This window comes from Cupressus sempervirens, chromosome 10 (assembly GCF_028749045.1).
Source record: "Cupressus sempervirens isolate cs-2001-9-10 chromosome 10, ASM2874904v1, whole genome shotgun sequence".
NCBI classification, from domain to species: Eukaryota; Viridiplantae; Streptophyta; class Pinopsida; order Cupressales; family Cupressaceae; genus Cupressus; species Cupressus sempervirens.
This window is the reverse complement of record NC_143127.1, coordinates 564282247-564814551: the sequence shown is the minus strand read 5'-3', so window position 1 is coordinate 564814551 and position 532305 is coordinate 564282247. Positions and strand designations below refer to the sequence as shown.

General features: G+C 35.8%; 2 protein-coding genes across 6 annotated transcripts; one reads left to right on the top strand and one right to left on the bottom strand.

Moving 5' to 3' along the window:
* The first annotated feature begins 47850 nt into the window (after positions 1–47850).
* LOC149535137 (P-loop containing nucleoside triphosphate hydrolases superfamily protein) lies at positions 47851–328216 on the top strand. 5 transcript variants are annotated; one of them, XM_089807309.1, is made up of 27 exons: positions 47995–48439; positions 48626–48696; positions 71456–71568; positions 71683–71809; positions 71914–72012; positions 72133–72201; positions 72288–72422; positions 72525–72593; positions 86745–86800; positions 86969–87128; positions 87907–88071; positions 109084–109168; positions 109297–109554; positions 109723–109817; positions 109962–110004; positions 126869–127026; positions 127266–127376; positions 151339–151407; positions 151525–151668; positions 151952–152026; positions 206648–206824; positions 207014–207099; positions 243026–243080; positions 294082–294207; positions 294320–294433; positions 327050–327169; positions 327713–328216. In XM_089807309.1, the coding sequence occupies exons 4-27, from the start codon at positions 71705–71707 to the stop codon at positions 327782–327784; spliced, it is 2646 nt and encodes an 881-aa protein (XP_089663435.1). In that variant the 5' UTR covers positions 47995–48439; positions 48626–48696; positions 71456–71568; positions 71683–71704; the 3' UTR covers positions 327785–328216. The 5 variants fall into 5 exon arrangements, 3 of the variants coding, with proteins under 3 accessions (XP_089663433.1, XP_089663434.1, XP_089663435.1); XR_016358029.1 differs by lacking the exon at positions 48626–48696 and having other exon boundaries at positions 47851–48439; positions 294292–294433; XR_016358030.1 differs by lacking the exons at positions 48626–48696; positions 327713–328216 and adding an exon at positions 327416–327669 and having other exon boundaries at positions 47851–48439; positions 294292–294433.
* A 1197-nt stretch (positions 328217–329413) lies between these two features.
* Positions 329414–332630, bottom strand: LOC149535136 (uncharacterized). The gene is made up of 6 exons (XM_089806114.1): positions 332397–332630; positions 332136–332288; positions 331650–332050; positions 331179–331545; positions 329752–329819; positions 329414–329488 (listed from the first exon to the last, which is right to left on the bottom strand). The coding sequence occupies exons 1-6, from the start codon at positions 332608–332610 to the stop codon at positions 329414–329416; spliced, it is 1278 nt and encodes a 425-aa protein (XP_089662240.1). The 5' UTR covers positions 332611–332630.
* Between the last annotated feature and the right edge of the window lie 199675 nt (positions 332631–532305).

Genomic DNA, 532305 nt, shown 5'->3' with positions numbered 1-532305 from the left:
TAAAATATATCTTTATGAATATTAGTATTTATTATATTAGATTAGTATTTTATTCATTTCATGCTTTCATATTGCTATAATAATGTGAAATATATAATATGATATTATTATATGATTATAACATAATATTACCTATAAAATATTATCATTTTAATATTATTATTAATATTACTTTATATATAATACTATTATTTAAATTATATGTCAAAACAGGGACATCATAGAATGGGTCAGACAATTACATAGCAAAACTAGTAAGGAATATAGCAAAGATCTGTGACTCCCAGGTAAGTATCATCACCAATTATGATAAGCATTCCTTGTATATTCAATGTCTAAATTTCAAAATCGGGAATGAATTACTAGGAATAACTAATTGTTTTTATAAAGGATACCCAGTTAAATTCGTAGCATAGGTACCAAATTTTAATGAAAACAACAAATTGCTAAATGGATAGAATGTGAAAATTTTCCTCCAAAATTAAATGATATTGTCATCCTAAAAAAGATAGGGAAATCTTTAGGAAATCTAATAGGAGTTGAAGCAAACTTTAAAACTTCAGGCAAGATTAAATTCTTAGTCAACTCTAAGTTAGGTCAAACATAAATAAAATCTTTAAAAAAATAGCTAATAGATCAATCTAGAGATTAACTTTTACTTATTATGAAGGAGAAATGTATGGAATAGTAGGAGCAAGTTTCAGTGTGGATAATGCTGAGAATAATCTAAAAGAATCCTTGAGGAACATCAACAATTGGAAGAAAAAGGTAGATGACAGATAGAAGGAAGGAAGGGAAAACCTAGAGATACACACAAAGGGGAGAGAAAAGAGGCAAGAAAGATATACAAAAGTAGTAGAACAAGAGGATCAAAGGGTAAACATAAAGAAAAAAGAGGAACCATTAAGAGAATTGAAGAATATTCAAGAAAATCAGCATAAACTATTAAAAATCAAAAAAATTGAAGAATGCAGAGAAGAGAAGAGAAGAAAAGTCTAGAAGAGATGGAACTCTATATGGAAAAATCGAACAAACTGACTCACGAGCTCCTGCTCCTAGACAATGACTTAGAGGATCAAATAATAATAGAAGAGAAAAAAGACATGGAACACAAAGGAAAAAAATCTAAGGACCAAGAAATAAAAAAGACATTAGAAGAAGCAAGAGTAGAAGTAGAAAAACTAGCAGAAGAAACAATTACTAAGGAAGGAGGTATACTAGAAAGAAACCAAGATCTAGAAGTAGACAAGAACAACAATCAAGAATTAGAAAGACATAAGTTAGAGGGGAAGAGTCAAACAAATTTAGAAAAAGAAAACACAGATAGACAAACACAACTCACAACCATTTTGACTGCAACCTCAAAACATTGGAGCAATGTGACTATAAGAAAAAAGTCAAAGAGAAAGAGCTACAAATTCTGGCAGATACCAACTAATGGAAAGGATCTATTTGATTTTAAAAAGGAAGAGGAAAACTAGAAGGAAATAGAATTTACCAAGGAACCTCTCATACCAATGGAGATAGAAACATTAATTAAAGAATCAGATGCTAAAAATAATCAAATGAGTATCTAGAAAGAAGATAAGCAAAATCAGCAAGGGAACCAAATATAGGAAGAATTTGGAATTATGGAGGAGACAATCCAAACTCGTGAAGAAGAAGAGAACTTAGGCTATAGTGAAGAAGGTAAGAATTCCAAGAAAGATGAAACCACATTAGAAGACTAGTTGATTAGAGAATTACTAATAGAGGAAGAACATAAGGCAGAGGAGGAAGATGCATTAGTTATAACCAAAGAGTAGATATATTTGGATAATCTAGGAATATCCATCAATCAGGAAGGATTCAAAACTCTGAACCGTGGAAAACAAAAACTTAAAAGAGGAAGGAAATCACTAAAAGAAATAAGGGAGGTTGCAGGACAAATAAAGGAGCAAACACAAATAAGTGAAATCCTATATGCAGGGAAGGGGAAGATCCTTCCCAAGGACTAATGAGAATCACAACCTGGAATGCTAGGGGCCTAAACACCCCTAGCAAGAAATGCTTGATAGAGCGTAACCTTACAATATTTGAATTAGAAGTCATACTAATTCAAGAAACCAAATTAAATATAGAAGAAGGGAACAAGTTAGGACTAAATTTAGGTCTATGGAAAATAATACTGAAAGAGTCAAATGGGGCTTCAAGAGGATTAGGAATAATCTGGAATCCCTGAAAGACATATTTAAATATAATATCTATTAACACTAATTAGATGGGGTACAGAGTCCCAAGTCTAAGAAACAACCTCCAGATTATACTAATAAATATCTATGGTCCCACCCAAATAGTAGACAAAGTAGTAGTTTGGAATGAGATCGGCTCCTTCCTAGAGAGTTATCAAAATGAAAACATTATCATTGGAGGGGATTTTAACACAATACTAAAAAGAGAAGAAAAATATGGGAGACTACAGACAACTTCACAAGTGATAATAGACTTCAAAAATTGGGCAAAAAAAACACATTAATAGATATTCCAACTAAAAATGGAATACTCGCATGGAATAACAAGAGGAAAGATTTTAGCTACATAGCAGAGAAACTAGACAAATTCTTCTTTAGAGGAGATCTAAGAAATATAGATATGGAGATCAAAGCAGATATTTTGCCACTTGCAGGCTTAGATCATTTTTCGGTAAAATTAGACTTAGTTAAAGCCACAAAACCTATGAGAAACCCATTTAAATGCGAAAAAATGTGGTTCCTAGATAAGAATTTCATGGAAAACATTAAAAATTGGGGGCAATAAGGACAAGTCCAAGGGTCAAAAATGTTTTTCTTTGTTTCCAAATTAAAAATGGTCAAAGAAAAAATCCTAAATTGGAACAAATCATAATTCAACAACATATTTAAAGAAAAACTTAATATAGAAGAAGAACTAAATAAGCTAAATCAAGAAGTAATTAAAAAAGGAAAGGACACTGAGAGATATACTCAAGAAAAAGAACTACTATCAAAACATGATGATATTTTAGTAAAGGGGAAAATGTTCTGGAAACAAAAATCAAGGGAGAAATGGCTAGCAGAAGGAGATCAAAATACAAAATACTTTTATAGTAGTACTCTTCATCATAGAGAAATTAACAAAATCACAAAAATTAAAAATGAAGAGGGCAATATGGAAGATAATGCGGCCAAAACCTCAGAGGTATTTGTAGATTATTTTGAGAATATCCTAAATAACTTTGAATCCTCAAACCAAGTAGCTCAAGATGAGATGTTGAAAGCAATCCCGAAAATTATCTCACAAGATAATAGGTCTCTCAACAAACATTTCTCAACAACAAAAATTAAAAAAACTCTATTTAATATAAATCCTGATAAATCACTAGGACTAGATGGATTCCAAGCATTCTTTTTCCAAAAATACTAGGAAATTATAGGGGAAGATCTATGGAAAGCAATTGAAGCTACAAGAAACATAGGATCACCATTAACATAAATTAATCACGCATTCCTAACCCTATTACCTTAAAAAAGTGATGTTGAGGATCCAGGAGACTTTAGACTGATAGCTCTCTATAATACTATAAGATTTTATGTAAAACTTTAGCAAGCTAACTTGAATTTTTCTTCCCAAACTTATCTCAGAAGAACAAACAAGGTTTGTGCCAGCTAGATCCATTTTAGATGATATATCAGTTATCCAAGAAACTCTTCATATAATAGCAAAGAATAAGGAGGCAAGTACATTGATGAAACTAGATATACATAAAGCATATGATAAGGTCAATTGGAGATTCTTATGCAAATCCCTAGAGGTATTTGGATTCTCACATCAATAGATCAATATCATTTTTCAATTTATCTCAACTCTAAATATTTCACTTCTGATGTCATGTCCCCTTTTCAAATAATTAATAATCTTTTCTAAGGCAGGCAGGCCCAAAAAGGTGAAGTTTCGGAAAAAGGGGATAATCTTTGGAAGCTAATGGGATAATAAATGAAAATTATTATTAAAATATGTTTTATTAACCCCTCTTGGATGTGAGTTAGGGTTATGTCCTCTTTTAAGGAGTTTGGAGGCATTTTGGGCTGATCCCAGAACTTGATTTTTGCTCATTTCTTTGTTATTCTTCACAGGTTGCCAAACCTGTGGAGGAGACCCAAAAACGGGAGTTTGCAGGTTTCCAGGGAGACCCAAGAATGGGATTTTTTAGGTTTCTAGGAAGGCTAAGGATGGGAGTTTGAAGCCATTCCATGTGCATGCTCATGCAGAGTTTGCCTTTGTGCTGAACAGTGCAGATTTATGGGTTTTCGGGTGTATATTTTGTAAGAGTTTGGTGTTTCCAGTTGAGTATTTCATATCAGTTTGGGTTGCTGCTATATATCAGACTTTTAAATATTAAAATATAGCTAAATATATGTATTTGGATATGATTAGACTTCTGTCATAGATTATTAAGTTTTTGTGGTGATTTTGGGCTATATTGTGCTATTTTCGGGAGCCCGATGAGCATTATTTTTGTCCTCCGTTTGGGAGCTATTGTGTGCATGTTATACAGATCTGGAAATGTCATTTTATAGGCTGTTATGCTACTCAAATTTCTGTAAAAATTTCTACGTTCAGATTTATTAATAATAGGTGAAGTTGTGAAGCTTTTGGCACTATTTTTGGCATACCCGATTTGGGGTTTCTTGAGAAATTTGGTGGATCTTTGTGATATTGGTTGTTTGATCTTGAAAATCTGATTAGAGGCGTGAAATAACATATAAAATCATAGAAAGGGACATTTTAGTGGTATCAGAGCCATGATCTTGCTAGCCTGAGGGTTAGTAGAAGTTTGCATGTCAGTTTTAACAACTACCCAGATCTTGCATGTCAGTTTTGACAACTACCCAGATCTTGCATGTTAGTTTTGACAACTACTAAGATCATGCATGTCAGTTTTGATAACTACCCAAATCTTGCATGTCATAATTTATGGTTGCATGTTGCTTCCAATCAACTGGATGTCAAAATTTATGGTTGCATTCTACTTCTAATCATTTGCATGTTAGTTCTTGGTGAATTTGGTGGTTGCATGTTGCTTCTAATCAGCTGCATGTCAAAATTTATGGTTGCATGCAACTAAGTGAAAGAGAAAAGAGATATTTACAATGAGAAAAGAATAAAGAAATTTTGATCAAACCTCCAGTTGAAAGTAAGAGTATAAAATCCAAGGAAGGAAAAAGTATGGCTAATCTAGATGAGATGGCAAAGAAATTCTTCCAAGACATCCAAAATACTCAGAAGCAAATAGTGGATAGTTTGGTAGAAACTAGAGAGGCTTTGCGAATATTGATATAAAAAATGCAAGGAGTTGCATCTATTAATGAGAAAGGGAGCACTTCAGAGGAGTCAAGAAATCTGAAACACACACCCTCTCAATCAACAAAAACTATTTTTCTGCATGCAGATGAGCCACCAATGCCAAATCCAGCCCTTAATCCCATGGAAGAGGTTACAGGTAACTTGATTGCATTAAGAGCTACTTACAATGGTTTAGATGATGACTTTTGCAGTTTAGTTCCTTTTAGAGAATATGTGGATATGATGAACACTTTGATGCCCAAGAAAGAGTACAGAAGGGAGCATGACATAAGTGGAAGAGAGCTCAAAAATAAAATAAGCAAGTTTATAGCACCTACTTTTGATGGAACAAATAAAATTTCAGCTAGAGCATGGCTACAAAAATTACAGACCTTCTTCACACTTAACCCCATGAAGGAGAGTGATGTTGTTCAAATTGCAAGTCTACACTTGGAAGATGCAACCTATGATTGGTGGTATCATGGAATGACTACTCAAGGTCATGATCAGGTAACTACATTTCATGATTTTAGTCAAAGAGTGATAGATAGATTTGACCTCAAGGATGATGATTATGAGGATGTTGTTGTGCATGATGGTGAGATACCTGGTAGAGATGAGCAGACATTGAGCATTCATGACTTTTCTGAGAGAGAGTACCAGGCACAGTTAGATGCTTCATCACATGAGGTTGAGGCTAGTAGTACTTCACATGAGTTATCTCGCCAACTGAAGGTGAGTGAAGACGGTACTGTGACTTCATTATATCATCATGACAGGTATATGGAGTTAGTTGGTATTGGTCATATTACTCAAGTGAGGATTTTTCTTGAGTTACCAACTGATTCTAGTTTACAGATATGGACTCGAGATTGTTATATTGGCATTTGGGATTCAGTTGACAGGAGATCTTTAACACTTTTTGGTAGCAGTGTTTGTTTGGGTGCTATCATGGATTTGATTAGCAGATTGCATGGTGTTGTCTTTTCTTGTGCTAGTAGCTTGTCTGATGTTGGTATTAGTTTTTTATACACCAGTATTGGGCTTTGTTCATATATCTAGTCGACCATACTTGTTGGAATGTGTTGATGATCTTTCATATTTGGTAGTGTGTACAGATGAGTCCCAGGATCATATTGGCATTGATGACATCCAGGAGGATGCAGTGGGCACTTTTGAAGACTTAGTTTCTTTGGGTACAAAGGAGTTGGACAGCAGTGCTACAGTTTTTGATACTCCTTTTGTTGATATGAGCTTTAGAGTTGATTCACAGGATATGGATGGTAATAATCTAGAGACTAGTAAGTTTGAGGATACTCCTTTAGACAATGCATCAGAGGAGGTTTGTAGGAGACAGTCAAGCCAGTGCCATCATGTGTCTAATCAGTTGAGAGTTAGTGAGCGAGACATTGCTATCACTTGCCAACATTTTGATGTTGCTCGTCAATTGTTATCAGTTTATGGATGGGGTTCTCCTACTAGTGATGAGAAGGGAGGCAGTTATCTTTCCTTGACAAAGTTCCACTCTTTATGGGAGGCTATCCAGATTTTGAGACAGGATTATATGCAGTTGGTAGCCAACGGAGATTATCTTATGGAGTGGGGCAGTACAACATATGATGCATTGTTGGCCAAGGAAGATGAGGTGAGTGAGCTTATTGAGCAGCTTGAGGTGACTTCTGAGATTCTTGAGAGTACACAGTTGGCTTTCAAGGAGTCACAGTTTCATTTGGCTAAGGTGACCATGGAGTTAGAGCAACTACAGTCTTTACTAGATTTTGTACAGTCACAAGCTGTGGTGTCTGATGATCCGAGGATGTCCATGGTCGAGATTGTCAAAGATAGTGGAGATGGGGATGCATCCATCCTTGATACTAACATTGGCATATTGGGTTCATCCCCACTAGAGTCAGGTTTAGTTGAGTTGGGTGCTGCAGTATATTGTTGTGGTATGCCTAACATGGTGGTGACCTCTAGCACTAATGGCACAAAGACTAGAGATGCTGTATCAAAGACCATGTGTGATGTTGGTGAGCTGATAGTTGGTATGGTTCCTGCTAGTAATACTACTCCCTTGGCGATGTCTTTAGAGGTAGTAGTCAGTTCCAACTTGGTTAGTGATTTATTGTAGTTAGTTACATCTGGATTGCAGTCTGAGCCACTGACTGAGATTGGCGCATTCTATCAACATTACATTGTGAGGTATGCTCATCAATTTACCTTTGATGATCATGTTGATGAGATGATGATACAGAGATGTACTTTGGTTCCTAGTGCTTATCATCAGTTATGGGATAGTTTAACGCCTCGGGATGAGAGTTGTGATGGGCATGACGTGGCGATAGGTTTTGCAGTTGACAGCTTGATAATACATGACTTAGAGCAGGAGTTTCGGAGTGATGCTTCAGTTGGTGTTGTTATTGATTCTACTCCTTTGGCTATGACATCTCCTGACTTAGCTAGTGATCAGTCACAGTGGGTTGTATCACTTGTTCATGGTGAGTTGTTGACTGAGGTTGGTTTTTTTTATCAATATTATATTGCAAGGTATGTACATCAGTTAGCATTTGATCCTTGTGTTGAGGAGTTGATGGCAGAAAAAATTGGTTTGGGTTCCAATTCTTGCTGTTTATCTTGTGATGGCTTTTCACCATCAGGGGTGCATGGGAGTTATGGTTATGAGATAGTGGTTAGTGATCTACAAAGTTGTGTTGACTGCAAGAGTTGTATAGTGTGTGGATTCTCCATACTTGGTACAGTTTCATTCGGGAGCATTCACCATTGTTGCAGAGTTGGATTGTACATTCTGTATAGGCCAGTGGAATGCGTTGATGGTATTTACTGTGTTGGTATTTTGATTTGTCCACTTTACTTGGGTTTTGATGTTCTAAGAGTTTGTGTCTCATGGGTTTCTGACTGTGGAAGTTGTGACTTTGGAGTTTGGTTGAGCAGTAATTGTCAGTTTGATTATGGATTCCTCTTGGTTATATTGCAGAGGATATTGTAGGAGCCTGTGTTAATTGACAATAGTATAGTTCATGACTACATTTGGGATCCAGGTGGATTGATTGTTTTATTATTCAGCCATTGCTTGAGGACAAGCAATATTTCAAAGGGGAGGACTTGTCATGTCCCCTTTTCAAATAATTAATAATCTTTTCTAAGGCAGGCAGGCCCAAAAAGGTGAAGTTTTAGAAAAAGGGGATAATCTTTGGAAGCTAATGGGCTAATAAATGAAAATTATTATTAAAATATGTTTTATTAACCCCTCTTGGATGTGATTTAGGTTTATGCCCTCTTTTAAGGAGTTTGGAGGCATTTTGGGTTGATCCCAGAACTTGATTTTTGCTCATTTCTTTGTTATTCTTCAGAGGCTGCTAAACCTGTGGAGAAGGAGACCCAAGAACGGGAGTTTGCAGGTTTTCAGGGAGACCCAAGAATGGGATTTTGCAAGTTTCTAGGAAGGGTAAGGATGGGCGTTTGAAGCCATTCCATGTGCATGCTCATGCAGATTTTGCCTTTGTGCTGAACAGTGCAGATTTGTGGGTTTTTGGGTGTATATTTTGTAAGAGTTTGGTGTTTCCAGTTGAGTATTTCATATCAGTTTGGGTTGCTACTGTATATCAGACTTTTAAATATTAAAATATAGCTAAATATATGTATTTGGATATGATTATACTTTTGTCATAGATTATTAAGTTTTTGTGGTGATTTTGGGCTATATTGTGCTATTTTGGGGAGCCCGATGAGCATTATTTTTGTCCTCCATTTGGGAGCTATTGTGTGAATGTTATATAGATCTGGAAATGTCATTTTATAGGCTGTTATGCTGCTCAAATTTCTGTAAAAATGTCTACTTTCAGATTTATTAATAATAGGTGAAGCTGTGAAGCTTTTGGCACTATTTCTGGCATACCCGATTTGGGGTTTCTTGAGAAATTTGGTGGATCTTTGTGATATTAGTTGTTTGATCTTGAAAATCTGATTAGAGGTGTGAAATAACATATAAAATCAGAGAAAGGGACATTTCATCTTATCAATGGAACCCCAAAATTTTTCTTTAGTATTTCTAGGGGAATATGACAAGGTGACCCTATCTCACCCTTCCTCTTCATTATTATACTGAAAACCTTCAGGAGAACCATCAAAATAGCTCAAACTAACAAAAATATGAAAGGCATAATGGTCATAAAGAACATCACAAACATTACCCATCAATAGTTTTCATATGACGCAATCCTAACAAGAATTAGCTCTAAGGAAGAGGCAAAAAACTTTTAAAATATTATAGAAAACTCCATTAAAGCTTCAGGACAAAAAATTAATGCTGAAAAATCAAAAATCTTCTTCCCCAATACTCCACTAGAAATGGAAGACTATATCTACAATGAATTAGGATATAAGAAAGGAACTTTCCCGTGTAAGTATTTAGGAATCTATTTGGAAAAAGGAGAAAAGAAGAACTAAGGTTGGGGAAAAATAATAGAAAGAATAGACAATCATATGGAAGCATGGAAAGGAAAATGGCTAACCAAAGTTGGTAGAACAACTAAAATCAAAGTATTTCTTTCAACGATACCCACTTATCAATTGTCATGTCTTCAAATACCAAAGAACATCAATAAAAAAAAAATAGAAGCAAAACTCAAGGACTTCTTCCAGAAAGGAACAAAAGATAAGAAGAAAGCAACTTTAATCTGATCAGACAAGATCTGCAAGCCAAAATAAGTAGGGGTATTAGGAGTTAAAAACCTTGATTGGCAAAATGAATCACTAGGAGCCAAACAAGTATGGCGGATGTACCAAGAAAGAGATAGAAAATGGGCTAGAATATTGTATAGCAAATACCTGAATGTAGCTGATAGCTTATTTATCCTTTATACTAAGAACCCTCCCAAAGTATCAGAGGCTTGGAATTTTATGCAAAAAAAATTCCCATTGATCTCTGATTGTGTAACTTCCAATCTAGGAAGAGGAGATAAAGCCTTATTTTGGGAAGATTCTTGGAATGGTTACCCCCCCACCCCCACCCCCGATAAATTGAATGTATCAATCATCACTAAAAATCTACTAACTTCTATAATGGGGGTCAAGGTAGTAGATTATATCCAAAATTCTTCATCCAATGGAGAAGTGACTTGGAAATGGAAATCCCTAGACAATTTAGGACCTCTACCAAAATAGTAGGAGAAACTAGAGGCTATTCTAGGAGACTGCTCGATCAATCACTATGATAGGGAAGATTAACTAATTTGGGCAGCTTCTAAAGATAGAATATACAAGGTAAAGGAAGGATATAATCTAATAATCAATTCACAAGGATGGGAAACCATAAATTTTCCCCTTAATTTCTATTGGGACCTAATAGCACTACCAAAGGCAAGCATATTCCTTTGGGCAGCTATACAAAAATCAAATCCTAATAGAAAATAGATTTAGGAAAATGGGATTTGAAGGGCCCTCAAGATGTAATTTATGTAAAGAGAACTCTAAAATAGTAGAACATTTTTTTTATCAATGCAACTATGCTAAAGAATGTTGGGATTCACTTAGGCAAAAACTTAACTGGACCGCTCCCCTTTCGGGGGCCTTGCAAGATCACTTATCTAGTTGGCCCAAAGATTCCAACAAGAAATTATATGGTAAACTATGGAATATCACCCCCACTATTCTAATATGGGGGATCTGGAAAGAAAGGAATAGAAAAAATTTCAATGACGCTAAACTTAGCGCTTCCTCTATCCTCAAAAAAATTGAAGCAAGTATAACATAAGTAAGGAATAGTGAGCTAAGCAAGACAATAAAATAAGAAGGCTCGTTCTCAAAATGGGATGTAGAAATAAAAAATAATTGGCAACACTTAATCAACCCACCTTTAACATACAAAAAAAGAACAATAAAGCTAGAAGCGAATGCAGGTGGGAACCTCCACCTATATGATGGATGAAACTTAATTTTGATGGAGCCTCAAGAGCAAACCTGAGGAAAGTAGGGATTGGTTGTATAATCAAGGTCGATTCTAGAAACTAGATCATGAAAAGAGCTAAACCCCTGGGAATAGCAACTAACAACACCGCAGAACTAGAAGCTCTCCGTGAAGGGTTAAAACAAAGTCTCAGGTTAAAAATCAATAGAATCATAATAGAATGAGATTCTTAAATTATTTTAAATGCACTTAGAAAATAGAGGATGCCTAATTAGGTCTTAAATTCTAAACTTGAGAAAATCCTCAACCTTATGGATAAGTTTGAAGAAGCAAGACTTAATCACATTTACAGGGATGGAAACTTAGAAGCAGACCTACTAGCTAATAGAGGAATAGATGGAGAGAATATATTACAATTTTCTACTAAAACAACTGATTGGAAACATCTTAATTTAAATTGACTTGTTAACATGACCCCCCTTTTCATCAACTTTCATCAATTATAGCTATGTCATGGTTTCATATAAAATTAATAACACTTTAAACACTCAACACATATAGTATTAATAAAAATTTGAAAGGTAAAAAGGAAATATCTTGTAATCAGATAACATGTGCCTAGTTTTGCTCACATGTAGTAATGATCAGGAGATGACATTATTTATCCTACCTTTCTAGATCTTTCTTAAGCCGTGAAAAGAGTATTTATTACTTAGCTCTTAGTCTTTTTAAGTCCCTTTTGCTTTTGGTTGATTAGGCATTATCTAGCTTGGGTTTTAGGATGGATTCGAACATCAGTCTATATCATGCTTTAGAGGTCCATACTATGGCATTTAGAGGTAATGTTAAGCTAGAGATATGGAACAGGTTACTCAATCCTAAAGATGATATGTCCAAGGTAGCCATTAGTCGGGTGCTAGGTGAAGGGGTATTTAGCTACAATTATACTTAGAGAACCAATAGCAACATTTTATGAGTGTTTGTTGGGTGCTTGGAAAGGGCTAAAATTGGGAAATGGGAGATCACCTAGCTTTTTTATCATTTATTTGACCCTATATGGTTGGAGGGCTTAGAATAGGTGGTCTACTGCATAGATGATAAGCTTAGGGTCCCCCTGCCAAAATTGTAAATGTCTCATCCTCTTAGGAGTTTAGAGTTAGCGAGTGTGCCTAGGCATCGCTCCCTGGTCATTCAGGAAAACATTTAATTTTTCCAAGAATGATCGAAGATGGAGGCCAGCATTCACTTCCTTCTTCGCTAGAGAGGAATCTTTGAGGACCCAAACAAGGGTTGGCTCCTGCATTACCTTCAAATTTTTAACACATACATCCAACCTAGGGTTGTATTCGAAAACCTCAATGCTCTAGATTTATGATTACCAAACTTATATGAATCTAGCAAGGGAAGGACTGCCTAGATTTTCCCTCAAGGCTCCAAGGCCAAATATTTGGATGAAGTTGCTAAAATTATCATGGTGTCTTGGAATATGGAAGGGGGAACCTAACTCAAGAGCTCTCTCAGTTTGATTTTTTGGGGTTATCTTGTCTTGGCTTCTAGTTTTGCACTTCAAGGATACTAAATTAGAGGTTTTGGCCATTTTCTTTAGGGTTTGTTCGAAGGAAGTATGGATTATTAATACAAATCCTTTGGTTTTTTGCTTCTTTGGTCTCCCTTATTAAATGTTTAGTGTGTTTTATTTTAGGCTTGATATCACTTTGGTTAGTATCCGTCAAATGGGGATATATCCTAGTGTTGATATCTTAAATATGGGCATATGTATTTTTAGTTTTCTATGAAGGAAAAGAGGATGTTTCAGTTCTTAGGTATTATACATTATTAGTCTTTACTTGCTTGTAGATTTCTAGAGCTAGTTTTTTATCCAAGGGTTTGGTTGATATAGTCGAGCGTTGTTGTAATTTTGATTTTAATTAATTAATATGCCTCAAAATTCTAGTGTTATTTAATATGATTGTCTATTTTATATGTCTTTTAGTACTAATCATTAACCATGTTCCCTATTTTTAGAAGCATTCCTCCAAACTAGGCAACATATCTGGGAAATCTTTATAGTGATATTCCTTTTATAACAAATAAGTGCAAACAAACAAATTTATACAGATGATAATAATCGTTAAAAAATTAAAAAGGAACAACATATGAGAAAATTTTAAAAAGGTAATCTCATGTGTGTAATTTTAAAAACCTAGTATGCTAAAGAAATATTTAGGAATTAACTAAACATTTATAGACTAAATGAAATTAAACATTACTTCATGATAAGTTGAAGGAAACACATTTGAGGTGAGCAAACCAAGAATGGTAGGCTCCCCAAGTGTGACCTCGATGGTGTCAATGTGTCCAACAATTGAGGGACGTGTGCTCACGTATGCTCAAGCTCCAAGTGGTAAGTGATCACGTGTGAAGGTGGATGAAGGATTCAAAAATGGAGGTGTGGATGGATTTTGACATGGTGAGGATGTAAATGGCTATGCTGTGGTGGCTGATGGGGCATTATAAGTTTGCATGGAAGTTGATTCTAAATTGTGAAGGGAAAGGGTTTTATTTATAGGCCAAGGGGTAGTGAGATGGAGGGTCAGGATGCAACGAACGGGAATTTGTTAAGGAGGACTAGGATGCAAGGAGAAGAGAGCACATGGATTGTGCTTCTTCAAAGTTCTAGCCTTGTAACAAGTTTCACAAGGGGATTGGATAGGGAAGAGGGTCAAGATGGGTGTTCAAAGGGAGTTATGAGGGAGAATAAGGAAGGATGAGAGAACATGAGTGTGAAAAATGGGTGTAAAATGAATTTAAGGAGCCTTCAAGTCATGTAAGAGCCTTTAAGGCTCTTGGATAGGAATGTAAGAGGGATAGGATAAAACTTTGACTTTGATTTGGTTTAGGACTCTCTTAACCCTTGGTTAAAGTTGTGCACATGCTTAGGGAAGGGATCAAGCTTAGCTTAGGGGGGAATTAGGGTGCAAGTGACATGTTAGAGGGATGACAGTGAGCTAGCACTTATGAGGTAGGTTAATTAGTTAGTTAAGACGGGTTAGCATGGGTTAATGAGTTGGATTTAGCTAATGGTGGGGATTTGGGTATAGTTAGGGGATGGGAATTGATTTGAAATTATTTATTAAACCAACGGGGATTATTTGGATTAAAATAAATGGTTTTATGCATTTATTTAATTTAATAGAAGAATAGGGATTTAATTGATAATTAGACTTTGGATTGTCATTTAATTTTATCAATTGAGCTATAATTGATTAATTGAATTAATTAACTAGGGGATGACAATGGATTAATTAAATATTAAATACTCAATTAATGGTGCCTTAGGAGATGACTAAATAGGATTACTTAAGTGATATAATTAGATTTAGGTGTCTACATTTTGTCCCTCTTTGAGATAGTGTTGAAACAATACTATTCTCAAAGAAGTTTGAAGATAGACGACACGAAGAAATGTTTTTAAGGCAATATGATTCCCCTAGTCTTGAGTAGAAGAGGAGAGAATGGAATGTGTGATGCCCCCTCAAGAAGGCAGTGGGGAAAGAAAAAGAGGTACGATGACTTCTTGATAAGGTACAATAAGTCGGGGTGCAAGAGGGAGAACTTAGATTGGCTAAGAGAGGATTAATAGGGACACATACTCCCACTTTAGGACAAGACAACAAAGGACTGGTTAAGGAATTGGGGTGGGGATTGGAGGGTGAGTGATGTAGGAGGTGGAAAGGATATGGAGGACTTGGGATACTATGGAATTGATGGATATGTTGGATCATGATTGTAGGAATAATTGGATGAGAGGCTTGGATAGGATGTGGAAAAAAGACTTGTGCAATCGTGGATAGATATGTGAAGGAATCCATTGAAGCTTGAGTGTAGGGGTGTTCCAAAGGAGAGTTCCACTATGTAGTTGGGTACTTATTTTGATATAGGAATATTGGGTGTATGCCAAGGTTACCAAGAACATCAAGGCCTTTTCATCAATATTACATAGGATTGACTCGAATGAACACACAAGGATTGCCCTAGTATCACACATGAATCCTGAAGGAAGCTGAGTGGAAATGATACTAGGTAACCCACAAGCAAATGATATTTTCCAAATGCACCATGTAACCACAAGAGATCACATGTTTGTAATATGAAAGGGTCATATCTGACTGACTCGTGAGCAAAAAAGAAGACGAAAAAGACCTGATCAAAACCTTGCTCTCAAATTGCCCCATTCGTAGCACACCATGATATAGAAGATCGTGGCAACCTTGACTAGGGAACAATCTAGTTTCTTGAAAGAGATACATTAAGAACCAAATTTGGAAATCTTGAAAAGAAAATAAATTGAAAGAAAATATAAATCCATGAAAGAAAGTAACATTCTTCCAAAGAGATCGGTAGAATTTATACTGATGGACCAAGATCAGACAAGAGGAAAGATGCATCCTACAAGGATCTATTGGTAGTATCAGGAACTAGGATGAGACAGGCAATTAGAACCTTTGAGGACAATACTTTGATGGCAAGGGATCTCGTACGAGGATTCACTAAAGCATCTAACCAAGAGAAGTGCAATTTGAGATCAAAAAATGAACCGATATGAGAGAAACAAGGTGTGTACAATGGGCCTAGGAAAGTGAATTACTCTAGAGGATATACAACAGACTAAACATGATATTTACAAAGGGGATAGCGAATAAAAAGTCAAGATAGAAGATAGCAAGAAAAAATCCCAATGTGAGAAGATAGTGGATGAAAAGCTTAGGATGAGGAGAAAGCAAATGAAAAACTCAGGATGAGAAGATAGCAAATGAAAAGCTTGAGGGGAGGAGACAGTGGGAAAAGATTAGGATGAGGAGATAGTGTAAACATCTCAAGATAAGGAGATAGCAAATGAAAATATGAAGATGATGAGATAATGAGAAAAGCTCAGGATGAGGAGATAGCAGAAAAAGCTCAAGATGAGGAGATAGTGGATGAAGATAGGATATAGCATACTATTACTATAGGGGAGGTGATGTGTGGGCAGGATAGAGATGGCTGTTGAATTAACTATTACGATGGCGGGTATTGGAGCTTGTTGATGAAGATATTGATAGTGTGTAATGGAAGCTATGGAGAATGTTTTTGGTTCTATAAAAAGGTGAGAAATCCTGATGAAATCCTAGTGCCTTGAAGTGTTTGCTAAAGCATAAGAAAAGTGTGAGTGAAGAATTAAGTTGTAAGTGAAATATCAATGGTAGATTCACAAGAGCAAAGGCATCAAATGCTAGAGGTGGTAGAAAGAAGAATGAGGGGATGGAGTGAAGAGGAAAATAAAGCCAAGTGGAAAGGAAGTGGCTGAGGGGGCAGAAGTAGGGCATAAAGTGGAGCCAACAAAAATGGAGGGAAACATTACCATGTCGAAGCACATAGTGTTGTGATCAGATAATGTCAAAGGCTAGAAAAATTAATCTAGCTCAGGATTAGGCAGAAGAGGAAGAAGAAGATATGACCCTATTGTAGCTATTAGCAGAAGGTGTGATGCAACAAAAAGAGTTGAGGGAGAAAGAGAAGTAGACAAACTCACTAAGTGTGGGAATGTTGTCAGAGGGAGCGGGTGCAAAAGATCAGTCATTTGTAGAAGAGACTCTACCAAAAGGGGAACAAAGATCTATGATGTAGCCAATAGCAACCTTATGGAGGAAGGGAAAAAGCATTATGGGGGACATGATGCAGTGCTTTGAGGAACAAAAGGGTGACCTAGTGTTGTATGCATTTTTGCCATTTTGAGCATTGTAATCTGATGATGCAGTAAATGTGGCACAATGATGTAGCGGTGGTGATGGAGAAAGCACTTGTGATGGAAAAAGAATGGTCTAACTAGGTGGAGAAAGATGCAAAGTTCTTTCAAGGCCTAATTGAAAGAGCGCAAGAGGATGGCACACACACACATAAGCCAAACGCCTAGAAATAGTATTTTTTTTGAACGAGCATGAGCAAAGATTGTAGAAGTATCCTTAACTAGTGAGAGAACTATTGTGGAAAGGATCTAGAATGAACTGGTTCTATTGTGTTCACAAGTGGAAGCATTCAGGGAGACAGTCGTGCAGACCAATAGTTTAGCATGAAGAGCACAAGAACAAATGAATTCGGTGAAGCGTGAGAGGGAGTTAATGAAAATGCTAGCAAATAGATATGAAAGAGAATACAATATTGCACAAAGAATAACAACTATTCCATGGGCATAAAGACTATAGGCATAAATAAAAGATTTCATATTGCAGTCTATGAAAGTGGCACGAGAGGCAGTATACTACATAGAATTATATCACCAGGTGATCCCTTTGGAGCAAAGGAGAGGAGTGGTATACTCTGAGAAATAGTTTATGGAGCAGATAAACACTCTCTTGAGGCATGGTAACATCCCAATCCCAATGGATACAGTCTAGGTAGGTGTGAGGATGACTCCAGGGGCGTCATCATGTGGGACTTCACAAGAGGAAATGCCTACTACAGGAAACCCAAATGCCTCACCTCAATGAGGTGGTGCTTAATGAGCATGTGTTTATTTGTTTTGCAATGTGTTTTTCCTTGTTTACAATGTTTGTGTGAAGGTGTTTGTAAACACGTGTTTGTGTGTTTATTGTTTGGATAGTTTGTAAGCAGTGGGTATTTTAATAAATAAAAGATAGCACTGGATTCTTTAGATTCACTTATTCCTTGTCTCAAATGGCTTTTTTTTTTTTAAATATGTTGTTTCAAAAAGCACTTTGGAAAGCATTAGCTTGGGACCTCACCAACATTTTCATATAAACTTGGTCGAGGTACGCAAAATTTGTCCTAAAGGAGCAACAATTATATGCAGACACCAAATAAATATGAAAACATTGGATCATCAGGAAGATAAATATTCGTAAATATTGGAATGAAGATAACATGAAGCGTTTGCTTTTGTTGGAAGGAACTATTTTTTGGGTTTTGAAATTTTATAAATATTTTTTGGATTGTTTTTGCAAATATTTTCTGATGTTTTGGATTTTTTTTTGGATTTTTGGAATAGTTAAACTTTTGGGAATTATAACCAGATAGATAGTATAATCAAATTGTTGGGGAACTCATTAAACCATAGCCAAGATAAACCAAGACTGAAAATTTATCTAGATGGATTTTGAAGAAAAGAAAGAGCCAATCGTCCCAAAATTGGCAATTCCTTGTAAAGACTAGAAGGGTCAGGGATCAGGATAGTGACAATGTGAGTATAGTGATATGATTTTAGAGCACCTTGAAAAAATGGGGAGATGAGTGACTAAGGTAGGGAGAGATGTCATGGGAGGTGAGTTGGTGGTTCACTGATAGATAATGAAAAGGCCAAGTACACATGATGCCTACTTGCTAGGTTTTCACCAAAGTACATATCCAAGGTGCTTGAATTGCCAAGTTTTCACCATTGGATGCTTATTTTTCTCTACTATTTTCTTTTTTTTGCTTTTTTTTGATATTTTTCTTTTTTTGTTCTTTTTGCAAGACTAGTAGGATACACCAAGGGTTTTAGGCATAAAACTTCTTGAGGTGAATGATGTTGGTGGAACCATTCAATATTTCACCCTCAAGGGTTGATAACTGATAAGCTCTAGAGCTGAAGGATGTTGTGACAACATATGGAACAAGCCATGTGGGCTCAAACTTGCCCTTCTCTTCTCGGTCTTCTTGGACTTTCATATTTTCCTTAAGGATCATATCACATACTTTAAATTGGCGCGGATGGACTTTCCTATTGAAGTTGCAATTTAGGTAGTTTTGATAACCATGAGATGGTTATAGGCATGTCGCCTTTTTGCATCAAGTAGATCAAGTTGGGTGAGTCTAGCTACTCTATAATCCTCATTTGATATCTTCCCTTGCAAAGAAATGTGCAAGGCTAGGAGTTCAACCTCAATAGGCAATATTGCTTTGATACCATAGACCAAGGAGTATGCAGTTGTGCCTATGGATGTACAGAATGAGGTACGGTATGCCTAAAGGGCATGGTTGATTTGCAAATGCTAATCGTGCCTGAAATCATTGACAACTTTCTTTAGGATCTTTAGTAGGGTTTTATTAGTTACCTCAGCCTGACCGTTACCTTATGGAAAGTAGGGGTTGGAAAAATGGTGGTGAATGTGGAGGGATGTGCACAACTCTTCCATATTGAGGCCTCCATGTTCAATAAAAATGGTAGCCGAGATGGTGAAACAATATATGATATGATAGAGGATAAACTTGGAAACTTGAACTCCCATGTTGGTGATAAGTGGGATTGCTTCTACCCATTTAGTGAAATAATCAGTCACAATGATTGTCCACTTGTGTCCTTCTAAAGAAAGAGGTGTTATAACACCAACAAGGTCAAATCCCCAACATGCAAACGGTCATGGTAGTGCAATAGGTTGAAGATCTTGAGTTCGGGCTCGAAACAAATTGGCATGTTGCTAACAAGGTAGACACCTTTTGACAAAGTCACACGCATCATGCTCTAGAGTAGGCCAATAATATCCAGCTCAAAGTATCTACTTAGCTAGGACTATACTGCTTGTGTGAGCACTACAAAGTCCATTCTGTAACTCTTTTAGAGCCATTGCAACCTCATTTTGGTCTAAACATCGAGAGAGAGTTTCATGATAACCATGAAGATATAGGGTGTTAGTTACAATAGTGTAGTGAGATGCTTTGTGAATGAGGTTCTAACATTGGGTTTTTGTGAGATGGGAAGATATGATACCATTCAGTAGGTAAGCATGAATTTTGTGGTACCATGGGGATTGGGGACCAACCAAGATGCATACCCATGTCAATTCATCATTCTTGTATGCGAGCTCGTGTAGCTGCTCAACTAAGAATTCATATTGCATAGCCTCTTGAGGGATCTCCAAAAGTGAACCAATAGTAGTTATGGCATTTGCAACCTTGTTTTACAATCTAGGAACTTGTGTGAATTGGATCTGAGTGAATTGTTGCATGAGATGATCTACCAATTTTTTGTAAGGTTGGATTTTATCATCTTTCATTTGATACTCATCAAGGACTTACTTGATGATCAACCATGGATCTCCAAAGACATGTAGCTTTGTGATGTTCCATTCAACTACTATTTTGAGCCTTGTAATAAGAGCTTCATACTCTGAGATGTTGTTGGTGCACTAGAATAGGAGTTTGAAAGACTTAGGAATATATTCACCTTGAGGGGTGACCAAAAGTATATTGACGCCAAAACCATGGGATGTGTAAGATCCATCAAAGTATAATTTCTAGGATGGTGATTCGTCTATCAGGCAGAGATGTTCATTCACGAATTCCATAATGAGAGGTTCATCTACAACCAAGGGTGTATTGGCCAAGTGGTCTATTATAGCTTGACCTTTGATAGATTTTTTGTTGACATATTGGATGTTGAATTCACTAAGAAGCATGACCTACTTGGCTAGGAGTCTTGTGAGTAATGTATGGGATATCATATATTTCAAAGGGTCAATCTTGGAGATTAGTTGCACAGTGTGACTCAACATGTAATGACAAAGCTTCTAAGTGGTGAAAACCACAGCTAAGCAAGCCTTTTCCATGGGGTGCATAATTGAGCTCATACCTGACTAGAGTGCAACTGATGTAGTAAATAACTCACTCTTTTCCTGAATTATCAAGCTGTGCTAGAAGAGCACCTAGTGTTGTTGGGGTAGCTGTGATGTATAATATGAGTGGTCTTCCTACAACTCGCAGAACCAAGATAGGTGGAATTGCTTGATCAGTTCAAAGATGTGTTGGCAAATAAGATCCCATCTAAAATTTTGGTCCTTTTTTGAGTAAGTGTATAAATGCTTGACACTTATCTGCTAGTTGTGAGATAAATCTTCTGATTGATTGCAACTTCCCTTGGATAGAGTGAAGTTGTTTGAGTGTCTTGGGAGGAGATATATCCATGATGGCCTTGACTTTTTTTAGTGTTGATCTTACTTCCACTTCATGACACAATGAACCCTAAGAGCTTTCCAGATGTGACATTGAAGACACATTTCTTAGGGTTGAGCATGAGATGATACTTAGCTAGTCGATCAAACACTTCCTCAAGGTGAAATAGGTGATCAAGGGCATTAAGAGACTTGACTAAAATGTCATCCACATAATCCTCAAGATTTTTATGGATGAGATCATGGAAAATGATTGTCATGGCTCATTGATAGGTTGCCCCAGCATTATTTAGCCCAAATGGCATCATATTATAACAAAAGGTTCCACAAGGGGTGGTAAATGTTGTCTTATGCAAGTATGCCTCTGCTATTAGGATTTGATTGTACCTAGAGAAACCATCCATAAGAGATAAAAACTCATGGCCTGTGGTGAGATTGACAATCATGTTTATATTTGGTAATGGGAAATCATCCTCCGGACAAGCTTTGTTGAGGTCTCTAAAGTCTGTGCAAATATTGATATCACTAGAAGGCTTTGTGATAGGTACCATGTTATAAATCCAATCTAAATAGTCAATGGGGCAAATGCTTTTCACATCTAGCAGTTTTTCTAATTTTGCTTTAAACAATAAAGCAACTTTGGGATGCATCTTATGAATTTTTTGCTTAACTAGTTCAGCTTATGGATGGCCAAGTGGTGTACCATTAACTTGGGGCCCAACCCCAACATTCTGTGGTAGGACCATGCAAATTGACCAACATTTTCTTGAAGGACCTCTATGAGAAGTTCTACCTACTAGGTGGTAAAGATGTTGCAATGTGTACGATCCTCGATGTCTCTATTAGACTGATATTGATTGGTCTTGTTTCCTCTATTAGGATTGATGACACTATAGGTTTGTGATCTTGTGGGGGAAGGATGAAATCTCCATCCTTAGGTGGCTTAGAAAGGTTTCCACCTGTAGGACCAAAAAAATGGGTTAAAATGCATAACATACTATGAGAAAATCACAAAACTCAATAATCATACGTTAGCACCCACTAGTCTACCATGAAAGCCAAACTAATTAAGAAAGCAATAGAAACTCCCTTTTTCGTTTGTAGCTCCCATGTTCTTCTTTCTTCTCCAAATGATTGTAGCTCCAATTCGCCTATAGTGCACACAAGGTTGAAGCCAAAGCCTATGATGTGGATAATGCCATGAGAATACTTGAAGTGTGATTTTATGTGAGAGAGAGAATGCAACATGCAAAGAAGTAGAGACTCAAAGATTCAAAGATTTGGACTTTCAAAACTTAGGCATTCTGATCCGAAATGAGAGGAAGGGTGTCCATTTTATAATTTTCATGTAGGGTGAGAGCATTGGATTTGTCACCCATAGACATGCGATGTGGCAAGAGATTCCTATGACGCATATGACAGAATATGCCAAAAGTAAGATTCTATGACACATGAGAGTCAAATTTGGAAGAGAATCTATGACGCGTCATAAGATTCTTCAACCCACTTAAAGCCAAGAATCTATGACGAATAAGCCAAATAGGGACATGCGTAAGAGTTAATAATATTTGATTATGACAAATCTCAGCCAAGTGTCAAAGGAGGATCCATGAGGTGTCACATCCAAGTGTCATGATGATGCAATATTTTATGGAATATTTGAATTAAAAATCCTCTTATTCCACAAAATAAGAATTAGTAGAAAATGGATTTAATGATGGAAAATGGAACTTAGAAAATTGTAAATTTCCATGGTTTGCAGATAATGAATCAATTAATTAATAAAATTAATTAATTGAGGATGATAATCAGGAAGAATAATTAGTGAGAATAATAGAATTAAATTATGGGTTATTTAATTCTATAGAGAAAATTAGTAGATGATTGGCCAAATTGATTAAATGAATGCGACCGTATCCTTTCATGAAAATGTGACGATGATGGATATCGAATAAGATGATGAAAAGGTAGACCAAAGCCATGGTCAAATTAATTGATAGATCGAAATTGATAACATGCCAAGGACACATGACATGAATTAATTGATATGTAACATTTAACCGACATTGTAAATGCTACAGGATTGAAATTGATTGATAAGGTTTGATCATAATAATACCGACGAACATTGTCAATATTATTAAAATGATTGATGATGCCATGATTTGACATTGAAAGCCTCAATTATGTCAAAGATTGAATGACATGAATGATAGTTTGACCTAGCACTGAGAGCCATGACAATACTAAGGTCAGATTGATAAGATTGATAAGTTGATAGGTTTCCAAGACACTGAAAGCCAAAACAATGCCTAGGAGCGAATAAATGATGATTGATTTGGGATGTTTGATATGTTTCAATTTTATTAGGACTGATTTCGAGTGATTTCGGGTGATTTCGAGTTGATTTGATATGATTCTGAGTTGATTTGATATGATTCTGAGTTGATATGAAATTGATGTGAAAGGGGATACAAATGACGAAATATGGTCAATCTGGCCAAAAGATCAAAGTTAGTAGAATGAGAAAATGGGACAAATTAGTATGAAGAAGTGATGAAGTCATAGATGCAAATCATTTTTGAGCGTCTACATTTTGCCCCTCTTTGATACAATGTGATTTAGAGCGTTGTATCAAAGAATAACTGATGAGAAAGCTACAACATGCCCCAGTAGGGATGATATATATGGGTGCCCCCTTGAGAAATTGACTAAGATAAGCATCTGATGAGTCAATTTATTGACAAAAAGAAGACAAAACCATAGCAATTGATGAATCGCAAATCAGAGCTAAGATGTGAAAGTTATGAGGCCTAGAGTGTAGACCCGAAATTGTGCGTGCATGCCCAAAATGATGGAAAGATGTCATAACGTGAGGGAAATCATCAAAAATGGTTGTATTTGGTCAAATATAATGAGACAAATGTTAGACTGAGGTTGAACCAGGTGGAAATCCATAGAAAGTTGATTGACAGCGTAGGATGATGCAAGAATGCATGAATGCAAGATGAAGATGATTTGGTGAATTAGAAGACATGATCATGGTGATGGAGAATGAGATGACAGAGAAAGATGAGATGACGAGATGTTAGTATGATGGAAAGACTTTTTCTTCTAGAAAGTGCACTATATGTCAAATGGAGCTTTATTTTGATATGGCAAAGGGAATGCAATGCATCATGGCATAAAGGGCCAGAGCGCAAATGCAAGCCTTTTGCGTATACAAGCACGATGCAAACAGAGAATGACCTTGTCCTTCCTAAGGCATATGTACATGCCCCAGACTCTCAAAGATACATTGTAATAGACAAAAATGGAAAAAGATGACCATGAACCATCCCAGCCAGTCTCATAGATTAGTTTTATATCATCAAGTGGCATAGGAACATGATCAAAGAAAAATAAAGCAAAAAATAAATCACTCACTAAACAGCGTGAGCCAACAACTATCCTTGTCCATTATTACTTGCTTTTTAGTGTTTTAGGTGTTTAGATGGTGTTTGATAGGTTGATAATGTGATAGTGTTGTTTGGGGATTCAGTTGATAGGTTCGTAGTGACATGTTGGATTGATTGTTGGTTCATGTTGCTCAGATATTGTGATTGGCATTGAAATGTAGTGCTTTGATTTTTAGTCTGCAAAGTGCAAGGCTAAATGCAAAAGGGATGGTTATCCGTAGTGAATATGTACAAGGTTTATTGCAAATTTTTGACGGGTTTTGTGATTTTTAGGGTTTTTGGGGATAATTAAATGTTTTTGCGTGACTAGTTTCTTCAGGACATTTTATGATTTTTAGGGTTTTTTTAGGACATTTTATGATTTTTAGTGATTTTTTTAGGATCGTATTGGAATGTTTAGGATTTTCAGGACATTATGTGATTTTTAGTGATTTTCTGAGGACATTTTATGATTTTTAGGGATTTTTTCAGGATCGTATAAGCATAAACAAGTGTTAGCCCCAATCCATTATGCAATAGTTCTAATGGATAAAAAAGAACTTAGGGATATGCCCCAGTTCAAATTCAAACTCATGCACCATGTAGGTAATATGCCCCCAAACAAGACGCAAACTATGTACAAAGGCCAATGACAGAGTGTGTGTGTAGACTAGTGATGCTTAGGCAAGGTAACAAAGGACATTAACCAGTTTGTGAGCCATGATAAGGGACCAAGGATGTCTTGCAATATGAAGGGTATGATCAAGGAATGATGGAGGGGGAAAAGACTAGATGGAATCCTGATAGATGGAGGAGTGACACTGATTACACATGGCGCTTGTTTGCCAAGTTTTCACCATGGTACTTGCCCAAAGCGCCTGTTTGCCAGGTTTTCACTTTTGGACAAAATTTTTCTCTTGACTCAAATTTTTGTGCCAAGATGCCTATTTGCCAGGTTTTCATCAAGGCATCCATTTTTTCATGACTTTTTTCACTTTTTTTTTCTTTGCTTTTTTCATGACTTTTTACCATTTTTTTTTTAATTTTTTTTTCAGGACTTTTAGATGGAATCAAGAATGTCATTGACAAATGCTGAGAAGATATATATTGTTGGTGCTACTAGCTGATGAGCTCTGGATCCATGACTGACCATAACTACGTCAGAGTTTTTTTGAGTCTGTAGCTAAAATCAAACCACTAGAAAGGCCTCGAGAGATACCATCATGTACCGTATGTAAGACAATGTCTATCTCTTGCGAATCAAGGCATCTAAGGATAATTGGGTCAATAGAAATGTCATGTGGGATGTCACTGATGATGACATATGCAAAGGCTTGTTGGATAAAGGACTGATTTTGGTTATAGGACAAATTAGGTAGCTGGATTGGGGGATAAACAAAGGGATATAAGGGAGGGTTGGGAGGTTTGAGACCAATGACCTTCCATATGAATGATAATTGAGAGAGCTCCAAAAGACTTTGTGGCATGTTGAACACTGGAACATTGATATTCATAGCATCATATTTTTCATTTTGTATCCTTGGGAGCTTCTTAGCTTTTGATTTTTTATGGTCTACTGGTGCCTTTCGGTTTTCACCAAGAGACCTATGCTTGCTAACTTTTTCTCTTTTTGCTTTGTAACTAGAAAGTGTAGTTGGCTCCCCAAAATATGCCAATGTGTTCTCTTTAGGAGAAATTGCTTCTTTATGATCTTCAATCATAATGCCTTCAAATTCTATTATAAGAGTGTCATCATTGTCAAATCGATCAAAAATTGGTGGTCCACGTTGGTCCCAATCCAAAGGTTCAAGATAACTTGAGGAGATGTCATCATCAGTGTTGAATGGGCTTTGGTTGAAGGTAGATATATGGGTAACTGATTCAACTGGGTCATTGGGGTTATGCTTAGAGGCTAGGGGATTGTTGGTTTCAAGTGGGATATCCTCAAATGCCTTTTCATCGTTTGAAACATCCATAGTCTTACATGTAGGTACCGTGGTACTAGGAGGACCTATTCGTAATGGTTTAAAACCAAGCCCCAAACTAGGAGGTTGTCCTTTTGTAGTGATAGGTTCAATGATTCCTTGTTTCTGAGATCCAAGACCACTATAGCCATCATAGCCTTGTTTCTACAGGATGGTAAACCCAAGTCCATACTTGCTAGGAGATATCAAAGTGGGTTCTCGTTCTGCTTTTGCTTTCTCAATACATATGGATGTATTCTCATTAACAGAAGTATCATTCTTTGTGCTGATGGGAGAAAGTGGTGACTCCCTAATGTGAGAGACTTGAGACATAAAGTACTCTCCACACCCATTGTCTTCAATCTTCATCTTTTCCTTGGCTTTACTGAGCAGTATATCAACATCCACATACTTAGAGGAATTTGTGGGTTGTGCTTCATTGTTTGTTGGGATTTGGAATGCAGTAGCATCTCTTAGATTAGCACAAAACTGGAAAGGATCTAGATCACCGGGGATGGTAATCTCCACGTTGTCATAGGAAAACTTCAGACATTGATGATATGTAGAACGGACTGCTTTCATAGCATGAAGCCAAGGGCGTCCTAGTATCATGTTGCAATTCATTTCAATGTCTAGGACATGGAATAATGTGTCTTCAGTAGCTGGACCAACTCTGATAGGTAATGTGATGATGCCCCTAGAGAAGCATTCACCATCATCATAAGCTTTTATTGTGATTCTTCGAGAGGGATCCACATCATCTTCAGAATAACCCAAATTGTTGACAACCTTAAGAGTACAAATGTTCTGTCCTGCTCCTCCATCTATTAAGACACGTCTGACTTTGGCATTATGGATGAAGACTTTGAGATAAAGGGGATCATTATGGTTAGGTTTGTCCTTAGGAATATCTCGATGGGAAAAGGTGATATGCTGTGATGCAGATAGGTTCCCAACCATGGCTTGGAACTGGGCAACATCCATGTTATCTAGGACTATTGACTCTTTAAGGGCTTGCTCTAAGATCTTATGGTATTGGGGAGATGCACATAGTAGGTCCAAAATGGATATTTATGCAGGGGTTTTTTTGAGTTGTTCAACAAGGCTATAATCAGATGAAGTAGGAGCAATAGGTCTACTTGGAGGTGGAGGTCTAGTAGAAGCAGTAGGTCTAGATGGGGCTCTAGGTAGGGTGATCTTGCTACGACGTGTAGTGACAGCACAATGAGGGTCTTCAGCCTTCAATGTGAATGTGGATATGCGAAAGTCAGACTCATTAAAGAAATTGATGTTGTAGTCATAGCCGATGTGTGTGTAATTTACATTACCTTGCGAGTTTGAGTTTGAACTTGAGGGTTTCTCTTTGTCATGATTACCCAAAGGATCTTTGAAAATAGTGTGATCGGAGTTGGATGCTAATAGTGATGGATCAACTGTGATGACACCATCATCAATAAGGTCTTGTATTGCACGTTTTAGTTGGAAGCATGATGAAGTCTTGTGTCCTTTGGTGCGATGGTAATCACAATACTTTTTGTCATCCCACCAATCAGCTTTAGTCAATGGTTCATCTTTGATTGGAGGTAATTGCAGGAAGTTATTACTCAGTAATTGTTGTAATGTAGTCTCAAGTGGTATTCCCAATGGTGTGAATTTCATGTCTTTGGTTCTAGGATGTCTTCGAGCTTTTTCTTGTGTGGGAGTCTCAGTTTTCTATTGTGGAGCTGATGTTTGATTAGAGGTTTGTGAATTTTTAGGGTTTACACCTTTCAAAGTCAATTGAGGTTGTGTTGTGCTAATCGTGCAAGCATCCACAATGCCATCATTAGTCACATTCTTATTTTTGGAGAAAATTTTTGCCTTGTCATTAGACAAGTTGGTGTTTGTGTTTTCTTTGTTTATCTTGAGGATTCCCTTACGGATAAGAGCATCTTCAATACTAGCCCCTTTTTTCATTAGTTTAGAAATGGTGCTTGGACTCTTGATTTTGAGTTCATACATTAAGTCTGGGACTAAGTTTTCAATGCACAAATTTACTTGTTGTTCTTCAGGAATGTCTAGTGAACATTGACTAACTAAGCTTCTCCAACGCAATAAGAATGTGATGAATGATTCTCCTGTCTTCTGTTTAGTTGAGCACAAATCAGAAAGTGTTACCTCATTTGTAATGTTAAAGGCAAAGTGGGAGATAAACTTGTCTGCTAGCTCTGACCAAGATTTGATATTACCAGGAAGTTTGGAGTACCATTCAAGTGCAGGCCCACCTAGAGAACGAGGGAACAATCTCATAAGGTAAGTGGGCTCATTAATGAGTTCGGTACATGAAGCACAAAATTCTCGGATGTGATCAATAGGGTTTCCTTTTCCTTGATATTTTTCAAACCTTGGAGCTTCAAAGTGTTTTGGGAATGGAGGCATATATAGATTTTTATCGAATGGATTAGGACGTAGGTCCCTTTTTGTATATAGAGCCTATTTCTTTTGGACTCCCAATACCTTGACTTGTTTGGAAAGTTGTTTGAATTGTTGTAATAGTTCTTCATTGGGATTTTGCATGATGGTATTTCCTTCAAGTCTTTTGTGTCTATGAGTAGATCGTTTGCCGTGGCAAGAACTATGTCTACTTGGTTCTAACATTTCTATGTCTGATGAATCTGATGAAGTGTCACTAGGTGGTGGAGGTATGTTGGCACCTCGAAGACAGAAAGGTCCTTGTTGTTGGGGAACTTGTTGTGGTATTTGATGTGGTACTTGCTGTGGGATTGACTACGATTGTTGTACCATGTGTTGTTGTTGTTGTTGGGATACCTCTATTGGTTGTATGTGAGACCATGTGCGTACTTGTTGTTGTAGAGGTATTTGTTGAGGTTGTTGTGGCACATTTTGTTGTTGTAACAAATGTTGCTGATATGCGATTTGTTGCTCAAGGTGTCTTTGGTATTCCAACTGTTGCTTGAGTTGCTCTTGTTGTTTAGCAAACATTGCTTGTTGTTGTTGGGATTGCTGCTGAAATTTTTGTTGATAAATTGTGTGTAAATCAGGTGGGTTCATAGGGGACTATGTATTAGGAATGTTGGATGTTTGCCCCACTTGAGGTTGTTTTCATTGTGGTTGATGTTGTTGTTGATATGTGGGATGTGTGTTAGGTGGATGTAGACTTAGTTGCGTCTTGGAAGTGTGGAGTCCTTGTACCATTGTAGGTTGTTGTTGTTGTGGGGGTTGACTAAGTCCTTGAGAATTGAACGTCATGTTTGTATTGTGGTTTTGGTACCTTTGTGTGTTAGATGTTCCTATTTGTGACATCATATTGACTTGACTATGAGATGTGTCCCTATTGGGAATGGGCGTAATGTCAATAAGACTTTTCCTTTGTGTGTCCATAGGGATGGTTGCACATGATGTTTCACATGTTGTATTTATGAGAGGCTCCATAGTGTTTGATGTCGTAGCACCGGGTAAAGTTAGGAGCAAAGGTGTACTTTGTTGGTTTACCTCCAAAGAAGGTATGTCTGGCATCCCTAGAGCATGGGTTCCTTTAGGTGCATCTTGTTGTTGCATCATGTGACTAAAATCAAGTCTTAATGTCCTTTTGGGGTGTTTAGGGATTGGTGGTATTTCATCAAACAAGGGGTTGACATTGATGTGTTCAAATGTACTTTGGAGGATTTCAATTGTTGGTTCTTGATGGGATCTTATAGGTGCCATTATTGTGTTTGAAAACTCCAAAGGTTGTTTTCCCTTGTCTAAGTCCAAATTTATCATGGGTTGGATGTTTTCAATTGTTTTGTTGGTTTGATTTTTGGACCTAGGACCTTCCAAGTTTGGGTTAAATTTGACAATTTCTTGTGCTGCCAAACGTTTGAAGTTCTTGTGAAAACTTTTGTCTTGACATACCCTAGCCATTTCTTCATCAGTGATGCCATAATCAGTGTCAGAGTCATCACTTAGGTGTACAATACATTGTTGTATGTTTGATGTGTTAGGTTGGCTGAATTCGAATGCATGTGATTGTTCATCTTCAGGTGAGGTTAGTACACTTCCTCCTCCTAGTGGCATTGGCATGAATATAGGTTCAAAGTCAAGACTCCATTGAACCATCCCATGTGTGGGGGAAGTGTTTGGAGGAAATCTCATGGTAGGTGCATTGTTCAAGGTTTGTTGTGCCATAGCTTGATTATGAGGATCTTGCGGATACATATTCAAAGGGTCTGATAGTAATGGTTGTGATGCCTCGATTTGGTCTTCATCAAAGGTTTGTTGGTTTTTCTTGCTCTTTCTTTGTCTTGGATGAGGTTTTGGTTGTGCTTGTGCCTCATAAAACAAAGGTTGACAGAGTTCCTCTCGTCTCTGAGCTGCTTGTCTCCTAGTAAGTGATGACATGATACCTAAGAGTGCAAGGAGTGGTGGGTATGCAAGATATGAGTGTTTTTGGGATTTTTTAACTGTTTAGGAATGTTATGGAATGTGAGGAAATGCTAGATGAATTATGGTTTTGATGTGCAAAGTGAAAATGTCCTAGGGATATTATGCAAATGCAAAATGCAAGGTGATGTTTTGAAGTTTGACTAGAGGGGATGAAAATGACTCTAAGGTATGCAAAATGACAATTAGGGTTATGTTTTGGACTTTCTAGGGATGCTAAAGGTTGATGTATACAAGGTATATCATGCAAAGGATGATGTTATAGGGTTTGTAATGACGTTTGGGACATGCAAAATGAGGGTAAATGCTCAAGAAGGTAATTTGGTTGATGGACAATTTGATAGGGTTTGGTAGTGAAAATGATGCTAAGGATTTTGATCAATGCAATATAAAGGGGATATACCACTAGGGTAAGTCAAAATGACATTTGGGGATGCTAGGGATATGATTATGTTATGACAAGGGTATATGGAAAGTTTTGAACTTAGATAAAACCTTTTGAAAGTATTCTGCCTAAGAGTTTAACCTTGTGATAAAGGACTTTGGATCTTGACCAAAAACTGATAAAAGACAAAAAGATTAAATTGATAAAAGATGAAAAGGTCAAATATATCAAGACATAGATAGATTTTGACCAAAGAAAATGATAAGTAAAGAGGTAAAAAGACTAGTCAAGATCCATTATCCGTCAACACTAGGAGATACTCTAAGACTTATACTTTGTCTAAATTTTTGACTAAATTCAAAGGTTTTGGGGGTTCAAAATGACTTTTTGAGGACTTGAAATGATGGTGATGCCGAGAAAATATGTGATATGGACGAAAATGCCTATGATGAAAAAGGGGATTTTGGGTGTAGGATACGGTTTTGGGTCAAGTGCAGAATGGGTAGGTCTAGAGGCTCCTAGATGCAATTTTGGGGTCCTAAAGTGCAGTTCGGAGGCTAGAAATTGTCATGCAAGTACCCAAGTGTGCCCTAACAGTGCCAAGTGCACCCTAATAGTACCAAATACCTCATTGATGCACTTGGATCCAGTTTGGGCGCAGTTGGTAAGCTAGGAAGAATGTTTGCTGATTCTGAGGGGTATGGTTACCAAACTGACATGCCAGGAAGCTAGGATGTTGGGGTTGATGTTAGGATGGGTTGGGAAATTCAAAATGAAGGTTATGATGTATAGAATGATGTCTTAAGTGAAGGTGATGAAGATTAGGTGCTGTAGAATGCAGATCTGGGCAAGCTAGTGTAAGGGGAGCTAACCAGGTACCTAAGGACACTGTTGAAGCCCCAAAATATTATCTGGAACCCAAAATTGGATCTCAGGACCACCTAGTGTGCCCAAACAGTGTAGAATACATCAATGATGTAGTTGGGGCCTAGTTGGGCATAGTTGGTAGTTTCTGGGCGCAGTTGGTAAGCTGGGCTGAAACTGAGGCAATTCTGGAAGCTATGGTTTCAGGATTGATGTCACAGAGAGGTAAATGGTAGAGGACAGTGTTAGGGCCAGTTTGGATGCTCAAAATGATGAATAGGACACCCGAAATGATGGATAAAGTGGTCAAGATTATGAATAGGTATGCAAAGATGCAAGGCGGTGAATGCAAAGTGTTGATTTTGAGATGAGAATGCAAAAACTAAGGAAAGTAAACTAAACCTAAATGGATGAAATATGAAAGGCAATAGATACTAAATGAGAACTAAAAGGTGCAATATGAAGTCTATATGATGCATGAATAAGGACTATACTAGGGTGAATGCAAGTGAAATCTATGCAAGTGTGAGATCTACGTTTTGCCAAGCACGTTTAGGAGCACAAGTCACCATGTTTTCCAAGGTTTGAGTGTGTTGAATCAATGTTTGCAAAGTTTGATAAAGGTTGAAATATTTTGGCAATGTGTGGTGTTTTGACAAGTTCAAATGATGTCTAAGGTGTAAATTTAAAAGTTTGGCTTTTATCTTGATTATGTTTTACACACACGCAAGACACATTAAGACAAGAATAGTTATTGTAAAAAGTTAACAAACACACCACAACCTAGGCTTTTAGGACTGTATCCACTGAATTTGTACTTTAACCGAAGTTCAGTCGTGCTTATCCAGAGTGGACAACCTAGGATCTTGGCACCACAGGCTCCCCCTTACAACGCACTCACTTCTCGGGGCTACCAAGATCCACTTCCCAAGGGGCATGACTTCCCAAGGGACTGTTGCCTCTACTAAGGACCATGAGAATGTAGGATGTCTTCACGGGCATGGGTGACCCCTTGAGCCAGTGGATAGAAAGGATTTTGGCCACTGAAACATGATTTTTAGTAAGGGCATTTCGTTCGACAAGTGAATGATAAACTTTCGCAGAAGGTCTCCCATCCCCGAGAATCAAGGTTTGACGCACCACAAGGGTACTGGAGGAGAGCTATCACACAGCAATACCACCGACACAGCTTTCATCGTAATCAAATTTTATATAGCGACTGGAACGTTGACCTGGCTTTGGCCCATTACCACTCTGAGGTTATCCCCTGGCATACCCAATATCGAGTATCTTCATCCAAGGCAGACCTCCTATAGAAGTTACATGGATTTCTCTTACACCCAAGATCCACGAATGGCGAGGGGAGAGGATACATCCAATGCAACTCCTAGGGATCTAACACCGTAGACACGCCAGGCAGAAAAGAAAAAGGTTCTTTTAAAGCACCAAACAAAATGTTATCTAATCTAGGAAATCCACACACATAGTTTTGAAAGACACACAAAGTCTTCAACAACATCCTATAAAGCACACACATCAGTAGTTTGTTATGATCATATCTTCATCCAACGATTGCCATATGCTGCAAATAGATCATCAGTAACACAAAATCACCTAATCTATGTCCTAGAGAGTGATAAGAACTTGAAATGCAGATTTTGATTGGTGCATATGCTTACTATGAACCTAGGTGTGCTTCGACAGTGCAAATTGCTCCCGAGAAGGCCAAAATGGCTCTGAACATCCCCAAGTGCACCTAGACAGTGTAGACTATGTCAATGATGCAGTTGGGGCCTAGTTGGGCTCAATTGGTAGTTTTAGGGTGCAGTTGGGAAGTCAGGTGCAGGGTGTGGGGAAATGAGTGCCTAATCAAGACCCAGAAACTGAAATTTTCAAAGCTACACTTCCAAGTGAGCCCAAACAGTGCAGACTACATCAATGAAATAGTTGGGGCTTAGATGGGTGCAGTTGGTAATTTGGAAACAACAGAAAGAGGTTTTGGTGGTTTATGGGCTCCTAAAACTACTCCTAGGGGTCCCAAGTGCGCCTTGACAGAGCAGAGTGCGCCTTAGGATAGTAAGCTAACAGAATGCATGAAACAACAACATATGAGCATTTTACTGGACCCCCTAATTAATCTAGGTGTAAAAAGGAAGAGTAGATAGTCGTTATACTCTTCCAAGTGAGCTCCTTCCTTGCACCTACAAGCACAAAACAAGAGAACACAAGTTAGATATGCATGTTCACGTCAGGTTCACCAAATGTAGGACCAAAAAAATGGGTTAAAATGCATAACATACTATGAGAAAATCACAAAACTCAATAATCATACGTTAGCACCCACTAGTCTACCATGAAAGCCAAACTAATTAAGAAAGCAATAGAAACCCCCTTTTTCGTTTGTAGCTCCCATGTTCTTCTTTCTTCTCCAAATGATTGTAGCTCCAATTCGCCTATAGTGCACACAAGGTTGAAGCCAAAGCCTATGATGTGGATAATGCCATGAGAATACTTGAAGTGTGATTTTATGTGAGAGAGAGAATGCAACATGCAAAGAAGTAGAGACTCAAAGATTCAAATATTTGGACTTTCAAAACTTAGGCATTTCGATCCAAAATAAGAGGAAGGGTGTCCATTTTATAATTTTCATGTAGGGTGAGAGCATTGGATTTGTCACCCACAGACATGCGATGTGGCAAGAGATTTCTATGACGCATATGACAGAATATGCCAAAAGTAAGATTCTATGACATATGAGAGTCAAATTTGGAAGAGAATCTATGACGCGTCATAAGATTCTTCAACACACTTAAAGCCAATAATCTATGATGAATAAGCCAAATAGGGACATGCATAAGAGGTAATAATATTTGATTATGACAAATCTTAGCCAAGTGTCAAAGGAGGATCCACGAGGTGTCACATCCAAGTGTCATGATGACGCAATATTTTATGGAATATTTGAATTAAAAATCCTCTTAATCCACAAAATAAGAATTAGTAGAAAATGGATTTAATGATGGAAAATGGAACTTAGGAAATTGTAAATTTCCATGGTTTGCAGATAATGAATCAATTAATTAATAAAATTAATTAATTGAGGATGATAATCAGGAAGAATAATTAGTGAGAATAATAGAATTAAATTATGGGTTATTTAATCCTATAGAAAAATTAGTAGATGATTGGCCAAATTGATTAAATGAATGCAACCGTATCCTTTGATGAAAATGTGACGATGATGGATATTGAATAAGATGATGAAAAGGTAGACCAAAGCCATGGTCAAATTAATTGATAGATCGAAATTGATAACATGCCAAGGACACATGACATGAATTAATTGATATGTAACATTTAACTGACATTGTAAATGCTATAGGATTGAAATTGATTGATAAGGTTTGATCATAATAACACCGACAAACATTGTCAATATTATTAAAATGATTGATGATGCCATGATTTGACATTGAAAGCCTCAAAAATGTCAAAGATTGAGTAACATGAATGATAGTTTGACCTAGCACTAAGAGCCATGACAGTACTAAGGTCAGATTGATAAGATTGATAAGTTGATAGGTTTCCAAGACACTGAAAGCCACAACAATGCCTAGGAGCAGATAAATGATGATTGGTTTGGGATGTTTGATATGTTTCAAGTTGATTAGGACTGATTTTGAGTGATTCTGGGTTGATTTGGGGTGATTCCGAGTTGATTTGATATGATTATGAGTTGATATGAAATTGATGTGAAAGGGGATACAAATGACGAAATATGGTCAATCTGGCCAAAAGATCAAAGTTAGTAGAATGAGAAAATGGGACAGATTAGTATGAAGAAGTGATGAAGTCATAGATGCGAACCATTTTGAGCATCTACACCACCATTGGATACATCCTTTATTTGCTTTTCATTTTTTGGATGATCTGATGGTGCTCTAGAAGAGTTTTCACTAAGGGAAACTTTTGTTTTGCTTTTTTGCTTTTTATTTTCTTTTCTCAGTTTATTTTTCTGACCAGAAATTTCCTCTTCCCTGATGTAACCCTTTGGATCCAACTTGTAGGCATATACTAATTGTGGTGGCAGTTATTTATTTGGTGTTTCTGCTCCCATGAATCTAAGGAGCGCATGCTACATGGAGAATTCATCGACAGGGATAACACTTGGTTGGCCCTAATCAATGAGTTCAGGGTGAGAGAGTGGTAGATCTATAAGATTAAGGGATAGTTGGCAGAGCACAGAGGCTCCTAAGATAAGCTCATCAAGGAAGATATTGTCACAGGCTTTCTTTTCTACTTCCTTAGGAATGTCTTCAACCTCAACGAGATTGTTTTGGATTTTTGAGAAGGCATGACCATCCTTATTGGTGTCCCTAGTTGTAGGGAGTCCATTGTTAGAAATAATAGTCCACCAAGATAACTAAGAGGGGTGGGATGAATCAATTATCCAATAATTTAAATATTTATCAACCTTAAACAATCTTATCCATTCAACCAAAGTAAACAACAACCATAAAAAGATGCACATAGACAATCACACCACATGTGTTAACTAGAGAAACCCTTTATCAGAGGGAAAACCTCAATGGGAATGATGCCCACAAGATGATGTACCAATATAAATATTCCTTGTTAGAGGGTGGACCTTATTAGGAGTCTATTACAACATTTAGTACATATGAGTCCCTGTTAGGAGTTGTAGAAGATAGAAGGACCCACTATCCAAACAACTTCTGCGGCAAGATCATTGAGCTCACTCTCCAACTAATCTCTCAACTATTCCTTGCAGAATAATTGTATGTACTATATTTTAACTTCTTTCCTTTGTCCTGTCAACTAGACCAATCATTGTTAGACCTTATAGACCATGTCACGAACCTTAGATCTAAGTATCTAACTTTAGATCACACAATAAAACCTCGGCAATGAAGTTTCCTTCACCTTTGCTCTACTTTTCTTATCTTCGCATTCCACTCTTTGTGTTGCTTACAACCAATCATATTCATCCATACATACATTTTATAATAAAGGAAAATGTCCTTCCTTTATACCAAATCCATAAAACAATTTCTCGAGTCAGTTGTTACACCTTCTCAATTAATTATTATACAACCACATTAAGAACACGTTACACTTAGCAATAACATTAATCATTCACCTTGCAACTTAAATAACTTCCCATACATGTAACATTATGACAAGCCATCTTAGCTACGTCATCATCAAAATGTCTTCTTCACATCTTTAAATTTGGCTTCTCAGAATAACAACTCTGCTAAGAGATATAACAAGTTTACAAGAACATGACTTTGTGAACTCTATCTGAGAACAATCTTCACCAAAACTTGCATATCTTCTTCCATACTTAATATCTTATGCTTCTGAGGTTAGTTGCATATACTAGACACATATTATAATATCCCTTTAACCTCACTACTGAAAGTACTCAATGATCTATCCGTACCAACATGATCTTTACCATTGTTCTTCTGTTAGATACCACAGAAAACTACTATATTGACATCAATGACAAACATAGTCATGAATGTAACATATCATCATGATAATGATCTAATCATGTTTCTACAATACTCCCCCATAGGAATATCATCAGCATTCATGCTTCCAACATTTGTATCCTAAGCCTTTCTTTTTTTTCCTTTTCGTAGGCTTCAACAAGATTTCTAATGCCCGACTCTTCATGACCTAAACCACCTCCTTAATAATCTCATTTCTTGGTAGCAATGTGATGTGACCATGGGTATTATATTTTGAAGTGATCAAGACGCTCTTCACTTTTTGGAGGTGGATCCTTATATAGCCATGTGCTAATTTCAAGAGTTGTTTCCTCTCCATTGAGGATCCCATTTGCAACAAATGTGGTGTTCCCAAGTGTTGTGAGTTGGGGAATGGTGTCTGGTTTTGACCTAATAGATCGGGCACCCTCTAGTATGTGCGTCTAGCAATAAAGCACCAATTACAAAAGCATCTAAAATACTGTATTCCCCACAACCTTGGTAGTTGATCTTAATTGTGGAAAGAGTGGAGGCTAAGATGGTATTTGGATCATGGCAAGTGTCAGAGGAGCTAGCCAAGGTATTGTCAATCTCAATTCCAAGACAATGATTAGCATATGAGGCATCTATTGCATTGCAATAAGCAAAGGGTTTAGGATCAGCGTGTATGGTTATCTTAGTACCATTATGCAAAAATTTGACGCACTAATGATATGTAGAGGGAACAACCTTCCTAGAATGAATCTATGGTCGATCGAGGAGGATGTTATATGGAAGGTTAAGATCAACTACATGACATACTATTTCTTCAGTGGTTGGGTCAACTCTAATGGGTAGCAAGATAGTCCCTTCGGTGGTTCGTTCCAAGTTGTCATAGGCTTTTATAGTGATGACCTAATTTATAATATCTACCTTAGTGTACCCTACTTGTTTGATGAATTTTAAAGTACAAAGATTTAAGGTCGATCCATTATCTATCATGACCCTTTTGATGGCTATGCGAAGTGGAAGTCTATGATTTGGCTCAACATTAGGGATGTCAAAAGTTTTAAAAGATAAGGTACATGAGGTGGATAGATGGCCTATTAGATTATGAAATTTAAGGGCATTGATATCATTAGGGACGCGTGACTCAAGAAGAGCACTGTCAAGGATCTCTTCATAAAGTGGGCTTGTGTGAAGGAGATCTAAAATGGATATTTGGGTTGGTATATTTCCAAGGTGTTCCAAGATGTTATATTGTGGTCCTGATGGAGATGGTCAGGATGGGGTAGTTACAAATGATCTAGCTATGTTGAGTCAAGCTCTTCTAATTGTGACCATGCATTAGGTATTTGGGCCTTTGATATTGATGACATGAATAGAAGGCTCTTCCTGAGATATGCAGCCAATCAAATTTCCATAATCTAGATGGGCTGAAGTATAGTCTTGTGATTTTTGTGGTTATCACCTTGTTATGTTAGAATATTGTGTGGTTTGATGGTGACGAGATTGTTTACAGGGGCTTTGCCTTTGTTATGTGGAGGAAATACATTTTGATATATCAAAAAACTTGCATTTGATGAGGCTTGTGCCCCCACTATGATCTCCTTTTGATCAATAAGATCTTGCACGTAGTCTTTGAGATGCATACATTTAAGGGTGGCATGTCCCTTAACATGATGGAATTTGTAGAACTTATTCTCCTTATACTGGGGTGCCCTAAACTGATTGTGCTCTAATGGTTGCATCTATGGGTGTCAAATAAGGTTATCTTTGGCCAATTTCTCAAAAATAACATCAAGTGGTTCACCCAAAGGGGTGTATACTCAAGTTTGCCTCTAGATACATGGCCTTGACCCAGCTGTGAGAGTAATGGCATTAGTCTGATTGGGAGGATTTGATGATTATGCATTGAGCTGATTATGTTGAGATGAAGATTGTTGGTGTGGTCGTCGGAACACATTCTGTTGATAAGAAGATTGTTGGGGTTGTGGCATTTGGTGATAAGGAGCACTAGGTGCATTCGGCACAACTCCCACCACATGAAGATACACCATCGGTGACTGTGTTCTTGTTTTTATTCCAATAGTAGGGTTTGTCATTATATTGCCCTTAGTCTTGGGTGTTTTCTTTGTAAATTTTTAGGACAGCATCCTTAACGAGACCTTGCTCAAGGCTCATTCCTTTTTCCTTGATGTCTTTATATGTTTGCAAGTAGTTCATAACCATGTGGTGGGAAAGACTAGGATGTGCATTGTTAATGAACATCTTGACAAGATGACATTCAAGTATGGTGCAAGAAATTTGAGTGGTAAGAGTTTGCCACCGATGTAGATAATCTACGAGGCTTTCCCCTCCTTTTTGTTTAGTATGAACTAGAGCCACTACAAATAACTCAGTCTTGACTAAATGACCATACTGGGCCACAAAGGCTTTTGAGAGATAAACAAAAGTTTTAATTGTGCCCTAGGGTATGCGACAGAACCATTCAACAGTAGGGCCTCCTATACTTTTTGGGAAAAGACACATGAGGAATATGTCATTGTAAGCTACCTCCTAGTAGTGCATATAACTCTTTGACATGCGTGATCGGATCACGTTTCCCCCTAAATTTATCAAATTTTAGGATTTCATAGTGTTTAGGGAAGGGTGTCATTGTTATAGTCTTGTCAAATGATATGGACAATCATTTTCAAATTTGAAGGTTTTGGACTTGGTTATGTCCTTGAGTGTTTTTAGGGCACTTTTCATTTCTTCCCACTCAGAATTGATTGGTTTTGACATTGGTGCCCCCAATGTGAGGTATACAATGGATACTATAGGTTGATATGGAAAACCTTGGCTTCCATATGGTGATGGTTGGAATATGGGTTGTGGGACTGTTGGGGTGGATGTTATGGGTTGTTGGAATGGAAGCTGGGCATATTGCTACATCTGCTAGGTAGACTGTTGGTATGGAAGTTGTGGCTGTGATACATAGGTATGAGATTGATATCCGAATAAATAACTCTACATAAGTGCTTAGACATATCGTTGGTGCGATGATTGTGGCTATAAGGGCGGTAGTATAGGTAGTACATGGGCCATGATCTAAGAGTGTATACCTTCCCCAACACATGTTGGTTGTGCTCTTGCTTGTGACAACAAATGGGTGTTAATAGTTGCTGAATAGTTGGTGTAGGGAATGATTCTTACAACTGGTTGTTGTGACTGTGGGATGGTTTGGCTACTTCCTAAGGGTGGCATAGAAAAGTAGTTGGTGATGGGTGGTAATGAATAGACTTGAGGTAGAAGGGATGAATATGGTTGGAACATAGGTATGGATGTAGTACTAAAGGGAATACTTGTGGTAGACCCCTGTGCTTGCCCAAAGCTCAAGGTCCAAGTGGAAATGAAGTAGGGCTGCTTTGACTAGTGATAAATGGGTTGATCATGATGTTGGGCAGGATAGAAGATGAAGTTCTCGACTCGAATGAAGGTGTTCCTATAGTGTATTGGGATGTGGATTGGATGTTTGTAGCACTAGTGAATGGATTGGATGTGGCTTTTGAAGGAAGAGAAGATGCAGTGTTGCTAGGTGGGAAGGGAATGTATTGTGAAACTAGGATAGGGGTGGTAGAAGCAGGTGCAAATGGTATAATTGTGGTCGTTTGGGATGTGGTGTGGATTAAGGGTTGAGTGATGATGGGTTGATTATTTTGTGGGATATTTGGATCCCCAGGCTCTATTTGTGTTGATTGGTATCCGTTGCTTGATAAAAGGAGGGGATCATGAGGGGCAGATGGCCCTATGGGTGATAGTTGCCATCCAAACAAAGAATGTGTAGGATCTGCAATGTTAATAGGTGGTGATCTCTTGAAATCAAAGGCACCGACATTATCCCTTGAGAAATTTGCCATAATGGTCTCTCTATTTCAATCTATGATGGCATTAACAATGGTTGCATGACCAAGTTGATTCATGAAAGCATCTATGTCTAGTGCAGGACTTGATTCTTCCAGGATTTGTGGTGGTGGATCATGTGGTGTTGAGGAGACCGTGGGATATGACTATGCACTAGCTAAACTATTGCTAAGAGTAGGATCCATGTCCTTCTTCTTTCATTTATTCTTACCGAGATGTGTGGTAGGTGGCATGAAATGATAGTTTGCCTAAGGAGGAAGTGCAAGGTATAACAGATGAATGGATGGATGGTTTTATGAAAATGTTCTAAAGGATATAACAACTATGATGTGAGGATACTCTAAGATGCTCAAAGATGTATGATAGATGTGCAAGGAGGATCTTATGTCTAATGATATGATACTCTATTGATATGATACCTAAAGACAAGTGATGTGATGCCAAAGTGATAAAGATGATGTTTTTCCCTATGAGTAAGCTTGAAATATGATGGTGATGTCAACTCTAAGGTAGGCTAATGACCTTTGAGAAGAAAAAATGATGAAGTGTAGAGCCCTACCTTTTGCTTAAGGTGATGAGGGACACACGTGATAGAGATAGATTACCCCAAAAAATGCTTAGTTAGGAGGTAACCAAGATAGTGTGATGGATGTAGGATACATGGTATATAATTCTCAACAACGGGACACAAAGTGCTTAAGTATGATAGGGGCGATGTAGGACTTTGATATATGATGTGTGATTGTGGATTTCTAAAACATGATCGAAAGATGATGGATATAAAATGCCTAAGTAGGATAGAGACCTATATGAAGACCTAAGTCTATGATGAACACCTAAACTATGATGTGGTAAGTGTAAAAGTATGTGTGGAAGAAGGAGATCCTAGTCAAAGTGGGTATAACTAGTGTAATGGATAAGGCTATGATTGAATCCATGTATTAAGTTTAAGTTTTGAATTTTATGGTCCACTTAGTTTGTAAAGCAACTTCAACACCTTCCTTCTCAATTTGATCTAGTTTGGCGAGTTGTGGATTAGGTATATGCTTTTTGTGTTTTGCTTCTATCTCTCTATAAATTGCTATTCGAGGAAGCTTGACCTTTTTGCACTTGGGTTTTGGGTGGTTTGACATGAGATATTCTCAATAGGTTGATTGGAATCATGGTTTAAGGTAGTGACTATGGTAAGTATACCTTTGACTTTATGTTGGACAACATAGATCTCTTGGATGACAAAATAGATCTAAGAAAATGGTGTTTATCAAAGAAGACAAATGGGTTTGGTTTAGCTATAAGGAACAACAATAGAAAAAACTAGGATAAGGATTGTTGTGAATAGACTTGCTAACAACTACTTTAAGATGGTGAAGATAAATTTGATCTAACAAAGGAATGACCTTAAATGTATATGTGGCAACTTCTATCAACAGATGGCATAACAAGATTTTCTTTAGAATAGGTAAAGCATGACCAACAAGACTAAAGTTGTTGTGAAATAGACTTGCTCACAACTACTTTGAGACAACAAGAATAAAACTCTTTTGGATATGACATATTATGAACATATAGTCTCTCAAAGGACAAAGCAACTTTGAGAGAGCAGACGAATGATCTCTTTAGCAAAGAGGGATTTTGATAGTAACTAGATAAATATGTATGTTCTACAAATGTTTTTCACATTGTTTTTAGACAAGTAAGACAACCCAAGCACATTTTTAGCCCTAATAAGAAGTGGATGTAGTAATCAAAATCCTTGACCACACTAAGTATCACACAAGAATTGACATGTGGGGAATGAGTGAACCTCAAGTTCAAAGAAACCCCATGCATATTTGCATTTTGTAGAGTACAGATGGTGAGTGTAAAAAATCTTCGAGTGATTTGGGTAATTTACTTGGATCGATCCCTGCACAAGGATTATGATACTTTTAGAGGTGAATTGAGTTGGATACTAATTTGGTTCGTATTTAGATCTGTGGAATTAGCCACTTGGTTGTTACATATGTGAACCACTTACGAACCTATTTCAAACATGCTAAAATCATGGGAAAGTTTTCCCACCTCGGGCTACCCCCGTAAACACACCGCCTGAACTCGCTTGATGGAGCAAGAAAGTTTACCCTTCCTCTCATTTATATACTGACCAGATTATTTACCAGTTTGAGCTTCTCACTAAACGAAATGCACTTCCCAGAGGTGGATGAACTTGCTAGAAGCACTCCTAGGTTGTTGCAAATGATCTCGCTAACAACTTTTGGTACATGCGTTATGTATTTAATGGTCCTAATTTGCAAAAAAAAGAGAAGTCGAAGATGTGCTAAAGGGCACAATCTCAAGACACAAAAGGCACTTGATTCATTATAGTTTGGAAGCTTTTAGTGTACCCTAGTAACTACTTTGAAGAAACTTGTGATTTTAACATGCAAGATTCATTTCCAACTTACAACAATGGTCAACATAAGAAATTGCATCAACAAAAAAATAATTTAATCGAGTGAAAGCATTGAAAGAGATAGGAATAAGAGAAAATTCACTTTAATGCATTTGAGATTGAGTTTTGTTCATTTTAAGCCCAAAAGTTGAGGTGTTTACACATAATGTTCATTTGTACACGAAACTAAATGTTTATCACATTCGTTCTTTTAACCTTTTACTATTCAAGAGCATGTTGGATTTATCCAATTAAGTGCAGCATACATTCAAAGAAAAATGTTTAAGAATTTGAGTTCATTCCTTCCTAATTTAAAGTCCTTCCATGACTAATTCCTTGTTTAAAGTCTTTGGCTATACGTCTTGCAAGCACGAGTTAGCAAATATCCCTACAAAACCATAAGTTAGGGCATCAAAATTGTATAACAAACATGAAATAACCTTGCAATGAAAATGTCAAAAATAGATTTCAACCTTTGATAGCAAAAAAAAAGAATCTAAACAACCTCAAAATATGATGAAACCAACACCATCATGACGGGCTCAGACGTAACTTTTCGACAATATCTCATTTTTAAAAAATGGAGTCCAGATGCTCTAGTTACGAGCAAAACACTGAACACTGCTCCTTATGGCCTAAAAGAGCATGTAGACGGCTTTTGCAGTGATGACATCAACAAATTGTGAGTTTAAATTTGATGGTTGGAAATGCAAGTTGGTGGTTTGAAGATGTGCCTTGAGCGTTGGTCGATGATGGAGATGACCGCTAGGCTAACCGTGTGGTGGCCGCAGGGGTGGTTCGATGGTGGCAGGAGGGTTTGGAGGCTGCAGCAGAGGTTGCTAGTGGTGACAATGGCGAAGGTGAAGGGTTTGATAGCCGTAGGGTCGTGAGTGGAGGTCATAAGCGAAAAGCGCGATGGAGGAGAGAGGTCGGGGCACAGAGGGCATGGGCAACGATAGAGGGTTGCATGGTGCAGAGGTGTTAGGGTCGCACAGTGGCCATGTAGGTACAAGCGTAGGTGATGGGTAGAGTAAGGGAGCTAAGGAGGAGGTGGGTAGGGAGATCTACGGAGGCGGTGGCCGCTGTAAGAGATTGGGCAGTGCTTACGAAAAAACTAAAAAAAATTGGGGGGCAAAATCTATTCCACACCAAAAAATAAGTAGGTAATTTTACAATTTTTTTGGTTAAAAACATATATATATATTGCAAGATTTTCACAAAAAAAAAAAACAAAACAAAAAAAAATGTGTAACCAAAATGATTTTTTTTTGTTTAGGTTTTTTTAAGATATTAAAGAAAACTTGCACAACAAAAATGTAATAAAAAATGAAAGGTGAAATTAAAAAAAAATATATACAATTTAAAAGTTTCACCTTGTGCTTATGTGCTGCTCCCACTGGGTGTGCCAAAATGTAACGGTAAATATCCAGTATGCTAAAGAAACATTTAGAATATTAACTAAACATTTACAGATTGAATGAAATTAAACATTACTTCATGATAAGTTGAAGGAAACACGTTTGAGGCAAGCAAACCAAGAATGGTAGGCTCCTCGAGTGTGACCATGATGGTGTCAATGTGTCCAGCAATTGAGGGATGTGTGCTCACATATGCTCAAGTTCCAAGTGGTAAGTGATCACGTGTGGAGTTGGATGAAGGATTCAACAATGGAGGTGTGTATGGATTTTGACATAGTGAGTATGTAAATGGTTATGCTGTGGTAGCTGATGGTGCATTATAAGTTTGCATGGAAGTTGATTCTAAATTGTGAAGGGAAGGGTTTTATTTATAGGCCAAGGGTAGCAGGGAATTGGTTAAGGAGGGCTAGGATGTAAGGAGAAGAGAGCACATGGATTGTGCTTCTTCAAAGTTCTAGTTTTGTGACAAGTGTCACAAGGGGATTGGATAAAGAAGAGGGCCAAGATGGGTGTTCAAAGGGAGTTATGAGGGAGGATAAGGGAGGATGCGGGAAGATAAGTGTGGAAAATGGGTGTAAAAGACATCTAAGGAGCCTTCAAGTCAATGTAAGGGCCTTTAAGGCTCTTGAATAGGAATGTAAGAGGGATATGATAGAACTTTAACTTTGGTTTGGTTTAAGACTTTCTTAACCCTTGGTTAAAATTGTGCACATGATTAGGAAAGGGATCAGGCTTAGCTTAGGAGGGAATTAGGGTGCAAGTGACATGCTAGAGGGATGCAAGTAGGCTAACACTTATGAGGTAGGTTAATTAGTTGGTTAAGAGGGGTTAGCATGGGTCAATGGGTTGGATTTAGCTAATGGTGGGGATTTGGGTATAGTTAGGGGTTGGAAATTGATTTAAAATTATTTATTAAATCAAAAGGGATTATTGGGATTAAAATAAATAGTTTTATGCATTTATTTAATTTAATAGGAGAATAGGGATTTAATTGATAATTAGACTTTGGATTTGTCATTTGATTTTATCAATTGGGCTATAATTGAGTAATTGAATTAATTAACTAGGGGACGACAATAGATTAATTCAATATTAAATACTTAATTAATGACGCCTTAGGAGATAACTAAATATGATTACTTAAGTGATGTAATCAGATTTAAGTGTCTACAATGTGCATCAAATTAAAATCTAATATATTTTAAATTGAAAATAGTGCTGATCAAGAATATGTACTCTCATTAAGATGTCCAAATATGACCAGATCTAGATAAAATGATATTTGGCAAATAAAGTGAATACATAATGTGAGTACTAACATTTAACGTGGAGTGTGAAGTGTGATAAATGCATAATAGCAGAATATGAAGACAACCAAATGTGATACTGTCATTACAAGTTTCTTCCAAATCTTATCCTGAGAAACTAGGAGTGCTCCATCACTTGACGTCATGGATATCCATTCCCTCCGTATCAGTAAGAGAATATTGCATATCTAATCCTCAATTATATTTAGATGTATGCTCTTACAATGTATATAAATGACAAGACTTTGGTCAAAGTTTTAGAAACTAGGGTATGCCCCTTTTACAATTGTATTCTAAAAAGGACTTCGGTCCCAGGTACAACTGGAGGTTTTCTTCTTCATTCTTTCCTACTAGTGCCTGTTTGAACGAAGATTCTTGTAAAGCTAAATTCAATAATATATATCATAAGGCTTCGACCAGTTTATCAATTAAAAAAAAAATTATTAAAAAAAAATAAAACAAGAAATATGCTATGTTTACTTTAATTTTATAATTAAAAATTTCATAATCTAAAAGATTAAAGTTCTTTTGTTTGTAACTTTATAACACAAAATCAATTCATCCAATGATATAATTTGTATAATATTTAAAAGACAAAAATAAATTACAAAATTTTAACTATATTTCAATCATTTAAAAATAATTATTTGTCATTGGTGGAAATTAATTAGTACTCCACTCAAAGTTGAATGCAATAGTACATTTCCTAAGGCAAGTACAATAAGAGTGTTAATATGCATACATATCAAATAACAAGACTATTTTACAACTATTTGTAAAAACTTCATGATAATACAACTTTGTTTATTTTTAATTTTTAAAAAATAAAAAAAATAATTAAAATGATGGACAACATATTATTTACTTATTATAATTACAAGATTTGAAAGACAAACAATCTTTTATGAAAGAAAATGATACCTTACCAAATGATGAACTTAGTGGGATGTTGACCGCGAGTTTGTGGAGTTGAGAAAATAACAAGACTATTTGTTCTCCATATTAAGGAAAGGTAGAGATAAATAATATGAAGCCAAAATAATGTTAGGCAGGTCCAAAATTATATTTATTTTAAATTATTTTTATATGAATATTTGTTGTTTGAGAGAGAATGCAAACAACACAGATTAATTTGTTAGCTTAATCCCTGCAACGGATCAAAGCGAAGAAAATATGGCTGTTTGAAGTGGGACATGGAATCCTATAGCAAATTTGGTCTGCTGCGCAGCAAGCAATTGAGGTCGTCCGGGAGTTGGCGTGAGATGTCGCATTTTTAGTGGCGCAAAATGACTCTTCAACGGAGGAGGAAAGCAAAACTTTAGGATTTCCGCTTTCGAAGAAGCCGGCTGTCTGTTTCCAATTCATTTATCTGAACAAAACACCTTTTTGACATTCTTGAACGACAAGTTATTGTCGAAGGAACCCTCATTGTTCAGCTCTCATTCGTTGATAATAGGAAGGTTTTCCGACCGTTTTTGGTAAAGTAAGAAAGGAAGGAATCCTTGAAGCTGGTTTAATGGACGATGCTGTGCTGCAACGCGTAGTGCAGCAGCACGGTGTGGAAGTGTTATCTCAGCATAATGACCGCTCTCTTCTTCAGTCCCTGCCTCTGCACGCCGTACGATTTTTACTCACGCTTCAACTTTGCTTTAATTCTCTATAATCATATACAAAAACAAGCATTTTACTTTATTCCTTACGTCTGGATGATTTTATTGAATTTTAAGAAAATTGGACTAGCAAAACCATAGCAAATATTTTTACTTTTTCACTTTTTTCTCACATATTCTCTTCTTATTTCTAGGGTAAAGCTAAATTTCCACCAAAAGAATAGGGAAAATAGAGCGTTGAATAAAAATTATTTCCGCATTTTTGGTATGCTTTCCCAACGTTTCTTCATTTCAAGAGTATCTCGATTAATCTGCTTTGAAGTTCAATTAAAGCAGGGATTATAAAGACTGGAAGTTTTTTTTACGTGCTCAATCTTTTATTATTTGGAGTAATTTTGGACCCTGGCAGCCTGAGCTATATAGCAGTGCTCCATTTTCAATCTATTAGCTACTCTTTGGCTCTGATACATTGCTTCGAGGCGTTTGGATAAGATATTGTGCGTTCATGATCGTAACTTAAAACATACTACATTAATTCTGAATGCTTCCAACAAAAAGACAAGGAAAGGAAAGTGTCGAAAAATGAATTTCTGTTTGGTGTCTCGTTCTTAAGCGGTGCATGCCACCTAAAGACGGCCTTGCAAATTCCTCAGAAACAGATATAAATAGCAGAACTACCATTACTATTAAAACTTCAATACTGAATAGTAGCATGAGTAGACATCACCTCGATACCAAATATATCCACCCTGGTTAACAGTGTTACGCTTTATTGTCTACATTTGTTGGGTTGCCTACGCTTCTATTGCCAGTATGCGTATGATGAAAATGAACAGAAATTGTGGATATTGTCAGAAGCAGCAAGAATCTAGCATTAAAGGAAAAATCAGTGCTCAAAACCATCTTTACGAGCTGGGAGTTGATTTTGGGGGACCTGCTACCTATCTGTATGAACTTGGAGCAGATTTTTTAGGGGCCTGTGAATGTCTCTCTGAAATCAGGCCAACTTTTTCGCTCCTGGATCCGTTCCTCTGCATTGAGTCCATCAGCGACTCATTTGTGTTTGGTGAGTTGAGATGGGTGTTGAAGCTATCAGATGCTTTGAAGGTGGAGGGCATGGGAAGCCATTGGGGTTTTTTGTGTTACTGCTAAGAGCCTTTTTATGAGGGGGTTGTTGCAGAGGCAAGGAAGTGTGCTTCATAGGCTTTGAGATCATTTTCAAATGATGCCAATTGGCCTGCTAAATCTTAGGAGGTGGTTGAACTAGGGCATTTACCTTTATACTCCACAAATGGATGCCAATCTAGAATTACAGTTTATAAAACAATAGGCTTAAGGACGCTCAACACTTTGCTTTTAAATTTAGAACCAGAGCAGCATTGAATCAATTTGCAGAAACTTTAAAATGCAAAACAAAAACAACACAAGAATTTTATCTTTGGGAAACCCTCAATCTGAGGTGAAAAATCTAGCCACACCCATAATGATTCTTTATTGAATAATCACCAAGTCTGAATACAAAGCTCATGAGCTTAACTAAGGAATGAATCCTTCTCTGAAATTGTTTGCACTTAACAATCACACATAGAATGTCTTATTACAATCCTGATGCTAAACACATCACAATTCTCATATGATAAATACAGAGAATAATATTAACAAGGAATTTCTGTAGAAACTTGAGCAATTGCTCTTGACCACAATCTAGAGTGCAAAACATGCTCAACCGGAGTGTTAGGCCAAACACGAGAATACCAAAAGATAATTGACACTGATGTCATTTTACACTCCAAATACCATGAGCATGGATGGTGACGGTTACACATATGTGTCGTTTCATTGTCAAAACTTCTGAGGCATAAATTTTGGTGACCTCTGCATAAATGATGGTGACCTCCGCAATGAAGAGAATGGACATGGTGGCGCATGAGTTGGCAGCGGTAATGAGAATGAACCGAACAGAGACTTCTTTGTGGATTGTTGACAGTAATGAAAGAAGAATACGGTTGAACATGAATTGACGACAGATGAATACGATCCGTTTTATAAATAGAACACAAAAACACAATGAATTATGATAGTTATGAAAGGAGTTGAGGTTTGGAAGCAAACACTCTACAGTGCCTTCAAAGAACAATACAGAACTTGACATACAGAGATGAAAGAACTGACCGACATAGAAACCTTCCGCAGTCACAAACTTATGAACAAATGCAACATCAACACGAGAAATAACAATTTCAGATAAGCACAACCAAAGCAGGAAAGGATGATAGCTCTTGTAGCTACCGAAACTCTGAACACTCCCTCTTCGCAAAGGAGATATCATTTACAAATTCTCATGTCATAGAGTCTCTGAACATGACAGACACTATGGCTGCACCCATTTGTGTTAAAAGCAAAAGTTGATCACGAATTCTCTTTGCATGATAGCATCATGGAGTCACTCAACATGATGTTCACTGTGGCTACTCCCATGTGTGAAATAAACACAAGATTACATCACTGAATCACTCAACGTGATATTGTTACAGAGTCTCTCAACATTACATCCACTATGGATACTCCCATGAGTGGAAAGAGCAACAAGGGGTTTTACCTAAAATTTCTTCATCTCAGAGAAAAATGCATTTCAGGGGCTTTCACCTCAAGTTTTTCTATCTCAGAGAAAAGTGCATTATAAGGGCTTTCATCTCAAATTTCTTCGTTTTAGAGAAAAATACATATTACAAGGGCGTTCACTTCAAATTTCTACATGCCAGAGAAGAATCACTAAAGTTAAGACTTTGTCTCAATAAGAGTATTATTCTCCACATTACCATATCCCACTGTACAATGAAAGTATCTCAATATGTGCTTTGCTGCTACAAAATGAATATATCTAGGCTCACACATAAACTAACCGAGAGTGTTAACAACATAACAAATACTAAGCGTAGTGTTGATACATCAATGATCAAATCAATCGCCTGTACATAGTGGGATCTCCTATATTTAAACTGGCTGCAGACTCATGTAACTTTTTAAGATTTGCTTCCATAGCAGTTGATGTAGACTTGCAATCTAGCATATCAAATCTCTTCAAAATGTCAATAGAGTATTTCCCTTGCCTTAGAACAATCTCATTAGGCCTTTGCCACACTTCCAATCCTAGAAAGTAATGCATAAAACTGAGATCTTTCATCTCAAATTCATAAGCTAAATCTTTCTTACATTTGGCAATGAGATTATCTTCTCTAGTAAGAAATATATCATCAACATAAAGAACTAAAATTAATGCCTTATTCTAGAGGGTAATTTTGTAAGAAATGAATTAAGTATTTATTAAGAAAGTTTTGTACCAAACTTCATGTCGGTTGGTATTAGTAACCAATCTGAGCGCTATACATAGCACTCAGTGCGAATAGAAATGTTATGGTAAGATTGATGAGCATCGGTATTGGTATATAACTCAATTGGTACAATCAATAAAGATATATTTTGCCATTTGTGTCTTGTTCCATTTATTAGAATGAATGTGATGATAATATTGTAAATTATATATTAGTATATAGAATTGTGTTTGGCAATTTTCTCTACCATATTGGCATCAATATTTCTGGTGTCGTTGCCTAAGTACAGATCCAAGGTCTGGAAGGCAGGAGAAAGACAGAAACATAATGGGCTGACCCTTCGACCAGCAAACAATTTTAACTGATAGTGACATTGAGGAGGAGGAAGTCACGAGGGAAGATCAATTGATACAGGACCTTGTATAGGTGTGGGACATAGTGGTTGATGAGTACGTCTGGCGGGAGGCAAAGCAAAGGGCTCTCCCCATCAGTATGGTACGTGCTGAACTCACAATGAACGAGGCTGTGTATATCTCCTCGGGAGTCTTCCAAGGCTGCTCGCATGGAGGTTGGTAGCAGTAGAGGAACATAAAGAAGCCGCATTGAGGGAATAAAGAAGGCAACATTTATTGCAATGATTCCATCAAAAGACTCACAGAGAAGAGGAACCTAGAGATACGAGCAACCATAGAACAAACCCTAGGCGGAGGAACCGGGAAACGCAAGAATCACAAAACAAACTATTAATGAATGCCCCTCCTTCCCAATAAGGATAGGAGACGCTAGAAAGAAACTCAATTGGAAGACACAAAGGAGGAAGTGAGGCAAGTATTATTAGCACAACAACAAGCAGAAAGGAGGTGAAGAGTACACGATCTTGCCCAACAAGTACACAAAGGATTAGAATGTAGTGAGCAAGCCCTCAGTGGAGATGAGGAAAGAAGCCTTGACAGGGAAGTAGCAGACTTGCTGGAAAGTACGATAAGGGGAATAGAAAGATTAGCCATCTTGGACGAACCAACCATAGGGTAGGCAGAACTAGAAACTCCAAGGAGGTGGGAATCCCATTACCACCAATGTGACAGAGGCGTAAGCGCGAGAGAAGGGAAGCGTTATAACCCAATAGAAGTATACCGGGACAAGGAGGAGAGAATTCGCAACAAAATAATCGAAGAAAGATACCAAATTTACTAGATAAACAAAAACTTCCCAAATTTAAAGGCAGGGGATCAAGGACCCCATAAGGCATTGCAAGACATGCGTGACTATATGGGAGACGGGAGGACAAGACAATAAGGATTACTAGTTAATAACCTTCCCTACTACTCTCTAAGGAATAGCAATCGACTGGTACACAAACCTGGTAGATGAGAAGGCAACATGGTTTTCCTTGAAGAAAGCCTTTAAGGTAGAATTCAAGCTATTGAGAGATGATGACGAGGTGGTAGTAGAAATATATAATACTCGACAAGGAAAGAATAAAAGTGTTCAGGTTTACCACCGGAGGTTGAAGGAACTAATAGGCAAACTTGAAAATAAACCAGCAGATGAATTGCAAAAAAGATGATTCATAGAAGAGTTGAACCCCTCCATCCAAAGGAAGATGAAGGTAGTACTTCCATCCACCTATAAAAAGGCCTATGATAGAGCTATGGCCATAGAGAGTGAGGACAAAACTACTAGGAGTAAGAGGAGAACCAACAATGCCAACAACGAGGAAGAGAGTGAAGAGGAATAAAAAACGGTCCAAGCACTCCGCAAAGACATGATGCAGATGATGAAAGAGATGAAAGCAAAAAAAGAAACTAAAGGAGGTAAAGAAGTATGGTGTATAGAGTGTCGTAGTGAGGGACACACAAAGAGTAATTGTCCAAAAAATTTGTTTTGCAACATCTGTCAAGTAGCAGGACATTCCCTTAAAGAATGTCTGTACAACTTGAAAACAAGAAGTGCTCAAGTACTCTTGATTGGAGAACATTCTAAACCTCCTACGACTCCACCAAGAAACATGAATTCTACTGCCTCTCCAGGGGGATATCGGAACAAAAGAAGAGGCGGCAATAGTAACAACACATCGTGCAGTTGTATTTAGTATGATGAAAAAGGTTGTCCAATGATCTAGTGTCGAAGATGTAACAAATGGGGGCACTTCATGCGGGATCACCAAAATGGTGGAAGCAAGCTATGTAGGTGGTGTGGACCAGGAAACCATAAAGATGTGGATTGTCCCAAAAGGAAGGTTGTGAATATGTTGGAAGTTACAAACTTAGAAGAACAAGTAATGGCAGTCACTCGCTTGCAAGCAAAGAAAGCCTCGTACCCAAATCCACAAATAGAAAAGGAACGATTGAACGAGGCACAGGTGGTAGAAGAACAACGCCATTACTAGGAGGTAATAAATCCTTCCGTATGGTCCACATATGAATCTAACATAATAAGACAAATGTTGCAAACTACAGTACCAATAAGGGTGGTTGACTTTCTAGGTACTTTGCCACAATTGAGGGTAGCAATCTCCAAAATCGAGGGAGATAACACCAAACACGAGGAAAGTGGAAAGGAGGACAACAACAAAAGGGAGGAAGTACCACACTATTTGTGGTAGGAATTTGAAGGACTACTGCGGTGGTGGAAATCAAAATCATGGGACACAAGTTGAGAAACACCATAGTGGATAGAGGATTGGGAGTGAATGTGCTTTCTGAGGAGATCTAGGGAGCGTTGGGTAAACCCACACTCTGGCCACCCACCTTCCACCTAGTAGGAGCGGATCAACATGGCATAAAACCTCTGGGAACACTAATGGGCCAAAAGGTAATTGTAGGCACACAACAATTTTTTCTAGACTTTGTAGTTATTACGTTGGAGAAGAAGGGCTATGACGCTTTACTAGGAAGGGAATGACTAAGGCTAGCCAAAGCCAACCATAATTGGAAACGTAATACATTGCCCATCCAACATGAAGAGAAGAAATACACAATTGAGTTCCAAACCTAGATAGTAAGTCAAGAATTGGCATCTGACTTGGAATCGAAAGGTAGGGAGTGTGATGGAAACAAAGAAACATAACCAGATGAGGAAGGCATCGTAAGACTTGGGAATTGCTCAGAGGATGCAATAAACTCCCTTAGTGGATCGTTCCACTGGCAGATGGAGGAATATGAGGTATTCTAGCCAAGCTGCAATATGCTCAAGATTGCCAAAATAGTGGAAGAGGAGGACATGTACCCAGATGAATATATGGAGTACAAGGAAGGGACGATGCCGTTAGATGACTCACCCACACACTAGTTCCTAGGAACATAAGGAAATAAGATACGAGGAACCAAAGGTGGCAAAACTCAACTTGGGAGATCAAAAGGAACTCAACCCAATAATAGTAGGGGATGATTGGGACTCAACCCTAAAGGGGGCAACACTTAGAATATTCTTAGAATATAAAGATATGTTTGCATGGACGTACAAGGACCTCAAGGGAGTTTCGTTAGAATTATGCGTACATAGGATATCATTGATGCTTGATGCCTGATCGGTATGAAATTGGCCATATTGTATGAACAAGAATTATGCAACCAAATTACAGGAAGAGATTGCAAAAATGCTAGAAGTCGGAATCATTTTCAAGGTACAAACCAGCGAATGGGTGTCTCTAATAGTCATTTCTCTGAAAAAGGAAGCAAATAAGATTAGAATGTGTGGATTTTTGGTGCTTAAATGTAGTGACAATAAAAGACCCCTTTCCATACCTGTCATAGATACGGCGTTGGAGGAGGTGGTAGGACACGAGATGTACTCATTCATGGATGGGTTCTTCGGATACAACCAAATCAACATCGTAGAGGAAGATAGATTGAAAACTACTTTTGTAGTAGAAGATGGAGTGTATGCTTATAATAGAATGCCATTCGGGTTATGTAACGCTCTTGCCACATTCCAAAGAATTATACTTCATATATTCAACAGAATAGCAACGAGCGATTTCAGAGCATTCCTAGATGATTGGTCGGTGTTTAGTGGCAAAGAAACCCATCTTCCTATATTACAGGAATGCATGGATCATTGTAGGAGGCCACGACTGGCTCTAAATCCAAAAAAGTCGTGGCTCTAAATCCAAAAAAATGCCAATTCATGGTACCGCAAGGGAAGATGTTGGGGCACATTATATGCAAGGAAGGACTAAAACCTGACCTGGATAAAATCAAAGTAATCATGGAAATGGAGAATCCTTAACATGTAATAGGAGTGAAGTCATTCTTGGGCCATGTTGTTTACTTCTGATGATTTATCAAAGGATTTGCTGAGATATCACTACCACTAGAAAAGATCACAACGAAGGGGAAACCATTTACATGGGAAGGGAGCAGACAAATGCATTGGAAGAACTCAAAGCAAGTCTGGTAGGAACACCGATACTAGTCTATCCGAATTGGAGCAAGGAGTTCCACATATCCGTGGATGCATCTAACTTTTTTATTAGGGCAACCTTGGCCCAAGCGGGAACGGAAGGACTAGACCACCCAATCTTCTTTGCTGGTAGGCTTGCTTTTGAAAATAAACGGAATTATAGTACGACTGAGAGGGAGGTGTTAGGCATGGTGTACTTAGTTCAAAAATTCCAGCACTACCTTCTTGCCACCCCGTTCACCTTCTCCGTAGACCATTAAGCACTATTGTATCTCGTCAACAAATTGATAAAACAAGGGTGAGTAGGTGGCTTCTCTTACTCCAAGAATTTACATTCAAAATTATAGTAAGACCAAGCAAAAGTCACGTTAGGGCAGCTCATCTATCAAGAATAAAATTGTGGGAACCAGCAAGAGGGGTGAAGGAAGATTTCCCAGACACCCACCTTTTTTTGGATTGCAGTACTTCCAAGTTGGTACAAGCAAGTGGAGAGGTACCTGCCCATCGCATCATTCCTCCTAGATATGGTAGTCAGGGAGAGGAGGAAGATAGCTTTAAAGAGTAAAACATTCCAGTTCATAGAGGGATCACTTTACAAATAGGGTCTACTACGTAAATGTGTAATGAAAGAAGAAACCCAACGTATTGCGAGAGTCCCATGAAGGTCTAGCAAGAGGGTCTATGGGGCCAGATGCCATAGCCAGGAAGGTACTCCTAGTCGGGCTATGATGGCCAACACTTTATACATATGCCAAGGAGTGGGTGGATAGGATGTGGCACATGTCAAAGGATAGGAAAGTCAATGAAAAGAGATTGCATGCCCTTATTCCCCTCATAGTTGCAAGAACTATTTGAGAGATGGGGATTAGACTTCATAGGACCTCTAAAGGCGAGTACCACTAGACACCATTGGTATATTGTGGTTGCTACAAAATAATTTACAAAGTGGGCAGAGGCAAGGCTCTTGTAGACAAATGGCAACGAGTATGACCAATTCCTGTATGAGAAAATTGGCACAAGATTTGGGATATCAATCCCCATTACAAGTGACAAAGGTGTGCACTTTGTAAATCAGGTAATACGGAATGTGACTCAGGAATTTTGCATCTTCCATAACTTGACTAGCCTATACTACCCACGTGTGAATGGACAAGCATAATCCATAAATAAGATTTTGGTATCAATATCATACAAGACTTGTGGAGTAAGAGATGGTGACTAGTAGGAGAGGTTGCCAACATTACTATGGGCCTATTGAACTTCATACAAGGTAACGATTGGAAGCACAACTTTTCAAATAATGTACAAACAGGAAGTAGTGGTACCAATAGAATTCATAATACCAAGCCTTAGGGTGGCAGTAGAAAATAAATGGGGAGAAGAAGACAACTTGAAGGAAAGACCCAATAGTCTTATCAAACTAGAAGAAAGGTGACTATAAACACAATGGGCAACGAAGGTGGCACAACACAGGAAATTTTGACACGAAAAACATCTCCGAAAAATGAATTTCTGGCTGGGCAGTTGGTTTCAAAATATAACGATCGTAACGAAACTAGGGAAGTTTAAAGTGCGGTGGCTGAGACCATATAAAATAAGAGAAATCAGTAACAACAGGGCAATAAAGTTGGCAACCCTCGATGACAGATCAATCAAAGAACCAGTAAATGATTCCAAATTAAAAATTTATCAAGAGAGGCATATAGAAGAAGTCAATATGTTAGGATATGCTACTAAAGGAGGATGGACACTTGGACAAGATGAAGAAATTGAAGAAGACTCAATCATCACACTAGAACCTTACAGACCAGACACAGATTGGAATAAGCCCTTATGAATCTAGAAGAACGGATGGTCAAGAAAAAAGTAGAAGGGGTGACAATTCCAAGAATCCATGAGTACCTAACAAATGCATTGTTCGACCCTCCAACATTATGGATAAGGATCAATGGTGACTAGAAAATGAAAGCACCAAAGAAGGAGCAACGAAAGGGTTTGTAGCCTATGACATTGACGAGGAAGCCAAAGCAAAACAAGAACCCTTAAACGAAGAAAAGTTGAATCTAGAGGACATAGAGGAAATCAACTTGGAAGAATATGATGCCACTATAGGACCCCCGCTGAAGATGATAATCAAACCAAATGTTGTGTTTGTGTGTGAGGGCGATGGCTACATCAATGAGATAGTTGAGAAGAGTGAGAAAGTTGGGGAGAAGATATTATTATAAAAGAGGAGCAAATGCATTATGGTGAGTAATATCCAATCCAGTAGAGCCACCGATACTTGAAGGGGAAAAATTTCTTGGTATCAGAAATATGGTGGCAGATACATGGATGACAGCTCCAAGGGCATAGGACCCACCCCTTTGGTGGATAAGTTTTTTGACTTGGAATATTTGGGGACTTGTTTTGAAAATAAATGTTATGAGACCTTGCCATGATCGTGTGTATGGCAATATGCTTCAAAGTTAAGCGTTCGGAACGAAGAGGAAAGAGGGAAGAAGAGGAAACTCAAACATGAGGAGGGATTTCCAAGGAAATTGAGAAAGGAAGCACAAGCAAAAATACCGAGACACAAAAAGGTCCGATGTTGGTGTAAGAGGATAGACTTTTTTTGAAAAAGGGAAAAATAAGAATAAGGAAGATAATAAGCACCAAAGGCAACATCATATTTAATGAAAGTGGCGACCCCAATACTCCACACAAAGAAACACAAAGTATAACTCTAGGAGATGTGCCACAAGAATTACACTCGCACGAAGAAAAGAAAGTAAAGTTTGTATGGACACGTACGATAGAGAAGTAACAAAAGTTGCACGGGTACAATTAGGTAGAGAAATGATATGAGCAAGAGCGTGTAGGGGGGTCATATGCAAAGGCAGTAATGCCGTATGCATTAAGCCATCCGTGTGCCAAGAAAGGTCGCTTGTATGCAAGGAGAAGAGGGACCTGTATGCGGCAGGGGAAGGAAAGGCACGTGCACAACGAGGAGGGATAAAATCTGTACCTCTTGTATGCAAGAAGAGGGATGTGTATGCAGAAAGGAGAGGAGAGGCACAGACATTGAGAGGACGGCCAAAACTTGTACATTGGGCAAGTAGACGCACGTGGATATCCATAGCATCTATTGCATTAAATACATTAAAAAGGTGGCACAAAAGAATCACAAACAACTTATAACCCTAAGGAGAACTCCTTGTAGGAGAAGGATAAAGGCACAAGAGGGGGAAGAAAGGAGACTAAGTCAAGAGACAAAATGGCCACTGCAAGCAAAAGCCACAAGAACATGGGAAAGACAAAAGAAGTCTCTGCTGTAAGTATTAGTTTTGAAGGGGTTACAGGAACCGAATGTAGGCATTGGTGGAAAGGTGCAGATGATCAACATCCCTTGAAGGTTGCTTTGAGAAAAGCAGAAGTAGACAAGATCGTGTTCATGCCCATCTTTGATCTCAAGGAATTTGAACTGGTGCTAAGAACTGTTGTACATGGCTCTAACAAGAAGGGTCACAAGTCCGTTATTAAATACACGCAACAAACATGATAGTTTCATATGCACCTAAGGAATTCACGAAAGTATTTTGAGTACCCAATCAAGGACAGCAAGTGGCCGAACCCCCAAAGATGATTGTAGAGGAAAATAAATTGTTAGTGTAATTGACATGCAAGGAGAACTTGTTGCAGAAACAGTGGGAAAGTACCTGGAGCAACAGTAGAGGAATCAAGAAAATCTTCATTAAATTAATGAATGGAGACGTGTGATAGACTTGATAAAAAGTAAGTTAACAGGGAGGAGAGAACTTCAAATATTGCTATTTTAATTCTTTTACAGGTGAATGGGGTATACGAGGGTAAGATCTATAACTGGGCACAATTACTTTCAGACAGGATTTTAGGAATTTTTCCTGTTAAAACATAAGACATTTGACATGCCCCATCACGCTATAGTTGTGTTTTTGGAAGCCCTGTGCACACAAATTGCTTCGGAGTACTGAGAAAGTTTGTTCTAGCGAATTGAATAGAGCCACAAAAACCCACTATATTGTATTGGCTGCATTTAGATGCCATGACAGAAGGAAGCATGGAGCCACCTAGAAAAAGGAAAAGATAGGATATGGTGGAGGAAACACAAGATAGTGATGAAGAGGAATCATCACTAGAGGAGTAGGAAGAGTCTAGTTGGGATGAGGAGTATGAGTGTCGTACTTCGAGAACAAGCAAAGATGATACTTCTGAAGATGTAGAAACGGTTCCATAACTCGAAGGACCACCACTAGGAAGTGACAATCGAACAAAGTCTAGCGTGGTGAGCACACAATGAGAAAAACCGCATACTAGGAATCTAGTGATTTGTACGTGCACTAGAGGGTAGGGCAATTGCAAGGAGGGAGACCATATGTGCCCTATGGGAGAACACCGTACGAGTGGAAGAGGATGTACAAAACCTCGTATGGAGGAACGCACATCAGGAGATCGTACAAGGGAGGCTTGTATGGAGAGTAGGCATTAGGAAGGCCGTATGATAGGCCGTACAAATGTCCATACACATTCGGAGGAAGGTCGTACGCATGAAGGGGCAGGCCACACATAGGTGGAGAAAATGAGCATGAAAGAAACAAAGGATACATGAGTGGAGGAAGCAACTAATGAACCAACCTTTGCGGATTGGGGTGTCAAGCGGGTAAACTTTATGCCCTCTCAGCTTTGACACATTTGGAGGAAGGCCATATGCATAAAGAAGGAGCCACATGCAAGTGGAGAAACAAGCACTAAAGAAACAAAGGATGCATGAGTGGAGGAAGTAGCCAATGGACTGACCTTTGCAAATTGGGGCGCTAAGTGGGTAAACTTTACAACCTCTTAATTTTCACTCATGGTTCATTTGGTTTCGATGGAGAAGATATGTGGCACCAAGTTATTGGAGTTAAGGTGCACCAAAGCTGCAAGTCATACAATACGGATTCCGACTTCTCAAGGGATCAAAACAGGGCAGCCAATTGCACAATTGGTATCACCTAGAGCAAGGTTAACAAGGAAAGGAATTGCAGCTCTTGCACCAGCTCCTCTCACTACTTTGGCCACCCTACAACCGATAAATAGGCTACAAAATCAAGAACACGAACAACAAGATACTAGGACCATGGAATAACAGTTGAAAGAGGTAGATTCTGCATTGGCATAATTTCAAAATGGAATTGAATATATACTTCCTCGTTCCCCAAACTTGCTAGGAGAAACAACACCACTTATGCAAAGATTTGCCGCCCTTGCAACCGTTCAAGGAAGAAGACATTGAGATAGAGTTTGTAGCCATAGAAAGCCACCCAGTTTCAGAAGAAAGCATCCCTCTACCTTTTGACACATGCACTCAAAGGATCTTGGTAGAATTGGAAATCATAACTAAGGAAACATAGGAAATCAAGTAGAAAGCCAAGGAGGCAGATATGACTACCATAACCTCTCAAGCTAGAGTCTTGCTTGCACTTCATGAGGATGGGTTGCCATGAGGACTTTAAGAGGACATTTACAGAGCAAGGCTGGTCTATTGAGGAGATGGGAGTACAGTCTCAACAATGACAAGCATCACGAATAATGCATCATACGGGCCATTGGCACCTATTTTATTTGATTTGAAGGAACTTTTTGGGCCATTTTTTTTTTGAATTGTAGAAAGTTAGTTGGGAATTGGCAAAAATTGAGGGTGATCGGGTAATCCTGATAGAGCAAGTAGAGAAGTAGGAAGCAGAGCTTAGAGAAGAATAGACTACACATGCGGAGCAGCTGGCAACAACATACAAGAATAGATGTTACATCCCAAAGGTTTGATCTTTTAAAAATAATATTATAGCCGTTGTAATGGTTAGTTAGAAACTCTTGGATACCATGATCTTGTGTAATGGAAGTTATGATTAATTGATTTGATTCATGTATAAATAACTTGTTAGTTGATAACTGTTATTTCAACTAAAAATGAATGCCTATATTTTAAGATAAAGGTTAGTGGTGGTTAGCTGTTGTGACAGTTCTCAGTTATTTTGTTTTCTTGATATCTTAATTTAAATGGAAAAACATGTTATTATTGTGGAATATGCACTTTTGGTTGTAGGAGCAGACAAAAGGGGGAAAGCATTGCTAAACGGGATTGAAGGAATGGGGCACCAAATTTAGTCCATTGTCAGATCCTCAGGTGTGGACTCTAGCTATCTTGATGGAGGATTTATCGACTAGGCAACGGAGTATACCTTGGACAAGTCATGAGCTATTTGGTCAACTTTTGAAAAAAAAGGCAAAGAGAACATTAAACATTTAATGTCATGAAAAGAACCAATACCTCTCTCTTATTTTGAGACTATGGAAGTGATAGACATTATGAATTTTACACACACACACACACACACACATATATGATTATGATGCCACCATGATACTCTGATAATATCTGAGAATTGCACCTATATATGTGTGTGTGCGTATCCAGAGAGAATATAGTGATAGTTATGCATACTCGCAAAAAGTACACACACATATAGATATATGTATATATGTAGGTACAAAATATAGATGGGATTCAATAGCATGATGACATTATATTTATATATGTACTTATATGAATATATGTAAATACATTTGATTTATACCATGGTAAAATATAATCTTTATGTTTTAATATGACTCCAAACAGTGAGTGTTGCCACCTTTCCTATCAGGACTTTCTTTTTAAATTTGATATTGGAGTTCTTGTAACCGATATCGAGCTCCTTCTTGTAACCGAGCGGGAGACTATATCTCCCTTACCCGCGGTTGAAGGATCATTCGATCGCATGATCTTGTCTCATTCTGTTCTGCCATTTTTCCCCCAAATCAAGTATTTTTCTCGCCTGAGACTTGGAGCGTAGTACCACATCACTTTGTAGTGTTGAGCCGATTAGGCATAAGTCATAAGCATGCACAGTAGGATCGCTTCAGCGATTGCATTTGTTAACCATTCTCAGGTCATGAACATTTTGTATGCTACTCTCATTTTATGCTATGCCTTTTTACATTCCAAAAACTCACTTCTCATTTCATGTCACTTACAAATGACACACTATCATGTTCACATGGTCGATTTCATATTTGAGAAGCATCGGTTCTACTCTCTTTTATATGTTTGACATAATATCTTGTTCATATGCTCGATTTCATATCTGAGAAGCATCAGTTCTACTCTTTTCTATATGTTTGATATTGTATCATGTTCATATCTTCGAATTTATATCTGAGAAGCATCGATCCTGCTCTTTCTTTATAAATGACAAGTTCACATCTATGCTTTTCGGGTATCTGCCCGTAGGAATGGAACTGCGATAATCCCTTGAGGAAGAAATTCTCAATAATTGATAATGCATAATATTCTTTCACTATATGAGGCCAGCTATAACAGCTTGAAGTATTCATTCTGATTTCTATGAAACTTAATACATACCAGCAGTCTCCTAGGATGCACTCAAGGCCGATAGAGCCAAGTGCAAATGGCTTGAGAGGAAAGATGTAGTGCAAAACTATTAATTGGTATCTTTTATTATATCAACACAACAAGAAAGAAATTGCTTAAGACTAAGTAAGCTCATGGTTGTCCAAGATATAATTGGTTGTCAAGTCGAGCGGTGGTGATTGGGCTGATTAATGCCCATCTAAATCCTTGGTAAAGGTAGGCTAGAGGCATGCTTGCTACAAATGATCACTAGAGGTCAGGAGTGCTAGCTGACAAAGGGGAGGTTGACGAAGGAATTCCTCACCCTTGTCTACTGCTTAGCTGACACTCTAACACTAGTATGCTCAGCATGGCAGGACTATGGTGCCCCAAGCCTAACTTGGGGTAGGGAGGGCCTTTCTTGTAAGAGATTGTGTGGGGATATGTTAAGGTCCGTGGTTGGGAGTTTAAGACTATGTCAATGCTTCTCCTCTTCACTAGATGCCGAGGCTTGCGCAACTTGTCGACAATTATTTCAGTTCATGTATGAATTGTAAATCTCTTACTTACATGTACCTTTATTTTGACTTTGAAATCTAAAGATATAATTATAGTTAAATCAATTGCAACCATAGAATTCAGTTATGGAAGTTAATTCAGTTGTTTTTCATATGAAATGGATGTAGTCGTTATTTAATGTAGTTTCCATATTTTTTTTCTAAATTACTTATGTCATTCCATTATGATATTTGGTTATATTTTTAGAATATGTTCTTTATTTTCAGCATAGTAAAAATGCTATGTTACAATAGAAGGAATGCACTAAGGCTCCTATAAGGCGTGTGTACTAAACAACTTGTAGCAAAATGAGATGTGCAGTTCCTCAAGCAACAATTGGCTCGTCTCATAGCCTCGACCACTCCAATTGCAACTTCAACTTCAGCTTCAGCTCCAGGGACATGCTCTCATCCCTCTTCTTGAGCTTTTTAGTTGTGTGGAAATGACTTCCTTTTTTGGGGGGAATAATGTAGAGGGTAATTTTGTAATAAATTAATTAAGTAGTTATTAGGAAAGTTTTGTACCAAACGTCATGTCGGTTGGTATTAGTAACCAATCCGAGTGCTATATTTAGCACATAGTGGGAATAGAAATTAATGAGCATCGGTACGAGTTTGTAACTCAATTGGTACAATCAATAAAGATATATCTTGCCATTTGTGTCTTGTTCCATTTATTGGAATGAATGTGATGATTATACTGTAAATTATATATTAGTATAGAATATCTTGCTTGGCAATATTGTCTACCATATCGACATCAACACTTACCATCAATTACCTTGAAGTAGAGATTTGAATCTGCATCATTTTTGAAGAATACCAATCTCAATAAATAATGATCAATCTTTTCATACCATGCATGCGGAGCTTGTTTAAGGCTATACAAGGCCTTTTTCAATTTGCATACATGTGATTCCTTCTCATGAATCACAAAACCATTTGGTTGCTCAATAAATACCTCTTCTTTAGTCACACCATATAGAAATGCAATCTTTACATCTATTTGATGTAATTTCCAACTATTAATTGTTGTGTATATCCCCTTTTTTGGGCCTTTATTCTTTGTTGTGTTGTTTGCCCTTTCTGCCATGGTTCTGTGGGCAAACCTGGTCTTTATAGATGATTTGTGCGATTTTTTTCTTAGGCACCTTCAATGACCGGCCAATCGGAGTTGTTTTGATAGGGTTTCCAGATGCTTACCATTTTTAGTAAGTCAGCAAGGTTCTATCTTTTGACTATTTCAGTATTGGACTAGGAGCGTTTGCCAAGAGCATTTCGACAAGCTATTACACATGACTTTCTGAGCTTAGTAGGATATTTTAATGCCAAAAGATTTAATAGTCTATTTCTGATGAAACTATATAATTAAATGGAGACGTTAAATAAGAGTGGAATAAGACACAAAAGAAATATGAAGATTCAAGCAGAGGAAAATGAAGAGACACATGGATGGCTACAAAAGTTAGAGGCTCATTCTCAACATGCTTGGATATTGAGATTGATTTCAGATTTCTCATTGAGAAACGTTGAAGCTTGTAGCTCCAATTTTCAAAACTTGCAGACAGAGCCCTTCAGGCTTCTTGGGTGGTGGATTAGATGTAGCCCCAATTCATCTTATGTGGTGAATTCGTGATGGAGTTGACATCTAGAGTTACGGGTGCGTGATGGTTTCTTTCCAATCTGACTGTTAGCACTGTTTTTAAGATTGGATATTTTATCATGTTATTGTATTGCCAAAATTATAATGTAATAACAATTTCTGAGTATTTTATATGAACATTTGCTGGGTTATTTTGCCGGTTTTAATTTGCATAAAGTTATCTGTTATCATCTGAAAATTGTTTGTGAGAAAATTGGGTAAATATCCAGTGGGATATTGCATGCTGCAATAGCAATGATAGTTCTGATAGAAGTTTACAGAGCTAGAAGAGCAAATGTCTTTTCATAATCTATACCTTCCTTCTGAGAGAACCCTCTTGCCACAAATCTGGTTTTATACTTTTCAACACTTCCATCAATTGCATGCTTAATTTTGAACAACCACTTAAAAGATACAACTGATTTTTCTTTAGGCCTACAAACAATATCCCAAACATCATTCTTGATGATAAATTGATATTCTTCCGTCATAGCATCTCTGCATACCCAACGATTTAAAGCCTCCTCAAAACTTGAAGGTTTGGGTTCAATAATATGACTCATTAAAGGAACATAACCTGAAAGCTTATGTGGTCTCTTACTTCCTCTAAAAGTGCCACAATGGGCTGCATATTTTTCAACTTCTTGCATGGTATGTTTTGCTCAGAAAGGTCTCTTCCTATCTAATGAAACATTACTTGGTCCGTTGGTGGGTTCTATGGGATCAAATGGATCAATAGATTCTTCTAAATCTGGAGTCTCCCTCGGAATATCAGAAGGGGAATCACGGGCAGCAATATTCATTTTTTGAGAAGTTTCCATCTTCTCGATCAATGCCCGCAGGATTCCCTTTAGATCTTTTAAAAGCTACATCTTCTTCAAATGAAACACCTCTGCTGATTTCATTCTGTTTTTGTCTGGCTTTACAAGACTCACTATAACCAACAAAAAATTCCTTCTTGTGTGAAGGTTCTAACTTGACTTTTAATCTGTAGACACATGAATGTGTACAGGGCATCCAAAAATTCTGAAATGACTAACTTCTGGTTTGATACCTATGAATGCTTTTCCAGGAGTCATATTGCTCAAAATTTGATGTGGACTACAATTTTGAACATAGACAACTGTACATCAAAACCTATACGTTCTGTAGTCTAAGAATGCGCCATCCTACTTGTCTCATCACCTAAATCATCTTTTGAGATTAATTGGAAGACTTCAACCCTCATTTCTCCTATACTTTCAAAAAATAACGCCCAATCAGATAGCTTATCTGCTTCCTTATTTCCTAATCTCCTTACATGAGTTAATTAAAATCGTCCAACGAAGTTAAATCCTCAGTGATTAAATCAATATATTTTAAAGGTTCCATTCACCTGTCTTTCCTTTTATGATGACCTGAATAATAATCAGTATATCCCCCTCACCATTTAATTTTGTAGCTCCCATCAGCTTTGCCACTTTTATAGCCATTAGAGATGCCAAGGCTTCTACTACACTGTTAGTACCTTCTTCTAATTCCTTCCTCCCATTGCTGTGATGTTGCCATTCCAGTCTTGGATTGACCTTGTTTACCTTCTAACACCCATCAAAGTTAACTTTCCACCATCCCTCCTTTGGTTTTTCCCATTCAATCACCTCAAGATCCATAGACACTGGACTAACCCAACTAAGCCCACTAACAAGCAAATATAATTGTATTATTTACACACACACACACACACACATATACATATACATACATATACACACACGTATCTCTCTCTCTCTCTCTCTCTCTATATATATATATATATATATGTATGTATGTATGTATGTATGTATGTATGTATGTATGTATACATATATAGGTACAAACATACAGATACATACATACATATGCATGTACATACATTCACACATAAGTGCATACATACGAATACATGTGCACATTCATACATACATACATAGATGAATTTTATTAATTTACAATGATATTACATGTTAAGCTCCATTGCAATCGGCTGTCCATCCAAAAGTATTGGTCACGCATGACCAGACAAATCATTTCTTCAAACCGATTACTCCCATCCCATATTAAATGGGTACAAGGGATTGCTAACATTGTCTTTGAAAATGCTAAAGTTACATCACATCTTGTTTTAAAGGCTACCTTCTCTGACAAGAACCACGAGCACATAGAAGCTGCAAACTTGTAGACTTACTAGCCAAAACACCATCCCGAACAAGACATCTTTGTCTACCAAATTAATCTTAACTTGACTCAATATCTATTATTGTCTAGTTGCCCCAACATTGACACCCTTGCAAGAGTTAGCATACGTAGTGCACTACATCCTCTCCATTACACCAAAGAGGTTAAGAGACTTTTACCTCCGTGTGGGCCGAGCTTACATACTTTCAATCTGCATATATTTCATAGAAATGCATCCCATCAGCCTTGTGATTGGCCAACTATAATGTCACCTTTTGGGAGGACCTTGGAGCTTTCCCTAGAACGACAAATGCAATTAGAATAAGGGACATAATGACTTTAGGATTGTGCCTTTACCAATAAACATCTCTATCGAGATAAATTTGGTTGAGATCTTGCAACCATGTTATATAATATTTGAAATATAACTCGTAAGACCCATTATTTCTATTAGGGTTAGTATTTGAAGGAGGGAACATGATAGGTTGGCCCAAAGCACTCCTTACACTAAGCCCAAGTGTGAGCACTTGCCCTTGTGGCCCTAAGTGGCAGACACATTGAACTTTCAACATGGGTGATCTACCTAGTGGAGTGCTTCTATCTACCCTCCCTCTTGATGTTACAACTACATTCATTAATTAGCTTTATACTACCATAGGCTTTGAATGAGGGAGCATGATAAGCTGCCTCAGATACCAATTATAATGCCCGCTTTTGGGAGGACCTTGGATCTTGCCCTAAAATCACAATCTTGCCCTACAACCACAACTGCAATTACAATAAGGAAGGTATATCATTAATATTATAACTTTACCATTAAAACATCTTTATTAAGATAAATCTGGTTGAGATCTTGCAACCATGTTAGATAATATTTGAAATATAATTCGCAAGATCCATTATTTCTATTAGTCTTGTATTTGAATGAGGGAGCATGATAGGTTGGCCCAAAGCAGTTCTCATCTAAAGCCCAAAAGTGGATACTTACCCTCTTGGCCCCAAGTGGCAGACACATTAGACATCTAACATGGGGTTGTCTACGTAGTGGGGTGCTTGTATCTACTCTTCCTATTAATGTCACATCTACATTCCTTAATTAACATTCAATCACCATAGGGTTTGAATGATGGAGCATGATAGGTTGGAGTAAAGCTATCCTCACACTAAGCCTGAGAGTGGGCTCTCACCCCTTTGACCCCTAGTTGCAAGCATATTAGACGTCCAACATGGGGTAGTCCACCTAGTGAGGTGCTTGTATCTGTCCTGCCTATTTATGTCTCCTTATTCATCCTTTTATGATTGTGATTTCTCCAATAATCAACCATCGTAAAGGCTGGAAAGGAAATCACAATAGGGTGCCTCAAACTCTTCTTATCTAGGCCCAAGAGTGAAGACTCACCCTCTTGGCCCCAAGTGGCAGGCACATGGGTTGTTCTTCTTAGATGGGGATCTCGTATCTGCTCCCCTTTTTTGCATTTCCTCCTCGCCTCGAAACTCTTGTTGGGTTATAGGTAGATTAATGATTTAGAATATGCATTTCACATAATCACACCTTAATTATTGATTTCACTATTTTATGCTAGTATACTTGCAGAATATAAATCGTTGCATGTTGTATACTTTCAGTCTGCTATTGGAATCTAGAATGATCTGATTGGATATTGTTTCTCTTCTTGGATGCTGATTGCTAGTGCTATTGCTCAATAATTCAATCTATATACTTGATTTGCAATGATTTCTTGATCTGCTTGATGTATCCTCCATTGCAGTCTTCTTGCCTCTCACTCATGTCTCTTGAAGAGAGATAACACTTGGAGGTTGCTGTCCTTAAGGGATGGACACAACTTTCTTTACATTGCTTTTTCATAACTCAACCCAATTGTTTATTAAGCACCTAACTGCTGTTAGTTTGATTTCTGTTAGCATAACTTAATCACTGTTCATAATAAGAGTGGTGTTTAATTATATTAATCATTTCTCTCTTTTAAAAAGGAACCGCTGTCCAATGGTTGCTTTAGATGCTTTTTGAATATTCTAACAGCTTACTTAGAACATAATACGAGCATTAGCCTTTATACTAATAATCCTTGCTGTTGGTTTTTATTGCTTTCTAAAATAACAGGATCTTTTTAATATATTATTGTTGCTGCTCATTGCTCATTGCTATTAGGATCTATCTCTGCTTATCTGCTATTGTAACCTAGAATATTTCATCTCCATATTCTCCATGCATATATCTTCTACATGATCTGCAACTTATTTAATCAACTTGTCAATGATTTCCATTATATTTTCTGCCTTTCCAAACTCTCATTGTATACTTCTTATATATGTTCTCTCATGCCTTTTCACCCAAAGAAGGTGACTTATTGCAAGGAGTCGGCAATTTTATTCTTTAATTAACACATTATAGCACTACACCTTATACTGAGTCTGCCTTCATAATATCTTAGACAACAGCTCACTAATGAGCTGGCTTTATTTCTATGAATTCAGCGCTGCATATTGCAGCTTATAAAAGTCACCTTTGTTATAGCTGTTTAACATCTCTAATTGCTTCTTATGATCATTACCATCCTTTCTTTCTGGTGACCTGGTTGGTCATACCTAGTATAGAAAATCGTGAAGTCTTAAGAGTTTAGGTGATTTTCTAGGGGCATTGATTTCCTCCTTATGGCAGGGGCATGACACCAACCTATCCACCTCCGCACTTGCTTCGCTGTATGTATGATTTGCCTCTCTTAAGTTGGCCCCTTTTTAAGAGTGCCCCAGATCATAGAACCCTTTTCCAGAAGGATAGTTTGAGGAACATCAATACTCTGTACCCCTTTCAAATACGTAGTAGTAAGGATTCTTCATTCTAGCCAAGTCTTGATCATAATTCGTACACCATCTCTAATAAAGTATCAAGGCCAAAACTTGACCACTCAGATTTGCTTGCCGAAGACCAAGATCACCATCTTATTTAGCCTACAAACAGAATTCCACTCAATCAAATTCCTTGACATCAGATTAGCCGCCCATAAGAATTATCGAGAGAGCATCAAACTCTTTAATGAAGCTTGAAGGAACTGTTTGCACAGGGAAGTTCCTGAATCATCAACTCTAGAAGAGTCTCTCTTACAACAGTTGAGAGCCACCTATAGGTCCCATGGCCAACTTTCCTACTAAACTTATCTAAAACATCCTGATAGGATCTTCTAGGGAGAGAACCCACAGCAAGGGGAATACCAATTGCGTGCTAAGCAGTGCCTTAATAAATGCCTTTAAGCCAATTGCTTAATTATTCATATTGTGACTACTCTGTTTTTGAGTGTTCCCTTCTTGATTGTTTTGGTAAAGTAGGAGTATGGAATATCAGATGCACACTTCTTCCTTTTATACTTTTGTGCTTTGGAGAAATATAATAAATATTCTAATTTTTATTTGTTTATGTGGCTATACAGTCATTTGATCATGGTTATTTTCTCTTGGTGAAAGCCATTCAAGAGCTCCGGGACAAGAAGGGAAGTATAGTCACTGTGGGCATAGGCGGCCCCAGTGGCTCTGGAAAATCAAGGTATTGTACAGTCAGGATATACATATGGATGACACACTTAAATTAATTTTTTAGTTCTGTTCTGCATGTATCTGTATTTGTAGTGTTATTTTACACAATTTATTTGGTCTGAAGCCTTGCAGCAAAGGTGGCTTCTATGTTTGGGGGTATTGTGATTCCAATGGAGAATTATCGTGATGGAGTCGATGATGCTAATGATTTCGAATCAATGGATTTCAATTTTTTAGTTCAAAATCTTGAGGTTTTCTCTGAAGTTCATCTCTAAGGAGCTTTGTATTTCTCTCTCACATTTCATTCCTATGAAAAATTTCTCATCTTATGGATCCATGTATTATTATTTAACAGGAGCTGTTGAAGGGTCATGACATTATGATGCCAGAATTTGATTTTCAACAAAAGAAACGAGTTGGCTTCAAGGCAGTGAAGACGTCAGAGACCAATTTGGTAGTATTAGTTTACAACTTTACAATATGAATATACACAAATGGAGTTTAGTTTGTAGAATAATTGTGCACACTCAACTTTGTATATACAACATGAATGACAGAACTTGCTTGTTTTCAGGTTATTGTTGATGGGCCATATGCTTTACATTCAAAATTGCGATCTTTTCTAGACATTCGTGTAGCAGTGGTAATATTTATTGTTCCTTTGGTTCTAGACGTATTTCTTTGGCAGTAGTCATTTCAATCAAATGATTGGAGATTGTATTTTCTCAGGTTGGTGGTCTTCACTTCAGCTTGCTTTCAAAGGTTCGTCATGATATTGGAGAATCTTGTTCTTTGGACTATCTTATTGATAGCATATTTCCATTGTTTCGAAAGCACATTGAACCTGATCTGCATCATGCCCAGGTTAGTTTTTGGCATTTATGTATTTCTTTTGATTTTATGAGTTTTCAGTTTCCTCGTTTTTTATTTGATTTGTATATACTTATCATACTTATAATTTTGCAGATAAGAATTAACAACAGTTTTGTTTCATCCTTTCGAGAACCATACTACAAATTGAAATGTGAAAGACAGGTAAATAATATGATGCTGCTTGAGTCAGTGTGCAGAAGTCTATTGGATTATCAACTTATGGTTGTGGGCTTTTTGAACTTACTTTATTGACACATTCTCTCTCGATGCAAGCTTTAGTGATGGCAGGGAAGTTTACTTCAATACTTGTTCTCCACTAGGCATTGTGCTTGAAAGATGTACACAAATCAGCTAATTTGGAAGCTTACATTGTAATGCCTCTTTATTCATGTCATTAAGACGTTAAAGATTATCTATTATCATTAGTGCTATTATCAACAAGAGCTTCCATCCCAAAACTAGCTAAGGGCTTGTTGTAATGTCTTCATTCCTAAATATAATTTAATAATAAATAATCCTTAATTAATAAGTTTTTTCTAATCAATAATAAATAAATAATAAACAATGGTAAGTAGAATATTTATCAATGTATTGAATATCATCATTAATCTAATACAATATAATATAATATTATAAATGGATATATTAAAATAATAACATTATTTAAGTACTATATATATATATCAACATAATATCAATATAATATAATATATTAACATTTAAAATGTATAAAATATTTGATAATCAAAATAACAAATAACACACAACTCAACGAAAAGTTGTGAGCTTTCCCCTCAGCACCTATATATTTTGACCAGTCAGGGGAGCATGGATAATGAATCCTAGTAGTCAACCCTATGCGTCTGACAGATCAGACATAGCTGGTTGCATTGATCAGTCAAGTCTTTCTATATTCTATTGGAGATTATCAAGAGAATTTATAGTGCAAAATGGAGAGTAAGCGAAAGTAAGATAGAATAGGAGAAAATTTAGAGGGAAAATCATCAGTCAGGAGGGCAACCCCTATATCCAGTGACAGATTCAGAAGGCAGAATTAATAAGTTTTTTCCTATCTTCCAAATCACCTGACAGTTATCTGGAAGACAAGGAAACATCAGCAGGAAGATAGAAAAAGTTAAAGGAAGAAAGAATCGGGCTCAGCTTGCAATATATTAATGGCGGATGTGGATTGGAAACCTTCATCAAATATGGGGAGAGCCAAGTCAGTGTAATACAAATTTTATAGAAGCAGTACGAACGATACGACCACTTCATAAGTCAGAAAATACATTCTCCATTCATTCCAGATGGTACCGATTTTAATATATGTTGAATGTTGGAATTGACTGGCTAAACATTAAGAATATTAAAAATTAGTAGTTATATTTGAGAAAATAATTTCTCTTAGGGAATTCAGGAATATTGTGTCTATGGTAGCAGATTGATGTCAAAGTATTACTCATTTAGACCACGTTGGAGAAGTATCCATCAAACAGTGATTATCACCAGCACACCAAAGAGAGAAACAAAAATATATGGGGGGAGAAAATGTATAGATTGCTTGGAAGCACCAATCAGACAGCAAGATATATATATATATATATATATATTTGGCCCACACAAATTGCAAAACTAATCAATGAACATGGGAGTTCTCAACAGCGAAGACAGTAGGAGAAAATAATCCACACATGGGACATTTCTTTTCTTATGAACATGTTCACTATTGTATTGGCTCTTTGAGCAGTCACCTTATTGACATATAAATAGGAGCATACAATAATAGTTAGCAATCAGAAGCCACACCATTTCATTTGCATACTTATATAGTGTATCTGAAACAGCAATTACATTGTCGCCTTAAATGATATTGAGAAGACTTCCAGCACATTTCATACGACTTCCAGCACATTTCATACTGCCATATTATGAATACCTATAAGCAATTAAAAGGAAACTACAGAAAAATCTACATTGCCATATCAAGATAGACAGACAACATATCAGAGAACAAATAGGAAGTTGAGCTATAGTTCTAGCAATCTGCAATAAGTAGAAAACAGAAGAAGATATGTTATAAGAATAATAAATGTGAAAGCTAACAGTCAGGGGAGTGTAGTCAGTAAGACAGACAGAACAAAATATTGGAAAATTTAGATTGCAAACTGCCGGCACATCAGTAGTATATATATAAGCTAATTTTAGAATTGATTATTGATCAGAGAATCATATCACAATTACTTGCATTGATTATCCTTTCTCTTGTCTAATTCATTGAATTGGGAAATTCATATTATATGTTTATGAATTACATTCAATACTTGTATTCATGGAAGAATAAGAGAACTGTGTACAGTTTATAGATAGGAAGAAGTCTCGTAAAATTGGAATTACAAGAATTTAGCTTCAAAACTTTCAAGTTTGTCCAAGGGGACATCACACTTGTACAAATTAAGAGCTGCTTTCCAATGAGTCCATCCATCTATTCCAAACCAAAATTTTAATTTCGAAAATTATTGTTAGTGAGATGTTAGTAGGCCATGGAGCCTTCTTTGAAAATGGAGTTGTCTTAATTTCTAAGCTCGAATTCACCTAAACAATGTTCATATATAAGAGTCCACACCTGTATTCACAATAATTTCCATTCCTAAACAAACGAAAGATGACTAGTTGACCATTAAAGAAACATTCTATTATCCTACTAATTGTGCCAACATGAATCAGAAGCTGCATGAGAAGCAAGATGAAGAAGCATGATCATCCAAGGGTTCTCAAATGTACTCTAGAAAAATGTTTGATGGGTAAAATATTTTCCACTCAACCATGTAGAACCTTGAGTTCTACTCCTTCGAGGAGATAACACAAGGCTTCACACTACACAAGCAACACATGCAAGGTAACAAACAATGAACATTTAAACCTAGAAATAACATAGGTAATACACTCACAAAGCTAAATCGAGGGAATTCTAAGTCATGCCAGAGAGTGTCATCACATAACTCCCAGTTACCTTGGTAGTCTATCCCCCTTTCCAAACCTCGTCCCCTAGGTGAAACTCGTGTGGAACCAACAACCTTTCAGAAGGACAAGGAAGCTGATTTGCAAGATCAACACTGGCCAAGCCTTCTCCAACCCATCCTTGATCTATACAAACACTCAAGGCCATGGGCGAGACAACTTAAAATCTCGTTAATATATATCCCAACCCACATATTTTATTATGCTTCCACTTGATTAAAGCTCCACAATGGGTTATTCTGGACCGACCACTTTGGGCCCTGACCCCCATTGAAAGCCGCTCTCCCAACAATGTTTCTAGAAAACCACTCCTACGGTCCAAACTAAAAACTCAAAAGAAAGCACCATAAGGTAAATAAACATGAAAAGATCCATTTTAAAACATTATTTTAAGGAAATCTTAAAAAGTAGAGTTTGGAGCATGAATACATGAAATCATCAACATGATCCATGAATGCCATCATAATCAAGAGGGACATTAGAACCCAAGTCATAAACACCTCATGCTGAGAATCTCATAAGAACCTCTCTAGGTTCTAACCATAAACTTTAGCTCAATTATAACATAATCCAAGTATATTTCCACTTTTGAATCCAATCATCAAATAACATGTTACACTTAATAGCAAAATGAAATTATAAAGCCCAATAACAAAATGTATAGAAACAGAGTTAGAACCTCATGTGACCTCATTACACTCTAGGTCTCCAAATCAACAAGTTTCAAAGACACATAATAAACCAAATCATACAAGATCTAGAAACCACAAACATTCAACCAAAAGGTGAAATGAAGATCAAGACAAATCCTAGCCTTTGGTAATTCCTAAGGAAAAAATCAACACCAACAAAAATAACCTAACTTCCTGAAGACAACAATAAGTCCACTCGCATATCCTCAATATTCAAGTAATCTTGCTACACTATTTATAGACATATAAGGTGCATCACTTTATGAGGTTAATGTCCACGAAATATTAACCTAAGGCATAGAGATCAAGAGACTAACATCCAAGACAGTCCAAGGTACATCGACCATCACAAAATGAAAATCACGTGGTTACAATATAAGTTACACATATCAAGTAGGAGTAATCATCAAGTCAAGGAGCTAAGATATATATTTTGGCACATTATAGCGCTAAGTGAAATTTAAATTAAATAGGGATACTAAATCCTACAACGTAAAATAGGTTATATAATTTGTAATTCTACCCATCAATAAATATTTAACCACGTATTGACAACTTACTAAATAAATTTAAACATTTCCCTATCTCAATTGATTACAAAAGCTATCCAAAAAAAAAAGCTTGCTAACTAACAAAAGAAAGGTAATGGATAGCGGCAATGTAAAATTCTATCAAATCGATACACATCACCACTATTAATTACATAAATTAACTAAGTTCTCATAGAACAACTTAACTACGTGAAATGTAACTTTATCCAATTAAACACAATTTTCTAAGCAAACATCGTGACTTTTAACCCTACATTTACATTACATTTCAGTTCCATTTATCAATCTTCTACAACCGTCTACATTCCCAAACACAATATACCTTATATTTCCCACCACTAACTCAGCGATTGACCTAATAATTATGTGACTATAATGTGATGCCCCCAATATTTAATCTTTTAGATTTGGGACTATCTCAAATTACAAGAAACTTCTTATAAAAACCCTTGTAAATACAACTTTGTTATGCCTTTTATTATCTGTAATGATGATTTGTTCCCATTCCACAATCTAATGATTAAGATGCATTCTCATCAGGTCTCATCTTTTCTATAAGAACCTTAGTTTATGCAACATTATGTTCATAACAAGAATATTGTTTCTATCCTCAAGATAATATGGTATACTAGATGTCTTTCTCTGCGTGCTTGCTTGCTATGTGTGAGGACTATAGCAATTCAAAGTTCCATTAATACCGATCCCATCCTTTCACTAAGTGCTTCCTTCATAGTTAGTGTCTAATAATCATCATCCAAATATTGTGCCACAATTATATATATATATATATATCTCTTTTTCAAGTCATATCTTCCAATTATGTTGGCAGTATGAACAATAATATTGATTGTCTGTATTGCATTCATCTCAACCAGGAACCTGATATATGTAAGTTGTTGCTAACAACCAATATTAGTGCCAACCCCAAGTCCATGGATATATCCAACTTCAGATGTAGCGGTTCTTTATTATATTTTCATTGTTCTCAGATTACTAATGAAGTCGACTGGTATTGACTTCTTAGATGTCTTATAATGGTTCCTTTTGAGATTCATTGTTGAACAAATTTGAATATATTTGTTGTTGTTTTCAAATGCTGACATGAGTCTTTGACCCCGACTCTAACCAGGGCTAATTATATGGTTATTATATTTTCTCCTTTGTTGCTGACTGGATATGGTTCAGATTCAATGTTTACCCTGTGCCTTTACTGTACTATCACTGGCTCAGAGTCCATGCCTAACCTCAAACAATATTGGATGCTTTATTAATTACAATCAATGTTGCTTCCTTATCCCATATTCCCTGTTCTATTTCTAAGGATTTGTAATATATATATATATATATATGTATATGTTATCTTATATATCTCCATGCTATTCTTTCTATCTGATCCATTTCTCCCTTCTTTGAGTTCTTCGTTCTATTCCCTTACTGTTATAACTGCTGACCGTAGTAAATAGAACTGTGGTTGCTTTTGTGTTGATTGTTCTCTGTACGCTCCACTGCTAACTGCTATTATTACTTTTCTGTACTGCATATCCATGGTTTTTGTCCTTTCTCCCATCTAAAGGTAGATGTCTATCATGTTGCTAAATCATATGCAAAAATAACATAAGTAATCCATCAAATACTGATCAGCCTCTCCACACTGACTGTATCATGTGTAACCTTCCATGCCTTTTTCTGAGGTGAATTCTACTGTATTGGCTCATTGTCTTCCTTGTCTTGGTTTAATGTCTTCCTCCAATTCCCCGTGATAAGGCAAGTGCTTCCTACTGGTATGAATGTTTGGCGTCTAATTCATACTATCCTTGCGCACTTTTATCTATGGTGTGACTACCTTTTAATGCTGGGTTATTTCTGACTTGCCTTCTTATTTTGTTTTCCCACTAGGATGTATTCCTCCTTTTCTTCTCTAGTTTTGTTGTGCTCCTTCTCTTCTCCCTGGTATGTTGCTTTTATATCTAATAGCCTTTCCCTCTATCAGTTACCAATTTTTAAGATATATTTTAATTTTAAACTTATGAATTTGTCATTATACAATTATATTTATTATCTTAATCATATAATTATATATCTATTTAATATAATCATATTCATTATTAACGTATTAATATATATGTAATTTTTTTTTTTGATCGGTAAGATGCTGAAGCCAAGATTAATTATTATGTATGTTTTTGATTAATCATTATTATTTATTTATTTAAGTCAAGTGGATTTGAAACCAAGACCTCCCAAATAAGAGGCTCACAATTTACCATTGTGTTGTAGGTTCTTGCCTATATATATGTAATTATTATTAATAATTATATTTTTATTTAATTATCTATTTCAGTATTATTATTTATTAAAATTTTTTTGGTTCAATTATTATTTATTATTAAATTTCATTCGAAAAAGGGGACATCACATATAAACTACACTTAGATTATATTTTAACAAACATCTTAATTATTATTTTATAAGTTTTCATATCTATTTCTATGCGTAATTGTAATGTCCCCTCTATATTATCTCAGGGAATTGGGGACAGTTCCCTCGAATTCTTAACTTTACTATGAGATTCAATAAATAATGCTACTTATGTCATATTTATTAGGATATTAGAACTGGCAATTTATTTCAAGAACATGTATAACTATTAGATCACTCGTATAAGAGTTGTTCTCACTGTATGACTTATACTGCTGCTATCTCTGATTAGCTACTTAGATATATGCTCGGTGAATTTATATTTGCACTTAGTGCGAAAAGGAAAATTCTTTTCTATATCTGATATGATTGATTGAGCATGTCAAATGATTTTTCTAGCTTTCTCTGTTTTGACAATTAGTGAGGTGTTATAATATTGTTAATAGCAATTGAATTGCTACCTTTAATGCTAACCTTACAATCGTGCAAACAACTTCCACTTAATTCTTTTATCAATACTTTATGTGTCTGATGAGTCGATATACTTCTGGAATTCTAAGTAAGTTGTTGTTTGTCTCTGATCTTCTTTGTATATGCACACTCAGATTAATCCAATAAATCTCATAACCACTCTATATGATGCCCCAAAAGTTCCTTTTAATCTCTATTTGTTTTATATTCTTTTCTGTCCCTATGCTTCCTATTCCAGCTCTTTCATATAGCTTTTACCCTTTAAAGGTATGTCTCTTCAATCAACGAAGAGTGGGTGTCTCTATGACCTTACTTTATGTTTGTTATTTATTATTAGTAATTTGTAACATTTCAATTTATTTATTTATTAATAGCTATTTTATATAATAATATATTTTTCCATTATTATAATAATATTTAGATTATTATTAGTGTTATTTAGTATTTAAAATAACATATATTCTTGTTATTAAATCATTTAATTATAATTTACTTCTTTTTATCATTAAATTTTGTTCTCCAAAGGGGACATCACAGTAATCTATCACAATCATAATCTTTAACTAAACAATTATAATTTTTATCAACATAATTTGTTAAGTTATTTGTATATCAAATGAATATAACTTCTATCAAAATCAAATTCTAATTGATTTTGAATTATATATAGTTATACATAACCTAATATGATTAACTAAAGTCCACTTTGACAAATGAAGTTGTACTTAAATTTAAACTACATTTAGATTTCGCTTTAATTCTAATCATAAACAAATAGTACTGACTCAGTGAAAGATACAATCTCCAGTACTCTATAGGCCCTTGAAGTGTCTATGAACTCGCTGCTCAGTAGGAAAATTTTCTTGAAAAAGAATAGTCACATGACCATCATTATTGAGTTTATAAATTCTATTTAGAAAACTCAACTATTATTTATAATCAGCAAACTTACGACACATCAAATCAAATCAAATCATAACAAGGGTAGAATAAGCTTCCAACTAAACCTAATGGGACTTTTCTAATAGTACTTTCTTAATATGTAAGAAAGTAAGAAAAGACTATAAAGTACTTTTCTAACAGTATACTGCTTCCGTTTTCCCCTCTTTGTAGAAATCATAAGAGAGTAAATTTCACTTAAAAACCCATAAATAGATCGATGAACCCGGAGAAAAATGGACAAGAGAAATAACAAGCGTTCAAGTACAGAGTGTCCTTTCAACAAAATAGTACATGACTAACTAATATGTCTGAGAAGGTGTCCTACTAGTACAGACTACCAAAATACAATAGTGAGCCTTAAAATCTGGCTTGTTACTTTCTTCATTTCAGTCCAAAACAATTACTTTAAGAGGTCTAAAAAGATGCATCAACAAAAGAACAATTACATCAACCGTAGTAGGATATCCAATGATCCCAAAGGCAGGGATGACCACCATTCATGGTTGGAAACTAGCAAAATTAAGAGGCATTATCTATTTGACCAAAACTCGAAGATGGCATTAACAATCAGTGGTTTTAACACTAGTCTTGGCAAGCATGTATGTGAAATATGGGTGCATCAACAAGGCAAAAAGCAGTTGCAATAGGTGGCTTCTAGCAAATTTCCTGAACATACACATGTGCAACGTAAGGATATTTCCTAATGGCAAGAAATTGTGGTAAGAAACATATAATATGCAGGTGTATGGTTGTAGCTATAACCTCAAATCAGAATATAATATGAGTCAAATTTTTGCCCACATAGGAAACTACATATTAAGCTTGCTGTTGAGGCTCCAATTGTTTTAATTCAACTAAGGTTTCAATATCTCTTAAATAAAATAGAGGATACCTACACAGAATAGGTGGATGATAAGAGTGATATACAACTTTGTCGTTGAGCTCATGGAGTGAGAAAAACCAATGGTAGACCAGGAGTATGGACATCCATCAAATCATAATGAAGGTGTATCTATTGTATAAGATGGTTAGAAATGCAATGGTAAATGCTCATGGAAAAATCTGGAAGCACAAACAAGGCATGGGAACTGTTTGACAGAATGCTTCAAGGATAAATCGCCTCATGGAATGCATGAGAAGACAAACAAGCTATGAACAAATGCATTGTACTGATATAAAGGAATGAGCAATGGTAATACTAGAAGAGGTATGAAAGAAAATGTTTTACAAGTCTGGTACATCAACAGACATACGGGCTTAACCAAATCATGCATACAGTTTTAACAAAAATGCTCAACAATAAACACATAGATGCCAACCATTCATAGACAAGTCCAAGGCACTGATGCAGCTGAAACATTCCAGAAATGGTTGTACAACATACATATCAAGTCATGGGTGAATACATTAAGTGATTCATATTTTCCCAAATTCATAAAACAACTGAAACTGGTGCATGCACACTGTATACATGGATATAAATATTATAAACTGTAGATCACAGAAAAGATTAAGTACAGCGTATAAACCCTGCTGAAATAGAATCCATACCTTTACTTTTCATCAAAATTAATAGAGGATACAGTGTTTAGAAATCAAATGATTTGATCTCCTGACTCTTAGTCCACAATTGATATCTGTCTCCCATTCTTGCTGCCCCCTTTATGTAGGAAAACACGTACTAATTTCTTATTCTTCTACTCTTCTTTGCTTGCTTCCAAATCAGTTATCCACTAGATAATCAGAGGCAGTTTTGCGTTCGATATTATGGAGAGATGAAAGTGAATCTGGAAATCTGCAGTATGGGTTTTGCACCAAACGGGACAATTTAGCTGTCACGCGGGATGTTTTCCAAAATTCACCCTGGTTTAAGAGAAACACACGGCTCTTTAAAGAAATTCGCCATTGCAAAACCAAATAACATTTTTCCAGATTGGGGAACGCCAACAGAGAGGGATACCCTTGAGTAACTCGCGAATTGAAATCATATAATTGAATTAATTCCCTCTTCATGGAAGATTCCTAAACTTCTTTCTTCACTGCATGCAAGGCCATGCACAGGGATAACTTCCCAAAAAGAATCACATACAATTTAGCTTTACAAAGCATTAATTGTCGCTTGACATTATTCTAAGCCATTGTTAAATGTGGAGTCTAAAGATTCATAATTTAATACTTGAGGACAAATAACATATTTGTCTCGTTGACCAGAAAATTCTACTATGATCTTTCTTTAATAATTGGTTACCATTACAATATTTCATTATATTATCTTATTTATTTATTTTAAACCAAGCATAATAACAATTAATAAATATCATAATCTACACCGTCAATAAACTATATTACTGGCAATAGTACAATATTTATCTTTTCTTGAAAATGCATATTTACATTATTAAATTACAACTAAATAATAATTTTGATGCTCTATAATATAACACACTCCGGCTATGCACCAATATCAGAAGCCATTATGTACTTATCCATTGATAATGTTCCCAAATTTATTAACTCAAAATAAGACATTTACACACCAACATATTTGTAAAGTAATTATATATCAATATGTATATATTTATATCAGTTAATCTTATGATTAAATTAATAATTATTAATCATACAATTCTAATAAAATCCCAATCATGAGCAACCAACAAGATACATGAGCTAAATACAATCAAGGTACGGGTATTACACTAACTCAAAATAAAATAATGATGTTTAGGGCTGGAATTCAACTAAGTCGAGTGAGGTTTAATTTTGAATCACTCCAATACTACCATGAGAACCATGTTCTTACACCTCTGTTATGCATAAAAAATATACATTTCATGATAACAAAATAGAAACCCATTCACATATAAGTGACCAAATTCAACCTAAGGATCCATCTCCTCTCATATTGTAATGTGCTACAGAATAAATGTTATTACTTCAAAGGCCTAAATCACATGCAGCGTATGCACTAGCAGGAAACCTTAGTTCTTCAAGCTATAATGTCATGTGACAGTCTGTTTACTCTGTATAAACAAAAAACTAATCATTCAATTTTCTCTTAGCATTCCAATAGTCAACATGTTGCCATGATTAATCCTCTCAATCAAGTTCTGTGCAAATGAACAAAGGCTTATACAAATCTAAATAGTCAATACAAACTGGCATTTATACTGTAAGTGTGGTCTCATACATGCAAGGAGAGTTTTTAGAAATTCAGTATTGTGCAATAAGTATTGTTCCAAACATATTTAAACCAAACCTCGTTATTGTATTTATTGAAATCACATCCTATTTCGCTGGTAGCTCTACCATATGTGTACCATTCTCATTATTTTTCAAAAGGTTGCATCGTATATGGCCATTTAAGCATATCCTTTTAAGCATATCCATAAAAAAGGATGATATTATAGAGTTTGAATAATGATTTAATGAGTTTCTCAGCCTTCTATAATAGTAATAAACATTGAGAGTAATTCTCTTTTTGAGTACAAATAATTTTGGAAAGATGATAATTTGAATAAAACCAAGATTATAATTGTCAAATTCGCTATGACAAGTATCCCAACTCCAGCTATAACAAGCCACTTTCATTGTTGTTCACAGTTGATGGCCATGGCTGAACTGGGGGCTTTACGTCCAAGCTTGGATTTTGCATAGTCCATAATACTTAATGAGAAAGGTCCAACATGGAAGAGATTGTAGACAGTAATGTAGCACATAATATGATAAGCATCATGCTATCTCCATAAACATCTGATGGACAAATGGTAAGGGTTTAACCATTCCAAAGTTGCTTTGAAGAGCTCCTTGAGTTGGGGCAGGGTGTGGATGTGCACCTTGGGTGCATCTTGTGCTCATCCAGGTATGCAGCGCCCCAAAAAGTGACTTTTAATCACTTTAAAAAACATTTTTATATACTTTTGAAATATTTTGTTTTTGCCTCAAAACCCTACAATGGCTCAATATGAGACCATTCATTGTTCAAACATTTCTTTTTGTTTTCTATTTTGCACTCATTGCATTTGGTCTCCATTTTTGCTTTTCAAAGGGTAGGTGATGAATGATGAAGCATCATACTATCAAATGATTTATTTCTGTGTATTTTTAAATTATTTTTGTATACACACACACACACACACCCAAATGTTTCCAGAACCCCCAAATTTTTTTTCATGCATCCCCATGGTGGGTTCTTGTACCTGCATCCACATCCGGAATCGAACTGGTAACTTAGATTTTGATTCAATTATATTATGGTAAAAAACACATGGGTTTTTCAAGAGGCTTAGAATATCAAAAGGACCTTTAAAAAATAAAAATTTAAACCTTAAAATGGTGCCTGCTATATGATATTTTCTTGGGGTAGCAACCTCCATTTTACAAGAATTCTAAAGAACTAGGCTACAAACAAATGTGGAGTAGTCTTCACACATAGTCCAATACACATTTGGACCATCATAATAAAATTTGCAAATACATCAAATCAAGATTCAAATGAGTTGGAAAGTTCCAACCTGTAAGCCACATTTGAAAGAAATAAAGAAATTATATTACTATCTACCAATGACCAAGGATAGGTCAATGGAACTGGATTGTACATCAGGTACAATAGAAAAGAAGAAAACTATTGTTTTTCCGAGCTCCAACTAATTGAGGGATGCAGTGCAACTAACCAAATGAAACTAACTTTTGTATCTATTGAAAAAATCCCCAATTCAAGGGGGATAGTTTCTCTCTATTCAAACTCATGGCCATGCAAGCATGATACCTCTCTAATTTTGTGAAGTTTATTATCTGTTTGGCTTATTAAACAAGTAAACCTAATCTAGTTCATCCTTAATTGAAAGTTGAGCTCCTCAGTTCATCCTTAATTGAAAGGTAAGCTCCTTAAGTTTAGATAATCAAATTTCCTAGGCACATGCAACCTGACACATAAATACCAAATCAAGGAGACAAACACCTCCAGGCAAGGAAATGAAACTCAAGTTAAAAACTCAATCCTTTAAAATAACACACAAAATTCAATTTAAATGTCATAAAATTCAAAATGAAAAGATTTAGAAAAGGAATGTGTTATTTTTTAAACACTAATAAGTCATGTCATACATCACCAAACACATCAAATCCATGTCCAGTGCATGTGTGTGTGTGTGAGAGAGAGAGAGAGAGAGAGAGAGAGAGAGAGAGAGAGAGAGTCTCCAGTGGTGCACCTAATCCCTCCTATCTAGTTGCTTGAATGTGATTTCTATCTGCTCAATTCAACATGACTTATAACAACATTAGTAACATAATCAATTTCATATAGAGAAAGCATTTATTATAACTTATTTATTATATTTCATCCTTAGTTATGTTTATTAAACAAAATAAAACAACACAATATGGTAAAAAATGGATGTTCAGGTGACAATAGCCATAAGCAATGACTTGATGGTTCTAACTCAGAACACACATCTTATTGCTCCTAAGATATCAACCAATAACGAGTACCGTTATGCTTGATGATGAGGGAGGATTATGGGTGCCTACACATTAAAAGCCTGACTAAAAGATTGCAGAGAATGGTTTCTCTCATTCTTATGTTGGATATATGTTTTACGAAACTTCTAGATAATCAAGACAAACAATTTTAAGAAAGAGGCATGCAGGAGCAAGTACAACACACGAGGGCCATTGTTGAGATTTTGGTACAAAAGGATGTATAAGACAATTCATGGTTAATGAGGGTGGGCTTAGGAGAACAAAGACTTGATGTAGTTATGCTGCCACCTGGAAATGCTGCTCTAAAATTTCCTTAAGTCCTTTTCTTGAAACACAAAACATTTGGTGACAATGTTATTTTACCATATCCTTTCATTATCAATTTATCAGTGACAACTATTGTCATGAAATGAATTTAGATAGATTAAATACTTGAAACAGTCTGTTTAGTCTTTATATCTTATGTGGCAGATGGATGTCTGTAAGTTTTATCTTTGATGTCTTGACAATCAGCTGGCAGACATGTAGATGCATTTCATAGGCCAAATTATGCATAATACGTCAAGTTTTGCAGAATGATTTCACTTTTTCCTCTTTGATTATCTCACCTTTATGTTTCTCAGGAGCTAGAACCTGGGTTTTGTAATTTTATGATATCCTACCAGATATGTTTCTCAATTTTTAATCATTTTTTTCCGAAGTAAAAGAAAAAACTGACTTATTTTTACTTTCTGTTGTAGTATCCACAAACGCTTGATGGATCTCTTTTTGAATCAAATGATGCTCAAGTTGAATAGTAAGTGCTTCAAACTGTAGCTCCTCCAGAATGTAATGTTGTTAATATTTAATTATCTTTCCAACTAGTATAAACAACCTTTTGATTGATAACTGTATTTCGTAATTATCACTCTATGTTTGATTATACATATTTTGTTTTCAACAAATGATTTTAGCTTTTCTTCAGTTCTATTGAAATGTACCTCCGGCCGCCTTTTGCTGATGAGACGGCTAAGATAAGTGATTGGATTAAAGTACGGCAGTGTGGAATCAAATATTACCTCTCTTTGGGTGATCAAAGGATTGTTGACAAGAACTTCATTATAAGACCAAAAGTTGAGTTTGAGGTGAGAATCAATATCGAGAAGACAATTTGGAACCTATTGCTGCCCTTCTTGTCAAAATGCATATTCATTTCCTTAAGAAAACAGTTCTTATTTTTATGATTCTCAATAATTTGTTATCTTCCATATCAGAAGGTCCTTTTACATTTGTCATAGTTTTTTGTATTTTATAATGCATATTCTTTACTGATTCAGTTCTTGGAAAAATGTGTCCAAAGACTATTTGGATGGGTGGAGGTTTATTATCCAATTTTTTTTCTTGGTTGCATTTCAATTTCAAGGCTTTCTCATCTCTTGTTTTATGTTGCCATACATGTGAAAATTGAGTCTTAGACAAAATATTTCCTTTTTCCTTTTTGCATATGGTTTCACTTTTGTAGACTTTCTTTTACTGGCAGTTGCATTAGTATACTCTTGTTCATCTATCATTCTTGTTATCCAAATTGGTTGCAAAAGATAGCAACATATTTAAAAAGCTACTGACTTCTTTGTATTTGTGTTTTTTTCTCTTATTTGGGACAATAGTTAAAAAAGCTGTCTTAGTTTACTCAGTTGATTTCACAATTCCCGACTGCATTTGATAGTATGATGCAAAAGATGTTCCAATATGGTTGCACACCTTATTTGGCGCTATGGAGTAATGATAGTTTTGAATTCTTTTATGGTTTATATATTCATATATCTTTTGTTTCTTGGACTTTTATGTTGTGTTCTCGTATATTATGCAATTAAGAAAACCCTTATGATAAATATTGGCTATTGTGTTTTAATTTTATGTCAGGTTGGCAAGACAACCCTTGGAGGACTGTTGGCATTAGGTTACCAAGTTGTTGCGAGCTTCAAACGTGAATCAACAATAATTGATAATGGGAAAGTGCTAGTCTCTTTAGAAAGTATTGATAATCTTGGTCAGACATTTATTGTGGTAAAGGGTACCAATCGAAAGGTAATTGACACTGTTGGCTGGCAGAATATTATTTTGTGAGAGGTTCTTGTAATGCAGTCATGCTGTAATGTGGATTACAGAATTATGTTATATGGTGTTTGTTTGAAATGCAAACTTTTCTTTTTCTTTTTTAAAAATGTCTGAATATTTGTTTGGTTCTTCTTATAAGCAAATGCTGTAGAGCTTACATTGTGCGGTTTACAAAGTTCTAGGAGAGAGTCTGAATATGCTGACAAATTGTATCTTAATACTACCAGAGACAATGGTCCTCACTATATACACTTTTTAAATAAATAGAGCTTACTATTTGTCTTCAGCTTTCATTATCAGTATAGTTCACAAACTTGGACCTGACTCAGATTATGTGGATAAAAAATTTCTGATAAGACAAAAGCTTGGCAAAACTCAATACCAAGAAAAATGATCAAACTAGGCTTTGGAAAACCACGGGGTAATGTTTTCTATTAGATCTGATTATATATAGAGTACAAAATCACATCATCATGCAGAATCACAGATACATCGCTAGTTGATAACAATTATGGATTTATGATCATTGTCTTTGAAAATTATCATCACAAATTGCATATTTAGGCAAGTATCAGGTTACAAGATTTTACGATTTTCTTTTCCACATGGGCCTAGCCCTCACACTTGGCTATGGCTCCTCACTTGGCCTTGAAGGCTGTGCTTGTGAATGCACCCTGCCACTAATGGCAATGACTCCTATGTCACATCAATGTCATCCAATGACTCCAATCTCTCTTACTTTTGTCGTTTCTATATCCTACATACCTACTTCTCAAAATCCACAATCTTTTAATTTGCTCATTTTTTATGATCCAATCACAATAAGGACCAATCTTATTCTAATAAATAAGCTGCTTTGATTTTTCTCCACCATTGTTGTGTGAAGTTGGAGATTGCATTGCACAAAAGATAAGGCAATGAAGTATTAGTCAACTGATTATGCTTCTTTGTGTGAATGGCATCAAACATACTCCAATTGTGCTCACAGCCAAAAGTGCTTCAAGGCAGAGAAAAAAATTAAAGGGTTAGCTTTTGGAGATTTGGGTTATTTCCACCTCCATCTTTCCATTGAAAACCTACAAATATGTTATTTGAGAGTTTGCAACGAAAAAATATTTTATTAATAATTGTAATTTGTTACTTGTAAGATATAAGACTAAATTTTCTTACTTGGTGTTTGGGTGGATCTTCCTTGGATTATAGAAGCCAAGAGGAGCTCCTTCCTAGCTATTGCTGTGCAACTTTGAAATTACAAGCTCTCTTGCCTCAACCGTAAATGTCATCTTCCCAATGTATGTTGGGAGGTCCTCCATAACCCCTCCATTAGCATATGTGGAGCTATTAAACTTGGCTTGAGATAGTACTTTTCTGGGCATATGGGTTGGTGTAGTTGATTATTCCACCTCTACCAATCAATGATGTCCCAAATGGGGGCAAATACATGTGCACCCATTGTGTAATAGTTTTGGATGGTCTCTTTGGTTCTATGCATGGCCTCATATATGTATCTCATTGGGTTTGATTCCTCATCGACCAAGCACAAAAGCATCATGAATGGTTTCAAAACCTGCATAGTACAAACAAGTTGAAGTTACAATGGAACTAAATACTTTTAAGTTCAAAAGTACAAGACCCAGTTTAAAATTTAAATCAAATTTTGACATTACTTTAACAATCTCTATTGCTCTCTTGGCAAAGACACCATCAAGAATCATCTTTGCAGTCTTCTCTTTTTTAGCCTTATTTTACCATGCTGAGTTTAGTCATGCTTGAATCTTGAGCATTTGCTTCGAGGATGTCAATGAACTATAAATGTTTTGCAACATTAGAGAATTAGTTGTAAAACTTGTGACAGTCAGTCACAAGCTCTTTTCCCTTGGTGTGATCTGTCATTAAGTTCAGAAAGCAAGAGTGATTTAAATATATTTTGTTACGTTCTGTGCATTTTCTAGAATTGGTCTCATGCAATTATTTTTGCTTATGCCCTTTAAAAAAGGTCAAAGCAGTGGGCTGCATAAGGGCCAAATAAAGTTGTAAGATGCCTCTCTTAAAACTTTTTTTTATAACTGCTACATGTGCTGTTATATTGTTACTAACAACTTCACTACATTTTCTATGCCCACCTCTAAAACAAGCTCCTCCAACATCAAGTTGAAAGTTCATGCATTCATTATTTTCTTGGAGCATTGGTTGACTTTAAGGAAATTAGTTCATCGTTTGAAGACTCCGAAACATTGAATAGGGTATGGCTTTTCCATCTGTCCACCTATCTGAAAGAATTGTGCATGTGAGCTTTCACTATTGCTTTGATCTTCCACAATTGTTCTTGCATTTGTAATAGCATCTTAGATAAATCTCTCAATTGACTCTCTTATAGAGGGTGCCTTTTGCCCTTTCCCTCCAATTTTTAATACTACCACCAAATACCCCCAATATGAACTCTTTGCCACATTGAAGGGAAGGTGATTGTTATACCAAAAATTTGCACATGCTTTATTTGCTTCTTTGGGCACCTCGTTGTTGCATTGTGTACCTTGTAGTGAAGGTTGCACTCTTGGTAAATTCTTAGCTTCTTGAATAAAAGTTAATATTTTTCTATAAAGGTCTGATTTTAAATGCAATGCATGAAAATACTTGTTATGGTTATACTTATAATTGTTGTTTGTTTGTGAATTGTTGAGTTTCGTGCCAATTACATGGGCTGATAACATTTTGTTTACTTATTACGCATTTTTATACTTATTATATAGTTTCAAAGTATTGACAAAAGTAACTAAATTGGTGTTTAGATCTACAACTTTCTTTGATGAATTAGTTAGGGGGTTCGATTTGGTCCCCACCCTTGGAATCAATAAATGTCACTTATTTCAGGTTTGGAGGTTGGTGGTTACACAGTTTTAAGGCTGTTCATTTTGGGTTGTGCATATAAAAAAAATGTACATACAAACATATATACATATTGGTATGTATAAAGATTTAATATCTCTTGGTTGTATATCTATGTACTGACAATAATATCAACTATATTGTATATTTAATAGTACTATATAAAATTATAAATGATTTATTAAATATTATATAATACTATAAAATTCAAATATATTTCACTTAAATCTTTTAGGCTTATATACAGCCGATAGGGTTATTAGTATGAGAGTTGCTGTCGGATTGATATGACAATCCGGCAGTCTCGAACGTCGTAAAACAAGAAAATGGTGTCAGAAAAAGTTTTGTGATCGTTGCCCTCTCGGAAAGAAGGAAGCGCAGGATGGGCCAATCTTTGATTATGGTTACCAATCAATGCGCAACAGATTTCTCATCAGATTTAAAGCCCTAACACATTTTAAATATTGTGAACTAGAATGAAGTGAGGAAATTTATGCAGGTTCATTTTATTTGACCTTTGTTTGATGAAGCTCAAGTTATTTATAATTTAATTGAATCTTGTGCTCATGTTTTGTCTCCCAAAGACACTCCAGGAAAATGGCATTGGCTGGTCACATGGGCCGATGGAGTACACAAAGTTAGGATGCTAGTTATCTTTACGTGGCATTCAAAGTTGCCAAGAAATCAAGTTCTTTTGGCAGATAATAGGTTTGCCAAATAAGAAAATTCATTAAAAGTGTTTGGAGAAGGCAAGCATACACAACAAGAAGCTCGGTGAGAAATTCTAAGGAATTAACCCTTTGTTAGGTTACCTTTTATCTCTCTTCAAGTTCGAGAGTTCATTAATACAGACTGTATAAATTCCTTAGTTGATTTGTTTTTATTGGAACAAATTAATTTAATTTCATATCTTTAGATTAAAACAGTGAGAACATATAAATTAGATGTAAGAAAATGAAAATTTTGTAAGAAAAAATATTATATTTGTCATGTAAATTTTGTAATGAAAAATAATATTTTTGTCATGTTTTGTAATAAATTACACAGATAATTTTAATAAATTATACTTCACCAATACTATTCTAAGTCAAAAATTGGAACAAAGTTTTCTAGGAAAATCTTATTATTAATTTATTCTATCTATATAACTATATATTAATAATTTTAATAAAAATATAGATTGTTTTTATTTTAAAAAAGAAATCATGTTCATTTGTACATTAGTATTATAAAATTTCAATTATCTTTAGAATATTTTTAGAAATAAAATATTTTCATTAAGATTTCAAGAGCTAGGTCTCAAAGGTTTGATAAGCCTCCACTAAAACACAATATTGATATAAATACTTCTAAGAAGTTAATTTATTAATTTTAAAATAGTTAATTTACTATCTTCAAAAATTATTTTATTTATACATAACCTATTTTTTAAAATTATTTTATTTTTATTTGAAAAATTCTTATATTTTTGTTCATAAATTTTATTTTTATTTAAAACATTTTCCCCTTTAATACTTCAAAATTATTTCATTTCTTATTTTTAATTTTAAGTATAGTTAAACTATAATTGTTCAAGAGTGTAATTAATTAATGTGTGACGATGACATCAAATGATAAAGTGGGAAGATAATTTTATGCTTGAGTGGAGAGAGGGGGGGAGAAGAAGAGAAAAAATAGCATGATAGACTAGTTCTAATGTTTAAAAATAAATAAATATAAAGAATATGTAAATTTAATGGCTCTCCATTTATTAGTAAATTTACAAGTTAGTTCTTTTAAAAACTATATATATAAATTTAAGTGGGATTCCATTATCATTTATATCTTATTTCTTTTGCTTATTAAATGTTTAATTTAATTAGAGTTTAACAAGGATTTGAGGAATATTGTCGTACTCTAATCGAATTCGCAACCATTACCAAATTTGTTGTCAACCAAGTGGGAGTAAAACTAACCAAAGCTCCCTTAAAGTTAAATAGTGTGATAGACACACATAGGATGCATTTCTTATAGGAAAGAAATCATTTTGATCAAAACAAACTAAATGTGAAAATATTTAATTTCTGTCAAAATAATCTTAAAATCCTTCATTTTAACCAAATATCAATATGATTGGAATATTATTATGGGATAGAAAAATCCACAGAATAAATACCTATGCTAAAGGTGTATTTCTTATAGGAAAGAAGTCATTTTGATAAAAATAAACTAAAATCTGAAAACCTTAAATTTTAGCTGATAGAAGAGAAATGAGTTGTAAGAAGATATTAAAAAAAAATTCCTTTGAACAAACAACCACTAGAGTCCTCAAGAGGTTTAAGAAAGTATGCAAATAATTAAACAAAAAATTATATATATATATATAAAATTCATAAAGCTATATCTGATGTAAATAAAATAAGTGTGAACTAAAAAATAATAATTTGCTAAACAAATAATGGCCAAACCATTTCTCAACTAAAATTAAGGGAGCAATCTAAAGTTTAGGTAATGATAGGAGATAAATTTCACCTATTCAAATTTCAATATTCTTATATAAATAATGGTTTAGAGGTACCAAGAAGGGAATTTGTAGTACTCATTTACATTTGAGTGATGCTCACATAGGTTATGCCTGAGTTGGAGAATGAAGGGAATGCAAGCTATTTCAATGCAGAAGTGTAGAGATTTTGCATCTAAGTGTTACTTTGATTAAGCACGAGAATGAGAATGAAGTGAATGTGTGTTAAGAACAATAATGAGAAAGGGAAGTTGTACTACTTATTTTATTTAAGTAATTCTTACATATGTGAAACACAAAAATGTAGGGAATGGATATTCATTTTATTGAATGTGGGTTGAGCACAAGAATGAAAATGAATGGAATTTATAGTAACATTTTTTCTAAGTAATGCTTGCATAGGTGAAATATGAGAATGCAGGGAATGTTTAGTATTCGTTGCATCTAAGAGAAATCTCATAGACAAGAATGAATGGAATGTGCAATAACCATAATATAGTATCTATCGTATACATCAAAAAATATATATTTGTATTTAGTACTTTGAAATGTCGTTCGGTATAAAGATATATAATAATGAGATCCATAAATTGTATATATTTTTTTTGTAATTTTTGGTTGAGTATTTTATTTTTTATGATTTTTAAGAAGCGGGCACATCTTACAAATTAGGTACATCCACTTGTAAAAAAAAAAAATTGTTTCTGAATTTGATTGTGTGTATTTTTAAGCATCAACATTTCGGGTCACACTACATGATCCATCCTTAGGATGAGGGAGTGCATGATTAGAAATAGAAAAAAGATCATCATTATATAAATAGTTAAACACAAAAAATATGAGATTTGAGATTTTAATTGCAATGGGTTAGCAATTAGAGCCTAAATAATACATTTGTCAAATAAGCAGTTGTAAAATTTCAAAATGGTTTGAAGTGTCTCATAAGAGAGTGAAGTATCTAACCAACTAAAATTGTCAATAACATTTTGAAGGATGAAGTTGAGAAGTTGACAGGAGGATATTGGCATAATTGTGGGACAAGAACTAACATCTATACATATATCTAGACTGAAATGATTAGACATGCCTCCATATTCGACCTGCTTTCACTTTTGATAGATACTCTAAAATGCAAAATAATCAAGAACATCATCAAAAGTATAAAATACTCAAGAACACCATCAAAAGAATACAAGACTATCGGCTTAACCCCTTGCACCCTTCAAAGGTGCAAGCGCTAGTATATACAGTTCTGCATGATGATTGTGGTGGAAGAAAGATGCAGACAAACTAAATATAAAGTGCGAATAAGAAGAAACAAAAAGTAAAAAGTCAGTCATAGTTATCTAGAGAATTTAGCAAAAAGGAATAATTAATGCAAGCTTTACTTAGTCATACATGCACGAGCTTTGCTCGAGTTAAAATGACTTATACAATTTGGGTGAGTTGGCAGAGCTTAGGGCAAATATTTAGGCACAGTTTGTGAACATTGAAGTATGTGTCATAGCTTCCTTACGTTAATGGAGAAACCATTAGCCACCAATCCATCAGCTCACAAAGCTTCCAAATCTGCTGTCTACATGCAAGTCATTAATAGATTTTAAAGTCACAAATAGATTTAAGTCAAAGTCTAAATTAATCAAAACTAAAAAAATAATTTAAAAAAATGGTTTCTTTTGGGGTGGATCTAGTATTAGTTTTTCTTCTTCGGTTATGCTGGATACATTTTTCTTGGATGAACCTATGGTCTTTGACCACATTATGGCTGAATCCCTTTGTGTATTGACCTCAGGTCTAGATCTACACCAAGTAAAAACTGGGCCCACATGTGAACTAGACTCAAATTTGGCCACCTATCTTGACAAATTGCTAATGTTGGCAAAAAACATAACATAATAAAATATTAAAAGAGATAGAATAGAAATGACCGTAAGAGCCTTGAAGGTTATTGCTTGAAACCTTGTACAAAACATCCACAATGTGAACAAGCAAAACTAGCTAAATGGATATCCTCATTAGATGCATATCCTCATTGCATTTTGCAAAAAAATCTTTTCTAATTAAATTTAAGAATTTTTTTTTTAGTTTTTGAGATTTTTTCTGAGTTGTCTCTGAATTGTTGTCGTTCGGGCCTTGGCAAGTTTTTCCCGAGTCTCAGTTTTTTTAGCTATGGTTGTTGCTATTGAAGGGGTTAGCTGTACTAGTGATGGGACAACCTTCTTCAGTTTACCTCTGTTATCAGGATTGCCACCAACAACTTGTTGGAAGCTTAGGCTATTATTTTTTTATCTTATGACACTTGAGAAAGCTTTTGAGTTGGGTTCAAAGAAGGTTATTTCTAAAAGAAATTCCATGATCTTGATTTATCTTTTCAACAAGGCAAATATATAGGAGCCATTTTGGAGGTTGTTTAGGTTATCTTTTGTTTTCATATCCCTAGGGAGTGGAATGCTATTGTGGGTTGCCTTATGAAATGGGCTTTAGAGGACAATCATAACTGGCATGTTTTTAAGTCACGGTCTTTGCCTTCTAAAATAAGTTTACCTTTCTAGTAGTGGGTATGAAGGTTCACTGTACTGTAGAGTATGGTTGTTAGATGATCTATTCTAGTTCAAATGGAATAGGAAAGTGGCAAACCTCTTTCTATTTTCCCTCTTGTTGACTTAAAATGGCTCTTCCCATTTGGATGTATTAATGCTATAAAATGTTTCTATTCTTTGATAAATTTCTCCTTTTTGTCAAATAATAGATAAAATAAAATAGGTGCAACTGTAAATGCATAAGCAAATTTACATTGAATTCGATATGATAAAATTTGTATTTTTATATGCTTTAAAAATCAGAATGATTTACAAACTTATATGCTCTGAGAAAAGGAAAAAATATACATGAACTAAACTCCTACAAATCCGAAATCTCAAAAAGTTGTTCAAATCGCTTAAAAAATCCTTTCAGTTTGCTCTGGAATGCTTTGGCGCTGCTGTATGTTTCAACATGGCTTATAAAGTCAGAGTTCCTTATTTTTATTTGTGTTTTCTGTCATTTTGGCACGTTTCAGTTGGTATGCAAGTCAAAGGCTCAGACTTGCTTTGTACTTGGTGAATACTGAGCAAAAAATTCGCTGAATTATGTCCAAAACTTGGTGGAAAACCATGTAAGTTAAACTCACAAAAAATCGGGATTGGTAATTTTTCATGTGTACATAGTGATTTGCTGAGTGCTTGTTGAACCTGCAAACTATGGTAATGCTTATGCAACTGCACCCACAAATCTGCTTAACCAAATTTTTAAGTGCGTTATATCCTACCTTGAATGCTGTTGCATTTACCAAATCATTCTTTTGAGTTGAGCTGCTTCTACACACACAAAATATGTGCCTAGATAATTTTGTTTGACAAACATCTGCATTGCCCATACAAGGAATCATTTTGGTTTTATATGAAAGAATATTATCAAAATGAAATGAAATAGAATAATCTAAGAGAGCTTGTTATGAAAATAGTTACCATAAACTCAAAGCCAAAGAGAGCTTTCCAAAGATCAACAGAAGAGGAGACAAAGGATTTTTGAAGGGTAAAAAACAAGAAAAAACCCCATTTGAATTATATGAATGAGGCAAATGCTTAAAGAATGAGAGAGAAATGGAGCCATAAGCTCATTACAAGCACTACATAGTGAGTGTGTGGTGTAAAGAATAAGAGAGGAGCATCTCTTATATAGAGATGAGAAGAGGAGTCATTTAGTAACTCCCATGTGAATGATTGCCACATTCATAAGTGTGTGCATAACAAGTGTCATAATCCTCTTAAGGAGGAATCAACTATATTTTCTAATAAAGGAATTACAAAAATGACTTGTCCACACACATGTGCAAGAGAACAAATTAAAGTGTCATATTCCTCTTGCATAACTTTTCGCTAATGATGTTGACTCTTAGTTTGTTCAAAAGTTTGAGGATTATTAGAATTCATAAGAGAAGATATCAAACCATAATTACAATAATTAATTCTCCTAGGATTAAGTCCACCGTTTCTAGTAAAATAATAATCTCTTTCATTCAGTAAACTTTGAAAGCATTTAGGTTTTCTCTTAGTAGCAATAGATTTATCACTAGAAGAAGATTCATTAGGTGTAGAAGTATTATTAACATTATCATCATTACTATCACTAGAAGAAATAGGAGGGATTAAAAAAGATGCTTGAGGAGTGGAGTTTAGAGGAGTAGGGATTAGAGAAGGAGGTTGGTCCTCCACTAGAACATTGTTTACTTCCACTAAATTCATCATCTTGATCCTTGGAACAATCATGTACTTCATTTTCTGCAATACAAATATCTTTTGCAATTTGCACTTTGTTAGTAAGAGGATTATAAACTCTATAACCTTTAGAACTTTCATCATACCCAACAAAGATATGGAGAAGATTTAACATCTAATTTATGCCTTTATTTGTTTTGGTGTGTGAACATAAACAATAGATCCAAATATCCTTGAGTGTTGTAAATTGGGCTTCCTCTGACCAAGCCTCTTCGGGAGTTATATCTCTCAAAGCCTTTGTAGGAGGTCTATTAAGAATATAAGTGACACAAGCCATTTCTTCATGTAATATTCTTGGCCATTCTACTCTATATTTTAAATAATTTTGAGTTATGAATTGGTGTTAATTGGTATTCTGTCAAACAGTGGGTGCAACTCATTTTTTTCTTCTTTTGCCGATTATTGCCAATGATTCGACCACATTCAAACCTCCAATGTTTTTAACAATAGACACATGCAATGGTATATAATATGTTCGGAAATGTAATTTAATGTAAAATCCCTAACTGTTTTCTAACTGCAATATAGTTATCTGAACTATGCTTTTACTTACCACCTTTTTAATTTTGGATGCAAAGAACTAGCTAGAGAGAATAACCAACATTTAGCTAGAGCCACAGTAAGATTAATTGAAATATCATTGATTTTATTTAATAGCTTGTTCAATTCACAATGAACAAATTAAAGTGAACTTGGTTCCTTTGCAACATTGAAACTAATCTCTTGGCATAGACCCAGACTTGAATGAATGAAAGTATGCTGGAGCTATCCTGTGGATGCGACTCAGCTCCTCCTTGCTCCATGTGAATGCCAAGAAGCCGGATATCAAATCACAGCTTGTCTAGACTGGAACCCGATTTATTTGATACAGAGCATTCTATAAATCAACCAATAAATGGGATACATTTTGATCCCTTCAACATCCATTAAATAATTTATATTGTTAGTGGCATCTTACAAGGTAAAACACAAAATGTTTTAATAGAAAATCGTCGACCCTTCTCCATTGACATATCTTGATCTCTATATTTGATTCCATTATTCATAACTTTTAATCCTAAACTTTTCTTGCCAAACCCTTTGACAATTTTTTTCCGAATTAGGAATAATAAAACATATCCAAAGATGAGTGGAAAAAAAATCCATAACAAGTTATAGTCTCTGCACTTAGACCCATTTTCTCTATCATAAATTAGATGTAAAACCAGAAACCCTGCCTAGGAAATCCAATAACTTTCTCAAAACGACTCCAGTTGAAACCAGACCAATCCACTTAACCTTGTATGAGTCTAGTTTCTGAATCTATAAGCCATTAATTCTTACAATGCATAAATCATCCTACAAGCACAATTCATTGTTTGCAACTTCAATCAAGATCCTTAAAAACCAATCTTCACTCAAATATCCATAACTTACACAAATCTAAATGAAAACGACTCAAACCAATTGAAAATGAAAGCTAGTTCACATATCTTTCCAATTAATATAAATAGCATTTCCGTTTCATCCAAATGTGTCTGTACGAAATATTAAAATCCAACTGTAGTTGGGCATCCTCAAATCTGGAAATAAATATTTTTACCAAAATGATCATAACTTCTTCAAAACTTAATGAAATTGCTCCAAACCAAAAAGAGAAAAAAGATTATTCATCCTACTATTCAAATGTACAGAATATACATGGGTTCCAGGCTGTAAATGGCCATACAATACCTGGAACCAACACAAAAAAAATTAACACCAATCAAAATGGCAAGTTCTTAAGAAACCAATTGATTCAAAATTATCTTATTCTTCTCATTGCTTTTATAGTGTTTTTTGTGGTTTACAACTTCCCAACCACCTTTTAAACCAACCTATTACATTCTTTTAACCCTTTTGCATTACATTTTTAATATAAACCTAACCTACACCAAAATTATGACTCGAATAAATTTAGATGGATACAAATAGATCCATTCATCTATTAAATAAACATTTTGACATTATTGATCATATTAAGACCTCCTTTTACAATTTTGACAACTTATTACAAATGGCTTCTCTAGCCTTTACATCTTGACTCAAAAGACTCAAATATATCATAAATGGAACACATTAATTCAACATATAACTTAAGGAATCTAAACCTCGTTATTCTCTTGAAATTTAGGTGCCTCTGCACAATTGTTCTAGCCAATTGTTCTCACCAAACAGCCGTAGGTCTTTCCTTCTTGTTGGACGTTGTGTTGGAACTGCACACGTGGGTGATTGCTAGCTTCCCACATGGCTTGGTAGTAAATGCAGACCTTGTTATGTATGCCGCCCAGCTCTTGGGAGAGTGTATGTTAGTTTCAAAACTCACTAAAGCCACTAGTTGAACCAAAACGCTGCATACAAATGTCAATCAGCAACCTCTTATGACCTATCATGAATTTCAGATTGCAATCACACCAATGTGATTAAACAGCTTGAACCCTTCTAGGCAGCAATATCAACAGAGATAAATATGTCAACAATCACCCTCACAAATGCAGATCGAGCAAGTAGAATTGCAATTAAAATTCCAAACAAAGGTGTCTCCCGTCAACAGGTGTAGATAGAATTAAATCTCAGAAAAATTATCTTCAAGGAACAATGATAACAGTAATCGAAGACACCAAATTAATTCACTAGTCTCCAATTCCACTTCTACTATACCTCAACAGTAGACTGGAAACAATGCGATCTTCAAGAAACCTCAGAAACTACTCAAACCCTCAGCCAGATCAGAGAGAATATAATAATAAAGATTGTTCTCCTTAGCTACAAAAAATACAATAGGAGAATGTTGGCCAATTGTTACATACTTCAGCACAATCGCCTAGAAACTTCTCAGACTTTACCCTTATATATCAGCAAGGGCATACGATTCAGAAATCAGGAAAAAGCCACAAAGGCACAAAAGCAAATATATATTCAAGCGTGCTTTTCCCAATGCAATGAGCTCTCATTTATAATCTTTCGTTGGCCAAAGTTTCGTAAATAACTCTACCTCAGAAATTGTGGAAGTTTCCCAAAAGAACTCAACACTAGAAACTTTCCAACACTCTTTTTAGAAATATCTCTTAATGTCATTATTATAATAATATAAATATTATTATAATAATGCAATTTAATGATTAATAAATAAATAAGAGCTCATGCAATTATTAACTTTATTAATTACAGGTGACGATCAACTACTAAAGCCACCCACTGCACTGCCAAAATAACATCTGCCAAAAATAGACTTACTAAAAATAGTAAATCTATAGCTAGGACCCCCAAAACACCCTCTTAGCTCACTAGGGTCGCTATGATGAGCTAACTCCATGAAGTACATAGATCTGCCAAAAACAGGGACATTACAGTCCTCCTTCCCCGAGATTGCTTGCCCTCAAACAATCTGACACATACAAAAACTTCCACTAGGATACCATAAGAAGAAAGTGATGTCCCTGTCCTCACTGAATGAACTGGATGCTATTACCAACATCAGAACCAATAACATGTCTTGCAATATAGCACTGAACACTTGTGCTGGTGATATTGATGTCAAAGTGTCAATTGTGGTTAGATCCATAGAAGGTCCTAGTATGTCCTCTATACTAACCCAATCATTTCGCCAATCATCGAACGCAAGTACAAACAATCTCTGCACAACATACAAATTCTGTACAAATCTAAAGTAGTATGGACTCCCCATAAAATATACCTCACTACAAACCTCACTAGAATCCTAATCATCTCTAGTAACCTCTGTAAAAGATGAAGCCATAGGAGAACTAGGTGCAATATGTGGTTCTTTGCTGCTCTCAACAAATGCACTCACCTCCATTGTACCCACATCCTCATTAGAATCGACAAATATAGAAACACCACCAATTGCCACTATAGGAAACTGAATTGTATCTGCAGATGGTGTAAATTGAGCCTAGCTCCACTTAGGTGAGTGATCATCAACCTCAAAATCAATAACATGCATACTATCAACAATACACACTTGAACATCAAGTTACTATTGCTAAGTGCCTCACTAGATGGCTCATTTATCACAGAAGTAGTTGTAGATATACCATTGCACACACTTACCCCCATTACCTCAAATTCTGCATCCCTAGGCGAAGAAGTATGCCTTTTGCGAGTATAATATCTACCTAGAATGAATCTTCTATCACCATCCATAATGCTGGTAACCATATCACAAAATCAATCTGAGAATTTTCAAAGCCAACACTGACCAAAATAATAACAGAGCCCAATTCCGGCAGGCTGGCAGCAAGCCTCTTTGATACCACTGTAAAATACCTAACTGTTCTCTAACTGCAATACTGTTATGTGAACTATACCTTTACTTACCACCTTTTTAATTTTGGATGCAAAGAACTAGCTAGAGAGAATAACCAACATTTAACTAAAGCCACACTAAGATTAATTGAAATATCATTGATTTTATTTAATAGCTTGCTTAATCCGTAATGACCAAATTAAAGTGAACTTGGTTCCTTTACAACATTGAAACTAATCTCTTGGCATAGACTTGGATTTGAATGAATTAAAGTATGCTGGAGCTATCTTGTGGATGCGACTCAGCTCCTCCTTGCTCCACGTGAATGCCAAGAAGCCGAATATCAAATTGCAGCTTGTCTAGACTGGAACCCGATATGTTCTAGCAAATCGTTCTGACCAAACAGCCACAAGTCTTTCCTTCTTGTTGGACATTGTGCTGGAACTGCACACATGGGTGATTGCTAGCTTCCCATACGGCTTGGCAGTAAATGCAGACCTTGTTATGTATGCCGCCCAGCTCTATGGAGAGTGTATGTTGATTTCGAAGCTCACTAAAGCCACCAGCTGAACCAAAACGCTGCATACAAATGTCAATCAGCAACCTCTTATGCCCTATCATGAATTTTAGATGGCAGTCACACCAATGCAATTAAACAACTTGTACCCTTCCAAGGAGCAATATCAATAGAGATAAATCTGTCAACAACCACCCTCACAAATGCAGATCGAGCAGGTAGAATTGCAATTAAAATTCCAAACAATGGTGTCTCACGTCAACAGGTGTAGATAGAATTAAATCTCAGAACAATTATCTTCAAGGAACAATAATAAAAATAATCAAAGACACCAAATTAATTCACCAGTCTCCAGTTCCACTTCTACTATACCTCAGCAGTAGACTGGAAACAATACGATCTTCAGGAAGCCTTAGAAACTACTCAAATCCTCAGCCAAATTAGAGAGAATATAATAATTAAGATTGTTCTCCTTAGCTATAGAAAATACAATAGGAGAATGTTGGCCAATTGTATACTTCAGCTCAATTGCCGAGAAACTTCTCAAAATTAACCCTTATATATTAGCAAGGGCATATAATTCAGAAATTAGGAAAAAGCCACAAACGCACAAAAACAAATATATATTTAAGCGTGCTTTTCCCAATGCAATGAACTCTCATTTATAATCTTCTATATGAGCACAGATAGGACATGTATTACCTCGTCTATGGGTTGGAGTTGTTCTGGAGTTATAGCATGTGATTCATTAGATTCCTCCAACTTAAGTGTGACAATGCGCCAACAAACCACTCTTGGACGTAGCTAGGTCTAGCCTGAATGGCTCTGTCGGGAGAGCAGTTTGTCAACCGGACTCGTTTGTTTCTTTCCCTTGCTCAAGCTACCGACTACTTTGGCCCCATCCAGAGGGATGGTGAACCTTTGTACATACTCCTCGAACAAGGTTGACTGCTTGTTCACACTTACCATGATCTACTCTAGAGGTGTGATATACCTGGGACACTGCTCCATGCAATAACTATTTCAACAACACATTCATTCCCTTGAAGTTCGATTTCAGGCTAAGCCTCGTAAACCATGGGTTTCTTGGCTTTGAACATGCTATCCACTCTCATGTTCAGCCTTACACCGTTTACAACTAGTTCCTCACTTTCACATCTTGTCAACTCGTGGACCTGATATGATGCCAACTCCCCAATGCCTGCCAAGGGAACTCCCTCTTCAAGTGCCGTGTCTCCTTTCTCAATCTGCTTGCGGTGGTCTGATGAAGTAAACCTCCCAATATCTCTCTCCATATTTGAATGTTCAACCTATTTGGAATGTTGTATTTGTACAGTATAAATTGCATTTGTCAGATAACTAAACGCAAAACTTACCACGATCTTAAGAGTGATTCTTGTCGACTTCCATACGCTACCTCTAGTTTCAGGCCTGAATGGAGTAAAATGAGGTGCTGGGGCTACGTCCAACCTCTCAACTCTTCTTAAGGGGTTTCATCCTTAAGAAAACCAGAGAAAATTAAGCAACCAATTTCATCTTTCAATATGTTGATATATTTCATGGTGACAATCCCAAGGAAGCTCATTGCTTTTATAACCTTGATATGAGGGGAAGTACAAACAACTAGGCAATGTGAGATAAAAACCATTTTTGTCTTTTAGTCACTTAAGTTACTTTTGTTATAAAAATGACTTTAAGTCATAAAGTAACTTATAAAATAAAGTGACTTAACTATAGAAAAGCTTCTCAACTTTAATATTCCCCAAACGAAACCAAATAAATTCCTGTGACTGGATGACATCCTCTAGATTAATGCCGTCAGCCTATCTGGATGGAAAGATAGACCAACAAGGCTCCAGAAAGGCTTAGCGCAGAGAAGGGGACATTACACTTCAACCCAAAACTTGTAATCCATATTTTTAGCATGTAACATACATCTAGCCATTTCCACAATAGTTCTATGCTTCCTTTCCGCTAGAGCATTTTGTTGTGGTGTATAAGGAACAGTAAGATGATGTTTAATATCAAAAGATCTTAAGTAAGAAGGAAAAACATTGTTCACATATTCAATACCATTATCAGTTCGAAGAATCATAATTTTACAAATTAGATTGCTTTTTTAGAAACATATGAAATTCAACAATTGTATCGAAGAATCTTAATCTTAGAATCAGATTGCTTTTCCAGAAACATATTGAATTCAACAATTGTATCAAGTACTTGATCTTTACTCTGTAATAAATAGATCCAAATTTTTGTAGTAAATTATCATTAAGAGTAAGAACATACTTTGATCCTAGAGATGTTTTCGATAGGTACTAAAATATAACTATATATAAGTTGTAACTAATGAGACACCCTCCATGATGAACCATGGGGAAAGGGCTCCCTATGCATTTTGCTACTCATGCATCAGTGCATACAATCTTAGATGGAACAATATGACGCAATACAATATGACGCAATCTTTCAACCATATTAGATTTTTGCATCAATGATATATAATCAGAATTCAAATGACCAAGCCTTTGATGCCACTCATTAAAATCAATATTTGCTTGCAAAGAGTACCTTGAAGAGGTAAATTCATAAAACTTAAACAAGTTATCACGATCCAACATAGCATTAGTAATAACTTGATTAGTATTAGGTGTGTGCATATATTAATACAAATTCAATAAATATTAAATCCTTGTAGAATGTTTGAACCAGCACATCTGTTAAAATAAAATGAATGAATTTGCCAACTTTTATAGATTTGCATTCCAAAAAAAATAAAAAAACACATACCATTCTGAAAAACAAGTTCTCAGCACCATGATTTCGAAACATGAACCTAGGGATGATTTTAGAAATAAGGTTATTAAAATGTACAATTATAGAAAAAGAATTAGTATAAAATAGAAAACAAATGGATTGGTTTTCAATCTGCAAATATACAAGACATATTAGATTTTAAAATTGTAAATAATCTTACAAGAAAAGAAAAGGAAATCAGGTTTTGAAATCTGCAAGTAATAGATTAGTATTTTCTTTAATAAAACTTGCAAGTAGATGCAACAAATATTTGTTAGGGTCAAGTTATAGATGCTTTAACCTAGAAATGAAATAAATAAGAGAGTGAAATAAACAATCTGTAAAGAAAAATGTTAGCACAATAATTTTCTTAGTTTCGGCGGCATGCCTTCCAAAACAAGAAAAATATAAAATGGATTTGGTTGCAGACAACCAAATTAATTATAAAAAAAAAAAACAAACAAAATTCTTTGGCGGTAAACCTTCCAAAGAGGGTTAGAACTAAAAAAAACTAAATATAACCACAAAAAAACCTGCAACAGAACAAAGTTAGAAATGGAGCTCAAACTTATCTTCTCCTCTCAACAAAAAGTCTGTAATGTGGTGACCTCCACACAAACTCAAACAAGGATTAGATAGCTCCGATTATGAAAGAATATTATCCAAATCAAATGAAATAGAATAATCCAAGAGAGCTTGTTATGAAAATAGTTTCCATAAACTCAAAGCCAAAGAGAGCTTTCCAAAGATCAACACAAGAGGAGATAGAGGATTTTTGAAGCCAAAAAAGCAAGAAAAAACCCATGTGAATTATATGAATGACACAAATTCCTAGAGAATGAGAGAGAGAGAGAGAGAGAGAGAGAGAGAGAGAGAGAGAGAGAGAGAGAGAGAGAGAGAGAGAGAAAATGAGAGAGAAATGGAGCCATAAACTCATTACAAGCTGTAATGTCCCCACTTTTGGATTAAATTTGTATACTGTAACCTGTAACAATTTGTTAGTACGACATAGAAATATTTATATTAAACATGCTAGAAATAATGAACTAACTAAACATCAGGCTAACTACTTCCATTGCTAACCCCTCCTAATCCTTCGGAGAGACTCTTCTCAAATCACCTAACCCTTTGGTGAGAATTACTTCTCGATTAGGAAATCATCATATGAAGAGTGTCTTAGGCCTCTTTGGGATCTCTAGTAACACTACTTGGTAGAGATCCCACCTCTACCAAGTCTCTTATCTCTGACATATGCATATGTTTGACCACTACAATATATATTGTCTCTAAGAGATTCTCTACAAATCTCTTTCTAGGATTCCAATTTGGAATCCTGACATTCGATTACAAATGCCCTCTAGTCTCTAAGATCTCTCTATAAGAATGTGACATTCATTTTAGAATGCTCTCTATCAAGTTTAACTTGATTTATAGGAGAACTATAGGGTTCTCATCTTAATCCTTGATCTTGATGATTGATTCATGTTTACCTCTAGTTCTCTTTTATTCTTTCTCATTACTTCATTGTTGTTGTCTCTATACTTGATAGCAAGTCTTTGAATGTTACTTATGATTCTTTGGAGACAAGGTTGTTTATGAATTCAATAGTCCACTCTGGTAAATGCACTTATACTCCTATTTGTACTCCCTTCATCAGGTCACAATGATCGCATGTTACTATGTTATAGGGATTTGACTCCAAGCTGGCAGTATTTCTTATAACTTTCTCTTTGTTCGCTTTCTCTTTTATTTTCTTATTGTCTCTCTTCCGTGTCACTCTAGTTGTCTCCCAATGGCCATATTTTGTCTACCCTTATGTTGTGACTAACTTTGTTCTTAGATCAGTGGTAGATGATCATATTTGTTTCCTTTCAGTTTGACTATCCTTCTTGCTTATGCACCAACTTTCTACCTCTCCATATTGGAAGTTTTGTTTTGTTCTTTGATTATTCTCCTATATCCTTGCTATGTCATCTCCTTCAATATTCGGTAGATTGGATTGTTATGCCTTTCGTTGCTTGGTATCCCCGATGTTTTCCTTCCTCTCAATTCCTCTTCATTCCATGTGGGCTTCATTTTTTCATAGTCTTGTCATGCTTATATATTCCTCCCTTTGCTTAGTCTTCTCTTTATTAATTCGTCTTCAAGTGCTGATGTGTTTGTAAGATGCGATGGCTATTGCATTGTCCATATTTACCATACTTGATTGGTTGTTTCTACCTTCTGTCAAGGGTTGTGGAACTGGTTTATCTTTTCTTGTTTGACCTATATCTTCCCTTGTCCCTGTTCTATATCTTCCCTTGTCCCTGTTCTACTTATCCACGTTGGCAAGATATATTTGTTTTATACCATACATTGTCTGCTTCCCTCAACATCTGGTCAATGATAGGATATATGCTTCGATTCTGGTCTTCTTTTGAGATTTTGAACGATGATCCTTAACATTTGCGTTGTCAGACATGAAGATTTTGTTCTCTATGTTCTCTCCATTTGTATTGTCTCTTTCTTATCTATTGGTATCATTGTTATCTTCCTCTTATTATGGTTTGGTTTCTGAATCTTCTGACCATTATTACTCATATCCACGACTTTCCTACTTATTATGCTAGTCTTTAGTGTGAGATGACATTAAAGATTGACATGGCTTCTGCCAGGTATCCCCATTTGTTCGTACTAGCTTAGTAGTTGTATTTGCCTTCTATATTGGGCTGATATTTTCCATGCTAGCAGAATATAAGTTTTTATCTTCCTGATGCGTACTTGTCACTACTGAGTACCTGTGTTCTAGGATTTTGTGTCTTTGATGCCCAGTCTGCAATCAATATTGTCTTCTTTCAACTACGTTTTCTCTTTGTTTTTCCACCAGGTTGCCTTTATGGTCTTCTCCACTCTTACTCTTATATGAGAGGGAAATCTATGATTAGCTAACCAAAAGTCACGACCTTTAGTGACTATCATTAAGCAGGTTTATTTTCATTTTTTTAATATAATTCAATTTGTTATTAATATATATTTAATATCAATATATATTATAATGTTTAGGTTTATATAACTCTTTATATATATATATATAAAATCATATTTTGAATAATATAAGGTATTATCAATAAATAATAATCTTATAATTATCATAATCTCTAATTAAATCTATTTGCCATAAATATTGTTTCTTTTGATTTCAAAGTGTTTATAGGTTTATATTCTAGTTATTAAATTTCATTATCAAGGGATATTACACAAGCAGTACATAGTGAGTGTTTGGTGTAAAGAATGAGAGAGGAGCATCTCTTATATAGAGTTGAGAAGAGGAGTTATTAACTCTCATGTGAATGATCGCCACATTCATAAGTGTGTGCATAACAAGTGTCATAATCCTCTAAAAGAGGAATAAACTATTTTCCTTAATAAAGGGATTACAAAAATGACTTGTCCTGACACATGTGCAAGTGAATGAACAAATGACAGTCCTCACACTTGTACTAGAGGACAAAAATTACATAACGGATATCTTGGTTTATCCAAATTAATAAATAAATACAACTAAGGAAAGATTACTAATTCTAACATTCTATAATTAGAGAATAGTTAGAAACTTGGATGCTATATATGGTCAAAACTTATTGAATGCTTGTTCTGCTCTGTGTCCTTTTACTTCTTAGTTGTTTTCCCTCTCGTTCAGGTTCTTGGGGCAGAAGTATCAGCAATGGGTTTGAGAGGGCCATGGATTACTAAATCTTATCTTGAAATGATTATGGAAAGAAAAGGTAGTGCTAATATCAAACACTTGGATTATGTTCTTAATTAGTAATTAAAATAGTTTTTTCCTCCTTTTTTCTTTCAATTGCTACCTTTGGATTTAATGTCGGAATTGGGAGTTTTTTGTTCATTGTAGGTGTTCCACGTTTAAGTACGCCTCCACTTCCATCATCAATCGCAGGCAGCTCATCTGCAGTTTCTGTGAGTGCTCCAGAAAAGGCCATCATTTCTCCTCAGCCTATCCGATTAAGGCCGTTAGCTTCTCACAAGAACTCAGACATGGCAGAGCCTTGGACCAGGTCTCCAACAAAATATGAGATGGATCCTGTGGTTGCATCATGGCACGTTGCTACTCAATTAGGGGGTGTAGAATACTCAGAAAAAGAGTTTGCAGGTCTGATAATTTTTCAATCACTTTCTGAAGTTAATTCATCATAAAAGAAATGAAGGATAATGTCTAGATGATTCAACTTTGTGAGATGAGATTGTTCTTGAAATTGAAAATTGACATTTTTCTCTAGCCATACCAGCATCTTAGGTTTCTCTCATGAAACACTTGCAGATTCTTCTGCTTTCAGGGATGCTATCCAGCTTGTACCCATGCCTGATTCATATGACTTGGACAGAGGATTACTTCTTGCTGTGCAAGCAGTTCAGGCAAGTGAACAAATTGACTTCCTAAATGTTTAAGTGAAAAGCTTATTAATGTCCTACTTAACTATATTCAATTCTTTTTTCGAAAATTATTTGATAAGTGTTTTGTGCTAATTACTTTCCCTATTCTTTTGATTTGTTCCACAGACCTTACTTGATGCCAAGGGCCTTCCCGTGATTGTAGGCATTGGTAATGTGTTGATTCTTCATTGATACCTTTTTGTATGTTCTGATAACATAGAATTGATATAGCAATTTTAGAACAGTCTGTTGATAATATTAAAATTAATTAGTCGATATACATTCGTGCAATTTCTTCACTCATATTTTTAAGTTTGAAAATATCCTTCATTAGTTGCAAAAATTATCTTAATGATACATTCAAATTATGGAAAAGTAGATATAATGGTGAGAGATCCTTGGGAGTCAATCAAAAGACAAACGTCTTAGGAGAATCATTTAATGCTATAGTATAAGCCCCCCAAGTTATGCTTGGAATTATGAATGTTAACTGCCTTCACAATGGAAAGAAATATATAGTATGAATAGAGTGCAACTGTCCTATTAAAGTTAAGTACATAATCACATTTTGCTAGAAAGACAGTGAATTCTGCACATGTTGATGGCATATGAATCTTATCGTTAGCTTAGTCTTATGGTGAAAACTATCCATTTTCTTTTTAATTTTATAATTATTCATAATAATCTAGGAACTAAGTATATTAGAATATTAAAAAATGTTTTCTGAGGAAGAATTCAAATTACTAAGAGATGATAATGAAATTGTAGTAGAGACTACAATGCAAATTATTTGATAATAATCTACTTGGTATATTAAAGAAAGTTTTTCGAGGAAGAATTCAAATTACTTAGAGATGACAATAAAGTTGTAGAAAAGCTCCATAATATTAAAATAGTACCTCTTAAATTATGCTATTTCTATTTTAATGGTCATCTCCAGCTTTTGTAAATATCTAGCATAATAGATTCTTTCTATTATTTTATGTTTCCTTTTAGAACATCTTAATTGTTATCTCTATAAGAACAATTCGTTCTTTGTTAATATATTATCAATTATTTACCAATCATGTTTTGTAATATGGTGTTAATGCAGGGGATTTTTAAATTTCTTTGGACATTCCTCCGCTTCAAAAATTTTGTAATAGCCCCAATGGGTTGTAACTAAGATAAACATCAATTTTTCTTACTAAACAATGTTCGGCATTTCATCAAACACTTGGCAAGCATAGTCTGATACTATTTCGTGCTACTGAGTATATAGGTAATTTACTCTAGTCTGGACTAATCAACAATAGAAATCATTTACATTTAATTCCAATTTCTTGCAAAAATCTGCTAGCTAAGTTATGATACCAGTTTAGTGATGAACAACAAAACAATTTCTTCTATTTAAGCTTACGATGGAGTCACACCCTCTGCATCTCTCTTGGTTCCTTCTAAGTTGGTTCTCACCTGCTTCGGGTTCAGACAAACCACCACATTGAAAGAGTGGATCAAATTTTCCGTCTTTGCACTTCATCCGAGATGGAAATGGCAACCCACTTCGTTTTCCGTTGTCCCACCTACTATGAGATCAGAGGGAGATTTCATTGTCTTTTTAGAGACTGTAGGTCCCTACCTTCCTTTTTTCAGATACATCGATCAATGTTGCCTAGTGCTTTACCTTCGCGAGACTACTCATCTCCGTGATCACACTTTGTAGCTGCTCTTCCCCTAGAGCTAGGTTTTGGATCAACGTGTCACTGACTTTTACTCACTCGCATCCCCTGCCAGAGGCACGAAGCGACCACTCTATGCTCTCATCCCAAGGCACACCGGATCTATGAGACCTCACAGAGGGTTCACTTGACAACAACACTCTACCTCCAATAGTACTTAGAGATGACCTATGATTGGTTGCCTCATTACATACCCTTCGATTATGGATCTCTTTCAACTGAGTAAGGACTGTTAGAAACAATAGTCCACCAAGATAACTGAGAGAGGGGGAGGGGGGGTGAATTAGTTATCCAACAATTAAAACATTTATCTTCTTTAAACAAACTTAACCATTCAACCAAAGTAAACAGCAACCATAATAAGATGCACATAGATAATTACACCAGATATGTCGACGGGGGAAACCCTTGATTAGAGGGAAAACTCGGTGGGAATGATGCCCACAAGATGATGTACTAATATAAATATTCCTTGTTAGAGGATAGACCCTGTTAGGATTCTGTTACAACATTTAGTACAATGAGTCCCTGTTAGGAGACTTTGAATCCCTATTAGGAGATTCCAACCTTGTTAGGAGTTGTGGTACAATGTATGCAAGAAGAGCCGACTGCCCAAACATGCAATTTCAACTACAAGAAGAGCTCACTGCTCAAATAAGTAATTTACTGGTATCTTCTTCTTTCCTTTGTCTTGTCAATTGGACCAATCACTGTCAGACCTTGTAGACCAGGTCACGAACCTCGGAGCCAAATACCAAACCTCGGATCACTCAACAAAACCTCGGCAATGAAGTTTTCTTCACTTCTGCATTGCTCTACTCAACTTCACATTTTGCACTCTCTGCTACTTATCACCGATCATTCAATCATCACATCATTCATCATGATAAAGGAAAATGTCCTTCCTTTATACTGAGTCCATAAAACAATTCGCTGAGTTGATTGTTAGTCCTCAATTAATTATTATAGGACCTCACTAAGAACACGTTACACTTAGCGATAACCTTAATCTTCCATCTTGCAACTTGAATAACTTTCTGTACACTCAATATTATGACGAGCGAGCTTAGCCACGCCATCCTTAACATGTCTTCTTCATGTCCTCAACCTCGATCCTCAAGATATCAACTTTGCTAAGAGATATAACAAGTTTACCAGAACATGCCTCTGCAAACTCTATCTCAGAACAAACATCATCAAAACTTACATAACTTCTTCTAGACTTATCCTTTGTGCTTCTGACGTTAACTGCATATACCAGATACTCTAAAGTATCTCTAATAACCTCGGGTGGTTATCATGCTTAACTAGTTGTGCGTACCAACTTTATCTTTCTGCTGTTCTTATGTTAGATACCACAGAAGACATCAAACATGCTATGTTGACATCAATGACAAACTCAGTCATGAATGTAACATATCATCAATCTCTCCAATCTTCCAACAAGGACTTATAGTCCTCTCGATGTTCTCATCTACCTCTTGTTTTGCTTTTCCACGATTACCATTTGGTTTTCCTATTTCTAGTAGTTTCCCTAGTTGTAGCATTTAGTCCCTTGGAGCCTTTTAGTTGTGTCTTGTTGGATAGTAATAAATTTATCTTATCTTATCTACCATTCATTGTTTGCTCCAAATGCATTTTCAAATTACATTTCATTTATTAAAAATAGGGAACATGAAACTTGGAAATGATATGCGCAATTCACCAAACAGCTGCTAAAAACTCTAGGTGCTACACTACGGTTATTGATAATCTCCTTTGGCAGTCACGATAGACAAGTTCAATGTATGTACTGCTTTGTAGAATGATTGCAACTTCCATAATAATGTGCGTTTGCAAAGAACAATCAATGCGGCCTTCTAACGTGAAACACAAGTCCTATAATTCTCCACCTAGCCTCTCTATACTTGAATGCAAGCCCTTAAACAAGATCGTAGGCCCTCCAATCTAAATTACAGACCACATTCAAACACAAACGTTGATTCATATGCAGTCGACAACCTCAAGATGCCAGTAGATGGTGTCAAGAACAAAGATTAATTCGCTATTGAGTTCAGATATTATGGCATTTGAAGCAGGTGGTAAAAAATACCAACTTGTTGAGGAATGACAACTCTCAACAATTCAAACTAATGCCGCTCAACATAGAGGTAATGGCAAGGTTCTTCAACACCTTGTTGCAGACAAAAATGACACTCACAAATGGGTAATTTAGGCTCCTAGAAATAATGACGACAACCACTAAGTTTCCCAACGTGATATTGCCTTCTTAGGCACATAAAATCACACTATATCGAAGACAATCAACAATCCCAAAATGCTTCACTTCCCAGCTACAATAGAAGCAGTTTGAGAAGATTCAAAAGGCCAATTCCATTATACCTCATAAATGGAATGGAAAATCACCAAATTCAGACTAACACTCACAAAAGCAAATTAGACAATTGGATGCTTTTTTCACCAAATGGGCTCATATTTAATAACATAATTTGACACTTAGCTTCTTTCTCACGCTTTTCACTTAAGAAGCTTCATCTACACAATTTCATTTTATAACATTAACTATCATAAAGTGACATTACAATAATGAAGCCTTAATAATTAATTAATAAATTCAAACTCATCCATTAAATAGCCCCATCTAATGCAGGTGACCAACTGCCAGCACCACCAATTGTACTGCCAAATATGGCAACTACCCAAAACAGGAAGTCCACACTTGCGATCCTCAAATCTTACTGTCAGCTCATGATGTCATGTCCCCAATTTCTGCCCTTCCTTAGTGACAACATTTCTAGCAGGGTTGGTCTATTATCTGGTTCCCATAGGCCAGCAGAGCGTAGAGGGAACCAACCCAGGGACTTTGAGAGTCATGCATGAGCTTCCCAAGTAGTTTGGAGCAGTAGACAACAGTGTCCTACAATTTAGGAGGGATTCCTAATTTGTAGGGATTGACTAGGAGTGGTCTAGGAGACATTTGGGGACCTCGGCGAACGTTTTGGAGACTTAGAGTGCATCTCCTATTTTTTAGGAGGCATTCCTATTTTTTAGGAAGAACTCCCAGTTCAGTGACAGTTCTCTCAGAGGTGCACACAGCAGGGGAGTCATTGGGACTCAATTTTGGTTGATTGGGGCTGTCTCCTACTTTTTAGGAGCATCCCTAGATTTTAGGGATGGACTACCAATTGACACATCTTGTCCGGCATCAGTCATAGACAGGTGACAAGGTCAGATTCATGTTTGATTAGTCATTTTGGGCCTTTTGGGACCATTTGGGAAATATTTTAATATATTTAAATATTTCCTAAGTTGGTGATTAAATAAATTAAAATAAGGTTAATAATATAACCATTTTGGAGTAATAAGGGGATTTTGGCTTCAGTTGATCAAGTATACCTATGTGTTATAGCTCGTTGGAAAGGTCTCGAATTATTATACATGATTTTTACTATCTGTAGACTTTTTGGTGCCTTCAGCTATGGAATTTTAATAAAGTAATGTTTTTCCTATAGCATGGACGACTTTAATTGGGAAAATGTTATTTTATTATATTTTATTTAAAGGGCAAAGTGTAATTTCCCTTTAGGGTTCGATTTACAGTTGGAAGGGGATATAAGGAGATGGAGACCTAATTTCTTATTATCTTTTGCATATTGAAAAACTTGTTTTTGTGAATTGGCTCTGAGAGAGCAATTCTTCATCTGGGATGCAAACCCCAGGTTCTGGATTGGCTGGGACGTAGCCCTCAGCAGTTATTGGCCTTGGATTCTTCAGACAGTGTGCGTTGCTATCAGGGATAGAGTACACCATTCTTTATTGTGGATTCAAGTTGCAGATTTATGGTTTCAGCGTTACAGATTGATTCTTTCAGCTGGAACGTGATTCCTTGCAGTCTTATGGCTGCCATTTGCAGCAGTTTGGCATCATTGTTGGATGTAAGCTCCTTGGAACTGCATTGGATTTATTATTTGACTATATAAATCAGAAATCTGCTTGGTACGATTTATAGCAATTCTGATTTGGCTCTATGTTCTTATTTATTTTCAATCTCCTCTCATGTTTATTGTTCATTATTCATTACTATTGTGAAAACTATCAAAAAACACAAAACAAAAACAAAACCTTCTGCAACTTCTGTCTATTCTCAAAGACCATCAAAGAAATCACAGGAAAATATAGTTTATTAATTTAAAAACTACAGCAGATCAGCAAGGGCATCTACCAGGGATCTTTCACACGAGGGTTGTGGTGATGAATTGTCCCGGTCAACTACAAAGACTTCAAAAATAGGGACATTACAATTTTTTTCTTTTAGAGTTATTTTTTGTAAAATTTTTGTAAGAGAGTTTGTGGGTCCGTTTTAATAATTTCTTGAAAGAACCTTTTATCCACGTTCATTCTTATTTCTACTCCTATAGGTCCTTTGAACCAATCTCTGTACGTATCATGTTTTTTGAGTGCTTCATTTTTCCTTCCTTGGCTATGATCATTGGTGATTTGGCATCAAACAACTACTAGATTTTAAAGGGAGATCATCATCATTAAACACAAGGTGAGATGAATCCTGATAAAAATTAGGTGGAGTGCTTGAGTAAAATTAGTTGGAGTGCTTGCATGTCTAGGGAAGCCTGTGAGAGAAGGAATTGGAGGAGAGGCAGGAACATGAACATCTAGAACCTTCTCAGCTGAAACCCCCCCATTAGGTTGACCTAAGTACATCATGACTGAAGAAGAGACGACTAGTCTCGATGTGAACTAGGCAGTAGGTTTTGTGATCATCATTGTAGCTAGTTAGCATGAGTTAGTGACTTTTGGCATCTAACTTGGTGTGTTTAGAATCAGGGATCCAAAAAAATGTAGTAGAGCCAATTTTTTTGAGATAACTGATTCTGGGCTTACAACTTGACCAAACCTCTTCGAGAGTCTTCTTCTTGACAACCACTGTAGGAGAGCGGTTAAGAAGATAGATAGTAGTGTCGATAGCTTTAGCCAAAAACCTCTTTGGAAAGAACTTGTTTTGAAGCATAGGTTGGGCCATTTTGGTGATTGTGTGATTTGAACATTCAACACCATTTTGTTAAGGTATGTAGGGTGTTTTGAGTCGACACTTTATGCCATGTTGATCATAGAAATTAGAGAAGGTAGAGGAACAAAACTTTGCCCCATTGTCAGTTCTAAGAGTAATAATATGTTGATTGACTTTTTCAACAGATGATTTGAACTTTTGAATACAAAAAACACCTCTGATTTTTGACAAATAAAATATACCCACATTTTAAGACTGAAATCAGAAAAAAAAAATAGAAAATAGTTCGACCCAGTAACATAGGGAGTACACATAGGTCCAAAATCATCAACATGGACTTGTAATATCTTTCAGGCTCTCCAAGACTCACCATCCAAAAATGGAGTGCAATGTTGCTTCCTAGCCTAACATGCTCTGCAAACTCCAAGATTATGTGTTTGAATTCTTGGCAGACAATGAGAAGATCTTCTTGAACAAGTTGAGAGAGGTAGTGCATATTCAAGTGCCCATACTGTTGATACCAAAGAGCATTGATAGAGGAGCGATGGGCTATTATAGCACGCTCCTAAGAATCCCTAGAGTCAACAAGTCTAAAAAGACCATGATCTTCAACACCAACAACAACTGTGGGTTGAGTTTCCCGATCAATGATACTACACTAATGCAAACGGAAGTTCACATCAAGCCAAGGAGAATGTCTCCAAATTTGACTGAAAAAGAGAAGATTGAGTTCCATACCTGGAACTTAGTACACATCAAGGAATATCAATTTCCTTCCTCTAGATTGAATCTAGGTATTGCCTTTTCCAACAATGGCATAATCCAAAATAACTGACTCTAAGAATGGTTGGAAGCCTATGGACCAATCCGAGCTATGAGTGAAGTGGTAGGAGGCACTTGAATCAATATATCAGGCAAAGGATTTGACATGATTTGTAGGTCTTTTAGCCATAAAAGCGTAAAAGGTAGATTCCCCTGGCTCAGTGTGCTCTACAACATGAGCTTGAGGCTCTAAACTAGATTGCTTGGCTTGACCAGTGAAGCGTTTTCAACACTCCAACTCCATATGACAATACTTATGGTGGTAGTTGCACTGAACTTTTTTCTTCTTTGAGCCTTTTGATGGAAAATAAGCATTCAATTGAAAAGATGAGAGAATAGATAGGTACCTTTGGATTTAGCTGAAAAAACTTGAGTGGTAGAAGAGGAGTGGGTATTACTGTTGAATTGTTGTTTTCAATGATCTTGTTGTAAAATCCTTTTCAAATGCTCCAAATTTTGTAGTTGTTTGACAAAAAGGAACCTAGTGGAACTGATTGTTAAAGGTTGTAGCTTCAGTCAAATTGATTTGACCATGAGATAATTTGTTGGTAAATCATCATTAAGATAAATATCTTATATATATAATATATATTATATTATATTATATAATATATATTATATTATATTATATTATATAATATATATTATATTATATTATATAATATAATAATATATTACATATATGGTTATTTATATTACTAATATATTAATATGTTAACTAGTGATGATTAACCATAGAGACATGTCTCCTCTCTTATTTATAAGCCTTCATTTGCATATGGAATACAATCAATACAATGGCAATTGTTAGTACGTTTGTAGCGATCCTAGAAATCGACCTGGTATCAGAGCCAACTGCAAATATAACAAAGAATAAATACAAGCAATATTATAATGATTTACCATGGACTAGATTAGCCATTAACTGAACCATCCCTACGTTGTGTGTGGAAAAGTCTTTGTACAACTACAACACTGAAGTCATCGTATTACGTTTGAAGGAGAGAGGACTTGTGTCACAACCACACTAGATTAAATGGGACATTAATCCAAGAGTAGAGATACAAGCCTGTACAGAGAGCTCCTTGCTAAGTGGCTCCTTGAGCCAGATCAAACCTGATTCTGTGACAATGACAAGGGGTGGATGAAGTTGAACATTTAAAGGAAAGTCATCGTTCAAGTTAACACGAAAGTTATGATGGGAAAGGCATCTAGTTATTGATTGGTCACAGACAGTGAACATTCAATTTGATAACATGGCTCCGACATATTCCAATTTTTCTCTATGAAAAGTTGTCCATAATAATTCTTTGAAACATATCAGTCGCCTTCTCAAAACATAAAATGTTGGACAAATCATTTGATTTCTAGTTGTTTAGACCTGCAAAAACATTTTGTTTGTCCTTCGAATTCTTATTTGAGTTTTCTTGTGGAGGGTGATTGGATTAATCATCTACAAACTATTTAGCCTTGCAATTTCTGAGATTGAAAGCACTTGTTTATAGAGATGGATGAGGTGAAGGGCAATGTGAAGGGGTTAAATAACCCATTTGCAGTAGGATATTCTTCACTAAAATTCAAAAAGCAAGGTTGAGTTTTGAGTTTGTCTTCTTTAGACGGTATAGCTGCGATTAACGTGCAAAGACATTGGTAATAATAGGTTGAATACGTACTCTCGAGCAAAATGTGGTGGAAGCCATTGAATTGACTATGCATTATATGTAGGTGTTATCCTTGATGGGAATGAACCAGTACTACTACACCTAAGTATATGGGACTTCAACGAATACATATTATATGTGGTGCTTGGCTTTGGAGGGCAGCGTACATTTTTTGCATTTCGTTCACTAGAAACATCTTAGTAGATGCTAATTGTGTATTGCTTATCTAAATTAACAATAAAGTTGGTGATTAAGAAAAGCTAGACTCTGATGTGGCATCTAACGGTCCTATGGTCGACGAGAGATCATCATGTCTACGTTCTTATGAGAAGGGGCGATTCGGTGAGAGATCAATTTTTGTTTCTTTCAATTATCATTAACTAATAAGTTATAATTGTGCAATGTCAATTTTGGACTAGTGGAGATGGTTGACATTAAATGGGTTGTGGCCAGACTTGAAACCGGAATTTTAAGTTGGCAGCCTTATTGGTTCGATCCGTTCAAAGCTCTCACATGGATACCATGATCCACTCAAATAGTGGACCCCAAGAAAGTGTGTGTTCCATTCATTTTATGTATCCATTTCAGCCAGTGAAGGTAGGCATTGATTATTATGAACATAAGTGAATATACATTGGAGTAGATCGATCACAAATTGTTGTGAAGAGGAACGTACCAATAAAGTTAATGTTGATAATAAATGAGATAGATATGTATTTTTGTTATTTTTAATTTATTTTTACAGTCACATTACATTATTATATGTAATATTAATAAAGTAATAATATGTATTATAAAAGTAATTTGCTTTGATTTTTCCTTTCAGTCTATTCTTGCAGGAAAAGAAGAGAGGCACATTAGGAAGGCCACCAAATCTGAGTACCCTTCTATGACAAAAGGGAGTTTGGCACATCTGTCAGAGAGGGAGTAGATAGATGACATGTCTCAGTTGCTTCCAAGAATCTTTCTCATATTGGTTTGGAAGGAGTAGACTATGTTGAGATGGTTTCTCTACTAATCAGAAAATTATCATAGTTAAAGGGACTATGATTCATGGGATCAAGTTCCATGTGAACCAATGATATCTAGACTATAACATTCCTAGATAGATAGATACTTGAACCAAGGAGCATAACAGGTTATCAAAGGCAACCTTGGACAAAGAGAGGGAGAAGATAGAGGATATGTTTTAGATTTAGAGGGAGTTTTGACACCTTATTGGAAATAAGCTCAACAAGGAGGTCAAAAGATTAGTGTTTCTTTGTGAAGAAGAAATTCCAAGTGAAATCCCTCATAATACATTCTTCTCTATGAAAGATAAGTTTGAGGTGAAAACCTTATTCTCTGATATAATCCATGATGGATGTCATGACAACACCACATGAGAATATCCGTAGTGACTTCATGTGTATGGGAACCCTCTTGTGTACATCATGAGGAAGTAGAGGGAGCTTGACATTTCATTAGATGCAACCTTGAAAGACAGGGAGAAAGTAGAGGAAACGTGTATTCTGAAGAGGAAACCATATACAATTTCCTCCCTAGCTAAGAGGGAGTGTTAAGGTTGTAGCTCCAGTCGGATTGACTTTACTATGAGGTACTTTGTTAATAAATCATTAGTAAGATAAATATCTTACATATATAATATATATTATATACGTAATATAATATATGTTATATATTATATATAATATAATATGTTATATATTACATATATAATATATATTATATACGTAATATAATATATGTTATATATTATATATGTAATATAATATATAATACATATTATATTATACTATATTATATATATGGTTATTTATATAACTAATATATTAATATGTTAACTAGTGATGATTAACCATAGAGACATGTCTCCTCCTCTCTTATTTATAAGCCTTCATTTGCATTTGGAACATAATCAATACAATGGCAATTTTTAGTACATTTGCAGCGATCCTAGAAATCAACACTGATCATTAGAGACAGACAATTTAATGAGCTTGACAACTTCTCAATTCTTCTCATCAAATTTATCCTACTCTATTTCTGTTTCCTCGAGATGTTTAGTCGTGCCTAACATAATTGTGTCAAGATACTTGTACTCAAAAGTTGTTATTGTGCGCTGCTTCTTGGTATTTTAGTTCTCATTGAATTTTTGACTGCCTTCCAACAAAATGTTTATCAAAGATGCAATTGCACATTTTTTGGGGTATGAAAAAACGACAAGACTAGATGGCAAAATGCAGAAATTGGAATGTGCTGATTACAAAGATAGATACTAGTGCAACTTTTAATGGGACTCTCTTGGCACAAAATTCAAGACAAAAAAAATGAGATACTTGGAAAAAACTAAAGGTAGCCTATTTGAGATCTTGAAAAAATCTCTTAAGGATATGTAAAAAAAATAGAATTCATACTGACATGAACTCAAGGCACAGGAAATAAGGCATCCAAATAAGTCTGTAAGCAACCTAGTTGGGGTCTTGAAAAACCCATGAAGAATCTATGATCAGATTTTGAATCCAGTAAAAAAATGAGAGTTTTGAACACCGGCTTCAAAAATGTTCAAAAAATGGTAGAAAATATGAGGAATCATTTATTGCAAGCATTGAAATCCTTTGCTATCAGTAGGAGAGAGATTGTGCACAAGACTGACCAAATAATGTTGGAGATTGGATGAAATGGCCGCAAACGAAATAATGAAGGGCCAATAAATGCTAGGCAAGTGGAAAACTTGGAAGAAAATGTCATTTTCAGCAAGAAACAACCATGTAATTGTGAGTAGAGGAAATGGTTGTTGGTTGTAGAGAGCTATGTGCAAGAACATACATCGAGTGATTCACAAAACGTGAACAAACGGTCTATGAAAGGCATTTGAAAAACTCATGTGGGTCTTAAACACTGACACCCAAAAAAGTGCCATCAAATTCAAAAATAACATAGCCAAAAATGAGAGAAAATCTCATGAGTTGCAGGGATCAGGCTGTAGACGCAGATAAATAATGGTGGATGTTTTTTTAAAACTTTATTATTATTATTATTTTTTGATTGGTTAACGACCGAAGCCTAATTCTTTATATTAATAAATAAAAATTACAATTTTCTCCGTTCAAACAGGCACTGATAGGAGAGAACAGAGAAGAAAACCTCCAGTCTTGCCCAAGACCTAGGTCCTATTTAATTTACATAATAATGGTGGATGTTAACACAACTCCCAAAAAGGAAAAAAAGAAGTTTTGAAAGAATAGGAGATGTACATAGATTGGTCCAAGGGACTTACGGGAGTAGAAACAAGCACAAATGTGGGTAAAAATTTCTTTCAAGAAAATTTTAAAATAGACTCATAGACTCCCTTATAAATTTTCTTTCGAAATGTTTTTTAGAAAAAATCAGCGTCATCACTACCATATCTTCTTCCTTCATCTTGTGGTCAATAGCCTCTGTTACATAGATCCTTGATTTTCAGCAAATGTGCTTGGAGAGACATCTTCTCACCCATCATAATAGAAAACAACTAATTCTTCAGAAAGAAAGTACGACTCTTATTGGATGTTTCATTAAGATCATTTAAGAGATTCTAGTTTTCTTTAGATATTTTACCAGAAAGGCGCTTAAAGGGAATTGATCATTTGTAACTGAAAGTTTTGGTTGCATGAAGCTTTTTGATCGCGTTTGTCCCATCTATTTTGATCCGCTTGGACCGTTGTAGGATGGGTTTCTGTACCCAATACAATCTTTAGCATGACAACAATATTCAAATATCGTCATCATGCACTACTCCCAGGTGTTGAAATTGTGGCCATTCTGTTCATGTTGTAGCTTTAGTCAGATTGAATTGACCTAGAGATGATCCTTTTATGGTTGTTGGTTAATCATCAATTAGACAAACTTCTATATATATATATATATATGTTACCCGGGGACGCGTTTTTGGGAAAATTGACCCCGTCCCCACGTCCCCCCATCCCGGAAACTCGGAAACTTTCGGAAACCTTTCCCTTAGCTGTCCTATAAAATTAATGTTTCAGTTTTGATAATTTGTTTGATTTCCACTCTCATGTGAACTCAAAAGTTAAATTATTTAACACAAACATTATATATTAAGGTTCTATAATTTATATAAGCATGCGTTACCCATGTTTTTATATGAATATTTAAAATTTCCCTGTATATTTTAAATTTTTCCTACTTTTTATATAGCTGTTCCCACTGCTGTCCCTTGCTCCGAGAAAAAAAAATCCGTCCTGGAAACCCGTTTCCCCGTCTCCACGTCCCCCCATCCCGGAAACTTGGGGTAACATATATATATATATATATATATATATGTATATTATATTATATTAAATTATATTATATATAGATATGTTTATATTATGGTTAATATTGACTAATTGGTTATTAACTTATAAATTACCGTAGAGACATGTCTTTTCATGATACATGTCTCCTCTACTCATATTTATATACATTCAAATCTGCACTTGGAAGAAACAGAAATGATAGGAAGTGTTATTATATTTGGAGTGATCCTTCCCCTCAACATGGCATCAGAGCAAAGCTGTAAATTGAATTACCTTCATTGGAGAGCGATAATCAGACACACAGTCAGTGAATGGAACAGGGAAAGAAGAATAAAAGACATTGCCAAGTCCTAAGGATAGTGATGGTAAACGAAGTAGGGATTCTAATTAAAAGAAAGAATAAATCAGAATAAGATAAGACAAAAGGTAGGAGATATCATATAGCAGAAACATTTATAAAACATATAAGATTTGATTTCCTTTCACCAAAAACTCGTTGAAGGAAAAGGAAAAAAAACAGATGGACAATAGGATGAACACCACAGATCATTGCCAAGCAAGTAGTGAAGATTGGAATAAGAACATGGAAGAATATTGAACCACCGAATGTCTCACAAAGACGAATGAAGGACAAAAGCAAATAAGACAAGGAGCATCATAGAATCTTAAACGATCGCAATCTCATTGGGGTTGACAGTAGTCATTCCTCAGAAACATAAACTAGAACAGCGAAATGAGAACAATATGACTATGATTGGCAGAGGCGAAAGAATAAGAAAGCAGATGCAAACGTTACCAAAGTCAACAGTGACAGATAGGAAATACCACAAAGGAAGAAATAATAATAATATTAAAACCTTAGATACTGCACAACGTATAGAGTCCAAGGAGGACAGCGTGACTAAGGTTGACACCATCATATATTATGGTGATTAAAGGAAGCTGCGTCCAGCATTAAGAACATCTCTAAACTGCTACAGTATCGATTAAAGGAAAGGTGGCAATATTATTAAAGCAGATAATACTGCAGAAGTTCACTGCATAAACAATGAGACACCAAATTCAGAAATATCCTAATAAAGAAGTAGAAGAAAAGAGACTTGATAATTAACAAAATTCAGAGTGCACGACACGCAAAAGCAAAGTGTGTAGAATCTTGCTTCTTACTTTGAGTGGAATAAAGCCTGACAAAATATAATTATGCACTGTCGAATAATAGCGGGTTGAGTACACAATATTCATTGAAATCGGTTTCCACATGGATCAAGTACGCAACACATAATCGCAGATTTAAATAAATCAGTAATAAAAGAATAGAGCCCTATTAAACATAAACAAGTAAATAAGGAAAGTCAAGGACAATAAAACTAAGGAAAGTCAGCTTGCACATGGTTTCAGTTTTTGACTTACACATGAGTTGGATGGACTCATTGGTTCACTAGCTGAATAGATCTTGGTCTAGGATTGATGGGAGTTATAGTCTGATCATAGGGGATGGATTTTTAGTCCTTTCTTTATTCACGACAGTGATGTACCCAGGTGTATTTCAGACTGATGACAGAATATATGGTCTCTCTGCACCCTTGGTGATGACTTCAGCTATTGAGCAGTTTGATTCCTTTGTTAGTAGTTCAGGATGGGCAGTTATGATGGATGGTATGCATTTCTATGGTAGATCATTCATGGATGGAGACTAGTCTAGTGTTGATACCTTGAGATATTTATATATCACACCAGATATTTGTGACAACATGATATTGTGAGATCCCGGTATTGGTATGATTGGTGCTTCACTTCAGCGGTGTATTGATGAGTGTCTTCACAATTCTGGATGCATCCCTATATTGGAGTAGCACAATAGGTTGATGGAGCATTTTTCCCAAGGTTGATATTGGATCTGGGTATTCTGGTCATAGCACGCAGAGTCGATTGCTTGAGGGCAAGCAATCTATGGGAAGGAGGACTGTAATATGCCCCCTTTTTTAGATCCTTTTTCCATGATACACCATTAACATTTTCTGCCATGGTTCTGCAGGCTAGCATGGTCTTCTGAGTTCTTATGAATATAACTAGTTAAACTAATTATTATATATTTGGCTACTTTATAAACAGTTGAATAATTAATACTATTACTATATACTAATTAATAATAAATAGAAGAATAATTAGTTTAAATAGTAATAGACATTATTAATAATGAATATGATAATAAGATTTTTTATCAGTCAATCCATTTGACTAGAGTTATGAACTGATGAGTTCACATTTGGGGATCCCATCCCCATGGTGGCATGGGCAAGTGTTAACACATTATTGTCAAGATTTGTTTCATGTTTATACTACATTCTCCTCCTTACCGCTTTGGTTAACTGAGTACCTCCTTCTCTCCTCGAATCCTTATCCCTCTATGACCCTTTTCTCTCCATCGCTTAGATCAATGAATCTCCTTATATCTCCCATGCCCATCATCTACAACCCCATATCTCTTCATTATTTCCCTTGTCCACGATGACATGATATCTCCCAACACTTCTTTGTGAATCTATGCATGCATTTTTTTATCATGTCAATATCTCTGCTCAAGCATGCGTTTCAACATTTTGTCAGCAACGCCCAATAGTAATTGCTAGTGAAGTGCTATAAACAACATCTACACCAGTACCAATATCATGCACCTGTGTATGTCATTTGACTTCTAACCATTCTTTCTATTTTCAAGTATGAGCGGGCAAGAATTGAATCCTTGGGTGCCCCTTCAATAGGGCTCGTGGCTTACAAAGCAATATGTTATAGATTTTTGTTACAACGTTGTTTAATTGCGTAATATACTAATTTGTTATAAATATTTCTAATTGAGGGGATTTAGATACAATGCATCTCTTGTTTACTTACCATGAAAAATATTTTATGTTTTAACATTTAGATGTAAACGGTTCAATGTCAAACTTTTCTCATTGCTATTTATTGAAATAATTACAATATTGTTACTACAATTATTATTCAAAGAACTTAAACTTATGCTTTACTTTACGACATCAACATTCTATTAGTATTACTACAATTTACAACTTTCTTCAATATAAAAACATTGTGGCAGGAACATGATGCAACTGCATCCTCTTATTTTGTACATGTGTTTATGTTTTGACATTCTGATTATTTTACGATATTCATATTTTTAGTTTCCTTTTTATAGCTATTCAATATTTTACCAATATTTGCAGTGCAATCTTATCTGTAAACTCAGATTTTATGTTGCATTTAATGCAGACTTAAGTATACTGATTGGTCTCCTTAAAGTACATTCTATCTAATGCCGATTTCCCTGGTTATTCCCATAAAGCAGTTTAACAGTGCCATGAGATGATTGTTATTAACAATATACTTATCGAATCATTTGACTTCGCAGTGATTGCTTTTATAATTTAAAATATTTCAGTTATATCATGACAAGCTAGCATTTTATTGCAATCTAAGCGGATAACGAGTCAATGAGATTTTGCAGGAGGACCAAGTGGATCTGGCAAAACAAGTTTGGCTCATAAGATGGCAAATATTGTCGGTTGTGAGGTGATTTCCCTTGAGAGTTATTATAAAACAGATCAAATTAAGGATTTCAAGTTTGATGACTTTAGCTCCCTCGATTTACCTCTCCTTTTGAAGGTATGATTCATTTACAATTCATCGAGGAATTTCTGCGCTTCCTGACTTAAATCAGCAAGCTTATAGTGTATAGCATCTTATATTTGTAAAATTATTTTAATTTGGAAGGCCATTTTTTTTCCCTTGGTTGTGTTCTGTATAATGGATTTTCAACATTAGATTGGAGATATTCTCCTATATTGCCTACTTATGATTTGCATTTGTTACATTTAAAATCTTCCTGGACTAACCTTCTGCAGAATATACAAGATATAAGAACTCGGCGGACTGCCAGAATTCCTTTGTTTGATTTTGAGAAATGTACACGCAGTGGCTTTAGGAGCCTTGAGGTTTCAGAGGACTGTGGTGTGGTATGTTTAAATATATTTCTGGAATTCATTTAAATATATATTTGCAGTACAGGGAAAGTGTTACTAATAATTTGGGTATGGAAGCCAAGAATTGTGGATAGTTTGTTATTGATAATTGTGAACATAAAATCATTTTGGATCATTATACATTAATAGTTTAACTCTATTGTTCTTTATTTGAACGCTTATGTTTGTTTTGTAAATTCTTGAATTAGTTAATCTCTTTGAGTATTTTCATGACTACACTAATTTCTCTACCAGATAGTCTCTAGACAGGTAGTATATTCTCTGCAAGATATAGATGGCCATGTTCATTCAGAATACCATTTCAAATAAATCATTGATTATTATATTCTTATCTATGCTATCCTGATCTTTTTTATACTGTGGGATTAAATATAGAAAGTTGACATCTTTTGAATTTTAGGAAGCTATGAGATGTGACCCTTATTCCACCATCTTCTGATTTCCAAGCAAAGTCAGAAGCTATGGAAAATGCTTGGTACGAGAATTAGATTGAGATTCATGTGAAAGAATGCATGGATGACTTTGACCTAGACCTAGCAAAGGGTAGATTATATGGAGAGCCATATATAGGATAGCCGACAAATTGTAAATTGATAGATTGGATTGTAGAATTGGATAAGTACCTTGACTACAAATGTGTAGAGTACTTAACAAAGGTTTGACTTGTGCTTGCAAAATTGCAATTGGATGTATTATCATGGTGGGATTATATCCAAACAGATATAAATAGGATGGATAAGGTTCATTCTTGGAACATAATGGTAGCCATGTAAAATGTGAAGTCTTTCCCCATAGAGTATGAGATTTTAGAGAATGAGGTGAAAGAATATGATTGTCAAAGACTAGAATAGTGGTTTGTTTTCCAATTGACCAGTCACATTGGTCATGAGAGGATGGTGCAAAGGAAGTCTCTAGATAGGTGAATAGTTTGTAAATTTCTATTTAGGGTGAGTATCATATGCCAAATCTAGAGTCAATGGAAGAAGCCTATTGCTGTGCACTAGAGGTAGAAAAAAGCTTGTGTATATGGCAACAAATGCAAGATGAGGAAAAGGTAAGCTTGTTCATGGAAGAAAGGGTGCAATTCATAGTGACTAAAAGGAGAAAGCACAGGCTTAGGATGGAGAAGCAAGCATGTGGATAGTCCAAAGTATGCACAAAGAAGAAGGGGACGTACATGAAGTAGATGTTTCGCTAGAGCATGTTATGGATGAGGAGAATCAAACTCAAAGCTTTCAATTGCTGGTATGTGTTAGTTTTAGGATCTCTGCAAATGTAATAACATTGTTGTAATTCTATGTGTTTCAATTGCAGATTTCCAAGATATATAAATATATCTTCAAGAGGCATGTCTTGTGAAGAGACATGTCTCTATGGTTATATATATTAATTAATCATTAATTAAAACATTATTAATTATAACATATCTATATTATATAGAAATATATTATATAATATATAGCATACAATATATATATATGTAGATCTATTAGAGTATGTATAATTAATGATTAACAATAACTATAGAAAGGATTAACTCTAGGATAGTTCAATCCGACAGAAGCTACAATTTAACACTCCCTCTTAGCTCAGGAGGATTGTTATAGAATACATTATCACGATAATCTTAGAATGTCATATTAAAGACCTTAATATATATATCACACTAGATACATTATCCTTAGATAATATAAGTCTCAACAAGAAGTCTATATCACAGGTGAGATCTTTTTATAGTAGACATCGCTTCACGAAATGTGTCAGAACAAACATGCCAACAATATCTAATTCTAACAATGATATGTATATCAATTGTTTTCTACCATAGCTATGACTTAGATACAATCGAAGCTATCTCAACACTCCCTCTTTATTTGGGAAGATTGATATATAACATACTATGTTCTTGAGTATAAGGAGATATCATCTCACTATGATATCCCTAAAATGGCATATCAATATGAATTCATCAACACACATATGTAAATTAACATATGGAATTTACTTCAATACACTAAGAGGCTAGAATTCTCAATACTCCCTCTTAAGCAAAAAAGAAATTGAAATAAGTTTAACTTACACTATAAGGTGTAATCATCATTATGTTTTTAACTAAGAGAGAGAAAGAAGAAAGAAAACATAATGGATTTTCATGGTGTTCGGCTAACGCCCAAAAGACCCATGAAGGTTATCAATGTGTCCGGCAAAATCTGGCTCGAAGAACAAGGATAACCCAAACTTTCAAAACAATGGGTTTTCATGGTGTCCGGCTATCGCCCAAAAGACCCATGAAGGTTATCAATGTGTCTGGAAAAATCTGGCCTGAAAGATAACACCAAATTCAACCATTGTTTGAAAACAGATCAACTAAAATAAAGTCGTCACTTTATAATAGGATTAGAACACACGAAAGGTCGTCACCTTTCACAAGAAAAGTCGTCACTTTTCACAATACAAGCTTGCAAGCAAAAAAATAATAATTTATATTCATGAATATTAGATAATAAATGCATTTACAATAATGTCATACCAAGTTTTCCTCGAAAGTACACAATTTTCAACTTCGCAAGAGGTTTGGTGAAAATATCAGCATTCTGTTCATTTGTACTGATATAACTCATCTTTGTGATAAGTGCACTAGTATCACAGGATCACATGACATTAAGTCATTGAGAATTTTCTACAAGAGTAGATTTATCACTGTATGCATATAATCATCAACCATATGATGTTAGTCAATAAGTGCATAAGAAACAATAATCATTAATCATGTCAAGTTTACCTCTGAAGTGATATGATCTACTCCCTCTGAATAAAGATTTAACAGAAACATGTTCTTATTTTCTCCCTCTTAATCTGAAGCAATGTCAGATTTCCTCTTCATAATCTTAATCATAAAAGACGTTCACTTCCAGAGCCTGCACAATAATCCTAGTAGTGAACGTACCAACTTTCCTTTTCTGCAAGAACATCTGTAGATATAAAGGAAAAAATCAATGCAATTTAACTCTTATAGTACATATAAGTTTATAACTGAGAAAGAGAGAGACTATATGACTGTAATACTCAAGAGTAAGAATTACTTATCTCCATAAATGTCAAATCATTAAATTTCCTCTCTAAAGATGGTTTCAAGTGGGAATTTGAACATTGTTTATTAAATTTACCTCCCATAATGTGAAATTCCAACCTTTATATCATCGAACAATTTTACATACTCGGTACTTAGTGTATGATCATGCAAGTTATTTAAGGATCTTTTCATTTTCTTGTGATGTTCACAAGGTGTGGCCCATTAAAAACATTTTGTTACTCATAAAACTTTTGAACTTCCTTTGAATATCTTAATCTTTTCAACGTTCAGGTGATAAGTCAATACTTCCTCATGATGTACATAGAAGTAGGCCCATCAAAAATCACAAAGTCATACACATGTATTTCTAGACTCCCTTTGATTATAAATAATACAAGCTCCAACATTGCCTAGAAGAAGTGTCAGACTCTCTCTTAATAAAGAAGAATACTCAAAACCTCGATCATTATTGATATTTGCTTCAAGATCCTTACATTATTCAACTTGATCCTCATAAGACTAATGAATTCTAGATCATGACTTCTTTGGTGCTACTTCATAAGATTGAGTCTGCACAATGTCTGGTAGCATGTTTAAAGTACCAACTTTCTTTTTCCTGTATGAAAATCCTCAACCATAAAGGAAAAGATCAAGGCAAATAAACTTTATAGTAAATATAGAAACTAGTAAACTACAAATAAGAGAGATAAATGTCAAAAATAAAAATACTTATCTACACATGAAGATTCACAATTTTCTTCTTAGATTGTCTGAGAATGGAACATCTCCCCTCAGTTTCATATGATGTGCACAAGGGGTAGGCCCATTAAGATCACATAGTTGCATGAATTATAGTCCTCATGACTATTACAATTTATCGATCATTGAAGATTCTGTCACAACATGGTTTACTCCCTCTGAATCAATATGATCGAGATCACTGAAGGTTGACGAAACCATATCCTCTATCTGTTCCCTCTTTTTCAAGGTTGCAACTGATGAGATGTCAAATCTTCGGCTCCCTCTTAATCTCAATCTCCTCCCTTTTGTAATAACATTCTCAGAGGAAAAGATCAAGCCACATAGCTCTTATAGTATGTATTAAAAATAAGAGAGAGACCTAGATTATATTCAATATAAGATCTTTCCAACAAAATGTAGATAAGTAGAAACTAATGTGATACTCTTTTACTTTTAGAATGATCCCTATTATTCCAATATAGTAAATATCTAATTGATTTTATACATGCATACTATAATCTATATTTCCAGCATATTATTTTCTTATATGATCAATATCTCATTTTATATTCACTTATATTTATAAGAAAAATGTATATACCTTATAAATCACCATATATATATATATAAAATCTTTTTAAAATTATGTATGAACCTTTACATCTTTATATATAAATGAACATAAGTTCATAACACTGAAATAGATTCATAAACGTACCTTTTGAATTATTAATAAATTTAAGAAAGGATTACCTTTTAGCTATGTGTGGTGTCCAAAAATCTTCCACCCTTAACACATGTCCCAAAAAAAAGGCTGATCGTACCAAGAGATGACTCAGTCTCATCTTCATGAATTATTCTGGGCCCTACAATAAGAATGGAGCACCTCTCAATGGATGCGATTGGAACATATATTTCTCCCTTCCATAGCTGATTTGTTTTGTGGGCAAGCTTTTGTGGCACCGTTAAGAATTTGTTCTTTATCACAATCCATATATGTTCGAACCATATTTGCAATTAAAGAGAATCGCAGATTTTAAAAATCAGAGTGATGAGTGGATTCATGGGACAGTAATCAGACATATTCGCTCCTCCATGGTTATTCTTCGTACTTTTTCAATGACTCTTTCTCATTACATATTAGGAACACCATGGGTGCAAAGACTTTGACCATCGGGAACACTGATCTCCTCGCACTTATTTGCTGAGTGATGTTCAGAGGACGTTGCCAACGCTTCGGACTGGATTGTCATAACTTCAGTCAAGTCATTTGTTCTAGAATGCATGAGAGTATTTGGAATTCTGTTATACATATTCGCACAATTCCTTGCTTCACACCATGGATATTCTGCATCACTTTCCTCAATCGAAAATTTGACATCTGTTAACCAGATTTGTTTTTTCTTTTAATAGGAACAATAATTGCTTATCACTGCCCTATTTTGACTGAATTTCTCCAATCTGTCTGGGATTGTTCGGAATTGATTTATCGGTCTGTATTACTTGTTGGAGAGGCCTGAACTTTTTTTTTTACACAAGAATCTACACCCACAGTTATACTTGCTATTAATAGTTTGAAAATGTATTGGAAATTTCCTGCAGGTCCGAGTAGAATCTGGGAGTTGAGGTTGCATGTCTGCTCAAACCAATCCCTTAAAATTGTTTGTATTTATATCTGGGCACTTAAAAAAATCCGCTAACAGTCCATAATTTCCTTCTATCCCATCCATATTTGAACTCCGGCGATAATGCTGTAATTTTAGAATAATTTGTTCTCCATTGCAACAAATTAGACCTATATATTTCTCCCCTCATGCTAGTAATACTATGTCTGAAAGCTCAAATCCTCTTAGCAGATTAGGAGCTCATGTAACATCATATGCTCTTGATTACACTTGAACCACTATCTGTATCTGCTGCCAATCATGCTAATTAAAGTACCCTTGAAGAGAAGTAGAAAAGTAGTTAAACTTAAGAAATAATAAATTTAAATTTAAACCATATTCGGCAGAGTCACAACCGTCAATATGAAGAGCCCATGACAATTTCTGTAAATTTCAATTTGCTGAGATTACTGTCATTATAGCACAGACCTCTCGCTTTTAAATTTGTGAGTCCCAACTCAGTAGATTCGATGCTCAAAGCTTGCATCGTTGGAGCTATAATCAAACACTATATTTCACAGACCAACTCAGCCCGACTCTAAGAAGATTTTATTCACGTCAGCAGCAGAGAAGCACAATATAGGCACCTACAGTTCCAGGTTATTTCTTACGGTTCCCTTTAATCATTTACTCTTGTTATGATGTTCCCACTCATATACCGTCTGTCCTCCTGTAACTTCCTTTGGTGGCTATCGGCAACCTCACTGTTAGAATGAATCAATGAAGGTCTGTCAACTTGTTTCAAATTTTCAATCACTTATCTCTGCCGCCCGATAAACTTCCTGAAGGTAATTGTTGATTTCAAAGGATGACAAGATAGTTTATATTGTTTTTTTTCCCTCATGTTCATTATTTTCTTACATCTGCAGCGTAGGCTCTGATACCATGTTAGTTTTAGGATCTCTGCAAATGTAATAACATTGTTGTAATTCTATGTGTTTCAATTGCAGATTTCCAAGATATATAAATATATCTTCAAGAGGCATGTCTCGTGAAGAGACATGTCTCTATGGTTATATATATTAATTAATCATTAATTAAAACATTATTAATTATAACATATCTATATTATATAGAAATATATTATATATAATATATAGCATACAATATATATATATATATATATGTAGATCTATTAGAGTATGTATAATTAATGATTAACAATAACCATAGAAAGGATTAACTCTAGGACAGTTCAATCCGACAGAAGCTACAATTTAACAGTAAGTGCAACAAAGTAAAATTGTACGCTATATAGATCCAAGCAACAATTTACACAAGATGACATGAAAATTATTGCATTGAGGAATTGCATAGAAGAACTAGACACAATATAGCTCTCGTGCTAAAGAGAGTATTGTTGAAGCTAGCAATGGAAAAATTGTGCGAACACAAAGGAAGAACTTGTTTAGAACCATTGCAGATCTAGAGGAAGTGTTGCAAGGTAATCATTGACATTCATAGTACTAACAAACATTTTTCTAATGATATGGTGGAGATATCAGGTCTAGCAAGGATTGAACATCAAAATTCATGTCTTGGTTGTTGAATGGTTACTAACTGCTGATAAATGAACAATATATGGTCGGTAGTTAGATTCACAAAAACAAAGAGAAAGTGCTCTCAAATATCATTTCGCTAGATATTTTCCATTTATTCTTTGGATAATCTTAGTAGTTTGTAGGAAGCTTTGCATGATGAAAAGTAAATCTGTAACTTGTGGAAGGATGCAGAGAAGTATAATTTGAAACCTTTGAAGGATCCAGGTGTAAAGTTTGCAAGTAACTTGATGGTGTTGTTATTGATTGAAGATCAATTTTTGAAATAAGCCAAGAAGTAGCATGTATGTCATTATATTCATGCCCATGCCGATGTATAATATCCTAGTAAGATACATTTTTCAAATTTATCTCAAAATAAATTTCAGAATATGAACATATATCTTTGCAAATAAACCAACAAAAATTACCAGCAATTGACCAATAACTGTTCACTAAAATATCTTAAAATATGTTATTTATACATCAGCAGTGCAATAACCAGCTAAGAAAATATCCAATCTTAAACATAGTATTACTGCCAGATTGGAAACTAGCAAAGAACTTGTAATGCAATTTTGAACTCTGTCTCAAATTCACTACAAAGATGAATCGGGGCTACATCCAATCCACCAAAGACGAACCAGAGGGTTTGTGTTGTTAGATCCTAAATAGAAGCTGAAGCTACCTGAATTTCTCCAAGAGAAATCTCAATCAATCTCAAATCCAAGCATAGCTGAAATGAACTCCTCATCCTTCTTTTATGCCCAAAACAGTGACCCTTCAGTTTCTTTCTCTTGTCCTTCCATTTGTTTCCTCCTTGCACCTTTAACCCATTTCATAATATTAATTTGACCCATTTAATAAATTTACATGAAGCTCCCTTGAGCCAAAATTAATATTTATGAATTTGACTTCAGAATTCTTAATGTCCCAAAAAGGGGACATTACAAGTCCTTTCTCCTCAAGATTGCCTGCCCTCAAGCAATCATCAGTCCACAATCTAATACCAGGGTCCCATATCAATCTCACGGTAGCTGCTCCACCAAGCCATTGCATTACTCTGATACAAAGAATATGTCGAAAACTATGAAGCCACTCATCAATTTCCTGCATTGGCAATGCACCAATCATGCTAATACCAAGATCTTGCATCACTACGTGTGCATAATCTATTCAATCAACCGGCCATGTGCTACTATCATATGTGAGAAAATCCTGAATCCAACTGAGCCTCACTCCAACTGAGATCAAGCACTGCTAGAATCTAATAGAGACGAGAACTCAACATGATGCCAACCAGCTCCTTGAAACAATACTGACCATGTGGCCGATCCCAAAGAAAAAGAGCATTCAACTTCCTAGTTGTCTCGAATATCTTGTTGCTCCATAGTAGAAAAAAGTAGAATGCCCAAAATATCCAACTGTCACAACACTTCTCTAACATGTATGCTGAAACTGTAACTGTATTGAAGAAGCAAGCGGGATATGGCTTCCTACTTCATGAAGGGGAGTGTAACAACCCAAGTACTATCATGATGCACATCATTTGATAGAGTAACTGCAGGTATTAGATAAATGAGGAGAAGAATTAATCAATGCATACCCATCAACACTCTCCTCTCTCCCTATATGCTCCTTGGCCATATTGATAGCCAAGTTACTATCCAAGACTGATTTGTAATCAGCATTATGCCCCTCTACCAAATGTAATAAATCAGTCACTTCCTGGCTGAAATCAATATCAATCTGTGACTCTTGATAAAAAAGTGTTCCATCAAACTCAAATAGTGGATTCTCCATTGTCCAATCAGCATCCATCTCAAAGAGTGAATTACTATGCTTCATCCAATTAACATTATGCTGGCTGAAAATATTATCATCACAAGAATAAATATCCTTGTGCCTACCCTCCATGGCTGCTACACAAGAAGCTGATCCAAAAAATGCTTCATCAATCCTATAGTCATCATCCAATGGACATTAAGTCATAATGCATGAAGACTCCATCAAATTTTCAGGTGGCTGATCCATAATTACGTCTTTGTCAGCCTTATGGCCCCTCATAATACCATGAACTTCATCCCTGTTAAGCTGCTCATATGATTGAGTTTTATCTTTTTTTTCATCCCCCTCTATAAGCTGAAATGATTCTTCTTTCCTTCCTTCTACAATCTTGCCCCTTGGTAAAAATGATTCCATTTTTTGTTCACATTGTTTGATGATATTGTGAACCAAACTACAAGTGTTAAAAGAAATGACGTGTTTGTTATAAATCAGCCAATATGGTAGATAAGAGGTTTTGGGAATCATCATCACTCTCTTCAATGATCAAAGACATAATTGACTGCATGAAAGATAAAACATTTTGCTTGTGGCTCCTTTTAATGGCAATCAAAAACTGATAGAACAGATAAAAAATTAGGTCCTCACAATCAAGATCTATCATAATCACACAAGCTCAAAGTTTTGCATCTGTTTCCAAAATTTTAACGGTCTTACCAAAGGTTGAGTTATTGATATTACACAATCCCTGAAAGCTTTCCACAATCAGCTGGAAAACATCCTTCATAACCTCCCTGCTGTAAGGATCATTTGGTGCTGTTATCCTCATAAGTTGAACAATACACTGCGTGAGTATTAGGATGCCTCAACAATGCTGGCTTAGTCAAAGGAATCACAGCAAGAAGGATGTTCACTCATTTACTCTTAGAACCTAGTTGTTCTTTTGTGGATAAACAATTCTCTATTGCTTCCAACTTGCCAAGTAACTCATCCTTGGGTTGTGGCAAACATGCAAGTTTCTGTTCTATACTGTAGAGGTTTTTTTCAAAAAATTGTTCCTCATCCTTGATGATAAATTTGGGCAGCTGCCTAAACATGTTTGTCTGTTGCCTTGTAAATTTCAGACCTCAAATGAACGGCTGATAGTTGCCTATCACCTCATATATATATTTGTGCTGGTTAAAGTTTCCCAGATTAATGACACATTAAGGTTCCTCTCTGGAATTAATATATCTGTAAGAGCTGTCTCAAGTCTGTCCTTCTGCCAACAAGTAGGCGATTCTGTCAAAACATCCTCAACTAGTATGATGCTCACTATCACTGAAAGAGGTGTGGGGGGGGGGCGGGAGAGGCTTTAGCCAAAGCTTTGTCTGAGATACTTTGAACTTTAATTTTGAGGGATGCTTATAGTGCACTGCTAGAAAGAACTATTACTCAAAATTGCACTGGCAGACAAGTGTATGCATATGCCTTGTAGTTTAGATTCCAATCAGACAAAGACAATAGTATGTCTAGGAATTAACACAAGTAAATATATGGTTGCAACACTTATAATCAATTGTGAATCACTTGTTGTATCAGACAAATCACAATTTTCCTTCACACTCCCAAGTGCATTATCAGATGTCTCACAAGCAGCAAGCAATATATGTAATGCTTCTCAGAATCTTACTCAGGAATTAAATAATACACCAAATAGTGATTTCCAGAATCAAGCACACACTTGAAGAATATCAGTTTGAACCTTCTTACTGAACTAAATCAATATCCAACACCATTCCAGGAAATGGTGATCAGATCTGTTATCCAATAGAATATCACCAACTTGAATTTCTTTGCAACACTCGACCATTTCCTAATCACTCACAGCTTTAATTCCCAACTAGTATGTATTTGCAATGGCAAGTGTCTGCAACCCACAAGACATGATACCTCTTCCAATAATAATGGTTTGGTTTTTACCAAGTGAGATTTACCATGACAATAAAAATTCTCAGCTACGAGTGGCTAAGTTCAATGCTCCTTCAATCCAATAGTCTCCAGAACGACATTTATTCAATGCAGATTTTTCCACCCTCCAATCTACAACTGAAAAAAGAAAAAATCTATGTAGAAGATGGATATCTTTATACAATGATTTTAGAGCTTCTCCAAGTTTGGTTGTATTACTGTTTTAGGTGCACTGACGACAAACAACCATTCACCAACTCAGTCAAATAAATTCCCCGATGAATGTTCATAGCACGAATTGCCAATGCTGAGACTGCTCTCAATAGAACATAGAGCATTGCAAAAATTTGAAAATTTCTTTCATAAATATGGCCCCGTAAAAAACCAAGAAGTTTTGTTCAATTTCTTCCATCTAATTTGAGCTCCTACCGGAATCACCTTTTCTACCCACTCCAACTGAAATTACCCTATCCGAGCTAGGAAAAACTTAACACTTACTCCGTTACTTCTGCAACTCTCGGTACCATCCCTACAGTTTCTTGTATTTGTTGCCAAAGATAAGGCATGACTCGACAAGCCTTGAGTTATTCGATGGCAGGCTTTTTCATTATTTGACAAATCTCTAATTCCTATTATCGCTACGATTGTCTTCTTTTTCCCTTGGGCATATGGTTCCAATGTTGAGGCGGACACTAAGACTAGATACCAAGCCAATGAACTATCATGCAAATTCCCTAATTTCAGTTTAAACTTCTCTTCTTTGTCCAACAACTTATGGCACAATTGAATAGAACCCCTTTTTTAACAAATCTCCACCGGCTAATATAAAGCCTCTGCTGTTGCTTATAACCAAATATTGTAACGGCCAGCTCTGGTAGAGAGTTACGTGCGTCCAATGCTTCATGACACTTGTCAACTATCATGACAAACTTGGGAAAATCAAAGGTGCTTCAGCTATCGATTTGAGGAATTCAAACCGTCACTGTCTTCGAGCCTCCTGGCCAACAAGTCATCCAACAACACAGTGTACGACTTGACTCATCTCCACCTATCGTACAGATGCAACTCCACATACTGTACGACTACCACAAAATCCCCACTATACATAGCTCTTCCCCTCACGTGGCACACTCCATTTTATTGTACAAACATCTCCCCTCCATATAGTACAAACCTTTGATACACTACTCTTTCTATCGTACGACCTCCACAACCACCGTACGGACACAACAATCACCGTATGACTTCCAACTCTACCATATGGCCTCGCCATTGTGCACAATCTGCCTGAATACTTGATAGGTATTTTCACAACAGAACGTGATGGAGGTTTTGACCCAATCAAAAGGGAAACGGAACATTAAACTGGTATCAGAGCTAACCATCCTGCCGGCCTATGGAGAGTGAATTAGAATTTATAGCCGGAAGAGAAGAAGATCACATTCACTTGATAGAATGGTGGAACACGAACCCACTGCTGCCAAACTCATGGCACTACTAGGAGATCTTTCAAGGAATAAGGCGCAGATCAATAATACTCAGCGACTTATGGAAGAAACTCTTAGGAAATTGACAGATAATAAAATATCCAGTAAACAAAATAGTCACATTGCAGACTTGGTGTCGGGTAAGGAAAATCCTCATCCATTACGCTCTCGAACTTCCATGCCATTTTTCCCTCCACGGACGAAGGTATCACACGGAGGAAAGAAAACAACCTTTGAGGAAGTTCAAGGACAGTTGAGAGAAGACTAGAAGAATGCAAATTTGGAGGAAGATATACCCTACAAAGATTATACAGCACCGAGAATGAGATATTCCGGAGGTGGAAACCGAGGATATTTTAATGATGATCTCAGAAGAAAGTTGAGTAAGATAAATCTGTCACCATTTGATGGATTCGGGTCCATATCTGCTCAAACATGGGTAATGAAGGCCAATACTTACTTCCAACTTAATCCAATGCCAGAAGAAGAAGCAATCAAATTTGCAGCCCTACACTTGGAGGGACTGGCGCATGAATGGTGGCATCATGACACCATCACACTGGGGCATGGCCAAATAAATACTTATGCGAAATTCACTGAAAGATTGATAGATCGATTTGATGGTAAAGACCCGAAACCTAATTTCAAAGAATTAGCACAACTGAGGCAAACTGGATCGGTCGACCAGTACATCACAAAGTTTCAAGAACTCTCTGTTATGGTCATGGACATTTTTGAAAGGAGGCGGATAGTGCTCTTCATGGACGGACTGATGAAACCACTGAGGGTTGGGTAAAAGGTTTCAATCCTACCACCCTTTCGAAGGCTATAAAAAAGGCGTGGAGCATGGCATCGTCATCAACATCATCCTCTCGTGGTTACTTACACTCCAAAACACTAGTATTTCCAAAGGACAAGGATAACAAGCCTTTACCAAAAAAGCCTTCATTGGACGAAGCTACCAGACAGAAGTTACGAAGGAAGAAATTATCCTTCAATTGCAAGGGACGATGGGAGCCTGGGCACATATGCCTTGGTAAAGGAAAAATACACTATATTGAAGTTGTATTTGATGATGAGGACAGTTAGGAGGATCTACCCACATAAGACAACCATCCCTATGAGGACACCAAAATGGTTAATCTAAATTGTATGGAGAGAATTGCAACATTGGTACAGCGTGTAGGAATCATCGCCTTAGTCGGGAGCTCAAGATGTATGGTATTTTGTGCATGGGAACCCTTCAAGGACAAAGGGTCATGGTGATGCTCGAGAGTGGAGCCACTCTAAACTTCATAAACTCATCTTTGGTGAAATGAAGAGGCCTACCTACTGAGACACATGTGGGATTCTAGGTCAAGGTTGCCGGAGGGACACTTTTGCCCAGTACACACCTTGTTCCCCAACTGAGTATCACCATATCTAACCACACTGCGACGGAGGATTTCTTTATAGTGGACCTAGATGATTTGGAGGTTATTCTAGGCATACAATGGATGGAGACACTTATGAATACACCCAAAGCTTCAAACGAATGGACTTCACTTTTGTTCTGGATAGGAAGAAAGTTGTTCTTCGTCAAATGGCCAATGAGGGACTGAAGGAAGTTTCAACACAATGGATGGAAGCAATTTTTCGGCATGATGACATTGCATGGGCTGCACATTGTTTTGTTTCGGCAGAACCTTTAAAAGGACAACAAATGCCCCATCGGGATGATGATCTTCAAAATATTTTGAGTACCTATGATAAAGTTTTTATGGACATTCGTCTCGGCATATACCCCCCATTGCGGGTTTGAACATACTATCAAGTTGGAAGCTGGCGCCAAACCAGTTATCACCATGCCATACTCTCATCCCAAGAAATTCAAAGATGAGATCTAGAAGACAATTAAAGAGCTGCTCGAGAAAGAATGGATCCATCCCAGCTCTAGCCCTTTTGCATCATCAGTGGTTTTGGTAAAAAGAAGGATGGGACAATGCGCATGTGTGTGAACTACCATGCGCCGAATAAGAAGACAATAAAAAATAGATACCCTATTCCTAAGATCGATGAATTTTTGGATGAGCTGCATGGTGCGAGTTATTTTTGTAACATGGATCTTCGTTCTGGATACCATCAGATCCGCATGCAAGAAGAAGACGTGGAGAAGACAACTTTCCATTGTCACTATGGGCATTATGAGTTCCTGGCATGCCATTTGGATTAATGAATGCACTAGCTACTTTATAGTCTTGCATGAATGGCATCTTCAACAAACAACTGCATAAGTACTTGCTGTTATTCCTTGATGATATCCTTATTTACAACAAAACTTGCGAAGAACACCTAAAACACTTAAATGAAGTCCTAGGGATCATGAAGGCCTAGTTCTTGTTCGCCAAGCAATCCAAGTGTGAATTCGGAATGACAAAAATATTATACCTAGGGCACGTTGTCAGTAAATATGGAGTACAAGTCCACCAAGAGAAGATTCAAGCTATCTTAGATTGGCCCCCACCAAAATCACTCTTTGAGTTGCGAGGGTTCTTAGGTCTATAAATTTACTATGGGAGGTTTGTAAATGATTTCTCTCAATTGAACGTGCCATTAACAAATCTAACTAAGAAAGTTTCCTTCCATCGGAATGAAATAGCGCAACACATTTTTGATAAGTTAAAGGAAACAATGAGCACTTGTTTGGTTCTCGCCTTACCTGATTTCACACAACCATTCATTTTAGAGTGTGATGCATTTGGAGAGGGAATTGGCACAGTATTAATGCAAGATAAACACCCTATAGCCTATTAGAGTCGAAAGCTTACAAAAGTGGAGCGTCTATATTCCATTTATGACAGAGATGTTGGCCATTGTACATGCACTAACCAAATTCTGACTGTATCTGGTAGATGCCAAGTTTGTCGTTTGTACTAATCATAATAGTTTGAGATATTTTTTGGAGCCATGGGATCTAAACGAAAGGCAACAAAAATGGGTAAGATTCAGGCTTTTTATTTCGACATTGAATATGTGAATGGGAAGAACAATGTGGTTGTAGATGCCTTGTCAAGAAAATGTGCCATTTGTTTACTATGTTAGATCTTAGCTGATTGGAAAACACACTTATTGGTGGAATATTCCAAAAACACATTTGCATGTAAGCTAATGGACGGTGATACTCCGGATGATCGATACAAGGTGGTCGATGACATCATTTACAATAAGGATCAGATATACTTGGTGCTTGAATCCAAATTGAAGCAAAAAATCTTGAAGGAAATGCATGACTCACCCTTGGCCGGACACCCAGGGTTTCATAAAACCTATAGACAACTTAGGGAGAGGTTTTCATGGAAGGGACTTAAAGGAGATGTATTGCAGTATGTATGGGAATGTGCACTCTGTCAAAAAAACAAATCCAAACACACTTTACCTGTCAGGTTACTGCACCCCTTGCTTATACCAGAATGGAAACGGGAAAGCATCTCTATGGACTTTATCATCGGACTCCCTAAAGTAAACGGGAAGGATTGTATCTTTCTGGTGGTGGATAGAGTGACAAAGTATGCACACTTCTTCACCATCCCCTTGGACTTTCAAGCCACGCAGGTGGTAGACTAATTTTTCAGAGAAGTTTTTTCATCTGTACGGCTTGCCCCGAAATATTGTTAGTAACATAGATAGGTGATTTATCAGTATTTTTTGGACATATGTGTTTCGGTTGGCAGGAACCAAATTGTCGCCTAGTACTAGTTGCCACCCTCAGACAGATAGACAGATGGAGATTATGAACAGGTGACTAGAAGGCAACCTCCAAAATTTATTTTCGGCACAACAATGAGCATGGGTCAAATGGATGCATCTGGTAGAACACTGTTACACTACCACTTATCACATGTCCATTGGGATGACCTCCTTCAAAGCACTGTATGGATATGAACCCCTTTCATTTATTGACATGGTGCTGGGTGATAGCTGTGCACCAAGGGTGAGGGACTGGCTTTAGGAAGGACAAGACATTCTGAGATTCTTGAGGGAGAATTTACGAAGGGCACAAAATCAACAAAAGATGTACGCTAACAAACACTGAATCGAGAGAAGTTTCCAAGCACGAGACTTGGTCTATCTTAGACTCCAATCATATAGGCAATCCTCATTGAAGGCAAAAGGAAAAGAAAAATTGAAGCGACACTTTTATGGTCCCTATCGTGTAGCTCGCTGTATCAGTGAAGTTGCCTACAAATTGGAACTTCCAGAAGGGAGCCGCATCCATAATGTCTTCCATGTCTCCTGCCTAGAGAATGCCGTGGGGCAAAACACCACAGTAACTACAGATCTTCCATTGCTCAATGAAGAATGGAAGCTCGTCTTGGAACTAGCCGAAATCATCAATGTATGTGAGAAGACTCTACGAAACCAAACCCTAAGGGAATACTCAGTACGCTGGAAACACTTGCCGTCAGACGACATGACTTGGGAAGGTGAACACACTTTGCAGCATACGGCATTGCATTTGCTTGAGGACAAGCAAATTTTGGGACGAAAGGATTATAATGTTCCTGTCAAAATAATTAATTAATCAAACCTTTGTTCATGGGCCAATTGATTTAGTATATCTCAGACCCATTTTTATTTTATTGTTTCCATAGGTTTGGCCGTCGGCTATATTTGTAAACCCTTTGGAAGTTCCTCTGAAGGGTATTTAAGCACGGGTTGTACGTAGTAGTAGGTATGCGATTTGGTTTATTATTCTTTGTACTATGAATTCCCATTAGGATTCTGTATTGTTCGCCATTTCGAAAGTGAAAAGACCACCACTACTTTGCTTTCCGATTTTGGTGGGATTCAATCCTCACCCTATTCCGTCTTTGTATTACTTGCTTGGATTTGGCAAATCCGTGCACCATCTTTGTTTCCAAATACATAAATATATACCTGGAATTGGATTGCAAAATACTTGTATTGGCATATTGGCGAATATTTTGTTCTGGCATCTAGTTTGTAGCTCAATTCGCACATACCGTATGACTCTCTGCAAATTCTACGACTTAACTGCAAACAACACAGTGTATGACCATACTGTATGACTTGAGTTATCTCCACCTACTGTACGACTGCAACTCCACATACCGTACGGCTACTAGGGAATCCCCATTGTACATTGCTCTTCCCCTCACCTAACCCACACTTTATTTTACCGTACGGACATATCTTTCCCTCCATACCGTACGAACCCTCTATACATTGCTCTTGCTATCAAATGACCTCAACAACCACCGTATGGACACAACAATCACTATACGGCTTTGAACTCTACCGTACGACCTCCCCATTGTGCACAATCTACCTGAATACTTGATAGGTATTTTCACAGTAGAATGTGTTGGAGGTTTTGACCCAACTGGAAGGGAAACAAAACATTAAAGAAAAATTTATTTTAAAGGACTTGTTAGTGATCACCCTAGGTGCTGGTATCTCATTTTGCAAACCAATCCTTGCAAAAATGGGGGAATGATCTAAAAGAGAAGCAAGATTAACTGAAATAGGTGAGTGTCTTGGTTCAGAATGACAACAGAAGAAAGCAGAATCTTCATAAATCTTATCAAGTCTACAATAAACTCTTTGAAAGCCTTTCTGATTATTACACCAAGTGTACCAAATGTCTTGAAATTCAGATTTCTTCTTTCTAAAGGATCTAGGACATTAAACTTCCTCTAAGTTTGTTCCAGAAGAATACTTCATTACCTTTCAGTTGAAGGAGTTGCCTCCTATTTTATCCTCCCTATATTTAACCATATTAAAATCTCCAATAAAGATCCAACGGGTATTGGGCAAATTAGATGTGGCCCAATCCCATAGTGTTGCTCTGTCTCTATAATCATTAGGTGCATAGAAATCACAAATCCCAAAATTCTGGCTGTCTTTACTAAAGACAATCCACAATGCCCTACGCCAAGGAGAGACCCCTCTGTTTACAATATGATCAGCCCAATTAGGCCCCACAAGGATAGCAACTCCCCCTCTCCCTCTTTCATGGTTGGAGTAAAATGTAGTGGCTTGATCCCAAAGCATTTTTAGGATAATGTGGGCTTGTAATCGAACTACTTTAATCTCTTGTAAACATATGAAATCCTTTTGCATAATCTTATTGCACCATCTTCTTACAATGCATTTTCTATCATTCATTTCCAAGCCTCTAAAATTCTAGCTATGGATGTTGATCATGTTCATGAATTTTTGAAGTGTTTTTTTCCATTATTATAAAGTCTATTTAAGCAATCAGAGATATCCTCCTGTTTACTTTTAGAGTTGGTTAAACTCTGATTATCATTTCTTTTTCTTTTCTTACTCCTTTTATTGATGACTTCAACAAAAGGGGGCTCAATTTTTTTTTTGGAGATATTTCCATCCTTGAAGGCTTCGATCCATTCAATTGCATAGCTTACCAATCAGAGATTGATTGGCAATCTTAACCAATTCTGCCCTCTCAGCTAGAGAATTAAGAGCAAGTTGTTGGGCATTAAGTTTGGTGGGGGTTTCAACCAAAGACACTCGATCTACATTTTCTTTTTGACAAATAATGGATTTTATCCGGTTAGGAACAGTTGGGATGACCTTAGAACTAGGGATGGCATCATTAGTAGGAGTTACCTTAGAATCAAATAGGGGGTTGGCAATTGTATCATATTCTTCTTCTATAAAAGAGTGAGAAACCTTATTTTTATCAGTCTCCTTAGGCTTACCCAGCCCAGGATTAATTTCAGAGTTTTGATTAAGTAAAAATAGATTTTAAAGGACCCGAAACCTTTACAATGGAACAAAATAACAAAAGCTAAAAAACCCAGAAGAACTGTGCATCAACACTTGAGAACAGAACTAGCTAAAGCATGTAGCCAAAAAACAACTAGTAGGAAAAGATAGCAAAAAGAAAGCAAAACCAGCTACAGGGTTTTCAGTAGATCCACTGCCTGGTCTGGAAGGATGTTCATGTTATTTGTAGAGGCCTTCAGATCATCAATTTCTTTGGCTTCGACAACCTCAATCTTTTTTGAATTAGCCTTGGTATGCTTGCTAGGTCCATGGTCATCTTTCACATACTTGGAGCCTTGACCTTTCCCTTGTTCAAATTTGTTCAGAAGAGTATTAATGTTGTCTACCACAATCTTCAGAATAGAAAAATTCTGATTAGCTAGTTTCCTAACCGTCTTCTCCATATTATCCACTCTATTATCCAGACATCCAACCTTTTTTGGAAATCTTTATTCTGCTGGTCCAAAGCTCTGTTCTTGGCTTCTAGGGGTGGAACACATTTCATAAGATTCTTGACCCCTTCAGCATTACCGATCACCTTAGAAAGTCTATTAATACTTTGTACCAGAGTTCTCTCTCCTCTAGTAGTTTTGTTGAGTTGGTCAAACTCTCTTAAAAAGTCTTGCATCTACTGCTGCAAACTACTGATGTCCTTCTTCATTAGCCCTTGGTTTTCATTTGTCCTTGTTATGAGTTAGGTAATCCTCATCCCCACCCAAATTGTCTCTTTCATAATCAGTCTCCTCTGGCCCTTTAACATCAGCCTTCCCTTGAGTAAGCACATTCCTCCCTTTTCACTCCATCCTCTTAATTAGAGGTTCATCATTAGAAGGTATGTTTGAAACCCTGTCTATATTCTTCCCCTTGTTTCTAGAAACCCTACCAGTGATGCCACTTTTCCCATTGCCCTATTCTAGCTCCTCTTCAAAATCCATATCCATCTTAGATTCAACCTCCTTAATCTTCTTTTCTTCCTAGACGAGCTCCCATGATCGAGCTTTTTCCTCTTCGTAACCTCTATCTCTGCAACCTCATCCTCCGTATCCTCATCAAAGCCCTCATCCTATTCACTCCCCTCAGTCTCACACTCCAGAGTGTTCTTGCTATAATGGGATCTGTCCACTTTTTTGGACTTGAGGAGGTTCATAACCGAAACAATTAAACCCTCATGACAAGCATGGTCACCCTCAGGATCATTCTGAATAGCTAAAATTGTATTACCCAATGATTGCCTGAGGTAGAAGGGAAGATTAAGCCTAACCCTATGCCTAAAATGTTTTACCAACATAAAATGGTACTCAAATATCTTAGTAAAGCGGCCATCCAAAGTCAAGTATTCAATTACTACGAACATGACAAACCTCCAAGGATTAGATATGGAACCAGGGCTAAAATAAGAATTACCAATTTTAACCAACCTGTTACGCTCTTTAGCCATATTCGCCAATTCTTCCACTGCTCAATCAAAAAGCTTCCTATCCCTTTAAAAAATCATTCCCTTTCTATCAAGGCTCGTAGCTTCTGGAGTTACCAGAAGATGGCTCTTAAGATTTTCCTTTTTCAAAACTGGATGCTTTATTAGCAATATCTTTCGAAATCTCAAAGTTAGTTGTTTGTGCTCGAGATAGATTTGGACAATCTTTTCTTGCATGTCCATTCCTTTTACAATGAAAACAAGCACCTAAGTTACCAAGTCGGGAGACTTTCCATGAAAAAACTTCAGAGTCAATAGCAAGAGAAATATTATGGGGGAATACAATTCCAGGCTTAAGAGAAACCAAAACCCTAGCATTTAAATGTGGAAGAGTAGTCTTAGACTGTTCAATCTGCGAAACTGAGCCAATAGGCTTCAATAGCTGATGAATAAATGGCCAAAGTTCAACATTCAAATTCTTAATTTCCACCCAATTAGGTGAAGCCCTAGCAGAGAGTTATTCTACATTCCCAGTCGGAGACCATGGGAAGGCTCGAAAAAGAGATTTACCCACATTCCAAAATTTCTTATTAAGGATTCTTTCTTGCATATTATGGGTCTTAACAAATAGAACAAAAGGTTTATTTTGAATCATTCTATAGAATGTAACATGAATCCTAAGTTTCTTACCACATACATTAACAATCCATTCATCAAATTTTTTTGGGAAGGTAAGAAATCTTTGTCCAAACAAGCAAAGAAAATTGCAATTTTTTTTCACTGTGTTTGTCATGCCCTAGTAGCTCTTACCGTTTCCTCATTTAGCGAGACAGAAAGGGTCCTTAGTTCATGGGATGAAGGCTTACCTTCCTCCTTTCCTCCACCGACACTAGATGCAGTATTTCCTCCATCCGTGAGTCTATTTCCATTGCTTGGGGGTCCATCGTTTCGGTTCCCATCTGCAGCAATTTTGCAAATCTTTCCAAAAAAAGGCTGACGGTGGGCAGGATGTTGTGAGTTCCTCAACAACTGCGTTGTAAGATGGTTTCTCATGGAAATCCTTTTCTTTATTTTGTGAAATACCTTGGACATGTGTATTGCTTATACCCTCATCTTCTTTCATCATTTCTTCAGATACATCTCCTCCACTATCATTCATGATTGTATCTCTCCATTCTCTCATGAGTGATCTAGGGTGAGGAAATAATGGCGGGGTAAGGTTTGTCTACACACAACAAAGAAGCCCAATCGACACACACAGGCAATCATAAGAAAGATTAGCAATAAACCACACAAGCCACAAAAAAGGAGGAAAAAGCTTCAAAACCAAGGTAAACAAAGGGCATGATGAGAAAAGGAAGAAGAGAAAAAGGTTGCAAGGTACGAGAGCCAAGGCACATAAGTGTCTGGCTTCTATACGCTGTTGCAGAGCTATCCGCATCTCCCACTATTATAACAAATGTTGAAGATCCACAATAATGCACTACAGGTCCATTTATTTAATTAGTTATAAGCCAAGTCGAATATTAAATACAAAAGTGGAAGGAATTGGAAGCTTCTAATTAATGTTGAGTTGGTGAATCTTCTTAAGTGGAGTTTCATTTGGGAAACAAGTGGTTCATGGAGATTATAAATATGGGCTCATTGTGAAGGGAAAAGAATCTGATTATCTAATTATCTTATTTGGTTTTGTTGTATTGGTGACATTGCTGAGGTTCTGATTTTTAATGCCCTTGCTGAGGTATAAGGGTTTGGAGTTATTGAGTCATCCATTTTTGTATACCTGTTTCTTTGGAAGAAATCATTTGTTGTTGAGGTATAGCAAATTGATCGAGCTTCTCTATTGTGGTCACTGTTGATGAGAGGTTCTGTTGTACATAGCAGTGTGATTTGAAATTAGAGGCTGATTCAAATCACATTTAATACCTGCTAGGTGTTGAGTTTGATACTGGAGTTTGGCATTCATATTCAGAGTTCTGCTAATGGAAATGTAACTAACCTGCAATTCTGGACGTTAAAGACTGGGCTGCTTGTAGAAATTCTTGGCTGCCATTTCATTTTCAAGCAGCAAATTGATATTTCCTTGGGCTGTGTTTCACCTGTAGAGGTCTGTGTTTGAAGCTGGAAGTGCTGCGTCCATTCCCTGGAGGTCTGCAATCCCTTGCTTGAGTTCTGCGATCTCTAATTTGAGGCCTGCATTTGTTGGCGCCCCGTCTCTCATGTTTGAGGGCTGTGATTGCATGAAATTGTGCCTACGTCTGAATTAGAGGGCCTGCGATAATCTGTTAGGGCCCTGCGAGCTACTGTGGGGTGTTTATTATTGTTCCCTTTGACTTGCGATCAGCTGGAGGTGTTGAAAGTTAATTCCCAGACTGTTGCACAGACAAGATAGATTCCCATTAACAGGTTCTTTATCAAATAAATGTAATTTCCAGCTTTACAGGGCACAATTTAATTCAGTATATCAGAATTTGTAGTTTGAAGTTAAATTGTGAATGGGCATTTTAGTATGGTTTAACATTTCAGTTCAGATATTTAATGTATTTATCTATCCCAAACTCAAATAAATCAAAAAGGCATTAATGGTTGAGAAAGAAGCTACATTATCTATTTGAGCAGTTGTGAGTCGGGTTGGGTTTCTTACATTGCTATTAGAGTATGCTTTCCAAGTGTTTCATATATTGCCAAACCATTGAATTGTGATAGAAACTTGGTGATAGTGAGAAGTAGCATACATGTTTCAATTTGGTGCATAAATTCCTTTGAAAATTATGTTTTAGAAATTTGAACTGGTAGGGGTTATTACAGATTTCAGCTGGAGTAAGGTTCTCAGCTGGATTGAGGATCTTGTCATACATAGTGGTAGCACATGGAGTGAGGTTCTCAGTAGATTGATTGAAGGGAGCTCAATTGGAGTATAGCTGCTATTTACACTTAATTTGGCTGGCATAACTTTTCTTGTGCTGGCTGTACCTCCTTTGCTGGAAACAGTCTTAATTTCTGGGCAAGGTTTGGAGGCTTTTGGATTTGCTATCAACATTCCTATTCCCTTGTGGCTCTCTTTGATGTATTGTAAGAGTGGTGTCTATATTAGACTTTTCAGTTTGTAAATTTTCTGGTTATGTTGTGAGGACATATGTATTATCATTTAATTATCTGGCTTGCACATCATTTTGAGCATGTTGTTTATTCGAATCAGAAATAGAATCATTAATTTTGAGCTCGGTGAAATTTCTGAATTTTGCTGTAATTGTGAGTTATAAGTTTGCTGCAAGTTTTTATTTTATTTGCACTCTATTTGTCATTCCAAAGCCTTGCAAATTACATTTCAAAAACGTAAAAAGGAAAGGACAAAAGGGGCTGCATATTACAAAGGTTAATAAATTACATTGTTTGAAGCTATGAGTAGTAGGGACAGATTGTCATCTTGATTTCAATGGTTTTACTATTTGGTTGCATAATTTGCCATGCTAAAATTTCTTTTTCTACAGGTTATATTTGAAGGTGTTTATGCTTTACATCCAGACATTCGAACTTACCTTGACATCTGGATAGCTGTTGTAAGAATTCATCTGTTTTCCTTGATCCCATCTTGGTCTCAATATTATGATTTGAGCATGCTCGGACCTGAGGATTTGTGAGAGCTTTTGTAATGTTCTTTCTCGTTTTATTTTCAGATAGGTGGAGTTCATTCACATCTTGTTGCAAGAGTACAAAGAGACATGAACAGGATTTACCGCCCCATTTCACAGAATGAGATTATGACAACTGTTTTTCCAATGTTTCAACAATATATAGAGCCTCATCTTGTGCATGCACATGTCAGTATATAATATTGTTTAAGAAATGCTAATTAAAGATTTTATGCTTTATTGAAATCTCAATATGATTTGTTTGCTGACTAATGAACTTTTAGCCTAGGATATAATTGTTTTGTTTCATAACATAAAATATAGCCTCACATTATAATCTTAGAGCATGCACTACGTATAATTAAATTGTTTGAACTTTTTAATAGTGTTGTTAGTAATAGTATATGAAGCATTATACTCACATTTCACTTAGTTCTCTCACATTTTAACTAACACTTGTCTTCTTTAACAGCTAAAAATTCGCAATGATTTTGATCCAGTACATTCACCAGAGAGCTCACTTTTTGTTTTAAAAAGTAATAAAAAGGTTTGTATGCAATATTCCTTTTTTGTATCTTTACGGGTTTCTCTCTTTATTCATATTTAAACCTTACTTTTCAATATAGTAAAATGTTTTTGTGTTAGTTTTAATGGTCTTTGATTTGTAGATGCTTTCTATTGTGTTCTTTGTGTGATATACACAAAAGCCAAAATGAACATACAGCTGCCTGCACATAATTTTTAGGTGTTATACACTCTCCACAAAATCTCTTTTTTTTTCTAGGAAGTGTGTGGATTGATATGTTTATGCTTATCTTACCTGTTGTTTCTGTGCAAGTACAAACCAGGAAATTTGGACATCTGGATATTCACATAGGTTCTATTTTGTATGGGAATCTTTCGAGAAAGTTGTCCATTTCCTTAATTATCTTTATACGGGAAAAAAAAGTGTCTAGTTTATCTTCTATGCGAACCTATGGTTTATATTCTAAAGGGACCCTGTAAAACCAAATCAAAGAACAGAAGAATCCACAGGAGTAACTTAATACCTCTTAGGCTGAGAAACTTATTGATGTTTTCCAAGGCCTTCAATGTTTTTAAACTCAAATCTAGAAGATCTCTTGTTTAGGTTCTACCTTTTCAATATCCATTATGCTGGTTTTGCTTCAAAATTCCCATTGTGTAAATTTTAAGCAACAATTCGTAAGTTAGTGTAGAACCAAGATGGACTAATTTTAACAATTTACCCTATAAAAAATATACCTTACATTTCCTGAGATGCTAAAGTATTTTAGTCTAAGTTGACATTATGGATACTTTTGTAAGTTGATAAATTCTGGGCATGTTTGCACAACAAACAAAAATTAAGTTCAGATTACCATATAATGTGCATACAATAAACAAAACAACCATAAAATATGACTTTGATTTTGATTTTCAAACTCAAGTGTCATGTCAGTTATTCATTATTTAGTATTAAAACAATGAAGTCAATGCATCATTGTCATGTTGCTCATCATCAAAATTAGATTGCAGAGGTGCATCACAAAAACCATAGAGTGCAATTGGGCTCTACATAAATGATGCTGGCTATCTGGCTACTGAAAAAAATGGAAATTGTTGGAGAGTAACATCATCTGAATCAAGAGGCTTTAGCTCTACATCCTATAACTTAATTGTCCCTTGTATTCTGCTTGTTTGTGTAAAATAAGATGCTAGTTGGAATACATGTAGATAATCTCTTCTACTATTTCTGATGCCAATCATTTGCAGTTTACTGAATAAAAGGAGTATGGAGTCCAATTCAGCGCAAATGAAGATAATCAAGCAACCTATTGTGGCAAAGTTAGTGAAGTTAGAGGGTTGGAGCTATTAAATTATAAAGTAAACTTCAAACTTGATTTTCCTTTTCCAAAAGTGAAGAAATTCAAATTTGGAGATTTTAGTTAATATTTTTTGACGTGATAAGTTATGATGACAAGTGGCTCTTGGTTGTGAGATTTAGCGATGAAGGTATCACAAGTACTTGTCACAAAGTGCAAAAAAAGCTTGAGCATTGGTCTGTACAAAATCAGAAAAATCACTCCAATGCCCTCCACATTAGGATTGAGGATAAATCTAAAGATTATTTGAACATACCCTTTGTTGGATGGCAAATTTGTAAGTCACCATGGCCACAACTTACAAAACTTTGGATAGTTTGCAATGGATGGTTTTTAAGGATCAATTGCAAAATAGTGGTTCCAACCACAACATGTGAGGCAGAGTCTCTCCTACTTCTCAGGGAAGGCTTCCACATCTTATTGCTACTGGTATCAATAAAACACTTAACTGCATATTTTTACTAAGGTAAATCACGAGACATTCATCCTATATTCTTATTTCAGAATAGATGTTACTATTACACTACATCTTAAAGCAATAGTGCAACTCATAAAGTATCTTTTGGAGAAATAATTCCGACAAACAAAAAATTAGATGCAATAATATCCTTGAGCATAGCAGCTTTTTATGTAACCCAGACATTAAATCTTAAGCCCTTAAAGTAATGATGATAAACAACAATAAAGAAATGATAAAAGAGATATAATCAACACTAGAAGATATCCTGGGAAAACACTTCCCAGATGAAGGGAAAAAAGCCTAGTCACACAACAAAAGATCATTTTTATTGATAATAAGAATTCAAGTGTACAATGTCTTTCGCTTGAAGCGATATATAACATAAGGAGAGACTCTTCAGATTCTAACCAAAGGTCTCTTTAATTTCCCAAAACATAATCATTTATTTTCAAATACAACTCTTTGTATTTCCTTGCCTCAACACATGTCAAACGACACGTCTTTATATTTAATATTACAATTTAAATAGAAGTGTCCTTTTTAGTTGAAGGTGACTATAATGGTAATAACGTCCATATTTCTAGAGATAAAAGACTATCACAGCTACAATCTTCAACACCCCCTCTTAGCTAGAGGGAGACCTTTGGCTGATCAATCACAGAACGCTGCAATCAAAATGTCAATGATAAAATCTAATCACATGGATCCTATAAAATTTCATGGAGTCTCTCAATATGAAAACCCCTGTAGGAAACAAATCATGGAATCTCTCAACATGACACTAAGAGAACAATTTACTTATTGTTAATAATCATGGAATCACTCAACATAACAGATTTGTAAGAATCCTAGCTAAGCCTTTTATCACACACTCTTTAAACATGAACTATCATGAAATCTCTTAAAATGAAATCGAACTCCCATCACGAAATCTCTCAATGTGATGACATTATGGGCACTCTCAACATGATATTCACTATTGCATAGTGAAATATCATAGCCGATTCTTATAATCTTATTTTTTTCATACAAGAATAGAAATAGGCATAACAAAACAAGACATAGTTCCATTTAGGGCCCGTTTGGTTGCTGGAATAGGACTAGAATAGGAAGAGAAAATTAGAATAGGTTTTATATTCGCTGTTTGGTACGCTCAATCAGAATAAGGAATAGGAAGACATATTCCAATTTTGCTCCTAAAATGAGCATATGTCTATGCCAAAAAATAGTTGGAACTGGAATAGCCATTCCTATTCCCAATTTGTTTTTTTATTGAAAAAAAAAAAATTTAATTCCATTCCCATTCCATTTTTCTATTCTAATTTTCAATTCCTATGCCAGCAACCAAATGGGCCCTTAAGTCTTGGATTTTACAAATACCACAAGCATCACAAGCATATATGAGAATAAAGGGGATTCCATAAGCACTCTCTCTTAATTATGAAGCCTTCCTCTGAAGCTAAAATATCCCTATAAAGCTAAACATCTCCCTCTCAATTAATGCAACCTATTGCCTTTCTCGTCGCATTCTGTAACGATGAGAGATAAAATATCAATTGCTATTTATAATTAACATTCATAAATATTGAAAAGTAACCACTATTTTTGACTATAACAAAATTTCAAAAATCATAGGATACTTATCTCAACAATTTCATGCAATACTTATCTCTGCAACCTATATCTAGACCAGGTTCAATGCAAAGTTTGATATAGAGAGAGCGATTTCTGAATATGAATCATGTTGCATGCAAAATCATCTTACTATATCTAGAAAACAGATAACTCATAAAGAACATTTGAAAGTAGTTATTATTTATAATTAAAATCACAGACTTTAGCAAAAGATGATGCCAGATCATTACTGGAAATTGAGGTGGGCAAAGATATTACCCATTACTCTGATATTCCAAGAATTTCCATCAAGCCCTTATCATAGTATATAAAATCATATGATATCACTGTATCAACCAACCCTAGTTTTTGAATCAGAGTAGCCACATGATGTAATGTTCCTGACCTTTGTGGGATGCTACAAACAAGTATAAGGTTCATGATTTATGTTGTGTGTGTAACAATGAAGTACGGATACACTAGAATTGGGGCCATACGGTAATGTTGGTTATGGAGGGGAGTACAGATGATGTTGGAGGCCGTACGGTGGAAGATAAAGTGGCCGTATGGTGGACACTTTCAAGCCGTATGGTGGCAACAAGGTGGCCGTATGGTGGAAATAGGGTGGCTGCACGGTACAGATAAGATAGTCGTACGGTGGTCTATGTGTCCGTAGTACGTACAGTTGAAGTTATGTGGTTGTATGGTGGATACAAGGGGTGTGGGAAGCCGTACAAGGAGGCCGTACGGTTGGGCTGAAGAGGGCTGTACGGCTGTACGGTCAATGGATACTGCATAGGAGGGAGAATGTCACACAGGATGTAATATGAAACTTGTAGATAATAGATGGGACAATTAAATGCAAGGAAAAAGCACAAAATGCTTATGAAATACCTTATTCATTCAACACAAGAGAATTTGATAATCATGACTTCATCAATTTGCAAGATAATAGTGCTCCGATTTGTCGGATCTGAGCGAAGTGCTACAGGTGACAGAATAAGGTGAAGGTTGAATCCCACTGAAATTGGAAGAACCAAATAAGGAAAATCTTTCACTTCCGAAATGGCGAACAAGAGAGAATCCCAACTGGAATTCGTAGTACAAGAAATAATCCAAGTTGCATGCCTAAAAACAACCTACACGCCATGCTTGTATACCCGTTGGGAAAAACTTTCCGAGGGTGTACAAAGATAGCCGACGACGACACAAACTATGGAAACAAAATAAAGAATGGGTCCGAGATACATAAAATCAATCGGCCTATTACAATAGTTTGATAAATGATTTATTCAATAACAGGAGCATTACAGTCCTCCAATCCCAAATTTTTCTTGTCCTCAAGCAAATGTAATGGCAGGTGCTGGAGAATGTGCTCGCCTTCCCACGTCGCGTTGTCCAATGGCACGTGTTTCCAACGCACCAGATATTCATTCACCGTGTGGTTTTGCAGAGTCTTCTCACGTACTTTGATGATCTCGACTGGTTCCAATATGAGCTTTCCTTCTTCATTGAGCGGTGGAAGGTTTGTGGCTACCGTGACGTTCTGCTCTATAGCCTTCTTCAAGCATGAGACATGGAAAACGTTATGAATATGGCTTCCCTCCAGAAGTTCTAGTTCATATGTGACTTCACCAATGCGACGAACTACACAATAGGGGCCATAAAATTGTGGCTTCAATTTTTCCTTTCCCTTTTCATTCAATGAAGATTGTTGGTATGGCTGGAGCCGGAGATAAACCAAATTCCCTACTTCAAAACTCCTTCATTCTGTGTGTGTTGGCATACATCTTTTGTTGATTTTGTGCCCGTTGTAGGTTTTTCTTCAAGCATCTTAGTATGTCCTATACCTCTTGAAGCTAGTCCCTTGCCCTTGGTGCGTGACTGTCACCAGAACTATGTCGATGAAGGAGAGGGGTTCGTACCCGTACAAAGCTTTGAATGGTGCCATTCTAATAGACGTGTTATGTGGTATTGTAGCAATATTCCCCTAGATGTAACAATTTGACCCATGCTCGTTGTTGTGCTGAGACGTAGTTTCGAAGGTAACCTTCGAGCCATTTGTTCACAATCTCTACTTGTCTATCTGTCTGCGGGTGGTAACTAGTACTTGGCGATAATTTTGTCCCTGCCATCCAAAACAATTCTGTCCAGAAGATACTAATGAATCGCCCATCCCAATCACTGACGATGTTTTGGGGTAACCCGTGCAGACGAAAGACTTCTCTAAAAAACAGATTGACAACTTGTGCGACTTGAAGTTTGGAGGGGATGGCGAAGAAATGTGCATACTTTGTCAATTTGTCAACCATCACGAAAATACAATCCTTTCCATTCACCTTGGGAAGCCCTATTATGAAATCCATCGATATACTTTCCCACTTATGTTCTGGAATTGGCAGAGGTTGTAGTAGCACGTCAGGTAGAGTATGTTAGGACTTGTTCTGCTGGCAGACTGTACGCTCTCTTACATACTGCAACATGTCCCCTTTAAGTCCTTTCGATGAAAACCTCTCCCGAAGACTTCTGTAAGTAATGAGGAAACTCGGGTGTCTTGCTAGGGGTGAGCCATGTACTTCCTTCAAGAATTTTTGCTGCAATTTAGATTCTGGCACCAAATATATCTGATTTTTATAGTAGATGATGTCATCCACCGCTTTGTACCGATCATTCTGGGTGTGGCCATCCATTAGCTCACAGGTAAATGTGCTTTTGGAGTATTCAACTAACAGATGTGCCTTCTAGTTAGCTGAAATTTGGTCTAGTGAATAGATGGTGGGTTTTTGAGACAAGGCATCTGCAACCACATTGTTCTTCCCTTTCACATATTCAATGTCAAAATCAAAAGCTTGAACCTTGCTTACCCATTTTTGTTGCCTCTCGTTCAAGTCTGGTTGCTCTAGAAAATATCTCAAACTGTTGTGATCTGTACGAACGACAAACTTGGCACCTTCCAGATATTACCAGAACTTGGTTAGTGCATGTACGATGGCCAACATTTCTTTGTTGTAGATGGAATATAGGCGTTCTGTTGGCGTAAGCTTCTTGCTCTCATAAGCTATGGGGTGTCTATCTTGCATTAGTACCGCTCCAAGGCCTTCTTCGGATGCGTCACACTCCAAAATGAATGGTCGAGTGAAATTAGGTAATGCAAGTACAGGACAAGTGCTCATGGCCTCTTTCAGCTTATCAAAGGTGAGTTGTGCCTTTTCGTTCCACTAGAAAGATCCCTCCAAAAAAAATCCTCGTAAATCCTCCAAAAAATCCTCGCAAATCCGTGAGTAATTTTGGGGGAGGCCAATCAAAGATAGCCAGAATCTTCTCTTGATGCACTTGAACTCCGTATTTACTGACAACATGCCCCAGGTACAATATTTCTGTCATATCAAATTCACACTTGGATTGCTTGGTGAACAAAGACTGTTCCCCCATGATACTTAGGACTTCATTCAGATGCTTCAAGTGCTCCTTCCATGTCCTGCTATAAATAAGAAAATTATCAAAAAATACCAATAAGTACTTACGCAATTGTTTGTTGAAGATGCGATTCATGCATGATTGGAATGTAGCAGGTGCATTGGTTAATCCGAACGGCATGACCAGAAACTCATAATGTCTGTAGTGACAGTGGAAGGCCGTCTTCTCTACATCTTCCTCCCTTGTGCAGATCTGAGGGTATCTAGAATGAAGATCTATTTTTGAAAAATAGACCGCGCCATGCAGTTCATCCAACAACTTATCTATCCCTTGAATGGGATATCTATTCTTTATTGTTTTTCTGTTCAACGCGCGGTAGTCCACACATGCGCATCTTCTCGTCCTTTTTGACCAATACCACAGATGACACGAAAGGGCTAGAATTGGGAGGGATCCATTCTCTAGCAATTCCTGAATCGTCTTTTCAATCTCATCTTTGAATTTCTTGGGATGGCAGTACGGTGTGGTTATGACTGGCTTGGCTCCTGCTTCCAACTCGATAGTATGTTCAAATCCTCAATGAGACAGTATGCCAGGAGGAATGTCCATGAAAACTTTATCATGTTTATTTAAAATATCCTGAAGTTCATCATCTTGTGGAGGTGTCTGTTGTCCTTTTACAGGTTTTGCCGAGATAAAATAGTGTGCCACCCGCGCAACGTCATTATGCCAAAAAATTGCCTCTAGCCAATGCACAGAAACTTCCTTTGGACCTTCATTTGCCATTCCGCGGAGGACAACCTTCTTTCCATCGACAACAAATGTGAAGTCCATTCATTTGAAACTCTGAATGTATTCATCAAGTGTCTCCATCCACTGTATGCCTAGAATAACCTCCATGTCATCAAGGTCCACTATGAAGAAATCCTCAGTCACCATGTGATTTGCCATTGTGATACTTAGCTGAGGAACAAGGTGCGTGTAGGGTAGAAGAGTTCCTATGGTAAACTTGACCTGAAAGCCTGTGTGCATCTCTGTAGGTAGACCTCTTTGCTCCACTAGAGATGAGTTAATGAAGTTTAGAGTGGCTCCGTTGTCCAGCATCATCATAACCCTTTGTACTTGAAGGGTTCGCCGTACACGAAGAGCTGTGCATCATGGGCTACTGGCTAAGGCAATAGTTCCTCCGCGTCGTACCAAAGCTACAATTCTCTCCGTACGGTTTAAATCGACCATGTTGGTGTCATTGTGAGGTTGGTTATCTTTGGCCAACATTTCTTCCTGTTCATCCTCATCATCAGACATGACCTCAATGTAATGGATCTTCCCCTTTCCGAGGCATCTGTGGCTAGGCTCTCAAGGTCCCTTGCAATTGAAACACAATTTCTTCCTTCGGAGTTCCTGTCTAGTAGCTTCGCCCAACGACGACTTCCTTGGCGAAGGTTTGTCCCTTGAAAATGCTGGCAGTTTGAAATGTGAGTAACTATAAGGGGATGACGCCGATGACGATGCCATACTCCACACTTTATTGATTGCCTTCGATAGGGTAGCAGGATTGAACCCTGTTACCCAACCTTTTTGAGGTTCTGTCAGTCCGTTTATGAAGAGCACTACCCGTCTTCTTTCGGAAATATCTGTGACCAAAACAGAGAGTTTTTGAAATTCCGCAACGAACTGATCGACTGATCCAGTTTGTCTTAGTTGTGCCAAATCTTTGAAATTGAGTTCCAAATCTTTACCATCAAATTGCTTTATCAATCTCTTCGTGAATTTCGCATAAGTATTTATTTGATCATGCCCTAATGTGATGGTGTCATGATGCCACCATTCATGAGCAACTCCCTCCAAGTGCAACGTCGCAAATTTCATTGCTTCTTCTTTTGGCATAGGATTTAGCTGGAAGTAAGTATTGGACTTCATTACCCACACTTGCGTAGATATGGAACCGGATCTGTCAAATGGAGACAGATTTACTTTACTCAAGTTTCTTCTGAGATCATTGTTAAAATATACTCTGTTTTCGCCTCTCGAATATATCATTTTCGGATTTGCGTAATCTTTGTAGGATATATCTTCCTCAAGATTTGCATTCTTCTAGTCTTCTCTCAGTTGTTCTTGCATCTCTTCAAAGGTTGGTTGTTTCCCTCCGTGTTGTGCCTCAGTCCATGGAGGAAAAGTTGGCATGGAAGGTCGAGAGCATGCTAGATGAGGGTTTGATTTACCCAACACCGAGTCAGTGCTATGACCGTTTTGTTCTCTGGATATTTTATTGTCTGCCAACTTCTTGAGAGTTTCTTCTATGAGTCGCTGAGTATCAGTGATTTGTGCCTGATTCCTAGCAAGTTCCCTCAGTAGTGCCACGAGTTCGGGGAGCGGTCGGTTCCGGTTCGGTAGCCATTCGATCAACGGAATGTGTCCTCTTCCGGCTATAAACTCTCATTCACTGTCCATAGGCTGGCAGGATCAAAGCGCTCTAATAACACTGTAATGTTCTTGACCTCTGTGGGATTCTACAAAGAAGTATAAGGTTCCTGATTTCTATTGTGTGTGTAACAATGAAGTATGGATACACTAGAATTGGGGTCGTACAGTAATGTTGGTTATGGATGGGAGTACGGATGATGCTGGAGGCCATATGGTGGACACTTGCAAGCCGTACAATGGCAACAAGATGGCTGTATGGTGGAAACAGGGTGGCCGTATGGTGCAGACAAGATAGCCATACGGTGGTCTATGTGTCCGTACAGTAGAAGTTATGTGGTTGTATGGTGGATACAAGGGGTGTGGGAAGCCATACAAGGAGGCCGTATGGTTGGGCTGAAGAGGGTTGTACGGTCAATGTATATTGCATAGGAGGAGGGAGAATGGCACATGGAATGTAATACAAAACTTGCAAATAATAGATGGGACATTAAAATGCAAGGAAAAAACACAAAATGCTTATGAAATACTTTATTGATTCACCACAAGAGAATTTGATAATCATGACTTCATCAATTCGCACGACAATAGTGCTCCGATTTGCCAGATCTGAGCGAAGTGCTATAGGCAACGAAATAGGGTGAGGGTTGAAGCCCACCGAAACCGGAAGAGCCAAATAGGGAAGATCTCACTTCCGAAATGGCGAACAATAGAGAATCTAATCCAAGTTGCATGCCTAAAGACAACCTACACGTCGTGCTTAAATACCTATCGGGGAAAACTTTCCGAGGGTGTACAGAGATAGTTGACGACGACATAAACTACAGAAACAAAAATAAGAATGGGTCTGAGATACATAAAATCAATCGGCCCATTACAATAGCTTGATAAATGATTTATTTAATAATGGGAACATTACACATGATAGCAAAGATTACCAAACATAAATCTCGCACAGGCAAGCACATCATGCAGAGTAATGAGCTGAAACTATAGTAATGCTTAAAGGAATGAACTCACCAAGAGAGTTATCCAACTTGTGTTGTGCACATGCCGAGAGAACCCCGACACCTTTTGCTTCAGATTATTTTCGTCTCTTTTCCATTGATCATTCTACAAAATGTTATGGAAAAACATCTACCACATGTCGTTCAAGGTTAATCACATATAAGAAAGGGAGTTGACGAAGATGGCTAACGTTAGAACAAAGAAAATCACCACTAGAGCTCATCGACAACTAGCAATTTAAATGAAGTACATGAGAACCACAAGAATAATCCACATGAAGCGAAGAGTTAAACACACGATGCTAGGAACATGGTACAAAAAGGAAGGAGACTCCGACTAGATTTTCAACAAATATAAGCTGAGCAGAAAGGGAGAACAACGCCATTCTGAACCATTTTGAACACTCATGGTAGTGAATACCTGAGCCTGCATTTTGCGAGGGTTCCATCACCCTGTAGCGATTGCACTCTATATTTCTCAATTGCAGCTACTTGCTAGCTCCTGAAAAAATAAAATTCATGGCAAACACAGGATAATTTAGGAAGAAACATATGAAGAGAACGATATGCATTCACGGTAGAAGAGTGACGTGGACATCAAACTCACGAAAGAATAAGTAACACCTGAAGCCAGAGTGGAAACCAAGAACGATAAAGATATAAAAACCATAGTTTCGAGAATCGCGGCGATTAACGTGATTCGATGATTCGATTCAAGCCAAATGATTTTTTATGAATCGGTGAATCGAATCAGCGATAAAAGGTTTATGAAATAAGTTACTAAATTTAAAGGGTTTTTTAAATTTGCCGATTCATGGCCAATTCGATTCCGATTCATGGCTGATTTACGATTCGATTCGGCCTTGCCGATTCCGATCTGATTCTGATTCTTACTTTGATAAAAACCAACTAGAGTGAAAATAATGCTCAACCTCACGTCTGATGGAAACCACATGATTGAAGGGTTTATAATAATTGAGCAAGACAGAGGGATCATAAATGAATGAGAAGTGACACAACAAATATAAAGATTGACATAAAAAAAAGATGACCGAGCATGTGAAACAATGACGTGAGAGAAGACTGACATTCCTTTTTGGGTCGACTTGCCCACCTTATCAAAGTCACTCAATAGGGCTCAAAATGATAGGAAATTCTATAATCATGACTTCTAAATCCAAAAAGTAAACTTTTGATAAGGATTATTTATCTTTTATGTGAACTACAGTAATCTTAAAATGAAGATTTTACGCTTAAGAAGATAAAACCAATTTTAATCCAACAAAAGATTTGATACCCCTAATATAAGGTGCAAGCGACCCAAGCATCTCCAGAGACAATGCTCAAATATAAGAAAATATTATAATTTCATTCAGGTATGAAGGCTAATAGTAGAACATGGTGAAACAAAGTTGAGTACATGCAAGCATCAAATTGTCTCAGAAATTAACTTCCAAGATTGGCGAGGGGCAATGCCAGAGAGATTACAATCACAACTGAAAATACCAAACAAATGAAACAGACAACTGCTCATGCATAGATCATGCAAAACAAAACTTAGACATTACAGAGGGAAATCATGGCAAACATAAAACTTTATGCATAATAAATACCCATAATAATAAGACTCAAAATAGATATGATCATAACCATAGCTTGAACGACAATCATTAGAGGAAGACTTCCTCATGCTGATATCAAACCATGCTTTGATACCATGTTAAATCTTAAGCCTTGAAACAAAAGATGATAAACAACAATAAAGAAATGATAAAAGAGATATAATTAAAGCTAGAAGATATCTTGGGAAAACCCTTCAAGAATGAAGGGAAAAAAGCCCAGCCACACTACACAAGATCATTTTATTGATAATATGAATTCAAGTGTACAATGTCTTTCACTTGAAGCGATATATAACATTATGAGAGACTCTTCACATTCTAATCGAAGGTGTCTTTAGTTTCCCAAGAACATAATTCTTTATTTTTAAATACAACTCATCGTATTTCCATGCCTCAACGGATGTCAAACGACACATGTTTTTATATTTAATATTACAATTTAAACATGTGTCCTTTCCAGCTTAAGGCGACTATTATGGTAATAACATCCATATTTCCAGAAACAAAAGATCTCTATCACAGCTGCAATCTTCAACACAAGAAACTCATGAAAGCTCAGTGTCTTTCCATGACTTCTTATGAGATTTTAAGAACAAGAAAGAAACAAATGTGCAGCTCAAAGTCTCTAACACATATTCCACGTTGTATGCACAAAGTGAGAAAGTAAAAGCAACACAAAGTCTGCAAGTTACCTCGTTGTCTGTATGCTGTACAATAATTTCAAACTTGATAAACAACTCAAAGTGTGCCGAATTATAATTCCAAACATTATAAGCAACTCAAAGTTTGTGTGATTGTGTTCAAATCCCTTTTGAACAATTGTACAAAACTCACAATCCTTTGGCTGAAAAGAAGAGGTCTCAAGTGCATCGGGATAAAGCCCGAGAAAGACTTTGATCCAATTGGTGCAATTGGGATGAGATCCAAGATAAAGGGAAGAGATTAACATTTTAACCTCTTGTTCAAGGTTTGTCCAAACTATCCATCAAAGGAGGGAAGGACTCGAGAGTACTTGAGGTAAAAGGGATTCAAACTCAAGCAATCCTAATTGACTCGAGCGATGATGATGCTAGGAGGTCAAAGGAGGCTCACCTCTGGTTCCGTGTCCTCCTGGGGTTCTTGAAAAAACCTCTTTTCCAGATTCAACACTTGCATCAGATGAATCACTAGATTCACCCTTGAACACAACCGTTAATGTGTTTTCCAAGGATCCACTTATTGAAGATCCCATGGTGGTAACACAAGCCTTGCCTATGTCATCAGCTGTACCTGAATTAGAAATGGAAGACTATGAGAATGTGTTTGACACATTCTATATCCATACCTTCTATTCCACTGTAGTCTTTGGCTCTAATTGATGTGACTTCAGCTAATTTCTAGCAATTCATGACGGAAGTTACACATAGTAGTCTTGATGTTGTAGCCAATCATACTGAGGTGCCGACAATAGTCACTACAACTATGCAAGAGAATCCAGTACTGACCATGGTGGCTACAACATCTTTTAGCCTTCATCCATGGTTGAGTACCATTACACAGTGAGGAAGAAAGACGAAATGCCACTGGAGGAGTTTGATAGGCAAGTTGCTAGCCCAATGGTTTCAAAGAATAAAAAAGCTAAAACAGTTTCTTAGGTTGTGGTTGATGATAACAACATAAAGTGTGCAGAAGTTGCTGAACTGCTTGTTGAAAAACTAAAAAAAGAAATGCAACCTAATGATTACAAGTTCTCTAGAAGTGAGCTTGGCAAGAAAACTCGTTTGGGTTGTCGACAAGATGCTCGAGATGTACTCGACTAATTAGTGCTGAAAAATGACAAGCTGTGGGAAAAGAAAAATAGGCTAAAGAGAGAGAATGCACATCTATTTAAAATAATTGAAGAGATAAGTAAATCTTCTTTAGGTGTTGAACATGCCTCTTCCGAGTGCATAGAGAGAATTAAAAGAAAGGCACAAATTGTAGATGAATGGGCTGCCAGTATTAAATCACAAGGTGTTCAAATTATTCGAGATATCTATAGGATGTTGAGGAAAGGAAAGGAAGCTACTGCCAAATGAAGTGATATTCAAGTATCACGTAAATGACAATTAGAGTTGTTGGATGGGGACATTGGTGCCTGGAACAGCATGATGGAGTTTGATTTAGATGCCTTGTGCGACTTTGAAGTCATCTTATCTGCAAAGATGTATCATGATTAGAAGTACCTGATGACTAACAAAGAATAAGTTTTGCAACAGCTCATGAAAGATGCAAAGGCAACAATAATAAAGATTAATGATCAAGAACACATGATCAATGAATTTTACAAAAAGCTGTGATGTGTAATTAGCACTAAGAACAATGAACTCAAGAAAGAAGAAGATATCCCTATAGGATTCATTGAAGCAGTTTGGCCTATAGCTTGAAGTGGATGATTTCAATATTAGTGTGATGAATGCATTTGCAAGCTGGAAGTGTTCACTATATGAACTGCAGAGCAAAAAGAAAGTTTCTACCAAAGAAATTTCGGAAGCAACAAGTACATACCGAAAAATCATAATGGTTGTTGAATACACCAGTGAGCCCAATGTTGAAGTTGTGCATAACTCATTGCAGAAATTTGCAAAAATAATTGAGACTGTGAACATTTCAAAATTTCCATATTCTTTAAAGTAAGATGAGAAAGATTACATGTAAGGAGCAATTATGTTGTAAGTACAGGATAATATGTCCGTGTACTCATGTAGTTCCGTTGCAATCACATTAGGCAAGCAACTTTGAATAAGTCAAATTAGTTAGTTAAGAGTTTGTTAGAGAATAAGTCAAGGTGCTTGAAGAGTTCCTTTTTTCCCTCCACTTTTCTCTCTCCTATAATCCTATATAAAGGAGAGAGCTCATTGTAAATAATCATCTTTTTCTTTATAGAAGAAGGCTGGGCTTGTAAGTTGAAGGCACTGTATATCTTGTTGCAAATCTCTGAAGCGAATAAAGAAGCAAGTTTTCCCAAACTTTGTGTTGTGAGGCTTGGAATCAATCTTTGTTTCTTATGTTGCATTGATTAATTCACCTTTGTTACTTCTTTCTTTGTGAAGCATTTGAGCATTTCATGTTGTTCTTGAAGACATCTTGCTTTAGGAAACAAGATTCCTTTAGCTTAAATAGTGGCTGCAAGTGTGAAGAGTTAAAGACTTTGTGTTTAATTCTTAGTACATTTCAAATTGAATAGTTGATAAGAGGCTTTGTGCCTTGTTAGCTTTTCATCCTTTTATTCAAAAGGAATTGATCATAAGAGATTGTGGCCTCTTATTCTCAATCGTATAAGTTAAGTTGTAACTGCTGTCTTAAATTTGTTCTTATGTCAACTTCTAATTCACCGGTATTAGCAGAGCAATAGATACCTTTTGTTAATTCACAAATAGTTGTTTTTTAGAGTAAAACCATTCTTGAAAAAAGAGGAGTTGATTAAGAGAACCACCGATTTATCAATTCTAGTTTGGTTTCTGTTGTAGCCACCTACGGTAAGAAGGGAGCCCCCCCTATTGCTGAGAGGAGAGATTTGTCTTCCTACACCTTCCCTAAAGTTCCCATTTTAAAAGTTGTAGTTCTAGTGACTAACAAAATTTTTAGCCAACTATTCTAAAGACAAAAGGAAAGTGTATTTGAACGTCTTCCCATTTTGTGAAATGAACACAAATATTGCTTTATTTCTCTCTTTGCTACATTTTACATCGAAATACATCTGCCATACTTGATCTTGGCACTTTTGACCATGAGTGCTAATTAACTTGCTCTTCAATTCAGGTTTTGTTAATTGGACCGAGAAGTTTCCCAAATCGGTATCAGGGAAGTAGGTCATCTGATTGGGATCTATATCTTCAATAATGTTAGATGATCTAGGCTTTCTTTTCACCTTGACTTCCTTTCCATTCACTGGAATAGTAGCATATGACGAGTGTGATTGGACATGACCACCCACAAGGATTGACCATTGTCTAGACAGAACATCCCATAATTGTGACAAACATCAACCACAATAATGTATGTCCTCTAAGAAGTTTTAAGACAAGCATCGATTTTAAACTCCACATCCTTCATAATGCCTACAATAGTGACAAGCCTATTGTCCATAGCAAAGCACTTTTTGTAAGTTGTATCAACCCACATTCATACTTTCTTTATCACTCCAAGAGTCATAAGATTCACAGCTGTTGTAGAATCAATCACTTAGTTTTTAGTAGCTTATTGTTATTAATAACATTGTATAAAAAGGATCTACTGGGGAAGGATTTTTAGTTAATGTAGTAGCCAAATATACCATTGGCATTGTTTGTTCCTCTTTACTTGCTATAGATGCTTCATGCTTTTTTTTCTTTGTTTGCTCTGTAAGGACACTAGATAACAACTTTATAGTCTTCTATATTCAGGAAACCTCATCATATCCAATAAAGGTATAAAACTTTCATCTTCGACAAAGCAGTGGTGATGTCAAAGGATGGTGTATTTATGAGTTGTGTGGGCTTCACCATTTCTATCTTTCCAAAAGTCTCATTTCTAGGCGGTTTGAAAAGTTTTGTACTATCAACTTTTTGCATTGGTGTTGTATCATGTTGCTTGCTGGTTGTGGTGATAAACCCCTTTTGTTTTGGAGATTTCCCTTTCACATAAGTGTACAACAGACTTGGCTTGATCTGAAATTACAACCCTATTTCGTAGGTTATAATGACTTCTAGCTTGGGCTATAACTGGAAAAATCAAGGCTTCTGTTTCCTCATCTATAGGCCTCCTCAACCTAGGAATATTTTCGTCTTCCCTATCTAAAAAGACCTATCGCATATAGCATTGCTGATTGTGTCTTTGAGAATTCACAGCTAGCTCATAACCATCTTCTGATGAGTCATAATCATCTGCATCAACAAAAGATTCAACTAATAGAGTGTTAATTGACTTATCTAGGTCATACACATTGTATTGAGACCCTTCCTTTTTCAAGCTTTGGGCCATGACACATTTTGTGGAGAATGGGGCGAATTGCATGCTAAACACCATGGTTTATCCTCTACCATATGGTTTCCTTGTCTTCTTAGAGGAGCAAGTGGATCTTTGTTGGAACTTGGGTTTTATGGTGTTCCATCCTTCCCATTTGTGTTGTATGACATATCATGCAACCTCAGCCTATCATTTTCAATTAAAATTGAGCCTCTCCGCCTTAGCAATCTTTTGAGACAGATCCTTTAAAGCATTCATGATTTTGTCTAACTTGTCCTTTATGTTGTTTTGTTTGAGCATCTCAGGATTGAACAACTTGCCATCATCTCTCTTTTCTACTTTACTCATTGTTTTCCTATTGATTTTACAAGCATCATGCAATGTAGTTTGATTTCTAGATCTGACTTCGTAATTAGTCTTATTTTCAAAGGCATCTACGTAAAATACCAAGAAAACTTCATCAACTGATTTAATATCTCTAAGGACCCTATTTAATAACCTTCCTGAACCTCTTGTTGAATTCTGCTACTGATTCATTATAGCTCTCCTTCACATTTGTCAGCTCATGTAAAGCAAATGAAGGATGTGGTATCCATATTCATTGAAGAAGAGTTTTCTAAACTCTGACCAACCACCAATTGATGTATTTGGTAGTGCTTTATACCATTCTCTTTCATCATCAGTCAAAAATTGAATGAAGAGCTTCATGTACACATCCTTATCCCACACATCCTTATCCCACACATCAATGTTATCCATGGTGTTTTTAATTTTTAAATTATATCACATGATTCTCTCCCATTTCAGCATTGTCTCGACGTAATTTACGGACAACATTCCTCAGTTCATTTCTTACCTCATTAGGATATCCTGCTATCCTAGTGAAATGTAACTGTTAGTATTTGTCAACATTTATTGGCCCCCTTGTAAATGTATTTTGCCTGTTGCTGTCCTTTGGTTATAGGGTCGTATTGATTTTGTCCTGTGGTATTGTTTTGTGGATTATAAAAAGGGTCATGCTGATATTAGAGCTGGAATGTGGTTTACATTGTTGGCCATTCAGATCAAAATGTTGTGTCCCATTATGGTAACCTTGCTGAGAGTTATTATAAGGGTTTAACTGATCTCGAGGGCCTCTAGAATGTATGTTATTTTTGTCATAGATGATTGAAATGATTTGCATCAAAGTATTGGTTATTACTGTTTCCAGGAGAGAAATCAGTTTTCCTCAGTATATATTGGGGATGCATCCACCCCACCCCCCCAATCCCCAATGTGTTTAGAACGAGGAGGCGCCGGGGACGATGTTTTGGTGCCCCTGACAATGCCACCAAATCATCATTGTTCTACCAGAAATGCGTGGATGTCCCAAGGTCCCTTGAGCGCTCAAGGGGATGAAACCACATTGCTTGACCCCTTAGGGAATGCCTAGACATCCCACATCATGACAAATGATAAAGTGCAATAAAAAAAAACGAAAACATTTTTATTTGCTTAATAGGTTTGTACTATTTTTAATATATCATATCTTACTACTCAATGTAATCATCTTTAAGATGAGAAACTCATACTTTTGAGCTCTATTATATAATAGAACTCTTCCATTTGTTGATTCAATTATTTATAATTTTATTGTTCAATGTTCAAGTATTTAGTAATTCTAATTTGCTATTTTACATCTTATATTGTTATACATTGTTTCATAACTAGCATTTTAGGTACCACATGTATAGTTTATAGTAAAGACACTTCACCCACTTCGTTTCCTCATCGTTCCGAAATCGAGGCCTCTCTGTCACTTGTCCCATCTCTTTGACATCCCACATGACGATGTTCCATTAGTCTGCCCCTTTGGTATTTCAACTTGTGCATTTCGATCTTTGCCAAATAGTTGAGAATTATTATTTGGTTCAACAGCGTTTTCATTTTCTATCTTTTAACCATAAGCCTCTTGGTATGAAGAACGTGGCTATGATATTTATCACCTGATCTTCTAATTGAATCCCCTCTCCTATCTTTGATTTATGTACTACAGCATACAAATTTTGTAATTGGTCTTATATTTGTCGCACATATTCCTTTTCTGCGTCTTTCGTTGGTACATTTGTGTGGACTTCTCCTAAACTTCTTCTTGATGGAGTGACGAAACCAGGAGGAGCATTTAGAGTTCTTTTTCTAAAGGGATGAAATTGAGATTACTCTAATTGGTTCCTTCTTCCTGCTTAATTGAACGCTTTATTCACGCAAGTTAAAGTCATTTCTTTCTTTGACATCTTTTGTGAAATTTGTTCAGCAATTATAGGGAGACCATCCTCATCAAATTGATGTTTGGAGTGATCCACTTGTATTCTGAAATGCCCTTGCTGGATTTGATAAGAAATATTACACTTGAACTAATAGGGATTTTGTCGAACAGTTGTCCAGTAATCAAAACTCTTAAGCAAAATCACTACTGTCATGCCACTGTGGTGATAGCTCACATAAATGATATGAAATTGCTATTTTGAACTTATAAAATCATGCCTTCAATAAGTTTCAAGATGGCTGTTCGGAAACAAAATGTTGCAATAATGAATTATAACCAGACTAATAAACCAAAAACATATATACAATGTGCAAGTGACAAATTTCTGAATTCATATAAAAATGAACATACAGTGATTAGACTGCAGACTGGGTATTTATCATACAGACCCGTTAGCAGTGTGAGTACCAATATGGAGGTCCGAGTGTGCTCTGAATGTTCTCCCAATGCCCACGTCCAGATATTTGTCATTAAATGCCATTTGCCAGCCGAAATATGCCAAACCCGACTGCACTTATTCACCTCCCCTCTCACTCCAGGATTCACTGCGGCTTAAGTATCACTGGTAAATGACCAGGTGAAATGGTGATGGTGCCTCTCTATACCAAGTACTGTCCTCGACTCACCGCCAATCTATACTGACATCCATGCGGATTTCTCAGTCTCTGTAAGTTATTACTGCTGTGCCCCGACCCTCTTATTCTGGGTGAGATGATAATGTGTGTAAGTTACTATGAGTAGAATTGATTGCCGTCCAGTTCCTCTTATCTGCTACACATTCAGTCCTCTAATCTGATGCTAGACAATACAGTTACAACTGACTGGAGTGGAGAATGAACTTATGCAGGGAACTATACTTCTACCAAGAAATGACTGTTCTCTCCCTTAGCCGTCCAAACTTAAAATACCAATACTGACTTGTACATATTACTTTCTTGAAGGTCTTCAAACACTTGTATCCTCTCTACCATTGAACTCTTACTTCTTAAAGATCTTCAATGCATCAATCTGGAATCATAGTTCTGAAGTGCAAATGTGAAATGTTAGGTTTGCGTCTAGTCTCACTCTTTTCCTCAAGGGGTTTTATCTTTGGGAAATGTCCAGTCACATTTTAGCAACTTTTAGGATATGTAAAATAACATATATCCGTTGTGTTGATCCCAATGCAAATGCTTTCTTTTATAACCTCAAAGTGTGGAGAGATACAAACATCTTAGCAATGTGGGATAAAAGACTATTTCGTCTTTTAGTCACTTAAGTCATTGTGTCATAAAGTGACTTTAAACAGTAAAGTACTTTATATTTCAACTCAATAGGTTAAAGTGACTTTAACCTTAGAATTTCCCATTTAAACTCCTCAACTGAAACCTAAACTCTTGTGACTGGCTAGCATCCTAAATCACGTGTCGTTAGCCTATCCAGATGGAAAGATAGACTGACTAGGCGCCATTAAAGCTAGTGTGGAGAAGCAGACATTACATATTCTAGGGAATCTTCTTCCTCCTTCAAACCCAATTGAAATGTTATTAGGACTGCAGACTTTTGATTTTTCTTTGTTCTATTTATTTGTTGCCTTCTGATTTGGTTCTATATGGTTAATAGGATGCCCTTGTTTCAATGACCTACCAAACATACACGCCTGAGAATTAGAAAATTTCAAACTAAAGTGTGTTTGATCCTTTCTGTTAGCTTTATAATTTACATTGTTTTCATTCATATGGTATTGTTATTGTTTTATCAGAGTTGCCAAATCTACTTGAAGAATCTGTTTTACTCATAGTTCTATGACTCTCCGTGAGTTGGGCAAGTATCCTAGATCGACGAGTCAAGTTAACCTTGTCGGGTTTGGGTCGGTGAGTTGGGCTAGCCCTGCCAGTTTCAATATATAATAAGGGTGAAGGGAAGGGTAAATCTTCATAAAAATTTCAAGGGTTTTGTCGCTTTGTTGAGTCACTGTCAAGTCCGAGCTGGTTCGCAAGTCGAGCTACCCTTGCCGAGTCAAGGCCGAGTCTGAGCCTAGGAAATTTGGTTTTACTGCTCTTCCAGGTTCTTAGCTCCAACAAAGTACACTTTACTTATGTCACCAAAGATTTTGAATAAGTTTAAGTTCAACTACCTAGTAGAGTTGCCAATTTGTTGGTTCCCAAATCAACACATTGGAAAGTTCTAAGAGTATGCCTAGCTTTATATTCAAACCTTCCAAAGGACTTGGCCAACGAATGAGCTTAACCAAATTATAATTAGACTTCCTCTACACTTTTGGTTCTGCACGGACCTAGGCAGGTGTAATAACTCTATAGGTGTTCCAAATGATATGATGAACTTGATTTTTCTAACTGAAATAAGAATTGCAGCACTCTGGAAATCATCCAGATCTAGACGCAAGCTGGAAATGTAGATTCCTTTCTTACAAACGTAGGCCCCAATGGATTCCAACTGTCGACCAATTTAATTACAGCCTGTGTGTTAACTTGCAGGTCTAGAATTTGCAAGAGAGATCACACCCAAACATAGGATCTTGAATGCTGTTGACAGTACTTAATCAGGCATTCAAACCAGGATATTCTATAGTCCCAATCAGAGAGTGATTGTACACCAATAGCATGAATTAAGGGCGCGAAGAAATGCAGACTGGATAACCACTATACAATTCTCAGAATTCAATTATTTCAATTCCACAAGAATTTCACACACTAAAACTCCCAGCCAAAACTTCTTGCAAGAAACATTAGCAATAGAATGGAAGATGCAATACATTCTATCCACAATACGTTAGCTATAGGATCAATGCAAATTTCAAACTCCAAACCCTTATTCTTCAGCAAGGGCATAAAACTAGAAACTCAGAATTGTCACAAAGACAACAAAGGCAAATAGATAATCAAATAATCGGATGCTCTTCTCATCAAATGTCGTTATATTTATAATCTCCAAATGCCACCATTTTCCCCAAAGAACTCCACTTAAGAAGCTTCTTGTACACAACATTAAAATATAATAAAGTGCCATTAATATAACTCATTAATTGTTTTTGGCTCGAGAAATGACCTTTTCCACCATAACTTAATATTCTGACACGCAAGGTCATTGTTTCTTGTTCCCACGATTTAAAACTTTTCGTTCGGGTTCCAACGAGCTATGATACTGAGGTGACTGACATTAAACACCAACAAAAATAACAACCTCAACATATTTAGATGAATAATAATAATAATTCACCCGTCTTGCAATAACAATTGAAGAAGTGTCGGAATTGAAATTTGACAACACTAGAGTGATCTTGATGATGTAAGACGACGAATGAACCTGACATGGTTGTTTACTGTATGGATTAATTAAGCAACGCACACAGGAAATCAACACGAACACCGAACAACAAACAACAGAACTCTTATTATTATTCGCATATACCAACAATACATTATGTTTTTTTGATAGGATATGATATGATGATTACAATGCTTCTCGAAGGGGTTATAAATACTTTCCAACGAACCTTCCCGAAGGTATCCGTCGGCCAGATACATCATGTCCGCTATAAACTATTTACTTTCGGCTACATAACAATAACTTTCCCGAAGGGACGCGTCCGCTGATACACAATTTCTTCCCGAAGTGACCCGTCGGCTGATACACAATTTCTACCGACGACAATGGTGACTTACTATAAATAGACGCTCCCTCCAAGAGTTTTGGAGCCCAAACTAGAAGCTCGAAATAAGAATCGAGAACATCACTCAACTCCTCTAACTCAATTGAGCTCATTGGAGCCAACATTTTGACTTACTATAAATAGTAAGTCCCTCAAACAGAGCCAAAACACACCATAGGCTGCGGGAAAGCCTATAACCAAACAACTGAGACCCTCACATCCCAGTGCCAGTTGACAAGGGGCACGATGGTGAATTGATCAAGACAATTGCAGGAACTTGCTAAAAATGGGGACATTACAATTCTCCCTCTCTAAGATTGCTTGTCCCTAAGCAATCTCAGAACAAATGAACATCACAGTCTACTTGGATACCGAGGGTAGAACTGCGTACGATCCCTATTGTGCACAAGCAAGTCCTATCGCACCAACACTTAAATAATGGACATCAACATCAGAATCATCTGAAAAATGACCCTAGGCACTGATGAAGGCAACAACTTATTGAAACTTAAACCAGTTGAAATACCAACTTTGTCCACGCTTGAATCCCCATCGAATTGACACTTACACCCAACTGCATTGTGGAGATGGTAACAACCATAGTTACCTGAAACACTGCCACCAACTTTAACCTTTGCCAAACTGTCTTGGGTGTGTAGATACTGCAAGGGTTATAACTTGCAGTTGTCAATCCCATTTGTAAAAGATGGTGCTAATCCATTCCATAATGGATGGTATGAAACTAGAGCCAACCTGCACCAACGTGAAACCAAGTCCTCTACTTGTGGGTCAAAAGAAAAGAGATGAGCACTCCTCACGTCAAGGGCTCATCATCATCAAATTGGGAATCAGAAGATGACTCCAATCTCTTATTTTGAATTATTGGTCGGGCAGGTTCCTGGATAATCCTTTCAGCAAACCCAACCTCAAAATTGCGTTGGGGAAGCATAGTAGACAGAGTCTCTATAGTCCTTCCCACCAACCTCTGAATAGCACGAGAGCCTCAGACACTCTATATGAATCCTCTCGTACATTCGAACTCTCCAAAAGATACTCCATGAAAGACTCTCTGTAGTAGAAATTATATGTGGAAGCATCAACCTTCTCCTTCGTGACCTACAACTGATCCCTCTGAAAATTTGGCATTGCCAACTATGCAGTGGTACCAACTGTATGAAATGAAGAGATAGATTTGCTTCCGGTAGAAGGAAGCAAATCACCATGAGAGATCGCCTCCACTTATGCTCTCACCTCCTCTATACCTACTGCACCCATATGTTGGATGAATGTGTTGGCCACATTATCACATCCACCATTCCAAACCATAAAAGCATACTCACCACCAACCACAATATGTAACTGAACAGGGTCTGGGGTTGGTGTTGACTGTACTCACTCTAACTCTATGATAACCTTATCCAATTGTCACTGTGACTCCTGAAGAGCTAACTGAGTATACTGAAGACAGTCAACAGTCACTTCAAGCTCTTGGGTGAGCTCAACTACCTCCTCTTTCACTAACAATGTCTCATAACAGGGGCTACCCCACTCTAGAAGGTAATCGCTATCAACAAGTATTTGCGAGTAACTATGCTTCAAGATCCTGATAGCCTCTCAAAGCGCATGAATCTTTGCTAGGGAAAAACTACTATTACCATGCTCATCTGACATAGGAGCACCCCAATCGGATATAGCTAGCATCTGATGGATAGCATCATAATGCTCAAGAGCTAAAGAAATGTTACTATCACTCACCTTCAACTAACAAGTCACATGATGCCTCTGTAACCCCTAACTCCTATGCAACCTCCCTGTCTCACTAAGTGCACTGTGATAGGAAATTGAATCAAAACTACCCTCCACAAGATTGCTCATACGTGTGCTATCGTCCTCGCACATCTTTGCATTTGTGATACAAATACTACGTACTTCAATCAATGCCTCATCCGAAGAAGTGGAAGCCCACGCAATATCAATCTCCCTGCATGTCTCAACTTCCACCTCAATAGTAAGATCCTGTAAACATTGATCTTGAGACTCATCCAAAACCTTCTTGGAGTCATCACCTAATATTTGACAAGGGGTATCATACTCGGTGCAACTCAGAGCATCATCCAACAAATCATTAGTAGTGTCCATACTATTTGCGTCCCCACCATTTCACAGAGCCTCAACTGTCGTCACTTGACTTTGTACACATGACCCTATGCCAGGCTATGACTTAATAACGCTAGAGCATGAATCCACATCTACTGACTCGGCTGTAACACCCAAATCACCAACATCACAATTGGGTGACTCCATACATGCATCGGTCCCACTTGAGAAAGCAACTGCCTCTTGTACTAGAGCAACACTATGATAACTCACATACAAATTTCCAATAATAATCCCTTTCTCGAGAGAGCTAGAAGTATTAGTGGTAACAACTACATCGACTGCCTCTGCACTAACTACAACAACAACTCTGGGAGGCTCAACTTGTTGAAGCTTGGTGCCACTATCCTCTGCTGCCACTCACACAACCACATGTCCTTGTGGAATAAGTCCATCATCAACACTACAGATAGGACTAGTAGGTGTCGTACTAAATATAGGTACATTGGCATCATAGACACTCATCAGGGAAAATTCAAGTTTCCTTCCTTGCAATGTCGACGTCGGTTTTTTAAACATGGAAACCATATACCTTGCTGCCCTCTCAATTGTCTTTGGATCCGACAAGGTCTCCACCAAGCTCTATTGATGAAGCTTAAGTTTCTCCATACTCTCTTGCAAAGCATTCATTTTCGTGTTAACTTCCTCATTACTCCACCGACTTCTAGAACTGCTAGTCGTCCTATGTCTTTCCATGGTTAGAAAATGCTATAGTGTTGGTCACTCCAAATGTAATAGAAAATCTGAAAATAAAATAACTTTCCTAACCCATAGGATGGCAGCAAACTGCTTTGATACCACTGTAATAACCTTGGAGCTGTTCCAAATGATATGATGAACTTGAGTGTTATAACTGAAATAAGAATTGCAGCACTTTGGAAATTATCCAGATTTTAAACGCAAGCTGGAAATGTAGAATTCTTTCTTACAAATGTAGCCCCCAATGGATTCCAACTGTCCACCAATTTAATTACAACCTGTGTGTTAACTCGCTGGTCTAGAATTTGCAAGAAAGATCATGCCCATACATAGGATCTTGAATGCTGTTGACAGTCCTTAATCAGGTGTCCAAAACAGGATATTCTATAGTCCCAATCAGAGAGTGATTGTACACCAATAGTATGAATTAAGGGCACCATGAAATGCAGACTGGATAACCACTATACAATTCTCAGAATTTAATTACTTCAATTCCACCAGAATTTCACACACTAAAACTCCCAGCCAAAACTTCTTCCAAGAAATAGTAGCAACAAAATGGAAGATGCAATACATAGGAATTTGATCCACAATGCCTCAGCTGTAAGATGAATGCAAAATTCAAACTCCAAACCTTTATACTCCAGCAAGGGCATAAAACCAGAAACTTAGAATTGTCACAAAGACGACAAAGGCAAATAGATAATCAAAACAAAGGCAAATAGATAATCAAATAATCAGATGCTCTTCTCATCAAACGTCCTCATATTTACAATCTCCAAATGACACCAGTTTCCCAAAAGAACTCCACTTAAGAAGCTTCCTCTACACAACATTAAAATATAATAAAGTGCCATTAATATTATTTATTAATTGCTTTTGGCTCCAAAAATGACCTTTTCCACCATAACTTAATATTCTGACATGCAAGGTCATTGTTTCTTGTTCCCACGATTTAAAACTTATCGTCCTAGTTTGAATGAGCTATGATACTGAGGTGACCAACATCAAACACCAACAAAATACTAACCTCAACTTATTTAGATGAATAATAATAGTAATTCACTCATATTGTGAAAACAACTGAAGAAGTGTTAGAATCGAAATCTGACAACACCAAAGTGATCCTGATGATGAAAGACGATGAATGAACCTAACGGGGTGACTTATTATAAATAGACGCTTCCTCCAAGATTCTTGGAGCCCAAACTAGAAGCCTAGATAAAAACCGAGAGCATCACTCAACTCCTTTAACTCAACTGAGCTCATCAGAACCAACAATCTGATTTATTGTAAATAGTAAGTCTCTCAAAAGGAGCCAAAATACACCATAGGCTACTAGAAAGCCTATAACCACACAATTGAGACCCTCACATCCCAGTGTCATCTCAGAAGGGTCATGATGGTGAACTGACCAAGACAATTGCAGGAACCTACGAAAAGTGGGGACATTACAGCAGGTGCACCTGTTCATTCAACTGATCCTTCAATCTGGTTATTTTTATAGCAGAGTATATCTCCTATTAGTTTCTTACATTGGCTCAGAATGACATATATTCTTGAAATAGATTGATTGTCTTACTCACTAGTTGATATCTTTAACTGCTTCTAGATTATCTTCTTTATACTTCTAGTGCCTTATTTCTTTTCTTGATCTCTAATTAATTATTTGCTTCTGTCTTCTACTTCTCCTACTGTAATTTGATTATGTTTTGAACAAGGATATATAAAATAAATCATTGCGTCCTCTTTTTGGGCTATAGAGTCATTCCTCTTCTAGACCTTCATGTATAACCCTGTGAGACAATTTTTAAACTCACTAATTGGATGAATCTGTCAACTAATCTAGTCATCAATATTATTTGATTATTAACTGGCACCACAATTGGTCCAATTGAATTTTACCTCTACTGGAAAAGTCCAATTAGACAAGAAACATATGAACAACAACTTCTCAAAGGAATCACAATGTTCAAATTGCAATGATAATAATCTAAAGAGGATTTAAAATAGCATTTACTTACTTGACATGAAAATCACAGAGAACTGATAACCATAAATAAATTCCTACAACACAATTGAAAAGGGAAAGTACTGATTTGTATTTCTTGTAAAAGTTTTTTGTTGCTTGTTGGCTTCTGATTCGACAGACTTTAACCAATAAGAAGCTAAAACAAAATATCTCTAAGGATTAGCTGTTGAATGTATAGCATCAGTCAGATACTTAATGTCTGATTAGTGCTCAGAATATTGAACCTACACACACACACACACCCACATATATATACACACATGTTTGCATATCAGTATAAAATGATTATTTAGATGATTCAATCTGATCTCGATAATGATCGATTAAAGATGCCAAGCGATTAAATTGTGTAATCACCACATACGATCTGCACATACTGTAATCATGACTAGGGATCGTGTATGACTTTACAGTCACACACGATCTGTAGATATTATTGTGAATATATTACTATTATCGGCAATGGAAATTGGGCTCCTTCAATATGCAATCAGTGATCATGATTATGGTGAATGGTTTGTTAGTTAAGGTTTGTAAAGGATGCCTCATGTAAAGGCATGGCCCTATGTGTTCCTTGGACATGTAGAATCACGTCTCTACATGAGACTGTCCATTCAAACTAATACATATATTGAGTTATGTTGATTGCTAGAAACATATCAATACACTCATATTATTACTAGCGATCTGCATATACATACACCTCCAATAAACAAGAACGATATCAATATCATTCATTATATAGTTTGAACACAAGAATAATAGATTAGAGTAATCCTGAAGCATTACATACCTCAGCTACTGTACTATTGCAGTATAGAAGATATTGTAAGCATCTACATTTACAGTAAATTATTCGATTGAATTAGAGGTTAAACTCTACTATAAATTTTACTTCCTTAACATGGTATCAGCGCTTGGCTGGTAGAGCGAGCATTAACCAACTGTTACTGATTCAATATCACTGAAAATTTCTCTATATCAACGATGGTTAACGATTTAAGAGTTGAGGATAGACTGGAAGGCGCCTCTAACTTTGTTTCATGGAAAATTCGAATCACAGCAATACTTCAAGAACTTGAGTTGGAGTCATATATAGAGGAAAACAAGGAAATACCTAAAGATGAATCAGAAATAATACGATGGAAAAGACAGAATAACAAAGCTAAGGAAATAATTATTGATGGAGTTAAAGATCATATTCTTCCATTGATAGCAAAACTAACAATTTCTTAAGAAGTGTTCAAAACCGTTCAAGATACATTTGAGATAAACAATGCAAGGAGATTGCTTACCTTAAAACAACTCCTAAACATCAAGATGGACAAAGGAGATACAATCACATCGTACTTCTCCAAAATCTCTGAATTAAGAGATCAACTCTCTACAAATGGAAACAATGTTAATGATGTCAAATTATCCCTAATAGCCCTTAGAGGACTACCAATATCATGGGAATCATTTATTCAATGGATCAGTCATCCATCATCAACTCAAGAATGAATGTACTTAAGAAGAGGCTTGATTAATCTCAAGAGGTATCATCTCTAACAAAGAGGAAGAGATTCAAGCATTAAATATAAAATCAAGCAATAAAAAGGGAAAATTCACAAGGAAGAGAGGAAAGAAAACTTATAAGAAAAGAGATATGTCAAAAGTCCCATGTTATAAATGTGACAAATTTGGACATACACACATGTATTGTCCAAAGGAAGAAAAATACTGTCAACAAGGCTGAAGTCAAGGAAACAGAAGACAAGAATGAAAAATGTTCATTATTCTACCTTGCCTTATCTAGTGAGATAAACACCAATAAAAAAACTTTGATAGTCGATAGTGGAGTCTCTAGACATATAACCAGATTTAGAGATAAATTTGAGACACTTGAAGAATATTCAACCGAAGAAGTGACAATAGGCGACAACTCCACTTACCCTGTGAAAGGAGTTGGGACATGTTTAGTACAACTAAGTACTGGAGTTGACTTGCACCTAAAAGATGTCCTATTTGTTCTTGGAATCAAAAGAAACCCTATCTCTATATTTAGTCTAGCAGATCAAGGATATTGAATTGCTTTTCAAGAATATAAAGTTTTGTGCTGGTTGAAAAATTCAAATATAAAAAATGCTAGTTCTATTGGAGTTAGAGAAGGGAGCTTAGACAAATGTTGTAATTCCACAAATCTAGCCCTAAATCATGAAACTGGGAAGACAAATGAGATTTGGTATAGAAGACTAGGAAATCTAAACTTTAGAGCATTACCCTATATACAGAAAATTGTAAAAGGCTTACCTAACCTTAAACCTGAACATGAAGGAATATGTAAAGGGTGTGCATTAGGAAAGAACCCTAAAACTCCTTTCCATCCTAGTGAACATAAATCTAAGAGCATTCTTGAACTCATTCATACTGATCTATGTGGACCCTGTCAGTACCTTCATTAGGATGATATTCATACTACATCATCTTTGTGGATGATTATTCTAGGCAAACTTGGATATATTTCCTCAAATTAAAAGAATCAAATGAGATTCTATCCGAATTTAAAGAATTCAAAGCTTTAGTTGAAAACCACACGGGGAAGAAGATCAAAATTTCAAGATTTGATAATGGAGGAAAATATATCTCCGAGAACTTCAAAGAATTTTGTATATCTGTTGGGATTAAGAGGGAGTATACTATTAACATATAAGCCTCAATAGAATGGAGTATGAGAAAGAAAAATAGGACTATCCTTGAAGCAACTAAGGCAATGATGCACGATCAATATCTACATACATCATTTTGGGCAGAAGCATCTAATATTGTTGTATATATTCAAAACAAATGTCCTCATGCAATTCTACAAAACATAACCCCTGAAAAAGTTTTCTTAGGAAACAAACTTGATCTAAGTCATTTACAAATCTTTGGTTGTTCCGTATATATCCACATTCCTAAGGAGAAAAGAACTAAACTAGAGCCCTCAGGAAAGAAAGGCATATTCATTGGCTATAGTGATTCTTCCAAAGCCTACCAAGTATATGTGTCAGGATCAAGGACAATTGAAATTAGTAGAGATGTCAAGTTTGATGAAGATGCTACATTCAAAACTTCTAAAGATATAGGAAAACCTAATGATGATTCCATTCGTGAAAATGATGAAAGTTCTATAATTGAGAGGGAGAGTGGCATAGAAGATAATGGACCCACTACACCTAATTCTGAAGATAATTCAAATCCACTCAATAAGAAACGACCCTTATGGGCAAGAAAATTATTTGAAGAAAACAATGTGGCACCTGATGAAATGCTTAGAGAAACCAAGAGGACAAGAAATCCTTCATGTTATGTTACTCACCTAAATGAATCCACTAAGTCAGAACCTAATGTTGAAGAAGTTCTAAAATCTTAAGCATGGAAAGATGCCATGATTGAGGAATATCAATCTATTGTAAAAAAAAATGTTTGGGATATTGTGCCAAGACCCAAAGATAAATCTGTTGTCTCCTCAAGATGGTTACTCAAAATCAAATAGGCACTTGATGATAGTATTGAACAACACAAAGCCAGATTTGTGGCCATAGGATTCTCACAAAAGGAAGGGATCGATTATGATGAAACTTTTTCTCTTGTTGCCCATTACACATTTGTCGAAACTATACTTGCAATAGCTGCATCCAAAGTTTGGAAGGTACATCAGATGGATGTAAAGACAACATTCCTGAATGAAGTCATTAATGAAGAAGATTACTTGGAACAACCAGAAAGGTTTGTTATCCACAAGAAAGAGTCACATGTATACAAATTGAAGAAAGCTCTTTACGGTCTTAAACAAGTCCCCAGGGAATGGTATGAGAGAATAGATAGCTACCTTACCAAATTTGGGTACTCAAGAAATGAAGCAAATCCTAACATATACTTGAAGAAATCAAAGGAAGATATGTTAATACTAGTTCTCTATGTTGATGATTTCTCGATTAGAAGCAAAGACCATCTTATTATTAAATGTAAGCAAGACCTCACATCTGAATTCAAAATGAAAGATTTAAGTCTTCTACACTACTTGTTGGGATTAGAAGTAAGACAAAAGTGAGAATACATTTTCCTAAATCAAGGGAAATATACCACTGACATATTGAATAGATTTGGCATGCTAGACTACAAACCACTATCCATACCCATGGAGACAAATCTCCATAAACTCAAAACTGAGACATGAGTCTGAGGCCATTGGTCCTACATATTATAGACAAATAATTGGATTGTTAATGTACTTAGTGAACACTCGTCTTGATATTTGTTATGCCTAAAATGCACTAAGTCAGTTTATGTGCGAACCTAAGAAGATTCACCTCATGGCAGCAAATCACATTTTGAGGTACTTGTGAGTTACTATTGGACTTGGGCTGAAATATAAAAAGTTGAGTTACAATTTCATAGATATTCAGATTTTGATTGGGCTAGATGTTCGACTGATCGGAAAAGCACTATAGGATGCTGTTTTAGTCTTGGTTCTGCAATGATATCCTAGTATAGCAAGAAGCAATCGTTTATTGCTCTAAGTTCCATTGATGTAGAGTACATAGCCGCATCTATGGCAGCTCGAGAAGCAGTGTGGTTAAGGAAGTTACTGGTTGGGCTATTTGGAAAGCCTATAACCTACAGTCATTCATTGTGATAATCAAAGTTGAATCGAACTCTTAGTGAATCCAGTCTTCCACAACAGATCCAAACATAAAGAGATGCTTGTTCACTAAATTAGAGATATGGTAGATAGAGGTGTCATTAAGTTGGAATATATCAGCACTGAAGAACAATTTGCTGACATATTTGTCAAACCTCTTGCTAAGGTGAGAATGATTTACTTAAGAGGAATACTTGGTATGGTAACATTGTGATTGTTGTTATAAATTCCTGAGACTAACAGCCTCAATTTCCTTTGTGAAATATATGTGTGTGTGTGTGTGTGTGTGTGTTCTCTTAAATTGAAGAGTTACTATTGTGCACATGTGTTTATTTGTGGGAAGATGACGATCTTTTATTTTATGAGATGTTAGGTCTCTATTGTAAGGTGACGACCTCAACAATAGATTGACTTGTTATCATAGACTTCATTAAATTGCTGCCCTAGGATGTTTGATAACAAAGATATAACGATTGACTTAAATTTTTGTCCCGAAATGAGCTGGAGATCATGATATCGCTTGTGTTGATTTTTATTCATTGTCATATTATTGATTCTGGGCTATGCCGGAAACTATGACAATAAAGAAATCATGATTGACTACATTAGTCCTGGAATGAGCTAGAGATAATGATTCAATTGAAGTTGTTGTCTGATAGACTATACTCAGTACTATGCCGGAATGTGTTGGAGATCAGATGACTAGCATCCTTCTTGGATGTATGTGTTGATGAGCATCTTAATGATAAGATTGATAAGAATCTAAGGCCACCATCTTGTGAGATAATCATATCCTCCCTCGCTAAGATGGAGTGTTGAATGTATAGCATCAGTCAGATATTTAATATCTGATTAGTGCACAGAATATTGAATCTACACACACACACACATGTTTGCATATCAGTATAAAATGATTATTCAGATGGTTCAATCTGATCTTGATAGTGATTGATCAAAGATGCCAAGCGATCAAATTGTGTAATCACCACTTACGATCTGCACATACTGTAATTATGACTAAGGATTGTGTATGGCTTTACAGTCGCACACAATATGTAAATATTATTGTGAATATATTAGTATCATCTGCAATGGAAATCAGGCTCCTTCAATATGTCATTAGCAATCATGATTATGGTAAATGGTTTGTTAGTTAAGGGTTGTAAAGAATGCCTCATGTAAAGGCATGGCGCTGCATGTCCAAGGGACACGTAGAGTCATGTCTCTACATGAGACTGTCCATTCAAACTAATACATATATTGAGTTATGTGGATCGCTAGAAACATATCAATACGCTCATATTATTACTAGCAATCTGCATATACATACACGTCCAATAAACAAGAACAATATCAGTATCATTCATTGTATAGTTTGAACACAAGAATAATGGATCAGAGTATTCCTGAAGCATTAGATACCTCAGCTACTATACTATTGCATAATAAAAGATTTGGTAAGCATCTACATTCACAGTAAATCAGACAATTGAATCAGAGGTTAAACTCTACCATAGGTTTTATTTCCTTAACACTAGCTAAATCCCATGACCAATATACGTGTAAAATTCCTGGGCCAACTGACAAGGGAATTCCACCTCCTACTCTTTAAACTCTGCAAAATATAAGCAGGTATGCCTAGGATTAGTCATTTCATTTTACAACATCATTTCAGACCTAATCCAAACAAAGCAAATTGAACCTCATTTCTTTTGTGCTTGTCCAACAAGAATGGAAATGTAACAACTACTCACATGATCTATCAACCCACAAGACAAGTGAAGGTCTACATTCAAGCTCTAAAACACAAAATGAAGATGATTGTAATTGATTTGATCGTAACTATGAAAAACATGAAATTTTGCTTGACCACCACAAATTGATCAGTGCCTTATCCAAATAATGTCAACAGACTCAATATTGTATACTGAAATATTTAGATCTATTCATTCACCTTGCAAATGACATATCTGAAAATTATTTTGAACCATATACTTATATAATCCATTCTTGCACCTCAATGATCCTATCAATTTATATAACCATTTACTCAGTTCATTAAACTGAAAGAAAAATATAAAATGATATACAATTTTAATAAAATTGCAACTAAAAATCCTAAGAAATTTGCTCAAAATATTTAAAAAAAGTGCTCCTATAAACTCTTTGTATTAATTTCCTTGAAAATGATACATTACAATATATAACAACAGTTTATGACCATAACAGAGATAAGTACTAACAAAGTTCCTTATATTAAACTTGGTTCTCAAAGTACAGGCAAAATATCAGATTCAAAACACAGAAAGGATGGAAAACTATGACATGTAGTCATAAAATAAAGTTCAGATGCCTATTCCAACTCTTGAAAATCCTTTTATATGCAAGGATTGCAACAAGCTTCAGACATTGAAATGGAACACATGTCACATCTTAATTTGATACACTTTGAATCATAACAAAAATATACTTGGTTAGAAAGAAACATGCATGCAGTTAGTCAGTCTTGATAAGTTGATGCTGACACTTTGGACCCATGACTTTTATTCTGTTTTGTGTAACTGCATGTTCTCTGAGAAGATCTAATCTTCATTCAGGTTGCTGTTCTGGTAGTGGGACCTTACAAAATGACTCATCCACAGTTGTGTAGCGCTGAACCCATGCTTCATACTCTTTATCTATTGGCCAATCAAAATCCACGATCCGATATGCCATCTTTCTGTATTGGTTATAACTTGTATTTGATTGCATATTGGGTAACCTCTTTCTCAAAGTTTTCATAATATAACCAAGAGCTAATAATTTAGTAGTGTAACACGGGGACGCGTGCCCCCACCAAAACTGGGCCGCACCTAGGATGGGGATGCACCCGAGACGTGGGCATGATGTCTCGGCGTCTTGGGTGGCGCCACTCAAAGCGCCACCTACGCCAAAGATGGTGAGACGTCTTTGAGATGGCGAGATGTCTTTGTGGCCCTTGTGGGTGTGGAGGGACGCAAGGGGGGACGCTGGGATGTCTCCTGTGGCAACAAGATGGGGGACATTAGAAAATTAGATGTGGGGTCCATTCCGTCCTCCTACTTTGTTCAAAAGCCTTCTATTCTTTATTTTTATTCACATTTGCATTTCTATATCTTAAGACTGATAAATATTATAAATTTAAAATTATATAATTTGACACTCTTTCATTTGTTGATGTTCAATGTTCATTGTTTGTCATTTGATCATGAATCATGATGTTCTAGTTGAAAACTTCAATTCAATGTTCAATGTTTAAGTTTTTTCATTTTTATATCTTATATTGTATAATTGTAGTACATCTTTTCATAACTAGCATTTAAGTACAATATGTATAGTATATACACCCCTGCTCCCCTCGCCACCCCCATCGTCCCTCCACCGTTCCCTCGCCGTCCCTAAATCAAGGCCCCTTTGTCCCTCTGTCTCAGAAACTTGTCCCCTCGTCCTGCCGTCCCCTTGTCTTGCAAGGCAATGTAAGTATGTAATTTACCCATACAAATCAAAATATTCCATGTTGAAGTCCAAAAGTATTTAATGCTTGATTTATTATTTCAAGTGCTTCATAATGCCACACTTGATACTGTTTCATTTTCTTGTGTCTATCCAAGATAGGTGGCAACAATGTATCTTCCAGTTTATGAAAACCTTTTTGTAGCTAAATCATCTTGGCCTCAATATGATCTGGCAACATATGAAAGCTCACCAAACATTTAACCAACCTGGCAGTTGGTGGGATCAATATAGAGCTCTTGGTATCGAATTTGGATGTCAACTCAATGGTTTTCATCTTTTCAATCCTCTGAACGTACTTTTCATAGGTTGGCTTGGCAACTTGCTTATCCTTATCAAACTTGCTTATTGTTTAGTGTAACAAAGAATAACATTCATAAGTTGGAGGCAACCTGACATTTACCTTATCATGCGAGTAAAGAAAAGCTTTATGAACAATACCTCTTTTGTCCATCTCATAACTTGTTTAACTTTGTTCAACACTTCTTTCCAACTTAAAAACTTTATGGTGCAATGCTTCTAAAGCCTTGTTAGTATCATCATCAATTATTTGATGTATGGGTGAGGTGTTAGTATCCCATATGGCAAGCATGATTCTCAACTATCTAGGAACAACACCCTCACCAAATAGCTTAGCTGCCTCCAACTTTGCAACTCTCTCTCTCAACAATTTTACTTGGGTATCTAAATTTGCATAGAGTTTGGATTTATTCTGTACCTTAAAGTCAAATCATTATAATCCTTTTTTACGTTATCTGCTACACCATGAACATCTTTAGCATGTTCCACCATTTTACTATTAGCCTCACCAATATTAGAGTCCCTAACCCTTTGCAAAGTAACATTTTCTCTGATGCTAGTATCCTTATCTATAATTTCCCTTTGCTTATTGGAAGTGTTAAAAGACCATATAACCAAAGTGGCATAATCTTTGCTATAGTATATTCTCTTCATTGCCTTACCAACCCGGTGAGACTCAGGGCCATGCAACTTCATGCTCTTTCTTATGGCATCAAAGTCCACAACATCTGCTAGGTCCAGGCTATGTAGAACTAACATCCCTTCCCTTTGCACCAATTTTCTTCCTTCTTTAGTAGGAAGAGCTTGGAACCTCTGATTTAGCTCTTCTATGATCTCATTCACAACAACACTCTCTGGAACATCAGACTTTTGTGCTTTTTTCTCCTTAACCTTTTGTTGGTACTCTTGGATGTGTTGCTGCCATATGAATTGTTGAAAAGGAATAGATTTGACAAAGTTGTCATCATTCAAGAATTCTCTGCATGCCCCCATTCTCAGATCCCTAGGCGACATATTGTTTATCTCCTAAGCAGTTAAATCTGATGTTTGAGCAATAGGCATAGGAGAAATTCCCTTTATCATCAAGTTGTTAGGGACAACAATCACATCCTCTTCTTCATCTTCATCTTCATATTCTGCGTCTAGGTGCATCTCTTTGATACCCTTATCCTTCTCGTCTTGTTATCCATTTTCATCAGCAGGTACTACAATCACCTCTTTTGGAGCAGTTTTTTTTTCTTGAATCATCTCATGGCGCTCTCCTGTGGGTGATGGAACAAGTGGAGCAGATTGAGAAGGGGGAGAAGGAGATCTTCTTCGTGGATTAATCGCCTCCTACCCTTTATATGTCACACTAGCCAAAGGCTTTCGCCTAGAGGCCTTTCTTTGGTACAACATCAATTCTTTTCCTTTTCTTCTTCTCTTGGCTTCCTCAGTCTCCTCAAGCTTATCATCATTTCTTGGTCTTTTATGCCCAATTTCACCATAAAGGGCTGCCCTATCATCAATTTGCTCAGAAGATGAAGACCCTTTGCAGACTCAACAAATACAACTCTGGTACTCTTGGAATTTCCAAGATTCTCTTTTAATGTAAAATATATTTTAACAAAATTCTCAAAAAGTGTTCTCATCTTTGATACCATGGGATCTATAGAACCAATTGAATCATATCTTGGGTCAAAATTGTTTATCTCAGCCATCATATCTCTGTAGGCGAACCATTTTCTCTATTTCTTAGCTTGTATCTTTAGGTTGAATTCATTTTTGATTACATCATTAGGGAAATGGAAATTATGTGATCATCGAGTTGATAACTTCTCCCTTCTCATCAATGCCTAATAGAAACTTTCTGCATTACTTAATCTGGACACACTAACCCCCATCTTATAAGGTTTCGATGCTTCACCAATCCTTTTGTACCCTCCTCTTGTAATATGAAATGATCAAAAGAAGTCACTTCTAGAAACCAATGTCATGTCCCCTTTCTAGCGACATAACTTCTACCAGGGATTTGCCTATCATTGACTCTCGTAGGCAAATAATTTTGGAAGAGAGAGTCATTTTGTTGACAGATGATTACATTCTTGCTCTCAGAAGGTTATTATCCAGTAAGTGGGGCCTACTTGTCTTAATGACGAATTGAGATTGTACTTTAACTTTATAAAGTTATTTATTTAATTTTATAAAGTTAATTAATAATAAAATACATTATAATAAGTTATTATAATAAGTTGTTCTGGAAGCTTCCAGTAACTTCTCAAAAAAGTGAATAAATAGAGGACAAGAGGCACCCATTGGGACAAGCGGGTTTTGTGGATTCTACTTCTTTAGTTGGAGCAATTTGTAGTCATTTGGTCTGCAAATTCTCGAGTTATCTTTGGGAACAAAAACTCCCATCGATAAGCAATTTTGAGGGTGTGAGATATCACTCGAATTATTGCAAAACTGGAGGTGACATTACAGTCATCTCATCAGGGTTGAAATCCGTGGCCTAAGGCCAAGTGAAGGTTTTTTGCATTATCAATTAACTGAGAGGAATAAATCGCCAGCATTCAAGTTAGTGCAGGATTGAAGAAATCTACAATGGAAGCAAGAATATTGGTTGGAATCAGACCAGAGTCTGATTTACATCTCATGACGAAAGGGAGGAAATTCAGTCATTAACGAAAGAATTACAGGCAGCGATTTCCTTCGAAGCAAATAAGAGCGGGGCAGCTGATTTCCGGCGACCTTCCTTGTGATTAATTCGGCACCAAAAAGTAATATCGCTAGGACGAAAATTCGGGCAACAATAAACTCGCAGGCGCCAATTTTCGTGAAGAGATTTGGAAACGGATTTTGGGTCTGAACTTGGGCGATTCATCCGCTCGATCACTTCAGGGGTTGGACGATTTACTTAATAAAAGGGCAACCATCCGCAGGTTTCTTTCACTGAGTCTGCGATTAATTCCAGCAGACATATTCTAAGGAATTGGTGACGACTTATTCACGGGTTGCATCTTTTTCCAAGGGTTCGATACAGTTGGTCTGTCTTCTATGAAAGAAACCGACTAGTCGTTCATGAGATTCGGCAGCAAATAAGGGCTCTGAAGAACTGTTGGCGATTCACACTTATTCAGGTTCCAAATGTTCCCTTATATATTCTGCTAATGTAACTTCAGTATCATATATATTGTTGAATAAAGGGAATATTACAGATTCCCTAGTATAATATCAGTTTGATTAGCAAGGGACATCTCAGTGGTATCAGAGCAGTATTCGTGCCATCTTGTTGGGTAGAACATTTTATGCAACCATATTCCAGATATTATATTTGCAGGAGAACAATACTTAAGGGGAGAGATATGGGCGAAAGACAGTCACAGAGTCCACCTAGATTTCCCAGAGTTGATGACGATGAAACCAGAGAGTTTTACAGAATTATGACTACCGGACAGCAAGAAATAGCTCAGTCACTACAAGCTTTGACTACCATAATGGAGAGAGTTGTTCAGCCTAGGATTCAGGAACAGGGTAGAGGTACACATGATCATGATAATAGAAGTGAGGCAGGCTCACAAGGTGCTCCTAGGCGCAGATCATGGACAACAAATAGGCCTACTCGTCCCACTTTCCTAAGGGAAGAGGCTCAGGAGATAGGAGAAGACGAATTGCCGGATGATTTTCAGGATGATCTCAGAGCTGCTATTGCTGAATGGCAAGCATTACCACTGCATGTGCGTGAACTATTGAACTTTGACCGCTATCTGAACCAAAGGAGAGAGCATATGAGGAGCAGCCATCAGAATAGGAGGTCTAGAGGAGGTCATGATAGTGAGTTGCAGCGAGCTGTTAGCAAACTTACTTTACCATCCTTCGATGGTAGTGGTCAGATGACAGCACAGGCTTGGGTTCACAAGTTGGATACATTCCTGGCATTAAGGCCTATGTCAGAGATAGATGCCATCAGATATGCCACTTTGCATTTGGAGGGAGCAACTCATGATTGGTGGTCACACGGGATGGTTACGTTGCAGCACAACCAGGTGACATCTTACCAGGACTTTGTGGATAGATTGGTTGAACATTTTGATAAAAAGGATCCGGAGATTTATTTTCGCGACCTCGCTCAGTTAAGACAGTCAGGCAATTTGGAGGTTTATATTAGTGAATTTTAGAGGTTGTCAGTCATGGTATAGGATGTGTCTGAGAGACGGTTGGTTATCCTATTCACAGAAGGATTGTCTGAACCCCTCAAGGGGTGGATTAAGGCATTTGATCCACCAACACTTCAGGAGGCCATGAGGAAAGCGTGGAGTATGGAGCTAACAGCACCTTCTAGTAGATGCACTTCCAAGAGTACTACTTCTTTCAGAGACAATAAGAAGTTTGAAAAGAACAAAGGGAAGAGTATGGAAACCAAAGGAAAATCCACTACACCCTTGGATGCAGAAGCATTAAACAATTTGCGCAGAAAGAAACTATGCTTCTATTGCAAAGGCCCATATGACAGGGACCATGATTGTCCTCTGAGACCTAAAGGGAAGGCCAACAGAGTTATGTGGGCATATTACGAAGGGTCAGATTCCGACAGTGCAGCAAATGAGGATGATCCCAGTAGTTCAGAACTTGAAGGAGAAACAGGAAATCCAAAACAAAAGGAAGAAATTGAGTTACATTTACAGCAGGGGCGATTGTCTAGTATTCAGCAAGAGGGATCTTTTAGGTTACGTGGTGTTCTAGCAGGACAGAAGGTGATCACATTGGTTGACACGGGTGCCACACACAACTTCATTGATGCACGCCTGGTTGAGCGTCGTGGAATCAAGACAGAGGAGTTTGAGGGTCGCCGAGTACAGGTGGCCGATGGATACACTCTTAAGTGCAATAGAATGGTTAGAGACATGCCTTTACGTCTGAATAATTATGAGTTTAAAGCAGATTACCATGTGGTCAATATGGGTGACTTGGATATTGTTCTGGGTATGGCATGGTTATGTTTATTGGGGGAAGTCACTTTCCGTCTCAAGGACATGGAGATCAAGTTTGAGGTAAATGAGAGGCAGCATGTGTTGAGAGCTATCAGAAATAGTGACATCCGAACCATTTCTCTCAGGCGGTTGGAAAGATTGGTGAGGCATAATGATATTGAATGGGCAGCCATGTGTACTCTCATGCCCACCAAGGAGGAACAACAAAGGACAGAATATTATCCAGACATCCAGATATTGAGGGAAAAGTATAGTAAGTTATTCAGCGATATTCCACCTGGTACACCACTTGATAGAGGGATTGAGCACATTATTGAATTAGAAGAGGGTGCTAAACTAGTTATGATCACTCCATACAGGCATCCAAAGAGGCTCAAAGATTAAATAGAAAAAACCATCAAGGAGCTTCTCGCAATGGGACACATTAGACCTAGTAAGTCTCCTTTTGCTTCTTCAGTAGTTTTGGTAAAAAAGAAAGATGGTTCTCTTCGGATGTGCATTGATTACAGAATGCTGAATAAGAAGACCATTAAGAATAGATATCCTATTCCACGAATTGATGAGTTGATAGATGAACTACATGGGGCATGCTACTTTAGTAAGATAGACCCGAGATCTGGATACCACCAGATTAGAGTCAGAGAACAGGACATAGAGAAGACTGCCTTCAGATGTCATTGTGGACACTTTGAGTTTGTAGTGATGCCATTCGGGTTGACCAATGCACCAACTACTTTCCAGTCTACCATGAATAAGGTCTTCCATCATCAGCTAAGGAAATCTGTGTTGGTTTTCTTTGATGACATCTTGGTATACAGTCAGACTTGGTGTGAGCATATGGAGCATTTAGAGACAGTATTGAAGAACTTGCAGGCAGAGTCATTATATGCCAAAGAATCCAAATGTGATTTGGGTATGACCGAGTTATTATACTTAGGTCATATTATCAGCAGAGGAGTACGGATGGATCCTGATAAGATTCGTGCTATTGTGGAGTGGCCTATTCCTAAGAACCTGACCCAGCTGAGAGGATTCCTTGGTTTATGTGGCTTCTATCGCAGATTTGTTTGCGGATATTCATGACATGCAGCTCCTATGACAGATTTGCTTAAGAAGGGAGCTTTTGTTTGGACAGCAAAGGCACAGGCTTGTTTTGACAGATTTAAGGGGATCATGACTTCATGCCCGGTACTGGCATTGCTCGATTTCTCGAAGCCATTTGAACTTCAGTGTGATGCCTCAGGAGATGGTATTAGGGCTGTTTTGATGCAGGACAAACACCCTATTGCATATGAGAGCAGGAAACTCTGTGGGCCAGAGAGAACATTCAGCATTTACGACAAGGAGATGTTAGCTATCATGCACGCATTAGCTAAATTCAGGCAGTATCTAATAGGAGGTAAGTTTTGTATAAAAACTGACCACAACAGTTTGAGACATTTCCTTGGGCAGAGAGATCTTAATGATAGACAACAGAAATGGGTGAGTAAGCTATAGGCATACGACTTTGATATATCATACGTTAAGGGCACTCAGAATGTTGTAGCAGATGCCTTGTCATGCAGGCCACAACTTAGTGCGATGATTGCGATCTCTAAGGATTGGAAGCATTTGATTGTTGCAGAGTATGTTAGAGACTCTTGGGCATATGGGATAGTTGATGGGACAATTGTTGACACCAGGTATTCACTTATGGATGACTTGATCATTTACAAGAACAGGATCTTTTTAGTCCCAGGATCGAAGGTGAAATGGTCTATTATGCAGGCTCTTCATGATTCACCCATAGCTGGTCATCCCGGGTACTTCAAAACATATAGACAGGTGTGGGAACGGTTTACATGGAAAGGACTCAAGAAGGATGTTTTGCAATATGTTCGTGAGTGTTCTGTTTGTCAACAGAATAAACAGGAGCACACCTTCCCAGCAGGACTCGTACAACCACTTCCCATCCCGAGACAGAAGTGGGAATGCATATCCATGGATTTCATTACAGGGTTGCCCAAGGCTCAGGGACGTGATTGCATTTATGTGGTGGTAGATAGACTAACGAAATATGCTCACTTCTTTCCCATCACCACGACTTGTACAACAGTACAGGTAGCTGAGGTATTCTTCAGAGAAGTTCTCAGGTTACATGGGATACCCCATAGTATTGTCAGTGACAGGGATAGCAGATTCTTGAGTCATTTCTGGAAGGAGGTGTTTCGATTATGCGGCACTGAGCTCACACCCAGTACTAGTTATCACCCGCAGACTGATGGACAGACGAAGATAGTAAACAAGTGGGTGGAAGGCTACTTGAGGAATTACGTGGCTGATCAGCAGAAGGCATGGGTAAGATGGATTCATTTGTGTGAATATTGTTACAATACCACTTTTCACATGTCAATTCAGATGACACCTTTCCGAGCATTATATGGGTATGATGCACCGAGCTTTACTGACTTGCTGATGGGGGATGTCCGGGTTCCACGTGCCGGGAATTTGATTCAAGAAAGTAAAGATATTATTAGCACTCTTCGAGATAATATCGCTCGGGCACAGAATCAATATAAGCAATATGCAGATCAAAAGAGAACTAAGAGAAGTTTTGAGGTTGGTGACATGGTTTACCTCATGCTTCAGCCCTTTCGGCAATCTACTCTTAAAAGAAGTGGGTCAGAAAAGCTCAAGCCTAGATATTATGGGCCTTTCAGGATCACCAGACGAATAGGCGAATTGGCTTATGAGCTTGAGCTTCCAGCAGATAGCAAAGTGTATAATGTGTTCCATGTGTCATGCCTCAAAAAGGCGCTAGGACAGAATGTGGTACCTTCTACAGTATTACCTCCTTTGGATGATGAAGGGAAATTGATCTTAGTGCCAGAATTCATTTTGGATCAGAGAATATTTGGTTAAATGGAAAGATCTACTAGTTGAAGATGCCACTTGGGAAAATGAAACAATTTTGCAGCATCCAGCTTTAAGATTACTTGAGGACAAGCAATTTCAGGAAGGGCGGATTGTCATGTCCCCTTTCTAGCGACATAACTTCTACCAGAGATTTGCCTATCATTGACTCTCGTAGGCAAATAATTTTGGAAGAGAGTCATTTTGTTGACAGATGATTACATTCTTGCTCTCATAAAGTTATTATCCAGTAAGTGGGGCCTACTTGTCTTAATGACGAATTGAGATTGTACTTTAACTTTATAAAGTTATTTATTTAATTTTATAAAGTTAATTAATAATAAAATACATTATAATAAGTTATTATAATAAGTTGTTCTGGAAGCTTCCAGCAACTTCTCAAAAAAGTGAATAAATAGAGGACAAGAGGCACCCATTGGGACAAGCGGGTTTTGTGGATTCTACTTCTTCAGTTGGAGCAATTTGTAGTCATTTGGTCTGCAAATTCTCGAGTTATCTTTGGGAACGAAAACTCCCATCGATAAGCAATTTTGAGGGTGTGAGATATCACCTGAATTATTGCAAAACTGGAGGTGACATTACAGTCATCTCATTAGGGTTGAAATCCGTGGCCTAAGGCCAAGTGAAGGTTTTTTGCATTATCAATTAACTGAGAGGAATAAATCACCGGCATTCAAGCTAGTGCAGGATTGAAGAAATCTACAGTGGAAGCAAGAATATCGGTTGGAATCAGACCAGAGTCTGATTTACATCTCATGACGAAAGGGAGGAAATTCAGTCAATAACGAAAGAATTACAGGCAACGATTTCCTTCGAAGCAAATAAGAGCGCGGCTAGCTGATTTCCGGCGACCTTCCTTGTGATTAATTCGGCACCAAAAAGTAATATTGCTAGGACGAAAATTCGGGCAACAATAAACTCGCAGGCACCAATTTCCGTGAAGAGATTTGGAAACGGATTTCGGGTCTGAACTTGGGCGATTCATCCGCTCGATCGCTTTAGGGGTTGGACGATTTACTTAATAAAACGGCAACCATCCGCAGGTTTCTTTCACTGAGTCTGCGATTAATTCCGGCGGACATATTGTAAGGAATTGGTGATGACTTATTCACGGGTTGCATCTTTTTCCAAGGGTTCGATACAGTTGGTCTGTCTTCTATGAAAGAAACCGACTGTTCATGAGATTCGGCAGCAAATAAGGGCTCTGAAGAACCGTTGGCGATTCACACTTATTCAGGTTCCAAACGTTCCCTTATATATATTCTGCTAATGTAACTTCAGTATCATATATATTGTTGAATAAAGGGAATATTACAGATTGCTTATTACATGCATTTGTCATGATTATAAGTTTTTTTTAATATGTGTCACAGAGTTAGACTTTAATCCTAATGACATAGATTTGCTTATTTAACCAAAACATTTAACAAAAAAATTCCCTAGTATAATATCAGTTTGATTAGCAAGGGACACCTCAACCAATTTCCTTGCCCCTTCTTACATGGAAGATCTCTATCCTGTAGTTCCCCTATTTGTCTCATTATCTCTAAAAATTCTATTCTTAAAGTGACATGGAAAAGCATGACAAGAGGAACACTTGGGAAACCATAAATTCTAAACACAATACTGTATGGATAAGGGATGATATCTCCCCAATGGTGGGAGGTAGGAGGGAAACATTCCACTCAATAGGTCTCAAGGAATTAACCAAAGGAGATGGGATTCTCTCCAAAGCTATTACTAGTCTTTTCCTTAATGCACTAGCAAATTGGTCATCAAATAGAATAGAGCTTGGCTTTGGCCAGTGAGGGGACATGATAGTAGACAACAATTGAATTGGGAATGCCTTACCTTCCTCCTCAAGATTCAAAGTCATGGATTCTCTGAAATATGGCATGTTTTTGTATAGGATCATATGCATAACAAAGGAATACCACTTAAACTTTGGGGCCTGCCCATCATGCAACAATGTCAATCCCTCATTTATTTTCTCCTCCAAATATGCAACATAGTTATAAATTGCAACATATTTGGGGGTCTGGATTTGAAGACATGCCCACAAAGTTGCTTTGGTGAAATATCCATCATTTGGTAATCGTAGGACTCGACACACAAAAGTGTGTTTATCCCTAATTGATTTTTCAGATTTCTTTACTTCACAGAGCTTCTCTCCGAAGTCTTTCATAGTGAGTTTTGTACCATCTACAATTCAAATGTGCATCAATAATCTTTACCAAAACCTTCGAGGAAGTGTAATCAAAGGAGTTTTCAAATCTCTTGAAATCAATGTCATCCATGTTTGGGGATATGTCGTTCAAACCAAAAGTAGCCTTAATCTTAGTGGCGTTGATCTTTACTGGAGTCTCACCTTCGAAATCTCTGATTTGCTTAGTAATTGGGTCATAGCTGCTTGCTAGCATAAGTAATATGCGGACATCCAAGAACACTGTAGGGACCACCAATTTACCCAAGTCATAGAGCCATGCCTTCCAAAGCAGGTTTCCCATGTTCCATTAACCATACCATTCTCTGAAAATTTCTAACGGTGGAGTTGGCATGAAAGAATCCCTTACACACCTATATTTTTCTGTTAAGCTAGGACATATCTTTGTTTAATTTCTTTCATTTTGTTGGAGACAACTTCTCCATCATTTACCTACAAAATTGATCAAGAAAACCATAAAAAAAGGTGCCTATCCTCGTACTTAAGTTTCCAAAAGTGGGTTTATGGAGGCATGGTTACAATTTCACAGTTTCCACCTATTAGGGTTTCTTTCTTAAGGTAATGACAAGACTAGGGTCCCAAATTACTTATTGCAACAAGGAAAACCCTACATAAAGGAAAACCCTAGCATCCAATTCGTAGAATGAGAAAATATTAGAGAACTCTTCAAATTAGGGCATAAAATTTCTATTTCTTTATGAAATTCCTTCTCAATTCTATGAATGTACCCTAGTTCTGAATTTTTAGAGCTTCAAATAGTTGAGACAAATGCTTTTGATGAATTAAAAATTGCAAAATTATGATTTAAATTACCTCAGAAAACCACTAAAATTCGCAACATGTGCGAAATGAATTCACACATTAAAGGGAACTGTCACTTTTATACTTTTTAATTCAATTTTGAATATTTGCCATTGATCTTCATCTACTTTGACATGTATGACTCACAATCCTTCTTATTGTCGTTGAAAATCCACATCACCAACTTGGACCACCATCTTTGACCAATAAAACATGAGAATAACGCTGAATAAACTCCACATCATTGTTTGACCTTTCAAAGCTCATAGGGCAAGCGATTCCATGTGTCACAATTATGCTATACTACTAAAGATATATGTTTAGCAACTTTGAAGGAGATAACACAAAAGCTATTAGATCTTTCATGTAGTTTAACATATGCCTTTGTTTAGCTTTGTTTATTGCTCAAGTTCCTTTTTAATTCATATTAAAAGGTCCCTGTCCGACAGGACCCTTCATCGTTCAACCTTTAATTGTAGTTGAATCTGCCCTTCCGATAGGTTCTGATAGGAATCCAACTAATCATTGTGTGGACCAATGAGGTAAAAGGAATCTTCCACCGTAGCAGGACCCACCAAGCACTTCACATTGGAGATGAAGTGCACGTGGTGAAATCTCACTATATAGCTACCTTTAAAGACCACTTTTCCAAGCAATATAGCAACCAACATCTGACATGTTCTATCTTTAACTACTTCAGAAGCCCGATTCGATAGACCAAATGACGCAGCGCCGTTGATATCTCCACATGTTAGTATCTGGTCGACCTTGTCAGATCCGTAAACCAATGTAAGGAGGGAAAAGCAAGGCCTAGTTGACCCACTTCTAGACTTGGGGACATGGATAAATCTCATGTTATTGCTAAACTTAAAGATCAAACATTTTTTCAATCAATAACGTAACTGCCATTGTATCTTGATGAAATTTTAACTACAAACAAAGGCAATGGTTGTGACGAGCGGGACAAATGACAACATATCGTGATGTCACTAAAAATGCTTACGTTATAGAAAACATAGCGATATCACTAAAAAGTGAGGCGTGTATAGAAAAGGAAGACTCGACACACATTATAAAATACTAAGGCTTTTTTGATGCAGGAGCATTGACCTTGGATTTTGTGAACCCTATAGTTTGCGAGCTTGTCCTATCTTTTGGGTTATGTTTGAGGCATATTTGTGGACCTTGTCCTATGTTTGTATAATGATTGGAGTGATCTTATTGGAGTTAGAGCTCTTTTAGTGGATGCTGGGAATGTGTTCTTTTTTCCTTGGGCAGACTCTAGAGATTGTTTTCACGAGCTTCGATCCATGGGAGTTATCTGATATGATCTTGGATCTGGATCGTCAGATGGCATGTGGCCTTATGGTTAAGGCCACATAATGTTTTTTTTATCTTATGAGTTATTTACTTTTGTAAAACTTGACACCAGTCGTAAGTGTTAATTTTATTTAATCTCCCAAGACGACTTGTGGCTTGAGTGTTTCTTTAATGTAATCTGTCAGGCCAACTTGTGGCTTGCTTGGTATAAGTAAACAGTCTTGTGATGTCTAGAGTAGGAAGTTGTTAGCATGGAGTAGATAAGAGCATTGTGAGGGAGGATAGCTTGGAGACGGAGCTTCGCATATGAGGATTAAGTTTTATTCTTCTTTGTAATGGCCGTAACTGGGAAGGTCTTACAACCAGACATGTTGGATGTAAACCTTATGTTGCTATTATGAAATAAGTGTTATTTTGGATCTGAATATTCGTGTTAATGTTATATTTCCGTTGTGTGGTTACTTGTTGGGGGCTAGGTCACCTCCAAGGGGGGTACACCCTGCCTTGCACTGCATCAGATGGTATTAGAGCAAAATTCGATCTTGTGCTGGTTGTGTGGTGGATTGATTGTCTGTGGAGCCCTAGATCTCTTTGTTGTGAGGTTGAAGATCATAATTTTGGCTCGCAAGTGCAAAGGACTCATAGATGGATTGTTTTGGTTGTGAAACCTTGATGTGAGAGATGAATTTTTCCTTGGGTGAACAGATCGCCGATGTGATTCACTTGCACTAAGAGAGGAACCTTGTGGATAAGTTGAATCCGTTTTGGGCAAAATTCAATTAGAGGATTGAAAAGGCGATGGTCTTGTTTGAGTTAGCATCTATTGATTAGAACTACAGTTGTCTAGCCTGTTCGAAGGATTGTTCAGAGAAGAAGACACTTTGCTGTTGAGGAAGAGGTAAAGGTTGATTGAGCTGAAGATGAGGCATCTTTTGTTTTTCATGAGAAGATGGATTATTTGACATGGGAATTCATAGCATCTTATTGTGGACAATGAGATCGCTGATGATGAGGGTTGCATTTTTGATGATGAGGGTTGCACTTTTGTTGATGAGGAGCTACTATTGTTGTTGATGTGAATATGGTTTTGGATTCACATGTTGTTGCTTGAATGGTTTGGGATTCTATTGTTGCTTATGTGGACATGGATCTACATATTGATCATATGGATGTTACTACTATTGTGGATTTGGGTTTGCAATTTCATGATGTTGCTGACATGGATTTCATGTTTGAGGATGTTATTAGTGTTGGTTGTGATTAGTTGTAGAAATTGTTAGTGAAATATTGGTTGTTAAGTTTGTACCTATGAGTGAGCATGTTGATTGGGTTTTTGAGATTCATAAGATTTTGATGTTTGAATGGATGAAGTAGAGCTGCTGGACTTTTAGATTTGTTCTGTTGTCTTTGATGAATTGGAAGCCTTTGGGGAAGATGAAGTTGGGTGTAGATATTTCTTTTGGTATCAAAGTGTGGGACACTTTTTTGTTTACCCTCGAGCTTGCATTTTGTGGACCCCATGTTCTACGAGCTTGGGGTTATGTTTGAGGCATATTTGTGGACCTTTTCCTCTATTTACATAATGATTGTATTGGAGTTAGAGCTCTTTTGGTGGCTGCTGGTAACATGTTCTTTATTCCCTTGGTAGACATTGGAGATTGTTTTTGCGAGCTTCGATCCATGCGAGTTGTAATGTTCCATTCCCAACGTCACCTCTAGGAAGATAAATTGGGCGTATGGTAGTGTTCTGTGCACAATAGGGAAGTTGTACGGTATTCTCTTCCATAAACCTCTGAGATATGATCTCTCTCTCTCTCTCTCTCATTAGCAAAATCTATGGATTACGATAACCTTGAAAATCATCTTGATATATGTGGGGGGAGATAAGCGTTGATCCATTTTTGCGTAATCCTTTACTGTAATGTCCCCAATTTTAATGTAATAATTAAATTAAATTAATTAATTAATTGGTTCTAGAATTTAAATAAAAGGACCTTTAATTAGTTACTTTAATTAATTAATATGGGCCCCAAGTTAATATTTGTATGTGTGTTTCCGATTGATTTAGTATATCTCGGATCCATTTTTGTTTTAGTTTCCATTGGTAAGTGTTGCCATTGGCTATCTTTGTACACCCTTGGAAAGGTTTTTCCCAACGAGTATTTAAGCATGGCTTGTAGGTAGTCGTAGGTATGCGATTTGGATTATATTTCTTTGTACTGTGAATTCTCGTTGGGATTCTCTGTTGTTCGCCATTTTGTAAGTGAAAGATCTTCCCTACTTGGCTATTCCGGTTTCGGGGAGAGTCAACCTTCACCCTATTTTGTTGCATGTAATACTTCGCTCGGATCTAGCAAATCGGAGCACCATCTTGTCTACAAATATTTATTGAATATCTCTATGTTCACTTTCCATTATTCGATTTTATCTTGTTCATGGTTGTATTGTTTGAACTCTTCTTCTGCCACCACACGACTTCATCCATACATTTGCACACACCATACGGCCCATTTCCATTCAGTCGTCTTAATAATAGTCTACGTATGGATTTGCCTTCTGTTACCCACAACTTCCACCATATGGACTTCCTCCTGGACCATACGATTGACTTCCCACTCCTCTCTGTACACCCTTCACCATACAAAGTAAGCCCCATGGTTACCCCACATCACCTGATCACCGTACTACATTTTTGACTATCATATGACCTCCCTTGGACTACCGGACGACCTCCCTTGACTACCGTAGCACGAGCAATTGAGGCCACACAACACGAGCAATTGTGGCTGTGCAACACGGGAAATTGAGCACGAGCAACTGAGGCCTTGTAGCATGGACAATCCAATACTGCTAGTAATGGAACATTACAACAACATAGGCAACTACGGCCGCGCAACATAGGCAACTGAGGCCGTACAAGATGGGCAATTGACCATGGGCAATTGAGACCGTGTAGCACGAACAACCCGGTATTGCTAGCAATGGAACATTACTTTTAGTGCATTGAGTTCATTGATTACCTCATTAGTATCACCTCGGCACTCAAGAATGGATTGTTTTTCAAAGAACCCAAGAAGTCCTATGTATCCTCCTTAAGTTTATATTTGATATCCTACTTCTTCCCTCTATGCAGTTTCCTCAAATGTGAGGCATTTTCTGATTAGATCTTCCCTAGCAAACTATTTATACGACAATTATTTAACTGTAGAATTGATGTGGTCCTTAGGGTCACACAATCGTTCTTTATGTGGTGGCAAGTAATAATTTTCTTTTAAGAACTTTTGTATCTCTTTCAACATATTAGACCCAATTCAATATCCTTCAAATTTGGAAACATGGGTCAAGAATTTTCTCTTTCTTGGACATATCACCTATTTTTCTAGGTAGAGCCTTTGCCATATAAACTCTAGAAATGCAAGACCTTCAGACAAAAACAATGGCCTTTTCTTAGGACCCTGAGGGCATCCATATACCCTAACGATGTTATTTGGCTTTTACAAAAGCAATCAATGAAATTGTGTGTATGCCCCTTCTTTGATTCGTAAGAAAGTGGTGTCAATACCTTCCTTATTGACAGTGGTATTCGTTTAACAGAGTGACCTAGGCCTCTAAGAATTGGAGCACATGAAGAATCTCTAAAAACCTTGCAATCACAATCATTGGAACCTCTGTCCTACAAGACACCATTTTTGTATTGGTACTCTACCTTCCCTTCATCTATTGTGGCCAGTTGTAGGCTATGTTTGAACATCTCCCTATTTTAAAAGAGTGCCAAATAACATAAGGAGTACTGTTTAAGTTCCTCATCCTGATTCCATCACATCCTTTGGTTATGGATTAACGTTTTAATCTTTAGAAGCAATATGAAATTCCACGATTATCACAAGGTTTTGTATTCTCATGAACATTAGGAACAGGTCTGCCGGCATCTTCTCCTTCAAATATCATAATTATAGAGTATTTTTCAAATCAAAGGAGAAGTATTTCAACTTTATTGACTGTGTAATTTAATTGAAATACAATTGCATTTATTGACATCAAGAGGTGAAATTTTCAACTTATATAACACTTGGAATGAGACACTACCTTGAATTCTGTTACAAGATTGCTTGCTGCTTGCACCCGATGTAAGGACATCATTAGGTGTTGATAATTGAACCTAAAATGCAACCACAAGATGCCATGCGAACAATCCTATAAACCTGGCATCATGCCTATAATGCTCACGTGGCTGAATATATGGTATGGCTGCCTTCAAACTGCCTCAAACACCGTCAATATGCTGTGTTTCTTTATTTTTAGCACTTAAGAACAATCTCTGCACTAAATACTCCTGAAAACTAATTCAAACCGTTCTGAATAACCCTGCAACTCTCAATTTCCTTTCACCAAATGAAGCATGGATGTACCTCTGAGATAAGCCACCTGCCAAAGAAATTTTTAGTGTTTATATCAACCCCTCAAATGGGGAATCCTCGAAGCAATCCACCTTCTCCGAGCCGTGAAACCCATGAACCAAAACCACCAAATCCCAAGAACCCATGCCAAAATTAAGACAAGAAATCAATTCATCATAATGAATCGATTCTTGAGAAGGCTTTATATATTCCCTCCATTAAGTTCAATCATGAGGCTTCCTTTACAAATCTTTTAAACGACTCAATTTTATGAATTCATTTACTTTCTAAAATACATGACGTTGACTTTAGTGTTGACTTTAGCTTATATCATTTAATGGCCCTCTTTAAACAAATCTTTTTATGCACATTAATAACATCAATTGGCCCCATGTATTTTATTATTTTAAAATTAGCCCTTTTAAAATATATTATTAATAAAGTAATAAAATAATCATGAACTTATGCTATAAAATCTCCTCCAAGGAATCAACAATAAATCTGGATATATATACTGCACAAGCCATATCCGAGTGCCCTTCCAAATATAGTAATAGTGCAAAACTGAATTACTATAAATAGTAAGTCCTTGAATAACTGCACAACATATTCAGGTGCTTTGCTAACAATAGAAATACCAATTTTCCTGAATAGACACTGTAAAGATTAAGTATGTGAACCTGAACCAAATAAAGAGCAACCATGAACACTCTTGTCCTCTAATATGGAAATCGACCTCTAGCTCTGCCGACTGAGACCCTCTAATCAACTGACTTAGCCTATGAGAACCACTGACAGGCTAATCCAAACCACTGATCATGGTGTGGTAAAAGGAGACATTACATCAACTTAAGAATCAAAATTGTTGTTCGGCCAAAGTAAACCCTTATAAAATTCTTCTTCACTAGCATCAAGATAGATAGAAAGAAGGTCCTTGCAACGTGGACGATAAGAGATTGGACAAAAACCATAAGCAATGAAGTTAAGTCCCTCATTTTCTTTCTTAAGAAACAAGGCTTTGACTTCAGCTTATATCATTTAATGGCCCTCTTTAAACAAATAATTTTATGCACATTAAACATTGGTTGGCCCCATGTATCACAGATGTAAGAATATAGTTTATTACATGCCCATTACCAAGATTTGATTTAATCTTTTTCTCAAATTGAAAATTGGCATTTCAAACCATGATTGCTTGTGTGCATCTGTGTGTGGAGGGGGAAAGTTAACTTTTGATGCATTTTGAAAACTATCTACTAGAAGCTACAATTGTGGAAGTAAAGAATTTGTGCGTAATGTTGCTGAAGGAGGTTTTTCCTCTTCTTGCGAGCCTGACAAGCCTAGAAAATTTGGTTTCATTGATTGAGGTTGAACTTTTTCAGACTAATTCTTTAAAAAAAAGATTAATTACAATTATGCTTTCAAAAAGTAAGGAAACTAGATTTTGCATGATTTTTTTGTTGTCCTTTTCTTCAGTGTTTGTTGTCAAATGTCTAGCACAGCCTACACATTCTTCTTTTTAGTGTATAGTTGATTGAATATCTCTGACATTCTGTGGCTACTGTATTGACAAAAGTTTCATGGTAGAGAGGTTTAGAAATTTATGCCATAAAAAGAATAGAAAAATATCGGAATATAACTACCTCAACATAAACTAGTACAGATTTTGGAATATATCATGCTCTGATGAGTGATGGTTTCAGCTTGATATTATAGTGCTTTAAGTTTTCAATATCAGGGAGATGCATCAACAGTCAGTTCTAAGGTTGAGCTAAAACAAACATACATGACTTACATTTTGGTTATTTCCAGGTCCCACCTGTAGAAATAATAAGGGTTCTTGGCAAAGAAAAGATGAGCAGCACAGTCCAGAATTTTACTGATATTTATCTACGATTACCGAATTTACCTTCAAATGGGAAACTTACAGAAAGTGATTGTATACGTGTCAGAATGTGTGAAGGAAGGTTTGCCTTATTGATACGAGAGGTATGCATCTTAAAATCATTTAATTCTTCATTTACGAGTTTCTTCCTTTTTCACTAGTAGAAGTGTTAGTTTTGAATTGCCACAGGATTTGGCTTTGTATGGTGTATTGGTTTGGGTTTATAAAGAGCTTAGAAAGTCATAGGCTAAATAATATAAATGTTATTTTTCTCGTATTTTCTTGTAAAGCAGCCAATCAGAGAAGGGAATTTTATAGTACAACCAAAGGTGGATTTTGACATCAGTGTTAGAACTGTAGCTGGCCTTCTAAATCTTGGGTAAGTTATATTTGTCTTAACTACATATTATACATTTCACTTGTTTCCTGCAAGTTTCCTTTCTTGAAATGTGACCCTTTTATGGAAAACATGTAATCCTTTATGGTACCCTGTCTTGCTTAATGTATATTCTAGCTTTCTGGTGAAGGCATTGACCAATAAATTTTAAATACTTACATACAAAATTTTATTTCTTCCCTTTTCTTGGTGACGGGCATCCCATGCGATGTAACGAGGTTGTGATTGATGAAGTTATGTGCAGATCATCTGTCCAATAGTATGGTAATGCTCCGTCCTTGTAATGTGCCTTGAACTTGGAAAGTACTTGTTTGGGACACTTATATTGTTGCTAGGGTTTCACTTTTCTTCATGGTAGAAGGGGCCTTGGCCTCCTCGTCTGAGTCACTTCTATCAATATCTTCATCATCATCTCCCTCACTGTTTGATCTTACTTAAATGTAATGGATTTGTTCTCTTCCCATACAGCTATGCCCTAGGGCCTAAGGTTCCTTTCAAGTGAAATACACCTTCCTCCTGAGTTCTTGTCTTGCCTCCATATCTAACTTGAATCTTATGGGATTCTCTTTGTTGGGAACTATACTAGCTGGTTCCTTAGGGGTTGTTACCTATTTTGGGGTAGTTTTGCTCTTAACAATTTCCCAGTCCATATCGCTTGCTTTCTTTATTGTTTCTTGTAGAGTACTTTGATTTGATTCCTTGAGGAAACCGTTTAATGGGTCTATGAAATCATCCATGAGAAGAACAACCAAACGTATTTCAGATATTTCTAGAACTAGGACAAAAGCTCTTTGAAACTCCACAATATACTCTCAATTGATCTGCTTTGCTTAAATTTGCTTATTTCTTTATAATACTACTTTTGATCTTTATTATCAAACCGTTATATCAACCTTTCTATGAATTCTATGTTGGACACAATTTTGGAATACCAAATAGTGGTTATACCATGCTAGAACCATTCATGGGTGTAAGATCTCGAGCAAGCTATTTTCCCCAAGATTTTTCTCAAATATATTTCAGAAATATAAACATATAAATTCATGTAATAGACTCTAGATTATCCAACTGAATACTAGAAAATACCCAGATAAAAATAATCTAAGAAATATTATTGCATATCAATCTTCAACAGTATAATAACAAGATCCAATTGTGAACACATAAAACTACAGTCATGGATAATATAAAACAAATATTTAAGCACAACTGAGATACTCATGTGATTCTCCAATAGATAATAGGTTCTCATCCATTGTGTCCAAGCTTGAGGGTATCCAGCCTAAAACTGGCTGAAAGTTGAGCTTCTAAATCATCCAAGAAAGAAATCCATACATAATCCACACATGTTGCAAATGAGCTCTCTTTTTCTTTTAAGCACAACCTGGTGACTCTTCACATTTCTTTCTTTGTTTCTTTATTTTCTTTTAAATATCCCTTTTCCCTCTTTAATGAATAAAGTGCTCTTATAATAATAAAGTGACCTATTATAATATGAACTTAAGTTTAATAGTCACTTTATTAATCAATCAGTAAAAATACAGATCAAATGGACTCGAATAATCTTGTGTGGTAGCTCATTGGATTGATCTCAGCAAGATGCTCCCAGTCCAACACTGAAATGCCAAGAATATGAGCCCTGTTGACTCACTATAAATAGTAAGTATCTGGAAATCCCACTAAAACAACCCTGATTGGTCAGAAATTGTAACTGCTTAGGCCAAAACTCACTTTGATCCTTGAGCAACCCAATTAGTTCACAGGACTAACGCAGAATGGGCTAATGGTACATCAAATTAATGGCCTAGAAAAGTGGACATATCAGTCCTCCCTTCCCAGGTATTGCTTTCCCTGAAGCAGTCTGCACATGCCTGCTGAAATTAAATGCCCAGATCCCATATTCGCCTCAAGATTGATGCTCTTACCATCTTCTATGTTTCATTGGTATTAACATTTCAAACCTCAGAGTTGTGAAGCAACTTAACATGAACCAATGCAGCAAACAACGGAATGTCAGGATCCCAACTCATCTCACGTGCATTATTAGTTAGGTCAACCTGCCATGTGCTGCCATCATAAAATAAGATTTTGTCTACTGCACTGAGAACCTCACTCCAGTTGTAGTCAATAAACCTCTAATGTCAAGTGGTGTTGAGAGCTTAACAAAATGCCAACCTCTATCAAGAAAGAAACAGAACAAATCTTTACACCTAGCTTCCTGATACATAACCACCCATGGGAATGCTCCACTTGGATCCCAAGTGAACATGTGTGATTTCCTTGATATCACCAACCAACTCCTATAATACCCGCACTAATGAAAATGATAGTGTCTGGCAAACTAGCATAATCACCACAACACTATGCTGGAAATGGTGGAGTAATCAAATAGTAGGTGTCATAGGAGTGAACATCTCTAAAGAGAGCAACTTAGAAAGCCAAACCATCTCTCCTCCCACAATTGTGCAAGGACAAACATCATGGCATGTAAAGAACCAGCTAGGACTCTTAACTGACAACACTAAAAAAATGAACAAGTTATGGTGTGGTGCTCCTTTATTACTTCAGTCATTTTTTTTTTGAGATATGTAATTTGGGCTACTCATAATTCCAAAATAACAAGGACCTTTGAATGCAATATTTGTATCAGAGATAGAACTTCAATGCTGAATGAATAACAATTTGTAGTTGATTTACAATTTATTCAGCTAAAGTTTGCAAACACAACTTGACTGAAATGAAAAAATCAGAAAGAGTAACAATGCAAAAATTCCACTACCTTTTATTGACCTTGCACAATAATTATTTGCAGATCACAAACTCAAGTATTTGTAAAACCAAAACATTGCACCTAATACTTCTTGTAGGGGAGACATACTATTGCAGGCTTCAATGATTTCCGATGCCTAGATCCTGAACATGACAGTGGAAAACAGCCTTCAACCGATCTGCTATGCTGGTACTGTTACAACAGTTATTACGCTACCAGCTTGGAGTGTAATGTTGTTGCCCATGATATGGAGAATTTTGCCAATATAGGTGTTGAAGAAAAAACAAGAAAATATCATCCAAACTTGGTGCTCTGGTTGATAGCCCGATAACAGCTATAGGCAGACTAACAAACTGTTAATTCATCAATGCCACCACTGTGTGAATATCATAGAAGAAAAATGCCTCAAGCTGAAATGATTAAATGGCCTTCTATTCACAGTAACAACAGTCAGAAGGCTGCAACAAATTCACAAATCTAATCTCTAGATTGACACCCAAATTCAGACATAATTCCCAAACACAATTCCAATTTCCCCAAGTCCTTCAGCATATAAATTGTTTCCCAGCCACACTTAGAACATTAGGGAAAATATATAATTCAATTCAGACAATACTCCAAAATAATTCACAATACCTCAGTTGTGAATAACCAGACACTTTCAATTCCGAACCCTTATACTTCAGCAAGGGCAAAGAAGAAGATCAATCTTAGAAAATGTCACCTAGACAACAAAAGCAAATAGATAATAAGATAATTGGATGCTCTTCCATCAAAATGAGCTCATATTTATAACCCCCATTGTTACAAAGTTTTCCAAATGCAACTTCACTTAAGCTTCACCAATACAACATTATTTTATAATATTATTTTAATATAGTGCTATTATAATAATGAAACTTTAATACTTAATTAATAAATAGGATCTCATGCAATAAATAGCCCAATTCACTACAGGCGATGACCAATTGCTAGCGTCACCATCTACATTGCGTAATATGGCAACAACCCAAATTAGGCCTACTAAAAATAGCAAGTGCACAATTGAGACCCCCAAATCACCCTATCAACTCACGAGGGTCGATTATAATGAATTGACTACATTATTTGCAAAAGCTCGCCGAAAATGGGGAAATTACAGTCTTCCCTCCTCGAGATCACTTGTCCTCAAGCAATCCGACAACACATTGAAATCTCCACTAGGATCTCATAAGACACAAGTGATATCCCTATCATCATTGAACCAATTGCATGCCAGTAACCATCAAAACCAACAACATGACCTGTAACATAGCACCTAATACCTATGCTGATGAGGTAGGAGTTAGAACATCACTAGAAGACAATTCTATAGGAGATCCCAACAAACTATCCTTCATCGAATCCATCCAACCATCCTGCCAACAGTCCAATTTAGGCACATATCAACTTTGCATCCTATGCAAACCCTGAACATGTGTGTCAAATACAAGACTGTAAACACTCATCACAATATAAACTCTACTACCGATATGATCATCCCCTTCCTCATCCTTAGGCTGCTATGATGACTCTTCCTCAATCACATCAGTATAAACCCACATGCCATGGTTCTCTACTCCTTTTGGCCTCAAAGTACAAGTATGACCTTTAGAGAAAGGTCCTTTGCAACAATAGCAAAGTTGTCTCCTCCTTAGGTCTTTTGTGGACATATCATTAAAATTCCCCACTGGCTTCCCCTTGTCCTCAACAACTAGTTGGGGCTCCTCATCAACAAGCGGAGGAACAAAAGATTTCAAAGAAACCTTGCTTTGAGAAGACGACTCTAAGTCTCGTGGCTTTCTCATCGGCTCTTGTAAAGAAGATGGGTCCAATGACTTCACCTGTCCATAAAGTAGCTCAATCAATCCTTCCATAAACAACATCACACGTTTGTGCTTTGATATATCGTAAACCATAATTGATAGTTTTTGAAACTCATTGATGTATCCCTCTAAACCACTAGATTGCCTCAGCTGAGCCAACTTATGGAACTACACCTTGGGATCCTTCCTATAAAACCTCTCGATTAGACGATCCACAAACTCTTGATAGGAAGTGATCTGATCATGTTGTAAGGAAACTAACTCATGGTACCACCAGTCATGGGCAATTCCATCCAAATGTAGCACTCCAAACCTGATAACGTCCATCTCAAACCCATGGTACCATGATGCACCTTGAATTAACCCTAATGCAATCAAGGGATCCCAAAATCTTAATAAAAGTATGCCATGAAAATCCTCACTCTTGGTGCTCAACTTTGATCTCATCTTCACCATGCCAGAAGTGGTGAAGCCAATCCCTAGAACCCACCCGTGCTATAGTGAAATCCCTGTCATTACTTGGGTTCCAAAGGAAAGTGCTCTCACATTCATTGACTAAGTAGATACAAATCACTTAAAGTATCTATGACCTTGCAACTATAGCCAACCTTGGCTAGACTCCCGTAGATTGGAAAACTTTGTAAGTAATCCAACTTGCAGCAAGTGATGCCAGTATCACCCCGTAACCATGTATCTGTATGAAACCTCTATGATGTAGAATGAACCAATCCTCTTGGATGCATACCAATATGATGGAAAACTGATTGGTGTCCCTGCAAAAAACCTCTTACAATCATCTGAGTGAAACACTTGTAGCCTCTAGTCCCATCTTTTGAAGATGGCAGACCTCCATCCCACAATGGATGATATAATCCTTGAGCCAATCGTCAGATAATCGTCAGTTGAGCATCATCAAATTCTGCACATATGGATCAAAAAGAAAAACAATGAGCACTCTTGAGTCCTCACTGTATAGTTGCGATCAAGAACACCAACTTCAATCAATGGATGATTACTAAGCACCATCTGCCTACTGAATGCAAATGAATCATATTCATCCCGATCAGCTCTCATGCTATCATCAGTGACAACCTCTTCAACTGTTACATATGAATGGAGTTTATTTAGAGCATAACAAATTCAATTTCTAATTAAGCTCGACAATCTAATTTTCGGCTTCCTAGCACTCTTGGGCGCATTGGTACAGGTGTCTATTTCTTCTTCCTTCTTCCTCAAAGCTTCTCAATAAATCTCTGCAAGATCAAGGAGATAATCACGATCTGGAAGATGTTGATGATCTGATTTCATATTTTTCAGCCATTTTTGGATCACTAACATCATCAAAAATTCCTTTTTGAGTCCCCTTTGTTTCACCTCTAACTATTCCTTCCAAAGGTGTTCTTCAAACATGCCATATATGTCATCAAAACGTGATGCAGCTGCAATAATATTTTCTTCAGATACTTTGATTTGACTGTCCAAATTAGGTGAACTAGTAGTTCTATGAGAGCAATCAGTAGGCATGAGGTAGGGGAATACATTTCATCACCCATGTCATTTTCCATGTCTACCTCTGCATAGAAAATAGGAACAACAATATGGTAAAAAACAAATCCAGCACAAGAAGAATTCACACCATATGTAGGGTCCATTAAACCTGGGTCAAAATAAGCATCAACACTCACATGAGATGTGTCATCATCATAGGCTGATTGGAACACTTCTTCATGTGGTCTTTCAACATGCCCATCAAGTGTACTAGTGTAGGCAGTCTCGTAGGATACCTCCACCTCGTAGCTACCTATCAATAAACCCATGCAATCATTAACATATTTGCCATGATGATTTGAAGACTGCAAATTGCTGGTAGTTGGTGGTGGTACCTTTTCATGATAAGCTGTAACCTATGTAATAGATTTCTCTTCATTTTCTGTAGCCTTTTCAGTCTCGCTTTCTATGTTTTGTTTGAAATTTTGACCACCTGTAGGCTGATTATTGACTGCTGAAAACATATAACTTTTTGCAAGCTCCATGTGGAAGTAGATCATGAGCTATCCCACGGTATTGTTTCTTTGCTACAATATTCTTGTGTTGTAGCCTTGGGTGAAAGTCCATGTAATCAATGAAATGTGAATCTTTCTGAATATGTGGAGGAAGTGTGTAATATTCATCATACATGCCGAGCACTTCTTTTCTTTTATCAGATTGTGAATTATGGGCTAACTACTTGTATCTTAACATGTTCTTCCTGACTTTTTCCAGGCCATGTATCTATTTTAACTGAATTTTTTTAATTGATAGAATGAAAAACAAAGAGAACAATCACAGGCAGCCAATTGAGATAACAAACAGAGTTTGTCAAGATTTGGTCTCACTTTTGGGTCTCAAAGATTGTAGACAGTAATAACCCGGACTTGTTCTAAGCCAAAAGTTTCATCCCAGTACACCAATTCGTGGTATAGATAATTCATCCAACACTTATGTTAAGATCATTGGAATATCCCTTTCAAGAGTGTTGCTCAAATTTTCACTTTTCCTTGGAAACTTTTGTCAACCATTTGTTTGCGTGCAGAGTTACAGATTTGCAAAGGATGACAAAAGTTGCACAAAAATAAATATCATGCAGACTCTACAATAAGGAGATTCCAACAACTGCAGTTTATTTGCCATTTGGAGTGCTCAGTTGTAAAATTTAAGATCCCTGTTCTTTGTCTTAATTTATTATTGGAATATGATACAGAGTTGCGGAGTTTATTTTTAAAACAATGTGATGTGGTACTTTGAACAACAAACAGGTTTCTCAGACTGACCTTTATATAGCTGCCACTGGAAATATATTCTTCTAAAATTTGCTCATTTTGAATGAATGTTTGTTCTCAAAGTAAAATGCTTCCTGTGAATACAATGACAAATCATCACCAGCTTTTTGGCAAGGAAAAGCTAAGTTGCCAGTTCGGATTCTGGATGCGGGTTCAACATTCGGGTTCAAAATTCAATCATATTGTTTTTGGGTTGGGTTCGGATTCGTTTTGGGTTCATCTGTTTATATATATGTATATGTTATAGTGAATATGTTCATGCAGCACTATGCTAATTTTGAAGTAATTTAGCAAAATACACCACCTATATATATTAATGATTTAGTTTGAAACACTTATCTCAAGGCTCAAGCTGTGGAAGCTGATAATACTATGAATAACTTGAGATTGCTTCTCTGTTTGATTTATCAACTAATGATCAATATTATAAACAAAACATATTCAAAACAGCTACTTGCAAAAATCATGAACATATTCAAGAAAATGTATAAAAACTCAACCAAGATATTATCCTTTCAAGACAATATAAATGCAAATTGAAAATCTGGAACTCGTTGGTCCAATGACAGCTGATCTCACATGTTGATGCTAAATATGGAATTAAGAATTCAGAAATATCGAGTTGTCCAAAAGACAATAAAATTAATCAACTCCGCCCAAATTCTTCTTACAGTCAGTCAACATCACCAAAAGTCTCCCTGGGTTTGACTGCATAAAAGCAAATTCGTTTAGAATAGACCTGAATTCGACCAGGGTCCCTTTTGCTGAATGTGCAGTGACTTTACCAGTCAAACAGCGAATTTGACACGACTTCAAATCGAATTCGAATTTACAGCGAATTGACTTCTGAATTCGCCTATAGCTGAGGGAATATGGTAACTTAGAGGAAAAGCCATGTGTAAGAGGTGGAATTTCTATACAGCCCATTTAGCAGACCTAGAATCTCCTCCACAATTGTTGTTCAAGAGGTGAGCATCCAACAAAGCAATTCCTAATGTTTGAACTGGGATGGCTTACTGTAGGAGCAGCCCAGACTGTGTGAAAAGATGGAAACCAAGCTTTTGAATGTTACCAATATTACCAGTGCTAAACAAATACACAAGACATCATAATCTAAACGGCAAAACTTTCCCTGTGCCTGGCTGGGTTTAATCTGTTCATGTGAGAGAGCTTCTGTGAGGCTAGACATGGTCTGATTGCATGTACGATAATGATATCTTGCCTCCAAATATTAGCTATGGCAATTGCTGAGAAGATTCATTATTTCTGGAACCCATCATTAGAGACAGTCTATAGTTACCTGTGACTCTATACTGTGAATTACAGCTCAGGCATCTGCCATATGGCTCTCATGACACCATCTTAATTGTTAAAAACAATAATTAAAGTTAAACAATGGTTCTCCCTTATATTCACAACCTGTATTTTAATTTTTAACCCCACGACAATGACAATATTTGCCCCCAATGTAGCCAGGATAACCTTATAATATCCAATGCTCCTGCAGTCCCCCGTTCAGACCTGAACTGAACTTATATACAACTTATCACAGGAAAAATAACAAAGTCTCACCAAAGATAATAGGCTAGTGCAAACAATTTCTCCTGTGCAGCTTCTCAAATATGACTACGACTGGATTTTCAACAGTGAAGTCATAGCGAGAAAATGCTTGAATATACTCAATACTACAATCTGGGATTATATGAAAGAAAACCCGATAGTAAAAGTCATATCTGCAGCTTAAGATATATGCATTTAATAAACTCCATCTTGAATATTTGTTTTAAAATATGATCCCAACACATGACATTCAACAACCTCTTCAATATACTGTCACAACCTTAGCATTGACGATATATATTTTAAATGTAGTCGATGAAATATTCATTCCTGTAGACTTATAGTGATACACATATACTTCTCAATTCCAAGTTAATCTTTGTGCTCCTGAATTATATTTAGTTCTTATTTCGTTGAAATACCATTAGAACCTCAATATATTTCAAGTTAATCTTTGTGCCTCTGAATTATATGTATTTCTTATTTCATTGAAATGCCAGTAGAGCCTCAATATATTCTGAAAATACTAGTCTTTGAATATAAGTAAGCCCAGGCCCGACACATTAAACTTTGGGATATAAGTTCCCAACCTCATATCTTCTAAAGACTGAAATTTAAAGCATGTGATACTAGCCACAAATATTTTTCATTTAAACTTTTGATCTGTAAAGTAGAATTTTAAAGTTGTCCAAACTTAATCCTAGCAATAATGCATGGTTATGTATTTTAACTATTGAAATTACAAATTGAGATATGCTTTAAAGACTTTAAATAAACTATGTGTTTAATTACATAAAAGAGAGAACAATAAATCTGAAAGAATTTCGAGAAGAGAGAGATAGAAGATAAAACACAAACACTTAGATAATGGAGTTTGTCCGGTTAGGACTACATATCTAGGTCCACTTCTCAATCTGGGGACTGCTTTATTAATGTTGCTGTGCAAAACACGCCTTGTTACAACATTGAAGCTTTCAAAACCTGTTTACAGTCTCTTTATCCTTACAATTTTTGGTGTGAATTAACACCTTGTAAATCTTCTCCAAAATCCTCACACTCAAATTATTCCTCCAAGAACATTCAAATTCCTCTAAGAAAATTCCAATTCTCTCCCAAGTCACTCAGCCTCACTTTCAACCATCTATCCCTTTTTATTTTATAAATTTACGCAATTAGGTGGGTAATCAATTGATTTTACGTAATATCCTCATATCTCCTATATTGATCCTTTACCCTAATCAAATCCCTTATGATATTTAAAAATATCCTTGAACTATCTAGCCTTAAAAATAATAGGCTCACAATTTATTGGGGCCATTTATGATTTATATTTTCATAGTAACGAGGATGGGCTCACCCCTATGTACTTGTAATGTCCCTTCTTTTTGGGGACATTAGAAATATTAAGAAGGGGCATATTTACAATATTAAGCTGACTATGTGAGCTGAAAATTTATTATTAAAGGTCAAATTAATATTCCAAGTGGTCGCAAGAGGACGAGGAGAGATAAGACGAAAAACCCAGAAAGGGAGTCAAAGGGTCACTGTTGCGAGAATAAAAGGAGAAGGGACCCCTTCTTTTTGGAATGCTTGATTTATTATTCTGATTTTCAGTTCCCTCTTGTGAGTCATTCAGAAAGCTTCAGCTTTCAACCAATGTGAGGACGTAGCCCTTTGTGTAGGCAGGTAGTGGATGCAAACCCATTGTCTGTGGAGATATCATTTCAGGTGTCTCATTTGTGCTTACAGGTTCTTCTCTCATTTTCCGATTTGACGGTAAAACCTGTGTATAAGATTGGATTGTAGTTAGCTGCTTATTGTATTGCTGTTGTATAATACAATAACATTTTAGAAATTATCTGGAAGTTGCTGGTTGTTATATTGCTGTTGTATAAGGCAATAACTTTGTTTAAGAAATTATAAGAGTTTGCTAATTTTATCTTATCGGTTTGCAACTCTTGGTTGTATGTTCGACATTTTGAATGTTATTGTGAAATAACGGGTTATATACTTGTGGAGTACTTTCTGGCATTATTATAGCATAGTATTCCTTTGCTTAAATTTGAGTTTGAATGTTATATCCAAGAAGAAGTTAGTCAAATATCTTTTGGGGTTTCTGCTGGATTCCATTGTTCTGAAATAAATCTGCAATATTTTAGTTTTGATCATATTTTTAAAGGAGAAATTTAGTAAATATCCAGTTAGGGATATTACAATGGTATCATAGCTTAATACCAAGGTTACATTCCAACTGTTTGACAAAATATCTCAAGTCAAGATTTAATTCATTTTGATCATATTAAGACCAAATCATTACAGTGGTATGAAAGCTAGTTTTCTTGCCAGCCTGTAAGTTATAATAGAGCCAGATTTTTTAAAAAGGTTTACTAGAAACATATTAAATTGGGAGTGAAAATATATGAATGTTGGACTCTATATTTTTTGTAGAAGAACTATTGAAAAGATTTATATTGGGCCTCTATTGTTTATTCAGAAGCAAAGATTTAATAACACTCTTTTGGTTTCTTATGCTATGTGGATGATGTGGAAATAACCTGTGGGAATTTTAAAAGACTCGGTCACTATAGCTTGTGGTGCTCAAAGGAATATGGGTTTTTTTTTTAAACCTTTGGAACTTTCAAATGTTTGTGTATGATTTAAAAATCTTAATGCGGCAAAAAGGGGGAACCTACAGTTTGCAAAGAGTTGTGAGAATTAAGAATTGAGATTTCCAAGCTAGTTGTGGAAGTCGAGAAGCATATAACTCATGCTAAGTAAGTTTGCCGCTGGAGCTGTCCTCATACAATCAAACAATCCAAGTCTCCAAGGAGTTGCGATAAAGAAGATTATAGACACGGAAGTTTCGTGCTATTATGAGATTTTTTTTTTCCTGAGACTTGCTTATTGCTGTGACTCAAGAGTGTGGCATTTTGAAGAGAGCGCAATGCAAAAGAAGTCAGAGTTTTTTCTATGACTTCATACACATCGAAACACCACTAGGTTGCTGGTATAAGAATTATGGAAAAGCCGCACTGGACAGAGCAATACACACATTGAAAATTTCTTCGGTGTAAATTGTTTGAAGAGCCTTGCGGAAATAGTAGCCAACGTTTTGGGTTACTTGGAAGATACGTTGGCAAGCCGAACAAAGGGATGTTGAGTAGTCGGCACAAGAAATTTATCGATGCTTGGAAATTGATTTGGGGCTCAAATTATTGATGCACCTTCAGCGCAGAGTGTAATGAAAACTGAGTAGTAGTCGTCTTAAGTGGTATTAGGAACCCACACAACACTCAAAAAAGTTCAATTAAACCAACTCGAGGACTTTGATAAGTTTGGAATTCCAAACGACACTATTGTAACGGCTTTCTCGTTATAGAGGGCAGTTACTGTAGGGGGTTTACATGGCATCAAAAGTCTGTGTTTTCCAATTGAAGTTATCTCACCGGAAGAGTTGGTGACGGAGTTTTAGGATTGTATTGCTACTGTTGAGTGGATATTTGTCAAAATCCCCACTATTAACAACAAATGTTTGGTGGTGTTCCCAAAACATGGCATGCGTATGATCATGTGCGTTAAACGGCTGGGGAAAAAGATTCTACACTTGACAAGACAATGTCAGGAATCCTAGCGGATTGGATAAATATGTCGATAAAACATTTTTGGTAATAAAACAAAGGACAGGCCCAAAACAATTACATATGCAGTTGTAACTGGAGTTGAACTTACCATCTGATGTGTGAAGGAAGAATGGGTACAACGCAGTATCTTAGCTGCCGTAGAAGGGAATAATACATAGCAGTAATTATAGAGAGTCTGTGGGTTACATATTATCTGAGATCCTACGGTATCAAGGAGAAGATAATTCCACTGCCATAGAGCCGTGTTTGGTGCTCGCGTTGAAACGAAGATTATGTACAGGCGACTCCCTTAGTGGCACTATGAACACTTGAAGTTAGACGTTAGTAATAATGTCCTTAGCAGCAAATAAGCTGTTTAGCAGCCGTGGTCAGTCTTCTTGAAGGGACGTGAGAGCATGTTGGAGATTAGTGTGACTACAATCGTCCTCAACTAGTGCGTGAGTTCCTATAGCAATGTTCGTTGAGATTCAACAAATCCGACCAATTGCATAGTATTAGGTTTTTGATCTGCGATTGCCATAAAGGAGAATAACACGGTGGTGAGTTTAAACTTTCCTGAGGTGCCAGATCAATTTGTTATTGCTAATCTCCAAAATTTGACCACAAATATGTGAAGATTTCAACCATTCAAATTCACCATTGAGCTGCTATATCTAACGATTCCCTTAGCGCTCAATATTCAGATAATTTTCAGAGAACAAGGATTTAAGAAGGAACCTCTTATATCAACAATCTGGAAGTTAATAAAGTTGTTTTATCCATTGTGAAAATGATATGTTCCTCAGGAGGCATAGTTTGTGTCACTATATGATGGTGTTTATGTCACAAACAATGGAGATGGTTCAATGTGTAAATTTGGCATGTTAGGATGGCAAAGTCTGCAGCGATGATTTCATTGACTTGGTGCTCTCATGGAAAGGCTGACATTCATGGTATTGTTTGAGCATCACTAGGAGATTTCTACGTAGTCATTCCTCATGAAAGCACTATACTACTACTGGAAAATTAAAAAGAAAATTTCAGTTGCCTTAATGTGGCCACGGTAATTACAAACTAAGCAAATATGTAATCTGGGCAGCAAATGCCAACAAAGAAAACTAAGGTGCTACAGTCGAGCATTATCTGGAAATAGATGATCAATCCGAAGAAAAAATGTTTCCAAAAATCAGCAGCGGTGAATATCATCAGTGAAGTTTTCTGAGATAACAACATTCGGCAATGGGAAGATATTTGAACCAAACTTTGAAAGGTACTAGGAAACTACAAGAACACTTAGTCCAGAATTCAGAATCTGTTATAAGAGCAGAGGCACTCGACATTTATAGAAAATATTAAACTCTTACTACCCAAATTCAAAATGATCTAGTGATTATATGGATTTTTATCTTGAGCAGAAAAACAAGACCGATATTGCAAAAAGAAAGTATTTGGAGTTGGTCCAAGATCTCTTTGCAAACAAACAACACACAGGGGTGTACAAAGAATGTCCCATAGACTAGAATTATCAATTGGACGGTCTTGAAATAGAAGAGTAGACAACTACCAATGATTTGCAACCTTCTTGCGATCACATAGAAGATGTTACACGAGGTGCAAGTTTCTTCGTTGGTGACTTGGAGGTAAGCTTTGTTAGGCAGAATAATGAAGTAGATTACACACAAGGTAGTAGCAGTTTGGGACCTTGGTATCATAAACCATGTATTCATGATACTTAGAACATGAATTTAGAGGAACAACCTAAGATGATATTGCAAGACATTGAACCGTTTCAGTAGGGAGATAATGAAGTACATGCCGTATAGAATCAATTGAAGGTTAGTGAAGACATGGTTGTAGCATCCTTGGTGTAGTTTGATAGTACCCATGAGTTGGTTGAGGAGCTCTACAGGAAGGTCCGAAAGGAAGGGGAAGGTGACTGGCATGTGGCCAAGTTACGAAAAGTCAAAACAGCCCTAGAGACTATGAAATCAGATTACTTATATCTACTATCCGACAGGGATTATATTATTAAGGTTGCTAAGATTTATGCAGCATAGTCAAATAGGGAAAAGGATGAGATTGAGGATCTCAACAAGATACTTAAGTATGTTCGGGAGGCACTGAGTGAAACTCAATTTTCTCTATAGGGAGAAGGAAATCATATCAAGCTCATGGAACACTCTTGGGAACATGAGAATAGAGTGAGGCAGTAGTTCTTTCAAGAAGTGATTGACGGACTTGAGAATATTTAGCAGATGTATGACTTGGATAGCTGCCCCAAATGGTTAAGTAGCAAAACTCTAGAACACTTTCAGCTTGTTGACAACCCTTTGTTTGAAGTTGTTGTTGATTGGTCGTTCGACAATCCTCTTTTTGTGTTAAATGAGGAATCTTCTCTTGTTTTCCACGAAGAGGAAGAGTTTGACTTCAGACTTTGGGATCTTAGCGCAGATCCTAGCAATGAATCCAGATGTCAGCATGGGAATGATGAATCAACTTCTATTGTTTATCAGTTGATCAGTCCCAACATATCTTCCAATTTCATCCCATTCAGGAGTTGGGTGAATTTTCTCCATCAACTTCTGAACAGTTCTCTGTGGAGTATTTATGTGAGATTTTTGGTCAGATTCTCACCATCTTTCATATTCATAGCACCTACGCATTGGGGAATTCTCCAAGTTTCTACCAATAGCATGAATTTTGATGTCCATGGGATGGTGGTTTCAGCTTTTGAGTAGCTCATTTCTTACATTGTCCATTTAGTTTAGGTCTTCACATTCTACTGGATTATACATGGACCCTAGATATATTTCTATCTCATCATAGCAGCGATGTAGCGTAATAGAGTTTGGGATCTAGGTGTTGGCAAATTGTATCTATGGTTGGATAAGGATTTTATTGTGGTCCTATTTAGTTTGAGGTTGAATATGGTGATGATCAGTGTTGATCAATTTACAGGCACAATGTTTCTTCATAGAGTAATATGTGATCTAGGGATTCGATTGATAGGTGATTTGCAGAGTGGTACTGTGCTTCACAATTTGGCCGGGTTTGTTGTCAGTTTAGGCTACTGGGTTAACTATAGATTTATATGGGATGGCAAGCAATCTCAAGGAGGGGAGATTTGTAATGTCCCTTCTTTTTGGGGACATTAGAAATATTAAGAAGGGGCGTTTTACAATATTAAGTTGACTATGTGAGCTGGAAATTTATTATTAGAGGTCTAATTAATATTCCAAGTGGTCACAAAGAGGACAAGGAGAGATAAGACAAAAAACCCAGAAAAGGAGTCGAAGGGACATTGTTGCGAGGAGAAGAGACCCCTTCTTTTTGGAATGCTTGATTTATTATTTTGATTTTCAGTTCTCTTTTGTGAGAGTCATTTAGAAAGCTTCAGCTTTCAGACAGTGTGAGGACGTAGCCCCTAGTGCAAGCAGATAGTGGATGCAAACCCATTGTTTGTGGAGATATCATTTTAGGTGTCTCGTTTGTGCTTATAGGTTCTTCTCTTCTTTTCCAATCTGATGGTAAAATCTGTGTATAAGATTGGATTGTGGTTAGCTGGTTATTGTATTGTTGTTGTATAATACAATAACGTTTTAGAAATTATCTAGAAGTTGCTGGTTGTTATATTGCTGTTGTATAAGGCAATAACGTTGTTTAAGGAATTATAAGAGTTTGCTGATTTTATCATACTGATTTGCAACTCTTGGTTGTATGTTTGACATTTTGAATGTTATCGTGAAATAATGGGTTATATACTTGTGGAGTACTTTCTGGTTTTATTATAGCATTGCATTCCTTTGCTTAAACCTGAGTTTGAATGTTATTTTCAAGAAGAAGTTAGTTAAATATCTTTTAGGGTTTCTATTAGATTCCATTGTTCCAAAATACATCTGCAATATTTTAGTTCTGATCATATTGTTAAAGGGGAAATTTAGTAAATATCCAGTTAGGGATATTACAGTACTTGGCCCAGTAAAGAGTATTAACAAAACTAACATTTGGTAGAATGAATCCCGAAATAGTCGCTAGAGTAATTGATTAAGAGGGAAAGTGGCATGTGACTAGTCAAGGGCTCAAAACCCACAACTCCCTATTTTGTCCATTTACCATGTTTACTCACAACAAATTATAGAACCTTCAACAATAATACAAGACCTACTGTATGGTTTAGTGGTAGGGAGTAAAAGTAGGAAAGGAGAGGTTCAGTATTCAAACTGCTCTAATTGAATTTTTGTTGACACAAACAATCAGACTGCCACTGCCACCTAGGCTCCACGTGGCAAGAATGATTAGAGCATGAGAGGACAAGTGCTAGCATTTGGTTGGATCAGTCATATACAGTGCCACGTCACCTTGCCTTGCCAAGTTACCTTGCCACATCATCTGCCAAGTCTTTATCAAGTTGTGATGTCTCAATTTTGTCTGGTCAAACTTGCAGTCAATATGCCACATCATCTGTACAAATTGCTGATATCATCCAGTCAACCCTTTTCCTAGGCAACTGTGGCCAACCATATCTTGTGCATATGGATTCTGTTTTCGAAACTGAATATAGTTCTAGAATTTGAGCAACAAGGACTACAACTTGGTGCCATTTTCCCTTGGATCCGAGCTGGTCAAATTTTAACTTTTCTTTCACCTTTTGGTTTACTAGTTTGATCATAACTTTGACCATGCATAACTTGTGTATGAGCTCCTTTTGACCCCATTCAAGTTGTGTTGGGTTAATTTCCGAGCTCTTCACTATAATGCTTATTCTGTGAGATTATGAGACTGAAATTTCCAAGCCTTCTAGATCCACCTCGATCATTCCTCTCGACTGAGAAGCTTTTGGACCTCAAAAAGTGTGCTTCACATATAACACAAGTGATGGCATGTTTTCCTCAATTGTTGAGAATCATGTGTACACCCTGCTGGAATTTTGAACACATAACTCATCATAAACACCATGAAAAATGAGATAGCATTGTTGACACAATCACCTATACATCCACTAGCAGTTATTGTTACATTCATCATCTACATGGTACCAACTAGTAGGAAAAGAAGTAACAACATTGAACAAACTAATGAAATGGAAAAGGTATCAACACTTTGGATGTCTTGCACAGAAACACCATTGGAAAAAATCATCTGTTACCATTAGTGGTTGAAGACATATCTCTTCTTGCAACTCATCCTCACATCCTATTGTTGATGATTCCTAATCATCACTAACTACTATTGACGTGCGAGTCAATTTCCTGCTTGCTTTTTCAATCATTTTCAAATGCCCTGTTTACAATTGATTCATCATTCTTCATGTAGTGAGATTTTACAATGCATTCAATTCCATGCTTAAACAAATGATACTTATTATGCTACCTATAGAAGATAGCTTTCCTATCATATAAGTACAGGCTACCCAACACAATCCTACAAATATCATGTGGAACTTCATCAAACTCAATTACATCTATGAACTTGATGTTATAAGAAATCTTAACTTACATTGCTTAGTTACTCGCAATCTTTTATTATTGCACACCTAACCTAATGGATAAGGTCTCTTATGTTGCTTAATTTCTAATCCCAACTGTTTAACAACTTCTTCTAAAATTAGATTAGCTTTGAACCCACTATCTATGAGAATATTGATTTTAGTGTTCTTTGAAATCACCCTTATATGAAATAATTTACATCTTTCACCATCTTTAGGAACACGATGACTTTTGGAAGTAGAAGCACATGAAACATTAGTGATAGAATCATTACTAATGAAAGCTTTACCTTTCAGTGCTATAACTGATATTTTTGTTTCATCATCATAATCTGATCTGGGATCCTGAATGGCTGCTGTAGTCTTTTGCTTTCCATTACAATCCTTCTTAACTTTGGTAGTAATTTACACGACTCATCCTTGTGCCCTTTCTTTTGATAATGTGCAAGTAGGCTGTTCTCTTTCCTCTTTCTTCAATATGTCTACATTCTTATCCTTCTTGTTGCATTTAGGAGGAACAAATTCCTTCTTTGAACTGAAACTTGTGTTTTCTCCACCTCCTTCAATATGGGTTGCTTGAGCACACGCTTCATCAAAGTTAGATGGACTGAACATCAAGATTGTATGTTCCAAATGTTTATGTTATCCACCTATATATTTTAATAAATTGTCTTGTGTATAAAAAGAGCTACCAAGAGTTAGTGCTTTCTTCCTAAACACGTGTATACTCTTGCACAAATTGTCCTTTACCTTTCTTGAAATTTGGTCAATCAATAATGGTTTGTTGTAGATAACTGTAAGTATAAAACTATTTCTTCAAAGCAGAAGTAAACTCCTGCCAACAAGAAATAATTTGACAACATGTAGTAAGATCATCTTGGATCTTACTCTCACACTAGACTAAGCTAGCTATATAGTTTTTGTGCATTCAATTCATCATTATATCTGGGCAATTGAAATTATACATCAGGTTTTAAAAAGGGTGTCTTCACAGATTGTGTCTTTAAAGAAGTAGACAAAGAAGAAGACAATGAAGAAGATGGAGTTGGAGGTTCAGGTTGGTCAACACCACCTCCCACTCCTTTGCCTTTGTCATCTGTTGACAATGATTTAGCTTCCTTCTTCCTAGCCTTGTTTCCCCTTTTCTTCTATCATTCTTGCCTCTCTTGGAAACGAATATCTATCAATGCCTTCATTTCCAGAAAATCTCTTTGGAAGGATTCTGCATCAAACTTTGGAAGATTTTGTTCATCTGTCCATTCGCAATCTTTGGATTGATTTCTTCAAGAGAACCTTGTCCTTGTTTCAATCTAAACCTGGTTGACATTCACCACCTTCAATTTCCTACAAATGGGCTCTGATACAAAACTTGATCTCTAAAATAGGATGTTAAAGTTTTCCAAACTTAACCAATTACATATTTTAGTTCCCTGATCCTAATAGTCATTTGTGGTTATGTATTTTAACTATTGAAATTGCAATTTGAGTTATTCTTTCAACACTTTAAATCAACTATGTATTTGATTACATAAAAGAGAGAACAATAAATCTAAAAGAATTGCCAAAAGAAGAGTGATAGAAGAGAAAATTCAAACACTTTGATAATGAAAATTGTCTAGTTAGGACTTCATCTATTGGTTTGCTTGTCAATCTAGGGACCATTTTATTAATGTCAATAGACAAATCGCGCCTTGTTATGACGTCCAAGCTTTCAAAACCTGTTTACAGTCTCTTTCTCTTGACGATTTCTAGTGTAAGTTAACATCTCAAATTTTCTCTTGCAAATCCTCACAACTGAATTATTCGTTCAAGCATTCAAATTTGTCCTAGAAAGTTCTGATTCCCTCTCAAGTCACTTCGCCTTACTTTTAGCCATCTACCCTATAATGTCCCCATTTTTGCCAGCATAAGAATTTCAAGGATTAGCCTATTATTGTGATCCTTATAGGCTAATATGGTGGTTAGAGGGTTTTATTGGGGATTGGCACTTTATGATGGGGCATAATTTCATAATATAATGAAGTGAAAATATTATAATTTCATATTATAATATTATAATAAAGTGAAAATGTAAGAATATCTTTTATCCCACATTGGGCAGGAAAGTGAGCGAGCTCCCACAAGGAAAGAATAAAGGGGGCATGAGAGACTCTTTTCTTATCATCTAATTATTGTCATTTACATTTGATGAGTTGTGTGGAGCCAAGGGTTTCAACATTTGCCACAAGAGAACGAAGTTCTTTGTGTGCCTCCATTTGAGATGGTGAAATACCTAGTGAATTTGGTATTGGGAGGGCATCATACAGGTGTTCTATTTGAGCATATTGGTGAAAGATCCTTCAAGGGGCTATAGTTGTTGGAGAAGACAAATCAGTATTTCATTGTGTCAAATTTGTGGCCTAGGGCCAGATTCGTGGAGTGAGATTGAAGGAATAAGTTGGATATTTCTACAGTAACTTGCTACAGGCTACTACAAAATGCGGTTGCAGTAACATTGCCATAGTAACTTCATTACAGTAATGTTGCTATAGTATCACTGCTACAGTGTCGTCGTTACAGTGATTTACTACAATAATTCACTACAGTAATTCGCTACAGTGTCGTTGCTGCTACAGGAACTCACTACAGTAAAAGCTAGATTTCCTTGAACAGTTTGCAGGTTCCTATCCATTTCATATTTGTATTGCATGGAGCATAGATTTGAATATCTTAGGGCATTTAGAAATCATTTGTAATCTGACTTATATCACAATTTTACATCAAAATTTGTTGCCCTAATGTCTTATTAATGTAGATGCATATTTTCTCTTTTATTGTCAATGCTCTATGTTTAAAAAAAAAAATACAAAAACATTTGTTGTTGGTTCTTTTGAGTTTTGCTAGTGTATCAGTTAAAGTTTGGCATTTGTATATATCCCTTGTGTGCAAAATGTTTGACGAAATTCTCAAGTTAATAATCAGGAAAAAAAATCAGAATTGCACGGGTTATTATAATGGTATCAGAACTTGCTTGCAAAGTTTTTGACAAAATGTCAAACAACTGAACTAGAGAAGAAATTTGGTATTTGTTGAAGTTATAACTGGTTGGGGTTATTACATACCACTTTTTATTTTACAAATTTATCCAATTTAGTTGGTAACTAATTGATTTTACATAATATCCTCATATCTTCTATATTGACCCCCTTTCCTAAATAAACCCCTTATAATATTTAAAAATAACCTTAAAATATCCAACATAAAAAATGATAGGCTCACAACTGATTGGGGCCTTTTATGATATCTTCCATGGTAATGAGGATGGGCTCAGGCCCTTATGCACTTGGCATACCAAATAATATTAGGAAAACTAGTATTTGGTAGAACAAATCCTGAAATATTCGTTGGAGCAAATGGTTGAGAGGGAAAGTGGCATGTGACTTGTCAAGGGTTCAAAACCAACAACTCCCTATTTTTCCATTTTGTATTATCCCCTTTCCGGATATTATCTCGTTTTCCCCTTTGTAGTATATATAAAACTTAATATTGCAGATGCATTATGAATACAATAGAAGACAGTAGAAGACCAACCAGCATATATCCAACCTCTTTATGAATATAATATTCAAATGTACTTATAAGAACATGCAATATGAAACAACAATAAAACCAAAGACTTCTCCACAAGATAACAATTTGTTATTTCCAAAATAACATTCAAGATATTGAACATATAACCATGAATTACAAACTAATGAGATGAACCAGCAAGCTGTTAATTCCTTAAACAACGTTATTGTCTTTTACAGCAGCAATATAACAACTAGCAACTAAAATGTTATTGTATTATACAACAACAATACAATAACTAGTACACAGAAACCAATTCTAAGTACAGATTTAATAGTTGGATTGGAATGATAGGATAAAAACTTGTAAGTGCGAATGAAATACTTGAAGTGATGTTTTTCGAGACAATGGGTTTGCATCCATTGCCTACTAGCACGAGGGGCTACATCCTCCAACTAGTTGAAAGCTGAAGCTTTCTGAGACTCTTGCAAGAGAGGAAACTGAATTGAATAATAAATCAAGCATGTCCAACAATGAGCCTCTTTCCTTTTCTAATACACAAATCAAGACTCTTCGGCTCCTCTCTGTTTTTCGTCTTATTCTCCTGTGGCTCTTCAACTTCCCTAAGGCATTTCGTCTTGTTCCTCCTTGCCTCTTTGTCCTTTAAATATCATTAAATCGACTTTTATAATATTTTTGAGCCTAAGTCTTAGAGTCAATTTAATATTGCATAAACTAAGACTTCAATATTTCTAATGTTTCAAAAGGGAACATTACAAATCTCCCCTCCTTAAAATTGCTTGTCATCAAGCAATTAGTATTAGGATCCCATACTAGTCTGTAGGCAGCCCTGAAAACAACTTCAGCTATACTGCGAAGCCAAATGTCTCTTTGCAATCTATCTCTGAACCGGATCCCTGGATCCCATATGCCTCTTTGAAAAAAATCAGTACCTGCACCTGTAAACTGATCAACACTGATCAACGTCATGACCACCATAAAATCCTCATCCAATCATAGATATAGTCTATCAATACCTGGATCCCGAACTCTGTTACCATACCTCACTGCTAGGATGAGATAGAAATATATCCGAGGTCCATGTGTAATCCAATAGAATGTGAAGACCTGACCTAAATGGATGATGTAAGAAATGAGCCGCTTGAAAGCCGAAATCACCATCCCATAGACATCAAAATCCATACTGTCGACATAAACTTGGAGAATTCCCGAGTGCATAGGTGCTATGAATATGAAGGATGCTGAGAATTTAATAGCAAACCTCCTGTAAATACTCCACCAAGAGTTGTTTAGAGGCTGATGAAGAAAATTCACCCAACTCCTAAATGGGTTGAAATCGGAAAATATGTTGGAATTGATCAAATGATAAGCAACAGAAGTTGATTCATCAGTCCCATGCTGAGATCTAGATTCACTGCTAGGATCTGAGCTAGGATCCTAAAGTCTTAAATCAAACTCTTCCTCTTCATGGAAAACAAGAGGAGATCCATCATGTAACACAAAAAGAGGATTGTCGGATGTCCAATCAGCAACAACTTCAAACAAAGGGTTGTCAACAAGCTGAAAATGTTCTGAAGTTTTGCTACTTAATTGTTTGGGGCAGTTATCCAAGTCATACATCTGCTGAATGTTCTCATGTTCGTCAATGACTTCCTAGAAGAACTCCTGCCTCATTCCATTCTCATGTTCTCGAGAGTGTTCCATGAACTTGATTCGATTTTCTGCTCCCTATAGAGAAAATTGAGCTTCACTTAGAGCCTCCTGAACATACTTAAGTGTCCTGCTAAGATACTCACTCTCATCCTTTTCCCTATTTGACTGTGCTGCATAAATCTCAGCAACCTTAAGAATGTAATCCCTATCGGACAACAGATATAAGTAATCGGATTTCATAGACTCGAGGGCTATTTTGACCTTTTGTAAATCGGTCATATGCCAATCGTCTTCCTCTTCCCTTGGGGCCTTCCTTTAGAGCTCTTCAACCAACTTGTGGGTACTGTCATACTGTACCGAGGATGCCACAACCATGTCTTTACTAACCTTTAGTTGATTCTGTAAGGCATGTGTTTCATTGTCTCCTTGCTGAAACTGTTCATCGTCTTGTAGTGTCATTGTAGGTTGTTCCCTTGAATTCATGTTCTGATTATCATGAATATATGGTTCATGATACCAAGGTCCCAAACTGTTATTACCTTGTGTGCAATCTACTTCATTATTCTGCTTGACAAAGCTCACCTCCAAGTCACCCACGAAGAAATCTGTACCTTGTGTAACATTTTCTATGTGATCGTGAGGAGGTTGCCCATCTCTGGTAGTTGTTTGCTCTTCCATTTCAAATTTATCCAATTGATAATTCTGGTTTATTCAAATTTCTTCGTACACCCCTGTGTGTTGTTTGTTTGCATAAAGATCCTGGGCCAACTCTAGATACCTTCGTTTTGCCCTATCAGTCATATTTTGCTGACCTAGATAAAAATCCAAGTATTCACTGAATGAGAAATTATTTTGAATTCGGATAGGAAGTTTTTTATACTCTCCATAAATGTCGAGTATCTCTACTCTTACAACTGATTCTGAATTTTGGGATAAATTTTCTTGTAGTTTCATAGTACCTTTCAGAATTTTGTTCAAATCTCTTCCCATTGTTGAATGTTCTTATCCTGTTATTGTGAGTTTGACAAATAGCTATGTTGTCCCAGAATTGCCTTGATGTTCCTTACCATTGTAACATTCTTACAAATCCTGTCTAAAGGTTTAAGAACTGGATTTAAGGTATTTCGTCAAACATTTATCATGTAGTCTTAGTCCCTTTAGCAGGTATGCATTCAGAAAATATTAAATTTCTACTGATTGAAATAAATGTTATGAAGTGATAAAATCAATCAACAAATTATGAGTTTCCACCAAAAATAATTAGGCAAATTTAAACTTAGTATTCATTACCACAAAGTCTATGACAGTAAAATGATACGTCTCAATCTGTACTTCAGAATGCAAATGATAGTCTAATAGTAACGGCAATGTTAAATAGGATTGAAGGAAATAGGTAACAGACTTGTGAATGTTATTTCTTTTCTTCCGCTAAATCTTGTACTCCTTGACAACACTTTGATCTTATTGATTTACACTGGAAACTCATGATGACTATTCAATGACTTTGGTGTTTTAACTAGTTGTTAGATGATAATTATTTAATATGCATATTGATTTCTCGCACAAGAATTGTTGCTTGTTCATTAGTGGTTACACCCATTTGCCTTTGCAGTTGTTCGCTAGTCTTTATATTTTATCTAGCCTTTGATTATGTCATGGTGTCTTTGCACAATCTTTTTCGTGTACGCAACACAATATCTTTTACTTGTGAAAAGATGTGGACATGTATTGGATTTCACTTCTTCATTGATATGTTCAGACGTAATTTTATTTTGTCTTCCTCTAACTTAATCCCAGAGATTTGTCACTGCCTGACTTCATGGGGCCTTTCAACCAATGCTTGGTATCACTCTTATGAGTAGTTTCTTTCCATTCACCATTGATTTATAACTTATTCCGCAACTCATTGCTTAGATCGTATTTGTATTTCTGTAAATATATCACTGCTTATCATCGTTGGGTTCTTTGGCTCTTTGGCTAGATCTTGTTGTGTACAATGTATATACGGGTGGAAACACGAAACCATGCTATTGCTTTCATGTCTAAGTGCCACATCTGTCTACAAACAAACTTCACATGAACGGCTTCTTTAATCTCGTTCCGCGGTAAGGCTTCCCTCGATTTCATTTGAAATGACTATGCAAAGGTGCTTCTGACAAGTAACGGTTGTTAAGGCATTTAAAATGATGACTCCCTAATATAGAGTCACCCTCAGTCATGAAGGTATCCAGCAGACACAGGAACACCAACGTGATGTATCTCCTAATAGGTCCGCATGAATTAATTCCACGTTATTTTCTTAATGAACCAACACTTCGTATCAGTTGGTATTCGACATTTGATCTCCAGATTTCTTGCGTTAAATTCATGAGCAGACCGATGCTTAGCATGTGTATAAAAGACAAGGCCATGTCATCCAACAAATACACCTCCTCGCAAAAGACAACTTTGTCAAATATTCCCCTTCATGTCGCGTTATAAGGCCAGTAACTTCTATTTTAGAATTCCAGTAGCAAAAATGTAACACTAGGTGTCACTCTATTTCCCACATGTGTCAACCAAAAGGAATCCACTTTCTTTACTCTGCACACTATACTCCAAATGTCGGTAAGGTGTTGGCTATCACAGTTCTGCATCTACTGTTACATCTAGGCAGGACCCGACACCTTTGAAAAAGAATTGACGTTACTGCTTGGTGGAATTAAATGGTCTTCTTTGAACTTGAACCTATTTCGTTACAGAAATTCCTCTCCGACCTTTGCTAATAGAACGAATATTTTCACAATTATTTTGCCCAAACTATTTACCCTCTGAGGTATTTCGAATGAGATAATTGCTTGCATGGAAACTATAGTGGGCACCGTAATTGTGTATTAGGCATATGAAATATTTATTCTCTTGACGCCTATATTAAAAGTTCGATAAAGTCTTCTTTATTACTGAAAAGAAAACATCCACCCATTTTGAGATATTAGTAAAGCTTAAGATGATGGATAAAATCCTCTGCTATGGCCAGACTATAGTTTGCCTCTGTGTTTGATACTCTTTGCATTGTGTTAGCATTCTCCAATGAACTGGTGGTAACTGTATATCAGCGGTAGCAAGTCGTCTGGTCTGTTTATAACTTCAATGAACTACTCCATAGCATAAGCTGCCCTTGTTGCATGTCGTAGGTTCTCCTGTTCTTATTCAAGATCATCTACATTCAATCTAACCTCAGCGGCATCTAATCTTTAGAGTCTTTTGTCAACATTTTGATGTCTTGCATTCCTCGTGACTCTTCCTCCCTTGTTTCTATGGGATCCTCTAATACTGAAATGATGCAGACAAGCCTTTTCTCTTGCAAGTTGATCCTTATGATTCTCTTGATCCTACACTTGGTAATCAAACTAGAATCTAGAAAAGTGATAAAGCTAGCTTTTGTAATTGGGGAATGTTCCAACAGAAAATGGAAGCATATTTGTGCCTTTCTTTCTGAAAATTTAAAAACAATATATGCTATCTATCCTCTCTTCAACAATTTGAACTGAACCGTTCGTAAAGAAATCCGTCACAATGGTAAAGATCCATCACATAAAGCAAATAATAGATGATGCAGGGACTCCTTTTACTTTTGTTCTTCTAGCTGGGTTCTGCAATCTATAAGCTTTTCAACCATAATCTCAGGGTAGGGACTTATCCATTGTTTTCATTTCCTTGACTAGAAAGATTTATAATCTTAGAGTTCCCAAAAAAGAAAAAAAAAAACAAACTCCAGAATAAATCGCATCCTGATATATATCAATCACTCTATCATGATATTTGCAACTAAGCTCTGATTCAAAACTTTGAATATACCCACTAGGATGGCAGGTTCAATAGCTCTGATACCATTGTATTATCCCCTTTCCAGATATTATCTCGTTTTCCGCTTTGTAGTATATTTAAAACTGAATATTGCAGATGTATTATGAATACAATAGAAAACAGTAGAAGTCCAACCAGCATATATCCAACTTCTTTATAAATATAATATTAAGATATAATTATAAGAATATGCATTACAAGACAGCAACAAAATGAAAGACTTCTTCATAAGATAACAATTTGTTATTTCCAAAATAACATTCAAGGTGTCGAACATATAACCATGAATTACAAACTGATGAGATGAACCAAAAAACTATTAATTCTTTAAACAACGTTATTGCCTTATACAGCAGCAATATAACAACCAACAACTAAAACATTATTGTATTATACAACAGCAATACGATAACTAGTACACAGAAACCAATTCTAAATACAGATTTAACAGTTGGATTGGAATGATAAGATAAGAAGTTGTAAGTGCGAATGAAACACCTGAAGTGATGTTTCCCGAGACAATTGGTTTGCGTCCACTGCCTTCTAGCATGAGGGGCTACGTCCTCCAACTAGCTGAAAGCTGAAGCTTTCTGAGACTCTCGCAATAGAGGACACTGAACTGAATAATAAATCAAGCATGTCCAACAATGAGCCTCTTTCTCCTTTTAATACACAAACCAAGACTCTTCGGCTCCTTTCTCTTTTTCGTCTTAATCTCCTGTGGCTCTTCAACTTCCCTAAGGCATTTTGTCTTGTTTCTCCTTGCCCCTTTGTCCTTTAAATAGCATTAAATCGATCTTTTTAATATTTTGAGCCTAAGTCTCAGAGTCAATTTAATATTGCATAAAATAAGACTTCAATATTTCTAATGTTTCAAAATGGAACATTACACATTTGCCATGTTTAGTCACAACATAGAACAAAACCACCAACAATAATACTGGAATTACCGCATGGTGTAATGGCAAGGAGTAAAGGAGAGATTTAGTGTTCGAACCCCTCTGACTAATTTTTTGTTGATGCAAACAATCGGATAACACCACCACCTAGGCACCATGTGGCATGAAATGATTGGGGCATAAGAGGACATGTGTCAACATCTAGTTGGGTCGGTCATGTACAATGCCACATCACCTCGCCCTTCCATGTCACCCTACATCATCTGCCAAGTCATTATCAGGCTGTCACATTTAAATTTTTTATTTGTTGAAGGTTCGGAGAACTTGTTTAGCTAAGAGCCAAGGATTGAGGGGTATCCATTTTGCTAAAATCTGCCCAAGGCATGATCCTGACCTCATCCCTTATAATGTTGAAGCCACGCACTCAATGAGACTTGATCCATGGCGGGCTCATTTAGAACCATTCAATTTCGCCGCTAGACTAAGGGCCCATTGACCACATGTTAATTTTTGATTTGTCAAATTTGCAGAATCAGCATGCCATGTCATCTGTACATACTGTTGACATCATGCTGATGTCATTTGGTCAACCATTTTCCTCAACAACTTTGACCGGCCATATCTTTTGCATACAAACTCTGTTTTGGAAACCAGATGCAGTTCAAGAATTAGTGCGACGAGCTCTACAACTTGGTACCATTTTCTCTTGGATTTGAGACAATCATTTTTTGACTTTTTTTTTACCTTCTGGTTTGCTTTTTTGACCATGCATAACTTTTGTGTATGAGCTGCTTTAGACCGCATTCAAGTTGTGTTGGGTTGAACTTTATGAGTTCTTCATTATGATACTTATTTTGTGAGATTCTGAGACTGAAATTTCCAGTTCTTCTGGATCCTTTTGGATCAACTTTAGTAGAAGTCGCAAATGATAATTGCCAAATAGAATGAAATGATAATATTGTATTTTATGAAAGGTTCCTCAAATAATTAAGAGCCCAATAATATGTAGAAGCCTAGAAAAAGTAAATTATTAATCTCTAATAGAGATTGAGCGGTTAAAATTAAAACTCATCTTGTCCAACACAAAGATAATTCGGACAATGAAACTTTCTATAAATTCGTCTCATAAAATTTCACAGGCTTCCAAGAAATCTAGCCTTGATACCACAATAATGCTCCTTGTAGGAAATTTTCCCTGAATTTTCTCAACTACATTTCAAAAACATTAAGATATAAATTCATGCAATAGATTTCATATTGTCCAGCATAATACCAGAAAATACCTAGATAAAAAGTAATCTCAGAAATGTTATTACATATCAATCTTCAAGAGTATAATAACGAGATTCACTCGTTAACACAAAAAACTATAGTCAGATTGGATAATATGAAACACAAATTTAAACACAAGTAAGATAGCTATGTGATATCTCCAACAAACAATGGGTTTCCGTCCATTGCCTCCAAGATTGAGGGTTTCCATCCTCAAACTAGCTTAATTATGAGTTCCCATTTTTCCAAGAGAAGAAATCAAAACGTAATCCATGCATGCTACAAATGAGCTCTCTTTCTTCTTTTAAGCATAAGTGAGATACTTGTGTGATATCTCCAACACGACAATGGGTTTCTGTCCACTGCCTCGAAGATTGAGGGTTTCCATCTGCAAATTGGGTTAATGTTGAGTTTCCAAATTCTCCAAGAGAAGAAATCAAAACATAATCCAATCTCTCTTTCTTCTTTTAAGGACAACCTAGTGACTTTTCACATTCCTTTCAGTGTTTTTTTATTTCCTTATAAAAATCTTGGTTCACACTTTAATGAATAAAGTGCTCTTATGATAATAAAGTGAGCTATGTAATATGAACTTAAGTTTAATAGTCGCTTTATTAATAAACCGTTTAATCTTCAGACATTAAAATTTACTGATCAGATGGACTTGGGCAATCATGTGTGATAGCTTGTTGGATAGGTCTCTATGAGACACTCATAGTTCAACATTGAAATGCCAAGAATACTGAGCCCTACTAACTTACTACAAATAGAAAGTATTTAGAAGCCCCACTGAAACAACCCCAATTGGCTGGAAATTGGAATTGCTTAGGTCAAAACTCACTCTTATCCCAATGGAATCTTGGTTAGCCCACAAGACTAGGCCAAAATGGGCTAAGGATTCATCAAAGTTTAGTGGCCTAGAAAAGGGAGCAGTACAATGGGCCCATTCTGTCCAAGTAGAGGGAAACATAATTTATAACTTCCTCGTCCATTATTGTGTTTAATTTGAAGTAATTGTCTAGTTTTTGTACCCATGCTCTTGCTACAGTGTTGTTTGTTCCATCAAAATATGGAACAATCAATATGCCTACCTTGTCTCTAAGTTCTTAATGTCCATTCTTGTATCCTTTACAGGGTAGATGCTTCATCCTTAGTTCCATGTACTCTTTCAAGGACACACTGGTCAGAAACCCACTATCAATCCAATCTTGCTTGAATTGATCTTGGAGAGTTGGTTCTGCTTTCTCTGATTGGTCTTTTTGAGAGGTAAAAGTGGGTATTTCTGCTCTAGAGCATGTTGTGGTATTTTCACTTTTTGGACTCCCACTTTCTGATTGGCCATCTTGTCTTCTTTTTCCTCCATTATTGTTGATAGATATATTATCTCTATGTGTGTTAATATGTCCAACAGTTGTGCTATTTTTTTTTTGGCATCTCTTTGTTCTATAAGGAATTGGTCCATTTTCCTGTTAATGGTCTTTTTCACCCATGCTTTGTTTGTCTTTAGAACTTTGTATGGATCTGTTGTGGAAGTATGTCTTAAGTTATTCTTGCTCATCAACTTATCAAACTAAGAGAAGCCTAGGCTCTGATACCAATTGTAATCTCTCCCTTTTTAGTGATGACAGAATTCTCAGACTATTACTCTGATTTCCCCTTCTTACTATGTCAAATGACTATTAATTAGGCAAGTAGTGGAAGATAAATGATTATCCATGTGATCTCTGATATATATTCAATGGAAAATATATGTGCATTGACAGTTATCTGATAATATTTAATGTCTGATATACCGTTATGATGCTTACAATATGTTGTATATGGCAATTATAATGGCTGATTGATCGATTATGCTATCATTTGCAGTTATAGATTGATTATGTTGATTCACTTATTTCTGATCTAGAATGGAAGCATTTAATCGATATTTATTCCTTTTAGCAATTCTGTGATATCTGATAAATCAATAATATTATGTAGTGGAAAGTAATCATTTAGAAGCAATTAGTGCTATGTTTGGTTATTGATGCATACTTACACTTCAATGGATGTTATCTCTGATATACAATCCGAACTGTGCAATCCCTTAGACACTGTCTCTGATATACGTTGTTGACACTTGCACCAGTAAGCCAATTATGCCATCGGCTCTAAAGAAAGCATATTGAAGAGGATAAGAAAAGAGAAGTAATATGTACTTGAAATTGGGGAAGACAATCCAAATGTCGTCATATTCCCACACTTCAGGAATGAATAGATGTGATAATGGGATGCATCCAATCTCCCTAATTATTTCCATTGCTTAAAGATAGTGTTGGGAATAACAATGCACAATCCACAACTAATTGGGGGAGGGGGGGATCAGATCAGTTGTGAGAAAATTAAAACTTTAAACCATTCACTGTGCATCAGATCTGAAAACATAAATTCAATGCAAAGCAAATAACACCATAACACATAACACCAGAGGATTTTGCATGGAATACCTTGAGGGGAAAAAGCATGGTGGGGATCAAACTCATTAGATGACGTATTAGCACATTTAAAACTCTGTTAAAGGTTGATGAGGAATGCACATGCTTTCGGGCACTCGCCTGGAGCCCACTGCTCAATACCGAAAAGGGCAACAACCTTGATTGGACAACAATTTCAATCAATTCAATTACAACAATGGCAACAACCCAATAAGTGAATAACAATCCATTGAGATGAAAAAGCATCAACTATGTCAATACAGTTCCTTTGAAGTACATTATTAGATTCCAGTCATACCTCTGCTCATATAACTCTGATCTCTGTCGCTGATTCAATTTTGCATAATCAGCTTTGCATCATGTCATTCTCTCCATTAGCACACTTACGAATTCACTTCTTTATATAAGTCTAACTCTTATTAGATTGGATCATTTAAGACCTAAACATAAATTAAATTACATCAACCAATGCCATTCCATAAGTGTTAGCTAGAATATATTACAATATCAAATAACACACTACCTAACAACAATTAATCATAATAATCCAATCAACACATTTTCTGACTGAGTCGGGCAGAAAATAATTTCCTTTCATTGTCCAATGAGAAAATTGATTTCCCAGTCTTCAATCCACAAACAAATCCAAGAGTAGACACAAATCCAAGTCATCACGATGTATCCAGAAGCGCAGACCAAGATTCTATTACACCAAAACTCACCAAAGAATTTATGATACCTTTGTCTGAAATAGTTCACAGTGAATACTATTTGAAACCAGTCTTCAACAAAACCTCTGTAACTTCTCCAAATAAACTCAGAAACACATGCAATGACAAACATAGCATGTAGTCTCACTAAACATCATCCCATCAGGTTTGCTACCTCAAGCTCAACAAACTATGTCTTCACCAAAACTCTTTCTGCACTGTTCATTAGCAGGAACACTGTCTGATAGAAATATATGTTGACATCAATGACAAAACATTAATGCCAAACATAAGCATAAACAATTCCTAACAGGATTCTCTTCTAACATCCAACAGATACCTCTTCAGTTACATTTATATTATCTCACAACCACTTGTTTATTACTTAACAAATCATTTGTAAATGATTGTTGGTCTGGACTCAGCCAATTACCATATTATTGATTCCCCATGTAAATGGACATACAACTGTGTTATTGTATCTCTTGTAATGGATCGATACAACTAAGTGGTAATTGCTGGAAATGTCTATCGATATGTTAAATCTCATTTGATCTCTGTGTTGGATACATGATCGGTATCGATGCTATGTTGATTCTCCTTTGTTCACTGGAAAGATTTATTTAAGGAAACTATCTTATTTGTTAGACTTTAGTTTCCTTAACTATCTGGATGGATATACTAACTCCCCTGATCTACTAACTTCTACTAATAACTGGGCAAGGACTGCGACCCATTGCCGGTCTTATGTTATTATATGTTGAATGAAAGTGGTCCAAGGCTGGAGATATTAGAGCCTGCTATGTAAAAGGGATGACATTCTTAGAGGTCATGGGCCTTTATTAGAAGCTCGCTTTACATTCGTTGACCATTTTGAAAGTTGTGTTAGAAACTTGTGAGTGCCACATTGGATATTTAGGAATCTTTAAACTCCTCCATCCCTCGATTTCATCTAATTCAACATTCCTTCTAGTATTGAAAGGGTGTATAGCCTTATGATGGGATTACATATGTAGTCAAGAGTACAATTGTTTTCTATCTCAGTTGATTTAAATCTAAATAAGTAGACGTTCACTAACATTTCTTGCTTCATTTCATCATTTACGTACCAGACTAAGAACTTAATTATTTTCGGGAAAATTTTAATTAATTTGTACCTGGAGAATTGAAGCCTGCAAATCTGTGAATCTGTAAGATACAAACCTGTAAGTCTTGTACAAATTCACCAATGATTGATTAATTGGGTTTACTCTACAAAATCAATATTTGCCTTGGGGTTTTCATCCTAGTCTGAATAGCTGAGCATGGTGCAGACTCTCATAGAGAGGTTTCTCCAAAATGAACAATCCAGAGGATCAAATGAGTTTTCACAATCCTCCTTTTAAAGCCCTTCTAGAAGTTCATGCAATTTTAATTAAAAATTCACTTTCAAAATATTAACTTCTTTGCTCATGAAAGTGACTTCATAATATTTGATACTATTCTTTTGGCCCCAGGTAAGTCACTTCATCAAACTAAAATTTTCAATTTATAATTAATTAAATACAAGTTGCACAAAAACATTAATTTAGACAGCTTCATTGAATTAATTGGATTTTTTTCTCTCCAAATGGCTGGGCCGAAAGTGGAGCATTACAATAGACTTGTCTGAGGTACAAGTGTATGACTCCACATAGAGCTAGTAATGTTGGGTTGAGAGATACATGGTCCTTTCTACCATAGCTCATGACTCTATATCCTGATTTTTGCTTAAGTTGCCATTTATATAATTATCAGTGTTTTTTGCACACCTTAAATTCTGGACAATATTAATATATCTGAAATGTTGTTTCCTCGAGTGGAAATCTTCTCTCATGACTCTATATCCTGATTTTTGCCTAAGTTGCCATTTATATAATAATCAGTGTTTTTTGCACAAATTAAATTCTGGACAAAATTAATATATCTGAAATGTTGTTTCCTTGAGTGGAAATCTTCTTTTTTACTTGTCTGATTGATTTATACTAGTGTATGTGATTAAATTAACTTTAATTTGATTAGTAATGTAGCTTCAAAGTTCAGATATTAAAGGTTGCCAGAAATGATCTTTAATCCTTAAAATTCTCTATATTTGATAGATTCTTCAGTTTTTTTCTTGGCTGAATCTGGGAACCCAATCTGAGTCTCGGTTAAAAATCAGAATGCAAAGTCAAAGGCGAGTCTGATTCTTGTTATAGTGGTTCTGGTATAGGTCTTTGTCTAGTCATCTGTGTTTCTCTCCCTGAATATTCTTAGTACTTTATTTGCCAGAAATGATCTTTAATCCTTAAAATTCTCTATATTTGATAGATTCTTCAGTTTTTTTCTTGGCTGAATCTGGGAACCCAATCTGAGTCTCGGTTAAAAATCAGAATGCAAAGTCAAAGGCGAGTCTGATTCTTGTTATAGTGGTTCTGGTATAGGTCTTTGTCTAGTCATCTGTGTTTCTCTCCCTGAATATTCTTAGTACTAAATAAAGTTCCAGTTTTTGTAATGGCTTAACTTTTTCTAGACAGCCTTCATATGACACTGGCAATCATTATTGTGTTTGCAATACCTCAGCCTATCTGTAACCCGTCCTTTGACTTTGAAGCTTTTCTCCTCTCTCAATTACTTAAAAGAAGAACCACTTATTGCTAGATGCTGCCTTTCTAACAATTCTACAATAAATTTATCATTGATAACAAACTAAAACAAAAGCTATGGAAATTTATTCATGTGCATGCCTTCTATAGTTATCTTCATGTCATTGCTATAGTTAATCTGCATCAAATCTAAATGACAATCAGTGGTGTGAAGATAAGCCTCCTACTTTTAAGTTTAAGTACCTTTAATTTTACCTTGCTATTCCTTTTCTTGGCTGTAATACTGGGAAACTGCCTCATGATGAGAAGATCATATATTTCCATGTTTCATATAGAACACCAAACTTTGAGTGGATTGTATAGAAGTATTGCTTCGAGTTCCATAGATTCTTGTGTTGTATTGTTATAGTTTCAACTCCTCTCTTATTCATGGATAGGAGTTTTTTGTTGCTGGGTTCCTGTGCCTTCAATGGAGCTCTATAATAGTTCATTTTCATCGAAATACTTAGTGCAAAATAACAAGGATGTCTAGGTTTATTCTTCTTGAGATTATGATATTCACTTACATGTTTGTTGAGTTCCCACGGCTTTAAAGCGCCGACTATGATAGACAAAAATATCATGTATGAGTTGAGCCTTCTTCTAACAATACCAAACTGTTTCCACATTTGTCAAAACATTTTATTTATTTTTCATCTGTTATTTATCTACTGATCTATATCCTTATTTTCATGTTTTGTGTTTGATCCGATATTTGATATGCTGCCATGTACACTGTCTTAGGTATCAGGCTGTCGCATATATTGAAGCGACTGCAACTATATACCAAGATGATAAGGTTATTTTCCATTACACTGCAAGTACTCTTCTTTTGATGGTAACATAACTGCAATATCTGTCAATATGATGTTGCTCCAAACATCTCAGATTTATTTTTTATATTGCTTTGCTATGGAAGAGATGAGAAATAAATGAATACAAGAGATCAAGTGGTTTTTGTGGAGTTTTCATGCCTTTGATACTGAATTAGTTGTGATAATCAAGAAAAAATCCATTTAAGATGGATTTCACGGTTAGAATAATTTTTTTCAGTTTTTAATAGTGAAATTATGAATGTGAAAGCCTTGGAAATCTGTGATTATCTTCCTGCCAGAGTTCGAAAATGTATTGCAGTGTATGTTTTTCTCATGCCTTGAAAATCATGTGTTGGAGCAATGATAGTGTGAATGTTTTCCTCCTCTTAAACAGAAATGCTTGAAAAAATAAGAAATGAGTAATGAATCAAGAGTAGCATATATGTCGGTTTTGTGGCAATGAATTACTCAATGTTGGCAAATTTAGCATGGGAAAAAGGCAGCTCAGAAATTAATACACAGACCCAAAATCTTTTATTTATTCTTATATGAATATCCACTGCCTTGAATCTGAAAGTAAATCTGATTTTTTCCTCGAATTCTCTTCCAAATAGACTGAAACAGTGCATCTAATGTGGATCCCCTAAAAATACGCGAGAAAAACATATAAAACAATCCTAAATAAGTCATGTTATATGCAGTTTTTGAATTGGGTGATTAAACTGAAAATAAAACCAAGATCTGGGACATATAAGTACAAATTGTTGCATTAAAAATAGCATAGATTTTTTTTCCTAGACATGGTTGTGGGTGGCTAGACAATAGTGTTTAGAATAGAATCCGCATTTATTAACTTTGGCCAAATTTCCAACAAAATATATTAAAATGTCTTTATTAGCACCTACCCTTTCTTGTTATCTGCAATTATCTAAGTCACTGATTCTCTCTCCCCTACCCTAAATATGGAAGTAAACACGAAGTGCCCAGGAAGCACAGCCCAGGGCTGTGGATGTCCTGTGGATGCGTTCCAGCATATCCACAGGGTATCCACAGTCCCTTGATGCACTTGCTGGGCGCCTCCAGGGGGCATTCCCACACATCCAATTGCATTTTAAATCAAATAATGGTTAATACTGGTTAGCATCGTGTCAATTATCTCTCTCCCAATGGAAGTAAACTGGTTAAGTGTAGGGTTGAGTTGTAGGGTTCTCAACTTTGAATCTGTTCCTCACCAGTAGCATTTCATGTTAAAGCCTAATTCCCAAATATTTCTTTTTTGTCAGGATATTTTCAATTCAAAAGGTCTGGAATTTATCCCTTGTATCATATAATAAGTGTGGTGGAATAGTCTGCAAAAGAGTTGGGGGATACAAAATATCATAGGCTATGATTCAGTTTGTGGACAGCAAATTCTACATCTTCCACTAGTCTAAGTTATTCACCAAGGAGGAGGAATTATACAGCTGTCGCACACATATAAGGCCCTTGAATGACATTAAAACAGATATCAACCGCTGCACTTTATGTGACGAGGTTGAAGTTACTTGAGTCCTTTTTTATTGTGATAATTTATTATTTTATGTATATAATTATTTAAATAAGATATTAATCCAGTTAACTATTTATGACATATGTAATTTTTTTTTCCAGAATATCAAACTATCATAAATTCTGTTAATAATATTAAAGCGTATTATAAAAATTAAAGCATATATTTTGATATAGTTTACATTTTATAAACATATCAATTTTTTAATAGTTATTTCAAATCCATTTAGCAATGTTAGATTGCTTTGATAACTTAAATATTTAGTGAACTATCAATTGGCATGTAATACTTATCTTGATCAATGATTAAGTATCATACTATCAAATGATTTAATTTTGTATTTCTTGCATTTCTTTGTGCTTGGGTCTCTCTCTCTCTCTCTCTCTCTATACACACACACACACACGCGTGTGCACGCATCCAAATGCATCCAATATCCCCCAAAAACGAATTCACACATCCATGCACCTGACTCCTGTACCAGCATTAATTGGCAACTAAAGCAATTGTTCATTTTCATTAGCAACTATTTGTTAACTTCAACAAAAATTGTATATCATTTTCAATACAAACTATTTGTTATACTCAGCGACAACTTAGATATTTCATCAGCAATAGTTTGGCATCGCCAGCATGAATAGTTTTGATAAGTAGGCGATATTTTCCACAGCAAGTCAAATTGTGATATTGCTATCAGGATTTAACTGTGTAGTATTTAGGTCAAACTCATTGACCCATGTATCATGAGTAGTGATTCACACACGAATCGCATCTCTCATGAGAATAAATGGAACACTTAGCACTCATTGGATCTAGGTGATGCCCACAGAGGTGACCCATGTATCATGAGTAGTGATTCACACATGAATCCATCTCTCATGAGAATAAATGGAACACCTAGCACTCATTGGATCTAGGTGATGCTCATAGAGGTATGAGCATCACCTAGATCCAATGAGTGGTAGGTGTTCCATTTATTCTCATGAGAGATGGATTCATGTGTGAATCACTACTCATGATACATGGGTCAATGAGTTTGACCTAAATACTACACAGTTAACTCGTGATAGCAATATCACAAATTAATAGTTTTTCTTTCCCAATTTTTAAGACTTTGTCAACATTCTGCTCTTTGACATCAGATTTTTCTCTTTTATCCCCCTTGATGTCAAATCTGCTCATGTAGCTTTGTGTTCAACTTGAATGTTATTTCTTGCCAGCGATTTAAGCATCTTATCTACCAACTATGCAATTGAGCAGTTTACTTTTTGGCAGCCCTAGATAATTTCTTTGGCCAAGAAAGGCAAGATTCATCATAAGGTGCAATATGGCTCGCTCAAGAAAAGTAAGACAGGGCTACCGAGATTAAAAAGGATGCCTTGACACCACAAGTATCTAGCATGGATGACTTGGTAACTTAGGGAAAACCCTAATAATAACCTTGGAGTTAAGTTCTATTGATAAAGTCTTCTATAATATATGTATAGACTAATGATAATAAAAAAGCTATTAGATTACATGAATAGAATAATAGTGTAGAACTAGTTAAAAACTTTAAGTGTTTTGTTCCATCCTCCAATCTTTGGATTACATTGCCTACAAGAAACCAAAAGGGTTCCATTCTCCAATCTCTATATGAGTGTTGTTGATCTAGTTGCCTACTCCAGGTGTTTGTAACTATCGTTGCCCTCTAGTCTTTTTTGCGTCAAAAGAAAAATGAATCACACCCTTTTATCACTGACTTGGTCTTAATATACAAACTGCTTTATCATTGGCTTAATAAAGGAATGACTATTTATTTTGTTAATCAATGATCAGCTTCCATTGTTGCTGCTTTCATATTGACATCTTGCATATGAAGTTGTCGTTCTTTCTTTAACCATTATAGTATTTTACATGCTATTTCACTCTAATCATTAAGGTGTTGCTGTTTGAATGTTCAAAGTATGACATAAGCCTGATTAATGGACTCTTCCATTGGCAAATGGAAGACTGCGAGCTCTTTCACAGTTTAATGTTAGGGGTGGAGGAAATAGAACAAGTGTCAGAGAAAGATGTGTTCTTGCTAGAGTACATGGAATGCAAAGGAGAGGCCCATGCAAACAAAAGTCCAGCCTACAAATTTGAGATAGAAAAGTTGATCAAATATGAGGAACCATCGTTGCAGATCACCAACCTTAGGGATGAGGAGAATCCACGCAATATACTAGTAGGGGATGATTGGGATCCTATGCTCTGGAATACAAGGATGTATTCCCATGGACCTACGAAGACCTCAAGGGTGTACCACTTGAGTTGTGCGTACATCGCATCCCCTTGGTACCTAGAGCTCTACCTGTACAGAAAAGGCCATATTGGACGAACAAAAGCTACATAGCGAAAGTGAATGAGGAATTTCAGCAAATGCTTAAGGCAAGAATTATCTTTAAGGTGTAGACAAGTGAATAGTTATCCTCGATAGTGATATCATTGAAGAAAGATGCCAACCAAATTAGAATTTGCATCAACTTTCGATGCCTCAATGCCTTGACCATAAAGAATTCCTTCCCCATCCCATTTACAGATATGATGTTCAAGGAGGTTGCAAGATACAAGATGTACTCGTTCATGCATGGATTCACTGGGTATAACGAAATATCTATCGTAGAGGAGGATAGGTTGAAACTGAATTTCGTAGAGGGCAGAGTGTATGCATTCAATCGAATGCCCTTTGGTCTATGCAATGCACTGAAAACATTCAAACAATAATCCTCTACATCTTGGACAAAATGTCGATGTGGAATTTCAAACCTCTTCTTGATGATTGGTCCATCTTCAGTGGTTAGGACACACCTGGCAATAATTTGGGAGTGAATGGAGAGGTGCCGACAAGCAAGATAAAGATGCAATAAACATACTGTACATTGAAGGGGTACAATAATAAAGATGTCGCCGAGTGAGGTAAAGACAACAGTATGGTGATTCCAAGTGACCGTACAATGAACGAAAAAAATACATTGTGATATTTCTATCAGGATTTAATTGTGTAGTTTTTGAGTCAAACTCATTGACTCATGTTTCATGAGTAGTGATTCACATGAATCCATCTCTCATGACAATAAATGAAGCACTTAGCATGAATCCATCTCTCATGACAATAAATGGAACACTTCGCACTCATTGGATCTAGGTGATGCTCACAGAGGTGAAGCACAAGGACTTCCTGGGAGGTCACCCATCCTAGTATTACTTGTCGAAAAAATACATGTTGTTCGTTTCCATATGAAGGTAACAAAGGAAAATCTTGTCAAGCTTTTGAGTGCCTATCCACCCATTAAGATCAAGCGAAGGAATAGAAAAAAGGCAACATCGTGTGGTGCTAGGGATACACCGATGACCAATAATTGCATACGTTGAACAAAAATATTAAAACAGTGGTTCGCTGGGCAAGGAAAATAGAGGCCAAATGCCTAAGGAGGGAAACTGATAAAAGAATCACACCGAGCCTATACCATACATACTTCATTTAAGAGTACCAACAGAGGATTCCAACATTAGCTAGGAAGATTTTTCATTATAAAGTTACACCCTTTAGAGGAGAAACAAAAGGCGACATGGGAAACAAATGCCACAAGGAACGAAGTATAGTGCAAGAACTTAAGGGAAGCCACCATGGATAGGGCAAAGACCATGTAGGAGGCAATAAATAAATTGCAATTAAAATAGATGCAATTAAGGGAGAATCGCTAGGGCACCCTATTGTAGAGGCAGTTCAGGGAGAAGGCACCCTACCGCTATGCAATTAAGGGAGAACTAGTAGGTAACCTATTGCAAATACCTTCCTATTGAGTTTACAATTAAGGGATAATTGTGAGGGCACCTTATCACAATAATAGTTAAGGGAGAACTGCTAAGAAATCACCCAACTACTTTGTGATAAAGGGAGAATGGATAGGGCACCCTATTGTAGTACTATTATTGGGAAAGACAACTTAATGTACCCTGATGCAATAAGCTTTCTTATAGAGTCTACAAAAGGGAGTAGCGCTAGGACACCCTGTTGTTGTACTAGTTAAGGGAAAGATGCTAAGGGAGCCTTTTGGAGAAGATACGAGACAAAAAAAGAGACAAGCATCCCTGTAATGTCCCCATCTTTTTTAGCCTCTCAATGGAGTTCTTAGTCTTTCATTCATTGAAGGCTAAGTGGAGAAATAAGGTGAAATAATTAAATTAATTTCTTATAGTCATTAAATAATTTAAAAGTTAAAAGGTGATTTTATATTTAATTAATTTAACTAAAAAGTGACTAAAATAAATATTAAAACATAAGTCACTAAAATAATATTATATTATATGGAAAAGAGAATCTTCTAGAAGCACAACTAATTATTGTTGGAAAGGAGGAAGCTTCTAGAAAAGTGCAATAAAATAATATTTTATGTTCTTCTAGAAGAGGTGAAGGAATAGAATAAATCAAGAGAGCCTCATTGTAGGGCATTCAGATTTGATATTGACATTTGCTTGTGCACTTGTGGAGCCAAGGGTTTCTGCAAGAGATTTCAGTCATTGAGAACGATAATTCTCTTTGATTGACAACTTTGAGGCTGTGAAACTATAAGCTGATATTGTTGCATTTGCTGGAGGTGATATTTCAGTCATCTCATTGAAGCTTATTAAGTTTTTGCAGCAATTCATGAAGAATATACACTTCAGATTTAAGGGTCATTCAATGCCCTCATTTTATCTGCACTTTAGAAGGAGTTAAGTAGCTAATTCGGAGGCATATTAGGAAGTTTATACCCATCTGCTACAGTGCCATTGCTCTAGGAATCGTGAATGGTGTTATCACTACAGTGGTCGTGGGTAGTATTGCTACATTGTTGTGAACAATACCACTATAGTGCATGATAGATTCTGATCAGTTTTAAAGCTGCCTACCAATCTCAGGTTCCCTTCATTTTATCTTCATTTTTATGCATTATCTGAAAATACATCTACATGGTTCTGTATGGACAGTCTAGTTAGATTGTTGAAGGCATTGTAACCTGATTTTATATCAGCAAAATATCAATTTTGAAGTTTGAATTATAATGTTAGTTGCATGCCAATTGTTTGACATAATGTCACTTGGCTGTAAGTGTTAATTTGCATTGAATAGATGTCATATATTGCATCAAGAAAAAACAAAAGAGTTGCATTTCATGTTAGGAGTAGACTAAGCGGAAGAGAAGTCATTTTCAGTCATCCTATGATATTAGAAGTCTTCTTTCTTATTCTGAAAACAAACTGAAAATAAAATCAGTCATATACCCCTCTACTGTACAAGTGTTTGACAAAATTTCTAAAAGCAAATATAGCAAGTTTTCAATCAGATTTGGACAGGGATATTACAATCCCACTAAGTAGATCGCCTCGTGTGGATGCCTAACACTTGCCACTCAGGTCAATGGGGCCAAAGTTCCACTCTTGGGCTTCGTATGAGATTGGCTTGGACTAACTTATCATGAATCTATTTTTTCTTTAAAGATTATATATATGTGTGTACTAATGTTGACTTTGTGGTTGCATGATTCATAATCAAAAGCATAACAAAGTTTTGTAAATAGGATAAGCCTATTATGTGTCTACTTTGTGTCTTCATGCATTAATGTGTTTGCCTTGTGTCTTTATGCATTCCTGTGTATACTTTGGACATGCTATGTGTATTCATATGTTTACATTTGTATGCTTTGCATTTCCTCATGTCACATTGTATATACTAACCCCACATGAAAAGGTTTGTATAAACTACAATTGCTTGAGGACAAGCAATTTTGGGAAGGTTGGACTACCACAACCCTCTTAAATTGGAATCCCACAATTATACTAACTAAAAAATACTGATGAATTATAATAATGCGTCCAGTATGATTAAAATATACTATTGTCATAACTTACGAGCATTACCCAAACATATCATTACCCCAATGAGACGATGAAATCATCGAACAATAATGAAACAATAAAATCATAAAAGATGGTTAGATGTAATGGACAAACCTTGCTATGAATCATTACATCCTCCAATCATCTAAAGAGAGTCAACATTAAGTGTTCACTATAGCATTATCAACAACTATATAAAAATATTCATATCCATCTTATTTTATTCAATCATAAATTTATATCATACTGTTATCTAAACATTAATAATAAATAATCTCAAGCAAGAACCTACAAAACAACGGTAAATTGTGAGCCTCTTATCTAGGAGGTCTTGGGTTCGAGTCTAATTGAGCTTAATAAATAATAATAATAAAGCTAATCACAAAACATAATAAAAATTAATCTTGGCTTCAGCCTCTTACCGATCAAAAAAATAAATTAAAAATATCATCTCAATATAAAATTCTATTATCTAATATAAATCTTTAGTCTCAATATAGATCAATCACAAAAAATCGATTACATAATAAATAAATAAATTCCCTTTCCCTTGACTTGGGCGGCTCCCGCATGCAACAACATGTCGATCCCACTTTCGGCATTTCAACACATATATATGTGCCCTTGTAATGGGCATCGGGGAGATATGGAGGACAACAATGGGAGATAAAACCATTAATACTCCAAACACCGATAAGAGGGAGGATTCAAGATAAGGACCGTGAAAAATAAGCACGTGACTTAGCAGTTGGTTACAAGAGTGGGTTCCAATAAGTAAGAAATATCGAACAAGTCAAGAAACGCTGCCAAGCATCAAGGGAGGACCGAACAAATAAATGACATAGCTCGCCAAACATTAGAAGGGTCAACAAGAGAATTAGAAGTAAAAGGTGAGTGGCATATGTTGGGTTGAAAGAACGTGCATAGCAATTAATGAAAGGAGACCCGAATAAGGATGCCACTAGGGTAATTCCAAGGAAGTGATTTGTAATAAGGGAAGTTTACAAAAGTGACATTAGAAGAAAGCCAAATAAGACAATTTGAATGCAATGATAAAAGATAAAGGGGAGACCAAAGGAGAACTTAGTAATAGAGTTAAACCAATTTCGAAATTGGCATATAGGTAAAAGACAAATAAAGGGGATTAGAAAGGATGAATCAATTAAAAGGAAAGAGTTACAAATATAAGTGATTTCAGCCCCTAAAATATACGTGAGAATACATTAAATGACCATGATTCACTAATGTATAAAGGAGTTTTAATGGGTTTAATAATTATGAGCAAAGATTAATAAGGAAATATAAAGCATATAAGATGAATTTATTTTAAAAGACATAAGAATGTGTCTATTCATTAAGGAAGACCTTGTATAAGAATTCTCAAACACATTCATGAGTTAATCACCATATTAATTTGGGATTTGAAGTGAATCAAGAGAAAATCCTATTAAGGTTTATCACAATTGGACACAATACAAGTAACAAAAAAAAGGGAAGAAACAGCTGCCAATGTACACAATAATATGGAGTATAGAGAGAGAGCCCCTAATTGTTTTTTATCGTCCACAAAGCGACAAGGCAATAGTTATGGATTCAATAGGCAAACAAAACTGGAAAGCCAAGTTGCAGACACAAGCAAGTAGTTTGAGCAGCAGCATGGATAAAAACACTCATATGTTACCATTTGGAGTAAAAGTTGCAAGGAGATTAGATGCCGGTTGCAACAACGACAAGAAGAAGATAAGGCCCAAAGTTCAGATGTCCTTGACATATTAGAAAGACACAATCATAACACAAATTGTGGCATTTGAGGGTTTGAACGGATTGTACTGGCAGAAGTAGTGGCAAGATACAGATGACAATGATTTGATAAAGAGAAGCTTGAGGATTGCGCAAGTGCATTGGGAAATACAAATGCCCATGTTTTGTATTAAGGACTATGAAGGTGCACTCAAAGTCATGATTGAAACCTTTGATAGGCATTCTAAAACAAGCACAGTTCCATACCACGGTGGGGAGTTGAGAGTTGCATTCAAGGTGGCAGAGTTTACGCATGTGTTCGGTATACCAGGGCGTAACGAGAAGAACATTGATATGAAGGCATGCAAGATAATGAGGGAGGAAAAAGAATGTTGGATTAAGTTGGTATCTCGAGGCCTTACAACTGTAGAGATAGATTCGGTGGTGAAGGCATCAAGGGGTAGAGGAATGAAGAAGTCCTTCATTCAAGAAGGAACGTGGTGCTATATTATGGATGTTGTAAAGAGTAGACCGACAGGGTCAAGCTTTGCTTTTGATATCGCTCTTCCTCATATAGTGTCGATGAATGGCTTGACGAGTGGTATAGTATATGATTGGGCTACATTGTTGGCAAAACGAATGTTTGAAATCATGATCCTGCACCATAAGACATTTTATATGCTACAATATGCCATTGATCTATTCCTAGATGCCACACCACAAAAATTTCAACCGACAGACGAGAGGTGAGACATGGATCGTTGACGCTTGGCGAGCTACCCATCATGTGTTGGAGGCATTTAGACACACCAATAGGGTAGAAGGTCGTTGTAGGAAAAAAAAGACATAGGCAAGTTCTCTTTGTGTTAGAGACAGAGGATGTGGATAGTGGGCACGAGATGTTCGAGTGTTCTAGTGTCTTGGATGAGGAAGATAGCAAAGTGGTGGAGGACAACCCTATTGAGCCTACACTTGTCGTATTCACCTTGACAATTGCACTCACACAGGTCCTATTTGCATGACCCTTATTATCAGACGCACACTTGACTGTAGTGGTGTGTGTAGGATTAATGACTTTTGTGGCTATTCTGGCCTTTGGCCAGACTTGCACACTAGTGAGCATGACATCCATGCCTCTTATAGACTGCAAATGTCTGATTTGCACAAGGATATCATAGAAGGAAAAGAGATTGCAGCTTAAACTTGATTGTCTTTGAAGTAGTCAAATCAAGGATTGTCTTTGAAGTAGTCTCCTCTTTTTTCTCCTTAAAATTCCTTCTTCAAATTATGGATTGTCTTTGTAGTAGACTCCCCTTTTTTCTTCTCATTCTCCATTCCTTCTTCAAATTATTGATTTCCCTTGCAGTAGACTCCTCTTTTTTTTTTCATTCTCCAATTCCTTCTTCAAATTACTGATTGGATTTGCAGTAGAGGAGTACTTTTTCCTTTCATTCTCCAGTTCAATGTTCAAATTATTATTTTCCTTGACAGTAGAGTCCAGGTCATTTTTCAATTTATTGTTTACTTGTGCACTATTCTCTACAGACTTGAACAACTATGCAGTAGAGGCTTTTTCATCCTCAAATTTTTTTTTGCTATCATCCAATTCTTTTGTCAGTTTTTTCAGTTGTTCATTCATCTTTTCTTTCTGCACAATTGCCTCTGTAGAAGAAGAATTCTTTATCCTGTTTTGCAATTATTTGCACTTATTGTCTGCTACTTTCTCCTTGGCCTTCACTTTTTCAAGTCTGCTTGTAACTTTTCTGTTTGCTTCCCAAGCCTTTTGTTCCCCCTCTTCGCTTTCAAAAGTGTAGAGTAGATCATTTCATTGGTCTCTTTTCATATATTGATTATGTCAATATTTTTCACTTTCAAGAAATCCATTTGGAGACTGCTAACTTGTACATCATTAAGATTTATGGGACTTTCTGGTGGATTTTTATTTCTAGCTAGGGGCATAATAGCCTTGAAGTTCATAATTTTTGTGTTTGGGTCATATGGTGGAAATATACTATTAGTATTAGATGCCTGATGTTCAACAGCTACATCTCTTTCTTCACAATTTGCCTATTTCTTTGGTTTGTCTGATCAAATTTTGTTACAAAGTCATTTAAATGAAAATCTGAGTTTGCTGAAACAATTGAGTGTTTGAAAGATGAATTATCACTTGCATTGATGTATGCTCGTCTAACTCTAGTTACTCCACCTACAATTGTATTTTGAGGATTGCCAACAACCCAAAGATGAATTGTTCCAAATCCTGGTGTTTTAGGACTATTTTTAGGGTTTTGTCTAGAAGATACTATTGCATACATTGTTGTAGACATTCCTGTCATTGTAATTGTCATAACTTTTTGCTTTTTTGAACTTGGTTCACCTGTGCCAATGCCACTGCTAGTGGGATCAACTTCAACTGGATATGAAGATTTAACAAATATTGTATTGGGATGACTTTCAAAACTAAACATTGTTTCCCTTTCTAGATGAATCATCTTCAATCTCATTGGGAGAGTCCAATGATTGGTTTACTTCCACTTTGCGGTGGATCTAGTACTGCAATTGGATTCCAAAGCCCTTCACTACTTGGACCAATAGGCCCTATACCTGCAAAACCCATGTTTTGAATCATAGTTGCCCTTTTAGTATATGTTTGTTTAATAGGATCACTCATTTGAAGTTTGACAATATTTCTTCCAGTGTCAGTTGACCCGAGATCCTAAGTATCTTCATCTTAATCAAAGTCGTTTTGTCTTTGACTATCATTGGCATTGCCATTGCCTAATTGGTATACTACAGATGGATGCTCTTTATTCCAATAATTGCTAAAACATTCATCCTCCTCGATTTTCCCAAAAGGTGCTAAGGTCTTTGGCTCACCGAGATTTTTCCCCATTTCCCAAAAATCATTAATTTTGGTTTGACACCAATACTCAGATTTGCATGCCTCTTTAATTGCTTTTGGCATAGATTTCTTAGAAGGTTCAATGATTTTTTTTTTTGTAGAAATTGAAATATGCCATAGGCTTTTGATTTGTGTGACTCTGATATGTGCAATGGTGTAATTTGGGATGACAATTCTTGCATTGAAATATTATTTGCTGCATGTTTCCCCATCTCTTTCTTAACCTCATACCACAAATCCTTGTTTTTAAACCAATGACATCACTTGATGTTGATATTTGCTTGCAAAGTTCCCATTGGCAATAAGTCTTTCTTTTATTATGTTGAGTGGATCATAATTCCAGTGTTTGACAAGATCAAAGCTAAAAAAACTCACCAATTCATTTGCCACTTTGAAAGCCTTTCTCTCAAATGTGAGCCCTCCAATTGCGAAAGACAATGAAGGAAATATCATTTTCTTTTACTGTCCACTGAACAATTGATCTGCACTCTCCATCTAGCATACATATTCCAATGCAAAAGCCATTTCTCTTACATGCATTAAAAGTTTGCACGGTTGAACGACATAACCGTAAAATCTTAACACAGTATAGTTTTTCATGAAGAACTAGTCAGCCAATTGAATTTGACTTCTTTGTTGAATCCAATCTTTACAAAGCACATGCAATCTAGGCATCAAAGTGCCTATAATTTTATGGTAAATAGGTGCCAAAAAGAAGTCTACAAAATGGTTGTAATTATTATTGCTACCACTCATCCTCCACTCATATACTGGACTTGGAGTCTTCGATTTCTTCTGGGTTTTTCTCATCAAACTTAGACTTTAATATCAAGCTTGTTCTCACTCTCAAATATTTGACGATGCTTTGCTAAAAGAAAGTAGCACAAGTAATTTGTGAACCTAAATAACTTGTGTGTACCTTGTTGAATCAATACTAATTGTCCTTACATAGATTCAACAATGTGCTAAACAAAATTATATCCTACTTTTACCTTGTTAGCTGAGTCACCTCGACAATGGATACTATAAATCATTTTAAGAACAATGGCCCCCACGTCCTTGTTACTGTCCAATCCAAGACAAAATGCTAAAAATGAAATAGTATTTTGAACCCATGGTACAAAAATATCATATTTATAAGGAGGCTTATGATCTTTGTCCACTATAACAGTAACACTAGTATTATTAGTAGATGACTTTAAGCTTATTAAACCCTTAATATAGGAATCTTGAAAAACTCTTTCTAGCTTGTCAGCTTGTTCTAGTTTATCCAACTCAATGCACTTGTTAAAGCTATCTTCTTTAAATCCTAGCCCTAGGTCTAATAGAGTGCAAAATTCACTCTCAGTTATGCATAAAATTTTCTCGTGAGTGTTTTGGTTTACAATTGCCTTTCTATTTTCATTATAATTATGAGCACATAGCATTACTTATGGGCAAGGGAATATGTCGAGTACTGCTAGGTTTGCTAATCCACTAACCAATGTAGCTAGTTTATTTGTGTGTACCAATACTGTCAGCCGACTGGATGGTTTCGACAATGTTTTTGTAGTCGACTGGATGGTTCCGACAATGTTTCTGTATTTTGTAGCCGACGTCGTTAGTAAATAGTTTGTAGCAGATAGAATATTTGTGGCCGACGGACTCCTTCGAGAAGGTTCGGCGGTAGTATTTATATCCCGTCTGGGATCATTGTAATGCATCTTGTGATATGATATGCTCTGTATGTAATGTCTGGCATATGGGAATATTATTCTGCTGTTCGTGTTCATTGTCTGTATGCGTCGATTTCTTTACCACTACGGTAAACATTTGGCACCGTTGCCTTATGAATCTAGAAGGTGGGAGGAATGAAGATTAATGCCAAATCAGCTTAACAAAGATCGGAATAAGGTCAAGGGAAAAGATGGAATCCGTATTGCGCAAGAGAATTTAATTTTGGCACAGCAAGCCAAATGCCGACGGAGATTTCAGAAGATTACTGATGGAAATCGGAGCGCCGAAGAATTGTTGGAGGAGAGTCGGCAATGGGTGGAATTGGTGGAAGAAGCATGGGAGGAGTTCTTGAATTTGTGTTCGCCGACGGAGGAAAATTCAGACGGAAGAGCATCAACTCGCACGGCTCGCAGTGCCGAGGGAGCACGAGCGTGGAGTGACTTCTTCGTCTAGGATAGACTTCCGTAGGAAACAACTTCAGAAGATCCTTCTTCTTCACCAAGGTTCACAACTGTCGACACCTCCGATGTGGGAGTGCAGACCTCCGATGTGGGAGTGCAGACCGCCGGTGTGAGAGTGCAGACCTCCGGTGTGGGAGAGCAGTCCGCCGGTGTGGGAGACCAGTCCGCCGGTGTGGGAGTGCAGATCGCTAGTGTGGGAGTGCAGACCTTCGGTGTGGAAGTTCAGACCTCCGGTGTGGGAGTGCAGACCGCCGGTGCGGGAGTGTAGACCTCTGGTGTGACAGTGCAGACCTCCAGTGTTGTGATGGCGGGACCTAAAGAAAAGCTGCCGAAGTTTGAGGGCGATGGTATAGCCGACCCCATCCGACATTGTAAGACATGTGAGACGATCTGGCAGGAAAATGGAATCACAGATGCCAACGAATGGGTCAGGCAATTTTCGGCAACCCTACGGGGTGTGGCGATTGATTGGTTTTCGGATACGGATCCACAAAAGCTGAATACCTGGGATAACATTAAAAAGGAGTTCTTGGCGGAGTTTAAACTCTTGCAGGATGATAATGAAATCATAGCGGAAATTTTCAATACCAAGCAGGGGGAGCACAAAATTGTCCGTGTCTATGCCAGGAGATTAAAAGACCTAATAAACAAAATGGAAAGCAAGCCGGCGGACGGATTGCAAAAAAGATGGTTCGTGGACGGCCTACGATCGAAATTGCGGAGGAAAATGAAAATTGTGCCACCATCGTCATATGTGGACGCGTATAACAGAGCACTGGATCTTGAAAGTGAACAGAAGACAAAGAAGAAGAAAACTAGCTCATCTGATTCTGATGACGACGAACCTGTCGGAGATGATAGCAGCGACGACGAAGGCAGCAGCAAGAAAGTTCGGGCCCTACAGAAGGATATGGTTCGCATGATGAAGGAGTTTAAAAATATGCAGAAGGAGCCAAAAGGAAGTGAACTGTGGTGTACGGAGTGTAAGACCGAGGGCCATACTAAAGGATCGTGTCCAAAAAACCAATTTTGTGACATTTGTCAAATCATGGGCCATTTGACAAAAGACTGCCCCTTTAACATGAAGATGAGGATCTCCGCAGGTGTTTCTCACACAGGAGGCTTCCCCGTCGGGTAGTAGCGGAAACACGAATACCACCGGTGCTACATCCGGAGGGTACAAAAATAATAGCAAAGGGCGAAATAACAACAATACAAATAATAACAATAATAATGGGAGCCGAAGTCAAACTCAGTATGATGCAAATGGACGGTCGATCGTTCAATGCCGAGCATGTAATTTGTGGGGTCATTTTGTGCGGGATTGTACAACGGCAAACACACCGAAATTATTATGCAGATGGTGCGGACTAGGCGATCACGAAGATTCCAAGTGTCCAAAGGTTGGAGTAAACTTGATCACTGTTCGCACGGATGTAGAGGAGGTTCTGGCAATTATACGGAGGCAAGCGGAGGAAAAGAGAAAAGTGGGGGAAGCGCAGGTGGAAATTGCAAAGGCATCGTCAGCGGGGACATCTCAGTTGAAGGACATCACCGGCACCTTGGCAAGGAACTTCGCAAAACAAAACATTGTACGATAGATCTTACAAACGGAGATATCGGTCAAGATAAGTGACCTCCTTCTCACAATGCCCCAGTTACGAACGACCATTTTGAATAATACACCGTTTCCCACAGCAATAGAGGACACAAGAAGGGACAGTATGAAAGTGATGACAACAGATCCGATGTTGCTCGCACTCACCTCTGGATGGCATCCGACGGTCGTCGAGATGGGGATTTTGGGAAATGTTTTGACAGAGACAATTGTTGACGAAGGGTCCGGCGTGAATGTCTTACCGGAGGATACCTGGAAGAAGTTGGGGAAGCCGACGCTGTGGCCACCTACATTCCAGTTGCTCACGGCGGACCAACACGGAATCAAACCATTGGGAATCATGAGGGCGCAACCGGTAACCATTGGTACGCAACCATTTTTATTAGATTTTGTGGTCATTCCATTGAAAAGAAAAAGATATGATGCTATTTTGGGACGGGATTGGTTGGTGTAAGCAAAAGTAAAACATGATTGGAAACGAAATACCCTATCAAGGGAGCGTGGAGGTAGAAGATTCACAATTGACCTACATACAGAAATAGTCGGTGAAGAGGCAACATTGTCAGATTCAGAAAGTGACGGCGAAGGAAAGAGGATAATGAAACTAGATGAAGGAGTATTGAGACTTGACGTAGGATCGAATGACGACGACTTGGACTCGATGAATGGCCTGTTCCACTGGCAGATAGAAGACTACGAACTGTTTCCGAGTTGCAATATGTTAAAGGTTGACGAACGTGACAAAACACAGGAAAATGAATGTGCAGAGGAATGCAGGGAAGTGGAAGAAGGAAAACTTGCCATGGTTGAAGCTGAGGGGAAGAACATACAGTCTGAACACAAGAAAACGAAAGATCCCACTGTCCTATACATGGTGAATGGACCGCGCGAAAAGAAAAGGTTACACCACAGCATAAAATTAGTGGAAGGGCACCGACAGCAAGGAAATAATCTAGTTGTGCGACGACTACAGGCACAATGGGCGACGAAGGTGGCACAGAATAGACGTAAGGCGTATGACGGTCGGAATGAAATCAAAGTGGAAAAGTTTAAGGCCAGATGGCTTGGACCATATCAAATCTGGGAGGTTGGCAACAATTGAGTGGTAAAGTTGGGAACATTGGACGGGCAAGAGGTACCTCACGCAGTCAACAAATCCTACCATGCCAAGAAGATGCCGCCACCGTCACAGAATGATTAGATGATTCCCTTGTCATCATTGTTGCAAAATGGCGACGCCTAGAGGCAAAATTGAGGTGCTGTCTTTTAATTTTATTTTATTTTTGTCAAAAATTGGAAAACAAAAAAAAAAAATTGGAAGGAAAAAAAAAAAAAGGACCCCGTGGACAGAGTTTGTCCGCGGGTGAAAAAAGTCCCGCGAGCAGAGTCTGTCCGCGGGTGGAAAGAGGACCCCGTGGGCAGAGTCTGTTTGCGGGTGGCAAAAGCCCCGCGGGCAGAGTCTGTCCGCGGGTGAAAAAGTCCCGCGGGCAACAACTTGTTTGCGGGCGAAGACAAAGGCCCCGTGGGCGTGAAAGGGAATGGCCCTGCGGACAATTTGTCCGCGGGTTGATAAAAGCCCCGCGGGCATAAAACTTCTAAGTTCCTCCGCCAGAAAGGCTGCAGGTAAAAAACATTTCCGCCAAACTCCATTCCCTCCTCTAGCCGAATTTCTGCGCGGGGAAACAGAGACATAAAGAAGAGTGCTTGTTCTGCTAGAAGGAGAAGCTCAGGGTTTTGTGAGGAGTGGGAAAAATATGGCATATTTAGTTTGGGCGCTTTTGAGTTTAGCGATAGCATAGTAAAATTGCAGGAGCCAAGATGGAATCTGTGTAGGGAAGGAGAAGAATTTCTGTGTGCAGAGGGATTTATGGTGGATTGTAGAGGAAGCAGTAAAAAAAAAAAAACAAAAAACGACGACAGATTCAAGTTGTTCAAAATGAGTTACATATGGTGCCAAAGGGAAGGGGACGCATCAGTGGTCGCCAGAAAGAGTGTAGAGTCGGCAGAAAATGGTAGAAATGGTGTGTTCCGTGCAATTTTGTGTGGGTTTTGAAGTGCTGCCCCAGGACCCCACGGGGGCGCTGCCCCTCGACCCCGCCGAGGGTGTTGCCCCTTGGACCCCTAGTCGTTGCGAATATCAATCGTGGGAGTCTGACCAGTTGAGAAGAGTTGAAGTTGCTGCAGGCATGGACTTTCTGTGTACCAGAGGCAGTGGGAGCAGGTGTTGGCTGTGAGGCTGTCTTGGTGGATGCGTATAGAGCTCGGGAGGAGCTGATCATCCAGTTGGAGGCAGTGCAGCGACACTTGGCTCAAGGTATCGAGGAATTGAAAACAGAGAAAGCAGCACAGGTGGCTATCAAGGTCAGCTTGAGGAGACAGTATTGTGTTAGCAGAGCCTCCAGATGTAACGGGATGAATTTGGAAGTGATGTGACAGAAGCAGATTTTTCTTGTTGTAGTCACTCTGATAATATATTTTGTTTATTAATTTGTCTCAGATATTTTGTAATTGTCGTCCGGAGACGACTTTTCTTTTTGGGGAGGATGGTGTTAGCCGACTGGATGGTTCCGGCGGTGTTTTTGTAGCCGATGCGGTGATGTCCGGCGGTGTTTCTGTATTCTGTAGCCGACGTCGTCGGTAAATAGTTTGTAGCGGATAGAATATTTGTGGCCGATGGACTCCTTCGGGAAGGTTCGGCGGTAGTATTTATATCCCGTTTGGGATCATTGTAATGCATCTTGTGATATGATATGCTCTGTATGTAATGTCTGGCATATGGGAATATTGTTCTGCTGTTTGTGTTCATTGTCTGTATGCGTTGATTTCTTTACCACTACAGTAAACAAATACTTTTGTTAAATTTGAAATATTTGCTCCCCTTATGTGGATCTTTCCACTTATTTAACAATGAATGTCTAATTCCCATGATTCCCATATCTCCATGGATATCAGGATCAAAACTATCATGATATTCATCAGTGAAACAGTGCTTCTGAGTTCTATTATGTCTTTCTTTTGGCTTCCACTCATATTGGAGGTTTTTGACTTTGTTTTGTGATGTAGAGTACACAACTAGGAAGCTTCAAATGGACTTCCCACTCTTTCAACCAACCAATGAACTGCCAAATCTCCAACCTTCTCACAAAGTTTCAACTAGTGTCAATCCTCCACTTGATCCCCAAGACATCTACCTTCACCAAGAATCCAAGGACAAAGAATCAAGTTTACCCAATTTATGGTTTTAGGACCTATTTCCCACAACTAGGTCAATACTAGAAAACCACCATAAAAGTTTGTCCCAAGGGTTCTAAGGTATGGAATGGTCGTAGGGCAGTTAAACAACACAAACTACACCAATGGTTTGATTCCCACACTTGCACAAAGTCTCAAACCCCAATTCCACCTAGTAGTCCTATGAGCCCCTCCTAGCCCTCCATAAGAAGCTTTTTGGATCTAGCTTCTCCAAGTCCCAAACAAGACCCAAAACAAATCAGGGTTTTGGATACCCTTTCCAGAGTTGTATCAAAGCCCAAAGCATCAAGTTCCAATCCCACTCCAACACTCCCTTTTCTTCACTAGGCAACGCAGACCTAATTGATCAAGCTAGTCTTGGTTTACAAAGCAACATAGAGGAAATGGACTCATGGAAATACACCCAACACTCACGAATGACTGACAACCTTAAACCAACTTGTTTCCAAATGCTTAACCCTCCAACAGGTCATTGATTCCTGCCATACACAAAGCAACATGTCCAAAAGGTCAAATCCTCTTAGGTACTTGACCTAGGGCTTGATTGGAAAAATAACAAGACTCCTTTTTCCAGTCTTGAAACCCAAGAATCATTGAAGGGACCCTACTAACTACCATTTCCCTGGAGGCCATGAAAATCCAACCAAAGAGATTGTAGTTAGGGGCCCATTTATGAGATATGCACAAAACTGCTGCCCTACAAACCCTACATCACCAATCGTGAATAAGTTGAGCAAAACAAAACTTAGAAGGATGAAACCAAAAGAAGAAGAAAAGTAAGTCAAATCTCCTTCTCAGACAATCTTTAGATCAGACCTTCCAATCCGTAAAGTACAACCAACTTACAAAAAACAGAGAAAATGGCTCCAAAACTGAAAATTCTTTATTGTAACTTGTCCCAAATCCATACAAGATGCCCTTCAGACCTTGCAAATGAGGTATTTATCCATCTTAGGCCTATTCCAATGGTTACAACCATTATTTGAATAGTTAGAACTTATTTCCAACCAAGTTGCATTTTTGAGCAACTTCTAAAACCTTTCAATTTTGCAATTTTGCACAAAAGTGCAACATTTTGCAATTTCCACTAGATTTCACTTCTAGGACTTGGAAAAGATTCCAACTTGTTCGAAAACAACGAAAGACACCTAATCCTAGGCTATCTTCACCAAAAACACAAAAAGATCCAATTTTTCCTAATTAGCAACTTTTTCTTAGAACTTGTACAAAAGTGGCCTAGGCATACATAATGGTGTCTTGCTTTTACAACCATGGATTTTTCATCCAAGGCTTGTTTATTCTAGCCTAATTAGGTGAAAACCAAATATTAAATTCAAAATCCACACAAATGCCTTGGTGCTCTGCACCATACTCCCCAGGTGAAAAGAAACTCAAGTCTCTTGAGTTGGGATATCTTAAAGTCCGCTTCCAAGCTTGATGATGTCCTTCTCTGATAGCTAGCATGCATCTTCTGGTGGTTTATTTGTCCACTTGACTAAATAGTCACAGTATCCTTTCCTCCTTGTCTTTTGCCCAAAATGGATTCAATGGTAGGTCTATCACACTTGTGGTAGTTCTTGTAACAAATCAGCTTCTTCTTGCTGCTGTACTGCCTCAACTTCTTCAATCTCTCTTGGACCTTTGAAAGCATAAATATCTGCCACATTAAATATAGGAGAAATCCCTAAATCAGTAGGTAGATCAATGTGATAGGCATTGTTGCCACATTTCTTCAAAATTCTGAATGGGCCTCTCTTTTTCATCATAAGTTTAGTGTATTCACCCTTGACATTCTTTCTTTCCTTAGGTCAGTCATTACTAGATCCCCTTCTTGAAAATGTAACTCTCTCCTCTTCTTATCAGCATGTGCTTTATACTTGCTTGCTGTAAGGTCCAACTTGTCTTTAACCTGCTGATGGATTTCTTTCATAACCTCTGCAAAATCTTCAGCTTGGGCACTCCTCTTGTGACTGTCTCCCAAGTCTCTCAACTCCAAGACTCCTCTTGGATGATTATACACAACCTGAAATGGTGTTAAACCTGTACTTCTGTTCACCAAATCATTATATGAGAACTCTGCTTGTGGAAGAACATCTGAAGCAACTCCATGTTCCTTAGTTAGACATCTCAGTAGGTTACCCAATGATCTATTAATGACTTCAGTCTGGCCATCTGATTGGGGATGATATGCTGAAGAAAATGACAACTGTGTACCTAGCCTCTTCCATAAAGTTCTCCAAAATGCCCAAGAAATTTGGAGTCCCTATTAGACACAATGTTTAGTGGCAAACCAGGAGTCTTACTACTTCTTTAAAGAAGATGCCAGCAATATGAGAAGCATCATGAGTTTGTTTACAAGGCAGAAAATGAGCCATTTTAGATAACCTGTCAACAACAATAAATATGCTATCAAATCCACTCTTAGTCGTAGACAACCCCATTACAAAGTCCATGCTGGCGGAATCCCATGGCTTAGTGGGTGTAGGTAAAGGAGTATACAGTCTAGCATTCGATGATCTTCCTTTGGCTTTTTGACAGACCAAGTAGCATTCCGCAAATTTCCTAACATCTGCCTGCATTTTTAGCCAACAGAAGAACCTCCTAACCTGCTTTAAAGTTTTATCAATGCCAAAATGCCCTGCGAGACTCCCACAATGTTTTTCTTTGACAATGTTCTCTCTAGCTGATCCCTTAGAACCACAAAGCTGATTACCTTTAAATAATAGCCCCTCTTGTAAAATACTCTGGAAAATCAGTATGATACCTTTCATTCATGGCTTGACAAACCTCATATGCCTCCTTCAAGTCTTCATCTGCTGCATACATGTTCTTCATGGCTTCTACACCAATGCTAGTCATCTGGATTTCTTTGACAGTCAGATTTCTCATACTAAGGGCATCTGCAACCTTGTTTGCTGTCCCTTTTTTTGGTTTAATTGAGAAGGTGTAAGCTTGGATGAATTCCATCCACTTCATATGTCCGTGGTTCAGCTTTTCCTACCTATTGAGGAAGCTTAGAGCCTGGTTATCAGTAAAAGCAACAAACTCTTTGGGCAATAAATAATGCCTCCATTTTCTCAAAGACTGTACCAAAGCATACATCTCTAAATCATAAGTTGAATATTTTTGCTTAGCTTCATTTAGTTTTTCACCAAGGAAATTAGAATTCAGTCACTCTTTAAAAACCTTACAGTCTCGGAATCTCAAAAGCTTCATAGTCTAAAAGCATTTGAAGCAAAAGTTTAAAAGTTAAAAGTTAAGTAATTAATAATTATTAATGGTTTAAAGTACTGTAATTTGTACAATATACATATTAATTAATTATATAATACATTGGTACGATTCTTTAAAAAATTAAAATAATAAAAAGAGAACTTAAAAATTAATGACCTGATATGAATTATGGGGCGATTTGGGGAATGTTATCGCTGTTGCCTAGAGTCATCTGGAATCATGGCACGTGTCATGATTCTGGATGACTGTAGGCAACAGCAATAACATTCCTCAAATTGACCCGAAATTCATCCCAAGCCGTCGATCTTTTCCTCAATCAACGGTCGGGCATAACGAAGAGTATGAGTACAACTGTCATCACTTGTTACTGAATTTAGGACACGACGACACGTGTCTTGATTTGGGGAAGGAATAAAGTTAAAAGTAATAAACTTTATGTTATTATTTATAACTTTTAAAATTAATTATTAGGCCCGAGATAGAGCCAAATCAATTCCTTTCACGATAAGTTATAACACTATTAACATGCAATTTGCCAAGTTTAAGTGACACTTAATCGAGCAATGAGTGGACCCTTGTCATGATTTCGGATGAATCTAGGCACAAGGGAAAACATTCCTCAAATCAACCCGAAATTATCTGAAGCCGATGATCTTTCTTGTAATCAATGGCCAGACATAAGAAAAACTAAAATTGTCACATTGACTCTTGAGTGAATTTGGGACATGTGTCCTGATTTTGTGAAGAAATAGACTTTATTTTATAACTTTTAAAATTAGGCACAAAATAGAACCATGACCGTTGATCCATCTTACATTGGACAGTCCAAATCAATTCCTTAAGCGTATCGCATAACAAAAATTAAATTGTCAAATTGTTCCATTAAATTATTTCTAAGATTTACTATATTAAATTGTATATAAATCACACATTGCACACATTTAGTTGAAAGTAAAACATACAAATAACTTCTTGATAAATGATGATGTTATTGCCCAAATTAAAATTGAGTTATATTGTGAATTTCACTACTTTAAAACTTTTGTTGAAACGTCACGTCTCAACTTTTTTAAGCAAGATTTTCATTTGAGGGTATAATAGAATTTAAAGTTTAAACAATTTCAATTTGGATTAGAATAAAACTAAACATGAAAAACAATTACAAATGAGAATTGAAAATATACAATTATGATTGGGGGATAATTATAATATTTATGTAATTATAATCAATAATTGCTTGATAATGATAACTTAATTTAATAATCATAGAAGTTTTACTTAACCAAAAATATTATTCAAAATATGATAAATATTTTTATAATGATATTTAAATAAGTTTAGATTCGAAAATAAGAATAAATGAATTAATATTCAATATTTTATATGAACATTTTTATGTAAGTTATAATTTGAATTTTTTATTTTCAAATCAATATAATTTATACAATTCAAATTGCATGATGCATCGTAACTTTATCTTTAGGCCTAAACAAACTAATTTTTTATTTATTAATATTTTGAACTAAATTATTATTAATTAAAATTAATATAACTATTAACTAGAATAATTAATAATAGTTATTATTTAACTAGAACTTCGTGGCACTAGCCTGACCCTATATTCATCTATCATGAATTATCAAAGTTTACTAGAGTTCAGGCCATACATGATACATTTTACAATTCATTTGAATAATCTTTGACTCTAATTCATGAATCAATTATGAAATACTAAAGGGAAAGTTGAAACGCTTTTTTTGTTTTTAATAATCTTATAGTTAATTTTTTATAACAGAGTCACAGACTAACATTTTAATAGTGCATTTGAAAATATCATGAATCAGGAATCATGATTCATCACTCTTAACAATTACCGTTGAAATCAATAAATTTAATTTGTATAAACAAAATTGAACAACAGTAAATATATTTATAGGAACAACAAATTGAGAAGCCAAAAACTAATGTTTTCATTGATTATATTCGAGATTGTGCATATTCATAGCATAAATATTCAAAATAGCTGATTAAATTAGTTTGATTTTACTATTTAGTAATTTACATGCAAGGGCAAGGCCTAATATGAAGTAAATAGTAATAGTTTTTATAAAATATAAAAAGATTTCTTAAAACATTTTTTTGTCCTAAGGGCATGGGTTGATTAAATAGGGAAGTTGGAATAGAAATTCATGGAATAGGGGATAGGGTACAGAGTTTGAAGCTTCCAATCAGAAAGGTCTTCAACGCCCTCCATAAGGAATTTCTTGGAGATGATAATGTCGTTGAACTTGTGCAACCATGTGAAATTACTATCACTGACATCATCCAACAACAAACACTTTCATAAAATATCCCTCCCGTGCCATACACACTTTCTAGGGTGAGTCAATTGTCGTTCATTCATGCCCAACAAGAAGGGCTGCTTTTTTACAATGCTCCCTATGCCTTGCTCCCAACAGTTGTCCACTACGTCTGCAAATGGGATGCTAACGCCTGATAACTACTTGGCCAATACAAGGATTTTGATGTTGTCTTCCAAAAATGTTTCCTTAAAACTGCTACGCAGAAGTATCAAAATGTTTGGTTGATCCCCTCTCGAGTCGAGCAGAGACGTGAGGAAGTGGGAGGTAATGTCTGTGGACACACGGTACCTCTTCTCATTTGTTAAGAATTCATGGCCGAGGACTATGAACAAAGCATAGCACAAAAAAGGTCCATTGGAATCGTCCTTGCAAACCATAGCGAGCACATCCTTAGGTATCATGGCCAAAAAAGGCTTTGCAGATCCATTGTGTTGCATGTCAATCTAATTGGTGTATTTATGATAGAACTAGAAAACAAGTTACAAATCTACGCCTAAGAAATTCTACAAACTACCAAAACCGAGAACCAACTGAACTAGAAAACAAATCTACACCAGTCACCTACGGAATTTTGCAAACTACCAGAACTGAATCCTGAGAACCAAAAATAGAATTGAGAATTTGATAGTAAAAGAGGAATTGAAGAAACTCTTTAACAGCAGTTGCATTAATTGTTTGCGAACTTTTCATATCTTTAGTTTTCATATTGCTATTAATTTACGAGTGTGGGAAATGTACTCGCATTAATGTCAGAGTGCCTGCCAAGGTGTCTTGAAATGGAATGTATTAATTATAATTTTTATTCCCGCATTTATGATTTTAACCTTGATATGATGTTCACTACATTCCAGTTAATGGTTGTCGTGCAAAATTTGCCACATGTTTCCATTCCAGAGAATTCCATGCGGCTCAAGGTCTTTTTGAGTAACTAGCCCCAAAATGCAATGCTTATTGTTGATCTCTAATTAATTAATGGTTGGGAAAGTAATGTACTAACGATACAAAAGTGTCGGTGGATGAGTTGGTTACATTATTAATAATGGACACTAGTCAGTACAGTTGGCAACCATAAAGCCTTAAAGGTCACTAACCACTACAGTTGGCAAATTTGCTTTCAAATGAAACAATTTTTCATTCTACCACCAAAGAATAGTCAAGACCATTATTATTTGTTTTCATACAAAGCAATTAATTCACCTCTCACAATACAAACTCATTTTGGACAAGAAAAAAATTCACCACCATATATTTATGTACCAAAAACAGAGTTTTTAAATTTGCCACATTTAAAATGATTTTTCTTAGGGCAGATAAAAATTTACCAACATAATATTTTATTTCCCTACGTTGAATGAAAAAATTGCCCTCAAGATGAAAATTTTCCTGCCCATATAATGTTGGATTCGCCAACATTTTACTTTTTTTTTTTGGGAGAGGTTTTTTAAAGTTATCCCTAGTTTCAATGGCACCATTGCCTTCAATGAAGTTGACAGTACCTACAATACCGTAGGAGGTTGGCTAGAGTGGATAGATGGGGTTACCAAGCGTTGAGTGACAAAGAGGAGAGCACTGATAGGCAAAGACATAGGAGAGAGTGCCACACAAAGAGGTGGAGACCATAGAGGGTGGTGAGATGCCAAAGGAGGCAACACAGGTAAACTAATGGTTAAGTTAGTATAATACGGCATTGATGAGTTTGATTAAGGGCATTACACTAGCCACCAGCCCCACAAGAGTTAGTTGAGTTGGATTATGAGAGAACTCACCCATGAGATCTATGCCACCTATGCCCATAAAGTTAGAGTAGACCCACTCAAGAGTCCAATGTGCCATTAGAGTTGGCCACAGAGCCCCACTTAGGAGACAATTGTGACATGAGTGTGGAGTAGGGTCTCATACAGGAATCTATTAGGAGAAGGTTGATGTTACATCCCAATTTTCGACCCAATTTAAAATGTTCATATAGCCGTTAAGGTTCACATAAAGTCAGTTGATAGTTAAATTTGTTATAATCCTGCGAAATGGTAAGATGGTTAGTTGTTATGATTTCATATGAAGATAACATGCTAGTTGATTATTTATCATGAATTCATGGAATTGAAAAGGCGGTTAGCCGTTATGATTATTTATGATTAATAACTGGTTATGGTAATATGATTTAACTGTGGAGAATTTCCTTGTAGGGAGCACATCAAAGGAGTGGAAGCATTATCAGAAAGGAATTGGGCATAGAGGGGCACCACAATCACTGAGCAAATACGTACAAGCCCTAAACCACTAGGGCTAAGGATAACGACTAGGCAGGCAAGAGTGTACGTCGGACGACCATGAGCTAACTTGTTAAATTACATATCATTTAATAGTAAAAGAGATTTCTAAGCATGAATTGGAAATTGAGTATGTACCTTTGTAATCGTGTTGTTGATTAGAGCCTTCTAATGTATAATCATGTCTTATCATGTAGACATCATGATACCTACATATCTATACATGTACATACGTAAACCAACTTTATATATATAAGGACGTATACGTATACTTGATATTTGGCATATATGCAAGAAATATCTGGTTGGGGTTTACACGTGTACATGTATATGCATAAATACATATATAGTTATCTATAGATACCATGATGCTATATACTAAGACATTATTACTTCTTTCACCTTGGCGGTGATCTATTACTATTTCATGCGTGGCCACCTTTCTTATTTTATTTTATTCTCCATTGGGCCTTATATTTTTTGAGATGGCTATTTATATATTTGGGGCCGATGACTTCTTGTTGGTATTGTAACTCTTAAATTGCTACCTTTTGTTTCTTCTAACTGAGTATGGATTTGCATGTATACATTTAGACTCCTACTGCTGGGGAGTGAGATATACCTCAACTTGCTCCCTATTGGGAATCATTAAAAAAAGGTCCTTGCGTTTGTTATGCGTGAAACCTGATTGCAGTCCTGTGATTATGTTTTGGTATTTTTCTAACATCCGGTTTTCCCGGGTCTAATTTTTAACATCTATCATAAGCATAGAATACAGTTTTAACTTCGACTTCATAAGAAAGCAGTTACATCATTCATGTTCATGTGAAGAAGATTACCATTAAAGTCAGTTAAACAAAATTGCTTAACGAAAGACTTGAAATACTTTTTAATGAAATTACTTCAGAAATTGAAATCACATACCTCGGAAAAAACTGAGACTGAAATTCATCTAAGTATGCTTCTGCAACCACCCGAGTTAGTCCACAAATATACTATAACAATTTCTCAAATCGACTGCTATCTCAAAAATCATTTGATGAATATCACTAAATACCATCATAACTTAAATTAGGGCATAAAATCATCTTACCAATTAGGGCATCAATTACCATCGGTTTATTTAGGGCTTTTGGTACTGCTTTACCACTTAGGGCTTCCGTGACCACAGATTTATCTAGGGTTTCTGCGACGACGGATTCAATTTAGGGCTTCCACAACCACGGATTCAACTAGGGTTTTCGATACCACGGATTCAGTTAGGGCTTCCAATACCACCATATCAATTAAGGTTCCAGCTGTCACACAATCAATTAGGGCTTCGAATTTCTTTTCCTTCCGATTGCCTATTTGTGACAATTTCTCAAAATTAGATAATTACTTATATTCAATATTCATTTAAATGAAGTAAAATAATGATAATAATGAAATACCTTAATTTAATCTTACCTTCTCATAAACAAAAATGATAATACCTGTTTCCGATAGACAATTGATTTCATGGCTTATCTCTGTTTGATGCATATCTGATATCTTGAGAGAGGTGAAACATTGCCAGGGGCTTTACCACCCAACCTCGGACCACAATATATATCCCCACACGATCTCTTAACGAGAAAGGCCCTCCCTACCCAGAATTGACAGGGAACATTTTACCATTCACTGGGCATCATGATATATATAACACGCCATACGACTTGGCAGCAGGAGATCATCATATCAGGAATATGCATGAGCTATTATTAATGATATGTATTTAAAATGTCATAATTGATATTACTGATTCTTATTGTTGATGAATCTTTCCTCACGCCCCCTCAACCTCATCAGGCCTCCAAGCCCGTGATTTCCAGGTGCTTGTTTAATAATTAACAAAGTGGAATTGCATGAGTTAAACTCATTAGATTAGTTTGTGAATTTTCAATTTACTGATATCATTCTTAATTTTTTTTTTTTATCAGGTTCATCTACACCTCTCACCATCAACAGGTCATCAGACTGGTGTATTCTCGGTGCCTGAACCATTACATCATATATCCATTTATTAAGACTCTACATCCTATGAAATTCCTTGGTATTCAGAATCGATTACTTTTTCTGTATATTATCTGAAACAAAAACATTTCAAGATAAAATCTACAGATTTATGGCATGTATGGTTTGATATTGAAATAATCTATATTCAAAAGAATCTCAAGTGATGGTTTTTGGTATTACTGGACAAAGGAAAACAAGATTATATAAGTACTAATACTTCCACAGTTGGCTTTCATTTTTAAACAGTAAACTGCTTCATAAGCTATCGTGCATACAAACTCTAAGGCGTTCTTGAGTAGTCAGTAAAGGTAAGCAACAAGTCTTAATACTGTATAAAATATTTCTTAAGGTTTGGATCAACCCGACTTAAAAAACAAAACAAATACATGAATGAGAGTTGGAAGATAAAACAGGAAAACAAATCACAACCTTACTTGGCTTACGGCTATACAGAGGAGTTATTGTATCTTAGCGTGTTTGCTTCTTCAGTGTTCCACTAGAACAAAAGACAAGAGATATGCAAAACGTGGAAGTTCAGATGTTAAATGCACAACGATTGAGTAGGGTAATAGACGTATAGCAGGGTGATGAATGTATCGTAGGGTGGTAAACGTGTTGCAAGAAGAGTCTGAGACAGATATCCAATGTCCCCCATAAGCGACAAAGCCAACATATTTAATCAATCAAATCTGACCTTACGGCTGAGAGACTTTCATTTATCACCAACTCGGGTTACAGAAAGACAAATATTTGAGACCATGGCAGAAGCATGAACAGGCGGGAATGTTGTTAACTCCTCTCGAAAACGACAAGGCAGTATATAAAAGATAATGATCGGCTTTTCATCTTCTACCGTTACAAGATTGAAATGCGATTGAAATTCCCATCGATTGGAAAATATGAAACATTGGAACAAGGGGTGAAAAAGTTTTATAAATATAATTATAATTCGAAAATTTATTAAAATCTTATAAGTACTTTTTAAAACATCACTCTATTAATTTATTAACATATAAAGATGCCAAAATATTTTTATATTCAAATACACATGTATAAATTATTATTAAAAATAATACAACGAAAGATTCTTAAAATCTTTTAAGAATACGTTTTATATTTAAACTTAATTAATTAAATTTAATTAATTATTAACAACTCATGCAGTTCCAGAGATGAGTCCTGTTACAAATCGCTTGGTCCTCTACCTGTTTGTCCAATGATGGTGATGCCTTGCCTAATTCTTTTTTGACAATGCTTCCACCCCTCGACAAGCTCCCTGCAAGGAATTTCTCTATAACTAAATTATAAATTAGAAATAATCATATTAGTTAACCTTTCGTCTTAATTCCATGAATTCGCGATTAATGAATAACTAGCATGTCATCTTCACTTGAAATCATAACGACTAACTATCTTACCATTTCGCCAGATTATATCAAATTAAACTACCAACTGACTTCATGTGAACTTCAACGTCTATATTTCAAGCTAGGTCAAAAATTGGGATGTAACGATTTCTCTTTGAACGGAGTTTTAATCCTCTCTCACGATTGGAGAGTATCGATGCATATACATTTTGTACCATGTTTGGACGACTGCCCAAGCACCTATTTCTTAGCCGAGCTTGATCCATGATACTGTTTCAACCCTTGACAACTTCTTTTATGGCTTCCATGGTAAAACCATGTACTTGTTTGTTCATGATTTTATTGAGCCTCAATATCTGCCACTTCTCCATATTTATTGTCATCGATCATGTGCTCGATTGCTATCTATACGATCATTTGTGGACATGAATGGCTGTTCTGAATAGTTTTCGCTTCTATTGGTGGTTATTTTACATACTACATTCATATGCTTTTAGAGGGTATTGACACCATGAGTTATGTATCCTTAGGTATTTGCATATAATCTGTTTGTTGTGTATGATCTACATGATCCCTCTTCAAATGTTTAATATTGGAAAGGATTATAATCTTTCATCTATAATGCCATAGAGTAGATTTGAGCATTAATGAGATATCAGTACCTTATAAACAATAATCAAATTCCTTTATGGAATCACCTAGGAATTCATTTGCAAGGACCAACATGGTTCAGATGAAGGGTGAGAATGAAAATACTCTTGCATGATAAAGCGAACATAAATCAGAAACAAATAATCACATATAAATATTTGAGACAGCTCATGATAATCCATTGTTTAGATCTTGTTGTCTAGTCGAGTGGTGGAAACAAGTACCAGGATGCTCAGTAGCTAGTTAAGGTGCTCCATGTCTATTTTTGGGTAGGGAGGGCCTTTCTCGTTACAGATTGCGTGGGGATAAATTATGGTCCAAGGTTGGGAGGTTAAGCCCCTGACGATATTTCCCCTTACCACAAGATGTCAGGACATGCATCAGATAAAGATAAGTTGAGCATTCAAACATTTATTGGTAATAGGTATTTTTACTTTTATGATATTTATACAAGTACAATATATGATGGATTAATTTATATCGTTGAATTTGGTTATTTCCTCTGATGAAAGCAACCTTTCTCGTCAATGTAATTGGTAACCATTTAGATCAATTAGCCTTCCAACTAAATATGGAATATATCTATAGGATTGTTATTTTACTCTTCCATTTATAAGAATAACGATTATGAGCATATCTTCTAATCTTATGTTAATGCCACAGTTAGCAATAGGAACAAAAGGAAAGGTATCTGACGTCCTAAATGATACATTGGTATCTGATGTCCTAAATGATACAGTGGTATCTGATCCCCTAAATGATACAGTGGTATCTAACGCCCCAAATGATACAGTGGTATTTGATGCCCTATATGATCCAATGGTAATTGATGCCCTAATTGACATAGTGGTATGTGATTCCCTAAATGATCCAATGGTAATTGATGCCCTAATTGATATAGTGGTATTTGATTGTAATCGTCATTTGATCCTAAGTGGTATTTGTGGACTAACTTGGGTGTTTGCAGAAGCATCCCTAGATTGATTTCAGTTTGGAATTCCATGGTATGTAGATTTTAATTTCCATGGTAAATTCATTGATGGTGTTTTCAATTGTTAGTTATGAAATTTCCGTTTAATTGATTGTAACTGTTAATCTCATTCACTTGAACGTAACTGATATAATTGTCTTCCTATGAAAATGAAGTAATAGTTGTATTTCTTTAATATGTTAGTTAAGACTCGAGAAATCAGGTTGTTACAGTTGAGCGAGTGACTTTGAGCAGTAATTACAAGAGATGCTTGCAGGAGCCAGGAGGATGAGAGGTTCTACTCAGTCATAGAGCAAGGAGGAGATCTTAAAGGTGTTGGAGAAGCTCTAAGTGTTCATGACAGGAATTTAGTGAGGCATTCAAAGCATGTTATGAGACTAGAGGGTAGCCTACCAAAGAGTCCCTCACAATGATGGAGGACTAGGCACTCAAGAAGAAAGTGGGAGAGACTCGGATGGGTGAGTTAGTTAGCGAGATCAAGCAGGCCGTTAGGGAGGGTTATTACTGTCTATGACTCTTTGAGTATGTCTCATCTATACGTAGGACAACTCAAATGGAGTTGGCGACAGAGTTGGGGATGGTGAAGATCAAGAGAGGGAGGCATGGGCTGCTGTAATAATCTTGACTTAGTTCAATTAAAATTTGGATCTTGGCTAGAGGTAATCTGGTCAAACACTTGGTACATAATCCTGATATTATGTTCTGATGTTACTTGTAAATAATTTGAATCCAATTTGCATAACACTATGACTACGGAACCCATAAGTAAAAAGATAATCTCAGAGAATGATGTTACTGTATTTTATTAAATTCCAGAGCATAGCAAACTCATACAATTTATAAGTATCATGCCTAATGTGAAACATTTACTAGAAGAGTTCTTCAACCATTAATTACATTCAAACCTCAAACGTATGCAAGAATTATGGTGGAACTTGGTATTGTAGAAGCTCGCGGCAGTATTGCTCAATTGTGATTTGCTCCTCCTTATTTCCTTCAAAGACGTCAACGTCAAGCACAACACTATCAGCGCTGATTTCATTGGAAGATCGTTAACACCAGATGCTCCTCTACCCATCTGATTGATGAATTCTACTTTGTTGTTAATGCTTGGAACGACGTCATCCTGACCTGATGCTATTCCAGATATATGCAACTGCAAATTAGAGGAAGAATGTCGTGTACTGAAATTGTGACCCACTGATTGATGTTTGTTGTATTCTACTATCTCTTGCATGCAGACTTACTATAGTTCCTTGCCATCATTGCTGATATTTGTAACAGTATTGCACTGTGGAAGAAGTTTTAGACACCATCCCACTATTCTCGCTACCCTTATTTTGCTACCTTGTTTTGATGCCAACAAACACTAATATGGTACGTTGATACCAAAGGAACAGTGCTTATATTAAAGAGAGCCTTTTTGTTGCCATTTGAATGAATCCACTGCTTGCCATCCAACTTATATCTCAACTGGTATTTTGGGTGTTCAATCACCATGTACCTGTGCATTCTCTAAAACTCCCGTATCAACCTTCCAGTCCTTTAATTTGAATCCTTAGTTCTGTATTTACAATGTCAGCCACTAGGTTTTTGACTAGTCTCACCACTTTCTTTAGGTGTCTCGTCCTTTGGAAATTATCCAGTCACATTGAAGCAACTTGATTAAGATTTGAATAATAGCATATATTCATGTGTTCTTTCCCAAGATGGAGTCTCATATTTATAACCTCGAAGTGAGGGAAAAGTGTTGGAATAAGAGAGGTGGGATAAACCACCAATTTTGTCATCTAGTCACTTAAGTCACTTTATAAAGTGAATGATTTTTAAAACATAAAGTAACTTTATTAAAGTACTTTAAAACATTAAATGACGAACTTAAGACAAATCTTCCTTTGTGATTGGCAGGTATTCTTATTGGTAATGTCGTTAATCTATCTAGATGTGGAGATAGATTAACCAGGCGCCAAAAGAACTAGCGCCATAGAGGGGACATGATAGTCCTCCCTTCCCAGGATTGCTTGGCCTCAAACAATCTCAATGTTGGATGTTGTAAAATAGACGCACCTTCTCTAGTGGCGTCTTCATATGATAAAACCTTCTGGCGGACTAGATATTCTTTGACAGATTTGTTTCGCAGCTTCCTTTCCCTGGTCTCAATCACCTCTACTGGCTCCAAAACAAGTCTACCCTCATTGTCAAGTGGAGGAAAGCCCTCTGATGGTACAACCTGCTAACCAATTGCCTTCTTGAGACATTAGACGTGAAACACATTGTGGATTCGACTGTCACTAGGTAAATCCAACTCGTAAGCAACCTCACCAACCTTCTTGGTGATGCAATAAGGTCCGTAAAATTTGGGCTTAAGCTTTTCTAACCCACTTTTCTTTAGGGAGCTCTATCTATATGGTTGGATATGAAGATAAACCATGTCACCTATGTTGAAACTCTGCTCAATATGATGTCGATCAGCAAAGAACTTTTGTTGGTTTTGCGCCTGCTGAATATTATCCCTACGAGATCTGAGAATATCTTGTTGATGCAGAATCCAATCTTTGGCTAAGGGAGCCCTATTGTCTTGTAAGGGAAAATCAATGAAAGAGAAGGGTTCGTAGCCATAAAGAGCGCAGAAAGCAGTTATCTGAATGGACATATGATATGTGGAGTTATAGCAATACTCCTTCAAATACAACCATTTAACCCAAGCTCTTTGCTGACCTACAATATAGTTCCTTAAACACCCTTCCACCCATTTATTCACTATTTCAGTCTGTCCATCCGTCTGCGGGTGATAGCTAGTACTGGGTGTTAACTCGGTACTTGCCAATCTAATAACCTCCTGCCAAAAGGTGCTGAGAAACCTGCTGTCTCTATTACTCACGATAGTCCTAGGTAATCCATGAAGACGAAAAACCTCTCAAAAGAACAACTTTGCCACCTGAGAGGCTGACCAGTTCATTGCACTAGCAAAGAAGTGCGCGAACTTAGTCAATCTGTCTGCCACCACAAAAATGCAGTTCCTGCCCTAGACCCTCGACAACCCTGTAATAAAATCCATGGAGATACTTTCCCACCTTTGAGTTGGAGTAGGAAGAGACTAAAATAAACTTGCTAGGAAGCCTTATTCTGACTTGTTCTACTGACAAGTCTGGCACTCTACTAACATGTTGCAATACTCTCTAAAACAATTAAGTAGTTTGATAATATCAGAGATATTAACGGTAAAGGGAAGCCAGATAATTCTCAGGTGATAGACACAGTGGAGGATGGGCTACTGAATAATTACAGCCCCACAAGGACACCTATGACGTGGTATCCAAACATTTTTGTGAACGATTTAGTAGCTATGAAGGAAAGGGTGTGGGCACTTGAAGAGAGGAGCCAAATAGAAAGTATCACAATGAAAAGAGTTACTGAGGATAACTGGAAGCTAGCAGCGGAGGTCAAGTCACTTAGAGAACAAATTCAAAAATTGCAATTTAATATGGAAAAAGGAAAGTATGAATTAATATTGTTAAAGAAAGTAGGGGAGAAGAGGACAGCAGCAAGTACTACGGGAGAAGGAGAGGCTACGGAAGCAGACAAAAACCCGCAAATGAAAAATATACAAGATGCCATGGCCAAAATGGAAATAAAAGAGAATCAACTCAGAGAACAGATCGAAAAAGTTAGATCATGGGCTAACATAGTAAAGGGGCCAGCAAACACTCCTATTGACAACATAGAAAAACAAGTTCGGAGATAGATTAGAGAGGAAAAAGAAAGAAATGAGAAAGCAACAAATATCGTTGTCAAAGGGCTACGAGACTATGGAGAACAGGGGAAAACAACAGATTTAGTTAAAGACTTCTTTAAAGACCAATTAGACTAGCATGGAACAGCCATACAAGCTCAAAGAATCGGAAAATGGATTAGAGGAGGCAAAGATAGACATGTTAGAGTGACAATGAGGAATATAGGAGATAAAAATAACATTTTCAGCAAGAGGAAGTTTCTTAGAGGCACACACATATATCTTGATGATGACCTCACCGTAACTCAGCAAGAAGAAAGGAGGAAGGAATGGGAAAAAGTGAAAACAGCAAGAGGAAAAGGCAAGTGGGCGTGGCTACAAAATGGCAAAGCCCAAATCAGCGACAAAATCACATGCAATAAATAGGAACTCGGGCCCACCCAGGAACATTTAACTATAGTTAGCTGGAACTGTAGAGGTTATCCTTGGAGAAGAGGACCTAGGTTAGGGCCGATAGCTAAAGATAATGACATCATTATGCTTACCAAGACTCATGAACATGATGGATGTAGGGTTCTAGATTTTGAAGGGTATAAGAAGGTATCACTGTGGAATGAGAAGATAGATAATGGTAAGGGGCATGGAGGCATCACCGTTCTAATAAAAGAAACTTGGAGCAGATTTGTAAACTTAGAGAAAGAAGATGTAAACAAGTAGTATATTTGGATAAAAATAATAGAGAATCAGATTTCTACAAGGGTGGCTATATGTTACTTCGCTCCAAAAGGCTCAAAAATATATAAAAAACATAGATTGGATCGAGAAGACCCGTTCGTTGCACTAAAAAAAGACATAGCAGCCTTTAGCTCTTTAGGGGAAATAATGTTAATAGGGGATTTCAATGCTAGAACAACAAACAACCAAACTCTCAATCTTAAGGAGAGTTACAATGAAAGCAGAGATCCAGTTTGACTCGAAGAAGAAGGGACACAAAAATGGGAAAGATCTTCACAGGATAGCATGGGAAAGATTAATCATTTTGGTGTTGAATTACTAGGCTTATGCTGCCTATACAGCATGGTTATATGCAATGGTATGGAAAAGTAGCCTAAATCAGGAGGAATCACATGCAAAAGACACAATGGACAAGGTGTTGTTGATTATGTTATATGCTCGCAAGACTATGTCGCAAAGATAATTAACTTTGAGATAGAAGATTGCCCCATAGAGTTAAAATCTGATCATAACCCCATCTTGATAAGGGTGGCCACTCACTTTAAAGATCAACATATTGTCCCAAAACCTTTATAGAAGAGGAAGATGATTCCGACTGGCAAAGTTTTAATGACACAAGAAAACCATGATACTTTTCAAGACTCTCTTTTGTGGCTGTCTAGGGTTCCGGGAAACCATCTTGAGTCTGAAAAATATCATTTCATGGACAAGGATAATCTTGTTCTTACTATCATTAAAGCATTGGAGGAGTGTAAAAGATCTAGGGCCACAAAAGAAGCCAAGAACACTTTTCCGGCCAATCCTTGGTTTGATGAGGAGTGCAAAATGGCAAAAAGGAATTGGAAAAAGAACATGAACAAAAAAAGTAGAAAAGACTATGATCAACTGATTAAAAAGAAGAAAGAAGAGTATGTGAACAAGAGAAGAATAGAGTTGATTAATCTTGGTAAAAACAACCCAAGAAAATTTTGGAAAGAGCTTCAGCAGAGAAAAACTTAGATAGAGAATAACATAACAGGAACCAAATGGCTGGAATATGCCAAGACTCTCTACGAATGTGATCTAAGAGAGCGTAGTACCACGGAAACAGAGACTACAGGAGAGTTATTCAGCGAAAATGATATTATTCAAGGCATAAGGAGGTTAGCTGCTGGTAAAGCGCAAGATATAGATGGGCTACAAGCGGAATACTTAAAATGGGGTGCTGAAATCCTCACACCACACATCACTAAGATTTTCAACAGTGTCAATAGAGAAGGTTTCCCTGTAAAATGGACTACAAGTGTGGTGATCCCACTCCACAAAAGTGGAGATATAAACAATCCTTCTAATTACCGAACCATCATGATCAATCCACTATTTGGCAAGTTATTTGGTAGTTTGGTAGAACAAAAAATCAGCTACTGGGCTGAAACAGAAGGCAAATGTGCAAAAGGGCAAGCAGGCTTTAGACCGAAACACTCTACTATAGATCACGGCATCACTCTCAGGCATTTGATAGAGAAAGTTTGGGACACTCTGGGGAACGAGGCTTTTTGTTGTTTCGTGGACTTTAAAAAAGCTTTCGACACAGTGCCATGTAATAAACTATGGGATAGAATGGTAGAGCTGGAAGTCCCTAAAGAACTTAGGTCAGCGGTTTACAAATTATATGAGCAGGTCAAAGCTAAAATCAGAACGACAGAAGGGATATCAGAAGATTTTGACAGCAACATCGGGGTTAAGCAAGGGTGTCCGCTTTCTCCAACATTATTCGGGCTCTATATTGACAAGTTAGAAGAGTGGATAAACAAGACCAATGGTGATGGGGTGCAGTTGGCCCACTTCGTGATAAGATTGCTCTTATATGCAGATGATCTCATAATTCTTGCTAGAACAGCTAAAGGTTTGAAAGAGCACTTGAAAGCACTAGAAATTTTTTGTCATGATGTAGGAATGCAAGTTAACACTAGCAAAACCAAAATTATGATCTTCTCACCAAAGAAGAATAGGGGCATACAAGACAAGTTTCTGTTTGAAAATAGCCCCCTTGAGATTGTGGAAGAGTACAAATACTTGGGCATCGATTTTCATAACAAACTCAACTAGGATACTTACAGATCGAAAAGGATCCAAGGGGGCTGGAAGGCGTTATACTCTTTACAAAACAAGTGCAGGAACGTAGAATTATGGGATTGGACGATCATGAAAACTCTGTTTGGTTTGCTGGTCACTCCGGTTATTCTATACGGATGTGAAGTGTGGGGCGGTAGTATGTCCAAACAGAAATGGCGGCAAGTAGAAAGAATTCAAAAACACTTCATAATATGCAATCTTAAAGTCAAGACCACAATTTTGTATGAAATCCTTTTGGCGGAGGTGGGTTCCTTTCCATTAGAAGCCGTCGCATTGATCCGAATGCTAAGCTATTTAAAGAAAACCCAAGGTCTGGAAACACATCGTTGGCCCAAGTTGGTAATGGAGGAAAAACTTGTGAGGCGGAAAAGCACATGGATGAAACAAAATGACAAATGGATGCAAAAATGGGATATCAACATCCAAACTTGCCCGGATAACATTAAAGAAATAAAGAAGTTTGTCAATGAAAAATTTCGCAATATTCTGTGGACAAGACACATAGGGCGAAATTTTTTTTATTACATTAAAGAATTTAATCCCACTTCTAGTCATGATGAAAAGGCCTATATAAGGGCACCTATTAACTGGAAAGCAAAAATGTTGATGGCACAAATTAGAACTAGTTCACATCAGCTGCGTTGTGAAACTGGTAGATGGCAAGTTCCAAAGGAAGAGTGGGCAGACAAAACATGTTTATTCTGCAATATGGGAACAGTTGAGACAGAGCAACACTTCGTCAAGGAATGCCTGGCTTACAACGACATCAGATCTGATTATACAAAAATTCTGCAGAACAAGGACTTCAACTATTTATTCGAGGAAGATCAAGTGAAGAGAACAGCGGATTTGATTATCAAAATTCAGAGAACAAGAGACAAGTTAACCAAAACTTTGCAACTGACTAGTTTGGCTCCTGACTCGGGAGGGTGATTGCATGGGTCCCATAGACTACTTTAGTCTCATGGACGTCATTAAAATCTATCATATCATATCATTAAGCCTCTTTTGTGAGAATCTCTCTCTAATCTGCCTATAGGTTTTGGAAAAACCTGGGTGACTCATTGAAGGTGCATTATGTATAATATGCATAATATTCATTTTAAGTTTTTGATTTTGATACTAGGTAGATTCTATCCTTATAATATATAATATCATTCATTACCTTTTACAGATCATCCTGAAGTAGACCATCCATAATTTGACAAGTGTGAGTATTTTTAGAATACTCAACTAATAGTTGGGACCTCCAATTTGTTGAAATCTCGAAAATGGCGAAACACTCCATCACTGGGGGTCTCCTCGAAAGTGCATCAGCAACTATATTATTTTTACCCTTGACATATTCAATATCAAGATCATATGCTTGAACCTTGCTGACCCATTTTTGTTGTCTTTCATTAAATTCCTGTTTCAGAAAGTAATGCAAGCTGTTATGATCAGTCTTTACTGCGAACTTACTTCCTACCAAGTATTGTCTAAACTTGGTTAAAGCGTGCATTATGGACAGCATTTCCTTATCATAAGTAGAATATAATAGTTCGTTGCCCCTAAGTTTCTTGCTCTCAAAAGCTATGGGATGTCAATCTTGCATCAAAACCGCCCCAATTCCACTCCCTGAAGCATCACACTCCAAAACAAAGGGTCTAGAAAAATCAGAAGTGCCAAAATTGGACATGTGCTCATCACCTGTTTCAGTCTATCAAAGATTGCCTCTGAATCCTTTATCCATCTAAATGCCCCTTTCTATGTCAGATCGATAAGGGGGAATGCTACCTAGGAAAAACCTTTAGCGAATCACCTATAATAAGAGCAAAGGCCAAGGAACCCCTGCAATTCAAATACATCTCTCGATGGTGGCCAATCAAGGATTGCCTATATCTTTTCTTGATGTAAACTCCCTCTGCACCAATCACGTGACCAAGATAAAGAATCTTAGTCCAAATTTGCACCTAGACTCCTTTGCAAATAATGAGTGTTCTTCCATAAGGCTAAGGATCTCATCTAGGTGCTGCAAATGTTCATGATCAAGATGTCATCAAAGAAGACCAACACACTCTTTCATAGCTTTTTTTAAAGATGTGGTTCATGCATGATTGAAAAGTAGCTAGTACATTAGTGAGCCCAAATGGCATCACCAAAAACTCATAGTGTCCGTAGTGGCATCTAAAAGCTATCTTATGTACATGTTCCTCTCGGTCTTGTATCTGATGGTATCCCGATTGAAGATCTATTTTCGAGAAATAAACAGCTCCATGAAGCTCATCTGGTAACTCATCAATGCGTGGAATTGGATACCTTTTATTAATGGTCCTCTTATTAAGGGCATGGTAATCAATACACATTCAAAGAGTGCCATCCTTCTTTTTAACCAACACCACTGAAGAGGCAAAAGGGTTGGAGTTGGGCCTAATATGTCCCATATCTAGCAGTTCCTTGATTGTCTTCTTTATCTCTTCCTTGTAATGCCTGGGGTGACGATAAGGAGTGGTAATGACAGGTTTGGCGCCCTCCTCTACCTCTATCTAGTGGAATACTTGGGGTTAAATCCTCAAATACCCTCCTATGTTTGTCAAGCACTATTTGGATGTCACAATGATACTGCTGTCCTATGACTTGTGTTTCCTTAGAAGAGATGAAACACTGTGTCGCCCATTCGGTATCATTGTGCCTCAAAATGGCTTCCATCCTATGAGCTGATATTAACCTGGGCTCCCCTTCTGGCATAGCCTTGAGGATCACTTGTCGGCCATCCTGTAAGAACTCGAATTGCATCTTCTCATGATCAACCATAAATCGGCCTATGGTCTGTAACCACTGTCTCCCCAACATGGCATCTAGTCCATCTAAATCCAACACATAGAAATCTGCCTCAAGAAGGAAATCATTAAAATGAATCAAGAGTCCTGACACCTGCCCTACGCATTTCAATCTCTCACCTCCTGCCACCCTAACCTCAAACTCAGGTATGTCATCAATCTGTAATCTCCTCTTGGAAACCCATTGTGAGCTTATGAAGTTATGTGAGGCACCTGTATCCAAAAGACATATAATACGCTGCCCTCTAACAATTCCTTTCAAATGAAAAGGGTGTCCCGTGGGATCGCTAGAGAGTGATGCTATGATAGGAGGCTGTCCCTGGGTACCTTCCTTCTTCCCTCTAGGTGGTCAATCCTCATCGTCCTCTTCATTGCTGCCATCATCTCTGCCCTCTTGTTGCTCATCCTCCTCCTCTGAAAGCACCTCTACATAATGTATCTTGCCTTTGCCAAGGCATCTATGATCTGATGTCCATGGCTCTCTGCAAATGAAGCGTAGCGTTTTCCTCCTAAGTTCATTTCTTGTCTCAAAGTCCATCTTGGGAGGTGTAGCCTTATGTTGGTTTTTGTTCTTTTGGAAGGAAGTGGTCCCCTTATATGTCTTCTTGGGAGGCTATAATATTGAAGAGGGTGACTCTAGATCATGTGCAATCTTAATAGCATTATCCAAAGTGTTTGGTTTAAGTACCTTAACCAAACCTCTATATCTATCCTATAAACCCTCGGTGAACAACATGACTTTACGCTATTCTGTCATGTTAGGAACCATCATTGAGATCCGCTGAAACTCGTCAATGAAATCATCTAGAGATTCACCCTGTCGTAACTGTGCCAAATCCTTATAATAGAGCTCTATACCCTGCTTGTCAAAGCAAGTAATTAGCTTAGAGCTGAAAGTCTCATATGATGTAATGAGACCATGATCCTGTGTAACCAACCCGTGGTGCCACCAATCATATGCCTCTCCCTCTAGGTGCATCGTAGCAAATTTGATGGGTTGTCTCTGACATAGGTTTAAGTATTAGGTACATGTCTAGCTTGTGAATCCAAGCTCTCACTGATGTCTTATTGCTGCTATCAAACGTAGGGAGAGATAATTTGTTCATAGCATGCTTTAAGTCTTTGTTTGGTGCTCTAGGCCTCCTATCTTGTTGTTGTCTATCTGACTCCCTTTTTTATTTAGATATTGGACAAAGGACATATTTCATTAAATAGGATCAGGAAACAAATCCCATTCATCATACATTGTCATAATATTATCTAGTAGTAAATTTGGTGTTGCTAGTGGTGCTACCTCTTCCTCTGCATTAAAGGCCAGTCAGTATTTCATGTGGGAGCCCTAACAGCTCAAGGTGATCCAACTACACTATTACCTCCACTGTGATGGCTAGGGGCTCTCCTATTAACAGGGGCTAATTGCTGTATACTATTCGCAAGTTGTTGAAGTGCATTAGCTATTTTATTTTGCTCATCTCTAATAGCCCGCAATGTTTCCCTCACTTCCCTGTCCTGTTTAGTTTCATTATGTACCATTTGAATGTTGTTTACTTGTTTTGCCTGTTCAAGCTGAGCAACCTGTTTAGTCTGTTTCACTTGTTCCTCTGTTCCAAAAATCAATTCCTCATCCGCTAAGTAAGTATCCTCAATATCAATTTGTTCAGAAGATCCTGCTTGTTTCGGTTGGATGTGACTATAATTATAAAGTTTTTTCCTCATACCTCGATGTCAGTTTACTTCTTGTTTAACCCACAAGATGGTAGGACTTATAGCTCTGATACCACTATAATAATTCTGACTTATTTCAATTAAAACCTGGATCTTGGCTAGAGGTAATTTGGTCAAACACTTGGTACATAATCCAGATATTATGTTCTGATGTTGCTTGTAAATATTTTGAATCCAATTTACATAACACTATGACTACGAAACCCGTAAGTAAAAAGATAATCTTAGAGAATGATGTTATCGTATTTTATTAAATTCCAGATCACAACAAACTCATGGAATGTTTAAGTATCATGCCTAATGTGAAACATTTACTAAAAGAGTTCTTCAACCATTAATTACATTCAAATCTCAAATGTATGCAAGAATAATGGTGGATCCTGGTATTGCAGAAGCTCATGGCAGTATTGCTCAACTGTGATTTGCTCCTCCTTATTTGCTTGAGACCTCAACATCAAACACACCACTGTCAGCGCTAATTTCACTAGGAGATCATTAACACCAGATGCTCCTCTAGCCACCCAACTAATGAATTCTGCCTTGTCGTTAATGCTTGGAACGACGTCCCCCTGACATGATGCTACTCCCAATATATGCAACTGTAGATTAGAGGAAGAATGTCGTGTACTAAAATCATGACCCACTGATTGATGTATGTTGTATTCTACTGTCTCCTGCGTGCAGACTTACTATAGTTCCTTGCCATCATTGTAGATATTTGTAACAGTATTGCACTGCGGAAGATGTCTAAGACACCGTCCCACTATTCTCGCTACCCTTATTTTTGCTACCTTTTTTTGACGACAGCAAACACAAATATGGTATATTGATACCAAAGGAACAATGCTTACATTAAAGAGAGCTTTTCTGTTGCCATTTGAATGAACCCACTGCTTGCCGTCCAACTTATAGCTCAACTGGTATTCTTGGCACTCAATCACCATGTACCTGTGCATCGTCTAAAACTCCCGTATCAACCTTCTAGTCCTTTAATTGGAATCCTTAGTTCTGTAATTACAATGTGAGCCACTAGGTTTTCGTCTAGTCTGACCACTTTCCTTAGGGGTCTCGTCCTTTGGAAAATATCTAGTCACATTGAAGCAACATGATTAAGATTTGAATAATAGCTTATATTCATGTGTTCTTTCCCAAGATGGAGTCTCATATTTATAACCTCAAAGTGAGGGAAAAGTGTTGGAATAAGAGATGTGGGATAAAACACCAATTTCGTCTTCCAGTCACTTAAGTCACTTTATAAAGTGAATGACTTAAAAAACATAAAGTAATTTTATTAAAGTACTCTAATACATTAAATGACGAACTTAAGACAAATCTTCCCTTGTGACTGGCAGGCATCCTTACTGGTAATGCCGTTAATCTATCTGGATGTGGAGATAGAGTAACCAGGCACCAAAAGAACTAGTGCGAGAGAGGGGACATGACAGCTGCAGATAGGGCAGCCATGCAGGCAGAGAGGGAGGCCATACAAACTAAGAGAGAGACTTTGTTGGCTCAGTTAGAGGAGGCCCGGGCCAATAAGGTGATTTGGAGTCACGTGTGGAAAGTTCTATGACCAAACTCGATGCCAAGGTGGAGTAGTTGTTAGAGGTGGTGATGATTGTGAACAAGATTATGGAGAGGAAGATGTTTGTAGACAAGAACTTGCAGCTTTGAACACAACAAGTGTACAAGTTGTGGGCTTGCTTATCATTACCTTCATCGACCACTTTGACATCAGTGACGCACTCTGAGCTTCTCCTACATTGAATTTCTTTTCTATTTTGTACAGTGAAGTGTGGGTTGTGGGTTTTCACATGATTCCATTTTCTTTGTACATCGTTAGGAAACGACTTTCTTTTTGGGGTTGGGTGGGGGATGATGTTGTTGGTAAAACATGTGTTATCTAAAATGTTGTTAGAATTAATCATGTTGTTGGTAGTTAGTGTGGTCAAGGGATAGGTAGTCGTGTTGCAACTGTTCACGTCGCACCTCCTCAAAGGTTATATGCACTCTCCCTCGGATGGAAGAGGGCATCATTGTCATTTGCATCAACATTGTCTTTGCTATCATTGTTGTTCACCGTATGTAAACTTTAACCGACATTAATGGAATACATTGTAGTTCTTTGATATTGTCTTGTAGTTTACTATATTTGTTATAACTCTTATATAGTAGCATGCATTAGACTACTTTTACCATAGGCTGTAAACAATTGTTGTAGTAGTCATTTTTTCCAAGTCATCTTGTATATTATTGAGTTAAATTTCTCTAATATTTATTATTGTTATTAATCATGTTGTTGTGCATTTTTCTTAGTCACAGTCTTCAGTGATGCCTCTATTATTTTAAGTATTACCATCTATCTTATATAGGTCAAACATCTCAGAATCCTTGATGGTGGAAGAATGCCATTTGTCGGCAATTAGTGGAAAATCATATTTCAAAGCAGACTTGTATACATTGTAAACACAAGACATTAGTGATAGGACATCCCAGTTTACAGATTCACAGTTGTGTTGATAGATTCATGGCTATTTATCATAAACTTTATGCATCCTGTTGCTCACTTCATATCATTATCTTCCATGAATGTGTCTTGACTTGCATAATGAATCTGCATTATGAAGTTTCTATTCTATTCTTTATCAAATCCGGCAATTTCGTAATGATTACTTTTTGTTTATGATAATCGCTCGCTACCTCAATGATGGTAGTCTTTTTTTTGTCTAATCCACTTGTAATCCAATCAAAGAAAGAATCACACATTTTTTATCAACCGTCTCTTATGAGATATAAACATTTCATCTGTTTGCAAGCTAAATAGTTGTGTTTTCAACGTCAGCCCTTTATTTTATTCATCTTCAATCGCAGTAGTTGTTCTTTAATGGAGTGCGATTTTCATTGCTCCTTTAAGACTTTAATTCTGTCTTTACAATCTGCATCAGGCTGCTTGTAGTTGATCAATTATGATTGCTTATTATTATAAAATCCTACTTCAGAAAGGAGACATCACACATAACGTGTGAAAACACTAATGAATATCAATTTAGTGGATGGCTACAACATGGTAGCACTTGGAAGAACATCGAAGTTAATATTAAAGGAGCAGAGAAATTGAGACAAAGGAGTGGTAAGATAATATAAATTTATTAATGTCCAATAGGAGACCACAACGGATCTAAGGGACTGTAGAGAGTACAATAGGGCCGCAACCAGTAGTGGGAACACAAAACAATGTTTGTGGAAAGAACAAAACAAGAAAGCAAAAAGGAAGGAGATAGAGCGAGAGGTAAGAAGAGCCTCAATACATCCTGCAAGCAAGAAGTGTCCAAAAATTGAAGGATAAGGACTAAGGTGAAGGCGAGTACATCCTACAAGCGAGAAGTAACCAAGAATTGAAGGATAAGGATTGAGGCGAAGGCGAGTACATCCTAGGCTGCCTTGAAGAACCATTAGAGGTAGGGTGGAGTTGCTGAGTGTAGCCACTATGAGGTCTCATGGACCTGGTGTGACTTTGAGAAGTAAAGGGATGACTGAGAGGCCTCTTCGTCCCCTAGTTTGGAGGCACAGGAGTGAAGAATGAGGTGATGAACTTGTGGGAGTCCTGTCTCGGAGGGCACTAAGACTTGAGAATAGGCTCCCACACCCTCTAAACAAGCATTAAAATCTCCCTTGATCTTGTAATAAATGGGACAATGAAAGACAAAATGTGCATCGGATTCCACCTCCCCAAGAGAGCAGAGGTGATAAATCCTATCATCTCTTGCAATTAGATGGTTTGTTTGAATGCGAAGCTAATGGGAGCCCACCCTAAAAGAGCCCAAAGAGATGTGAAGGACATGGGTCCAATGACGAGTGAGGTACCAAGGGCAAACAATGATCCCGTCCTGAATTTCCATGTAGTGCTCATTATAGAAGGCCATCCTTGGCCAGCAAACTCTCATTGGGTAATCTAAGTCATGCTAGTGTACTGTCTATAGATATCTACTTTGAAGATCTCGTTAAGATCTTGTTAGGAAGGAAGGAGGTGAGTTGGGGAATCTAGAGAGAACTGAAAAGGGGGGAGAAGATTAATCGAGATCCCAATTGAACCAAGAAGAGAAGCCTGAGCAAACCAGCAACAATCCCTACTGGCAAGATCGGACCCGGCAACTGCAGCAGAGGAACAGTATGCCAAATAAGAATATTTGTCGCTGCTCTCTGAGGAGTTAGCAAAGCCTTGTACTAGTGAATAAGCCAAACAAGATCAAAGGTGGTCCAAAGCCTAAATGGATGAGCACCAAACTCCGCCAAAATGATATGATGGGGAGTGGATTGATGACATCTAAGGATGCGTCAAAGCCTGAGGGTTTGAACTCTCTCAACCGAGGCCCAATTGAACTCCAAGAGAGAGGGCCCCCAAACAGTAGACCTGTAGAGGATAGTTAGTCTAATCAAGAATTCCGAAAGGGACATCTTTGTCGTGGTGTCTGAAGAACTCTCTCAAGCATAGCAAGTGAACCAAGATAACAACCACCAATTCTTGGGGTCTTGTGTTGAGAAGCCATAAGTAATGAAGTAGCAAAGGAAGGAAAGGATGACAAGAGTTTTCCAATTAAGAAACTTTAGATCCAACAACAATGAATTTAGTAGCCCTCCTTAAAAGAATACAAGGTTAATATATAGCATGATGCTACTTGCAAGAAGCCTTGTAATAATCTAGATCGGCATGTAAATCTGTTGGTCAAATATGAGTGTCTTAAAGTTGTCTCTATCATGTGAATAAATTTTCTTTGGGACAAGATTTTTCTTTAGTTCTTGAAGCCTTGCAAACTTGTTTGTAGTCACTGTTGTTCTTGTTATTCAAGTGCCTCTTTATAGGTTGATCTAAATCTTAAGGTGATGTTTGAAAGAAGTAGGTTGACTTTCCAGTAATGTCCAATGTTCAGAATAGTTTGGTACCATATATATTTTTGGGTTTTAAACAAGAGGATGCAATCACATCATGTTCCTGCCACAATGTTTTTATATCGAAGTTGAAATTATTGTAAATTGTAGTAATGCTATTAGAATTTTGACGTCATAAAGCATAAAGATTAAGTTTAAATTCCTTGAATAATAATTGTAGTAATAATATAGTAATTATTTTGACAAATAGTAATGAGAAGAGTTTAATAGGAATCATTTACGTTTAAATGTTAAAACATAAAATAGTTTTCTTAGTAAGTAAACAAAAGATGCATTGTATCTAAATCTGCTCAATTAGAAATATCTATAAAATATTACATAGTTAAACAACATTGTGACAAAAATCTATAACATATTGCCTTGTAAGTCACGAGCCCTATTAAAGGGGCAGCCAAAGGTTTGATTCCTGCCCATCCATAGTTGAAAATAGCAAGAATGATGGTCAAGAATAATGAGAGGTCAAATGACATACATCGGCACGTGATATTGGCATTGGCAGAGGTTGTTTAAGGCACTTCACTAGCAACTTCTATTGGGCATTGCTGAAAAAAGGTTGACACGCATGCCTTAGCAGAGATATTGACATGATAAAAGATGCATGCATAGGTTGACAAAGAAGTGTGGGGAGATATAAGGGAAATAAATGAAGAGATAAGGAGTTGTAGATGATACACATGGGAAATATAAGGAGATTTATTGATCTAAGCGATGGAGAGAAAAGGGTCATAGAGGGATAAGGTGTCAGGGAGAGATAAAGAGGTACTTAACTAACCAAAGCGATAAGGAGGAGAATATTGTATTACCATGAAACAAATCTAGGTGATAATGTGTTAGCACTTGCCCATACCACCATGCGAACGGGGTCCCCCAATGTAAACTCTGGTTCATAACTCTAATCAAAAGGATTGACTGATATAAAAATTTATTATCATTTTCATTATTAATAATGTCTATTACATTTTTTTGGTCGGTATTATTAATGTCTATTATAATTTTTTATTTTTTTTGATTGGTAAGATGCCGAAGCCAAGGTTAATTATTATTATTTGTTGTGATTAATTATATCAATTATTAGTTAAGCTTGAGTAGATTCGAACCCAAGACCTCTCAATTAAGAGGCTCACAATTTACCATTGTGTTGTAGGCTCTTGCCTATGTCTATTATAATTTATTATTTAAACTAATTATTCTTCTATTTATTATTAAAAAGTATATATTAATAGTTTTAATTATTCAACTGAATATTTGTTAACTAGCGAAATATATAATAACTGTTTTAACTAGTATTGTGTATAATTATACATGTAATCATTGTTTTATATTATAATAATGATAAATACCATTAGTTATTCATAACACCTATTATTATTATTTATAATGATAATTCTACTATTTATTATAAATTATATATGTGTTTTTATTATAAGTGTAAATTATGCAATTATATTTGATTATTTCATTAATACGTATAAAATATATTACATTCTTATTTATTTGTTATAATATTACTATTTAATAATGATAATTATTATATAATATGAAATAAGAAATAATGATCTTAAATGAGTTCATTAAAATTACACATTTAACTTTTTTTTATGTTGGATGAATAAAATTGCAGAAATTTGTAAAATTATTATTATTAAAAAATCAAGTGGTTTTATCATCCATGTATTGTCAAAAGAACTAGGACAAAACTAGTCACTATTATGTAATAGTGAAATCACTGTAGATGCAAATGCAAGCAAAAATACAAATATAAGGAAATTCGACCAATATATTTTAATTCTTGCTTCTTATTGGTAGATGCTTTGACTTTCAAAAAGATGAGTAATATGATTGTGGCACACTATGAGCCAATAGAGTAATAGATAAAAAATAGTGTTACCCGGGGATGCATCCCCAGTATATTTTCAGCCGTCCCTGTCCCGGAAATGTCTCAAATACTTGGGGACACCTAGGGTGCTTTGACTTTGACTTCTAGAAGAAATTAGACTTTGACTCTCAAAGTAACACAAATTTGGCATATGAATTTTGCTGATTCTTATATTTTAAGGTTTTATTGTGTATAATAAGTACATGCTTTATTCATGTTTACATAAAGATATCATAAATTTTTCTATATATTTTAATTATTCCTATTGTTATATAGCCATCCCCATGTGTTGTCCCCCACTGTCCCCAAGATTCGCAAAAAAAATTTGCCGTCTCGGAAACCCGTCCCTCTGTACACTTCCATCCCTGTCCTAGAAACTTGGGGGAACATAGATAAAAACAATTTGTGTAGTTTAAAATAAATTATAAAAGTGTAAACTTTAGAAAATTTGGTGAGCATATTTTAATTGTGGATGCTGATTGGTTGATGCTTTGATATTTAATTGATTTGGGTGATTACATTAGTATTCTGCCTGTAGCAGGAACTGAAAATAGAAAGGAACCTAGCCTAATCCCTTTTGGCTTAAGTTACACTGTCAAAAACCTCCGCGTAACACAATGTAAATAATTTCACTAGGAAGCAATAAGTACTCTCAGCATGTGTATGTACTGTGTTAGAAATAAGAATTGTCAAATTTATCCCAGTCAAATAGTCAACAATATCTATCCTAGCCGTAACTAAAGAAGCCTGTATGTAATATCATTATAAACAGAGGAGAAGGGATTATTAATAATCCATGTGGACGAACTGTTGATATCTTTATCGAATTGTTCCTCGGATAGATTTTATGTTGGAGGTAAAATGAACTTACTCTGCTGTATAATCGTGCCTATAGTATGGCCTTATGCCTTCAACATTAATCAGGTAGTTTTGTATAAGCTGCAATGCTACTTGGAAGTATTAACTTGCTATTCTTCCTGCAGCTTCTCATTGAGCTTGATCATTTACAAGATTCACCAAGTCCATATATGCAGATTAAAGGTTCAAACAAAGAAGCTGTGGCAGCTGCTGGAGTAGCACTAAATCTGGAGGGCACTTATACAACAAAGGTACATTTTATTACATTTTATTACATAAATATCTGATCATATGTATGAAGATTTTATTAATCCTTTGAAATCCTGGCTTGTAAGAGGAACTATCTCTACTCTTGGTTCACAGACTTATCTTCAGATCATCCTAGAAAACATGCCAGTTTTTGGGAGAAGTTTCAGTGGAATGCATGATCAGCAAGCTGCACGATTACAGGAGCTAGTAGATTATGTGCAGTCTCAGGTGAGGCATTAATCTCCAACCTCTACTTTAATTTTTGTAGTTCCATGTGAACATTATAGTGCATTGGAAAGATCAAGTTTAATATCCTCAATCTGTTTAGTTGAAGATATTTCTATGAAAAATGGTGAATCTGATAGGCTGTATTTATATAATGTTAAAATTAAAAAAATTCTATCTCAGAAAAATAAGAAATACCCTGGTGACAAGGTAGTGATTAAATGTCCAATGATTAATTGCAGTAAGTTTTACATAAAAATATAAATATTACAGACGGTTAATTATTTCATGGAATATTGTAGCCTATACTTATTTAATGGTATTACATTTAGAAACAACTTGAATAAAATCTTGATAATGTTATGCTCTTGAACAAAGCTAGCGGACTTTTTCATGGAGTACTTGTGTTAAGGGATAAATATTGTAAGATATTTAAAAAAATATTTGGCTCATAATTAAGGCTTTAGAGCATAGGAGCAAAGATCATTTGGGGAAAAAATTGGCATGTGAAAAGTATAAGCTTTTTGCAAAACTATAGAGGAAAAATCTGATTTTTTTAAATATGTAAAAAATTAACAAAAAAGAGCGTATTTTAAAATATGTTTTTAGGGCATTTCTACAGCATAGATTTATGGAGAGCTACTATATAGAGATAGAAATTGATTGTCTCATTTATATTCATATAGCTGATTGTATAGGACCTTGGTAAATATTCAATCAATTTTTTAAGAGAGCAGTTTTCAAATAGTTGCATTAGTCTAAGATCTAATATTAGCCAAGTCTATGAAGTGACTGAGATTTAAAATGAACTGCAGAAAACAAATTTTGTTGTTAATATTCATACTGCTGATTACAAATGAATATGTTCAGTTAACTTTTGAGAGGTCAGTCACCAAATCATTGTCTAAGTCTGAGATCAAATATTAGCTAAGTTTATGAAGTAGCTGAGATCAAAATTTATTAGATTTTTTAAGAGGGCAGTTACCAAATAGCTAAGTGACCAGTTCGAGTTTGGTACCAAGTTTGGTTATGAAGGACCAGTTTGCTGCTACGGCAAAACTATGAAAATGGGTTTGGGCTCGGTAGTACAAAAATGTAAAAAATATATATCTACACATAATTTTGAAGCCTAGAAGCATTAGTTATGATTTCAATGTTGTGCACATAGTATCATACAAACATTTAAACAACAAAAACACCATAAACTTGTAATGGTAGTGTTGGTTGCCAAAACCTCAGATTGGAAATCCGAGAGCTTTGCCAATTCCCCCAAAGGATTTGTCAATCAGTTCTGACCAATGAACGGGAATAATCCAAATTCTCTTGTACTTCAAGCTTTGCTACACCTAGGCGGGTATACCTTAACCTTAACCCTTGATTGCTTAATTCAAAGATTTTGTATAGCGAATTTAAATTTCTTAGGTTATAAGTTGGCAAAAATCTCTAAAAACTTGTTCAAAATAATGTTATATGAATGCTTTAGTATTTGTTTGTGAATAGAATATTATTTGAATGAAAGGAATAGCGTTCATGAGTTATGGATATGACTGGATATGATGGAATATCAAACTTCAAGACTTTAGACGTTAATCCATTTTTAACAACATAAAATGTAGACCAGTCCCTTATTCTACCTTGGGCAAACAGAGTCAAACTTCTTCAGATCTTTATATACAACCTTGAGATGACAGTATTTAGCAACACAAACCTTAGTCTAGTTGAATTAAATTTCTTCAGGAAAACGAATTAGAGAAAACTTACATAGACAACATTTTGTAGGCAACTTCTGATGATCAAAAACTTGTATTGGAATCAGCTTTACACCAATTAATTTTAAATTAAATATTCAGAGGGGATAAATCTGAAAGAATATTTTGAACTTCAATTTTCAAGATGAATAAACAAAATATGTTTCTTGCATTAAATCTGAAAAAATGAGCACAAATGATCTTTACCTATTTACAATATCCAGTGTTCCATAACTGCATAAGACTATTTTATTTCTCCACAGTACTTTGATTCTGCTGCTTGTAATTTCTCTTATTTATATTTCTTCTTTTTCATTATGTCTTAATGCTTCTCTTCTTACTTATTTATATCTTCTTTATTTGGAAGATGTGACTTTTCAAATTCAAAAGTTATATCTCTTCAGAAATAATTCTAACTTCCTTCAATAATAATTAATATTAATTATATTTATTGACCATTCAATCATTGCATCTTCTTTTTACCGTACTTGTTATCCTTGATCTGTATTTGCAATTTCCAAATGATAGTCATTTGCATTTCGGAAATGGGCTGCGCAATAGACTGGAATCTGTGAACACGTGCGGTTTTGCACTCTCCATTCTAAATACACTATATACCAGGGAAGATGATGTTCTGGTCTTGGTCAACCCTGCGTAAAATTTAGAGCATCATGTAAAACAGCTGATACTAGCCATCTTTGAACACATTATTGCATAGAAAGGGGAATGATTTCCGACTGGGCATGGCTTCATTCATAGACAGATTAATACTAATCGAACCTTTGTTGATTCAGAAAATACTTTGTGATTGCAGAACTGGCTTCCTCAATTCATATCTCCTTAATATTATGACAGTTTCAATTTGCAGTTTGTAATCAGTTTTGAACCCCATACTGTCATTTTTATATATTTCAACATTGCCTTTGTGCTAAATCACTGGGTGTATTTGTTTGTTTTCATAAGTGTTGCCTGTGTGTTCATCGAAAATTTCATACATTGACTTTTTCCATCATGGCATTTATCATGAGGACCTTTATTTTTGTTTTATGGTTTACATATGTTCTGTTTGAATTAGAATATGCTCATATATAATTTCAGATTTCACCATAAATATGTTTGAATGACAGTCTTCCGTTTTGGCACATGCAATGATGATGATTTGGGACCCTTAAGGCAAATCTCTGGAATTGCTTATTGTATTCTTCTAAGCCACTTTGAGAAATCCTCTCAAACACATTATAGGCGGCCTTTCTGCAATTTCACAGTTTGTATGCATGCGTCCTTGAACATTTCTAAATATGATAATATATTAATAACTTCTCCTATTATGCTGTCATGGACATTTATTATCTGTTCCAATGCTTCCATTTAGGCTGAAAGAAATTGGTGTAGGTTGTGTGATTTTGCAATGTACCAGCCAACTGCAAACAAAAATTCAAGCATTTTGAACAAATCCCTTTGCATACACCATAAAGAAGCATTACCCTGTGATCTCCTTGAAATATATTGGGATATGTACTGTAGATTTCCCAATGATGAATTGACTGAGATGCTTGCTCACAAGGCATTCCCTGTGGACAACCGTACTGTTGCTCATATGACAACACATTTTTATGGGACAGTTGTTCAAAACTCAACTCTCTGTCATGTTTAACTTATTTGTAAATTATTTTCCAGCTCTATCCTCCACACTTTAAAGGAAGCCCATAAGGATTTTAGCTTAAATCTTTTTTCCCCTTGGTGTGTTGAAGTTGAGTAGTGGAGTAACCTGCCTAATTGATTCCAAGAAAGAGGCAAATGTGTGAAAATACCATGCAATCAGGGAGTTCGCAACCCCAGGTCTTGCAGGGCCTGAACTGTAGAAGGTTTGTAAGAAACCTTGTTACTTGGTCCACCCATTTTGTTGTCTCCTTGTCATTGAATTTAGCTAATTCGTAGGGCCTTGGCCAGGGTGTGGTGGTTTCTATTTTGTAGTGTAAACCTGGTGTTATTTCAAGAGCTAACTCTATGCTTAGTGGGCCATTCACTAGTCTTATCCGCAGTTATAATGTTGGAGATTCTGCACGGAAACAGGTGGATGTGTCTGTTACATTAGAGGACAGCAGCATTGAGTTCCAACTGTTTGAGTATTCTAGAGTTAGTGCTTCAGAAAATGCAACAGATATGCTAACTGCCTCTGATGGAAATCTTACATCTGTTGGTAGTAGATATGGGCAATACACAGTCCGATTTTCAGGATAGTAGTCCTTTATGTGAGCATGTTGGTGATGTTGGGAGTAGTGCGAGTGCAGAAGATGCAATTGTTACCACTATTAGTCTAGACTCTCTTGATGAGGATGTTTTTGAAGACTGCATAGAGGATATGAGCACTGGCAGTTCTGACTTTTATGGAAGTTGTCATAGTGTTGAGTCAGTGTAGGAGACAACAATCTTCTTAGGTGGGACGGGTGAGGGCATGGAGCTACCCAGTTATGACACTCATGATTTGAGTGTTACAGAGGAGTTGCGTGATGTAGATTTATGCCTCCGTGATGTTGATCCACAGGATGCCATTGAGTCATGTATGCAAGGTCAGGCAACAACAATGGGATCTCAGTTAGACAGTGTTGATACTAGTGATGTGGGGATCTTTGTTTCACGTGATGATGATTCATGCTGGATTGAGTCTGGTATATCATATTGGATGTTGGGTAATGAGAGTATTTATTCGATGGTGGTAGGTCCCAGGATGGTGATTGTCAAGGACAATGATGACAGGGAAGTAGAAACATGCAAGGAGTTTGATACAATAGGGGCTTCCACTTCATCAAAGGAGTTATTGGTGGAATTACCTCGTAGTAGTACCTTTTTTGTTGATGTGTGCGATGATGATAGCACACGCGAAGTTTGTGATCACGCGATGAGCAGTGAGGATACTTCCTTTTAGAGTGCAAAGTTTGGGTCAGAGGATATGTTCAGGAGTCGATGGTTATAGGTTCCATAACATGTGAGTAGGAAACTCAAGGTTAGCAATAGCATGAATGCCATAGCTTTAGAGTACTTTGATTGTGCTCGACAGATGATGGATATCTATGGTTGGAGCACTCATGTGACAGATGAGCACTATGATGGTGGTCTTTCCCTTAAGGAGTTTCATGCTCTCCAAGAGGCTATCAAGATTACAAGACATAATTATTTACAATTGTTAGCATATCATGATTTCTTGCTCGTGAGAGACCGCGCATGTTATGATGCCTTGAGGGGACAGTATGAGGTTGACGAGCTCACCCATGAGCTTGAGGTGACTATGGACCCTTTGCAATGTGCTCAGTTGCCCCTCTAAGATTCATAGTCATGTTTGGATGAGATTACCGTAGAGTTGAAGCATTTATAGTCTACACCAACCCTAGATCCAGTTCAGCTACATATAGTGGTGGTTGGTGGTGAGTTGATTTCACAGATAAGGATGATGGATGTGATGAGGATGCAGTTACATCCACCCTTGAGATGAGTGCAATAGCTATAGATGAGATGAGTGCATCAGTGGAGGATCACAAAGAGCTTCATGTTGCAGAGGTTCTCCAAAGGTTAGTCCCTTGTCAAGTGTTCCAGGGAAGATCTTTGATAGTCATTGTGATGTAGAGGATTTAGCTATGAGTTTTGTTACGATTCATGACACCACTCCCTCAACTTCACTAGACACATGTCAAGTATCATCAAGTTGGGAGGTTGATACTCATGTTAGGGTGTTTCCCTTTAGAAGCAATCCTATTACTTCATCTCATGCAACTGTTAGCGATAGACTGTTGGTAGTACTACAGTTTCAAAGAGATCACTTGTGGATTGTGGGGGAGTAGGTTGATGCTTCTTTATATAATTTCTACTGCATGAAGTCATTTATGGAGTTTTTGCTTGAGAGTCTAGAATTACAAGAGGGACCATACAGAGCTTTTGAGGGTACTCGCATTTGAGGTTCTTGCAGTATTCAACGTTTGGTGGGAAAGATTGTAGTGACTTTGGATACAATGCTTTCCCTCATGGATTTTGTGTTTGTTTTTGCCGAGAGGGTTACCTAGGATCCTACCTAACCATTTTTTTGAAGTCATAGATTGGAGCCATCTCTTGATTCACGTTTTGGTGTTGATGAGCCTTTGACAGAGATTGGAGCATGTTATCACAATTACACAGAGTAGTGCTCATCATTTCTCTTTTGACCCACAGGTAGAGGACTTGGTTTCGTGCAGATGTCAATTGCCACTTGTTCCATGCCATCCTTTATGGGATGGGTTGGCACCATCTTTTGCAAATGGGATCAACAACTACAAGTTAGATCACTTGCAATATCAATACATCCAGGTTAGCACAACAAAGGATAGAGATGGTGATTGTTTCACAACCACCTATATGGTTGTTACTATCTCCACAGTGTAGTTGGATGTGAGTGTTAGTGTTGACAGAGGTGGCACTTTAGTTGGGTTGAGTTCTAGTGAGATGTCTACTCCATAAGTAGCTATAGTTAGTTTCAAAATGATTTTGTTGTTGATGTCAGTTATTTGAGTCTTGATGCTAGAGGAGTCTATTGTGCACCGCAAGGATAATACATTGTTTTACCCTTAAGATCCGACTGGAATGTGATGTTTGTTTTTGATCCAGGATTGCTTGGGGACACGTAATCTCAGGGAGGACGGACTGCAATGTCCCCAATTTTGAGTTGTGATAGATTTGATGGATTTAGCCTAAAATTGGGTCCTTGTAGGTTGACACTAGTGTTTAGAAGACCTAGTTGCGGAGTTATTAGGTTCTCTAGTGGTCAATGGTGAGTTTTGGCTCCATTTGAGGGTCTTACTATTTATCGCAAGGCAATAGTTGGTTCCAATGAGCTTAGATGAGTTAGAGGAGTTGATTGATGCTCTCAATTTTTATTTTTAGCTTCTGGTTTGGGCTCCAACAATCTTGGAGGGAGCATCTATCATTAGTAAGTCACCTTGTCAATTTCATTCATCATCTTTCTTCATCAGGGTTCACTCATGTGTTGTTAGATTTCGATTCTGATTCGTCTTCAGTTATTTTTGCAAGATGGGTGATGTTTACCGTACTAGTAAAGAAATCAACGCATACAAACAATGGAACATGAACAATAGAATTTTTTAGATTATTATTCGCATATGCCAAAACATTACATTATACTTCATAAGATGAATGATAGAAGATTTACAATGATCCCAGACGGGATATAAATACTATCCGCCGAACCTTCCCGAAGGAGTCTGTTGGCCACAAACATTATGTCCGCTACAAACTATTTACCCGTCGGCTACAAAATACAGAAACACCGACGACAATCACCCCGTCGACTACAGAAACACCAATGATAATCATTCCGTCGGCTACAAAAACACCGCCGACAATCATTCCGTCGGCTACAGAAACACCGACAACAATCCAGTCGGCTGACACCATCCCCCCCAAAAAGAAAAGTCGTCTCCTGACAACTAACAAAATATTTGAGACAAATTAACAAACAAAATACATTAACAGAGTGACTACAACAAGAAAAATTTGCTTCTGTCACATCACTTCCACATTCATCCCGTTACATCTGTAGCCTCTGCTAACACAATACTGTTTCTTCAATGAAGCTGACCTTGATAGCCACCTGTGCTGCTTTTTCTGTTTCCAATTCCTCGGTACCCTGAGTCAAGTGTCGCTGCACTGCCTCCAACTGGATGATTAGCTCCTCTCGAGCTCTCGAGCTCCTGACGCATCCACCAAGACAGCCTTCCGGCCAACACCTACTCCCAGTGCCTCTGGTACACAGAAAGTCCATGCCTATAGCAACTTCAACTCTTCTCAACTGGTCAGACTCCCATGATTGATATCCGCAACTACTCGGGGTCTAGGGGGCAACACCCCCGACGGGGTCAAGGGACAGCGCCCCCGCAGGGTCCTAGGGCAGCGCCCCTCACTACCAAGACCAAATTAGCACTCCGGAACCCACAAAAAATTGCATGGAACACACTGTTTCTGTCATTTTCTGCTGATTCTACACTTTTTCTGGCACCCACTGATGCTTCCTCTTCCCTTTGGCATCATCTGCTACTCATTTCGAACAACTTGAATCTGTCGTCGTCTTTTTTTTCTTTTTTTTTTTGTTATTGTTTGGTTTATAAGAAAACCCCACACCCATCTTCTACACAAATTTGAATAATCTCTCCTCCACAAATGATGTAGGAGCATCCAGAGGTATAAGGGCAATCCTGTGTCACCCAATAAAATGTACTTAGACTTAGTTTCTGTTTCATGTCTTTTCATTTTTGGATACCCATTTGGGTCAAATAAAGGTTCCAACTCTACAGTTCAACTATCAGTGTGCTAGAAAATCCCGAAAAAATAGGAGCATGCAATTTGGCCATCATTTTGGTGACCTAGTAGGTGTGAATTGGCCGGATGAATGTAATTGTGATTTAGAGCATTCCAAGAAAAGAATCAGGTCAAAAGGCCCCACGGTTTGAAAGTTATTGCAGTTTTTCGGGTTTTGGAGACCTCCTAAGAATGCTTGAAAGTCAGGTTAGGGGCATTAAATGACTTTGAAAAGGGCCAAAAAATGGGGGACGAGCGAAGCTGGTCCATAGAGAGCTTTCCGGAAATGTAAACGGTTCAGTAATTGAAGCTACGGTTCAAAAGTTATGCCTCCCGGAAGTTCGGTTACCATTTCTGGATTCTTCTAGATTTGCACCGACTTCTAACGCAGCTTTTGGAACCTTCTATTTGGTTGGTGGATGCCTACTAGCACTTTCTAGAATGTACTCCTAGTCCTTAACCCTCCGGGGTCTATTTAAGGAGATTTATGGCATTGTAAAAGGCAGTTCGGAGTGGAGTTTGAGAGGAGGTACTGAAAGGAGAAATTATCTCCAGATTTATGCTATTGTAAGCCCTTAGGGCATGTTTCGAAGTTTATTTTCCTGTACTGTTTGTACTAGCTTATTTTCTCAGTTAATATAATTTTTCCCTTTCTGTTGTGTCCATTTTGTTCTTGGGTTGTGTCCCCATCAAGTGGTATCAGAGCTGGTTTTCCTGAGTGTGTAGATAGAACGCCGATTGTGAGGCAGTTTGCACTAGGACTGTGTGGTTGTGGGTTTGAGTTAAGAAGATGCCTCCACGAAGAGAGCATGGTGGAAGGGCCAGAGCTATTAATCCTGAGGAGGTTAGAGCCCTCCAAAGGCAGGTACAGGCATTGCAAGAGGAGCTCCGTAGAGGAGCAAATGTTGCGGCAGGTGACGACAGTGAGGATGACAATGAAGAAGAAGTAATGGAACCAGAAGGGGAATTTGACGGAGAAGTTCTGAATCATGCAGAGGAAAAGCTTTTTAGGGCCATTACTAAGTTTGGGAAAAGACCCACAATTGAAGTGGGTTTATTTTCAGGAAATCTGAAACCAGATGAGTTGATCGATTGGATCAATGAACTGGAAGAATACTTTGAGTATGAGGATATCAGTGACCCAGATAGGGTTAAGTTTGCAAAGGCCAAACTGAAAGGCCATGCCAAAATCTGGTGGCAAGAGGTTCAATTGGAAAGAAATAGAAGAGGAAAGGAGAAGATCACAAGATGGGATCGCACGGTGGACAAATTGAAGAAGCAGTTCATTCCTGTGGACTACGAGCTTGATTTGTTTAAGAAGATGCATGGGTTAAAGCAAGCAAGAAGATCAGTCCAAGAATATACAGAGGAATTTTACCGACTCTTGATTAGAGCGGGACATGCAGAAGCAAATAAGGAGAAGGTTGCTCGTTATATCAGTGGGTTGCGACCTAGCATCCAGGAGGAATTAAGTCTATGGATGAGGATGCGCAATCATCACATTCAGAGGATGCAAAAAGACCTTTGATCAGCCTCATCCACATGAGCAACCCTAGCTTGGCCCTTAGCTCTCCTATCTGTCCTTCCTTTTCGTTGAGGGCATTCAAAGGCACGATGACCTTCTTCATTGCAATGGAAACAGGTACCATGGAAGCCTCCTCTTCCTTGTCCACGTCCTCTACCTCTTCCTCTCTGATTTTCAAAGTCTTGATCATGGGAGCGGTTGAAACCCTCATTCCTCTGGTTCCTGCTAGTACCCACATCTTCATTTTTCTTTTGGGTTTCATTGCGGCCTCCAGATGATCTACCGCTTCCCCTTCCTCCTTGACCGCGCCCTCTTTGTCTTCCTTCAAACCTTTTATTCAGCTTCTCTTCAACTCGTAGGGCAAACTGGTATGCCTCTTCAACGCTGGTCATTCTTACCAGACTTAATTCCTCCTGGATGCTAGGTCGCAACCCACTGATATAACGAGCAACCTTCTCCTTATTTGCTTCTGCATGTCCCGCTCTAATCAAGAGTCGGTAAAATTCCTCTGTATATTCTTGGACTGATCTTCCTGCTTGCTTTAACCCATGCATCTTCTTAAACAAATCAAGCTCGTAGTCCACAGGAATGAACTACTTCTTCAATTTGTCCACCATGCGATCCCATCTTGTGATCTTCTCCTTTCCTCTTCTATTTCTTTCCAATTGAACCTCTTGTCACCAGATTTTGGCATGGCCTTTGCAAACTTAACCCTATCTGGGTCCTGATATCCTAATACTCAAAGTATTCTTCCAGTTCATTGATCCAATCGATCAACTCATCTGGTTTCAGATTTCCTGAAAATAAACCCACTTCAATTGTGGGTCTTTTCCCAAACTTAGTAATGGCCCTAAAAAGCCTTTCCTCTGCATGATTCAGAACTTCCTCGTCAAATTCCCCTTCTGGTTCCATTACTTCTTCTTCATTGTCATCCTCACTGTCGTCACCTGCGGCAACATTTGCTCCTCTATGGAGCTCCTCTTGCAATGCCTGTACCTGCCTTTGGAGGGCTCTAACCTCCTCAGGATTAATAGCTCTGGCCCTTCCACCACGCTCTCTTCGTAGAGGCATCTTCTTAACTCAAACCCACAACCACACAGTCCTGGTGCAAACTGCCTCACAGTCGGCGTTCTGTCTACACACTCAGGAAAACCAGCTCTGATACCACTTGATGGGGACACAACCCAAGAACAGAATGGATACAATAGAAAGGGAAAAATTATATTAACTGAGAAAATAAGCTAGTACAAACAGTACAGGAAAATAAACTTCGAAACATGCCCTAAGGGCTTACAATAGCATAAATCTGGAAATAATTTCTCCTTTCAGTACCTCATCTCAAACTCCACTCCGAACTGCCTTTTACAATGCCATAAATCTCCTTAAATAGACCCCGGAGGGTTAAGGACTAGGAGTACATTCTAGAAAGTGCTAGTAGGCATCCACCGACCAAATAGAAGGTTCTAGAAGTTGCGTTAGAAGTTGGTGCAAATCTAGAAGAATCCAGAAATGGTAACCGAACTTCCGGGAGGCATAACTTTTGAACTGTAGCTCCGATTGACGAACCGTTTACATTTTCGGAAAGCTCTCGAAGCGCTCTATAGCCCTATGGACCAGCTTCGCTTGTCCCCCATTTTTCGGTCCTTTTCGAGGTCATTTAATGCCCCTAACCTGACTTTCAAGCATTCTTAGGAGGTCTCCAAAACCCGAAAAACTGCAATAACTTTCAAACCGTGGGGCCTTTTGACCTGATTCTTTTTTTGGAATGCTCTAAATCACAATTACATTCATCCGGCCAATTCACACCTTCTAGGTCACCAAAATGATGGCCAAATTGCATGCTCCTATTTTTTCGGGATTTTCTAGCACACTGATAGTTGAACTGTGAGAGTTGGAACCTTTATTTGACCTAAATAGGTATCCAAAAATGAAAAGACATGAAACAGAAACTAAGTCTAAGTACATTTTTTTGGGTGACACAGGATTGCCCTTATACCTCTGGATGCTCCTGCATCAACAAATGAGAAACACAACTCCAACAATCTTTCGCTGAAGATGGCATGGAATAATAACAACGATGGTATATTGTTTTTCACCCGCGACAATTAGATTGAAATCTGCGGCCTCTAGATAACGCCACGGGAATAGGTCCTGCACTAAATGCAATGAAGAGGAGTTGAAACCCGCGGAAGATGTAGAATTCGTGGCTTGACAACCCCGCGGAACACCTCCGGCGGACAGGTGCCCACAGAGCACCTCCGGCATCGAAACCTGTGGAAGATGTAGAATTCGTGGCTTGACAACCCCGTAGAACACCTCTCGCGGACAGATGCCCGCAGAGCACCTCCCACAGACAGGTGCTCACGGACAGATGCCTGTGGAGCACCTCCCGCGGACAGGTGCCCGCGAAGCACCTCCCTCGCGGCCAGATGCTTGTGGAGCACCTCCAGCACCTCTCGCAAAGTGTTTTTTTTTTTTTTTGTTTCAAATTTATTTATTTATTTGTTTTTCAATTTTATTTTTTATTTTTTTAAATTTTGACAAAAATAAAACAAGAGCACCTCAATTTTGCCTCCACGCGTCACCATTCTGCAACGATGACGACAAGGGAATCATCTGATCATTCTGTGACGGTGATGGTGACGACATCTTCCTAGCATAGTAGGATCCGTTGACTGCGTGAGGTACGTCTTGCCTGTCCAACGTCCCCAACTTTACCACTCGATTGTCCCCGACCTCTCGGATCCGATATGGTCCAACCCATCTTGCCTTAAACCTTTCCTGTTTGTTTTCATTTTGATCGTCATACTTGAGTACCAACTGCCCCGGCTGAAACCTGTTGAGTTTGTCATGCCACGCCTTATGCCTGTTCTGTGTCACCTCCGTCGCCCATTGTGCCTGCGGTCGTCACGCATCTAGCTTATTTCCTTGCTGTCGGTACCCTTCAAGTAATTTTATGGTGCGATGCCTTCTTTTCTTCCTGTGCGGTCCGTTCACCGTGTACCAAATAGTGGGATATTTTTTTTTCTAGGTTTGGACTATATGTTCTTCCCCTCAGCTTCAGGCGTAACCACCTTTCCTTCTTCCGTTGCTTTGTATTTCTTCAAACACTCATTTTCCTCTTTTTTCTCACTTTCGTCGACCCTTAACATATTACAAATCGGAAACAATTCGTAGTTTTCTATCTGCTAGTGGTAAAGGCCATTCACCGAGTCTAGGTCGTCATCATTTTATCCTCCTAGTGTCAATACTCCTTCGTCATTCGGTTCCATTCTCCTCTTTCCTTCATCATCATTTCTTTCATCGTCACTGTCGCCTTCACCTTTTGAGTCTGACGATGCTGCCTCCTCACCTACCATTTGTGTGTGCAGGTTAATTATGAATCTTTTGCCTCCGCGCTCCATTGATAGGGTATTTTGTTTCCAATCATGTTTTACTTTTGCTTGCACCAACCAAGTCCGTCCGAGAATAGCATCATATCCTTTTCTTTTCAATGGAATGATCACAAAATCCAATAAAAATGGTTGCGTAACAATAGTTACCAGTTGTGCCCTTAAGGTTCCCAACGGTTTCATCTCGTGCTGGTCTACTATGAGCAATTGGAATGTAGGTGGCCACAGCGTCGACTTTCCCAACTTCTTCCAAGTATCCTTCGGCAACACATTCACGCCGGACCCTCCGTCGACAATTGTGTCTGTCAAAACGTTTCCCAAAATCCCCATCTCGACGACCGCCGAATGCCGTCCAGATGTGAGTGCCAGCAGCATTGGGTCTGTCGCCGTCGTTGGACTACTGTCCCTTCCTGTGTCCTCTGTTGCTTTCGGAAATGGTGTATGATTCAGAATGGCCGTCCGTAACTGGGGCATTGTGAGAAGGAGGTCACTTATCTTGACCGGTATCTCTGTTTGTAAGATTTGTCGTACAATGTTTTGTTTTGCGAAGTTCCTTGCCAAGGTGCCAGTGATGTCCTTCAACTGAGATGTCTCTGCTGACGATGCCTTTCCAATTTCTTCCTGCGCTTCCCCCAAGTTTCTTTTTTCCTCCGCCAGCAATTTTGCTTACCTCCACATAATTGCTAGAACCTCCTCTTCATCCGTGCCGACAGTGATCAAGTTTACTCTAGACTTTGGGCACTTGGCATCTTCATGGTCGTCAGGTCCGCACCATCTGCATAATAATTTCGGTATGTTTGTTGTTGTACAATCTTGCGCAAAATGACCCCACAAATTACATGCTCGGCATTGAACAATCAGCCGTCCGTTTGCATCATACTAGGTTCGACTTCGGCTCCCATTATTATTGTTATTGTTCGCATTGTTGTTATTTTGCCCTCTGTTATTATTCCTATACCCTCTGGATGTGGCACCTGCGCTATTCGTATTTCCGCTACTGCCCAACGGGGAAGCCTCCTGAGTGAGAAGCACTTGCAAAGATCCTCTTGTCTTCATGTTAAAGGGGCACTCTTTTGTCGAATGGCCCATGATCTGACAAATGTCACAGAATTGGTTCTTTGGACACGACCCTTTAGTATGACCGTCGGTCTTACACTCCGTGCACCACAGCTCACTGCCTTTTGGCTCCTTCTGCATGTTTTTAAACTCCATCATGCGGATCATGTCCTTCTGTAAAGCACGGACCTTCTTGCTACTGCCTTCATCGTCACTGCTATCTTCTCCGGCAGGCTCGTCGTCATCAGAATCAGATGAGCTAATGTTCTATTTCGTTTTCTGCTCACTTTCGAGGTCCAATGCTTTGTTATAAGCTTCCGTGTATGACGACGGTGGCACAATTTTCATTTTCCTCCGCAACTTCGAGCGTAGGCCTTCCATGAACCATCTTTTCTGAAGTCCGTCCGCCGGCTTACTTTCCATTTTGTTTATCAAGTCCTTTAATTTCTTGGCGTAAACACGAACAGTTTCATTCTTCCCCTGCTTAGTATTGAAGATCTCTGCTACAATTTCATTATCATCCTGCAACAGTTTAAATTCTGCCAGAAACTCCTTTTTAATGTTATCCCAACTATTTAGCTTTTGTGGATCTGTATCAGTGAATCAATCAATTGCTATGCCTCGTAGGGTGGCCGGAAATTGCCTCATCCATTCGTCTTCATCAGTTATCCCATTTGCCTTCTAGATCGTTTCACATGTTTTGCAATGTCGAATGGGATTGGCCGTACCATCGCCATTGAACTTCGGCAGTTTCTCTTTTGGTCCCACCATCACAATTGGTTTCTGTAAACAAGCGTTGCTCGGTCCTGCAACACTAGCGCTCTTCACTCCCACATCGGCGGTCTGCACTCCCACACTGGCGGACTGGTCTCCCACACCGGCGGTCTGCACTCCCACACCGGTGGATTGCTCTCCCACATCGGCAGATTGCTCTCCCACACCGGTAGACTGCACTCCCACACCGGCGGACTGCACTCCCACATCGACGGTCTGCACTCCCACACTGGCAGACTGCTCTCTCCCACCGTCAGACTCAACAACTGCGAACCTTGGTGAAGAAGGGTGTTCTGAAGTTGTCCCTTGCGGAAGTATATCCCGGACGAAGAGTTCACTCCACGCTCTTGCTCTGTCGGCACTCCGAGCCATGCGAGTCGATGCTCTTCTGTCTGGATTCTCTTTCCTCGGCGAACACAAATTCAAAAACTCCTCCCGTGCTTCTTCCACCAATTCCACCCGCTGCCGAGTTTCCTCCAACAAATCTTTCGTGCTTTAGTTTCCGTCGGCACTCTTTTGAAATCTTCGTCGACGTTCGGCTTGCTGTGCTAGAATTAAATTCTCTTGCGCAGTACAGATTCCATCTTTTCCCTTGACCTTATTCCGATCCTTGTTAAGCTGATTTGGCATTAATCTTCATTCCTCCCACCTTCCGGGTTCATAAGGCAACGGCGCCAAATGTTTACCGTACTGATAAAGAAATCAACGCATATAGACAATGGAACATGAACAGCATAATTCTTTAGATTATTATTCACATATGCCAGAACATTACATTATACTTCATAAGATGAATGATAGAAGATTCACAATGATCCCAGACGGGATATAAATACTATCCGCCAAACCTTCTCGAAGGAGTCCGTCGGCCACAAACATTATGTCCGCTACAAACTATTTACCCGTCGGCTACAGAATACAGAAACAGTGACGACAATCACCCCGTCGGCTACAGAAACACTGACGACAATCATTCCGTCGGCTACAGAAACACCGCCGGCAATCATTCCGTCGGCTACAGAAACACCGACTACAATCCAGTCGGCTGACAGGTGAATTATAATTATTATTTAATTAAATACGTTAAGGTTGCTATTTTTGTTGGCTTTATATATTGGTCACTTGAGTGCCATAGCTTGTTGGAACTGGGGTGGAAAGTTTTAAAACTTGGGCATAGGAAACAATGACCTCGTGTGTTAGAATATCATGATATTGATGGAAAGATCTTTCGGAGCCATAGTGATTTAAGTGAAAAGTGTATTCATGAAGCTCTTGGGCATTTGGTGTGTGGATGGAGCCACACTTCATTTAATGTTCTAAAAAGGACTTGCTTATGAAGATCAATCATTCCTTTGCCATTTGATTTTATCTCATTTTGTAAATTGCTAAGGGTTTCTACATTGGACTTTTGTGAGGACTGATTCCTCCATCTTCTGTTACACTTTGAGCAATTGATATACATGTTGAATTGTGTCTGAAATTGTGAAGATCATCTCTGAATTTGGGTTTGGTAAATCGGTGCTGGAGTCTACCGATTTTGGTGTTCAATTGCTGATTTTTTTATTAGAGGGCTTTTTGATTTGAACACCACACATTCAGCCTTCAAATCATGTTACATATTGTTGCTATGAGCGTGATTGGTAGCTGCAACTGGGCATCTATGGTCTGTAATTATTTGTCTATCCTGGGCGGCCAGCTTTGGTGAAGATGGTGTGGGTTTCTAAGAGCTGTGGTTTGCTGTTGCTAACCAACCTTGTATAGGGCTGCTGCAAAACAAGTTTGGCATGGAGTTTTCTGAGACTTAGCTGCAATATATATTGGACGGCAGCAGATATTCAGGTTCCCTGTTTAAATTATTCTTTCATGTCAATTGTTTGTAATAATTTGCAACTTTTATAATTGCAAATAAATAAATTTATCCTGGCATTTTTTTAATCAATAAATGGCCGAGACCTGGATTAATTATTATATGTTGAAATTAATTATTATTAAGTGTTAAGCTCAAGTAGGCTCGAACCTAAGACCTCCCACATGGGAGGATCACAACTTCCGTTGTGTTGTAGGCACTTGCCTTATTTATCCTGGCATTGTTAGTAGTTTCAAATTGTATTATTTCTTATGAGCATTTATATATTCTGGAGATTGCGAAAAGATCATATATCTCAAAACACAAGAAAAAATAAAACTTGCAAAGTAAAAGAACCATTCTTCAGCATAGTTTGGGAGTGAACCAGCAAGGCTCTCTTATATTTCTAATAATCTCACTTCTTTCTATCCAATGATCCTTCACTTTACCATGGGGTATGCTTGGATAGGATCTTTGTATTAACAATGTCTCAAAGGAATATGATACTTCTTAATAAATATGACTAGCCAATAAGCAAGTGTTATCTCTTTATTTCCATCAACTAACAATGCAAATATTGTAGGAACCACGATCAAGATGCACAAAAGAGTACATATGTGTGTACTAAGACGATCAATCTTAGACATGACATGAGGCTAATGTCACGGAAGGGACACTCACTGGATAGAGGAAGATGGCAAACAAAGGCAAAACATCAACCCCCCATGGCACTTTATCAGAGTAGTGCATGTACAATCAGGCACAAGATATAATGAATCCCAAGAATACAATATTCTGCATGAGTGTCCTCAGATGACACTACTCAAATCAAAAGACAAAACAAGGCAAACAACTAAAACGAAAATGCAGATACAATATGGCACTTTATCTTAGTGCGTTTGCAAGAATGCTTACAAATGGTGTCTAAATAGATTAGAAGAGACATAAAACAAATACAATAGATAGTACAAGTCATGATGAATCATCTGAAGCAAAGAAATCAATCCCCGGACCTAAAACAACCAAGTCATCCACCAGAATGCAAAAATGTAGAAGTTTGAATAGAATGTGCCTGGAGCAGAATTTGGAAAAACAACCAACATCATTGAAAAGAGGTTGGAAAGACCTTTCCAATGATATAAAAAATTCCCAAATCGGAGATCGGATGCTCAAGATATGTATCCCGGAGTGCAAAACTGAACTCCTGATTTTGCCAGCAGAAAAAACTATCAAAAAAGCATCAAAACTGAAAATTAACTATACAACTATGACGGGCTTGGAACCAGCTTTTCGACGATATCTTGTTTGCGAACAACGGAATTCGTATGCCCAAGATATGAGCAAAAAACTGAAGGTAGGTCCAAATAGAGGCTGTGAGAAGGTGACAGGAAATGTTGATGAAGTGCTGATGTGGTGTTGATGTCAGCAAGTGATGAGTCCAAATTTGACGGTCAAATGGCCATTGAGGCAAAAAAATGTCAATAAAAGACCCCTACCGGTAAAAGAAAATTGATTGTTGGAAACATAGCCGAACAAAGAGTCAGTGCCGGATAAAAATCTAGTGGCCAGAAAGAGTGTATGTGCCAAAAGATCAAAAATTTCTTAATAAAAACTTTTGCATGGCAATACAAAAAAAAAACTCTCTTAAAAGTCATGAGAAATGTGAAAAAAGGGGGTGCCCACAAAATATGACATGGTAGGCCAAGGTGGGGATTGGAGCAGAGTCCAAGTACAAAGCTCTGAAATCAGTGGAGCACCATACAAAAAATGGCGCCATAAAGTTCACACCTTTTTAAAGAAAAAATCACCAATTAACCAAGGTGGAATCGATGCATGCAAGCCAAAAAATAGAGTTGGCTTGGAAATAACAACATCATTGCCAAAAAGCTGCTTCCATGGAAAAACGCAACCGTGTGTATATTTAAATGACCAAGTGTGATCTGTCATCCCAACTTAGGGATCATCTGTGCTGATCTACTCTTTCTCACATTGCACTCCATCTATGCCATTGGATTCACTCATCACCGAGCATCAAAAGAAATGCCGCCAATGAGACTAAAAAGCCAACTGCCTCAGGAAAAACACCAATCATGGGCAAAAATCACCGATGAGATAGAGCATTGAAACAAATCAATGAAAAGCCAACTATAAAACACAAGTTGCTGCCCAACAAGGTGGGTATGGGTAGCACGCAACCACTATAAAACAATGCAATCAGCCCAAAAAAAGTAGCTCCTTCCTAAAAAAACACAGCTTTCACATGTGAATATCATATGGTGTGGCTTCCAAGGGAAAAAAGGCATGTAGATAAAAAAGTGTCCACCAAAAATTGCATGGGCCGTTGTTGTGGACCTACAAGGAAAGGTTGACATGGCCTTTGCTTTGGAGAGGGGTCACGCTTGTAATGAAGCATTGATGTACAGATAGCCCACAAATCATTCTACCAAAAAATCTCAGGAAGCTCCTCTTCTACCTGCCCTACAGAATGAATTTAGGCCAATCACAATGTCAAAAAATAAGGCGTGATCACCAAATGTCCATCAAAACCAACTATGCAAGGATTGAGAAACTTGCACTTCTTCCCATAAAATGTGTAGAGATTCATAAGTCACAGGCTCAATGACAAATCATAGACCCAAAGGCCGAAAAATCCTTATCAAACAGCTTGAGAGGTGCAGATTTTAAGGAAGCTGCTAACACAAAGAATAGGCCCACAAAGGAGAGGTGGCTGCTTGGAACTAGGAGAAGGGATGCATGGGAGGAAGACAAACAAGATATGTGGATGCCACGTAGAAGAGGCTACAGATCCCAACAAAAATGGCAGAGGGTACTCTTCATGTAGAATACTGCCATTGCTGACTATGTTTGCAAATCCATCAAGGCTGCTGCTCAAGGGTGCTACTAAGTCCAAAAAAAAAAAAGCAATCAAAACTTGATTACATCACCAAAGGCTAGGGGAGGAGATGGGGCCGCTAAATACAAGAGGATGCCTTTAAAATTGCCCAATCGCATGAAGATGTTGAAAAAATTAGGAATCTCCAAACTTCTGTGACTTGCTGGCCAGCACGTGGGATCCTAAAAAACTCCTCCAAGCAGATGTCGTGAAAGAAGAGGCACGACCCAATAAGAAGGCATGTTTGGTGGCCCATCTCCAATGCAAATAAAGCACACACAGAGAGCGGGAGTGCTGAGGGGTCCTACTAGCCTTGCTAGTCTTTCCTAAGACAAGGCACGGGCCAGTTGAAGAGTTGCGCAAGTCCAAAAAACCCTCGACCTCCAAATATGCACAATCTCCAAAAGTAGGTGCAACCCTCGCCTCGGTTTGCGTGCCCAGGTCAAAACAACCTGGGTGCAAAAACATTTTGCCTCAAATTTTGATGGCCAAAATGGATGTATTTTATATGGAAATGGGGGTTTTCGAGCACTCTGAGTTCAATGGTGATGTCCGTTTTTGCTCAAAGTGCCTCAAAAAATAGGTCCCCCTCAAATCCAATACAAAATCCTCTAAAAGCCACAGATCTAAAAACCGATGCCAAATCTCTCACAAACAAAATAGGGGCATGAAGATCTGGAGCTTTGATACCATGTTGAAGTTGATGAAAGATCAACCCAACTCCCAAGAATCAGCGACATGCAAACACTTGTCACAGAAAGAGAAGCAAAAAGCTATTGAGACTGGAATTGCCAGATCCATAGATGAGACATTCTTGATGAACAAAAAAGAGATTGCTATTATCAACAATGAAATAATCTCAATTCTTAGTTAATTTTTACAATGAGAGATTATCCTTATAAAGGAGATCGAAACCCTAAAAAGGTCTAACCTAAGTTACATCATAATAATTAATAAAAGAAATTAATTATTAGATGCCTAAAGTTTAGCTTTAGTAGACTAGAGCTAATTAGAAAATATCTAATTACTCTAACAAATATTGGCTCTTTCAATGTACATGCTTGTAGACTTTTGATGCCCAATTTGAGTACTTTCAGATTATAGTAAGAATAAGATATAAATTTCCCTCGTTTCTTATAATCCAATGCCTAAAAGAACATTGCTTAGTTTGATAGATCCAAAATGATTATGACATAAGTAGAGAATGTTCAATGATTTTTTGTGAGTTTCCTTAATCACGTAAAGTCTTCTATTGGCTGAGCAACTGGAAGTGTTTACAGCAAAGTAACAAGAATTGGAATCAGATTGGAATTGGCAAGGCTGAATCGAATCGCGAATCGGCTATGAATCAGAATTGCATCAGCCACAAATCGGCAAATTAAAAAACCCTTGAAATTTAGAGATTTTAACAATTTACAGTTTATTTCATGCACCTTTTATTGAATATAACTTAAAAACACTGTAACATCATCAAATAAAAGCTAAAATACATAAACATAGAACATAAATGATAAATCCATCACATACGCAACTACGTTACACATAAAATGTAAAGTGTAGCTTAAGTAAATAGAAATCATAGGATTATAATGAGTCAAATCATAGAATGTATGTAAGATGAAGATCCATAAGACATCAAATCATAAATGTGTGTAAGATGAAGAATCAAGATCCATGAAACATATTTCTATCAATATTTGTAAATGTATGTCTATTAGTATTTGTAAATGCATCCTTTTTTGATGCTCTTCCTTCTTGCTGATTGCAAACCTGTGGTTTTTCTTTTCTCTTCTTCTCTCTCACCTTTCCTCTCTTCTACTCATGCTAAACAATTAGAAGACACTTGAAAGAGGAAAGGCCAAAAAAAATATTAAAAAAAGATGTGTTTTTATTAAAATTTGACTTGCATTTTTCCCTACCTATGTGGCTGATATTTCGTGATTCACAGAATCAGTTCAGTGGTTTTTTGCATGAATCGCTGAACTGATTCACCGGTTCCAAAAAATCGGGAACCATGAATTGAATCACCAAACCAGTGATTCAGGCAATTTCATGGCGATTCTTGTTACTATGGTTTACCGTATATCCTATTTGATTGGATTAAGCTTCTCCTTTGATGGTATATTTGCCTTGCTTAATTAGAATGTTTACTGGCTGGACTGTGTAAAGCTATGATGGAACTTTGCTGCTTCAATGATGTAATCCCATAAAAGCTGATTGTGTGTTATGCTTTCTGACTGAACTTTCTAAATTGCTGATTGTAAGTTGTTTTCTTGTTCAATCCAAAGATCTCCGATATTGTTTAAACCAGTTCCGAAAAGATCACAAATGCTTCAATCTCTAATTTACTGTCACTGTTAAGCTACTGGAGAACTGGAGTTATGAGTATGTAGTGTTGGTTTGCACAGAACATTTTAATAAAAATCTCAATAATTCACAAGTTTCTTAAGTCGCTCCTCTCATTTGTGATTTCCACGAATAGAATTTTACAAAGATATGCCCCCAAAACACTTCATTGCTAGAGCTATAATAATCATGCAGCAATAGCAATCCGATATTCTGGCCACAATGGAATCCCAAATCAAATATCTACCTCCAGTTTGGACTCAATGACATCAAGCAGAAAAAATAAAAGAATCCATGGCTCCCATAAATTGGTATTTTATTTTTTTTGATTTTAGCCTAAAAAAAGACACAGTAATTATTTGCACTCAGGTCTCATTGTGGAATATTTATTGTAGAATGTTTTTTTCCTATTATTCTCAATGTATTCTTCCAAACGTCTTTGTATCTCCGAACTTAAGTAAGTGCAGACTGCAATAGAAAGCCAATAGGATTATGGTTGCTGAATAGGTGGTCTTTGCTGTTTTGATGTGGGTATCTTCAGAGCTTTCCAGTGGTCAAATAAGGGTCTTAGACTGCAACCTTCAAAGATCTTTAGAGATGCAACTCCCAACTAATAGCTTCAAGCAATTATATTTTATAATGTATTATTCTCCCATCCAATGTAATTGCTGATTGAATATGTATACAATTTCCCGGTTGGATGATTGAGTGCTGACCATGCTTTTTCTTCCAAAAAATCCCCTTACTGTTTGAGTGAGATCTACCCTTATATAGCTATGAGGAGATTCAAGTGTGGGGTAGGACTCAACATATTGCACCCTTTTAGATCAATTTGAATATCACAGTTTACTACTTAAATTAGTTAATAGATTATTATTTTAGTTTCACACTTCCTGTTAAGGCTTATACTCTTGTTCTATGCCGGCCAAGTATTGGTTAATATAATGATGTATTAAATCCGCATTAAACATTCAAGGCTTGATGCCAAAGAGTAATATCGTGAATCATTTTGACTTTATTGAGCGGTTTGATGATTATAGAATTTATGATTGTAAATTTAATAATTATATTTATTTACATTTTAATTGTTATTATTTATTATTGTTTTGGTATCATTATTCATGACATAAACAATAGTTTGAATAATAATATTTGATTTTATGCGTGATATATATATATATATATATATATAATATTTATTAATTCTTATTCTCAAGAAGGGGACATTGAGCGGTTTGATGATTATAGAATTTATGATTATAAAATAATAATTATATTTATTTACATTTTAATTGTTATTATTTATTATTATTTTTGTATCATTATTGTTATCATTATTCATGACATAAATGATAGATGAATAATAATATTTGATTTTATGTGTGATATATATATATATATATATATCATATTTTATTTATTAATATTAATTAATTATTATATTTATTAATTCTTATTCTGAAGAAGGGGACATTGCATCTGTGTTAAATGCAGCAGAAATATTAAAGTCGTCCCTCTGTTTTAATGCAGCAGCTGCTACTATTTTCAAACATAGCCCTAATTATCAGAAGGCAGCCTCTAGAATGGCTGCCACAGCTCTATATGATCAGCAGCTAGGTCCTTTTGGCCTCAAGTGGCATCTCAGTGTCAACAGCAGCCTCTTAAAACACAAACGCAGATCTATTTAGCAAGTTCTGCATTCATAAATGTAAGAACCCCTAGCCTTTTGTAGTTCAATAATTTCTCTATAATACCTCAATTTCTGTAACTAATCAGTAGTTTGACATTTTGTCAAACAGACGGCAAGCAAATTCAGTTATCACAGTCATATATATGTTTTAATTTTTTATTATCACAGCACTAGGAAATGTACTTGACTACTCATAATTCACCAGATGAATCAGACTTCCAGATTTTGGCATTGATAAATTACTACACATCTTATATATAGCCCTTCCTTAGGTATTTGTATACAAAATTCTGAATTGGAAATATTATCAACAACTATTACTGAATCAATAGAACTGAAATGATATTATTAACTTTGTAAAATAGAACCTGCTGACAGTATTTGGTCTGCAATTTATTAACAGTAGTAGATGAATGATGCCCAACAACTGAAATATGAGCACCTAAAATTGCAGTTACAGGCTTGCAAGAAAATCACCCAGTTATGACAGCGGTTATATGCCCAGAATGCAGATCAATCTCTGCACACTAATCATCTCCCTTACAATGTGATTGCAGACACTGACTATGAGATCATGGGTACAGGAAAACAATAATGAATACCAGAAAACGCTGTCAATGAGCTGATACCATCCACAGGTTGATTGTGGCAGAGAATCGACACACATACAGTCTCATCAAGGTGCTAGTCACCCCTGTGCAAATGTCAATGTTCTCCTAACCACAAATGCCAACTCCCTCCACAAAATGCAGGTGGTAATGATGGCTGCAGACCTCCAAAACCAGAATCACAGGTGCTAGGAGAATCACACCCGGCCTTCCAGAATGACATCTCAGCATTTGCCATTGATTGTGGACTTTAATAATGCCAAAATCGTGGTCTTCTGGTGGGAAACGGTAGCCTGATATGCACAGATCAAACCCTTAAAATGCAGATGCAGGTAAATGAAAGAAATCTCTAGTTGATCTCTGCCCAACTTCAATATCAATCTCCAGCAATTAATCATCTCCTTAGCAACAGTATGCAACAGTAGGAGACACAAATTCTTAAACCAATCAAATCTCCCAGCCACAGTAAAGACAGTAGGGAAATAACAATTGCAATACCTCAGCTGCAATTGCACGATGAATCAAGGAGATTCAGTGTCCAGGCCAGATCACCAAACCCCTAGACCTCAGCAATGGCACAAAACCAACAACTCAGAAAAGCCTCAAAGAAACAAAAGCAAATAATATTCAATCGATGCTTTTTCCATTGAAATGAGCTCATATTTATAATTCCTTGTTGGTAAAAGTTTTCCAAAAGAACTCAACTTCAGAAACTGCAAAAGTTTCCCAAAACAACTTAGTTCCTGAATCTTTCTAGCACAACTCTTTTAGTAATATCTCTTAATGACATTATTATAATAAAATATTATTGTTATAATAATGCGACGTTAATAATTAAATAGTAAATTAGAGCTCACACAATTAATAACAACCACCACTACAGGTGATGACCAATTGCCAAAGCCACTGACTGCACTGCCAAAAATAGACTTATTAAAAATAGTATGTCCACAACTGGGACTCCCTAATCACCCTGTCAGCTCATGAGGGTCGCTATAATGAACTAACTCAATCATCTGTAGAATCTTGCCAAACATGGGGAGATTACAATAAATCATTACCCAACACTGCAAATTCTCTCTGAGACTAAACATTGAATCATCCTCCCAATGCAGTCACCAAATTAAGCTCATTCATAATCTATGGATGAGATTATCTCTGGCACGATTCACTGGCTCTCACAATTCACCAATTCACAAAAATCAAATGGACAATAGAATGCTTTTTCCCAATACAAATACTTTCAATGCAAGGGAAAAAGCATTCTATTGTCTTTTCTTGTGTATTTTCTTTCGAGTGTATTTTCTTTTATGATGTTTGAAATATAATATTCGATTATATTTCCTGTCAAGACTTAGGTGCCATAATGCACTATTAAATAAACATTTCATGAACTTAGCACTTAATAACAACCTCACTTAATTTTTAATCAAGCAAAGACTAATTAATAATCAATATCGAAATCAAAGGCTGATTAACTCCTCCGGATGAATAACTCATAATGCAAATACTCACTGCATATGTCTGATGCTTAAGTGCCCTACGATAATAGCAAATGGGCCAACTGAAGAATGAATTGATCACTATAGACACTATGAGTCTAGGTGCCCTTGCCAGATATAGTGACTCCACAATAATGTTGTACTATAAATAGTAAGTCCCTAAATAACGAATCCAGTCGATAATACTAAATCTCAACATTGCCACCAAGTTGTTTAGGCAACCTACTAAAGATAAAAACTGACTTTCCCAAAATAGACACTTAGTATTATTAATTGTGCCAATCTAACCAAAACTAATAAAAATTCTGAACATCATGGACCTTTGGAGTGGGCAAATGGCCTATGGTGCTGCCAACTGGGATCCTAGTTGGACCCTCTATCCATCTGATTAGCCTATGAGGGTCAAATAATAGACTAATCCCACAAGCTCTGATGCTCATGAAAAACTGGGGACATTACAAGAAACAAGATTCCATTTCAACAATTTAGCTCTTTTAGTAATCCCCCATATGTTGTTTTGAGAAGTTAAACATTTGGTAGGTTTTTGCATCCCATTGCACTTTGTCTGACCTGTTCTACCTGTTGGTTCTTGGTAAAGTAGCTTATTGATTTCCCCTTTGGTGAAGAGCTGTTCCCTCAATTTTTATAATTTAAGCTTAGTTTCCTGTAGTAAAATCATGAGGAAGCTTGGTTTTGTTATTATTTTGAGGAAGGTTGGTTTGGTTGCTCGGCCTGCTGTGGAACAGTTTGGATCCTTTGTGGAGTGTTCCCAAGGTTCCACAGAATCTTATTGGGGTTGAATATGAAATTGTTTCGGTTATGAATGCTCTTACCATAATTTGACTGTCATATAAATGAGGTCTTTGATTAAGTTGCATGCTTTTCACTGCTCTCTCTCCCTGTTTGATTGGTCTGTGAGCAGATAGGAGAGGCATTCTTTTTCAACTTGTCTATTCAGATGACATATTTGATATCAGAAAGGATATTCTCAAAGCTCATTAGTTTTTCTCCCTTAATACCCCCTAGCTTTAAGAGCATTTGATGTGTATGGAGTTGCTCAAAAGTGACGCTTCCTGCATCTTCTCATCTATTGAGGACACCAAGGCAGAATGTTGACTCTGAGGCTGCTATTTATTCCCTTGCAGAATTACCATTCCTGTGTAGGGGTTATTCTTCTGAGAATATTCTTGGTAAGTAACCCAAATCAGATGCTTAGAAGATAAGTTGTAGGCTTGAAAGTTGACATTCATGGTTTCATAAACAACCCAGTTTTATTCATTAACTATAGGATTCTCTGGAACTCTCGTTTTGTATTCTAATGGAAAAGATGGCTATGAAATATCCTCTGAGAATCATGATGTATGTATGGAGCTTGAAGGTTTTCAGTTCTCAACTATCCAAAGAGTCAGTGTTTTAGGACCGAAATAAGCCCCTATGATTGGAACTCAATGCTTTCTGTTTTACTATTTAGTACCACAATCAAGGGGAAATTAGATTCTTGTTCAGATATCCATTTTTGGGTAGCATATATTGCCTCCTTGGATTTGAAATGCTGCTTGTATTGGCATTGAGTATGAATTTCAGTTTTTTTGGCAGATCTTCTCCTTAAGGGCACAGTGTGATCTTGAAGTGCTGTTGCTTTGAAAGAGGATTTATATAATTGAGGAGGCCATGGCCTTGAGAGGAACTGGATGGGCATCAATGGTAAAAAGGATCATATCAGAAGAGTTGAAAGAAGAATATGAGTTATGTCGAAGCAGGATAAGGCAAAATCTTTTGAAATCTTCAGGAAACAATTTTTAACTTTCATTTCCACAATATAGCATGCTTCTCGAGTTTGATGCTCAATAGGAAATGGTCAGCTATATGAGATCATGTCAATTTCATAGTTTAATGAAGTTTTTGCTACTACTTATGGTAATATTGAATGCAAGACATTTTGAAAATAAGAATGTAATCATGGATCTGGTCATGTATCTAGAATAGATTTGTGTTGTGTAGATAAAATTTACCTGGATATTGGACTCTAAGTTGATATGTCATCCTAATAGGCTTCTTAGTGAATTGGCCTGTGTACCGCTGCCAGGCTTCTGCCTGTTGTATCTTGCCATGTTTTTGTAACGCTTCATGGTGTAATATGTGATGAATACGCAGTGTACTATTTCAAGAATTTTAAGTCCTTATATCCTTTAATATTTTTCTTGCTTCTCATCTCCATTCACTGTTTTCTTAGTCTCTATCCATCAATTCATTTAATGAAGCTTTACGCAGCTTAGTTGTGGTTGCAGCCACTTTGCTAAATAATAAATATTGAAGGCAAGACATTTTGACAGTAATCATGTAATTATGGATCTGGTCGTTCCATCTAGAATAGATGTATTTTGTGGAGATATAAATTTCCTCAGATTTGCGTCCTAAGCTGATGTGTCATTTTTGCATGCTTTTATATTGAACTGTTCTATATAAACCTGCCAGGCTTCTGTGCATTGTATCCTGCAATGTATTTATCATTATCCTACTTCGCAATGTAATATGTGATGCATACTGTTAAGAACACAATTTTTTTTCAAGATCTTAAAGTCTAATATCTTTTCATATTGTCCTTGTTTCTCCCTGAACCCTCTTCCTCATCTCAGTTTATCTTTATTCACCTATTCAGATAGCATGAAGATCTATACAACCTGTCCATGGTTGAAACTATGGTTATTTTTCTACTTACAGAAAGCAATAGAGCGTGAAAACCTCAATAGCCCATTGAAGGTGACAGAATTCCATATCACAAAAGGATAGCTAGAGCAGTGAATAGAACCAAAGAGCGGAGGTGTCTGGAGACAGCGTGACTGGACAAACACAAAGGAAGATATACTATTAAGAATACGCCAATACATTAGAAGAATAATATAAATAGGGAAGAGATACATAACCAAGATATTTACAAGTGATAATAGTGTGAGCTCCTATAAGGTACAATCAAATTGGTTAGCAAGGATCGGCACCAATTATTAAATGGTAGACATTCTTAGTGTTATTACAAAGGTCAAGTTTACTTCGTAGAGGGCATTCAAATTTGAATGTCAAGTTTCTCATAAGGAAACTAGAGACTAGAGGGCATTTATAGTTGAATGTCGGGATTCCCAAATGGGATCCTCATAGAGAGAGATTTATAGAAAATCTCTAAGAGACAATATATATATTGTAGTGGTCAAACATATGTGTATTTCAGAGATAAGAGACTTGGTAGAGGTGGGATCTCTACCAAGTAATGTTTCTAGAGATCTCAAAGAGGCCTAAGGCAGATGCTCTTTTAATGATAGTCATCTAATCGAGATATAGTTCTCATCAAAGGGTTAGATGGTTTGAGAAAGATCTCTTCTGAGGGATTAGGAGGGGTGGTATGGGTAAAATTTTAGATAAATACTTACTAATTCAATGTTTTACATGCAAATTTCGATGTTGTACTAACAATTTGTTGCTGGGTATAGCATTTGATCCTAACCCGGATTGGGGACATTACAGTGGTATCAGAGCATGATCCTGCCATCTTGCAGGGTAAAAGATGGACGTAATCAATAAGAACAAAACTAATATGCAATCCAACTTTGGTAATAAAAAATAATAATAATAATAAACAAAGAAATTTGAGACATTCTATTATCAAGTTTTTTTGATAGAATATAAAAGGACACCACCATCCAAGACCAACCTCGATGAAGCCTAGAGAAAAACTTGTGCCAAATCAAAACACAAAATTCAATTAGTAAACGACAAAAAGAAAAAAACAGATCATATCATAAGGATCTGTACAAGGTTGGAGTAAGTAACTCCACAATAAAAAACATCACATCAAAATTTAATCAATTACATGTATTCTACACTTATTACATAATGTTGGTTGAGAATATTGTGCTCGTTAAAGGTAGATACAAAAACATTAAACTATTGGCATAAGGATATTGAAGCAATGAAATATAATATAAAATGTTATAAATAAAAATGTGATTAGAAAACTGGATATGCAGCTGTATAAGTAACTAACAATTATACTATTAGCAATATTTATGCATATTACTAAGTTAGAAATACTTATTGATTCCAAATGAAATAGTTGAGATAGACTTAACATGAGATGTTGGGGATTGGTAACCTAAGGTATATTTTTCCATTTTAGAAATAATGGTCCACTTAGATTTCCAAATCATTTTTACATTCAGAACTCAAAAATAGTTATCGATTAATTGTGAATTGCTTGAGGACAAGCAATTTTGAGAGGGTAGGACTATGATATCCCAAGTTTTATAAATATATTTTAGAGAAACCAAATAATTGATTAAAAGAATATATTTAATAGAATAACTAAATGATTATGAGTAAATCAATAATATATCAATTTAATCAAATGATTCATATAAGTGGACCAATAGTAATAGTTAATCCTTAATTAAAGTTAAATTAATAATCAAATATTATTTTATTTTTATACATACTCTAAATAAGAACCAAACAAATTATAATTAACAATTAATGAACTAAATAAACTAAACAACTATTGACATGAATGGTCATGTCCCGTGAGATGGCTGCGGGCAGTATAAAATCTACATCATTCTGACCAATTGAGGGGGAAGAAAAAAAGGTGTTATTTAGAATATTTGGCAAACACTATATTTGGATCATCGAACATAGCAAAAACAAACAAATCCACACCCATAAGACATCAATGGTATAAGGAGACATCCATATTCTAAAGGAGAGAAGACAAGCAAATACGATCACCTTTGGCAAAAGGTGATATTGACAACAGAGCAATTACAATGGCATAACACAACAAATAAAAATAAATACTATTTTAGAAGTTGATGGAACAAGATGGATCGAGAGGAAGGACAAAAACAAATAATAAATCCAAACAATATAGACGGCTAGCAGGCATCGCAACATATAACCATCAGATGATAGGAAGATGTCAAATGATATAGAAGACACAAACTCCTGCCATTGTGGATGTGTGACTAGTAAATAGAAAACCCACGAAAGTAAATAGACACTTATAATAAAGGAAGAAATCAATATAGTAATGTACGTCATTGCACATAGTCACTGGACAATAAATCAAAGACAATTGTTGCATGAGCATCATCAGGACGATATGCAGTCAAAAGTAATAGAAGAGACAGAAGATAACCTTACTAGAATCTTAGTCACACTAGAAGACATGCTAGAATAAGAAAGGAAAGCCATGAAACCATGAGTTGAACACAATAAATAAATCCTAGACACCTAAATGTGCAATGAGACATCAAAAGCATTGTGAACTAAACTTTGCAATCCGTAAGCAAGGTATATATCTATACATGATGTCAAGAATAGTGTGTTCTGAAATTTGAAAGGGAACATAAGACATATCTTCACCCTCCAACATGAAATAGTCAAATTAACCTTCATTGCCACCAAGGGGATGTTAAGGATCATCGAACATTCCAATTAGACCTTCAGAGCATGGCAGGGGAATACACTACAGACAATCATTGTTGGCCCAAGAAGATACGACTCTGATAAAGATGGATTTTGCTGCACCTGGCATTAAGACAAAAATAATAATCAAAGAGTACAACAGACATCCAAACCAAGCCAATAACATCGAACGAGCTCCAGCCATTTTGGATGGGTCACTAGCCAATAGAAAACAAGCGGAAATAGTATCGCATGAGAAAATAGAAGAGAATTAAGATTGATAACAAAGACATACAAAAATTAAACGTGGTCAAATGAGAGCGGCGAAGATTCCTAAACATTGAACACCAGACAAAGACAAATGGAAGAGAGCATCATATAATATTAATAACCACCATAGCCCATTAAAGGTGATGGAATTCCATATCACAAAAGGATAACTAGAGTAGTGAATAGAACCAAGGAGCGAAGGTGTCTGGAGACAACGTGACTGGACAAACACAAAGGAAGATATACTATTAAGAATACTCCAATACATTAGAAGAATAATATAAATAGGGAAGAGATTAACCAAGATATTTACAAGTGATAATAGTGTAAGCTCCTATAAGGTACAATCAAATTGGTTAGCAAGGATTGGCACAAATCATTAAATGGTAGACATTCTTAGTGTTATTACAGAGGCCAAGTTTACTTGGCAGAGGGCATTCAAATTTGAATGTCAAGTTTCTCATAAGGAAACTAGAGACTAGAGGGCATTCATAGTTGAATGTCAGGATTCTCAAATGGGATCCTCGTGGAGAGAGATTCATAGAAAATCTCTTAGAGACTATATATATATATGTATGTATGTATGTATTGTAGTGGTCAAACATATGCATATGTCAAAGATAAGAGACTTGGTAGAAGTAGGATCTCTACCAAATAATGTTTTCAGAGATCCCAAATAGGCCTAAGGAAGATGCTCTTTTAATGATAGTCATCTAATCAAGATATAGTTCTCATTAGAGGGTTAGATGGTTTGAGAAAGATCTCTTCCGAGGGATTAGGAGGGATAGTCTGTGTAGAATTTTAGATTAATACTTACTAATTCAATGTTTCTGATATATTTTACATGCAAATTTTGATATTGGACTAACAATTTGTTGCAGGGTATAGCATTTGATCCTAACCCGGAAGTGGGGACATTACAATATGAGATATATAGCACATGCCTCTGTTGGTTGTATTAAAGTTACAATTCACAGGACCCTTTTCTGGATATTACCTTTACTTTGATGGTTCAACAGTTCAAACTTTATATAGCTCATATTTCTAGTAATATAAGCCCATGGGCAGTACATTGCAGGTCTACAGAGATAAATGAATTATGTGGTTTCATTTACTCGATTCTTATGTGCATGACTTTATTTCACTAAAATTAAAAGTAATTAATTTTTTAACTCACAGGGTGGGAATTCTGGATCAGAAGTAGAACCTCCTGTGAGCCCAGGGCTGTCCATGGAATGCATCATTGAGGAGCTTCAGTCACGAATAAAAAGGCTTGAACGATGGCATATGTTCAATACGGTAGGTATTTTCCAGATCATCACATAAACATTTTTCCTTATGGGTTGCTCTCTTTATATGCATGTCAAATAAATACATAATTTGTTAGTAAATGGAAACTGAAAAGCATTCAACTATTTCTTTACTCTTTTTTTCATAATTTAATTTCTCCTATTTCCATGCATATGATATGTTTTTTTTATCAGTGATTTTCATGCATATGATATTGTTTTGTGCTTATGAATTTTTTATTTTTGGTTTTTTAAGAAACACATGGTATTTTGCGTCAGAGAACAAGATGATATAGCAGCTGAATATGTTTTTATTTCCTCTTGAAGGTTTCTTCCTTCTTATCATAGATCTTGCAAACTGTAATTTTAAGTAAATTCAAACATGGTGTTTTTCTAAGCACAGTATATTTGGTCTTATAAGAATTATGGTAATGTAAATTATTAAATAATATTTTCATGATGGAATTTTTTGTTCCTTATAAAAATGTTCAGCAGACTCAAATTATTATCTGTTTGCTTGCAATTTCTGTGGTTCTATGCATATTTTGTGCAGGTATTGTGGACATTCCTCATATCTGCTCTAATTGGCTATGCAATGTTTCAACGAAAACGGAGAATGCACTGAATTCATTTTATAATTCAATTCTTTGCAATGGGAATATTTTGACTTCATGTGTAGTTGCACAAGTATCAAAGTCATGATAATTCTTTCTTGTACATGCACAAAATAAGGTCCTTGATTCCAGGGCCTTCCAGATGATGACGAAAACAATAGGCAAAATATGTTCAAAGAAATTGTTTTCCTTCTGAGTTTTCCAAAGGGAAGAACAAATATATTCCAAGATCCAAGATACAAGGTCCCTATCGATGTTTGTGCTTTATAATTCACTTAACAATGAATTTCAATTATTACCAATGAAACTCTCATTCAGGAAGGAAAATATCATTTTTGCTCACATTATACATTGGGCATTTACCTCAAAACATACTACAGATTTTCTCCAGTGATAGAAATGTAATTTTACAATCAGTTTCAAATCAAAATTTATATTGCCAATTCTTCTTGAACTTTTATTTTCCGAAATCTTTGAGATAATTTGTTGCTATAACTTATCAGTTAGATTCAATTTTTTTGCCTCTCTCAAAGAATGTGGAATTTTATTTTCCTGCCCTTGTAGCAGTCTCACTACTGCTGCTCTGATGTTTGAACAATGGTTTAAGACAAGCATATAGAATCACAATATAAGAATGAATTTGGATTTGATGCTTCAAGAATTGCCTCAATGGTATTGACTTTAAAGTGAAACTAACCAGAGATGGAGCTTGAAACTGTTGGTATACTTACCAACATTCCTCCACTTATAGTTACCACAAATAGAGGAATGAGAAAGAACAAACTTACAATCTTCTTTTCTTGTTACCTTCTTTATGTTTTCTAATAATTCACCACAAATTGAGGAATGAGAAGAACAAACTTACAATCTTCTTTTCTTGTTACCTTCTTTGTTGTTTTCTAATTATTTGCCATTTACACCCAGTCAAGTCGAATCATGACAAAACAATGGTTGCAAGTGAGTCTTGATGTTTGTATGCTGATTTAGGGTGACTGCTCGATGTGTGGTTAAGAAAGCTTCTCCACTCTAGGCATTCTTAACTCTACTAAGAAAGTTCCCTTGACGTTATGATTATTTTTAAATAAGTGTGCATTGAGGTTGCATTCTTCAAAATTTTAAATCATCATGCATAAGACTGAAATTGATGCAGAAAACGAAAGTGAATTTTTTTAATCCCGGTTTGTGTGAGGTAATTAATTCCTACTTGTTGACCATGAAAGGAAAAAAAGAAGTCAATTATGTCCTCATCTCCTTATGTTCTCTTTCATTCTAATGATGGACCACAGAGCGTGATCCAAAATGTTTATGATAAAAAAAATTTACACAATCAAATCTAGAGACGATAATGGCATTCATATGGATTGAGGAAATCTAATAGCTTTGGGAAAAAAATCAAGTTACAGTGTACACAATTAATAGTATTAAGGAGTTTTATCTTAAATAATGTGTTTTTAAGGAAACATGCATACTAGATCTTTGATTAGTTCTGATTAGGAAAAGTGAATATAGATCGTTTTGATACATAGATGATGTCACAACAAGGACATTTACAACTAAAAATTAGTAAGATAAGACATAATTTTAATTTTTTAGAGTTCTTGTCTGGAATGAGATTGCTTGCATAATAGTGTGGCATCACTTCAGCTGAGCTTCCATTTCTCCTCATCCCTCCCTGCACCTGCTCCCACTAGTAAGCATTTTGTAGCATGTGAATTCTGTTCCATTCAGTTTCTGTTTCATGTTAATATCCTATAATTTTTTAGTACTGCTAATGTTCATTTTTGCTGTGGTCATTGGCTGGTGACAAACCAGGTAGTGCAAGTTGGAATGATCATATTTTGTTCTTTTTTGTTTCTAATGCTGTCACGCTTCACATTCTTTTCTTTTACTGTTTTTTTTAATACGTATATTTTTCATACATTTTGTAGTTTAATCGTTAGAAGTGAACTGTTTTTTTCTTTAAAACTGGGAAGAATACCTGGTTTTTCCTCAGCTTAGTGTCAGGGTATTCAATGATATCTGTTCCACTAAATTTCCCTTTTGTCTCTGCCATGCTACCATAAAAATTAGCAAATTGTTTCTAAGGGGTTTTATTACTAATAATGTGTTTTTAAGGATACATGCATACTAGATCATTGATTAGTTCTAACCATAGTAACGTGAATCGGAATCGTATCGGAATCGGCACGGCTGAATCGAATCGTGAATCGGGGGTGAATCGCCGGTGAATCGGCGATGAATCGGCAAATTTGAAAAAACCCTTTAAATGTAAAGATTTTAACAATTTATACTTATTTCATGCACCCTTTATTGAATATAACTTAAAAACACTATAACATCATCAAATAGAATCTAACATACATAAACATGAAACATAAAATCCATCACATACGTAACTATGTTATCATTATGTATTAAAATGTAAATTGTATGCTAGCTGAAGTAAATAAAAATCAAATGATCATAATGATTCAAATCATAGAATCAGTAAGATGAAATCATGAAGATCTATAAGACATCAAATCATAAATGTATGTATAAATCTAAGATGAAGATCCATGAAAGTTTGAAACATATGTCTATCAGTGATTCAGTATCACTATCAATATCTATACAGTGTAAACAAAATATAAAAACAAGGCTCCAGCTCAAGCCTCATCATCCTCATCATCATCCTCTAGCTCTGCTGCAGCCTCAACCTCAGCCTCTGAGTATCCAGTTTGCCTATGAGAAAGGCATGTAAGGTAGGTCCTAGAGGACCGCCGAACCATGTCCCCTGCATGGGCAATGGGCTCATGAATAACGTCACTAGGGCCTGCGTCTGTGCGTGCGCGTGTGCGTCTACCAATGCCTGAACGTGCTCTAGCTGCCTCCTCTGCCCTAGCCACAGCCTCAGCCTCTACATCCACCTGGTCAACCCAAGCGCGGTCTTCCTCAGTGAAGACTAGGTCCACGGTCTCTGTGATCCACTCTAATTCTGGATCAATCTCCTCTAGAATGATCAGAGAGGAGTCAGTGCCCAAAATCTGTCTAATCCTAAGACGAAGGTTGTAATGAACAAAGACAAGATCATTCAACCTCTGCACTGTCAACCTGTTTCTCCTCTTCGAGTGGATGTGCTCGAACATGGACCAACTGCGCTCACATCCAGAAGCGCTACTCGGCTGACTCAGAATGCGGATGGCAATTTTTTGAAGGTTTGGGGTTGTGGCCCCAAACATTTGCCACCATCTATTTGAAATAAGGAAAAAATAAAAACAATTAGTCTCATTTACAAATTACAACTCTAAAATTAATGCATTATATAATCAACTTTAAGTTTAGAATCTAGATTCATGAACATTGAATATATTATTTAATTTTTACCTGGCTACAGTGTTGTCTGAGCATTTATGGCCATCCTGCCAGAGAAAAGTGGCCCCTCCTTATTGTTGAACTGGTCTAGCTCAACAATCGCAACAGTGTTATTTTCATCGCTACTCAATCTTTGAATCACTGTGTATAAGCCAGTGAGAACCTCCGCATCCGCCTTGAACTCAGGACGGAAACGAAATGCCGGATTCAGATAGTAAGCTGCTGCGTGGATGGGTCGATGGAGCTGATTCTGCCATCTCCTATCGATGATGTCCCAAATAGGGCCATACCTCTCCTGCACTCCTGCATATTGGGCTCTGATGGCCTCCTTGGCCCTATCCATGCCCTCATAAATGTAGCCCATAGAGGGCTTCTCCCCATCAGCAATTCGTAGCAAAGCTACAAGGGGCTCAGTGACCTACATATAAAGTAAAACAAAAAATTTGAGTCAAAACTTAAATATAAAATAATATAACTTAAAGTAAAAGCAAAATACTAAATGTTAAATTGCAATAAATTTACCTTAAGGATTTCTCTAGCGGGTTTCCAAAAACCATCCTCATCAAATATGCAATCCGCCACATCTAACCCTACAGTGGTCGTAGCATAAGAAGAGCAAATCCACTCCTGCCCAACAAACATGCTCCTCAATCCATCCCTTGATGTCAACAAGGACTGCAAGGTGATGAAATTCGAGGCAAACCTCGTGATACCTGGGCGAGCTAACTCCTTGCCTTTTGTGTACTTCCTCATTGTGCTAAGGACAAATGCATGATTATAAATGAATTTGCATATATTTTTTGCCCTTTCCACACATGACTTGACAAACTCAAGTTTGCCAATTTCCTCCAACAAGAGGTCAATGCAGTGTGCCGCACAAGGGGACCAAAATATGGTGGGGTGCCTCTCCATCAAAAGTTTACCTACAACAATTTTAAGTCAATTAGAAACTCAAATTTCAAAATTCAAATAAATTTATTTTCAAAACTTGCAAAGTTAAAAGTTTACCTGCTGCAACATAATTTGCTGCATTATCCGTCACCAGCTGGATCACATTTTGTTCTCCCACCTCTGCTATAACTTCCTCAATAGCCTCACTTAAATATGTGGCATTTTTCACATGTGCGGAAGCATCAATGGATTTTATGAACATGGTATATCCTACAAGGAACAAAACAATGAATTATAATATTAAATGGATCATTAACGAATTAGCATTCAACAAATCAAAATTTACAATGTATGTAGGAAAGTAGAATGATCAATCACCTCCACAGGATACAAGAAAATTGAGGAGTGTTCTATTCCTCCTATCGGTCCAACCATCAGTCATGATGGTGCAACCCTTTGCAATCCATTCCTTTCGGTTCTCCTCGAGGTCAACCCTCATGTCCTCTACCATCTCATCCAGGAGGTATCCGCTCAACTCAGCCTCAGTTGGGGCTTTAAACCCCGGACCACAAATAGCAACCGCATCTATCATATTCTGCCATTAAGGAGCCCTGTCACAAATAAAAGTTTAGATGTCAAAGACTCAAATTATAAAACAAGTAGATATAATTAAAGTTTTACTTTTACTTTTAATTTTAGCTTTAAAGAAAACAAAGAAAAAAGAATCAATTACCTGGCTGCAATAAATGGAATGTTGCAAAAGTACCAAAATTTGCATATCTCCTTTCTGGCAGCATCGTGAATCTCCTTGTTCAAACCCATGCCCTCAAGCGTGGGTTGGGAACCAGGAGTAGTGCGGGGCACAAAGTAACTATCCATTCTGTTTTTCCGCACTCTAGGCTACAATAGGTTGGTGTGGGACTCCGTCTCAGTATGTGACCGACTAGCACTAGCACTAGCACGAGAAGAACTAGGATAAAAAGGAGGCCTAGAAGAACCCTCTCCAACACAACCTACGGATGCGGAAGCTGATGCAGATGCAGATGTGGATGCGGCTGCGGATGCGAGAACATGGGAGCCAATACCCCTTAACCCTTCAACTTGCATTTTCCTATTTGCTTTGTCTTTTTCAATTTTTTCTAATGCCATTAAGCAAGTGTGTTTTGCCTCAGGAGTTTGGTGAGTGCAAACTATAACATCATGTCCAGGTATAGCAGCAATGTGGAATTTCAATCTATAAATACCCCCGGAAGTTATTTTTTCTTTACAAAACATGCATTTTGTTTGATATTTGGTTCTTCCAGGAAACTCTTCATTATATTTCCAACATTTATCTTTTTTACCCATTGGAATTTGCGAAAAATGAGAGCAAAGGCTGCTGCAATAAATTTTTTTATGTAAAATATCAAAGTTTGAAGCTAATAAAAATTAGAAAACAAGAAACCCTAACTTGCAACTTAGTAAAAATAAAGAGCATTCAAGATTTACACTAAAATTCTTGAAAACTATAGAAATTTAACTAAAAACGCATAATACACTAAAAATTTAACAAAAAATGCATAATACACTAACATGCAAGAAAAAAAATAAGCACTTACCTCTTGCAAATGAGTTGAGGAGTGTTGATATTGGCTCCTTAATGCTCCCAAAGCAATTGATGGGCTCCCCAAATGGCCTGCTGATCTCTTTGGTGCTCCTCCTTCTTGCCGGTTGGAAACCTATGGCTTTTCTTTTCTCTTCTTCTCTCTCACTTTTCCTCTCTTCTACTCATGCTTCACAAATAGAAGGCCCTTTAGGGTTATAACAAAGAGAATAGGTCAAAAACAAAGTGAAAAAAACAAGTGATTTTTTTTAAAATTTCAACTTCCCTTTTTACATGCCGCGGCCGATTCATAGCCAATTTTTTAAGGCGATTTTGGCGATTTTTACATGAATCGCCTGAATCGCCGATTCAGGCGATTCATGGCCCAGAAATCGGCAATACCGATTCACGATTCAAAAGAAATCGCCCAGGATGAATCGGGTCGCGGAATCGCCGATTCAGGCAATTTTTGGGCGATTCTCGTTACTATGGTTCTAACTAGGAAAAATGAATGTAGATCATTTTGATACATAGATGTTACAACAAGGAAAATTACTACTAAAAGTCAGTAAGATAAAGAAATTATTAGATTGTGTTTTTGACACAATTACTACCATGTTCCCTTGCCATCCCCCCACCCTCAACCATAGCTCCCTCATCTCTCACACCTCCACTTTGTATGAAATCCCTGGCTAACTCCCCCTCCATCCCACCCCCTCACCTCACTGTCACCTTGCCATGTTCACCAACATCTATGAGGTAGTTAGATGCATGAACAACAACAGGACCGAGAATGAGGAGGGGTTCCAAACGGAGCTCTTCAAACTTCGCATTACTATCTCGAGGTCTTATCTCACAGTGCTCTTTAACAAAGTGGGTTATATTGGATTTTTGGACTCATGATTGTGACACATTGTCTACCCGATTCATAAGACCGGGCCGGTCTTCGACCTCGACAACTACAAGACCATCATGATTGGGCATACATTGGCCAAGTTGTATGCCACAGTGCTAAACACTGTCTTATCCAAAGTGCTTGACCGTCGGCATTGTCAAGCTACAAGACAAGCTTGGTTTACAAGCATATTACCAAACCATGGATCATATGCTCATTTTCTGGACTACTATTGAGGAGGCTCGGCACCACTCTACGAAAATCTTGCTGCTTTGTAGAGTTTCACAAAGCTTTTGATTATGTTTCTACAATTGTCCTCTTTCAAAGACTTAGAGACATTGGGATTTCGGAGGTCCTTTTGACGGCTACCATGAGGCTTTATGAGTGTGTGGTGGGCAGATTTAGAACCCTTAAGGGGTTTTCAGATAGCATCTAGAGCACATCGGGGTGAAGCAAGGTTGTCCTCCTACTCTTTTTGGTATCTACATTGATGAGTTGGAGACCTTCCTATGCGACTTCTCGCTCCTCGGTGATAGCGGATTTTAATACCAAGTTCGGATCTCCATCTTGCTCTTTGCAGATGATGTGGTTCTCTTAGCCTCCTCCCATGAGGGACTCCAATGGTTGCTTGATGGGTTGCCCTCCTTCCGTACCTTGGTGCAACTAGTTGTGAACTTGGGTAAGACCCTAGTGATGGTCTTCAATTGCTTGAAGACCTTGCACCTCCACAATTAATTTCAGGGTGAGGAGATTGAGATCACTTCCTCCTATACATACTTGGGGGTTGAATTCTCAGGGCCTTGGTTCAACCTGAGGCCTACCATGCAACCCCGGGTGAAAAAAGTGCTTGGCTCCTTGGCTATAGTTGAGAGATAATACTTCAAGCATCACTTTTAGGATACCACGACCAAGATGTCCCTCCTGGTCTCTTTGGTCAAATCGATTGTCCTTTATGATTCCATTGTGTGGGGTCCTCTCCTTGAGTCGGATTGGGCTTCCATGAGTAGTTTCAAACCCTCCTCTAGTGTATTATCAGATGTCACCAGTCCATAGCTCACAATATCATCTTGGCCGAGTTCGAGGCTCATCCTTTCAAGCTTGCCACCATTTTTTATTTGGTTTGGTTCCTCCACCAATTGTGGGGTTTCACAGACTCTTCTGAGGGTCGGTACAAATAGTCCTACTTTGCCTACTCCTTTGAGATGGTCGCAAGGTCCAACCCTACTAGCAAGGCTCGTTGTTGGTTCGCCTAAGTCTTTGTTTTTCTTGGCTTAATTGGGATCTCGATGGACTGTCTTCCTCCCTTTTAATGTTCATTGGATGCCCCGTTCTCCTCTTGTCCTTTGAGTAGGAGTTGGACGAACATGTCAGGACCGACATCTACAGGTAGTATATTATCACGACTTGGAGCAACCCTTTGGGGGGGCGGCTTTGGCTGAAGATGACTTACTATGCTAAGCGCTTCATGGATATTCGGGATGGGATTATTGTGCGTCCTTGGTGTGTTACTTGTTGTTGGAGACATAGCCTTCATATCCCTTTGCACTCTTTTCGAGTTGGCTCCCATCAATTAAGGATTCAAACAAACCATTAGCTTGATAGAGAGGAGAGGATCTATTGTCTCTGCTAGCTTAAGGGGGCTGAAACTGAGACCCACTTCATTTTCCGCTGTCATGTTTTTTATGAGATCAGAGGGAGGTTACATTGCCTATTCAGAGAGTGCACATCCCTCTCGTTCTTTTTCAAATACATAGACCAGCAGTGTTTGGCACTTTATCTTTAGAAGGCCTTGCAGCTTCGCGATCACATTTTGCAGCCTCAGCTTTCTTTAGTGTAGTGTATCTCCCCACCCGTGGGGCGAAGCAACCCCTTTTCCACTCTTTGGATCACACCAAGTCTGTGAGAACTCGCAGAGGCTACACTCGACAACGTCACCCGACATCTAATAGTCAATATTTACATCATTCATGATAAAAAAACAAATTATTATTTCATAAAAAAATTCCAATAGTGAGTTATAAAAGGGAATTAAATAAGTACATTGTTTTTCATAGTAATAATCTAAGTCACAAGGTTCGAATTTGAATTTGAGTTGGTTGATCATAAAATTTGGATGAAATTTCGACAAGGGTAAAACATCAAAAAAAGTGACATTAAATTTGACTTAGATAAATTTATTTATTTGTAAATATAAGTAATATATCCACAAACTTGTCAAAATAGTTTGACATTGCCAAATAATTAAACTATATAACTCAATATTATTTTAATATAAAATACTATTATTATAAATAACAATATTAAATTAAATATCATAAAATTCGGATGAAGTTCGGGAAGGGTAAAAATTCGCATAAATTCGAACTTCATGTCTGAAATTTGGCGTTTCCTGCGACTTAGGTAACAATAATGCTTTGTTTTCTTATTGATATTTGATTTCTAATCATGTAAAGATGCTTTGTCAATACACAACTTGTATTCTTAGTGTTCTTACAATATATCTATATACATCGTAATGTTAGAAAACAGTGTTTTTTATTCTTATAGAACATTTGTATTTCCATGGACCATCCTTGGTTGATTATAAATTTGACGAGCGTATTAGTTTTCAGATTGAGAATCCACTGTCAGTTTTCAGTTTGAACATTCTTAGTAGGTTTTGCATTCGTTTAATGACGACTCATTCATCTAATCTATATGCTGTCTTTTTTATTTAAAGCTGAACAAAGTTTACAACATTAAAAAAAACAAGCAGCAACTACATTACATAAAGTAAGTCCAGAACCCACAGTACAACTCACAAGGACAACTGCAATGCTGTAAGACAGTAACAAGAATCCTAAAAGGCAACAAATAAAAAAATTGCAGTTGATTCAGTGAATCTGCACATGAAACTGGCACAGAAATTCTGAACTAGCAGTAGAACTCGGAACTATAAAGATCATCATAATATAAAACTTCCACTCTTGTGGTAGAACTGAGATTGAGAGCTCCCCATATGTCATTATATCTGCATTCTTTGAGGGGATAAAATGAATAGCAGTGACTAATTCTGTAACAAAGACTACAGCAATGTTAGGTACAGGAATATTTGTGCTTATAGAGATTGAAATCATAATTAGAAAAATGAACAAATGTTGCAAATCTGAATGCAAATAAAATTTGCCGAAGCTGAAACGCTGACTATACATATTTGAATATGCGACATATGCCAAAAGTGCACGTAAAGAAGCTGATCCCATTGTCAAAAAATGCCTCCCTACATATTACCATCTCCCATTATATGTAGAGCCTTTTGAGGAAGTGCAATGAGGCATCTCTAAAACAAAAAAGGTCAAAAGTGTAGCGAACGTTGGTAGTGCTAAGTAGCACAACATTTTGGAAACGTCTAAAACCTAAAGTAAAACGTAAATCTTATCAAGGGGGACAGTTTTTTTTTCAAATTTTTGAAGTGTACCCCCTTAGTAAGATTTAAATTTTAGTTTAGGTTTTTAGAGAATACCCAACATTTCACCCCATGTGAGGCAGAAGTTTGTGTGATTTCTGAGCACAATAAAATTTTGCTTTGAACCTATTTGTAAGTTGACTTGTGAAGTTTATAGCCCATCTTTGAATTATTTCTTGACATGCTCCATAGCTCTAAAATAAAGAAGCAATCTTGATCAGAGAGAGAGTATTAAGAGTTCTTGTTTCTTGGTGAAAGTAATGGTTAGCAAACATTGTCAAACTTTTCCATGTATTTCTTAAATGACATGTCTAACATAATCCTCTATCACATTATTATGTATTCCAACTCAAAATAAGGCTTATTTCCAGTGAACTAATGTTCAAAAATATCATTCCATTGATACTTAATAAAAGAGCACAACTAAAAACTATATTTCATATTTTCATGTGATTAGTGAAAAGGGCATTAACTGACTAGGGCACCATTATACATTTCAACCCATCCTCTATAGGTAGTTTGCAATATCGAATTTCCCAAGCCAAAAAGCATGTTTCAATGTCAACTTTAGATCTCTAAATCTCCATATTCAATTTGTTTTAAAACTTCAAAGTAAATTTGCACTTTCTTTTGAGTTCAAATGTGTGGATTTAGGGGCATACAAGAAAGGAGTTAGAGATGATTTTTCTTAATGAGATGATGACGAAGTGATGGGAAATTACATGAAATACATAGTTTCATAGTTAATTAGAATGGCAATAGGGTCTTTACAACAATGCTAGCTTTGATTTGTTGTTCAACCTAAAGCATTTTTTAGGGAGTTGCGTGGAAGACTAGTTCAAAGTAATGAAATCCCAAATGTTGCCAAACCCCATTTTAGGATAATAAGCTTTAGGAACAATGATGGCAAACAGTGAAGAACAATTTTTTTAATTAAAGCACATTTCCATAATATAGATGATTCAAAGCACTTGCACAACTTCCCTATGGCACATTCAAACTTGGAGGACTGAAAAGTTTTAACAATGATATTGTTTGTATAAATTTCAATCAAACTATGATTTGAAGTAGCTCCAAAATATGATTTGGGACTTATTATTTTTCAAAATAGGATTGAAGCTTTGTTCGCAAAAGAGTGACAATAAAAGAAATTTTCCATATTTGTATAAGTAGAATTCACTTGTAATATTGCTATTAGGATTCATCCTTCTAGTTTTTTAGTCAAACTCAATGCATCCAAGTAGTACTCATAGATGTGAACCATCGAGCCTTCCCACTAGGACACCTACCCCAATATTACTCTGACACACATTTTTTAACCAAGAATTTTCCTTCAAGGTTAAGCCCACTTGCTTGCAATCCCCTTTGTAGAACCTTAAGCAAGTGTTGTGCCTTGCAAACTACTCATTAGAAAGCCCCTTAATTGATAAGTAGAAGATATTTTCCACAAGTCCAATTGTGATATTGCTATTAGCCTATTAGGATTCATTTCTATAGTTTTTGAGTCAAAACTTGTTGACCCAATTTTCATGGGTAGTGGTTAAGAAGAACCACAATCTCTAAAATTGAATGGAACAATTAGCACTCATTGCATCTTGTGATGCTCATAGAAGTGAAGCACCAGTGCTTAGGGGTCATCCATCCCAGTACTACTACAACTCAACCACGCTTAAGCACAAAGTTTCATTCAAGGTTAAGTCCACTTTGCTTGCAATCACATTTACAAAACCTATAGTGGTGTTGTCCCTTATGAACTATTCATTATAAGTGTCACTTAAGTACATCAATTGATAAGTACGAGATACTTTCCACATGTCAAATTATGATATTACTATCAAAATTCATGTTTGTAGTTGTTGAGTCAAATTTATTGACCCAAGTTTTGTGAGAAATGGTTCTCAAGAACCCATCTCTCATGAGAATGAATGGAATAGTTAGCACTTGTTGCATGTAGGTGATGCTCATAGAAGTGAAACATCAAGACTTCTTGAAAGGTTACACACGTCAATACTTCTACAACTCAAGTGCACTTAACCATGGATTGTCCTCCAAGGCTGAGTCCACTTTGCTTGCAATCTCATTTGCAAAATCTTCAACAAATGTTGTTCCTTACGCATCATTCATTAGAAAATCCCTTAAACTAATCAAATAGCAAGTATGAGATATTTTCTACAAGTCAAATTGTGGTACAACTATTAGGATACACACTCATGTAGTTTTGAGTTAAACTCATTGGCTGGGGTTTCATGAGTAGTGCTTCACAAGAACCCATCTCTCATGAAAATGAATGGAACATTGAATGCATTGTATCTAGGTGACACTCATAGAGGTCAAGCACTAAGAGTTCCCAAGAGGTCACTCATCCTAGTACCACAAAGCTTCCTCCAAGGTTCAAGCCACTTTTCTAGCAACCCCATTTGCAAAACCTTTAACAAATGTTGTACCTTATCAACCATTCATTAGAAAACCCCTTATCTCCAAATAAATAAGCTAAAACTTTGTTATGATTATGCTCTTTAGATCATATTGCAACAAATAAATAAGGCAACTTTGTTACAATCTTCTTCTATTTAATACTACAACAATTAAAATATTTAACATTTATACAAACAAACTAGAGTAGTATTGGGATGGGCGACCTCTCGGGAAGTCTCGGTGCTTCACCTCTGTGAGCATCACCTAGATCCAACGAGTGTCAAGTGTTCCATTTATTCTCATGAGAAATGGATTCGTGTTGAATCACTACTCATGAAATATGGGTCAATTAGTTAAACTCAAAAACTACACAGTTAAATCCTGATAACAATGTCACAATTTGACTTGCTATGGAAATTATCTCCTACTTATCAATGTTAAGTCTTCTTCAAAGTTGGAGAATCAGTTAGTTAATAGCAGTGATGTTTTCAAAAGTTAGAAATTAAATTGTGATAATACAGAATTTAGAAAATAAGTATGTGATCTAGATTATAAGTTGATTCATTATTTTATTTAATTGTTTTCCTAATTTAAAGTTTTTTAATTGTGTTAGTTTTGAATTGTGCAAAACTTTGATTAAAAGACTTATGTGTTATTCATTATGAAAGTAGAAAGATGTATTTTGTATTATATTTAAAATCTTACCTTATATGTATTAATAAAGAATTAGAGTATTCTCTTTTAAAAAATATAAAATTGTGGATGTAAACTTTGAGATGATCACCTTATCATAATTGGATTACAATAATTTTATGTGTATACTATATTGGGTATGTATTTGTTACATTAGTTTTATAAGTATAAGTAAATATATAAAACGGTAACATATTTTGCATATATGAAGTGCATTCATATTAACATTTAATTAATAGATCATATAAGAAAAACATCTTTAAAATATTACCATATCGATCATCACAAACCATCTTCTGCATGTATATATAGGTGTGCAAATCTATATAATTTATGAATCCACAAGAAAAGTAATGGAGATGTTTTGCTGTACTCTTAAAACAAACAAAAATAATAACAATAAACCATTAATTTCATAACAGAAATTACAAGAATCATTCAGATGGAAGCATACATAGCACCTTTATTATAACTGGTGAGTTATAGCTAAGGTTTTTAATTGGTCACCTGAATCAGTAAGAAACCTATACTTCACAGAGATTAAATAAAAGTTCTTTTAAAGAAAAATATATTATAAGCAGCGATAGCTGATGTTGTTGACACCCATCCTAACAAATTTTAAAAGTAGACAAATTTTTTTATTAATTATTCTTTTGGGTGGGGTTGGTCTGCACCTGCATGCCTATAATCACTTGTAAACCAAAAAAAAAGAGAGAGAATAATTTTGTTACTAATATAATAATTTCACCATGGAAAAGATCTGATACTTCCCTGGACATCGAATGACACAAGTTGGCTTATTAAAACAAGGGAGAAATGCTCAACATATGAACAGAGGAAAAGATATAAATATAATTTAAAAAGATATAAATATATTCAAAGCCGCCGTTTTATAGCACCTTTGGATTGAACCTATTTTCTAGTGTTATTTTAATCCTTAGATGATCTGCTTTACATGTAAGATCTTTCATGTCAAATAATGTAATGGTTTGTAATGTTAGATTTAATGAAGCAAACCATTCGGGATGATTGATTGAATGATTTTGCTCGTGATCTTTTGTTCATATTAAATTGCCTTATGTCTTTTCTTTGCATTGACTTCTCCGATTGTGAAAATTTATGTGTTACATCGCTACCATAATCTTATATGTTACTTTATCCATTGAGTTATTATTGAGTGCGGGGTAGATAAGACTAAAATTTAATTTGGTTGAGTTAATTAATTGGACCCCTGGTTAGTATTTATACCATATCATTACCAAGGTATTAATTAATCCTAAGTGATAAGCATTGACATTTGGTTGTGTAATTTACCTAATGTTTCAAATTAATAGAAGATTTTAAGTGTATATTAATTTTATCACATTCTTTTATTTTAATAAATCTGATATAAGATCTAATTTAGAAACTTACAAATTAATTTAGTTATCAAATAAATAATTAAAGTATTGAGTTTAGCAAAAGGTAGTACTATATCAATTTAAAGGATGTCTCTAGTACACACATAAATTTATACACATGAAGAACTAGAATCATTTACTAGCCTACCAAGATATACCTTATGGATATAATTAAGATTTAAAGGTGGGAATAATTTTTAAAAACTTAAGATTGGACTTAAACTAGGGTGAATAGTTTATTCTAATAACCAATATTGATGTCATTATAAGACCTACCTCATGGAAGTAAAGGCAAGATTACTTATTATTCAATTCATTCTAGCCTGAGTTAAATTAAGCTAATGGGCTCTTTAGATAAACATATTTAACTTGAAACACTAGCAAGATAAATTTTAATGGTTAGTCCAACCCTTGAGGAAGGTTGCTCATCTCAATCGCAATGGAAGGACAACCATGTGATCGATGGTTGAGCATAATACCCCTCACATTAAACATTTAGAAAATTTGTTCTCCAAACTTGGTTTTTATGTATATCATCAAATAAACATAGAATACCTGAGTTTTTGATTAAGGAAAATCGGGTTTGAAGGGTGCCTGAAACCCTGTACACAGCTTTAGATATTCAATGAGCACAAAAATACAACAAACCAAAGAGGAACAAGCCTCCCCCCAAAAGGGGATGACCGTGGTGATAGAGAAGCCTATCACTAGCCAGAACAATATAACCAAATAGGAAGCAAAGATCCGAAGTAAGGATTTGCCTCCAAAAAACCAGGCACAACAAGGGAGCTCAAGATACTACCTTTGATTTGGAGTCTCCCTTGCTTGACTGAAGATACATATCAAAAGGTGGAGCGGAGGGCTTAGTCTTCTTTCTTTTTACTGCAGTCCATCCATCCTCCACCTTAGCTGCCTCACCAATCCAATCCCCAGAAGAAACTCAAGAGTGGAAGCCATGGGGAGCAGGAGTAGCAACAAACTCCCTAGGAGAAATCGTGGAGGGCTGGCCTCCCACAGGAGCAAGAAGATTAGCCAAGATAGGGGCAAGGACAGGAGAGGGGCCAAGGGCCAGACCCGAGCACCTACCATCCAAAGTAACCACTGGCATCGAGTCAACATGAGGAGAGGGCGTGACATCCCCAGCCACCATGAGCTCTAGGGTGACAACTGCATGGGGTGAAACTGAAACATCTTCAGCCTCTGAGGAAACATCTAAAGACACGTTCGAGGGCTTAAGCACCATGTAGTGCTTAGGGGAGACCCCAGACCACTATTAGGGTGGATGCCTTGGTTTTTTCTTCTCAATAGCACAATGAGCAACAATGTGTCCAATCTTATGACATTTTCTACAGCAGAAGAGGATACCTTCGTAATCCAACATTTGAGTCCAAGAGCCCCGCAAAGAGGCCAAACAAATCTTTTCTAGAAGGCCCTTTGAGACATCCATCTCAACAAGAATTTGAGCACATGTCGAGTGGAGAACATTGGAAGTGGCTGAGTTGACATATAAAAAGTCTTCGAGAGAGTCCTCGATAGTTTCCAAAACAGAATCTATCCAGAGATGCATCGAGAGGTTTGGAAGCCAGACCCAAATAGGAACCTTATTAAAGGATTTGGCGATTGGATCAAAATCCATATGCCACGGTTTGGCCATAAGTGGGTATCTGTCTTGCCATGAAAAACTGCTATGACACAAAATTGTCTTCTTGTCGTTAGCACTTTCAAGCTTAACAATAAAAAATACTCTAGCATTTGGAAAAATCTCAACACCATGGTCTAAAATAGGTTACCAATGCTTGGAGATCCAAGCATGGAGATCAACTAGCAAGGGCCAAAAAATCCAAAGATGGAAAATAGCAGCAAGGGAAGAGAACTCCTCTACCGTATTAAGAATATCATCAACAGTTTCATTATCTAAAAGGACCTTGACGGGTTTGGATACGCTTACAGGAATAGCCTCATGAGGATGAGAAGGCTCAAAACCAGCTCGAGCAGCACCGTGAAGACCCACTTCAAAGGCTGTCATGTCGGCATAAGAGACAACCCTACCCCCAGAAGGTGCAGGAGAAGTCATCCCAGAACCATCACCACCAAGAAGAGCCACCAAGGGAGAGCTGGTAGGAGGTAGGGATCCCCTACCATCCCTCGAGACTGACCCAACATGTGACACACCAGTCTTGAACGGGGGTAGGAGAGGGCACGCAACATAAATGACAGAAATTTGAAATTCAGGCATTGCGCGCCCAAATGCGTGAGGGCCAGAAGCAGCGAAAGGAGGCATTGTGTTATATTTTTGCATAGAAACCTATAGTTATAAGGAGGTGTAAAGCGTCTAATTAAGCTTAGATATATTTCTTCCATGTAGTTGAGAAAGGCTAAAAAGAAAGGGTGTTTGATGTATGTTGCTCATGTTAAGGATCTAGATGACACTTCTCTGAGTTTAGAGGATTATCCTATCCTACAATATTTTGAGGATGTCGTTCGAGATGAACTACTTGAGTTACCTCCAAAGAGGGAGTTTGACTTTTTCTATTGATCTTGTGCGTAGAAGTGAACCTTAGTCAAAGTTTCCTTATCAAATGCCCACAACTAAGATGCATGAGTTAAAGGTGCAATTGCAAGAGCTTCTAGATAAAGAGTTCTCTCCTAGTGTCTCACCATGGGGATCCCCAATGATTTTTAAGAAGAAGAAGGATGGCTATGCATTGACTACACAATGTTGAATAAGGTAACCTTCAAGAATAGATACCCTCTTCCACAGATAGATGAATTGGTTGACCATATGAAGGGAGAAAATGTGTTTTCAAAGATTGATTTGAGATTTGGATATCACCAGCTTTGGATTAAGGAAGAAGACATATCAAAAACTATTTTTAGGATACACCATGGACATTATAAGTTTGTTCTTCTACCTTTTGGGTTGACAAGTTCTCCCGTGGCCTTTATGAATTTGATGAATAATGTCTTCAGAGATTGTTTAGATAAGTTCATAGAGATATTTAGTAATGATATTTTGATATATTCCAAGAATGTGGAGGAGCGTGAGGAACTTTTGTGTATAATATTCTAATGTCTTAGGGAAAATAAGTTGTATGGTAAGCTATCAAAGTGTTCCTTTTATCATAAGGAGATACATCATCTAGGTTGCATTCTCTCTGCAGATGGTATTGTAGTAGACCTCACTAAGATAAAGGCTACTATTGAGTGGTCAACTCCTTAGAATGTGAGTGAAGTGAGAAGTTTCATGGGACTTGCTACTTATAGGAAATTTGTGGAGGGATTCTCCAAAATTGCAGCTCATATTACTTCCCTTTAGTGAAAGAGAAAGAGATATGAGTGGATGGATGAGTATGCAAAAGATTTTTAGTTGAAAAAAAAACTCTTCTGCTCCGATTTTGATTATACCTGATCCAAATGGGCATTTCAAAGTGATTATAGATGCTTTTGGTAATGGACTCAGTGGCGTATTCAAATAGGATGGTAGAGTTGTGGCCTATGAATCCAAAAATTGAAGTAGCATGAGGTGCACATAAACATTTAAAAAGTTATTTTCATGGGATATGCACATAATTTATTTGGGTTTACACAATATGGAAGTCGAATTAAAAGAATTTTGGCAAAAATGGCCATAGAAGATGGAATAGGTGAGTGCTAAATCACTTTCATGTTTGATGTGAATGCAATATTTTACATCTCTTATCACCACTTTCACTACAATAGTGAATGGAATCCTCAACACAAAGAAGGGGCATCTTCCAATACATAACTATGACATATTATATCAAGTGTTTTGATTGGAAACGGTCAGGAAGGCTTGAATACAAAACATGAAGGTTTGGAACAAGGCATAAAAAGGATTGTGTAGAACATTTACAATATTTGATTGTGTTCAAGGGAGTTCCCTTCTTGCAGAGAAAATTTTCACTACAAGACTATTAAGATATATTACCTTGCTTCAACACATATACATGTCAATTGCACAACTTCAAATCACATGTTACATGTATAAAAGGACATGTGGAAACTGTTGTTAACATATTCTGACACGACAACATTAGCTTTTTGATATTAACTTGAGCATCCCAACATGTGGCAAATATTTTATAGGCGAAAACATTATATTTCCATAAAATGTTCCCAAAATATAGCTTTGAAAAAGCCTCAACAATTTCATAGCAAATTTTGATATGCTACTCTCCTTAATTGCTTTTGAGATCTCTTATTTTCAATTCATAATTTTTTGGAAAAATTATATTACCTTAGCACAATTTCTTTGAGTAATGAGAGGTGAAATTCATGAATATGGTATTTTTCTTTCAAAATTTCATATATGGAGTTGATGGATAATCATAAAAAAAATTGTCACCGATTTTGTTTTATAATAGTATCAGAGAATGTTGTGTTCTGGTTCAGGATCACAGAAAACATGTCATATATTGATTTAAATAAATAAATAAAAATTGTGATTTGTGCCCACTGTCCCCATATAAAGTTAGGACAATGTCCAAGGTGCTAAATGATAAGCTTTCTACAGATGAGTATTAAATTAATACCACTGCCACGATGGATTAATTCCTGTGCAATTAGCCCTCTGCACAACTTCTAATTCATTTATCTAGATATGAAGAATTATTCAATATATACGACTCTAAGCTAGAATGTACGTGAGACAAATAGTTATCTTAAGACTATTCATCTACAAATAGTGACAAATAGTGAAAAAATGACTGCACTGCTATTTAAGCATATACCAATAGATGAATTTTAAATGTATTTAATTTATTATTTAAGGAGAGAAAGGAGGCCTTCGATTTGAAAAGACGGGGTTGATACTAATTTTTAGAATTGAAAGGCCAATGAGAAGCGATGGATAAATTGGAGAACGCTTCAAGGAAGACAAAATAGACTTTTGGATAGTGTCAAATGAATGTTTTTCTTTGGAATTTAACAGAAGTACCCAATTTCACTGGTAAGGTACTCCTAAATGTGATACATAATTAGAATAGTTATTTTCATATTTTATGATTGCATTTAGCTTTCTAATCAATATTAGCTATTTCAAAGATTGCATAGTTCAAGACATGTTGACATTTCAAAGAATTTAGTAAATGAAAAGTAGCATGAAGAAAATAAGATTTCCTTTTTTCCACATGCAATTTGATAGGACATTGAAAATCAGAAATATATATAGGTAGATAATATGAAATTTTGCTTCATGGGAATAACTATTTGCTAAGCAACATGTGAAAGCTTAATAATTATGGAGCCATTATGAATGATTGGGTATGGGTAATTGTTTCATACTGACATAATCATCAAAGTTAATTTTATATGAATTTCTTTGTCGATTATAGAGAAAGTTTTTCCAATTTTTCAAATATAGTATTGCAATGTCATCTAAGACATACTAAATATTATCAATGATCATAAATGAATGTCATTACTAAACATCACATCTCATCTTTGATTATGATTTATTCATTTGTAATGTTAAGATTCTATACATCAAGTTTTAAGATGTTATATATTGTGATTTCATAAAATAAAATAAATTGTATTTGATACTAATGATGTAATATTTCAATTGTTCATGTTAAAGACCTTAAAAAATAAATAGAAATGTAAAAAAATTAATGCACTATAAAAAAAGTGATACTATAAGTTATTAATAAAGATAATGTTAGGATTTCCTTTATAAAATTAAATTGCTAATTGATATCTTCTTTCCTACTCAAAATAGTTATGTATGATCATTTCAATTTATATTCAAATTAAGCACCTCTTATTAAAATTTTCACTTGGCTTCCTTCTTAGGAAGTATATATGGATTTATTTAGAGATCGTAACAAGAATAAGGATTGCATGAATATATTTGTCAGAGACTATTGTCCAAGGGTCATCGGACCATTTTTCTTCATTCTCACCCAAATTATTTATGTATTGTCACTTTCGTTTATATTCAAATTAATTCTTGTAGTATTTAAATGTGTATTTATAAGCATTTTTTTTTAATTTTATTTTCAAATAAAAGGCATATAGCCTATATAAATGATATCAATAGTAGAAGGATTACAAATGACAAATAGTGAGGTATACAAAGTGGCCCCACGATGACCCATCAAAATCCAAGACATAATCACTTAACTCATATAGTTCTAACTATAGCTTAGATTAAAATAAAAAATCACAGAAAGTTGAAAGGCCACATAATCCCAATACAAAAAGGCAGTGATTTTTTCATTTGGATCGATAAATGGCCAAAGCCTTGATTATATTAATTAAAATAAATAACATGCAACATAGTGTCTCCGCCCAAACAAGCAGTTGTAGGAAAGAACAGAGAAGAAAATCTCTAGTCTTGCTTGGGACCTTGGTCCTTTATTATTACAACATGAAAGGGGCATACCCCAGTAGAAATATTAAATAACTGTTGTTGTTACAACAAAATGGATAAAATCCATGATATCACTATATTTATTTCCTCTTATGTCATATGACAAATTGTTGCCTAAGGACCATACCAACCGATACTGTATGCTCCATTCATGGTTGAGTGCTATATAGAAAATTCCTTACAAGTTTGATCAATCAGAATGTTTAGTAGTAATGTATTCAATAACTTCCTGATTAGATAAACAATTAGACAACTTAGGATGGATCAAATATAATGTTTCTTCTTTATCCATCCAAATTTACTCATAATCATCCCCCTCATTCATTTTAAGAAGCTTTACCATTTCCTACTTAATAGATTTATAAAACATATTGTCAATATAAATCAGCATTGACATAAATGGAAAATTTAAACCTTGTATGACTAAGTCAATACATTAAACATTATTAAAATCAAAACTAACAAAATCCTTACAAAGAAAACTGAGATTCTAATATTCCTCTTAATACATATAACTCTACTACTAATCAAAAACAAAGTTAAACAAACAACTCTATACTTAACGAGAACCATATGTTGCTAACATCCTCCATTGAAACTAAAAAGCCTACAGTCAAATTCCATAGACAATAGTTCTATAAGGCTTGTCTGAGCATGCTAAAAATCAGATTAGAAGCAGTAGAACATACTATCTTGAATGGAAAATCTCTAGGAGATTACAATTACCAAATCAATTAGAGTATTATCCTTACATGCTTAAGAGAGTGGCCAAACTTGATACTCTAAAACTCATGAAACTAAAATGGGGCTACATAATAGATTCATTTGGGAACAGAGTTCCTTACTGCACCACCCATGGATGTTAAGATAATAAGTCAAATAATTTAACTAAGCTACTATAAAACCGAGTGATGTTCTTAAATTTTCAATACAAATCCAATCATAAATTTCTATGTGTCTTCCCATACTATGTTTAGAAAGAATCAGACCACATAGACACCATAAAATTAACTAAAAAAAGTGCAAAAGCCTTGCCATGTATCAATAATTTGAGGATGCCACAATTACTAATAATATCCACTTTATATATTAGGATTAGAGTTATCTACATAATTGCAGAATCTTCTATATAGCATAATTCCACTACTCTGTCCCCCCTCTTTTTACAATATGAAGAACATGCTATAAAATATTGTTACAAAATCAAAATCCCTAATGAGTAGGTAGAAACCTGATGGAAACTATATGAGCTACTGACCATACTAAAAGCTACACTTAATATAATAATAGGATACCATCAAACTTCCTTTTCGGAGAAACTTCATAAGGCCAGCATTCGACCAACATCACACTACATAACCGATAGATTAACTCACCCAAAAATCATAGTTTTCTTACTATAAACTTGACACACCTTATTTCTTCCTAAACACCATAATGACTTACGCAACATCATTAGGGTTTTTTGACTTAAAATGGGGGGGGGAATTCAAAGGTGGACTTCTCCTTGTTGGACTTCTCGATATTAGGAGTACAAAAGTCCAATGCCTCTAGGTTACCAAATCCAACCCTCGGGTGAATGTATGCATTAAACAAACCAAGATAGTTGCTGAGCCAGTCAATTTTGTTATCCATCCTGATTTTTCTCCATCTAAGAAGGAATTGAAAACAAGATTCCATTTTTGGCCATACCTCATTGAAGGCTACTCAGTCCCTTACTACCAGTGCAAGTTGCCTCAGTGTATTTGCCACGATAAGGCTCCCTAGTTGGTGGTTCATGTACATTTCAGGAAGGGGCACTCTTAGCATCTCGTCCAAGCTCATAATTGCTTCTATCAAGCCATGGCACCAAATGGGATCAAAGATATTCAAACAAAGTTTTACTATTTCCCATTTGTTTATCTCAGCTCTCGCCATACACCTAATGAAGATCTCGATGATGTTACTATTCATCCTCCATATAAAATCATATTTGAAGAAACCCTCTCCTATTGCCCTACTGATTGTAATATGCGTTATCTTGTCAACTGACCTTAGCATCCTATTCCATCATTCTAGTTTAATATTGCGTTGGAAGGCCATGGTGTGGACTTCTGAGGTATGGAAGATACATATGAATGTATCCATCTTATGACAAGAACATATGCAGTGAAAAAGACAGATCAAAGCCGAAACAAAAGAACAAAACAAAATCACCTCGAAGCCTCTAGAAATACCTCGATACTTCCTCCAATGTCTCCATGACTTGATGTCACTCAAATGCAATCATACCACAAACTGCCCTTCAAAAGGGTTATAACACCTGGAGTAATAAAGAGACCAATCTTATATTATTAATGATGAAGAGCCGATCTGAAAGTTAAACATAACATGCACTATATAATCGGGATCGGATTAAGAGATCCCGCTGTATATGATAAGGGAATATACCTAAGGGCTTCACAACTTAACTTATAACTGCTAACTTAACAAAATACCATCAATGGTGGCTATTTATGCTCACTATATTGTGCTATACTTCCCTTTGCTACATTTATTATTAGAATGACTCATTACTACTAACTATCTGCTCTGAAAATTCCATTATTTAAAAAGGGTCAAACCTAAAGAAAGGATACTAAAATTAAAATAAACACTATAATTGAAGATATTTATACCATATCTCTAAAAACCAAGGAGTTAACATGATTAGCTCCCTCATTTGCTAAATAATCTTCCTTTTGATTACCTTCTCGATAAATGTGACATATCCAGATCTCTACAAATCGATCTAGGAGCCCAAGAACTTCTTCTAACTTAAAGTTAAGGACCCAATTGGGGGTTTCTCATTTCCTCATTGCATTTAAGACTATTTGTGAGTCAACTTCAATGACTATATTTGATAATCCTAACTTTTTACATAGTTGCAGACCTTTTTCTAATGCTTTGAGTTTTGTCATATTGTTGGAAGTAGGATGAATAGACATGACTTTTTTGGCAATTCATTTACCTGTGTCATCATTAATGATACAACCAATACCTACTATTCCTAGGTTGCCTCTAGCTGCCCCATCAAAATTAAGTCTTACCCATCCCTTCAAAGGGGGTGCCCATTTACATGTTTCCCTTGCCTCCTTGCTTTTCTTAAAATAGACAAGTGGAGGGTTAATCAAATTTGGCCAATTCTTCTTGTGACCATCCCAAATAGAAAAGGAGCCTTCTTCTTTTGGACTTTCTAAGATGGGAGTTAGCTATTTCAACTATGCTAGCTTCTATTTTTAGTATTAACTCTTCTGGCTTTAACTCTGAATCACAGAAAATTCTTCTATTCCTTTCTTTCCAAACTTCCCATACCAAAATAGAAGGACTAATATTCCAAAGTTTACTATAAATTCCGTTACACAAATTGGAAGGCCAACCCTTGAGGAGATCAATAAAGGATTTAGGCAATGACATAGACCAGCCTAACATATGTCTGAGGCATTCCCAACATGATTGGGAAAATGGATAGTTGTATAATAGGTGATCAAAATCCTCACTGTTTAACTTACGTAACACACCTAGACGAGCCTTCAAAGCCTAATTTACGGAATCTAGCTACCGTCAAAATCCTGTTTTGGATTGCTAGCCATAAAAAAAAAATCCTACCTTTGCTAAACAAGTAGGGTTCCAATAGAGTTTAAGTGGAATTTCCACTTCATCCCATCTTTGTGAGTGTATCACTGCTTTGTAGCCATTTTTCATGCTATATTGGCGACTATTTGAAGCCACGTAAATAAGCTTATCATTTCTATCAAGTTGTTTAACTTTCCTAACTTGTATAATTTCTTCGTAAGCCTTAACTACAACTGGGTCCAATTCTATGTCCTCCAAAGGTTTCCATATCCATCTTGAAGATCCTTCCTTCGTGATCTTTGTCTTGTAATTAATAACTTTTCTGCCACACATATTTTTTATATAAAAAAGAGGCAGTGATTCATTCTTTAAGTAATTTAGATTTTTTTTATAATTCAAAAAAGTACATGTACCTCTTAAAAAATTGAATGAAAGAATTATTTTCTATATAAAATACTTTAACTTAATTTGATAAAAACAAATAATAAATTATGATTTATAATTTAAATAGAATTGATATTTGAATATGTTAAAATTGTAAAACTATCTAATTCTCATAAGTCTTGTACAAAACAATGAGATGAATACAATATGCCTTATATATATTTTCTTAAACTAGGGATCATTTTAAACTTTAATTTTGACAAACCATTGTGGGACTTGGGTCAGCGCAAGAAGTTGGGTTTCACTTTTGGCCAAAAAGTGGAAGTGAACTTTTCCTGTTTTTGAAATATATTGTCAATTGATGCCAAAATTTGAGGCATTTAGAGATTAATATAAAAAAATCTTTAGAAATTAAAATAGTAGTGCCAGGAATCTTGTTTATGAATATGTAATTTATTCATATACCCATATGATAGATTATTCTTTTGGTATGGATATTTAAAAACCACTTTTTCAAAATGTTTGTTTTAGGACCATATTGCACTTGTGTGCTGACACCATAATTGGACACAACTAAAAGAATTTTTGTGAATCCTTTTAAAAGAAGTTACTTGCACACCAAAGATTGATGAGAATAAATTTTTTTAATTATATAATGAATTTATTTATTATTAATTTTTAATTGACAATTAAGCTAATTTCTAAAACCTCTCATGTACAGACACCATAATTCAATCAAAATTTAACTTTTTAAGCTTTTTTTTTAAGTTCGCAAGAATTGTGTACAGATTGATGAGATGCAATTTAATTTAAGAAATATGAAAAATTTAAAAAGTTATTAAAGTTTTAGTGAATCTCACTATTTTATACTTAAGAGACTTTTAATTAATAAATAATGCAAAAATAACAAATGAACTCATAACATTATAAAATTTACATTTTTGAAATTAGAACAGTAAGATCTATAATGGATTTTCATTTTGTCAAATAATTGTCTTAGTCAAAATTTGATACATAAAGGCACAAGCTTGGTCCCACCAAGTTTATACCATGTCTTTCCCCAAGCCAAAACATGATGCCAAAGGGAAATTCTCTCTCATGACATTAGAAACGATCACGTGATTTTCAATTCAAAAATTGAGTGCTTGATTCTAATTTAGTCGTCGTACAAATTGGGCTCCCAATATTTAAATAGTCAGGTACTTGATTATTTATAAATCGGGTGACTGATTATTTAAATATCAAGTGGCCAATTTAGAATCGAGGACCTGATTATTTAAAAATTGGGAGGTTGATTGCTAAGTACCCATTGGGCCCCAAAAGATGGCTCACAAAGAACTTATCAATCATTGCAATGATTGATTGACAGTTTCGAGCTCAACAATGAATTTATGTCACAACTATCTTGCTTTCTTATTGTCTTCTACAATTTGCAAGCTATTGATTTGAATTCAAAACTAGTGCAAACATGAGATCAAAACAATGAAGAAAGAAAAAAATAGAAGTTCTGACAAATGAGGAGATTGCAACAAACAAGGAGAATGCAGGACAACGTCAATGAGAGAGAAGACAAAGAATTAGAGAGTTGAGCAATGTTGGGTTTTCAATTTCAAATATTGTTTCAGAAGAGAAAAACATTAAGGATACCATGATGGATGAAGAGGCTGAAGAAGAGAACCCAATACAAGGAGATTTAGGTGCACATTCTAATCAAACATTCAATACAAGTGTGTCTCCAAACCATGGAGTTTTTTTCATGATGAAATTGGTGATTTTGTAGAAGCAAGTTACGATTTAAATGATTTAGGTTTTCTTCATGAGAATAGATTGTCAAATGATCATGCACAAAAAAATCCAATGGAAATGCAAACCCCAAAAGAAATACCAAGAAAAAATGAAAATGAGATTCAAATTCCAAATAACATTGAAAATGAAATGCCAATTGAAAATAACAATTATATGAATGTGTCTAGTCCATTATAACTACCTAAGCTCGGTTTCGGCCCCTGGCTTCAATCTGGCCTCTGTGCCTGGCTTCAGCTTCGGCACCTGGCTTTGATTTGGCCTCTACGCCTGGCTTTGGCTTTGGCCCCTAGCTTCAATCTAGCCTCTGTGCTTGGCTCTGGCTTCGGTCCCTGGCTTCAATCTGGTCTCTGCACCTGGATGCCTTTAACTATGCCCAAGGTCTAGATTATCTGGATATTGGGAGGAATATTAGGATTTTGTTGTTGCTGGTTTTTGGGTCTGCTCTTTTGCTTGGGAGCTTCTTGCCTCTCTACACTAGTTGCTGGTTGCTCTCTAGGTCGGCTTCTACTATGAGTTCTAGGGGTAGATCTGCCTCTTATGCTGATGTGGCTGCATTTGAGGCAAGTCTTCATGGTGCTCAAGTTGTTCATTCTAGGCCTTCCCATCCCCATGAAGTTTCCCCTATTTGTGTTTCAAACCCTTTACGAGTACTCCTAGACTCTAAAACAGTCAACAATATTTTTGGTACAACAGATGAGCTCTCTTCTTTTACTGCTATCTTTAGATTTTGGGGTTTTTGGCCCTCTCTTTCTAACCTTCATGCTTGGATTTCTAAGCATTGGGAGCCTATTTTAGATAGTAAAGTCCACATCTTTCCAGTGGCTAAAGCTTTTTTCATTGTAAAGTTTAGTTCTGTTAAAGATAGGAAGACTATTTTGTGCAATTACAATTTTTCATGGGAGGACAGATTTCTTCTTATGGCCAATCGTGGCATATGGACTTTGATCCGTTAATTGAATCTTTAACAAGGTCCCTATCTAGATCCGGATACCAAATCTCCAAATGCATCTCTGGCATGATTAAGTTTATGAAGCTATTGGGGTTGCCATTGGTGATTTTTTATATGTTGACTCAGACACTTCGGATATCCTTCATTCGACATATGCTAGATTTCTTGTAGAGATGGATATTTCTAAGGGCCTTCCTGAGAAGGTTTTTTTGGATTCTTTGAGGGGCTCTTGGTCCCTTATTTTGGATTATGAAGGTATTCCTTTTCGTTGTAGGAAGTGTCATAAGACTGGTCACATTGTTGCTTGATGTGCTGCTCTGAAGACTAAATCTAGGCATCCTCCTTCCTGGTGGTCAGGGGCCTCTTCTAAACACTATATGGTGGTAAAGTCTAGTGATGCACCTTTGGATTTAGCGGTTGTATCCGAGGATGTTTCCTCTACATATGTTCTTTCGATGTTAGTGTTTGAGGAGGTTCTTGTTCCTTCTCTTGCCCTTGTACTGGATGCTCCTCCTAGTCCTATTGGGGGCCATGACCTTTTTCCTAGCCCTGGTCATGTCCTTTCTGCAAGGGGCCAGTTGGGTACGGGCTCTTCCAAGATGAATGTTGGTGTTTCAGATCCCCCTGGGCTTCATTGTTCGGTTTCATCTAGGGATTGGATTGCTAAGGTAGCTAAGGTGGAGGATGGTTGGACTGTGGTTAAAAGAAAGAACACTAGATCATCTGCTTCTCCTTTAGATCTGAACCTCAGATTGTGCAAGGGTGGCTCGAAATCAAAGGGCAAATCGTGATATATTTGGCTTTGCCCCCTTGGTGGATCATTTCTTTTGGTTGGTGATAGGCTTTTTGTCACCTTGGTTACCCTATGTTTTGAGGGGTGACCAGTTCTACTTTTGTTTGTTGTATCTTTGTTTCTGAGCTTATTGAATATCTTTAGTCTTGTACAGGGTTTTAGGTACCCTTCAAAATCTGTTTATCTAATAAAAAACAATTATATGAATATAGACAACGAAAACACCAAGTACTAAACAAACATGTTTAAATGATATGCGTGAACATAATTTTCATTTTTCTAATGATGTGCTAGATAATCTTCATGGATTGGTTTCACAGAGAGAGATTAGGACACATGCTAATAGTTTATATAGACTTTTTTTTATAATAAGAAGTTTGGGTTTCAATGTCGATGTTGCAACTAATTTAAATGTCTAAAATGCATAAAGTATTGAAAATGTTGGAAATGCATGCAAAACTCAAGAATAAAAATGAGTCTTTAAAACAAGTTGTATCCACTATTGCTAGTGCCTTTAATGTTATCGGAAAGAGAAGTCACTCTAAAGATAAGAATGTAGCATGATGAACAATAACAATAGCTTTAGTTAACAAATCAACTACCAGAACAAAAGATTGATTAGTAACCTAAGTGGATATCTTAATGTGTGTCGTAAAACTTTAGAAATAGTTGTAAAGAGAAGGGTTAACTTTGAATGTGATCCAACAAATAGTTTGTGGACTTCTAGTGGTAGACTCCTGAGATCTGATATGAAACTTATTAGTGAAGTCAAAAGTTTGGTTGAAATTTTTTGGCATGATAATACAAGAGTATCACCTAATTCAAGAGATGTTCTTAAATAAAGAGTTGGCTCAAAAATACATGATCCACATCCTAAACACCTTTTGGAGATGACTCAAACTAAATTGTTCATAAAAATTTTAGATGATAAGGTGTTAGCTATTACCATTAGTCAAAGATATTTTGAAAAATGTAAACCATGGTATGTAAGGATGAACAAGGAAAGAATCACATGTTGTTGTAAAACTCATGTTCAATTCCATTACCATTATGATGTATTTCGATCTATACGTGGTACCATGCATAGTAAAGAAATGTTGCAGGAATGTGGTATAAAAATACCACCTCAAACTATAAAGGATTTCATATCAGGTTTATTTTGTAAGCCACTTAATGACCAATCTTTTCTTTTCAATGCATGTCTTTATGGTACATTTGATATGTGTGGCAATCTTTCTTTGTTAGATGAATGTTTGCATGAAAATTCTTTGGCTACTTTTGGACAACAATTAGTGTTGTAAAAAGATTCAAAACTATTGATTATCCATTGAAGGATGGGAATATTGGAAGAAGGTGTGATCTAGTTACAAATAAAGTTAGTTGTCATGCATTTATGGATGAGTTTAAGAGTGTGATCGTACCAAAATATGTTAAACACTCTCAATATGCTAGATGACTTGATAGACAATTTCTCATATGTAAAATATGTTTCCAATTGGTACTATACTTTTAGTTGTTGACTTTGCAAAGAACTACACACTTGCACCTCAAGATGAGGTACAAGCACAATATTACAACTCAGTGCAAGTAGCAATTTTTGTTCATATAGTTTATAGGCATGCACTTGATAGTACAAAGGAGGATCAAAAAATATTAAGAGAGTACCATTTCTATATGAGTGATAATAAACTTCATTCATCTAAGTTTGTCTAATATTGTTTCAAGGTCTTTTATGATAATTTAATAAAGAGACAAATTCAAACCACACAACATTAGATATGGTCACATAATTGTATAGGACAATTCAAGAATGCTAGAATGTTCTATTGGTTGAGTAGGACACATAAGCAAACTAATATCCAACATGTGTGGAGTTTTTTTGAGGTTGGACATGGTAAAGGAGAACATGATGGTGGCGGTGCATGCATGAAGAGAGTTCTTTACAGAGAGCAATTAAAATTTGAAGAAAAAGCCAAATTCAAAAATGCACATGAGATTGTGGTATGATGTAACAAATATATATACACAAGATCAAGTCAGAACTCTACAATCAGACATTTTTGCTTCCTAGTTGAAGAGAAGACTATCCTTTCGATATATGACTGTGAGACAATTAGTGGGTCAACTAAATGGCATTCATTTAGGAGTTCAAATTTTAACACTTGGACTATATGGACTAGGGAGCTTGCTTTTTTTGTCAATTTTGTCTTGCAGGTGAATGGGAAGAATGTGAGAATATAGAATGGGTTGAAGATTGGAAACATAAATCATTAGCACCTACTAACATACATTTTCAAGATGATAGAGTAAATGAAGGCCCAAATGTTACATTTGCATCAGAAGACTATGGTCATATTTTAGACCTCATACAACGTGGTATGCAAAATTTAATTAATTTTTTTTTCTGATCATGCTTCAATTTATATTATATTATTTATGTACATGTCATTAATATAATTCAAGTGCATGTCATTAATATATTATTTATTTATGTACACATGTGATTAAATTGTTTATGTACTTTATCTTATCTTGTAGGACATGTTTATGTTGTTATTGCACTTAATGATAATAATGAATAGGCTGAGTATTTGTTATAGCAATTAGATATTTTTTAATTAACTCTATTTCACTTAAAATAAACTTTAGGCATCTCATAGTTAATTCTTTTATTAATTATTATAATGCAACCTAAGTTAGACCCTTTTAGGGTTTCAATCTCCTTTATACGGATGATCTCTCTTTGTTATTATAACCAATTCATTTTTTATAATAGCAATATCTTATTTTCTCATCAAGAATGTCTCATCTATGGATCTGAAAATTTTAGCCTCCATAGCTTTTTGCTTCTCTCTTCTGTGACAAGTGTTTGCATGAAGGTGATTCTTGGGAGTTGTGGGGTTGATCTTTCATGAAATTCAACATGGTATCAGAGCTTCAAATCTTCATGCCCATGTTCTATTCATGAGAGATTTGACATTGATTTTCATATAAAAGTTTTCTCTTTCAGAGGGTTTCAATTTTTAGAAGTGTTTTGTATTGGTATAGGGGGATCTATTTTTCGGAGCACTGCAAGCCCAAACAGACATCACTGTTGAGCTCAGAGCACTCAAAAACCTCCATTTCCATATAAAATACATCTAGTTTGGATGCTGTTGAAATTTGAGGCAATTTTTTTTGCACCCAAGCCATTTGACCTAGGCATACAAAGTGAGGTGGTGAGAGGAAAGTATTTTTTTATTAAAATTTTTGGAAGCACACATTTGGGGGCACTTTTTTGAAAAATTAGAGTTCATTTCCTTGTTGTGGAGATTCATCCAGAGAGAATAATACATAGCAGTCGCAAATGCACCCATTGTCATGAACGCCACCCTTAGGATCGCAATGCGGTTGCAGACATCGAGAGTTCACTCGAAGAACATGTCACTCATAATGCATGTCAGCCAGTTGGGGTTGTCAGAACCACTGTAGAAGCTTCTCAAAGAGGTGCTCGAGCTACTTGCAGTTGTGGAGAAGGAGAAACTTGGGTTGCAATTTGAGGAGATTACCTAGTGTATTGATGATCATAATGAGAAAACCACCTCTCTTGGTGAGCGTGAAGAAGGAAATCATATGACCCTACACCATCAGTGGAAGCATTACAATGTGACCCTTTCTCTGCTCTCTTGGCATGATGAACAGGCAATTTTTCTGCCCCATATCAACAGATTTTGGTGGCACGCTGCCCATGGAGATTGTGCTAGCTTTGCAAGAATTTTGATGGTGTTGGGAGTTTGTTTTGTTGGCATTGTGTACTCCAATTCTCAGCGGCCTCATCATATGGCATTGATTATAAGTTCACTTTTGGAGCAATTGGAAATTTCTTTCACAATTGGTGGTTGAACTTTTTTGCCATCCATTTCTTTGACATCTATGGTCCATTGATTGTTGAAGTCACTAGTAGGAAGAAGTGGGAGATCATGAGGGCTTGGAAGCACAATTTTATTTAATGCTTGGAGTCAACACCCATCAACTACTATCGCACACCTTTTCCATTGCCATGTGGCATCCTTTGTTGCCACCTTTTACTAGTGATTTTTGAGCTAAGAGGGAAGGTTGTTCTGCAACTCTCGCTTGTGAGTGATAATGATGGTTTGTGAGTTGAGTTCTAATGTTTGACTTTTCTCAGGCTCCCCCCATGCCTTGTTGATGCATGACTTCTATTCATAAATGGCACTCTTTCTTCTTTGTCCACATGGCATCATGCCCACCTTCATTGCGCTTCGTGTGCTTCTCCAGTTAGCAGCACATGAATTTTGTGAGTGGGATTGATTGCACATATTTTAAATGCGTATGTTACTTTTTTTGGTGAGGCAGTTGAAGACCACGTTAGTAGAATAACATACATTTCCTTGGAAACTTTTTCATGTGAAGATCATGTATTTGGGAGCACATGCTTTTAATTGTCACGAGGTGCCATGCATTATTTGTTTTTCCTTATTTCATGGTTTTGTTTGGCAATTTCCACTTCCTCATTGGTAGGAATTTTTGGTGCTTCTAAATTGTGCTCAACTTTGGAGTCAACACACTACGACCACTCACTTTTTCTATTACCACGTGGCATCCTTTCTCACCTTTATGGGCAGTTTGAAATTATTGGCAATTTTTTGGTTTTTCCATCTTTTTAATCGATAGTTTGAACATTGGAAAAATTTTGTTCTATGTTATCCTCTGCCAACACCGAATATGCTATGGTGATTTTTTTATTTTTTGGAAAACTTTTTTCCATCTACTTTTATTGGCCACTGATTTTTAATCTAGCACTAGCCCTTGGTTTTTCTTGCTTGTTTTCGATAGCTGAATATTTTCGGTGCTTCTTTCGTCTTTCACTAGTTTCTTTCATCATTTTTTTTATCTCTTTTTGGAGTAGGGTTTTTCCCATGTGGATTTCTCCTCTTTTCAAAGATCTAGTTGTGCTTGGATACCTCATTAGGCCTTGTTGTCAAGACCCAAATCTACTTTTCATAGTAGTTTCTAAGATTTTAGCTACTCCCTAAGTTTATCTTAAGGGGGGTGTTAGAGTAATTAGATATTTTCTAATTAACTCTATTTCACTTAAGCTAAACTTTAGGCATCTCATAATTAATTATTATGATGCAACCTAGGTTAGACATTTTTAGAGTTTCAATCTCCTTTATAAGGACAATCTCTCTTTGTAACTATAAGCAATTCATTTTTATAATAACAATATATTTTTTGCTCATCAAGAATGTCTCATCTATGGATCTGACAATTCCAGCCTCCATATATTTTTGCTTCTTTCTTTTGTGACAAGTGTTTGCATGCAGGTGATTCTTGAGAGTTGTGGGGTTGATCTTTCATCAACTTCAATAGTATTGGCTAGTTAGGTGTGTGGAACCTAAGAAAAAAAATGATATGCTATTAAGTAGATAATGATGGTTTTGAATATCCAATTGGGTTTTTTGTAGTAGCTGGCACCTGGCTACATACATACCTAATAAGAAGAAATGGTTTAGTTGCATTTGAAGACTACCAATCAAAAAAGAAGATTTTACACTATTCTCATTTGGTTGTGGCAACAAATATCAAATTAAAAAATATACAAAGGGAGACCTACTAATAAGGTATTGTGGACAATTTCAATGGATGAGCACAAGGCAATAATAGATGCATTACAAAAGAGAGAGGATGCAGATGGTATAGTGGAATGACTACAAAATACACACATGTAAGTTTTTTCTTTATTGTGCTTTTTTTATATATGTACTTGTATAATTTAAATGTATGTATGCATTGTCAATAGCAAATTAGAGAACTTATATATACCTCTTATTCAGGTCTCAAGTAAAACTTATGCAAATTTAAATGTTTAAGGTGGATCCAACATTAACATCTTGTGCAATTACACATAGTGAGTACATACAATACACATATTTACATAATGCAAATAGGTCTTATTAATTTATTCTTTTATTAACATTTCAAATTTTTTTTATTTTTATTTTTAATTTTATTTTGCAAGACCTCATTTGAAGAAATGTATTGAACCAATTTTTTATTTTGAAATTGAAACATGTTGTAAATATTTAAAAATATGAGTTCACTTCTATTATGTCCTTCACATTGTGTTGCATATATATGACGTCACTTTTTTTATATTAATAATATGAGTTCAATTGTGTAAAATATAAGAGTTCACTTCTATTTGAAAGCTAAATGTGTGCACTTGACGTTAAATTCTTTTTCAATTCAAGTAATGACCTCCTATATTTTTCCATTACTTTTACATTCAAACATGTTTAAATTAATGTTCCTATATGTAATTAAAATTATTGTTCATGTAACATATACTAACAAAATGTTTCATAACATGAATAAAATATGTCATAATAAAAAAAATGGTTCATACTTACAACATGATAATATAATAATCTATACATGATACACTAGCATGATAAGAAGTAGTAAAAATATATAACATAGTCTAACATGTCATAACATGATCTATGAAGTCAAAAAAAAATAATAATACAATTAACTGTCCTAATACGAAGTGTATCATAATAAACAATATGTTCCATAAAAACACAATCTAAAGGTGCCAAAAAGACCTAAGTTATTTGATCTACAATCCTCTTTACTCCACATGAAGAGGACTCAGATAGATCATCCTGTGTAACATGATGTGTCTCATCCTATGGGGAATCATGTGTCACATCCTAAGAAGACAATATGTATGTATGCTTATTTGAAATGGGTTTCAAAATCTATCTTGCAAATAAATTTAAATATTTACTACTTAAAATAATACCACCTGAAATAGGTGTCCCTCTATAACAAGAGGAGGTGTACTGTCAAAGCTACAAAATGTGGCAGTCGTGAGGTCTTGTAATATAATACATAAATTTTAAAAATTTGATAAAGATCATAATGAACTATGTATAAATAACAATGGTGACCTAAAAGGATAATGTATGTACCTCCATCTGGCTTAGTCTTGTAGTCCCACCAACACTCATGGCAACATAGTCCTAAAATCATGGATACATAAACCTTGAGTCAAAATTATATATACATGAATTAAAAAGTATGTAAATTTAAAAAGTACATAATTTACACTAAATTTTTTTGAAATAAAAACATATATATCATACCCAAGTACTAGCCAGTGTTACAAATGTGTCTAGAGATATGCTACTATGATGATCATCGACATGTCTAAAATGGTCAAAAGATGGAGTCAAAAATAGACTATACTAAGGCCTACATGGAAAAGTGCGATCCATCTCCTATTCGTAAAACCAAAATACATTATTATTCATGAATCAAAGTTGAAGATAAGTTAATAAAAATGTGTACATAAAAATAGTACAAATTATTTGTCTTGAAAAGTTCATACTGTAGGTATTTGAGGCTGTGCCTCAGTGGTCGATGGATCAAGACCTGTAAAAACATTAAATTGTGTAATGGATGAAAATCTCTACAAAATCACATAAAAAAGATATATGAGCACATGTTATTAAATTTGAGTTCCAATGTACATTATTAGAGTGTAATTCAAAGTGCCTATCATATGAGGGATGCCAATGTTTGAAGGTCCCAAAAAAGACTATATTGTCTCCTAGGAGGAATAGTATCATCCATCCTCTATTAATTGAAAATCAACATACATTAATATGGTTAATACAAGTATGCATATATGTAGAAAGTAAATAATAATGTACTTTATAAAATTTAATTAATTTTTTACCTGTTGCTCTTGACTCTCTCCCTCTCCACAAAGAAGGTCAACAAATGATGACACATCAATATCATCACTACCCCCACCATGAGCAACATTCACCTCATCATCAAAATCACCGCTCTCAATATCAAGACCATCTTGTGCTACATTGACATCACTCTGGGGGGCTCTACATATACCTCCACAACTAGTACAAATATGTCCAAGTGGACGAATATCCATCATCTACATCTAATGGTCTACTTAATTTCCTGAAAGGGCACTTAATGAAGTAAGAGCAGATGACATTGCTCGATGATGGAGAGGTGCTGGAACAACCAGTGCAGGAAGAGGAACAAGAGGTTGAGGATGTCGGTGATTCCTTGTATTATCACTAAGATTTTCTCCATGCCTATCCTGAGGCATCCCTCCACCAAACCCCTAAAATGGTCTAATATCAAAATAATTGGGTTTCAAAACCAACTCAATCTCTGCCCATAACTTCTTAAGAAAATACATGGACACCTCATGATTAGCATGTGGTGGATGGTCAAATATAATCCAACGCTACTCCCAAAAGTGTCATGATATACAAGGATGTGTGCAACATCTAAAAGATATACGAGGCTTCTTCTTGCTTATCTCAAGACCTATCTTTGGGTTTACAAAATATCTTTTAAAATGTCCTTTATTTAATTTCAATTGATGTACCTCTCTATAAGATAGGTCATCAGAATCAAAGGCACACATATTTTTCCTCCATACTCTAAAGCTATATATGCCACTTTCTAAATGCTCAATGGACTGTACAATGCCTTGCATTCTATCTACAGGGTGAAGTAGGGGGGACGGGGGGAGGGGGGGGGATGGGCCTCACACCTAATACTCTATATATCTTTCATGAGGTCATGAAGGTTGTGCCTCATGCTCTCACATAGATCCTCTAGGGCAGGTGGTCATGGAGGACTAGGTACTCATGGAGGTGGGGGTGGAGGTGGAGATGGAGATGGAGGGGGTAGGGGTCGGGGAGGGGGTAGGGTGGGTTCATCAAATGTAATTTGCATATATGTATACAACATAAAAATTCACAAAATTACTATTAAATCTAAAATATCAATATAAATACATCTTTAAAACCATATCTTTACATCTAATACATATTTAACTACTTGAATATAACAAAAAGAGGAGAGAATATTCATGGTAATGATTTAATATATTTGGATTAAAGAAATATTGTCCATCATAAACATACATAACTGTAAAGTATAGGTTGGGGTTAGGGTATGGATTAAGATTCAAATTATATTTAGATTATGGTCAAGATTAGGCTAAGGAGTAGAAGTGTTTGTAAAAAAAGGTTAGTATTATGATTGTATGCAAACTTTACAAAAGTTTTCTAAAGTGTTAACATTTACAAAATTAGGTTTTACCAGATTGAGCATTAATATATGTTGGTTAAGATTTAAGATTTAACATTTTTGATTAAAATTTTTCCATTTAGAATTAAGGTTACAATTTAGTGCATTTAGGATTTAAGGGTTAGGCTTAAATCTTCAATTTTTACATTAATTATAATTTCGTTAGGAATAAGGTTTGAAACAAACTTATATTATCTGGTTACATGCATATAACATTTAAGGTTTGTTTTGGGATTAGGTTAAGGGTTTGGGATTAGGTATTAGTTAGGATTTAGTTAGAGTGTATACATATTACGATTAGGGTTATTGTGGCTCTAGTTCTAGGATTGGATTATGGTTAGGGTTCAAACTAGGATTGACTTATATAGTTCAATGTTCTTATGGTTGAAGAACAATTTGTGGTAGACCTAAGGATGGAATAGGGCTATGTACAATTAAAGGGAAATATTGTAGTTAGAGTTGGGGTCAAGAAGTGAATTATAGTTATGATACAAGATTATGGTTATCTAGTTTGGTTATTAAATTAAAGAGTTAATTTATACCTATGATTTAAGGGTTACTTATGATTTATATCTAGTTTGGTATTTAAATTGAAAGGTTGATTTATACCTATGACTAATATAGATTCACACCATAAATGTTGTATATTAAAAGAAAAGTACTCATATTTCCTATCTCTCTAATATTCCTTACTGTTTCATTTTTCATCCCTTCTACAACTATTATTTTGATTCTATATTATCAAACTTCATAAATTTGATATTTGGTTTTTCACAAAAAATTTTAAACACAACCTTTAATAGTACATCGTAGTATATTTTTCCACCACCATTGGAAATATTACTTTTAGAACACATATTTGTTCAAGGGTCAAACTAGGGTTGTATTCACATGGACAAGATCTTATGGTAAGATTGGTGATATTTTCTATGGAATCAAGAGGAAGATGACCTCGTACTTGATAAGTATAAAGCAAAGATTTAATAATTTAGTTATAATAATTATGATAACACTTATTTTATTCAATTAAATTTATGTTTAGCATTATCTTGTCCCCAATTAAATTAATTCTACGTTTGAGTAAAACTTTCATGTTACATATTTAGTATATATTTAAGCTAAAAAGAAAATGAACTTGTGACATTAGCAAAAACTAAACAAAATTAAAGGAATGGATATATATTGTCTTACCAAGTCCTAGGGGCCTATTCGAGGTGATAGAGGAAATTTTCAAGTTTAATATATTAAATATGAACCAAGTTGTTGTTGTGATATACATGTGCATGCACATAGCTCTATATCATTTGATATAAAGGTATTATTTGAATATCATTTAGAATTTATTTTAATACATAAAGATTGATTATTGATTATTTAAAAATTAAAATAAATGCTAACTTGATTTTTTTTTATAATGTTATCAATTCACACATGTGAACATATGTGACTAATTGAGAGAGTGCAACACTTATCAATTTATAAATTTAATATAGAAATAAAATATTAAACTTACATTCAATTCAAACATACATACAACACCTTAAACTACAAGATTAGGGCTACATGGTTAAGCTTTTGAAATAACATTTTAGGGTATGAGTTCATAAAACTTGGTTAGGTTTAGTGTTAGGGCATGGATATGGGCTAACATCATGGTTTACATTGACATTTAGAATTTAGTGTCTATATGGTAGGGTTAGGAATATAAGGTCTGAAACTTAACTTATTATCTAGAGCTAGCATTTAAGATTTAGAGTTAGATTTAGGATTGAAGTAAGGGTTTCAAATTATGCATTACGTAGGGTTCAGTTAGGATGTACATATTAAGGTCACTATTACTATGAATCTAGTGAAGATTGGATTATGGTTAGCATTTAAATTGGGATAGAGTTATATAGGTCAATTCCTCTTATGATTGAAGCATCATTTTTACTAGACTTAAGGATAGAATAGGGTTATGGTTCAAGTAGAGTGAAATATGAACTAGTTATAGTTAAGGTCAAAAAGTGAATTATAGTTATGGTTCAAGATTATGGTTAGATTTGAATTAGGATTATACTTGAATTAGGGATTATAGATACCTAAGATTTGGATTATAGTTGAACTAGGAATACAAATAGAGTAATAAGTTAATATATTAGAGTTAAAATAATATTTCATAAACATGTATTTAAGTGTAAAGTGTAGGTTCAAGTAGAGGGTTTATAAAATCCTAACCATAAAGTTTGGCTAATATTTAATATGTACAACAAACTAATTTACAATCACTATTTAGTTGAAATAAATCTAAAACATCAATGTAAATACATGTTTAAATAGTCTAAACATCTAATGCATCTATCTAATCATCCATCACTCTAACTTTAATTATGTGTCATATAAATTAAATATATTCAAACATCTAAAATACTAATTTTTAAATGAACATCTACAAAACAAAAATTTAAATGAACATCTAACTATCAAAAAAGGGAGAGAAAACATAATCCAAATATAATTTGAATAATAATCCATATAAAACAATAATTTACAATGTAAATCTACAATTTTACATATTTTAAACTATTAATCGTGAAAAAAAAAAAAATTAACAAAATTATAAAGCAAAAAACTAAAAAAATAAAATAAAATAATATAAAACAAATTAAAATACCTAGAATAGTGAAAAAAATAGTTGGGGGATCAGTAGAAAGCTCAAATTGGGCTCCCATTTCCAAGCACAAATTGGGCTTCCATCTCCAAATAATGATCAATAGTAAAAATGACAAAAAACCCCACCCAAAAATGGGTTTTATGTTTTTACAAATTAGGTACCTAATTTTAAAAATTGGGTACCCAATTTTTAAAATATGGTTTAGGTTCCCGATCCATATTCAAAAATTGGGTGCCCAATTTTTTAATATGGACCAAGCACCCGAACCATAACATGTACCCGATTTTTAACAAATTGGGTGCCCATTTGTAAAGAGGCCTCATTCCGCAAAATAGACTTCTATAGAATTGAGACCCAACTTCTTGCACTTACCCACTTATTAATAATATATTATATTCCATTAAATTATTAATACTTTTTATGATATAATAATAATTGTAAAATATTTATTTTAAATTTAATTTTTCTTTATACATTATTTAGATATTTTGCATATGTTGTTTTATAATTCTTTAATATGACATCACCATAAAGTACACACAAGAAGTCAGATAATTTCACTTCTACATATGAAATCTCACATAATTGTTTAAATTCTTGAAGAAACCATAAATCTTAAAGTGACTCATAACTTGAAATTGGGTATATTTGTTGTTTCCTAGCTCAAATATTGACACTAAAATAGATTGGCAACAAATAACGGATATAAGTAGCTACAAGAATTAAATGAAATCTATACATACATGATCAAAAATTTATTTTATAGCACCATGTATGATAAAATATCGTCACAAGGAAAAGGAATGTGGCAATGTCTCAGTTTAACCGAACATGTATGTGAACACAATAGAGCTAAAAAATGGTATCTATCAGCGCCTCAAGTAAAATTGTGTCTATATATTGTAGACATGGAGTTACATGTTCCTCACATTATGCTAAGGACATATAAGTGGTTTCTATGTATAGGACATATTACTACTTGATTTACACAACTTACCAAAGATGGATTAGCCTCTGCTTTGCCCCTCGCATCACTTCCAACTGTAACTATTTGTATCCTACACCATAAGAGGTAATTTATTAGCTACATTTTCATAAACTTAAATTCATCTAATTTTTATTATGTAGGGTTGCATTTAAATTCTTTGTATAGTTAATTCTCTCCATATTTTCTTGGACCACACACAAATGAATTTGATAATTTATTTAGAGTTTGAGACCATTATAGAATAATTGAGCATAACATTATGCTCTTTTGAAATATAATTTATATGGTTTACATGTAAGTTTGAATTATACATCTCATTATCTATTTGAATTATATGTTAAAGAAGTCTTGTACCAGAACCATCTCTTCTTCAGTCAGATATGCCCATCAAAGAAGAAGATGAGAAATCTCAATTAAGCATCATGTTAAATGAACCAAAAAATGAGGATGAGAGCAAGAATAAATTAATGTTCAACAAAATGGATTATAGATGAGAATAGTACAAATGCTACTAGATGGAAATTGTTTTTTTAGAGCCCTAGTAGATCAACTTGAAGGTGACCAAGAGAAACACTCAAATCTTTCATCATAGTATGGTTGTTGAGTACATTATGGAGCATCATTTAGACTTTCAGCCTTTCTTTTCTTAGAAAGATGACATGAAATTTGAACAATACTATGAAAAAATGGCAAAAGATGGAACTTGGGAAGACCATTGTGAGATTTATTTAGCCTCCATGGTAACTTGAACTAAAATTTATGCACACCATTTAAAAGGCCAAGTATCCCAAATCTATAATTTTTATAGCTCAAATAACCCCACACTCCATGTCTCATATCATGATGAAAGCCACTACAATAGTTTGTACTTCATTAATAACAATGACAATGTTATTAGAGCACTCATTATTTTGGAGGAGGATAACCAAAGCACTCACCATTTTGACCAAGATCCCATAAAGTTCATAATGGATGAAAAAGGGGTGTAAATTAAAGATACTAGCAAAACTTGTGAAAAAAGATAAAATCGAAAAGAAAAAATGAACCTCAACAAAGGAAAAGTCTAACAGGGTGTATTCCATGGGTACCAAGGAATAGAAAATAACAAAGATAAAAATTATCTTACCAATGTTTTACTATGCACCCAAAATCTTATGAGTAAACTTTCCATGTTAGCACTATTGTGACAACATTTTTTATATATGTAAAACTATTGACATAATCCTTGCACTTCCAAAGGTACAAGTTCTAGTGTAATCAATATCAAATCATTATTTTAATATGTCATTACAATTAATATTATATTAACATTAATATATTAAATTAAATTATTTTAGTTATACCTTTTATTATATTTTTATATTGCCACTATACTTTTAGAAAAGAAAAAATCTTTTAGTACCAAATTATTTTTATTATATTATAATTTTGTATTAATAGATGAACATAATAATAATATATTATGAATTACTATAATATAATATAGTTTTATATTATGAAGTATAATATATACTATATTGATAGACAAGAAAATATTATATTGTAAATTGGTAGTCAATATCTTATATTAATATAATAAGTAATAATGGTATTAGAATATTACATGATACTAATATATTAATAGTGTTATATGTATTAATGAATAATAGTTGATAATTAAGTGATCAATAATAATAAGATATATTATTGTATATAGAAAGATGATAATATGACATAATATATCATTAATCTCATATTATATATATATATATATATATATATATATATATATATATATATATATATATATATATATATATATATATATATATATATATATATAATACTAAATAGACTTGTCAAATAGAATTATACATATAGGAAATGTTGATGGAAGATTAAACAACCAATCAATCATCTTTCAACATTACTTTGATACAAATAGGAGGAATTAAGATGACCTGTCCCAATTAAATATGAAGGAACAACAATAAAAATGATCTCTTTGCCTAATTGTAATATTTAAGACAAAGAAACATAATTGGGTAATACAAAAAAAGGGAAAATAGGATTTAAAAAGATATTGTAGAGAAATCTTTCAACTTTGGTTATACATAATGTAATGTGGATATGTACTTAGTTACTTGTGTAGGATGAAAGTTTGATAGGAGATTTGGTCAACGTATATTAGAGATGTGAGACAAATATAAGCCAGTGACTTCGTAGTTTTGGAATTTATTCCTATACATATAGAAATATCTCACACTAGTATCATCAAGGTACATCCATTAGTGTTTGCAAGAGTATAGTCCTTGAGAGTCATCTAATATGTTTGCATAGATTAGAAAATTAAAGAGAAATTATGGTGTCTCAAAAAGCCACCTGAGGTCAATATACACATCTAGTCTAGTAATTTATTCAACAACTTCTAATAACAACATACAAGTACATGCTATTATTCCATTAAATTGAAAACAAATATAGTTGATTTTCCACAACTAAAACCTTGAAGGAAAGTGATTGCAGTTCATAGATCTAACAAATTTTAGTAGTATTACAATGTATACAAGTAATATTCTAGAATCATAAAACTAGAAGAATGAGACATAATACAAAACACATATATACATATAGGGGAAACCCTGCCAAGTAAAAAAATCCACAGTCCAAAATATCAAGCAAATGCATTATTCAGTAACAAGTTACAATACATGTCCCATTAATGGGCCTTAGAGGGTTAATTCTTAGCCAAAAGATGGGAAAAAGTCACATTGTGTCAGGAGGATTAAGGTGAATTTTGATAGAGCTTCTAGGCACAGGGTAGTCAGGGGTTAGGTTTGTTGCTAGGGATGATTTTAGAAGCATTTGGGAAATTAGTGTTAGGAGTCTTCCCAAGGGAACAAATAATGAGGTTATATGTTTGGCAATCATGGATGTAGTCCTTTAGGCCAAAACATTGGGTTTATAAAAACTCCACTTAGAAGGAGATTCACATCTTTTTATAAATGGAATCACAAAAGGTCAAATGGATACCTTGTATCTTAAGAAGCACATCAAGCATATTAGAACCCTATTACAAGACTTTGAGGACTTCAAGGTATCACATGGTTTTTGAGAAACAAATTCATTAGCAGAAAAACTTTCAAACCTTGGAGTTGATGGATCTTTTGAGGACAAATTTGAACTTTTCAAAGATCTTAGGTACTTGTAATACCTAGATTTTTATTTCTTGTCAAACTCTCCTTGAATTATTAGGTCCATCAACCAAAGGATGGGTGTGAGGTGGGATTTTAAGTAATTGGACGTGTAGTAAGTAGAACACGGATTCCAAAAAAGAACTATGTGAGATATGAAAATGTGAGTTCGCATGTGGCATTACGAGCATGATTTTTCTCAAGATTTGTATCATGATATCTTAAAGTGGTATGATGTGAAGGTCAATTCACACACTTTGGATTAGACTTTGTGTACAAGATGGTCTTTAAGAGGTGAAATGATGGCATGTTGAGCATTATTTCCCTCCCTATCTAAAATATTTCTAGTTATGAGAAGTGTTTGTGTGGTGCAATGGAGGCCAATTTATCCCTTCAAACAAGGGATCAAATTTTGTCCTTCATTGGGCCAATTTCTATTGTTTGAATGGGCCATGTTTTCAAAATTGATGATATCAATTTTTGGGAGGAAATTATGAAGATCTTTAGGGAAAATATTCTTAACATTGAGTTTTCACTGAGGCCTATTCTGGATATATCTTCCCTCTTTTTGGTTCTAGTTTTTAATGGAAAGATCCTCACATGAGGAGGTGTTGTGTGTGGCTCATGCTTGCCTTGAACCCGAATGGATAGGTGGGCTGGCCAGGGATTGTTTCCCACATGGAGGTAGGTATTGATCTGCACATGTACCATGACACTTGGACACTAATTAGTAGTGGTGACTACGAGTTGTAGCCACTTGTAATCTGAACATCCACCTATCCTCATGAGTCTCATATGGTGAAGGTTAGGAGTGGGCAAAATAATTTTCTCTACTTTTTGGATAAAATGGAGGAAAATAAAGAGGAAAGGGTTGAGAGAAAAGTTCTTACGAAGGTGACTCCAATGAAGTCTTCTACCCTAAGGGATGAGGAATGAAATCCTCTCTCATGTTTCATATTTAGGGTAAGTTGGTGGTAGGTGGAGGGTATGGTGATGTTCTTGTTAGCAATGTACTATAAATGGATCCATGCCTCTAACATTGGATTGGTTTCCAAAATAAGTGAATCTAGTGGATGTTGTGGTTTATGTGGTCATGTTTTAGTGGCTTGTAGTGAATCATCTACTTCGAATTTATTAAAGAAGAGGTCGTGACTTGGTTTGGCTGAGGGAAAGGCACTTGTCTATTTGTGTGCCCAATTTTTTTCATAGTACTTGAGCTATGGATGATGTATCTGTATCTTTGGGTTTCATCTATTTGGGTGATGAGTGTGTCACTATTTGTAAATCTACCAATGAGTGGCTTACTATTATGGGTTTGGGTCATTTCCATAGAGTGTCTTTTTGCATGTACTGAAACTTTTTGAATTGATAAAACACTTCTTTATTCACAATAAAAAAACCAGTTCCAATAAATTTGTTAGGCTCTAAGATTTTACATGGAGATTTACATATAATTCCATCCTAGAGAGTATATTGCAACATAGCCCTATTAAATAACCCCCTTCACTATCTCTCACTTCTCTTCAGCGACACATTGTATTTATAGAGTTTTCATGCAAAAGGAAATTGTTCCTAAGTGTCTACATTCAATCTATTTACAACCTATTTCTAGAAGCTTCCTTTGTGCATAACTCTTGAAAGATAAACTTTCTAATTTTTATTCCAAGTCTATCCTTGTAGAATATTTGGTTTGATTATGAATATTTCCAAAAAATACACAAGACTCTTTAGTGTACATAGGAAATTTCGAAACCCATCTCTACACCAAATGGAAATATATGATAATATCTTTCCAAATCTAAAAACCTTCCAAGTGGGTTCCCACTTCCTCAAAAATAAGGAATATTTCATCTCATTACCTTCCTTGTAGGATGCCACCTTACCAGAGAGGTCCCACAAAGTGAATAACAACTTAGAAAAGTAATAATTTATGATAAATTAATTAATTAAAAAATTCAACATGTTAGGACTCTAAGATAAGACACCTTAATCTTGGCATTCTCTCACTTGTCAAAGACCTATCAGGAGTCCACAACATCAACATATCAAGAGTCAAACTTATGAAACCAAATCATCAAAGTCATCCATGAAACCACACCAATCTTAACACGTGTTCTTGTGCTCATCTAGACACTTTTGTAAACAACACAAGCATAAGATCCATGTGATAACAAAGGCTATATAATACCCCAATCTCTCCACTGTGCTCATGATCTATATAGAAGCACCAAAAACACCAAACTCAAAGCCAAACAAAACTGTGATTAAAACCTCTAGAAAACATGATAAACATTAGCTAGAACAAAAACCAAACAAATTTTTGCAATCTAATTGATAAACCCATGAGACCGAAAATAACATCCACAAAAAATGTTAACCCATCTAATTAACCACACCTTAAAGGTATCCAACACCAAAAAAAATGCCAAAAACATAATTAGCCCATAGATTGCAACCTCAAGCTTCATGTGCAAACTAGTTCATGAAGACCAAACACATATAAGAACTATCACTACATGGGTAATGTTAAATATGAAAGATCAAATTTATATTGAGTCTACCAATCACAATATATAGAAATTTTAACCACGTACTACAAAGGAATGCCCACAAAGATATGTAATACTCATAAAAAAATTGTTGCAAGAAACATATGTCTTGGACACTATCCACAACTCTTCCATGTTCTACACATCCAACAAAAGAAAAAGATAAATGACCCACCATGTAATCAATAAGAAACTATAAAGTACAAGGGATAATAAATGACGAAAAAGGTTTCATCATGATAGGTCCATGTAAGATCTCAAATAATAGTGTTTAACAAAATTTGGACATCTAAGAAGATAACCAAGATGAAAGAGAGAACCTTCAAATCATAAGTATGTCCTTCCAAAAAAACCTCTAAATGCCAGTTGTGTCAAGTATGATATCCTTCATGACCTCAACAGAAAAGCCACGACAAAATCCAAAAAAGTTCAACTTTAAGAGATCAAACATAATATAATATCATGAACATTCATGGATGTAAGCCTCTCAAAGAAGAAAAATGCATTACATTTCCCATTTTAGGAAATCAGCTCATTGCCATATCCTACTATCACCATAAATGAAAATAAAATGCAAGGAGATAACGGTATTTTCCATCTCTCACACTAAATCCTCTAGAATCATCTAACTAAATCTTGAGATTCATGAATTTGAAAGAAAAATATAAAGTACCAAAAAGTAACAATGTGAAACACCTCTCAAGTGATAAACTGCTAAGTAGACTAAGAGTGATGAATGTGAATGCTCATCCAAGATATCCAATTCATTATGACTTATCCAAGAACAATCTCCTCAAAGGCCTCTATAGAAATCACATCTAAGCAAGGCATAGGCTCCTTGAACTTTCTACTGAAATCTCATCAAGAGTATCCATCTAAAAATATCTCTCATCTCAAGAGAACTCTTGCCTCACCTAAGCCTTTGTGTATCCGAGAGTACCAAAAAAATATCAATTCATGTTAAGCTCCAAATGCATCTCTATACTCATGAAGTTTCTTAAACATATGGAAAATGCATCCAATTCAAAGAGAACTCACAAGACCATTGTCAAAACTCCAAATCCATTTTCTTTGTCTTCACCATCCTTCAAAAAATGTTAGTTGTCTCTTGAAAAACTAAATCAATTACAAGACTTCCATTCACCAAAGGTTTAATTATTACTCGATTCCTTCAAAACAATTTTTTGCAAGCTTTCTAAGCTAAGAAATACTAATAGAAGGAATAACCAAAACCAAAGCACACTAGGAATCCTCACATGCAAGTAGCATGCAAATCAAAAAATTGAACTATACTGCCAATTGAAGAGAAATGAGGTTACCTCATAAATCCACTTGAGATTAGTTTTCACATCGATGCTCTAATAATTTCTTAATAGATTCTAATTAAAAAATACAAGTACATACTACTATGCCATTAAAGCAAAAACAAATATGCTAAATATTCCACTACTAAATTAAAGGAAAGTGTTTGTAATATACAAATTTAAGAAATTTCAGTAGCATTACAACATATAAAATTAATATTCTAGAATCATATAACTAGAAGAATGAGACATAGTAGAAAACACATATATGCATCTAGAGAAAATCCTTCCAAACAAAAATTCCTCCACACTCCAAAACATCAAACAAATTTATTATTCAACAACAAGTTGTAATACATTTTCAGGTTTAAGGTTTTACATGGAAATTTACATCTTGTTCCATCCTAGAGAATATCTTGTAGCATAGCCATGTAAAATAAACTCCTTCATTCTCTCTCACTTCTCTTTAGAAGCACATTGTATTTATAAAGTTTTCATGCAAAAGGAAATCATTTCTTAAGTGTTCACATTCAATTTATTTACAACTTATTTCTAGGAGCTTCATTTATGCATAACTCTTGTATAAAATACCAATCCAAGAAAATGCACATCAAAAGATAAAATTTCATTTTTTTGTTCTAAATTTATCCATGTAGAATATTTGGTCACATTAAGCATCTTTCCAAAAAATGTACAAGACTCTTTAGTCTATATATGAAATTTCCAAATTGATTTCGATACATAGAACCTTCCAAGTGGGTGCCAACTTCTTGGAAAATAAGGAATATGTCATCTCATCACGTTCCATGTATGATGCCACCTCACTAGAGAGGCCCCACAAAGTGAGTGACAACTTAGAAAATTAACAATTGAAAATAAATAAACTAATTCACTACAACATTTGGAGTCATTTTGTAATGGAAAACCATCGCAATTGCAATGTTCAACTATTGCCCTAGTGACATACTCGCTCGTTGGCTCCTGTTGGAATTTTGGTGTCGCAAAATATGATGGTGAGGGAATCTATCGTACTTATGAAAGTAAAAACTATCATAACTTGGAAGAAGGGAAGGATAAGACTTCATGTTCACAATGTTGCAATTGTGATAATACTCCATCCTAATTAGGAATGTTTAAATTTTCACTCTTTCGTCACAATTGCAATAGTTGCATTGTACAAGTGACGATTATCGATTGAATCTTGTCATCATAGTTATGAAATTATTGTGATAGTTTTGTTTTACAAGAGATGGCTACTCATCAAATCTTGCCATCATAGTTGTGATAGTTGTGTTGTGCAAGGGACACATAGCCATTAGAACTTACTATTTTTTTCAAGGTGGGTCTCTCATAATTACAACAACTAGTTGAATTTTTCTCACTAGAATATATAGGTATCAAAGCGCAAGGGTTATTGGCTAGAGGGATAAAAAGGAAGGCCACCCCCCATAAATCCATAGTCCCAATTGGGGAGGTCAAACAACTAGTGGTGAGTTGTTAATTTTGTGAATGATGTAGGTCATTTCTGCCCCAGTGATCTGTGATTTCTATTTAGTCTTTTGCTACATCTGGTAGCATGTGAACATTTGTTTACTAGTGGGAGGTCTTATGTTTCCTTCTCACAAATGCACTAAAGTATGGAAAAGAAAAGAAAAAATATGAATACAATTACATTAATCTTCCAGTTCAAATGGATTCATGAAATCACTTGTTTTCATACAAAAAAATTAAAGGAGGGGATTTAATTGAATCAAAGCCCAAAGCGACATGTGTGAGATTCCTATCAACAACCAACCCTTCAATAGAAACTCCAGGCCAACAATTTTCTCATGAACTGATGTGTTATGCATTCCTCAAATGGGATTGAACTGCAAAAAAAAATATATCACCCTTACCATGACTATACTCGAGACATTGAGAATTGTTATTTCAAAGAAATAGTGTAGCATACAAGTTTGAAATGCTCTATTCCATTTCTTTTTATGCTCTATTTTCCTTATCTATCTTTTTTCTTTTCTTTTCAATACTTTGTTTTTAAAGTGTTTATTCCCCTGCCACCTATAGACTCATATCATAGCATAGAGATATCCAGAGCCTCTTGACAAAGCTAAAAAGTTGGGCCTAACAAATGTTGACTAAAATCTATTGAAGAACAAAAAATGCGAACCAAAAATTGTTGGAGGAGAACAATATGAAGGATAATGAAGCTCTCAATCTTATTCAACAAGGCTTAAATGACACCATATTTCCAAGGGTTTTAGTGTAAAATATTCAAAGAAGGTGCACTGGACACTCTTGAAACTTGTTGCCATAGTTTATCCATGTTAAAGTATTTCTAAGTTGTAGAGCTTGAAAGATTTTGAGAATCTAAAAATTGAAAAAGATAGCGAGATTGTGGATGGTTTTAAACTGTGGGGATGAATATTGTGAATCATTTGAGTCAATATGGGATGACCTCTCAGATATAAGAACTTGATTCATTGAATTCCAAAGGAATAAATAGAAGATCAATTAGGAGTGACATGTTAAAGTGCATCCACAAAATTAAACAAGAATAGGATATCCTAATTGTTGAAAATAAGACCTTTCATAGATTGGAAAACTAGGAATCTGAGTTTGCATACCTTAAAAATGTGTGCACTTTCTTTCACCAATATTTGTTGGTGATTCAAATTTGGAGGATTATTTCATTTAATATGGTATTTTAATTAAAATAAATGTTTTAATAGAAGGTCGTGGGTTAAGCTATAATGTTAACAACAATAAAATAGTTTCATTGCTTAAATGTTTTAGTTTGAGTCTAGGACATTGGAATGAATATGTAATTATTCCTATAGTTATAATGTGAAATTAATACATATGATAAGATTGGTAATTATTATACTAATTAAAGTAGTAACTCACATTAATACTTTTGAATCAAATAGTATTATTGAAGTTTGAGATTGACTTGGTCGAGTGCTCATAGGGATACTCTAATGACTTACGCTATAAGATTTGGAATCAAAAAATTTATATCCTAAATTAGCCTACATAATCATTTAGTTAGGTTATATATAATGAGATGCTTGCACTCAAATTGTCTTTGAGTGAATGCTCACTTTGAAAATTGGCTCACTTATACTATCAAAATTTGGCTCTCTTACACTCATTGGATTTATCTCCTACTTTCAATGTCATCCAATTTGGGGATAGTAGAGTGTTTTGATTCAAGTGCATATTACTTAAAAAATAACTATGCCAAGTTCCTTAGGATAATAATTTATTTTTGCTAATGGATTAAGTAATTCCAAAATAATTGAAGATAGAGAACAATGTCAATACAATGCACAAAAGGCACATAAACTACTTAATAGAATGCTAATACAATTATTGGAGGATATGCATAAATTGATTTTTTAAAATGTGCATGGTTAACCTTCTTGGCCATGCCAACTGTCTCAAGGAAGCACTAAAACTTATCAGTAACTAATGTGTTTTTGTTGAGCTTGCATGTCACATATGAACATAGGCTTAAGAGTATTTATGTATTAACATTTTTTTGTTTTTTAACATCTTAGAAATGTTGTTGCTTATGCTATTCTATCAAACATCAATACAAAAATAAGGCAGGTGGGGTGAGGTTCTAATGATAAGGAGATTACAGTTCATATGATAAGTAGATTTATGAAAGAATAATTAAAAGGATTCTTGGTGTAGTTAGATTGAAGACCATAAAATGGTACATTTTGTTTTGTTTAAGAGATAGCATTTACATACAGAAGAGGAAAATGAAAATTTGGAGAATTGTCATGAGATATGAAGATGACTAGATATATTTTAGGTGGAAATAATTAATCAATGATGTAGAGGATGAGATATATCCAAGATTGTTGCAAGAGGAAATGTCATGGAAGATGTAAATCATTTACAAGCCCAGCCCAAATTTTCTATTGTTTCTTGACCTACTTGTTTCTTTCTCTACTACTGTCATACCGTGCACTTCAAAGTACATGTTTCCCAATCCTTGTGCATCAGAGATTTCAAATACACTTAAAAGTACCTATTTTCCAATCTTGGTGGATTAGAGATTTCAAATACATAACTTTGGCCAATTAAGTTTTTCCCCATATTGTTGTTCATTTAATTATCTAAATATGGCTTTGACTCTTGAAATTGGTAGGACGACTCAATATGTATTTGAGGTTTTGCACACTATATTTATTTGTCATATTTTCCCCAAGAATTATTTCCTACAAGATAGAAATGATGCATATTGCATGATCGACTACTCCTCAAATTATGTGGCTTACAATTTCTACTATCTATGTAAACTGTATTGCCACTACACCTGATGAGATCAATTTGATAATTCTAAATGTTACTTGTAAGTTCTAAAGATGTTTCTACATCTAAACTGACTTCTATCTATTGGTTTTTGTATTTTTGCATTTCAATTTTCTCAGTGATATTGGATAGCAAGAAGGATATCAAGGAGTTATTCTATGAAGCTAGGAAGGAGAGGTTTGTTTGAAGGAAATGTCTTATTTCATACATATCATCCCTTGACTAGGTTCCTAACTTCTTGTGGGCAACTATAGTTGATGAAGATTTTCCTGTCTTAAAAACCACTATAAGTATTTATGAGAAACCATGGGAAGGATGGACTGAGACTATATGGTATTTTCATTAGAATCATACTACAATATTGTGGCAAAACTAAATGGGCTATTATTGTGGTTAGATAATTTTTCTAACAAATAACCATATGACCATTACATTGATTGTAGAGGGTGTATTTTTTTATATATGCAACAACCAATTATAAAAGTTTTTTTTTTTCTAACTATCATCTTCTTTGTTGTAATTTATTGGTTGAAGAATGAGATTACCTATGACTATCTTTCCATCATCAGTGGATGGAGAACTTGTGCACTCAAAACAATTTTAAATTCTATTCCATGAGAATAAATTCATTTTATGTAAGGCCATGTAGTGCTTGAAAAAATCACTAAAGTCATATTATATAAGGTGAGAAGATAGAATTCAAATTAAAGTCATTTCTATTTTGAAACTTTAGACAACACTAAAAAGTTTAGACATTTGTAACCAAACCATAAAATTGAGAAATAAGAAACACCCCTTAAAAATTATTTTGACACTTGAAAATCCCACCAAAATCCTCTTATACAACCTTCTATAAAAACTTAACAAAATCCAATGGAGCGATGGGAGCTGGAGTGAGCAAAGTTGGAGTTTTGACGAGAATGGTGGAATTCAAATTTCAAATGGGACTAGTGTAGGACCTTCAAGGGAGGGAGGTCATCATGAGGTGGCTATAGAGGTAGGATAGCATGGGAAAGAACCCAATGGAGGTGGAGCACCTAGGGACCTAGGGGAGAGGACCCAAGGCTATTGTTTCTATCTCGATTGTTGTCAAAAAATGGTCAAGTTTTTTTGGTATCAATTTGATAGGTAAGTCTTCATTTCCTCCAGTTAAGAATGTCTCTATTCCTAAGAAAGGATCATTTATTTTGGATATCACAAATCAAAACATAGATTTGAATAAATCCAGAATGGATCAAACCCTTGTGGGGAGATTCTTGGGAGCTAGACTGAATATTAAAATAGTAAGAGCCTTTGTTAAAAGGAAATGGGTTTTGAAAGGACAGGTTGATATTGTTGCTATGCCAAAAGGTTGCTTATCTTTTTTCTATTCTTGTGATGAAGATTGTAGAAATGTCTTATGTAGTGGGAAAGCATACCATGGTATTACAAAAGTGGTTTCCTAGCCTAAGTTCTCATAATGAATTAGTTGTACAAGCCCCAGTTTGGGTTAAACTACTAGGAATGCCTCTTGAGTTTTGGGTAGAAGATGTTTTTCAAGGAATAGCTAATACCTTTGGAGAGCTATTATCAATGGATCTAGTGATAGTGTCAAGGAGGAGATTGCCTTATGCCAAAATCTGTGTAGGAGTCATTGAAGGGGTTGATATGCTAGATTTCATCACACTTCAATCTAAATTGAGAGCTTGGCAGTAGAAGATCGAATATGAATCCATCCCATTTTCTTGTTTCCACTATAAAAAGTTGGGACACTAGGTGAAGAAATTCCCTAAGAAAGTTAGTATGCTGAAGAAAAATAAAAAAGAATGGGTTTTAAAAGGCATCAAGGATATTGAGTCTATGGAGCAAAATCAAACAAAAAAGTGGGTAAAAGAGGATAATAAGTGTACTTAGGTTGAGCCTATTGAGAAGTTCAATAAGGAGAGTGAGAATGGAATTTTAATGGATCAAATCTAGGTTCTACAGAAGGATCAAGATAATTCCTTTAAGAAATTAGTGATAAAGGATACCTATGATGAGGAAGGCTAGAGTAGAAGGATGGAAATGGTAGAGGAAAAGGAGAAGAATAATGATGGGATTATTGAAAGAGAAATGTCAAGTATTACTAGCAAGAGTACTAGTAATAGAAAGGAAATAGATTTTTAAGATGCAAAGACACTGTTTTAGTGATAATATGTTCCAGCTCTCTATTTGTCACTTCTACTTGTCCATTGGCCTATGGATGATACAGAGACGATTTTCCATGCCAAATTTTATACTCCTCCATGAGTGTTGCTATCAGATTAGATGTGAACTGAGGCCCTTGGTCTGATTGTAATTCTCTTGAAACACCAAAACTGGTAAAGATACATTCATACATAAACTTTGCAACATTATCGTCACGAGGATGCTTCATGGGTTTTGCTTCGGCCCACTTAGTAACATAATCAGTGAAAACTAGTATGTAACTTTTCCCTTCTGATGGTGGTTCAATAGGACCAACAAAATCAATTCCCCATTTATCAAATGGTTCTACTACTATCTGTGGTTGCAGGGGCATTTCACCTATTTTTGTCGGTCGACCCATTCTTTGACATTTATCACATTTTTTTGTATACTAAGCTGTATCGTTGTGAAGTATAGGCCAATAATAACTTGTATTCAAAATCTTTAGTGTAGTCTATTTGTTCACAAAGTGACCAACACAAGGCTCATCATGACAAGCATGAAGAACATCATATGTTTCATCTTCTCTGAGACATCTTCGTGTTACCTAGTCTGGTCCAATATAAAACATGAATCCTGAGATCCATGAGAAATTAAAACTCTTTTCTACTAGCAATAATTTTTCTTTTGTAGAGAAATGTGGGGGAGTTTTGCCAGTAGTTAGATAGTTGGCAATGTCAACATGCCAAGGGTTTTGTGCTAAAAAAAGAAAGAGATGTTCATTGGGAAAGCTATCTTCTATGGCTACATGATCATTAGGTGTTTGAAGATGAGACAAGAAATCAGCTACAATATTTTCTTTACCTGGCTTGTCAATAATGGTGATGTCAAATTCTTGCATTAGTAACAGCCATCGAGCCAATCGTTCAGAGATTGCTGGCTTGTTCATCAAATTTTTGATAGGAGAGTGATCTGTATGTACAAATATTTGATATCCTATAATGTAATGTCTGAATTTATTTAGAGCATAAATTATAGCAAGCGGTTCTTTCTCTGTCATAGTGTAGTTATACTCATCTCCTTGAAGATTTTTGATGATATAGTAAATTGCATGTTCTACTGAATCTATCTTTTGGCCAAGTACCACTCCAATGGCATGCTGAAGCATCTATGTGTATGTGAAAATGTAACTCCCAATTTGGCCCTCAGAGAACTAGTGCTATTGAGAGGACTTCCTTAAGCTGTAGGAAAGCTTTTGTACACTCTCAATCCCATATAAACTTTGCATCTTTTCGAAGCAATTTATATAAAGGTGCTGCAATTTGACTAAAATATTTGATAAAACACCGATAATATCCTGCATGTCCTAGAAAACTCTTGACTTCTTTCAATTTAGCTGGTACAACCAATGTGTGTATGACTTCTATTTTTTTTGGATCTACTTCAATTCCTTTAGGGAAATAAAGTGTCCCAACACCACTCCTTCTTGCATCATCATAAAACACTTTTCACTATTTAAAGACAAATTGTAGTCTTTGCATCTTTGTAAAACCTTGTCCAAGTTTCCCTTGGCTTCTTCAAATGTTTGTCCATATATGTTGAAGTCATCCATATACACTTCGAAACAATCTGCAAATATGTTAGAAAAAATGCTAATAACAGCTCTTTGGAAAGTTGCAGGTGCATTGCACAACGCAAATGGTAGGACAACATAATCAAATGTTCCCCATGGACACATGAATGTGGTTTTGTCCTGATCCTTTGGTGCTATCTAAATTTGATTGTAGCCACTGAACCCATCTAAGAATGAAAAGTGTTTTTTCCTGCAAGATTGTCAAGAACTTGATCGACAAAAGGCGATGGAAAATGATCCTTCTTGGTAGCTGAGTTAAGTTCTCTATAATCTATGTAGACTCACCATTTTCCCCCCTTTTTGGGAACAATAACCAATGGTGACACCTATTGGCTATCTGAAATAGGATATATGAAGCCAGCATTGAGTAGCTTTTGCAATTCATTTTTGATAATATCCCTTAATGCTGGGTTTATCCTACGCTGAGGTTGTCTCATAGGTTTGCAATCCGGACTGATATAAATCCTATGGGTATAGAGTGCAAGATCCAAACCTTTCATATCTATATACTCCCAAGAAAAAGAATCCTGGTGCTTTTGTAACAACTGTAGGGTATTATGATGTTGTGCCTGAGATAAGGACTTGCTTATATTTAGTTCTCTTCCTGAAACAATTGTTGTTTTGACTACTCTTTTAGCCATTGAAATTTTCACAATTGGTTGTGAATCTATCTCATGTGGCAGGAGTGAATGCATAAGCTATGCAGACTCAGAATAATGAAGTTCAACAGATAAAGGCAGAATGCTTTCTAAGACACACTTTTTTTAGAATATGTCTCAGGTTGTGTTCCATACTCATTCCGTATGATAGAAGAAATGACATCATCTTTTTCTTTAATGTTTACAAATGAGTCCCATGAGATCATCATCAATTGTTGAATAGAATCTATGTCCATATCAGAGTCATCCATATTTGGCCAGACAACTTGATTATCTTGCAGCAAAGGCTGAGCAAGAGAATACAAGGTTAAATTTTTAGTGTTCATTCCATCTTAAATAGCCATTTTCCCTGATCGACATGCAATATAAGCATCTGTTGTTGCTAACCATGGTTGTCCTAAAATGATAGGGTATCCCCCAGTACTTTTTTTTGGAGAGAGTACGAGAAAATTAATTGGATACTCCCATGAATGTAATGTGACAGTGACATCTTCTAGCATACCATCAGGAATGATGGTAGAATTATCTGCTAGTTGCAAGATTGTTGGTGTTTTCCTGAGACCAATGATTCTTAATTTGGACACTACTTCCTTGGTCATTACATTGATGGATGCTCCTAGGTCTATTAAGACATTCTACACTTTCACTCCTTGAATGGTGAGAGTCACTACTGGGCTTCTAGGGTCTGCATACTTAGGCATTTTGTAGTTATCAAGCATAAGATCAGAAAGCTACCCAAGGACATGGATAGTCTTTGGGTCTTTCTTTTTCCTTCCTATCTTTTTAACATAGGCTTCTTTGATGCCTTTTGAATATATAGGTACTTCCTTTACTGCATCAAGCAAGGTAATTTTTACCATCATTTTCTTGAGTTGCTCAAGCAAATCTAGTGCAGCTTGATTTTCACTTGGCAGAATTTGCTCTGTTAACCTACTAGGAAATGGTGGTGTCTTGGCTGCAGGAGAAATAGTGGTGGTAGGTTCTTGAACTGACTCAACATTTGTATCATCTATTTCTATTATAATGGGATGTTGAGGTGAGGCAAACATTATTCCAGATCGTAGATGTATATCATTCAGGGTGATGGAATAACTTTGTTGTTGGGCTGAAGGTTTTGCACTATTAGGATTAGGCATAGGTTGTGTAGGTAACTGTGTCTATTTTGGAGGGGTTGTATTGGCTATAGGAGGCATTAAGGCTTGTTGTTGAGGAGGTCAAGTTAGGGCTGGTTGATGCTGGTTCTGCTGCCAGTTCTGGGTTTGCTACCAACCTTGTTGAGGTTGTTGCTAACCCTGCTGAGGTTGGTGCCAACCTTGGTTAGGCTGCTACCAAACTTGGTTAGGTTGTTGCCACCCTTGGTTAGGCTGCTGCCAACCTTGGTTAGGTTGCTGCCAATTATTATAATTACCATGTTGTTGTTGCCATTGACTATTACCACCGTAATTATGGAGTGGGTCTTGAGGAATACTTGATCTTGTACCCCACAAACTTCTTTCAACAACATATAGGACTTCTCCATCTTCATCAATTGCCTTGAACTCAATAGGCGCATGCTGTGATTCCAAGCTAGCAATAGGCTTACATCGAAAGTTGCATTTATTTTCTCTACAATGGGGGCAATATTCTACCAACATACTATCAGCATCCTCCTTCTTCCTTTGTGCTTGCATGGTATCCAATTATGTAGCAACATCATTAATGATGTATTTCTTGAAATCTGACAAGAGGTTCAACAGTTCTATCTTAGATACTCCTGCCCCAAGAGTTTTTTGGAGTAAGTCCCTCAAACCTCATCCTTTTTTTCTTTTTTCTTTGGAATAGTTCAAACAAATATTCTAAATTTCAGCCCACATCTTCTGTGTAATGTCACCTCTAGCCATTAAGTCTAAGGCTTCCATACTCCTGTCATGCACTCCTTTCAGAAAGAGATGCTTTTGGGACTCCTCATTTAGCTGATGTTGTGTGTTGTACTGTAGGTTAAACATGAACTGGGCAACATAGTCCTCCAAAGTCTCATCCTCCTTTTGTGACATTTTAAAAATGTCATCTCCTTTCAAATCATGGACTCTACAATATTCCTTATATTTATTAAAGAATAGGTTACTCATAGTGGTCAATTTTTCATAGCATTGGCACCTAGACTCATGAACCATCTCAAAGTGGCTTCTTTGAGAGTTGATGGAAACAATTTCAGCTTATGGGCATCAGTTGTGTAGTCATAACTTTGACAAAGGATGTCGAACTTAAAGAGAAATTTTTTTGGATCTTCAGTAATAAGGCCATAGAATTTAGGTAGGGCAATTGAGGGTATACTTTTTAGATTTTGATTACCTTGCTGAGGAGGAATTGGAAAGGGAAAGGTAGGCTGAGCTGCTACCATTTGTGAATGTCCTAGTGGTGGCTGATAAATGACTAGAGCTAATGGATTATCTTGATATTCTGGCTCAGCAAAAAGATTATTCAAATGGAAGGATTCTTCAGATGTGGTTAGTGATTATACTTGTTCTGGTACTTCTGCAAATATTTTCTCAAACAATTCTTCTTCTATTTCTTCAAGGTCAGGATAAAAAGGATCTTCCTGATTGAAGTTGGGAAGAAATCTTCCAAGGTGGTCTCTTCTTCTATGCATGCAAGAATGCTAAAAATGAAACTAAATGACTCAATAGTGAATACTAGACTGACACCGTCCCCGACAACGGTGCCAAAAATATGTCTAATCAATATAACACCTTTTTAGTTGCAAGATTGGATATCTCTTACTACCAAAGTACTATGCTGATTTTCGTTAAATGCCAATCCGAGAGCGTGAACTTGAGATGATGTTTGCAAAGTATATGCTCTGGTTTTTGCTAAAAGTCACTACTACCTTGAATGCAATAACCATTAAGGAAATCTAGTTTATCCGAAGGAAAGACAACTATCAAATACTTGGAAGGAAATTTTGATTATTTAACCATACATCTATGCAGCTACTACTGTAGGAATAGTGATTGGTTCTATTTCCAGTGGTTGTAGGAATAGCTGTTCTAATCTTAACTTAGAAAATTGAGTCTAACTCCTACTTACTAAAATAAACTCCACCTTTTGCGTGGGCCCCCATGGAAGAATGAAGGAAAGATAAGCTCAGATAAAAGTGTAGAAACTTAGCAAAGTCATGTATTCATTCAAATATGCAGTATTATAATAACTTGGTAAAACAACAAGATGTCTGTCAACTCTGTCTATCTACTCACTACTTAACCTCATAGATACAGATGAGATCTTATTTAAAAATAAGGAAAAAAAAAACTCCTATAACTACAACTTCCTCATGAAGGAAAGTCAATTACAACTTAAGACTGCAAGCATACAATTAATTATCCCTTAAATTCCCCACAAATGTAGATCATAGTAAATGCTAGATCTGCTCTTTTATCTGACTTTAAATAGCTTCTAGGAATACAAGTATCGTGTGTTGCATGTTTTACTAATCGCTTTGATGCTTGCTTCCTTGCTCAACCACTTTATCAGGTCTCACTTTGTTATTCATTAAAATTGGTCCCTTCTGACTTTGCCGCCAAGTCTTCTAGTTGCAACAGTGTCATAACATTTCTCTTTAATACCATCAATGCCTTAGCACTATTCCTTCACAGCTTTTTTTTTATTAACTCCCGCTCAGCTTGTATTCCTACAATCAACATTTAATACACACAAGACTTCTCGTAAACATTTATTTACTTTTATTAGTTTATAAAGAAAAGGAATTAACTCTTCAACTAACAATTTTTGCAATCTCTTCAGCTGCAGGAAGATCTACCCGTATCAAATATTCATGAAGAAATATTTTTACCACAAAATGAACCCCTTTTTAGATATAATTCCAATTATCATTTTTATGGCCTATGTCCATACTTTATACATCAAAAGTTCAAAACATTTATACTAAAAGATGATAAAGTTCAGTATGTTATAGACAAATGTTCACAAAAAGGGCCAATAAGACTTCTATTTCTTCATGTCATCATTTTTCCCCCCAACCGTCCTGAGGTTGGTCCCTTCAGCATCTATAGGTTTCTGATCCTCATTTGTAGCTTGAGATCATTGGCAATTTTCTCCCCTGATTCATGAGCTTTGTAATTAAAATATCCATGATTTTTTTTCAACCTTTCCCATTTACATTCTTCAGCAATCATGTTATATTCAGCAAATGAATCATACTTTCCAAGCATAGGATGCAAGAGTATTGGCAATTGGAAACGTAGAGGTACCCAATAATTATTCTAACTTCTACCTAATGCCATATACCTAGGCATCTTGCTGATGGCCAACTCTAGATTTTGGGGAGAGTGTAACTCCCTTGTTTTCAGATCTTCTAGCAATCGGATCCATCTTTGAAGGGAGGCTTGTATAGCATCAGGGGTATTTGCAGAAAAATGCTGCTCCCAATCTAGAAATGCCTGTTTGCGGACAGGGTGAATTTTGGTAGCAACACTTTGATTATTGTTAATAGAAAGCCAATCGAAGAATACTCTATGAGTGTTTTGTACCTTTGGCTGAATGTACAATGGTTCAAACATTTCCTTTTCCCTATAAGGAGTAGACTGGTTCTCTCAACTAATCTCATTCTGCATCCATGACATAACGGCCCTAAATTGTACATCTCCCACATATAACAATGAATTCCAATCTTTATCATCTAGAAAAACAAGATTTTGAACATATAACTCACAGAGGAGATTCTGTAGAGTCATCAAAATTGAGTCCTGGGGAGAGTGTAAGAAAGGGTTCAACCCTCAAGTAATTCAAGACAATTGAAAATTAATCATTTTCTCCTTTAGGAATAGTGTGTAAACTAGAGATGGTGGCCTGCAATTTACAAGTTTTGAAATGAGATCTATGATCTTTGTGATGTGTTGTTGTAGGACCATAATTTCACTATACTTCTCTTCAATTTGTTGTACTTGTTCCCTAATAGTTATGAGCAATTGCTTCCTTTCTAGGTCCCAGTTTTCTTTTTCCCATTGAAACTATTGGTACAAACTAAAGTTGGCTATTAACGGAGTAGAAATGTTCAATGGTGTATGATGATGGATAATAGGTCTATAATCTTCAAGGCGGTGCTCAAGATGATGGTGGTCAAAAGTGTTGTCATCTTGAGAATGCTAACGTTCAACAAAGCTATTATTTTGACAGGCAATAGTGTTATCAACTTTTTCTGATGGGGCAATAGTTGCAGGATAGGGTGCAATAGTTGTTTTAACTTGAAATGTTTCAACAATTTCCTGAACCATTTCTTGTGCAACAGATGGATATTCTTTTGGTGGTAAATTATCAATTTCCTTCGCTGGCTATTCAAACCCGGACACTATTTCCTCTGAGGACTCTGTGTCACTATCAAGATTAATAGGGCTACTTGACTTTACAAGAATTTTCTTAAGATCATTTTCATGTTCAGGAGTAGGTGTTGTGTGCTCTGGTCACTATGCTAGTGTAGGTACTGGAGTTTCAACATCAATAGGTGGTATAAGAGGCTCAACATGTGGCATAGCAGGTTCAGTTCTCAAATTGACCCAAGACATTTTGGTGACTCGTCATGGAGTAGAAATTGGTTTCTTGCCCTTATCGACGAATTTTCCTTTATTTGGGTTGAGTGCAGGTTCTGGAGATACTTCTTTTGAACCTTCCTCTATGGAAACTATGTTGGAAATAATTGAAAAGCTCATGATTGAGGAGTAATGGAACTAATAAAGAATGTTTTCAAATGTCATTGATGTCAAACTTGCTACTTGTAGGAATAACAATTGCTTTAGTAATCCAAATACTACAAGTTGGTTGATTGACAAGGATCAATAAGATGTAACTAGAGTACCTAGAGAAAGGTTGAAGTTATCATGTTGTAATGAAGTATAAGGATCAGCTAAGCCATTGATGAAATAGTGTATTGATGACATACTCTAAGACATAGAGGATAGACACACCAAGACATATCAAAGATGTAAGGTTTAGCTAAGTCATTTGTATAGCTTAAATAAGTTCATAAGAGAGTGCCGAGCAAGCTAGTTAGTGTCGAATAGATTCTTAGTTGAAGTCGAGCAAGTTCACCTTTAGAGTGTGTTGAATGATCTTCAAGTGTCGAGTAAATATCAAGTGTTGAGTGATCTTCAAGTGCCAAGTAAATATCAAGTGCCGAGTGATCTTCAAGTGCCGAGTAAATATCAAGTGACGAGCGAAGATCAGATGCTGAGTAGAATACAGGAGCCAAGTAATACAAGGGGTGTTGAGCATCAGTAAATCAATAATGCTAAGTTGCTGCATTATTTTGAAAATTGAAGATTTGCCAAATTTGAGCCGACATGGTTGTTATCTAGAATTTTGTGAATCAAATAGAAGATAAGAATGATGAGTTGGTGGCACAAAACACTATGTAAACCATTTTTTTGTCAAATACAATTGGATTCTAGGTGAAGTTTCTAGATAAGAGAAAGATATGGGATAGATACATTGTATCTTACCTAATCTATTGAAACCCTAAAATTGGAGAGGGAGAATCGAGCTGAAAAGAGATTCCAAATTTCTATTTAAGGAGTTATAAGGTCATGAAGCAAAAAAGGAGAGGTGGTCAAGCATGAAATCATTAAGTGCTAAAGAAGGTGCTAAGGTGAAAGAGAGCACAGATACTCTACTTCAATAGGTGACCATAGATATGATTGCATTGGTATGATGAGTAAGAAGACTAAAGGTGACGAAGCTTGAGATGACAAGCTAACAGATTTGAAGTGATTAAAGCCAAGCAAAGGATTGAACTGAAGTGTGATCTGTAATCTGCAAGATATGTTGTAAGTTGTATCAGATCAAAATCCATTGTTGTTACTCTTTAGCAATTGTAATAGTAAAGATAAATCTTATGAACTTAGGTTGGTTTAATAGCCATGTTGTAAATCCTTTAACAGGGTGACATTCCAAGTGAATGTTCCAAAGTCCTTTAACTAGGCCCATTCCTAATAGTATGGTGAAATCCTCTAACAAGGTCGCATTTAACAATGTGTTATAGCCTTTAATAGGGAAGACCATCAGAAGGGTTGAAATCAATTGCGCAGTTATTTTGTGGGTATCATCCCCACCCCAGTTTTACCTTCTTATTCCTGGAGGGTTTCTGGGTTATCAAATTCTCAATGTTATGGTGTGAATCATGTCTACTTTTCATAGTTGTTTAAATGTTCAAATTACATGCATGATAGTTTCAGTTATGTGCTATTGAGGATTGAGAGAAAAAGTAGAATTGGACCTTGAATAACTTATTCACCTCCCCCTCTCAGTTATTCTAAAGAATTATAACAAACTATGCATGATTTTCTCTTTCTAGAAGTTGAGGCTTTTGTAGCCAAAATTTTCCTTTTTTCAATTTTAGGTACAAAGGTAGAAGTTGAAGCTTCTTGAGCCATTCTATATACTACTTTCTTGACTCCTACAACAATTTTCTCTCTTGTCCCCATTCCTTTCCCTTTAGGTCCACCCCTTTTAGGTCCCTCTGTCCTTAGTTTTACAAAATCCTCTCATGTTCCCAAGTGCTACCTAGTCAACTCCCTTTCAATTATAGCCCTAATTAAGAAATGGTGGGATACTGATTAGATTTTGCCTTGTTGTACATAGGTAGCTTGCCTTTTGATAATATTATAAAGGAAACTTGGGAGATTTACAGGACAATCACCATGCTGCAAACCACTCAAAATTTTGAAATGAATAGCATGCAAATAGGAATACCTTCCTTCATAGGTAAAACATCTTATGATAAATTCAGCAGGGTGGATGAATTGTAGAGGGAGAGATAATTGTAATGTACCTTTTTTTTTGTTTTCCTCCAGCCAAGGATCTCCAGGTACTGAGAATTTCTCTTTTGCTTGCCGTGCATCCATGTCCTCTATCCAACATTGTCCATTTTTGGGCAAACCAAAAACTTTTGCCACCACTTCTTCGATGAATTCTATTCGAATGCCCTTAATAGTTGCATATCCATCCCTCAATGTATTATGAAATTGGAGTGCAATTTCCTGATCAAACTACTTCAAACTAAGATAGTAAGCTAGCCAACCTCATTGTTGAAATACACTACATGTCATTGGGTTTGCCAATAAGACTCTATGGTCTACTAGTTCCTGCCACTGAGGTTCTCCACCCATATTTTTGGAAAAAAATTCTATTATAGGCAATTCACTGCAAGTGATTTTGAGAGTATGGGTGGTGATAGCTACAGGGGTTTCAACAAAGGGAAATTGAAATACTTCAATACTTTTCAAACATGACATCCTTTAGTACTTCATGACGGTATTTTAATCACCAAACCATAATGAGGATAAAGATTGTGCTAAAAAACATACACCATATTAATGAGGGGTTATGTGAAATCATGATTTAATGGTTAGTTTTCTTTACATTATTTCACACATTTCGGAACTACAAAGGAGTGCCAGCTCATTACTAAAATGATCCTTCCCCGTACATCCTACATGCCAACTTAAGATTTCATTGATTTGCATTCCTGATTTCGATTTTCCCACCCCCCAACCTAGCAGAGACTGGGTCCCACCAGACCGTAAAGATTGCAAATTCTAAAAATTGAAATAACATGCTTTTCTAAATAAATAATAAATTAAATAAATGCAAAGGGGTTGAGTGTGACTAACCTGAGGTGCAATAGGAAGGATGGTCTGAGTAGTGCCACACGAGAGAAAGAAAGTGAGATGGCATGATGATGGAAAGACAAGAAGGTGATATGGAATGAGGTGGAAAAGGAATGAATTTTTGCATGAGTGCAAAATTTTTGTTATGAAGGCCTTGAAAATAAATTCAAGAGGTTGCAAGTGTCTGAGTGGGAGACTCAAACAGAGTGGCTACAGGAAGAGATGTTTTTGTTGTGGTGAACTATTGAAGAAATTCTTCCTGGGTTGCTAGTTTATGATATAACTTTAGGCGATGCCCATTAACTAGGAGTTTGAATTTGACCAGATCAATTTTTGACAGTTGAATTACTCCATTGTTAAAAATTGTGATGATTTCATAGGGACCAAGCCATCGAGTCTAAAATTTGCCTTGGTGATGTTGATATTGTGAATCATACAAGAGCGCCCAATCACCAACAGAGAATTCTCTATCTTTAATGAATTTGTCATCATTGCTTTCTTTGACTCTAAATTAATTCTGTGTTATGAAGAGCTGATTTTTTCCATTCATCCAATTCATTGAGATGCAAAATGTGATCCTGTTGTGCTATAGGAAGGGTAATATCAAGCTCCAAAGCTGTCCGCAAAGTTTTATGTTCAAATTCAATGGGCATAATAGCTGTCTTCCCATATAGGAGTTGAAAAGGTGTAAACCCAATAGTGGATTTCCATGTTGTTATGTATGCCCATAAGGCTTCAGAATGTCTAGCTGCCCAATATTTCTAATGCAATGACACTATTTTACTAAGCATATGTTCGAGCTCTCTATTTGTCACTTCTACTTGTCCATTGGCCTGTGGATGATGCAGAGATGATTTTCCATGCCAAATTTTATACTCCTCCATGAGTGCTACTATCAGATTAGATGTGAACTAAGGCCCTTGATCTGATTGTAATTCTCTTGAAACACAAAATCTGGTAAAGATACATTCATAAAAAAACTTTGCAACATTATTGTCACGAGGATGCTTGATGGGTTTTGCTTCAGTCCACTTAGTAACATGATTAGTGCAAACCAATATGTAACTTTTCCCTTCTGATAGTTGTTTAATAGTGCCAATAAAATCAATTCCTCATTTACCAAATGGTTGTACAACTATCTGTGGCTAGAAGGGCATTTCACTCATTTTTGTCAGTTGACCCATTCTTTGACAATTATCACATTTTTTTGTTATACTGAGCCGCATCCTTGTGAAGTGTAGGCCAATAATAAACTATATTCAGAATCTTTAATGCAGAAACTTTGTTAGCAAAGTGACCAACACGGGGCTTGTCATTACAAGCACGAAGAACATCATATGTTTCATCTTCTATGAGACATCTTTGTGTTACCTGGTCTGGTCCAGTATAAAACATGAATCTTGAAATCCATGAGAAATCAAAACTCTTTTCTGCGAGCAGTCATTTTTCTTTTGCAGAGAAATGTGGGGGAGTTTTGCCAATAGTTAGATAGTTGGCAATGTCAGCATACCAAGGGTTTTGTGCTGACAAAATAAAGAGATGTTCATTGGGAAAGCTATCTTTTATGGCTACAAGATCATTAGGTGTTGAAGATGAGACAAGAAATCAGCTACAACATTTTCTTTACCTGGTTTGTCAATAATGGTGATGTTAAATTCTTGCATTAGTAACAACCATCGAGCCAATCGTCCAGAGATTGCTGGCTTGTTCATCAAATATTTGATAGCAGAGTGATCTATATGTACAAATATTTAATATCTTGTAATGTAATTTTTGAATTTATTCAAAGCATAAATTACAGCAAGTAGTTCTTTCCCTGTCACAGTGTAGTTATACTTAGCTCCTTGAAGATTTTTGCTGATATAGTAACTTGCATTTTCTACTAGATCTATCTTTTGGCCAAGTACCACTCCAATGGCATGATTTGAGGTTGTTGCCAACCCTACTGAGGTTCTTGCCAACCCTACTGAGGTTGGTACCAACCTTGGTTAGGCTTTTGCCACCCTTGGTTAGGCTACTGCCAAACTCGGTTAGGTTGTTACAACCCATGGTTAGGCTGTTGCCAACCTTGGTTAGGTTGCTGCCAATTATTATAATTACCATGTTGTTGTTGCATTTGACTATTACCTTTGACTATTACCACCATAATTATGGAGTGGGTCCTTAGGAATACCTAATCTTAGAGCCCACAACCTTCTTTGAGCAACATATAGGACTTCCCATCTTCATCAATTCCCTTGAACTTAGTAGGCACATATTGTGATTCCAAGCTAGCAATAGGCTTACATCGACAGTTGTATTTATTTTCTTTGCAATGGGGGCAATATTTTTCCAACATACTATCAACATCCTCCTTCTTCCTTCCTACTTGCATGGTATCCAATTGTGTAGCAACATCATTAATGATGTTTTTCTTGAAATTCGACAAGAGGTTTGACAATTCTGTCTTAGATACTCCCACCCCAGGAGTTTTTTGGAATAAGTCCCTCAAACCTCATCCTTTTTTGTTTTTTCTCTGGAATAGTTCAAACAAATATTCTTGATTTTAGCCCACATCTTCTATGTAATGTCACCTCCAGCCATTAAGTCTAAAGCTTCCATACTCCTGTCATGCACTCCTTTCAGAAAGAGATGCTTTTGGGACTCCTCGTTCAGCTGATGTTGTGTGTTGCATTGTAGGTTAAACATGAACTGGGAAACATAGTCCTCCAATGTTTCGTCCTCCTTTTGTGACATTTTAAAAATGTCATCTCCTTTCAAATCATGGCCTCTGCAATATTCCTTATATTTATTAAGGAATAGGTTACTCATAGTTGGCCAATCTGTCATAGCATTGGCACCTAGACTCATGAACCATCTCAAAGCGGCTTCTTTGAGAGTTGATGGGAACAATATCAACTTATGGGCATCAGTTGTGTAGTCATAACTTCGACAAAGGATGTCGAACTCAAAGAGAAATTTTTTTGGATCTTCAGTAATAAGGCCATAGAATTTAGGTAGGGCAGCTAAGGGTATATTTTTCAGATTTTGATTACCCTGCTGAGGAGGAATTGGAAAGGGAAAGGTAGGCTGAGCTGCTGCCATTTGTGGATGTCCTAGTGGTGGTTGATAAATTACTAGAGCTAATAGATTATCTTGATATTCTGGCTCAACAAAAAGATTATTCAAATGGAAGGATTCTTCAGATGTGATCCGTGATTATACTTGTTTCAATACTTCTACAAATACATTCTCAAATAGTTCTTCTATTTCTTCAGGGTTAGGATAAAAAGGATCTTCCTGATTGAAGTTGGGAAGAAATATTCCAAGGTGGTCTCTTCTTCTATGCATGCAAGAATGTTAAAAATGAAACTAAATGACTCAATAATGAATACTAGACTGACACCATCCCCGAAAATGGTGCCAAAAATATGTCTAATCACTATAACACCTTTTTAGTTGCAAGATTGGATATCCCTTACTACTAAAGTAGTTACTAATTTTCATTAAATGTCAATCGGGGAGCATGAACTTGAGATGATGTCTGCAAACTATATGCTCTAGTTTTCGCTAAAAGTCACTACTACCTTGAATGCAATAACCATTAAGCAAATTTAGTTTATCCAAAGGAAAGACAACTATCAAATACTTGGAAGGAAATTTTGATTATTTAACCATACATCTATGCACCTACTACTGCAGGAACAGTGACTAGTTCTATTTCCAGTGGCTACAGGAATAACAATTCTAATCTTAATTTAGAAAACTAAGTCTAACTCCTACTTACTAAAGTAAACTCCACCTTTCGTGTGGGCCCCCACGAAAGAATGGAGGAAAGATAAGCTTAGATAAAAGTGTAGAAACTCAACAAAGTCATGTATTCATTCAAATATGCAGTATTACAATAACTCTAAAACAAGATGTCTATCAACTCTGTTTGTCTACTTACTACTTAATCTTATAGATATAGACGAGGTCTTATTTGAAAAGAAGGAAAAAAAAAACAAACTCCTATAACTACGACTTCCTCATGAAGGAAAGTCAGTTACAACTTAAGACTGCAAGCATGCAATTAATTATCCCTTGAATTCCCCACAAATATGGATCATAGAAAATGCTAGATATGCTCTTTTATCTAACTTTAAACATCTTCTAGGAATTTAGGTATCGTTCATTGCATGTTTAACTAATCGCTTTGATGCTTGATTCTTTGCTCAGCCACTTTATCAGGTCTCGCTTTGTTATTCATTAAAACAAGTCCCTTCTAACTTTGCCACCAAGTCTTCTAGCTGCAACAATGTCATAAAGTTTCTCTTTAATACCATCAATTCCTTAGAGCTATTCCTTCATAGTTTATTTTTTATTAACTCCTGCTCAACTTGTATTCCTGTAATCAATTTTTAATACACACAAGCCTTCTTGCAAACATTTATTTACTTTTATTAGTTTACAAAGAAAAGACATTAATTATTCAACTAATAGTTTTTTGCAATCTCTTTAGCTACAAGAAGATCTACCCATATCAAACATTCATGAAGAAATATTTTTACACAAAATGAACCCCTTTTTAGATATAATTTCGATTATCATTTTTATGCCCAATGTCCATACTTTATACATCAAAATTTCAAAACATTTATACTAAAAGATGATAAAGTTCACTATGTTATAGACAAATGTTCACAAAAAGGGTCAATAAGACTTCTATTTCTTCATGTCATAAAAAATAATGCTTAGTAGAAACATAATGAGTGGAAAAATAGGGGATGTGGGTTATACTCATACACTTGTAGGGAGGCCTTCAAACCTACAAAAAAAAAAATGGAGGCCAACAGAAGTATAGTGGATGGTAGTCAAAGGACTATCTTGGACTCAAAAGCATTCCATAAGAAATGAATATTATCTCATGGAATATTAGAGGATTAACTAATCCTCATAAGCAAGATATGGTGAGGAATATGATTAGAGATAATAATTCAAAGATTGTTCTTTTTAAGGAAACTAAGATGCCAAAAGATAAAGTAGAAAGTTTGTTTTTCTTAGTAGTGGTAAGATCCTAGGTGGTGATGTAGATGGGGCCTTTGGTGGCATGACATTTATATGGAATGCTAAAAAAAATCATGGGGAACTTTTATCTCAGAACAAAAATATTATCAATGTTAGATTTTGGAATACTAAGGATAGTACCTCGTGGGTTTTGTTGTTGTTTTAAAATGTCATGTTTCAAAAAGATAATGATGAGAACATAATATATCTAAGGTTAGCTAACTCCCATCTACAATATACCCATTTAGGCACCAAGGCCAATTATAAGACTATACTCCTTCTTTAGGCTCTGCAAGACCTAGGTAGGTGAACCTCAGATTCTTCATATGGTACTAGTATTAAAGCATACAATTGAATCTTATAAAGTAGATAAAAACTCCTGAATCTTCTATGCTTATGCAAACAACATAGACATGAAATAGCTAGTAACATGACCTATGAACTTGATAAGTTAAGTGAAGGAAACTCTTTTTAGCTCTTCAACAAAAAGGGAAAAGGATTTTGATTGTGATATTAATTTCAGCATAACTAAGAAATGAACAAAAAAATGATCCTATAGCTGATTAGTGCCTTATCTATTGGGCAATTCCAAAAATTACTAACACACATCCTTGAAAGTCATTGATACATCTCATATATCAGGACTTCCAGATCTATCCCTTCATGAAATCTGCAACTCCATTATGGTAAATCAAGCATTTACATGAATCCTTGAATCATAAGCAAAACATAACAAAACATACAACCTAAAATAGATTTCAATTGAGATTTGTGCTCTTTGTTCACAAATAACAAAAGATTACATATATCATGAATAGGAGACAATAAATCAGATTGAAGATAAACTTTCTATTGCATTTTTATTCATTTCCTTGAAACAAATACATAAAGGATGCATGAAATTAACTCAAAAATAACTGAATAGACTAAGACTATCATTGTATCTCATTAACTGTTGTTCATTACAAGAGAAATGTTGGGCATGAATGGTGGGATCACAACTAGAGCTCAACTCAATAGTTTGGAAAACAACCAAACACCAACAATCCTAGAGAAAGAGAAGAGAAGAGATTAAGAAGATAGGAGGAATTCCTAGATTAGATTAGATGTTGTCTTTTGTCCACTTGGAGAACCTCCACTTGTTGATGCAAAACTTCTCTCTACCCTCTTTCTATAACTAAAAATCAAATATTTTCCTTGTTGTTGAAGAATGCTTTGAAAATATCTTCAGAATGGTGGAAACATGCAACTAAAAAAGATGCCAAATTTGAAATTAAACAAGGGAAAAAATACTTTCCAAATGACTCTTAGAGGCAAAATGAAACTTTCAAGAAAATTTTCCCCAAATTTGGAGCCAACAAACTCCCATGTCTCCCTTCTAATTAATTTTGATGCTTAATCATGAAAATTGCTCATTCTGTTGAAAATGCCTCGAAAATCACAAAATTGCTTGTAGCTCTTACTGATAAATACCTGTGCATTTTATGACTACATATGTGGAAAGCTCATCCTCTCTTGATTCCAAAAATATACTATACTATGCATTTTAGATTCAAAAAATGCCCCTCTGACATGCATTTGAAGTTTCCAGGCCCAACTCATGAACAAATCATTAAATGAAAAATTTAAAATTTCATATAGTTTTGACTAAATAATACCTTTAAATTCATTTAAATTTTCAAATGTAAGATGCACTTATAATTTTGAAGGAAAATAATAAAAAAACTATTTTTTTATCATTTCATATTTCCCTTTCATCTCTGAATTCAGGTCAAACGTCCTATTGATCACCATACAAGCACCACATGTCAACATGTGATTTCTCCTCTTCGCTCTATCATCACCACCTCACTGCCCTTTCAGAAGGTCATTGCCACGTGTCACACTTTTGCATCATCAGAGGCTTAACTCATGACCATGGCTTAACCCTATTGATTGGGCAACCAACCACACTTTGCATCATCGCATCTCCATCTCCCTAACCATGGTTAACTAGCATGAAGTTTCAAAATAGACCATTTTGCATGGTTGGCATAGATTTCCTTAACTACACATTTGATGTTATGATGCTGCAACTAACAATTAGTTGATCAATTCGTGGTGTCATGTAGTTATATACTAACCATGTGGTTAGTGTTGTGAATGTGTGCCTACATGCCATGTGACACTCAGATGATGTTAGCATTCCATGTTCTGGTCACCTACAGTTTTGGTCAAAATTTGGTTGACTTCATTACTAGTTGTCCATCTGTGGGTGGGCCCCATGTGAGCAAGCTTGTGCTCCAAAAGTTCTATGTCTTTTAAGACACTAACATAGTGTGTGAAAAGGTATTTAAAAACAAAAAAGTGTCTTTGTAGCATGAATGTGGGATTAATGCTTCTATGGAGTTAGTTGTTGCCGTGCCTTAGCCATCCACCATTGGTCATGGTTTCTCTATCTTGTTTTTCTTAAAAATGTGCAATGCCTCCCTTAACATAAATCATTAAAACCATACTCACCCACAATGACTAGATTTGATACTCCATATTGAAAATATTGACTTGAACAATCTGCACATTCCATTTCAAATATCAAACTACCCATCTTTTGTGTTATCACACATTCAACCATTAGGGTGCATCCGCTCCAATGCATTTTATCTCAAGTATCTACTCCCATAGATAAATCAATTCAAATAAAAGTGGCAAACAAACTAGTTTTCTTTGCATTCCATTTCCACTTGAAAATTGGATGTAACCTGTAGTCCATAGAGTCTACTCCATCGGATTCTTCTCTATACTGTCTAAAAAAATCATGCAATCGCCTACCTAAGTATAGGCTTTCATGGATTTTTTCATACTCTTTGACTTGGGAAAGATGTGCACCATGACCTTGAGACAAGACACAATAGTCAGCTTCCTACACATTTTATCCAAATTGGGGAAATATGCCTTGACAAGTGGCAAGGACTCGAATTCATCAAGAAGATTTATTTTAGGACCTCCAAATCTAGTTTGGCACAACAACACTTCTCTCATAGCTAGATACAAGGATACCTAAAGGTATAGAAAGTTGATTCAACTTTATCTTCACTTGCTAACATTTGTTGGAAAAAGAAAAACATAAATAGTGATTGTTGTCTTCTTGATGATGCAACTCAACACTATACCTGATTTACAAAGTAGCAACAAATGCAGTTGGTTGCATGGGTCTACAATGTCCAACTAAGGAAATAGATGTGAACACAATTAGATGTCTCATCAGAAACTTATGGCCAAGTCACATCTTTGCAGGTCAAAGTGGGGTAGTTAGAATTGCAAGACTAGAAACATCAATAGAACTGTGATTTTTGCAAAGGGAATGGACCTGGAAAAGTGTGCAAACAGATTTGTCAAGACTTGAAAACTAGCACACTTGAATAATTTTTAGAAGAGAACATAGTGGTACAATCCATTTGGTCTCATATATCATAGATTCAAAGTTATGACATCCCAAACATGACTACTGATCAATCTTCACTTTAAGACACCGATAAAATTTTACAAATTACATATAAAAACTAGTCAAAAAAATTCCTCATAGGCTCCAAACTAGAACATAGCAAGTGTCTAACCCATAGAATGAAATGAAAGAGGAAATTTCTCATTTTGATCAATTGGGTCAAAGTTATAACTGGTCAAACGGGGCATCCCAAAATTCTAAACAATATGCATCAGCATGACAACAACAAACAACCAATTTTGAGGAATTCAAAACCTAGTCAAAATGCATCAAAATGAATTTAAAAATGAAACATAGGTTCTCTAATATGGATATTAAACACTCCCAAAGAGGTGCATGAAACTTTATTGGGTACAAGATATTCAATTGCAAACTAGGCTTCCTATCGATGTTTGGCACTTGAGAAAAATGCAGATCTGAAGATTGCTCAAAATGAAACTTCACGGAATGACTCAGAATGGAAATTTTTCATCATGGAATGCATGGACATACTAAATGTAAGGTTTTAGAAACATAAAACAGCTCATATGCCTTGCAAGGACAACCAGTAGACATGCATTAAATGTGCTTATAGGGGCTCAATTTGACTCAAAATTTTAGAATGGTACTCAAAACGAGAATAATAATTTTGAGTCCCATTAGGTTAAAACTAATGTCTATGCACCTAATACTAGATGGGGAAGGAAATCTTGTTGGATGGAAATGGCTAACCTTAGGAGGGACTTTGTGGATGAGGACTGGGTAATTATGGGGTATTTCAACACTCCTTTGAAAGAAAATGAGAAGATGGGGGAAGTCAAACTAATTTGGAAAGAAGAATGGATTTGATGGAGTTTATTGATAATCATTTGTTGCATGACATGGATTTTCAAGGTATAGACTATACATGGATGAACAAAAGAATGGGCAAGGATCTTATTCAAAATAGACTTGATAGAGATCTTATCACTAATAATTGGTTTCAAAGTTATAAATGTTCTTTAACAACTCATGTCAGAGTGGGAGTTGATCAATATCCCATTTCTCTCTTGGTTGACAATGTTTCCATTAAAATGAACTTTGCTTCCTGATTTGAAAAAATGTGGATTTTACATCATGGGTTGGAAAACCTTATTAAAGAATGGTGGAGGGTTAAAGTTGAGGGAACTACTATGTTTAAAGTTGCTAAAAAGCTAAGAAATGTAAAGGATAACATTAAAAGATGGAATAGAGAAACTGTTGGGAATATCTTTGAAAACAAAAGTAAGATTCTTGAGGAACTGAAAGAGATACAAGACAACATGTAGAGTGAGGGTTATGAGAAAGTTACTAAAGAGGAAGAGGACTTGAAGTTGATTGAGTTACATGAAATTATCACTAAGGAGGAGATTTATTGGAGGCAAAAATCTAGGAAAGACTTTATTAAAGAAGGGGATAGGAACACAAAGTATTTCTATACGACCACTTTGAAGCACAAAATGGTTAACATAATTTCTAGATTAAAAGTGAATGATGCTATCACTGAGGATGAGGAGGATTTTAAAAGAGAAGCTATGATATTTTTTAGTGGTCTTCTAGGGAGAGAACCTCATCTGGATAAGGAAAAACAAAAGGAGTTCATGAATTGTATTCCCAAGAGCATAATGAATACCTCACTATTATTCCTTCTAAAGAGGAAATAACAAAGATTGTTTTCTCCTTTGATGGAGACAAGGCACCTAGCCCGAATGGTTTCCCCTTTCTATTTTTCCAAACTTATTGGCACATCATACAAGAGGACATTAATAAAGGGGTTAAAGAACTGAATGGTACTTTTCTAGCCTTGATACCCAAAAATTTTGGGGTAGATACTATTGATCAATTTAGACCCATTAGTTTATGTAATTATTTTAATAAGATCATTTCCAAAGTCCTCACTCTTAGGATTTTGACTTTATTACCTTCTCTAATTTGGAGACAACAAAATGGGTTTTTTCCAGGTAGGAAAATTCGGGATTCTATTATCTTAGTTACTTAAAATATTCACTCCCTTACCAAATCAAACAAATAAGGGTTCTTACTGAAGTTCGATTTGTTGAAGTCTTATTATGGGGTGGATTAGGATTTTTTGAGATGTTGATTGGAATCCTTTGGATTCAATAATAGATTCTTGAATATGGTTCATATGTTGGTCTCCTCTGGAACTTTTTTTGTTTTGGTTAATGGGTCTCTGACTCCTTTTTTCCATGCATCTCGAGGGTTAAGACAAGGGGACACTTTATCCCCTATCTTATTTGTATTAATGGTTGAATGTTTAGGAAGATTTGTGGAGAGAATGTTACAAAATAGGGAGTTTGTGGGGCTAAGACCTTCTCCAAAGGAACAAATGTGTTCACACCAAAAATTTGTAGATGACTCAATTGTGATGGGAGAAGCTTAAGTAAAAAATGCTAGGAATATCAAAAAGGCACTTGATGATTATGGGCAAGCCACAAGATAGATTATAAATTGAAACAAAAGCTCTATTTATTTCATAAATATTAATGTGAAAAGACAAATTAAAATTCAAATAATTAAGGGATGTGAGGTGAGAATATTTTTGGGGTTGTATCCTTGTTTACCTCTCTACCTGGACCCTCCCAAGTCTTTTTGGAGTTATTTGATTGATAAGATACATACAAAGTTAGTTGGTTGGAAAGGATCCCTCCTTAGCTAGGTTGGTAATATAATTGTGCTAAAATCTATTATTCAAAGAATCCCCTTGTATGCTCTGAGTGTTTTTAATATACCTAGAAAATATGCTATGGCTATTGAAAGAATTCAGAGAAACTTGTTATGGACTAGTATGGAAAAGAAGAAAAGAATGACATTGATTTCTTGGGACAAGGTGTGCAAGCCCATTAAAAAAGGAGGTCTATAGTTAAGAAAGATAAGTAATATGAATGATTTCTTACTTGCTAAGCTCATTTGGAGACTCTATAATGATGAAGGAGAATGGAAAGACATATGGAATAATAAAAACTTCAATTCTTTGCTTAACAGTGATGATATTCAAGGGGGTTCAGCTATTTAAAAGCAGACTTAGAAAAATAAGAAAATAATTAATAAAGGGGTCAGATGGAAGGTTGGAAATGGTTGGACCATTCAATTTTGAAATGATATGTAGATTCTTGATCATGCCCTAAGTTTTGATCAGTAGTGGAATGGTTATATTATGCACTGGAAGACTACTTTTGGGACATTTGTTGCTGACTAATGGGAACAAGATAATAAATGGGTGGATCTTTCAAGAGTGGATGATTCTCTGAATGAGCTTAATAAAATGTTGAATGCTATCTTTTTAGTTAATGAGGAGGATTCTCTAATTTGGAAGTTTAATCCTAATGGAATTATGTCTCTTCTCTATATGGTAATACCTTTGAGGATTATCATGAACCTTGTTGGGATAGAGCTTGGTTCAAAGGTCTGACACCTATAGTTAACATCTTTTTTTGGATTTTATTGTAACAAAAAATTCTCACGACTGAAAATTTAAAGAAAAAAGGTTTTTGTCTTGTTAACAGATGTTATCTTTGCAAGGAAGAGCAAGATTCAATTAATCACCTGACTATTCATTGTTCCTACACTAGAATCTTATTGGAAAGGATTTTTAGACTTCTAGATATGGAGTGGATTCTCCTTTATAGTATCCAACATTTTTTCTTAGCTTGGAAGTTGCCCTCCCATAATACCTTGATCAATAACTTATGGAATTACATTCAACCTTATTTTATGCTGGGGTGTTTGGAAGGAAAGGAATGATAGGATTTTCATGGGTAAGGAGTCAAATGCTAATTAGATCTTTCATAAGATCAAGAGTATGGTGATAGAGAATGTCGGGCTAAGTGGGAAAGTCCAAGAGCCTCATGATGAGTGGGAAGCCAAAGTCATTGAGAATTGGAAAGTAGAAGGGGCTAACTACCCTCAAACTGGGATAAGTCTTAGAAGCTTGGGTAGATGGGATTGCCTACCCAAGGGATGGTATAAGGTTAATGTTGATGGCACCTCTAAGGGCAACTCAGGGATTGTGAGGTGTGGTATTATTATCAGAAATGAAAATGGGTATAGTATTGGATCAATGGAAGTCCCTATTGGAAAGAAAACCAATCACATAGAGAAAGCTAGTGCGACTCTTTATGGACTTTTATATGCTAAGAGTATGAATATGGAGAAAATTTGGCTCAAAGGGGATTCTCTAAATATCATTAATTGTCTTAATAGGCTTACTACCCCCTCATGGACTATTTATAACATTATATGTTTTCCCATAAATTTAATCAATTCCTTTATAGAATGTGTTGTTACTCATAATTTTAGAGAAGCTAACAAAGTGGTTGATTGGGCAGTAAGTGTAGCTTGTAAAAATTAAATGAATATGACTTGGTGTAATGGCAATGACATTCCAATTGACGGGCTATCTATGATAGAGTATGACAAAATTGGAAGCAAACACAAATGTTTTAATAATGATGAAAATGATAATTAGGATTAATTATAAGATGTTTTCGAGAGCGGGTGTGTGGATCATGATTGTGTATGATGCAAATACCCATTTATTACCACATAGATTGTGGGTGTTTTTGCATAAGAGAAAAACTCACTATAATTTCAAAGTAGAGAATTTTAACTTGTTCGAGCTCACTAGTAAGATTAGAAATTTTATAGAACAAGTAACATGGGAGGTAGGAGAAAGAGGTGTGAGCAAGGGAATTACAAGGAATGGAAGCAAAAATAGGAGATACGAGGCATTTTGGAGTAGGACAAGTTTTCAAGATTTATGGAGAAGCTAAAGGGAGGTAACCCATATATTACCAAATAGTTTATCAAAACTTGGAAGAATGTTAGAGTTCTATTTGGAAATAAGAGAATGGAAGTCATGGAGGATATCATTGTTGAAGCCACTGGCCTAGACATGGAAGGTATTAACTTCTATAGAGATAGCAAGATGTCTGACAGAGCTGTTGAGGAGTTTGCAGAGTCGACCAAGGAGTGAAATAGGTTGGTCAAAATTGGAAATTCTTACTTTAGCCCTCATTCTATTTCTAGACCTTGGAGGTTTATTATGTGTTTTTTTATTGAGTAGATTACCCTATATGGTTGTTTTACTAAGATTTATGGTGACCACTTCATGTTGGCTAATCACTTTAGACATAGGGTGATGATTAAATTCCCCTTTTACGTTTGATAGTCTCTGGATAATACCATTTTAACCCTTCAGAATGACCCACATGGAAATCATACTTTTCATGAGGGTTTGATGGTGTTGATTATGAATTTTCTTAAGTTAAAAAAGTGGACAGACCCCATATAAGCAAAAATTCTATGGAATATGAAATTGGTGGGAGTGATTCAGACAAGATCTATGAAGAGGAAATGGAGGAGGAAGAAGTAGAGCCAATGGAAAACAAGAGATATAATCCTACCCCTAGGGGCTAATATTCTAAGAGAAGGAAAAGAAATGAGGTTGATTATGAGAAAAAGATTGGGTCCGATGAGGAGAATGAAGAGGAGAAAGGGAAGATGAATAAGGGTAAAATTGGTAGCATAATTAAAACTAAAAATAATATGAAGAAAAATGAAAGATGCATGAACATCACCTCGTATGATGAACCCTTGATCCATAGAATTGAGAAAGATTTGAAAGGTAAGAAGATTATACTTCATGGGAAGGCTGAGGATAAAAATAGTAAAGATGTTGATGCAGGGAAATATAATGTGGATCTAGATGTGGAAAATTTGAATAAGAGCAGTGCTCAAGATGATCAAGGGTATATGAAAGGTATCTTGGGAAACCTTGGGGAGATGAGAATGGACATTAATTTTATGGAGGAGAAAATGCAAGATATAAGAAGGGAGTTTGAACATCTTAGCAAAACAAATAGGGGTGAGATTACTTTAGGCTAGCATTTGGATAGAATCTCAAAGGTGATTGGGAATGTTCAAGAAGTTAAGAATTTGATGAAGAGAGTCCCACCTCTTGAAGTTAAAAATAGTGGTATTGATCAAGTGATAAAGGACATGTAGAAGAAGATGGACATTTTGGAGAACAAAGTTGAGGGCATACAGAATATTTTGAAAAAACTTGCTAATCAAATTTGTTCCATATTGAAAGTTGTTGCGAAGAATATCAAGAATTTTATAGATAAGCTAGAGCAAGTGAGAAATTAGGGTACAAAGGAGGTGAAAGATGATCAAGGTCCTAGAAAATACACAAGGGAAAACTCAAAGAAAATAGAGGTTATTGATGACAAAGAGATTGACGAGCTCATGGCCTCTACTATGAACATGAATATTTTAGCTGATGAGGTAGTTGACTTCTTGAAAATGTTATATGTGTCCAACTATTGTCTCTCTATTATATTGTTGCTATCCTTTTTCTTGCATGTTGTTTTAGGGCCTTCTAATCTAGCATGTTAAGTTTTCTGGTGTTGGTGCATAGTTTCTTTTGGGATTTTATTGTTTATCTTGTGTCATAGCACTTTCTTGGATCTTTGTAAAAAAATTTAGGTCCTTTCAAAACCTATTTTTACTTAATCAAACAACTTAACAAAATACTACAAAATCACAGAAGAAATGAAATCCAAGAAAAGAATAAAACAAGATGACACATATACCTAATGCACAACATGGTTGTACAGAGTCTTTGCAACATTTCATCCATGGAAACTTCTTTGATTATGAAATCCTATAGTAGTGAGGAGAAGAAGTGTAAGAGGTGAAGCTACAGTTGCACGTCATATGAAAAAGATTCTTAAGAAGAAGAGGTGAATCTTATAGTAATATGAAAAAGAAATAGTGTCTAAAGAAACTCATGAAAAAAGTATAAGATACAAGATTCTTTGATTATGAAAATGAACCTTAAGAAGAAGAGGATCAAACCAAGCTTTGGGTTGTGGTATGAGGTAATGGAAGATTCACTTCTAGAGGGAGAAAATATACAAGATACAAAGATAATACATATTACTAATCAACAAGATTAAGTTGCAACTCAAGTGCCACACCAAGATCTTCCCTCTACACCACTGAAAGAGAAGACTTTGAAGCTATAATACAAAAACAAAAGGTTCATTCTATTTTGAAGAATCCCATATTTCCTTAGAAGCCTCTTACTACATAATCAAAGAACATTTGGTTGGTTAAAGAAGTGAAACTAACAAAGAGAACTTATGTAAAAGAGGAGTATGTGGATATGTTGATTTTAGGATAGTCTTTCCATAAAGGATAACTAAGTCGAGTTGCACAAAGGATGTCATATCTCAAAAAGGATAACATTAGTAGATGGAAAACATAGGTTGTTGTTCCACCTCCTAGGGTGAATATATCAAACATTACTCTTGATGATTATGTCATGGAGGAGGTTGATTTAGGAGAACCCACAAGAGAAGGTGAGAAGGTATTTACTTCTTTGGGTTTGAAATAATTATTAAAATATATAGATTAGGATGAGACCCATAGCCATGATTTAAAGAAGAAATATTAAGTTTTAAATGATTTCATTTAAAAGGTAGTAGGTCTTATTGACCTAAATAATTTTGAGGCCACATTATAGGTTCCACTAAAAAAATGAGAAACCCTAAAATTTATTTTAATTCTTTTATTAAGACCTATATGGAGTTGAAATTTGGTTTTGATACATACTATGCAGAGAGTTTGTACATTATCTTGTGGTATTTCAAGACAATTGTCAATAATAGAAGCCATTTGGGGAGAATGATGGAGAATTCCACTGACATATATGACATGATGGAAACATGGGAAGCTACAAGGATTAACTTGAAGAGTATCTAGAAGAAGTGTTTCTAATTTTTTGTCAAACTCTATCAAGACAAAGAGCTAGATAAATTTAATGATTGTATGAGTTCTATTTACATAGGTGTTAAAGAGTATGATGTTATTTTTGAGGAATAGAAGGCATGAGAAAAATACAACTTGGTGGGTAGTTGAAGGTGACAAGTTCTTTGTTGGACTTGATCTCAAGATATAGAAAGATGTAAATAAAGCCCAAATATACCCCATGGGTAGTAGTCTTAATCAATTCAAGGGGATCATTAAGGCGCTAAATGTTGAGGATGATTTCCATTAGTTGTTTAGATATACAAAAGATATAAAGCACATAATGGAAGAAGTTGAAAATTTGGATAATGATTTTACATCATGATTAGACCATAGATTTGATGTTACATTGACATTTTTCTTATTATGCTGAATACAACTAGAAGATTGAAGATGGGTTCATTAGGTTTGATGTTTGACGAGTCTACTACTCTCTATCAATAACCACATTCTTATTTTTGTTCCAATATTTTTTTTTGTATTTTTTGTTCATTTATTTTGGCACAATTCAAGGATATATTATCCTTGTATAGGGAAAGTTCACCCTTTTTCATAAGAACTTATTCAACTCTGATTGCACTATCTACCATTTTTTGAAGAGCATATTTTTGCATTTTTAATGCATAGTTTATTTCTATCACTAGGTTGTTGACAAAGATATCCATTTTCTTTGTTTCTAGAATTTTTTTAGGGTATCTTGTGAATATATTTCTATCTCTAGAGGAATGTAATAAAAGGTTCCCTACTTCATTTTTTGGTGTTAAAAAGATCCAACATGGTGAGTGTGTGTTAAATGTTATAGGAATATTGTTTAATGAATATTTTTACTAATTGTTCAAGTATTTGGATTCTTTGTGAGATTTTTTTGAACCACTCCATGACTTGACCTCTAAGTCCCAATTATGTATGTATTCCTAAGAAATTGATATTGTTCCTTAACCTCTTGTCAAATCAATGGATCACGCTAAGCTTACACCACACAAGGCTAAATATTTTTGTTCCTATCATCATAGTAATAGTTCAATTACATTTCAAGCATCTATTTTAAGATCTTATAAACAAAGGAAAGATAGAAATTAAACACACCCATGGATCCACTTGTCCACTTAATTATTTTAAAATTATGAAAATAGATGATGTGTATCTAGAAATTGTTTGTCTTTCCCATATCACATCAAATGATGCAATTATACATGAAAAAAAAACAAAATAATAAAAAATTGGTAAGTTGGTTCTTCTAGAGAATACATCCCTAAGAATTCCTAAATTGATTAAAAATATATACTCTACAATATTTACCTTGTAACACATGTCCTATGGTTAAGTGGTGTATCTCATCTATCTAGGGATTGCAAGATTATCAATGGAAACAATACACCTATTTCAACCTAAAATATGAAGAAAAAAATGTTCTTAAATGATATGTTTGAAAAAATATTCATATTGATATGGATACGTGTGAAAAAATATAACAAAAAAAGGTTCCAAACCTAGAAAAGTGACATTATTTTCCCATCTTCTAGTGCATGTCATTTTTTTGTCACATCCAAAATAAGATTCTTCCACTCTGAATCAAGAATGCACATGCAACTACATTCTATATGGATGGACAATAGGTGGAGTTGAAAAATTGTACCACATTTACATCTATTTTATAGTCTATTAATTTTTTAAAATTATAGACCACCATGAACATTATAACTCTAGGTGCTATGGCCAAGAGAATGTCCTCATCAAGCCAGCACATAGAAAGTCTTGATTTGCTTGCGTGCTAGGGACATTACCCTTGCCTATAAGAGTCAAAGTTATAATGTTCATGATGGTCTATAACTTAAAATCGATAATTAAAGACCTCTAACAAACATGCAAACTTGTTGCATTTTTTAGCTCCACCTAATGTCTTATGCATATGAATTGAGATTGCATATTGAACTATGGCCTCCTTCTGCATTGATTGAAACCAAGAGATTGACATAGTTAGTTTTCATGCAATCATAGGTTAATTTTTTTGATAAGAAAAATAGGTTTTATAGGGATCCTGAAACCCAAAAGTTAATACATATCAAAGGGCTGAAAAATAAGCAACAAAAGCCTAGCCACAATACTACGACCAACCAAAAGGCTAGGACAAAAAACATGCAAAAAGAAAAAAAGAAAAAACTACAAAATCCAAATAGTCCAAAAGATAGGTAATGAAAAACCTCTGTTACTCCTTCGACTTTCTTTCAAGCTCCTACATCATTTCCACCGGTTCATAGGCTTTCTAAATCTCCTCAACCATATGTTCCTGCTTCTTTTGATCCATCCAATCCAAGTTGTTGAAGGTAATGTCCATACTCATGTCCTCATCCATCCTATCTCTGGGTCTATCCTTATCCTCATTTTCCTCTAGGAATCCCCTGCCTTCTAGCTTTTTAGCAAGAGAAGAAATATTATGATTTAGAGAAGTCAGAATTGAAATCATCTGATTTGTCATATTATGATTGTAATTCTCCAAATTCTAAATTATTTTTTCAACCAACCTGAGGCCATCCCCCTGATCTATCAAATTTTCATGTTCTAACTACTTCTTCCCTTGGTTCTCCAGCTGACCCATTCTTTCTTTGACCTCCTCCAGTTCATGGTTAAGCCATTTAATTGACCTAAAATTGTCAATCATACTATTTTTGGCATTATTAAGCAAATTCATGCCAATTTCCCTTGCATTATTAGTTATAGCCACTAGCATCAGATCAATGAGTTCCTCCATCTAGAGCTTTCCCTCTTTAGCTTCGAGGATTTGGGGGTTCATGGCTTCTCTCGCAATTCTCAATTTTGAGGTTCTAACATAAAAAAATTTCCAGTCCATGTGCCTATCTTTTATAACCACCTCTCCACTCTCATCATAGGTTAATGTTGAGCTTCACTTGGTTTCGATAATAGTTTAATAGTCTCTACTAATCAGGGCCAACCACTTGAAGGTGGAAGCTCATTTGCCTCCCCCCTCCAACATCTAAATTCCCTGTTAATATATACAATTTATTCATTATATTAATAAAATGTAACATTCATGAATTATCAAATGATAAAATTCATTAGCACATTAGTTTCATTCGAAGAATCACATGAAATTAACACATAAGATTCATTAGAACATTCACATGAACATTCAATAGAACATAATTCAAATATCAAGACATAAACATTAGTCATTATCAAATTACATAAATGAGAATCATTTTTTTTTGTCTTTTTCTTTTTTTGTCCTTCCCTCTATTGTTGTAGAGGCATATCTATGTCATCATCGACATTTCTTCTCACCTATAGATGTGATCTCATTGTCCTTTGCAAAGGTGGGTCCTCTGCAATAACAAATAAAAGGGTTGAATTTTAAAAAATCAAGGCTTTAAATATTTTTAAGAACATAAGTGTAGCACTCTTTACCTTGTCCAACCACATCATCTTTCCCAATGACTTGAACCTCAACACACTCATCATGAATAGCCTCTACATCCCATGCAACTGTATTACAAGATTTTTTCTTAATGCCAACACATATTATATTTAAATTTGTATTTTACACCAAATTCAATTAAAAATGTTTACTTGTATTAATAATTCAAAAATCAAAATTTGAATAGAAAATATATACCTTAAGTACTAGAGTGCACATTTGAATTGACGCCTCCATGGTGCTTAGATGGTGTATCATGATTGGCAGGTTGCAATCCAATGTAAATAATTAGTGCATTATCAACAAAATATACATTTAAATACGAGAAAAATACTGAGAAATGTTAATAATTCATTTTAATACATATAAATATATGTATATAATAACTTTAAAGTTTTAAATAAATATATAATCATTGTTTCCTTACTCAACAAATATAACAATTTATATTTTTGGAACTTAATATCAAATATAGTAATTGCTAAAGTATTCAATTTTGAAATAAAAATCAATTGACTTATTTACTTCATCAACAGATCTAGCAGAAGAACCTTGTGCACTCATTTCTCAGTTTCATTTAACCATGGATGTATAGCCTTGTCTGTAGGTTGTTTTCTTGTCCTCTTTAGAAATTGTTTTTTTAAACTCCAAGGCCTACATTTTTTCTTGGTATCATGTATTTTTTTTTGTAATAAATTTCATCAAAGACCAAATTGTTTACAATTTATATATATTTGGATATGATTTTTCATTTACTTATACTTACAATTTGTGCAACAAGTTTTGAATATCCACCCCAGTCGAGCTTGTGTTGCCCCTGTTTCTGCTTTCTTTGTTTAGTTTCCTTTGATGTGTTAGGCAACCTATGTGAAGTTTGAAATATGTTAGATCACATAAGTATTAAGAGTAATTAGTACATAATTTTATTCTTAATATTATGGCATACCTTCTTTCCTTGGGTAGTACTATTTCTCCACCATGTCTTGCACTTTTCTCAGTGGAATCCATTTGAAGATTCTCCCACTCAATAATAGGAATATAGAGGGGCCACTCATAATAAGGGTTGTGTTCCATTTGGGTCCTGTAGTTGTACCTAATATACTTCAAAGCTTGGCCCACTTTCTCAAGGAGCCTAATTTTTTGAAATACATTGGGTTCAATGAGTTTATCCTTTTAACTCTTTAGTTTGTAACTTCCACCTTTTAAGAAAAGAAAACAACTATTAGACTCATAAATGAATTGAAGATACCATTTAATTTACTTGAAGAAATTGATCAAAGGAAATCTAATCTAGCAATGAAATCAAAATATGATACCTTGTGCATATAGTTGGCCCAAATATGCACAAGTATTCATCATTAAGTTTTTTCATAAAATAGATTATTCCCTACAAAATAATAATGGGATTCGTAGTTATTACAATGGATTGCATGAGAGGTTAGTGCATTTTATTATGAGTATAAGATTATATAGTAAAAGAAAGGATCAATTTTTAAAGTACCTAGAAGTTGGGCTACTCTTAGGGGAAGTCCATCTTTATTGCTCATGAGAAGTTGATCACAATTATTTATTGTTCCCATATATATAACATAGGTACATCCAAGAATGTCTTCATCATCTCCTACATAAATGAATCCAATATTATAAAATGCCCCTAAGATATAATAGTTCAAGTGAAATAAACACATAAAAATGAGAGAGAAAAAGAGGAATCTACTTACCAATAGGCATTTTCATTGCATTTGTGACCATGCTACATGTTGCTGACATTACAGTCAACATTACCTCTATGGTTTTTTCCCTTGTAGTAGGTGGTGTAGTGAACTTAGGATCAATACTAGGTGCTGAAAAATAAGATTGTTAGAGCATAAACAAACAAGATTGTTAGAGTTGTTAAAAAAAAAAATTGTTCGAGCAAAACGCAATTGTAGGATAGAACATGTGATGTACTTGAACCACAAGAAGTATCTATGGGGCATGACCCTTTAAACTATTTTGCATCCTCTATAAAAATAACACATGCATTTTATTTAATGACATAAATAAAAGAGTATACTATAAAAACTCTTATTGAACTTTTCTTATAATTAAAAACTACATTAATACTTACTATATAAGTCTGATATAGGTGCATCAACTCATCATCTCACACTTGTATTTGATGAGTTTGAGGTTGAATTGATGCCAATTGAGTTATCATTATTGATAGTGCATGAAGGAATTTTTGCAGTACAGCCACAAGATCTGTAGTTGATGCAAAATCAACAATGAATGGATCCTTCTCATCTTGTGACTCCTCATGGACTACTTTTTTTTTCCCTTTTCCTTATCAACACTAATTAATGAGAACAATATTATTATCCCTATATTTAAAATCAATCCAAAATAGTAGTGAAGAATAAAACATAATAAAATATATATAGTAACATATTTCTTGTGTCTAATTAGTACAACTACAATGAGTTTTACCTATCAGAAAGAAGAATTCCATGAGATCCATCATTGTCAAGTGTATCATGTGGCTCTTGATCCATACTATATCCCTATATTTCAAAAAAAAAAAATCATTGAGACATGTTAAAACACATGTGTTATTATTCTAAGCTAGCAAAAAAAATTAAAAAATTAAATGGTGTGTTGAATTCATTGATTGGAATTGATTTTAAATGTGCATAGTACATACCACCTCACCCATGATAGTGGATTTTTTTGTATCTATGCAATTAAAATTGTAATAAAAAAGAAGCTCTTCACCTCTATGTATTGATTTTATTGCACATACAAATACATGATTTCCCTCACGTGCCTCAAATATGCAATTGGATTACTTCTTGGTTGACACAAGTTATGTACTGTTTATAAAAATTGTAATATTCACTGATTCTTTTAGCCTTTTGTCAATGTATATAGCTACTATTTTACTTTGTTCACTAAATTTTTGTTGTATATAATATTTTGCGAGTGTATACCTACACATACTTTTTTTATATCTAACAATCTGCATCCAACTACTGTAATCATAGAAGGTCTAACATACTCCATCAATTCAACAACCTTGTTATAAGAGGCCTTTATTTAATCCATGGAAAATAGGCCCAAACCATGTAATGAGGATGGTGATATGTGATATGTCCTCTCTCCAACACAAAAATCAATGTTTATTGGAGGAAGTTCATCGGGGACCCATTGTTTCTAAAGATTTTTGTACCTAAAAGGCACATTAGATTTTCCTTCACTCCCATCATAATAAGAAAATAAACCCCCTTGAGCAAGGAAAAATTTCATGTGCGTATTGAATTTCTTTCTGATATTTTGACCTTGATTCAATCTCCTCGATTTAGACATACTAAATGTCTCACTTTCTTCTTCCACTCCTACATTTTCCTTGCTTGAGGAAGAAAAATATGGAAAATAACTTTTCTCTAGTACCTACACTCCACAAAATAAGAGAGATAGGTGGCAGTGAGAGAAATATTTTACAAATGGTAAAAGACATTAATCTTTATGGGGTGTACTGACTTATACGTGATGATCCATGAGACTATGTGGGATGCTAGTGAAAGGGCTTTAGATTTCTACATATGTAAATCAATTTTCTTATGTTAGCTAAAAGAACTCATGATACATATACTCAAAATTACCTTGGATATTAGCATCACATATGAATTATAAAAACTAAAAGGTACATGAAAAGCTAATCAAATTAATCATTGATCGATCAAAAATTCAATATTGAATAACATAGGCATTGATCGCATAACTATACATTTCAATCTTGTCATTGTTAATCAAAGCCCCCTTAATGTTAGCTAATTGAACCCCCTATCATTGATATTATTCTTCATCCATCTCATCATCATCATCCACACCATCACCACCACTACCATGGTCATCATTTTCATCATCATCATCATCATCATAATTAGTAGAAGCATCATCATGATTAGTAGCAACATCGTTTGCATCAGGAGCATCATCAACTAACTCTCAATCATGATCCACTTCTTCATCTTCCTTGGCTTGTAACCTCTGAGTAAAAGACCTATTCACATTGGCTTGGAAGAACATAGGGCTCATCCCCAATTGGCTCAAAAAACCTTGTATTAATCATCAAAAATCCATTCTTATGGTGAATAATAGTCCTATCAGGATCATTTTGATTGATTTGTAGTTTGTAACATTTGATGACAAAGAGAACTAATTTGAAGGAATTAAAGCCACAATCAAGTATATCAACCAAAATTCCATAGTATCAATTTTGAGACTCTTGAGGATGTAAGTCATTTCTAGATGAAATATTGGTCACTTGGAAGACTGCACTTATCCCAAAATCACAAGTTCTCTTCATGTCATCAAACTTTTTTATGTATAATTTATAACCATTGCATAACATAGTCTTGTGATGTTTCACCTACAATAATATCAAACATGTATAAATTATTTCATCATGAGTTTAAAAACATACGGTTGATTGACAAACTTATAAGTACCTAGAGATCCCTTAAACCATATTCTAAATCTATTTCCTTTTGTGTAACATTGGGATCTCCATTACAATGATCTTGTATAACCAATGAAGACACAAATACCCAATTTAATCTATGACCAGAATGTTGGCATCGGTCAATCCATACAGTCATCCAATCTTGATTGTTTGCAATAAAAAAATGTGTTGCATCTTGTAATACCACTAAATTAGCACATTGGTATCTGAACCAATTTTAGTGTCTCAATCTTACAAAATCTATTTTTTGATCAAATTTAAGTCCTATTGTACTAGGCATTTTTTATTCTGATCATCTCTACTTGACCTAAGTGTCAAATGTAGAAAATCACTAATCTGCATTAATCACATTATTTAATTCTTAAACATTGATTGAAATTAGCTAAATTAATCTCCTAATTTAATTAGTTTAATTATACGTTATAATTACTTTAATTTAATTTAATCCACCCCCTTTAGCTAATACACATAAAGAGGGAATTAATATACATTGGTTTAATTAAATATATCATAAGTGTTGAAACTAATTATTTAATTAATTAGAATATTTTACTATGATGTCATGTTTGATTGGATCAGTATTCTTTCCTAATTCATCTCATATGAAAAAGGAATTAAATATATTAATTAAATCAAATATGCTCATCATAATTGTTGAAACCAATTATTTAATTAATTAGAAAAATAATTATGAGCACATACTTGAATGGATCAATGTTATCTCCTATTTCATCTCTTTCAACTCCATAAAAAATGGAGGACTCAATCTCATATTCAGCCTGGATCATACACTTGATTTAATCTTGATCATTGATCAGGTCCAAGATTCTATAAAAAAGACCCCTGGCTTCTCATTTGAAAGGATGTACATGAATAGTATCAAATCACCATTGGATTGATCACTCAATTATTTTGCATTCGAATATTATTTTCTTTATATGCTCATCATTTAGCTTAACTTTCTTTTCATTATTCTTAGATTAATTTGATATTCATTTAGATTAATCCATATATTTGCATTCAAAAACATAGATTAGATTGCATTTGCATTCATAAATCCTTAGTACTAGTTTGGTCTGGTTACTGAGCTCTCAATTCTGAGAGTGAATAGTAATACCCCATATAGTTAGAAGGCAATAGATCACCTTGTGAAGACATACCAAATGGAAAACTTCATGTTCATTTTGGGATGCTACTGACAAATAGTAATCATGTTGAAGTGTCTGTGGATTTAGAGGCCCATACTTAACACTCACATTTCTCAAGCCCACAGTGGGGCAAAAAATTTAATTTTTTGGCCTCATTTTTATTCATTCTTGATATTTCAAATTTTTAACTATACAATATAGAAAATCCTCGCATGAAAAGAACTTTTCTTATGCAAAGAATCTAGAACCTTGTGCAACTCTCTATACTTTCTCACATGAGAAAGTGTATGCTCGTGCAAAGAAAGTATTTTCTCATGTGCCACAAAGTGAATCCTTGTGTAGAAACCTACAAAGTCTCATGCAAGACTTGACATCACAATAGAGAAACATTACATTTTAAGTCTATTTTTCATGGTTTTTTTGGTCTAACTCTTATTTCTGAACATCCATTTTATGTTTTCTAATTTTTGAAGCAACTTGACAATGGTTTGGAGGACAATTGCCAAAAATACCTTGCAATAAACATAAAAATAGTATTAATGGTTTAATTGTAGGACATTTTGTCAAAGATCCATTGGTCAAAGAACAAATTTAAACCTACTCAAATAATGTGTTTGTTTTCATTCTTTTTCATACACATAGTATAATAGGGCTTGTGAACTTTGTAGGCTCTAGACAAAGGAATAGGGGAGTATGCTCTTTACTACTTGGAAGTGATTCCCAAGAGTAAAACAAAAACCTAGACACCCTTGGAAGATGAAACCATAGGGAGGCAAGAAAGGAAGTGGTTCTCCCATGCAAAGATTTTAATGAAGAGATGATGCTCTTTTCCTTTTAGGAAAATCAAAATCTTGGAAAAGGACAAGTAGGGATTGATAAGCTAGCTCAGTGGTAAATATGTTTTGCATGTTTGGGTAAGGTGATGAGGTAGAGGAGTATGCTCTTTTCCCTTTGAGAAATTAGAAACTTGGATCCTTGAATTTCTGATTCAACCTTTAGAGGGCCTATTAGAGCGATCCAACCTTTGTGAATGACCCAAGTGAGCATGCACCTAATTCTAGTGATTCCAACTCACTATAATAAAGAAACTTTGTAGAGCGAAAGACTCCAAAACTATATTAATTTGTTCTTCTTGGTTCTAATATCGCATATCAAGAAGAGGCTCTATCTATTGAACTAGGTAGCATGGCCCCTAATCTTTCTAGTCAAGTGTGTGCACTTTTTGGGGTTGGTGTGGGTTGTTGGCCTTAACCTCATTTGCAAGGCCGCTAGGGATTAATATGAATGGAATCCTATTAAAAACTTTGAAATTAGTTGCTACCCAATTTACCTCTGAAAGGGGCATAATATTGTGCAAGGAGGGGGAAGAATCTCTCCTATAGATCCTCACCATAGGCATGTACCTAAATTCTAGAAGGTGGTATACATCGTTAAACATTCCCATAAGGGTTCTCATTGAGCGTATATGTTATTGAATCTTTGAAATATGTTGTGGTTTCATAAAGAACACCCCATTTTGAGTCACAAAATGGAGGCTCCCTACTTTTAAAATTCCCTATGAGGCATCTATTCTAAAGCCTTGGTCATTTTGGACTCTCCCTTGGGTCTAGGTCAAACCTCAGTCTCTGATCGAGAAGGGTAGGGCAATTAGATGGATAAAAAGACATCCTTAACTTGTCAAGGTCATAACCTCTAACCTAGAGCTCAAAATTAAAAACCATTTACACTATTGGAAAGAAGAACTAAAAATCTAATTTTATTCTCTAAAATAGCAAGCCTCTAGCTTCCTAGTTTTATAGACCGATGAAAGTTTCAACTTCAAATTTTGAGCAGAAGACCTCCGAAATAGCCAGTTAAAAATGCCTAGAAAAGCTTGTTAAAAAAAGATATGAATTTTTTTTAAACATTTGATTGTTTTGGATAGTTTGGATCACCTAGTCTCTGAATGGGAAGGATCAGGTAGTTAGAGAGAAGAAAAAATCAAGGAATAGACTTCATAGTGCATGAAGATGTGCATAACATGAAGGTGTGGCGCATAATGCACAAGTGCATAGATCATCATAGTATCTTCATTATCAATAGAAATAGAGATCTCACCTAAGCTGGTAACCTTCACCTTCAAAGGAGCCATAGGTAATTTTTGATTCATTAATTTGCACTGAAGATCAAATATACAGAGGTTTGACACTTGAAAAGATAAGATTCAACACATGTACTTTGGGAATTCAAATAGAAAAATTAGAAGGAGTTAAAATTGTGGGTTATAATAAGGGTATAAATCATCAAGAAGGGAAACATAAGTGCACAAGAGTGCTCCTAGACCTTGTCTGAGCAAAACCCAAAAACTATTTTCAAAATAGAGAACTTTGATTTTTTGGTGAATTGAGCACCTTGCACAATTCCCTGAAGGTGTGCAGGTGTGCAATTTGAAGGTTTGGTGAATGAATTATCTCTTAAGGTGCATAGGTACACATATCTAAAACATCTAGAGGCCCCCTAAGTTCAACATTACCATGGCTTCCTTTTCTTCTATAGCAGCTAAGATCACACTCAAACCCATGAATTTCAAGTTCCAGGGAATACCCAAGAAGTCACACTTCATGATTTCCATAGGGAAGTGAGGGTAAAATATGAAGCTTTAGACTTATTATCTCCTCAATAAATCACCTCTAATATCCAAAAGTTCAAAGAGAAACATCCACACATCATTTTGGTTGAAGGTCAACAAGACCCAGATGATGGAAACTAGAAAATTGTGAAGTTGAAAAAAATTCTAACTCTGGAAAATTACGAAGTTGAAAAAATTCTAACTCTGGAAAATTACGAAGTTGAAAAAAATTCTAACTCTGAAAAATTGTGAAGTTGAAAAAAATTCTAACTCTAGAAAATTGTGAAGTTGAAAAAAATTCTCACTCTCAAAAATTGTGAAGTTGAAAAAAATTCAAACTTTGGAAAATTTTGAAATTGAAAAAAATTCCAACTCTAGAAAATTTAGAAGTTGAAAAAAAATTCAAGCTCTAGAAAATTGTGAAGTTGAAAAAAAATATAACTCCAAAAAATTGTGAAATTGAAAAATAAATTCTAACTCTGGAAAACTAACACTTGAAGAATTTTTGGATTTTTGGGTCTTATCACCAAGGTGCACCAGGTGCATTGCTCCAAAGGTGTGCTACTCCAAAGGTGCACCAAATTTTTTTAAGAAGTCAGAGGTGTGCCGACAGTTTACTACTAGTTCCAAATTTAGAGCTTTACATGCACTGAAAATTCCTTTTGACAATAGTTCAACTCTCAGAGACACCTAGAGAAGGCCAAGCCTCCATTTTTAGAGCTTCCAATGACTCTTAGATCCTCTTACAACTTCCTTCTTATGTATGTTTTCTTTCATTATTTTAAGTCATGTAAAGGCTAATGCACCCATTAATTGATATAAATAAGGGTGGAGTCCTACTTAGCACCATTTAGTGAGTCAGTTTGTATATAATTAGATTTATTTTATTAATTTAGAAGCATATGTTTGCATTAAAAAATCTCTTACTCTCTAAACAAATGGAGGAGATGATTTCTTATAAATTCAAGAATGTAACATTTATTCTAGGTCTTTATTTTGATGCAATAATATATGCTTTTGGTGCTCTCATTCTGAGTGTAGTTATTCTTTTCGGAGTGTGTTATTTTGGTGAATTTCTGTTCTTGATAATAATGAAGCCAATAGTTTTGTTGTGTTGATTTGATCATACCATATTTTTAGTTCTAGTATTTTTGTTAGTGTAAATAATTAATTATTATGCTTTACTTAAGTTTACTTAGGTTAATGCATTATTTTATTATTCATTAGTTAGACACCTAGGAGTATGTGTACTCATATTGAGTTGTCTTGTTGAAAACATAGGAGTTGGCAATTCATTTTAGCACATGGTGTCTACAACATAGGCTTTGCATATTTATCTAAGTTGTCATGTAGACAACACAGCTGTTCACACTCTAATTAAGCACATGATGTCCACAACATCTTTTTACATGACACACCTATGTAAGCTTATCCTCTCATCATCGCACTAAATTTTGTGTTCAATGGAGGATAATCCACTCTTGGTGGACATGTGCTTAGTTGTGAGACTTGTCATTTTGCTAACTCCTATTCATTCTAGAGGCCTTTATATATAGACTCTCCTAGTGTGTATGTACATCTATTCATTCTCATATTGTTATTCTGATCATACTTTACTGGTCCATATTGTGCTAGTGTTTGAGATTCTTAATCTTGGTGTGATTTTTTTCTAAGGAAAATTCTTACATGGTATTAAAGCTATACCAAATTCTTATAATTTGTTTCTTGTTGACAAATTCTACTGATGTACAGAGTTGGAGAAGAGATCACCCTATTGTTCCTACATAGCTTCTCATCTTGCATGAGTGCACTTTCTGTGGTCTTGCAATTTGATAAGAAGTGAAACATCTTGTTGTTTTACTAAGTTTCCATCGATGATTGCATTAGTGGATTTGAGGAAGCACTGCTCCTACTTTCACTAATTTCCTACCCAATCTTTTCAATGATTTAACTTGCAGATGTGTTGTTACTATGGTTTATGTCTATTAGAAATTTCCCTTTCATGCTATTTTATTTCATCTCTTGTTACCTTATCTTCATTATTTTTTTTAATAACCCTTGGTTAAATTAGGCATTTATATAGTTGCATTGTTAGATTGCATTCATAAAAAAAATAGAAAATACTAACAACAACAAGTATATTGATCATATTATCTGAAATTGGTTTGAACTAGCAAAGGCCTCTTTGTGAACAAACACATTTATCTTCAACTAAGCAGATTCCAGTAGGTCACAAGATCACCTAGAACCTTGGAGTTGATCCCAGATCAACTTTTCAAGAGAGGAGTTTGAAAGGATTTATGTCATTAAGCATCATCCAAAATGACAACTCAATAGAAGTGGCACTAGAGTGAGGGTCTCAAAACCATTTGGCTCAAAAACCCAAGTTTCTGTTTAAAAATTCTACAATGCTCTAAAATAAATAAAATAAAATTCTAATTCTGTGAGCTATAAGAAAGGTGCACAAGGTGCGCTAGGTGTGTTGTTTTTGAGAAAGTGTACTTATTCAAAGGTGTGTTTTTTCTAGAATTGACACAAGCTAGAAGATCATGATCCACTCTAAATTCTACTTCACACATCACCATCATTATGTATCATGTATTTCTTCAATGTCCAAACTTCACCTTTGAGTCTAACTAGTTCATTACACAACTTGCCCAAAAATACTGAAAATTTTTCCCCATAGTTCATCTATGGAGAATCACAAACATTAGATGTTCATATTAAAATTTTCAAGGAAATATATAATCAAAACCAAATTCAAATATGGACATGGTATGTCACTTTTTTCCTTACACTTTGGGGAAAACATCATTCAATTGGTACCTCAATCTGCCACTAGCATCAATGAGGGATTGGAACTCTTTTGAAAGAAAGTTTCTAGAATAATTCAAGCTATATATTGATCCAAATATCCTACATCATATTAAGAGGAATTCCCATGAGACTATTTCATAGTTTAATCATTGCTTCTATAGGATGCATCAAAGAATGGAGTTTTAATACACTGTACCACAAGAGGTTGTCATCCAGATCTATTTTGGAACAATGGATTCATTAACTTCTATTTTTCTAAGAAGACTCCCACCCAGATACATTGATACCATTAAGAAGGTCTTCAAAGAGGTTGTTACATTCATGAAGTAGGTTGCAGCTTCTCCAATGCCAACAATTACATATTTAGGGTATGAGCCCCAAAAGATCATATTCTTTGAGCAAAAGACTTCCCCACCTCCTAAACTTGAGAACAATGTGGATAGAGAGGTTAAGGCCATGAAGGAGATGATTTCTCTTTTATCCAATGAACTCATCAAACTAAAGTTGAATTCCTCAAGTAGCCAAAGCAATTATCCAAGACAACTTGTTGTCTAGAACAATTATTCTCAAAATCAGAGCAGAATTTTTTTCTTTTACGATAACATCAACAATGAGAATAATGGTATTATAGGTGTGATTCCAAGTGAAAATGGATATGGGCACAATGATGTTTCAGATCAGCCTCCCCAGATCATGGAGGAACAACCTTTGCATTTTAGTGCAATGGTGTTTGAATCATGTGATAAATCTGTAGGAGGAAAATATGATGAAGATGATCAAGACGAGTTTGTGTTTCCATTCAATAAAGATGAAAAGCATGGAAACTCAGGGGTACATTTTTATTGCAGCAATAATATGAATACAAAAAGTCTGAAAAGAAGACAATAATCTTTAATAGATGATGTATCTCTATGGTTGCATCCTACTCCAAATATGTAGGTTTGTAATACTCCAGTTCATTATGAAGCTCCAACCAACATTACCCCAATAGTTCAAAAGGATTTACATGTAAAGGATGATATTTTGAAAGGTTTTATGAATAAAATAACAAGAAATTTGAAGTATTTTGGAGAAGGTCAAAATCCAAACATCCTTTTGCTTCTTAACTATTGTCACCTCCATCAAAGCATTCATTCAGAGTTGGAATGTGCTAGTTGCCAAGATGCAGTATTTAATGTGTTAGTGCTAAAATATCAGTCTGTTGAAATTGTTGGGAGTAATGAAATTGTTTCAAGTTTTGATGTTGCAATAAGTATGGATGTTCCAAGAAATTTTGAGGATGCAAAAAAATTTGAAGAAAACTCCATGGAGCTACAAAAATTCTCAAAGTTGCAAAAAATGATGGAAATGCAAAAGATCTTGAGGTTGGTGAGATTTTTGAATCAAAAAGTCATAAAAAAGAAGATACTAATGCTTACTACTATGATATTGAACCCTCATTGGATAATGATAAGATACCTCCCTAAAAACAAGATATGCCATTAGAAGAGATGGATAGAGTGCTTAATTTGGTCTCAAGCTTGACTAAGGAAATGTCTATTTATGGATATTCTATACATATATTAGACCATGCAATAACCAATTCATGTAGAATCCATCCATTTGGATTCCATTCAGAAGTATGTTGTCCTAATTTCTTCTTAGCTTGGGAGATTGCAAAGGAGGGTAAGTATGATTTTGAACATGCTTCTTTGGGACATGAGGGAGGAAACACCTTGATTAATGATATTAATGAATTTTTTAATTGAAAAGGAAGGCTTATGATTGATTTTTTTAGTTTGAAGGAGCCTAAATATGATAATTCATTGTTTATGGCTAATGATGGTGATAACAAGGACCAAAAAAAAAAATTTCTATCTTTTGGGTCTTGTTCTAATAGCTATATTACATCATCAATGCTAGTGTTTCTATGTGCACATGGAGTTATGTACCATGAGATAAGACCACCAAAAGGAGAAATTACAATGTGTGAGTTCACCCCTATGGTGGGGGATCCTCTAGATCAGATGATATCTTCCCATTATTCCTTTCAGTTTGATGATTTTCAATTCGAATCTGATGTTGAAGGTAAGAGAGCTTGTGTGTGGATTAATCATGGTTGTAGAGAGTTACCGCAACTTCTTATTTTGTGTGATTTGCACCTAGAGTTTGAACCAATATTTTCCAACTTTTATTTTTTTGGGTACAAAGGCAAGTCAACATTTTTTAGAACTATATGGGGCGGTTCATTACTATTGCACATAATGATAAATCTATTGACAACCACCCAATAATCTTATTATTCAAGGTTTTCTGTATATAAGTTTTTGTTTTTGTTTTTTTAGTCCTTTTTAGTCTTTCTAGTTAGGTGTTAGTTTTCTTTGAGTTGAGTCTTTTTGTTTGGGTTTCATTTCATTTTGCTTCTTTTTCTTTTTTAGTGTTTGAGTCAGGGTGTCACTATGTTTTATCGTGGTTGTCCCCAACATGTGGTCCATCCCAACTAGTCTCAACTTTAGGGAATAGGTATTTCTCTGTCAAAGCATTTAGATTAAATTGTTTCTTGTACCAACTAAAAATGGATGCTACTTACAGGTGTAAAGGACTTTCAATCTTGAAATCAGAATTGCAAGTCAATAGTTCTCAACACTTTACAAACCTAAAGATTGAATATCTTAGTATTTTCAAATCAAGGTTGACAATAGCAAAGGGATAGTTCAAACTTACCAGTTTAGTCTAATGGATCTTTTCAAAGAACTACTATGAGAGTTTCCTAAGGTTCATAAAGAAGAATTCAAAGGTTATCAAACTAAAGAAAGAATGTAAGAAATGACACCAATTCCTTGGCCACACAGTCTAAGCATGGTTAGGGTATAGAAAGAGAATAAAAAGAAAGATGGTGTGAAGAAAGAAAGATTTGAAAAGGCCCAAAAGGGGTAATTTGGCAATAGGGATAAGCACTCCAAAATGGCTATCCACTATCTATAGAAATTGCTTCATGGAAGAATCAAATGGAAACATGCAAGCTCCTTGAAGTAGAATCAAAAGAGATTACTAAGGACCTGAAATGTAAAATAAGAGCCCTCAGAATGGATTCTCCCATCTGGTGAGGCAATAATTGATACATAGGATTTATGAGGATTCTTGATGAATGGACTAGTGTAGTGAAAGATTGTTTCCAAGTTGTTAGACACTCACAATAGACTATACCTCAAGAAGTCAAAGGAAATGAATACACTAAGCACACATTGAGCTTGAAGATTCAAGATTCCAAAGTTTTGACAATCAAGGGACTTGAAAGCTCCTTGAAGCATTCAAAATTTAGTTTTCATTTGAAACATGTCAGAAGAATACTTGCTAATGAAGAAATGCCTTTTTTATTTCTTCCCTTTTATTGGGGCTATTTATTGTGGTTTCACAATGCACATCCCATTTTGAGTCACAAAATGGGGGACCTGTACTTTTAAAATTCCCTATGAGGCATCTAGTTTGAACCCTTGGTCATTTTGGACTCTCCCTTTGGTCAAGGTCAAACCCTAGTCTCTGATCAGGAAGGGTCAAGCAGTTAGACAGATAAAAAGACATCCTTAACTTGTCAGGGTCATAACGTTTGACCTAGAGCTCAAAATTAAAAACCATTTACACCGTTGGAAAGAAGAACTAGAAATCTAATTTCAAACTCTAAAATAGTGAGCCTTTGGCTTTCCAATTTTAAAGATCAAAGTTTCAACTTGAAATTTTGAGCAGAAGACCTCCAAAAAAACCAGTTTAAAATGCCTCAAAAAGCTTGTTAAAAAAAGATATGAAAATTTTTCAAATATTTGATCATTTTGGATAGTCTAGATCACCTGGTCTCTTATTGAAAAGGATCAGGCAATCAAAGAGAAGAAAAAATCAAGGAATAGACTTCATAATGCACAAAGATGTGCATAACATGAAGGTGTGACACATAGCACTCAAGTGCACAAATCATCATAGTATCTTCATTATCAACAACAATAAAGATCTCACCTAAGGTGGTAACCTTCACCTTCAAAGAAGTCACACATAAGTTTTGATTCATGAATTTACATTGAAGATCAAAGATACAAAGGTTGGACACATGTACTTGAATAGGTTCTTGATCTTATGAAATTATTAATGATAAGATTCAACACATGTACTTTGGGATTTTAGATAGAAGAATCAAAAGGAGTTACATTTTGGGCTATAAAGAGGATATAAATCATCAAAAAGGGAAAAATAAGCACAAGAGTGCTCCCAAACCTCGTCTAAGAAAAACTCAAAAAGCACTTTCAAAATAGAGAACTTTGATTTTGTGGTGAATTGAGCACCTTGCACAATTCCTTGAAGGTGCATAGGTAAACAATTGGAAGGTTTGGTGAATGAATGATCTCTTAAGGTGCACAGATGCACATATCTAAAACATTTAGAGGTGCTCTGAGGTCTTGAGCATTACAATGGTTTCCTTTTCTTCTGTAGTAGCTTAGGTCACACTTAAACCCATGAATTTCATGTTCCAGGGAATGCCCAAGAGGTCACACTTCATGATTTCCACAGGGAAGTGAGGGTAAAGTATGAAGCTTTAGGGTAAAGTATGAAGTATGAAGGGTAAATGTGTGCTACTCCAAAGGTGTGCTAGAAATTTTGAAGAAGTTAGAGGTACATAGACAGTTAACTACCAATTCCAAATTTAGAGCTTTTCATGCACCAAAAATGCCTTATGATGATAGTTCAACTCTTAGAGACACCCAAAGAAGGCCAAGCTTAAATTTTTAGAGCTTCTAGTGACTCTTAGATTCTCTTACAACTTCCTTCTTCTTATCTACATCTCCTTTCATTTTATTTTAAGTCATGTAAAGGCTCATGCACCCATTAATTGATATAAATAAGGGTGGAATCCTACTTAGCACCATTTAGAGAATTAGTTTGTATATAATTAGATTTGTTTTATTAATTTAGAATCATATATTTGCATTAAGATATCTCTCACTCTCAGCACAAATTAAGGAGATGATTTCTTATAAATTTAGGAATGTAACATGTATTCGAAGCCATTATTTTGATGCAATAATATATACTTTTGGTGCTCTCATTCTGAGTGTAGTTATTCTTCCTGGAGTGTGTTATTTTTTTGAATTCTTGTTCATGATAATAATGGAGCCAATATTTTTTTTGTCTTTATTTGATTGTGTGATATTTTTAGTTCTAGAGTTTGTCGTGTGTCAACAAATTCTGTTGATGTACAGAGTTGGAGAAGAGATCACCCTATTGTTCCTACATAGCTTCTTATCTTGAATGAGTGCACTTTCCGTGGCCTTGTGTTTTGATAAGAAGTGAAATATCTTTCAATTTTACTAAGTTTCCATCGACAATTGCATTAGTGGATTTGAGGAATTGATGCTCCTACTTTCATTGGTTCCTATCTGATCTTTTCAATGATTTAACTTGCAAACATGTTGTTACCATGGTTTATGTCCATTAGTAATTTCCCTTTCATGCTATTTAATTTCATCTCTTGTTACCTAATCTTCACTATTTTCTTTTTACTAACCCTTGGTTAAACTAGGAATTCATATAGTTGCATTGTTAGATTGCATTCATAAAAAAAAAAAAAAATTAGAAAATACCAAAAATATATCTCTTTTTGTGGTTAATTTTGAAACAACAAGTAGATTGATCACTTTATCCAAAATTGGTTTGGACCAAAAAAGGCCTCTTTGTGAACAAGAACATTTATCTTCAACTGAGCAAATTCCAGTAGGTCACAAGATCGCCCAAAATGTTGGAATTGATCCCAAATCAGCTTTTCAAGAGAGGAGTTTGAAAGAATTCCTGTCATTAAGCATTGTGCAAAATGATAGTTCAAAAAAATATATGAAAAATAAGGGCAACCTCTAGTTGGGTGACACGACTGTGTGAGGTGAACACATGCACATAAGTTATGAGATCAAGATTTTGTTGCCTCTACCATTTCTGGTTATAGGGATAAAAGAGTGTCTTTTTTGAGTCGACAAATTGTCCAAACTATTCAAACAAAAAGGTCAAGAATTCCCTATCCCTTTGAGTTTCTTTGTCCTTGATTGGATTGCTTATGACTATAGTTTGCATCCCTTGTCTAAAAATGAATTGTCTACTTGCAATTCAAAATGATTTCCAAATCTGCATTTGACTAAAAACTACAAACACTAACACTACTCTAACTAGAAACTATCAATATTTATCAAAATCTCTTCACATTCTATCAAGACCTATCATTCTATCCTTTACTTGCCTACACTTTTGCACAATTTTGCATGATTAAATACCATAGGTTTGTTAATCAACATTTCCTTGCATGGTACTTTGTACTTCCTTACATGTGAGGTTGAGCTTCCTCATGCAATAATCTACCAAAACACTGCTAATTGGTATTTGTGTTTGAGTAAGGTGATGAAGTACAAGAGTATGCTCTTTTCCCTTTGGGAAAATTAGAAACTTGGACCTTTGAATCTAAGATACAGGCTGAGTCAACCTTTAGAGGGTTTGCCAAAGAAATCCAACCTATGAAAATGATCCAAATGAGCATACACCTAATGCTAGTGATGCCAACTCACTATAATAAAGAAGATTTGTAGAGTGAAAAAATACAAAGCCATGTTAATTTCTTCTTCTTGATTCTAATATCACATATCAAGAAGAGGCTATGTCTTTTGCATTGGATAGTACTACCCCTAGTCTTTATGGTCAAGTGTGTGCACTTTCAAGTGTCAGTGTGGGTTGTTGGCCTTAACCTCATTTGTGAGGCCACTAGGGATTAATATGAATGGAATCCTATTAAAAAATTTGTAGTCAATGGCTACCCAATTCACCTCCAAAAGGGGGAATAATATTTGTGCAAGGAGGGGGAAGAATTCCTCCTATAGATCCTCACCATAGGCATGTACCTAGATGTTGGAAGGTGTTATATGCCCTTGACCCCTACCACAAGGGTTCTCATTGAGCTTATATGTTATTAATTCCTTGGAATACACCAAAAATAGGGGTGCCCTCTAGTGGGGTGACATGGTTGTGTGAGGTGAATGCATGCACATAAGTTATGAGACAAATATTTTTTTCCTCTACCATTTCTAGTTATACAGATAAAAGAGTGTCTTTTTCAAGTCTACAAATTATCCAAACTATTCAAAAAAAAAGGTCAAGACTCCCTCTTCTCTCTAAGTTTCTTTGTCCTTGGTTGGATTGTTTATGACTAATGTTTGCATCCCTTGTATGAAAATCAATTGTCTACTTGCAATTCAAAATGATGTCCAAATCTAAAAACAATGTCCACATCTGGCTAAAAACTACAAACATTGTAAGTACTCTATCTAGAAACTATCAAGATTTATTAGAATCTCTTCAAAATCAGTCAAAACCTATTAGCCTATCCTTTACTCACCTACACTTTTACAAAATTTTGTGAAATTAAAGACCATAGATCTATTAATCTATGTTTCCTTGTATGGTACTCTATACTTCCTTGCATGGGAAGTTGAGTTTCCTCATGCAAGAATCTACCAAAACACTACCAATTGGTATAAAACTATCAAAACATTGTTAAAAGTGTCAATATGTCACTTCCTCATGCAGTTCAACAAAAAACTTCATGCAAGAAAATGCTAGGAAATTTTTTGTTCTTTTTCCTCGCATAGTCCTATATACTTCCTCGCACAGTTCTTCCAGAATCCTCATGCAATTTTTGGTTATTAAACTGTCAAAATTTGTTCAAAATTGATCTGTCAGAGGTATTTCCTCACTTGTCTTACAATATTTTCTTGCATCAAAGTCATTTCATCGTGCGAGTCTTACAAGAATCTTCAAAACAAATAGTGAGCTATTCTAAGTTTCCTCATCAAAACTCAATCCAAATCTAGTCTTTGACTAAAAACATTAAGTCATTCCACTCTCTACAATAGTCTAAAACTTAGACATCTTTCTTATTTTAACACCTTTGATCTGCATAAAAACTAGTATCATTAATTTATTGTCCTGTTTTTTCTCTTTTCTTTGTCATATGTCACATCACATAGTCAAAACTCTTGGCTATTCTAGCCATTTATCTAACTTCTCATACCTAGGTATACAACATGCTTACTTTGAGGTAACATTCTAGTATGATCCTTGTTCAAACTTTTTCATAAGTCATTGTCTATGAATGTTGCAACTAGGAGTGGAAATGTGTTTCCTCCCCATAGGTTGAGATGAGGTAGAGATCGAGGTCAAAATCATGGTAGAGTTTGTTCCCAAGTCTACATAAAGTCTAAGTATAGTGAAGGGTCCTCACAATCTCTTTCACCTATTGGTCTACCTAGTGCTCGAAGAGTCTTTTCCATAAACTTGCAACAAGTTAGGAATCCATTGTTCCAAGAACATTTGAACATTTACAAGATACCTACATCTTTAAAAAAAATAGTTGAACTTTGATTTGAAACGTCTATATAACCTAAAAAAATTGAAAACTTATACACCCCTAAAATGGTAAATCAAGATCAAGAAATAGGGGGAAATAGTAGGAGACAATACCGAGAAGACTCCCAAAGAAATGAAAAGATGAAGGATCCTTACACCTATATGAATGATTATGGGGATACTGAAGAGATACCCCTAGAAGACATAGAGAAATTTCGTAATGATAAAAACTTCCAGCAAATGATATAAATCTTACTCCATGATGACAAAGAAAAAATATCTCCTCAAACTCCCTCAAGAAGGAGAAAAACTACCTCAACACTTCAATGTTGAAACAATTGTCACACAAGAAGAGTAAACTAAAACCTCCAAATTACAAAAAAAACTCCAGACCATGCAAGGATCAATTGGCCCAAATGTTGAAAGAAAAAGATCAACTAACTAAACAATACACATTAGACACTATTTATCCATCTCCTCTCAATAAGGATTTGTATATGCCTCCTTTTCCTAGAGAAGTTGAGTTACCCAAATACAAAAAATACTTAGGAACATATGATCCCCACGATCACTTGAGGGAGTTTGGTTTGTTTTCTATGGAATTCATGCAAAATAAAACATATCTTATGTATATGTTCCCACAGAGTCTAGGTGGTAAAGCCACAGGATGGTTTTCAAGATTACCTAGTGGAATTAAACCATTTGAAGAGATTGCTAATATGTTTATTCAATATTACTCACACAATATAAAACATCTAGTCAATGAAAGAGATTTGTGTAACCTTAAACAAAAAATTGGAGAACCTTTCCTAACATTTCTCCAAAGATGGTGACAATTGTATACCAAATACTCACGTAAAATCCTCGAAACTAAAAAACTTGATATCTTCATGGATAATCTTTTAACTAATTTTGGGTACACAATAAAAGTCCAAGGTCCACATACCTTTAAGGACATGATTACATAGGTATATAAATAGAAGTGTGTTAATCTCATATTGGTTTTGACATATGAGTGACAATACACATAAGTCATTTATTAGATAGAACTTAGTTCATGCTGAACAAGTAATGTATGTCAAGCATAAGTTGTTAGATAGTATATGCCAAGTGAGATATACAATATGTGTTGAGTAAGTAGTAAGTTTTGAGTCACTTAAGTGCTAAGCAAATAGTTGATGTTGAGTGATTTAGATGAAGAGTAATCAATGGATGCCAAGACATTCAAAGGCCAAGTTACAACATTGAAGATACAGTGAATGCCAAGCATCAAAGACTTCAAGTGCTAAGAAAAATAGTTTTGGACATAGTTGTTTGTAATGGAACAAGCTACTATATAAACCATTTTTTAGCTGACCAAAGGATTGTTTTATAGTTCTAGATGATAACGATGACTCTATATTGATGATCCCTATGTAATACATGCAACCAATCAGTTAAGGGATGCATTAAGAATAAAAATTGATGAATCACAATCATTGATTCCTACCTAACCCTAAGTCACCTAGGTCTTCTTATGGAAGACAAACACTAAACATTATATATGTGAAGAGAGAATTTTACATTCACAGATAGAGCATTCATGGTGGCTAAGGAGTTGTGAATCAAGTTATACTTTGCAGAATTAGTTAGAGGAGAATATAGGAAAGAAGTTAGAGAACAAAAGTGACACATATAATTAGAGAGGATCTAGGATACATGCAAATAAGTGATCTATTATCTAGCAGTAGAGTGCTAACCATAGGATCATCGCTAAGACATTCTAATTGGTGAATCAGTTAAAATATCTTAACAGACTAGTCCTAATAGGTTGTTGTAAATCCTTTAATAGGGTGATTACTTCATTGTAAGTTTTAAGTCCTTTAATCGGGAACACTTCTAATAGGGTGTTGAAATTCTTTAACAGGGTAAGCTCTAACAATCTTGTAAGCCTTTAATAGGGAAGACCTTTCATAGTGTAGATCATATTTTATGATCGAACATTGTAACCTTCATTGGATACACTTTACAACTACAATAGTGAAGATTTGTTGGTGTCATCCCCACCCCAATTATGAGATAGATGTGTGGTGAATGATTTTATGGTTAAAATTTTGAAGGATTGATTTACTCCCACTCCCCTCTCAGATTTTACTTTCCATATTGTATTTCCAACAATTGGTATTAGAGCCTTGTTCTTTGGAAAGGAAAGGTCTGCAACTTTGAGAAAAGATCTTGAAGATGGAAGTTTACAAGTTGGGAAAGACTATTAAGAATTAGAAGATTGAAATCCAGCTTGCCCTACATCAACTAAATAAAGAAATAGATGATTTATAGTGTTCATTTAAGAGAAGGAAAGAGATAGCTATTAAAGAGAATGACACACATTATCAAGAGGAAGACACTATTGAATTCTTTGTAGATGGAAACACAAGTGAATTTGATGTAGCAGTTGTAGATCTGATGGAAAAGAATGGTACCCTAACTAAATAGGTCAAAAAGATTAAGATAGAACAAGAATTCCAACTAGTATTGCTATGTGAGGTAACTGAGCATAAAAAGAAAGCTGAGGAAGACAAAGTCATGATTGAAAATGAAAAAAGGATACTAACCAATAGACCAAAAGAAAAGACATCAGAGATGAATAGGATTTCTCACATGCAACTAGAAATGATGAATCAAATGATGATTACCAATCGAGAATTGAATGGAAAGGATATTGTGATCACAACCCTAAAGTTGTAGAGTGAACAAATGAGAAATGATTTAAAAAGAGAAAAAGAATTTTCTAAAAGTTTTAATAGACCTAGTGAAGCCATCAAGTATTTTGAGCAATTGATGAGATCTCCTAGATCCAATAGTGATACTACTGGATAAGGTTACACTAGTAATGAAGAAGGTGAATCATCTAAAAGTGGTGAACAAAGAAGAAAAAAGGTAAGAACTATAAACCTACTTTTCATAATTGTGGAAAGATTGGTTATACAACAAATGTTTGCAAGAGCAAGAATTAAAATTAGAACCCTAAGAAGAAATTCATGGGTAATTGTCATAAGTGCAACCATCAAGGATACCAAGCACATGAATGCAAGACCAAGACATCAAGAACACAAATATTTGAAGGTTACTTCTACAACTGTAAGAAGTATGGACATAGAGCATATGAGTACAAATTCAAGCCTAACTAGTCATCAAATAAGCAAGCTAAGCTAAATGATACTGACATACCCTACAATTGGGATTAAAATACAAGGTATAGTTGTCACTATTGTCAAGAATATGGATATGTTTCTAAAAATTGTATTAGAACACATTTTAGAAGTGACTACAATAGGTAGTTGAGTCAAACTACATGTTTTAGCTATTTGAAGACTGATCACATTAGCAAAAATTGTCCAACAAGGTCAAAAGAACCTAGTTGCGAATTCAATAAAGGAAAAGGAAAGGTTGATGTTGAATAAGTCAAACTGCAGATGAACAAGACATGGAAGAAAAAGGAAGATTGTAGCACATCAAGTTCAAATGGGATCACTTCATCTAATGGATCAAGTGATCACACCAACCCCAACTAAGAAATCAAGAGGTATGTGTGGGATTTATATTTTAGAGTTCAATCATACATTAGTTACAAGGATTCAGTTCTAAAAAGATCATATATGCATGAAGTAAGATGTAAAGTCTTGGTTATAACTTAGAAGAAATCTATAATTTTTCATGTTCATGTTGAGCATGAAAAGTTTCACTGTTGCTGCCAAGTGAAAGTTTAGATGTTGTTGAGCTACCGAAGGTGATAGTGTTGTTCAAGATTTTTGTGGTTTCCAAGCATGATAGGAATTAAATGGAAGCCAAGTGAGTCAAAATTACTAATGGAGCTGAGCTTATGACCATGTAAGCACTGAGCATTTATTGCTAATTTTTGAGGGCTATATGGTTGATTTTTGACTCATTTACAATCATTTGATACTAAAGAGAGCATGAAGAGCATAAGGAAAATTGGAGAAATTGATGCAAGAATTTTCATACTAAATTCAACTATTACTCACCATCGAACATCAGATTTTTCAAGGTATTTATTGTGTGCCAAGCTACATTGTTTGAATTTACACAAACCCTAGATAGTTGTTACAGTGTCTAGCTCTTCTACTGCTATGGTTAAGGAAGGAAAGGAAGTTTCAAATGTATAGTTGATTAGTAATGAGAATAAACAACCACACTTTTGGGTAATTCTTGATACTGCATACAAAGAAGACCCATCTAGTGTGTTATCTATGATACCACCAGAAGTTTTAATGATACAAGATGTAAGGTTTTGCTACACTTGTAAGGTAGGGAGTATAGGAGACATGAAAATTAGAGACTTCTATGGAAAATTTTGTGAAAATAGAGTGCTAAAAGAGGAAAACAAAATTGTAGAGAGAAAAGGGTTAAACTATGCCCTAGATTTTCTTAACGTAACTAAGACAAAGTGGATTAAGATAGTTCTCAGAAGAATACATGACAACTCTGTATAGTTAGAATACAACCCTATCAAGATTACAAAGAGGATTATTCAAAGAGTAATAGGGTATCCTACCCTAGATAGAACAAAGACTATGAGGAGTGATGCAAAAGAGGCAATTGAAAAGAATATAGGGGCGATGTGGAACAAGAGAGGGATGACCATAGACACAATCAATAATCCCCTAATTTCATTTGTAGTAAGGAGCATTGCACATAAGTTCTTTCAATCTAGTAGATTTGAATAGTGTACCACGTCTAGCTGTGGATTTAGGCAATAAGACAACAAAGAAGGACCATTCTTATGACCTTACTGAGTTACAACTTGAGCAGTTATCAAGAAACTTGGGAACCATAAGAAAGACAAAAAGTGCACAATGCAAATTTGGTTCAATACTTGTTTGTATATTTTTCTATGTGCATAGCACTTTTCCCTTATTTGGAAAAGTTTCTTGGAAGACCAACAGGTCTATTGTAGTATAGATTGGAGAATACATAGAGCAACTTGGAAATAATTTTGAGACTACAATGACAAGTTATTTTGAAGACTTCAAGAAGTCAATGAAGAAAAGACTAAGAATACCATTATCACTAGTAAAGAAACATTTCAATGATGTTTTTTTCTAGTTGATGTTGATTTCACTTATGTTCAAGATGTTTTTCCAATGGTTAGATGGCTTAGGTCATTGTCTTATAAAATTAATGTGGATGAGGCATCTGTAACCATCACTACTTTACTGGTAGAGGAAGTACACAAGAAGGTTGTTGCATTTGGAAATTATGATGTATCCAAGTCTAAAATCACAATGGACTTGAAGACAACATATGTGATGAGGAAAAAAACAAAAATTGTGAAAAAGCTCAAGGAACAATTTGGTAAAGAGGTAGAAGGAGATGAAGAAGAAGAGGATAATAAAGATAATGAAGAAGATTCACCTACCCAAGCACCACTTTCTCTCACATAGGGTCAAGGTGAAGACCAAGGAGAAGAAGAAGTAGAATTTGATGAAGGTGTTGAGGGAGAATAAGCCAATGAAACACCTATTTCTACAGAAAGGAAAAAGAGAAAAGAAAAGAAGCCAGCAGCAAGCAAACCTAAGAAAGTTGTGAAACCTTCACAACAAAAATCTACAGTTCCTGTCACTAGAGCTAGCACAAGAGCTACTGCTAAGAAGACTCGAGAAGTTGAGAAGCCTAAAGGCAAGAGAGCTAGTAAAACTACTGAGGAAGATTAACCTGATTAGAGGCAAAGGAGGAAATATATAACTCTAGCTAAATCAAATGAGGAGAGGACTGAGTTAGATGACAACAACCAATTCAAAGTGGTAAGTCATAGTCCCTCTTTTGATTTGGACAACTTGTGTGATAATATCAAGAATAATGTTGATTTATCAGGGTTCACACATGTTGAATTTGATAAACTTGGGAAGGTAGAAATGAATAAAGTAGAAGAATATGTGTATTCCATGATGGTAACTTTTAAGAAAACTCCAATTAAGATTGTCAACTCTTTACCCGAAATTTTATATGAAAGAGTTGAGTAAAGGTGGTAATACAGTCTCTTAACCAAAAGGAATATCAAAGAGACTACTCTACTAAGAGTGATGCCAGACTTAGACAAGTCTACAATGGCAAAGGAAATTAATAAACATAAAGGGAAGTTTTCTCCAAAATATAGAGAATTTAACATTCTACAAAACAATATTGAAGATGTTGTCCAAAAGACCACCCAGCTATGGAAAGCGATATATGGGTTAACAACATATAAGTCAAACAAATAGACGCCTATGGAAGAAGGTGAAGACAAAGTTAAACAAGAGAAAGTTGAGGTAACAAAGGATGAATCTATAAGGGAAGGACATGAGGAAGGCATTATAAAAGAATAAAATATAGAGACTACAACTAAGGAAAAGAAACAACAAGATCATAATGTACCAGAGGTACATATGTTGAGTGTTAGTCCCCCTCATGTGGACAAAGAAAATCGACAAGAAGTAATGGTAAAGATCAAGTATGTCTCTAAAAACACTAGTTAGAACATCAATCCCTTAATAGAGGAGGATATAAAGAAGATATTGATTAATACTACCACCAAGGAAAAACTATGCAGCCATCCTGTATTGGTGAGTGTGAATGAGATTGAGAAGGCAGAATTGGCATCTATACGAGAGAAAAATCAAGAACTATCCATTGCCCCTCCTTAATCTAAAGAAGTGTAATCTATCATGCCTATGGTAGTATATCTAAGGAAGGAAAAAATATCATCACATGTCAACATATTGGTGTCAACTATTTTAGTATATGCAGTTTCAACAGTTGAGAAAAATTGGACACTGGTCCAAATAGGTTAGGAAGCCAGTCCTACACCTACAACTCAAGCATAGGGTGATACAAAGATCACAAAAAAGGAGAAGGATAGGACTAAAGATTTAGTATTGACTACAAAACCTAAGGAAATGATAACAATTTAGACACTGGTTACCCTACTAGATACTACTACTCTTATTCCTAGTCAAGCACTTCATAGGCCAAGTGTAGAAGTTGCACCATTGTAGTCATCAAAGCCTACCCCTAGCACATTTAAGGTTGATGAAGTTACATCTTATGGTGATATCAACTTAGATAAGGTGACTGAAATACTAAATTTATATCTTACATTAATCACCATAGAGAAAATAGGCATATTGCAAGATGCTCTAGCCAGAAAGAAACACCAAGAACTAATCAAAAGGGAGCATATGCATAAACAAGCACTACATGACATCAATGACATATTTCTTGATGCATTCAGCCTACCTACACATGATCAAACAAATCCAATCATTGAGTAGTTAAAAAATATTGTGGAGAAGGTAAATGTTGAAGACTTAGACACAAATGTCAAATGACTATAATAGTCTGAGAAGAAATTTCATGCCAAGGTAACTAAAAAGATATCAAGTTCCATTGCACTTAGTCAATTTGAGTTAGTAACCAAAATTTTTAGTGTGAAGAAAGTGTTGGAGAAAATTTTCTCTCTTTACACCAAACTATGTGGTATACCTTTGTTGACACAAGATGTGTAGAGACACATTGACCACCTAGAGGCAGATTTGAAGTCAATAAGTAAAATCCTACAACAATCTCTTGATCAAAGTCAGTCTTATTTTAGAAATTTTTTGTTAGCACAAGGTCAGTTAATAGCTTTACAAGTACAAGATACCAACATTTGAGCTACACTTATCAACATCTAGTCCATGTTGACCCCTCACATGGAGGTGTTTCACAAGGAACTAGCCTTTGTAGAAACATTGATGAAGAAAGATCCCCATCTTTCTACTCATGAAGGCCTAGTTAACCTTGCTTTCAAGATAGCTATTCAAATCAAATCTCTAGAGATAGCACATGACAACTAGGATGCAACACTAAAGCTCATAATAGAGGTCCATAAATCATTCTTGGACAAACTCACTATTCATGTGCCACCCATGACATAAGTGTCAAAAAGAGGGAGAATAAATTTTGAATAAGACACAAGGAGAGAATGAATAAGTTATGGGGGAGTCCAAACTAAGGAGTAGTTAGTACAGAAAAATAGAGCACAAAAGTACAATATATTTAGTTAGTAGGAGTATTTAGATTCAAAAAAGAACAATCAACTTAGGGGGAGTTTTAAAACTTTGAGGTATGACTGATAAGTCACAAGTTTTGCAAAATTTTGTATGTAATTCAAAAACTAAATAGATATTATCTGAGTTATGCTCATAAGATAAGGTTGTTCATGCATGACCAAGTGTTTTTGCCACTCATGTCAAAGGGGGAGATTGTTAATCTTAGATTTGTTTTGACATATGAGTGATAATAAACTTAGGTTATTTATCAGATAGAACTTAGTTCATGTCGAACAAGCAATGTATGTCGAGCATAAGTTGTCAGATAATATATGTTGAGTAAGATATATCGTATGTTTCAAGTAAATAGTAAGTTTCGAGTCACTCAAGTGTTGAGTAGACAATTGATGTCAAAGGATTCCATATGTCGAGTGATCAATGGATGTCAAATCATTTAGAGGTCAAGTTACAACATTGAAGATATAGTGAATTCTTAGCATCAAAGACTTCAAGTGCCGAGTAAAATAGTTTTGGACATAGTTGTATGTAATAGCACAAACTACTATGTAAACCATTTTTTAGCCAACTTAAGGATTATTTTGCAATTCTAGATGATAAGGATGAATCTATATTGATGATCCCTATGTAGTACATGTAGATGCTTAAAATCATCCCTAAACACTATATTAATTAATTTTAATATTTCCCGTGACATTGTAATTAATTATTAATTAATTAATTATATTTCTCACATTCTTCTACTTATTTAATTAAATTAATTAATTAAATGAGTTCATTCTCTTAAGTATTTAAATCTAATTTAAATACTTATAGCCTCAATGTGTTAAATTAATTTAACACATGATCCTCCATGTTTCCCCATTTTTAAATAAATTTTATTTATTTAAACCCTCACATCCCATTAATTCCTCTAAACCCATGATTAAATTAAATCTCATTTAATTTAATCTTAAGCTTAACCTAGAGCCTAGCCTATAACCATCATTTTCATCCTCTTAAGCCTACTTCTTCTCTAATCCCAATTAATCATTTCTAATCTTCTTCCTAATCCCCCTCATTAGCCTAAGAGTGTGCTCACACGTGTGAGATGGAATGCCTACACACTCCCCTTTGCACTCTTGTCTCCCACTCTTTTTCTCAAGTTTGCTCACACGTGTGAGAAAATTTTGAATTCTTGACTATTTGCATGGCTTGCATGTCACGTTATGTGGCATCTACATGGATGCCACCTCACTAACCCCTCTCTTGAGCCTATAAATAGAGGCCTTGTCTCAAGCATTGATATCTCTTATTATTGCATTGTTACCATGCCATTTTGAGTCTTGAGTTTTCATGCTAGGGTTTTCATTGTAGTTTGAATTTCATAGAGATTTCTAGGTGAATACTAACCATTTGGTAGCTATTTTAGCTTTGGATTTGCATTATTAGTCTAGTTTACATGCATGTTCTCATCTCCATTTCATTTACATCTTAGTTTAGCTTTCATATCTAGTTAGTTTCTTTGTTTCATTTCATATTTTTACCATTGAATGCTTTCAAGTATGGCTTTCTCCATAGCCATTTCTTGAAGTATTCTTCATTTCATGTAGTTTAGGATCATATTGCATCTTCACTCGCATTTGCACATTCACTCAAGAGATTCATCATTTTGTTGTGTTTGGGAGAGCACACCAAATATACCCCCCATCTTAACACACCAACAAGGCCTCTCATGGGTGCCTTTGTTGAGCTGTAGAGGTGGCTGGAAGACTTGATTTGTTGGCTACTTTGAGTTGCAAAACTCAAGAAAGCATTAGTTTAGTTTTTCATTTTGATGAATTATTGTTACATGTTTTGATTTGAACTAATGTTTTCTTGTTAATTCATGCTCCCAATAGGTCACATTTTTTAGCACACAGTACATGAAACCAATCAGTTAAAGGGATGGATTAAGCAACAAAATGGATGAATCATAATCATTGATTTATACCTAACCCTAAGTCACCTAGGTCTTCTTAAGGAAGACAAACCGTAAACATTATATATGTGAAGTGAGAAGTTTCCATGCATAGATAGAGCATTTATGGTGGCTAAGGAGTTGTGAATCAAGTTGTACATTGCAGAATTAGTTAAAGGAGGACATAGGAAAGAAGTTAGAGGATCAAAGTGACACATCTAATCAAATAGGATCAAGGATACATGCAAAGAGGTGATCTATTATCTAGCAAAAGAGTGCTAACCAAGGACCATTTTAAAGACATTCTAGCAGGTGAATCAATTAAAATCTCTGAACAAATTAGTCCTAACAAGCTATTGTAAATCCATTAACAATGTTCTTACTTCATTGTAAGTTTTAAGTTCTTTAATTAGACACACTTCTAATAGGGTGTTGAAATCCTTTAATGGGTAAGATCTAACAATCTTGTAAATCTTTAACATGGCAGGCCTTTCATAGGGTAGATCATAGTTTATGATCAAACATTGTAACCTTCATTGGATAAATTTTACAACTATAGTAGTGCAGATTTATGGTTTTCATCCTCACCCTAGTTTTACCTTCTCATTGAAGGGTTTCTGGGTAGCCAGATATCTTGTGTCATATATGTGTTGAATGTTTATTTGATTTCATGCTATGGATAAACATGTTTAGTTTGGTATTTATGATTACATGCAAATTGTGAAATGGATGTGTGGTGAATGATTTTATGGTTAAAGTTTTGAAGGACTAATTCACTCACTCTTCCCCCCCCCCCCCCCCGAGATTTAATTTCCCTATTGTATTTCCAACACAGAGTTCATGGTAAACAAAGGTGAATTAACCCTTCAAAAAGACATCAAACTAGGGTCTACCTCTAGCAAAGATAAATACAAGTATGTTAATAAAAAATGAGAGGTAGTGCATGATGGAGTGGTTGATAATATCACTCCCAAGACTTCTAAGGCAGGTTTTAATCTCATGGATAACATCAATGCATCTAAAACCAATGAAAAATCTACTTTGAATAACAAGACATTTGGAAACAAAGAAAAGAACTCATAATGGTTTACTTGATCCAAACATGAATACACACCCTTGGGTGAACCTCTAGATGTGGTCTATAGAAATTTTCTTCAAAATCATATTATTACTCCATTTGAAGATTCTTGTCCTTATGATCCACAACCATGACCCACATGGTGGAATGAGAATAAATATTGTGAATACCATCATCACAGGGATCATAAAAGAAATAATTGTATAAACCTACATCATAAGGTTCAAGACCTCATTGATGTTGGTGAAATAGTTGTGGGTGGACATAATAAGAATTCATATCACAAAGATTTTAAGGAACCATTTTTAAAGCCAATGTAACACCTTTTTAGTTGCAGGGTTGGACATCCTTTACTACCAAAGTACTATGTTGATCTCCATTAAATATCAATCCAGAAGCATGAACTTGAGATGATGTCTGCAAAGTATATGCTCTAGTTTTCGCTAAAAGTCACTACTACCTTGAATGCAATAACCATTAATGAAATCTAGTTTATCCAAAGGAAATAAAACTATCAAATGCTTGGAAGGAAAGTCTAATTACTTAACCATACATCTATGCACCTACTACTATAGGAACAATGACTAGTTCTATTTCTAGTGACTGCAAGAATAGCAGTTCTAAACTTGACTTATAAAACTGAATCTAACTCCTAATTACTAAGTAAACTCCACCTTCTATGTGGGGCCCCACAAAAGAATGAAGGAAAGATAAACTCAAATGAAAGTGTAGAAACTTAACAAAGTCATGTATTCATTCAAATATGCAGTATTACAATAGCTTGGAAAAACAAGATGTCTATCAACTCTATCAATCTTCTTACTACCTAACCTTGTAGATACATATGAGGTCTTATTTAAAAGGAAGGAAATAACAGACTCCTACAATTATGACTTACTCGTGAAGGATGGTTAGTTATAGTTCAAGGCTTATGCAAGCATGTAATCATAAAGAGATTAGTTATCTCCTTAAATTCCCATAAACATAGAGCATAGTAGATGTTAGATCTACTCTTTTATTTGACTTAAACAGCTTCCAAGAATCCAAGTATCATGTAATAGTTCCTTGCATGTTCAAATGATTACTTTGATGCTTTCTTTCCCACTTAGCCACTTTATCAGGTCCTGCTTGTTATTAAAATAGGTCCCTTCTGACTTTGTCGCCAAGTCTCTAGCTGTAATGGTGTCATAATGTTTCTCTTTAATATCAATGATTCCTCAGTGTTAATCATTTGCAAATTTTTTTATCAACTCTAGCTCAGCTTGTATTCCTATGATCAACATTTAATGTACACAAAACTTCCTACAAACATTTATTTATATTTATTAATTTATAAAGAAAAAGCATTAATTTTCAACTAACAATTTTTGCAATCTCTTCGGCTACAGGAAGATTTACCCATGTGAAACATTCATGAAGAAATATTTTTACCACAAAATGGACCCTTTTTAAATATAATTCTGATTATCATTCTTATGCCATATGTCCATACCTTATACATCAAAAGTTCAAAATACTATACTTAAAAGATGATAAAGTTCAGTATATTATAGACAAATTTTCACAAAAAGGGAGAAAAAGACATCTATTTCTTCATGCCATCATTTTTCTCCCCAACTATCCTGATGTTGGTCCCTTCAGCATCTATAGATTTCTAATCCTTATCTGTAGCCTGAGATCATTAGCGATCTTCTCACCTAATTCATGAGCTCTATAATTAAAGTATCCATGATTTTGTTTTAAACTTTCCCATTTCTTCTCTTCAATGGCCATGTTATATTCAGCAAATGAATCATATTATCCAAACATAGGATGCAAGAATATTGGTGGTTGGAAATGAAGAGGAACCCAATAACTTTTTTTATTTTTTCCTAGCATCATATACCTAAGCATTCTACTGATAGCCAACTCCAATTTTGAGGAGAGTACAATTCCCTTATTTTTAGATCTTCTGATGATCAAATCCATCTTTGAGTAGAGGCTCATATGGCATCAGGGGCAATTGTAGAACAATGTTGCTCCCAATCTAGAAATGCCTATTCTTGGATAGGGTGAATTTTAGTAGCAACACTTTTATTGTTGTTAATAGAGAGCCAATCAAAGAATACCCTGTGAGTGTTTTGCACCTTAGGCCGAATGTATAATGGTTCAAACATTTCTTTTTCCCTATAAGGAGAGGCTCGATTCTCTCAACTAATCTCATTTTGCATCCATGAAATAATTTCTCTTAACTATACATTTCCCACATCTAACAATGAATTCCAATCCTTATCATCTGGAATAGAAAGGTTATGAGCACATAACTGGAAGAGGAGATTCTATAGAGCCATCAAGATTGATTTGAATGCTACATAAAATTTCTAGGGAGTGTGCAAAGAAGGGTTCAACCCTCGAGTAATTTGAGACAATTGAAAATTAATCATTTTCTTTTTTAGGAGTAGTGTATAAACTAGAGATGGTGACCTATAATTTAAAAGGTTTGGAATGAGCTATGTCACCTTCGTAACACGTTGCTGCAAGACCATAATTTCACTATCTTTTTCTTCAATTTTCTATGCTTGTTCCTTGATAGTTCTGAGCAATTGTTTCCTTTATAGGTCCCAATTTTCTTTTTCCCATTGAAATTGTTGGTACAAACTAAAGTTGGTTGTTAATGGAGTAGAAATGTTTAGTGGTGTATGACGATGAACAATAGGTCTATTATCTTCAAGGTGGTGCTCAAGATGATTGTGGGTAGAAGGGTTGAGACTTGGACCAGCAGTAATGTTGTCATCCTTAGAATGATGTTCAAAAAAGCTATCATTTTGATGGGCAACAATGCTATCATCTTCAGGATTATGATGAGCAACAGGACTGTAAATTTTTTTCAAAGGCACAATGGCTATAGGATAGGGCACAATAGCCATTTTAACTTGAAATGTTTCAACAATTTCTTGAACCATTTCTTGTGCAACGGATGCATATTCTTTTGGTGTTAAATTATTAGTTTCTTCAGCTGGCTATTCAAACCCAGACACTATTTTCTTTAAGGACTCTATGTCACTATCAATGTTAATAGGGCTATTTGGCTTTGTGATAATTTCCTCAAGATCACTTTCATGTTCAATAGTATGGGTTGTAGGCTTTGAGGACTACATAGGTGTATGTACTAGAGCTTCTGAATCAATAGGTGGAATGGGAGATTTAGTTTTCAAGTCCACCCTGGAGTCATGGGGTAGAGATTGTTTGCCTACCCTTATCAACAAATTTTCCTTTATTAAGGTTGGGTGCAACTTCTTATGATACTAGAGATACTTCTTCTTAACCTTATTTTGCAGTAGTTGTGTGTGATTTCCTCTTTTTAGAGATCGAGGCTTCTAAGAGAAAATTTTTCCTTTTTATAGTTTTGGGTGGATGAAGAAGCTGAAGCTTCTTGAGCTATTTTATATACTACTTTCTTGATTCCTATAGCAATTTTCTCTCTTGTCCCCATTCCTTGCCCTTTAGGTACACACCTTTGGGGTTCCACTATCTTGAGTTTTACAAAATCCTCCCATGTCCCCAAGTGTTGCCTAGTCAATTCCCTTTCAACTATGGCCCTAATTAAGCAATGGTGGGATATTGACTGGGTTTTTCCTTGTTATACATAGGTAGCTTGCCTTTTTGATAATAATATAAAGGAAACTTGGGATATTTACAGGACAATCACCATGCTACAAACCACTCAAAATTTTGAAATGAACAGGATGTAAATAGGAATACCTCACCTCACAGGTAAAATATCTTATGATAAATTTAGCAGGGTGGATAAATTGAAGAGGAAGAGATAACTTTAATGTACCTTACTTTTTGTTTTCTTTCAACCGAGGATCTCCATGTACTAAAAATTTCTCTTTTGTTGCTCATGCATCCATGTCCTCTGTTGATCATTCTCCATTTGTAGGCAAACCAAAAACTTATGCCACCAGCTCCTCGATAAACTCTATCTAGATACCTTTAATAGTTGCATATCCATCCCTTAGTGTGTTATGAAATTGGAGTACAATTTCCTAATCAAACCACTTCAAATTGAGATAGTAAGCCAGCCAACCTCATTGTTGAAACAAGTTGCATGTTGCTAGGTTTTCCATCAAGACTCTATGATCTATTGTTTCATGCCACGGAGGTTCTCCACCCATGTTTTCTTTTGAAAATAAATAACACTATAACTGGAAAATTCACTGTAAGTGATTGAGAGTGTAGGCGAAGATGGCTATAGGGGTTTCAACAATGACATTTGGAAAAGGAAACAAAAGCTTTTAAAATAATTCAACATTTCCCAAACATCACATCCTTTAGTACTTCATGATGGCACTTTAATCACCAAAACGTAATGAGGATAAAGATCATGCCCAAAAAATATGCCATATTAATGAGGGGTTATGTGCTTGTGAAATCATAATTTAATGGTTGGCTTTTTTAACTATTTCACACACACTTTAGAAGTACAAAGGGGTGCCAACTCATTACTGAGATGACCCTACCCTGTACATCCTTCATGCCACTACCCCGTACATCCTTCATGCCAACTTAAGATTTACCTTGATTTTCATTTACGATTTCAATTTTCCCTCCCCCCAACCTATCAGAGACTGGGTCCCACCAAACCTAGATTGTAAATTTCAAAAATCAAAATAACATGATTTTCTAAATAAATAGTAAATTAAATAAATGAAAAGGGATCAAGTGTAATCGACCTGAGGTGTGATAGGAAAGGTGCTCCAAGTAGTACCATACAATGGAATGGAATGATGATGGAAAGACAAGAAGATGAGATGGAATGAGGTGGAAAAGAAATGAATTTCACATAAATACAAATTTTTTTATTATGAGGGCCTTGAAATAAATTCAAGGGGCTGTAGGCATCTGAGTGGAAGACTCAGACAGAGTGGTTGTAGGAAGAGATGTTTCTATTGTGTTGAATTATTGAAGAAATTCCTCTTGGGTTGTTGGTTTATGATAAAACTTCAAGCAATGCCCATTAACCAAGAGTTTGAATTTGACCAAATCGATTGTTGATAGTTGAATGGCTCCATTGTTAAAAATTACAATGATTTTATATGGACCAAGCCATTGAGTTTGAAATTTTCCTTAGTGATGCTGATATCGTGAGTCATATAGAAGCGCCCAATCACCAATAAAGAACTCTCTATCTTTAATGAATCTTTCATGTCATTGATTCCTCTGACCCTAAATTAATTATGTGTTATAAAGAGATGACTTCCACCATTCATCCAACTCATTGAGATGCAAGATGTGATCCTATTGTACTATAGGAAGAGCAATATCAAGTTCCAAGGTTTTTTGTAGAATCTTGTGTTCAAATTTAGTGGGCATGGTAGTTGTCTTCCCATATAGGAGCTCAAAAGGTGTAAATCCAGTAGTGGATTTCCATGTTGTTTTGTATGCCCATAAGGCTTCAAGAAGTCAAGCTACCCAATCTTTCCTATGCAAGGACACTATTTTAGTAAGTATATTCTCCAGTTCTCTATTAGTCATCAACCTATCCATTGGCCTATGGATGATACGGAGAATATTTTTCATTCCAAATTTTATACTCCTCCATGAGTGCAGCTATCAAATTAGATCTAAATTGAGGCCCTTGATCTGATTGTAATTCTCTTGGAATACTGAATCTAGTAAAGATACATTCGTACAAAAACTTTGCAACATTATTGTCACAAGGATGCTTCATGGGCTTTGCTTTTTCCCATTTACTAACATAATCAGTGCAAACAAGGATGTAACTCTTCTCTTCTGATGGTGGTTCAATAGGACTAACAAAATCAATCCCCTATTTATCAAATTATGCTACTACTATCTGTGGCTATAGGGGCATTTCATCTATTTTATTTGGTCAACCCATTCTTTGACATTTGTCACATTTTTTTATATATTGAGCTGCATCCTTTTGAAGTGTGGGACAATAATAACCTATGTTTAAAATCTTCAATGCGGTCCTTTTGTTAGCAAATTGGCCACCACAGGGCTCATCGTGACAAGCATGAAGAACATCATAAATTTCATCCTCTCTAAAACATCATCATGCCACCTAATTTGGTCCAATATAAAACATGAACCCTGAGATCCATGAAAAGTTAAAACTCTTTTATGCTAACAACCATTTTTCCTTTAGAGGGAAATGTGGAGGTGTTTTACCAGTGGTTAGGTAGTTGGAAATGTTAGCATACCAAGGGTTTTTTGTTGACAAAAGAAAGAGATGTTCATTGGGAAAACTATCTTCTATTGCCATAGGATCATTAAGTGTTTGAAGACGAGACAAGAAATCAGCTACAACATTTGCTTTACCTAGTTTGTTAATAATGGTAATGTCAAATTCTTACATTAGTAACAACCATCAAGCCAATCATCCAGAGATTGCCAGTTTGTTCATCAGATATTTGATAGCAAAGTGATCTGTATGCACAAATATTTGGTAAACTATAATATAATGTTTGAACTTATTTAGAGCATAAATTACAGAAAGCAACTCTTTCTCTATTATAGTGTAGTTATACTTGGCTCCTTGAAGATTTTTGCTAATATAGTAAATTGCATGTTCTACTAAATCCATCTTTTGGCCAAGTACTACTCCAATGGCATGATCTAAAGCATCAGTATGTATGTGAAAAGGTAACTCCCAATTTGGTCCTCAAAGAACTACTATTTTTGAGAGGACTTCCTTAAACTATAGGAAGGCCTTTGTACAATCAGAATCCCATACAAACTCTGCATCATTTCGAAGCAGTTTATATGGAGGTACTGCAATTTCATTGGAATCTTTGATAAAGTGCCGATAGTAACCTACATGTCCTAGAAAACTCTTGACTTCTTTCAATTTAGTTGGTACAGACAATGTGTGTATGACCTCTATCTTTGCTGGATCTACTTCAATTCCTTTGGGGGAAATAAAGTGTCCCAACACTACTCCTTGCATCATTATGAAACATTTTTCATTGTTTAAAGACAATTTTTAGTCTTTGTATCTTTTCAAAACATTGTCTAAGTTTTCTTTGGCTTCTTCAAAGGTCTACCCATATGTGGTGAAGTCATCTATATACACTTTCAAACAATCTATAGATATCTCAAAAAAAATGCTAATAATAGTTCTTTGGAAAGTTGCAAGTGCATTGCACAAACCAAATGGTAGGAAAGCATAAGCAAATGTTCCCCATGGACATGTGAATGTAGTCTTGTCCTGATCCTCTGGTGCTATCTAGATTTGATTGTAGCTGCTAAACCCATCCAAGAATGAAAAGTACTTCTTTCCTGTGAGATTGTCAAGAACTTGATTGACAAAAGGCAATGGAAAATGATCCTTCTTGGTAGCTGAGTTAAGTTCCCTATAATCTATGTAGACTTTCCATTTCCCCCCCTTTTTGGGAATAATAACCAATGGTGAAACCCATTGACTATTTGAAATAGGATATATAAAGCCAGCATTGAGTAATTTTTGCAATTCATTTTTGACAATATCTCGTAATGCTAGGTTTATCCTACACTGAGGTTGTCTCACAAGTTTTCAATTAGGACTTATATAGATCCTATGAGTACAAAGTGTGGGGTCCAAACCTTCAATATCTATATACTCCCAAGAAAAAGCATCTTGGTGCTTTTGTAATAGCTACAGGATATCATGATGTTGTGCTTGAGATAGGGACTTGCTTAAGTTTAGTTCTCTCCCTGGAACAATTGTTGTTTTGACTACTTTTTCAGCCATTGAAATTTGACCAATTAGTTGTGAGTCTATTTCATGAGGCAGGAGTGAATGTAGAAGTTGTGTAGACTCAGAATAATGAAGTTCAGATGGTAAAAGCAAAATGCTTTCTAAAACACAATCCTGTTTAAAAGATGTCTCAGGTTGTGTTCCATACTCATTCAGTATGATAGAAGAAATGAGATCATCCTCTTCTTTAATACTTACAAATGAGTCCCTTGAGATCATCATCAATTGTTTAATAGAATCTATGTCCATATCAGAGTCACCCATATTTGGCCAGACAACTTGGTCATCCTACAACAAAGGTTGAGCAGGAGAATACAAGGTTAATTTTTTAGTATTTGTACCATTTGAAATAGTCATTTTCCCTTATCAGTATGCAATATAAGCATATGCTATTGCTAACCATGGTCGTCCTAGAATGATAGGATATCCCCTAGTACTTGTTTTTGGAGAGAGTACTACAAAATCAACTAGATAATTGCATGAATGTAATGTGATAGTGACATCTTCTAACATACCATCAGGAATGATGGTAGAACTATCTGCTAACTACAAGATTATTGGTGTTTATCTAAGACCAATGATGTTTAATTTGGACACTACTTCCTTGGTCATTACATTAATGGATGCTCCTAGGTCTATTAAGACATTCTGCACTTGCACGCCTTGAATGGCAAGGGTTACTACTGGACTTCCAGGGTCTGCATACTTGGGCATCTTGAGGTTATCAGGCATAAGATTAGAAAGTTGTCCAAGGACATGGATAGTCTTTGGGTCTTTCTTTTTCCTTCCTAGATTTTTAATATAGGCTTCTTTGATGGCTTTTGAATATATTGGTGCTTTCTTTATTGCATCGAGCAAGAGAATTTTTACTGTCATTTTCTTGAGTTGTTCAAGAAAATCTAGTGCAGCTTGATTTTCATTTGGAATAATTTTCTCTGTTAAACTACTAGGAAATGGTGGTTTCTTGGCTGCAGGAGAGACAATGGTGTTAGGTTCTTGAACTGACTCAGCATTTGTATCATCTACTTCTTTTATAATGGGTTGTTGAGGGAATGTAAGCGTTGTTCCAAATCGTAGATGAATATCATTCAAGGTGATGGAATAGCTTTGTTGCTAGGCTGAAGATTTTTCACTATTGGGATTAGGCATAGGTTGTGTAGGAAACTATGGCTATTTTGGAGGGGTTGTATCGGCTACAAGAGGCATTAAGGCTTTTTGTTGAGGAGGCTGAGTCAAGGCTTGTTGATGTTGTTGCTACTGCGAGTTCTAGGGTTGCTACCAACCTTGCTAAGGTTGCTGCCAACCCTACTGAAGTTGTTTCCATTCTTGGTTAGGCTACTGCTACCCTTGGTTAGGTTGTTGCTACCCTTGGTTAGGTTTCTTCCAACCTTGGTTAGGTTGCTACCAAACTTGGTTAAGCTATTGCCAATTATTATAATTACTATGTTGTTGTTGCCATTGACTATTACCACCATAATTATGGAGTGGGTCTTGAGGAATACCTGATCTTGGAGCCCATGACCTTTTTTGAGAAACATAGAGGACTTCCCTATCTTCATCAATTTCCTTGAATTCAGTAGGCACATGCTGTGATTCCAAACTAGCAATAGGCTTGCATTGGTAGTTGCATTTCTTTTCTCTGTAGTGAGGGCAATATTTTGCTAACATAATATTAACATCCTCCTTCTTCTTTTGTAATTTCATGGTGTCTAGTTGTGTAGCGACATCATTAATGATGTCTTGCTTGAAATTTGATAGGAGGTTTGATAGTTTTACCTTAGATACTCTGGCACCAAGGGTTTTTTGGAGTAAGTCCCTCAAACCTCATCCTTTTTTTATTGTTGCTCTAGAATAGTTAAAGAAAATGTTCCAAATTTTGGCCCACATCTTCTGTGTAATGTCACCTCCAGCCATTAAGTCTAAGGCTCCATACTCTTGTCATGTACTCCTTTCAAAAAGAGATGCTTTTGGGACTCCTTGTTCAATTGATGTTGTGCGTTGCACTGAAAGTTAAACATGAACTGAGAAATATAGTCCTCCAAAGTCTCATCCTCCTTTTGTGACATCTAAAAAATTTCATCTCCCTTTAAGTCACTGCCTCTGCAATATTCCTTATATTTATTCAGGAACAATTTACTCATAGTTGGCCAATCTATCATAGCATTGGCACCTAGACTCATAAACCATCTTAAAGCAACTTCTTTGAGAGTTGATGAAAATAATTTTAGTTTATGAGCATTAGTGGTGTAGTCATAACTTCGACAAAGAATGTCAAACTTAAAGAGGAAAGTTTCTAGATCTTTAGTAATAAGGCCATAGAACTTTGGCAGGGTAGCAAAGGGTATGTTCTTTAGATTTTGGTTACCTTGCTGAGTAGGGATTGGAATGGGAAAGGTAAGCTGAGCAGTTTCCATTCGTGGATGTCCTAGTGGTGGTTGATAAATGACTAGAGCTAATAGATTATCTTGATATTCTAGCTCAGCAAAAAGATTATTCAAATGGAATGATTCTTCAAATGTGGTTGGTGATTGTACTTGATCTGGTACTTCTACAAATACATTCTCAAATAGTTCTTCTTCTTCTTCTTCTTCTCTTTCTTCTTCTTCAGGGTTAGGATAAAAAGGATCTTCCTGATTGAAGTTGGGAAGAAATATTCCGAGGTGGTCTCTTCTCCTATGCATGCAAAATACTAAAAATGAAACTAATTGACTCAATAGTGAATACTAGACTAACACCATCCCTAAAAATAGTGCCAAAAATGTCAAGCCAATATAACACCTTTTTAGTTGCAGGATTAGACATCCTTTACTACCAAAGTACTATGTTGATCTCTATTAAATATCAATCTGGAAACATGAACTTGAGATGATGTCTACAAAGTATATGCTCTAGTTTTTTCTAAAAGTCACTACTACCTTGAATGCAATAACCATTAAGAAAATCTAGTTTATCCAAAGGAAAGACAACTATCAAATGCTTGGAAGGAAAGTCTAATTAGTTAACCATACATCTATGCACCTACTACTGTAGGAACAGTGACTAGTTCTATTTCCACTGGCTACAGGAACAAGAGTTCTAAACTTAACTTAGAAAATTGAATCTAACTCCTAATTACTAAGTAAACTCCACCTTCTACATGGGCCCCCATGAAGGAATGAAGGAAAGATAAACTCAAAAAAAAGTGTAGAAACTTAACAAAGTCATGTATTCATTCAAATATGTAGTATTACAATAGCTTGGAAAAATAGGATGTCTATAAACTATATCAATCTGCTTACTACCTAACCTTATAGTTACAGAGAAGGTCTTATTTAAAAGGAAGGAAATAAAAAACTCCTACAATTACAACTTCCTCATGAAGGATAGTCAGTTAAATTTCAAGGTTTATGCAAGCATGCAATCATAAAGACGTTAGTTATCTCCTTAAATTCCCATAAACATAGAGCATAGCGGATGCTAGATCTGCTCTTTTATCTGACTTAAACAGCTTCTAGGAATCCAGGTATCATATAACAATTCCTTGCATGTTCAACCAATCTCTTTGATGCTTGCTTTCCTACTCAGATGCTTTATTAGGTCTTGCTTGTTATTAAAACAAGTCCCTTCTGACTTTGTCATAATGTTTCTCTTTAACAACAATAATTCCTCAGTGCTAATCCTTCGCAGTTGTTTTTTATCAACTCTAGCTCAGCTTGTATTCCTATGATCAATATTTAATGCACACAAAACTTCCTACAAAAATTTATTTATATTTATTAATTTATAAAGAAAAAGCATTAATTATTCAACTAACAGTTTTTGCAATCTCTTCAGTTGTAGGAAGATCTACCCTTGTCAAACATTCATGAAGAAAGATTTTTACCACAAAATGAACCCTTTTTAGATATAATTCTGATTATCATTCTTATGCCATATGTCCAAACCTTATACATCAAAATTTAAAAATACTATACTTAAAAGATGATAAAGTTCAGTATATTATAGACAAATATTCACAAAAAGGGCTAAAAATACATCTATTTCTTCATGCCATCACCATTTCCACAATCAACATGGTTGAAACTTTGGATTTTGAACATTGTGATGAACCTTTAGACTTTGAACATTGTGATGTTATCACAATTAAAGGAAAACATGACAATAGGAAACATAAGACTCAATTTGTCTTAAGAGGTTCTATATCTCTTACATTTGATCATGAATAGTCACAATCTTGTGCCAGTGCTATTACACATTCTCATGCCAAGATAGTACTAAAAGGCCTTGTGCCTTATGTTGCAGAGGTAGATTAACATAAAGAAAAACTTGTTGCTGGTCCATTCGGTAAAAATATGAAAATCAAAACATCCTCCAAAGCTACAAACCATAGTATCCTTGAACAATTACAATGAGAAAATGCTAAAATAATAATCTTTGAACTACTTAAAATCTCACCTGCTCATAAGCAGATTCTTGACAAATCCCTTGATGAGGCAAGTGTACCTCAAGATATTAATCTTGACATGTTTCAATCTATGGTAGGTCACTTGACCTCACCTTATTATTTTTCCTTTTCTGAAGAAGATGATAATTCATTGAGTCATCCTCATAATCAATTGTTGCATATTTAAGTCATAATACATCAAAAAAATGTTCTTTATGTTCTTATAGATAATGCAGCTAGTCTTTATATCTATTCTACAATTAGGTTATGTTGAATAGTCTATTGATCCTCATCACAAAATAACCATCAAAACATATGATGATGTAGAATGCAAATCTCTAGGTCTTGTTGTGTTGCCTCTCCAAGTTGGTCCTATAGAAAGAGGTGTTACTTATTAGGTCCTTGATATTCCTCTAGCATACAACATACTGTTAGGGAGACCATAGATTCATGAAATGCAAGTAATACCTTTAACATACCATCAATCCATCAAGTTTCCATTCCAAGGATTAGAAGTTACTATACCTACTATTACCAATTAAAATGTAACATGCTCAACTCTACTAATAGTTTTGTTCCTAATAATAGAGTCTATAAATAATCATGTCAACAAGCTCAAAGAAATGGAGAAGACTCTCAAATTATTAGAAAAAGGAATGGGCGAATATCACATTGAACTAGTTTTGTCTTTGACATCTCTTCTTGAATTTCTTTATCATCATGGGAGACCATTTGAAGCAAAGAGACCTTTTGTGGTATCACCTAAAACTAAATTCAATTGTGCATTTGTGAAATCCACTATACCTCTAGAGGACAAAGATGAAAACACAATCATCATTGCATGGTTATATAAAGAGGAAGTTCCAACTGATCTCACAGCCCAGTCTTGTGAGATAATTCTTGAAAAGTATGGACTAGGTTTTAAATTGATAAAGAACCTTGGCTACAAAGGTAATGGTCCTATTAGATGTAATAGCAATGGGTTGATTGATCTAATCAAGGAAACATCTAGAAGCCCTCATGAAACAATAGGCTTAGGCTTCAAAAAGGTTCCCTTTCATCTAGGTATTAATAAATTTGTGCTAGAATCTAATAGTTCTTCTGAAGATGAGTCACAAACTGAGTCTGATGATCAAGTAGACAACTCTAATGATGAGGATACTTTTCCTTATCCTATTCCACTCAACCTTGCTACATTCTTTGCAGAACTAGATGACTTTATATCATGTGTTAGTACTATTGGTCCTGATAGTGATTCCTCTAAAAATACTACTAATACTCTCCAAATTCAATAGGGATGGGGTGAGTCTAGTCATACTATACTTGTTGAATGAATTTGTAAAAATCAATATGATAATGAAAGTGGAGAATGAGTCCCTATAAGTATTGGGGAATTTTATAGTTTACCTTCATGTAGCACAAACTCTCAAGAATATGAATTTGATTCTCTTATAGGAAACTTCTAACAAGGATATCGATCAAGTTTATACATATGAAAATTAGCCTGAAATAGGAAATCATTCCAGGGTTTGGTCAAATGAGTCTCATTCTCCTAATGTCAATGGGTCTTTGATTAATTGTTTTAGAACTCAAAGGAATTTGACCATACCTTTGGACAAAATTGTTTTAAGTCTTGAATTACTTGTCCATGAATTTTATGACTATACTATGGATACCATCGAACCCACCACTTCTCTTTCACTCACTTATCTTGAGTTGATAGACTGGAACTCCAATACTACATCTAGTAAAGTCCCTATGTTCCAAAATGACTATGCTCTCACTTTTTATTTACATGTTTTTGAATTGGTAACATCTTCCACCAGTGAAAAAAGTCTTAATATGACTGAAGTGGACATCAAATATCTCAGTCATACAATTAAGAAAAAAAGAATAGACATTTTGATAGTGAAAACCACATTGTGGCAATATTAGAACCAAAAATAGTTTTAAAAAAAGACGTATCCAAAGGTGAAAACCTCTCTGAGGTGCACCTATGGATGAGATATTTGATGTGCTTCTGAGTCATTTTTAGGAGAGATCATTAGTGTTGATAGAATTGACACAACCAATCAAACTAGGAACTAGGGAACACCCTCATATAATACACCTTGCACAGTCTTTATTTGAAGAAGAAAAAGAGGAATTTTTTTATTTCTTCCAACAAAAGAAAATCAATTTTTCATGGACTTAATCAAATATGCCAAGCTTAGATCTTGATCTCATAATGCATCATTTTTCTATTGCACTAGGGGTAAAACCTGTCAAACAAAAAGTAAGGAAAATGCATCCTCACATGGCATTACTTGTTAAAGAGGAACTAGAAAATCTCTTGAAAGATGGATTCATTCATGATACTGATTATATTGAATGGGTTTCAAACATAGTCCTAGTTTCAAAACATGACAAGTCTATCAAAGTTTGTACCAATTTTAGAGATATAAACAAATCATGTCCCAAGGATGACTTTTCACTACCCAAAATTGATATGATAGTGGACATGATAGTGGGATATGAAATATTCTCACTCATGGACAGTTTTTCTGGCTATAATCAAATTAAAATTGCACCAGAAGACCAAGAGAAAATTGCTCTCACTTGTGCATGGGGTACTTTTTGTTGGAATGTAATGTCATTTGGTTTGAAAAATTTTGGTGCCACTTATCAACGAGTAGTTAAAACAATCTTCCATGACATGATGCATAAAATGGTGGATGATTATGTTGATGACACCTTGGCTAAGAGTACACAAAGAAACACTCATTTTCAAGATCTAGAACCTATCCTAGATTGTATGGAGATATTTAGCCTTAGGTTAAATCCTTATAAATGTTCTTGTGGTGTTACATCAAGGAAGCTACTTGTCTACATTGTGTTTGTAAAAGGAATCAAGGTGGACCCAAAAAAGGTTCAAGCTATAATAGAAATGCCTCCACCTCACAACATTAGTGAAATGAGAGGCCTACCAGGAAGACTTCAATCTATTCACAAATTCATCTCACAATTGGTGGATAAGTCATAGCCTTTTTCTAAGAGTTCTCATAAAGTTGTAATATATGACTAGAATAAGGATTTTGATCAAAGGTTAGTGCAGATTAAACAATATCTTTCTTATCCACCAAGATTGATGCCTCCTATTTATGGGAAGTATCTCATTTTATACATCTATGCAACAAACTCATCTTTATGCATCTTGGTAGCTCTAGAAGACAAAAAATAAATAAGGAAAGAGCTATTTATTATCAAATTTGTACATTGATCTCCTATGAGATTAACTACAAAATTATTGAGAAGGCTTGCTTGGCAGTTGTTTTTGCTTCCAAAAATTTGAGATAGCACATGCTTGCTCATACTATGCGACTAATTACAAAAAATGATCAATTGAAGTATTTTATTTGTGAGGCCTCACCCCAACCTGTCATAGCATAGACTTTTTATTACATTTTGATATATCAAGATGATGATATTTTGATAGCTATTCAAGACTTAGATGAATAGTGGATTGTTTTATCTATTTATTTTGATACTACAGTAGTATTTTACATTATGATATGCACTAGGAACCTGATATTGTGTATGAGATAATCAAACACATATGGGTGCAGTTTTATGACATGGTAATATTAGATTTTGATGTGATGTGAAATATTAATTTGATTATGATGATTTATGATTTGTAGATAAATGTTAATTTGATTATGATGCTCTATGAGATGAATGCTTATGATATGTAGATTTTGATATTTTAACATTTTTGAATGGGATAATTGAAATGACTAGGAAAGGAAAATTTATTTGAATTATGTTAATGTGGATTTCGTAAAATTTGAATTATGCATTTATGATGTACATGTTATATGACCTCTTTGGACTACTGATGCTTGAGTTTAATGTGCAAGAAGTGGGAACCATAGAAATTCTTGGGGGAATCAAGTTCCAAACCTATGTGAACATAGTTTAACCAAGGTGAATCTTTGGAGGATTCAAAAGCCTTGTTGTGAAAGTATTTTGTTTCATAATGTAGATTTGTTTGTATGAGAAAATGGTTAATCATAATTTAGATACATTAAGGAAATGTCATGGTGAAGTGTAATGTATTTTAATGTGTCACTTGACACTTGTATTATGTGTTGATGACATGTCACCTAGATTATTGGTCACAAGGTCACTTTATCTTAGTCCTTTTTTCTTCTTCCAATTAATGTTTAAGTACACCCACTTGGGAGAGAGTGTTAGGATGGGTCACCATCATGTTGATTTTCGAATTTAAACTTGTCAAGGATTTTAGGGGGCCTAAATGGGATCCTAAAGTGTCATTTTATTGAAAATAAGCCACCCTAATGGTAGTATAACATGTTAGGGGTCTAAATTCAACCATTTTAATGATTAGATAACTTAGGGGACCCCTTAAATAGAGCCCTCTTTTACCAATTCGAAATTTTGAGTTTCTCCATGAGAGTACCCTCACCATCCCACTTGGTCAACTTTCTTATTTTGAAGGAGCAACAACGTAAGAAAGGGGAGGCTTGATGTTCCTGCTAAAAAAGGGTTAGTAGAGAGTCTTTTTAGTGGAGGGGTGACAAATTAGTGGGTTGTTCACCCACTCTCTAAATTTAGAGATAGTTAGGTTTTGGAGGGAGATTAAGGGAGCTCTACTACAACTATCATTACCCTAGCTTGGACCAAGGTTGGTGTTTTCTAAATATGCTCATTTTGTTTCGTTCTTTCCTTGAGTATGGCAAAATAAATCTGCAAGTATGGAGGATTTTTAAATGGAGCATGCATTGAATTGTGAATCTTGCATTGTGGATTTGGTATTCTGTTGTGGAAATGTGAATGTGCTATGTGTTTCTTGTAGATTTTCTTTTGGTTTTTTTGTCTTTCTGGTTCTCTTGTTTGAATGTGAGTGTTAAATGTGTTCATGGGTGTGAAGACTTCACTCACCCTTGGGAGGGAAGAGAAGCCTTGGGTGAAGGGCATAGTTGGGCTCAATATTGCAATTGAGAGAGTTACCTCATGATGAGGAATTATTTTATTTCACGAAGTATGGGCTCCATTGAAGCCATACACCTTTGTTATTTTGGGAGATATAAGGGGTTATGTATGAGTAAGGAGGAGATGTTTATGATGGCCTTGAGAGGCAAAATGCAATGGCAATATGATGTTATGTTGGATATGGCATCTGCTCTTTGAAGAGTCCACCTTCACCCAATGTGAATCATTGTGCAAGCCATGGGAGGGAGTTATTTTTTTTGTGTTTTGTGTTGTGTTCATTCAATGGCAATTGATTTACTTGTGTAACCCATTTTGTTCTTGTTTCCCCTACTCGGTGGGTGGCTTCATAGAAGCCTAGGTTGAGAGGTGAGCCTCCATGGTTCCTTGTGTGTGTGTTATGTGCAAGTCTTGAGAAGATTTAGCCTTTGGAGGTATTAGGGTTTCACCCATGTTAAGTGGAAAAGATCCAAGTGTGTAAAGATAGATCAATGTCTATGACATCTTAAGGGGATTGTGATTTTGAAAGTCTCTATTGTTATTTCATTGTGATGTAAGGAGATTGTATCATGGTTTATCATTTGAAATTGTGGAAGGAAGGATTAAGAAGTTATGTAAATATATGTATGTTTTAGTTGAAAGGAAATGTCATTTGAAAATTGAAAAAAATTTATACATATATTTTACTTGTAAGGAAATCTTCCATGTTAAATTTGATGTGTTATGAAAGAAAATTTGTATGAGATCTTGCTCCTTGGGTTATTGGTAGATGATTGGTAGATATATATTCCATAAATGATATGTGGAAGAATATTATGAGTAGAGTTGGTCAAATTCAAAATATATATGCTGCATTGAAAAGTTATATGATGTGCATTTCATAGCTTGGAAGAAAATCATCATGTTTGATAATTCATTACATATATATAATCATTTATTCATTTTTTTTCAAAGTTCAATCAAATTTTCTAAGAGGACAATACCATCCTATCAAAAAATATCTTCACTTAGAATTTTATGATGGAATAGACAAACACCAAAAAAATTTATCTTAACACAAGTAAACACTTAGACCAAATTTAAGCTAGACTTGTTGTAGGTCCACATTTCCTCTCTGGAAAATGTATGAAGAATGGAAAAAATAACCTTCCCCTATTAGTCCCTTAAAATATTTAGGAGAATATACTTAGAATCTTTTCAATGTAAAAAAAAAAAAAATTAAGTAATCACCTTATAAGCAATAGAAAACAAAATGTATAATGATGATCAAATGAGATCCTAAGGAGTTAACTAGACTCCTAGACTTATGTCCAGACACCCTAGTAAGTACTAAATGTTTCGTCACCAAATAGAGTCACGTGAATAAGGATGTGTCTCACAAATATGCTACACTAAATATAAGAAATCACAAAATTTAAATTTAAAAAAAACCATTTAAATTAAAGTCTAACAGTGAATGTATAAAACTTACACCATAACTAACTAATGAAAAACTTTGTTGGTGTCATTTTCAAACCCTTTTTCCCAAACAAAAAGTGATAAAAGAAATAAAAATAGTCCCCTCTACGCAAATTGACAGGGCCTAACCTTGGGCTCAGAAAAAGGTAGTAATCATGTGATGTGACATGACCTTGTCATTCCCCTAGGCGGCCAGCAAGATGGGACAAGTGTAAATTTAAATTTAGACTATACTTTTCTTCCTACCACCATGCCTAGAAGGAAGGAACCATATGCATGGGATTAAGGGAGAAGTGTTTTGGAGTTGAGACATGACCCATGTTAGGTCTATGACATATTGGGATCAATGCCACCTAAACCCTTGTGTTGGAAAAATAAGATAAGTCCAAATATTTGGCTTAATCCTTGGTGTTAAGGGTGAAGCTAGGAACACATTCCCCCAGGCTTAGAAGAAAGTATGCCTAGGTGAACTAAAAGAGGCCAAAACAATGTTTCAAAATTAGGACATGTGTAGATATGTTAGGGTGATGCTAGGATAGATTTAGTAATTAGTTTTTTTGTGTAGTGGGGCCTCATGTGGGAATGTTGATTAGGAGGTTGGTTAGCATATTATTTGGTATTTGATGTTCATGGGGGGGTTAATAAAGTAAGTTTGGAGGATTATGTGATGTTTTTATAAGTCATGTGTTAATATAGATTAACAAGGAAGTTAAGAAATTAGTTTAGAGATTTGATAGGATAGTTAGTGGGTCATGGGGGAGGGGAGGTAGTTAATTAGGACATTAAAATAATTTTATTTTATTTACTTATTATTCCATTTGATGTGTAGAGGAAGAAATGAGTTTTGATTATTAGGTGAGTTTTATTTTGTTTAAGCAAGATTAGAAGAGTGTTAGGGGTATAAAAAAATTGGTTAATATTAAATTCAAGAAATTTAGATTATGTTTTGATATTAATAAGATAAAATAAGTAATTTATGATGCTAACTGAGTTTCTTTAAATATTTAGGACTATTCATTTTGTGACATGTGCCAGCAGTTTGAACAAAAATAAAAGGAAAGAAAACAAAATTTAGAACATGAGTAGTATGAGTTAGAGGAACATTAGTGTTGAACCTAAGTGAATTAAAAAGTTATATTTAGGATTTAATGAACTAATAACATATATTATTAAGGGGAATAATTAGTAATATATTTCATTAATTGGGATTACTAAGACACATTTAAATCAATTATCAAGTGCCTATGTTATGGATTAATTGCATAATGGTGAATAAGCATTGGAATATAGGATTAATTTAGCAATAATTAGGTAATTAAATTATATATATGAATCAGTGTACAGATAAGTATATGTATTAAATTTGGTCAGTTCTAGATGATGTTTCTTTATTAATTTGAGTAATAAACCATGAATCCTAGTTAAGGGTAACCAGTCATAGTTTAAATTAGAAGCGTAATTCTCAATGGGAACTCTATATATACCCTATCTATTAAATCATAATAGAATGACTTTTAGATAGAGACAAATAAGAGTTTGATGAATAGTAATTTATTTCAGTATTTGGATAGTGAATAAATGATAAACAATTCAAAATATCGTGTTGTAAAACATCTTCACCTATTCTAACCACACCGATGCAACCTAGCTACTATGTCATACCTAACAGTTTGATAGAACTTTCAAACATGTAAAGTTCAATTCATAATACCTCTAGTTCATCTTTTTTTTAAAGAAAGAATTGTTAGTGTTTTTCCTCATAAGTTTAGGGCATGACATGCTTAGCAAGGATACTCTAACAGGAAGGTTAGCTAAATGGGTCATGATCCTGAGTGAGCTCAACGTTATATATGTCCAAAGAAAAGCTATAAAAGGACAAAAAATTGTTGATCGACTAGCAGATGCACCAATGCAAAGTCTTCTATTGATGAACATTTAATTTCTTGATGAATCTATTTTATTGCTAATACATTAAACATGGGTGATGTTCTTTGATGGTTCCTTTACACAATAGGGATCCAATGTTGGAATTTTGTTTATAACACCACATAAATATTCTTTACCTAAGGCATACAAGATTATTTTTCCTTGTACAAATAATATTATAGAATATGAATGCTTAATCAATGACATGAAAATGTTAGTTGAATAGAGGGTAGATGAACTAAATATCTTTGTTGACTCACAATTAGCAATCAATCAAGTCAATGATGTTTATTAGACAAAGGATGAGAAGTTGACACCTTACAAAAGAATGGTGGATGATTTGAAAAACTACTTTACACATGTCACTTTTCAAGAATTCCTTTTGCATATAACAAGGCAATTGATACCATGGATATTCTCGCTTCAATGGTACAAATGCTTGAAAATTATTTTTAAGATGAGTTCCTAGTGAAGATGTTATCCTACACTTCTTATGATTCACCTAAATCCTAAATAATATGTTATATCATTGAATACAAATCATCTTGCTACAATCATATCTATTCTTACCTATGTGACTAGATTGTTCCAAATAATGTAACCTAGAATTAAAAACCTCACCTAATCCAAAATGCTTCACAATACATCATCATAGCTAATGATTTGTTTAGAAGAGGTTTCAACAGTACACTCCTTAGGTGTCTAGAACTCAATGAGTCCAGATGAGCATTAATAGATTTACATAAAGGAATTTGTGTATCCCACTCAAATGGCTTGACATTGGATCACAAATGTATTCAACCTGGTTACTACTAGGTAGATATGGAGAAAGAGGCAACTAAATACACAAAGTCCTACAAAAAATGCCAACTCTATGGAAATATAATGTTAAAAACAATAGTCCACCAAGATAACTTGGGGGGCTAAATTAGTTATCCAACAATTAAAACATTAATCTTCCTTAAATAAACTTAACCATTCAACCAAAGTAAACAAAAACTATACAAATATGTACATAGACAATTACACTAAATATGTTAACTAGGGAAACCCTTTATCAGAGGGAAAACCCCTGTAGGAATGATGCCCACAAGATGGTGTACTAATATAAATATTTTGTGTTAGAGGATGGACCCTCTTAGGAGTCTATTACAACATTTAGTACATATGAGTCCCCGTTAGGAGACTTTGAATCCTTGTTAGGAGATTCAAACCCTATTAGGAGTTGTGTTAACCCTATTAGGAGTTGTGGTACAATGTATGCAAGAAGAGCCCACTACACAAACATGCAATTTCAATTAGAAGAAAAGCTCACTGCCCAAACAAGTAATTTACTATTAAGTTCCTCTTTCCTCTATTTTTTCAACCAAAAAAATCACTATTAGACCTTGTAGACCAGGTTATGAACCTTAGATCCAAATATCAAACCTTGAATTACACAATAGAACCTTAGCAATGAAGTTTCCTTCACTTCTGCTCTACTCTACTCAACTTCGCATTCTGCTGTCTTTGCTTCTTACAATCACATCTCATCAATATCTCTTTTTCTTCCCTTTTACTAGAACATGCCTCTATAAACTCTATCTCTGAATAATCTTTACCAAAACTTGCATAACTTCTTCCAGACTTAACATTTCTTCATCCAATGTTTATTGCATATACTAGATACTTAGAATGATCTCCCATAACCTCATATAGTGAGAATAATTATCTAGCCATCCATACCAACTTGATCTTTCCACTGTTCTTCTATCAGATCAATGAAAAACCTAGTCATGAATGTAACATATCATCATAATAACATATCTACACTACTCCCCCATATGAATATCATCAGCATCCATGCTTCCAGGATATGATTCATGCTCCATATAGGAAGATAATTCCTTTCATCACACATTAACCATTTCAACAATGGATCTTTGATCTAGTGGGTCAGATTCATCCATCTTCTTTGAATGGACACAAATTCATTATCACAGCTACAAACTACTTCACAAAATGGGTATAAGCAGTTCCTCTTTTTGAGGCTAATGGAAAAAATTTAGATTTTTTCATTCTCAACTACATCATATGCAAGTATGGTGTACCATCCTCCATCATCATTGACAATGGGGGGAAGTTTTAAAACAAGGATCTCAAGGAGTTGTGTTCAAAATTTAAAATTACACAACATTGATCTTCAATTTATTATTCCTAGGGTAATAGAAAAGTAGAAGTGTCCAATAAGGATTTTCTTAAGATCCTACATCGCACAGTCAAAAAATCTGGAAGAGACTAACACCTTCATATCAATCCTTCTTTATGGGCTTATAGAAAGTATTAGAACTACGTGAACAATGCCCTTTGCTTTGGTATATGGAGTGGATGTTGTGCTTCCTATTGAGGTTGAGATTCCTACTTTATGAATCTCTTTGAAAGACCTCACTACTAATGATGATTACACATCATCTCAACTACAAGAGCTAGAACTACTAGATGAATGTTAACAAGTGGCTTTTGATCATCTACAAGCTTATCAAAAGTAAATGTATAAAAACTACAATAAGAAAGTCAAACCATGCAACTTCCAAGTGGGTGACCTTGTCCTTAGGGAAAACCCTAAGAATTATCAACAACAGATATAGAAAGGGAAGTTTGAACCCAACTAGCTTGATCTATACATAGTTATTGCAGTGTTTGGATTTGGTGCTTATCAATTTTCAATAACTATAGGAGAATCACTCAAAGAGTCGATCAACACTCTTCATCTGAAAAGGTTCTACAATTGAGATGCTTTTGAAGCTCTTTTTACATACGTAAATATCCTCAAAATATATATTATCTTGGTGAAAACCTAGCAATAGGCACCTTGGTAATACCAAAAAAAATTGAAAAATTGAAAAATCTAATTTTCTTTTGGAAAAAAGGTAAAAATGAAAAAAATGAAAAACAAGAAAAGTGTCATTGATGAAAACCTAACAAACATGCATTGTGGTACCAAAAATAGAACCTTTGCCGAGAAGGTGAAAACCTAGTAAACATGTGCCCCTTGTTTCAAATGCTACATCCTGCAATGCATCTTCTAGCTCCTATACAATTGCTTTATTGCTTTAGTTTGTTGCTTTTGCTCATGTATACACTCTTAGTTACACTCAAGACTTTGCTCAAAATTTACATGGATTGAATCTAGACATAGTCTTGGGGGAAACACCCTATGGCTCAAAGAATATGTCTTTTCCATTAGTCACCAATTGCTCTAGTTGTGTATATCTACTATTGCTTAATTCACTATTGAGATTCCTCTCGAAGAATTTGTAGATGATGGTACAAATCAATTGATCCATGACACATTTGGTACTAGTGTTATTTTTGTTGTTGTTGCTAAATATGATGATGATTATGATGAAGATGACATTAGGGTTGTCCATGATATACCTCTACTTGAGAAGGAAAACATGACCCTTTATGAAGGATCCCAATCAACTCTTCTCTTTGTTGTATTGTTGTTGGTGGATTTGAAGGTTATGAATGGTTTATCCAACATAACAATCTCACGTATGCTAAGGTTTTTTAAATATGCCATTATAGTCAATAAAATGTGAAACATGTACCATTGAGATTATTTATACTAACAACTTATATTTTTTGTTTTAGATTGATAGGTGAATTTTTTTTACCACCATCAAATGTTCTCCCTCGCTCATATTGAGAATTATGTGCCACTATGAAACATATTGGAATGGAGTATCAAGCAATAGATGCTTGTCTTGAAGATCATGTTATTTATCATAAGGAACACAAAAATGGAACAGAATGCCCTGAATTCCATACAAGAAGATATTGACATCATTAAGTGACAAAAAAAATGCCTCACAAGGTTCTTCATTACATCCCCATTATTCCATGCCTGAATCAATTATCCAGGTGCAGTATCTTGGCACAATTTATGGATCACATGCACGCAATAGAAGTTGAGATGACATTATTTGAATGCATGTGGGTGATTCAGTATCTATGGACATAGAGGATAAGTGGCCACACTTTAAAGAAGAACCTAAAAATCTTAGGCTTTCTCTAGCAACTGACGGTGTCAATATATTTGGAGATATGAGATCTACTTACTCAATGTGTCTTGTTTTTGTTATCAACAATAACCTTCCTTCATGGATGTCAATAAAGAGGGAGAACATTATGTTGGCAATGATTGTTTGAGGTATTTTATTATTATCTACATGTAATTATAAGTCTTGGAGTAAAATAACCACAATAATTATCTGATGTTGTTCATTCAACTAGGTAAGTACCAAGTGAAAGATATGAATGTATATATTGCACCTCTGATCAACAAGTTGTTGGTGCTATGGAATAGTTTCACTATGTATGATATCTCTAGACCAATTGGACAAAAACAATTTCAATTCCTTGCAATTCTTGTGTGGACAATTCATGATGCCCCAAGGTTGACACATTTATGTGGTATGTTATGCTAAAATCTAGTTGTACATGGTAATAATAATTTTAAAAATTAACATATTTAATCCAATTATATCATTATCTTGTAGGTCTTCAAACAAAGAGAAAATTTGCATGTCCAATGTGTGTTCCAAAGATGAAATCTCATCATTCCAAAAGTTTAAGAAAATAGGTTTTTGATGAGTATAGGCACTTCCTCTACAAAAATCATATGTATCAAAGTATCAAAAAACATCTTTTCAATGGGAAAGAAGAGACTACATCAAAGCCATGAAGAATGACACCTCACCTATGGCAGCTAGAATATAATAGAATTTGAGGTAGTATCACTCCACCTAATGGTTTATGTTTGGAAATTATATATTTTGATTTTTTTCTTGGCTAATTATATAACTGATGATCATGAAGGTCTTCAAGGAATTACTGACAACCTTCCAAAGGGACTAAAATTTTATCCCTAAGAATTTAGTAGGCTGCCCTACTACAAGCAGCTACAAATTGTACATTTGTTTGATACTATGCATATTGGAAATAATGTAACATAGACAGTGTGGAAAATATTGGATGGAAGTTGTGACAAAGAAAAACTTGCCAAATTTTGTATTGATAATCATGATGCCAATCATGCAATGAAAAATATCATTGACTCAAATAGAAATGGAGACTGAATTAATGCAAGTGCCCTTCCTTGGTTATTAATAGAGCAAAAAAGTAATTCCATAAAAGAAGTCATATGAAAATTTTGATTTCCTACAGGATTTTCTGTGAATATAAGCAATATCATATCAAAGAAAAGTGAATTTGGGCTAGGGCTGATAATGCATGATTGACATACCTTCATCAATCTAAGCCATGATCTTTTGTATTTATAATATATTTTTGAAACTACATTCAATTTTCATTGTATTATATTAGAAAATAATAAAATGATCAATTGAAAATTGTTGTAGTATGTGCTACCCCTATTGCTCCCAGACAACTTCGTCAGTAATATCAAATAAGTGATATTTCATCTTGGAAAATACATGAGAGAAGTAGTGATATTTGTTCAATATATCAAATAATAATAACAAACAAGTAATATATTGTAAAGTATTGTATTTATATATTTTTGTGTCTTGAATCCCTTGTAGGTGGTTTTCATCTAAAGAAATCCATAAAGAAAATATAAAATATTGGAAGAAAAGAATTCATTGACTAATGTGTGAAATACATAAGTGTTTAGCTTCAAAAAAGTTTAATGCACAAGAACACTACATCATACATCAAATTGAGGATATTGAATTGTGTGGACCTGTATAACCTAGGTAAATGTGGATGGTTGAGAGACACTTGAAATTCTTGAAGGGTTTGGTTCCACCAAGAGTACGTCCCAAACATTCTATGGTTGAGGGATATATGGTATACTAGATGATGGTGTAGGTTACTCAATATCTTCCTAATCTTGCAGCAAAGACCTATATAGATTGTATTTGAGATCTCAACTCCATTAAAAAATTTGAAGGGAAGTACTTGGTGGGGAATGGTAGATTTAGAAAATTGAAAGGTAATAAATTATGAGATTTTTTTGATAAGATAAATAGGTTTTATAGGGATCCTGAAACCCACAAGTTAAAAAAATTCAAATGGCTGATAATAAGCATCAAAAGCCCAACCAAAAAATAACAACCAACCATAAGGCTAGTACAATGGATAGACAAAAAGCCAGTTCAATAGTTAGATAAAAAAGCCAACTATCAAAAAACTATAGTAGACTAATAGTCCAAAAGATAGGAAAAGAAAAACTTAAGTTATTCCTCTATCTCTCTCTTGAGCTCTTGCATTGTTTCTACCACTTCATAGGCTTTGTGTATCTCTTCAACATGTTGCTTCTGCTTCTTCTAATCCAAGCTACTAAAGGTAATGTCCATCATCATGTTCTTATCCATTCTATCCCTAGCTCTATCCTTTTCATCATTTTCATCCAGAAAGCCTCTAACTTTCAGCATTCTAGGAAGGGAAGAGATGTTATCATTTATAGAAGTCAGAATGGAAATCATCTAATTAGCTAGATTATGATTCTAGATTCTAAATTCTCTTTTCTACCAAAATAAGGAGATCCCCCTATTCATTCAAATTACCATAATCTGGCTTCTTCCTTTTGTTCTCTAGCTGACCCATTATTTCTCTAAACTCTCCTCCAATTCATGGTATAGCCATTTAATTGACCTGAAATTGTCGATCATACTATTTCTAGCATTATTAAGCAAATTCATGCTAGTTTCCCTTGCATTATCTGTAATGGCCACCATGGCCAGATCAATGAGATCATCCATATGGAGTTGACTCTTTTTTTTCTCAAGAATTTGGGGGTTCATAGCCTCTCTAACAATGCCCATTTTGGAAGTTCTAACATTAAAAAATTTCTAGGCCAAGCACCTATCTTTAATTACCACCTCTCCACCCTCACCATCATTCTTCTCCTTGTCCTATTCCTGAGGATGAATAGGGCAAAGAGGAATGGTAGAGATCTCTAGCCTAGAATCTAGATTCCTCTCAAAATCCTTCTCTTTAGACCTCCTCTATTTTTTAGCCATTGGCTCCTCCTTTTCATTCTCATAATCAGTTTTCATATCCTCCCCTTCTTCATTGTATTCTTCATCATCCTAACCTAAATTTTTTGGCCCTAGCCCTCTAGGGCTTTTCCTACACAGGGTTTTTGTTGATGAGGGTGATTTCTTCTCCAAAACCTTGACCTTATTTTTAGGTAAAATGTTATCTGTATCATCCTCCAAACTAATACTCTAAATATGCTTTGTGTCAGATGAGAAGCTAGAGCTTCCCATTTCCACAAAAGCATCCACAACCTAGGTAAGGGATTTTCTTCTAGTCTAAGCCTTGAAATGATCATATATCAGAAGTAGTAACCCCTCATATAGGGCCGGATTAGTATAGGGCTTTTTCTTATGCCCAAAAATACCCTTACACATAGAAGTATATAAATAAAAAGGGAAAGAAACCTTGACACCATAGCAAAAATGATTGAGTAAAACAAAATGGTGCATTCTTACTCTATCAAATCTAGTGTCCAAAGATATATACTCTATAATAGACCTCAAAACATACCTCCATAACTTCTTGATAGAGTCCATTTCAAAGTAAGTTTTTCTCTTAACCAGTTCCTTTCTCTCCTCCGTATTCTTTGCAAAGTCCTTCACAGTGTTCACTAACACCTTCTTATCTCTATGAAACTTCAACCCCTTAGCCATAATTTTAGTTACAACAGCAATGATATCCTTGGTTACTTGAAACAAAACCCCATCCACTTTAACCCTCCCTTCCTTCTAGGAATGTACCATACTGTTAGTGATCATAGGGTCAAATCCATGAAGTTTAGCAATAAAATTTTCTATTCCTCCCTTTTCTAACTTCTCCCAAAATTTAGTCCTCTGTCTCCATTTGTCTACCTCTCTAACTAGTCCTTTCCTACTTCTTTCCCTCACCATTTTAGAAATATCAGCACTAATGATTCTCATAAACTCTGTCCTCTGATAACATTTCTCAAACCCCTGAAAACCCTAATGAAAGTCTCTTTGATAATCATTGATATGTCTTTCTCTTCCCCAAAAATGGTAAGAAGAAAAAAATCAACCCAAGAAATGTGTCGATTTGACACTAATAACATCATTTGACTTTGCCTTCTGTAATCGCCATAATTACAATTACCCAAACCCATACTCACATTAATATCCATAATTAATTTTAGATATCCCTCGTACATCCTTGGATTTTTTCTAGCTCAATAAAACTTTTCACATCTTCTCAGAAGTCCCTACCCAAATGCCAAATCATCACCTTTTCTTGCTTAATTGCTTCATTGGAAAACCAATTTGCCATGGAGTTCGCCTCCCTGTATTCATAGTTGACATGGAATATATCAAAATTATGAAGAGTAGAGAGAATTTCTTCAATGATATTAGCTATGGTCCATGCTGGTTGGGTAAGCCCTTTAATACACCTTATGATGTTAATTGAATCCCCTTCCAACCATAATTTTTTTACTCCCATATCTAAAGCTAATTTCACTATGTGAAGAGTTGCACTGGCTTCTACATAGTGGTTTGTCTGATATCCCAAAGGGTGAAAAATTTCCACGACCACCTCCCAAAGGACCAAGATTACCTTTAGCCACACCATCAAAGTTTTCTTTGTGCCATCCCTCAGGAGGGAGCATCTATTTCACCTCTTGTCTTTTAGTCCTCCTATCCTTATCCTTCTCCTTCTTCTTACCACCATCTTCAATGTCACCCCCCTTTCAAATTTGGTAATTTTCCTTCATATTATTATATATTTTATCCACCAAAAAAAAGTAGGTACCTCTCTATCCCTAAAAATTTGATTGGTTCTTTCCTTCCAAACTCCCCAAAAGAAATGAGGCAAAGACCAAGTACTTAAATCCTGCAAATTTGTACCTTTATTCATGTTGTTCCATTGACCAAAGAAATCCAACACATTACCTAGCTTGCACCAACTAACCCCAAACATCTTAGTCATATTGTCCCAAAATTCCCTAGAGAAAGGACAATGGATGAACATATGATCAACTATTTCCATTTGATGTTTACACAATATGTATCTAGTTGGGATATGATGCCCTCTTTTAATAAAATTTTCCTAAGTAAGAATTTTTTCTTGTAACACTAGCTAGAAAAAAATATTAATCTTTGGAGTAAGGCTAGGTAACCAGGATTTAGCCCAAGGTGGATTCTCATTCAAACTCCAAAGAGAATTATATCCTGAATCAATTGAGTAACAACCATTAGGGTTATCCCCCCATATTAACTCATCTGTCTTATTATTTAGAATCATTGAGTTCAACATTATCATTATTGGCTTGATATCATTCAAAATAAAAGATAAGTCTCTCCAACCCTAGTCAATTCTATAATCTCTAACTTTTAAACCAAATTGCCTTATACAAATATTTGCCCAGTTTACAAAATTAGGATTATTTATTAAGGGGCCCAAAATCAACCAGTTATCATGCTAGAAGAGAATGTCATCACTATTACCCACTTTCCACTGTATATTAGCTTTGGCCAAGTCCCTTGCCTTAAGAATACCATTTCATATGATAGAACCATTCGGTATGTCATCATTATTGAGTAAGAACTAAAGAGTAGGCCTTCAAACATACTTATTAACTAAAATGTCTCTCTGTTCTCCTATACTATTAATAAAATTTTATTAACCCTTGGTTGTAAGCACTACAGGCAAGAAGCCCCACTATTTCACCAAGGGTCAATGGAAAAACATTCTCAATTAATATCAATAGTAGAGAATGGCCTTGTGGGCACTTGAACCTTGGCTATAGGCTCTATAGGAAAGAAGCCCCACCATTTCACCAAAGGGGCAAGCCCATAAATTATGAGATGTTATTGTAGTTAATTAATTCTTAATCTTCAAAATAAACCTATTATAACTAATCTATCTAATTACTTGTGTACAGTTGCTAAAGAGTGGGATATGTGAGTGTTAAATATGGACCTCTAAATTAACACACACTTCAACATGATCATTATTTTTTAGTAACATATTGAAATGAACATGAGGTTGTCCATTTGGTATGTCTTCACAAGGTCATCTATTGCTTTCTAACTAGGCGGGGTTTTACTATTCACTCTCAAAATTGAGAGCTCAATAACTAGACCAAACTAGTACGAAGGATTTATGAATGAAAATAAAATCTAATCTATGTTTTTGAATGAAAAGATATGGATTAATCTAACTGAATTTCAAATTAATCTAAGAACAATGAAGACTAAGTTAAGCTAAATGAATGTATTTTAGTCTAAATGATGAGCATATAAAACAAAAGAGATTTGAATGCAAAGCACTTGCGTGATCAATCCAAAAATGATTTGATAATCTTCATGTGTATCCTTTCAAACGAGAGGATGGGGGTCTCTTTTTATAGAATCTTGGACCCAATCAAGAGCCAAGATTAAACCAAGTGTATGGTCTAGATTGAATGTGAGATTGAGTCCTCCTTTTTTATGGAGTTGAATGAGGTGAAATAGGAGATAACATTGATCCATTCAAATATGTGTTCATAATTATTTTTCTAATTAATTAAATAATTAGTTTCAACAATTATGATGAGCATATTTGATTTAATCAATATATTTAATTCATTTTTCATATGAGATGAATTAGGAAAGAATATAGATCCAATCAAACTTGACATCATAATAGAATATTTTAATTAATTAAATAATTAGTTTCAACACTTATGATATATATATATATATATATTTATTTAATTAAACCAATATATTTTAATTCCTTCTTTATGTGTATTAGCTAAAGGGGTGGATTTAATTTAATTAAAGTACTTAGGACTTATAATTAAATTAATTCAATTAGGAGATTAATTTAGCTAATTTCAATCAATATTTATAAACTAAATAAAGTATGTGATTAATACAGATTAGTGATTTTCTACATTTGACACTTAAGTCAAGTAGAGATGATCAAAATCAAAAATGCATAGTACAATAGGACTTAAATTTGATCAACTAATACGTGTTGTAAGATTGAGACACTGAAATTGGTTCAAAATACCAATGTACCAATTTATGGGTATTTCATTTTCCCCTCTTTGAATAAATGTACAATAGATACATTAATTCAAAGAAATCAAAAGTTTGAAGTATAAATCAAGAACTGAAATTGATTTCAAGATTGATGACATAGAAACCAATTGATGAAATTTTTAGGGTTATTTCCAAAACAAATTTTAACCCTTCGAAGTCAAGATAGAACACCTAGATATCGGTCTTATAGCACAAAGATTTTCAAAATTCGCAAGATTGTTCCCAGAATGAGACTAAATCTTCAGGAATCAGAGTTAGAATGCCTTGATATCTATCCATTAAAAGATGAAGAGATTAATCATGATTAATGGAATTATCCTAAGAATGAGGGTTAATGCTCAAGAGTCAAGGTTAGCACGCCCGATACTTGTCCATTAAAGAGTGATTGAAAGAAAGCTTATAATTATCTTTAGATCAAAGCTTAATCCTCTAGAGGCTAGATAGAACACCTAAATATTGGTCCATAAAAGATAACAAGGCCTAATCATGATTCATAGGATTATTCTCAGAATGAGGCTTAATCCTTAAGAGTCAGGGTTAGAATGCTCTAACACCTATCCATCGAGCTATGACTAGCATTGTTATGAGTTTGATCAATTGACCAATAAGTAAAATTAGATAGCATATGATGCCACATAGAGGGAATAAAGATACCATGAGTGATGAGATGCTACTAACCATTATGACATTATATTCAAACTAGGTTGAATCTAGTTTTGAAATATTTAATGATGTAATCATCCTACCCCCTCAAGAGCAAAATTGAAAGATGATAAACCAAAATAGTGATGAAGAGCAGTAAATTTGAAGATAAAAATGTGATTAAGGATCCAAAATAATATAGATCAAATCAAAAGAGCATGAATACAAGTTGGAGTTGATTTAGAGTGATTTGAAGGTCCATTTGACCAAGTTTGACCAAAGTGGACTTTTTCAAAAAAAATTGAGAGAATGTTAATATGATGAAGTTTCAAGATTCATAAAGTATTAGCAAGATAGATTGCACAAACATTCAATCATGTCAGTCCTAAATTTTTAATATATAATTTTGAGCTGTTTAACTGTGTTAGATTTTGATTTTGATCCCAAAAATGAGTTCACAGTAGTAAAATTAGCCAAAGAGGTGATTTTCATATCCATAGGAGCACTTTGAAAATTAGGTCAAAACTTATATAAGTATTATGAAGGTCTTTTAAAATCATTTATGCATTTGTCTTTTGTAGAGAAGAAGATCTAAGGCAAAAATGGTGGTCTGCGTGTACTCACACCAATTTGAGTGATCTGAGTGACACAGCTAGCCAATGGACTATGGACTATGTGTAATGATTGCCCCTGTAAAACCAATGCCACATCAACAATCTCCATAAAATGCAAGAAATTCAATGAGAATCAAAGCCTTTTTGAATATTGAGTAGTCAACATTAGTTGATTAACTATCATTAACTTTAACAAAAATGGTACATATACATATATGCTCAAATCTAATAGAAACCATAATTTCGTTACCAGATTACCAATACCAAATACCAGATACTAGATGGTCTAACCATGACAACCAAGTTGAAATGAGCTCCAAAACCTATCTAAGAACACAAGGGTGAGAATATTGTAGGAGTTCTTTACCACCCTACCATGAAGTTGTTAAGCTTCCCTAGAATCTTTCCTAACATGAAAGATACCCAGCTTGGCATTGAGGAAATTCTAAACAAGTAAAACCAAGAAGAGAGTCACCTTGCATTTGAACCACGTGTACTATTTGTCTCTGCAACTAAAATACTCAGAGTTAAATTGGTAATTGATCTCAACAAAAATTAGAGAAAATTTATCATCCTTATCTCTAGTTCACATCATACCATCATATATGCATGTAACATAAGCATCATGTAAGAAATTTTTAATGTGTAATCATTAATGTTGTGTATAGCCATCACTCAATTAGTCTAGGACATTATCAAATTTTTAACAATAATTTTCTATGTACATAAAATACTTCACATGCACTAACTACATGTAGGCATTCATAAGTTCATTACCTACATCTATCATGTAAAGGGGTCTCTCCTTATTCCCATCTAGGCAAGGTTGAAGTCTCTTGAGTTAGAATTTGCATTGAGTTATTAAAAGTCCCCAAGGTTCCCTTGGCTATAGTGTTACCATGAATGTGGCAAAAAGGGGAAGGTAGGGTTCATCCAATCACCTACAACTAACCTCCTTCATTCCTAAGGAAAATCATGCAGAAATCCTCATTTATATATGAAAGAATACCATTAGTTGAAATTTAAATGATATTTGGTTTCATAGTTTCTATAGTTGTCTTTACATTTGGCAACCTAATAAATCTCAATTCTACATGCTTAACCTAGGAAATGTTAAGTCTAAACAGCTTAGTAGAGAATAAAGAAAACATTTACCCTAACTCAAAAATGTTTTTAAAGAGATTAGATGTGTGATTCTAGATGTAAATTTGCACAAGAATAATCACAAAAATTTCTTAATAAGTGAAGGCAAGCTTAGAGATTAGATAGGAAGGAAAGAGAACATTCAACAATTCTTAATTTCTAACTAAAATAATGAACGTTCAGAGAAAGCTAAAACCTCTACACATTTATAGGTGAAAAAATAGTTACTCATCCCCAAATCAATGTGAGAAAAATTGATTCTAGCTAAACAAGTAAGGAATTCATATCCTATACATGGAATAGAGATAAATAGAAAAAGGAACCTAGTTGTTTTCAATTGATAACCTTGATCAATGGTGTGCTCCGCTACTTTTGCCAACTCCAACTATCAGTGTTGTTATTCCCTAATTTTTTCATCCCTCCCCCTAACTCGTGTACCACATTCTTATTTTCCTCAAATACCACCATTAACAAAGTATGTTCTTGGACTCAATTCTTATCTATGATGTCACATCCAAGTGTAGAACATATAGTTGTCAAACATATTCCCTGTCAGTAACCAAAAAACCTATTGACCCATGATTCCTTCACATGTTTCCATCTTCCAAGTATTAGTATGCATAGTAAAATAGTGGCTTTTTCACTCATCTCTAACTATGTTTCTTCTGGCTCATATTATTTGAGCATCACTAGGAGTCATTTTGCAACATGAATCTTTGAAAATGGTGGAAGCCTAGCTACCAATTAGCCAAGTTTTGTGAAGTGATTTCTAGTAATGTAGGTGTGAATAATTTCATCCATAGCAATAGAATATTGATTCCTTTTCACTGCCCACTTAGTAAAAAAATAATCTGAATTAGAAAGTCTCATCAGATCATCCACTGCTTCCATTTCTTCTGCTGTGAATTCATCCCTGTTGTGCTTCCTTGACCTCGCCATTGCTTTTGCTATGAATATAACTCCTGCCCCAAAAATAGTCACCCCTCTCCCCCAAATCACCATCGACCCCCACACCCCCCCCCCCCCCAATTATAAAACTCCTTTTCATTATTAAATCTATTTGAGTCATTGCATGATTGTTTCCTTAGTTAAGTAATTGATTCTTTTTATATCAACCATCACATTATCTTCAATACATAACTAAATTAGTTAACATAATTTCATAGTTCAATAAAATTAATCCACATATGAAAGAAATTCTAAATTATTCAGAAATCAGATGAAGTGGGTTGTGACATCCCTCTCTACTTAGAAAATGCATCATCCTAATGTAGATATGTTAGAAAACACAATCAAAACCATAAAATTGTAAGAATTATATAGTAGCATGGTTAATAATCTAGTTTCTATTACTTGTAATAATGCATAAAATTCCATTCAATTTCATCAAAAATATTTGTTTTTACTCCTCGAAGTCAACTTTTTTTAATTTCTTGAAATGAAATCTACTTTTCACTTTTCATTTTAAATGCATTCTAAAAATATTAACGTGCATAATCTTTCAATTACATTCTGAATACATATTGAAGTCACAATTACAGATAACATACATATTTGAAGCAAGCATTTGAATCAATTAATTATTTCAAGAACAACTTTATATGTGAGTGTGTGAATTCCATTACCATTCTATAGTTTTACAAGGTTAGACTACCTCTGTTCGACAATATTCCCCCTCTCTAATGATGTGGTGTTCCCTTTGTTGCATTATAGGAACAACACCACAATATTAGTCCATAATATATTGTAAATAAAATTCAATTATCCAATGACATAGTGAATCAAATAGTTCTTTATTTCAATGATTCTCAAAATTAAGTAATATATTACCTTAAAATCACATGATACTAAACACATACCTGTTCTTATTTATCTTACCTTGGTATCATCTAGATTTGACTTAGCTATTAAGTACTTCATATCCACTTCCTACCATACTTATACATATAAATTCATAGTGGTTTTTTCTCATTTACAATATCAGCATCTCAAGGATATCAATTCAAATATTAGGAGTCAACATTTTTTATTTAACTTTAGGACTTCTTAACTCATCTTTTAATCACATCTTGATCATGAGTGACAAAATTAATCAACCACACATACCATCTATGTGTGGTTCTTGCTAAGGGAGTAAGTGTTCACATCTATAGAATCCATGAAACACAATCATGTAATGTAGTTATGCTTCATCATCATTTGATTCATCATGAAATACCATCAATGTATTCATTAACATTTAATCATCATTATGCATCTAAATTTTTGCAAAATTTGACATCCAAATGTATTTGCATCATAATGCATCATTTAGCTCAAAATTAACAACATATATCCAACCAATATGATAAGTAAATAAATGATATAAAGGCCACATAGTCAAATGTATCAGGCAACATTGACCCAAAGTTCTACATCAATAGATAATTCAACCAAATCCCAAATACACATGTCAACCAAAGGGTCTAAGTTGGGTGCATAATAGCTAATTGTATGTTTAACACCATATCAACTAGGAGTCAAATAGATAACTCACAATGACCACATTGTTGATCATTATTCATTGACCAAGTTGACTAAATAAAATGAGTCAATAACTTTCTATAAAGTAGAAGTCATGTGCATGGTGGATCATCACATATACATAACACCAATGCAAAATATTATCAAAAGTAGATAAAAAGAGGGATCTATACATACCCTTTTGCATTCTCATAGGAGACCACATATCCATATACTTTCCACATAGGCCAAAAATTCAATTTAGGTCAGTCAAAAGTCAACTACACATAGGTGAATCAACACGGAGATAAAATATCTTCTAATTAATTACATTATGCATCTTCATTCTAGTTTCCAACTTACATGTCAAAATGATAGATACAATAGTAATTACATTTCATAAATGAATATTCCATATATGAATATACTAAAGATGTTGACCTACATGTCAAACTTTATTTCATCATATGTAAGAATCATGTCCTACCAAACAATTTCCACATCAACAATTGCAAGAAACAGAAAAATAATCAAGAAAACCCATAGTTTGAATAGTCAACAACTATTTCATTACCATAGTCAAGGATTAACAAATAATTATCCATTTAAGAATATAACACATGACATTATCTAATGATGCTGACCTACACATTATCCATCCATCAAAATGCATGATTTAATAAATACATAAAGTACAATTTAAAGAATCATACCTTAATGGGCATCATAGACAATGTTGACCTACATGTCAGACATGGAACAACAAGCACATCATACAAGTGCAATACCATCTACCAATGATCAACACCATTAAGTGAACCATCTAGGTATGCTCACCAATCACCTGCAAGGATCAATAATTTTTTTATCAATTCAGTGACCTTAGGCCCTCAAGCCCATCTCATCACCATAGTCTGATTAACCAACATATAAGCACAAGTTGTAATGTATGGCCTTCATGCCATTCAATCATCACATAAAATATGGTTGAGGTGTTTTCCTTCCCAACCACAAAGCCTTACACTTCCTTGGGATCCTACCTAACTCTTAGAATACCCAACCTTGTAATGCCCCAATATTACCAATAAACATTTCCTTGGGATCCTACCTAACTCATAGAATTACCCAACCCAAAAATGCCATAGTAATACAAAAGGCGCTCTCTTGGAATTCTACCTACTACCTAGAATTCCTAGCTATGGAATGCCCATATAGTACCAAAGATAGGAGGTATCTGTTGTAGCCATGAAACATACATCCCACATATGTCCAAGTAGCCATAATCATGGATGTGGCAGGGAGATGAAACATGGGCAAGCATATCAAATAAACATATGCACATACCTTTGGCCAAAGCATTTTTGTAGTGCCAATATTACACTATGGAAAATGAAAGCATCACTTCTACCCTTCCCTATTTTTCCACATTTGGCACCCACACTAGAAGGGAATATTTCCAAAATAAAACAAAAAATGCAAAAGGAAGAATGGCATATTCTTCACAATCTACTCCCTTGTACATCCTATCATTGCTCCACAATGAACATCATAGATGACATTGCTTTCAAAACAAAGGACTAGCATCATAGAAAACACACATATAGACACCCTAGCCACCTTAGGATCAAAGAAATCTTGAAAAATGATTCATAATTCTCAAGTCAATGACCAAAAGTAGGTACAAAACCAATAGAATAAAAGTGAACAAGAGTCACAGTAGATAGGTCACATAGGAAATTGGTGGCTCGGTGATCAAAAAGAACATAAAATTTCAAGCTAGTCCTTCATCACATCCAAGTTCATGAAACTGAACATAATAAAATGAAAACCCAATTCACTTAAAGCACAATGACTCTCACTAGTCACCAAGAGGGAGTAGATGTTTAATGACATCTTGCATCCAAGGGTTGTTAAGAACATAACTATACTTCACATGAAATTTATCTTGATAATCATACATTTCTAAATGCATATAAAACATGCAATACTTTTGCAAATGAAATCCATCTTCTTCCTACTTATCATACTAGGTTACTCAATGGACCTCATGAATCAAGCATAAAATAGAAATAAATTCTTGCACCACATGTGCATCAGATCTCATTTACATAATAAAAATACATTTTCATTGTTATCACAAGCCAAATATTGAATTCATAAGCACTCATAGCCTAGTGCAAAAGTCAAATCTCAACTAGTTAACAAAATTTTACACTCTTCTTGCATCACACTTGCAAGAAACAACTACTGCAGGTATAATATAAAAATATGGATATTATACCACCACATAATTTAAACCAAAATATAATCATAACCATATGAGATAGGAGAATTACCAATCATTTCATAAACTTTTCATTTTTGACAATCTTTAAAGGAATGTAATTTCAACTCAAAAAAATTATGACATGCATAAGGAGCATCATATCCTTCTATGTCAAAAGTAATCATAACCGAGGGACATAACATGCAACCCATGTCATCAACTCATACAACATAAAGTAAACTAGTTGACTTATAGTTGTATGTCTAGCATAGTAAACTCAAGACTCAAGTGTGGAACCAAGTGCTCTGATACCATATGTAATGATTGCCCCTACAAAACCAATGCCACATCAGCAATCTCCATAAAATGTAGAAAATTCAATGAGAGTCAAAGTCATTTGAATATTGACCAGTCAACATTAGTTGATTAACTATCATTAACTTTAACAAAAATGATACATATACATATATGCTCAAATCTAATAGAAACCACAATTTTATTACCAGATTACCAATACCAAATACTAGATACTAGATACCAGATGGTCTAACCATGATGACCAAGTTGAAATGAGCTCCAAAACTTGTCTAAGAACACAAGGGCAAGAATATTGTAGGAGTTCTTTACCACCCTACCATGAAGTTGTTAAGCTTCCCCAAAATCTTTCATGACCTGAAAGATACCCAGCATAGCATCGAGGAAATTATTAACAAGTAAAATCAAGAAGAGGGTAATGGAATATGTGCTACATGATATATTCACTTCTACAATCAATATAATTTACAGAAGTGTTTAAAAATAATTCTTATAAATATAAGGTCATTCCAAACAAAGATTTATAAATAATACATAGCTCATCATGATAGAAATCTTCTATCTACACATATTCATAATTTTACTCATTCCTTGATCTATTAAACATATGCCATATTGTAATTCTTCCTATAAATCTTCAAGTAGTTCAAGATTTCAAGATGCATATCTTATTTTGAAATTTTTTAATGCATAAGTATCACAAAGTGAGTATCATTATGAACTTACACATGAGTCACAAAGTCTAGAATTTAACAAGATAAGGAAAACAGTTTCCAAATTAGACCTTCATCTCTTAAGAGTCAAATAGTTTAGTGCAATCAATCATGTCATAGTAAACCTAAATAGGATGCATAGAGAAGCTAAATTATACATGTATCGATTGCAGTTTTGGAAGTCATAGCATAGTGACTTAATAAAATAGTCTTCAAAATTAATCAAATTGTGATGATAGTACAAGCTAGTCACCTTTTGTTTGAACTACATGTATTATTTTTCTCTATAGCTAAGGAACTCATAATTAATTTGGCAATTAACCTCAACAAAAATTAGAGAAAATTTATCATCCTTATCTCCAGTTCACATAATACCATCATATATGCATGTAAGTTAAGCGTCATGTAAGTGATTTTTAATGTGAAATCATTAATGTTGTGTATAGCCATCACTCAACTAGTATAGGACATTATCAAAGTCTTAACAATAATTTTCCATGTGCGTAAAATACTTCACATGCACTAACTACATGTAGGCATTCATAAGTTCACTACCTACATCTATCATGTAAAGGGGTCTCTCCTTATTCCAATCTAGGAAAGGTTTAAGTCTCTTGAGTTAGAATTTGCATTGAGTTATTAAAAGTCCCCAAGGTTCCCTTGGTTGTAGCATTACCACGAATGTGGCAATAGGGGGAAGGGGGGGTTCATCCAATCACCTAAAATTGGCCTCCTTCATTCCTAAGGAAAACCATGTAGAAATCCTCATTTATATATGAAAGAATACCATTAGTTGAAGTTTAAATGATATTTGGTTTCATAGTTTCTACGGTTGTCTTTACATTTGGCAACTTAATAAATCTTACTGCTACATGCTTAACCTAGGAAATGTTAAGTCTAAATAGCTTGTTAGAGAATAAAAAAAACATCTATGCTAACTCAAAAATGTTTTAAAAGAGATTAGATGTGTGATTCTAGATGTAAATTTGTACAACAATAATCATAAAAAAAATTTGAATAAGTGAAGGTAAGCTTAGAAATTATACAAGAAGGAAAGAGAACATTCAACAATTCTTAATTTCTAAACTAAAATAATGTACGTTTAGACAAAGCTAAAACCCTACTCATTTATAGGTGCAATAACAATTACTTAGTCCTAATTCAATGCGAGCAAAACTGATTATAGCTAAACAAGTAAGGAATTCATATAATGTGCATGGAATAGAGATAAATAGAAAAAGGAACCTAGTTGGTTTTAATTGATAACCCTAATCAATGGTGTGCTCCACTACTTTTGCCAACTCCAGCCATCAATGCTACTATTCCTCAATTTTGTCATCCCTCCCTCTAATTCTTGTACCAAATTCTTATTTTCCCCAAATACCACCATTAATAGAGTATGCTCTTGGACTCAACTTTTATCTATGATGTCACATCCAAGTGTAGAACATATATTTGTTAGACATATTCCCTACTAGCAACCCAAAAACCTATTGACTCATGAATCCTTCACATGTTTCCATCTTCCAAGTTTCAATATGCATAATCAAATAGTGGCTTTTCTACTCAAAACTGACTATGTTTCTTCTGGTTCATAATATTTGAGTGCCACTAGGAGTCATTTTGCTACGCGAATGTTTGAAAATGATGGAAGCCTAGTTGTACATAAGCCAAGTTTTTTCAAGTGATTTCTAGTAATGTGAGTGTGAATAATGGCATCCCTAGTGGTGAAGATTTCTTCCTTTTCACTTCCCACTCAGTGAAAAAAATAATTTGAATTAGAAAGTCTCAATAGAGTGTCCACTGCTTCAATTTCTTCTATTGTTAATTCATCCTTGTTGCATTTCATTGACCTCACCATTGCTTCTGCTACAAATATAACTCTTGCCCCAACTACAGTCACTCCTCTCCTCAAAATTACCATCGATATCCCATTATAAAACTCCTTTTTGTTATTAAATCTACTTGATTCATTGCATGATTTTTTTCTTAGTTATGTAACTAATTCTTTTTATATCAACCATCACTTTGTCTTTAATACATAACTAAATTAGTTAACATAATTTCATAGTTCAAGAAAATGAATCCACGTATGAAAGAAATTCTGATTTGTTTAGAAAATTAGATGAAGTGGGTTGTGAGACTATGTACCTCTAGTGAGTGGCTCATAAACCTACAGTACATTTCAAATTTCATGCTTTGTGATTGATTTTTTGCCATTTTGGATGAATATAAAAAAAAATTGTCACTGGGGTCCTTGCACAAGGATTGGATTTCTCACACGAGGTGCTACAAAAGCTCACATGAAGAAGTGCCACTAGGGATCTTTCCTGTGCACAAAGTGGGGTTTTCTCAAGTGGGGGATAGCCATCTCTCATGCAAGAGACCCTAAATTTAGTTCATTGCAAGATATGTAGGGTTTTTGTCTCATGCAAGAGTGTTTTCTCATGTGGGCTATAGAGATTCCTTGTGTGAAGATGTGGGTAATATGCACGATAATTAAGGTCTTGTACAAAGATGTGAAGTCTTGCACGAGATCTTGAGCTATTTTGGATTATCTGTGTTGAAAAAATCATGTTTGTCATCTTTTATGCATCATTGTTGATCATTGAATCATATTTTCAAGATGTTTGTATTGTAGTAGTATACAAACCATGTTTATACTCATGTAGGATACTAAGCATGGTTGTTTTGTTTTCTTGTTCATAGGTTGCCTTTCTAGATAATGGGTTTAAGTCACACTATCTAGCCATTGGGGCATTGATTAAATAGGTAGATGCTACCAAGTTGACACACATTGATACCCTTGGTCTCTCTTATCTTTGTGATATCCCCAATCTATAGGTGAATCATGGTTTACTAACTACTTTGGTGGAGAGTTTCCATTTGGAGATGAACACTTTCCATTTGCCTCTGGGAGAGATGACCGTTTCACCGGAGGACATATATAGGATACTCTGAATACTATTCCATGGGCCATAGATAGGTAATGATACATAGCCATGACCAGGGACATTGGCACTGAGGGCCATATTTTAGGATGATATCATCATGGGAAGAGCTATCCTATGGGAGGAGTTGGTGCAAGTATACGAGCCAACCCATAGATTGGTAGTGGCAGTGGGAGCTTTCCTTGGATATTGTTCGATGCCAAATAGAGGAAAACATGGGATAGAGTGTGAATGGGGATGGATGCTACAAAGGATATTGGAGCATCCAAAACATTTTGGGTGGGGTCAGTGTATGTTGGCCTGTATTTTCCATTAGATGCATGACATCGTCTATAGAGAGATGATGAGTATAAAAATAGGAATGTGTTATAGGTATGGGCATGGGAACACCTACCCATCACAAGCCTAGTATACGAGGAAGAGAGACAGCTCGAGGAGCCTTACATTTGTAAATATAGAGGGTAGATGACCCAGACAACTCTTGATAAGACCGAGTAGTGGCTGTAGACACCTAAAAACCTTTAGAAAATAAAGTATTTTTATTTTCTGAAAAATTCCTGATGACATCATCATTTATTAATTAATTTTTATGCCATTAAATCCCTTTATCTTAATTAAAAATATTTAATTAAGGAATCCCTCCCAAAAATGTTTAAATCTTATTTAAACATTATTTCCTTATTTATTAATTATTTAATTAATAAATTGGCCAAAAACCCAAAATAAATAAAAAAATTATTTTTTGCCCAAAACTTGGCCAATTTCCTTAAGACCACTAACCTCTTCCAAAATCTTCTAATCCTTCTTTAATTTTGATTAAAAGTTAATCCCATCATTTCCTACCCCTAATCCCAACTCAAAATATTTAATTAAGATTAAATATTAATCCTCATGTTTATTAAAAAAAATTTAATAAATATCTCCTCAACCCAAACCCTTGAAATAAATAAAACTTTATTTATTTCCTAAAAATCTAATTTATCCTCATCCTAAGAAGTTTTAGACTCTTCTAGAAAGTCTTCATCCTCATCCTAGGAAATTCTAGACTATTCTAGAAAGTCTTTATCCTCATCCAAAGTCTAGACTCTTCTAGAAGATGTCTTTAAACCTAATCCTAATCCCCTCCTAACCTTGTCACTTTCCCTAAACATGGGTTAAAACTTACTAACCCAAGCCAAAGTTAACAAATATCTCCTCCTTCACCCACCCTCATTAAATGCCATCCACTTGCCTATCCCTAAGCTAATCCTAAACCATCATAATCCATCCTCTAATCATTTGCACAATCCTAAGCAAGCTTAGAACCCTCCTAATCGAGCCCAAGTCAAAATTCCTCTCATCTCCCTCAAAATATCCCAAGCATAAAACTTTATGAAGTCCACTAGGCCATAAATGACTCTTCCAAAGCCCTTTTATTGCTCTTACAAGCCATTATGAGGGTCTTTATGAAGATTTTATCCCATTGAGCCTCCTTTGTTGACTCATCCTTCCCCTTTCCTCCATCCTCTCACCTTGTGACATGTGTCACTCCCTGATTGGTTGTAAGGAAACACAATCCATGTGCTCTCTTCTCATGCAATCTGAGTCCTCCATGAACTTTTTCCCATCCTTGCATCTTATTCCTCAATCCCTCAAGCCTCTTGCCTATAAATTGGATCCTTCCCCTTTGCAAAATAACACAATCCATGAAGTAAAGTCATAATGCCATTTTAAGAAGACATTTTACATCAAAACCATACACTCACACCCAAATTCCAACTCCATTTGAAGCCATTTTTGAAGCATAAGCTTGAGCATACATCCTATCTATTTAGACAAAGCCACTCAACAAGAGAGCTTCTTATTGAGAGAGTCCATTAATGGCTCATATTTTCAATTGAGAGCTCATCTTAGTCTAACTTGAAGTTTATGAATTTTGTTTAGTTTGTAGAAGCTTTATTTAAATTTGGTTTCTATTAGCATACTAACATTGCTCATATACATTTTGGCACGCCCGGTGGGACCCCACATGGGTCATCTTCATTAGCTTTTTTAGTCAAGTTTTGTATGTCATTTGCTAATTTTGGCTAATTTTGTTTGTTTTTGTGATTTGTAGGATTGTATAAATTGGTTTTGTAGGTCCACATGAGCATGAAGAAGACAAAGGAACTCATAGTCTATCTCATAGTGTTTGCAAATTTTTCAAGCTTATAGGTGGACAAAGCATTTGGAATTCTTCTTCCTCTTCTTGTCTATATTCTTCTTATTCCATATACTTCTTCTGCTTCTTCTTGTGGGAGATCTTGGCCTTTTTTTTTAAGGAAGAAAAATCATACACACTTCTTTTTAGTGCTTAAAATGAACCCCTAAATCATACTTAAATCCATTAAAAAACTAAAAATTTGCAAAAAAAAAAAAAAGCCTTTTAACAAGTGAAACTAAACCAATCCAATCATTTGCATCCTTGAAACATCAAGGTTTTAGATGCATTCATGCAAAGTTAGAAACACTTCATTTTTGGGAATTTAAAAAGAACTTCAAGTTTCCATTTCAAAAGGTTCAAAATCAACACTAAGTGCACACTAAAAATCTAAATCAAACTCAAAGCATCAATCAAGGATAAAATGAACCTCATTTGCAAATATTTTAAAGTTCTTTTAAAAATCTAATGAAAACTAAGAGTTCTAAATGGTTCCCAAAAATTGTCCTAAAAGCTTTGTTATTTGTTCCAAACAAATGTCTTGTTGCAAAATCTTGAATCTTTCTTAGGTTTTTCATGCATCAAAACAATCTAGGAATATCATTTTTGGGCTTAAAATATGCAAACTAGAACACAAAATCTTGAATGAAAACAAAATTCCAAGGAGTCATTTTCACTTTTGAGTCCAAAACAATCTTGAATGATCTAAGGTTAAAACAAAGCACTTCAACGTTCTTAAAACAACACACAAAATCTCAATCGTGAATGCTCAAAGGAAAAAACTTGAATGTTTAATCACTTGTCTTTGAATGCATGTTGCTAAACACACTCTTGAATGCCATGGATTAAAATCAAATTTTCCTTGAATGCATGATTAAAACAACAAATCCAATCTTGAATGCCAAGGATCAATTAACCATTGCAATATCAAACACTTCATTTGGAGCTTCTAAAATTGAACAAAACAAATCTCTTTTCCACATGCAATTTAGGTAAAGTTTGATTTTTAGACATTTAAGAAACTTTGTTAAGTTAAATACATATTTGCAAAAATCAATTTGAGTAGTTCCTTGGACTCACCTCTTTTCTAATCACCCATCAATTCAACCATTGGTTGCAATCTCAGCGCCATTTATGGGGATGGGTCTACTTGAAAAAGGTGTTAAATGTTCCACAATCTAACTCACTCACTTGGTCTTTGAACGTTTGCTTTAACTTTATCAAAAAATTTAAATGACCAAAACTCTAGATTAAATTGATCACACTTCAAGTTTGGGCACTAAAATTGAACTATTGACGTGGAGGGCCTCCAGGTGCACACTTGACAAATCGAGTCTCACACATCTTTTCTTTGGGCTTAAAATAAAATCACACCAACTCTTGAATGCTTTAAAGGAAATTAATCGATACTTGATGTGGAGGGCCTCCGGGCACGTGCTTGGCAATCGAGTTTCACACATCTTTGTTTTGGGCTTAAAACAAACTCATACTCAATCTTGAATGCCTAACAATCAATGAACATTGCATGGTTTGGATGCATTTTCAATGACGCTCGCATTTCTTATGTTGATGATCTCTCGACTTTCATTATGCTGACGATGTTGTCAAATTGAAATGAACATTGTATGCATTAATCACAAGTGTCTTCAATCATAGCTTACAAAATCTAAATCATCAATTGGAATAAACGCTTGTCTTTTAAAGCCCAAGATCATGTATGTGGTCTTGTTTTACACTTTTTAGGAGGCCTGCTTGGGGATTTCATCACCCCTTGGACAACCTCAACTCCAGTGTTCTAACAGAGTATAACAATCAGGAGGTGAATCAAAAGACACCTCTCTTGGAATCAAGATTTTTGTCACTCGAGCTAAGCCTCAAGGAACTTTATACCCTTGAGAAGTGAAAGAGGAGAAGTGGGTTACTGCTCCTCTCAGCTGTGTGACATCTTGTTGGTTTCATCTATAGATTTGGGCCTCACGTACCTTTGGTTATATTGAGGACTCCCTAGCTAAACCAACTGTCAGCCTTGTAGACAACCATCTAGAGTGTTAATGTTTTTGAATCTACTGATCGAAACATTTGTAAAACATACACACTCCTCAGTGCAAGTATCACATTCTGAGAATCAAAAACTTCTATCTAGTTGTTCCTATCTATTGCTTGCTTTTTTATTTGTTTGCCAAACTTGGTCAATCCTAGCTTAGGGTACACTTAGCGTAGTCACTGCCTATTCTAGAAGTTGAACAAGTTGAAGTAAAATAACCGAGGTCTCTCAAAGCCAAGCAAATTCAAGAATTGATGTCAGAGCAACCCAAACCTAAATAGAAGTTCCACAAAGTTAAACTCAAACCATCTCAGGCATACCAAGAACTTTCAGCCAAGAGAAAGGAACTAACACCAATTCCTCAAATTGCCAAACTCCACAAAGCAGAGGATAAAGCTGTCGATGAAGAACTTCAAGAGGCCTGGTTAGAGTGCACCATCAAATTTAGCCAATATCTAGGAGTTAATCCTGCTTATGCCTTACCAACTAGGCATGATTTCTATGATTAGACACCCTTGTTTCTCCACACCTTCTTGGATAAGCTTCACCTTAGAGTCATCTTTGTAGAAAAGTCAGCCATCTTAGGTTATCCCCTTAAGCATTATTAGCTCATCCATCTCATTTAGGACCAAACCATCTAGCCAGCAATCCAAAATCTTCACATCTAAGCCTTCAAAAATTGTTGTCACCTTGCTAAAATTTTGTCATTCCTAAAATCTTTCAAAACCACCAATCTCACCAAGGTTATCCCTTTGACAAAGCTTTGTCTAGGGTAATCTAGCTTTGCCATTTGTTATCCCTCATCACCTTGAGCTAAAGGTTGGGATCCACAAGTGGTCAATCTCATGTTCTTCCTAAAGGATCATCAGTCTATCCTTAAGTTGACACAATCACCACCAAGCTTGCACATAGGAAAGTAGACCTTTTGTGCTTTGGCAACATATCTTTGAAGTTAGAATCATCAACCCAATCCTCCTTAGGTTTTGTCATATAGCTTTGCCTGAACCTAGGAAATAATTTGCATATAAAAGCCTTCCTCCCTTTTGCATCCACCAGCATTTGTTGCATCTCATCCCTAGGAGCATTTTTCATGCCACCCGTCACTCACTTAGCCAAGAAGAAAGAAACAATGGAGCCCTATCATTTGGATCAAACAGCCTCACCCCCCTTGAGCACTCAGCCATCCTTCAGCCTAGAGAAAGCTATGCCATCATCTACTGACATTGAAGCTTTCATGAACCAACCAAGAAATGTAGTATTGGTAAACGCCATTATAGACAAGAACAAAGAGACAATCATGGCTAATTTTTGAAGGGACAATGTAGGAACCTTTGACTTTGGAAGACCCCCTCCATTATCAGATCCATCTCACCCACTATTTGGGTAGCTGCCACCACCCATAGGCTCCAATATATGCCCTCAATATATGCCAAAAGAAGAGCCTCCAACCAATCCATATGATCCAACAAACCCAAACATACCATCATCCACCCAAGTTGAAATCTCCATGCCGCAAGCCAACCCAGCCACCACCACTCCATCCTTGGTTCATACCTCTCCGCTCCAAACCCCCTTTACCCAAAACACCTCATCGTTTATGCCCTTCACTATTGCTGCTATTGCTCCCTAACCCAGCCTTCCAAATCCACCCATCTCCCAAATCAGTGCTAGCATCTTTTGCCAACCTCAGCAATATACAACAGGGATGCCGCCCATGGGGCCAAGTAATCAACCTTTCATCACCCCCAGCTTGTTCACCATAGCCCAAAGCATAATTCCATCATTTCCATTAGGTCTTGGGAGCTCAGTGCCATCAGCCACAAATCCACAAGCTACTACCCTCACTCTACAAAGATATCAAACCCCACAAGCTACTACCAATGTTCTGCTCAGCTCTCAAGTGACCGAATCTCCCGCCACCACTCTACCAAGCTTCCAAATCCAGCCACCAAGCTATCAAACCCCATCAATTCCATTTCCTAGCTTTCAATTCCCACCACCTCCACCACCAACTAATCCATTACCTCCTATTACCAACTACTTTTCAATGCCACTTCTAGGAGGTAACCTACCAATCCAGCCAACCACCAATTATTTGCAGGTACCATCCCAAATGGGGGCGCAACCCACATACCTTTGTCAAACCCCACAAGCCCCCCGATCCTTTCCCAAAGCTTCACAACCATCTTATACCTTACCTCCACAAAGAAATTCATTTATTCCATAGCTAGCTTATGTTCCTCAATCCCAACCTCAAATCCCATATCAATAGCAAGCCTTGCAACACTATGCGCCACCTCCCCCTCAGAAAACCGTCATCCACCATGCAGTTGCCCAAACAATGTACAATCCCTATCAGAAAATCCCTCACAACCATCCATATTCAGTGGCCCCATCTAGTGCATACCTACCTCAAGGCACTCCTACATTGGGGCACCCCAGCCATCACCCATTAATTCAGAATGGGAAGCCATGAAAATAGCTTTGAAGAACATCCAAGAGGGAAATGATCCAAAAACTTTCAAGTTTGAGAATGTGTTCCCTTACCCATTTGACAGAGCCATTACCATGACACCATTCCCCAAGCATTTTGAGACACCCAAATTTGACAAATTTAGAGGAAAAGGAGACCCTGTCACACATATCAAAGAATTTTACATGCACTACCAAGAAGTGGCATACGATGACATCTTCCTCTTGTGTCTCTTTCCCAAAAGCTTGGCCAGACCAGCTCTTGAATGGTTTTATAGAATCCTCTATGGCACAATTAAAAATTTTGCTGAATTATCTGAGGCATTTGTAGCCCAATATGCCCATCTTGTTGAAATAGATCTATCAGTAGTTGATCTTGTCCACACCAAGAAAAAGGTGGAGAAAGCCTTCTCGAATATCTGCAAAGATGGCAAACCCTTACCACCCGTATATCTTGCACCTTGCTAGAGCACCATTTGGTGAAAATGTTTATTGATAATGCCCATCTTAGCTTGGCTCACCACATGACCATGAACTGTTTGCAGACCTACAAAGATATCAAAGAGAAAGGAATGATCCTTGAGCAAGGACTCATTAAAGATGGTGTGGTCAAGATTTACAAGGAAGCCAACTAAAATCAATCACATTCCAATGACAAGTCTAGGTATTGGAACAAAAACAAGCGTGTTGCAACAGATGGCATCACTGACACTAGACATGTGAATATTGTTGGTCCTTCTCACAACCAGTCCAACCCACCCTATCAACCAAACAATCACCAAGCTATCAACTACCAATAGCAGAATAACCACAGCTATCAAAACCATAATCCAAGACCAAACTTTCAAGGGTCTAGCAATCAAGCTAATGCCATCAATGTAGTTGCAGGACAAAAGCCCAGATTCCAACCTACACCTAGAAACTATACACCCCTTGGTGAGCCATTGGATGTCATTTTTGAGAAATTAGTCAAGGAAAACCTCATCAAATTTCCTCCTACCCAAAAAATTGACCCAAGCCAATCCAAAGCTACATGGTGCAAAGACAATGAGTACTGCAAATTTCATAGGGTAAAAGGTCACACTACCCTCAGATGCATGAAACTGAAAGACTATGTGCAGGACCTCATTGATCGGAAGGAAATCACTATTGGTGCCGAAACCTCTCCCAATGTAGGCTTACAGATCTATCAAAATGATTTTCCTCCTCACAACAATCAAAATCCTGGAAAAGCACCTATCCAAACCAACAACAACAACACCAACAACCGTCAGCCAAACCAACAGCATGGGAAGAACAATGACCACACTTCATCCTATATAGACTATGGTAGCCTTATAGGTTGTATATCTGAGAAAGAGCCTTCTGTCAATGTTATCAATATCTAAGGACCAAACAGTGAGTGTGCAATCACCACTCGAAGAGCCCGATTTAACATCGCAGGCCCACTTGTTTCACCAGCACCATCAGCTCCATCAAAAAGCCAGTACAATATCTTGGAACACCTTGGGAACATGCCAACCCAAATCTCCATTTTAGACCTTCTTCACACTAGTCTTGTGTACAAGAACATCCTTGACAGTGCTCTCATAGAATCTTGTGTCCCTTCTGATATCAATGCTACTAATTTTCATAATCTTGTTGGACACCTTTCATCCTCATGTGCCCTATCATTCAAACCCACTGACATACTCGTGGTCGAGCTAGATCACACCCTTCCGCTTCGCATAGCCATCATGGTATCCAATTTTGCTGTGAAAAGAGTAATGATAGATAATGGATCAGCCTTGAATATTTGCACCCTAAAATTCATAAAACAAGCTAGGTATACTGAGGTAGATATCATCAGTGAGGTTATCACCATCAAAGCTTATGACAACTTGGAAAGAACCACAGAAGGAACTATTTTGCTGCCAATCAAGGTTGGGCTAGTCATCCAAGAAACACTCTTCCATGTTATTGATCTAAACCTACCATTCAACATCCTCCTTGATCACCCATGGATTCATGCCATAAAAGCCATTCCATCCACTTACCATCAGTGTGTCAAATTTTTTCATCAAGGCACTGAGGTAACCATCCATGCTGATCCAGAACCCTTTGCTTACTGCAATGCGGTTGAAGCTTCATATACAAACCATTGCCCTAGAATTGATATCGGCACATCCATCGCCAGCTCATCACATACTTGTAATGACCCAAAAACTATCCTCGCCTCTACCCTATCTACTGTGAAGATCAATAACAAGGGCTGTGGAGAGTATAGTCTGTCAGATGCATTTGTTGTTGGGGCACTCCCACTTGATCCACATGCCCATGGATGACTAACATATCACAAAGCTAAGGAGATTCCACCTCCTCGATACAAATATTTTGGCCCAACAACCTTTTTTATCCTTGAAAATCCCTCTTCATGAGGAGCTCACTCCAGATATCAACAATTGGTTACATAAGGATGCACCTCAAAGGAATCAGACACGCCTTGATCACTTCAGCCAAAAGTATCCCCAAGAACATAAACTGATCACTGACAAATGGAACTATCAAGGTGGTGGTCTAGGACCAGAAGAAAGAGGCATGCAGTGCCCCATCGATGCACACAAGTGGGAATTGAAGTCAGCTCTTGGCTTTGGCATACCCACAACTGAGGGCACCAATACAGACGGTCACGCTTTTTTGAACATTCACCGTGACCTTGTCAAAATCGAAGACATTCCTAAGGAAGTTGAAAAGAGAGTCTACGATGATATCCTAGACCAAATCTCCCTCGGAGACTCTATTCTCCAAGAACTATCCATCCACCTCATTGACCTACCACTCGCCCATCCATAACTCATAGATTGGGACCAACCAAGCATCATACACATTGATGAGTTCACATTAGAGGAAGTGCTTCTGAGATTCATGGGAGCTGAAACACCTCACAAGAAAACAAAGCTAGATTCTGCCTATATCTACAAGCTAGATCCCAAGGGGTATTTTGGAGAAAATCCCCAACCTAGTTCTGATACACCCAAAACTAGAACTAAGGTGAATCTGAGACTAGCTAAGGCAGTGAAGAGAACCCCTCAGCAAGAATATCCAGAGCTACAAGCAAAACATGAGGATTTAGCATTACCTCCTCAAGATAATCGACCAGAGATATCTTCTATTCTAATTGAGGATACTAGGGAAGTCAACATCGGTTCTTTAGAGATCCCTAGGCTTGTTCACATTGTTGCATCCCTATCACAAGACCAAGCTGATCTCCTCTTTGAGGTCTTAAGAGAGAACATTGGCCGATTTACATGGTCATATCAGGACATGCCAGGGCTTGATCCAAAGCTTGTAGTTCATCATCTTGCAATCAATCCACAGATCAAGCCCGTTAGACAAAAGCTAAGAAAAATGCACCCCAAGGTGGCATTACTAGTCAAAGCTGAGTTAGAAAGAATGTTAGTTGCTAAGGTTATCCGACCTATCGACTATTCAGAGTGGATCTCCAACATGGTCCCCGTCACTAAGCCTTCTGGTGACATCAGAATCTACACTGATTTCAGAGATCTTAACAAAGCTTGTCCAAAAGATGATTTTCCCTTGCCCAACATAGATATGATTGTAGATCTTATAGCCAGACATGAAATTTTGTCCCTCGTAGATGGATTTTCTGGGTATAATCAAATCAAGATTGTAGAAGAGGATCAACATAAGATAGCATTCACTACCCCTTGGGGAACCTTTTGCTACAACATGATTCCTTTTGGCCTAAAGAATGTTGGGGCTACCTATCAAAGAGCTATGACAGCCATTTTTCATGATCTCATCCATAGCATTTTGGAGGATTATGTGGATGATATCTTGGTCAAGTCTCATACCTTCATGGATCATCTTGTTGACCTGGAGAAAGTCTTTGATAGGTTAGCCAAATATTATCTCATGCTAAATCCCAAGAAATGTGTCTTTGGGGTCACATCTGGCAAGCTTCTATGATTTATAGTTTCTAAATGAGGTATAGAGATCGACCCCAAGAAGGTCAAGGCTATCTTAGACATGCCTCCTCCCCAGACACTGTGACAGCTTCGTTCTCTTTAGAGAAAGCTTCAATCTGTTTGACGCTTCATCTCCCAACTTGCAGATAAGTGTACACCATTTTCACATTTACTGAAGAAGGATGAGAACTTCAAGTGGGATCCTTTATGTCAGCGCAGCTTCGACCATCTCAAGCAGTATCTCATCAATCCCCCTATCTTGGTTCCACCAATTCTTGGTTGTCCCCTAATTTTGTACATATCAGCAACACCTATTGCTCTAGGGGCACTTCTAGCACAGCTCAATGACTACAGCAGAGAAAGAGCCATCTACTACATCAGTAGAACCTTAGTTGGTTATAAACTCAATTACACTCCTATGGAAAAAGCTTGTTTGGTAGTTGTGTTCTCAACTCAAAAGCTTTGCCATTACATGCTAAGTCATACCATCCAGCTAGTCTCCAAGATTGACCCTCTCAAGTATATGCTCTCCAGAATAGCACTTACAGGCCGTTTGGCCAAATGGGTTATGCTCCTTAGCGAATTTGACATCCAGTATGTGGATAGAAAGGCAATCAAAGGGCAAGCTATAGCAGATCACCTAGTTGATGCACCTCTAATAGATGCTTATCCGTTGATCATAGAGTTTCCAGATGAGCATATCTATCTAATTGAAGAACAACCCCCATGGAAACTTTATTTTGATGGCTCATACACATCTCATGGATCAGGGCCAAGAATATTGTTGGTCACACCTCAAGGAGATTACATTCCAAAAGCCTTCAAGCTACAATTCCCTAGCACCAACAATATAGCTGAATATGAGGCCCTCATAGTAGGATTAAAGATAGCTGCAGAATGTAACATTGCTGAGCTATAAATCTTTGGCGATTCTTAGCTCATCATCAAGCAAGCCCTAAATGAATATCAAACCAAAGATGAAAAGCTATTACCCTACAAAGAGCTAGTTGATCAGCTAACCCAGCATTTTACAAGGCTTCAGTTTACACAAGTGCCTCGAATATAGAACAAAGCAGCAGATGCTATGGCTACTATAGGCTCGCTCTTGGAAATTCCCCAAGTAGCTATATAGTATGAGTTTTTAGTGGAGCAGCTCCTCACACCCGCCTATGTGAATGAGGATTCAAACCATGTTTGTATCTTGGTTGGTCCCCAATCCCCTTGGTACCATGAGATTCATGCTTACCCTAATGATGTCATCATATCCCCTAACCTCACATGTACCCAATGCCAAAACCTCATCCAAAAATCATCTTGCTATGTTATCATAGCCAATACCCTATATCGTCGAGGTTATCACAATACTCTCTCTCGATGTTTAGACCAAAATGAGGCCGCGATGGTGTTAAAGGAAGTATACTCTGGACTTTGCGTTGCCCACACGAGTGGTATTGTCCTAACATGACAAATCCTTAGAGCAGGCTACTATTGGCCTACCATTGAAGAAGACTCATGTGACTTTTTTAGAAAGTGTATCCCATGTCAACAACATGCAAATCTTGTGCACGCTCCAGCACAGGATCTACAGCCTATTGCACCACCTTGGCCTTTCGCTTGTTGGGGCCTTGATCTAGTTGGAACTATCACACCCCTCTCATTTAATGGACATAAATGAATAATAATAGCTATAGACTATTTCACTAAATGGGTGGAAGTAGTCCCCCTAGTCTCAGCTGCAGGAGTTCAAGTCCCCAAGTTCATCTTGTACCACATTGTTTGCCGCTTCGGCATCCCATCCACCATCTTCACCGACCACGGAGGTAACTTTGAAAATCTCAACATGGAAGAATTATGCACTTCCCTCCGCATCCATCACCACTTTTCTAGCCCATATTTCCCACAAGGTAACGGCCAGGCAGAGGCAACTAACAAAACCCTCCTCAAAATCCTAAAGAAAGTTGTCAATGATTTCGACCGTGATTGGCACCTACAAATAAATCCATCCCTATGGGCCTATCGAACTTCCTTCCAGACATCCATAGGCACAACTCCATACTCCCTAGTCTATGGTGCCAAAGGGGTACTACCTATAGAGTTTTAACTTCCCTCCTTGCACATATCTTTGCAAGGGCAAATATCAGATGAAGAATACAGAGTAGCTCGGCTCACCCAGCTAGATCTCTTAGATGAGAAGTGACAACAAGCCTATGATCATCTCACAGTCTATAAAACTCATCTCAAAAGGAATTTCAACAAGAAGGTGCTTCCATGACACTTTCAGCCAGGTGACATGGTCCTCAAAGAAAACATGAAAGTCCAAGCAGATCGAGAAAAGAAAGGCAAGTTTGAACCTACATGGCTTGGTCCTTATGTTGTCACTGCTTCCTTTGGCTCTGGAGCCTATCAGCTATCTACACCGGAAGGAGAACTCTTGAATGATCCTACTAACATCATTCATCTCAAGAAGTTATATGCTTGAAGATCCTTGGTATACCCAGCTTTTGAAAAATACAAAAAAAATTAGTAAAGAGAAATAAGCGTCCAATGGTGAAAACTTGGCAATTCAAGTGCCTTGGATAGGTACCTTGGTGAAAACCTGGTAATTTAGGTGCCTTGTGTACTAAGACTAATCCATTATCTATCACTATCCTATCCCTCATCCATTCACCCACCATCCCATAAAACACCTACTTGTTCCCTTGGTGTTCCAACCAAATATCCAAAATCTAATGGAGCTTGTAAATACCTCCTATACAGCTTGTAAAATCTTGTACCTTAGCTTGTAAAATCTTGTACCAAAGCTTGTATTATACCTTGTAAAGCTTGTACCATACCTTGTATATCTGAATCTTGTCCAAAGTTTGTACCATATTCTAGCCTGTAAATAATCTTGTATCCTAGCTTGTATACTATCACGTGCACACACAAAACCCCATTTTCACTTAAGATTTTCGCAAACCATCTACCTATCCACCTATCACCTATTATAGACATCCCATCCTTCACAAACATTTCCATCTCACAAAAAACAAAACATGAACAAACTTGTACATTTGTAACATATCTTGGTCCATCAGCTTATACATCCTCTTTAGCTTAGTACCATTGTATCTATCCAGCATTCGTGTCAGTTTGTCCTTGATCAGCATCTTGCACCCATCGCACATCTTGGTTAGCTATTCCAATGGATCCTTTAGCTAGATTTCCTATCACCAAAGTGTTATCTTTCTTAGTTCAGCTTGCCAGATGCATCACTCATCCAAATCCACCAGCTTAGGTGCTCTCTGATAGGTCCTTACAGGATATAGCTTTCTGTTACCACATTTTGTTTGCCCCGCCAGGTTTCAAAATTTGAATGTTACCCCACCCAATGGTCACCTCCCCAATTACTAATATTTTAATACCCATGAAGATATCAAAATTACCTAAGTTTCAAACCTCATGATATTTTTACGCCTCGCAAGTTCTCCGCCGTCAGATCAAGGCCGATCAATGGTCGTTGCCATCTTGCTATGGTAAAGTTGTGTGAGGGTTATGATGGTGACATAGCAATGGGGCACCACGTGTCTTGGTGGGACCATATTTTATGCCACCAATGTAGTACAGATCAAATGACTGACTGACCAACAGGGAAGTGCCACATGTACCACGGGCCCAGCGAATTATGAGGAAGGAAGGTCACAAGAAGGTGGGTCTTCGTGGCTGTTAGATTAGAGAAGATCAATGACTGTTGCCATATTGCCATGCTGAAGATGTGCGATCCTTACCATAGCGACGTAGCGATAGGTCACCATGTGTCAGTGGGGCCAGGTCTCACCAGGGTGCGATCATTGAGGTATTGCCAGGTGTCGGTTGGATATGACAAGGTTGTAGAGGTGGCATCAATTATGATGGGCCTGAGGTAGGGATAGCGTGGAGTATGACGAGTCTTCATGATCGTCGGAGCTAGGCTGATCGATGGTTGTCGCCACCTCGCTATGGGTAAGTTGCTCAAGGTTTATGTTGGCGACACAGCGCCTTGTTGACACATGTCTCGCTGGCCCGGTCAGAAAGGACGGTCGGTGGCTGGCGATTAATGTAATTTTCATAGTTAATATGAATATCTACAAGGGTGGCGTGGTTAGTTTGATGATGGAAGGTCAATCATGAAAGACTTCCCCAGCTGGCGGAGCAAAGAAAGGTGATTGGCCTGCATGACCCAGCTGGCTTGTATAGCCTATTTGACTTGCTTCAACCCTGTTGATTCACGAACCAGGAAGCAAAAATGATCAAGGTTATCTTGTGATCTAATCTTCATGATCAATTCTGACCTACCTAAAATGAATGCAAGGCATAGGGAAACACTCCACCGTCTTAGCCGATCCATCTACTGTGTCAGGATCATTCATTGGCGCCGCTTCTGTCTACTCGAGGTGTTCTTTTAGTCGAATATCTAATTTTGTACTTCAGAACCATGCTCAAGTGTGATCTTTGATCAGATATTTTGGGTTTCAATGGCAGTAGTTGAGCAATTAATGCAAAATCATTTCCCTCAGTTATGCCTGAACTATAAAGGAAATTTTGCAATCTTTTCCAAGGGTCGACTCTTTTTGATTTCTCTAATATTTCTCTACAACTCTTAGTGTAACATTCCCTGTGCCTTTGAACCAAATGATTCTCTATTTTATCCCTTTCAGCCATTGATGTGTTTGTGCATCCCTTTTGCCTCTCATTGGTGTATTGTCGAGATCTGTAACCTGCATACTGTATCTGTTTCTTTCCTACTGGATAATATATAAGTGAGATTCCTCTTTCCTTGTGTTATTCAATTGTGCTTCTTGATCTACATGAGGTTATTAGATCAAAACAAGCCTATATGTATATATCCATAGTTTCATTCTGGTTCAATAGTGCATATATGGGCAGAAATAGTCTGAACACTCTATTTTGGTGCATCACCTCCGTAGTTTAGGTAGGGTAGAGTTTTTTTTTGCATCTCCTTCTTCCCCTTTTCCTTCCGAGAGTAGTTAGGTGTTCCCTGATAGTAAGAGGAAGCCAGCCTTCTCCGGAGACTCAACCTCGTAGTTCAAGTCCCACAGCTTGGAGGTTGTTTCCATGTTTCACTAGGTTTTCCTCGCGCATAGGCCTTGGACAAGGGTGAAAACCTAAGTGAAAACACTTTCCTCATGTCTGATCTTGGTCTGTTAGTACCTCATCCTACCCATCTCATTGGCAAATGGTTCTCTTTTGGATTTTTTCTTTCTTTTGATTTGGACTCTTCCCTGTTGGGTCTTGAAATATCTTTTCCAAGCAATCTCCTTGTTCCCTCCTCAAGGTTGCCACGATCTTCTATATCATGGTATACTGCAAATGGGGCAATCAGAGCATAAGGTCTTGATCATGTCTTTTGCTTGTTTTCTTTTCTACTTGTGGGTTACCCAGTGTCATTTTCACACTGCTTCCTCTGGGATTCATGTGTGATACTGGGGCAATCCTTGCGTGTTTGTTTTGAGTTAGTTCGTCAGTCCTCTGGACAGTTGGTGAAAAGGCCTTGATGTTCTTGGTAACCTTGGCAATTAACCAATAGTCCTATAGCAAATCTAGAGCTCAACTAAATGGTGGTACTTCTCTTTGAAGTATCCCCCCGCTCAAAAAGCTTCAATGGTTTTCCTTCATCTCCATTATCCCCCATCCATATCCAACATCTATCTCTCCTACCCCAGCTTATGCATCAGTATCTCTTTGAATCACTCCTCACCTTTAGCTTTAGGGATCCACAATCCTAGTCTTAGGGATCTACCAATCCAAATCAATCCACCAAGCCTCATCTTTCGAGATCCACAATCCTAGTCCTAGGGATCTTCGAAACCCATCTTCCACTAATCTAACTCTTTGAAATCCTATTGCATCAGCTTTATAATCCCCTCATCCATCTCCCTATCCTGGATTCCTTTTTATAGCGATCTTCTCCTTCATCCTCCACCTTCCCTAAAGTCTTAAGCTTGCTTCCTCTTGTGCATCTGATTCTCCTTTATCATTCTCCCATAGTGAGAGTTTGAGCTAATTCAGCCCCTTCTCTTTGCCAATCTGAGTTTCCTTGCTCATCTGAGATTTTTGTACTTTTCAAGAAGCCATCGAGCCTCGCTTTCTCTCCCTGTTGCCTTCTTGAGGGGGCATCTCACAGTCCATTCTCTCCTCTTCTGCTCTAGCCTTGGGCATCTTATTTTCTTATCGTTGATGCCATGCCACTTGCGGCATCACATCAAAGAGGGGCAAAATGTAGAGACCTAAAAATCTTTAGAAAATAAAGTATTTTTATTTTCTAAAAATTCCTGATGACATCATCATTTATTAATTAATTAATTATTTAATTTATTTATTTATTTTTATGCCATTAAATCCCTTTATCTTAATTAAAAATATTTAATTAAGGAATCCCTCCCAAAAATGTTTAAATCTTATTTAAACATTATTTCCTTATTTATTAATTATTTAATTAATAAATTGACCAAAAAACCCAAAATAAATAATAAATTTATTTTTTGCCCAAAACTTGGCCAATTTCCTTAAGACCACTAACCTCTTCCAAAATCTTCTAATCCTTCTTTAATTTTGATTAAAGGCTAATCCCATCATTTCCTACCCCTAATCCCAACTCAAAATATTTAATTAAGATTAAATATTAATCCTCATGTTTATTAAAAAAGTTTTAATAAAAATTTCCTCAACCCAAACCCTTGAAATAAATAAAACTTTATTTATTTCCTAAAAATCTAATTTATCCTCATCCTAAGAAGTTCTAGACTCTTCTAGAAAGTCTTCATCCTCATCCTAGGAAATTCTAGACTATTCTAGAAAGTCTTTATCCTCATCCAAAGTTTAGACTCTTCTAGAACATATCTTTAAACCTAATCCTAATCCCCTCCTAACCTTGTCACATTCTCTAAACATGGGTTAAAACTTACTAACCCAAGCCAAAGTTAACAAATATCTCCTCCTTCACCCACCCTCATTAAATGCCATCCACTTGCCTATCCCTAACCTAATCCTAAACCATCCTAATCCATCTTCTAATCGTTTGCACAATCCTAAGCAAGCTTAAAACCCTCCTAATTGAGCCCAAGTCGAAATTCCTCTCATCTCCCTCAAAATATCCCAAGCATAAAACTTTATGAAGCCCACTAGGCCATAAATGACTCTTCCAAAGCCCTTTTATTGCTCTTACAAGCCATTATGAGGGTCTTTATGAAGATTTTATCCCATTGAGCCTCCTTTGTTGACTCATCCTTCCCCTTTCCTCCATCCTCTCACCCTATGTCATGTGTCACTCCTTGATTGGTTGTAAGGAAGCACAATCCATGTGCTCTCTTCTCATGCAATCTGAGCCCTCCATGAGCTTTTTCCCATCATTGCATCTTAGCCCTCAATCCCTCAAGCCTCTTGCCTATAAATTGGATCCTTCCCCTTTGCAAAATAACACAATCCATGAAGTAAAGTCATAATGCCATTTTAAGAAGCCATTTTACATTAAAACCATACACTCACACCCAAATTCCAACTCCATTTGAAGCCATTTTTGAAGCATAAGCTTGAGCATACATCCTATCTATTTAGACAAAGCCACTCAACAAGAGAGCTTCTTATTGAGAGAGTCCATTAATGGCTCATATTCTCAATTGAGAGCTCATCTTAGTCTATCTTGAAGTTTATGAAATTTTTTTAGTTTGTAGAAGCTTTATTTAAATTTTGTTTCTATTAGCATACTAACATTGCTCATATACAGTGGCAAGTGCAATTAGATGATTTGTTTGCAATGATATGGTGGCCCTAGCAAGAGACACAGGTATGTGATGATGCCTTGTTAATGTTATAATTTTTTCAGATAAAAAATATTATATATATGAGATGTATAATATATGACAAATAGTATATATGGAATAATTAACTTACATTAAGAGTGATATATATATATATATATATATATGTCATTATAATATATTAAGGGTATATTAATTGTGTTATAACTATAACTAATGTAAGTTAATATGTTAAAGAGACATGTATCTTTAAGAGGCATGCCTCTTTATATCACATATATATTCATTTGTATAGTGACTTGGAAAACATATAAAATATCCACAAGTGTTATTACAAGTTACAGAAAAGATTAAATATATCCTATTTCACTAACATGATATTAGATAAAGTTCAAATGTCTAGGGTAGATTCACATTAATAAGGATTATGGAATTCTTTAATCATGATGTGAGTTGCTTCATATTAATACAAGTGATTTCATTATATGGAGTGTGTATCATTCCACATGTTGATTCGTTAGATGATAATCTTCCCTTATCTTTAACATGGTATCTTATGTGGCCAAAAATGCATTTTGAAATCCACCATGAATGGAGGCTTAAATATTTTATCAAACTTTATTATTGTTGTGAGTAGATACGCATGAGGAAGAATCACATCTTACCTCCAGTTGGACTGGATCAGATTACAGGGCAACAAAATGAAATAAGAGATAAAACATTATTTTGGTGTAACTATTTAGGTATTGAATCCGTATTTTTTCTTTTAGTATGAAGTTCCAAATTAAAAATGGCCATTCATAGAAGGCTATGGCTAGAGGATATAAATATTTAGGTCTAAGCATTGGGACATATCCCCAATACACTAGAAATTTGTTGTGGAAGAGAATTATTTGTAGATTCATTAAAGAGTTGTGGATTGGAGAGTTATTATTTATAGGCGTCTATAGACCTAATAGCCGCATTACACTTCCAAAATTCATCTATTTTCATTAGTGGAATGGTGATTACTTAGACTAAAGGTGAACATAATTCTATTTAATTTCAATAGATTAGGTCCAATGTGAAGAGTTTAGCATGGAAATAATTAAGTTACCAGGTGACTGCTAGGAAATTTTGAGGCATGGGATTTAGTTTGATTCTTTGGAGTTGTAGGTTGAACATATAATTGTCTTTTGGAATTCACCCTTCTAAAATTAGATGCACAGAATTAGTCATCACAGCTGGAAAAGTTGTAGGAAATTCAAATTTTCATATTTTGATGAACTCTCAAATAGTTATAATTAGATTGGGTGTTGGAAATAATGGTCTTCTATTTGAGATAGAGTAAGATTAGAATTTTATCATGTTAATCATACGATAGAGATGATGATATCACAATAGTCCATATTGTTATAGATGATGTCTCTCAAATATTAGTGGAGCATGGGAAGTTTTAGCACTTGGGATCAAACTCAAACTTCAGTCCATGTGCGGGGACTAATATGATAATTGCATAGTCGTGATGGCTTCTAAATTGCAATGTTGTTCACTTGCCTTCATCATAACCATAGAGGAGGCTTAGTTTTAGAAAATGAACCAATGTTGGATGACATAAGTCTCGATAATAGAGTCACCTATAGCATCAAAGAGCTTATTGGAGAAGGAAGTTTGTAAATCAAATGAAGTGCATGACATATTTAAACATTAAGTGTATGAATTCTACGGCCTGGCTTAAACATCACACACTAAGCCATTAACCAGCATAGGTGGATGTGGGCCCAGTCCTGTGAGTTGAGAACCCACTATCATTTGTTCCATCTACATAAATAGTGTCATTCACATTCGAATTTGAATTGTCCCATGTTGAAGTTTTGTCATATGTATTAGACTACTTTCATCCAAATCAGTCTTTATTTGCAATGTGCTCCTTTCTTTAGACAAAATGGGAGCTTTCAAATAGGGCTGACATCCATCCAAGTATAATAGAAGGGCAATGTTACAATCAAAAATGCTTTGGTAGACATTTAGCTAAAATGTTCATATATAGACAAAGCATGAGAACATTTTATCAACCACCTACCTCATAGAAATATATATGGTCTCATGGAATGCAATGTTATGCTTGCAGTATCTACACAATATGCATTTCTTAAAAAAATTTTAGGGTTTGGACATTGTCGACCAAATTCGATTAATAAGTGTGGCAATATCCTCTAGCCTATGTGAAAATTGGAGCTTCAAAATAAAGTTTGGACGTTCATCACAATATAAATTGTACATGAAATTGTTAAGTGTTGTAGATGCAATTTACCTTGCAGACATGTATGAAAAATGTTTAAATTAGACACGGCATGTGAACTATTTGACGTAATGCCTCAAATTAACATGTATGAGAAAAATCAATTTGTTGTGAAGTCTCTAATTTTTTTTTGAACCAAATGTCATTTTTAGTCATCCTCTCAACCTATGTTAAAATGGGGGCTTATGAACATGGTGTGCAGATCTATTCGCCACTAAATAATAGAGGAAGTTATCACATGTTATTGCTGCAACTACTCTGATACACATGTAGACATTAATGTGTAAGCTTACACAAGGCTCATGAACTATTTGACATAATGCTTCAGGTGATGTTTATGCTTCCAACTATTTGGATGAGTATGGATGCATAGTGTCAGGTAATATTCATTTATATCTTAGAAATATATAATAGGACAAAATAAACAAGACTATAGGAATGTTTGAGACATTGCACCTTTTCTATCATATAAATGGATGACTAATAAACTAGTGACAAAACCTAAAATAAAAGGCAAATCACAAATAAAATAGTTGAAAAAGAAAGCCATACATATGGACTAGAATCATTAAAAAAATAAAATTAGTAAAATCAATGATTAATAGAGATGTAAAAGGGAGTTTTATTAATTAATTGGGGACCTATCTATATATAAAATATTATTATATATTGTTAGAATTGATAAATATTGAATTATAGGTTTTGTTCTCTTCTTATGTAAAATCTATTATTCATTGTTCCATGTTGAAGAATTCCTTAGTTGAGGAACTCCTCTCATGTTTACAGAGTGTGAGCACATCTAGTGATGGTGTAAGAAGTCAAAAAGCCTTTGAGAACCTTACAAATTTACATTTGGATAAATATCAAAGACCAAGATGTTACTCATTATGCTATTAATAATACCAATCTAAGTAAATCCATAGTGTTAAAATCTTTTGAGAAGAAGAGTACCCACACCAACAAGATTAATATCGTGAATAATTGCTTGTGTGCTTATCAATCTTTTATTCCAAATGTGATATTTTCCAATAGCCCTAGCTTTTCACTAATATACAAACAAGCATAGAAGAGATGTCAATGTTGAAATTGTGTCAAACTAATTCTTTGATGATATCCATACTAAACACTTCTAAGATATGATTTTATTGAATTTTTAAAATCAAGTGTTGGTAAATAAGGTAGAAAATGATTAGTGGTGATGTTAACAACATTCATTCAAATCCTTTAAAATTTTCACCAATAGATAATGAAGAATTAAAACTAGTGCATTATAATATGAAACATCTTCATAATTTACATGTATATGTATGGTAGGTGTTATAACTTTCATGGAAAATAATAGTAAGTTACATGTAGATTTGTCTAGGAACTTTACAATTCTAATATCTTATAGTTATGTTCCATAAAGAAAAGTATAGGAAGGATTTATTTCACGAAGTGGGTTCTTATTGCTTGATCTTATAGTTGGTAAGTTGTCATGCCCAAACTGCGAGGGCAAATACACACAATAATTTATTTTATTTTTTATTTTATTTTTTTATTTTCTTTATTTTTTAAATAGATAAATAAAATGCACTAAGATGATAAGGTTATGATCATAGTTTAGGTAAAGGTTTCCTATACTGTTAAATTAATACTCTAGTTATAAAGTTGATATCGATCATAATTTACGTTCTTACATTAACTTATAACAATATGAAACCATTATTTAAATGTCAACGTAAATGTGTTCGAGTTTAGATTAATTGAAAGTAACTAATCAAAATCAACTATAAATTAATTAGCAACTAACTAAATTCTAACTAATTTAAAGCTTTCTAAATTAATTAAACAACTAAATTAATACTAAACTAAACTAACTTCAATCTAATTTCTATCCTAATTTTTTTCTTATACAATGCTTAATTTAAATCTTTTTAATAACTAAAATAACTAACTCTAATTTAAATATCATCTACAAAGCTACACTAAGTTACATATATTAAAATACTTAACTAAATTAAATCTAAATTACACTAAATTTAAGATCTTTATTCTAAACAACTATACTTAAACAAATTTAATTAAAACTAAAATGAATATGCAAATTTCTAATCACTACTACAATATTTATTGCTAACTACATTTAACATTCCTTATAAAACTAACACTAAAACTATTAATGACAATAATAATATACCATTTAATAACAAATATAATAAACTAAACTAATTTACAACTAATAACTAAATACTAAAACAACTTATAAATTAATACTAATTACAAATAACAAAACAACATAATCTAACATAATTAAAAACAAATTAACTATGGTTAAGCAAAGCTAAACTATAATCAAAACTTAAAAAATAAACTAATCTACACCCTCTAACTTTCCCCCTAAAAGACCTACACCTACCCTAGGCCTACCTACACCTTGGGCAAACGCTTCCCAAGGTCAAGCGCTGGCCATGGGTAAGCGCTCTACCCAAGGCCAAGGCAAGCGTAGGCCATCAAAACAAAAGACTCAATAAAGTTTAAACTTATTACAAAGTCTGCAACCAAAGTGGATGTGACCAATGATGTCATCCCTATGATGACTATTGATTTGTTAAAGAAAAAAAACTTTACTTTAATACCCATTTGCATACTGCACCCAAAAATGATGGGACAAGGGGGTGACATTGTCACCTCAAAATCTCATTTGGTCAAGTCTTAAGATATAAGTCATATTAATTGGGAAAAGATTTCTAGGTGGGGAGATGAGGATATTTAGGATATTTAGCTTAGTTTAAATTTTTTTTTTTTTTTTGTGTTTATTTAATTACCATTTTTAATTTTAATACAATATTTAATAAAGCAAAGAGGAAAATAAGAGAATCTCTGTGATGTCCCCTTCTAGCTAGAGACATCACTTTAGCTGGTGATTAGCCTATCAGAGACCCTCACAGGCTAATAAGATTGGATAGAGGGTCACCTTGGTGTGGAGATCCTCCAAGGACCAGAGCAGAGTACTCTTCTAGGTTGCCAGAGTTTTTTTATGATGAGTTTTCCTTTGAGTTTGGCTTGGTCAAGCTATTTTTAGTAGTTTTAAGTTATAAAGATAGACCCCTGCTATTTTTAGAAAAGGGGTATGGTCATATGCAGTTCTATCATGTTAGCTCCCAGTCCAAACGACATTCAAAAATGTTGAGTATGGAGATATTAATGTTTATTTAGTTAAAAATAAACATTATTGGTTTTGAGCCTATATTGTTAAGTTATAATATATAACTTAAGTGAGGGTCATGATATCATAAAAGGGGCCATTGTTTCAATTAATTGTGGGTCCAAGCTTATGGAAAAATTAAAAGGGATTTTCTAAGTTTTAATGTAATAACATTTTTTATGTTATTATTATATCTTTTATCCCACATTGAGCATGGAGACTCACTCTGGAGTTGAGGAGTCCTTATAAACAAACCTTGTCTTCCTTCAAGAGCAGGTTATGAGAATTGCTTAAAAACTTTGCCTTGTGAAATTTCTTGAAGTTGTGGCAACAAGGGCTTCTACAAGTTTGAGAAGAATTCAAACTGTGGAGAACGTAGTATCTTCAGAGTTGATGCAATTTGAGGGTGTGAAATATCACTTGAATTTTGCCTGATAGTTGACTTCATTCTGGAGTCAATATTGTGTTTTAGTAGAAAAAAAGTGGATGAATCTGTTTACAGGTTGGAAGTGGTTATAACAGTAGCTACAGTGTTGTGAACAGTACAGTGCTACAGTGAATTAAAAATCAAAGATTTAATATTGCAGTTTTTGATAGGCGCTGCCCAAGGAGGAAGCAACCAACAGCGTGGTTGCGTATTGGAGACAAAAATCAGGTTTTTTCCAACTATTAATGATGATGTTTTTAATGTATTCTTCTAGCAATAAGTATTGTACATTCATTAGGAGCCATCTGAATAAATGAATTTGATTAGCATTATAACTAGATTTGAGTTATAATTTTAGGTAAGATTAGTTTTCAATATTTTTATTTTCTTTTCATCAACTCAAAAACCCAAAAACAGCTTAAAACATTCAAAAAAAAACCAAAAACAATCATTACACCCAGGGAAACAAACAGTGATCAGCGTAGAGCCTATTTGGGGTTCTTACATTGGTATCAGAGCCTCATTCCTGCCATCCTGAGGGTTTGGGGAGTCATATGCAGCCATTGGAAATTGGACCACACAGGTACCATACTCGTAGGAGAGCTCTGATTGAAAGAGAACAGTTACAGGAAATAGGAAATATGGAAGAAAGGCATGATGGTAGTCCACCTAGAAATAGGAGGAATAATGATGATCAGGATACTAGAGAATTCTACTGTGCTATGGTTACAAGGCAGCAGCAAATGGCACAGGCATTACAGGCACTCACTACTATGGTAGAAAGGATGAACCCACTTGTTAGACAAAATGGGGAGCCGGGAGAACAAGGAGATAACAGGAGTGCTACAGGTAATCAGAGACCACAACGGACCCATTCCAGAATAGTTGATAGGCCTACATGCTCTACATTTGTTCCGGAGGAGCCAGAAGAAGCTCTGGTAGAGGAGGCGACAGGAGACCCCATATTCGCAGATGCACTCATGGCTGCAAATGATGAATGGGAATTATTAGCTCCATAGGTTCGGGAGAGGATGACCTTTGAATGTTTTGTAAATCAGAGGAGAGAGCATTACAGGTCACTCAGACAAGATAGGAGGCCTAGAGGTCAAAATAGTGAGCTAAAGAGGGCTACAGGCAAGCTTACTATGCCTACATTTGATGGGAGTGGTAAGATGACAGCTCAAGCTTGGATTCATAAGCTTGACACATTTTTGGCACTGAGGCCAATGACAGAGATTGAAGCTATCAAATATGCCACCTTGCATTTGGAGGGAATAGCACATGATTCATGGTACCATGGTATGGTAACACTTCAACATAACCAAGTGACAGAATACCAGGACTTCGTGGATAGGTTGGTTGAAAGATTTGACAAGAAAGATCTAGAGATTTACTTTCAAGACTTAGCACAGCTAAAACAAACAGGCAACTTGGAGTATTTCATTGGTGAATTTCAACGGTTGGCAGTCATGGTGCCAAACATTTCAGAGCATAGATTGATAGTTCTTTTCATTGAGGGCCTATCTGAACCATTGAGAGGTTGGATAAAGGCATTTGATCCTATTTCTTTACAGGAAGCGATGAAAAAGGCAAGAAGTATGGAACATGCAGTCCCAACAAACAAATTTCAGTCCAAAGGAGCGTCTTCTAGTAAGGATAACAAACCATTTTATAAAAAACCAGAGAGGACTAATTTTTAAAATGATTCTAAAGATAAAACTCCAGCACCTTTTGACAGGGAAACATTAAATGATTTGAGGAAGAAAAAATTATGTTTCTACTGTAAGGGACCCTATGATGCAAACCATGATTGTCCTCTTAGGCCAAAGGGAAAAGCTAACAGAGTTATGTGGGCATACTATGAGGAATCAGAATCAGATAATTCAGATCAGCAGTCTGATATAGAGGAAATAGATGGTGAAAAAGAGGAAGACAAGGCTGAAAACTTGTCTAAAATGGAGTCCAAGGATGGGGAAGGAGATGGGCAACTTAGGGAAGCTCGTCTCACTAGTATTAAGCAAGAAGGGTCATTCCGGATGAGAGGAGTACTTGCTGGACAGCGAGTCATAACCTTGGTTGATACAAGTGTCACTCATAATTTCATTGATGCTAGGATGGTGGAGAAGCGTGGCATACAAACAGAGGAGTTTGGGGGAATTAGAGTGAGGGTAGCGAATGGCTATGTCCTCAAATGTGATCGTAGGATCACTAGACTCCCATTGAAAGTTAGGATCACTGGACTCCCATTGAAAGTTAATAATTATGAATTTAAGGCAGATTTTTATGTTGTACCTATGGGAGATACTGATGTAGTTCTTGGGATGAGTTGGTTGCACGATATTGGTGAGTTCACTCTTAACCTCAAGGAGATGGAGATGAGGTTTAAAGTGAATGGGAAGGCACATATTCTTAAGGCAATCAGGGACAGTGATCTCAGGATGGTCTCTTTTCATAGAATGGCTAGATTGATTCAACATGACTAGGTAGAGTGGGCAGCAGAGTGCATGTTGATGCCATCACAGGAGGGACAACATAAGATTGAATATCCTCCTGATATTCAGGAGCTTGGAGTTAAACACTCTAAGGTGTTCAGTGACATTCCACCAGGTAGACCATTAGACAGAGGTATTGAGCACATCATTGAGTTAGAGGAGGGGGCTAAGCCCATCATGATTACACCTTACAGGCATCCAAAGAGGTTGAAGGATGAAATTGAGAAAACCATAAAGGAGTTACTTGCTATGGGCCACATTAGACCAAGTAAGTCTCCTTTTGCTTCTTCAGTGGTGTTAGTAAAGAAGAAGGATGGGACATTGAGGATGTGCATTGATTATAGAGTGCTTAATAGGAAGATGATTAAAAACAGATACCCCATTCCCAGGATCGATGACTTGATAGATGAGCTTCATGGAGCTTGCTTCTTCTCAAAGATAGATTTGAGATCAGGTTATCACCAGATCAGAGTTAGAGAGTAGGACATTGAGAAGACAGCCTTTAGATGTCATTGTGGCCATTTTGAGTTTGTAGTTATGCCATTTGGGCTAACTAACACACCTACTACTTTTCAGCCAACAATGAATAGGGTTTTCCATCCTTAGTTGAGGAGATTTGTACTTGTCTTCTTCGATGATATCTTGGTATATAGTAGATCTTGGGAGGAGCACTTGGTTCACCTGCACACGGTGCTGGGTATATTGGACAGAGAATCCTTGTATGCAAAGGAGTCGAAGTGTGATTTGGGCATGACAAAGTTGTTGTACTTCGGTCACATCATCAATGCAGAGGGCATGTGCATGGATCCTGAAAAGATTCGTGCCATTGTGGAGTGGCCTTCACCAGTGAACCTTACATAGTTGAGGGGCTTTCTAGGACTACGTGGTTTCTACAGAAGGTTTGTGGATAGATATTCCAGGCATGCGGCACCCTTGACAGATTTGATGAGAAAGGGAGCTTTCTTGTGGACTCTTGAGGCATAGGAGTGTTTTGAGAAATTTAAGGGGTTGATGACTTCTTGTCCAGTGTTAGCATTACCAGATTTCAGCAAACCTTTTGAGCTACATTGTGATGCTTTCGGAGAGGGCATTGGAGCAGTGCTTATGTAGGAGAAGCACCCTATTGCTTATGAGAGCAGGAAATTGAGAGGGCCAGAGTGGAGCTTCAGCATATATGATAAGGAGATGTTAGCCATTATGCATGCTTTGGCCAAATTCGGGCAATATTTGGTAGGTAGAAAATTTTGTATCAAAACTGACCATAATAGCCTAAGACACTTTTTGGGGCAGCGAGATCTCAATGATAGGCAGCAAAAGTGGGTGAACAAGTTACAGTCCTATGACTTTGACATTACATATTTTAAGGGGACACAGAATGTAGTTGCTAATGCCTTATCACGTAGGCCCCATTTGAGCTTACTGACAGACATATCGAAGGATTGGAGGCACTTGATCCTTGCAGAGTATGCAAAGGACACTTGGGCAGCTGGATTCATAGATGGGACTATTCAGGATAGCAGATACACCCTTGTGAATGAGCTCATCATTTACAAAGGATGAATATTTATGGTCCCAAAATCAGTAGTAAGGAGGGTGGTTTTGAAATCTTTTCATGATTCACCTATGGCAGGACATCCTGGTTTCTACAAGACATACCAACAGATTAGAGAGCGATTCACATGGAAAGGGCTCAAAGCAGAGGTACTTCAGTATGTTAGGGAGTGTCCCACTTGCCAGCAGAATAAGCAAGAACACTCCTATCCAGCCGGTTTACTGTAGCCACTTCTGATTTCTGATAGGAAGTGGGAGTGTTTGTCTATGGACTTCATCATAGGACTGCCTAGAGCCCAAGGCAAGGACTACATATATGTGGTTGTGGATCACCTTACGAAGTTTGCACACTTCTTTTCGATCACTACTACATACACTGCTACACAGGTGGCAGAGTTGTTCTTCAAAGAGATATTCAAATTACATGGCTTACCTCGGAGCATTGTAAGTGACAGAGATAGCAGGTTTATGAGTCACTTTTGGTAGGAGCTATTCAAGTTGTGTGCGACAGAGCTCACTCCGAGTACTAGCTACCACCCTCCGACAGATGGTCAAACAGAGATAGTAAAAAAATGGGTGGAGAGATATCTCAAAAATTATATAGCAGGGCAACAGAGGGCATGGGTAAAGTGGATTTATCTTTGTGAGTATTGCTACAATACCACTTATTACATGTCTATTCAAATGTCACCCTTTATGGCCCTGTATGGGTATGAGGCACCCAATTTTATGGATCTGCTTTTGAGTGACAGTAGAGTGCCCAGTGCAGGTGATTTGTTACAGGAGAGTCAAGACCTTGTTAAGACTCTCAAGGATAATCTAACTAAGGCACAAAATCAGCAAAAGCAGTATGCAGATCAGAAGAGGACTGAGCGGACTTTTGAGGTTGGAGACATGGTGTATCTTATGTTGCAGCCTTACCGTAAATCTACTCTCAAGAAGAGTGGTGCCAAGAAACTCAAGCCATGATACTATGGTCCATTTAGGATTATCAGGAAAATGGGAGAGGTGGCTTATGAGTTAGACTTGCCAGCGGAGAGCAAGGTGCACAATTTTTTTCATGTGTCACGCCTCAAAAAGGCGCTAGGGCATCATATTGTGCCTTCTACAATACTACCACCCCTGGATGATGAGGGAAAACTTGTTTTGATACTAGAGGCTATCATTGATTTTAGAGAGAGGAACTTGAGGAAACGTACCATCCGAGAATATTTGGTGAAGTGGAAGGATTTTCCAGTAAAGGATGCTACTTGGGAGAGCGAGGAGATTTTACAACATCCAGAGTTGAGATTGCTTGAGGAAAAGCAATTTTAGGGAGGGTGGATTGTGATGTCCCCTTCTAGCTAGAGACATCACTTTAGCTATTGATTAGCCTATCAGAGACCCTTGTAGGCTAATAAGATTGGATAAAGGGTCACCTTGGTGTGGAGATCCTCCAAGGACCAGAGCAGAGTACTCTTCTGGGTTGCCAGAGTTTGTTTATGATGAGTTTTCCTTTGAGTTTGGCTTGGTCAGGCTATTTTTAACAGTTTTGAGTTATAAAGATAGACCCCTACTATTTTTAGAAAAGGGGTATGGTCATATGCAGTTCTATCATGTTAGCTCCCAGTCCAAACGACATTCAAAAATGTTGAGTATGGAGATATTAATGTTTATTTAGTTAAAAATAAACATTATTGGTTTTGAGCCTATATTGTTAAGTTATAATATATAACTTAAGTGAGGTTCATGATATCATAAAAGGGGCCATTGTTTCAATTAATTGTGGGTCCAAGCTTATGGAAAAATTAAAAGGGATTTTCTAAGTTTTAATGTAATAACATTTTTTATGTTATTATTATATCTTTTATCCCACATTGAGCGTGGAGACTCATTCTGGAGTTGAGGAGTCCTTATAAAAAAACCTTGTCTTCCTTCAAGAGCAAGTTATGAGAATTGCTTAAAAACTTTGCCTTGTGAAATTTCTTGAAGTTGTGGCTACAAGGGTTTCTACAAGTTTGAGAAGAATTCAGACTGTGGAGAACGTAGTATCTTCAGAGTTGATGCAATTTGAGGGTGTGAAATATCACTTGAATTTTTCCTGTGACTTGACTTCATTTTGGAGTCAATATTGTGTTTTAGTAGAAAAAAAGTGGATGAATCTGTTTATAGGTTGGAAGGGGTTATAACAGCAGCTACAGTGCTATGAACAATACAGCGCTACAGTGAATTAAAAATTAGAGATTTAATATTATGGTTTTTGATAGGCGTTGCCCAAGGAGGAAGCAACCAGTAGCGTGGTTGAGTATTGGAGACAAAAATCAGGTTTTTTCCAACTATTAATGATGATGTTTTTAATGTATTCTTCCAGCAATAAGTATTGTACATACATTAGGAGCCATCTGAATAAATGAATTTGATTAGCATTATAACCAGATTTGAGTTATAATTTTAGGTAAGATTAGTTTTCAATATTTGTATTTTCTTTTCATCAACTCAAAAACCCAAAAATAGCTTAAAACATTCAAAAACAAACCAAAAACAATCATTACACCCAGGGAAACAAACAGTGATCAGCGTAAAGCCTATTTGGGGTTCTTATAATCTCTCAAATTCTCTGTTACCAAAAAGGTAACAATTAGTTTCCAATACAAAAGACAGAGAGTTTACTCTCTTGAAACATACATTTTTTTTTTTGACAAAATTTCTAAGTATAGATTTCAAAGCCATGTATTATTTTTTTTCTCCAAGGTATATATTTTTGATAGATTTAAAACATAGGTTTAAACATTGTGACTCAATAATACAAGATTAATTGATTTCTCAACCAATTTGAATTGAACTATAAACCATAATTATTCTTCTTTCCTTGACATAGTTTTTTTTATTTATTTAACATATAAGAAAAACTTAAAAAATTTGCTCAATCAAACTGAATTTACATCCATGATATAATTTTCATTTCCAACATAGAAGTAAACTTGAAATTTTCTTAATTAAATCAACACAATTTCCATCCTATTTTGATGTGCATCCATCCAAAATTAAAATTTACAATTAAATCACATGACAAGCAATTATACTCAAACACCAATTTTATTAGCGAACCTGATTCAAGGGCTTAGCTGGGAAAGAATCAGGCAGAAAACCCGGCTTTGTTGCCGATACAAAAAAAGTTTGAAATACCAATTTACATAGGATATCAATCCCAAATTTCAACAATATAATTGAATTTTCTTCATGACCCTCATCAAGGGATTCATAACAATTTCTGCAACACATTTCTAAAGCCATGGATGGAATAGAATTCTAATCAGGTGACAACAAGCATGACCAAGGACAATTCAACCATGCATATTCACACAAGGTTATCACTATATGATTCACAATGAATCAACACTAGGGAAAGGTGGATTTTTCCAACCAGGAGAAGTCAAGCACAACACCAAACAGATGCCCAATTGCGGCTATAAACCAAGAACTTTCATTCTTCCATAATCATACAAGGTTTGTGCTAACAGGTAGGGGCCCATAACACCCTACCCTTTCTCCCTCTTCTCATCCTGAGAAGAGACTCTACACTGGTTGGAGTCTGACTAAATAGACCTTTCTCAAAATTGGTCACTTCTGCCCTATCCAAGGGTGAGTAATACCAAAACACCCATGCAAGAAAATCTCAAAATTTCAAACATAAACATGAAAAGAAATCATCCAAAATAACATGGTTTTCAAATCTTCCCAACATACCCACAAACATACAAGCATTGAAACAACAACAAGGTAGCATAAGCATAAAACAAGAATGAAATCTGAACAAGGCAGATGACAATTCCTACCTTCACAAAGAGGTAATGGCAATGAACAAGTTTGAGTAGAGTTTCCCTTTCCTTCTTTCAATATTCAAGAACTCCTCTCTAAATATAGAAATTGGGTAACCACCTCAACTAGTCCAAGAAAGGCCTCTAAATAAGCCTCAAACTCAACCACCAAAAAGGATCAGTAACTTCTCCCACCCACTAACAATTCTAGAAACTCCTAACTCAACCCACACTATGGTTAAACCCTAAGTGGAGGTGGGGTAATGAAACTCATGGTAACCACTTGCAATTTTCGCACAAAGATAAAATGAGACTTTTTGAGTGATCTCCAAAGTCAAAAAAAGGGGCTTAGGGGTTGGAAAAGACCCCCAACCCGTACCCATACCCATTGGGTATAATTATTTCATATTTTAAAGCCTTAGGAATAGGTTTAGAGCCACACAAAGGCTAGGAAATAACTAGGACCAACTAACAACTCTAAAAAGCAGATAAGCACTAATCCGGATTAAGGGTGACTAAACTCGATTAAGAACCCAATACGCAAACTGACACTAACTTAAACTGACTTAGGTCCATGGGTTACACAGCTAACCCTAACCAGCACACTAAAGAGCACAAACAATTCATGAGTGTCAAACGACACTAAAAGAACATAGTTACGAACACTAACATTCATCGAACATAGAGAGATACATACATACATCTCACAATACAATACTTGAATTACGAACAACAAGGTTTCCAAAATTAACACATAGAGATCAGTTCTTTTCTTCTGTCGGTTTCCTCAATTAAAATATCTGCACACTCATTGCACACATCAGTAGTCCTGAAAATCACATGTACATATATATGTATCAAAAAATCACATAAATTGAAACATACATCAATCAGGGTTTCTTGCATCCTACTTATATCCTTAATCATTAAGATTCCAAAATAAATGTGTTAATCCTACATTTTACTTAATTCATCAACATACACATACATAAAGCATTAAATGACGGACATCAAGTATCTGAAAATAACATCACATAGCATGAAATAATATAATATGTTCAAGTATCTAATAATGTCTCGACATCTCGAGTCGTGAGTATCAAAAGATAAAGTAATAACTAAGGCTACGAAGGGTCGGGGTGAGGCCTCACATAAGTGCTCTAAGGAATGTAAAGTAGAAACAAACTACAATAGAGGTTAAATACCTCATAGATTTTTTAATGTGGGATAGAGAATTCAATAGTTTTGTGTTGAAAAGTTTTTTAGATGTCTTGACATCTATGATTTTGTTGGTTGTGTATACACGTTTTAAATTTTAAATTTATTTTCATTATTTTTTCATTTATGTGGTTGTTTTTGTATTTTTTATTTCCTTATATTTATGTATAGGTACTTTAAAACTGATATTATGGTGATTCATTCTCTTATGGGTGTAATAGTTATAATATATTTGTTTCATGGGAAAAGGTGCTAATAGAATCCCCCAACAATTTTATTCTAGAGAATGCTAACACTACATCAACAAAATGTAATAATTATTTATTTTTTATAAAATTTGATATGAAATACCAATCAAGGAGAACTAATATACGATACTGTATTATACATTATAAGATATATTAATAATAATAGAAAATGATTGTATCATGTGAGATCTTGAATAGATATTTTAATCAAAAGGTCTTCACCTTCAAAACCATAACCATATGAAGAAACTAATTAATTATTGATTATTGGGTAAAATTTCATTATTTGATCACACTTTTTGATAGTTTTTAAAAAACACATATAAAAGTACTCATCATTATAACACATTATTTATCATGGTTAAGTTGTTCCAAATTGAAAAAATGTCAAGTTAGAATACTATTTTTCAAGAAACTTAAATCTATCAAGACACTTTATAAGTACACATAATAAATGATAAAATAGATTCAACCAAAAAAATTCTATCTACAACAAATATAGCCAAAAAATTGTGAAAAGAGGTGCATACTATTAATGTGTTACAATACCCAGTTCCAATTTTAAGAAATGATTTTAAAAATGTAGCATTGTCTCCACAATAATTCACATTAACAAAGTTATTGAGAAACACAAAATTGAACTTTCATAGATCTAAAAGAATAGTTTCTAAACTATTAGGTTTTATTATTTTAATTATTGTTATTATTTTTTCATTTCTCTACTTGTAACTCACTAACGCCTAGACACAAGGTTGTTTTTTTCATAAAAAGGGATGATTATATCTCATATGAATTAAACCATTGTATATATAGAAGAAAATAAAACTATCAATATGATGCTAATGTGAAATATAATAAAATTTAAAATACTATGGTCTATGAATCAAATTTTTAAACACAGTATTAAGATTTAAAAGTATAAAGTTCCTAATGATCACAATATTTTATTTCACGTATCCTTTCAATAGTTTCTAAATTTAGTGTCCCATTTGTCTCTTTAACCAAACCACCCATTTCTCACTCTATAGCTCCATATGGTATTTATATTTATGTGAAGTAGTGTTTTAATCTATTTTTCATTAGGATTTACTCTAATTAAGATATCATTAACTCTAGAAAACACCCATAACCTATATCTTTGAGTCAATAGTAAATTTGAGTAATGTTGATCCTTATATTCACATCATCTGACTAGTTGTTGGCATATTCATATATATGTTCTCTTACTTTATTTATTTTCCTTGTCATATTCTTCTCTACGTCCTATCATAATAGATGATATAGAAATAAATGTAAGGATTTACAAAATTCCACAAAAAAGTATAACCACTCATTCTAGGTTAAATTGAATCCACCTTACCACCATACATTACAAATGATGGTCCTCAAGGGAGCATTGAGATACTTTGCTTAGTGTAATCTCTAATTTCCAATTTAATTATGCAAACTTAGTGTATAATATAGACTTCCTAATTGAACTTAGTATATTCAATTTATTTTTCTAGCATCATGTATTTATACCCAAGTTATTATTTCTTATGATGATATAATCGGTGGGCCTCAATTGGGGTATTTATTCTTTGTTGAGATCCTAAAATAGTTCTCATGTATCTTATTATATTTTCAATAGTATGTGGACTAGTCTACTTAGATATGTTATAGTAGATAGTATGCATTCCCAACACTCTCATAATGACTAGCATAAGGATATTTTATCAACTAGGGTATTCAAGGTATCTGTAGTAATCAATTTCTTATGTTGGCATGTGCTCATCCTTGATCCCCCACTATTTATCCTTCCTCCATGGAATTTAAATTGTTATTTTGGAATGTTCATCTCTCCCTCTCCCACTTCAATATTTAAAAAAAAAAATTGACTAAGGTAAAACAAATTTTGAAGGGGCCCAAAATCTTTACACAAAGTAGGTTTTAAACAAAGGGACTTGAAACCTACATCAAAAGATATACAATGAGATCCATATAGAGAAATAAAACAAAGACAAAACATGACCTAAACAAAGAATAGGGGAGCAAAACATCTCACAATCCCCATAGACACAAAATGGGAGTTGCAAAAATAAAGAAATCAAACACCAAACTACCCAGGGAAGCTACAAAAATAACCATACATATATTAAAAATTTCACCTTAACTCCCTTTTTGTGGGAGTCTGGAGAAATATCCAATGGATGAGAGGGAAATTTCTTTGAATGGTTTCCTTTAACCGTAATCCATCCCTCTTCAATCTTGGCCACCACATATTTTCAAACCAACGAATCAGTGTAACTATTGGAACTAGCATAACCAACACCTTTAATGACAAGGTCATGAGCGGTACTAAGGGAGGAAAAGACAATAGATCCTCCCTTCTCAAAATTTTTTGGACAAGGCCAACATTCATGAGAGCCTCATTTCTTTTACATTTATCACTTTGAGACATTATAGACCCAACAACACCATGCTAGACCAAACCATCAACACAATCTTTATCTGATTAACAACACCAACTAAATTAAAACTAGAAGCTCCATGAATAGAGCTAGCCATAGGAGAGACCATAGCAGCAACACCATTTTGACCAAAAGAAACATCTAATAAATGGTTAGGAGAAGGAATAAGCTCACCTTCTTGGCATTGATCAATCTCAATAGCATCTGAGGGAACTTCCACTATAGGTGAAGGCTTTTTGACCATTGTATAATGCTACCACAAAGCCCTTTTCCACCATGTGCAAGGAATCTTAATTTTACTTTTTTCAGACTCACACGTTGGTGCAACATGCTTGATTTTAAAGCATCTTTTACGTCTAGGTGAAAGATCTTCATAATCTAAAGACTAGATCCAAGAGCCAATAGGACTACAAGGGACTGGATCCATTGGAGGGCCTTTAGAAGAATCTATATCAACAAGAATCCATTCAGAGGTAGAATGCAATGTATCAGAGGAACATGACTCTGCCACTAAGAAATCACCTAAAGCCTCTCCAACTTCCTCAAAAACATAATCATGCTAGAGATGAAGAGTTAGGTTAGGAAGTCATACCCATATATATACTTTGTGAAAAGATTCAATTGCTGGGTTAAAATCCTTATGCCAAGGTTTAACCATCAGAAGGAGACAATTTTCCCATATGAATCAATGATCACATAGAGTGGTTCTCCTATCCTCTGCATTATTGAATCTAGCAATAAAAAAACCTTTTTCCAAAGGAAAGATTTGGATAGAATTGGTAAGATGTCAATCCCAATGCTCGTATATCCAAGCATAGATCCCCTTGAGATAATGTCAAAAGCCCCTAAATCAACAAATAATTGCATCTGCCTCAAGGACCTCAATCCATTGGCCAATCTCTAAAACTATATCTTTATCTAAGTTGATTTAAATAGGGCTACAAGTAGGAAAGGGTTTAGTAACTATTGACTTAGAGGTAGCCCCCAAATCCCCACCATTACTTACAAATTGGGCATAAGATGGCCCTTTCATACCCCCAAGACCCCCATATTTAGATGTGTTAGAGAAGAGGACACCTCACAAAACCACCAATGGTTGGCCATGTACAGGGACATCAACACCAATAACCTTCGACCCCACAAGAATTCCTTTCCATGTTAGAGCTTCTTGTAAAATCACATCATTAGCTGTCAAATGAGAAAGTGAAGACACTTCTCCCTTCCAATCACCCCCAGACATAGAAAGTGTTGGGACTGAATGACTAGCACCATCAACATCCACCAAAATCTTGTCCCCTACAAAAGTACTCACTAATCCACCTTGAACAAACCCATCAGTCACAACAGATGAATCTGTATTAGCTATAGGACCAAAACCCTCACCTAAGGTCAAAAATGTCTAGGGAGTAGAAGAGACCATCTCAATGCAAAAAAGTGTATGCGTGTGCAAGAGATTTCAAATTTTCCATATGGTTAATAAGAGGAAATTGTTTACCCACAATTATCTCTCCTCTATAAAAAAAATATTTTTAGCTCAAGGAGTGAAATTGAAAGGGATATAATAATATAACAAAGTGGAGGTGATTAGACTAGTGTATAAGTATGAGGCTATATTATAATGTAATTTATCTTCAAACTGACATAGTAAGTCTAATGAAATAACTATTACATACAATATAATAGATCCTATTAAAATAAAAAGTGAAGGGTTGCAATCATTGTCACAATTGTGCAAGCTTAAATATATATAAGGATGTTAGCTTTTGTGATATATTTGTGTTGTGTGTCTTATGAAGATAGTCTACATTTGAATTATCATTTGTTAGACCCAAGTCTAATCAAAATTATATAAATAGGACTCTTAGAAAAGTATCTCTTAAATTACAACTTTAGCATGAATGATTTTCTCCATATCCACATTTTAAAAGGAATAATATGATGAAATTTATATCTCTTATATCTACTTTTTCTACAATTGAAAAACATGATAATAGAAATTATATTAACAAATAATCTGATGAAATACTTGGAGTTTCTCCATGAAAATTAGGATAAAAATTAGATTCCATTTTGGTTTATTATTGTTATTGTTTAAAATAATGCACACGAACACAATGATAATTAAGAGCAACTCATGATGATCATTCTATGTTCATAGAAAAGATGTTTTGTTAAATGAAAAATGAACATTGAAACATAATGTCAAAATAGTCAATATGTCTTGTATAAACTTACACATTATTACTTACTTATGTACTAGATTAGTTGTAGCTATGCCATGTGATAATGCTCCTCTATTATTAGCGTGTGATAGATGTGCACCATGTTCATAAGCTCCCATTTTAACAAAACAAGCATTATAAAAAGATTTGTACTTTGCACTTCCATTTGGTGGTGTATAGTGTAATTCCATGTTTTAATAGTCTTGGGGATCTGATTCATATGAAATTGGAAAATTCAGATTTTAACATTTCTAATCTAAAGTCTAAAGATACAATGTATATGGTATTTATTTATCATCCACTCAACAGTGAGGTTTACATTGCTTTTCTTACATCTATCAGTGTTGTTTTCTTGTCATTAAATACTATTTATACTATAAAAGTCATTAAATACTATTATAATCCAAATTATGGACTTTGATATTTGATGTTTAGATCATTCTTACTATACCACTAAAATAAAAAATACTACTTTTACATTTCTATAGCATTAAACTATATTACTGATAGTGCGCAGTTACTCAAATATGACTACATTTTCTCACTAAGCATGTTGTAACTTCTTCAACAGTTGGGATGGGCTTATTTTAAACATGACTCAGCAACCAAATGATGGAAGTAAGAAGGGCTAGATCCAACAACCTTTTTCGGCATCTATCCTGCGATGATAAAATGGGATATTTGGAATGGCTATCATCATCCATCAAGGCATAATGTTCAGGTTCATCATTTTCTACAAGGTGGTTGATAAAATGTTCTCGTGCTTCATCTATGCATGAACAATTTAGCTAAATTTCTACCAAATCATTTTTGACTGTAACATTGCCCTTCTGTTATACTTGGATGGATGTTTACCCTATTCGAAAGCTCCCATTTTGTCTAAAGAAAGGAGCACATTGTAAATAAAGATTGATTTGGATGAAAGCGGTCTAATACATGCGACAAAACTTTAACGTGGGACAATTCAAATTTGAATGGTGTTGTTTATGTAGACAGAACAAACGACAATGGGTTCTTAACTCACAGGACTAGGCCCACATCCACCTAAGCCGGTCAATGGCTTAGTGTGTGATTTTTAAGCTAGGCCGAAATCTACCACTTAAAGTTTACCTTATTTAGTTTCACTTTACCTTGTATTACTGCATGGTTTTTAGTTGTATAGTAGGTTTTATGTTTCCACAATTCACAATGATGATGGGAAATTAAGATATGTGAAACAGTTTAATATATTGTCTTTACCTAGGAAATCTAAGTCATTATGTGGTTTTCCTTATGAAAATCATCCATTAGTTATCCCTTACAAGGTTTAGTCTCAAAAGCACATGGAGACATCAATACACATGGGTTATAACTTATGCCTTTATTTTGAGATTTCATTGCTCTCAAACTCTTTACTCATGGAGTGTTCTAGTGAAGGAGGAGGCATTCTAAATTTCTAGAGTATGTTCCTTAGTTAGTCTAGGGGCTTTTATGTTAACATAGGCTAATGAGATAAGGAACCCTTTGAAATGACTTAGAATGTTGAGACAAATCATATGATTTCTTTTGGCTAAAGGATATTTCCAATTTGGTTTGGCAAACTCATTTATAGTAGTTGCTCTTGTTTAAGTTTTGATGTTTGGTCATCCAAACTACTTGAATTTTCTAAGGCCTTCTAGTGCATAGAGATAAGTGATAGACCTATACAGGAGCCTCACCCTTATCAAATTGGTTAAACTAGGAGAAAGTGCCATTTTTTAGATTCATTTTCAATGTGCTAGATACATCAAGTACTGATTAGGGAAAAGATAAATAGATGAGATCATCATCACCAATAGATGCCACATAGGATAGTCAAATGATTAGGATTCAATGAAAGTTTGATGCCAAGAAAATAGATATGAATATGGATCCAAGATGGCACATGATAAAGATTGAGGATAATTGATTTCATGACTGCTACTTAATAAACATTTCACATGCTAAAATGGTATTGATAGAAAGAAGTAGCAACTCCCGATCAATTGCAAGATTCTTACACAAAGGATAGTAGTAGAATAAATTATACAACCAGACCATTGGTGCAGATAAGTCTAAGGCACTTTAGCACATGGCATATATAAAAGAGGCCAATTCAAGTCATTATCACACACAAGAAAAGCAATATTATCTCTTTCTGTAGCAGTGAACTACATCCCCATTAGCAATGATTTTATTTTATTTTTGTCAAATGAAGGCAAGAAATTTATCTCCTTAATTGGACTACTAATTGTTTCAAGGTGTTTGAGTGATATAAAGATTAGTGGGTCAATAATTAGGAGTGGTATAGAATCTTTTGAGAGGCTATAATTGTGGAGGAGGGAGGCAAATTTCCTTCTGTGAATATGATTTGGAAGGTGGTGGAAATGCTATACATAGTGTGAAATAGAATAATTAGAATTATATTCAAATGAATTTGAAATCTTCTTTACTGACATGGGAAATGAACAAGGTTGAGACCAAAATAGTCAAAGATGAGTGATCATAGAGGATTATAAACTCATGGTATGTTCTAGCCATCTACTACTAGCAGTGTCCAAGATGAAGTTTATCATATATGATACAATACAAACTTGTTCAAACAATAGAAGAGTGGGAATTTTACATTGTGGCAGGGATAATAACAAATTTTCCATTCCCACCTAGACGAAATTTATGATTTTATGTCTATAGGATTTTATGTGTAGATAAGTATGTCTCATCTTTCAGTATTACATGGATCTACTAATTTTAGTCTCTCTCTTATTTGTACTTCTATATGTGCTATAAAGAGTTATTTTCCTTGATCTTTTCATTTGTCTCTAAGGATATTCTTGCAGGAAAAGAAGATTGGCACATTAGGTATTCTATTGATTATTGTGCAAGACTCAATCTTATGATAGTAGATCTAAAGAAGTTTTTGATCTAGAATTCATTAGTCACTTGATGATCATGCTAGATAAAGCAAGGCTTGTTGAAGTGAATATATTTGATTATTGAGATTATGAGTAATCTTCTATATCAAGAGGGAGTTTTGGCAGTTCATTGGAGACAATCTTGGACAAAGAGAGGGAGCATATAGGTCAGAAGATCTTATGCTATTAAGATACCCATTGAGCTAGGGAAGCATGACATGACTGGCTACCAAGAGGTTAGAAGGATGATAATAGATTCTAGAGGAAGTATGACACTTCATCAAAGAGAGCCTTGTGCTAAGAGGTCAGAAAAGTTGATATCAAACTAAGAGGGAGAAAACTTATTCTTTGATATGTTTTATGGTGAATGTTGTGACAACACCACATGATAGTATTCGTGGAGACTTCATGTGAACTTTTGATGTCATACATGCATGAGCCTATTAGCTATGTACATCATGAAGAACTGACGACTTCTAAATGATTATCACTTGTATTAGGAGAAGTTATTGAAAGATGATGACCTTACAATAACTTGTATCATGATATAAATTTTTTGTAAATGTTGAAATAAATCATGAAAGGCTTTATCTTATAAATCAACAACTAGGCATTAGATGTTATTAATTTAACTATCTACAATTTGTTTGTATAGATATATTTTAGGTACTTGTTGAATATCTTGCCTTGATATTTTGATAGGCCATTGCTACATTGAGTACTTGGTTAATATCATTTATTTCATGTTCTGATAGGCCATTACTCAGAGTATTTGGTGAATATCATTTGATTGATATTCTAATAGGCCAAATCTCATGTTACCTAATATGATATCAAGAAGTAATTGGTGAATATCATATGTTGATATTCTGATAGACCAATACTTACATGATATCATATACTATAAATCTTCTTATCAAAGATTTCCTATATGTATTATTTTTGAAATATTACCTATGGTGTAATATCTATGTGTTTTATCTTTTCTCATTAAGAGGGAGTGTTAATGTTATAATTCTGTCAGATAAATTATATTATATATATGAGATATATAATATATGACAAATATTATATATGGAATAATTAACTTACATTAAGAGTGATATATATATCTTATTATATAATCATTATAATATATTGAGTGTACATTAATTGTGTTATAACTATAACTAATGTAAGTTAATATATTAAAGAGACATGTCTCTTTAATAGGCACATCTCTTTATATCACATATATATATTCATTCATATAGTGACTTGGAAAACACATAAAATATCCACAAGTGCTATTACAAGTTACAAAAAAGATTAAATCTATCCTATTTCACTAGCATGCCTGAGCACATCTTAGTTATATGTTTTCTTCTTGGCTATTGATTGGTCATTCTATACATGTCGTTGAGAAATTTCTATTGACACACATGTAGAGGAAGTACAACTGGCCACATGACATTTCACAGGAGTATTGTGCATATGTGTGCTTCAACGAGAAGGTGAAAAATGGGTGGTCAGTGAGGCTAGACTTAGGGAGGACTATGATTGATGTATGGGGTATCACATTGACTCACTGGGATTATATGTCAATAGTCATAGATGGAGGGATGACTCCTAAGCATAAAAAGTATTTTGTGAGTCATTTCTAAGCTCGGTTCACAAAACCAATAGGGATGGTAGTACTAGTGCAGCCAGTTTAGGCACCATAGTAGCCACAGTAGTAGGGTCCGAGACAATGGAATACATAGGTTTTGATCCCACCTCAATAGAAGAGAGTGGATATTGGTTTTCATGCTAATGGGTCATAGGAGATCTCAAGGAGATATGGGAACCTTAGGTTCCATTAGAGGTGATTCTCAAAGATAGAGGGTGGAGGGCCAGCCTCCACAACATCTAGAGTAGGGTGTGAAAGATGAGGAGATGCAAGATCACCCTACTCCTAAGCCATAGGGTAGAGATATCCTAGCATAGAACCACGATGCCCTTAATAAATCTAGGGATCGAGTGAGGACAACATAGCAACAGTTGAGAAAGCTACCAATTTGGCTAGCTATTAGGGACACATGCGTAGTAGAGAGAGACTAAGAGATCCATGAGCTTTAAGAGCAATTAGAGAAGCAGCAAGATGAGGCCCATGTAAAGACAGTGAGAAAATATTATTATGTAGATGTTGGAGTAGTCTTGGAGATGGTAGAGTAGGTGCCTAAATTTTTTGAGTATTCTAAAGCATTAAAGGGTGCACACCATCTAGCTAGAGAAAATGCACCTCCTCCTCCTCCTCCACTTGGGGATGAAGGATAAGGATATACTTATCTTTTACTCTTCTATCTTACTTTTGATCATGTGTTATATGATATATCAGTGTCATTTTGTATCATTTTTGAGATCGATAGTACTCAAGTAGCACTCATTTTTGTATCGATGTACATCCTGACTCCATTGGATATATATATATATGAGATCTTGTTTAGTTATATTGCATGTGTTACATTATTTTACTTATGATTTTTCATACATGAGATGTGTAGTTATATGATTTTGATTAATGCAAATGGATATGATATATGAATATGTAGCATAGATGAGATGGATGTTTATTATGCAAGTGTGATTGATGAGATACAATTTATTCTTATGACATGAAATGATAATATGTAGATGAATAATATGGTAATGCAAAATGTTAATTTACTACCATCTCATGCAAGGTTCTCATCTGTTGCTCATGACAGGTGCTTCGTCAAATTCAAAAAGATCGACCAAAGAATCAAACCCTTGTGTAGTCAAGAAGAAATGTGATACATTGAATAAATCAAAAACCTCTCGAGTCAAAAGATACAAGTAATGAAGTAACTAAAGTTATGCATTTTGAGAATGAAATGCAACCTTATGCTAGATGCTCTCCCTAGGATTGGTTACTGAACTCGTAAAATATTTATCATCACTAAGCTTTTAGTTAGACCCATGAATGTAAAATAATTCATACTCACATTACAATCATGAGAATATGAATATGACATGTGTCTTAGTTTTTTTGGGATTAGATGTAAAAATTAAGGCACAAATAGCTAGAATGACCAAAATATCTCTCCCTTTTAATGTAACAAGTGAACATAAGCATCAAAGCATAAACACTAGGATGACCATAATGTTTCTTGCATGCAAACACACTAGATACGTGAGAAACCTTTCTCATACTAAGTAATCAGTAAATATCTTGTTCGCGATGACCTTTGCATTTGTAACCTAAGACAAAAGTTCTCTAAGTATACTCATAGTGACTCGTACATTCACTTATCAGGAGGAGTATTAGTATGTTACTATAGCATATAAAATTCACTAAAATAGTCAAGGAGAAGAACCAACCTCCCTAAAGTGTGCATATAAAATGAGTCAATGTACACATGGCCATCCAACATGAGATAGAGGCTCTTAGATTGGAAACCCCTTTTATATATATGTTTCAAATCATTGGAACTAAACCATCAAGCAAAAAACAAAGAAAAAGACCATGCCCCCAATCCTTGCTTCTCTAGTCAAAATAGACATCCTCAAGTTGCTCAAAGGGGAATGATAAAGTGAAAAACAAAAAAGCAAAGAAAAGCTCAACATAACTCAAACAATATCAATATGTCTATTTCTATTTCTATTTCATTATATTGGTGTCAAGTGTCGGTGTTCAGAACATATGTGTAAGAAATATCTTTAGTAGGAGGATGAAAGTAGACAGACTCGATTAGGACAAATAGTGACTAACATAATAGAGAAATCTTCATTGAGAAGAATCCTAGTAGGAGACTAAGTGATAGTAGATAGACACAACTAGAATAACTGGTGACTAACACGAAAGAGATTTTCTTCAAGAGGAATCTCAATAGTGAAGTAAGGGATAGCAGACAAACACAGCTAGAACAACTAGTGACTAACATGAAAGAGATTTTCTTTGAGAGGGATCTCAATATTGAAGTTAGTGACAGTAGACAGACACATCTAGAACAACTAGTGACTAACACAAAAGGATAACATAAAATCACACTCCTCCATGCTCATGAATGCAACACCAATATACCAATTTCAACAAGAGTAACTACATGGAAAGAAACACCAACCTTAAATCCTTTGGCAAATTGGTAATGAAGGTTGTAGAAGAGCTTCATCCAAGCTTCCAAACCCTGAGAGTCTCTAAAGTTAGAGAGTGGGTAGACAACCCACTAATTTGATCCCAAATCCTCTAAAAAGGATCTCAAAACACTCACTATCTAAAAATGTTCATAACATAAGATTCCTTTACTTACACCACTATCTCGTAAAAATGTAGCCTTGACCAACTAAGAGG

Coding starts and splice junctions, on each gene's coding strand:
- LOC149535137 (XM_089807307.1), top strand. CDS start 48,338: ATGGACGATGCTGTGCTGCAACGCGTAGTGCAGCAGCACGGTGTGGAA. Junction 71,569..71,682: donor AGTGGCTCTGGAAAATCAAG/GTATTGTACAGT, acceptor TTTGGTCTGAAG/CCTTGCAGCAAAGGTGGCTT. Junction 127,027..127,265: donor ATTTACCTCTCCTTTTGAAG/GTATGATTCATT, acceptor AACCTTCTGCAG/AATATACAAGATATAAGAAC.
- LOC149535136 (XM_089806114.1), bottom strand. CDS start 332,610: ATGATAGATGCGGTTGCTATTTGTGGTCCGGGGTTTAAAGCCCCAACT. Junction 332,289..332,396: donor TTTTCTTGTATCCTGTGGAG/GTGATTGATCAT, acceptor TGTTCCTTGTAG/GATATACCATGTTCATAAAA. Junction 329,489..329,751: donor CTAAGCTGAGGAAAAACCAG/GTATTCTTCCCA, acceptor TGAATGGAACAG/AATTCACATGCTACAAAATG.